Here is a 576,716-nt window from a genome sequence, read left to right as displayed (position 1 = left end):
GACAGTTTTTGTGTATGCATGGAGGTCCATCAGAACACATTACATATTTAATCCAAATAGTGCACAATGTACACATAGTCTCCTTGCACCACATCAGAAAGTTATAGCTGTTTAAATGGTTGCAGGGATTCACCTTTACAGGATAAGAGGGGACAGACTAAGGTTATAAGGTGATATTTGGTATCCAGCTGTAGGGTATTTTAAGGGAAACATTCCGGTGTTGGTCTGCGGAAGATCGCATGTTCCTGCGGATAGTTATGTGCAGAAGCAGAATATAGATATAAACTGTATTTACTGTATATTATGTATGCGGCGGGAATCCAGAGGAGACCACCCACAAGAGCAGTTGAGAAAGACATTGCCTACCTTTTCAAATCAACCTATGACCTCTCCTGTACTGTAAAAGTGCATCCCTGTGTCCAATGGACAAAGGGATTACAGTATCCATTGTATTGCTTTTGGAAGACTTGTATAAATAAAGCCTGCTGCAGGCCGGCCAGTCACAAGACTCACAACGTTATCTATTTGATTACGGAGGACTGGACCAGGAAGCGCACGCGAATATTCTCACGTATGTACATTGACCTGTAGCCATTATTCTGTTATATATATTGTTTGTATTGTAGTGTATAATTTGTATTGTAAACCCCCTTTCAGAAATAATCCACTGTGGTGTCGGAACCCAGCGGTTAATCACAATCGGTGTCGTGTGCTCATTGCCCTGCTAAGGATTAAAGTGTATTATTATTATTATTATTGCATTGCTGTAGAAGGTTTTAAGTGTATCTCTGGGTGTGTACGCGCTGTGAGTAATTTGTACAGTCAGCGCGGCGTGTGTACGCAAAGTCCGTACACTGTACGGGACTCTGTACGCTAATAGCGTAAAACGTGCGTAGAGTGTGAACCAAGTATAGCGGCCGCAGCGGCTAAAGGTTTAAAGTGTATTGACGGTGTTTAAGGTATAGCTTTTATTCCTGTAAAGATAATCGACATTATCAGCCGTGCCCCCTCCGCACCCACCTAGTTACGGCCCTGATAGATATATTCATGCACAGTAAAGACTGGATTTATATCACAGGGTACTTGTACTAAATAGCCCTTTAGTAATGTACTGTTTCTTCACTAACACTATCAAAAGACATGTAGAATACTTAAGTGTCCTGTAAAATGCACAGCGCTGATGAAGTAGGCGGCTTTACAGAGGAGACTTTGCCCATGCAGTCCCAGAATCAGCTCAGCATGTAGTTATGGCGCCACACGCTGACAGGGAGTGAGGGAGACCGAGAGATGCAGCTCCAGAACGGAAAACATTTACTCTAAATGGCGCCTGGGGCTGGGGGAGGGGCTACAAGTCAGAGCCTTCTCCCCTAGCTGGACTTCACCACCGGGTACTGTGGGCCTTAGAAAAACGTATTATAGGAGAACCCGACCTGTGCCCCTGCCCTGGTGGTATAGTGGTTAGTACCAACACAGTGTCCACGCCAGCGCGCGCGGCCCGTCTCCTAAAGGCCATACCGGATCGCGATTTGCAGCGGGTCCCGGCTGGGGGACCTTTTTACCTCCTCCCTAGATGCGGCCACGCGATCCTGGAGAGCTGCGGCGAGTGTGTGTGCCTGATGAGTATACAGCGCCGCCGGGGGGAGGTGATGGAGCTGTAGCATGAGATGTCAAAATGACATCTAGCACTAAGAGTGCCTACGCTGCAGCCCTTGAAGCCTTCTATCTTCTTTAAAAAGCTCTAGTGTCTTGCACTGCAGGCACCAACTTACAAAACTGAGCTCCTGTGCACGGAGGCGGGGGTATAGAGGAGGCGGCGCTGAGCATCTTGGGAACAGTCAAAGCTTTTAGCCTGTTGGTGCCTCGGATCAAGATCCTACTCTACACCCCCACGAAATTATCCCTGTGGAACCCAGTGTACCCCGCTGCAGAAACCATCATATAGGTAAGGTGCATATGGAAAGGAATGTTCCCAGAGTGATGAGAAATATATTTTCTGTGGCCACGCCCATTCTTCATCTTGCCCTGGGCACCAGAGACCCCAGTTAAGCTCTTGGGCCCTTTAGTAATCTATGGGCTACTTAATCACACATGTGCTGGCCAACATTCTGCATGTGCATTGGCTATAAGAGATCCAAATCCATAAGAAGTTTGATAATGTTTTGCTATCACGCTGTTTCCAGCTGTTTACCAGAACGACTCTTATTGGCCTCCATCTCTTGGCAAAAGCATTTTAATACTTTCGCCTTAAAAATATTAAATCTCACTTTGCGAATTTGGGCAAAAAATATTTATCACATCTGCATTAAAAATGTGGAATGTGATAAATATGCCCATGTGGACTTACATAATTTTGTAAAGTGTTAACAATTTCATCTGTTGGCTTCAGTGGTGTATGTAAATGTTGTAATAAGCTGTATGTTTTGTCAAACCGACGCCCTTTTGTCTTCCTGTACGTTATTAGTGCAAAAATATTGGGGGTAATTCCAAGTTGATCGCAGCAGGATTTTTGATAGCAATTGGGCAAAACCATGTGCACTGCAGGGGAGGCAGATATAACGTGCAGAAAGAGGTAGATTTGGGTGGGTTATTTTATTTCTGTGCAGGGTAAATACTAGCTGCTTTATTTTTACACTGCAAATTAGATTGCAGATTTAACACACCCCACCCAAATCTAACTCTCTCTGCACATGTTATATCTGCCTCCCCTGCAGTGCACATGGGGGGTAATTCCAAGTTGATCGCAGCAGGAAATTTTTTAGCAGTTGGGCAAAACCATGTGCACTGCAGGGGGGGCAGATATAACATGTGCAGAGAGAGATAGATTTGGGTGTAGTGAGTTCAATCTGCAATCTAAATTGCAGTGTAAAAATAAAGCAGCAAGTATTTACCCTGCACAGAAACAAAATAACCCACCCAAATCTAACTCTCTCTGCAAATGTTATATCTGCCCCCCCTGCAGTGCACATGGTTTTGCCCAACTGCTAAAAATTTTCCTGCTGCGATCAACTTGGAATTACCCCCATGGTTTTGCCCAATTGCTAACAAAAATCCTACTGCGATCAACTTGGAATTACCCCCATAATTCCACTCTTTTGACGTAGGTGGCCCAGTTCTCATCATCATTATCAAAAACAGCAATTATACCAATATAAATGGCTGTAATTTTTTTTTTTTTTTTAAAGCTGGTCTCACTTTTTTTTAATTCTCTTTATTTGTAAAGGTAGATCACAGATAAAAATATTATATTAGAACATGTAACAGCTTCATACAGTACATAGCCAAGAAGAATCAATAATACCAAGCAACACGGGTAACAATACAACTACAACATATAAAATAGTATCAGAAATTCATTAAATGTTGTCACAGTACCAAAATTTGTTGTTGTTTTTTTAACACAAAATATAGTAAATAAAACATCTGAAACATACAAGAGTAGATAAAACTGGGAACAAAAAATAGGATGGGAGGGGGAAAAACAGGAGAGGGAACACAAGGCAGCATAAAGGCACTAATCATAAGAAAAAAGAGAAAAGCAAATAAGTAGACATGTAAATCCTCTGGGCTGTTAGTAAACAATAAAAAATGCCTAATAACTGAAATAAAATGTATTCAAGGCCCGGTATGTGTCATTATAATGAGAATACCATGAAATTTGGGGATTTTACCATGGAGTAGATCAGTTTATATTCCATATATATTCCATAAAAGCTGTATACCAAACTCTGCTGATCAGAGCAGCAATAGGAGGTGCGGCAGACCGCATCCAGTCAGTAGAAATGTTAAGCAACATTTAATATATGATCACATAATTTATATACATATCTTAGAAGTGTCGGGAAATGGTTTACATAACAAAACATGCAATGAGTCCTTATGAGGTACGCTGTCAAACAATCTGCCTGTCACTGATAAAATGTCATCCCAATATGTAGAAATCACTGGGCATTCTCACTAAATGTGAAAGTATGAACCTTTTTGTCCACATTGATGCCAACAAATGTCTGAGGCTGATGGGTAAATAGAGTGAAGCTTCTCAGGGATCATATACTATCTAGTATAAAGCTTGAAGGAGTTTTCCTGAGGTTAGTGTTAATGGATGCCATAGCAACTAGCTGCCAGATATCTGACTAGTCCTCATCATCTAAACTTCTACCTGTCATGATCCTGACTGTATTTCTTATATTCTGGGGCTTACCTGAGTATATCCTGTAACTTGCATCTGTTCAGCTAAGCATGAAGACTGCAAATCTGTGTTTGCTTGATTAGCCACCTGAGTAGGAATTCCTCTTAAGTAATCAGTAATCAGCTGTGAGCAGCATTTGATTCTTCACTGTGTTCAGTCATCTGTAGTTTAGGCCTAAAAGTCAGCATCCTCTGTTCATTTGTAGAAGTTCAGGCTTCAGTGTTTTTTCGGCCTGCTAGGCCTCACTCCAAATCAGAGCCTAACCTGCAGTACTGACATGAAAGGGTCTGATCACCTGACCTGGAGCTATCCAATCCTGTGCCCGCCTGAGACTCTCTGAATCACCTGACTCTGTTCACCAATCACCAAGGACCAAGAAGTATAAGTAAAAAGACTTGTGTTACAGAAGCTGCCAGTTCCTTGTGTCACAGAGCTCAGTGTGAGCTTAGTAGCTGAGCTCCCTAAGAGGTAATACTATTGCCTTAGTTCCTGTAAAACTCTGCTCTTTTACTACCCAGTCTGGATTACAGTTGTGTTACCAGTTATATCCAGTATTCTTTAGTCTCGTCTTAAAGACACAGCCGCAGTATTCTTCAGTCTCGTCTTAAAGACACAGCCGCAGTATTCTTAAGTATTGTCTTAAAGTCACAGCTACAGTCTTCAGTTCTTCTTTAGCCTTGTCTTAAAGTCACAGCCACAGTCATTGTTCTACATACAGTTGCGTCTCCAGTTATATCTGGTACCAGCCCGGATTACAGTTGCGTTCCCGTTAAACCGGTAACCAGCCCAGTTCACAGTGCAGTTCTCAGTCTCACCGGTAACCAGCCCAGTTCTCAGTCTTGCCAGTAACCAGCCCGATTCCAGTCTCAGCGGTAACCAGTCCGGTTCATCGTCTTCAGCTCTCCTACCAGATCTGCATAACTCCAGAGAACCTACTTCATAGTAACCTTGAGTATACAAACACCTACTCCTGTGACAGTATATCCAGTTCGTTCTCACCAGTACATTCACCATCCTGCTATAAACACCAAGTCCATGGTGATCCAGTGGTCAGGATACGGCTCCCTCTGCCGAGGCCCGGGTTCGACCCCCGGTCAGGGATTGCTCAAACAAATTAAATAACCAATAATAATAATTAAAACTAAAAAAATTAAAAAATAAAAATATAAAAAAGTCTTAGATTATCACTATATATATATATATATGGATATTTAATTGGTATTATATGTATCTGTATGATATGATTGAATTTATCAACTAATACAGGGAATGGGTGTTCCTTCTCTTTCCCCTTCCTCCCCATCTTTTCCTCCCCTAATGTCTCGGTTTGATGTGAATAAATATTCTATTAATTATAATTATAATTATACCGAACTATTGACTGTTAGAATTGATGATAAGTTAAAATATTGGATCATGTATGGATTTGAACCTGGCACTCTGGGTGTTGTGTGCATTGAATAAATCCTCTGAGCTATCGAAGCTGTATTAAGCTGTAGAGAGTTTCTTCTCTCTTTATATTTGATACTATTGTAGATGTTATGTATTTTAGTCTCCTGGTCAGTTCTACTAGCGATTAAATAAAATGATAAAATGATAAAATAGATGTATAAAATTCTCTATAGTGTATTAATAAATTTAAACCACCAAATAATCTATTACAGACCCCTTAGTATGTTATATTGGAGTAGCAGTAATTAATATACGGCTGTGTGAAAAAGCAGTGATTTCATGTGCTGAGTAGAGATATCAACAAGCCACATACAGTATATTGATCTGAACAACTGTATATGTTTAAGTTAATCAGCAGGGTGATTGGTTGGTCCCAGTTTAAAAAGGAACCAACAACACTGTTAGGATAAACCTCTGACGAAACCGCTTGCCCTACTGGCGGAGAAACGCGTAAGGAGGGCACTTTCACTTGAATCCTGCTGGTCGGCGACTCTCCATCTCTCTCTGTGACTGCACGATCGGCCGGCTGTTAGGCGCCGGGGTCCGCTTGTCTGCGCGGCCCGGCGCCTAGCAACTAGAGACGCCGTGCGCGTACAGCCGCCGGCTCCCTAGCAACGCTAGACGCCGGGCGCGCTGAGCCGCACGGACCCTAGCAACGGGGACGCCACTGGCGGACCGCGTTCCCCGTTGCTAGGCTTTAGGAAATTAAGATATTCACCTGCTCTCTGGCCGTGCAGCAAGGCAGCTGCACGGCATTTATTCTAATCAGCCTTTAGCAGCTGATTGGAGGACTCCTTGTTAAATACACTCCCAGGGCTTCTCACAGACGCCGGTAATAGCTTCCTGCATGCTGCCTTTGTTTGCTGAGAGTCTGTTTCCAGTCCTGCTGTATCCGGTCATTCCAGTCCTCAGAAGTCCGGTATTCGGGAATTGTCATCTCATCCCAAGAGGTCGTTTGGTTCCCTGGAGTCCTGACTGATCACCGTTTTATATCCAGTGGTGTTCGTGAGTTGCGGCTCTGCCGTGTGTTGCGGCTCAGCCGCTTTACCTTTTATATTTTGTGTTTGGAGCATTTGCGGAGGGTTCCGCTTCCACAAGTCCTCTCTGGTACTCGGCGGTGCCGGGTAGGAGAATTGGACAAGTGGATATTTTGGTTGTCCTTTTCCCTGGCGGTTTCTCCGCACATATTATTGTTTTGAGTTTGCTTAGCCCCTGGCCTGGTTGTTTAGTTAGAGGGCCTCTTGTTATCACCCTGTCTCGGGTTTCCCTTTGTCTCTCATTAAGACCGGGGGGCATCGAAGTTGGGCAGACATAATCCGCCCTTCAAACGCGGCTGCCAAGGGCTCAAGAAACCATAGTCTCGCAGGGGATTTCTGACAACACGGGTGAGACAACAGAGTTAGGGCGCCAGGGGCTATTTTCCTGTCCTTTTATCTTACACCAGAACAAAAAAAGACTTTCACAGCGCTGTTCTTAAAACCAGTCTCTAAAGGATACCAGGATTTCCAAATCAACATGAATTATTCATATATCTGATCCAAAAAAAAGGGCAATTATACTCTGGTATATTTGAATGGTATTATTTCTCCAGTGTATACCAGGTTGTTCAAATGATAATCTGTTATATGTCCACTTAAAAGTGAATGATTTTCCAATATGATGTCAGGGAAAGTTAAAAAGACACACTTTATTTTTAAAAAATCCACCATTAAAAATCAAACCGTACTTTCATTATCCAGTACATGAATATATATCTTCTTTCTCGTACACAGCAGCAATCAGAAACATTGGGTTTGGCAGTTAGGTTCTGGGATGGATGGATATTCCCAGGTGGGAGCTCACCAGATCCGCTGGACGCCGATGTCTAATGCGGGGGCTTTCTATTCGGGAATTGCGTTACCCGTGAATCGTAACCGTTCCCTCCGCTGGCTGTCCTCCGGCTGTGAACCTCCCGGCGCTGCACGCGCCTTCGACCGCTCTGCTCTCCTCCCGTTACGGAATGCTTTCTGCTGTCTCCCGGATAGTGACCACGTCCGCCTGCTGCCGCCTTTTAAGTGGACATATAACAGATTATCATTTGAACAACCTGGTATACACTGGAGAAATAATACCATTCAAATATACCAGAGTATAATTGTCCTTTTTTTTGGATCAGATATATGAATAATTCATGTTGATTTGGAAATCCTGGTATCCTTTAGAGACTGGTTTTAAGAACAGCGCTGTGAAAGTCTTTTTTTGTTCTGGTGTAAGATACAAGTTTTTGCTTAAGCAGTTCTGAGGCTGATCTGCTACATAAAAAGAAACACAGCTGCAAGTTAAAGGGAGCGCTTTGAAAGGGGACTGACACACATTTGTGTTTTGTATTTTCCTGTCCTGCTCCCTTCCCCAGCATTCCGTTCCAGTGCTCCGGTCCTTGCCATAAGATCTCCTCTGACCAGAGTGCTGGAATCATAACATTATTACCGGCCATACCAAAACTTAAAATTAAACGGGGTTTAATTTTTTCTCATTCAGTTTTGTGAGAGTTTATCGGCCTCATGAATCCAACAGGTTTAGGGCCAAATCCTGGTCAGCTCTTAGTCAGCCAGATTCAAGAACTTACTCAGATGGTTCAGGATCTTTCTCTTCGGGTGAAGTCGCAGGAAGATCTTTTGCGAGCTTCCCCAAGGGTAGTCCCTGAACCAAAGATGCATTTGCCTGACCGTTTTTCTGGTGATAGAAAAGAGTTTTTTAATTTTAAAGAATCCTGTAAACTTTATTTTCGTTTAAGACCGACTTCCTCGGGTACTGAATCTCAGCGGGTCGAGATTATTATTTCTTTGCTCCAGGGGGATCCTCAGACCTGGGCATTTGGTTTAAGAGCAGAGGATCCGGCATTGTTGTCAGTTGACGCTTTTTTTGAGTCTTTAGGGCTCTTGTATGATGACCCTGATAGAGAGGCGTCCGCTGAAAGTCAGTTGCGCGCTCTTAGAGAGGGTAGAAATCCTGCGGAGGTTTATTGTACGGAGTTTCGCCGTTGGTCGAACGACTGTGGCTGGAATGACCCAGCCCTGCGCAGTCAGTTTCGCCTCGGCTTATCAGAGTCTATAAAAGACAGTCTCCTTCAGTACCCCGCTCCTGAGACTCTCGATAAACTCATGGAGCTTTCTATTAAGATTGATCGTCGTCTCAGAGAGCGGAGGGCTGAAAAAGGAGCACCTGTAAGGTCAAGTCCGTGTGTATATTCCATTCCTGAAGACGTAGAGGAGCCCATGCAGATGGGTCTCTCCCAGCTGTCTCCTGAAGAAAGAGCCAGAAGGCAAAATTCTGGTCTTTGTCTGTACTGTGGGGGTAAGGGACATTTTGCTCGTAATTGTCCGAACAAGTCGGGAAACGCTTTGACCAGGTGAATTGTGAGGGGGTTCACCTAGGTCTGCAGCTTATCTCCTCGAATAACTCCCTTTTAGTCCCAGTTAAAGTTTCCTTTGGCAGCCTCAGTTCTTCGGTGTCGGCTTTTGTTGACAGTGGAGCTGCAGGAAACTTTATGGATTTAACTTGGGCTAAGGCCTTAGGCATTCCTCAGTCTCCTCGCTTACCTTAACCTCCCATCTCAGAGCCATTTGGAAAAAGGTGCACCTTGCTCTCAGAAAAGCGGCCTTTCGAGAGAAGAAATTTTCTGACAGGCTCCGACGTCCTTGCACTTTTAAGGTGGGAGATAGGGTGTGGTTGTCGACTCGCAACATCAGGCTTCGACAATCCTCGGCTAGACTGGGACCCAAATTTATTGGGCCATTTCTTATTATTAAAAGAGTCAACCCAGTTGCCTTTCGGTTACGTTTACCAAGATCTCTCAGGATTGGAAATACGTTTCATTGTTCCCTGTTGAAACAATACGTTTCTTCCAGTAGATTTCCTCGGAAGATCTCTCAGGGTAGATCTCCAGTGGATGTACAGGGACAACAGGAGTTCTTGGTAGAGAAGGTTCTCGATTCCAAATTGTCCCGGGATCGGCTGTATTTTCTGGTTCACTGGAAAGGCTATGGTCCGGAGGAAAGGTCTTGGGTCCTGGATAAGGATCTTCATGCCCCGAGGCTCAAGAGGGCATTTTTTCGGGAATTTCCTTAGAAACCTGGCTTTAGGGGTTCCTTGACCCCTCCTCAAGGGGGGAGTACTGTTATGCGCTGGGGTCCACTTGTCTGCGCGGCCCGGCGCCTAGCAACTAGAGACGCCGTGCGCGTACAGCCGCCGGCTCCCTAGCAACGCTAGACGCCGGGCGCGCTGAGCCGCACGGACCCTAGCAACGGGGACGCCACTGGCGGACCGCGTTCCCCGTTGCTAGGCTTTAGGAAATTAAGATATTCACCTGCTCTCTGGCCGTGCAGCAAGGCAGCTGCACGGCATTTATTCTAATCAGCCTTTAGCAGCTGATTGGAGGACTCCTTGTTAAATACACTCCCAGGGCTTCTCACAGACGCCGGTAATAGCTTCCTGCATGCTGCCTTTGTTTGCTGAGAGTCTGTTTCCAGTCCTGCTGTATCCGGTCATTCCAGTCCTCAGAAGTCCGGTATTCGGGAGTTGTCATCTCATCCCAAGAGGTCGTTTGGTTCCCTGGAGTCCTGACTGATCACCGTTTTATATCCAGTGGTGTTCGTGAGTTGCGGCTCTGCCGTGTGTTGCGGCTCTGCCGCTTTACCTTTTATATTTTGTGTTTGGAGCATTTGCGGAGGGTTCCGCTTCCACAAGTCCTCTCTGGTACTCGGCGGTGCCGGGTAGGAGAATTGGACAAGTGGATATTTTGGTTGTCCTTTTCCCTGGCGGTTTCTCCGCACATATTATAGTTTTGAGTTTGCTTAGCCCCTGGCCTGGTTGTTTAGTTAGAGGGCCTCTTGTTATCACCCTGTCTCGGGTTTCCCTTTGTCTCTCATTAAGACCGGGGGGCATCGAAGTTGGGCAGACATAATCCGCCCTTCAAACGCGGCTGCCAAGGGCTCAAGAAACCATAGTCTCGCTGGGGATTTCTGACAACACGGGTGAGACAACAGAGTTAGGGCGCCAGGGGCTATTTTCCTGTCCTGCTCCCTTCCCCAGCATTCCGTTCCAGTGCTCCGGTCCTTGCCATAAGATCTCCTCTGACCAGAGTGCTGGAATCATAACACCGGCGTGCCGTTAACCGGGGATACAGCTGAAGCGTGACCTGGCTAAGGAGGTCCGCTCCCCGTCCAATACAAGCCACGACGGCCGTGAGTATTCACTAGCTCACATTGCGGCTATAACATTCCGGGGTCGTAGCATACCGCTGGGGACATTTAACTAACACAGCGTTCTCCCCCGTGGATACACGTGCATGTGTGTTACATCAGAAACAGAGATTACAGAGACTTTAATAACTTGGATGTACACTGTATCTATGAGATGTTGATACAAACTTACTACAATGCATTTATGGATGGATTCATACGAAAGTCTTAACAAGCATTTACACTGAGTCAAAGGCACAGGATTCAAGCAACTGTATACATTTTAATAACTTTTAAATGTGGATATATATGTGGATTATATTTCAATAAAGCTGTATATTTATTTTTATTATATATCTGGTTTCGGCGCTCCTTGATAAGTTTAGTGTATAATTGTTAGTATTCAATTGGTGGAACAGTACCACCATTAGGAGCTGCAAAAACTGGATATTAAATAATAGTGGTTATCAATTGATAAGTATATGGATTTTTTGGTGGTTTTGTAAGCGCTGTGTTTTTATAAGGATTATTGGCAGTTCTCAGTCTTGCCAGTAACCAGCCCGGTTCCAGTCTCAGCGGTAACCAGTCCGGTTCATCGTCTTCAGCTCTCCTACCAGATCTGCATAACTCCAGAGAACCTACTTCATAGTAACCTTGAGTATACAAACACCTACTCCTGTGACAGTATATCCAGTTCGTTCTCACCAATACATTCACCATCCTGCTATAAACACCAAGTCCATGGTGATCCAGTGGTCAGGATACGGCTCCCTCTGCCGAGGCCCGGGTTCGACCCCCGGTCAGGGATTGCTCCTTACTACTTCATCTCACTGATTCCCACAGACCAGCCAAATATACACATAGTCCTCCAGTTACCCGTACACGACACTACCCAAATCAGTCTCCTTTGCCAACTCGAATGGTTCTTCCTGCTCTGGGGGTGAAACTACCAACATGAAATACAGAATTGAAATTTCCCCCTTACACTCAGGGTCATAAGTGAAGTGATATTCAAAAGGGAGCGGTTCCTTAAATTTACGGGATTTACTGTGGGAATTAATAAAACTAGTCATCCGTAAGTACAAAAAATTATGCCTATACGTCAATCCATATTTCTCACAGACTTCCTCTAAAGTACTAGCAGGGAAATTTGTAAAACTCTAGTGATACCTGCAGTAGCCCAGAGGCACATGTAAGAACCCACACAACCCAAAGAAAAGTGGTCTCCATAAAAGTATGTGGGGACAGATATGGAGCTAAATCTAAACATTTATTCAGTCTATCACATATATCCAATGTACAGTAGCTTTAACACAGAGAAGCAGATGCACCAAGGCTGGTCTCAGATGTGGAAGGAACCATGGAAGATACCCCACCTTCTGATCTGCAAGTTTCACAACCAAATCACTCTCAATATCCACCCATTTCTTCACTCCAGGACTCAGATAGCTGGACATAATTTGTCTTAACTGTGTAGCAAAATAGTATATTTCAACAATAGGAAGACCTAGACCCCCATTAATTGAAGATTTAGCTAGACAATTCCTTCGAATGTGAGGGTTATCCTGTCAAATAAACGTACCACAAATTGATTGGATAGTGCATAAGAATACAGAAGGGACAACATTTAGGATCATTTGGAACAAATACAGCAGCCTGGGTAAAATATTCATTTTGAGAGTTTATGCAACCAGTCCAATAGATACAGTACAGAGAGAAGTCCATCTGGCCAAATCCACTTTTATGGAATGCAGAAGTGGAATATAGTTAGCAGCCTATAATTGGTTGTATGGTTGTAGTTATCGTAATGCCAAGCTATTGCAGGGATTTTGGACGTGAAGGAAAATCAAATTTAAGTACCTATAATTTAGAAACTGAAGGAGGAAATTTAAACGCCAGCGCTTCCGACTTTGAACCGTTAACCTTATACCCAGAATATATACCATAGAAAGCTGCTTCAGCTGCTAAGTTAGGTAGTGAGTTCATAGGAGAGGGTCAGCAATACATGTCGGCAAACAGCGACAATATGTATTCCGTGTTCAGAACTGAAATACCTTTAATGTCATGGTTGTCCCATATCTTAGCTGCCAAAGGTTCAATGCTTAATGCATAAAGCAAAAGGGAGAGGGGCCAGCCCTGTCTGGTCCTATTACTTAGTTTAAAGTACAGAGACGATGAAAGCTCAAGCTGGTCTCCCTTTTACAAGAAGAATAGCAAGTCACGGTTCCTTATGCAAAGTTGGCAGCAATTGACAGCTACTATGACACCTCTGCAGTAGAAATGTAGCCTTGTCTCCATGACAGAGAAGCCCCACTTCTGTTACAATTTTAACAGGCAGGTTTATTCCTTCTTGCCAGTGTAGTATATGAGCGACCAGTCAGAAACACTTACTTATCATCCAGGAGCTGCCAATCTCAGATAGACCTCCTGCCCCTCTGCCTCAGAAACCTCTCTCAGTACCTGCCGAGCAACCAGTCAAATGCAAAACCTCGATGCCGTGATGACCCAATAAGCCAATATATTAGGTACCGATGATTTTTGGTAATCAAGATTTTTAAAAAATGTTAAAAATTAAAAAGTTGTTTTTTTTCAAAATAAAATAGTGTGGGATATGTTTTAAATAGATGTTCTTCACCTAATTCAGTAATAAATAAAAAATGACAATTTCTGAGCGTTTTTTTAAAGAAAATACCAAACCAGTTAAGTGGTTAAGGACCCCAAAGGTTCTAGACATGCCAACATAGTGATTGATGTGTGTTGCTTGGATTAGTTTGGTTGTAATAATGAGATTTGTGCCATTAGCATCCAGGAATGACATACTGTAACCTGAATCTCCTACAGATTCAAAAAGCAACAACACATCATGTCCCTTTATTACAAAGGAAGCAGCGCGTCAGTGCCCTGAATGGGGGCTAGGTGGTTTTTGTTTTGTTTCTTCCAACAGTAATTTATTTTATTCACCAGAAAAACTGTGTGTGGACTCTGCCTAAGTATCTAGAAAGTGCACCAAATGCACCCCTCCACCGAGCTAATTATCGCAAATCCTCACAGTGTGCTATGCTAAAAAAGCTCTATTTTTAAAAGGCTAAAAATACCTATTGTCAGTGAGTTAGTTACAATTTCTTATTAGATTTTACTTTGCCCTATACCTTGCAACTGTTACCACCAGTGATAGCCACTTCAGTGGTAAGTTCTGGTGTTGAAGGCTTGCCTATGCCTTTGCTTGAGCAATGTAGTGGTACTGTGGTTATCCACTAGCCTTATAGTCCCTCCAGGACCTAGAGAGCCCAGGCTTGCTGCCTCTGCTCCACATTAGCCACAACTTTAGCCCACATTTCCCCATGACCCCTTTCATCACCCATTGCTGCTGAGTCGTGCTGACTGCAATGCTTTCCCACCTCGCTGGGTCCCATATGTTAGCACAGCAACACAATGAGCTCTACATTTTGCTTTGGTGTCCTGTCTCAATATCTTGTGTAAGCTTGAAAGTAAACCAGATTTTTTCTTCACTAAATTTGTCACCCAAGGTGAACAATAATAAAGTTGTGTACCCCAAATTACCTATTAGAAACTTAGGTGCTAAGTTATTAAAGGAATTCCCCCCTATGCAAGCTGTGGGATACCCCCACCTGCTATAATAAAGCTTTAAGTATATGTAAAAAAGTACAAAAAATAATAGTACTACAATATATTATCTGGGCCGGTTCTAGACTTTGTGGCGCCAGGGTGAAAGTTTCCTTTAGGTCCGTCCGTGTCCCCCCCCCCCCCTCGACAGGTAAAACAGAGTTAGTGCGGCGAAGGCGCGTGGCCAAAAATAGGGGCGTGGCTTCATAGGGAAAGGGGCATTGCCACAGTTATGCCCCCTGTAGTTGTGCCCCCAGTAGTTGTGAGCCCTGTTGCTGTGCCCCCAGTAGTTGTGAGCCCTGTTGCTGTGCCCCCAGTATTTGTGAGCCCTGTAGTTGTGCCCCCTAGTAGCGCCGCTTGCAAGCACACAAAAAATCCACACACAATACTCTCAAGCCCCGCTCTTGCTTACCGACCGCTGCTGCTCCGTCTCTAGCCGCCCGCACTTCTCTATGGGAGAGACGTCATGACGTCTCTCCCATAGCACCGCACAGACATTAGAGGTCAATTAGAGCGTCTGACAGTGGCACCGGCTGCAGTGGGCACCCACACAGCCCATGGCGCCTGCTGCAGCTGGGGAGTTGGGTGCTGGTGGGCGGCAGGTACCTGCAGGGGGGACTGCGGCCGCGGACCGCAGCGCCACGGGCGACCACCCGTGACTAGAACCGCTCCTATATATTATGTTCTGCATTAAGATAATTTAATACGTTAATCATATTGGTCATGAATTCATGTTTGCAATGTATTTGATTTTATATTTCCTTTCATTGCTAATTTCTTATTGTCTTATTTGTATGTGTTGGTAAATAGACTCAATCTATTTTTATTTGTGCAAAATTGCATTCAAACTTAGTTTTATGCGCTAAACCTCTGACAATACTCGGAGGTCAGCAAATGGCTGCATAAATTATTCATATTATGTTAATGAATAAATAACTGACTCCAAGAGGAAAAATACAGAATATTTTAAAGCAGGCCATTAACTGGATTTTGACAAGCTATAATATAATGCTATAATATTGTTGGGTATAGTTTTAGCACAGTTGCATTATTATGTATTAGGTCAATTGTACATCAATCTCTTTATATTGCCAACGCCACACTGATACTCTGTGTACTACACTAAAGGGCTAGACAAGTTCTTTTAAAGCAGATAGACCATAAGAAGTTGATCATTTGTAAAGTAGACATGCTGTAGAGGCAATAATGGTCCATATAAGCAGGGCCGGTGCTAAGGTGTTCGGAGCCCTCCTGCAAACTATACATTTTGCGCCCTCTTACAAATACAGATGCGGCCACTCTCATCTTACCTGCAAGCAGCCACATCGTAAGCTGCGTCCTGTTTGCGGGAGCATACACACCATGCGATCCTATGGATCGCGGATACATGCACACCCACGGGCATGCTTATTGCGAATAACAAGTTGTGTTTGCCGCAATTAACCTTTAAACTGAAAAGGGACACATCAGTACGTATTGTTGACATGTCTCTTTACAATATTTCATAGTTTAAAATGTGAAAAGAGTCAGTGGGTGACAGAGAGAGGATAACAGGAGAAAGAGGGTGATGGGGAGAGGGTAACGGCAGGGAGAAGTGGTGGGAGAAGGGCAGAGTGATACTAGAGAGATGCATTGGCCAGTGGCTGACAATGAGTGGAGGAAGGTGACAATAAGAGGTACAGGTTGATGAGCAGAGGGTGATTTCACTGGGTGACAGGAGGGAGAGGTGATGGGTAGAGGGTGAAAGTTAGTGGGTGATAGAGAGGGTGACAGGAGAGAGGTGACAGCTGGGGAGAGGCAGTGAGTGACAGGCAGTAGGAAACTGCATTAATATAAAAAAAAAAAAAAAAGGATTTTGTTAAATCTCTTTCTGCGAGGTACACTGGGTTCCACAGTGATAACATCGGGGTGTAGAGTTGGATCTTGATCCGAGGCACCAACAGGCTAAAAGCTCTGACTGTTCCCAGGATGCATAGCACCACCTCCTCTATAACCCCGCTTCCATGCACAGGGGCTCAGTTTTGTTAACCAGTCCAATGCAGTAGCAGGTAAAAGAGACGACAACAGTTAGTAGCCACATACACCACATTCTCACGACAGGAGTAGGTACCAGCGGCTTATACCATACAAACCCAAAGAAGCTAAGTGGGTCAGGGTGGGTGCCCTGTGGAACCCAGTGTACCTCGCAGAAAGAGATTTAACAAAGGTTAGTTCTTACCATAAATCTCCTTTTCTGCAGCGGGGTACACTGGAGTTCCACAGGGATAACATCGGGGATGTCCTAAAGCAGTAGTGGGCACAAGAACCCGGCGTCCAAAGGAGGCGGAAGTATCGAAGGCATAGAACCTTATGAACCTGTTCACTGTGGACCACGTAGCCGCCTTGCACAATTGTTCAAGGGTCGCAACACGGGCCGCCCAAGAAGGTCCAACAGACCGAGTAGAATGTGCTTTGATGGTAGCAGGAGCTGGAAGGCCAGTCTGTACATAAGCATGTGCAATCACCATTCTAATCCATCTGGCCAAGGTCTGCTTATTCGCAGGCTAGCTACGTTTGTGAAAACCAAAAAGAACAAAGAGGGAGTCAGATCTCCTAAGCGAAACTGTTCTCTTCACATAAACACGGAGAGCCCGTACCACATCCAAAGACCACTCTTTGGAGGATAAACCAGGAGAGACAAAGGCCGGAACCACAATCTCTTGGTTAAGGTGGAAAGATGACACCACCTTAGGCAAATAACCAGAACGAGTTCTAAGAACCGCACGGTCATGGTGAAAAATCAAAAAGGGTGACCGACAGGACAAGGCACCCAAGTCTGAAACCCGTCTAGCAGAGGCAATAGCCAGCAAGAACAAGATCTTAAGAGTAAGTCCACAGACTCAAGAGGTTCAAACGGAGACTCTTGCAAGGCGTCCAGAACAACCAACAAATCCTAAGGAGCCACAGGCGGGACATAGAGAGGTTGAATCCGTAAAACACCTTGCGTGAATGTATGACCATCAGGATGAGTCGCAATTTTTCTCTGAAACCATATCGACAAGGCAGAAATATGAACCTTGAGAGAGGCCAGACGAAGGCCTAAGTCCAGGCCCTGTTGCAGGAAAGTCAAAAGCTTGGCAGTAATGAACTTGTATGCGACATAATGGTTAGTCGCACACCAGGCGAAGTAGGAATTCCAGACCCTATAATAAATCCGAGCAGACGCCGGTTTACGGGCCTTCAACATAGTTTGAATGACCGCCTTATAAAATCATTTGGCCCTCAGTACGAAAGCTTCAAGAGCCACACCGTCAAAGCCAGCCAGGCCAAATCCTGGCAGACACAAGGGCCCTGAACAAGGAGGTCTGGGCATTGTGGAAGTAGAAGAGGACACTCTATCGAGAGACCCTGCAGGTCTGAGAACCAATGCCGTCTGGGCGACGCTGGAGCGATTAGAAGTAGTATTACTCCGTCTTGCTTGAACTTCCTTATCACCCTGGGCAGAAGTGACACTGGAGGGAACACGTATGGCAGCCGAAAGGTCCATGGAATTGCCAGTGCGTCCACGAACGCTGCTTGAGGATCCCTTGTCCTTGCTCCGAAGACCGGAACCTTGTGATTGTGTCGAGACGCCATCAGGTCTACATCTGGTAGGCCCCACTTGTCCACGAGGAGTTGAAAGACTTCTGGATGAAGACTCCACTCTCCCGCGTGTATGTCCTGATGACTGAGGAAGTCCGCTTCCCAGTTGAGGACTTCCGGAATGAACACTGCCGATATGGCTAGAAGATGGTGTTCCGCCCAACAGAGGATTTTTGATACTTCCATCATTTGCGTGCTGCTTCGAGTGCCGGCTTGATGATTTATGTACGCCACCGTGGTGGCGTTGTCTGACTGTATTTGAACAGGCCTGTTCTGTACTAGAGGCAGGGCTAGTGTCAATGCATTGAACACTGCCCTCAATTCTAGAATGTTTATCGGGAGGAGAAATTCCTCCCTGGTCCACCGACCCTGAAGAGAGTGTTGCTGACTGGCATCCGTCGTCAGAAGTACCCAGTTGGAAATCCAGAAGGGACAGCCCCTGCCCAGTTGCTGGTCCTGTAGCCACCAGGTCAGCGTCAAGCGGACCTCCGGAGTCAAGGAGATCATGTGAGTCCTGATCCGGTGAGACAGGCCGTCCCACTTGGAGAGTATCAACCTCTGCATGAGGCCTAGTACTTGCATCGCCGAGTGTATCGACACACGTGGGCGGGAGAGAAAGCATCTCATCTTATCCTGAACTTTCAGGACCTTCTCCGGAGACAGAAACAACCGCTGGTTGTGGGTGTCCAATAGTGCTCCCAGGTGCACCATGGTCTGAGCAGGGACCAGGGATGATTTCTTCCAGTTGATGAGCCACCCGTGGGCTTGCAGGAATTGGACCGTCAGTTCCAAGTGGAAGAGGAGAACCTCCGGAGAGTTCTCCAGGATCAACAAGTCGTCCAGATATGGCAGGATCCTGATACCCTGACGGCGGACTAGAGCTGTCATGAGCACCATGACCTTGGTGAAAATTCTTGGATCCGTGGTCAGCCCAAAAGGTAAGGCCTGGAATTGAAAATGTAGGTTGTCAATAGCAAACCGCAGGTATTGCTGATGCGACACTGCAATAGGTATATGCAGGTAAGCATCCTGTATGTCCAGGGATACCATACAGTCTTTGGGCTCCAAAACCAGAACAATAGAGTGAAGAGTTTCCATACGGAATTTGGAAACCTTCACAAATTTGTTCAGAGACTTGAGATTGAGAATAGGCCGGGAAGAACCATTCAGCTTTGGAACTAGGAACAGCGTCTGAGACAGAGGCACCGGCACTATAACTCCCATGTCCAGGAGGTATTGTACCACCAGCTGGAAAGTCTTTGATTTTACCGGATCCGCAGGGACGTTTGTCAAGCAAAACTGGCGAGGGGGAAGTTTCTTGAAAGAGATGGCATATCCGTGAGCAACGACTTCCCTTACCCAGGCGTACGAAGTGGTCTGTAACCATACCTAAGCAAATTGAAGAAGTCGGCCTCCCACCATGGGATCCCCCAGTGAGAGGCCCGCCCAGGAACGTTTAGGTGTGGGCTTAGAGGTTTTGGAAGTGCGAGCCTGTTTCGGGTACGCATGACCCTTTGATTTACCTAGAGGTCGAAAGGAACAAAATAAAGTACTCTTAGCCTGTGGAGCTGAAGGTGTAGTACTAGGTAGACATGCAGTCTTAGCAGATGCTAAATCAGCAACAATCTTATTGAGGTCTTCCCCAAAAAGTATGTTTCCCTTAAAAGGGATCACCTCTGAGGTCTTTTTAGAGTCCAGATCTACAGACCAGGGCCGCAACCAGAGGATCCGGCGTGCCAGAATAGACGTAGTAGACGCTTTGGCCGCCAGGATACCTGCATCAGATGCCGCCTCTTGAATATAATGAGAGGCTGTAATAATGTATGAAAGACACTGTCTAGCATTATCCGGAAAATTAGACAGTAGTTCCGCTTTAACTTCCTGAACCCAGGCCTCTATAGCTTTAGCGGCCCAAGAGGCCGCAATAGTAGGCCTGTGTACAGCTTCAGCAAGAGTGTAAATAGACTTCAAGCAACCCTCCACACGCTTATCCGTCGGTTCCTTCAGAGAGGTGATGGTAGTGACAGGCAGAGCAGATGATACCACCGGATGTGCGACTTGTGAGTCGACCGGTGGTGGAGTTTCACAATTTTTACTTAACTCTGCAAGCTAGCCTCTTCTTAGACAGGGAGAATTTCTTTCCTGGATATTCCCAGGATTCCTGACGTATGTCCACTAAGTGGTCAGAATGTGGCAAAACTAATTTAGTAACCTTCTGAAGCTTGAACTTATCTGGTTTCTTAGAGGTAGCCGAATGCTCTTCATCATCATCAATCTGAAGAATCAGCCTGAGTTATAGATTCCCCATCAGGAGCATCTGCATCAGTGTCTGATGGGTCAGTATATGTGCCATCTTCATCAGATGAAGTATCTGAAACATGTGTGGATTGTGAGGAAGTAATGGCCACCTTAGAAGACCCCTTGGTCTTAGGCAGGCGAGGGTTAGGATTTTGCTTAGCCAAAGACCGATTTAATTGCTGTAACTGAGAGGACAGAGTATCTGCCCATGGCGGATTAACTCCAGGGACAATATGTGGCTGTAATGGCACAGGAGGTCCCATAGGGGTCGCAAGTCTAGTTACCAGCGTAGGCAGTAAATTAGAAAAAGTAGCCCACGGCAGGTCATGAGTTGCCCCCGTTACTGTAGACTGACTGAGGGGTATAAAAACCCCAGCACCTGAACCCTCAGCTGCAAAATTCTCCTCAGAGACATCCAAGGCAGTAGCACTGCATGAAGCAGGATCAGCCATAGAATTATCACCCTGGTGAGCTGACATTATATGAAAGCGTAACTGTAGGGCAAATTAGTACAATATAAGCAAAGTACCTGACAAAAATCCCCCTGTATAGTGTGACTACAAGCAGAGTACACACAGAGGATTTAAGAGGTATATGGTGACTGTAATACACAGAGAAAAATACCAAAGTAGTATATCCTGTGAAAAACTATGGGGGTAATTCCAAGTTGATCGCAGCAGGAATTTTTTTTAGCAATTGGGCAAAACCATGTGCACTGCAGGGGGGGCAGATATAACATTTGCAGAGACAGTTAGATTTGGGTGTGGTGTGTTCAATCTGCAATCTAATTTGCAGTGTAAAAATAGAGCAGCCAGTATTTACCCTGCACAGAAACAAAATAACCCACCCAAATCTAACTGTCTCTGCAAATGTTATATCTGCCCCCCCTGCAGTGCACATGGTTTTGCCCAATTGCTAAAAAAATTCCTGCTGCGATCAACTTGGAATTACCCCCTATATTATATGATAACCTTGACGCACTTAGCCCCCCTCAGGGTACAGAATATAGGGATAGCAGTATATATGAGATACACGGAATGGAAATCACACAGCAGCTATTGGCACACACACATAGTCACATGTACAATGCAGAAATTATCACAAACAACAATAAAACTGCACTGGACTAGCAATACTAAGTAACTGTACTACTAAGTAAAGCTATGTAGATATATATAGATATAACAATGCACAGTAAAGACTGGATGTATATCCCAGGGTACAAAATACCCCTGAATGTATGCACTTGTTCTTAACTAAAACTGTCTAAAGACATGTGGAATACTTAAGTGTCCTGTAAATGCACAGCGCTGATGATGAAGGCGGCTTTACAGAGGAGACATTGCCCAGCAGTCCCAAAGTCAGCTCAGCATGTGTGTAATGGCGCCCAAACGCTGACAGGGAGTGAGTGAGGGAGAGAGAGAGATGCAGCTCCATGGCGGGAACATTAGCAGTGGGGGTAATTCTGAGTTGATCGCAGCAGGAACTTTGTTAGCAGTTGGGCAAAACCATGGTGGTCATTCCGAGTTGTTCGCTCGTTATTTTTTTGTCGCAACAGAGCGATTAGTCGCTAATGCGCATGCGCAATGTCCGCAGTGCGACTGCGCCAAGTAAATTTGCTATGCAGTTAGGTATTTTACTCACGGCATTACGAGGTTTTTTCTTCGTTCTGGTGATCGTAATGTGATTGACAGGAAGTGGGTGTTTCTAGGCAGAAACTGTCCGTTTTATGGGAGTGTTTGAAAAAAACGCTACCGTTTCTGGGAAAAACGCGGGAGTGGCTGGAGAAACGGAGGAGTGTCTGGGTGAACGCTGGGTGTGTTTGTGACGTCAAACCAGGAACGACAAGCACTGAACTGATTGCACTGGCAGAGTAAGTCTCGAGCTACTCAGAAACTGCACAGAGAAGTCTTTTCGCAATATTGCGAATCTTTCGTTCGCAATTTTGCTAAGCTAAGATTCACTCCCAGTAGGCGGCGGCTTAGTGTGTGCAATGCTGCTAAAAGCAGCTTGCGAGCGAACAACTCGGAATGAGGGCCCATGTGCACTGCAGGGGAGGCAGATATAACATGTGCAGAGAGAGTTAGATTTGGGTGTGGTGTGTTCAATCTGCAATCTAATTTGCAGTGTAAAAATAAAGCTGCCAGTATTTACCCTGCACAGAAACAAAATAATCCACCCAAATCTACCTCTCTCTGCACGTTACATCCGCCTCCCCTGCAGTGCACATGATTTTGCCCAACTGCTAACAAAGTTCCTGCTGCGATCAACTCAGAATTACCCCCAGTAAATGGTGCCTGGTGCTGGGGGAGGGGCTACAGCTCAGAGCCTTATCCCCTTGCTGGACTTCACCACCGGGTACTGCGGGCCTTAGCAAAACGGATTTTTAGAAAATCCTACCTGTGCCCTTGCCCTTGTGGTCTAGCTGGGTCCCTGTACGGCCACAGTGTCCATGCCAGCGCGCGCAGTCCGTCTCCTAAAGACCGCACCGGATCGCGATTTTCAGCGGGTCCCGCCTGGGGGACCCTCTTACCTCCTCCCTTGATGCGGCCACGCGATCCCGGAGAGCAGCGGCAAGTGTGTGTGCCCTATAGAGAACCCGAGCCCTCCGCTGTAAGTACCCGGCAACCAGGGTGCGGGAGTATACAGCGCCACCAGGGAAGGTGAAAGAGCTGCAGCCAGGCTCGGACTGGCCCACAGGGGTACAGGGGAAACCACCAGTAGGCCCCACTGCCTGGGGGCCCCTCCTCCTCTAGGGATTGGGTTCTAGACTGTGCACTTGAATTATATATTATATATATGTTACCTTATACTGCCCAGGATTATGATGTATTCTCTACAGTACATTGCTGTCATTAATCTGGCACATTATCATGCATGCACTAGCATTAATTACTATATAAATTATCAAGGAGTCCAGACCAGGTACTCTATAATGGTTAGCCAAACCTCTGTGGTGGCTGGCCACACCCCCTTTGGAAGCTGGCCACACCTCTAATCATGGGCCCCTACCACTGCATAACTCCGGTGGGCCCTTCATGCTCCAGTCCGACACTGGCTGCAGCATGATATGTCAGAATGACATATAGCACTTATAAGTGCCTATGCTGAGGCCCTTGAAGTCTTCTGTCTTCTGAAAAGCTCTTTTCAGGGCTGCTCAGCGCAGCCCTCCCTGTTAGCTGCCTGCACTGCAGGCACCAACTTACAAACTGAGCTCCTGTGCACGGAGGCAGGGTTATAGAGGAGGCGGCGCTATGCATCCTGGGAACATTCAAAGCTTTTAGCCAGTTGGTGCCTCGGATCAAGATCCAACTCTACACCCTGATGTTATGCCTGTGGAACCCCAGTGTACCCCGCTGCAGAAAAAAACATTAATATGCCACTCCACCACACCAGCTGTTATGAACTGTCACTGAACTTTAATCGCCATTGGTGCTCCTAAAAGTGAAAAAGCTCTTTCTGCATGTTTTCATGATTAGCCTGTTTTATAGGAAGGATTAAGTTAACCGACTGTGTTAAGTACCTGAGCCCTTTTTATACTCACTTTGTGACCTTCAAAGGACTGATGTTTTACAGGCAACAACAGTGTCGGACTGGGGTATGAAGGGCCCACCGGAGGAAATGCAGTGATAGGGGCCCATACTTAGGGGTGTGGCCAGCCTCCACAGAGGCTTGAAATGCACAAGTCTTGTGCAGTGTAATGCAACATATCTACAAAGTGCACAGTCTGGAACAGTGAAGGCTAACCTTGACACTCCAGCTGTTGTTGAACTACACATCCCAGCATGCCCTGCTACAGTTTGGCTGTTTGGCCATGCTAAAACTGATGCAGGGCATGCTGGGATGTGTAGTTCAACAACAGCTGGAGTGTCAAGGTTAGCCATCACTGGTCTGGAACCTGGTCCCTAGAGGAAAGAGTGGGCCCTCAGGCAGTGGGCCCATCGGTGGTTTCCCCTATACCCCTGTGGGCCAGTCCGACCCTGGGCAACAAAAAAGGGAAAGTAATGAAATATCAAGTACCTGATAAATAACATAATTAGCTTGAACCATAATAATACATTCATTTTTATATTTTTTATTTTTTTGTCTGTTTTGTGTTGTGTGTGTTTGCCTACCGGTATTAGGTTTTTAATATATATTTTCTTGAAGTATATATTTTCTGCTTCTTGAAACAAAATAAAATAAGAAAAAATAAGATTTTACTTACCGATAAATCTATTTCTCGTAGTCCGTAGTGGATGCTGGGGACTCCGTCAGGACCATGGGGATATAGCGGCTCCGCAGGAGACAGGGCACAATAATAAAAGCTTTAGGATCAGGTGGTGTGCACTGGCTCCTCCCCCTATGACCCTCCTCCAAGCCTCAGTTAGGATACTGTGCCCGGACGAGCGTGCATAATAAGGAAGGATATTGAATCCCGGGTAAGACTCATACCAGCCACACCAATCACACCGTACAACCTGTGATCTGAACCCAGTTAACAGTATGATAACAACGAAGGAGCCTCTGAAAAGATGGCTCACAACAAGAATAACCCGATTTTTGTAACAATAACTATGTACAAGTATTGCAGACAATCCGCACTTGGGATGGGCGCCCAGCATCCACTACGGACTACGAGAAATAGATTTATCGGTAAGTAAAATCTTATTTTCTCTGACGTCCTAGTGGATGCTGGGGACTCCGTCAGGACCATGGGGATTATACCAAAGCTCCCAAACGGGCGGGAGAGTGCGGATGACCCTGCAGCACCGAATGAGAGAACTCCATGTCCTCCTCAGCCAGGGTATCAAATTTGTAGAATTTAGCAAACGTGTTTTCCCCTGACCAAGTAACTGCTCGGCAAAGTTGTAAAGCCGAGACCCCTCGGGCAGTCGCCCAAGATGAGCCCCCTTCCTTTTGGAATGGGCTTTTACCGATTTTGGCTGTGGCAGGCCTGCCACAGAATGTGTAAACTGAATTGTATTACAAATCCAGCAAGCAATCGTCTGCTTAGAAGCAGGAGCACCCATCTTGTTGGGTGCATACAGGCTAAACAGCGAGTCAGATTTTCTGACTCCAGCCTTCCTGGAAACATATTTTTCAGGGCCCTGACAACGTCAAGTAACTTGGAGTCCTCCAAGTCCCTAGTACCCGCAGGTACCACAATAGGTTGGTTCATGTGAAAAACAGAAAACACCTTAAGGAGAAATTGAGGACGAGTCCTCAATTCTGCCCTGTCAGAATGAAAAATTAAGTAAGGGCTTTATATATGATAAAGCCGCCAATTCTGACACACGCCTGGCTGAAGCCAGGGCTAATAGCATCGTCACCTTCCATGTGAGATATTTTAAGTCCACAGTGGTGAGTGGTTCAAACCAATGTGACTTTAGGAAACTCAAAACAACATTGAGATCCCAAGGTGCCACTGGGGCACAAAAGGAGGCTGTATATGCAGTACCCCTTTTACAAACATCTGAACGTCAGGCACTAAAGCCAGTTCTTTCTGGAAGAAATTCGACAGGGCCGAAATTTGAACCTTAATGGACCCTAATTTTAGGCCCATAGACAGTCCTGTTTTCAGGAAATGTAGGAAACGACCCAGTTGGAATTCCTCTGTAGGGGCCTTCTTGGCCTCACACCATGCAACATATCTTCGCCAAATGCGGTGAAAATGTTTTGCGGTTACATCCTTCCTGTCTTCGACCAGGGTAGGGATGACTTCATCTGGAATGCCCTTTCAGGATCCGGCGTTCAACCGCCATGCCGTCAAACGCGGCCGCGGTAAGTCTTGGAACAGACAAGGCCCCTGCTGGAGCAGGTCCTTTCTTAAAGGTAGAGGCCACGGGTCTTCCGTGAACATCTCTTGAAGTTTCGGGTACCAAGTCCTTCTTGGCCAATCCGGAACCACGAGTATCATTCTTACTCATCTCCCTCTTATGATTCTCAGTACTTTTTGTATGAGAGGCATAGGAGGGAACACATACTCTGACTGGTACATCCACAGTGTTACCAGAGCGTCCACCGCTATTGCCTGAGGGTCCCTTGACCTGGCGCAATATCTAGTTTTTTGTTCAGGCGGGACGCCATCATGTCCACCTTTGGTTTTTCACAACGGTTTACAATCATGTGGAAGACTTCCCGATGAAGTCCCCACTCTCCCGGGTGGAGGTCATGCCTGCTGAGGAAGTCTGCTTCCCAGTTTTCCACTCCCGGAATGAACACTGCTGAGAGTGTTATCACATGATTTTTCGCCCAGCGAAGAATCCTTGCAGTTTCTGCCATTTCCCTCCTGCTTCTTGTGCCGCCCTGTCTGTTTACGTGGGCGACTGCCGTGATGTTGTCCCACTGGATCAATACCGGCTGACCTTGAAGCAGAGGTCTTGCTAAGCTTAGAGCATTGTAAATTGCCCTTAGCTCCAGTATATTTATGTGGAGAGAAGTCTCCAGACTCGATCACACTCTCTGGAAATTTTTTCCTTGTGTGACTGCTCCCCAGCCACTCAGGCTGGCATCCGTGGTCACCAGGACCCAGTCCTGAATGCCGAATCTGCGGCCCTTTCATAGATGAGCACTCTGCAGCCACCGCAGAAGAAACACCCTTGTCCTTGGAGACAGGGTTATCCGCTGATGCATCTGAAGATGCGATCCGGACCATTTTTCCAGCAGATCCCACGTAAAGGTTCTTGCGTGAAATCTACCGAATGGGATCGCTTTGTAAGAAACCACCATTTTTCACAGGATCCTTGTGCAATGATGCACTGATACTTTTCCTGGTTTTAGGAGGTTCCTGACTAGCTCGGATAACTCCCTGGCTTTCTTCTCCGGGAGAAAACATCCTTTTCTGGACTGTGTCCAGAATCATCCCTAGGAACAGTAGACGTGTCGTCGGAAAAAACTGCGATTTTGGAATATTTAGAATCCACTCGTGCTGTCGTAGAACTACTTAAGATAGTGCTACTCCGACCTCCAACTGTTCTCTGGACCTTGCCCTTATCAGGAAAGCGTCCATATTTCTTTTAAGAAGAATCATCATTTCGGCCATTACCTTGGTAAAGACCCGGGGTGCCGTGGACAATCCAAACGGCAGCGTCTGAACTGATAGTGACAGTTCTGTACCACGAACCTGAGGTACCCTTGGTGAGAAGGGCAAATTTGGACATGTAGGTAAGCGTCCCTGATATCCAGTGACACCATATCGTCCCCTTCTTCCTGGTTCGCTATCACTGCTCTGAGTGACTCCATCTTGATTTGAACGCTTGTATGTAAGTGTTCAAATATTTCAGATCTCACCTAGCCGTCTGGCTTCAGTACCACAATATAGTGTGGAATAATACCCCTTCCCTTGTTGTAGAAGGGGTACTTTGATTATCACCTGCTGGGAATACAGCCTGTGAATTGTTCCCAATACTGCCTCCCTGTCGGAGGGAGACGTTGGTAAAGCAGACTTCAGGAACTTGTGAGGGGGAGACGTCTCGAATTTCCAATGTACACCTGGGATACTACGTGTAGGATCCAGGAGTCCACTTGTGAGTGAGCCCACTGCGTGCTGAAACTCTTGAGATGACCCCCTACCGCACCTGAGTCCGCTTGTACGGCCCCAGCGTCATGCTGCGGACTTGGCAGAAGCTGTGGAGGGCTTCTGTTCCTGGGAATGGGCTGCCTGCTGTAGTCTTCTTCCCTTTCCTCTACCCCTGGGCAGATATGACTGGCCCTTTTGCCCGCCTGCCCTTATGGGGACGAAAGGACTGAGACTGAAAAGACTGTGTCCTTTTCTGCTGAGATGTGACTTGGGGTAACAAAAGGTGGATTTTTCAGCTGTTGCCATGGCCACCAGGTCCGATGGACCGCCCCTTTATACGGCAATACTTCCATGTGCCGTCTGGAATCTGCATCACCTGACCACTGTCGTCTGGCAGATATGGACATCACATTTACTCTTGATGCCAGAATGCAAATATCCCTCTGCGCATCTCGCATATATAGAAATGCATCCTTAAAATGCTCTATAGTCAATAAAATCTTGTCCCTGTCAAGGGTATCAATATTTTCAGTCAGGAAATCCGACCAAGCCCCCTCAGCGCTGCACATCCAGGCTGAGGCGATTGCTGGTCGTAGTATAACACCAGTATATGTGTATATACTTTTAGGATATTTTTCAGCTTCCTATCAGCTGGCTCCTTGAGGGCTGCCGTATCTGGAGACGGTAACGCCACTTGTTTTTATAAGCGTGTGAGCGCCTTATTCACCCTAAGGTGTGTTTCCCAAATCGCCCTAACTTCTGGCGGGAAAGGTTATACCGCCAATAATTTTCTATCGGAGGAAACCCACGTATCATCACACACTTCATTTAATTTATCTGATTCAGGAAAAACTACAAGTAGTTTATTCACACCCTACATAATACCCTTATTTGTGGTACTTGTAGTATCAGAAATATGTAACACCTCCTTCATTGCCCTTAACATGAAACGTGTGGCCCTAAAGGAAAATACGTTTGTTTCTTCACCGTCGACACTGGAGTCAGTGTCTGTGTCTGTGTCGACCGACTGAGGTAAATGGGCGTTTTTACAAGCCCCTGACGGTGTCTGAGACGCCTGGACAGGTACTAATTTGTTTGCCGGCCGTCTCATGTCGTCAACCGACCTTACAGCGTGTTGACATTATCACGTAATTCCTAAATAAGCCATCCATTCCAGTGTCGACTCCCTAGAGAGTGACATCACCAATACAGGCAATTTGCTCCGCCTCCTCACCAACATCGTCCTCCTACATGTCGACACACACGTACCGACACACAGCACACACACAGGGAATGCTCTGACAGAGGACAGGACCCCACTAGCCCTTTGGGGAGACAGAGGGAGAGTTTGCCAGCACACACCAAAAACGCTATAATTATACAGGGACAACCCCTTATACAAGTGTTTTCCCTTATAGCATTTTTATATATGTAATCATATCGCCAAATAAGTGCCCCCCCTCTCTGTTTTAACCCTGTTTCTGTAGTGCAGTGCAGGGGAGAGCCTGGGAGCCTTCCTCACAGCAGAGCTGAGCAGGAAAATGGCGCCGTGTCCTGAGGAGAATAGGCCCCGCCCCCTTTTCGGCGGGCTCTTCTCCCGGAGTTTGTGAGATCTGGCAGGGGTTAAATACATCCATATAGCCTCAAGGGCTATATGTGATGTATTTTAGCCATAAAAAGGTATTATACATTGCTGCCCAGGGCGCCCCCCCCAGCGCCCTGCACCCTCAGTGACAGTTGGTGACTGTTGGTGAAGTGTGCTGACAACAATGGCGCACAGCTGCAGTGCTGTGCGCTACCTTATGAAGACTGAAAGTCTTCTGCCGCCTGTTTCTGGACCTCTGGACCTCTTCAACTTCGGCATCTGCAAGGGGGGTCGGCGGCACGGCTCCGGGACAAACCCCAGGGTGAGACCTGTGTTCCGACTCCCTCTGGAGCTAATGGTGTCCAGTAGCCTAAGAAGCAAATCCATCCTGCACGCAGGTGAGTTTTCTTCTCTCCCCTAAGTCCCTCGTAGCAGTGAGCCTGTTGCCAGCAGGACTCACTGAAAATAAAAAAACCTAACTTAAACTTTTATTCTAAGCAGCTCAGGAGAGCCACCTAGATTGCACCCTTCTCGTCGGGCACAAAAATCTAACTGAGGCTTGGAGGAGGGTCATAGGGGGAGGAGCCAGTGCACACCACCTGATCCTAAAGCTTTTATTATTGTGCCCTGTCTCCTGCGGAGCCGCTATATCCCCATGGTCCTGACGGAGTCCCCAGCATCCACTAGGACGTCAGAGAAATATAATTGTATGGTCACTTGTGAAGAGCACTGATTATTTCTCCTCTTATTTTACCCCTCTCCCCAACACACACATATTGTTAATGTACTTGTCCCCCAGCACACACTTATATATTCACCCCCCCCTCCCCAGCACACACTAATATACCCAACCCCATACTCGTCCCTCCTCCCCAGCACACACTAATATACCACCCCCAGCACACACTAATATACCCCCTAGCACACACTAATATACCCCTCCTCCCTCCTCCCCAGCACACTAATATACCACCCCCAGCACACACTAATATACCCCCCAGCACACACTAATATACCCCTCCTCCCTCCTCCCCAGCACACACTAATATACCCCTCCTCCCCCCTCCCCAGCACACACTAATATACCCCTCCCCCCCTCCCCAGCACACGCTAATATACCCCCCCTCCGCAGCACACACTAATATACCCCTCCTCGGCACACGCTAATATACCCCTCCTCCCCAGCACACACTAATATACCCCTCCTCCCCAGCACACACTAATATACCCCTCCTCCCCCCTCCCCAGCACACACTAATATACCCCTCCTCCCCCCTCCCCAGCACACTAATATACCACCCCCCAGCACACACTAATATACCCCTCCTCCCCAGCACACACTAATATACCCCTCCTCCCCCCTCCCCAGCACACACTAATATACCCCTCCTCCCCCCTCCCCAGCACACGCTAATATACCCCTCCTCCCCCGTCCGCAGCACACACTAATATACCCCTCCTCCCTCCTCCCCAGCACACTAATATACCACCCCCAGCACACACTAATATACCCCCCAGCACACACTAATATACCCCTCCTCCCTCCTCCCCAGCACACACTAATATACCCCTCCCCCCCTCCCCAGCACACGCTAATATACCCCCCCTCCGCAGCACACACTAATATACCCCTCCTCGGCACACGCTAATATACCCCTCCTCCCCAGCACACACTAATATACCCCTCCTCCCCAGCACACACTAATATACCCCTCCTCCCCCCTCCCCAGCACACACTAATATACCCCTCCTCCCCCCTCCCCAGCACACACTAATATACCCCTCCTCCCCCCTCCCCAGCACACTAATATACCACCCCCCAGCACACACTAATATACCCCTCCTCCCCAGCACACACTAATATACCCCTCCTCCCCCCTCCCCAGCACACACTAATATACCCCTCCTCCCCCCTCCCCAGCACACGCTAATATACCCCTCCTCCCCCGTCCGCAGCACACGCTAATATACCCCTCCTCAGCACACACTAATATACCCCTCCTCCCTCCTCCCCAGCACACACTAATATACCCCTCCTCCCTCCTCCCCAGCACACACTAATATACCCCTCCTCCCCCCTCCCCAGGACACACTCTAATATACCCCTCCTCCCCCCTCCCCAGCACACGCTAATATACCCCTCCTCCCCCCTCCCAAGCACATGCTAATATACCCCTCCTCCCCCCTCCGCAGCACACGCTAATATACCCCTCCTCCCCCCTCCCCAGCACACACTAATATACCCCTCCTCCCCCCTCCTAAGCACACACTAATATACCCCTCCTCCCCCTCCCAAGCACACGCTAATATACCCCTCCTCCCCCCTCCCCAGCACACACTAATATACCCCTCCTCCCCCCTCCGCAGCACACGCTAATATACCCCTCCTCAGCACACGCTAATATACCCGTCCTCCCCCCTCCCCAGCCCACACTAATATACTCATCCCTCCTCCCCAGCACACACTAATATACCCCTCCTCCCCCCTCCCCATCACACACTAATATACTCATTCCCCCTCCCCAGCACACACTAATATACTCATCCCTCCTCCCCAGCACACATTAATATACCCCCCTCTCTACAGCAAACACCAATATACCCTCCCCCTCTGCAGCACACACCAATATACCCACCCCCCCCCCTCTCCAGCACACACTGATATACTCATCCCCCCTCCCCAGCACACACTAATATACAGAGCCGGCTTTAACCAATATGATGCCCTAGGCAAGATTTTGGCTGGTGCCCCCTAGCACCACCGCTGGTTCCGCCTCTGACCTTGCACCTCTTTCCCAGCACCATCACCCCTCACCCAGAGCAGTCCTTATTTTTGTGTTTGTACCCCCTATATTTTAAATAGGAACAGTTTGCACATTTGGCGCACAGCCCAAAAAGGGGTGTGGTTTTGCTGGCAAGAGGCATGGCCACACAATAGTAACCCCAATTCCAATTACGCCACACAGTACTGCACCTTTATTCACATTTGATCATGTGATAGTGTCCATAATTCATATTACATCCCACAGTAGTATCACTTTACCTTAAACGTTACTCCTCACAGTAGAGCCCCTTATTCACATTACATCACACTGAATTGCTCCTTATTCACATTACACCACACCATATTGCTCTTTATTCACATTAGATGACACAGTAGTGCCTTTTCTATACGCAACGCCACATAGTAGAGCACCTTATACACATAATGCCACACATTAGTAATGCATTTATACACATAATTCCACACAGTAATGCACCTTACACATATGACACACATTATTAATGTCCTTATAAACATAATGCGCCTTACACATTATGACAACCTTTATTAATGCCCTTTTACACATAATGTCCCTTACACATATGCCGCACATTATTAATGCCCTTATACACATAATGACACACATAGAGTCCCCTACACATTTGCTGCACATTATTAGTGCCCCTATACACATAATGACACACATACAGTAGTACCCTGTTACACATATGCTGCACATTATTAATGCCCTTATACACATAATGACACACATAGTGCCTCCTACACATATGTTGCACATAATTAATGCATTTTTATATGACACACATACTCCTTACATATATTCCGAACACTACTGCATGCACAACCAACCCTCTCACATGCACACAGCACTCACACTACCACTAACACTGTGACCTCTGCCTCTGTTTGGATACAGATGTGTCCTCATAAGTCTTGCCTCAATGCTAACGTCGGGCACCTTTTTTTTATGAAAATGCATCTTATTTGCATTGCTATGTGGCTAGGATGCACAAGCAGCTTCTGCTGATTAAAATGATATGCAGCATGCCTATATACTGTGTGAGACTGTGGCTGTATCTGCATATGAAATGCTACACACAGAATATAGGCATGCCGCATATCATTTTAATCAGCAGAAGCTTCTGATGCCCCTAGGCATATCAAATGCCCTAGGCAATTGCCTAGTTTGCCTATACCTATGGCCGGCTCTGCTAATATACTCATCCCCCCTCCCCCGTGTGTCAGCTGCAGAATGTACCTGAATCACTTCTCCTCTGTATGGGCTGGCTGGCTGCATGGCTGCTAGACCTTCTGAGCTGCTGCTCCTCATGTCTGAACGATCCTCCAATGCAGTCACATGTTGTGCACTACCTGACTTCCTGTTCCTGCCTAATCAGGAAGCATCGGGAGGTGGATGCCCGGCTTTGCTATGAGCACAAATGAAAAAATAAAAGTGCCCAGGCCCCAAAAATGACACTGATGGGAGGGGAGAGAAGGGGGATAGGGGAGGGAGCGGGCAGCTGCTGAAGACTGCTGTGTCGAAGGGGATTGGGGCAACGCTGCTGCCTGTCTGTTATCTAGCTTGACAGGAGGTGCGGGGAGGAGCCGGGAGTAGAGGGAAGGGGGGAGATCAGATTGAAGAGCTACTGTTTATGCTGCCGGCGCCGCTGCTGCCTATCATACAGTGTGACAGGCACTGGCTGCGGCGGCCGGCAGCAAGGTGCACTAGCAGAGCAGGGAAAGCGCCTCATGAGTCCGGCGCCTCCCTGCTTTGCAGGCATTGCTGGGCGGGTAGCGCCGGAACTGCATATAAGACTTTATCAATAAAATGGTTTTACATTTATTATGTTTGTATGCTATTTCATCCAATCTTTGGGCCTGATTCCGACATGTATGGTAATGAAAAGGAGCAGGGAAGCAGCCAGTCACCGCTCCAGCTCTGCCCCCAAACGCTGCATCATATCAATGCTGCGGATAAGGGGAGATTGCAAGCGATTGCACAGGACCTGTTCTGCACATGCGAAGTTCCCCAACCATTGGATTTGTATATAAACCATCAGAATCCGAATCAGAACCTCTATTCTTAGACAGCCCTATGTAAATGACGGGTGGTCTTCAGGTTGCCGGCTGTCGAGATTCCAGCTCACAGTATACCGGCGCCGGAATCCCGACAGCCGGCATATCAACACTTTTTCTCCCTCTTGGGGGTCCACGACCTCCCTGGGGGGAGAATAGATAGCGTGGCGCGCTTAGCGTGCCACCGTACCCGCAAGGGGCTCATTTGCGCTCGCCACGCTGTCGGTATGCCGGCGGTCGGGCTTCCGGCGCCGGTATGCTGGTCGCTGGGAGCCTGGCCGCCGGCATACCATACTACACCCGTAAATGACAAGAGACAGTCCTAAATGCAGAGCCATAACAGGGCTCAAATGATGCTCCATTTGGCTGCACAGACTGAATGTCAGGGAGACTCCCTGAAATAGCAGCAATCTCCCTGACTCCCTAAAGAGACTAGCAATCTCCGTAATTGCACCTTGCCCACATTATGTAGCTGTTATATTCTTGGGGGGAAAATAAATCAGTGTGTGATATATACATTCAAATTGGATCATTTTCCTGCATTGGTCATAATTGTCCCCTTGGCTATATGCATTTTCAAGTAAGCAGTGGTGCAAGTAGAAATATTTTCTTAGTGGTGCTGAATGCCGAAAAACAGGCGTGGTCGTGTGCTGTGAGGGGCTTGGCCACATGCTGCTAGTGGGAGTGGCTACATGACACATCCCCTTTTCTTTTCTTTTTTTTTTTATCTGGAGGCAAGGCTAAAAATATATAGTAATGCCTCCAGTATAATAGAAATATATAGTAATGCCTCCAGTATAATAGAAATATATAGTAATGCCTCCAGTATAATAGAAATATATAGTAATGCCTCCAGTATAATAGAAAGATATAGTAATGCCCCCAATTTAATAACAATATATAGTAATGCCTCCATTATAACAGGAAAATACAGCCACTGTCGCACTCCCAGTAACCCTGACAAAGAGGAGCCGTCATGCTGCCAAGCACCATGGTATTGTTGCTTTGTGGCACATTATAATTGTGGTAATGGCAAAGTGTGTGGCAGGTGGTACTGCGTACCCGCTGCCAAATTCTTAAGGGTACTCCGTACCCGCATACTTGCACCGCTGCAAGTAAGGTTTCTTGTGGCCACTTACATGGAACCACTTGTGAGTAGAGCAACAACTGCAACATTAGATAGATAGATAGATAGATAGATAGATAGATAGATAGATAGATAGATAGGTGACCTAGGGCCTAATTCAGATCTGATCGCAACAGCAAGCAGTGTAGGTGGTGCAGATATAACGCATACCTCCCAACTGTCCCGCTATTCGGACCCTGTCCCGCTGTCCCACCCGCGGGCAGCTGTGTCCCTCGGGCGGGGGGGGGCAGTTGGGAGAGCCTTTGATCACCCGCTGCTCTGCTCTGCAGAGCAGCCGGTGATCACTGAATACACGGCATGTATTCAGTGCTAGGAGAGGAGCGTTCGGGGAGCGCTGGCCACGCCCACAAAAGGCAGGGAAATGGACCATTTGGTGAGGCCACGCCCACTCAGACAAGGCCACGCCCGTCATGGGTTAGGCCACACCCCCTTTTCGGATCGGCTTAATCAAGCCGAAAGTTGGGAGGTATGTTAACATGCAGAGATTTGGATGGGGTGTGTTTAAACTGAAATCTAAATTGCAGTGTAAAAATAAAGAAGCCAGTATTTACCCTGCACAGAAACAATATAACCCACCCAAATCTAACTCTCTCTGCACATGTAATATCTGCCCCACCTGCAGTGCACATGGTTTTGCCCAGTGGAGAAAGATTTTGCTTGTGCAATCAGGTCTGAATTAGGCCCTAAGAAAGAAACTGAGGTATGCATAAACTCCCCTGCATCCCTGTGGGCCAGTGTGACACTGGTCCAACCAAATCTAACACATACTGTAGAGAAAGAGTATGATAGAGAGGGACAGAGGAAGACATGGGGAGGGGGGGGGGCATAAATCGAGAGACAGAGAGAGGCAGACAAAGAGGATATAGACAGAGTGTGTATGGGAATCAGATGAAATAGAGCAGTAACTAATGGCACGTTAAATCTGTGAGTTCTCAGGTTTGGTTATATGAGACAGCAGTGGCGTAACTAGACATATTAGTGCTGTGTGCAAGAAACAGCGTCGGCGCCCCAAACCCCCCCCCCCCCCCACATACAAAAAGTTGCTGTAGCCGTAGGCGCACGGCAAAAATATAGGGACGTGGCTTCATGGGGAAGTGGCGTGGCCACAGAGCTCCCTTTTTATACATTACGGCAGGCAGCGCTCCCTTTTAAACAGTACGGCAGGCACAGAGTTAGAATTATTAAAAATGCAGGTCCAAACAATTTTTATTAATACAAATTACAATATTTATAATAATGCAAAGAACATAGTAAAAGCCAATACACTAAATGAGGGAGATCCAGTCAAGATCCCGGCGGTCAGGATCCAGGCATACTGACCTTAGGATCCGGACACTACTTGGAATGCCGACTGTGGCATCCCAAATAGGGTCAGTTGCCCGGCGCCGTAATCCAGACTGCCGGGATCCCGAACGAGCAAGTAAAGGGACACTGGAGGCATAAGCCGTGGGGGAGGGACAGTGGCTGGGGGTGTTAGGTTTAGGCTACAGGGGGAGGGTAAGGGTTAGGTTGCGCCCCAGGGGCTGCTGGGATCACAGCAACTGTATGTGTCCCTAAAATACATATAATCTGTGGCATATCATCTCTGTGTCATCACAGAGTTAAGGGGGAGATGGAGTGCTATTAGGGGGGCGGTGACTATAGGGAGGGTGATTGTTATGGGGATACTGATGGTGCTGCTCTGGAGGGGTGGTGATCGCGGGGGGGAGGGGGGTCTGCATGTGGGCAAGAAGAGACATACCTGCAATGCTAATTGCTGAAGCCTCTTCTGTCCTCCTCCTCCTCTGTCTCAACTCCCGCACAATCCTCCAGTCCATGCCTGACATTCGTTGGCCGACCCACCCCATCACTATTGGCCAGGGATCTGTGTGGAAGGCGGAGCTCTGGGCAGCATGCAGGGAGCTGTCCACCACACAAATGAGACGCGGCACCCGGCAGTTAAGTACTGTATTGTGGAGTCCTGTCCAGGCAGCGTCAGCCGGCGGTTTTCTGCATTATTAATAAAATTAAAAAATCCGCCGCTGGCGCTGCCTACAGCAGACAGCTCTGCAACGCGTATAGGGCGGCCAATCGGGGGTTAGATCGCGTGATGCGCCCTTAGGTTTAGTACGCTGTGTGCAATGCCCACTGCGCACACAGGTAGTTACGGCACTGTGAGACAGACAGGAAAATCTAGATAGATTATTATACTGCAGAATTTTACATTTCTCTTTATTTGTGTTTTGAAACATTTAACAAATGGGAAACGACAAAGTGCAGTAGAAATGAGTCAATGCTAAAGGTGCATACACACTTGCCGATAAAGTATATAACGTCGCTCACTTTGTCCTTCCTGAGCGGCGGCGTTTACCATATCGACTAGTGTGTACGCTGCCTAACGACAAGCAATACGCGGCCCCGCGGGTCGTTAATGACACTTGCTGTCAGCCGTGCGTGCAGCTCAATTTGGACTGTCACCCAAAAACTGCATGCACGTGCCAGCCGCGGCGTGACGTCACTGAGCGATATTGTTTGCATATCGCTTAGTGTGTAGCACTGCCGACAACCGCCCGGCAGGGAAGGAAACACACTAGGCAACGTCATTCATGGAGCACATCAACTAGTGTGTACCCACCGTAAGTGTAAAGTAAAGTTGTTATGCTCAAGAAAGCTCTTGTAAAACTGCAGTAACATCAAATATGTAGCAAACGTTTAACAACAAGTATGTGAATAAACAACTTCTTGAAATTGGGTGGGAGGAGGAATATGAAAGAACAAGCAAGTCATGAGGGCTCTTATTTTATGGTAAATCTATTTTTTTTATGTCCTCATGTGACCAGCAGCTGTGATCAGGTGATAGCAGGCAAGGGTGAGTATGTACAGGAGATACTATTGAAAATGACGTTTGTGAATAATTTGGTTCCGGTATGAATAGTCGACAATGTTAAGGTCGACACTCATTAGGTAAACCACTATTGGTCGATACTGACATGGTCGACATGGGTAAATGGTCGACACATTAAAAGGTCTTTTTTTTACCTTTTTTTGGTGTCGTTTTCTGCGTAAAGTGACGGAAAACCCCAATTAGTGCGCTGCATCCCCGCGCACGGCTCAATTCGCTCGCCATGCGCTCGGCACAGGTTACCATTCCCAATCATAGTCCACGTGGATCGTAATGTATGAAAAGGTATAAAAAAAAGAAAAATGTGAAAAAATCATGTCGACCTTTCATGTGTTGACCATTTTCATGAGTCGACCATTTGTCCATGTCGACCATGTCAATGTCAACCATTAGTGGTCGACAATAACATTGTCGACCATCTGAACGGATACCGAATTATTTAGCCTTATACATGACATCCTTTGAGACATCTGGCTCTTTAGCACAAGCCAAAAAACTGGAATACTTTGTGTCCTATTATGGTATTTGAGCTACTGATGGCAATCCTGATGATGTTGGGTGTGTAATACACCATTGGGGCTATCTGTAGACAGAATACTGCAACACCTGTTCCTACTCCCCAAAGATGAGGATGCTACAGTATAATACGTGCTAGATTCATTCTATTGGAGAGTGTATCTACTACACAGTCACTGTCAGAATGATGATTACATGTGCTCGAACAGCTGCGTTGAGAGTATACTGTTCAGTGTGACATATTTAGAATAGATTGCTTCTTAACACTTCAATCTTATAAAAAAAAAAGGTTTATAGTTTTATCTGCAGTTGCTATGACTGCATATTCTGTAGCCAAATGACTGACAATACGTGCATGCTGCTTTCCTCTAGGGGGCCTCAGCTCTTTGCTTTTGTGGCAATTCTAACTACTTTATGGCTCCTGGGGCTTCCTCCTCAAAGAAGAACATCTGATAAATCACCAGGCTCAGGCAGCAGAGAAAGAGAAGCAGGTCAAACAACTACATAAATATAAAGTGAGACTGAAGAAAGCACAGACCTGACATTAAACATGGGTGTTACAACAGCAACATATCACTCTACATAATCATCAATTAGTAATTAATGTAATTAAATAATAAGAATTTACTTACCGATAATTCTATTTCTCATAGTCCGTAGTGTATGCTGGGGACTCCGTAAGGACCATGGGGAATAGCGGCTCCGCAGGAGACTGGGCACATCTAAAGAAAGCTTTAGGACTAACTGGTGTGCACTGGCTCCTCCCCCTATGACCCTCCTCCAAGCCTCAGTTAGGATACTGTGCCCGGACGAGCGTACACAATAAGGAAGGATTTTGAATCCCGGGTAAGACTCATACCAGCCACACCAATCACACCGTATAACTTGTGATCTGAACCCAGTTAACAGTATGATAACAGAGGAGCCTCTGAAAAGATGGCTCCCAACAATAATAACCCGATTTTTGTAACAATAACTATGTACAAGTATTGCAGACTTGGGATGGGCGCCCAGCATCCACTACGGACTATGAGAAATAGAATTATCAGTAAGTAAATTCTTATTTTCTCTAACGTCCTAAGTGGATGCTGGGGACTCCGTAAGGACCATGGGGATTATACCAAAGCTCCCAAACGGGCGGGAGAGTGCGGATGACTCTGCAGCACCGAATGAGAGAACTCCAGGTCCTCCTCAGCCAGAGTATCAAATTTGTAGAATTTAGCAAACGTGTTTGCCCCTGACCAAGTAGCTGCTCGGCAAAGTTGTAAAGCCGAGACCCCTCGGGCAGCCACCCAAGATGAGCCCACTTTCCTTGTGGAACGGGCTTTTACAGATTTTAGCTGTGGCAGGCCTGCCACAGAATGTGCAAGCTAAAACTTTCACTAAGAAGCTCAGGAGAGCCCCTAGTGTGCACCCTTCTCGTCGGGCACAGAAATCTAACTGAGGCTTGGAGGAGGGTCATAGGGGGAGGAGCCAGTGCACACCAGTTAGTCCTAAAGCTTTCTTTAGATGTGCCCAGTCTCCTGCGGAGCCGCTATTCCCCATGGTCCTTACGGAGTCCCCAGCATCCACTTAGGACGTTAGAGAAAACTACTTAAGAGTCAGATACAAGTGTATTTACATAAGAAAACAATTTGATATCAGACTTAACACACTTCACATGCACACAACTTCCACCAGTATCCTAAGCAGCATACTGCATGTAGGAAACTTCTGGCACATCACTCTGTGAAATGCTGATATGAGGTGTGACATGCAAGCATACCTCAGTCCCAACATGACCCTCTCCAGGAGGGACAGAATGCTCTGCCCCTGGACTTCCCTCTTAATGTATGATTGCCAACACCTGTGCTGTAACGCCTTAGTTATCCGCTAACCTGTTCAAAACAGGTGTCTGCAATCATAAATTAGAGAGAAAAATCCAGAAGCAGAGCATTTTGTCCCTCCTGGAGAGGATCATGTTGGGAGGTATGTGCAACTGCAGCAGTTGTGGATCCAGAGGTGGAGAAAGGGGAGGGGTCCTCTGGATTTGGTTTGTCAGATGACCAGTGCCAGGCAGTGGAGGAGTTACCACAAGGCATCTAAAGCAGCTGCTTAGGACCCTGTGGGTCTCAGAGGGCCCTGTGGGTCCCGCCAATAAGGCTGTATAAAGGGAATTTCATGTGGACCGCTACCTCCGCCGAAAATGTCAGAGCGCTAGGCTGGCTAAGTACCCCCGGCAGGCTGTCAGTGATTAGACAGCTGTTGGGTGCCTGATTCAGCGCACTCCTGTGTCTCCAGTCCTGCAGTACTGTGTGCGTGACCCGTCAAGACACACATGTGTATGATATCACACGCACCGAGAGGAGCCGAGATGCGTACCTTATTCCAGTATCAGGGCAGCCATGTCACTGATTGATGATATTGTATATGAATATGCTATTATACTCTATTTTAAGTATTACTGTGTATAGGCGATGGGAGGCCTTCCTGCTACAGTCAGTGGGACACTGATATATAATCAACACAGTCAAACTGACTGAAGAGGGTAACAATGGGTATTATAAAATGCAGTCAGTGGGTAGAAATGGTGCAATCAGTGAAGGGGGAAAGTAATATACTGTAGTAGAATATAAGGGGAAAAACAGCAAATGTTGTAAAGGGCATAAATCAGGAATGAAAATATAGTGCTATGGATTGTTTGAGGGTGGGGGCCCCAAATTGGTATCCTGTTTAGGGCCCCAAGAGGTCTAAATCCACCTCTGGTGCCAGGGCTGCTTCTAGCCAATTTGGCTCCCAGTGCGAGATTTAAAAATGCCCCCTCCCCCATCGACATAAAATAAATGCACCACCCTAGATATAAAAAAACACGAATTTGTGTGTGCGCTCCCGGCAGAGGGTGTGGCCTCTTTAAAATTAGCGTGGTCTCACTTGAAAAGACTACCTTACACCCCAGTTTTTGACCCTGCACCAACAGATCACAGCCACCACAGAGAAAAAAATAAATTACACCATATTAAGCCCCACACAGTAATGCCCCCTGCAGGGCTGGATTGAGCCCTCATGGGGCCCAGGGCACCCAAGGCAGGAAGGCGCCCCCGCCGACCACCAGCACCCTTCCCCTGGCTGCACGCGCTGCTCACCTCCCCCGGTCACAGGCAACGGAGGCCGCGCTGCAGCAGGGGGATAAGAGAAGACACCAGGCTGCCGGGGCAGGAGGGATCCATGCTGGCGGGGTAGGAGTGTGGCTGTGCATGTGGCTTCCTCCCCCCTCCTCTCGGGCATCACGGTCAGGGACTGAGTCAAGCAATCTCCAGCCTCCGCCGCCAGCAGCATCTCTCCTGGCAGCAGTGAAGGCTGGAGATTGCTTGACTCAGTCCCTGACCGTGCTGCCCGAGAGGAGGGGAGAGGAAGCCGCATGCACAGCCGCACTCCTCCCCGGCAGCGTGGATCCCTCCTGTGCCGGCAACCTGAAGAGAGGTCTAGAGCTCCGGCCGGGGGGCCCCTTAAGACAGGGGGGCCCGGGGTACTGACCACCTGGGCACCTCCTTTAATCCGGCTCTAGCCCCCTGCACCATACTATGCCACACACCGCAATGCCTGTGTTACATTATGCCCTAAAGTAAAGCTTCTAATTACTTTAAAATTACCTGCTCATTGCCAAGGGTTTCACGCACTGGGTGTCATGCTGTTAGCTAGTGTTTAATGCTCTGGGATTCATGCTTGTTGCCAGGGGTTTCATGCTCTGGGATCTATGCTGGTTGCCAGGGGTTTCATGCTCTGGGATCCATGCTGGTTGCCAGGGGTTTCATGCTCTGGGATGGGTGTCATTGGGTGTGATTGTTGCCAGGGGTGTGTAATGCTAGTTGCCAGGGGTAATTCTCATTGTCAGGGGTGTGTAATGCTAGTTGCCAGGGCTGACCCAAATCTCCCTCCTCCTCCGCCCACCCACCCACCCGCCAGTTGGTCCTGGTGCTCCCCCTCCTCACCGTCATTAATAATCTGCTCGGGGTGGAGTTTCATGAAATGACGCACTGCATCATGATGTCACAATGCAAATGCGTCATAACACGAAACGCTGCTCCCCGAGTAGAGTACTAATGACGCAGAGGAGGGGGAGCATCAGGATCAAGCTAAAGTGCTGCGGCGGCTGCCCTGTGCAACGGCATGCCTCGCCCACCTCAAGAAACGGCACAGATCAGTGCCATCCACCAATCAGTGTGCTACTGTGGCTAGTGTCAAAAAAGCAGGCTGCTGTGCAGTATAAGATCTTTGATAGCAGGTGGCAATTTAAATGTCCGAGTGGTTAAACGTCATTGGCCCTCATTCATATCCCGAAGGATCTGCAGCTCAATGTTCGGAGTTTTGCACATGCGCCAAACCCGTACTGTGCATATGCAGTATGGGTCCGCTATGGCAGATGGCATCAGTCTGTCAGTGACTGACAGTCTGATGCCATTTGGGGGCAGAGACAGCTTCCATTTCTTAAAACAAATGTGTGTTGTCAGCATTCCGGGGATGAAAGAGGCCAGGATCTCAGGCAGAGAACAGAGATTTCCCGACCGCTGTGTAGCAAATGCTGCGGCCAGCTTGTGCGACCCCATGGGTCACGCAGCCGTCCGATGGTGCCGGAGATGATCCGATACTGCATCCTAGGATACAGTTCGGATCAGTAATGCATGCAAGAGGCGTGACTCCCACTGCTGCAACACTATATTAGAGCTATCTCTGCTACTTCTATGTCAGCAGCAGCGATAGCATCTCCATCCACATCTGAATGAGGGCTAATGCGTGAGAGGCAGTCACAGATTTCTAGTAGTAAGTGGCATAAATTCAGGGTAAAGTGGCTGTTGGACTTGAATCCCCTTTTCTCACCTCTGAATCGCCCCCTGAATTACAAAAGTAACAGTTCCTCCTTTCCCTTTCTCATTGGGCATTCACTTGGCGTGGTGGCAGCTACAACTTCAAGTAGTTTGAATTCTGTTGTCAATCATGGATCAGTCTATAGAGAGAAGGATCCCAGTACTACAGTTAGCGATAGTTGTACTTTTTAACCTCTACTGGTAATAAAAGTCATGTAGGAAGAAATGTAAGAAATTTAAAATCCAAACAAAGGACCCTATTCAGGTTGGATCGCTAATCTTGCTAAAAAGTAGTTGCTGTGATCAAATAGCTGCCACCCAGAAATAGCGAAAAATGGCCATTGCAGAAATTGTGAGCACATCGCATTGTGCGATGTGATTGCATAACCATATGCAAATACCGTAACATTGAAGAGTTTTTCCATCTGCAACCTCAAGGTCTTCCACAATTCTGCATAGCAAGAGGCTGGAAGTGGTCATCACTGACGTCAGAGACCCACCCAAAAAACATTGTGCCACGCCTGCGTTTTAACAAAAACACCTACAAAACGCCATGTTTCCTTCCCTAAATACTGGCTTCCGGTCAATCAAAATGCGGTTGCATTGAAGAACAATGCGTTCGCAGAAATAATTGCTAATTGTGGGTGCACACGCGCAATGTGAACGCTGCGCATGCGCAGTTTGATAATCGGACGGATTGTGATTCTCAAATTTTGGGATCCAACCTGAATAGGGTCCAATGTTTGACAATCTAAATTGAAACATAAGCTTGTGATATACAGTAAATATGAAGGGAAAAGTTACTGATGAATGTGGTGATTTGTTAAAGAAAAGTAAATATCTAACATCTCTAACACAAGTGTTTTCCAAACTCGGTCCTGAAGGAGCACTAATGGTCCAGGTTTTACGTATATCCATGACTTAGCCCAGATAGTGCTCGTAGAGGACTGAGGTTAGGAACCACTGCAGTGACAAGGAAAGGCTCAGACCATCGGTACTATTGGCTAGTAGTGGTTGTCCTACTCAGTGGAGTAACTAGAAATGTTTATATTCTGTGCGCGCCGCAAAAAGGGGCGTAGCCTTGCTGAAATGGGCGTGGCTTTTCATAAAGGAGCGTGGTTTTGCAGGAAAAGACTACCTTATACCCCAGTTCTGCAACCTGCACGCCCAGACGTTGGCCACCACAGGAAAAAAAATAATCCTGATTCATGCCCCTTACATTATTTGTCATTTTCCTCTGTATAGTAATGCCCAGTATACATTATGCCACATACTGCAATGGCCCTTAGACATTATGCCACACACAATAATGCACATGACACAATATGCCACACACCATAATGCCCCCGACACATTATGCCACACACCGTAATTCCTGTGACACATTATGACAGGCATCGCAATGCCCGTTATTCATTATACTACACACTGCAATGCACCTGATACATTATAGCACATACAATGTCTGTGACACATCATGACACACACCGCAATGACCCTGAGACATTATACCACATACCACAATGCCCGTGATATAGTATACCACACACCGTAATGCCTGTGACACATACCGCAATGCCCGTTATACCCTATGCCACACCGCAATGCCCGTTATTCATTATGCTACACACTGCAATGCCCCTGATACATTATAGCACATACAATGCCTGTGACACATTATGCATATGGCCCAACATGACCTTCTCCAGGAGGGGCAGAATGCTCTGCTCCTGGACTTTCCTCTTAATTTAGGATTGCCGGCACCTGTGGTGAAATACCTTCTTATCCATTAAACTGTTCAAACAGGTGCCGGCAAACATAAATTAAGAGAAAAGTCCAGAAGCAGAGCATTCTGTCCCTCCTGGAGTGGGTCATGTTGGGAGGTATGCATTATGCCACACACTGCAATGTCCGTGATACATTATGCCACACACTGCAATGTCCGTGATACATTATGCCACACACTGCAATGTCCGTGACACATTATGCCACACACTGCAATGTCCGTGATACATTATGCCACACACTGCAGTGACCCTGAGACATTATACCACATACCACAATGCCCGTGATAGAGTATACCACACACCGTAATGCCTGTGATACATACCGCAATGCCCGTTATACCCTATGCCACACACCACAATGCCCATTAAACATTATGCCACACACTGCAATGCCCCTGAGACATTATACCACATACCACAATGCCCGTGATAGTATACCACACACACCGTAATGCCTGTGACACATACCGCAATGCCCGTTATCCCCTTTGCCACACACCGCAATGCCCGTTAAACATTATGCCACACACTACAATGCCCCTGAGACATTATCCCACATACCACAATGCCCGTGATATAGTATACCACACACACCGTAATGCCTGTGACACATACCGCAATGCCCATTATACCTTATGCCACACACTGCAATGCCCGTTAAACATTATGCCACACACTGCAATGCCCCTGAGACATTATATCACATATCACAATGCTCGTGATATAGTATACCACACACACTGTAATGCCTGTGACTCATACCGCAATGGCTGTTATACCTTATGCCACACACCGCAATGCCTGTTATACCTTATGCCACACACCGCAATGCCTGTTATACCTTATGCCACACACCGCAATGCCTGTTAAACATTATGCCACACACTGCAATGCCCCTGAGACATTATACCACATACCACAATGCCCGTGATATAGTATACCACACACACCGTAATGCCTGTGACACATACCGCAATGGCTTTTATACCTTATGCCACACACCGCAATGCCCGTTATACATTATGCCACACACTGCAATGCCCCTGAGACATTATACCACATACCACAATGCCCGTGATATAGTATGCCACACCCCGTACTGCCTGTGACACATTATGACACACACCGCAATGTCCGTGATACATTATGCCACACCGCAATGCCCATTACATATTAAGTCCTACAGTAAGGATTCTAATTACTTTTAAATTACCTGCTCGTTGCCAGAGGTTTCATGCTCTTGGTTCCATGCACGGTGCCAGAGGTTTTCATGCTCAGGGTGTCATGCTCGTTGCCAGGGGTTTCATGCGGTAGGTGTTATGCTTGTTGCCAGAGGTATCATGTGCTGGGTTTCAAGCTTGTTGCCAGGTGGTAATATTTGTTGCCAGGGATTTCGTGCACTGGGTGTCATGCTCGTTGCTAGGGGGTAATGCTTGTTGCCAGGGATTTCATGAGTTGGGTGTTGTGGTTGTAACCAGGGGGTAATGCTTGTTGCTAGGGCTGTGCTCCCAGTGCCAGATATTCCCCCACCGTGCCAGGTACACATATGCCCACAGTGCCAAATATGCTCCTCCAGGGCCAAATATGCTCCCCCACAAGGGCGGATCCAGAAGAAAATGATAGGGGGGGCACCATGGAAGGGGCAAGTACATTTGCGTGCGGCTTCGGTGCATGTGAGGTGGCGCTTCTTATACAATGCCCACAGTTGTAGCGCTCATTATGCAATGTCCACTGTACTGGTAGTGCCCCTTATATAGACCCCATAGTAGTGGTGCCCCTTATGCAATGCCCGTATTGCCCCCAGTAGTAATGTTGCCTGTAGTAATGCCCCCAGTCATTTAGCGCCCTAGTAGTTATGCCCCCAGTGGTAATGCCCCTGCAGTTATGACCCCAGTAGTTTACCCCCCCCCCCTTTAGTTTAGCCTCCCAGTGGTAATGCCCCCAGTAGTTTGCCTGCTTGTAGTTTAGCCACCAGTAGTAATGCCCCCCTGTAGATTGCCCCATTGTAGTTTAGCCCATGTAGTTATGCCCCCCTTGTAGTTTACCCCCCAGTAGTAATGCCCCCAGTAGTTTGGCCCCTGTAGTTATCCCCCAGTAGTTTGGCCCCTGTATTATGCCCCCCTGTAGTTTAGCCCCCAAGTAGTAATGCCCCTGTAGTTACGCCGCCAGTAGTAATGCCCCTGTAGTTACGCCGCCAGTAGTAATGCCCTCCTGTAGTTTGCCCCCAGTAGTTAGCCCCTTTGTAGTTGGCCCCCAGTAATAATGTCCCCCAGTAGTGTGCCCCCAGTAGATGCCCCCGAGTAATAATGTCCCCCAGTAGTTTGCCCCCAGTAGTAATGCCCCCTAGGAGTTTGCCCCCAATAGATGACCCCCCCAGTAGTAATGCCCCCAGTAGATGCCCCCCAGTAAATAATGCCTCTAGTTGTAATACACCCAGTAGATGCCACCAGTAATAATGTCCCCCAGTAGTTTGCCCCAGTAGATTACCCCCAGTAAAAATGTCCCCCAGTAGCTGCCACCAGTAAAATGCCCCCAATAGATGACCCCCCAGTAGTGATGCCCCCAATAGATGCCCCCCAGTAATAATGCCCCCAGTAGTTTGCCCCCAGTAGTAATGTCCGCCAGAAGTAATGCCCCCAGTAGATGCCCCCCAGTAATAATGCCCCCCAGTAGTAATGCCCCCAGTAGTAATGCCCCCCAGTAGTAATGCCCCCAGTAGTAATGCCCCCCAGTAGTAATGCCCCTTGTTGATGCCCCCCAGTAGTAATGCCCCCAGTAGTAATGTCCCTTGTTGATGCCCCCTAGTAATGCCCCCAGTAGTAATGCCCCCAATAGATGCTCCCCCAGTAATAATGCCCCCAGTAGTAATGCCCCCCCACCCAGTAGTAATTTCCCTTGTTGATGCCCCTCAGTAATGTCCCCCCTATAGTTTGCCCCTAGTAGATGCCCCCGCTGCACTGAGGAAGAGAAAATAGAACATACTTACCAAGCCCCGTTCCCGCTTCCAGACCGCTGCAGTCCTCCTCCTCCCTGGGCGTCCGCTCCTCAGTCAGCACTATGGGGGTAATTTCAAGTTGATCGCAGCAGGAAATTTTTTAGCAGTTGGGCAAAACCATGTGCATTGCAGGGGGGGGCAGATATAACATTTGCAGAGAGAGTTAGATTTGGGAGGGTTATTTTGTTTCTGTGCAGGGTAAATACTGGCTGCTTTATTTGTACACTGCAATTTAGATTGCAGATTGAACTCACCACACCCAAATCTATCTCTCTCTGCACATGTTATATCTGCCTCCCCTGCAGTGCACATGGTTTTGCCCAACTGCTAAAAAATTTCCTGCTGCGATCAACTTGGAATTACTCCCTATGAGAGAGACGTCATGACTGACGTCTCTCCCATAGCGCACGCTGCACAGTGACAGCGCCGAGAGCCGGAGCGCAGTACTGAGCTCCTGCATCCGGCTGCCGCTGTGCAGGGAGATGGGCGCCCGCTGGTAACACAATCTCAGCGGGTGCCCGTCATCTCCCTGTGCGGTGCCAGCGCTGGGGGGGACAGAGGCCACAAATTACAGGGGGGGCACGGGCCCGAGTGCTCCCCCCCTGGATCCGCCACTGCTCCCCCAGTGCCAAATATGCCCCCCCAAGTGCCAAATATGTTCCCCCAGTGCCAAATAGTCATCCCCCCAGTGCCAAATATGCTCCCCCAGTGCCAAACATGCCCCCCCAAGTGCCAAATATGTTCCCCAAGTGCCAAATATGTTCCCCCAGTGCCAAATATGTTCCCCCAGTGCCAAATATGCCCCCCCAAGTGCCAAATATGTTCCCCCAGTGCCAAACATGCCCCCCCAGTGCCAAATATGCCCCCCCCCCAAGTGCCAAATATGCCCCCCCCAAGTGCCAAATATGCTCCCCCAGTGCCAAATATGTTCCCTCAAGTGCCAAATATGCTCCCCCAAGTGCCAAATATGCTCCCCCAAGTGCCAAATATGCTCCCCCAGTGCCAAATATGCTCCCCCAGTGCCAAATATGCTCCCCCAAGTGCCAAATATGCTCCCCCCCCCTCAAGTGCCAAATATGCCGTGTCTATCAAATGAAGTGCCGGTTAGTGAGCCACTCAGAGCTCACGAACGGGCACTTCATTTAACAGACACGCCGCTGCCGCCGGAGACACAGGAGGGACACACAGGAGAAGCGCGCGCTGTGCCCTCCGTGTCCCTCCTTCCCAAACCAGAATAAGTGGCGGCAGCTAGGGCACCCCGCAGCCCTGCGCGCCTCCAAGCGACCGCGGTGGCTGCAGACCCCTAGTTACGCCACTGAACTCCTACTCCTTTTAAACATACTAGAATGTCCAGTACAAAGCAAGTACCCCACATGCGTCTACTGTAACTTCCCAGGCACCACTTTCTCCCCCTCAGTCTAGAGGGCTTATGTAATAGCCTGCAAGCTGCACTTGGGTGTGTCATCACCAAAACAGCCACACCAGTGCATCAAAAGAATTTGGAGCCTGAAGGACATATTGGATGTGGACAGAGCCCTGAGGAGTGTTATGTGCGATTCTGAGAGTTTAGATTCTGTTACATCAGTGTAGAACAAGAACAGTGGGGTATATTTACTAAGGTCCCGATTTTGACCGAGATGCCGTTTTTTCTTCAAAGTGTCATCTCGGTAATTTACTAAGCAGAAATCACGGCAGTGATGAGGCCATTCGTATTTTTTTGCAAGTCCAACAAAAAAAATACGAATGAATACACCATCGGTCAAAACGCGGCTGTTTAAGTATGAATCTCGGTCATTTACTAAGAAGTGCAAAGCCAAAAAAAAAAAAACACTGCCGTGAAAAAATACAACTCGTAAAAAAGTGCTAAAAAAAACCAGACCTGCTTTTTTGAGCCGTGATTGGATAGGCATGCACGGATCCATGAGATCCGTGCATGTATATCAGTGGGAGGGGGTGGGAAAGTGTTAATTTGTTGAAAAAAAATTGCGTGGGGTCCCCCCTCCTAAGCATAACCAGCCTCGGGCTCTTTGAGCCGATCCTGGTTGCAGAAATATGGGGGGGAAAAATAAGATTTTACTTACCGATAAATCTATTTCTCGTAGTCCGTAGTGGATGCTGGGGACTCCGTCAGGACCATGGGGATTAGCGGCTCCGCAGGAGACAGGGCATAAAAATAAAGCTTTAGGATCAGGTGGTGTGCACTGGCTCCTCCCCCTATGACCCTCCTCCAAGCCTCAGTTAGGATACTGTGCCCGGACGAGCGTACACAATAAGGAAGGATTTTGAATCCCGGGTAAGACTCATACCAGCCACACCAATCACACCGTACAACTTGTGATCTGAACCCAGTTAACAGTATGACAACGTAGGAGCCTCTGAACAGACGGCTCACAACAATAACAACCCGATTTTTTTGTAACAATAACTATGTACAAGTATTGCAGACAATCCGCACTTGGGATGGGCGCCCAGCATCCACTACGGACTACGAGAAATAGATTTATCGGTAAGTAAAATCTTATTTTCTCTAACGTCCTAGTGGATGCTGGGGACTCCGTCAGGACCATGGGGATTATACCAAAGCTCCCAAACGGGCGGGAGAGTGCGGATGACTCTGCAGCACCGAATGAGAGAACTCCAGGTCCTCTTTAGCCAGGGTATCAAATTTGTAGAATTTTACAAACGTGTTCTCCCCCGACCACGTAGCTGCTCGGCAGAGTTGTAATGCCGAGACCCCTCGGGCAGCCGCCCAGGATGAGCCCACCTTCCTTGTGGAATGGGCCTTGACAGATTTAGGCTGTGGCAGGCCTGCCACAGAATGTGCAAGTTGAATTGTGCTACAAATCCAACGAGCAATCGTCTGCTTAGAAGCAGGAGCACCCAGCTTGTTGGGTGCATACAGTATAAACAGCGAGTCAGATTTTCTGACTCCAGCCGTCCTTGAAATATATATTTTCAATGCCCTGACAACGTCCAGCAACTTGGAATCCTCCAAATCGCTAGTAGCCGCAGGCACCACAATAGGCTGGTTCAGGTGAAACGCTGACACCACCTTAGGCAGAAAATGAGGACGCGTCCGCAGTTCTGCCCTGTCCGAATGGAAAATCAGATATGGGCTTTTATACGATAAAGCCGCCAATTCTGACACTCTCCTGGCTGAAGCCAGGGCCAGTAGCATGGTTACTTTCCATGTAAGATATTTCAAATCCGCCGATTTGAGTGGCTCAAACCAATGGGATTTGAGAAAATCCAAAACTACATTAAGGTCCCACGGAGCCACTGGGGGCACAACCGGGGGCTGTATATGTAGTACTCCTTTTACAAAAGTCTGGACTTCAGGAACTGAAGCCAATTCTTTCTGGAAGAAAATCGACAGGGCCGAAATTTGAACCTTAATGGACCCCAACTTGAGGCCCATAGACAATCCTGTTTGCAGGAAATGTAGGAATCGACCCAATTGAAATTCCTCCGTGGGGGCCTTCCTGGCCTCACACCACGCAACATATTTTCTCCAAATGCGGTGATAATGTTGTGCAGTCACCTCCTTCCTGGCTTTTACCAGTGTAGGAATGACCTCTTCCGGAATGCCTTTTTCCCTTAGAATTCGGCGTTCAACCGCCATGCCGTCAAACGCAGCCGCGGTAAGTCTTGGAATAGACACGGTCCCTGCTGAAGCAGGTCCCGTCTTAGAGGTAGAGGCCACGGATCTTCCGTGAGAATCTCCTGAAGTTCCGGGTACCAAGTTCTTCTTGGCCAATCCGGAGCCACGAGTATCGTTCTTACTCCCCTTTGCCGTATAATTCTCAGTACTTTTGGTATGAGAGGCAGAGGAGGAAACACATACACTGACTGGAACACCCACGGCGTTACCAGAGCGTCCACAGCTATTGCCTGAAGGTCTCTTGACCTGGCGCAATACCTGTCTAGTTTTTTGTTGAGGCGAGACGCCATCATGTCCACCTTTGGTTTTTCCCAACGGTTCACAATCATGTGGAAGACTTCTGGATGAAGTCCCCACTCTCCCGGGTGTAGATCGTGTCTGCTGAGGAAGTCTGCTTCCCAGTTGTCCACTCCCGGAATGAACACTGCTGACAGTGCTATCACATGATCTTCCGCCCAGCGAAGAATCCTTGCAGCTTCTGCCATTGCTCTCCTGCTTCTTGTGCCGCCCTGTCTGTTTACGTGGGCGACTGCCGTGATGTTGTCCGACTGGATCAACACCGGCTGACCCTGAAGCAGGGGTTTTGCCAGGCTTAGAGCATTGTAAATCGCTCTTAGCTCCAGTATATTTATGTGAAGAGATATCTCCAGGTTTGACCATACTCCCTGGAAGTTTCTTCCCTGTGTGACCGCTCCCCAGCCTCTCAGACTGGCATCCGTGGTCACCAGGACCCAGTCCTGTATGCCGAATCTGCGGCCCTCTAACAGATGAGCACTCTGCAACCACCACAGAAGAGACACCCTTGTCCGTGGCGATAAGGTTATCCGCTGATGCATCTGCAGATGCGATCCGGACCATTTGTCCAGCAGATCCCACTGAAAAATTCGTGCATGGAATCTGCCGAATGGAATCGCTTCGTAAGAAGCCACCATCTTTCCCAGGACTCTTGTGCATTGATGCACAGACACTTTTCCTGGTTTTAGGAGGTTCCTGACAAGTTCGGATAACTCCTTGGCTTTCTCCTCCGGAAGAAACACCTTTTTCTGAACCGTGTCCAGAATCATTCCCAGAAACAGCAGACGTGTTGTCGGGGTCAACTGAGATTTTGGAAAATTCAGAATCCACCCGTGTTGTTGCAGCACTACTTGGGTTAGTGCTACTCCGTCCTCCAGCTGTTCTCTGGACCTTGCCCTTATCAGGAGATCGTCCAAGTAAGGGATAATTAATACGCCTCTTCTTCGCAGAAGAATCATCATTTCGGCCATTACCTTGGTAAAGACCCGAGGTGCCGTGGACAATCCAAACGGCAGCGTCTGAAACTGATAATGACAGTTTTGCACCACGAACCTGAGGTACCCTTGATGTGAAGGGCAAATTGGGACATGCAGGTAAGCATCTTTTATGTCCAGGGACACCATAAAGTCCCCTTCTTCCAGATTCGCTATCACTGCTCTGAGTGACTCCATCTTGAACTTGAATTTTTGTATGTACAGGTTCAAAGATTTCAGATTTAGAATAGGTCTTACCGAGCCGTCCGGCTTCGGTACCACAAATAGTGTGGAGTAATACCCCTTTCCCTGTTGTAGGAGGGGTACCTTGACTATCACCTGCTGAGAAAACAGCTTGTGAATGGCTTCCAATACCGTCGCCCTGTCTGAGGGAGACGTTGGCAAAGCAGACTTTAGGAACCGGCGAGGGGGAGACTTCTCGAATTCCAACCTGTAACCCTGAGATACTACCTGCAGGATCCAGGGGTCCACCTGTGAGCAAGCCCACTGCGCGCTGAAATTCTTGAGTCGACCCCCCACCGCTCCTGAGTCCGCTTGTAAAGCCCCAGCGTCATGCTGAGGGCTTTGCAGAACCCGGGCGGGCTTCTGTTCCTGGGAAGGAGCTGCTTGCTGCCCTCTCTTACCCTTTCCTCTGCCTCGGGGCAGATATGACTGTCCTTTTGCCCGCTTGTTCTTATAGGACCGAAAGGACTGCGGCTGAAAAGACGGTGTCTTTTTCTGTTGGGAGGGGGTCTGAGGTAAAAAGGTGGATTTTCCGGCAGTTGCCGTGGCCACCAGATCCGATAGACCGACGCCAAATAATTCCTCCCCTTTATACGGCAATACTTCCATATGCCGTTTGGAATCCGCATCACCTGACCACTGTCGCGTCCATAAACTTCTTCTGGCAGATATGGACATCGCACTTACTCTCGATGCCAGAGTGCAAATATCCCTCTGAGCATCTCGCATATAAAGAAAAGCATCCTTTAATTGCTCTAAAGTCAATAAAATACTGTCCCTATCCAGGGTATCAATATTTTCAGTCAGGGAATCCGACCAGACCACCCCAGCACTGCACATCCAGGCTGAGGCGATGGCTGGTCGCAGTATAACACCAGTATGTGTGTATATACTTTTTAAGGTAGTTTCCAGCCTCCTATCAGCTGGATCCTTGAGGGCGGCCGTATCAGGAGACGGTAACGCCACTTGTTTTGATAAGCGTGTGAGCGCCTTATCCACCCTAGGGGGTGTTTCCCAGCGCGCCCTAACCTCTGGCGGGAAAGGGTATAATGCCAATAACTTTTTTGAAATTAGCACTTTTCTATCTGGGTTAACCCACGCTTCATCACATACATCATTCAATTCCTCTGATTCAGGAAAAACTACAGGTAGTTTTTTCACACCCCACATAATACCCCTTTTTGTGGTACTTGCAGTATCAGAGATATGTAAAGTCTCCTTCATTGCCGTGATCATATAACGTGTGGCCCTACTGAAAAATACGTTTGTTTCTTCACCGTCGACACTAGATTCAGTGTCCGTGTCTGGGTCTGTGTCGACCGACTGAGGTAAAGGGCGTTTTACAGCCCCTGACGGTGTCTGAGACGCCTGGGCAGGTACTAACTGGTTTGCCGGCCGTCTCATGTCGTCAACTGATTTTTGTAATGTGCTGACATTATCACGTAATTCCATAAACAAAGCCATCCATTCCGGTGTCGACTCCCTGGGGGGTGACATCACCATTACCGGCAATTGCTCTGCCTCCACACCAACATCGTCCTCATACATGTCGACACACACGTACCGACACACAGCAGACACACAGGGAATGCTCTATTGAAGACAGGACCCCACTAGCCCTTTGGGGAGACAGAGGGAGAGTTTGCCAGCACACACCCAAGCGCTATAATATATATGGGAACAACCCTATATAAGTGTTGTATCCTTATAGCAGCTTAAATATAGTAATATCGCCAAAAAAGTGCCCCCCTCTCTGTTTTACCCTGTTTCTGTAGTGCAGTGCAGGGGAGAGTCCTAGGAGCCTTCCTCACAGCGGAGCTGAGCAGGAAAATGGCGCTGTGTGCTGAGGAGAATAAGCCCCGCCCCCTATTTCGGCGGGCTCTTCTCCCGGAGTTTGTGAGATCTGGCAGGGGTTAAATACATCCATATAGCCTCAAGGGCTATATGTGATGTATTTTTAGCCATAAAAAAGGTATTATACATTGCTGCCCAGGGCGCCCCCCCCAGCGCCCTGCACCCTCAGTGACCGCTGTGTGAAGTGTGCTGACAACAATGGCGCACAGCTGCAGTGCTGTGCGCTACCTCATGAAGACTGAAAAGTCTTCTGCCGCCTGTTTCTGGACCTCTTCAATCTTCGGCATCTGCAAGGGGGGTCGGCGGCGCGGCTCCGGGACCGGACTCCATGGCTGGGCCTGTGTTCGATCCCTCTGGAGCTGATGGTGTCCAGTAGCCTAAGAAGCCAATCCATCCTGCACGCAGGTGAGTTCACTTCTCTCCCCTAAGTCCCTCGATGCAGTGAGCCTGTTGCCAGCAGGACTCACTGAAAATAAAAAACCTAAAAACTTTTTCTAAGCAGCTCTTTAGGAGAGCCACCTAGATTGCACCCTGCTCGGACGGGCACAAAAACCTAACTGAGGCTTGGAGGAGGGTCATAGGGGGAGGAGCCAGTGCACACCACCTGATCCTAAAGCTTTATTTTTGTGCCCTGTCTCCTGCGGAGCCGCTAATCCCCATGGTCCTGACGGAGTCCCCAGCATCCACTAGGACGTTAGAGAAATGACAGGGGTTCCCCCATATTTAAGCAACCAGCATCGAGCTCTGCGCCTGGTCCTGGTTCCAAAAATACGGGGGACAAAAAGCGTAGGGGACCCCGTATTTTTAAAACCAGCACCGGGCTCCACTAGCTGGACAGATAATGCCACAGCCGGGGGTCACTTTTATACAGTGCCCTGCGGCCGTGGCATCAAATATCCAACTAGTCACCACTGGCCGGGGTACCCTGGGGGAGTGGGGACCCCTTCAATCAAGGGGTCCCCCCCCCCAGCCACCCAAGGGCCAGGGGTGAAGCCCGAGGCTGTCCCCCCCCATCCAATGGGGTGCGGATGGGGGGCTGATAGCCTTTTTGTCAAAGTGTAAGATATTGTTTTTAGTAGCAGTACTACAAGGCCCAGCAAGCCTCCCCCACATGCTGGTACTTGGAGAACCACAAGTACCAACATGCGGCGGAAAAACGGGCCCGCTGGTACCTGTAGTACTACTACTAAAAAAATACCCAAAAAAAGACAATACACACACACCTTGAAAGTAAAGTTTTATTACATCCATCCACACAAACATACATACATACTTACCTTATGTTCACACGAGGGTCGGTCCTCTTCTCCAGTAGAATCCATGGGATACCTGTTGAATAAATTATACTCGTAAATGAGTATATATTGTGGTATCTGCGCAAAACATACAGTATTTAAAGCAGCATATACATTTAAAGAAAAAAATCACCAGATTTTCAGGAAATACAGTATATAGTAGGTAAAATGTATTATTGCGCTTACACTGTATAAGATGAACCGGTTCTAAGTAGAAGTTCTCATGTAGTCAAAGCATAGAACACTGATTTATAAGGCGGTGAGCCCTTAGAGGATACAACTACAAAAAAAGGAACACTCCAATAGTGCAAATATGCAAGTAAACATAGAATTTCTTTTAATATTTTTGTAAGTTCAACTCACAAACATCGATTTAAAAGAGGCGTATCACAATAAAGTTGGTTCACAGGTGATCAGGCGAGCCCCAAATTTCTTTCTTGTGAGAGAGACTAAAACGGAGAAAGTGCAAATAGTGCAATACCAGATGTACAAAAGTAACAAGTTTAATAAGCACCAAATGCACTCACAAACAAAGATTTAAAAAAGCTTGTAATGAAAGACTGGATAGAAGGAGTCACATATACTTATCAACAGATAAGTTCCACAAAAGTCCCACAGGGTTCCGGATACTCAGGGGGATCTTCCTCAAAGGTGCTCCAAACAGTTCCAGAAATAGCCACAGCTGCTTAATGCATTTCGAACCGACGGGTTCTTCCTCAGAAGCGTTAGTGGCTAATTGATATAGAGGGCATATATATACCCCTTCTTAATATCCTCAACATTTTCAGGTGTTATACCGATTAATAACAAGTGTGTTCAATCATAACTAATCCGTTACATAGACAGGAAGCGGTACCATGCGTTCCACAGCATGATACGTCGCTTCCTGTCCGCTCTGATCAGGGACGCGGCTTACTGTAGAAGCACGGCAGGGAACCACGTGACGCGGGTATTCACACGGCGCGTCACTTCCTGTCAGAGGTGTTTACACTGCCCGAACACGGAAGGAGGCCGTGCGTTCCATTTAACATACCTGCGTGTCACGCTTCCCAAAACGATAACTCACTTCCTGTGCCTTTATACAGCGCCGGAGGAGATATATTTCATTATTCGTCACATCATAAGTACACAGCATAATACAAATAATACTAAACATTAAATGCAAACCAATAATGTTCATATGTCTTGATTATAGGTATTCCTGAATACGAAGAACGATCCAAACGGGCCAATGAGCAGCATCTTAAGAGATCAATATCTCAAAAGTTTGTTGAAAAGTCCATAATAATAATAAATTATACTCACCAGATCCAGGGTACCAGGCTCCTCGGATAATCCTTTTGTAATCCACGTACTTGATTAAAAAAATAAAACGGATACCCGAGCCACGCACTGAAAGGGGACCCATGTTTTCACATGGGTCCCCTTTCCCCGAATGCCAGAAACCCACTCTGACTATGCGCTCCATTGTAACCAATGGTGGGAACTTTGTGGTCAGCGGTGAGGTCACTTTCGGTCAACTGCTGAGCAGAAAGTTCCCACCATTGGTTACAATGGAGCGCATAGGCGCATACAGGCTGTACCTGTGATCGTCCCTCTGGAGCTAGTGTCCAGTAGCCTAAGAAGCAAATCCATCCTGCACGCAGGTGAGTTCACTTCTCTCCCCTAAGTCCCTCGATGCAGTGAGCCTGTTGCCAGCAGGACTCACTGAAAATAAAAAACCTAAAAACTTTTTCTAAGCAGCTCTTTAGGAGAGCCACCTAGATTGCACCCTGCTCGGACGGGCACAAAAACCTAACTGAGGCTTGGAGGAGGGTCATAGGGGGAGGAGCCAGTGCACACCACCTGATCCTAAAGCTTTATTTTTGTGCCCTGTCTCCTGCGGAGCCGCTAATCCCCATGGTCCTGACGGAGTCCCAGCATCCACTAGGACGTCAGAGAAACTAGGTTTCCCCGCCGCATGGATAATAAAGTGCAAATAATAGTAAAAGTCCATAAACTTCTTATGTCCATAACTATTCGCACGAGCGATTAATCCGCTTCAAACCAACACCGGAATATTGCTAATTAAATACTCTTCCGATGGGTACTAAACACCACTGTATAACCCTTGTCTGACCCTTCGTATCAAACAAAGAGGGATCTCTTTGTTCATGAACATGCTACATTAGCTAAACTTTCAGATTCTATCAAAGGGACCATAATCTACAAAATACATTATATGGTGAAAATATGTTATGAACGAGTCGCCCGCTAGATGCACATAAACTTTACCGTAAATGCGCATACCGTGCGCCTGCGGGTGCACATATCAGCGAGTATGCGCACGCACGGGAGAGCGTACGCATGCGCAGCGGGGACACATATGAGGTGCAAATATGGCAGTGTGCATCATGATATTTTTCTGACTTTGACAGCCTCTACAGGAGGTTGAGGTCAAGTTTCTTACATGGAAGGCTGTCACGTTGTTGGCCTTAGCTTTGGCTAGACGCGTATCCGAATTGGGGGCTTTATCCTGTAAAAGCCCTTATTTGATCTTCCACGAAGATAGAGCTGAGCTCAGGACGCGTCAGCAGTTTCTTCCAAAGGTTGTGTCAGCATTTCATATCAACCAACCTATAGTGGTGCCAGTGGCTACTGACTCCTCAATTACATCAAAGTCCTTGGATGTTGTAAGGGCTCTGAAAATATATGTGAAGAGAACTTCTCGTCACAGAAAGTCGGACTCTCTGTTTGTCCTATATGATCCCAAGAAAATTGGGTGTCCTGCTTCTAAGCAGACTATTTCTCGCTGGATTAGGTTCACTATCCAGCACGCTTATTCAACGGCAGGATTGCCGTGTCCAAAATATGTTAAGTCCCACTCTACTCGTAAGGTGGGGGTCTTCCTGGGCGGCTGGCCGGGGGTCTCGGCAGTGCAACTTTGCCGAGCTGCAACTTGGTCTGGGTCGAAAACGTTTGCAAAGTTTTACAAGTTCGATACTTTAGCCTCTGATGATCTGAAGTTCAGTCAATCAGTTCTGCAGGAGCCTCCGTGCTCTCCCTCCCATTCTGGGAGCTTTGGTACATCCCCATGGTACTAATGTGGACCCCAGCATCCTCTTGGATGTAAGAGAAAATAGGATTTTGGTACCTACCGGTAAATCCTTTTCTCGTAGTCCGAAGAGGATGCTGGGCGCCCGCCCAGCGCTTCGTTTTCCTGCATATGTTATTTGGTTCAGTACCACTTTGTTTAGTTGAGTACTGCATTGTTACTTGGTAAGTAAGGTTTCAGCAGTTGCTGAGTGTTCAAGCTTAGTTGGCTTGACGTGCCTTGTATGTGTGAGCTGGTACGAATCCCACCACTATCTGTGAATAATCCTTCTCTCAAAGATGTCCGTCTCCTCGGGCACAGTTTCTAAACTGAGTCTGGTAGGAGGGGCATAGAGGGAGGAGCCAGCCCACACTCTCAAACTCTTAAAGTGCCAATGGCTCCTGGTGGACCTGTCTATACCCCATGGTACTAATGTGGACCCCAGCATCCTCTACGGACTACGAGAAAAGGATTTACTGGTAGGTACCAAAATCCTATTTTCCTGCCCGACTTATACGCTGTGCGCCATCTTCTAAGCATAGCTGCGGCTGGTCTCTGGGACTGCGGGGCAAGGTCTCCCTTGTAAAGCCGTCTGTATACAGCGCTGTGACTTTACTAAACAGTTGAGCATTCTACATGTCTTTATACAGACAGCGTTAGTTAAGAAAAGGTATACCTATTACAGGATATATTGTAAGAGTATCCTGATATATACTTCCGCTCTAAGACCGTGCTGTGTTTTTTTTTATATATATATATATATATATATAAATATATTCCATAGACAAAAAACCTTACGGTTTCACATGTCCCATTAAGGCTTCTTAGACATGATCGAAATTTCAGAAACCTGTTGTAACTCTACCACTCAAACTCCAAAAAGCAATGAAATTCCGATCATTAAGGCTGACGCCTTAATGGACATGTTCCTTGCGCAATACAGATATGGTATGCCATCACAGCCTGTGGGTAAGTGCAGATTCAGCACTCTCACAGAGTGAGATTGCTGTCACTCACACAATGGTGGAGCTGCTAATTCACAGATTTGTGTGCTCATTGGAATACACACATGCAGTCTATGCAACTGAAGGTCTGAGCAGTTTTGTGGTGCTCCCATCCCACACAGTGCCCACAACCATCCCATTCGGTCACCACAACAATCCCACCGTGTTACAACAGCTTCTCACTCCATACATCCATCTCACTTAGTATACACATTTAGCTCCCTCAAAATATCTTGGTTAATTGCTAAAACTATAATACCACATCTACTGTCTATGCATCTACACTTGCTTCCCCTATACACCTCCATGCTGCTGTCTTCCCCTATCCCTACTGCTGTGTTCTCCCATCTGTGCTAGTCTGTACTAACTTATCTACACCATCTGTCTTTCCGCACCTGTGCCTTGTCTGTATCACCGTTTCCTTGTCTCTGTGCTGCTCAGTGTTTCCCTCTTCAACGTCACTCTGTCTCCTCCAGTACAGGGCACACTGTCTTCTCTCCTATCTGCACCAGTTTTCTACCCATCCAAGCCAGTGTTTTCAACCCATCTGCACCATTTCCCCCATCTGCACCGCTCTGTCTCCCTTCCCATACTTGCTGCTTAATCTACCCCCTATCCACACCACTCTTACCCCATTCATGTAGCCGACATCCTGAAGGTAAATTTCGTGGGTCCTGCGCTCTTGGCAGGGAAATAACCGCCACAGCCCACCCCTCAGTAGTCCGGAAACGCCTCCGTTGTGCAGACCATGCCCTGCCAATGGCATTCTAACGCTGTTTGCACACCCCCTCCTTCCACGCAACCCCCTCTGCCTATCAATCAGGCAGGGTGATCGCAGCCAGTGAGATGCTGATAGCATCTCACTGGGCTCCTGGGGTACGTACGCGCAGTGCAGCCATTGCACGTGCGCACCTCACAAACTAATTCAGACTGCGATCGCTGCTGCTGCGGTCTGAATTACCCCGTGTTTCTTTGTCGTCCCCCCATCAGTGCTGCTTAGTGTTCCCTCTATCCACACACTTCTGTTCCCCCATCCACACCGCTCTCCTCCCTCCAATCAACAACACTCATACCTCATCTGAGCAGCTTTGTCTTCCGCTCAGACCTTCAGTTGCATAGACTGCATGTGTGTATTCCAATGAGCACACAAATCTGTGAATTAGCAGCTCCACCATTGTGTGAGTGACAGCAATCTCACTCTGTGAGAGTGCTGAATCTGCACTTACCCACAGGCTGTGATGGCATACCATATCTGTATTGCGCAAGGAACACGTCCATTAAGGCGTCAGCCTTAATGATCGGAATTTCATTGCTTTTTGGAGTTTGAGTGGTAGAGTTACAACAGGTTTCTGAAATTTCGATCATGTCTAAGAAGCCTTAATGGGACATGTGAAACCGTAAGGTTTTTTGTCTATGGAATTTCATCGCTTTTTAAAAAAAAAAAAATTTTATTCAGAAATGTAAAATTTCACTGTAAGAATAAACATTTGATTTTTTAAATGTTTAATGAAGATGTTCGTATAACATCACTGTTCTGTGCAAAATAATTTTATTTACCAAACCGAATTGTTTAAGGTCCGTACACACTTAACGATTTAATGAGCGACGTCGCTCATTTTCCCCCTCCTTGAGCGACGTCGCTCGTTTTATCGTTAAGTGTATATGCCACCAGCGACGAACGATGCGCTGCCCCGCGGGTCGGCAACAATCGTCGCTGTCGGTAGGGCATGCATGAAGGATGTGGACTGTCGTCCACGACCTTCATGCAGGGCTGGCGGGGGCGTGACGTCACTGAGTGATATGAGTGGTCATATCGCTCAGTGTGTACAGTCGGCCGCCGGCCGGCCGGCCCGGGGAAACATTAGACGATGTCGCTCACAGAGCGACATCGTTTAATGTGTATGGGCCTTTAGACTTTGGTCAAAATATTTTGCTGCCTTTGCAGCTGATGCAGGGAGGGGGGTAGGCGGCAGCAGCCTGTAACTGAGGCTGGAGGTAGGCGTGAAATGCATTGCTTGTACGTGTGAGTGCGTGGTGTCAGGTGCTGCGCGTGTATATGTGTTAGGTCCTGTGTGTGTGTGTGTGTGTGTGTGTGTGTGTGTATGTATGTGTGTGTCAGGTGCTGCGTGTATATATGAGTGTGTCTGATGGTGCGTGTGTATGCGTCAGCTGCCGCACGTGTGTATGTGTCAAGTGTTGCGGGTGTATATGTGTGTGAGTATCAGGTGCTCCGCGTGTGTACAAGTGTATGTCTGGTGCTGCGCATGAATACGTATGTCTGTGTCAGGTGCTGCGCGTGTACATGAGTGTGCGTCAGGTGCTGCGCGTGTACATGAGTGTGCATTAGGTGCTGTGCGTGTACATGAGTGTGCGTCAGGTGCTGCGTGTGTACATGAGTGTGCATTAGGTGCTGCGCGTGTACATGAGTGTGCGTCAGGTGCTGCGCGTGTACATGTGTGTGCGTCAGGTGCTGCACGTGTCTATGTGTGTGTGAGTAAGGTGCTGCGTGTGTATGTGTGTGTCAGGTGCTGCATGTGTATATTAGTGTGTCTGATGGTGTGCGTGTATATGTATGTGTCAGGTGCTGCGTGTATATGTATGTGTCAGGTGCTGCGTGTATATGCATGTGTCAGGTGCTGCATGTTTATTTTATTGTGTCTGATGCTACGTGTGTGTGTCAGGTGCCGCATGTGTATATGTGTGTGTGTCAGGTGTTGCGCGTGTATGTGTGTCAGGTGCTGCATGTTTATTTTATTGTGTCTGATGCTACGTGTGTGTGTGTCAGGTGCCGCACGTGTATGTGTGTGTGTCAGGTGTTGCGCGTGTATGTGTATGTCAGGTGCCGTTCCCCTTCTTCCCATCCCAGCTCTCTCTGTAGAATACAGCTCTGCACCCAGAGAGAGGGAAAGACCAGGGGGCTGATCACTGCACTGCTCACTTTTTGGCCATGAGTTCGGCCTCCTGTTTCTTCCAGTGCTGTGTTCCTGCAGACCAGCCCTCCCTGTTGTGCCAGAGAATCAGCCCTTCCTTCCCCTGCCAGAGAGAGAGAGCCCGAGGCAGAGACACTCTTCCCGTAGCTAGCCTACCCCCAGTACTTCAGCACTGGCCATGCGGCAGTCAACAAAGGAGACCAGCAGGGGGTCCTGGCAGCATCAGCTGTGGCCGCAGCTGGATCGGGGAGGCCTGCAGTGTCTGAGGTGGGCAGCACTTCCTCCGCCGCTGTCACCTTCCCCTGCCGGAGAGAAAGCCAGAGACATACCCTTCCTGCAGCTGGGCTACCCCTAGTACCTCAGCGCTGGCCAGGCAGAAGTCTATGGAGGGGACCGGCAGGGGTTTCGGGCCGCAGCAGCAGCGGCCGCAGCCAGATCAGGGAGGCCTGCAGGGTCAGAGCTGGGCAGCACTTCCACCAACACTGTCACCTCTGTGCTGGGCATGTACACCAGTCCGTACGGACGGAGGTGTCCACAACAGGCAGCAGTATAATGAGTCAGACAAACTCATTACACGCTGCCCACTGCTGCGCCGCATGCCCTCGATGGAGGAAGCCTAGATGCGGTTCCAAGCTGCAGCGAGGGAGAAGGGTGATCACATCACCCTTCAACCCGGCACCTCACAATCAGCTGGGGATCTGCAGTAGCTTCATCTCTCTTCCTCTCCCTCTCTGACAGCACAGCAGCCCCTCTGGGTCCCATGTAGCTCTGCCCCCCTGCTCACAGTTCACTCGGCCTCTCCTGATTAAAAAGAAAATAAGAGCCTGACCTGCTGCTCAGATGCGAGGAGGGGACGGGCGGTAGGTCCTCTGTGAGTGCACTACACAGCAAAATTAACGACTCCTCACAACAGTGTGGACTGCGGGCGACGTCAGACGCCAATTTGGGTGTGCTTGCCACACTACCTGCCCATCAAGCCCAACGTGGTGCCATGGTGCCAGCCCCGCCCACTATACGGATTCCATTTTGTATTAGGAATCCTATAACAGCATTCCGACATCCCTCCCTATGACGCTGCCATCCATTACTGCCGCTCTCATACATCCGCACACTGCCGCTCTCATACATCCGCACACTGCCGCTCTCATACATCCGCACACTGCCGCACTCTTACAGCCGCACACTGCCGCACTCTTACAGCCGCACACTGCCGCTCTCATACATCCACACACCGCCGCACACCACCACACGCATACAGCCGCACACCATTGCACTCATACAGCCGCACACCGACGCAGTTATACATCTGCACACTGCCGCTCTCATACATCCGCACACTGCCGCTCTCATACATCCGCACACTGCCGCTCTCATACATCCGCACACTGCCGCTCTCATACATCCGCACACTGCCGCTCTCATACATCCGCACACTGCCGCTCTCATACATCCAACCACTTCCACTCACATCTATACATACATAGCCTCCATACATCTACACATCCAATCCCCGCGCAAGGGAACACTGAAATCACTATCACTTTTCCCCGGGGTGTGACCACAGCCAGCCACTACTCCGGCCACCTTCTTGTGACACCAAAATGCATCTTACCTATCATCAGGGTGGTGCTGCTGCTGGGGGCGGGTTGCTGCCTCAGTCTCCTGGTTGGTGCTGCGATTGGAGGGGGTACTGCTTCCCTGTGCTGCCACTGTCTCCCAGGTCATCGTGCCGCTGGCTGAATTGCAGCTTGACGCTACTGCTGCCGGGAGTAACAGCTTCCTGACTGTTGTTGCTGGTGGCTGCCTACTGCTCATTGCCGCCGGCACACTGACCGGCTCGGCAGTGATGCTGGCGGAGTAGTGGCGGTGGGGTGGGGGGTGCCTGCTCCCTTCCCTCGAGCATGCCGCAGTGCAAAAAAATAAATAATAAATAGAGAGCATACCAGGGTGAGAGTCTGTATGGATCACAGTGATTACACGGGGCACAGCATAAGGACACCTTGCTGTGAGGGGCTCTGCCCACACAGATTGCTGCACCCTCTCTGATGTCAGCCGCTGCCCTCTCGTTCTCTGGGCGGCCAGTTCCAGTGTGAGGTAGGAGAGGAAGAGAACACACAGGAGAGCAGCCCTGATATATAACAGAGGTGGAAGTTCTATAGGCAGCAGAGACGGAGACCAGCCAGCCAGTCTCCCAGTGCCCTGATCACTACACGCCGCCAGCACAGCATTACAGGAGGGTCCTATAGTGCTGCCCTGAGCTAACAGGTGTGTGTACCAAGTGTACCCCATACAGTGTGCTGCGCCCTGGTGTCTCTGAGAGGGGTGAGGTCACCGTGCCGCTTTAGTATATGGCTTTTCCTTAGTACTGTACGTTACAGCCCTGCACTAGTAGTGGCAACTCTGCCCTATGTGAACCTGTGAGGTTATTTTCCTATTTACAGAATAACCGGGGAGAAGGCGGCCATATTGCGGCTCTCAAGTGAAGGCCCTCTAGTACACCCCCTGCTGGCGGCCACTGCGCAGGCGCAACAAATTGAAATGCCCTATCTCTATAATGGGGCATATTTCTCTTAATTAAAAAAAAAACCTGTAACTTTCTGAAAAACCACAACCCTAAAAGGCACTTCACTGGGACATGCTCTATCTAATAAAACAAACCCCAAGTCTTATTTTTATACATACATATATATATATATATATATATATATATATATATATATATGCACACACACTCATGTATATACATGCATATACATAAATACACGTATGTACATGTTTATGTATGTATAATACACTGATAGAGTACATTATATTTATGAATTAATTGCTTCCCGATGCTGCAGCAGCATCATCAGCACCACCAGTGTTACTCACAGTCACTTCACACTGACTGCTGCACAACACATCACTTAATTTCCGGGCCGCCCGCCACCTGGTGAAGAGACATGGGAGATGAAGGACCAGCAGTGCCACGTTGAGCGGAAGTATTGTGAATTAGTTACCCACACACTCCTTGTGACACCTGCTCCCCGTCTGCCCTCCCACCCGCCGCCTGCCATCCGGAACCCGCACTGACAAGTAAGTCTCAGCAGAATGTGTCTGCCAGCAGCTCCCAGTCCCTCCTAGAGGAACACTGCCAGTGGTGTGGCGGCCGCGGCACACTAGGACTGAGAGACCGCAGCAGGAGGAAAGCACAGGTGGGCGGGAGGAGAGCATGGGCGGACATCACCACGTCACATTGCAAGGTGACGCCAGTCCCCCCAGTGAGGCCGCCGACGAATGCACTCAGCATAGTATTAGCAGCAGGCAGAGGGGGGGCGGGTGCAGCGGTGGTGGGAGGTACGGAAATGAGCTGCAGGCTAGGCTCCACCGATCACACACTCAGCGATCACTGTGCTACAGCAAGCGTGGCGTGCAGCGGTGCTGGACATTAGGGAGTGCCTGTGCGCACCAGGCACCCCCTGTACGCACGCCTATGCGCTACCACCCCCCATATGCCACATTACATCACTATGCTATAGCCCTCCCATATGCTCCACTTCATAGTTACACTATACCCCCCATACAACATACTACATCACCACACTACACTACTCACAATAAAATTAAAACATCCCAGTTCCTCATTCTTAATGAGCTCACGTGAGTTCTCTCCCCAACGGAGCTCCAGACCAAGTAACAATGAAGACACCAGCAGCGTGTAGGGGGCAGGCCTGGTCCACTTGTCAGGAGAGAGCAGTCACAGGAGGGTAAGAAGGGGGCGGGGCCTAGTCCTACAGACGGGAGAGAGCACAGACCGGAGAGAGCAAGGTACAGGGGTAGAAGGGGACGGATGATGTGAAGAAGGGGGCGGAGCCTATTCTTACAGGCTTTCAAAATTCGACTTTAAAATTCGACATTTGACAAATTCGACTTTTCTGCAATGGTACAAATGCGGCAATTCGACAAAAGTATATTCAATTGAAGTTTGTAAATTCGACAACAGTGCTTTTAAACAGTAAATTCGTCATTTTCAATCTGCCACACTTTGCTGGCGGAATCTAATAAAAAAAATGTAAAAACATGTTTTTGCTTTTTTTTTTTTGGGTAATAGCATATCTATTTATATTAGAAGGGATTAGGTACTTGGTTTGTCTTTTTTGGAGGCACAAGTATTATTTATATATTTTTTTAAATATTATTTATTTTTTAAATGGAATGTGAAAGACCCGAAAAAAAAATTGCGTGGGTCCCCCCTACAAAGCATAACCAGCCTCGGGCTCTTCGAGCCGGTCCTGGTTCTAAAAATCCGGGGGGGAAAACGGACAGGGGATCCCCCGTATTTTTAAAACCAGCACCGGGCTCTGCGCCTGGTGCTGGTGCAAAAAAATAATAAGATTTTACTTACCGATAAATCTATTTCTCGTAGTCCGTAGTGGATGCTGGGGACTCCGTCAGGACCATGGGGATTAGCGGCTCCGCAGGAGACAGGGCACAAAAATAAAGCTTTAGGATCAGGTGGTGTGCACTGGCTCCTCCCCCTATGACCCTCCTCCAAGCCTCAGTTAGGATACTGTGCCCGGACGAGCGTACACAATAAGGAAGGATTTTGAATCCCGGGTAAGACTCATACCAGCCACACCAATCACACCGTACAACTTGTGATCTGAACCCAGTTAACAGTATGACAACGTAGGAGCCTCTGAACAGACGGCTCACAACAATAACAACCCGATTTCTTTGTAACAATAACTATGTACAAGTATTGCAGACAATCCGCACTTGGGATGGGCGCCCAGCATCCACTACGGACTACGAGAAATAGATTTATCGGTAAGTAAAATCTTATTTTCTCTAACGTCCTAGTGGATGCTGGGGACTCCGTCAGGACCATGGGGATTATACCAAAGCTCCCAAACAGGCGGGAGAGTGCGGATGACTCTGCAGCACCGAATGAGAGAACTCCAGGTCCTCTTTAGCCAGGGTATCAAATTTGTAGAATTTTACAAACGTGTTCTCCCCCGACCACGTAGCTGCTCGGCAGAGTTGTAATGCCGAGACCCCTCGGGCAGCCGCCCAGGATGAGCCCACCTTCCTTGTGGAATGGGCCTTGACAGATTTAGGCTGTGGCAGGCCTGCCACAGAATGTGCAAGTTGAATTGTGCTACAAATCCAACGAGCAATCGTCTGCTTAGAAGCAGGAGCACCCAGCTTGTTGGGTGCATACAGTATAAACAGCGAGTCAGATTTTCTGACTCCAGCCCTCCTTGTAATATATATTTTCAATGCCCTGACAACGTCCAGCAACTTGGAATCCTCCAAATCGCTAGTAGCCGCAAGCACCACAATAGGCTGGTTCAGGTGAAACGCTGACACCACCTTAGGCAGAAAATGAGGACGCGTCCGCAGTTCTGCCCTGTCCGAATGGAAAATCAGATATGGGCTTTTATACGATAAAGCCGCCAATTCTGACACTCTCCTGGCTGAAGCCAGGGCCAGTAGCATGGTTACTTTCCATGTAAGATATTTCAAATCCGCCGATTTGAGTGGCTCAAACCAATGGGATTTGAGAAAATCCAAAACTACATTAAGGTCCCACGGAGCCACTGGGGGCACAACCGGGGGCTGTATATGTAGTACTCCTTTTACAAAAGTCTGGACTTCAGGAACTGAAGCCAATTCTTTCTGGAAGAAAATCGACAGGGCCGAAATTTGAACCTTAATGGACCCCAACTTGAGGCCCATAGACAATCCTGTTTGCAGGAAATGTAGGAATCGACCCAATTGAAATTCCTCCGTGGGGGCCTTCCTGGCCTCACACCACGCAACATATTTTCTCCAAATGCGGTGATAATGTTGTGCAGTCACCTCCTTCCTGGCTTTTACCAGTGTAGGAATGACCTCTTCCGGAATGCCTTTTTCCCTTAGAATTCGGCGTTCAACCGCCATGCCGTCAAACGCAGCCGCGGTAAGTCTTGGAATAGACACGGTCCCTGCTGAAGCAGGTCCCGTCTTAGAGGTAGAGGCCACGGATCTTCCGTGAGCATCTCCTGAAGTTCCGGGTACCAAGTTCTTCTTGGCCAATCCGGAGCCACGAGTATCGTTCTTACTCCCCTTTGCCGTATAATTCTCAGTACTTTTGGTATGAGAGGCAGAGGAGGAAACACATACACTGACTGGAACACCCACGGCGTTACCAGAGCGTCCACAGCTATTGCCTGAGGGTCTCTTGACCTGGCGCAATACCTGTCCAGTTTTTTGTTGAGGCGAGACGCCATCATGTCCACCTTTGGTTTTTCCCAACGGTTCACAATCATGTGGAAGACTTCTGGATGAAGTCCCCACTCTCCCGGGTGTAGATCGTGTCTGCTGAGGAAGTCTGCTTCCCAGTTGTCCACTCCCGGAATGAACACTGCTGACAGTGCTATCACATGATCTTCCGCCCAGCGAAGAATCCTTGCAGCTTCTGCCATTGCTCTCCTGCTTCTTGTGCCGCCCTGTCTGTTTACGTGGGCGACTGCCGTGATGTTGTCCGACTGGATCAACACCGGCTGACCCTGAAGCAGGGGTTTTGCCAGGCTTAGAGCATTGTAAATCGCTCTTAGCTCCAGTATATTTATGTGAAGAGACATCTCCAGGTTTGACCATACTCCCTGGAAGTTTCTTCCCTGTGTGACCGCTCCCCAGCCTCTCAGACTGGCATCCGTGGTCACCAGGACCCAGTCCTGTATGCCGAATCTGCGGCCCTCTAACAGATGAGCACTCTGCAACCACCACAGAAGAGACACCCTTGTCCGTGGCGACAAGGTTATCCGCTGATGCATCTGCAGATGCGATCCGGACCATTTGTCCAGCAGATCCCACTGAAAAGTTCGTGCGTGGAATCTGCCGAATGGAATCGCTTCGTAAGAAGCCACCATCTTTCCCAGGACTCTTGTGCATTGATGCACAGACACTTTCCCTGGTTTTAGGAGGTTCCTGACCAGTTCGGATAACTCCTTGGCTTTCTCCTCCGGAAGAAACACCTTTTTCTGAACCGTGTCCAGAATCATTCCCAGGAACAGCAGACGTGTCGTCGGGGTCAATTGAGATTTTGGAAAATTCAGAATCCACCCGTGCTGTTGCAGCACTATTTGGGTTAGTGCTACTACGTCCCCCAGCTGTTCCCTGGACCTTGCCCTTATCAGGAGATCGTCCAAGTAAGGGATAATTAATACGCCTTTTCTTCGTAGAAGAAACATCATTTCGGCCATTACCTTGGTAAAGACCCGAGGTGCCGTGGACAATCCAAACGGCAGCGTCTGAAACTGATAATGACAGTTTTGCACCACGAACCTGAGGTACCCTTGATGTGAAGGGCAAATTGGGACATGCAGGTAAGCATCCTTGATGTCCAGGGACACCATAAAGTCCCCTTCTTCCAGATTCGCTATCACTGCTCTGAGTGACTCCATCTTGAACTTGAATTTTTGTATGTACAGGTTCAAAGATTTCAGATTTAGAATAGGTCTTACCGAGCCGTCCGGCTTCGGTACCACAAATAGTGTGGAATAATACCCCTTTCCCTGTTGTAGGAGGGGTACCTTGACTATCACCTGTTGAGAATACAGCTTGTGAATGGCTTCCAATACCGTCGCCCTGTCTGAGGGAGACGTTGGCAGAGCAGACTTTAGGAACCGGCGAGGGGGAGACTTCTCGAATTCCAACCTGTAACCCTGAGATATTATCTGCAGGATCCAGGGGTCCACCTGTGAGTGAGCCCACTGTGCGCTGAAATTCTTGAGTCGACCCCCCACCGCCCCTGAGTCCGCTTGTAAAGCCCCAACGTCATGCTGAGGGCTTTGCAGAAGCCGGGGGGGGCTTCTGCTCCTGGGAAGAAGCTGCTTGGTGCACTCTCTTACCCTTTCCTTTGCCTCGGGGCAAATATGACTGTCCTTTCGCCCGCTTGTTCCTATAGGAACGAAAGGACTGCGGCTGAAAAGACAGTGTCTTTTTCTGTTGGGAGGGGACCTGAGGTAAAAAGGTGGATTTCCCGGCTGTTGCCGTGGCCACCAAATCCGATAGACCGACCCCAAATAATTCCTCCCCCTTATACGGCAATACTTCCATATGCCGTTTGGAATCCGCATCACCTGACCATTGTCGCGTCCATAAACTTCTTCTGGCAGATATGGACATCGCACTTACTCTCGATGCCAGAGTGCAAATATCCCTCTGTGCATCTCGCATATATAGAAATGCATCCTTTAAATGCTCTATAGTCAGTAAAATACTGTCCCTATCCAGGGTATCAATATTTTCAGTCAGGGAATCCGACCAAACCACCCCAGCACTGCACATCCATGCAGAGGCGATGGCTGGTCGCAGTATAACACCAGTATGAGTGTATATACTTTTCAGGGTAGTTTCCAGCCTCCTATCTGCTGGATCCTTGAGGGCGGCCGTTTCAGGAGACTGTATCGCCACTTGTTTTGATAAGCGTGTGAGCGCCTTATCCACCCTAGGGGGTGTTTCCCAGCGCGCCCTAACCTCTGGCGGGAAAGGATATAATGCCAATAACTTCTTTGAAATTAGCAGTTTTCTAACGGGGTTAACCCACGCTTTATCACACACTTCATTCAATTCGTCTGATTCAGGAAAAACTACAGGTAGTTTTTTCAGACCCCACATAATACCCCTTTTTGTGGTACATGCAGTATCAGAGATATGTAAAGCCTCCTTCATTGCCGTGATCATATAACGTGTGGCCCTACTGGAAAATACGTTTGTTTCTTCACCGTCGACACTAGATTCGGTGTCCGTGTCTGGGTCTGTGTCGACCGACTGAGGTAAAGGGCGTTTTACAGCCCCTGACGGTGTCTGAGACGCCTGTACAGGTACTAACTGGTTTTCCGGCCGTCTCATGTCGTCAACTGATTTTTGTAATGTGCTGACATTATCACGTAATTCCATAAATAAAGCCATCCATTCCGGTGTCGACTCCCTAGGGGGTGACATCACCATTACCGGCAATTGCTCCGCCTCCACACCAACATCGTCCTCATACATGTCGACACACACGTACCGACACACAGCAGACACACAGGGAATGCTCTTATCGAAGACAGGACCCCACTAGCCCTTTGGGGAGACAGAGGGAGAGTTTGCCAGCACACACCCAAGCGCTATAAATATATAGGAACAACCCTATAGAAGTGTTGTCTCCCTTATAGCAGCTTAATATATATCAAAAACGCCCAAAAAAGTGCCCCCCCCCCTCTCTTTTTTACCCTGTTTCTGTAGTGCAGTGCAGGGGAGAGTCCTAGGAGCCTTCCTCGCAGCGGAGCAGAGCAGGAAAATGGCGCTGTGTGCTGAGGAGATAGGCCCCGCCCCCTATTTCGGCGGGCTCTTCTCTGGAGTTTGTGAGACCTGGCAGGGGTTAAATACATCCATATAGCCCCAAGGGCTATATGTGATGTATTTTTTAGCCAGAACAAGGTATTCTCATTGCTGCCCAGGGCGCCCCCTGCAGCGCCCTGCACCCTCCGTGACCGCTGGTGTGAAGTGTGTGACAACAATGGCGCACAGCTGCAGTGCTGTGCGCTACCTCATGAAGACTGAAAAGTCTTCTGCCGCCGGTTTCTGGACCTCTTCGCTTTTCGGCATCTGTAAGGGGGTCGGCGGCGCGGCTCCGGGACCGGACTCCATGGCTGGGCCTGTGTTCGATCCCTCTGGAGCTAATGGTGTCCAGTAGCCTAAGAAGCCAATCCATCCTGCACGCAGGTGAGTTCACTTCTTCTCCCCTAAGTCCCTCGTTGCAGTGAGCCTGTTGCCAGCAGGACTCACTGAAAATAAAAAACCTAAAAAACTTTTTCTAAGCAGCTCTTTAGGAGAGCCACCTAGATTGCACCCTGCTCGGACGGGCACAAAAACCTAACTGAGGCTTGGAGGAGGGTCACAGGGGGAGGAGCCAGTGCACACCACCTGATCCTAAAGCTTTATTTGTGCGCCCTGTCTCCTGCGGAGCCGCTAATCCCCATGGTCCTGACGGAGTCCCCAGCATCCACTAGGACGTTAGAGAAAAGAATTTACTTACCGATAATTCTATTTCTCGTAGTCCGTAGTGGATGCTGGGAACTCCGTAAGGACCATGGGGAATAGCGGCTCCGCAGGAGACTGGGCACAAAAGTAAAAGCTTTAGGACTACCTGGTGTGCACTGGCTCCTCCCCCTATGACCCTCCTCCAAGCCTCAGTTAGGATACTGTGCCCGGACGAGCGTACACAATAAGGAAGGATTTTGAATCCCGGGTAAGACTCATACCAGCCACACCAATCACACCGTACAACCTGTGATCTGAACCCAGTTAACAGCATGATAACAGAGGAGCCTCTGAAAAGATGGCTCACAACAATAATAACCCGATTTTTGTAACAATAACTATGTACAAGTATTGCAGACAATCCGCACTTGGGATGGGCGCCCAGCATCCACTACGGACTACGAGAAATAGAATTATCGGTAAGTAAATTCTTATTTTCTCTGACGTCCTAGTGGATGCTGGGAACTCCGTAAGGACCATGGGGATTATACCAAAGCTCCCAAACGGGCGGGAGAGTGCGGATGACTCTGCAGCACCGAATGAGAGAACTCCAGGTCCTCCTCAGCCAGGGTATCAAATTTGTAGAATTTAGCAAACGTGTTTGCCCCTGACCAAGTAGCTGCTCGGCAAAGTTGTAAAGCCGAGACCCCTCGGGCAGCCGCCCAAGATGAGCCCACCTTGTGGAATGGGCTTTTACAGATTTTGGCTGTGGCAGGCCTGCCACAGAATGTGCAAGCTGAATTGTACTACAAATCCAACGAGCAATAGTCTGCTTAGAAGCAGGAGCACCCAGCTTGTTGGGTGCATACAGGATAAACAGCGAGTCAGATTTTCTGACTCCAGCCGTCCTGGAAACATATATTTTCAGGGCCCTGACTACGTCCAGCAACTTGGAGTCCTCCAAGTCCCTAGTAGCCGCAGGTACCACAATAGGCTGGTTCAAGTGAAACGCTGAAACCACCTTAGGGAGAAATTGAGGACGAGTCCTCAATTCTGCCCTGTCCGTATGAAAAATTAGGTAAGGGCTTTTATAGGATAAAGCCGCCAATTCTGAGACACGCCTGGCTGAAGCCAGGGCTAACAGCATTACCACTTTCCATGTGAGATATTTTAAGTCCACAGTGGAGAGTGGTTCAAACCAATGTGATTTTAGGAACCCCAAAACTACATTGAGATCCCAAGGTGCCACTGGAGGCACAAAAGGAGGCTGTATATGCAGTACCCCCTTGACAAACGTCTGAACTTCAGGAACTGAAGCCAGTTCTTTTTGGAAGAAAATCGACAGGGCCGAAATTTGAACCTTAATGGACCCTAATTTTAGGCCCATATACAGTCCTGTTTGCAGGAAATGCAGGAAACGACCCAGTTGAAATTCCTCTGTAGGGGCCTTCCTGGCCTCGCACCACGCAACATATTTACGCCAAATACGGTGATAATGTTGTACGGTTACATCCTTCCTGGCTTTGATCAGGGTAGGGATGACTTCATCCGGAATGCCTTTTTCCTTCAGGATCCGGCGTTCAACCGCCATGCCGTCAAACGCAGCCGCGGTAAGTCTTGGAACAGACAGGGTCCCTGCTGGAGCAGGTCCTTTCTTAGAGGTAGAGGCCACGGGTCCTCTGTGAGCATCTCTTGAAGTTCCGGGTACCAAGTCCTTCTTGGCCAATCCGGAGCCACGAGTATAGTCCTTACTCCTCTCCTTCTTATGATTCTCAGTACCTTGGGTATGAGAGGCAGAGGAGGGAACACATACACTGACTGGTACACCCACGGTGTTACCAGAGCGTCCACAGATATTGCCTGAGGGTCCCTTGACCTGGCGCAATATCTGTCTAGTTTTTTGTTGAGGCGGGACGCCATCATGTCCACCTTTTGGTTTTTCCCAACGGTTCACAATCATGTGGAAGACTTCTGGGTGAAGTCCCCACTCCCCCGGGTGGAGGTCGTGTCTGCTGAGGAAGTCTGCTTCCCAGTTGTCCACTCCCGGAATGAACACTGCTGACAGTGCTATCACATGATTTTCCGCCCAGCGAAGAATCCTTGCAACTTCTGTCATTGCCCTCCTGCTTCTTGTGCCGCCCTGTCTGTTTACGTGGGCGACTGCTGTGATGTTGTCCGACTGGATCAGCACCGGCTGACCTTGAAGCAGAGGTCTTGCTAGGCTTAGAGCATTGTAGATGGCCCTTAGCTCCAGGATATTTATGTGAAGTGATGTCTCCAGGCTTGACCACAAGCCCTGGAAATTTCTTCCCTGTGTGACTGCTCCCCAGCCTCTCAGGCTGGCATCCGTGGTCACCAGGACCCAGTCCTGAATGCCGAATCTGCGGCCCTCTAGAAGATGAGCACTCTGCAACCACCACAGGAGAGACACCCTTGTCCTTGGTGACAAGATTATCCGCTGATGCATCTGAAGATGCGACCCGGACCATTTGTCTAGCAGATCCCACTGGAAGGTTCTTGCGTGGAATCTGCCGAATGGGATTGCTTCGTAAGAAGCCACCATCTTTCCCAGGACCCTTGTGCATTGATGCACTGAGACTTGGCCTGGTTTTAGGAGATTTCTGACTAGTTCGGATAACTCCCTGGCTTTCTCCTCCGGGAGAAACACCTTTTTCTGGACTGTGTCCAGGATCATCCCTAGGAATAGAAGTCGTGTCGTCGGGATCAGCTGCGATTTTGGAATATTGAGAATCCAACCGTGCTGGCGCAGCACTATCTGAGATAGTGCTGCTCCGACTTCCAACTGTTCCCTGGATCTTGCCCTTATCAGGAGATCGTCCAAGTAAGGGATAACTAAAACTCCCTTCCTTCGAAGGAGTATCATCATTTCGGCCATTACCTTGGTAAAGACCCGGGGTGCCGTGGACAATCCAAACGGCAGCGTCTGAAACTGACAGTGACAGTTCTGTACCACAAACCTGAGGTACCCTTGGTGAGAAGGGTAAATTGGGACATGTAGGTAAGCATCTTTGATGTCCAGAGACACCATATAGTCCCCTTCTTCCAGGTTTGCAATCACTGCTCTGAGTGACTCCATCTTGAATTTGAACCTTTGTATGTAAGTGTTCAAGGATTTTAGGTTTAAAATTGGTCTCACCGAGCCGTCCGGCTTCGGTACCACAAATAGTGTGGAATAGTACCCCTTTCCCTGTTGTAGGAGGGGTACCTTGATTATCACCTGCTGGGAATACAGCTTGTGAATGGCTTCCAATACTGCCTCCCTGTCTGAGGGAGACGTCGGTAAAGCAGACTTTAGAAAACGGCGAGGGGGAGACGTCTCGAATTCCAATTTGTACCCCTGAGATACCACCTGAAGGATCCAGGGGTCCACTTGCGAGTGGGCCCACTGCGCACTGAACTTCTTGAGACGGGCCCCCACCGTGCCTGAGTCCGCTTGTAAAGCCCCAGCGTCATGCTGAGGACTTTGCGGAGGCGGGAGAGGGCTTTTGTTCCTGGGAACTGGCTGTTTGTTGCAGCCTTTTTCCTCTCCCTCTGCCACGGGGCAGAAATGAGGCGCCTTTTGCCCGCTTGCCCTTATGGGGCCGAAAGGACTGCGCCTGATAATATGGCGTCTTCTTAGGTTGAGAAGCTACCTGGGGTAAAAATGTGGATTTTCCAGCAGTTGCCGTGGCTACCAGGTCTGATAGACCTACCCCAAATAACTCCTCCCCCTTATAAGGCAATACTTCCATGTGCCTTTTAGAATCCGCATCACCTGACCACTGCCGCGTCCATAAACCTCTTCTTGCAGAAATGGACAGCGCGCTAACCCTTGATGCCAGTCGGCAAATATCCCTCTGTGCATCACGCATATATAGAAATGCATCCTTCAAATGCTCTATAGTCAATAATATACTGTCCCTATCTAGGGTATCAATATTTTCAGTCAGGGAATCCGACCACGCCAGGCCCGCACTGCACATCCAGGCTGAGGCGATTGCTGGTCGCAGTATAACACCCGTGTGAGAGTATATACATTTTAGGATATTCTCCAGCTTTCTATCGGCAGGTTCCTTTAGGGCGGCCGTATCAGGAGAGGGTAGTGCTACCTGTTTAGACAAGCGTGTGAGCGCTTTATCCACCCTAGGGGGTGTTTCCCAACGTGCCCTATCCTCTGGCGGGAAAGGGTATGATGCCAATAACCTTTTAGGAATTATCAGTTTTTTATCGGGGGAAACCCACGCCTCATCACACACTTCATTTAATTCCTCGGATACAGGAAAAACTACAGGCAGTTTTTTCTCACCAAACATAAAACCCTTCTTAGTGGTACTTGTATTATCAGATATATGCAATACATTTTTCATTGCTTCAATCATGTAACGTGTGGCCCTAGTGGAAGTCACGTTTGTCTCCTCATCATCGACACTGGAGTCAGTATCCGTGTCTGTGTCTGCCATTTGAGGTAATGGGCGTTTTAAAGCCCCTGATGGCGTTTGAGACCCCTGGACAGGCACAAGCTGAGTAGCCAGCTGTCTCATGTCGTCAACTGTCTGTCGTAAGGAGCTGACACTGTCACGCAATTCCTTCCACAAGCTCATCCACTCAGGTGTCGACTCCCTAGGGGGTGACAACTGTATAATAGGCAATTGCTCCGCCTCCATCTCATTTTCCTCCTCAAACATGTCGACACAATCGTACCGACACACCGCACACACACAGGGAATGCTCTGATAGAGGACAGGACCCCACTAGCCCTTTGGGGAGACAGAGGGAGAGTATGCCAGCACACACCAGAGCGCTATATATATACAGGAATACCACTATAAAATGTGCTTTTCCCTTTATAGCTGCTGTTAGTATAAAACTGCGCCAAATTAGTGCCCCCCTCTCTTTTTTACCCTTTTCTGTAGTGCAGGACTGCAGGGGAGAGTCAGGGAGACGTCCTTCCAGCGGAGCTGTGATGGAAAATGGCGCCTGTGTGCTGAGGAGATAGGCTCCGCCCCCTTCTTGGCGGCCTTTTCTCCCGCTTTTTTGGTGAGTTCTGGCAGGGGTTAAAATACACCCATATAGCCCTGGGGGTTATATGTGGTGTATTTATGCCAACCAAGGTGTTTTACATTGCTGCTCAGGGCGCCCCCCCTAGCGCCCTGCACCCTCAGTGACCGGAGTGTGAAGTGTGCCTGAGTAACAATGGCGCACAGCTGCAGTGCTGTGCGCTACCTTGTTGAAGACTGTCTTCTGCCGCCGATTTTTCCGGACCTTTTCTTGCTTCTGGCTCTGTAAGGGGGCCGGCGGCGCGGCTCCGGGACCGAGCTCCGAGGCTGGGCCTGTGTTCGGTCCCTCTGGAGCTAATGGTGTCCAGTAGCCTAAGAAGCCCAATCCACTCTGCACGCAGGTGAGTTCGTTTCTTCTCCCCTTAGTCCCTCGATGCAGTGAGCCTGTTGCCAGCAGGTCTCACTGAAAATAAAAAACCTAAAACTAAACTTTCACTAAGAAGCTCAGGAGAGCCCCTAGTGTGCACCCTTCTCGGCCGGGCACAAAAATCTAACTGAGGCTTGGTGGAGGGTCATAGGGGGAGGAGCCAGTGCACACCAGGTAGTCCTAAAGCTTTTACTTTTGTGCCCAGTCTCCTGCGGAGCCGCTATTCCCCATGGTCCTTACGGAGTTCCCAGCATCCACTAGGACGTCAGAGAAATACGGGGGACAAAAAGAGTAGGGGTCCCCCGTATTTTTTACACCAGCATCGGGCTCCACTAGCTGGACAGATAATGCCACAGCCGGGGGTCACTTTTATACAGTGCCCTGCGGCCGTGGCATTAAATATCCAACTAGTCACCCCTGGCCGGGGTACCCTGGGGGAGTGGGGACCCCTTCAATCAAGGGGTCCCCCCCCCCAGCCACCCAAGGGCCAGGGGTGAAGCCCGAGGCTGTCCCCCCCATCCAAGGGCTGCGGATGGGAGGCTGATAGCCTTGAGAAAATTTAAAGAATATTGTTTTTTTCTAGTAGTACTACAAGTCCCAGCAAGCCTCCCCCGCAAGCTGGTACTTGGAGAACCACAAGTACCAGCATGCAGGAGAAAAACGGGCCCGCTGGTACCTGTAGTTCTACAGGGGAAAAAATACCCAAATAAAAACAGGACACAGACACCGTGAAAGTATAACTTTATTTCACACCTGCCGACACACACATACTTACCTATGTTGACATGAAGCAGTCGGTCCTCTTCTCCAAGTAGAATCCACGGGTACCTGAAAATAAAATATAATTATACTCACCTGATCCAGGTTCCAGATTAAATCCACGTACTTGGCAAAACAACAAACCGAACACCCGGACCAGACGGACTGAAAGGGGTCCCATGTTTACACATGGGACCCCTTTCCACGAATGCAGACATCCGAATCTCGCGAGAATCCAACAGCGGGATGATGACGTTCGTGCGCGCTCGGGCTAGCCGAGCAATGCGGGAAGGTTCGAACCTGCCTCGGACCCGTGTAAAATGGGTGAAGTTCGGGGGGTTCGGATTCCGACGAACCGAACCCACTCATCACTAGTATGTACGTGAGTGTCAGGTGCCGTGCGCGTACATACGTGTCAGTGCCGTGCGTGTAAGTACGTGTGTGTCAGGTGTCGTGCGTGTACGTGTGTGTGTGTCAGGTGGCGCGTACCTACATGTGTGTATGTCAGGTGCTGTGCATGTGTGTACGTACAGGCGTGTGTCAGGTGCCGCGCGTGTACGTACGTGTGTGTGTGTGTGTGTGTGTGTGTGTGTGCCAGGAGCCGCGCGTGTACATGCGTGTGGGTGTCAGGAGCCGTGCGTATACGTACATACGTGTAGGTGTCAGGTGCCGTGCGTATACGTACATACGTGTGTGTGTCAGGAGCCGCGCGTGTTCGTACATGTGTGTGTGTCAGGAGCCACGTGTGTGTGTGTGTGTGTGTGTGTGTGTCAGGAGCCATGCGTGTGCATACATGTGTGTGTGTCAGGTGCCACACGTGTATGTACGTACGTGTGTGTCAGGTGCCGCACGTGTATGTGTGTGTGTGTTAAATTCCGCGTGTGTACGTACGTATGTGTGTGCCTGGAGCCGCGCGTGTACATACATGTGTGTGTGTGTGTGTGTCAGGTGCTGCACGTGTATGTGTGTGTCTCAGGTGCTGCACGTGTATATGTGTGTATCTCAGGTGCTGCATTTGTATGCGTCAGCTGCCACGTGGGTGTCAGGTGTTGAGCGTGTATGCGTTTGTGTCGCATCTGTATGTGTGTGACTGTCAGGTGCTGCGCGTGTATGTGTGTGTCAGGTGCTGCATGTATATATGTGTGTGTTAGGTGCTGTTCATGTATGTGGGAGTGGCAGGTGCTGCATGTGTATATATGTGTGAGTGGCAGGTGCTGCGTGTGTATACGAGTGTGTGTGAGGTGCTGCGAGTGTATGTGTGTGTTAGGTGCTCTGAGTGTATATGATTGTGTGTCAGGTGCTGTGCGTGTGTGCGTTAAATGCCACATGCATGTATGTGTGTCAGGTGCTGCGTGTGTGTGTGGGTGTGTCAGGTGCTGCATGTCTGTGTGTGTGGGTGTGTCAGGTGCTGCATGTGTGTGTGTCTGTCAGGTGCTGCATGTGTGTGTCAGGTGCTGCATGTCTGCGTGTGTGTGTCAGGCGCTGCATGTCTGTGTCAGGTGCTGCGTGTGTGCGTGTGTGTCAGGTGCTGTGTGTGTGTCAGGTGCTGCGTATGTGTGTGTGTGTGTCAGGTGCTGCGTGTCTGTGTCAGGTGCTGCGTGTCTGCGTGTGTGTGTCAGGTGCTGCGTGTGTGTGTCAGGTGCTGCGTGTGTGTGTGTGTGTGTGTGTCAGGTGCTGCATGTGTGTGTCAGGTACTGCGTGTGTGTGTCAAGCGCTGCATGTCTGTGTGTCAGGTGCTGCGTGTGTGTGTGTGTGTGTGTCAGGTGCTGTGTGTGTGTGTGTGTGTCTGTGTCAGGTGCTGCGTGTCTGTGTCAGGTGCTGCGTGTCTGTGTCAGGTGCTGCGTGTCTGCGTGTGTGTGTCAGGAGCTGCGTGTGTGTGTCAGGTGCTGCGTGTCTGCGTGTGTGTCAGGTGCTGCGTGTGTGTGTGTGTGTCAGGCGCTGCATATCTGTGTGTCAGGTGCTGCGTGTGTGTGTGTCAGGTGCTGTGTGTGTGTGTCAGGTGCTGCGTGTGTGTGTGTGTCAGGTGCTGCGTGTCTGTGTGTGTCAGGTGCTGCGTGTCTGCGTGTGTGTGTGTGTCAGGTGCTGCATGTCTGCGTGTTTGTGTGTCATGTGCTGCGTGTCTGCGTGTGAGTATGTCAGGTGCTGCGTGTGAGTGCGTGTGTCAGGTGCGTGAGTGTGAGGTGCGTGTGAGTGTGTGTGTCAGGTGCTGCGTGTGCGTGTGTGTCAGGTGCTGCATGTGCGTGTGTGTCAGGTGCTGCGTGTGGCAGGTGCGTGAGTGTGCGTGTGTCAGGTGCGTGAGTGTGCGTGTGTCAGGTGCGTGAGTGTGTGTGTCAGGTGCGTGAGTGTGTGTCAGGCGCTGCGTGTCTGTGTGTGTCAGGCGCTGCGTGTCTGTGTGTGTCAGGCGCTGCGTGTCTGTGTGTGTCAGGCGCTGCGTGTCTGTGTGTGTCAGGCGCTGCGTGTGTGTGTCAGGCGCTCCGTGTGAGTGTGTGTGTCAGGTCCGTGTGAGTGCCAGGTGCTGCGTCTGTGTGTCAGGTGCTGCGTGTGTGTCAGGCGCTGCATATGCGTGTGCGTGTGTCAGGCCCTGCAGGGAGGGCGGGGGGGGGGGGGGGGCGGACACACAGCAGGGAGGGCGGGGGGAGAACGGACACACAGCAGGGAGGAGGAGGGGGGGTGGCCGGACACAGCGGGAGGAGGGGGGGTGGCCGGACACAGCGGGAGGAGGGGGGGTGGCCGGACACAGCGGGAGGAGGGGTGGCCGGACACAGCGGGAGGAGGGGGGGTGGCCGGACACAGCGGGAGGGGGGGGGTGGCCGGACACACAGCAGGGGGGGGGGCACACAGCAGGGAGGGCGAGGGGGTTTACACAGCAGGGAGGGCGGCGGGGGGGGACACACAGCAGGGAGGGCGGGGGGGTATGGAAGGACACACAGCAGGGCGGGGGGACGGACAGACACATAGCAGGGAGGGCAGGGGGGGGGCGGACGGACACACAGCAGGGAGGGGGGGACGAACGGACACACTGCAGGGAGGGCGGGGGTACACACTGCAGGGAGGGCGAGGGGGGGGGGGGACGGACACACAGCAGGGAGGGTGAGGGGGGGGGAGACGGACACACAGCACGGAGGGGAGAGGGTGGCCGGACACAGCGGGAGGGGGGGGGGGTGGCCGAACACACAGCACGGGAGGGGAAGGTGGCTGGACACACAGCAGGGAGGGCGGGGGGACACAGCGGGAGGAGGGGAGGGTGGCCGGACACACAGCAGGGAGGGCGAGGGGGTTTACACAGCAGGGAGGGCGGCGGGTGGGACACACAGCAGGGAGGGCGGGGGGTATGGAAGGACACACAGCAGGGCGGGGGGACGGACAGACACATAGCAGGGAGGGCAGGGGGGGCGGACGGACACACAGCAGGGAGGGGGGGGGACGAACGGACACACTGCAGGGAGGGCGGGGGGGGACACACAGCAGGGAGGGCGAGGGGGGGGGGGTGGACACAACGGACACACAGCAGGGAGGGCGAGGGGGGGGGAAACGGACACACAGCAGGGAGGGCGAGGGGGGAGACGGACACACAGCAGGGAGGGATGGCGGGGGACTGGTGACCATAGAGACCGTGATAAATACCGCATACTGCAGGGAGGGAGGGCCGGACACAGCGGGAGGAGGAGGAGGGAGGAGTGGCCGGACACAGCTGCCCGAGACGCCTCCTACTGCCAGCCGCACCACAGACGCGGGGAGGAGACGCAGGCAGCCACCAGGGAAGGTCCAGCGGGCGGCCGGGCACACAGCGGGAGGGCGGGGGGAGAACGGACACACAGCAGGGAGGGCGGGGGGGGGAGAACGGACACACAGCAGGGAGGGGGGGGGCGGACACACAGCAGGGAGGGCGAGGGGGGGGGGGGGGACACAGCAGGGAGGAGGAGGGGGGGTGGCCGGACACAGCGGGAGGAGCGGGGGGGGGCGGACACAGCGGGAGGAGCGGGGGGGGGGCGGACACAGCGGGAGGGGGGGGGGTGGCCGGACACAGCGGGAGGAGGGGGGGGGTGGCCGGACACAGCGGGAGGAGGGGGGGTGGCCGGACACAGCGGGAGGAGGGGGGGGTGGCCGGACACAGCGGGAGGAGGGGGGGGGGGTGGCCGGACACAGCGGGAGGAGGGGGGGGGGTGGCCGGACACAGTGGGAGGAGGAGGGGGTGGCCGGACACAGCGGGAGGAGGGGGGGGTGGCCGGACACACGGCAAGGGGGGGTGGGGGGGGGACACAGCAGGGAGGGCGAGGGGGTTTACACAGCAGGGAGGGCGGCGGTGGGGACACAGCAGGGAGGGCGGGGTGGGGGGTATGGAAGGACACACAGCAGGGCGGGGGGACGGACAGACACATAGCAGGGAGGGCAGGGGGGGCGGACGGACACACAGCAGGGAGGGGGTGACGAACGGACACACTGCAGGGAGGGGGGGGGGGGACACACTGCAGGGAGGGGGGACGACACAGCAGGGAGGGCAAGGGGGGGGGGGGACACACTGCAGGGAGGGCAAGGGGGGGGGACGACGGACACACAGCAGGGAGGGGGGGGGAGGAGACGGACACACAGCAGGGAGGGCGAGAGGGGGAGGGTGACTGGTGACCATAGAGACCTTGATAAATACCGCATACTGCAGGGAGGGAGGGCCGGACACCACGGGAGGCGGAGGAGGGAGGAATGGCCGGACACAGCTGCCCGAGACGCCTCCTACTGCCAGCCGCACCACAGACGCGGGGAGGAGACGCAGGCAGCCACCAGGGAAGGTCCGGCGGGCGGCCGGGCACACAGCGGGAGGGAGGGGAGGGGAGGGGAGGGTGGCCGGACACGCGGGGGAGAAGTGGAAGCTGGGTACACAGCGGTGGGCTTGCCTGACAGAACTCACCCAGTGCTACGCAGCTCCGGCGATCTCCTCCCGCTTCATGGACCTCAATGAACTCAATGTCCTCCTGCAGCGCCACGTGACTCCTTCCCTCTCTGTCTCCTCGTGCCCAACTGCCAGAGCTACTCTCTGTACACCCCCTGCTGGCGGTCACTGCGCAGGCGCAACAAATTGAAATGCCCTATCTCTATAATGGGGCATATTTCTCTTAATTAAAAAAAACCCTATAACTTTCTGAAAAACCACAACCCCAAAAGGCACTACACTGGGGCATACTCTATCTAGTAAAACAAACCCCAAGTCTTAATTCGTCCTCTATCCTGAGTTATGCCTTCCCAAAAAAATCCTCATTCACTCTATGGGAAAACGTTGTCAAAAAACCACAGAGGGAGTGGCAGAAAAAAACTGACAGTTGGAACTTTAGCTTACTCCCAATTCCTCATTTTTTATTATTTTGCCCTGAAATTTGGCATGCAGCAGCGAGTGACGATTCTACGCGTCCATGCCAAATTTCAGCTCAGTACGTCCAATCAGTTTTGAGGTGTAGCCCCTCAAACGCCATGCCCCCATCTCAGAAGTTCCCTATGGGAGAATTCCGTTTGTTCGATTCAGCCTTAATATAAGGGCACGACCGTGCCCTTATAATATCAGAAAGTTATAACCAAATTGCGCTATAGGTGATCCGCCTTAGACCCAGTAGTCCTTGGGGAGGATCAGCTGCTAATCTCCAAAAACAAGTCCTCCTGCCAGTCGAGAACCGGTGGTTAAACAGTATAGATGGTTGTATGGAGAGCGCTCAAAAGTATGTTAATGTCTCTTTGCAATTTTTCTAGGATAGTCCTTCAATTTGGAATTAGCCACAGGAAGTTGGATGATTCTGCAAAATACCCTTTCACCAGGTTCACCCAGACAGCAACATCACTCATTAGTTCATAATTTCCATAAAATGTATTTAAATCTTTTTGTAATAAAGTAATATATGACTCTTACATCGATCTTAACATTCATGGGATAAGGTCTTACTGGGACTTGCTGTCTACCCCAGCCGGGGAGGAGCTCCTATGACAGCCTGTCCACCCAGTATGTCTAATCATCCAACGCGTTTCGTCTAAGCAGACTTCCTCAGGGGTGTTTTCTATATGTAAGAGCGATGTCCTATTTGTAGAACTGTAAAGAATGGGACGAAACCGGTACAAGATAATTCACTCTGAAGACAGCATTGAGGACACAAGCTCAAGTTTTGCAGCTACCAAAAAATAAAGGCTGTTTACAAAAAGTCTAAACTCTCCTATACGTTAGCTACAAGAATTCTGGAATTATCTTGTACCGGTTTTTTACCAAGTATAGGACTTTAACATTGAGATTTTTAGTTGTGTGTATATATGGGTATCGTCCCATTCTTTACAGTTCTACAATTAGGACATCGCTCTTACATATACTAGTACCATGGGCTAGTCTACCACTGCTATGCAGATGATACACAACTGTACTTGTCCTTTGCTACGGGCACTGATAACCCAATAGCAACCCTAAATGGCTGTCTAGCTTAACTCCAGGAGTGGATGAGTGCTAGTTGGCTGCGACTGAACCCGGATAAAACAGAGGTCCTTATGATAGGACTGCAACATCAAAGGACAAGACTGCAGCATAACCAACCAACTGGACTTACACTCGGGGATTCGAAATTACAAACCACTGATCGTGTGCGGAATCTTGGCGTTGTCCTGGATGGTGGCTTGACACTTAAACATCAGATATCAGCCACAATCAAATCCTCATTCTTTCACCTGAGGAACATAGCCAGAATCAAGCACTTAATTCCCTCAGATGATCTGCCAAAAGTCATCCACGCATTTGTATCATCTCGATTAGACTACTGTAATGCCCTCTACCTTGGTCTCCCAGTAAAAGAATTGCACCGCTTACAGCTGGTGCAAAACACAGCTGCCAGGCTGTTAACCAACCAGCCCCGTTCTAGCCACATAACACCCATACTCTACTCCCTTCACTGGCTGCCTGTAAGATGGCGAATCATCTTCAAGATTGGCTTACTGAGTTTCAAAGCACTACATGACCAGGGCCCAAGGTACCTGAAGCAGCTACTGACCCTATACTGCCCCACTCGATTACTGCGATCTGTAGATTAAGGACTTTTAGCAGTACCTAGAATCTCCTGTAATTCATCTGGGGGTCGAGCTTTTAGTCATGCGGCTCCGACTCTATGGAACTCACTACCCCGCACAGTGCGAGAGGCCCCAACTATAGAATCCTTCAAAAGTAGACTCAAGACTTTCCTTTTTACTCAAGCATTCCCATAATTGTCCCTTTAGTATCTCCATGCTTCTGTATTTTATGAAAATCTGTTCTGTACTTCATTATTTTCTGTACTATATTATGCTATATATCTGTTAAGCGCCTTGAGTCCTGTTGGAGAAAGAGCACTATATAAATAAAATTATTATTATTATTATTATTATAGTGCAGTGCAGTTTCATTGTCATAATAATTATCTGCATTACCTGCGACTGTGTGTGCCTGTATCTGCTGTGTAGTTTCACTTTCAGTGTTTCCCAGATATTTCCTTCACTATATTCTGTACCCTATGGGATTAGGTTCATCTGGATCATATATATAATGTGTCACAGTATTTATCTATTACGTGTATTCTACTGTGTACTCAGTCATATAATACTAGATTTTTTTGCAGGTGTTGTGTACTGTGTATTCTGTCACATACTAACGAAGTTATTCGCAGGTATTTGTACTCTGGCTTTATCGTACTAAACCACTCTGTTTTTGCTTTTGTGTACAATGTCTAACAAGAAGGGCAGTAAGTCTGTGGACGCTCCTGCATCATACAAAGAATGCACCAAGGATTTACTAGAGGGGAAGTTTTGTGTGATGGTCTGTGTACTGTGTGTCACACATCTCCCAATCAGTCCGCAGCTCCTGTAACCAATCAGGAGCCACCCTGGGTTGCATTCACAAACCTACTAGGTACTCTGGTGGAATGCCTTATGCCCCCTATGGGACCACCTGTGCCACTACAGCCACAAATTGTCCCTATGGTTAGTCCGCCTTGGGCGGAAAATTTGTCTAACCAGTTGCAGCAATTGAATCAATCCTTGGTCAGAGAAAAACCTACTCCAGGTCACTCCCGTGTCTCTGGGTCATCTAAGCGGGCTGCTTTCTCCTCACAATCCACGTATCTCTCAGATGTTTCATCTGAAGAGGAGGGTGAGCATACTGTCCTGTCAGACACTGAATCAGGTGTTTCTGATGAGTATTCTCCATTGCAAATTGATGTCCCTGCCCTTGTGGTTGCAATTAAGCAGATCCTACAAATCACTGATGATGAGGATTCCACTACTGTGGCTAAAAAAACTGATATGTTTAAATGGCAGAAGGTGGTTAAAAATCTATTACCCCATTCTGACCATTTGGTGGACATCAGGCAGGAACCCCGGTCTAATCCAGGGAAGAAATGCCCTCTGTCTAAACGGGCCTTGGCTCGCTATCCTCTCCCTACAGAGTTATGTAACAAGTGGAAAAATTCAGCGCCGGTGGATTCTCATGTCACCCACCTAGTGGTGTCATTTACTCTGCCTGTCACCACTGTCACTTCACTGAAGGAACCGACTGACAAGCACGTGGAGGGATGCCTGAAATCTATTTACTCCCTTACAGGTGCTGTACATACAGCAGACCCACTATTGCAGCCTCTTGGGCTGCAAAAGGTATTGAAACATGGGTTCAGGCATTAGAGAAATAGAGCTGCCCGAGGATATATCTGACAATGCCAGACAATACCTGTCTCACATTACCACCGCCGCCTATTACATTCAGGAGGTATCCTCTGAGGCAGGTGTGTTGGCAGCCGAAGTGTCGACTACGTCTGTCCTGGCTCGCTGTATTCTGTGGTTGAGGTCATGGAAAGTGGACCTAGACTCCAAAAGGACTTTGGAGGTACTCCCCTTTAAGGCGGACATTTTGTTTGGGGAAGACCTTAATAAAATTGTGTCTGAGTTAGCAGCTGCTAAGACTGCTTTTCTCCCAAATACTAATCTTTATACACACAAGGCAAAAGGTACCACTTTTCATTCCTTTCGGCCTTAAGGGAAAGCAAAAGGTTAGGCGTACCCGAAACAGCCTCGTTCTCCCAAAACCACAAAGCCAAAGGCCAAACAATATGGGCGGCCCGTCAGCAAGATTCTAAACAAGACAAGCCTACCGCATGACGAGGTGGGCCTCCCCCTGGGGGACCCCAGGGTGGGAGGCTGACTTCTGCAGTTCACCCAGGTCTGGTAAAAGACCACTTCAGACACATGGGTATGAGAAGTTGTCTCTCACGGGTATGCAATCTCCATCAAGAGACGTCCCCCTCACCAGTTTTGCATCACGGTTATCCCTTCGGATCCGTTAAGGGCACAAGCTCTGCAAAAGGTTGTTAGTTCTCTCCTGAATACAGGAGTGGTTGTGCCGGTACCTCTGTCCCACAGAGGCAGAGGTTACTACTCGACCCTGTTTCTAGTACAGAAACCCAATGGATCTTTCTGACCTGTACTCAACCTCAAATTACTGAACAAGTTTGTGAGAGTCTCCAAGTTCCATATGGAAGCAATGCGCTCAATTGTACTGGCTACGGAACCCGGAGACTATATGGTATCCCTGGATATACAGGATGCGTACCTGCATATACCTATTGCCATGTCGCATCAGCAGTATCTGCGGTTTGCTATTGGTGACCTTCACTATCAGTTCCAGGATCTGCCATTTGGACTTGCTACGCCTCCTCAAATCTTCACTAAGGTCATGTCCGTAATAACGGCCCATCTCCATCGCCAGGTAATATGGACGACTTGCTGATCCTGGCAAACTCCCACTATGTCCTCCTCAGTCATCTGCAACTGACAGTAAGCGTCCTTCAAGCCCACGGGTGGCTCATCAATTGAAAAAAATCCTTGCTGGTCCCAGCTCAGAGCATGGTGCGCCTGGGGGCACTCCTGGACACACACAGTCAGTGACTGTTTTTGTCTCCAGAAAAAGTCCTGAAGCTTCAGGACAGGATAAAATGCTTCCTTAATCGCCCCAGAGTGTCGATACACTCGGCGATGCAAGTACTTGGCCTGATGGTGTCGGCATTCGACATGGTAGAGTACGCTCAATTTCATTCCCGTCCTCTGCAGAGGTTAATTATTTCCAAGTGGGAGGACCTACCTCATTGGATCAGATCTCACATGATCAACATGACTAACACAGAATACAGGTTGAACCTGATGGGCATTTTGCCTCTTTTCAACCTCACTAACTATGTAACTATGACTCCGGAGGTTCGTCTGTCGCTGACCTGGTGGCTACAGCACCAGCAATTGAGCAGCAGCCATCCCTTCTAGATCCCCGACTGCGATTGCTGCCGCTGCAGCGATCCAGTCTGAATTAGGCCCAAAGTACCAATCAACCAGCTACTAACTGTCAGTTTTCAAAACCAGGCTGTGACATGGTAATTAGACACTGATTGGCTGATCCAGTTTTTCTCCATCCAAGGCATAAGGGCCCTACAGACTGATAGATCCGTCACCGAGCTGCCCGACGGCGGATACGGCCGACGGTCGACCCAGCGGTGGGGGGGCAGTGACGGGGGAGTTAAGTTTCTTCACTCCCCCGTCACCCGGCTCCATAGCAGTGCAGGCAAATATGGACGATCTCGTCCATATTTGCCTGCATGCACAAGCGACGGGGCATCAGCGATGAATGAGTGCGGGGCCGCGCATCGTTCATCGCTGGTGCCTCCACACTGCATGATATGAACGAGAACGTTCATATTGTGCAGTATCATCTGCCAGTGTGTAGGGCCCATTAGAAAATAGACCCCTAAGTCTGTTAAACAGTCATTTGCAAGAGAAACCATATAGGACAGCCAGCACCCTATTGCACAGCAGATCTCTAAAGCTATGGCGGCTATGTTAGTAGTCCCGGTGTCAGGGGGAATACCTGTACTGGGCCAGAGGGTCAGACACAAAAAAGGTGCAACAGCACCTGTTAATACATTTTTTTTTTTTTTAACATTTCTTTCTTTATTGAAGCATTTCTGTAAAGAAATTAGCAATAGTTACAGGAACATTGTGGGGAATAATGGAAAAACCATACTGTAATAGATACAAAACATAATGCATGATGTAGGGAGGAGTACAAAAAAGGGTAACATGTACAATATCATGGAATAACAAGCGACATCCACAGGTGCATTCTGGACCTTCAGAGAGACGGGAACACGTCATGACCGCTAGCCAGCGCTAACAAGAGTGATGGGAGGGTCTCTGAGAAAAGTTCTAGTTTCATACCAGAGTGTGCTGCGAAAACATAAGCTAATGGCCTCTCTAGTATGGGTAGGTAATGTTTCAATAAAACTTTCTCATGTTGCGAAAAAGGATTCAGTGCGAGATTCTTTTTGGAGGGAGGCCTCCAACCAATCCATATGACAAATAAAAAATAGTTTTTCCTTGAACATTTCTAGAGTCGGGACGGAACTATGAACCCACATGTGCAAAACAGCTTTTCTAGCTGCCGATGAGATTGCTAAGAGTAATTTTTTAACGGCTTTGGGAGCTCTGGTACCAGGGGGTATGATGCCAAATATAGCCCATTTCGGCGCAAAAGGGATGTAGTTCACTAAATGTACGGAGGCAAAACGCCAAACTGCTAACCAGAACCGTCTTAATAGTGGACAGGCCCACAAACAATGATAAAGGTCTGCCGATTGATGGCCACATTTGGGACAAGAAGGATCGCTTAAAAGGCCTATTAAGAAACCTCTATGGGGAGAAATATAAGATCTGTGAAAGATATTAAGATTCATTTTCATGTATTTAGCAGCGGGGAACATAGCTATTGAAAAATGTAGCATGTGCAGTAACCCATCAACATCCAAATTAGGAAAATTTTCCAACCATTGGGCTATCCCAGTTTTATATGTAGAATGGTCTACTATAGTGTGAAGGTGTTTATAATAAAAGGAAATAGCACCTTTGGATAGTTCCGGTCGCAATAATACTCGATCCAGTTGATTATCCCAATCAGTTGCAGGTAATAGTCTGGAAACCGTGCTAACATAATGTTGGGCTTGAAAAAAAGCAAAGTTCTGGGGGCCAATATATGGGTATTTAGATAAGGCCTCCGCGTAAGATAATGGTTTATGGGATTCAAGATTGATTAGCTGGCCTATACTGCAAATTCCTAATGATTTCCATTCAGTGAAAGGATAGGTGGCCTCTCCATTTTGGAAACCCGGATTCTGTAACAAAGGCAAATGAATAGATAGGTGTTTGTGTAACTTATATTTATGTCTCAGGGATAGCCAAACTTTCCTCGTAGTTATTAGAAGGGGGTTGTTAATTAAATCTGTAGAGATCTCAGCATCGGTTAAGTGTAGAAAAGCTATCAGGCCGATGTTATCTGTAAGAGGTCATATCTAGAGAGCAAAAGGGGGAGAACTTGTAATGGGTAAAGGAGTTTTGGAAAATATATCAATTTAATTATATTTGTCCTTCCTAAAAAGGAAAGTTGTAAATGGACCATCGCCCCAAGATCCCCCGTAATTTTAGAGAGCGTTGTCTTGATATTAATATCATAGAGATTTGCAATATTTTTGGGAAGGAGAATACCCAAATATGAGACTTTCTTTCTCGCCCAGTTCAAAGGTAAGTGTGCCGCCCACAAGGGCCTATAAAAGCCTTGTTTCAGATAAAGTGCACTAGATTTTTCAAAATTAATAAAAAATGCCAGAAAGAGACCCCACCCTATCAAGCAATTCTAGCAGCGGTTTAAGGGAGTGTTTAGGATTGGACATGTATATCAAAACATCATCCGCAAATGCAGTGAGTTTCATTTCCATCGTACCAATTAATATACCTTTCAAGGTCGGCCAGGAGTCAATTATGCAAAGTAAGGGGTCAAGGGAACAAATTAAAATGTAGGGGAGATAAAGGGCAACCTTGGCGGGTGCCTCTAGACATAATGATGGGATCACTTCTTGTGCCGTTGACTAAAAGGAAAGTCGTGGGAGAGCTATAGAAGAACTTTATAAGATTAATGAAATCTGGGCCGAAATTTCGAGTTAATAAAACTTTAAATAAAAAGGGCCAGGATACCATGTCAAAAGCTTTCTGAGCGTCAAGGCTCAGAAGCATATTGGGAACGGTGGGATTGTTGTTGGAAGCAATTATAGAAGCAATGGCTGTGCAAATACCCTTAACCAATTGTCTGCCCCGGGTGAAACCTAGTTGGTGAGATGAGCAAACAGAGGAGTAGAATATTTGTAGTCAGGAGGACATGATTTTGGACAGAATTTTAAAGTCCACGTTTAGCAAAGTAATGGGACGATAGGAACTCAACAGTGTAGGGTCGCGGTCGGGCTTTGGAATAAGGGTAGTAAAGGCAGCATTAAAAGAGGGATAGGATGGGCATTTTTTATGTATAATGCGATAAAGTTCTAATAAAGTCGGGACAATGTCAGTAGATAGGATTTTAAAATATTCTCCCGAAAAACCATCCGGTCCCAGGGCTTTACAGGTATGTAGGGAAGAGATTACTGATCTTATTTCCTCTTCAGTAATTTCCGAGTCTAAAAGGTCTATTTGGTCTGGGTCCAAACTAGGTAAATTGGCCTCACTGATGATATCGTCTAAAGACTCTGGGGTCGATGGTCTAGCGGAGTATAAATTACAATAATAGTCATTAAAGGCCCTTGATATGTCAGACGTTCTTGTCAGACAAGAGGAAGTTCCAGTCTTTTTAATAGAGACGATATGGTTTCTCCGTTTATATCCTTTAGTTAAGGAGGCCAATAAACGTCCCGTCCTGGCACCCCACCTATAGTATCTATTTTTCATGAAGTCTAAACGCGATTGTGCTTGGGAAAGTAGGAAATTTCCCAATACCGATTTAGCTTGATTATATATAGTGAATTTTTCTTCCAAGGGGTCTGCCACATATTCAGCAAACGTGGTCTGCAGTGTATGGGAGAGAGAACGATACTGGTCTTTTTGAATTTTATTACGACCGGACACATATGAGATGATACTTCCTCGCATCACAGACTTCGATGCTTCCCAGAAAAGAACCGGGTCGTCCCAGTAGGCAATGTTATTATCTACATAGTCCAGCCAGTTACGTTTTAAGTAGTCCCGGAATTTTTCTGATTGGAATAAATATGCTGGAAACTTCCAAGTGCGGTGTGTGGGACCCGTATGTGGTAGTCTAAACGAGAATTCAATCGGTGCATGATCCGAGACAAATATGTCAGCAATATTTGCGGAGGTCACCTCGGATACCAAAGAGTCCGCTACTAAAAAATAGTCTATGCGGGAGACCGTGTGGTGAACCCCCGAATGGAAGGTAACAGATTTATCTGATGAATGAAAAAGTCTCCAGACATCAGTCACTTGGAGTCCTAACATAAATTTCACAAGTGTAGACCAGATTGTAGAAATGTCGATTGGACGAAATTGGAGTTTTATCCAAGGTTGGGTCATGCACCGTATTGAAATCACCTTCAATTATCAGTGGAAAAGCCTCCCGCTGTTGTATCAAGAAAGTCATCTGTGTAAAAAACTCATACCTGAGTATTGGGAGCGTATATGTTTAAAAGTGTATATGTAGCGTCTCTAATCTTAACATCTATCAGTAAATATCGACCATTAGGGTCCGAGACAGTGTTTAAAATGGTGTATGGGAGGTGTCGTGCAAAGAGGATAGCCACCCTCTAGTCTTATTGGCATACGGGGCCGAAAAGCAATCGCCCAACCAACCAGCTCGAAGGGAAGAACCATCACCCTCCCTCCAGTGGGTCTCCTGCAGAAAAATAATGTCTGGGCTAAATTTCTTAAGGTCGGTTAAAACCCTTTGACGCTTAATGGGAGAATTGAGCCCTCCAACATTCCATGAAAGACATTTGATTGAGTCGTGGGGAGGTGAGTACGGTAAAGTGTAGGTATTATTTGCCATCAACCAATTCCAATCTTCGCTGCGCAAGATCTGCAGTACAATCTCATTGATATATGGTGGGGTCCCCTATCCCAGCGAGCATGGAACAACCCACAAAACACAGTCACGGCTACGTGTTCCCATCTCTCCACCCCCATCGCACCAAAGCGTAACACAAAAAATTGAAAATATAGCAGTTTCAACATATCACAATTACCAAAGAATATAGAATCATGCTTCAATAACCTTTTCTGAATTTTCTCAAACCAAAAATTGTCTTGGAGGGTCACAGTAACGGCACTGCGACCGACCATTAGAATCAACAAAAAATAAACAGTGAATAGAAAAAGGAAAGCCAGTTTCCTAAATGATAACATAATAACCATTGTCCCAGGAGGGGCGTATGTAAAGCAAAACCATGACCCCCACCGCCAAATGGATAATAGAACTAAGGAAGAAGAACATCACATATTTCAGCACAAACATTCAGCGATTGGGAGACCTCAGGGATGATGCTACTGGTGAACTCAGTAGGGAGGGAGAGGGCAAAAAGTGTCTAATAGCCTCGTCTGGGTCATCAAAAAATAAGGTATGGCCATTATCAGTGACCCTCAACTTAGCAGGGTAAAGAAGGGCAAAACGTTTTTGCGAATCCACTAGGAATTTGCAGACTGGTGAGAATGCCATGCGTTTTTGGGTAACCACCACTAAAAAATCCTGAAATATTAAAATGCGGTTACCGTCAATGACCAGTTTGCCCAATTTCTTATATGCTCGTAATATTATTTCCTTCGTCCTATAATCAAAGTAGCGGGCTACCACCGGTCTAGGAGTAGGATTAGGACCATCCCTCTCAATCCCCCTTCTGTGGACTCTCTCAACCTGGGGAAACTCCATCTTGTCAGAGATACAAAGAGCAGGAATCAAATGAGATCCAGGTAGTCTCCCAGGAGGGAGGGTTTGACATGTCAGGGCCGAAACTAGGATTTTCGGCACCCGGGGCAAGGCAGTCATTTATACATAAACACAGTAATATATATATATATATATATATATATATATATATACATATATATATACATACACATATGCTGCATTTACTTAAAAGGCTGCTTCACCTGCCTGGTCTCCCCCTCACATTGCCCACTTGCCTGAAGAACTGCCTGAATTGCCTGAAGAAGGCGACAAGCCTGCTGTCTTCAAAACCTCCGGATGGCCGCCTTCTGTATGGGAGGCTCTGGCAGGCTGGCAGCCGGGTGTGTTTGTAGGAGGCTCGGATAGACGGATGGGCAGAGGGGCGCGCGGACAGTCGGAGCCATGCAGCAGCAGCAGCGGGACCCTAACATAACGCGGTGGCTGCGGCGGGAGGAGATTGAGGCAGCAGGAGGAGATCGCGGCGGGGGGGCAGCGAGTAGTTAGCCGAGGAGATCGCGGCGGGGGGCGGGAGAGTAGCTAGCCGAGGGAGCCATCAGCATTCTCAGCGCCCTATGAAATCCGGCGCCTGGGGCACGTGACCCCTTAGCCCCCCCCTAGTTACGGCCGTGGACATGTTCCGCGATACCAATAAAACGGAGGTTATTCCTCTGGTTCCTATTATCTAGATCATCTAGATTTTCTTGGAGCTCCCGAATCATGCCAATGGACGAGTCAACCGAGGACTCCACATTGTGGACCGTGTCCTCTAAGTCACTAACTCTCTGCTCCACCTCCGATATTCTTGAGGTATTTGAGGCCACTTCTCGTTGGGTGGACTGAAACGAATCTCTAAATTCGTTTAATTTCCTATCAATATGGGGCATGAGTACCAAAAGAATCTCTTTAGCAGTTTGAGACACCGGGGGATCGTGTCAGGTTGGGGTGTGGGGTCAAGATTCCCAGCCATATTCGTTATGGGTTGCGAATGAGAAGGAGAAAAACCACCGTTCTTTTGTGACTTCTTTTTGACCATATTGTCAGAAACAGTCCAATTTAGAAACCTCTCCATCAATTATTAAGTGCCTAGGAGGGAAGATCCAGAAGGATCGGACACGGTTCATCAGTAAATAGAAGTATCAGATGAGATACATCTGAAATCGTAAAGTATAACGCCCCAAAGGGATAAGTAAAATTAGAATATGAGTATCACACCCCCTACCTACAGAGTAATTGACCTACGAGTAACAGACTCAGACAGTATAGGGGATGTGTTGTTGACACCGAAGTGGTGAATATCACAAACAAAGGGATAATAATGAGCAAAATAACTAAGGAAAAAATAATAAATAAAAAGCAATAAAATAAAATAAAAATTATATATAAAGATATAAATAAAAAAATATATAGGCACTACCGGTATATGAAGATGTACGATTACAGCCTATGTAGAGGCAGTATGGAGAAACAGATGAGAACAGGTGAGAATGGAGATGGGAGATAGAGCTACAGGAGGGGAGAGGGTAACGCAATAGAGGGAAACAGAAAAAAGAAAAGGCGAAGAGGAAGAAAGAAGAAAAAAAAAGAAAAAATAATAATATATAATCAACAGAGGGGGGCACATCAATAGTACCAAGCAGGACCCCAGTGGAGAGCAGTTCAGCAATGTCCTGAGATCCCAGCAGTGTCCAAGGTCAACGGCAGCAGCCGCAGGGGGTCCAAGATCACAGCACCCAAATGGGGCCAGCAGCTGGGAGGATTCTGCCCAGGCAAGGGTGCCAGATCACCCAGCCCGCTGATCCAGGCACAGCGGCAGCACGGGTCACCGAGCGGCCAGCGCACCACACCAGGAAGTCCCCCCGTGGCAGTACAGCAGGCAGGCGGAAGTACAGTGGGGCACCACAGCAGAGCCAGAAACGTAGTACGGTCGGCCACCCAAAAGTACAACACGGCTGTAGGTGATGCGGAGGTAACCCAGTAAGGACAGAAGACTAGGTAAGCTGCAGGGTCATTAAGACTTCTCAGGAGGAATGCAGCCTCAGGTCAGACAGCAGGCACATAGTAGGAGCCATATATGGCCCACATGTGTATGGTGGGAGTATTGGGGTCTCCAGTAGCAATAGCCCCGTCAGCCAGGTCCCCCCAAGTAGCGTAGAAGCACAGTAAGAGCATGGGCTGCAGAATTAGCCAGGTTCAGCTCTCTTCACAGGCCAGCCCTCGTTACAGCACAGCAGGCGTGGGGGTAGCACTGTACAGGTGGGAGATCAGGGAGGCTGCAGGATCAATGGGTCCCCTCAGGGGGAATGCAGCCACGGGTCAGAGAGCAGGCTCAACTGGTAGTCAGCAGCAGGGAGAGTAGGTGTCATGCAGCACCCTCAAGCTCGTGGTGTGAGTATAGGGGTCTCCAGCCTGACCCCCTCGCAGTAACCTCGCTAGCCAGGTCCCCCCAAATAGCTCTCAAGCACAGCAGGAGTGAGGGCCCTGCTGTTCTCACAGCACACCTCCGGACAACCAGCACATCACACAAGGCAGCCTTTATAACAGTGCAGCGGACAGTCAGCCGTTGGGGGGAGCGGGGGGGGGGGGGAACACTCACACGGGCCAGCGGCTGGGAGGATTCCGCCCAGGCAAGAGCGCCAGATCACCCAGCCCGCTGATCCAGGCACAGCGGCAGCACGGGTCACCGAGCGGCCAGCGCACCGCACCAGGAAGTCCCCCCGCGGCAGTACAGCAGGCAGGCGGAAGTATAGTGGGTGCAAGCCGGAGGGAGACGGAGAGAGCAGCGCCACCGTCCCAGTGAAGACGACCCCACACTGCAGCATCAGAAGGGGATCCAGCAGGTCGAGACGCCAGGAAGCTTCACTGCACAGTGGCTCCAGAACGAGGCACGACAGTCCCGGCTCCCAACAAGGCGGGCGAGCAGTCACAATGAGCCAGGGCAAGGGAGGCACAGCAAGCGGTCCCAAGGCAGCGGAGGAAGGCAGCGACCCCCGAGGTAAGACAGTGTCGTGGGTAGAACCAGCCAGGCAGAAGAAGAGGCAGCGCCGGCACCCGCCATGCGGCGGCCCAGTCACGGGCTGGACTCCGGGGAATAGGGCTCCCAGCCACGCCAACCGTCCAAGCAGGGTACCGCTGGGTTCAGACAGCCTTCAGGGAGCAAGTACCAAGTAAGATGACAAGTCAGGCAGTACAGAAACGGGCGGATGGCAATGGATAGGGCCTGGTTGAGCGTAGCTCTTCTAAAACGTGGCCATCTTGGATGCGCCACCCACCGGAAGTCCTGTTAATACTTTTTAAACTTCCCGATCCACCTGCCCGCAAATTAACTTAAAAAACGAATTAACCGGCTGGCCTCACCAACCCCCCCTCTGCCACTTTGTATTCACGAGCCTGCTTCTGTCTGTTTTGCAGATCCTGAGATTATTTTTCCCAGATTTATTGTTTTTACAACCTGTCTGACTTTGCCCATACATTACAGATATTTTTCAGTGATTTGCAGATCTTTTTCAGTTAAACAGATCTGCCAATCTTGAAAGACTCATCAGTTTACTAGAAACATTCTGCAGTCCCCAATTGATCTGTGAAATTAAGCATGTGGAAAAACCTGATTTAACAATCCCAATCGATTTGTGGGCGAAATCTGCGATCTGTGAACCCTATACATTACAGCTTTATTTATTGCCTTAGTTGATTGCTGATGTATTTGCCCCTTTAATCAACCTCAACAATAGCTCCGTCCAACTGTCATTTAGGTTGATAGTTACTCCCCCGACACCTGTGACTGGCTGCCTGCCCGAGTTGTGGCCTCTCACATGACTGGCTGCTCTTATAGCCCTGTCATCTCCGCTGTCACTCATACCCTTTTCACACCGCAAAAATAACCCAGTATCGACCCAGGATATTGCCGGGTCGACACGGGACGCTGTGCAGTGTTAAAGGGGCCATGGACAAATTTCCGGTCGCCTGACCCGGTAATTCAACCCGGAAATAAAGAAGGGTTATTCCTTAGTTAAATACCGGGTCAGGTGCAGTGTGAACGGGTTGCTGGGTCGATGCGACCCAGGACCTGTTCACCGCATAGGGAGAGGCGGCGCGAAGATGATGTCATCTCCCAAGGTCGGGATGGCGGTGTGTAGGGTCCAATGCCAGATCCCACAAGGGAAGGACTCGTTTCCAATTCCCGGGTGGGACCCGGCATTGCGATGTGAAAGCTACATCAATGTCATGATGTCACATCTCACATACTGGGGAAGGCTGGGAGCTGCTTTAGGAGCCAATAGGACACCATTGTCAAGGTGGGCCTGTGTGCTTTCAATTCCAGGGACAAGTTTAGTCCCAGTACAGCCCTGTTTGAGCAGATATAAATGTGTTACCCACATCAGCTGTAGTTGGGTGGCACAAAAGCTTAGGTGGGAATATTTAGCGCAGTAAACCCTTCAGTTATTCCATGTATATATCCTGCTTAATAATACATAGCGTTTGCTATGTAGAATGTAAAACCGTGGCTTTACTTGCTCTTTAAGGCGGTTTGCAAGATATTGCCATGTGTGGAACTGCGTGCATAGTACATTATTTTGGGCACAGGCGTTCAAATATGACCCATATTATAAAGCGGAGTTTGGTCTGATACTGTATATTTTTACTTGCTTATTGACCAATTAAACAATTGCCAAACTAATTTAAAAGATTTGCAATACACAATACATTCAGTTCTTTTATATCTGATGAGCCAGATGTGATCTCACAAATTACTGCATCTGTTAACATATCTTAGTGTTTGTGTTTGTTATCTGAAAAATTGAGATAAGCTTTAATGCGTGGGTGCACAACATGTTTGCTAAAAACTGATTCCGTTATGTAAGAAAATAGTTGTATTTTGTTAGATCTTCAAAGGTATTCATGCAGCAGGTGTGTGCAATTACAGCCAGAGCTGAGCACTGCTGTGTTCCTGACGTAGGACAGACTGAGGAGAAAAACTGTGTTGTAATTAAATGCACATTGTGACGTGATTGTGGCTAGCACATTATCTAATCTTAGCTCCTCAAACAGAAATATGAAACTGATTTATGCCTTTACTCTTCTCTATGAGGAAGGATAATGGCAATTACATATGCAGTCCTATTTTATTATAAACCGATTTTATCTGCCTATCACATACACAGATACACACCTACATTCTCTTATTGAACAATGGGGGTAATTCCAAGTTGATCGCAGCAGGAATTTAGTTAGCAATTGGGCAAAACCATGTGCATTGCAGGGGAGGCAGATATAACATGTGCAGAGAGAGTTAGATTTGGGTGGGTTATTTTATTTCTGTGCAGGGTAAATACTGGCTGCTTTATTTTTACACTGCAAATTAGATTGCAGACTGAACACACCCCACCCAAATCTAACTCTCTCTGCACATGTTAAATCTGCCTCCCCTGCAGCGCATATGGTTTTGCCCAATTGCTAACTAAATTCCTGCTGCGATCAACTTGGAATTACCCCCAATTGCCCTCATTCCGAGTTGATCGCTCGCTAGCTGCTTTTAGCAGCAGTGCAAACGCTAAGCCGCCTCCCTCTGGGAGTGTATTTCAGCTTAGCAGAAGTGCGACCGAAAGATTAGCAGAACTGCACAGGAAAAATTTCATGCTGTTTCTGAGTAGCTCCAGACCTACTCCTATCTTGCGATGACTGCAGTCTGTTTAGTTCCTGGTTTGACGTCACATACACGCCCTGCATTCGGCCAGCCACTCCCCTGTTTCACCAGTCACTCCTGCGTTTTTGCCTGGCACGCCTGCGGTTTTTAGCACACTCCCTGAAAACGCTGAGTTGCTGCCCAGAAACACCCTCTTCCTGTCAATCATACTACGAACACTCGAGCGACTGAAAAACGTCGCTCAAGCTTCTGTAAAACTGCAAACTTTTGTGTGAAAGTACTTAGCGCATCCGCGTTGCGTACCATGCGCATGCGCATAAATGCGTTTTTTTCACCTGATCACTGCGCTGCGAAAAATGGCAGCGAACGATCAACTCGGAATGAGGGCCTATGGGCCTAATTCAGATCTGATCGCAGCAGCAAATTTGTTAGATAATGGGCAAAACCATGTGCACTGCAGGGGGGCAGATAGAACATGTGCAGAGAGTGTTAGATTTGGGTGGGTTATATTGTTTCTGTGCAGGGTAAATACTGGCTGCTTTATTTTTACACTGCAATTCAGATTTCAGTGTGAACACACGCAACCCTAATCTAGCTCTCTCTGCACATGTTATATCTGCCCACCCCCCTGCAATGCACATGGGACCTAATTCAGACCTGATTGCAGCAGCAAATTTGTTATCTAATTTGCAACACCATGGGGGGTCATTCCGAGTTGTTCGCTCGGTAAATTTTTTCGCATCGCAGCGATTTTCCGCTTAGTGCGCATGCGCAATGTCCGCAGTGCGACTGCGCCAAGTAAATTTGCTATGCAGTTAGGTTTTTTACTCACGTTTTTTTCTTCGTTCTAGTGATCGTAATGTGATTGACAGGAAGTGGGTGTTTCTGGGCGGAAACTGGCCGTTTTATGGGTGTGTGTGAAAAAACGCTACCGTTTCTGGGAAAACCGCGGGAGTGGCTGGAGAAACGGAGGAGTGTCTGGGCGAACGCTGGGTGTGTTTGTGACGTCAAACCAGGAACGACAAGCACTGAACTGATCGCAGATGCCGAGTAAGTCTCGAGCTACTCAGAAACTGCACAGAGATGTCTTTTCGCTATATTGCGAATCTTTCGTTCGCAATTTTAAGAAGCTAAGATTCACTCCCAGTAGGCGGCGGCTTAGCGTGTGTAAAGCTGCTAAAAGCAGCTTGCGAGCGAACAACTCGGAATGAGGGCCCATGTGCTGTGAAGATGGGGGGGGGCAGATATAACGTGAAGAGAGATTTAGATTTGGGTGGGATATAAAGGACCGTGTTTATTTCAAGTGTCACATTTGCAATGTTTCATAAGTTAATGCAAATATGGACCATGGTCTGTTCATAGCCGCCTTATACATTTTATTCTTTTACTTATTATTCCTAACATTGTGCATAAAAAAATGCTGCTTTTTTTTCAAATAAAACAAGGTGTCTTGTTATAAAGTGACAATACCCTGCCTCTGAGGATCCACCACCATCATCCTTAAGATACCGGCTCTATTCTCTAAAGAGCTGCACATGAGAGCAGTGCAAGGGGCAGGTGTGGATCATAGATTCATAGGGTCGTTTTCTCCGTAGAGTGACCGGGAACCCCAATTACTGCACCGTGTCCCCTCGTATGGCTCGCTTTGCTCACCATGCTTCAGGCAAGGTGCCTCACTGCGCTCAGGACAGGTTACCATTCCCAATAGTAGTCCATGTGAATCGTAAAGCATGAAAAAGTTTTAAAAAAAATTGAAAAAAAGTGAAAAACTCATGTCGACCGTCTGTCATGTCGACCTAGAACACGTCGACCTAGAAACCAGGTCGACCTAGAAACCAGGTCGACCTACTTGCTGTCGACCAATAGTGGTCGACCTAGACATTGTCAACCTAAGTGTGGTCGATCTAGAGACCAGATACCGCCAGAGGCCCAGGTTAGTATCCTTGCTTCACCTGGTCCTGACCCAGGTTTTGGTCCAGGTCATGCACAGTTCTGCCCCTGGTTAGAATAAAACACCTTTTGAGAAACAGCTCTATGCCCCATACCACCCAGCCCCTACTGAATTTATACAGATACAGAATTATGCCTCTTTTCAAATGATAGACAAAATCGGCACATGACATCACTAATCAGGATTTGTTCTGCAGCCCAGAATGTTTTTGCCCAGTTTGCAAATGAGCATTAATAGGTTTGGTTGTGATAATGATTGAATGAACAAGTTTCATTCTGGGCTACTTTATTACAATGCATTAAGTCCCTTTCAGATACTGCTTTTGAATTGTAATTGTGTGGAGTTGACAAAAATTTAATTAGCAGAACATTCTCAATATTGCATAGAAAAGCCATCACCTCGGCATTACCTGCAAATAAACAATTGACAGATTCAACACAAATGCTGGTACAATCCTTTATCCAGAATTATCATTAAGATTCATTTTTAAGAAGGGAGATGTGTGAGCAGCATCCTCCAAGAGCTACCAAGGGCACTTGTACATAGCATGAATCATAAAACTGAATAATCATTTGGCGTCCCAGGTCAAAAATCATTATTTTGGAGCCCACCCAGGATAGCTATACATCTGGAGGTCCCTGTGACTGCCCTGACCATTAGCTTCCAGTGAGGGAAAGCTGCGGAGCCGGGGAGCAGGTTTATCCTGCTCTTGCAGGTTGCGCCCTACCTCAAAACTTGAAGCCGGGACCTAGATTTATCAGATCCCCGGCCGGACGTCGGGACCCCCCAGGAGCCGTGCGGACAGGGACGACCCCCAGCACTGCCGATCACATCAGCTACAAGACACCGCTGCGAGCCGTGCAGCGGCGGCCGAACATCAGAAGCCGGGCTGTGGAAGGCCGCGGAGGCACCCGCGAGTGTCCGGTGCCGGCGGCAATCTTGGTTGGGGCAGAGCTGGGCGCGCGGACGTAGCGCCAGTGAAAACGGCCGCTCTGACCCCCTATCTTCACTCAACAACTGTGGGGGGGCCTGGGGGACCAGTATCATCATTACATAGAGGTGGGGGAACCCTGAGTTGCCATAATAAAAAGCAGGGACCCAGCAACGGCAGCCATATTGGAGGTGGAAGGAGGGAGCTGGCTACAAGGAGCTGCTGCTGCTGCTGCTATTGCTGCTGCTGCAGCTGAATACATGTGTTACACACCAGACGCCCCCCTCCTGAAACACCCTACAGAGTCTCCCTAAATATTTACAAGCTACTACACAGCAGACCCACAGTTACTGGCTGGTCCAGGCTTGGATCTTTACATTGCGGAGTCGGGGAGGAAACATATGACACGTGCCCCTGCGCTGTTCCCTCGTACATATGATCTGATTTCCCAGGACCACGTAGTTTTACACCCATTGCTAACAACTTCAGCAAATATGGTGCGACTCCCCAGTGAGGATATGTCCTTCTAACACCATGTCTACCTCACCGTCACTTCCTGCCTAAATAACCATCTGCTACGGTCATCCTCTCTTTACCTGTATGATATTCTAATACCCTTCGGGACATCTCGACATGCCTCCAAAGAAGTCGAAGGGGTCTAAATCTGCTTCGCAAGTGAATTTCTTTGGATCCTCCTCCTCCAGTAACAAACCCCACGCACCCCTTCCCTCGCCGTCTCTGGCTCAATCAACTTCATCAAAAATATACAACCCGGCTAACGCCGCACAAGTTGATATGGACTCTCTGGATGGCCCGGTCACGCTACGCTCTATCCACTCCTTGTTAGCCTCTTTCAAATCTGACATTTCATCTGAGCTTAGATCTAATATACAAGCTCTCCGTTCTGATATCTCTGAAATCGGAGACAGGACAGACCACATTGAGCATAAGATAGAGGAGCTGGTAGCATCACATAATGACTTGATCACCGCACACGACTCTCTCCTAGAGGAAGTCGCCTACATCCACGACAAAACTACGGATTTAGAGGATCGCTCGCGTAGGAACAATATCAAAATAAGAGGCATCCCCGATGATGTTTCCAATGCTGACCTGTACGGCTACGCCACCGATCTTTTCCATAAATTGATACCTGATGTTTCGCTATCTGATCTCCTGATCGACAGGATCCATAGACTCCCAAAGTCCAGGCAAGCACCTGCTCAGGCTTCCCGAGACACACTCCTCAGGGTTCACTTTTTCCACATTAAGGAGAAGATCTTGCGTGCAGCATTACCCTCTTCACCTACGGCGACTTCTCTGGATTCTCTTCAACTTTTCCAGGACTTGTCCCCAGCGACTATAGCTAAAAGGCGTTCATTCTCCGCCATCACATCAGCGTTACGGAAAGCTGCAGTTCAATATAAGTGGGGATTCCCTACTAAGTTGATAGTGCTACGAAATGGTACTACCACCATAATCAACACACCTGAAGATGGGCCTAAAATCCTAAAAAAATGGGACATCCTCCTCGATTTGCAACAACCTGTTCCCCCCGCTACATCACCAAAACGAATAGCCCAAGACTGGACATTGGCTCCGGGCTGAAGTTCACATCGGACTAACCATAAGATGGCTATTATTTAACTTTTTTTTTTTCTTCCCTACAGGTTTATCTGTGTTTATGTGTACATTATACTATAGGCTATGTTCTTCGCCTGAAGTTCCAGGGCTTTAGTTTAAACTTAGATTGAGGTAGAACTATTCCTGTTTTCATTATACAGCAAACGTACATTTCTCCTAAATTTAGGATGACCGTACTTACTTATTTATCTTATCTATATTTACGATCGATAACCATTTGCTAAGTATGTTTTGGTTTGGAGGCGACGGTGGGTAATTTTGGCTGACACGCCACCCACCCACATTTGTCCGTCACGATACCCATGTGACGGGACCTCTAGCTCCTTTATGGATGCTATTTCCGTTTTTCTCCCCTGTTTTATTTTTTGTTCTGTCTTCTCTTCTCATATTCTTCTCTTTTCTGATGCTGACTTTTCTTCTTCTTCCTTGGTGGACTATGCCGCTATGTATTACATTCTGACACTATTGCTAATGATGCTTGTCGCTGTGCCATATATCATCCTGTTATACCCTCCCACATGGCCACCTTTTTAAGTCTTAATGTTAAAGGGCTCAATTCACCCCATAAGAGGCGCTTGGCTCTGAAATATTTTGCTGATCAAAAGGCAGAAGTAGTGGCTATACAGGAATCCCACTTCCCACTGCACACCCCTCCTCAGTTCTCCAATACCAATTACCCAACTCACTATGTCTCCTGTGGGCTGTTTAAGAGGAATGGCGTTGCTATCCCATTCCATAAATCGTGCCCCTTCCAAATGGAGGGTAAGTGGGTGGACGGCAATGGCAGATATCTGATTCTAGTGGGGAAAATGCGAACTAAGTATGTCACTTTGGTCTCCCTTTATGCCCCTAACTCCAATCAACCCCGGTTTCTGAAATCCTTTTTTCAAAAACTGTACAGTGTCAAGAAAGGTGCGATTTTTCTGATGGGTGACTTCAATCTAGCTCCTGACCCCAATCTAGACAAATCCTCGAAACTTGATAAACAATCTGCTAACGCAGCCAAATCCCTGGCCTCCTCTTTCTCACACCTATTAACTGAATTCGATCTATATGACACTTGGAGAGTCAGGAATTTCGGAGCTAGAGACTATACATTTTATTCGGCAGTGCATAGATCCTATTCTAGGATCGATTTGCTTCTGACGGATAAATGGACATTACAATCCATTCCTACCGTCAAAATATTGCCGATTTCGTGGTCTGATCATGCACCTTTAATTTGGTCTTGGTCATACAAAAAGTCTATCCCCACTACACGCCCCTGGAGGTTGCGAGATTACATTCTGAAAGATGAGGACGGAGTCTCTATATTACGCGAGGCCTTGTCTTCATATCTAGACACCAATAGCCCCGCTGATACCTCTATTTCTAGCCATTGGTGTGCCCTTAAGGCAGTCCTGAGAGGCGCAGCTATCCATGCTTCAGCTCACATAGCGCGCCGTGACCGGGAAGTTCAGCTGGCTTATGAGTTGGAGGTGACGACGTTAGAAACTAAACATAAACAATCCCCTGCTGACGATCTCATTCTCGCGTCTCTGACTGAAGCAAAGAGGAAACTGAACAGTCTCTACCTTTTGCACGTACAAAGAGCAGTCTCCAACCTAAATCAAAAATACTACACATTAGGCAATAGGGCGGGTAAATTGCTGGCGCGGAAACTTAGAGGGAAAAACCTTATAAATAGAATTAAACATCTGACAAACCCAGATGGATCGTTGTCCCTGAATCCAAAAGATATTGCAAACCAATTTGCCACTTACTATAGAAAACTGTACAACCTCAAACATGACTCCCTCACCCCACAACCTTCCGTGCAGCTTATACGGTCTTTCTTAGACTCCATTAATCTGCCTTCTATTTCCACTGATGATGCTTCCACACTTAACACACCCTGGACTGAGAGAGAAATTCAGACTTCCCTGAAAGCCCTCAAAAAGGACAAGGCCCCCGGGCCAGATGGGTTTATTAATCTCTTTTACATTACCTTCCAAGATTCACTCTCCCCACTTCTTCTTAATTTGTACAACGACGCTTCCTCTAACCCTTTCCCTAGAGAGATGTTGGAGGCACAGATAATAACGATTCTCAAACCTGGCAAGAACCCATCTCTCTGCGCAAATTATAGACCCATAGCACTCTTGAACACAGATATTAAGCTGTATGCCAAACTGCTAGCAAATAGACTGAATCCGTTGATCCCCACATTGATCCATCAAGATCAAGTGGGTTTCACTATCGGTCGTCAAGCCTCAGACAATACCAGGAGAGTTTTCTCCCTTCTAGAAGCTCATTCCACATTTCGAGAGCCCCTGTTACTGCTCTCCCTCGACGCGGAGAAAGCTTTCGACAGGATTCATTGGCTATACATGTCAGAGGTTCTTGCCAGGTTTGGGCTCGCGGGGCAATTTTTACAGAATGTCCTACGCCTATATACACACCACTCAGCGCGCGTTTTTAGTAACGGGTTTTTATCAGATCCTTTCCCCATCACTAACGGCACCCGCCAGGGATGCCCACTGTCACCATTAATTTTCATCTTAGCAATAGAACCTCTGGCAGAGAAAATTAGGGCGTCTACCCTGGTTAGCGGAGTATATATAGGTACCACACAACATAAGATCTGCCTGTTTGCAGATGACGTCCTGCTGTTTGTAACTAAACCTGAATCCTCTCTCCCAGCTATCCATGATATTCTGCAAGACTACTCCATGGTCTCCTACTATAAAATGAATACAGCTAAAACAGAGGCATTAGCTTTCGACATTGAACCGATCCCACTCCAATCCCTACAATCTACATATCCCTACGCCTGGCAAGAATCTTCCCTTCAATACCTTGGGATCAAGATCCCTTCCAGGTCTCATTCCGCGGTGGATTGTAACTACCTTCCCCTCTTAGACCACTTCAAAACCCTCACTAAACAGTGGACGAACTATGAAATCTCTTGGTTAGGGCGACTTTCATCGATTAAAATGATGCTCCTCCCTAAGATTCTGTACCTGTTTAGAGCCATACCTTACTTAGTCTCGCTTGCTCTCCTTAACAAATTCTACGCTGTCATGTCTACCTTTATTTGGAAGGGTAGAAAGCCCAGGATGGCTAGAACACGCTTGTTTAGATCCAAAGGTAACGGGGGTCTTGCGTTTCCCAACCTTGAACTTTACCAACATGCGTGTCTCCTTGATCAGCTGAAGGACTGGCTTCAGATAGAGTCCGTAAAACCCTGGGTAGATATTGAAAGACATATGTGCTCTGAATTCCCTCTGCCAGATTTAATCTGGGTCAAACCTTCACATAGACCCCCCTCTACCAAACTTATGAGGAGTATAATTAACTCCCTTAGAGTTTGGGACAGATTGGTCACTAACCTGGGCGACTGCCCACTGCCCTCCTCGCACCTTTCCATTTTAGCGATATCTAAATTGCTCCCAGACCTTTCTTTGCGGAACTGGCGGGAGCTTGGTGTTCAGCAGGTCAAGGATTTATATGATAGCTCAGGGCTTAAAACCTTCCAACAGCTACAATCCCAACATTTGATACCGTCAAAGGACTTTTATAAATATCTACGCATTCGACATTGGATAATGGCGAATATACCTGATCCTCTCACCACCCCTACTCCCCCTCCACATATCTTAAGTAACTTTTTCTCCATACAACACAAAGGTGGTATATCACAGTGGTATGTTACCCTTCTCTCTCCACACAATGACATGAAATTACATACTCAAGTACGGTGGGAGTCAGAACTTAATATCCTTCTGACAGATCAGGAATGGGAAAATATTTTCATGAATATTTTTAAAATGTCTCGGTGCATCAATCACACAGAAATGATGTTCAAACTAATTCATGGCCTGTACCACACACCTAATAAACTCCATAAGATCTGGCCGGATTCCTCTAAATTTTGCTGGAGACAATGTGGGTTGGAAGGTACTTTAATACATACATTTTGGACATGCCCAGTTATTAGGCCGCTGTGGACGGAGGTTTTTGGACTAATCGAAAAGGTCACAAAGGTGATCCTCCCCTACCGTCCTGAGATTGTTCTTTTGCATTATTTTCCTCCCTATGTACCCTCTGAATACTCTTATGTTATAGGCCATATTTTCATAGCCACCAGGGCCGCAATCGCTCAATTTTGGAAAAGAACAGATCCACCGCGCTTGTCCAAAATTATAGCGTCAATACAACGCAATTTCGAAATGGAAACTATGAGCATTAAATATTCCTTAGCTCCCCAATCCCCTCTACTGAAATGGCTGCCTTGGTTTGATTACTATTCCTCCTATATTGCCTCCCGGAATGCCTTGCCCTGTAATGTATGACTGTTTAATTTCTCTGATGTTAAGAACCTGTGAAATGCTGAAACCAAGCCCTCCTGACATAACCCGGGTAGGGCTAATTGTCAAAGGATAGACAATACACCTGAGCCCTTTATGTTAATGTTTATGTTTATGCATGTGGGTTGTTGTTTTTTAATTTTTTCTCTAAATATCTGTCTACTGTTTAGTTTAGAATGTACAGAAGTATGCGCAGGTTCCCTACATCTTCCCTGGAAGACTGATGGTCAGCATCTCCCCTATTGTGTGTTTCACTCTTTTCTCTATCTTCCTTCTTTCTACTCTCCCCTACTTTCCCTTTGCCTCTAACTTTCACTTTTTTTAAGTATTATTACTATACTACCATGTATTATGGTTTACAGACATGCGGCCACTGCGTTACTGGCCTTTTCGTTTACAAAATGTTGTGTATGTTCTGTATTGAAAATCTTCTCTAATAAAATTTCTTCAGTTAAAAAAAAAAAAGATTCATTTTTAATGTGTTGTCTAAACTATATAGAACACATTCTGAATGTGGGCTTTTCTCATTACTGTACTATTATGTTAATAAGAAGAAACCTTGTAGGTGCCATTGCTGTATAAATATCACTGCTTATTGTGTGCACTAACGGATGTCAGCAGTGACAGTTTTGATGTCACCACTATCAGAATGTCAATATTAGGGTTAGGCTGCGGATGGGGTTGTTTAGGCTGCAGGGTAGTTGAAGATTATGCTGTGAGGGGAGATGTTAGGGTTAGGCACTAGAGGGAGGGTCAGGGACAGAGTTTAGGGTTAGGGATAGGGGAATAGCACTTGAGGATCGGAAGTCTGAACTGAAAGTGACATTCACATAACCGCAGGAACCTGGAAGATGCAGTTGAAATCATTGCAGCTGTCTGGAGCAGATAAGTGACTGCTGGGCCACCAACACGATATGTCAACATTCTAACATGTCAACATATCATCACTGTCTACATGATGAATGATTATGACTGCCGACATATCATGCCACACCCTTCACCTACACACAATGTTAACTGTCATAGAAGTCATTTATTCCAATTGTGAAAGCTTCTGCTCATTCACACGCATGCAGTGTCCTGTGAACATCACATTTTAAATTCTTGAACCTATGGTCATGCTCAGATATGAACACGCAGTATTTAAGCATGGTGAACATGCCACTGGCAAAACACAGATAGAAAGCTCCCCACAAACTGTACCAAAAGCAATACTGTGTACCAAAAGAAAAGCAATACTGAAGACTATAAATATTAAAAAAAATGACTTTCTAATTAAACTGGATGGTTTCCTTATATTGAAATGTATCACTAAAGTATTTTAATTATAGGTCTTTCATTTAAAGGAGATATAAAGTCTACCAAATAGGCTCTAAATACATGAGTCTGCAGATATATGAGGGTGACAGGTAGACAATAAGCAAATATTGCACTCCATCATTTTGAAGACAAGACACGTTTTCAATCGCAATAACCCTCAGGAAACAGGCTTTTACTAGATTTACTAGTTTTACAGATTTATGTCTTTTCATGTCTATTACAGATGGGAAAATACTGGTAACTGAATTGTGATCGCAAATAAACTTTAATAAGCCCAACCTGTCCTATCATTTATCTATATGTTTTATATTATTTCTGGATATTTGTTTATGCCTTCTGGCCATGATCATAATGGGCATATGGTCTGGCCTCTTCTAACTACAGAATAAAGGGGAACTGTGGCCATAAGGCAACAATAAATGTACTGCCTCATTCACTATTTACTTGTATCTGCTGTGAGTATACCATTCACTAACATCACCTCCTGGTACCTGCTTAGGGTGTAGTATGTCTGACTGGCGGTCAGGAGACCGCTGGTCAGCATACCGATGCCGGGATCCCGGCAGCATAACGACGCCGGGATCCCGGCACGGAGGGCCGAGTGCAGCAAGGCCCTTGCGTGCTCGGTGTCGCCACAGGTTCTATTCCCACTCTATGGGTGTCGTGGACACCCACGAGTGGAAATAGTCCCTGTTGGTCGGCATGCCGCCCATCGGGATAGTGAGGGGGCGGAATGTCGGTGGAGGTCATGTGACCGCCGGTCTCCCGACCGCTGGTCACATGAATACCACCCCCTGCTTATAATGCTAACTATTTAGCCCTATAATAATCCTGTCATCAATATCAATTTGCCTGATTCATGGGACACTCCCAAACTAGCCCAGTCAAACCACCCCAAGGCACCACACTATTGAGGAGACAAGTGAAGGGTTCAAGCAGGGGTGTAATTAGAACTTTGGGGGGGCGACAGCAAATTCTTGAAAGGGCCACCACCAATTTCATTACAATGCCCCTTATGGAAGCAGGAGAGAGATAGAATGAGGGGAGTGACACACACACACACACACACACACACACACACACACACACACACACACACACTGTATCGGGGGAGAGAGAGAGAAATAGAGGGAGAGAGAAGGAGGTCAGGGAGAGAGAAAGAGAGAGTTTAATGGACAAGAGAATGAGAAAAAGAGACAGGAGCGAGAGAGAGGTTGTCATGGAGAAAGAGTGAGAAAGGGAGAGAGGGAGGGGAGTGAGCGAAAGTGTCAGGAAGGGAACGAGAAAGAGAGGGGAGAAAAAGAGTAAAAGTGTCAGGGAGAGAGAGAATGAGAGAGAGAGAGGGTGTCAGGGAGGGAGAGAGAGTGTCAGGGAGAAAGAGATAGACAGTGTCAGATAGAGGGGGAAAGAGACAGTGTCCGGGAGAGAGAGACAGTGTCAGAGAGGGAGAGAGAGTGTCAGAAAGAGAGAGGGGATAGTGTCGGAGAGAGAGAAAGTGTCAGGGAGAGAGAGAGAGGCAGTGTCAGGTAGAGGGGGGTCAGTATCATGGAGAGAGTGACAGAGAGAGAGAGACAGACAGTGTCAGGGAGGGAGAGAGAGAGGGGGGACAGTACCAGGGAGAGAGAGAGAGAGTCAGAAAGAGACTGTCAGGGAGAGAAAGGGAAAAAGCGACAGTGTCAGGGAGACAAAGATAGGGACAATATCAGGGAGAGAGAGACAGTCTCAGAGAGAGAGTAAGAGTGTGTCAGGGAGAGAAAGAGAGAGAGGAGCAAGGGAGAGAGGAACAGGGAGAGAAAGAGGGAGAGGGGGGGCGGACATGCCGAAGATACATTAAATGTCCATCCTAAACACAAACCCTCTGATGGATGTGGGCACTTCACAGAATTAGGCCCCACTCCCTAAATATCCACAAATCACGGCACCATAAGCAGGGACTTGGAGCTGGCCAGGAAGGACCCCCGCACCCACCTCTACATCCTCCGCATAGCTGCAGCCTGAGGAGAAGGAGAGTGCTATCGGCTGCAGCAGCTGTTCTCAACATGGGCGGGGATGAAGGGGGAAACAGTCGGCCTTGAGGACAGCCAGTGTCTGGGTGCAGGGGAAGCAGCAGGACCTGGAAGCAGCTCGGGCCCCATAGCATCTGTACTCCATGCACCCTTGGTAGTTACGCCACTGGGTACGGAGTGTTAGATAGATAAGAAAAACTACTGCATTTGTTAGGAGTGTCAAATAGGTGAAAAATAAATGTGTGAAAAATGTTACATATATAAAAAAAACAATAATTAGAGTGTTATAGAGTTCTACAATAAGTGTTATATTGTGATGCCCTGAAGCAGCCCAGACAAAGCAATTCAGGGGAGTCACACCTCAAAACTCACCCCACAACTAAGATATTATATACATTTATAGGTCTTACCTTAATTGTGCCTTATTCAAATGTGCAGTCATAAAAATACTAGTGCCCAGATGTATCAAGCCTTGCAGAGTGATAAATAGCACAGTAATAAAGTATCATCCAATCAGCTCCTAAATGTAATTTTTCAAACACAGCCTGTGACATGGCAGTTAGGAGCTGATTAGCTGGTACTTTGGGGTCTATTTATGAAAAAAAACGAAAACTGAATTGCTACTTATCACTATATATCGCATTACATCCTCTAGTCTCTAAACCTTCAAACGTTCCCTGAAAACTCACCTCTTTAGGCAAGCATATCAAATTCCAGAACCGCCCACATAACTTTTATAAACCTTCTTATCAAATTGCATCCACTCTGTACAGTCCACACACATCCTCACATGTCTTCTCATTCTTCACTTTCCCTTCCTCTCAAACCCGGTTCATCATTGCTGTATGACCATATCATACAGCCCACCAAGAACCTTTGCAATCTGGCGAACAACTATGCAATAGATAGCACCTTTCCTTGTGTACACATGCCTATTTCCCTATAGCTTGTAAGCTTGCGAGCAGGGCCTTCCTACCTCTATGACTGTTTGTTATCTCCCAGTTTGTTATTGTTATTTGAAATTGTAAAGTGCAACGGAATTTGCTGCACTATATACGAAACTGTTAATAAATAAATAAATAAATAAATTGCATCGCTTCGATGAGATGAATAGCTGTAATAAGTAGCAATTCATGTATACTCACCTATCCGGTGATGCGCTGCGGAATTCAGGGGTCCAGCGGTGAGGTCTTCTCCAGGCAGTCCCTTCTTCGATGTGCAGAGTCAGCCAGGGGGTCCGTCTGCGCATGCGCCACCGTCTGACCTCGCGAGAAGCCGCAGGGGCTGCAGGAACAGGTGGGGAGGGGTGCTACTCTAGGCTGGAGGGGCCTCATACCTTCAAGTGTACATATAAATACACAATATAGAATATATGGGAAGGGGCCCTAGACTACACACCCTATTACAAGTAATGAGAGGTGCTACTTTGCTGAGACCTATAGTGCCAAACACAAAGATAAAAGATGAAGGCGTACTATTCAAACATTACTAATTAGAATTGTAATACATTTGGCAATAGAGTTTTTTTGCATAATCTTGGCCAGTGTATTGGGCCAATCCAACAGGGGCCCTAAATTGCTTATTGTGTTCATCAAGGGAGTCAACAGGTCGACAATAATAGTTACGACAATGTCAACAGCTATGATGTCGACATTGTTAGAATGTCGGCAAGTGAAATGTCACCACTGTCAGAATGTTAACATTAGGGTTAGTCTGTGGATGCGAGAGTTAGGGTTAGGCTGCAGGATTATTTAAGATTAGGCTGTGAGGGGAGATGTTAAGGTTAAGCACTAGAGGGAGGGTCAGGGATAGAGATTAGGGTTAGGGATAGGGGAATAGTACCAGAGGATCGGAAGTCTGAACTGGAAGTGACGATCACGTAACCGCAGGAACTTGGAAGATGCAGTTGGAATCGCTGCAGCTGTCTGGAGCAGATAAGTGACTGCTGGGCCACCAGGACGATATGTCAACATTCTAATATGTCAGCATTTCCTCACTGTGTACATGATGAATGATTATGACTGCGAACATATCATACCACACCCTTCACCATGGAGAACTGCTTAAAAGTACAATGGGGTAGATGTATTAAGCCTGGAGAAGGGATAAAGCAGTGTTAAGTGGAAGGTGATAACGCACCAGCCAATCATTACAGGTTTGAAAAATAACAGTTAGGAGCTAATTGGCTGGTTCGTTATCACCTTCTACTTATCACTTCTTTATCACAGCTTTATCACTTCTCCAGGCTTAATACATCTGCCTCAATGTTTGCAGTCATAGAAGTAATTTATTCCAATTGTGGAAGCTACTGCTCATTCACATGCGTGCAGTGTCCTGTAAACATAAAATTTCATACTCTTGAACCTATAGTCATGTCCAGATGTGAAAACGCAGTAGCTACTGGCATAGAGAACAATGATTTCTATGCCAGGTATTTTTTCCGTTTTCAAACATGGTGAACATGCCACTGGCAAACACAGATATAAAGTTCCCCACAAACTGTGTACCAAAAGCAATACTGTGTACCAAAAGAAAAGCAATATTGAAGACTATAAATATTTTTTTTAAAATGACTTTCTAATTAAACTGGATGGTTTCCTTATATTGAAATGTATCACTAAAGTATTTTGATTATAGGTCTTCATTTAAAGGAGATATAAAGTCTACCAAATAGGCTCTAAATACATGAGTCTGCAGATATATGAGGGTGACAGGTAGACATTAAGCAAATATTGCACTCCATCATTTTTAAGACAAGACACGTTTTCAATCGCAATAACCCTCAGGAAACAGGCTTTTACTAGATTTACAGATTTATGTCTTTTCATGTCTATTACAAAGGGGAAAAGACTGGTAACTGAACTGTGATAGCAAATAAACTCTAATAAGCCCAACCTGTCCTATGATTTATCTATATGTTTTATATTATTTCTGGATATTTGTTTATGCCTTCTGGCCATGATCATAATGGGCATATGGTCTGGCCTCTTCTAACTACAGAATAAAGGGGAACTGTGGCCATAAGGCAACAATAAATATACTGCCTCATTCACTATTTACTTGTGTCTGCTGTAAGTATACCATTCACTAACATCACCTCCTGGTACCTGCTTATTATGGTAAACATTTAGACCTATAATAATCCTGTCATCAATATCAATTTCCCTGATTCAAGCAGATAAGACCGATGGCCGATGTACTGATCGGTGCCAGACACAGGTACAGCGCTGCTAAGCCTGCACACCCTTGTTGCACCTGGACTTCTCTAGAGAAGAGTAAAATTCACTTCACTTTATTTATTGATGCATGGGGGTAAAAAGAGGTCAAATGTTCTACCCTGCAAACCGTTGCCTGGTTGAAACCAGGCACATCAGCTAGTTAATTATTGTATTGCATGGTTGTGATATGTTAGGTTGACAGTTCTCAAGTCGACCTGCATCAGGTCGACGTGGTTGAAATGTCAACATGCTTTAATGTGTTAACAGTGATCATGTCAACATTCATCATGTCTACACAGATGCCATGTCGATATGCTAGAATGTCGACCTATCGTTTCTGGTGGTCCAGTGGTCACTTACCTGATTCCAAAGACAGATAAAGACCTTATGAGGTCATCAGCAAAAACTTGTTTGCCCCCCTCCTCTTCCAATCCATCTATGTCAAAATGCATTTACCATGGCAATCCCCAGCCCCTTTCCAATATTCTACTCTATTTACAGTACTTAGCCTGCAAGTGCTTACTAGCTTTCCACTTATATACCCCTCTGTCTACCACTTCATTCTTTATTTGCCCTGTGCACGCAAGCATTTTCTCACACACCCCTCTGGACGCCAGTTTTTCCCTTATATGCCTATCTGCCCTATCTGTGGAACATTGTGTTTGGACATGGCAATAAACTCCATAGGTGCATAGTAGTGTGCATAGCAGAGTGGAAGATTTCTCGTAGATGAGAGTTTGCAGTAGTCCAGTCAAAACATAAAGAGAGAATGAATAACAATTTAATTGCATCCTGGGTAACAAAAGGCATAATCTACTATAGTTTCAAAGGTGCCATTAACACGACTGAGAGAGACACGGTGTACAGAGGTGGTTTAAGAGAGAAGAGAGTTTTTGTGTTTAGGCTCTGTGCGAGCATCCTCTTCTCTGGCAGCGCAGTACTCCCGGCTTTGTGCCAGAGGCTACGCATAGACACGTCTCCAGTGATTTCTGTCTGCAGCGCCTGCCATCATGGGACACCGGAGATATAACAATAATTATATGGTGCAGAGTGTGCGGTGTGGGCTCCCCTGGAAACAGGGATGGGTACACATACTTTGCACCCATTATAGATATGCCAATGACGATGTATGTGAACAGTAAAACCAACGGCAAAGTCAGGGGGAAACCAAATCAGAGCTTGTGAGACATTATGGTGTTGTTTACAGAGGAAGATCAGATGGATTGGGGTTACTCTGTCTAAAAATGTTGGGACATTGAAGTGAATATAGCATAAACAGTTGGTCAAAATAATCAAAAAGGCAGATGGTCAGGGTAAGAGAAGTCAATGTGGATGTTGTCAGAGCTAAGGGCCCCGTACACTAACGCGACATGTCTGATCATCATGTCGCAGGCGATCACCTTGGCGGCCTCCCATGCGGCAGGATCGGCCAAGATACATTGTATGCTGTCCTTTTGCATACAATGTATCTTGGGTGGCCCCAGCCATGCCTGCGGGGTCGGACATGATCGTTAGTGCAGCAAGGTCAATCTGGAGGATCCGATCCGATGCTCACGGGAACGCACATCTGATCGGAAACACCTGCAAAATGCCCGATTTCATCCAATATATCAGGCCGAATGCCCGAAATCAGATCAAATCGGGCATTATCGTTCTAGTGTATGGGACCCTTAAAGGTATTACTGGATGTCAAATTATCTAATTGGTTCACCGTCAGATCAGATGTACATCGAGAAAAGCAAAAGTCATCAGAACATAATCTTATGGAATCCCAACAGATGGCAAGTAGTCACCCCGCCAGCGCTATTTCCACTGCCCGCTTCCCCCGTCAGCCTCCTACTGCTCGGATCCCTCCCCCCCACCCACTTCCCGCTGCCCGCAACCCTCTGCAGCTACTCACTTGTCGTTGGAAGTGCCAAGAGCCGAGGGACAGGAGCTGGAGCAGATGGTGGTGAGTGACACACACACATTCACACTCTCTCTCACACTCTTTTTCACCTCATGCAATGTGTATAAGGAGCTACCAGGCACAATGTGTATAACGGGCTCGACCTGGCGCAATGTGTATAAGAGGCTTGACCTGGCACAATATGTGTAAGGCAGTGGTTCTCAAACTGTGTGCCGTGGCACCCTGGGGAAGGGGGGGGGGGGGCACCAAAGGAAACATTTGCCTTGGGCTACAACATCTACAAATGGCCCTGCCCCTTCCTCCGCATCAGAGGAGTGGCACAGCAGTCCCCTCCCTTGTATCAGTGGAGTGTCACGGCATTTCCTCACCCACATTAGAGGAGTGACATGACATTTCCCCCCACCCCTCCACCAGTACAGCTGCATAGCAGTCCCCGCCCCCCCCCCGCATCAGAGCAGCTGCACAGTATTGCATTCCCCCCTCCCGCCGCAGCATCAGCTCCGCAGCATCAGCGCAGCAGTGGTTGAAGGGCGGACAATATCATTGTGCCTAGGGGTGGCCTGACCCCTAAATCCGGCTCTGTTGAGGGGCATGTGAAGAGGTATGGGGGACATGTAAGAAGCATGTGAGGAGGTCTGATGTGCATGTGAGGAGCATGTAGGAAGGTCATATGGACACGTGAGCAACATGTGGGGAGGCCTGAAGGGAGCCTCCCCACGTGCTGTGGAGCAGGTGAGGAGGGGCATGTGAAGAGGTATGAGGAGCAATCCTCTTGAGAGAATCTATTTTTTTGGACTCTTAGTCTTGGGCCATTCATGTTTTAAATTCATATATTTTTGGTCTTGGGCTCCACATTTACATAAATGCACACCCTACAAAGCAGTGACGCCTAGATAACTGTTTAGTGGCACACTTCACCTTTTCTGTATGAAATTTACAAATTTCCATATACTATATGATGCATTAAAATTGTTACCAATGTCAACAGTGGAGGCAACTATTTTGTGGACTAATACTTCAAGAGAGTCAGACTATCAGTTCCATAACAACTACCGTGTTTCCCCGATAATAAGACACCGTCTTATTTTTTTTTTTCGGTCAAAAAAACACCATACGGCTTATTTTCGGGGTAGGTCTTATTTTATCCCCATCATGCCCCTCAGTCCTGCTTTTATCCCCATCATGCCCCTCAGTCCTGCTTTTATCCCCATCATGCCCCTCAGTCCTGCTTTTATCCCCATCATACCCCTCAGTCCTGCTTTTATCCCCATCATGCCCCTCAGTCCTGCTTTTATCCCCATCATGCCCCTCAGTCCAGCTTTCATCCCCATCATGCCCCTCAGTCTTTTAAAAGTGATTTGTATACCGTAGTAAAAACTTTTTACAGGTGCCACTTAATGAAATCAGCGCTCATTTTTCACTGTACATGCCCCTCAGTCCTGCTTTACAATACGGTACTTTACTTACCTTTTTTTTCTCTTCGCTTTCCTATACTCTCCTCTGCGGCACAGCTGTAAATGGCGCTGGCACGCACGCCAGCGTCATTCACAGAAAACAAGGGGAGGGTACGCGCTCACTGTGAGTTAGTGAGATGCTGCGCTGTGATGTGGTTAGATTCATGCAGGGGGGAGCTGGGGGCATTGTAGTGTAGCCAGAGCAGGCCATAACCAATATGATGCCCTAGGCAAGATTTTGGCTGGTGCCCCTTAGCACCACGCTGGTTCCGTCTCTGACCTTGAACCTCTTTCCCAGCACCATCACCCCTCACCCATAGCAGTCCTTATTTTGGTATTTGTACCCCCTATATTTTAAATAGGAACGGTTCGCACATTTGGCGCACAGCCCAAAAAGGGGTATGTTTTTGCTGGCAAGGCGCATGACCACACAATAGTAACCCCAATTCCAATTACGCCACACAGTACTGCAACTTTATTCACATTTGATCATGCGATAGTGTCTATAATTCATATTACATCCCACAGTAGTATCACTTTACCTTATAAATGTTACTCCTCACAGTAGTGCCCCTTTTTCACAATACATCACACTGAATTGCTCCTTATTCACATTACACCACACCACACCCTATTGCTCTTTATTCACATTAGACGACACAGTAGTGCCCTTTCTATAAGCAATGCCACATAGTAGAGCACCATATACACATAATGCCACACATTAGGGGTGTGTTTTTGCTGGCAAGGGGCATGGCCACACAATAGTAACCCCAATTCCAATTACGCCACACAGTACTGCAACTTTATTCACATTTGATCATGCGATAGTGTCTATAATTCATATTACATCCCACAGTAGTATCACTTTACCTTATAAATGTTACTCCTCACAGTAGTGCCCCTTTTTTACAATACATCACACTGAATTGCTCCTTATTCACATTACACCACACCCTATTGCTCTTTATTCACATTAGACGACACAGTAGTGCCCTTTCTATAAGCAATGCCACATAGTAGAGCACCATATACACATAATGCCACACATTATTAATGCCTTTATGCAGATAATACCACACAGTAATGCCCCTTACACATATGACACACATTATTAATGTCCTTATAAACATAATGCGCCTTACACATCATGACAACCTTTATTAATGCCCTTTTACACATAATGTCCCTTACACATTTGCTGCACATTATTAGTGCCCCTATATACATAATGACACACATATAGTAGTACCCTGTTACACATATGCCGCACATTATTAATGCCCTTATACACATAATGACACACATAGTGCCCCTTACACATATTCCAAACACTACTGCACAACCAACCCACTCACATGCACACAGCACTCACACTGCCACTAACACTGTGACCTCTGCCTCTGCTTGGATACAGATGTGTCCTCATAAATCTTGCCTCAATGCTAACATCGGGCACCTTTTTTTATGAAAATGCATCTTATTTGCATTGCTATGTGGCTAGGATGCACAAGCAGCTTCTGCTGATTAAAATGATATGCAGCATGCCCATATACTGTGTGAGACTGTGGCTGTATCTGCATATGAAATGGTACACACAGAATATAGGCATGCCGCATATCATTTTAATCAGCAGAAGCTGCTGATGCCCCTAGGTATATCAAATGCCCTAGGCAATTGCCTAGTTTGCCTATGCCTATGGCCGGCTCTGAGTGTAGCGCAGGGACCATACAAAATGGGGATTTAGCTATGTCCTATTTTCGGGGTAGGGCTTATTTTGAACCATTCTGCAGAAGTAAGGGTAGGTCTTATTATCAGGGGAAACACGGTAGTAACAGCTGTGAGGCATGAACTGGAGACATCTCTAGATACTAGTGAATGCAGACTGCATTCTCATGCATATTTCTTCAAAAAACAAAATACCTTTCAAGTACCAACACTGCTGAAGGGTACAAACAAAATGTACACTACTATTATATTTCTGCATAGTATGCATTGTGCATGGATCAAATAAAGCAATTAGCTTGGCAGCAAAGTAACCCCTGGAAGGTGCATACGATTATTGCAGTATAAGACATCAACATGAAGAATAATGAAAATCTCAGTACAACCATGGATAGAATGAATCTAAAGTTTTTAGCTCTAAAGACATATCTGTAAAGGACAACAGAATAACTTTTATGTATGAACACTGCTTACCAGGGCCGTAACTAGTTATGTGCTGGCGGCGCTCAGCACACAGCGCATATGCCCTGTGGTCGGAGAACTGTCAGCATCCACATGCAATGTACTAGGAAAGAAAAGTAGCAGAGGAGAGGGAGCAGCCCAGACCCTGCTGCTGCCACTGTCTAGGGCAGGGATGGGGAACCTTCGGCCCTCCAGCTGTTGTTGAACTACACATACCAGCATGCCTTGCTACAGTTTTGCTATTTGGCCATGCTGGAGGGCCGAAGGTTCCCCATCCCTGGTCTAGGGAGAGTGATGTGTCGGGGTCTTGACACTACAACTACAGTACACCTAGCGGCCCGTTAAACAGAGCAGAGCCGGGGAGGAGGAGCAACAGCTCGGACGCAGGGTTAGGGGACTTGGACAAGTGTCCCGCTGCCGCTCATCAGTTATCCAAAGGATCTGCTCCCTGGCCGCTATTACTCAGTGCCCTGGGGCTAGGCTGTGCTGCATGAAAGCCAGCACAGGCTCAGTGTCTAATACTGCCTGCAATGGCTGTTGGGAAGGAGCAGGTCCAACCGCTGAGCTACCTGACAAAAATACATGAAGGATGTCTCATAATATTGCTGTCAGTGGCCACGGCCCGCAGGACTTCTCATTAGAGGTGGGCAACTCAGCTCACACAAAAGATCCGGTTCTTTTGAATGACTCACGGCTCACTGGCTCACAGGCAGGAAGTGGAACAGAGCCGGCGCAGTGAGCGGCGGTTCGTCACTGACTCAGTGAAGAACCGCCGCTCACTGCGCCGGCTCAACAGTGAGCTACCCATCTTTAATTCAGCCCTCCAAATTTACCAGTATCTTATTCATATAAGCAAAATGCAGTGTATATGTTCCCAAAATGGATTAAACAAAATTTTAATACGTTTACTATTTTATCCTTAACATAAACCAGTACAAGTGACTTCACACATATACATACCTCTTCCACAACACTATTAACCCCAAACCAGTAATTGCTCCTTAGCAGGTGATTAAAAATAAGAATTTACTTACCGATAATTCTATTTCTCGTAGTCCGTAGTGGATGCTGGGAACTCCGTAAGGACCATGGGGAATAGCGGCTCCGCAGGAGACTGGGCACATCTAAAGAAAACTTTAGGACTATCTGGTGTGCACTGGCTCCTCCCCCTATGACCCTCCTCCAAGCCTCAGTTAGGATACTGTGCCCGGACGAGCGTACACAATAAGGAAGGATTTTGAATCCCGGGTAAGACTCATACCAGCCACACCAATCACACCGTACAACTTGTGATATGAAACCCAGTTAACAGCATGATAACAGAGGAGCCTCTGAATAGATGGCTCACAACAAGAACCCGATTAGTTAACAATAACTATGTACAAGTATTGCAGACAATCCGCACTTGGGATGGACGCCCAGCATCCACTACGGACTACGAGAAATAGATTTATCGGTAAGTAAATTCTTATTTTCTCTGACGTCCTAGTGGATGCTGGGAACTCCGTAAGGACCATGGGGATTATACCAAAGCTCCCAAACGGGCGGGAGAGTGCGGATGACTCTGCAGCACCGAATGAGAGAACTCCAGGTCCTCCTCAGCCAGGGTATCAATTCGTAGAATTTTGCAAACGTGTTTGCCCCTGACCAAGTAGCTGCTCGGCAAAGTTGTAAAGCCGAGACCCCTCGGGCAGCCGCCCAAGATGAGCCCACCGTCCTTGTGGAATGGGCTTTTATTGATTTAGGCTGCGGTAATCCTACCGCAGAATGCGCCAGCTGAATAGTGCTACAAAACCAGCGCGCAATAGACTGCCTAGAAGCAGGAGCACCCAGCTTGTTTGGTGCCATCAGGATAAACAGCGAGTCAGTTTTCCTGACTCCAGCCGTCCTGGAAAAATAAAATTTACAGGGCTCTGACTACGTCCAGCAACTTGGAATCCTCCAAGTCCCCAGTAGCCGCAGGCACCACAATAGGTTGGTTCAAGTGAAAACCTGAGACCACCTTCGGGAGAAACTGAGGACGAGTCCTCAACTCTGCCCTATCCATACAGAAAATCAGATAAGGCCTTTTACATGACAAAGCCGCCAATTCTGACACACGCCTGGCCAAGGCCAAGGCCAACAGCATGACCACTTTCCACGCGAGATACTTTAGCTCCATGGTTTTAAGTGGCTCAACCAATGCGACATTAGGAAATCCAACACCACGTTGAGATCCAAAAAGTGCCACAGGAGGCACAAAAGGAGGCTGAATATGTAGTACTCCTTTAACCAAAGTCTGAACTTCAGGCAGTGAAGCCAGTTTTTTCTGGAAGAAAATCGACAGAGCCGAAATCTGGACCTTGATGGACCCCAATTTGAGGTCCAAACGTCACCCCTGCTTGCAGGAAGTGCAGGAATCGACATAGTTGAAATTCCTCCGTCGGGGCCTTCATGGCCTCCCACCAAGCAACAAATTTTCGCCAAACGCGGCGATAATGTCTTGCGGTGACATCCTTCCTGGCTATGATCAGGGTAGGGATCACTTCCTTCGGAATACCCTTTTCCTTTAGGATCCGGTGTTCTACCGCCATGCCGTCAAACGCAGCCGCGGTAAGTCTTGGAACAGACAGGGTCCCTGCTGCAGCAGGTCTTGTCTGAGCGGCAGAGGCCAAGGGTCCTCTGCCAGCATCTCTTGAAGTTCCGGGTACCAAGCTCTTCATGGCCAATCCGGAGCCCCGAGTATGGTTTTCACTCCTCGCCTTCTTATTATTCTCAGTACCTTGGGTATGAGAGGTAGAGGAGGAGACACATAAACCGACTGGTACACCCACGGTGTCACTAGAGCGTCCCCAGCGATCGCCTGAGGGTCCCTTGACCTGGCGCAATATCTTTTCAACCTCTTGTTGAGGCGGGACGCCATCATGTCCACCCGTGGTCATTCCCAACGGTTTACCCGCATTTGGAAAACTTCTGGATGAAGTCCCCATTCTCCTGGGTGTAGGTCGCCCATCGGAGAATCCTTGTGGCTTCTGCCATCGCCATCCTGCTTCTTGTGCCGCCCTGTCTGTGTACATGGGCGACCGCCGTGATGTCGTCTGATTGGATCAGTACCGGCTGGTTCTGAAGCAGGGGCCTTGCTTGTCTTAGGGCATTGTAAATGGCCCTTAGCTGCAGAATATTTATGTGAAGCGAAATCTCCTTGGAAATTTCTTCCCTGTGTGACTGCACCCCAGCCCCGAAGGCTGGCATCCGTGGTCACCAGGACCCAGTCCTGTATTCCGAATCTGCGGCCCACTAGTAGATGAGCCCTCTGCAGCCACCACAGCAGCGACACCCTGTTTCTTGCTGACAGGGTTATCCGCTGTTGTATCTGTACATGGGACCCGGACCATTAGTCCCACAGGTCCCACTGGAACGTCCTTGCGTGGAGTCTTCCGAATGGAATTATGCTTCGTACGAAGCTACCATTTTTCCCAGGACTCGTGTGCATTGATGTACCGACACCTGTCCTGGTTTTAGGATGTCTCTGACTAGAGATGACAACTCCTCGGCTTTTTCCACTGGAAGAAACACTCTTTTCTGGTCTGCGTTCAGAAACATTCCCAGGAACAGAAGACGTGTCGTCGGGACCAGCTGTGACTTTGGAATATTGAGAATCCAGTCGTGCTGTTGTAGCACTTCCCGAGAGAGTGCTACCCCCACTACCAACTGTTCTTTGGACCTCGCCTTTATCAGGAGATCGTCCAAGTACGGGATAATAAAAACTTCCTTCTTGTGAAGAAGTATCATCACTTCGGCCATTACCTAGGTAAAGACCTTCGGTGCCGTGGACAACTCCAACGGCCGCGTCTGGAACTGATAGTGACAGTCCTGTACCACATATCTGAGGTACTCCTGGTGAGGGGAGGGGAATGGGGACATGCAGGTACGCATCCTTGATGTCCAGGGAGACCCTGTAATCCCCCTCGTCCAGGCTCGTAATAAGCGCCCTGAGCGATTCCATCTTGAACTTGAATCTTCTGATATAAAAGTTCAAGTATTTTAATTTCAAGATGGGTCTCACCGAACCGTTGCGGTACCACAACCACTGTGGAATAGTAACCCCTTCCTTGCTGAAGGAGGGGCACCTTGACAATCACTTGTTGTGATTATAGTGTTGAATATCCACCAACACCGTCTTCCTGGCAGAGGGAGGTGCCGGTAAGGCAGATTTTAGGAAACGGCGGGGGAAAGAACGTCTCGAACTCCAGCCTGTACCCCTGAGATACTACTTGAAGGACCCAGGGATCTATGTGAGAGAGCCCACTGTCCGCTGAAATATCTGAGACGGGCCCCCACCGTACCCGGGTCCGCCTGAGCAGCCCCAGCACCATGCTGTGGCCCTACCGGACGCAGGGAGGACTTCTGCTCTTGGGAACTAGCTGTGTGTTGCAGCTTTTTTCCTCTACCTTTGCCTCTCGGCAGAAAGGATGAGCCTCTAGCCCACTTGTTTTTCTGGGGCCGAAAGGACTGTACTTGATGATACGGTGCTTTCTTTTGTTGTGGGGTAGCCTGTGGCAAAAAAATTAATTTCCCAGCAGTAGCTGTGGAAACGAGGTCTGAAAAACTATCCCCAAACAGTTTTACCCCCTTATAGGGCAACTTACATGTGCCGATTCGAGTCGGCATCGCCTGACCATTGCCAAGTCCATAACCCCCGTCTGGCTGCAATGGACCTAGCGCTTATTTTTGATGCCAGCCGGCAAATATCCCTCTGTGCATCACGCATGTATAAGACCACGTCTTTTATATGCTCTATTTTCAGCAAAATATTGTCCCTATCCATAGTTATTTTCCGACAGGGAATCTGACCACGCAGCGGGAGCACTGCCCATCCATGCCGAAGCAACGGCTGGTCGCAATATAATGCCCTAGTGTGTGACCATATCTTATAGGGTAACCTCCTGCTTTCTATCAGCAGGTTCCTTCAGGGCGGCCGTACCCGAAGACGGTAGTGCCACCTTTTCTGATAAGCGTGTAAGCGCTGTATCTACCCTATGGGGTGTTTCCCCGCGTGACCTATCCTCTGGCGGGAAAGGGTACGCTGCCAATAACCGTTGTAGAAATTATCAATTTCTTACCGGGGGAAGACCACTCTTCCTCACACACCTCATTTAATTTCTCAGATGCAGGAAAAACTACTAATAGTTTTCTCTCACCAAACACAATACCCTTTTATATGGTACCTGGGGTATAATCATAAATGTGTAATACATTTTTCATTGTCTCAATCCTGTAACGGGTGGACCTATTTGGAGGGTACACCAGTCTCATCGATGTCGACACTGGAGTCAGTATCCGTGTCGACATCTGTGTCTGTTATCTGAGGTAGCGGGTGATTTTAGAGCCCCCCATGACATTTGAGACGCTGGAACAGGCACAAGCTGAGTAGCCGGCTGTTCCGTGTCGTCGGCCTTTTATGTAAGGAGTTGACACTTTCACGTAATCCTTCCATAAGTTCAACCACACGGGTGTCGACCCCGCAGGGGGTGACAACATATTTACAGGCATTCGCTCCGCCTCCACCTCATTATCCTCCACATACCTGTCGACACAGCCGTACCGACCCACAGCACACACACAGGGAATGCTCTGATAGAGGACAGGACCCCACAAAGCCCTTTGGGGAGACAGAGGGAGAGTATGCCAGCACACACCAGGGCGCTATATATCACAGGGATAGCACCTATAAAAAAGTGTTTTCCCTTATAGCTGCCTATATGTTGTATACTGCGCCTAAATTGTGCCCCCCCCCCTCTCTTTTTAACCCTTTCTGTAGTGTATTAACTGCAGGGGAGAGCCAGGGAGCTTCCCTCCAACGGAGCTGTGAGGGAAAAATGGCACCAGTGTGTTGAGGAGATAGGCTCCGCCCCTTTTTTGCGGACTTTTCTCCCGCATTTTTATGGAATCTGGCAGGGGTTAATATACATCCATATAGCCCTGGGGGTTATATGTGATGTATTTTTGCCAGCCAAGGTGTTTATATTGCTGCTCAGGGCGCCCCCCCCCAGCGCCCTGCACCCTCAGTGACCGGAGTGTGTGGTGTGCATGAGGAGCAATGGCGCACAGCTGCAGTGCTGTGCGCTACCTTGGTGAAGACTGATGTCTTCTGCCGCCGATTTTCCGGACCTCTTCTTGCTTCTGGCTCTGTAAGGGGGCCGGCGGCGCGGCTCTGGGACCGGACTCCGAGGCTGGGCCTGTGTTCGGTCCCTCTGGAGCTAATGGTGTCCAGTAGCCTAAGAAGCCCAAGCTGGCTGCAAGCAGGCAGGTTCGCTTCTTCTCCCCTTAGTCCCTCGATGCAGTGAGCCTGTTGCCAGCAGGTCTCACTGAAAATAAAAAACCTAAAACTAACTTTTTCTAAGAAGCTCAGGAGAGCTCCTAGATTGCACCCTGCTCGGTCGGGCACAAAAATCTAACTGAGGCTTGGAGGAGGGTCATAGGGGGAGGAGCCAGTGCACACCAGATAGTCCTAAAGTTTTCTTTAGATGTGCCCAGTCTCCTGCGGAGCCGCTATTCCCCATGGTCCTTACGGAGTTCCCAGCATCCACTAGGACGTCAGAGAAATATCTACCTAACTTCATATGTACTAGGTAGGTCAGTTTTTCCCTATCTTAAATTAATTTCCTAAACTGCTATATAACAAGGTCCCCTGTTCATCACTAGGAATCATTATGAACTCTGCTTAATTTACACAGATGGCGAACAGCACATGTTTCTGTGATCACCCAGCACAGTGTGGTGAAAGCAGCAGCACCACAGACTTGTTTTCATGTCTTCTCCCAGTCATCTAGTGACTCTGGCTGTTCTCCTGCCTGCCCTGGAGCCAGTGAGCCGCCCGAGTGAGCCGTTTCAAGTGAGCGGCGGTTCTTCGGCGGTGAATCACTGACAGACTGTGTCTGTCTGTGTGATGAGATCATGAGAAGAAGAACTGACTCACTCCCGGCTCCAGGCAGGAAGTGGAACAGAGCCGGCTCAGTGAGCGGCGGTTCTTTACTGAGTCAGTGTCAGTGAAGAACCGCCGCTCACTGCGCCGGCTCTGTTCCACTTCCTGCCTGGAGCCGGGAGCGAGTCAGTTCTTCTCAGTCTGTCAGTGTACCGCAGCTGAAGAACCGATGCTCACTTGAAACGGCTCACGGCTCACTCAGTAGAGCCGGCTCAATAGTGAGCTACCCATCTCTACTTCTCATTGCCCAGTCCTAGAGTGTGAGCACTCACACTATATTGCCAACCCAGGCAGTGCCATTCCCAGCACTAACCCCCCCCCTTTCCCCCATGCCTGGCCTGTGCAGCATCTACTTGGAGCAGTCTCAGTAAGTCCCAGGACCTGCTTCCTGCTGAAACACTGTAGAAGGTGTCTGCCACCTCTGCTCTCTCCTTTATTGAGTGCTGGAACTGAGCCCACCTGCAGGAGATCTGGCCCCCATTCTTTGCTCTAACACTGCTGCCAAGACCCCCTGAGCAGTCTCTGTATAGCCCATTATGGCACTGTGGGATCCCTGATTCAGCACTAACATCATCTATTTCACCCTGCAGAGGAGAAAGGAACATTGGACCAGAGGAGGGGGTAAAGCATGTAAAGACATTTTTGAGAAGTCTTACAATTATTTTTTATTGCATTTTTTTATGTGTGTGTGTGTGTGTGTGTGTGTATCAAGGCAATAACTAGGGTGATGCAGCCTATGCACTGAACGATATGCACTGGGGGTAGGACCCTCTATGCTCACTGCAGCCTTTGCAATCCCTATTGCCAGACACCTGCTGCAATGCGCGTTAAGCTAGCGGAGCACCCAGCTCCATTTCTGTGTGAGAAAGCAGGGAGTGAGGAAGCAGAGGAGTGGAGGCACCAGTGTGAGGAGCTGTCTGCCACCTCAAAAACCAGCCCCCCCTACCCCTCCCAAGTGCTGTCTGCTGGCCATGTACAGACCTTAGCCATGATGAGTGACACTGCTTTTGGATGGTTAGAGGAAGGACAGATCTGTTGTGCTATATGTTCTATGTGCTGTGTAGGCATAATGGGTACTACTGTTGTCTGGGTGTAGTGTGTAAGGGGCACTACTGTGTGGGCATAATGTGTAAGGGGCACTACTATTGTATGGGGGTAATGTGTAAGGGGTATTGCTGTGTGGCACAATGTATATAAGTGGTACTACTGTGGAATAATGTATACTCCTGTGTAGCGTGACATGAATGAAGGGTACTACTGTGTGGCGTAATGTGAATAAGTGGTTCTACTATGTGGTGTAATGTGAATAAGGGCCATAACTGTGTGGAATAATTTGCAATGTGGGTACTATTGTGTGACCACGACCCTTCTCCATGAGACCATGCCCTTTTTTCAGTGCAAACGCCATCCCTATTTAAAATATTGGGGGGGACCTTTGCACTTTCTTGCACAGGGCACCAAAATCTCTAGTTACTGCGCTGCTGCTTACTATGTTTGTTAAGACTATTATTGTTGATTTGTAAGGAGCCACAGTACTCTGCAGCACTGCGCATTGAGAAAAATAGAACATACATAAAACAGGGACATAGCAGAGCACACGGTAAATGACACTGACTATCCAGCGCTTGTACACAGCGGCCAGCACTGCAGCTACTGCAGCATACATAGCCGGCCAATCTGGGTGGATGTGGATGGTGCGCCCACAGGGCAGATGCGCTGTGTGTGCAAGGCACTGTCTGCACCTCCCTAGTTATGGACCTGAGAAAAGGAAACAAAGAGAGAGGGATGTAGCCTTGCCCTTGACAGCTTAAAATCCAGTCGGAATAGGGCAGAGCTGAGACAAAAGAAGCAAATGTGACTCTGAATGGAGAATGGGATAATAGCGAGGGTTTACTAGTGTGAGTAGTAAATGAAAGAGTAAGGTAGGCTCTAGTACAGTGATGGGCAACAGGCGGCCCTGGGGCTGCATGTGGCCCCCCAAGTCCTCACTTGCAGCCCCCAGCTTTTTCCTACTTTGTCATATTTGTTTGTTACAGCTTTTAAAGACCTGCTGATATATTATTATAGAAAGGTCTCTCTTTCGTTAAATGTATTAATTTAACTTACAATTGAGACTAAAAGTAATGTGCATCCCCTTTGCAGATTAGAGGGCCACCCGATGTGGCCCCTTTAGTAAATCAAGTTGCCTGTAACTGCTATAGTACATGGGTAGGGCTCCAGAGAGCGTTTAAAGATTTAAGGGCTGGGAAAGAGTCTGACATGAAAGGGAATCGCAAATGTGCATATTGTTATAGGTGGGGTCAGAGGTGGTTATCATAGAGGAGTCAAAGCACAAGTCAAATATATAGAGTTGTCCTACATAGGTGTTTCTAAAACCTCAATGTTTCTGCATCAGTTTTACACATAGGCAGATGGGGGGGGGGGGGCATAAGGGCGATCTCCCGTAACACACAGCCCCAGCCATGCCCACTTATCTGCTCCTGCAGGCACCAGAGGTCGGGAGAGCTGCGGGCGCCAGCCAGGACCTGGTCTACGCTTGCCACACTCTGTAAGGCCACGTACAGCAGCTGAGGCAGTCAGCTGTCAGTGCATTCACCCGGTGGGCCAGAGTAGGAAGAGGGGTGGCATGAGATTTGTAGTTTATTTTTTACTGATCAGAATCTGAGCAGGAAAAGATAAACTCCAAATCACGGCTTGGGTATGATTTGCCGGTGTTCAGGATGCCGGTGGTCAGAATACCAACCGCTGTATCCCTATGATTAGAATTCTGACAGGGGAAGGTATAAACCTTCCTTCCTCCCCTGGCCCACTAACTCTCCCTTTCTATAGCCTAACCTAGCCCTCCTCCCCCACAGCCTATCCCTAATCCTCACAGACAGAGGCTTACCTGTCCGGTGCAGCGATGTATGCTCATTCGGGATCCTGGCTGTCAGGATTTGGGCGTTGGGTTGGAGACCCTATTTGGGATGCCAGAGTCAGCATTTGTATTCTGACTGCCGGGATCCAGAACGGAACCCCATAATCAAAGATAAGTCACAGATAAGACCATACATTTCCTGAGGATCTCTGTGCTGCTGTGAACACTGCCATGATTACAATGCTTCCATCCTTCCCCACTAGAAAACTGGTTGTTTTTTAGATGGTGATGCAAGACATGAAACCTGGTGAGGTGCTTTGACTGTAATACCTTAAAATGGATATGGAGATTTAAGTATAACATGGCTTTAAACCAGGGGAACATGTGAATAAGTAAAAATAATTCTGCCTATTTTAATATTCACCAATTTATAAGGATTGTCTTACGAGTAATAAAAGTGACACGACATAGATACAAACGGCATATCAACCACATTATATGTATATCTATTGTGTACTGGGGGTAGGGGGGCGGAGATGGGGTGACACTAAAGACACTTTATTTTTCTATGACTTTAATATCCTTTGCTCTTCAGATTTGCCTGTTTATCAGCAGAGGTCACCGCTCCCCTATGACAGCATCCCTGTGCTGTATCTGGCACATGTGAGGGCAGAGTGGCCGCTATAGGGTTACACAGAGAGCCCTGTGCACCTGGTGTGGGTGCCCGTGTGACAGGGGCCAGCAGATGCCCCGTACTGTGGGGAGGTCCCACTGTCCCGCTGCGCTGCCTGCTAGCACACAGGCTCCTGTCTGTCCCTCCTCGCTTGCAGTGTTCCTGCTTGTGGCGGACCGTACCACTAGCACGCCGCAGTGCGGGGGGAGACCGGGCTCTAGCTCTTCTTCAGCGTGACCGCCGCGTAGATAAATCCTTGCACACCGTGGGCAGGGTGACACCAGTGGGTGCGCACACTACACTGCCCATCCCGGGTGGGTTACACAGTGCGGCCAGCGGGCGGAAGTCCGGATCGTGCACAGCGACCACCCCCAGTGTGCGCGCAGTGAGGTGCCCGGTGTGGGGGAGACACACAGCAGAACAGCCGGTGTCTGCACCTTCTGACAGCGCTGCAAGGTGCTGCTGAGCGGGGACAGGAGCTGTCCGCCTGCTGCCGCCGCTGCCCAGCCTCCGCACCAGAGCCGGGCACCCCAGCCGGGGGGAAGCCGGAACACCAGGCACCATCTCCTGCCCAGGCTGTGCTCCGGCTGCCACTGGCCGTGCCCCTTTGTGTTAGGTGCTGCAGACCTGTGCCCCCCTGCCGTGGAGGAGTGCGGGCAGGGGTCAGCCTGGCATGCAGTGATCCCCCTCCCCTGCCACCCCCGGGACACCCATGATAGAGGATACCATGACTCTGCTGTCTCTGCTGGGCAGGATCATGCGCTACTTCTTACTCCGGCCGGAGACCCTCTTCCTCCTGTGCATCAGCCTGGCGCTCTGGAGCTACTTCTTCCACACGGACGAGGTGAAGACCATCGTGAAGTCCAGCCGGGACGCCGTGCAGATGGTGAAGGGGAAGGTGGCAGAGATCATGCAGAATGACCGGCTCGGGGGGCTGGATGTGCTGGAGGCGGAGTTCTCCAAGACCTGGGAGTTCAAGAGTAACAATGTGGCCGTGTACTCCATCCAGGGCCGGAGGGACCACATGGAGGACCGCTTCGAGATCATCACCGACCTGTTCAACAAGAGCCACCCGTCCATCTTCGGCATCTTCGATGGCCATGGAGGAGAGGTATGTGCGGCAGAGGGGGTCTTTGGGTCACCAGCTGTTGTGGGAGTACTGCAAAGCTCAGCATACCTTGCCAGTGCCACCCTACCAGCTTGTAGTGCCACAGCAGCTCATTGCCTTTACCCTTGCCATGCAGTGTAACACCATGCTGTAATAGGGGTACAGGGGAGTAGTACCTGGCGCTGGCAGGTTACATTACTTAGTGGGCACCAGAACTGCAGTTGTTTGGTTGGGGGCACTAATGATGCAGAATATTAATGCCCCCAAGTGCTGGGCAGTGTTTATTCTAGGTAATGTTATTAAATGAAGTTCCAGCGCAGCTCTGGGAGGCTGCATCAGCGCTGTTACACAGTGTCTGTATACTGGAAGTTCATGTCAGAAACAACTGCTATCCCTGTGTATTGCTGCAATATAGTACACGTGCAGGACACTGACACTGCCCCAGCACACTCAAACCTGACACTGAGGACCAGTGGCATATACATTCTGGCGATTGTTTACCATGCTGCAATGTATATTTTTCTTTATAATCCCCATTAATTAAACAGAAGTATATTATTAATGTGATTGCTTACTTTAATATGAATTCTCTTACTATGTTAGAGACTGTGTGTGTTTTGATGATTGTTACTGGCAACATAGCGCCTAACCTCTATGATACTGATGCCATTATTATTTTTATTACCAGACAGAGCTTTGTTATGATTTGTGTGACGTTAGCACAAACTATATAACTTATTGTTGTGTTAGTTGCTCATGTAAAATAGGTCATTCTGCAATAGTCTTTAAAAAAACAAAGATAATTATTAACTTTGCTGCCTCTTCTGTATTTATAAAAACAAAATGAATTGCGTTAACAAATATGACTCCAGCAGACTAAATCAGTTAATAGGGCTACTAGCTACCAGCTGTTAAAATGACAAAACAACATAACAGTAATGTCAGCGCCGTCGGCTGTGCGTGCCCCAACGCAGCAACACTTGAATTGCTCTGTTGGGCGGCATCTACAGGCCGCTGGCTGGTCTGCAAAACACTTGAATTTCCCTCCTACAGTTGAGGAGCAGCGCTAGCCTTTAATTATACAGTATAGGCTACTTACCTCCAAATAAATGCAGTAGGGTAGATTGCTGCCATTACATCCCAGCGGTACCATGGTACTAAGTATGCAGTTAGGACATGCAGTTAGATTTAGCAAAAGCCTTCGATAACAAAGTTATGCATTTTGGGACAAAAAACACGCTTGTATCCTACACTCTAAATGGGGAAAATATAGGGGTAACTGTGGTAGAAAAAGATTTGGGGGTGCTCATAGATAATAGGCTTAATAACAGTACACAATGTCAAAATGCAGCAAAAAAGGCAAGTAAAGTGCTTGCGTGCATAAAACGGGGTATTGAGACAAGGGACGAGGATGTAATCCTGCCACTGTAAAAATCATTGGTACGTCCGCACCTGGAATATTGTGTTAAATTTTGGGCACCATATTATAAAAAAGATATTGGGGAACTAGAAAGAGTTCAAAGGTGAGCTACTAAATTGATTAAAGGGTTACAGACACTGGGTATGAGGAAAGGCTTACTACGTTCAATATGTATACACTAGAAAAGAGGCATCTAAGAGGAGACATTATTAATATCTTCAAATATGTAAAGGGTCATTACAAGGAGTTAGCAGGGAATTTGTTTATTAAAAGAACTCTGTATAGGACACGTGGGCACTCGTTGAGGCTAGAGGAGAGAAAATTCCGTACACAACGTAGGAAAGGGTTCTTCACGGTAAGGGCAATAAAGATTTGGAACTCCCTGCCAGAGAGGGTAATAATGGCAGACTCTGCAAATGCATTTAAAAACAGATTAGACACATTTTTAACTGGAAAAAGTATCCATGGCTATAGCATTTAACATATTGACATTAAATATCTGGGAGTGTTAAGAATCATTACTTCAGCAGCCACATTATAATACAGTATGAACAGCTTAACACAGAATACAGGTTGAACCCGATGGGCATTTTGCCTCTTTTCAACCTCACTAATTATGTAGCTGTATAACTATGTAACATGCTTAGCTATAAAAGAAAAAAGTCAGCTTAGCTTTTATGGTTTTATTTACACACACACACACACACACACACACACACACACACACACACACACACACATATATTATTATTATTATCCTTTATTTATATGGCACCACATGGGATCCGGAGCGTCCAATTACAGTGTAAACAAATAAGCAAAACATGAAGCCAGCGACTTACAATTCAATACAATATAGGACATGTGCAGGGTATATAAACATAGCTGCGTCAGTAAACAGCACTGAAATAAGTATCAGGGTGGCAGAAAACTGAGGGATTTGGTGCCATCAAAGGGAGTATTGAAAAGAAGATAGGTTACGTAAGAGACGTAAAATCACAGGAGGAAAGAGGGCCCTGCTCGTGAAAGCTTACATTCTAAAGGGGAGGGGCACACAGACAGGGGTGACACAGATGGGGTAGAAAATGATGTGTGTGTATGTGTGTGTATATATATATATATATATATATATAAAATGTTATTTATGTTTATGTGGACACATGGTATAAATGTAGGGGTCTTGCTAAACAGATATTTAAAAATTAAGGTATTAATAGTACTATTAGATCGGTATTCTCAAAATAATAACTCAACAGAATCTTTAGGCTTCATATTATTCTCTACATTGTAAGATTTTTCACACATAAAAGACTGCATTGTGTAGGCATATAATGTATCACTGTCTCTTACATTTGCTAACTGTATAAGAACGCCTCCAGTATGCTAAAATATGAAAATGACCTTCTTAAACAATAAGCTAAAGATTCTTCTCTAAACCTGGCCAATAAAATAGTTATACTGTGGGAACAGACAGGGTAGACTGATGATTAATTATGTCATTTCTTGGGAGATTTTCATGGTCCATTAACAATGCATGATTGTGTACCATTAGCTAGAGACAGACCATGTTATTTGCAACAGTGACCCACAAAAATGACAAGTGGAAAATTTCTGTAGAAGATAGACCCTCTGCTTGTCACCAGATACAAAAAGCCACTATTGTGCTGGGCCAGGTTGTGTTTGAGTATATATTGTAGATACTAGGATCATTGGGATTTACAATGGAATTCCAACAGCAAAGACTATCCAAACTACCTGAGAATTGAACTTTATGAAATATACGTTATATTGTATATCATTTTAACTTGAATGTTTTATTTTGAAATCATATTTGTTGTCCAGACACTTGGTCACTGTGCAGGAACGTATGTGCTTCATACTGTACGTTCGCTTAGGCTGGGTACAAATGTAGCTGATGGATCAGCGGTCCGGCCAATCAGCCGATCAAGCTATCAGTTAGTAAGGTTTATATACAAACAATCTTATTATTATTATTATTATTATTATTATTAGCAATTTCTTATACTCCTTTTCCACTAGCTCAAAAAACCCGGGGTTTTTGCACGGGGGCGCACATTTACCTGGGATTTTTGGTAGTGGAAAAAGCTCTCTCTGAAAAAAACAAGGTCAGGTGATCCAGGAAGCCTACCCAGGTAGCTATCTGGGTTGGGGCCGGGAATGACCCGGGTAAGGGTGTAGTGTAAATGGGTTACCCGGGTCATCCGACCCGGGACCTGTTTACAGCATGTTAAGAGCCCATACCTCCCTTACTGCAGTGTCCCGCGGGCGGTCGGGAGGTTGGGTGTGACAGTCAGCGCTGCTGGCTGTCCTGCTATGCAGACAGCAGCGCTGGCCGGGACAGTGTGTGCCGGCCAAGGATGGGGGCAGCCCAGCAGTTTCCAGAGTGCTGGGCTTGCCCCCAGCATGACGGTGGGCAGCATCACATTGGGGGCGTGGCCTAATGGGATCGAGGCCGTGCCCTGAGGGTCCGGATTTGCTGGTTTTCCCGGCGCTTGGAGATGACGTCATCTCCAAGTGCTGGCCAGAAGACCCTTCACCCAGGTGCAGTGTAAACAGCGCCAATCCGGGATATTCCCGGGATGGCGCCGTTGTGGAAAAGGGGTCTTTCGGGTCTCACATGACTTGAAACCGTGTTCCAAATCCCGGGTCAGACCCGAGACTTCTAGTGGAAAAGGGGTATTATATAGCGCAGCATATTCCATTGCGCTATACAATTAGAACAACAGTAACAGAACAAAACTGGGCAAAAACAGACAGACATAGAGGTAGGAAGGCCCTGCTCACAAGCATATAATCTATAGGGAAATAGGCATTGATACACAAGGATAGATGCTCCCTATTGCATAATGGTCCACCAGATTGCAAAGGATCTACACACTTAAAAATCTTACGTCTACACACTTACAAATCTGCAGCTCGATATGTCTAGCAGTAGAGTCATTTGAATACACACGTCCATTTGTGATCTTCTTTTCATTGGCTGCTGCGGCCAACCTATCTCAAGGCTGGCTTGTCAGCCATACATACAGCCAGATGTACCAATATATATGGATGATATATTGTCATCGGCTGCACTGCAGGGTCGATCTGATATGTCTTTGAACAACTGTACAATGTGTCCCTGAAGTAGTGCTTCTCCTTCATCTGACAACGTTGATGAGGTACCGATGAACCTCATGTGACTTTCATCAGTGAACACCACTTTCTTCCAGTCCTCTGCTGTCCAATTCTTGTGCTGCTTATCCCACATCAGCCTTTTCTTCTTCATGGCATCCATCGGAAGTTGCTTCTTCAGAGGTCTCCTGGCTCTGCAACCCACTTCCATGAGCCTGCGGCTTGTTGAGCTGTCTACATGAAAACCAGCCAATGAAGGTCTCTCTGAAGAGCAACACTGGTCTTCCCCGGGATTATAACACTATTTTTGATTAAAACCTTGTCATCCTGTGCTGTAGTCTTTCATTTCCATCCATGATGACCTTTTTGTTAAGTTTCCATGGAACCGATCTCCTTCATTAAAGAAATGATTCTTGATTTTCCAGTGTCAACTGCATCAGCGATTACATGAGCTCTCTTGGAATCTGCAATATCCATGACTGAACTTTCAAATGAACGTCACCCAAATTCACAAGTATTGACTGTCCCAATGTTTCCGCCACGAAATCTGCCAAAAGACTAAAAATGCAGAGCTAAATGTGGCCCTAATAACTCCATAAAGTAAGCTTACAACCTATTGTACCCAAATTATAGCAAACGTGCAGTATTTCTAGTTTCTGCCTGCTTTTATTTTACATTCTGGGTAAAAGGTGCTTGTCCCAACTAATTTGCACACCACTGTATCTGGTGTACACATCCGTCCATCTGCTAGTGATATGTCTTTTTTCTATCGAATGATATATCGAAAAGTGTGTACCCATCCTTAGAGTACTTCGACCCCCAATGTTACATGATTGCTGACCATGTTCCTAGTACAATTCTGTTACACTCTTTGCAGACAAAGGACACTAGCCTTCCCAAACATGAACTGATAATAAAATAAAATAATATCATTATTATATTCTTTATATGGTGCTGCAAGGGGTCCCCAGTGCTTTACAAAAGACAGAAACAGTACAAAAAAAAACCAAACAAATAAGAAGAAAGTGACTTACAGTACAAAACATTGCCATGGTTGTGGTCTATAGACATTTCTCTGTCAGCAGTCATAATACTCAAATAAGACGTAGGTTTGTAGAACTCAAGGGTTAGGTGCCATTGTACATAGGCAGTGGGGAGGAGATGATGATATAAGTGAGAGAAGAGGTTGCTTGCTCGTGAGAGCTTACAGTCTAAAGGGACTTGATTTCACAGGGATGAACATATAAGCTCTTGCCCTAATATCTTCTGAACTGTATGGTGTGATATGAGTAAAACATAGTGTTCTTGATATATGTCTCATGGTGGACAACCCTGAAAAGAAGCAGTTACTGCTGTGTTACATACTGTACCTCTTCCAGTATACCTGTTGAATTTATGACACAGTGGTTAAGATCTGCCATGAATTTATATTGCATATGTATTTAAAAAAAAAACCACCACAAGAAATTTTGTCAGTCTCATGATTTATGTATTTGTTATATTCAACCCAGGTTTTTTCTTTTAGCAAAGACATTACTGTTCAAATAAGTACCTATGTTTTACTGATAATACTGTATATACAATAATAGCTGCACCTGCTGTATAGTACTTGATTTCACATAGATTAATATATAAGCTCTTGCCCTAAAATCTTTGGAACCATCTATGTGCTTATTACACCATACTAGCCCCTGTTATCATAAGCTATGTATAAGTTTGGTTGGCTCTGATATTTAAGATGACATGTGTAGACAGGCTATCACAGTAATACATTTTGAATTCTATTTAATACTTTAATTATATATAATATTTCCCTAAATGTGTGCTAGATTTTTATATAGAGTCACAATAAACGTTAAGACACGAGGCTGTAAATTTGGGCAACAGGGTTCTATAGCCCACTGTTGGTTACTAATGTAGACACAGATTTATGGACGATGGGCATGACACTGTTAGGCATGGGGCTAGTAATTGGTGCATGTGATTGCATTAGACTACAATATGGGAACAAGAAGTAGGTTGTAATGGAGCTGGTATGTATGTGATATTCAGGTGAGTCTAATACACTGGACACAGGGTTATACTGGTGGGCATAGAACTGTGGGGATCAGTAGGATACCAGGAGCGTACAGTGATTAACTGGTTGTCATATATTTTAATGCTGTAGAAATAAAGCTTGTATTGGTCAAAAAAGAGTAATGGCGTGGAAAGAATTGTGGTGGGCATAACGTTTTGACCACACTTAAAGCTGAAATGTGGCTTCACTGCTATAAGGCACAGTGATTAGATGGGTAAGGTGTGTTAATGGGGGGCATGAGACTGTGCAGTATGTGGTGAGCTTTTAGGCTGTTACACTAGATACTGCACTATATTGATCTACTATGCAGTGTGTTTAATTTTTCTCTTACTGCGAAGTTTATTAAATATTTGGCAATGCTGTGCAGGATGCAGTATGTATGTGTATATTCCTTGCATTTTATGTAATATGCATGTTAAATGGCTATTCTTGTATTATAATGTGCTCTGGGGGTGATTCAGATCTGATTGTAGATGTGCTAAATTTAGCACATCTACGATCAGTTTCTCAGACATGCGGGGGGACGCCCAACACAGAGCTAGTCCGCCCCACAGGTCAGGCCCTGCCCCCTCCCCACGCGGATGTGAAAGCATCGCACGGCGGTGTTGCTTTTGCACCTGCCGAGTAGCTCCCAGCCTGTGCAGCCTAGTTATGCTGGCAGGCAGCTACCTGCCGCGTCCCAGGTCGCAGCAGCTGCGTGTGACGTCACGCAGCTGTCGTGGCACGCCGCCACGGCACGCCCCCGCGGCACGCCACTGCAACGGTATGGACACACCTGCATTGACCGGACCACGCCCCGCCAACAGCGTTCTAACACTGTTGGCACGCCCCCTCTCGCCCCGCGACTTCCTGTGCCTGTCAATCAGACAGAGGCGATCACAGCCCTGAGATGCTCTTAGCATCTCACTGGGCCTCCTGGGGGCGCCCGCTGCGCAGGCACACTCCTCAAAGGGCTTTAGACTGCGATCACTGGTGCTGCAGCGTTCCAGTCTGATTTAGGCCCACTGTTCTATGCGTACCATTTACCAGTGTTCACAGGGCTGCCCATGCTAGTTACTTTTTGGCTTTACTCCATGCCTTCGTGTAGTCTGGCCCTCCACTATGTAGGTGCTCAAAAATGTGGTCCTCTATACCTAAGCAGATGGACATACCTACTCTAAACAGACACAGAGTATGGTGTCCCACCATCTTCCTACTAGGCAAGTGTCAGAGTACAGACGTTAGGCATATTTGTCAACAATAAGTACAGTACATGGCTGCTGAAATCAGTACTTTCTGATTTGCAATCACAATAGGTAGTATACTACCGCCTATGGGAGAAATCTAAAAGAAGTAGGAATCATTGATGTTAAAATAATGTATTTATTGCAAAATGTTGTTCTGACTATTTGAGAGTAAGCATACAGTAGGTGCACGCTCTATACCAGATAGCTGCTTACACAAGCATACTAGGGGGACATAGATGTACAGCAGAGCATAGGAGCTAGTCGGCCAAATGTATAAGCCAGTAGGATATTTTGAAGATGGTAGGCGTACAGTATATCCCTTGGCATCAATAGCAAAGAGAGGTGCCAACAGTTATTATTTACATGCATTGTCTCCAGTGACCTGTAATGTCCATTGAAAGAATGCCATGGGCTAAATGGTACATATTTAGTCAGGGTGTGGTATGTTAGGTAGATAAGACTTAGGTCAACAGTGTCTAGGTCGACCACTGTTGGTCAACAGTAAGTAGGTCGACCTTGTTTCTAGGTCGACAGGGAATCTAGGTCAACACGAGAAAAGGTCGACATGAGGTTTTTTAAACTTGTTTTGGTGTTGCTTTCTCCGTACAGTGACCGGGAATCCCAGTTAGTGCACCGTGTCCCCTCGCTTCGCTCGCCATGCTTCGGGCAAGGTGCCTCGCTCCGCTGCCACTTCGCTCAGCACGGGTTACCTTTCCCAATTGTAGTCCACGTGGATTGTAAAGTATGAAAAAGTTCTAAAAATGAAAAAAAAAAAACATGTCGACTTACTGTCGACCTAAAGACCGGATCCCATTTAGCCATGCATGAACTGTGTGAGAAGTGGAAGAGAAGTGCTGGATATTAGTTGCTTTGTGTTGATTTGTTTCTTCATTGTGTGATTGCTAATTCTTTTGTGGCTCCTGAGAAATCACATTTTATTTGACCAGGTGAGTTCATTTTGGATATTGCTTATCAGAAAGAAAGTGCAAAGCCCTTCATTGATTTATTTTTTGCTGTTGTTTGGCGTGAGTGCTTTAAATTTCCTTCAGCTGCTGCAAGAGATCAGTCTAATATGCCTTCCTGGAAAAATGGGATGACATGGCTGTGTAAGCATTGGAGCAGTTATTGTAGTTACCTGAAACATTTGCACAAACAACATCCAAAATGTCTTTAGCACAACTGCCTTGAACTATTTATGAAAGGTTACTTTTATGCTATAATTTGAATAATGTATGTTAATACCTTAAGGGGGAATTCAGTTAGCCCCAATAATTTACCGGGTGTGATAAAGGATGGTAGTCTCTAGCTTTACCGCCTGGGGCTATTCAATTAGAACCTCTTTTTCTCGCCTGGTAAAACTAACTAATGGGTGTTAGCCTATAGAATCCGTGACAAATTCCCGGACCTATGTGTTGACATAGTTGCGGCACCCGAAAACAGGCTATTTATCGGGAATTTCTTTTCGAGCTTGCTTACGCTTGAAAAAAAATCCCTGTTAACCGCTGCCATCAGTGCTAATTGAATAGCTTGCTGCTTTGATTAGCCCGTTGTAAATTACTGTAACTAATTGAATTTCTAGGAAAACAACATTTAATATTTAGAATGATTGAGTTAAATACCCAGTTAGAGATTACTGAATGAATTGCGTTGGAGAGTCATGACTTGCTGTACTTGCTCCATGTGTACGTGCACCTTGTATGGGGTGGGTCGTGTGCTACAGGTGATAGCAGAGAGCAACAACTGAGGTCCCAAGACAGGATCCTGCACAGGTCATCCTCTGTGTCAAGTGGCAGCTGTGCCGAATGCATCAATTCCAGTATAATTTAGTGCCTTTTAAACTGAATTTTTAAATGTAGTCAATGAAATATATATCTTTATAATAAGCTATTCTAAGAAGAAATTCTGCATTCAAATCTGAGAGATGGAGCTTGAATATTGCTATATGCAATAATTATATTATTGCTTCATCAGCAATAATATAATTCAGCGCTCCTTAATGACTAGATATCAGGGACGTGCGGTGAGCTAATTAGCTCAGGAGGCACTGACTAGCACCAGAGCCAGATTTACATGCAATATATGAGCCAAAGCGTACATCTGGGCATTATACACAGGTGCAGCAGTATAAACTCCTTGAAATTTGGTGAGTTTTGATCAGAAATGTGCGGAAAAGTTAGCCAGGTGAGGCACTGCCTCACCAGCCATAGACTTTTTACTCCAGCATTTTGGCTATAAAAATTCTTAGAATAATGCAAAGAAGATATTTCAAACATATTCTTTGTATTTTTTATATACTTTATGCAGTCAAAACTCTGGCACAAACATTAGTATGACAGGAAAGGCTCTGCCTCACCTTCCTCACCCCACCGCACGTCACTGCTAGATATCCTGCAATTTATGCTTGTTTTGAAGCTTGGATCAATTCATTTTGATCAAATTGTCCCTGAGACACATAATATTGTACATGAATGTTGCTATATTTGATTATTATTAGCATTGTATCCCAAGTGTCATGCTGTTTAAAGAAAATGTCATATGAAGAAGGTAAATTTGATCCCTCAGGATGCATTTTGTCTTGCACCAATATACATGGGGGGTAATTCCAAGTTGATCGCAGCAGGAATTTTTTTAGCAGTTGGGCAAAACCATGTGCACTGCAGGGGAGGCAGATATAACATGTGCACAGAGAGATAGATTTGGGTTTGGTGAGTTCAATCTGCAATCTAAATTGCAGTGTAAAAATAAAGCAGCCAGTATTTACCCTGCACAGAAACAAAATAACCCACCCAAATCTAATTTTCTCTGCAAATGTTATATCTGCCAACCCCTGCAGTGCACATGGTTTTGCCCAACTGCTAAAAATTTCCAGCTGCGATCAACTTGGAATTACCCCCATGGTTCAGTAATATATATTGTTGTCATTTGAATTGGTTTGTGTTACTATAGCATTGTTGCAGTAATAATTATAATTTTAGTCCAGGGTTTCCAAAACCCAGTCTTGACTCCTCATTGGCCACTGACAGGCCAGGCATTATGGATATCCAGACTTCAGCACAGTGGGGTAAATCAAACTGACTGAAGTAATGAAGTCACTTGTGCTGATGTAAGGATACCCTTAATACCTGGACAGTGAGTGGGCCAAGATGACTGGGTTTGGAAAACACTGATTTAGTCTGATAATGAAAAGTATGATACACTAACTTTTACTTAGGTTGGTATTATACATTATAACTGTATCCCTGTTCCTAAAAGAACAAACAACAAAAAATCTTCATTTTTTAAATATTTTTGTAAAGTGCTTTTACTTAGTCACTTAGACTTGCCATAATATCTAATATTTAATTCAGGACACCTGATTTACGCAAGAGGATCCGGTCAGAAGGTTAAGTATACTTACCCGACTCTTGTCGGGATTCTAATAATTGGGATGCCATGGTCTGTATTCTGATCGCCAGCATCCCGACGGCTGGCATTTCAGCCCCAACCCGACACAAGGTCCGTGGTTGACTAAAAGCAGGTGAAATGCAGGCTTGAGTGTAGTCAGCCACAGAACCTGTGTAAGTCATAGGTGTCCTGGATTAAAGGGATTTTATAGGAAGCTTACATATAGCAATGACCACAAAAAATGGGGAGAGACGGGGGTTAGCTGGAGGACCAATCACAAGGGGCAAACAACTAATTCGTTTTCCTACTCCTACACTGACATTTAAAGTTGGTTTTCTTAATTTATTTGCTGGTTCTCTGTTAGAGGTGCATGAGTAAAATATGATACATACCGTAGGTGGTAGTGCAGCTTTAATCTTTTTTAATGGAGTAGCTGTACAGTTACAATTTGTACTTACACGGTAGCAGAACAGGACGGTATGAGGAATAGAGGAACCCTGATAAAGACTATTTAACATTAATTATTCCTTTTTAAGTTTGTTAAATAAGCTGTAGATGGGGGGGGAGGGGAGATATAGTTGTAATATTGCAACATCACACTTTCCTGTCATTCACAATCTCCTTCCTGTCATGTATGTAACTGCGTCATGTATGTAACTGCTGGGAGAAATTAGTTTATTTTTGTAAATGGCCTGTGCTTGAGGCATAGATAGGCTGCAGGCACCGAGGAAGTGCTTTGGTGAGAGAAAAGCTTTTATTTGTGCCCTGAAAAGTCCATTTGCAAAGAACATCTTATAATGTTGCAGCCTTAAATAGGATGTGTAGTTATGAAAGGCTCATTAAATGTTCCTGCAGGGAGTTAAATCTTTTGTCTTGTTTGAGAGTTTCGATGTAAATATAAGAAAAAACATTAACTTACTTCCCATCTATATGATATACGCGAGCAGCTTCCAAGTAGCCTTTAGCAATTGGATTTTATACTTACAGTTACTTAGTCCCAGCTACTTTATCAGCGCAAGTGTAAAGGGGTGAAAAAATCTTCAATGAAAGTAGTTGCTTCACTAAGGCTGGTGTCACCCATTGCACTAACTCATGGGAATGATTCAGTCGTTTTTCCCCCCGCGGCTACCACAAAACAGATCCTTTCTATTGTTGTTCTGTTTGGACGCCCGTTAGCTGTGGGGATGACATTTCTTCTCGCAGCCTACCGAGAAGGGAGAAAATCTGTGCGCTAAGTCAGTGCTTTGGGCATCCTAACAGGAGTTTGGACGACCAAAACATGACTTTAGATGGGTTTAGCCTTTTACGCACCTAAACCCTGTCGGTTTGGGTGCGACATGTGCAATATGCATGGGTGCCCAAAAACAGTAGATCGTGAATAATTATTTGGGCATCTAAACAGGCCATTTAAATGGGAAAAATAGACGCCCAAAACAATTGAACCACCCCCGTGGCAGCATCCCCCCGTAAACCTCCTCCCGTATCAGACCATACAGAATCCTTTATATTAATTTTGTGCTAATGTTATTCATAAATCGTAATTGCCAAAATATCACTGAATGTAATGGCAGTAGTAATGACAAGAACAGCTAGCAAAATAATACATTTAAATTCATTACAATATCCTATGCATTCATTCTATAACCAATGCCCCCTCCACCAGTTACATTTATCCTAGAGCAAGCCAAACCATCTATCTCAAATTAGTTAAATGTTTCCTATAAGCAGAGACTCCTCTCCTTCCATTTATATTTATTCTATAGCCAGTGCCCCCTCTCCTCCAATTACGTTTATCATATAACCAGTGCCCCCCCAATTACATTTTATCCTATAGCCAGTGCCTCCTTTCCCCCACAGTTACATTTATCCCATAGCCAGTGCCCCCTCTCTCCCCAGTTGAATTTTTCCTATAGCCAGTGCCCCCTTTCCCCCACAGTTACATTTATCATATAACCAGTGCCCCTCCCTAGTTAAATATATCCTATAGCCAGTGCCCCCCCATTACATTTATCCTATAGCTAGTGCTCCCTCTCCCCCTCCCATTACATTTATCCTATAGCTAGTGCCCCCTTTCCCCCCAGTTACATTTACTCTATAGCGTGCCCCCTCTCCCCCAATTACATTTATCATATAACCAGTGCCCCCACCCCTCAGTTACATATATCCTATAGCCAAACCCCCCCCCCCCCCAATTACATTTATTCTATACCTAGTGCTCCCTCTCCCCCCGTTACAATTATCCTGTAACTAATGCACCCTCCCCTCCAGTTGCCTTTATCCTAAAACCAGGTGTCCCCCACCCCAGTTATATTTATCCCATAGCTAGTGCTCCCTCTGCCCCCAGTTACAGCAGCCACTTAGAACAGGAGGAGGGGAGCCAAGGAGAGCCAAGCGTACATATCATCTATTGCGGCAGGCGCTCCAGCATTTTTGTGTCACCCCTTCGTATAGTGTCACATGGGCCCACACCTCCCTAGTAATGCTACTGAATTAAAGGAACATTGTATAGAGGTTTTTTTTTTTACCTCTACATCTGCTTCTCTGGATTGATACATTTGTATTCCCTTTCTGTCAATCCAGAAAAGTTGACTCAGGGGTGAATAAAGTCTCTATACAATGTTTTTCTTGCTATGTACGTAAATGACCATCTGTGCCATTGTATTGCAGTCAGTATTTTTTCGTCTGCCTGAGCTTCAAATTTTAGACCTATAGTACTGTATCATTCTTCCCTGATGAGTACATTGAAGACTGAATTTTCATTAACAACCTTTGTCATGTTATGAATAACAAGAAAATGTTATCGTTTTGCTAATAACAGCTTGCAAATAAATAAAATACATTGTAATGCTAGCAAAACTGAACTGGTTGTCCCAAGTATGAAATTGCTAATGAATGGTGCTGCATAAAGTACACACTGCTATATATACAGTATATTGTGGATTTATTACGTGTCACTTTGGTGTGTTTGAATATTAAGTCTGAATAACAATGTACTTTTTTTGTAAAGATGTTGCAAAATAAGTCCCAATTAAAGTTTAAGACAAGGTTGGGTTTCCTCCTGTAAAATGATGATTCCTTCTGTAAATGCGTCTTTTCAGGGCCAGATTAGCAATGAGGCATATGTGACTACAGCTCCAGGCCCCACATAAAAATAGCCCATCATCATGTCAGCATGATGTTGACCAGCCACCCAGCTTGCCACACGTTCGGGCATAAGCCAAGTATTCAAATTATATTTCTATTTTTTCTCCGAAAATGATGCAATATTTCTATTTTTATGTATATAGGGAAACATTGAGGCTCATTGTGTAGGGCAAGGATGGCCAAACTGCTAGACTCTGCCCCCCCCGGGATGCCTCCAGAGCTTCGTACACCTATGTCCGGACTCTGGAGGCAGCTTACCTTTTTGAGTGGCAATGCGGGGCTGGTGACATCACTGCTGGGCCAGCCCTCACTACACGTGATGGAGTTGAACTTGGCAGCGGCAGAAGCAGATGCCGACGGACAAGCTCCTGCCAGGACCTGGAGAGATAAGTTAAATAAGGGGACTGAGTTGACATTAAGGGGGTAAGGTGTCCAAGAATAAAAGTTACAATGCTCATGGTGTACAGGCTCACAGGGAACTGGCCGCACCATTGGTGAATTTCCCATTAGGAACGTAAGGCACAAGCCTAGGGTTGCCACTTGATGTGGCGTGGCACTTGGATGCTTGTTTTAGTACTGGTAGTCCAAAATTGCCAATTGTGAAATGCGGACTTATAACCAAACAATGAAAATAATAAAATTGGGCAGAGGGCAGCATTGCCTACAGGTGTCTTAACCTTAAATCCCACCTGGGCTACACCCACATAGCATTTGTCACAGCTCCACTGTTTCTCACAATAGGACCTAGATCATTTTCAGACCCATGCCGTCCTTATTCCAGCTCTGATTTTCCCCACACTCCTCTAGCTCCTTGAAAAATCCACAAACCACAAAATGAAATATCATTTACCCACTGACATGCAAAAGTGATCACATTGACTTATCTGATCTGTACACAGTGAGCCACACTCAGACCACACGACTCTTCCATCACAAAACCACAAAAATTGCCATCTCTTCCTACAAAATCCTAAAACAGGTGCATTTGCACAGAAGACGCTGCACAGTGTCACAAATCAGCATTTGCACTGTGTCTTTCATAAATGCATTTTTCTGACTTCCGTTACATCCACTGATACTGGTCTCCTCTGTTGAAGAAAGGAGATAACAGAGAGACGGGGGATATATTACAGCAGAGAAAAAAAAGCTCTCGGAATAGAGGACAAAAAAGGCCTTAATTCAGGTTGGGTCACAGTGTGTGATCCAACCGCAAATTTTGAGAAAAAGATGCGGGCGCATGCGCAGCGCCCATCCTGCACATGTGCCGCATTTTCTGCCAAAGGGGGGGGGGGGGCGCAGAAAATTCGATTGCCTCTTTCTGTCAATCAGGCAGAGGCGGAGCAGGTAATGCTCCGTTTCCAGGGAGGAAATGGAGCGTTGCCAGGGCAGTGCGGTGAAAACGGGGGGCGCAGGTGGCCAAGCGGGCCATGTCGGGGACGTGGTCACGGCGGCTGCATGACCTGCGCCAGCAGGAGGCTTCCTCAGTTTCTGCTAACAAGCAGAAATTGTGATGCATTTGCAATTTCTGCTTGTTGAACTGGGGGAGGCGCCTGTCAGCATGCTGGGCGGCCTTGCCCAGCGATGGGTGGCCCCCAGCATGTAATCCAAAGGACTGCAAATTCTGCTAATTAGCAGAATTTGCAGTCCTTTCTGAATTAGGCCCAATGAGTGGTTGCTGTAGACAACTTTTCCAGTCAGCTTATAACTATCATTTTAAAGAATGCACTTTATAAATACTAGCTAGAAGCTGGTTGGTTGGTATGGTGGGCAACTTGATACATCTTCCCCTAAGTGTGCTAGCCTACCCATTTTCTAAGGCATAAGGTGTCTTGGTTAAGAAGGGGTTGATGTAGTAATAAATGCACCTCTGTGTGCATCAGCTATGTGATCTGGATACCGTGAACTGTTTTAGGTGCCTGAGGACCAAAATTGGCCATCCCTGCTCTCTATCATATAAGGTGTTGAGTATACGTATATCTGACCTACTAAATGAATTGGCCTTATGTGGATATGTTTTTTGTTGCGCCTGCTACTGGCTCTGTTGGCCTTTTGAATTCTGAGATTGGTCTACAGACATAAAATTGTATGTTTTGCCTTATATTGGTGGTTCATTACATAAGTTCTCACTTTCAATCCTACAAAATAATATAGTTCCATTGGTGAGATTACTGGCAGCAATTGCTTCTCCAGCTTCCTCTGTTTTCTGGGCTTCCTCTGGGTTTTATTGGTCATTTGATAAGTCATGTAATTCAGCCTAGATCACTGAGATTTATACTATATTGAAGACGACGTTTGTCTCCATCTACTTGATTTGGTTTCATCTGCATGAAGGGATAATGTAATAGAACTTTCACTCCAGCAGATGTATATGTCTTGTGCTCAACCTGCCTGTTAAGTGAGTAGCTGACACTCCATTCCAGCAAACAGGAGACTTTTTATATTGCAAATACAGTTTTATAAAGAAAGCAAATATATCTCTATCATCCATTTTGAGCTTTTACCATAGCATTTAAATGTGATTGTTCCATTTTGTACTATGGCGTGTATGTACCTGCATCTTTTTATCTTTTAGTTAGTTATTTGTTTCTGAACGTAAGGTCTGGATGATTGTTGCATTGATCATTGGAAGGTCTACACTAAAATTGCTCACAAATGTTCTGAGGGAGTATTGACAATTGTAATAGTTATTGGCATGAAAGACGTAGATTGTCATGCATACAGTATATGATAACCTTCCAGCACTGTCATTTGCAAGAGTTTATTGCATAAACCCAATAATTCTATAGAGTGTAAGCTTGTGAGCAGGGCACTCTTACCTTTCTGTCTGGTATTCCCCATTCTCTTTTTGTTCCCAATGTTAAAGTGCAACAGAATATAATGACATTATATAAATAAGTGTCAGTAAATAAATTCTTCTATTACAATGTATTTTTGTTTTCTTGTAATTCTGTTCTCGAAACAAATAGGGTATTGCGTAATATGTTCTAGAAGGAACCTTTAAAGGAACTTAATGGCGCTCTAGCCACTGGCTCTATTACCCAGATTTTCTTTTTTATACCAGTTTACTGACTGAAACATTTCTTTTACATCGGTTACTTATTAAAATAAACATCTTGGCTCATATCATATAATAAAGTTGCAATGGTTGTGACTGTTCAAAGAAGTGTTTTTGGAGAAATGTACTCCTTGGTACTGTGTATGAACTATGGAGACAAAAACATTTTTATTTTTGGGGAATTTTTTGTTCATTGCGGCATCATGCAAAAATTACAGATAAAGTTGGAGTGCCAGTTCTATCTGGCGCAATGTGTATAAGCAGCACTACTGTGTAGTGCAATGTGAATTGGCACTATTCTATCTGGCGTAATGTGTATAAGCGGCACTACTGTGTAGTGTATTGTGAATTGGCACTGTTCTATCTGGCGTAATGTGTATAAGCGGCACTACTGTATAGTGTAATGTGAATTGGCACTATTATGTGGCCACGCCCCTTCCCCACGAAGCCTGCGGCACGCACTTTCCATGCATACCTGTAATCAGGCTTTCTGAGCAGTAATCCCGCCCACTTGACAGACTCCATCCCCTCAACAGACCCCACCTCTATTAGGGCTGCTTCCATAAATTTCCCTGGCTGGTTTTCAATCCCAATCCGCCCCTGTGTATCACCCTACATTATCTTCACACAGAACTATTTTGTCACAACAGGGACCATTTTATAAGATAGATATACCACTCTTTGGTGTGCGGTCACGCTCTAATATACGCACGCTTTGGGTGGTTGAACGCAAGAGGCATTCGGCCTTGTGCATCAGACCGTGATCGCACACTCAGGAGTGGTATATCTATTACATATTGCATGTCCGAACACATAGTTCTACATGTATGCATATATAAATACATAGATAGTTATATCTCAAGACCTATTTCGCTGTAAGTGTAACTGACGTAGCACACAGCTGCAGGCTGCCTGCACAAGGAAGAGAATAGTATATCCATATTCTGCATCCTGGTAAGTTGTCATAGCCTTATCCTGAGAGGGCTTTAACTGCATGTTTGTTAAGTTAACCATTTCAGAGCTTGATAAATTAGCACAGTTTGCGAATCCGCTTAGAGAGCTATGTGGACAGCTGTAAGATGCATTAAAGTTATTAATGACCTCATCCTAGATCATTAATAAATATGTTGAACAATAGTATGCTGAGTACGGACCCTTGAGTTATTGCACTGAATACTGAGGCTCAGTTGGAAAACATCCTATTTACCATCACTCGCTGTTCCCTGTTATCCATCCAATTACTTACCAAAGTACAATTAGTGTTTCCTAAACCAAGCTCTCTTAATTTGAAAATCAGTCTCATGTGTCACTGTGTCGAAAGCTTTAGCAAAATCTAAATAGACCACATCCACTACGTTTCCCTGGTCGAGATTATTGCTCACTTTCTATAAAAGCTAATTAAGTTGGTTTGACATGATCTTTCCTTCACAAAACTATGCTGATTCATATTAATAACCTTGGAGGTCTCCAAGTACTCCTGTATGCTATCCCTTATTATACCTTCCAATATTTTCCCCTCTATAGATGTCAGACTTACCGGTCTATAGTTACCAGGATGAGTTTTAATTCCCTTTTTAAATATTGGCACTACCTCTGCTGTACCCCAGTCCTTTGGTACCATGTCTGATGTAACTGAATCATAGAAAATCAAACATAGAGGCCTTGCTAGTTCAGCGTTTATCTCCATAAGAACCCCTGGGTGAAGTCCATCTGGACCAGAAGATTTACAATGTCTCAGCAGGTGTTGTATAGAAGATCTACACTGTCTAGATAAACAGTCATTAGGTCTACCCAATATAGTTGCCATACATGAGGTCGACCAGGTCTAAAAGTTGACAGTGAAAGGGTATATAGTGGGTAAGGTCGACAGGGTAAAATGGTTGACATGACAGCGGTCGGTGCAAAAAAAGGTTGACACCAGATTTTGTTTAAATTGGATTGTCCATTTGTATGTTTAACCATATCTAAGCACAATCAGTAGAATCGTGTACTCTCGGCGGCTTATTAAGCTCACCATGCTTTGGGATAGGTTACTACTCCCAATCGTAGTTTGTGTCGTTAGCAAATCAAGCAAATGTTGAAAAAACATGTTCCCCCCAAAACTTGTGTTGACCATTGTCATGCCAATATTTTGTACTTGTCAACCTTAGGCACTGTCTATTTTTTACCTGTCAACTTTCTGACCAAGTCAACCTTGTATACCTGTTGACCATAGACCCTGTCAACCTATGTGAAAACCATCTCCGCAAAGAAAGATTTTAGTGAAAGGGAAAATAAATCCCTGTGTTAGTGCTACTATTAATGAGTCTGAGATGTGCACAATGTTAATTTTGTATGCAGTGGAGTGATTTTCTTTTTTCTTTTTTTGACACTGCGCATGTGTATACAGTAAGTGGCACTGCGCATGTGTATGCGGTAAGTGGCACTGCGCATGTGTATACAGTAAGTGGCACTGCGCATGTGTATGCGGTAAGTGGCACTGCGCATGTATATGCGGTAAGTGGCACTGCGCATGTGTATACAGTAAGTGGCACTGCGCATGTGTATGCGGTAAGTGGCACTGCACATGTGTATATGGTAAGTGGCACTGCGCATGTGTATGCGGTAAGTGGCACTGCGCATGTATATGCGGTAAGTGGCACTGCGCATGTGTATGCGGTAAGTGGCACTGTGCATGTGTATGCGGTAAGTGGCACTGTGCATGTGTATGCGGTAAGTGGCACTGCGCATGTGTATGCGGTAAGTGGCACTGCGCATGTGTATACAGTAAGTGGCACTGCGCATGTGCTGTGATAGTTTTGCTACAGTGGTTGCAGTGAGGATTTATTTGCAAAGTGATTGGGAGTTGTAAAGGGGGCTGTCAGACACTCAAATGGAGGTGTGTTGTGCCCGTTTTTGGCCGTGTACCTGCCTGCAACTGCGATCTCGTATGCAGTCAAAATGACTCTTTGCACAGTTGCTATGTGCAAATTCACAACTGTGAAGGCATTTGCATCAATCTCTGAATCAGGACAAGTGTCACAAGAGGATATGTAAAATATGTAAAGAAATAGTGACTGTAAAGTCATTGTTAATTCTGTCATTTCATATAATTGAGGCATTGTCCTCTGCACACATGTGGCTGAGCAACTGAGGTAAGAAAATTGGTGAGAACAAGTATAAATTTCATGGAATGATACCAAAAAAAATAAAATAAATAAAAATTCATGATTTATGAGCATCTCTCAGTTTGTTATTGTCTGTCTGAGCTCTCAGCCACTATATCAGGTTTAGTATAGCTTTTGTTTTCTTCTACAGAGTGGGACTTTTTTTTTCCTTTTCCTCTTTTTTGTTTTGTTTTTTTCTTCTTGCTCTGTTTTTGTAACTTTGCAAGCAGCTATGGAAACTTAGAAAGTGACCTTGGGAATGTCTTAATGTGGTTTTTAAACTCTGTTTGGTCCAAGAAAAAATGAATATATATATATATATATATACATCTATATATATATATATATATATATATACAAGCAGAATTGAATCGGCACTCTCTCCTACCATGAATTAATGCCCTGGTGCCATCCGGAACAATCCAATACTAAACACATCCAGCAGCGGCGGCACTCACGGGTCTTACTCACAGTCAATAAAGTGCAAAAAGTGCTTTTATTCCATCACTTTGTGTCCGACGTTTCGGGGCCACAACGCCCCTTTTTCGAGGTGATACAACACCTCGAAAAAGGGGCGTTGTGGCCCCGAAACGTCGGACACAAAGTGATGGAATAAAAGCACTTTTTGCACTTTATTGACTGTGAGTAAGACCCGTGAGTGCCGCCGCTGCTGGATGTGTTTAGTATATGTATAACCCCTGTGCAGAGTGGCACTCGTAGGACTTCAGTGCCACTCTGCACGGGGGTTTTATATGGTCCATTGATCATTTGAGGAGGCACCGGGGCAGCTATATTGCGGTAATGAGAGTGCCGGTCCCCACATCATTATATATATATATATATGGATCAAAAGTGTGGTTGGTGCGCTACTTCCCTTCTTAACCAGTATAGTATATTCAGGAAATGTCTTGGATTTGTCAAACTTGCACTCTGGTTCCACAGGATACCCTGCAGACGGCAGCTCAGTCCTTCAAGGTGTCACTAGGTTTAGTGACAAATAAATCTGGAGAAACAAGGAGGGGACAAGCGCCTAATAGTGCAGTAACTTCACACCAATTTTGGTTATTAACAATGAAGTGTCTATAGGTAATCTGCGTACCGGAAATTTAATTTTTAGTAGGCACATCAAAATTATAGCAGCTGATTCCTCCACTTGATTATCTGCACCACAACTGGTCACCAGGTTGAACGTCAACGGATATCTCAATGAGGATATCTTCCAGTCGGTCTATTCGCAGGAAAGCGGGTCTGTAATCAACCAGAGCGAGAGGCGCCTCTCATAGTGCAGAAATTACTTTTCAAATATATTGGGGTTCACACAAATCGATAGGTATTTAGCGTACCATAATATAAACACCAAACAGCATTTCATTAAAGGTCTTTTTCAAGAATGATCGTCCTCCGTGGAGATAGAAAATACCACACTTCGTAATTCGCTGTGCATAAATGAGAATCACAGGCTAAAAAACATAGGTTTTAATTCATATACTAAGAGTGGTCATAAAAATACTTTTAAAAAAGAAAAAAGTTCATAAAGCTTATCTGGATAATCCGATATTTTTTCAAGCAGTCCGGGGTATGTCCACCGTGAATGCCCGGGTCAGGGGTGTTCAGAACAGGTCCTCAACGCGTTTCACCTATCAAGGCTTCCTCAGGAGTGTCTATAGGGACTAGCCATGTTTTTCCTGTTTTTATCCCCTTTTGTGATCAATGGGTGGCACCCAATTATGTAAATTACTTCCGGTTGGGACCTCCCGCCGGAAGTGTCAAAAGAAATAGATTGTGGCAATACAGAGTAATTATCAACAGAATACACTTCTTGACATTGAGAAACAGTACGTTTTATAACAATAATAGCTTGTAGAAGCAAATATTTATGTTGCTATTAACCGGAAATCGCGTTAAGCGCGATGACCGTGTTTCCGGAAATGACGCACCGGAAGTAGAGATTCCGGAAGTACATACCCAGCAAATTGTCTGGTTATACTGTTGAGGTCACGCCATGCGTAGCGGCCACGTGACCGGAAGTGACATGCCCGACGCGGCACCCCCGGAAGTGTCCGCAAACAAAACAAAACCAAACTTGCTCACGTGGAACGCAAAATACATCCAACAATGCACATCTAGTGTGAATCACACACAAAGATGTATATATCGATTCACAGACAGCTACAGGGCAAACATAATATATGTGTAGCGCTAGTTAAATATACAAATGTATTTACATACATAAATAGAGGAAATCAATGACCGGAAGTGAGGTCTTTGTTGACAAATTGAACCACAAAATGGAACGCAATTCTAATAAACATAAATTCATATTCCTATATGTTTACCTCAAAAAAAATTTTTTACACATAAAATAAATGATTAAAAATAGGTTACATTAGAATATATATGTTATACTGTATAAGATAAACATTAGTAATATTTTTTGCACTTACATATGATTAAAAATAGATGGCAACATTTTAACCCATAAGTGAACCTTTAAACTACAGTGGTTGAGACATAGTGCTTGGTACATGGGTTTCAATATTTTAAATATCCATAAAGAAATAATATTTAGCTGGGTAAAAGGAGTATAAATCAGTATAAATGAGGTACTGATTTGAGTGTAATATTATGAAGTTAGAGAAAAGGAGCTATTTCATATCCTTCATTGTGACCTAACGGGCTTAGTGTGTTTAAAGTGAATATCCAATACATTTCTCGTTGGGATAGCAGTTTAGGAAGATCTCCACCTCTTGTTCCTAATGTAACTTTTTCCAGGCCTTTGAACGTGAAAGTATCTGTATTGGATGAATGATGAGTACGAAAATGGTTTGATAAAGGATGACTCTCAACTTTGTTTTTGATGTTGCGGAGGTGTTCCTGTACCCTCAATTTAAGAGGTCGCTTGGTCTTGCCGACGTATTTGAGTCCACATCCACATTCCGCCAAGTAAATTACAGATGTTGTGTTGCAGTTGATAAATTGTTTTATTTTGAATTCTTTTTTGTTTGCTGAGTCTTGAAAAGTCTTTCTATTAGGGTGCACAAATTTGCAGACGATACATCTTCCACATTTATATGTTCCTGTACAACTGGGCATGGTCTGAGTACTCTTTTTTGTTTTTAGCTGACTTGGAGCAAGAATTTCTTTCAGGTTTCTTGATTTTTTGAATATAATTTCCGGACGGTCTGGTAATACTTGATTCAATACAGGATCCATCTTTAGAATGTGCCAATGTTTAGTAAAGATGTTCCTGATCTTTTTCTCATTGCTGTTATATTGTGTAATGAAGGGAGCTATATATTTTTTCTTTTTGGTTCCCGTCGTTATTTCCAAAAGGTCTCTTTGTTCCAGATTCTTTCCTTTTTTCCGGGCAGTGTTGAGGATGCTTTCCGGATATCCACGTTCCCTGAATCTGTTTAAATATATTTCTGATTGTTCTTCATAGGTATCTGAATTTGTGCAATTGCGTTTAATTCGGTATAATTGTGAATATGGTATGTTATTCTTCCAGTTGGTGGTGTGGGCACTATTATAGTGCAGGTAACTGTTTGTATCCACTGATTTAATATAATTTTTAGTAATAATCTTGTTTCCTTCAGTGGAAAGTACCAGATCCAAAAATTCCACCTGGGTTTTACTGCTCATGTACGTGAATTTCAGATTGAAGTTATTATTTTGTAACAGCTCCATGAATTCGGTGAATGATTCTTCCGTTCCTTCCCAGATCAAGATGATGTCGTCGATGTATCTTTTATAAAGACGGATGTTGGTGTGGAAGAGGGGATTATTAAAGATATGTTGTTCTTCCCACATACCCATTAGTATGTTAGCGTAACTTGGTGCAAATACTGTGCCCATTGCAGTGCCGCGGGTCTGTATATAGAATTGATCTAAGAATTTGAAATAGTTATGGGTTAAAATGAAGTGGATGAGTTGACAGATGAATTTTTTTATGTGGTTCTGTGATTTCCGAATCCTTCTCCAGTATTTTTGAACACGCTTCAATTCCTTTATCGTGTATGATACTGGTATACAACGATTGAACGTCTATGGTGGTCCAAATGAAGTTTTCTTTCCATTCAAAATTCCTCAGAAGTTTCAAGATGCTGGTAGTATCTTTTAAAAAAGCCGGTAATCCAGTGACATGGGGTTTGAGAAACACGTCTACATATTCAGATAAATGTGAAGTCAGCGATTCAATGCCGGCTATTATTGGTCTCCCGGGAGGTGATTTTAGATCCTTATGTATCTTGGGTAGGTGATACATGATTGGTATGATGGGGTTGTTCATCATTAAGTATTGGAATTCATCCTTAGAGATAATGTTGTTGTGTAATCCCTGAACCAATATAAGCCTCAATTCAGTGGTGAATTCTTCCGTTGGATCTTTGCTCAGTGGTTTGTAGGATGTTTCATCGTCAAGTAATCTTCTAGCTTCCTTAATGTAAACGTCGCGATCTTGGATAACAAGGCCTCCACCTTTATCTGCCGGTCTTAGAATGATTTCCTCATTTTCTTTAAGTTCTTTCAGAGCTTGTTTCTCCACTTTCGTTAGGTTGAATTTTTTGATTCCGGGATCTTTTTGGTCCACTAGGTCCTTTTTTACTAAATCGTAAAAAATATTAATGTGGGCCCCTTTTGATTCAAGTGGGTAGTACTTTGATGGTTGTTTTAATCCAGATTTATTGGTTTCATAATTGGAGATGATTGCATTGTCTTTTCTTGCAAAATGTCTTTTGAGTGTCAGTTTCCTGATATATTTATTTAAATCAATAAATGTCTGGAATTTGTTCGGTTTCTGTATAGGAGCAAATGTTACTCCCTTACTCAGCAGTGAGATTTGTGGTTGAGTTAGAGGATGTTTGGACAGATTGAAGATTCCCTTTTCACTTGAGTTGGTGGTTACTTGTGGTTTTTCTTTTTTGGATTTTCTTCTTCCGCCTCGTTTTCCTCGTCTCGTTGTCTTCGTTTTAAGGGAGATGCCAGCCTTACATTTTCTTTTAATCTCGTTTGTTGATCCCTGTCTCTGTAGAACAACATATCTTTAATAATCCCCTCTTCCACACCAACATCCGTCTTTATAAAAGATACATCGACGACATCATCTTGATCTGGGAAGGAACGGAAGAATCATTCACCGAATTCATGGAGCTGTTACAAAATAATAACTTCAATCTAAAATTCACGTACATGAGCAGTAAAACCCAGGTGGAATTTTTGGATCTGGTACTTTCCACTGAAGGAAACAAGATTATTACTAAAAATTATATTAAATCAGTGGATACAAACAGTTACCTGCACTATAATAGTGCCCACACCACCAACTGGAAGAATAACATACCATATTCACAATTATACCGAATTAAACGCAATTGCACAAATTCAGATACCTATGAAGAACAATCAGAAATATATTTAAACAGATTCAGGGAACGTGGATATCCGGAAAGCATCCTCAACACTGCCCGGAAAAACGGAAAGAATCTGGAACAAAGAGACCTTTTGGAAATAACGACGGGAACCCAAAAGAAAAAATATATAGCTCCCTTCATTACACAATATAACAGCAATGAGAAAAAGATCAGGAACATCTTTACTAAACATTGGCACATTCTAAAGATGGATCCTGTATTGAATCAAGTATTACCAGACCGTCCGGAAATTATATTCAAAAAATCAAGAAACCTGAAAGAAATTCTTGCTCCAAGTCAGCTAAAAACAAAAAAGAGTACTCAGACCATGCCCAGTTGTACAGGAACATATAAATGTGGAAGATGTATCGTCTGCAAATTTGTGCACCCTAATAGAAAGACTTTTCAAGACTCAGCAAACAAAAAAGAATTCAAAATAAAACAATTTATCAACTGCAACACAACATCTGTAATTTACTTGGCGGAATGTGGATGTGGACTCAAATACGTCGGCAAGACCAAGCGACCTCTTAAATTGAGGGTACAGGAACACCTCCGCAACATCAAAAACAAAGTTGAGAGTCATCCTTTATCAAACCATTTTCGTACTCATCATTCATCCAATACAGATACTTTCACGTTCAAAGGCCTGGAAAAAGTTACATTAGGAACAAGAGGTGGAGATCTTCCTAAACTGCTATCCCAACGAGAAATGTATTGGATATTCACTTTAAACACACTAAGCCCGTTAGGTCACAATGAAGGATATGAAATAGCTCCTTTTCTCTAACTTCATAATATTACACTCAAATCAGTACCTCATTTATACTGATTTATACTCCTTTTACCCAGCTAAATATTATTTCTTTATGGATATTTAAAATATTGAGACCCATGTACCAAGCACTATGTCTCAACCACTGTAGTTTAAAGGTTCACTTATGGGTTAAAATGTTGCCATGTATTTTTAATCATATGTAAGTGCAAAAAATATTACTAATGTTTATCTTATACAGTACAACATATATATTCTAATGTAACCTATTTTTAATCATTTATTTTATGTGTAAAAAAATTTTTTTGAGGTAACATATAGGAATATGAATTTATGTTTATTAGAATTGCGTTCCATTTTGCGGTTCAATTTGTCAACAAAGACCTCACTTCCGGTCATTGATTTCCTCTATTTATGTATGTAAATACATTTGTATATTTAACTAGCGCTACACATATATTTATTATTATATATTTTACATATATGTTTGCCCTGTAGCTGTCTGTGAATCGATATATACATCTTTGTGTGTGATTCACACTAGATGTGCATTGTTGGATGTATTTTGCGTTCCACGTGAGCAAGTTTGGTTTTGTTTTGTTTGCGGACACTTCCGGGGGTGCCGCGTCGGGCATGTCACTTCCGGTCACGTGGCCGCTACGCATGGCGTGACCTCAACAGTATAACCAGACAATTTGCTGGGTATGTACTTCCGGAATCTCTACTTCCGGTGCGTCATTTCCGGAAACACGGTCATCGCGCTTAACGCGATTTCCGGTTAATAGCAACATAAATATTTGCTTCTACAAGCTATTATTGTTATAAAACTTACTGTTTCTCAATGTCAAGAAGTGTATTCTGTTGATAATTACTCTGTATTGCCACAATCTATTTCTTTTGACACTTCCGGCGGGAGGTCCCAACCGGAAGTAATTTACATAATTGGGTGCCACCCATTGATCACAAAAGGGGATAAAAACAGGAAAAACATGGCTAGTCCCTATAGACACTCCTGAGGAAGCCTTGATAGGTGAAACGCGTTGAGGACCTGTTCTGAACACCCCTGACCCGGGCATTCACGGTGGACATACCCCGGACTGCTTGAAAAAATATCGGATTATCCAGATAAGCTTTATGAACTTTTTTCTTTTTTAAAAGTATTTTTATGACCACTCTTAGTATATGAATTAAAACCTATGTTTTTTAGCCTGTGATTCTCATTTATGCACGGCGAATTACGAAGTGTGGTATTTTCTATCTCCACGGAGGACGATCATTCTTGAAAAAGACCTTTAATGAAATGCTGTTTGGTGTTTATATTATGGTACGCTAAATACCTATCGATTTGTGTGAACCCCAATATATTTGAAAAGTAATTTCTGCACTATGAGAGGCGCCTCTCGCTCTGGTTGATTACAGACCCGCTTTCCTGCGAATAGACCGACTGGAAGATATCCTCATTGAGATATCCGTTGACGTTCAACCTGGTGACCAGTTGTGGTGCAGATAATCAAGTGGAGGAATCAGCTGCTATAATTTTGATGTGCCTACTAAAAATTAAATTTCCGGTACGCAGATTACCTATAGACACTTCATTGTTAATAACCAAAATTGGTGTGAAGTTACTGCACTATTAGGCGCTTGTCCCCTCCTTGTTTCTCCATCTCCTATATAATAGCCCTATTCTGTGACTTTGTGATTCATTTGCTAACGCTGGGCGGAGTCACAAGACTGGGCGGAGTTAGTCAAATGAGTCACAGATCTGGCCAAATCTACAGGAGACTAGGAGCAGAAGCAGATGGTATGGGCATGGCACAGGCAGGGGTGCATACCTCACAGCTTTCTGCAGGAGCTGTCTTCAGGCAGAAGGAGGGACACACACACACACACACACACACACACACACACTCGGCGAAAAGGGGGCGTGGCTTCACGGGAGGGCCCCGTTTTCGTCAGTGAGGGGGCATGCCCAGCGCTCTGTGAGCTGCTGGCATGCCCCCAGGGGCTGATTATGAGTCCGGGGGGCCCAGGGCACTTGAGACAGTGGAGCCCTATCTCATTGCTGTGCCTGCTGTGGGATTAGGGGCGTGGCCTAATCGCGGGACGCGCGGCCACGCCCCCTTATGCAAATTCCGATTTTTATTTTTTAAATGGGATTTTGGCCCCTCAGCTAGGGCTAAATCCAGAGGGGGTGGTCGCTCCCCCCTACACACCCGCACAGGCAGAAGAAAGCAGGGAGACTGCTGCCTCCCTGTAACACCACAGACCTGCCAATACACAGCAGCGTGTGCTGACTGTAGCACAATGCTGCCGCTGTTGCTGGTAGGACGGGGGAGCTTCTGAGATGGGACAGAGCTACTCGAGCCGGGGGGCCCCCTAAAACTGTGGGGCCAACGGTACGTACCCCCTGCCCCCCCCTCCCTAATCCGGCTCTGCTGCTGGAACCCCCCCTTAATCTGTACCCCCTGATGCCCCCTCTCCCTCTGTCTCCACTATTCACCGCTGCTCTGCTAAGCAGAACGAGTACAGGAGCTTTCCAACTGCCCCCCCACCGCGGGACACTGCGACCCGCGGGTGGGACAGCGGGACAGACCCCAAAAAATGGGACTGTCCCGCGAAAATCGGGACATTTGGGAGGTATGGGGGTGGGTGAGGGGTATGTCATACAGACAGACGGGCACCGGCTCACTGTGTGCTTGACCCCCCACATCGGCATACTCAGCAGGGTCTCTCTGGCGCGGAGGAGCGTCACTTTCTAGCACACTCCACGCTTCTTAGCTGCAGTTTTGTGGGGCACCTGCCGCTGTGCAGGTTCCGTACTGCCTCTGTTATCTCCAGCCCCGGCAAACCCACCGCTAGCTGCAGCGCTGCCACCCGCAGTGAGGTGCGCCCAGCTCATTCACACACTTTAGCTGCCGGGTAGCGCTGCAGAAATCCAAGCTGCATGCTCCCTCCAGCCGCAGCATCTCCTGGGGGCTAACCAGTCATTTCCAGTCTCACCTTACCACAGTGCCCGGCAGCTGCGCGAGGTCTGCGGTGTGTGACTGAGGAGGGGGGGAGGGATGCGGACGGGCAGAGGAAGCAGGACTCCAGCCTGAGAGAGTCAACCATGCCAAGTCTCCAGCAGCAGCAGATCCCAACAGGTTGGAGTGGAACAGCAGCAGCCGGCAGCAGTGACTCCGGTAAGACACATCTGTCTGTCACCACTGTTTTGTCCCTAATACCAATCTCTCCCGTGCCCTGTGTTCTGTCATGTCCCTGTCACCCCTGGCCTTGCCCTGCCACCCTTATCCTTGCCCTTTCACCCTTATCCTGGCCCTGTCACCCTTATCCTGGCCCTGTTACCCCTATCCTGGCCCTGTCACCCCTGTGCTTGCCCTGTCAACCCTATACTGGTCCTGCCACCCCTGTCCTGGTCCTGCCGCCCCTACCCTGGCCCTGTCACCCCTATCCTGTCCCTGTCATTTCTGTTCTGGCCCAGTCGCCCCTGTCCTGGCCCCGTCACCCCTGTCCTGGCACCGTCACCCCTGTTCTGACCCTGTCACCCCTGTCCTGGCCCCGTCAACCCTGTTCTGACCCTGTCACCCCTGTCCTGGCCCTGTTACTGCATACCCTCCAACTACCTTTTATGGCATGTACAGTACCCGCAGCGCCTCCAGACCTCTCCCCAATGCACCACACCTCCGCACCTTCCCCTCCACCACATGCGGCACTCCACCCCTCCCCCACATGCTGTGCCTCCAGACCCCCTACACCACCCGCGGCTCCCACTCCTCCGCCCCTTCACCACCCACAGCACCTCCAGGCCCCCTCCACCATTCACCCCCCTTATATGTCTCCCCCCCACACCTGCCCCCCTCCACCCGCAGCATCTGCAGACACCCTCCTCCATCCGCGGTCCCCCCCTCCCCCACCAATGGCACCCCCGCACCTGCCCCTCCACCACCTGCAGCACCTCCGGACCTCCTTTCCCATCCACCGCACCACCCGTACCTGCCCCTACCCTACCCATGGTGCCTGCGGTCCCCTACCCCACCCCCGGCACTCCCATCCCTTCCCATCCCACAGCACCTCCGGAACCCTTCACCCATCCACAGCATCCCCACACCTGCCCCTCTCCCACCTGTGGCACCCCTGCCCCTCCCCCACCTGCAGTGCCTCCGGACCCCTCCCCCATCTGCATCCCCCACTCCTCTGCCTCTCCCCCACCCGCAGTACCTCCCGAACCTTCCCCATCCGGGCCCCACCCCCACTTCTGCCCCCCCTCCACCCGCAGCATCTACATACACCATCCGCAGTCCCCCCGCACCCGCTACATTCTGTACATCGTGCCCTGCAGGTGCTGTTCACGCCGTCGCAAGGGGCTGTGCCTCCTTCACCATCGCACGCCCTTTCATTGTGCAATATTTAACCACTAACAAAGGAATGCAGGTAATACTCCATATAATACAAATATTCTATCCCAGAAAGGCATGCAAGGGTTAAGGGGGCGTAGCCCCTTGCGACGGTGTGAAGAGCGCCCGTAGGACGCGATGAAGCACCTAGTATATATATATATATATATATATATATATATATATATATATATTAATTGTGGTGAGAGGACTTGTGTCTCACCACACGTGACCACATTCTGGTGGAATCGGCTCCCTTGAAGGGAGAAGAAAACAAGGCCTGCACATTCTGCACCTGTAGTGGAAGTTATTCTGGGCTTTCTAAATTGCACAGCTGTAGCTGGAGAAACAGAGGTCCAGGTTTTCTAGCTCACCCTGAGACAGCAGGAAGTCAGCTGCAGGAGAGGGGTTTAAAAATCCCATTTACCCACAATGCATTGCACTGATGCCTGTTAGTAGGCCAGTGAGCAGGACTGTGTGTATAGGACCAGGTACTGTGGAGGATGGCCGTGCCAGGAGAGCATGGCATGGGTAGCTGCAAGCCACTGCAGCAGAATGACTTTTGAGCACGGAACGTGCTAGGACCTTATATATTTGTTTATTTTCTCTATGTACCTGTGTGACCAAGCCCAAGCCTGAGTATGCTGTGCTACAGTGTCTGATGCATACTTGCCTACCTGACCCTCTCCATGAGGGAGAAAATGCTCTGTTCCTGGACTTTCCTGGTAATGTATGATTGCCATCACCTGTGGTGAGCTAGGTAATTGATAAGAAAGGTGTTTCACCACAGGTGATGGCAATCATACATTACCAGGAAAGTCCAGGAACAGAGCATTTTCTCCCTCATGGAGAGGGTCAGGTAGGCAAGTATGGCTCTCCAGGAGGGACAGAATGCTCTGCTTCTGGACTTTTCCCTTAATTTAGGATTGCCGTCACCTGTATTGAACAGGTTAATGCAGGCATTCCCAACCGCGGTCCTCAAGGTACTAATTAAGTCACCTGTATTCAAGCCTGGATATCGCTAAAACCAGGACTGTTATTGTGCCTTGAGGACTGAGGTTGGGAAACACTGGGTTAATGGATAAGAAAGGTGTTTCAGCACAGATGATGGCAATCATAAATTAAGAGGGATGAGCAGGAGCAGAGCATTCTGTCCCTCCTGGAGAGGGTCATGTTGGGAGGTACACACACACACACACACACACACACACACACACACACACACACACACACACACACTCACTCTCTCTCTCTCTCTCTCTCTCTCTCTCTCTCTCTCTCTATGTGAAAAACTATAGATTAGTAAATTATATTTCACTTATAAAAGCAGAAGGTTTAAAAAGTATTGTCCTCCCTTTACAGACTGCTGGCGCTGACTTCCACATATCTATTGCATTGGGGTATATTTATAAAATTAAGACTTATCATTATATAAAACAAATGATCAGATCTAAAGAGCTATTTATCACTGATACTCAACATATCCAGAGAGATACTGATATACTGTATGCTATAATGTTGGGGCTAGTGGTTATTAATGCTCTTTAAAAGTTGGTTATTGATTTTTAACACCCTGAGGTCAAGCCTGAAAATAATTGTATTATATATATTTACTATCCTAATTGCATACATAATTTCTAGCCAAATTAATGGTGGTAACTATTTTGCTTAATTTACATACTTTCTTCTATAGCAATTGGTTTCTAAAGCTCGTCCATTAGATTTCCATAAAATATTATAATGGATGACAACTGAGCAAAGGAAATCTAAAAATTAGCACCATGAAATGTCTTTGCCTGAGTTGTTTTGTTCATGTGCCTGCATGTTCTAGAAGATGCTCATTCTGTTCAGTGTCATAAGAAAACTATATTATTTTAACTGTGCTTCATATCCTGAGGGCTTAATTATAAAAGTCATATGATGTTAGGTGAACGGGTTCTGACTTGATAAGCATTACAATATTCTTTGTCACGCTGTGGTTTTAGCACAGCCAGCAGCTAAAGAGAGATGCCAACTTCTAAATATATAAGGGCATTTCTTTAAAGCTGCAGTACTACCTAATAAAACATTGTAGTACAAGGGCCCTCCAAGAGCTGGGTAACGCAGATGTAGATCTCTAGGCTCCTCCATTTCTCTTCCAAAAATAGTAGCCAGACTAGAGGTAAATTTACATAATAGCTGAGTATACAGATGTATCCTCATACGTAATTGTCGCGCAAAACAGCCCCTCTCTGTGTGCCAGGTCCCATGAGACTGCATCTATTTTTTATTTAATGAAAATGCATCTTCATTATAGTGTGATGTGACTAGGATGCACCAGAAGACTGCGCTGATTAATTTTAATATGCAATACATGTATATCTGTGTACTGAATCTGTATACGAAGTGCTATGATGAAGGGGGTGTGCCTTTTTTCCAAGTTCTGTTGTGCTTCGTATACAGACTCTGTCGCACACAGACATACAAGTGTTGCATAACAAATTAATCAGCAGTCTCCCAGTGCGTCCTCGTCGCATCACATTTTCTGCAAAAAAGATTCCTGACGCTATCAGAGTTGCATGGGACCTGGCTGCTGACTCACCCTGCATAGCGTATTGAGGATAGATGTATGAGGACACCTTTGTAGTTGAGGAAACTCAAAATTTTGTGTTTCTGGTGATGTAGCTGAAGCCTTTCAGGTCAGAGCAGAACATGCAAATGGCATGTAACCATTGAGGATTGTTAATTTTTTAAAACTGGGTGGCGATTAGCAATGATTAACCATCAATGGATTAGGCCTGAACTTGTGCAAAGGAAAAGGTACTGTAGCCACACGTGCAGTACTAAAAAGCAATTAAATTTTGCCAGCAGACCTATCTTATCAATGGTATAGCTATTTACCATAAGGACAAAACCATTGCTGGTTGCTGGTTGATGGCCATCTCTAGAGTAGATTGGGAGGTCTTAGAGAGTACTGCTGGTACCCTGACAGTGTCGGCCCTCTCCCACCTCCTGGCTCCATAGCATCCACACCCTCTTCACCCGTGGTACAGTAGCTCCACTACTGGTTGAGTGGTCATACCAAGCAATATCTTTCTAGCAGAATGATTCTCTGTCCTGCGATAGCTGTTGTGTTCCACAAATAGACAGTAGCAGCTATTTACTAGCAAACTGCACATTCTTAGAAACCTTTAGCATGCAATCAACTTTGCTCGTAGGACAATGGAAGTATATATCTGAATGCTTGCTATTGGTTTTTGCACTTTGTTAATAAATAATCCAAAATTGGATGTACTAAATATCTCCCAGTGTCCCCCATGAGCTGGCTGATGGGTGCACATGCGCAGAAGGACTTTCACGTCATACACCCGATGGTCCTATAATCGCAAAGGACAGCTCTTTTCTGTTGCAGGATGTATCACATCCAAAAGTGTGATACACACTGTCCCCAGTATTTTTATAAGTATAAATACTAATGTCTTCCCACAGTTTAATTCCAGGACACAATGACCACCATTGTGTTTATATATATATATATATATATATATATATATATATAAATAATAGCATCCCAACTAGATGTCTTCAAAGCACTCTCAAAGCTATGTCGGTAGAGGTAATATGTAAAGTTGAGCCAAGCAGTCAAGTCTATGCATAGATCTTAAATGACTTCACAGTTGTATTGTAACATGAGTAGCCAATCACGTGACAGAAGATGATCGTACTGAAGAATTGCTCCCATCATCTCCGACCTTGTCTGCTTCACAGCTGTGTGAGCAGCTGACATCTCCAACCAGACAATCATAGTACGTGTCTTTACTGCTAAACCACAATGCAATTATCCATACACCGTCTTACTGACAAACCTTGGAGCTTCTCGGGAGAAACTAACATTTATTTGCAGAAGTGAGCTGTTTTGCCTTATACTTGCAACATATAAGCCATCAGAATTTGCATAAATAAAATAATACCCCCAAGACTTTAATTTGAACAAATTAATATTGCTGAAATGCCCTGGATAAATAGTTTTCACCAATAAACTTCTCCAGCTAATGAATTTCTTTACTTTTTACCTCTGCAAATAAAAAAACTGCTTGAGGCTTCTGAGTGTTCCCTCTGATAACTACGAACCCCGTTATAGATTTTTCTGTGGTCTGCCTCAGCCAAGGGCAAATCGGGATTTGCAATTAAATGAAGAAGTATAGACCACAAGGGCAATTTAGAGCAGAGTGAAAATGTAATTAATTGACAGAGATGGCTAAATTAAGTTGATTATATGTTCCGGGCAAAAGGACCTTGCGACATTTCTGCAGTTTGTACCATCTGAGTAAAACTTTCCCAGTAATTGTTCCATTCCTGTCCATTTCTGTCTAGTGTATACAAGACATGATTTAGATATAATTTACTAGATTTCGGTGCACATCTTATTTCACCGACTTTAGATAAACGAATAGCTGAAATAATTATGAACTTTAAGGAACATACTGTACTACAGTTTATTTGACACTATTATTTGTTTTAACTGTTTCTTTGAGATGTAAAGATGGACGGGAAGTTAGTCTGCCACAATAAAAATAATTTTATATTCTGTATTCTTGGGAAGCACATTTGTTTTTGTTACTCCTAAAAGTATGAAATATAATTTTTTTAAAGTAACAATATATATACCAGGCCTGTCTTTAATTTCAGGTGCCATAATTATACAATAAAAAAGTAAAACCCAAAACACTGACCCTTTTTTCACTCATGTGCCTACCATAGGCAGATGTCAGTGAAGAGACGCTGACAATGCATGGGTTGGTTATGAAGGAAAGCTAGACGTTAGGTGCATGGGAAGCATTATTGCAGCAGTTAGTGCAGTTGCTGCAGTAGATGTTGTGGCACATTTTGGCTGAAACGACTTCTTTACCAGTGATGCTGGGACAGTGCAGTGAGCCTTTTGTCTGGACAGCCAGTGTTCACATTGTCCTAAGACGTTTTGTCTGTACATAAGGTGTAAGAAGTTGGAATTATTCACATCAGACACTTTAACACCTGGTTAAATAATTATTGCTAGGGGTTTTAGTTTGTCAAAAGTGATAATAGAGTTTGGAGGGATACGGTCGTTAGGTTGACACAGCTTAGGTCTACAGTCATTAGGTCGACCACCGAAGGTCAACATGCATTAGGTCGACATGGTCATTAGGTCGACATGCACTAGGTCGACAGGTCAAAAGGTCGACATGAGTTTTTCACTTTTTTTTTCTTTCATTTTTTTAAATTTTTTCATACTTAATGATCCACGTGGACTACGATTTAGAACAGTAACCTGCCCGAAGCATGGCGAGCAAAGCAGGCCATGCGAGGGGACACGGTGCACTAATTGGGGTTCCCCGTCACTTTACAAAGAAGACGACGCCAAAAAAAGTAATAAAAAAAATCCATGTCGACCTTTTGACCTGTCGACCTATTACATGTCAACCTAATGTCGATGTCGACCTATTGTTCCTGTCGACCTAATGCATGTCGACCTTCCATGGTCTACCTAATGACTGTCGACCTAAGTTGTGTCTACCCAACGACCCATACCCAGTTTGTATATGACATTAATCAAGCAATACGACCTGATACTAGGGCATACTTCTTAGCATTGGTGTGTGTGACCACGTGTGTGTGTGTGTGTGGGGGGGGGGGAAACTGTCTGGCCGAAATTAGAATGGTTGGGATGTATATCATGGGACAGGGGTTCTTGGCGAGCAGTACATATGATTAATTAGTGTTTCTTTAATCTAGTACAAGTAGGGAATAGGGGCATGGTTGATCTGTCTGCCTTCTAAATGTGAAAAATGTGTTGGTTATCGTAGCAAGCTAGGAAAATGCGGTACATTTATAAATACACTGTATACAAACACTTGCTGTTCAGGAAATGAGCTCACTGGACTGATTTCAATCATGTAATGGGAAAGTTTAGCTCTTGTAGCTATTACTGAGTCACGGATCAATGATAGCCGTGACTGGGACATACTTTTTCCTGATTATAACCTGTTTAGAAAAGGCAGCATACGGAAAAGGGAGGTGAAAGCTGCTTTATATGAAAATAATGATATAAAAGCAAGAGTAAAGGTGCATACACACTGGGCGTTTTTGCCCAGCGTATATGCACAGCGATGATCGCTGACATCGCTGGGCTGAAAATCGTTGTACGTGAGATGTGTTTATCAGCGAAGTACTAAGCATGGAAATGATAGGGCCGCTTAATATTGATATGTCAGTAAAAGCTGATGGATCCATATGTTCTTTCTATTTCCTATATTAATAGTTAATTAGTACATACAATGTTATGAAAGCTCTCAGAAACATCTTACTTAAGCATATAAAGTAACTCTATCAGTGACTGTAGAAATGGCAGTATATCTACAGTAGTGTGGTTTCATTTTAAATAAATGTTGTTTAATCTTCCAATACTCGATATATGGTTTTGTGCATTTTACACCAATTTGTTCATTGTGTTTTGTGATCAGATATTCACCCAGCCGTCTTTACCAAATAATTGTTGGGCAAATAATATTCATAAAGTGTTCCAACCCCAGGGCTTTCTGTACAGTATCCTGTTGCATGGTCGACAGTCACTATGTCAACTTTCTAAACGTCGACACGACAATGTCGACATTAGGACGTTGGCATGGTTAGACTGTCAACAGCATCATATGACCATCCTCAGAATAGCCACATGGTCCACAGTCACCGTGTAAAAGGTCAACATTCTGAGGATGCCGCCAGATAGGGTTAGGGCTAGGGATTAGGGTTATGGATAGAGGGGAAATTCTGTTCCGTCAGAAGTCTGACCCAGAAGTGGCACTGGGAGAAGGTAAGAGACCACTTGGCCACCAGGGATGGTTTGTCATGTGTTGATCATGTCAACATAACATCCGGGTACACATGATGATTGCCAATATGGTCACTGCCAGCATGCTGCATGTCGGTAATTCAACCATGCCAGGATTCTCATGTCACCTGATGACTGTCGACATGATCACTGTTGACAGATCATATCATAGCCTTCTGTAGTACACCCTTCCCATCTGCTCTCACACCTGCTCACTTCTACTTTATTATGCTGCAGTGATTGCCTTCTGTAGACCTTTTCTGTGAACCCGCCTGCATTTTACCAAGTGCAGGACCTTTTTTATAGCTGGCTGTTTTCTTGTACCCAAGGCTTCTGTTTGAGGCACCCAGTGCCAACACACTGATTTCTGCATCCTCCCCGAACCGCGACTTGGTTTGGGCCAGGGAATCACTATAGTAATAAGCCATAGCAAGGATCTAGCCAATCAGTGGAGACACATGATGTTTCTCAAGGGAAAATGGGGGTAATTTACAGTGTGAATGAATAATTAGTAATTTTGGTTTTCTTTTCATTATTTATGTTCAGGTCAGCAGTGTACATTCATGACTGTAACACCATGCTCTGACGTCGTGCTTAAACAGAACAAAATATAAATATAGTCAAGTATTAGAGTTTCATATATACATATATATATATATATATATTTTTTTTTTTTTTTTTTAAACAATGTGAAGTACACAATTTAAGAATGGTAAAGTTATGTAGTTTTAGTATTCAGTTTATATCACAGCAGAATATCAACAATCTGAAATATTCTACAAAGTAAATGGTTCCTTTTTTTAAGTGTTAAATAAACAATGTTCACCAGCACATATAATGTTTAAACAATGTTTACATTTTTGTCAGCAAATATAATGAGCATTGAGGTTTGCTACTTAATTTAAATAATTGCCTATATTGAAAATATGTTGCATTATCATTGTTTATTTATTTTGTAGAATTTAATAGCCTGTAATGTTTTCCCCATCATACCGGGTGTTTATAGTGCAAGGTATTTTTCCATAACATTAGCCAAAGAAGGTAAAAATATGCGCTTAAAATTCTCTGTGGATTATATGTGAAGAATGCCTTGAGGCTGCTTTTGTTGAGTCTCTAACCAACTTTTCTTATGTGGTTGAGCTTGCGTGCAAATCCATGTAACAATATTGTAACTTTTATATATACAGAGCAATACTGGGCACAGGAATGCTGAAGTATAAGTGATAGAATAAAAAGTAAAGAAAAAAGCAACATGACAACCCATTGGAATATTTCAGATTATTCTTTCATTCTGCTTCTCAAGTACAGATGTGTCCTCATACAACAAGCCTCAGTGCGCCATGCACTGCGAGATGCCTGGTGTGAGTAAGACGGAAGTTCCTGTGCAACTGTGCTAACGTCAGAAGTCTTTTTATTCTGAAAATGCATCTTATTAGCATTTTTATGCGAAAAAGATGCACAAGCAGACTGCTGATTTAAAGTGACATGCGGCGTGCCTATATTTTGTGCGTGACTGCGGCTGTATCTGCATATGAAATGCTACGTTACAGTGTTTTCCAGTCTTATTCACAATAGCAATGCGTGTAAGACGCATTTTGAGGGTAAAAATGCACAAAAAGACGCCCGGCATTAGTAAGCTCACTCATGACCAGGCACGACTAGAAGGTCTGTTTAACGTGACTACAGCAACGATGAAGGAGGACACATCTGTAGTTGGACATGTATGAGCTGGAGAGAAAAGCAGCAGTACTCCATAGCTTTTATTTTTGTTGTAATTGTTATTATTGATATAGCACCACCAGTTCTGCAGCAGTGTGGATAGATATATCAAATAACATGCAAGCCATGACACTTCTTCCATCTTGTTCCTCAGACGAAGTGGTATGCTTTTTGTGTTCATCCCTCCACACTGTAAAGGTGTTAAGCTGTAAGTGATTTTAATAATTTTTGGGGGGTTATTTTTTGTCTAGTGGTGGTGGAGGGGGAGGGGGGCGGTGTATTTAGAGTTTTTCTTAATGGTTGTGATTATCTTCTTTTTTTTTTTTTTTAAACCAATATGGGGTATATTCAGTCAATAATAGTCAGTTGTTGAATTATAGTTGTTTAGATTAAAATACCTTGCTTTTGCTTGAGAGATAACTCATGCTAATTGTGAAAGACCACCATCATCAGCTGATAGTTGACATCATTATGTGCCCTATTAGAGATGGTTAAGAGTGTCCTTTTAACCTAAGAACTTAAGTTAAAATGAATATATAATATAAATATAGAATTTCCTTGCTTGCCAAAATTTATTTCAAGTGAGACAAATATAAAAACAGTGGATACTTATGTACATGTGATTTCTTAGTTTTTCATTTTTAATACATTTGCAAAAATCTCAAAAAAACTATTTTCACATTGTCATTATGGGGTATTGTGTGTAGGATTTTGAGGGGAAAAAATGAATTTATTCCAGTTTGGAATAAGGCTGTAACATAACAAAATGTGGAAAAAGTGAAGCGTTGTGAATACTTTCCGGATGCAATGGGGCGGTATTCAATTCTTTCTGCCCCCTTCCATACTCGTTCTGTTTCTGTTGATGGGCGTGGTATAATCATTTCAGCTCGCTACCCCCCGAGGTAGCGAGGCACTCCCTAACCCTTTACGCAGCTAAATCTGATTACTATGGGCGCGATATGCGGGATAATGGGGATCCCTTTAGAAAGGAGATTGGTCATGATATATCGTTTGAATAGTGCCCATGGAATATACAAGATTGATGTCAGTTTAATTTTTAGGTTAGTTGTGAGTTAATAGTATAATTAGCTAGTATCCTCGGAAGAGCAAAAAACTGCTGGAGTAGTTCTATGGGGCTGTGATAATTGTGTAAAAATACAGTAGCTATGGAAGGGGAATGAAAGAAGTTTATTTATGTTATGGAATGCAAATGGTATAAAAAAGTATTTGTTTCAATATTTAACCAAATAAAAGCTCTTTAGAGACTATTAAAAATATATTCCTAGCAAAACCAACAAAGAATGTGGAAAAAAATCAGATAGGATACTTTATGGTAGCGTGGCCAATCCTGGGCCATTTTTTCAGTCCTGGAAATCGGGTTTGAAAAATGATCATTCATGGGATTCCCAGGATACCCAGGATTGGGTTCTTGTCAATGTGTCCCCCACTCTACCCTGCCCACCCCAGCCCAGATAACTAACCCTAATTTGGACGGGTGGAGAGGAGGGTCACTTACTGCGAGGAAAGGAGGTGGGATGCGGGGCAGTGCAGGGTGGGGATGAAGTGCGTCCGGCGGGCAGTGAATGGCTGGCTGCCCAGAGTGACCTCTGACTTCACGTCATGCTGGGCAGTGCGCACAGCCAGGGGCAGCCGGGCAGCGTCTGAGCCTTCTGAGGATGCTCAATGCTGCCTGGCATAGAAAAAAGTAAGGTAGTGGCCAATCCCGAAATCCCTGAGATTGAATCCCAGACAGTTTTAGGCCAGGATCCCGGCATCCCACCGATTCTGATCCCGGGATTGGCCACCATACTTTATGGAACAATTTCTGATGATGTCTACAAACTAATGTTAAGCTGGGCATACACCATACAATTATCTGGCAGATCATCTGTCCAATCTGGCTGGATGGAATGAAAATATGGTAATATATGAGAGCAATGACAATCCACCATTTGCTCCCAAACAAGGAAAAACTGACAAAAACTGTTGTTCAGACTAGTTGGTTAAATAGGTGATTTAACCACTTCGAACAACAGTTTTGTCCATTTTCCAGTATTTGGGAGCAAATGGTCGATTGTTATTGCTCCCCTCTATTACCAGATTTTAATTCCAACCAGCCAGAATGGACAGATGATCTGCAAGATAATTGTATAGTGTATGCCCAGCTTTAGACTGGTGTTTGCCAATTCTTTTCTTTAAACTCAGCACCGGTTTTACCAACCTACACCTGCCAAGGACACAACAGCATACACTGACAAGCTATTTTGGCAGTTATATAATATCACAGCCACTCGCAATGTTTAGTTGTACACAGCACAGAGCAATTATTCTTGTAGCAAGTCAGAGCTGGAGTTCAGGCTTATCATCCACTGGCTGCAATTTTCTGTATATAATGTTTATAATTCCTAGAAAACTAAAAGCATCTTTCTCATTAACGTCATGCTGGCTAGGTCTAACAAAAGACAAGATGTGATGGACTACCTAATTGTGTGTAATCAGTGACTGCGCCAATATACCATTAGCACTAATTGATAATGACAGTGACATATTTTATAGTCTTTTTATATTGCAGTAACCACTAAGTCTCTGTATGGCCCTGTAGAACGAGCAATAATGATGTGAGTGTATCTAGGTCAATTACATGTACGTTGTCTTTTTATCCTTAAGACATGAAACAAGTTCTAGTGAAAGAATATTATTTCAAAACACATACTAAAATAAAGAAACTCAGAAAAAAATAAAATGCAAAAACAAAAAATACAGTCTTCAGAACTTTGGTTTTACTGCTCATTTGCAGAAAATAAACTTTGTTCATCAAATGTGATATCAGGATACTGGCAGAAATGCCTTCGGGCTGATCACAGGTGCCTCTCTGATGTTATATAACCAGATTATAGAGGTTTTGTGCTAGTCAGGGCAACCAACATTAATCTGCCTCTAACTAAACTAGACCAATAACATATTAGTCTTGGTTCAAGAATGAGGAAATATTTTGACAAGTGAAGTCTTGGATAGGTCTTCATTTTGCTGATATCACATATGTTGGTTTGTTTACTAAAGTGGGCCTCCAAGACTAGAGTTATGGCCGATACATTTCAGCTCCCTTCCTTTTGGCCAAGAAAACTTTACTTATGTGTCACCACTCTCCTCTGTTGTTTAAATTTGCCCTGGAACACCTGTCCATCTCATATCTTCCAGTCCATATATGTTGTGAAGTATGTCTGGGTGACGGAGTAGGTGTCTCTACATAAAAATCATATATTGGTTTATCTTGACGATCCAGACCGTGCCTCGACTTGCTTCTTTCTGTAGAGATTTTTTGAGAATACATGTCTACAACGAAAAGACCCTAGCTTTCTCTGCAGGTGCTAGGGAAAGGGGCAAGCCCTTCCTTGTTACTGCAGTGGGGTTTCCCTTTCAGTATTTGAGAATTGACTAGCATAAATCTCCATATCTTTGTTGGTTTTATTTTTTTTTGTATTGTAGCTAAATACAGTACAAGCTAATGTTGCTTGTTTACCTCATTCTGGAGACCCAAAAGAATCAGAGGATCCAGGTGAAGAGTTTCCTAATTCAGATAAATAGGAGATGGCGCAAATTTAAAAAATGTCTACTGTAAAGGTGAGATAATTCATGATTCCCATAACCTCCAACATTCAAATGGAGGAGCCACAACAATTGCCGCCACAAAACGCTGTCAAATATTGCTGGCCGGGACTCACTGGCAGTTGGTGTGGCTCCCCTATTTGAATTTTGGACTGTGCTGCAATCCCACTTCTGCAACTGCCACTGGCAAAGAAGTCCAGGAACAAATAATTTTGTACCTAATTTAATGGGTCATGTTGGAGGGAATGCGTTCATTCAAATGCTTTTGTTGCCCAAATGAATTTATGTTTTCCACACTTGTCTGATATATATTTCTAATAATGCTACCACCTCTTCTTTCCTGAAATGAAGCACCAACCCCAGAATAAGCACACAGGGACAGATGTATGAAACTTGCTAAAGAATGGAGAAGTTGCCCATAGCAACCACTGACTTTCTACCTATTGTTTTATAGCATGAACTTTAGAAATGTTAAGTAGTTTGTTACATTACTTTCAGTAATTCTTAAAAGTTAGCACCCCTACCCAGGATAGAAGATACAATTTACCTCTGCACGGTGCTCTTCTTTTATATAAATGAATGGACAGGGGGTCATAACATTGCACAGACACAATCTGCTACAATCGCATTGTCAAAAAACAAAACAAAAAAAATAATTTTAGTTTCGTTATTAAAAATAACTATTATTTTCCAGGATTCTTATGTTATTATTTTGAAATAATTGTATCAATTATAGAACTTGATTGAGTTTAATAGGATTAATGGGTATATATGGTGAATGACTCAGTAGACCTGGGACACTGTAGTATGGACCCCAGCAAAACACAATTCACTTTTCTTCAGTTATCCGTCTCCTCAATGAGTCCTCAAACATATAAAACAAGAGAATATTAGTGTGCTATCATTGACTCTGCCCATTTGCCTGAAAATGCATTTTTTTTTTAAACAAAAAAACACTTCCAGTTGCTCAGGGGCATAACTAGAAATATCTGATTTCCACAGCAAAATTGTGATGGGGACCTCTACATTTCACCATAAAGTCATACCCACCATAATGTTTGCTTCATGCCCCAGTCAGTATCCAATAGGGCAGTGTACTACTAGCATAAAAAGCAATCTGGCACATTAGTCTGAATCACAACTGGATTAATCCTTTGGGGGGGGGGGACCAGGGAATTTCAAATAGGGGGCCTCTAGGGCAACATTTGGGACACCAGTGCACAGGTCTTGAGCATGCACCCGAAAAAGGGTGCATGGCCACACATCATGCCCCCCATTTAATTTCACACTAGGGATGTGCACATTGCTTCCCCAGCTGCTGGGCCTGCTCCTCAACCCCCTGACCTTTATTCCTGCTCCCCTTTGAATTATACTTAGTCATTTTATCCTCACTATTTCACAAATAATTTAATTACCTGGATACACTCATTATAAAATCATGTTAAGTTTATACTTTAAGAAACATTTGTAAGTCTGATTAGAGCTCTCCAGAGTATACTACATGCTGAGTTATATATTTCAGTAAGGCTTGGTGGAACATGCAACTGCATAAACTTCCTAAAGCCTGCATTCTGGTATGGTATACATTTTTGCTATAAAATAAGTCAGGGCTTAGGCAGTTGCCTGAGTAGTGAAGAGTTTTATAAGATCCATGGTATGACAGCGAAAGTGCAGTAGAGGTCGGGCCAAGGGCATAACTACCAAAGATGCAAGGAGTGCAGCTGCTATGGGGCCCAGAGCTGAGAGGGGCCCACTTTCCCTGTCAGGTATATGTATTATATAAATTTTTCACCATTGGGTGATACATAAGGGCCATTACAAACTTTTGCCTTGGTGCCTACAAATATCTAGTTTCGCCCCTGGACATGCTCCTAGTAATGTAGTATAAAATTAACTGGAGGCCATTATATGCTACATAATATGAACTGGGACATTGTAATGTGGCACAGTATGAAGTGGAGGGGGTTCAGTATGTAGTATGGTATGGTATGGTATGGTATGCCGGCGGTCGGGCTCCCGGCGACCAGCATACCGGCGCCGGCAGCCCGACCGCCGGCTTACCGACAGTGTGGCGAGCGCAAATGAGCCCCTTGCGGGCTCGCTGCACTTGCCACGCTACGGGCACGGTGGCGCGCGCCACGCTATTTTATTCTCCCTCCAGGGGGGTCGTGGACCCCCATGAGGGAGAATGTGTCGGTATGCTGGCTGTCGGGATTCCGGCGCCGGTATACTGTGCGCCGGGATCCCGTCAGTCGGCATACTGAAGACCACCCAAGTGGAGGCACTGTAACATGGCATAATATGAAGGAGGGGACACTGTAACATGGCATAATATGAAGGAGGGGGCACTGTAACATGGCATAATATGAAGTGGGGACACTGTATGACATAATATGAATTGGGTACTGTGGTGCATAGTGTGTGCTGGCAGCCCTACAATGTGACATAACGTTAACTAGGGCAATATTGTGGTTCATAAAAAAACTAGGACACAACAATGGGTCATAACCAGTAGCGGATCTTGCCACGGGCAAGCAGGACTTTTGCCCGGGGCGCCGCCTTCCGGAGGGCTCCGCACCATGGCAAGATCCGCTGCTGCTGTGCCCCCCGCTGCCCGCTGTCCGTTGTGAAGGGAAACTAGACGCTACGCGTCTAGTTTCCCTTCGTCGGCTGCCCGTTGTGAAGGGAAACTAGACGCTACGCGTCTAGTTTCCCTTCGTGGAGAGGACCTTTACTGTAATGATGGGCGGTGCGCGTTGACGTCATCGCGTACCGCACAGCCAAGGTCCTCTCCACGAAGGGAACTAGACGCTTAGCGTCTAGTTTTCCTTCGTGGAGAGGACCTTTGATGTGCGGTGCGCGATGACATCATCGCGCACCGCACATCCTACTGCAGTACAGGGGGCGTAACTGACCACACCCCCTGTATGAAGCCACGTCCCCTAATGCCGCCCGGGGAGCAAGAAGCCCCGGAACCGGCCCTGGTCATAACATTAACAATTGCTGCAGAGAGGTCTCTCTTGAAGCATTGGGACAGGGGCCTCTTCACAATGTTGCTATAGGGCTCACACAGTTCTGGCTACGCCTGTGTCGGGCCACATACTCAGGATTGCACCTGCTCCATCTATGGGGGTCATTCCGAGTTGTTCGATCGCTAGCAGATTTTAGCAGCATTGCACACGCTAGGCTGCCGCCCTCTGGGAGTGTATCTTCGCTTAGCAGAATTGCGAACGAAAGATTAGCAGAATTGCGAATAGAAATTTCTTAGCAGTTTCTGAGTAGCTCAAGACTTACTCCTACATTGCGATCAGCTCAGCCCGTTTCGTTCCTGGTTTGACGTCACAAACACGCCCTGCGTTCGGTCAGCCACTCCCCCGTTTCTCCAGACACTCCCGCGTTTTATCCTGGCACGCCTGCGTTTTTCTGCACACTCCCAGAAAACGGTCAGTTTACGCCCAGAAACACCCACTTCCTGTCAATCACACTCCGATCACTTCAACGATGAAAATTCTTCGTTCGGACGTGAGTAAATCTACTAAGTTTTGTGCTAAAATACTTAGCGCATGCCCACTGCGTAATATGCGCATGCGCATTTTCGCCTTAATCGCTCCGTTGCGAAAATCGGCAACGAGCGAACAACTCGGAATGACCCCCTATATACATGTCTGGCAGGTGGTCTCTCTCTTTACATTTACTATTGGTAATCTCAGCTACCACAGCCGTTTATGGGGGGTAATTCCAAGTTGATCGCAGCAGGAAATTTTTTAGCAGTTGGCCAAAACCATGGGGGTCATTCCGAGTTGTTCGCTCGGTAAAAATCTTCGCATCGCAGCGATTTTCCGCTTAATGCGCATGCGCAATGTCCGCACTGCGACTGCGCCAAGTAAATTTGCTATGCAGTTAGGAATTTTACTCACGGCATTTTCATCGTTCTGGCGATCGTAATGTGATTGACAGGAAATGGGTGTTACTGGGCGGAAACAGGCCGTTTTATGGGCGTGTGGGAAAAAACGCTACCGTTTCCGGAAAAAACGCAGGAGTGGCCGGAGCAACGGGGGAGTGTCTGGGCGAACGCTGGGTGTGTTTGTGACGTCAAACCAGGAACAACAAGCACTGACCTGATCGCAGATGCCGAGTAAGTCTGGAGCTACTCAGAAACTGCTACGAGGTGTGTAATCGCAATATTGCGAATACTTCGTTCGCAATTTTAAGATGCTAAGATTCACTCCCAGTAGGCGGCGGCTTAGCATGAGCAAATCTGCTAAAATCTGCTTGCGAGCGAACAACTCGGAATGACCCCCCATGTGCAGTGCAGGGGGGACAGATTTAACATGTGCAGAGAGAGTTAGATTTGGGTGTGGTGTGTTCAATCTGCAATCTAAATTGCAGTGTAAAAATAAAGCAGCCAGTATTTACCCTGCACAGAAACAAAATAACCCACCCAAATATAACTCTCTCTGCAAATGTTATATCTGCCCCCCCCCCCCCCCTGCACTGCACATGGTTTTGCCCAATTGCTAAAAAATTTCCTGCCGCGATCAACTTGGAATTACCCCCATGGTAACATCACAAGCCGTTTCTGGTAGATAGGGTGGTTTGTGCAAGTCTGTGTATTGGGAGTTTATGCACTCTGCATTTCCCAATGTCAAATGATGATTTACTGATATTTTACATACAAGTTTAATAAGCTGTAAGAATAACCAGCTGAATGAACTTACTTTGTTTTTAAAATAGGTTAGGTTTGTTATCTATATAATTCAAACATTACTACTCCTAGGGGTTATTATTAAAGCATACCATATTTTTAGGAAACTGCAGTGATTGCACAGTACTCCCATTACAGTGTATAAGTAATAGTTAACATTCCTTTTTAAAACAAAGAAAGGAGAATTTGAAATGATCAGCTGTGTTAAACAAAGAAATGAATTAATTGTTGGACCATCACTGTGTACTTTTTATTTCTGCTTTTGTTTGAGGTTGTTAAAGCCTGCATGGTTTAATTATGTGAAATCATGCATTTGAAAACTGATATGTTTTGTGTTATTCTAAGTTGAAAGATGTGTTTTCTCAAGCTGAAAGTGTATTAGCAGTGGAGTCATTAATTAGTAGCTAACGTTACATTGCCTTCCGGATACATCTAGAGGGTACCTCATATAGTGTTACACGATATAAATGTTTCCTTTCAATGGCTGTAGATTTTTCTTCGTCTTGCTATGATAATTTACAGTTACAATTTTTTATGCTCTGATTGACGCATGACATACAGAACTACAAAGAGCACCAGCAGGGAGCTACTGTACATGATGCTTTCTGGGAGCCTTATAAGTGGGCGTAGTATGGTATGCCGGCTGTCGGGGTCCTGGCGCACAGCATACCGGTGCCGGCATACCGACCTTGGCTTGCTGTGAGCACGGTGGCACGCTACACACTCCACGCTATCTATTCTCCATCCAGGAGGGAGAAACGGTGTTGGTATGCTGGCTGTCGGGATTCCGGCCTCGGTATACTGTGCGCCGGGACCCCGACAGCCTGCAAACTGAAGACCACCCTTATAAGTAGCTAAGGGGTCAGCATATTATTTTAGTCAGGAGCCTTGTAAGTAGCTGAGGGGTCAGCATATTATTTTAGTCAGGAGCCTTGTAAGTAGCTGAGGGGTCAGCATATTACTTTAGTTAGGAGCCTTGTAAGTGGCTAAGGGGTCAGCATGTTACTTTAATGAGGAGCCTTGTAAGTGGCTAAGGGGTCAGCATATTACTTTAGTCAGGAGCCTTGTAAGTAGCTAAGGGGTCAGCATATTACTTTAATCTGGAGCTATGTAAGTGGCTAAGTGGTCAGCATACTACTTTAATCTGGAGCCTTGTAAGTAGCTAAGGGGTCAGCATATTACTTTAATCTGGAGCTATGTAAGTGGCTAAGGGGTCAGCATACTACTTTAATCTGGAGCTATGTAAGTAGCTAAGGGGTGAGCATATTACTTTAATCAGGAGCCTTGTAAGTGAATTTTTATCGTTGTGTAATTGAAAGTATTTTAATTTATTGTAATTCTGTTTGGTTCGGTAACTGTACCACAGCGGATCATAAGCTGTTGGAACGGATGGTTAGGACAGCAAGGAATATTGGGAGTTATTCCGAGTTGATCGCTAGCTGCTGTTGTTCGCAGCGCAGCAATCAGTCTAATAATCGCATTTCTGCGCATGCGTATGCACCGCAATGCGCAGGCGCATCGTACGGGTACAATGAGCATTGTGGGTTTGCACAGAGTCTAACGAACATTCCAGGCGCACGGCTGAACGCAGGAAGATTGACATGAAGTGGGCGTTTCTGGGTGGCAACTGACCATTTTCAGGGAGTGCTTGATAAAACGCAGGCGTGGCTGAAAAAACGCAGGCGTGGCTGAAAAAACGCAGGCGTGGCTGGGCGTTCGCTGGACAGGTGTGTGACTTCAAAAGCCGTCCCTCCGTTGTTAGAATCAACGCACACGAAGAGTAACTAAAGGGCTGGTCTTGTTTTGCACAAAAAAATTTTTCAGGCGCTCTGCTGTCACGTCTAGCAGAATTTGAGGATCCGGCAGCTGAGATTTGCCCGAGGAGGTAGCAGGCTGTGAATGAACCAGATGAGGGGGCTGGATATAGTTCCTTCGCATGGGACACGGAGCAATGAAGAACGTAGGCGGGGTTTGAGAGTCAATGGAAAGTATTTATTATGTACAGGGCTGAGGTAGAGAACCGAGGCTGGAGCACGATGGTTAAGACGTGGCTGGAGGCAAAAACTGTGGACTGTGATTTGAAAGATGAGAATGTAGATGATGAACTGTGGAACTGTAGATGATGGTTGAAGACGTGGCTGGAGACCAGGACTGTGGACTGTGGCTTGGAAAACGAGGCTGAAGATAATAATCTGCAGGCGGTGGTCGGTGGTACAAAGGCGTGGCTGGTGAAGGAGATCTGTGGAGTGTGGCTTGAAAGACGAGGCAGAAGACCCGGGGCCGACTGTGCCCAAAGAGTCTTACTGGACCGGGTTTTCCAGGGGCACTTCCACAGGCAGTAGCAGGGTAGGAACAGCAGGGCTGCAGCAGCAACAGAGAACCGACCAAGCAGGATCAGGAGGAACCAGAATACAGCAGGAATCCTGGGAGCACAAGCTAAAGCACCTACAACAGGGTTGTAACTTGAAGCACTGGCATCCCTGTCCTAAACCAGCCCCCTTTTATAGAGAGAGCTTCCCCTGGATTGGCTGGAAGAGACAGGAAACAGGAACTATGCTCAAAACTTGGTCTCCAACATGGCGGCGCCCAGTAATGCAGACCTTTTTGCAAAGCCACATTGCTCACTGCCCCTGGTCTCCTAGCAATGGCTTAGCAAGAGCGACCCACTGTAGCGACGTCCCGCCGCCACGAGCGGACCCCCTCACCGCCGCTACTGCTGTCCACGGATCTGGCGCAGCAGCCCACCTCCGCCGCTGCCCGCACATCGCCAAGGAAGCCAGCCCTGCGGCCCCAGCGTACCGGTAAGACTCCGGACGCTGACAGTACCCTCCCTTTGCGGGTGGACTCCGGACACCTATGTGGTTTAGTTGGAAACTTGGCATGAAGTGTCCGAAGAAGTCTTGGAGCATGGACATCCTCTGCATCTACCCAAGATCTCTCCTCTGGCCCATACCCCTTCCAATCGACAAGGTACTGGATGCGACCATAACGTCTGCGAGAATCAAGGATCTTGTGAATCTCAAATTCGTCTCCATGTGCTGATTGGATCTTAGGTGATTTAGGCAGAGCGGCTCTGAACCGATTAAGTACCAATGGTTTTAAGAGAGAAATATGAAATGCATTAGGAATTCTTAACTGCGGAGGTAATTTCACTTTGTAAGCCACAGGATTCAACACTTTTTCGATTGGGTAAGGCCCAATAAATCTGGGAGCAAACTTTTTGGTAGGGACCTTTAATCTTAGGTTACGTGTGGAAACCCAAACACGATCTCCTACCTTAAGGCTTGGTACAGCTTTTTGTTTCAGATCTGCATAGGTCTTATATCTCTTGGAAGTCTTGAGCAAAGTCTTGTGAACTTGTTTCCAGGCTTCAGTAAGTTGTCGAAGTGTTGACTCTGCGACAGGCACCTCGAGCGTAGGCAGAAGTTGGAAGTCAGGAACTCTTGGATGGTAACCATAATTAATGAAGAATGGAGAAGATTATGTGGCAGAGTGATAAAGATTGTTATGGGCAAATTCTGCGAATGGGAGGAAGTCCAGCCAGTTGTCCTGTGAGGAGGACATGAATAAACGCAGAAAAGTCTCCAGATCCTGGTTCACTCTCTCTGTTTGACCATCCGTTTGGGGATGATAGCCTGAGGAGAAGTTTAATTTCACGCCAAGAGCAGAACATAGGGATCTCCAAAACTTGGCCACAAATTGAGGACCTCTATCAGACACAATTTCTTGTGGTAGACCATGGAGTCGAAAGATCTCTGCTATAAACAATTTTGCCAACTGGGATGCAGATGGAAGGTTAGCCAGAGGAACAAAGTGTGCCATTTTAGAGAATCGGTCAACTATGACCCATACGGTGTTCCGCCCACCAGACATAGGTAAATCTGTAATAAAGTCCATAGAAATATGCGTCCATGGTCTTAGTGGTACCGGTAAAGGATGGAGTAACCCGGCTGGTGGACCTTTGGGACTTTTATGCTGAGCACATTTTGGACAGGCAGCCACGAATTCCTGAACGTCAGTCCTGAGATCAGGCCACCAGTAGGAGCGCTGAATGAATTTAAGTGTCTTATGACCGCCCGCATGGCCCATGAAGGAGGAGGAGTGAGCCCATGTGAGAAGTTTTTTGCGCAGATTTGGTGCAACGAAGATCTTCCCTGGAGGAGGAAGTGGAGAGGTATTAGTTGCAGAAAAAGAGGTGGATTCCAGGATAAATTGCTCTTTTGAACGGTCAGAGGGTTCTTCTGAACTTAGGGAGCGAGATAAGGCATCTGCCTTTTTGTTGAGGGTACCTGGTCGGTAACTGAGTTTAAAATTAAAACGGGTAAAGAAGAGTGCCCATCTTGCTTGGCGTGGGTTCAGACATCGGGCTGACTGTAGATACAGGAGGTTCTTGTGATCTGTGGTTACCGAAATTGGATGCTGAGCTCCCTTCAACAAATACCTCCACTCCTCAAAGGCCAACTTAATTGCCAGTAATTCCTGTTCCCCAATAGCATAATTCTGTTCAGCGGGGGAGAATCTTCGCGAGAAGAACGCACAGGGATGGACCTTCTTGTCCTCGAAAAGCTGGGATAATACTGCTCCCACTCCCACAGTAGAGGCATCAACCTCCACCAAGAACGGACGGCTGAGATCGGGTTGTCGAAGAACTGGAGCAGTCGTGAAGGCCTCCTTTAAAGATGAAAAAGCTTCCAAAGCCTCAGTAGACCACTTGGCAGGATCGGCTCCCTTCCTAGTCAATGCGGTTATAGGAGCTATGACAGAAGAATAATTTTGAATGAATCTTCGGTAGAAGTTGGCAAACCCCAGGAAACGTTGAATTCCTTTAAGGGTAGCTGGAAGTGCCCAAACCTGAATCGCCTGGACTTTAGCGGGGTCCATCTGTAACTTCTGCCCTGAAAGAATGTAACCGAGGAATGGAATTGTGGGTACTTCAAAGGTGCACTTCTCTAACTTACAGAATAACTGATTCCTTGTAAACGAGTTAACACTTCTTTGACTTGTTCCCGATGGGTCTTCAGATCCTTAGAAAAAATGAAGATATCATCCAGATATACTACCAAGCAGTCATAGAGAAGATCTCTGAAGATTTCGTTAACGAACTCTTGAAAGACGGCTGGGGCGTTACATAGGTCAAAAGGCATTACCAGGTATTCGTATTGGCCGTCGCGGGTATTAAATGCCGTCTTCCATTCGTCCCCTGGGCGAATACGTATAAGATTGTAGGCCCCCCGTAAGTCCAACTTAGTAAATACAGTAGCTCCTTTTACACGGTCGAACAGTTGTGGAATCAGAGGTAATGGATATCTGTTCTTAACTGTTATGTCATTGAGACCTCTATAGTCAATACAGGGCCGCAACCCCCCATCTTTCTTTTTGACAAAGAAAAACCCTGCTCCAGCCAGAGATGTAGAAGACCTGATGAACCCTTTCTCCAAGTTCTCCCTTATATACTCCGACATGGCCTGTGTCTCGGGAAGTGAGTCTTACCCGGTACTAGCTCGATGGGACAATCCCAAGTATGATGCGGAGGCAAGGTGTCCGCCCCTTGCTTACTGAAAACATCTTGAAAGCTTGGTACTCCACAGGAAGGCTGGTAGGGCTGGAAGAACAGAGAGGTCTAACTGAAGGTAAACAGTTCTGAAAACAGTCTTGTCCCCAAGAGCGAACATCCATAGTTTGCCAATCTATGTGGGGATTGTGTCTGATTAACCATGGAAACCCTAGGATTAGTTCATGAGAGGCTTTAGGAATTACAAGGAAAGAGATTTCTTCTGAATGGAGAACTCCGACCTTCATCTTGAGAGGAATAGTACGAAAGGATATAATACCCTCAGGGATATAACTTCCATCCACTGCGGTAACAGAAATGGTACGATCCAGAGGAACTGTTTGTATTCCAGATCGTTTGACCAGAGCTGATGTAATGAAGCTTTCGGCGGCTCCGGAGTCGAGTAGGGCAGGGATGAGAAGAGAAGAAGAAGGGAGCTCCAACTGGGTTAACAGGACAGACTCTTTCTTGGTATGTAATTCTGAGAATTCTCCTAGCTTGACCTCTCCAGCACAAACTAGGAGCGGGCGAATTCCCGGACGTAGATTGCAAGTTTTAACAAAGTGATCAGATGCACCACAATACAGGCAGAGGTTCCCTTGTCGCCGTCTCTGACGTTCTTCATTGGAGAGGCGGGAACGATTAATCTGCATGGGTTCTTCCGCAGTTGGTGATGATGGTGTTGGTGGAAGAACAACTCTAGGCTTAGGGCGATCTGACCGCAACCTCTCCATACAGCGTTCTCTGTACCTCAGGTCTAACTTATTGCATAAAGAAATTAGTGTATCCAATTTATCAGGTATGTCCTGAGTTACGAGGTCATCTTTGATCTTTTCGGAGAGACCGCTCCAGAAAGCTGCAATGAGAGCCTCCTTGTTCCAGTTCAGTTCCGAGGAAAGGGTGCGAAACTGGATCACGTACTGACTGACGGTACGCGTGCCCTGACGCAGACGCAGGATCTCCAACAAGGCAGCTGAAGTCCTGCCCGGTTCGTCGAAGATTTTTCGGAAGGTGGCCACGAATTCTGTATAGTTAGATAAGATGGGATCCATCCTCTCCGACAAAGGTGAAGCCCTTTCCAACGCTTGCCCGGTAAGTAAAGAAATTATATAGGCTACTTTGGTTCATGCCGATGGGAAGTTGGCCGACTGTAGTTCGAACTGGATTTCGCACTGGTTAAGAAACCCGCGGCATTGTTTTGGATTCCCATCGAATTTATTGGGAGGTGGCAAATGCAACCGTGGAAGTGGTACTGGTACAGGAGGAAGCGGGCCCGGAGGTGCTAATGTGGGAGCAGCTGTAGATACTTGAGAGGCCGTCATGGCAACACAGAGAGAATCGAGACGTTCGGACATACTCTGCATGAACTGCACGATTTGAGATTGTGTGGCCTCCTGCTTACTTAAGCGAGACCAGATATCTGTAGTTGAATCCCCTCCTGAGGCCTGATCACCCATCGAATTCATTGGGTCAGTGCTTACTGTCACGTCTAGCAGAATTTGAGGATCCGGCAGCTGAGATTTGCCCGAGGAGGTATCAGGCTGTGAATGAACCAGATGAGGGGGCTGGATATAGGGGGTAATTCCAAGTTGATCGCAGCAGGATTTTTGTTAGCAATTGGGCAAAACCATGTGCACTGCAGGGGAGGCAGATATAACATGTGCAGAGAGAGAGAGATTTGGGTGGGGTGTGTTCAATCTGCAATCTAATTTGCAGTGTAAAAATAAAGCAGCCAGTATTTACCCTGCACAGAAATAAAATAACCCACCCAAATCTAACTCTTTCTGCACATGTTATATCTGCCTCCCCTGCAGTGCACATGGTTTTGCTCAATTGCTATCAAAAATCCTGCTGCGATCAACTTGGAATTACCCCCATAGTTCCTTCGCATGGGACACGGAGCAATGAAGAACGTAGGCGGGGTTTGAGAGTCAATGGAAAGTATTTATTATGTACAGGGCTGAGGTAGAGAACCGAGGCTGGAGCACGATGGTTAAGACGTGGCTGGACGCAAAGAACTGTGGACTGTGATTTGAAAGACGAGACTGTAGATGATGAACTGTGGAACTGTGGATGATGGTTGGAGACGTGGCTGGAGACAAGGACTGTGGACTGTGGCTTGGAAAATGAGGCACTTCCACAGGCAGTAGCAGGGTAGGAACGGCAGGGCTGCAGCAGCAACAGAGAACCGACCAAGCAGGATCAGGAGGAACCAGAATACAGCAGGAATCCTGGGAGCACAAGCTAAAGCACCTACAACAGGGTTGTAACTTGAAGCACTGGCATCCCTGTCCTAAACCAGCCCCCTTTTATAGAGAGAGCTTCCCCTGGATTGGCTGGAAGAGACAGGAAACAGGAACTATGCTCAAAACTTGGTCTCCAACATGGCGGCGCCCAGTAATGCAGACCTTTTTGCAAAGCCACATTGCTCACTGCCCCTGGTCTCCTAGCAATGGCTCAGCAAGAGCGACTCACTGTAGCGACGTCCCGCCACCACGAGCGGACCCCCTCACCGCCGCTACTGCTGCCCACGGATCTGGTACAGCAGCCCACCTCCGCCGCTGCCCGCACATCGCCAAGGAAGCCAGCCCCGCGGCCCCAGCGTACCGGTAAGACTCCGGACGCTGACATCTGCTGCACAAGCGTTTGCGCATCTGCAAAGCGAAAATACACTCCCCAGTGGGCGGCGACAATGCGTATGCACGGCTGCTTAAAGTAGTCAGCGAGCGATCAACTCTGAATGAGGGCCATTATTGGCACAGAATTGCGCACAGTTGAGGAGGTATATATCAAGAACAGCATACGGAAAGGAAATAGCATCTTAAAGGATTGTGAACATCCATACCACAGTCTGTTTGCCCTCTTACCTTCGAAAAGGCATTTCCGCTGTGTGAAATCCAGAACCTCACGGTTCAGAAACAGTTTTTTCCATCGGTTATAGTAAGGATGATCGTGATTGGGGATTTCTAATATACAGTACATTCTGTTTCTGACTGATATGCATATGTGGTTGCTTTGGAGGAAATTTCGTTGTTCTGTACATTATTTTTATTGTTTGATCAATGACAAATAAAGTATTTATCTTTATTTAAAAAAAAATGTGGCTACGGGGTCAGCATACTACTTTAATCAGGAGCCTTATAAGTAGCTAAGGGTTCAGCATATTACTTTAATCAGGAGCCTTGTAAGTAGCTAAGGGGTGAACATATTACTTTAATCAGGAGCCTTGTAAGTGACTGGGAAGTGGGCGTTCAGAGGCTAAGATGCAAGCAGAAATAAAGTCAGCTCACCCATCAGCAGAAACCATTGTATAGGTGCTGACGGACGTGGGGGGCGGTGATAACAATTGAATCGCCCTCTTAAAGTATTTCCTACACGCTTCGGAGGCAGCCATCTTGTAGATTGAACTAATATACGTAGATGAGATTGCAGCAATTTGCAATGATCTAGTAACATAGTGCAAAAGCTTTGTGCACTGCTGCTTCATGCTTTTATATGGTCACAGATTTCCAAAATCCTTAGAATTTACAGTAGGGAATACATTTTTCCCATTGGTTATACAAATTGTTTTTACAATCTACTCTAGACATGTAATTATGAAGTCTGGACTTGGAATCCCGAAGACAATGAATACGTTCAGCTTTGTTTATTTTTGATTCTGTTAGACAAGGAGAGAAGAGCTGGAGATTAAGTATGCTTTATAACATGGCAAGAAAGCAAAACTGTAATGTGTTCTTAAAATAGATACAAATATTGGATCTGACTTTAATACAGGGTAAAAAAGCTACTTAGCAATCAGTCAAAGTACGGCCCTGGACGTATTAATAAGCGCTTCTTGGCGAGGTCTTATGAAATAAGATTTGTTACAAAGCATACGTAATGTGAATATTTGTTTTTAATTCTTGGAACGGTCTCGGTTCACAATGAACAACCCACATATGAAGTTCACATCTCTGTGGACTACAATTAGTAAAATAACTGAGGCTCTGGACCCGCATTATGGGAACTGGTGCACAGGAATAATGTATTGTTATCCGTAGCATCCAATCACATACCTTCAAAAAAAAATTAAGCTATACTTAGATTGATTAATAGTATAGTTGACTCTTACCTACTCCCCTGCAATGTCCGGGAGACTCCTGAATTCTGGGAAGCTCTTCAGGATTCCTGGGAGCGTAGGCCAACTTTCCACATTCCATTCACTTCCACACAGCTTGAACGCACCACTTGGACCTCTTTCCCAGGGACCTCTTGGAGGTGAGGCACACAGTGTCGGCAAGTATGATTTGAGTATTGTCAAATTGCTTTGTCCTTTTTCATGCCTTGCTAATTATTTGCTGGGTATGTAGTCATATTGTCAACCTTCGCAATGTCAATATTCAGAATGCAGACACTGTAATGTCAAATGGTTCTCAATGTTTATATGGATCATGTTGACATTGTGCATGTCTACATTATGTAAAGGTTAAGGCTAGGCTACTGGTAGGTTTAGATAGTAGTGTTGACATTCACAGCATTGATTGTTGAACAAAATTAATTTATGTCAGTGTCAACATAAAAACACTGTTGACATTCGATCGACATGATAAATGGTGACTTTATGACTGATGTCATTTAGACATGACTGCTACAGACTCTGGCTCTTGAGCTAGTGGGAGAGGCCACCTTAAGAAGAATGGGGCAGATGTATTAACATGGAGAAGGCATAAGGAAGTGATAAAGCAGTGTTAAGCGCAAGGTGATAATACATCAGCCAGTCAGCTCTTAAATGTCAATTTGCATAATAGAGCTGATTGGCTGGTGTGTTTATCACTGTGCGCTTATCACTGCTTTATCACATCCTTAAGCCTTCTCCAGGTTAATACATCTGCCCCAATGTTTCCTTTTTTGTTTGTAGAGCTTTAAAATACAAGTTCAGTCATTTACAGTGCTTGAAGGGTTAAATAAAAACTCCAGCCAGTATTTTCATCATTCTAAAAGTCACTCTTTCACCAACTAAAAGGACTGTATGCATCCTTCTGCCAGTCCTTTGTTGTTCGCCTTGACCTTGCTACTTCAATTATGATTTCCAATCAGCTCTGTGGCTCAGTTTTATTTACGTTAAGAGAGGAATTCAATTAGCCCTGATCATTTTTCAGGGGGGAATCCAATTAAACCCTAATTTTGGCGCCCAAATTTATATGGGCGAAAACACATAGGGGGGAATTCAATTGTTTCTCCTCTCAGCTGCCACTGAATGGCACCCAATGGAGCGATTCAATTATTGCTCTGTTCGGGGCACGATAAGCTGCGGGGAGACACATTTTAACTCGCAGTCCCCCATGCTGGCGAACTAAATTGTGCTTAAAGTGACACATTTAGGTGCCCAAATGGAACTTTTCGGGTTGCGCCCACCACTTTGGTTGAGTTTAGCCATATAACATGGCTATACCTGGACTGTCTGTGCGTGATCAGCGCAAGTTGACAAATAATCAATTGAATAGCAACCCCCTTCCCTCAACACCCACACCCACACGGTCTCCCGTCACTTTAGTCTGGAAATCGGGCGCAATATACAATTGAATCGCCCCCCTCCCCCCATAGAATCCGTAATAATTCACAGACCTGTGTGTTTTCAATGCCACCATCGTGAAAACAGGGTAAGTATTGGGGATATTTATTCGAACCCCAGTAGGTCCCAGAACAAAAACCCCAATAATTGCCAGCGTCGAGCTGACTTTGGTGGTAATTGTATAGCTTCAGGGGATCAATCAGTCCACTGTAAATAATTCCCCACTGTAATTCCCCCATAAATGCATGGAAGGACTTTTTGATGGGGGGAAAAGAGAGATCTATTTCTACAATGTTCATCTACCATAGGCTTTATGGATATGAATGGTATGCCACCTGGCATCTCTGCGATTCTCGGCTTTATTGGCCATATATGGTAGGGCCTTATATGGTATTAGGTCATGGAAAAACTTGCAGTTCCAGCAGGTGCGATGTGCCATTCCTGAACAGCACATTGCGTCCATCATGGTAAATTGAATCCCCCCCCCACCCTCTAAAAAGTAATCTCAGCTGCCTCGGTGATAGTGGCAGTTAACTTACCGATTTTCTGTGGCATGTGGACATGCGTGGGACTGGGATTTCACTTTCCCTAATACATAAAAATAAACATATATAGTTCTAAACAAATAATTAAAAATCTTTAAAAAAAATGTACAGTGCAGTATTGTAAAATAGAAAAAGCCTTTATCAAACAATATATTCTCTCTGCATTTATTTCCGGTTAACGCCATCCTGAAATAGTGATAGCAGAAGAAGAATTGCTGCAACATTTAGTGCTGCATTGCATGCTTTCAATATGGAAGATATTTTGCCACTAGCCCTTGTATAGATAGGGCTGTATTTTTTTTAAATAATATATATATATAATATATATATATATATACGGTAATAAATATATTTTTGTTTCTCCCTATCTAAATAATTAGCTGGAGGTAGACTTTTTTTTATGAAAAGGCCTGTTCAAAAAACATAAAATAAATAAGTAAAATACATAAATAAAATAATAATAATAATAATAATAATAATGATAGGAATAAACCAGCGATATAGGGAAACATTTTTTTAAGTCTTTGCTTTTCAGTCTTTAAATCTTAACTTAAAATTAATCGTTCATTTTCTGCCCATGAAGCCTCCTTTGTGGATTGCCTCCTATTTGTGACTACAATACAATTCAGGTTTCATCTGTACTTGTCAGAAGAAACCTGACCGCACGCTAATTAGTTCTCATGTGAGCTTGAGAGGGTGAGTAGCCAATTATGCATCATATGTTAGCATGAGAGATGGGCGTTAGTTGGGTACTGACCCAGCTGGTGGGTCAAGCAGTCTGGCAGTCTCTCATTACATTATGCATAGCAGTCAGAAAAGAAAGTTGTTATATTCTCAAGAAAGAAGCTCACTTCAAAGACCGTCTCTTTCCAGAACAGCCCAATCACTTATACCATTTTCATATTTTATAAAGGCAAAGGACAATGTGCTTTATTTTAACTAAGTCTTCTGGCCAAATTACATCTAAGGATTACAAAAATCTACCTTCAGAGTAAAGTTATAAATATTTGAAATGACCTAGCCTGTACCATTTTCAGATTAGTGTTGACTGAATAAGTTATAGCTTTCTATCTTAAATGCTGCTATGAATACTGCATTCCCTTCTACTTATGTCCCTATGCAATCGCTGCTTCTGCAGCGCAAAACTGGCTGAAAGTCACATTCTACACTTCATACATATATTACATACCTGTTTTAAATATTAAGATGCAGGATGCTGGGAGAAAAATTGAAGGTAAACTTTAAAAATGAAGTGAGTTTCTGGGGCATTTCATTACTATTGCATTAGAAAGGAAGAGTTTATTTGCAATAAAAAACTAAGTTGTCTGTTGCACGAGACTGCAAACTGTTGAAAAAGTAACAGGCCAAGTTTTAAACTAAATTGAGGAAACTGGAGGGTCCGCAACTGTTGTGCAACTACAGGATCCACAATACCAGTGTCCTTATCATTTTTTGGAGTCTGTTTAAGATCCTTGGCAATTTTACCCTGAAAATGAACATCTCTTGTTGTGCTCAACCAAATTTCCCACTGCCCATACTTCAGAATGCCAGTAACTTGCAAACTTTTATAGTTCCTTCCTGAAATCTATATTATTCTAGTAAATTTCTTTCCCCCTCATGTTGTGTACCCACCTTTACCACTATTTCTGCTTGTATTTACAGTTGTAAAAATGAAATACAGCCACTGTATCAGTTTGCAGTAGAACAAATATGGACACACATAGAAGGGGAGTAGTCACAGCTGCAACATGCTAATGATTTGACGGGGTGTGGCCATGGCAGAGTGTTGCCTTGGCTACACCACTGAGGGCACGTCTATTGCTTCTAAAGCAATATGCTGCTCCTCAACCCTTCATATACTTCAGGCGTCTTTCTCTAACATACTGTATGTCCACTATGTAGTATGCTGAATTGCACATATTTTATGGTATGTGCAGATGACATACCCCTGTAATTGCGGCTTTATGAATGTGTTTTTATTTGTTTAATGCATCAAACTCTATCAGGCCATATTTTTCGACACGTGATGCAGGTGGAGCAGATTTGAATAACATTGTGCTCACTTACTTTATTATTTGGGTACATCTCTACTGTCGTACATTCTGAATGCAGGGTTGTAGTGAATAGTCAGGAAAATTACCCTCCGTAATGAATTTCTTATTAATAGACAGACTTATCTGTAATCTCTAATCTTTCCTACTAGCACCATCAATCCCAAATTTGGCATCATCATATGAAAGGTTCCAACTTGGGGAGGCATATTTATCAAAGTTTGGAGAGAGATAAAGTACCAACCAACCACCTCCTAACTCATTTTTCAGGCTGTAGTAAAAAAAATTGAGTTATAAGGTGGTTGGTTGCTATGAGCAAATTCACTTTATCTCTGTCCAAGATTTGATAAATCTCCCCCATAAAGGGCCCTACACACTTGCCGATTACACTGAGTGATATGAACAATCTCGTTCATTAATGAAGTAGATATCGTTCATATCGCTCAGTGTGTAGGCACCAACGATGAACGATGCGCGGCTCTGCTCTCGTTCATCATTGGTGCCGGCTCGTTTATACATGCAAGCCAATATGGACAAGCTTGTCCATATTAGCATGCAGGAAACTTCACTCCCCCCCGTCACCCGCTCCCCGCCGCCGGGTCGTCCATCGGCCGTATCAGCCGTCGGGCACCTTGGCCAATGTGTAGGGCCCTAACGTCTGAAAAGACAAAGGGGGTAATTCCAAGTTGATCGCAGCAGGAATTCTGGTAGCAATTGGGCAAAACCATGTGCACTGCAGGGGAGGCAGATATAACATGTGCAGAGAGAGTTAGATTTGGCTGTGGTGTGTTCAATCTGCAATCTAGTTTGCAGTGTAAAAATAAAGCAGCCAGTATTTACCCTGCACAGAAATAAAATAACCCACCCAAATCTAACTCTCTGCAAATGTTATATCTGCCTCCCCTGCAGTGCACATGGTTTTGCCCAACTGCTAAAAAATTTCCTGCTGCGATCAACTTGGAATTACCCCCAAAGTCAATTTAATTTATTTTACTGTAGTTAGGTGTTATGACATTGAGCAACTGTGATACTCCCACGATCCCATGATATTAATAAAAGTGAAGTATCTTTACTTAACCCCCCCCCCCCCCCCCCCAAAAAAAATAGACCAAAAAAAAAAATATTCATAGAAGAATAATTAATTCCTCCTTATTATACCAGTGTCGCTATTCACCTCATATCCTACTCTGAAGCAAGGAAGTAGTCTATAGAATTGCTGGAATTCTGATGAAGAAAAAAAAAATCTGAAGAGAAATACATAGGATTTTGTGGGGTGGGAATTCTATCAGGCAGTTGTAAATTAGGACAGATTTAATGAATTTATATTTATTTAAATCTGTTATTTTTAGCACTTAAATGTCAAATGTAAATGGATTCTGGAATGATGGTCTTCTTTTCAAGAGAGCATAATAACAAAGGCAATTTATCCCATGATATGGTCGATAGCACTGCCTGGTCTTTCTTTATTATACTATAAAACACAGGTTCTTGTAAGAGGGGCTATTATTCCCACATACAATGGAAGCTGTCATTCATTTTTCAGCTAATATGCACTAACTTTTACAAATGATTTATACATTTGATAACTAGCATCTTGTAATAAAGGCAGGATGCTCAAACTTTGTAGGAAATCTGCTGGACGTGGAATTCTTGTGCTTCTAATATAGCATTGCTGTTTGTTTTGTTTTTCAAAATGGTAACACATGTTATGTTCGGAAATAGTCATATTTGTATAGCACCTGAGAATTCTGGAGATGCAAAGCAATGCGTTTTCCAGTGTTATTGCGTTCTCTCTGCCTAAAATTAAAATGCAAATTATAGTTTTTCTGTATATTGTCAAGGCCTGTGTGGTGTCTTGACTATAGTACATTTTTCCACCACTGCAGTGCCAAAGGGTTTTTTTCTTTTAATTAAATTTTCATTACAGCTGGATTTGAGAATAAAATACGTAAGCAGGGATAAGTTTCAGTATGTAAAAACAAGTATATTTACAAAAGGATTTACAATGACAAAATATTAACTTTTATGATTTCTTTATTGTTGCATTGAATTTGATGGATTTTGATACATTTATTTTATTCCTACTCTCTTTTTCTCTCAAATACATTCTAAGAACATCTTTTTCACCAGATTATATTGTTAGGTAAAGGGCCAAGAGATTTGGATATTATTCACTGTGGCACAATCTTAAGCAAATGAAATGCCCCTTTAAAGTGCACCTGTCACATACAGTGAAGCGGGCTGTTTTGTGGACAGGAACAAGATCCATGAATGTGCAGTTTGCAAGTTCTCTAGGAGACAGTTCCTCATTAATATGAGGCTTAAAATGCCATAGTGATGCAACTAGTGCCCAGTGAATGGTTGTCTCTTACCTGATCCCTTGACGGGTTGGGTAGGAAATCCCAACAGCATCATTCCGACAGTCAAAATCCTGATGGATCACGATAAGTATTTTAACCCTAGCCCACCCCTGCCGCAGCGTAATCCTAACTGTACCCTCCGCAGTCTATAACCATCCCCTCCTACAGCCTAACCCTATCAGCCACCCGCAGCCTAACCTGAACCCTCCCCCTAGTGCCAAACTCTACCCCCCATATGTACTTACTATCAGTATTATGACTGTAGGGATCCTGACAGCATCCCCGTCTGACCCATTGCCTATTTATCCAATTTATCATTGGCATGTTATATCCAAGAGACTCACAAATTTTAGCATGTTTACTCTCCGGAAACCCAGGTTTTCTTATTTTATTAAGGAGAAAATCTGAATGTAATATTTTATTACAGTGGCATTAATCCCTATTTTATTACAGGGGCAGGCAGTTATATAAGATTTTATTTATGTCAATCACAACAGTTACTATTTTAGGATGGGGCTGTCACTTGCCGTGCCACCAATGTGCACTAGCAATTGTATCTTCATCATGAAATAATTGTTTCTACATTACAATTCAAATAGTATTGGAATGTAATAAAATAATTTTGCCATATCAATAAATATTTTTGTATTGCGTATTTAATAATGTGTTATTTACCCCATAATTAAATAAGTTTTAGTTCCTTGGTAATAATGACCATATTCTGTCCTGACAGGCCAAATTACTAAACATATCACACGTATCAGATCCATGTCTAAAGTAAAATCCCTCATTTATGGTGCACAGTTGTTTATTGCTCAATTTGTGTGGTTGTTTCAGAACTGGAACTATTAAATAATAAGGGGCCTAATTCAGACCTGATTGCTAGCAAGCGATTTTTGCACTGCTGCGATCAGATAGTCGCCGCCTACTGGGGAAGTGTATTTTCGCTTTGCAAGTGTGCGAACGCATGTGTAGCAGAGCTGTACAAACAGATTTGGTGCAGTCTCTGCGCAGCCCAGGACTTACTCAGCCGCTGCGATCGCTTCAGCCTGTTCAGGACCGGAATTGACGTCAGACACCCGCCCTGCAAACGCTTGGACACGTCTGTGTTTTTCCAAACACTCCCTAAAAACGGTCAGTTGCCACCCACAAATGCCTTCTCCCTGTGAATTTCCTTGCGAACGCCTGTGCGAATGGATCCTTCGCACAAACCCATCGCTGAGCGGCGATCCGCTTTGTACCCGTGCAACGCGTCTGGGCATTGCGGTGCATACGCATGCGCAGTTTAGACCTGTTCGCCCGCTGTACGAAAACGCAGCCTAGCAATCGGGTCTGAATTACCGCCAAGGTGTCATAAATCACAAAGCTTACAAGCCCCACATATAACAGCTGCACTTTAGTAAATCACTCCAAAACTCAAAGTGCTCATTTTCTAGCATTAATACTGCTGATGTGACTAGGTAAGTAAAATTAGTTGGAAAATGATCCAAATGCACATTAATGGATTTAACCTCTGATTATTTTTTCTATATACTTAACACAGGAGAAGGCTTATGTGGGACAATGTTTTATGTTATAGCAAGACTATGGACAAACTCAGAGAATTGTGCTTGCTTCCTTATTGCCTGATCTCTATCTGATCATCATTTGTTCCAGGCCACACCTCCAGTGATGTCATACTACTTCCATAATGATATTGCTTGTCATTAGGCCATGCCTCCAAGCTATAGTATTGTAAAAGGATTAGCGTGCCTCTATTAGCTTGGCAGGAGAGTTCTGGGAAGAGATAAAGCCATTACGAGGAGCATAAATCAAATAATGTAAGTGTACTAAATGGTGATATCTCACGCTGACTTACTAGCATCACAGAAGCTAGATAAAATCCTGGAATCACAGTATTTTTATATGTTACTATTATCCCTTAATATTTATATTAGACCAATACAAAGGGACAAAATAGTGTTATTGTCACTTGATTGTATTTGACAATTAAAGGGTAACATGAGATTGCTTTTATGTTGTAAATAATTTAATTTCAGATGGATGTACTAGTTTATTTGTACAATCATTTGAGTGATTATAGCTAATGCTTAAAGATAATTGGGGATTTTGTTAACCCCCTTCCCCATATTGATAATAAATGGCACGCATGGCTTAGTGGCAGCGGCATCACAAACATTGGGGTATACTTGTCTATTGCTTTTCTGCAGTTGGAAGGTGGCCACAGTGGAGGCTGGGGTAAATTGCAGCATTATGGCCTACACTCCTGTGGCCCAATACCACATGTGATGTTGGAGCCATGGTGACGTGTTTTGCTGAGAACTGTGATATGACTTCCCCATAGGAAGTGAAGTGAGATGTGGAAGGGAGTCTCCCTAATATACATGCTGAAGCCAATAAGCACTTGAACAGCTTACAAAAAAATCACTTCTACATTTTCTCTTACGTCCTAGAGGATGCTGGGGTCCACATTAGTACCATGGGGTATAGATGGGTGCACCAGGAGCCATTTGCACTTTAAGAGTTTGAGAGTGTGGGCTGGCTCCTCCCTCTATGCCCCTCCTACGAGACTTAGTTTAGAAAATGTGCCCGGAGGAGCCAGTCACAGCTAAGGGAGCTCTCCAGAGTTTCTCTAGTAAAGTTTATTTTAGAGTTTATAATTTTACAGGAAGGCTGCTGACAACAGCCTCCCTGCTTCGTGGGACTAAGGGGGGGGAGTAGTGTCCGCCCTGCGGGGTCTGAGCCACTATCTCCGCTGACAGGACACTGAGCTCATGAGGGGGTAGATCGTTGCCCGCCACAGGGGATCGCTCACCCCAGCAGCATGCCGCCTCCCCCTTAAAGAGCCAGAAGATCAGTGGCGAGTGAGTCACCGACCCCCCTAGCAAGCGGGGGGCCCGGTGTGAAGATGGCGGCTTCAGGGTCGCAGCGCAGTATTAACTTTTCGTGGTACCGAAACCGGATGGTTCGGTCAGGCCCATTCTGAACTTAAAATCACTAAACCCCTTTCTGAGGGAGTTCACGTTCAAAATGGAGTCTCTGAGGGCAGTGATATCAGGTCTGGAGGAGAGGGAATTCCTGGTATCCCTGGACAGTAGCGGATTTACCGCTAGGCATCCAAGGCAGTCGCTTAGGGCCCGGGGGTACCAAGGGGCCCGCTGACGGGACTTTCATGGTGACTTTTCTGATTGCTGGCTACTCCTGGCAGGCTATTTTTTTCATGTTTCACTTCCCCGACTCCCGGCCAGCGCTGATCGGAAGCTGGCCTCAGCAGACAACCAGAGTGAACTGGAGGGAGGCCCCACCTCCAGTTGCTCAAAGCTCGGCGCGGGCGTCTCACTCTCACTGATGGTGACTGCCTGGGTAGCATACGTTTGTCTGGCGCCTGACCCGACCCGCATTGCTGTGGAAAAGGTCCCACTCCACCACCTGGCTCCTGAACTCTGGCCATACACGGATCCCCGGCAGCCTCTTCCGGATACACCAGATTGCAGCAGCAGCCGGAGACTGAGGGGCTGCTTAGGAGGCTGCTGTCGGTGTGCTTAGGAGGCTGCCGTTGGTGTGCTCAGGGCCAGGATTTGAAGCAACCCCGGGTCAGTGTTTCCATACCCCAGCCCAGTGTCCCCCTCCCCTCAGCCCATTGCCCCCCAATCTCACAGACCCCCACCCTTTCCAATGTCTCTCTCTCCAGCCCAGTGTCTCCCACCATCTCACTCCCCCCACCACATCCCAGTGTCTCTCTCTAGCACAGTGTCTCCCACCATCTCACCCCCCTACAGCCCAGTGTCTCCCACCATCTCACCCCCCCACATCCCAGTGTCTCCCACCATCTCACCCCCCCCCCCCACATCCCAGTGTCTCCCACCCTGCCAGCTTAGTGTCATCCTCCTCACCTCCCTAACCAGCTCACTACCCCATCTCACTTCCACCTAGGACCTCCAAGCCAGTCCAGTCACAGTGTCCTCCCCTCAGTCATTCCAATGTCCTCCCTTCTCCAGCCTAATGATACCCCTTCCCATCCAGCGTATTGCCTCCCCCCCCCCTTCCTGCCTTTTGTACTTTCCCACCAGTGTATAAAATAAATTGCTTAAGTTGGCGATCTCGGACACCATTACATACCTCCCATAGTATTTTGTCACTGAATTCATAATTGGCATATTTTATACATAGTTATATATACACATTTTTTTTATATATTTTTATAATGTGTTACTATTTAAGTATCTGGATTTTATTGAACGTCATATAAAGCCGGTGCAAATGCAGGATTTCCAGTGAGGGGGGGCGGTCTTCCATGCATGTTTGCTGGGCAAACGCAGGTTTCGTTGGGGGAAGCGGTGGGGGGTGAATTCCACATATGTTACATAGAACACATACATGTACTGACACAAAAACACACACACACACACACATATATATATATATATATATATATATACAGTATATATACACACATAGAACACATACATACAAACACATAGAATACACACACACACATAGAACACAAACACATAGAGCCCGTATACACCAACATATACACACACAACATATACAAACACACATACATATAAAAATGCACACATAGAAACACACACACATACTGTACGACACTTACATATGTAGCGCCGTGATGGCATGCCCCATGCTGGTGATGTAACCGGGTGGTGTCCTCTGCCGTGCTTGCAGGGGCTCACAAGCCTGGACACTCTTCCTAATATTACCATGAGCCGCGAACCCATGTAAGAAAGGCCTGCGTGGACAGGCAGTCAGCGGTCACCAGGAGAATTGTCAGTACGCAGTCAGCGGGTAGGCGCTGCATAAACTGCAGTACAAAAGGGGACACTGAGCAGTGGTTCCGAGGGTGCCTGAAGGGAAAGGGCTGCGGCTAGCTGACGCTTAGGTCCCTGGTGAAGAGAAGCATTGATCTGGGACCGAGTTGGGGAGGGGGTTCTGGGTACTCAGAAACTCACCCTGCGTGTGCTACTGTAAATGGTGCCAGGGACATAAAAAAAATAAATTGATTAGAAAAAAGATGCACAGGTGGATGATCTGTGGTGGTCAGTGATAAGGTGATAAGTGATAAATCCGCAGGACAGAAGAAACGCGTCAGTGGGATCTTTAATATTTATTTCAATTACTGCACTGCTCATCTTATTGGAGCCAGCTTTCACCTACTAATGTGCCATCTGGTTATATTACAAGGATCAGTGTTGAATATGAGTTTGAGGATACGCACTAAAAAAACTAAAATAAAAACAATAAATGGCACTGAGCTTTTTATTAGCTGGTGACATTTATTGTTATTCCTATAATTGATGGCTGAATATAAGGATTTCTGTTATACCCGTGTGTTATTGGCTGTGGTTATGGAGCATCTAAGTGGCAGCAGCTGTTACCATTATCGACTGTAGGGTAACGCATCATTTGTTGTGAACATACGCCTAGACGTGCCATTTTCCTTTATTTACCTTGAGCACCATCAACTCCCTGTGACAAGTACACTAGAAAATTGGGAGGTACATTGTATATTATTCACCGGGGTGAGGTCAGCACTAGGGCTAATGGTCTGCTGACCTCTCCAACATTTGCTTATGGCCATGTTTCTCTGGGGCCACTTTTGGAAATTTTTCCCAAATTCCCAAACCACCCCTGGCTGTCAGTAATTAGTACATTAGTACCACTGCCATCTGCCTGCTACAATCAGGGCATACACTGACTGGGCAGGTGCACACATTAAAGATTATTTGAGTAAGTGGGGCCCCAAATCGTTGTCTTGCTTAGGGCCCCATGTGGTCTAAATCCGCCTCTGTCCCTGGATATCAAGGATGCGTACCTCCACATTCCGATTTGGCTGCCGCATCAAGCTTATCTTCGATTCGCACTGTTGGACTGTCATTTTCAGTTCCAGGCCGTGCCATTCAGCCTCTCCACAGCACCGAGGGTATTCACCAAGGTGATGGAGGAAATTATGATTATCCTCCACAGACAGGGGGTGGACATAATTCCATATCTGGACGATCTGCTGATAAAAACATCGTCCAAGGAGAAGCTGTTACGGTCCATAGCTCTCACGACCCAGCTTCTCAGGGAACATGGCTGTATCCTGGATCTTCCAAAATCACATTTGTAACCAACCAGAAGGTTGTCCTTTCTGGGAATGATCCTCGACACGGAAGTGCAGAGGGTGTTTCTTCCAGAGTAAAATGCGTTGGTGATACAAACAATGGTCCGGGATGTCCTGAAGGCAACCCGGGTATCGGTTCATCAATGCATTCGCCTTCTGGGAAAGATCGTGGCCTCTTACGAAGCCCTGCAGTACGGGAGGTTTCGCGCTCGGTCCTTCCAACTGGATCTCCTGGACAAGTGGTCGGGATCCCATCTACACATGCACCAGAGAATACGTCTGTCACCAAAGGCTGGGATTTCACTCCTCTGGTAGCTGCACCTGCCTCACCTTCTGGAGGGCCGCAGATTCGGGATTCAGTACTGAATCATGGATGCAAGTCTCCGGGGCTGGGGGGCAGTCACTCAAGGGGAAACCTTCCAAGGAAGGTGGTCAAGTCAGGAAGCCGGCCTGCTGATAAACATTCTGGAAGTAAGAGCCGTCTACAACGGTCTTCTTCAAGTGGCCCATCTTCTGAAAAATCGGGCCGTTCAAGTGCAGTCGGACAATGTGACAACAGTGGCTTACATAAACCGACAGGGCGGAACGCAGAGCTGCAATGTCAGAGGTAACAAGAATCATCCTCTGGGCAGAAAAATACGCGTTGGCGCTATCAGCAATCTTCATCCTGGGAGTAGACAACTGGGAAGCGGACTTCCTCAGCAGACATGATCTCCATCCAGGGGAGTGGGGTCTCCATCCGGAGGTGTTCAAGGAGGTAACAGATCTTTGGGGCGTACCCCAGATCGACCTGATGGCCTCTCGTCTCAACAAGAAGCTTCGGCGGTATTGTTCCAGGTCGAAGGACCCGCAAGCAGTGGCGTTGGACGCCCTAGTGACTTAGTGGGTGTTCCAGTCGGTGTATGTGTTTACTCCCCTTTCACTCATCCCAAGAGTTCTAAAGCTCATAAGGAGAACAAGGGTTCTAATGATCTTCATTACTCCAGACTGACCAAGAAGGACTTGGTACGCAGATCTTCTGGATCTACTGCAAGAAGAGCCAAGGCCTCTTTCTCTTCGGGAGAACCTGCTGCAGCAGGGGCCGTTCGCCTATCAAGACTTACCGCGGCTACGTTTGATGACATGGAGGTTGAACGCCTGATATTAGCTTGAAAGGGCATTCCAAAAAAAGTTATTCCTACCCTGATACAGGCTAGGAAAGGAGTAACGTCTAAACATTAACATCGAATTTTGAAAAAATATGTATCTTGGTGTGAGTCCAAGAAATTTCCTGCGGTGGAGTTTCAACTGGGATGGTTTCTCCTCTTCCGACAAGCAGGTGTGGATATGGGCCTGAGGTTGGGATCTGTGAAGGTCCAGATTTCGGCCCTATCCATTTTGTTCCAGAAACAATTGGCTGCCCTCCCTGAGGTTCAGACCTTTTTGAAGGGAGCTCTGCACATCCAGCCTCCCTTTGTACAGCCTACAGTGCCTTGGGACCTTAACATGGTGTTGCAGTTCCTCCAATTGGACTGGTTCGAGCCTCCACAGGAGGTTGAGGTCAAATTTCTTACATGGAAGGCTGTCACGTTGTTGGCCTTAGCTTCTGCTAGACGTGTGTTGGAGTTGGGGGCTTTGTCCTGTAAAAGCCCATACTTGATCTTCCAGGAAGATAGAGCTGAGCTCCGGACACGTCAATAGTTTCTTCCGAAGGTTGTGTCGGCATTTCATATCAACCAACCTATTATGGTGCCAGTGGCTACTGACTCCTCAATTTCATCAAAGTCGTAGGATGTTGTAAGGGCTCTGAAAATCTATGTGAAGAGGACTGCTCGTCACAGAAAATCGAACTCTCTGTTTGTCCTGTATGATCCCAAGAAAATTGGGTGCCCTGCTTCTAAGCAGATGATCTCTCGCTGGATCAGGTTCACTATCCATGCGTATTCTATGGCAGGATTGCCGTGTCCTACGTCTTTCAAGGCCCACTCTACGGGTCTTCCTGGGCGGCTGCCCGGGGTGTCTCGGCTTTACAACTTTGCCGTGCTTCAACTTGGTCTGGGTCGAACACGTTTGCAAAGTTCTACAAGTTCGATACTTTGGCCTCAGATGATCTGAAGTTCAGTCAATCAGTTCTGCAGGAGCCTCCACGCTCTCCCTCCTGTTCTGGGAGCTTTGGAACATCCCCATGGTACTAATGTGGACCCCAGCATCCTCTAGGACATAAGAGAAAATAGGATTTTGTTACCTACCGGTAAATCCTTTTCTTGTAGTCCGTAGAGGATGCTGGGCGCCCGTCCAGTGCTACGTTTTCCTGCTATCGTTATTTGGTTCAGTACAACTTCGTTTTAGTTGAGTACTGCATTGTTTACTTGGTAAGTAATGTTTCAGCAGTTGCTGAGTTTTCAAGCTAAGTTAGCTTGATGTGCCTTATTTGTGTGAGCTGGTATGACTCTCGCCACTATCTGTGTTAAATCCTTCTCTCGAAGATGTCCGTCTCCTCGGGCACAGTTTCTAGACTGAGTCTGGTAGGAGGGGCATAGAGGGAGGAGCCAGCCCACACTCTCAAACTCTTAAGGTGACAATGGCTCCTAGTGGACCCGTCTAAACCCCATTGTACTAATGTGGACCCCAGCATCCCCTACGGACTACGAGAAAAGGATTTACCGGTAGGTAACCAAAATCCTATTTATAGGCATATAAAGGATAAAGGTGTCTATTCATGAAGCAGTGAAGAGTGGAGAAGTGAGCCAGTGGAGAAGTTGCCCATGGCAACCAATCAGCTGCTACGTATAATTTTATAGAATGCATTTTATAAATGTTACTTCAACAGTGATTGGTTGCCATGGGCATCTTCTCCACTGACTCACTTCTCCACTTTTTTCACTGCTTCATGAATAGGACCCAAAATGTGGTAATCTGGGCTACTTTGTACACTGGATTACCTAGTGCATTAGGTTGCCTGGATGCCACGCACCTGCAATTTAAAGTCCGCTGCTTGCAGTGTATTAGAATTGTTTTGAGCAGGCCGCAGTAGCTGTCAGGATCCTGACGCCGGAATCCCGACAGGTGTTTAAATGCCGTCGACTGGAATCCCGACAGAAGCCTGGTATTCCCTCTCGGGTGGTGGTCCACGCCACCACCCGAGGGGGAATAGAATAGTGCCACCGGGCCCGAAATGTTGTGAGTGCAGCTAGCCCACAAGGGGACTCGCTGCGCTCGCTGCCAGGATTCCGGCATTAGTCTTCTGGCCACCGGGATCCCATACTGAATCCATCATAGGGATCAATGGTTTGTTTTGTATGGCTTTTCTGTAGCATTGTTCTGTAGTGTTATAGTAAAAGCTGTGTTCCGAGTGCGGTTATTGCTTCTTCAAGGTGCTTTGCAAGGGGAGCGCAACATTGGACAGAGCTATGCTGTAAATAGACATAGGACTAGGACATTATTAGTATTTGGTGTATGCGATGCTAAATGATTGATATTGCACTATGTATTTCTGTTGGTGAATAATTGACTATTCTTAGTACTTCTTCAGATAAGTGCTTTAAATTAATTTGTGCTTATCCTGTTCCAAAATGCATGCAGACCGCTTTGAAAATGATAATTCCTGTGCATATGTATAGGTCAGAGCAAAGATTTGATGCATCTCCTTGGTGATGGCTGCAGTGTCAGAGCAGGTGACTTGTACTGCATTCCATTTGGAATAAGGTATAAACAAATTATTTTTTAGGCGCTTAGACTGTGCCTGTGTCCCTGAATGAAATCACTTGTACCCTTCTCTACACACTGATAGAATGATCAGAAGCTTACAGTACAACTATAACATATGGCATGGTATCTGTAGCTAGAGATATATTGAAGCAGTCAAATATTTTTCATCTTAATTATTACATAATCAGAAGTTTAATGAGATCTCTTGATTAATGAGCCTGTGTACTATCTCATGAGACATACTAGTTGTTAGCATTAAGAAGCAGTATAATTAGCTAATTGCTGCCGTTTTTAGCATACTATATTTGGATGGTTATAGATGCAGATTTGGTCTGTAGCGTCCATTACATTGTACTGTGAGAAATACAGATATCATTGCAATGTGAAGCATACTGTACAAAGACTCTGAGTATAGGGGGTCATTCCGAGTTGTTCGCTCGTTAGATTTTTCTCGCAACGGAGCGATTAGTCGCTAATGCGCATGCGCAATGTCCGCAGTGCGACTGCGCCAAGTAAATTTGCTATGCAGTTAGGTATTTTACTCATGGCATTACGAGGTTTTTTCTTCGTTCTGATGATCGTAATGTGATTGACAGGAAGTGGGTGTTTCTGGGCGGAAACTGGCCGTTTTATGGGTGTGTGCGAAAAAACGCTACCGTTTCTGGGAAAAACGCGGGAGTGGCTGGAGAAACGGAGGAGTGTCTGGCCGAACGCTGGGAGTGTTTGTGACGTCAAACCAGGAACGAAACTGACTGAACTGATCGCAGTTGCCGAGTAAGTGTGGAGCTACTCAGAAACTGCTAAGAAGTGTCTATTCGCAATTTTGCTAATCTTTCGTTTGCAATTTTGATAAGCTAAGATTCACTCCCAGTAGGCGGCGGCTTAGCGTGTGCAAAGCTGCTAAAAGCAGCTTGCGAGCGAACAACTCGGAATGAGGGCCATAGCTACTTGGGGGCTACTACTGAGTTGGACTTATGACGGTTTGTGTAGTGTAACATACGTAATGGAATTGCGAATTTGCTCCGACCTGAAACATGGGCATACATCATCTAAGATGGTATATTACATGACTCAGACTATGCTCGTCTGTGATTGTAATATTTAAATAAGGAAAGAAGACTGTAAGCTCCACTAATAGGAATGAATGAAAATGTATTTAATAGTGCTGCACAATATTTTTTCACTGTATAAATAAATAAATAAAATAAATAATAAAAAAAAAAAAAAAATATATATATATATATATATATATATATATATATATATATATATATATATATATATATATATATATATATATATATATATATATATAAAATGGCAAATACCACTGACTCATCACAACATCTCCTGAACCAAAAGGATTAGAACTTGAAATTTGGACAGTATCTTGCTTTTGGCACCCACTAAGAGGGGATTTTTCAAAATTCCACCTCACAAAGGGGTTAAAAGGGATGAGATAATTCCCCCCTCACAGTTCTAGGAGAGTTAAGACAACCCACCCAGCTGGGGCTATAAAGAATGCATGGTACCAGCAATACCAATTCGCGGAGGGGAGTGGACACAATGCTCTGTTTCTGGACTTCCTTGCCAGTGGCAGTTGCAGAGCAGTCCATTATTCAAATAGGGGAGCCACATCAACTGCCACCCCTGAACACTGTCAAACATCGCTGAGTGTGGCTCGCCTATTTGAATAATAAACTGCTTTAAAACTGCCATTGGCAAGGAAGTGCAGCCTTATGGTTCAGGAGATTTTGTGATGAGTCAGTGGGATTTGCCTTTTCTATATATAGATTTCAGATATAAGTACTTAACCAACCTATTTCGAGTCAGGAAGTGAGGAGAGGATAGGGTTTCACTTACCAAAGGTAAACCTGTCTCTTGAACTAAACATTGCTGAACCTCTCAGAGAGCCATAGGAGGAAAGGAGACATAGATATTCTGGGGGGCATTCAATCATTTGAAAAGTCAGTTGGGAGTCTGTTTTTTCCTATGTAATAGACAGGAAAAAAACAGACAGCCAACCGACTTTTCAAACAATTGAATTATACCTTTGACTCTTAAATGCATTAAAGGAAAGATTGATAGTCAGCAACTGCTTATCTGCTGTGTAAAGGGTACCGACAGCTCTCCCAATGACCTGAAGTGTTGTGCGAAAATCTTTACCTTTTTACCTCAAAGGAGGAGCCCTAAGGAGAGTGAGAAGCTAAGCAAGGAGACCTATGGCCCTTTGTAATAGAGTAAGCCTATTCTTGCTAACCTTACATATTTAACATACAGCGGACAGAGCTTTTCCTGCCGCCCCAGCATTTACAGCACTGTGCAGGGCAGCATCAGAGGCGGGACGGGGCAGAGAAGGAGGTGGATTATTCTCTTCAGTGCAAGACTTTTGACAGCATCAATCCGGGGAAGGCTTGCCCGGAGGTGCGGCCTGACAAAGATCGGCAGTGGCAGGCAGATCATATCCTGTTGTAAGTCTAATTAGTTTACCAGGAAGTCCTTCAAAATTAAAGTTATATACACGGAAATACTTGAAATTCCGTAGTGAAGCACGGGTATTCAGCTAGTTATAAATAAAAATGGTAATGCTTTTCTTTCTGAGTTTGCAATTGGCTGACTAGAAATGTTTGACTTCACTTTACCAAAAGTCTGAATACAGAATGGGAAAATGGTGATAGACAATGGCTTGGATTACAAAATACAGCATTGCATGACATTACGATACACACGTGTATGTGTTTGACATACTATATATTTTACTGTATGTCATTGTACAGTCACTATTTTATATCTCTTCAGCCCTTTGTATGAGGAGTCGGTTATGCCGATAGTATAGAGCGTGAAGATTCTCTATACTACAGAACTGTAAAAATACAGTTTTAAATTTATCTCTTCTTTAGGTCTTTCCTTTTAGCATTCTAGCAGTGACCCCGGCATTGTGCTCTGCATGAGTCCTTAGTTACTATAGTCATCCTGAATGGGAAAAAAGGTTACACATGGTACTTGAAAACACAGCGCAATTGCTAAGTCAAAGTTAAATGAGGCAGGAAAGTCAGAGCGTTTAGCCTAGTGAAATGTGAATTGTCAAAGCCACAGAGGAACAATTGACAGACTGCAATGGACAATGCCCATGTTATTCACTCACCAAGACTACACTGCACTCTGATAATTGGTTTCTCTAGAGGAAAGTCAGTCCCTGAAGCTGAGAAATTCACTGAAGTATATATTTGATTGATTTATTTGGTTAAATAGGTAGTAGCTGCCAATGTGTTGTATTCTGTGCTTCCATTAACCAGCTGTCATAGGTGTGGTTGCTAAAGTGTTAAATAAGGTTACAGCATAAGTCAAATGAAAATAAGATGATGTTGCTGTAAGTCAGTGATATTCACTTTAAGGACCTTATGACAATTTAATGAGACATTTCCCAAAACGCACCTCAGAATCCCCTCACACTAACTAATAATTACTTGTGGGTTACCCCCAAAATCCATTGGCAGTCTATCTTGTTCTCTCCTAATTGTCCTAGTAATTTCACTGCGCATTGCTGCTTGCCTTCATCCTGGAACATTAGGCCCCTGCTTGGAGAAAGGATACGTACTGTACATGACATATCAAAAGTTTCCATGCCTCTATCCTGCTAACCAGCCCAACATTAACTCAATTTATTTAACATGGCCATCCTTTCTACAACCAACATTGACATTAAATTAATACTGTTCACATTTAATACATAGAGCTAGCCACCCCCCCAAAAAAAAACTAACATCCCCAACGTCATTTAGATTAATTAATTCAATAAATAAATACTGTACATTTTCCATCCCAAGCAGTCACAGCATTAAATATTCTTATTTAATGAATTGCTCCCCTTCTCCCTTAACACCTTGTCATATTCAATTAACATCCTCCAAATCAGCCAACATTCAATATATCTGTCCCATCAGCTATGATGCTGCTTTTATTTTAAATAGATCCCACCAATAAATTAATACTTCTCATCCACTGTTAAATTATTAATTCTTAACACACCAATAACTTAAAAGCTCAGCCCCCACCCCCACCATTACATTACATGATTAGCCCCAACAGTACAATTCATTTAATAGCCCAGCTCCCCCTCAATCCATTACATAAAATGATTAACCCCGTCATACCAATAAGTGAATGTCATTGTTCCCATTACACTAAAAGATTAACCGCCTCCACAAATAACAAAAATAATAGCCCAGCCCCCTTTACATAAAATTATTAGCCCCCCACTACATCATTACATGCCAGTCATTGCTGTTAGTAAAGTTTGGACATATTTTGTGATCTTGAATGTAACACAGTTATGACAAGAATGCTGGGGGCCACTTAAGCTGGTTACGCTCTATGCCAAAGGTTCCCGATTTCTGCCATTACAGTCCAGGGGGGAAATGTAATAGCCTGCGAGTTGCAGGCTGTGCGGGAATTTGTGCGACATATGATGCAGTGTAGTTACATTAAGCATCTAACAATATGTTCTGTCGTCGTACAGCGATGCAACATAGCCTCACATCGCATTGCCTTTCACTGGGTTAGCACATTGCTGAGGTGTGTACCCAGGTTATATGTACATAGTGGAAAAGCAGTATAGCTTACCATGTTAGGACACGTGTTTGTCTCAGCAAGTGCTAAAATGTTTGCATTCACATTTAATCACTAGTTAGTACATGAAAGGATCACTGACCGAAGATACAACGTGATCCAACCTATCCACTCCATTTAAGGTTCTCATGTAATTTGAGGATGTAAAGTGCAATATTTTACTCTGTAGTGACCTGGGCAAGATCAGACCGTGAGGCTGGGGAGCTGTAATGTGTGTCACAGGAGTGGGCCCAGAAGGAGCATAACAGAGATGTATTAAGCCTGGAGAAGTGTTAAAGCAGTGGTAAGTGGAAGGTGATAATGCACCAGCCAATCAGCTCCTAATTGTCAATTTACATATTGGGGCTTTATTGACTGGTGCATTATCACCTTCAACTTATCATTGCTTTATCACTTCTCTAGGCTTAATATATCTGCCCCAGAGTCTGAAGCTCAACCCAGAGGCTAAAATTAATAATTAACATACATACAGCATATTAAGGGGTAATTCAGAGTTGATCGCAGCAGCAAATTTGTGAGCAGTTGGGCAAAACCATGTGCACTGCAGGGGGGTCAGATATAACATGTGCAGAGAGAGTGGATTTGGGTGGGGTGTGTTCAAACTGAAATCTAAATTGCAGTGTAAAAATAAAGCAGCCAGTATTTACCCTGCACAGAAACAATATAACTCACCCAAATCTAACTCTCTCATTACTGCTGCGATCAACTCTGAATTACCCCCTCATTTACAAGGGGGTAGATGTATTAACCTGTAGAAGGCATAAGGAAGTGATATTCCAGTGTTAAGTGCAAGGTGATACTGCACCAGCCAATCAACTCCTAACTGTTAATTTACATATGGGAGCTGATTGGCTGGCGTGTTTATCACCTTGCATTTTTCACTGGTTTATCACTTCCTTATGCCTTCTCCAGGTTAATACATCTGCTCCAAGCTCTGTAAAGGATGATCGAATTAACGAAATGTGTCCTTTTTTGCTAAAGGCCCAATAATAATTGCACTCATCATTTAATCTTGTTATGCTGCTTAACTGCAACATAATATAAGTAAAACGTCAACCCTTGTTTTTACAGGTTCTCTTTTATAAACATCAGAGACTTAGCGATTTGCAGGAGTGACTACAAAAATGTAAAGGGTGAAATTCTCCCAAAAGTACTGTATGTTAAACTCAAACAATATTTTGGTTACCATCTGTAATGCCATTTTGTTTGTAGGCATGTACTCTCAGGGCCCTCTATCTCTAAAGGTCCATACACACTTAACGATATAATGAGCGACGTCGCTCATTTTCCCCCTCCTTGAGCGACGTCGCTCATTATATCGTTAAGTGTGTATGACGCCAGCGACGATCGATGCGCGGCCCCGCGGGTCGGCAACGATCGTCGCTGTCGGTAGGGCATGCATGAAGGATGTGGACTGTCGTCCACGACCTTCATGCAGGGCTGGCGGGGGCGTGACGTCACTGAGCGATATGAGCGGTCATATCGCTCAGTGCGTACAGCCGGCCGCCGACTGGCCGGCCCGGGAGGGGGAGACGTTAGACGATGTCGCTCACAGAGCGACATTGTCTAATGTGTATGGGCCTTAAGATTGCATGAGAGAATAAATTGGGCAACTAGATATCTGATCAAGCATGGATCATAGGTAAATGGTAGATGACGTTCAATAAATTATTTTATAATACTGAATGTTGTATTGCTGACGTCCTGCGTCCACCCCTCCCAATTCAGCAGGCTTTCCTGTAATACCCCTTTTCCACTAGCGTAGCACGGGTCGCAGCCGTGTCGCCTGACACGGCTGCGACCCGTGCTACAGCCCCCTGCAGACAGCGCTTACCAACCCGGCAATTGCCGGGTTGGTGACGCGCTAGTGACGCGGCAGGGGCGGCGCTGGGAGATCACATGATCTCCCAGCGCCGCCCTCCCTATGCACTGTGAACAGGAGCCGTGTCGCCTCGACACGGCTCCCGTTCACACCAGACAGCTAGCCGGGTTGAACACGTGTTCAACCCGGCTAGCTACCAGGGTAGGATTCCCGGATCACTTGATCCGGGAATTTGCCAGGGGACCCGTTTCCACTAGGGAAAAACACGGGTAAATGTGCGCCCCCGCGCATTTACCCGTGTTTAAAAATGCTAGTGGAAAAGGAGTATTAGTCTCTATCACTGCCATCCTCTTAATGGAGTTAATGGAGGCTGCAGTAACATACTGTAGCAGCAGGAGCTCTCCATCCTGCTGCAATATATCAGTCACTTAAAGGGGAGAGTGATAAAGTGGAGAGAGATAACCTGCCAACCACTCAGCTCCTAACTTCCATGTTACAAGCTGTGTTTGAAAAATAACATGTAAGAGCTAATTGGTTGGTAGTTTATCTCTCTCCACTTTATCACTCTCCAAGGCTTAGTACATCTGCCCCAGAGAAATGGGTCTTTTTTGAACTAATGTAGCGAATTCAGACAATCAATCATAACAATGCGTTTGTGCTGATGATTGGGTTTTAAAAAAAAATCGTCAAAAGCCAACATGTTGGAAATCCTTGATTCACTGATTCCCCAAAATTATTGGAATCGGCGAGTCTAGAATTTTTAACATGTTGTATTTTGCCAATCAGAGGTCGCCAATCTGCACGTTTGAAAGCCAATCAGTTTGTATCTATTCATAATCCCGCTGTTACCACTACAAAAACCTCAGGCCAGTATAATCACTTAGTGCAGGAAGCCGCGCGCCATTATAGGGGGCAGGGCTTCCTCTCAGAGCGGATCCAGCAGTCACCAGCGCCATTTTCTCCATGCAGATCGTACAGAAATGCTGACTGGGAGCACTGCCCTCCACTTAACTCCATAAGTACTCTGCGGATACCAGGGTGTTATAGACAGGAGGGGAGTGTTATATTAGGACTGACCACCCTGTTAAGGATAGTTAGTCAGCGCTGGGCTTTTATCATAATAATTGCTTACAGAGGCGCTACGTTGCTGGCTCCTTATACTCTGTGACTCTCTGAAGGTGCTCTGGGGGAAACAGTATCTGACATTTTTGTGTGTGTGTGTGTGTGTGTATGTGTGTGTGTGTGTGTGTGTGTGTGTGTGTGTGTGTGTATATTCCACATTACCATATCTAAGGATTCTGTGTCCTGCGCTGCAGAATGTTTATCTTCTTCTGAGGAGTCTATTCCATGTACTCAAGACTGTAATATCCTTTCTCAGCCTTCCGAATCCGACCCCGCATGGGTGGATTCTTTAAGGGGAATGATATCCCAGATTTCTACAAGAATGTCACATACTGAGAGAGAGAGACGCAGTTTTTGAGGAAATCTGTGGAGGGCTTAGCGTGTTTGGCCCCCACTACTTCGTCAAAAACCCCACCTACATACCCACAAAAGTGTACACTTGCCCAGATAATGCAAGCTGACACTGATACTGACTCTGATACAGGGAACGGTGATGGGGATATGCAGGGGGGGGGGGATGCATCCCTTGCTAAAGGGTTGCAATTAATAAGCCATTAGGGATATTTTGCACATTACTGAGAAGGCACCTGAGCAGGAAGAGGAATCTTATTTTACCGTAAATAAGAAATCCTCGCTTACCTTCCCTGCTTCTATGGAGTTAAACTCCTTGTTTGAAAAATCCTGGGAAAACTCAGAGAAAAAATTCCAGATCCCTAAGAGAATTCTTGCTTTTCCTTTCCCTGAAGAGGACAGGAAAAAGTGGTAAAAAAGGAGCTGGCTGACTGCAAGATTGAGACTACGCTCAAATCACTATACACTGCTACAGGCGTGGTCTTAAGGCCCACTATTGCGTGTGCGTGGATTTCTAAAGCCATAGTAAAGTGATCAGGCACATTACTAGAGGAATTAGATACAATGGATAGGAGTGACATTGACTTGTTTTTACGTCACATACAGGATTCGGCAGGTTTCATGGTGGAAGCCATGAAGGACATTGGCCTGCTTAATGCGAGGGCTACTTCCATGCCAGTCTCGGCACACAGAGGACTCTGGCTACGCCAATGGACTGTGGATGCAGAATCCAAAAAGAACGTGGAGAATCTACCTTTCACAGGTCAGGCCCTGTTTGGGGAAGCACTGGATGCGTGGATATCCACGGCAACTGCGGGTAAGTCGACCTTTATTCCCTCCGCAGCTGCACCGGTTTGGAAATCTTATCCTACGTCTACACTGCAGTCCTTTCGCCCCACAACCTTCTTTAGAGGAGGTCTAGGGGAAAACCCAGAAAACCTGCACCAACAGGTTCCCAGGAACAGAAACCAGGTTCTGCTTCCTCCAAGTCTTCAGTATGATGGTGGACCTCCCAGCCTGGGGATCGGTCAGGTGGGAGCGAGACTAAAAGATTTCAGTCACGTCTGGGCGTCATCATGCCTAGACCCCTGGGTGAAAGATATTGTTGCCCAGGGGTACAGAATGGAGTTTCAGGAACTCGCTGGATCAGACTTACTATCCAGCATGCTTATTCTACGGCAGGATTGCTTATTCGAAAATCTGTTCAGGCCCACTCTACCCGTAAAGTGGGTTCTTCCTGGGTGGCTGACCGGGGTGTATCGGCTCTTCAGCTTTGCAAAGCAGCTACTTGGTCAGTGTCGAACACGTTTGCTAAGTTCTACAAGTTCGATACTTTGGCCTCTGAGGATCTAAAGTTTGGTCAATCTGTTCAGCAGGAACCTCAGCACTCTCCCTCCCGTACTGGGAGCTTTGGCACATCCCCATGGTGCTAAATTGGACCCCAGCATCCTCTAGGACAGTGGTTCTCAAACTCGGTCCTCAGGACCCCACACGGTTCATGTTTTCCATGTCACCCAGCAGGAGCACTGTTTTTCACCAACTGTCACATTTTAAAAATCTACAGGTGACCTGCAAAACATGAACCGTGTGGGGTCCTGAGGACTGAGTTTGAGAACCTGTGCTCTAGGACATAAGAGAAAATAGGATTTTATATACCTACTGGTAAATCCTTTTCTCGTAGTCCGTAGAGGATGCTGGGCACCCGCCCAGCGCTTCGTTTTCCTGCTATCGTTATTTGGTTCAGTACAACTTCGTTTTAGTTGAGTACTGCATTGTTACTTGGTAAGTAATGTTTCAGTGGTTGCTGAGTTTTCAAACTAAGATAGCTTTATGTGCCTTGTATGTGGGAGCTGGTAGTCCGTAGAGGATGCTGGGCGCCCGCACAGTGCTTCGATTTCCTGCATTGTTACTTGGTTCAGTATTGTTGGTTCAGCTGTTGCTGAATCATTTCACGTTGGTTAGCTTGGCTTTCCTTTTGTTATGTGTGAGCTGGTGTGAATCTCACCACTATCTGTGTATTTCCTTCTCTCGAAGTATGTCCGTCTCCTCGGGCACAGTTTCTAGACTGTCTGGTAGGAGGGGCATAGAGGGAGGGGCCAGCGCACTATTAAACTCTTAAAGTGCCAGTGGCTCCTAGTGGACCCCGTCTATACCCCATGGTACTAAATTGGACCACAGCATCCTCTACGGACTACGAGAAAAGAATTTCCCGGTAGGTATATAAAATCCTATTTTTTTTGTCATTCGCCCTCATTTCAAATTTTATTTAAATTTCAAATATTTTCAAATAGGGAAAATTTGCTACATAACAGATTCTTATAAAAAAATTATTTTATTTATTTTATTTTATGCTGTGCTATGTACAGCATAGTGGGGTCTCCAGAGTGGTATCATTCTAGCTGAGTTTCATTCAAATAAATGTTATTATGGTAAATTGTGGCAATAAATAACTTTTTATTGCTGGCGTAAGCAGTGATAAAGTATAATATTTATCACAGAGATTAGACAATACGTCTGGAAGCTTTGGGGTTTCCTATACTTTCTCTCTAGTTGGCCTCCTTATATAGCCCCTGTGTGAGTGGACTTCTGCTGTGAACAGGTTACATTCTGCATCCATCCTGTGGTTTAGTAGGTGTACAATACTTGAACATTGCTTTCTCGGTTCTCTCCTTCTATAACTATATTGTCTGCCCTCTGTTTGGCGCTGCAGATCACGCGTGGCACCATATAAATAGAATACATATGCTATCCCGGTGGTCGGGATGCTGGAGTCACATGACCCACCGTGGCATTCTGACACTGAATATGCAACATCGGAGGAGGTAAGTATCTTTATCCCCCTATGTCCCCTACCCTAGCCCTCGAGGGTTGGGAGGTTGGCGTCATAGGGCTAACTCTCTGGGGATGTCTGCTATGGCTAACCCTGGGGAGGTGGCGCTAGGACTAACCCCCCCCCCCCCCCCCCTTCCCAGTGCCTAACCCAAACCCTCCTAGTGTCTAACTCTAAAGCCCCCCACCCCGAGCACTAACCCTAAGGCTGAATCCCGATGCTCACTTTCGGCCTCCTGTCTGTTGGTGACCCGACGACGGCCTCCTGAGTGGTGTCGGGATTCTGCTGTCAGTGACATGACCATCAACATCCCAACAGCTGGGATGTTGGGATGAACGCATCCCATATAAAAAAAAATGATAATAATAATAATCAAAGCTTAGTGCAACTGTGGCGTGGTGCCATTGTGATGCAATGTACATCATCAAGCCCTCATACCACCTACATTGGGACAACTGGTCGGCCCTACCAAGAGCGCAGGAGAAAACAGGATTTTAATACCTACCGGTAAATCCTTTTCTCCTAGTCCGTATAGGATGCTGGGGTCCACTTCATGACCATGGGGTATAGACGGTTCTGCAAGAGTCATGGGCACTTTAAGACTTTTCAAGGGTGTTAAATGGCTCCTCCCCCTATGCCCCTCCTCCAGACCTCAGTTATAGGAACTGTGCCCAGGGAGACGGACATTTCGAGAAAAGGATTTACTTTAATACCAATGGTGAGACACATACCAGCTTACACCTCAACCATGTCGCACAACATGGCATTCAACATAACACACTCCAACAGGCATGAACCAATTACAGCAACATGCTGAAAACTAATAAAACACAACATGTGAAACTCTAATAAACAAAACTGCAGGTAAAATACGCACTGGGACGGGCGCCCAGCATCCTCTACGGACTAGGAGAAAAGGATTTACCGGTAGGTATTCAAATCCTGTTTTCTATACGTCCTAGAGGATGCTGGGGTCCACTTGATGACCATGGGGTTTATACCAAAGCTCCAGTACGGGCGGGAAAGTACGGATGACCCTGCTTCACCGATTGACCGAACTTGAGGTCCTCATCGGCCAAGGTGTCAAACTTGTAGAACTTTGCAAATGTGTTTGACCCTGACCAAGTAGCTGCTCGGCAAAGTTGTAATGCCGAGACCCCCCGGGCAGCAGCCCAGGATGAGCCCACCTTCCTAGTAGAATGGGCCTTCACCAACATTGGTAACGGCAATCCAGCCGTAGAATGAGCCTGCTGAATCGTACCTCTGATCCAGCGCGCAATAGTCTGCTTGGAAGCAGGACACCCAAACTTGTTGGGAGCATACAGAACAAACAGAGCCTCTGTTTTCCGTATCCGAGCTGTTCTAGCTACATAAATCTTCAAAGCCCTAACCACATCCAGAGACTTTGACTCAGTGAACGTGTCAGTAGCCACTGGCACCACAATAGGTTGGTTTATGTGGAAAGACAAAACCACCTTTGGAAGAAAATGTTGTCGAGTTCTCAACTCTGCCCTATCTTCATGGAAGATCAGGTAAGGGCTCTTGTGAGACAAGGCCCCCAACTCCGACACTCGCCTTGCGGATGCCAAGGCCAAAAGCATCACCACTTTCCAAGTGAGTAACTTCAAGGTTCAAACCAATGTGATTGAACGAACTGCAACACCACATTAAGGTACCATGGTGCCACTGGAGGCACAAATGGAGGCTGGATGTGCAGAACCCCTTTCACGAAGGTCTGAACTTCTGGAAGAGAGGCCAATTGTTTTTGGAAGAAAACCGATAAGGCCGAAATCTGGACCTTGATTGACCCCAATCTAAGGCCCACATCCACACCAGCCTGCAGAAAATGGAGAAAACGTCCCAACTGAAACTCTTCAGTTGGAGCCTTCTTGGATTCATACCAAGACACATATTTTCTCCAAATACGGTGGTAATGTTTAGACGTTACTCCTTTCCTGGCCTGAATAAGCGTGGGGATGACTTCCGTGGGAATACCCTTTCGGGCTAGCATCCGGCGCTCAACAGCCATGCCGTCAAACGTAGCCGCGGTAAGTCTTGATACACGCACGGCCCCTGCTGCAGCAGGTCCTCGCGAGGAGGAAGAGGCCAAGGATCTTCTATGAGCAACTCCTGAAGATCTGGATACCAAGCCCTCCTTGGCCATTCTGGGGCAATGAAGATTGCTCGAACTCTTGTTCTTCTTATTATCCTGAGAACTTTTGGGATCATCGGAAGTGGAGGGAAGACATACACCGACCGGAATACCCACTGGGCCACCAGTGCATCCACTGCTATTGCTTGAGGGTCTCTCGACCTGGAACAATATCTCTGAAGCTTCTTGTTGAGACGAGATGCCATCATGTCTACTTGAGGAACTCCCCAGAGACTTGTCACCTCTGCGAAGACTTCTTGGTGGAGGCCCCACCCTCCTGGATGGAGATCGTGCCTGCTGAGGAAGCCTGCTTCCCAGTTGTCTACTCCCGGAATGAAAATCGCCGACAGAGCCTTTACATGTCTTTCTGCCCAGAGGAGGCTCTTTGTCACCTCTGCCATTGCCGCTCTGCTTTTCGTTCCGCCCTGCCAGTTTATGTACGCGACTGCTGTTACATTGTCCGACTGGATCTGCACGGGATGCTCTTGAAGAAGATGTACCGCTTGTCGAAGGCCGTTGTAAATGGCTCTCAATTCCAGCACGTTTATGTGAAGGCAGGCCTCCTGACTTGACCATTTTCCTTGGAAGCTTTCCCCCTGAGTGACAGCTCCCCAGCCTCGGAGACTTGCATCCGTGGTTACCAGCAGCCAGTCCTGAATCCCGAACCTGCGTCCCTCTAGAAGGTGAGAACTGTGTAGCCACCACAGGAGCAAAATCCTGGCTTTGGAGGACAGGATTATCTTTCGGTGCATGTGTAGGTGGGAACCCGACCACTTGTCCAACAGATCCCATTGAAATACTCTGTCATGGAACCTGCCAAACTGTATGGCCTCGTAGGCCACCACCATTTTCCCCAACAACCGAATGCACTGATGGATCGACACACTTGTTGGCTTTAATATCTGTTTTACCATTTTCTGGATTTCCAGAGCCTTTTCCCCCGGAAGAAATACTCTCTGAACTTCTGTGTCCAGAATCATCCCGAGAAAAGACAATCTTGTCGTCGGTCCCAACTGTGACTTTGGAAAATTTATGATCCAACCGTGTTTTTGAAGTATGGACAGGGAGAGTGTGATGTTCTGTAGCAACTGCTCCCTGTATCTCGCTTTTATCAGGCGATCGTCCAGATAAGGAATTATATTGACTCCTTTTTGACGAAGGAGGACCATCATCTCCGCCATCACCTTGGTTAATACTCTTGGCGCCGTGGAGAGACCGAGAGGCAACGTCTGGAATTGGTAATGGCAATCCTGAACCGCTAATCTCAGATAAGCCTGGTGAGGAGGATAAATGGGAACTGCCCTCAGTGATTCCATTTTGAACTTGAACCGTTTCAAGTAGAGATTCAGATTTTTTAGGTTTAGGATCGGTCTGACCGAGCCGTCCGGCTTCGGAACTACAAAGAGGCTTGAATAGAAACCCTCCCCTTGTTGTGACAAAGGTAACAGGACTATGACCTGATCCTGACATAATTTTTGAATTGCCGCTGTTACCGCCTCTCTTTCTGGAAGAGAAGCTGGCAAGGTCAATTTGAAAAATCGGCATGGGGTAACGTCCTGAAACTCCAGCTTGTACCCCTGAGACACTATTTGTAACACCCAGGGGTCCAGGCCAGATTGAATCCAACCCTGGCTGAACAGTTTGAGACGTGCCCCCACCCGAGCGGACTCCCGCAATGGAGCCCCAGCGTCATGCTGTAGATTTGGCAGAAGTAGGGGTTGACTTCTGCTCCTGGGATCCTGAAGCCGCTGTGGACTTCTTTCCCTTTCCCCTTCCCCTACCAGCAAAGAAGGGGGAACCTTTCGCCTTTTTGTGGCAAATAAGGCCTCACCTTTATATGGGAGAGCCTCCATATTCTTTTTGGAATCTGCATCCGCATTCCACTGGCGAATCCACAACGCCCGCCGAGCCGATACTGCCATGGTAGCGGCTGTTGAACCCAAGAGTCCAATATCTTTCATCGCTTCTAGCATGTATGCGGCAGCGTCTTTGATATTCCCTAATGTCACGATCCTGACTGTAGTTCTCGTATTTGGTGACTTACCCCTGCCATCTGTCCCGGATCCTGTGCCTTTTTGCTCACGGAGATAAACAGCTTGCCAATACCATGAGTTTCCTGAGTTCTCTGCCTGAAAGGTAATAGTTAACGAGCTCCACCTGTGGTGATCTCCTGTGTGAGTCTGAATTCAGCAATCTGAAGTTTAGGCCTAAAAGCCAGCATCCTATGTTTTGCAGAAGTTCAGGCTTCAGTGTTCTCTCGGTCTGCTAGGCCTCACTCCACATCACAGCCTATGCTAGAGTACTCACATGACAGTGACTGTTCACCTGACCCAGAGCTGTCCAATCCTCTGCCAGCCTGAGACTCTCTGCATCACCTGACACTGCTCACCAATCACCAAGGACCAGGAAGTATAAGTCGGGAGACTGAGTTGGAAACTGGGCCAGTTCCTCGTGTCACACACAGCTCTGTGTGAGCTTTGAAGCTGAGCTCCCTAAAGGTAACCCTTGTACTTCATTTCCTGTAAAAACTCTGTTTCTTTGTTACCCAGTTTGGATTACATTTGTGTTGCCATTGATATCCAGTATTTCCACGAGTTTCAACTTAAAGGCACAGTACAGTATTCCACCATCTCCACTTAAAGGCACAGTTGCAGTGTTTCATCTTAAAAGCACAGTACAGTATTCCACCATCTCCACTTAAAGGCACAGTTGCAGTGTTTCATCTTAAAGGCACAGTACAGTGTTCCGCAGTCTCCACTTAAATGCACAGTTGCAGTGTTTCATCTTAAAGGTACGGTGCAGTGTTCCACAGTCTCAACTGGAAACCACAGCTGCAGTGTTCTACCGTCACAGCCGCAGGGTTCTTCAGCCTCGTATTAGAGTTATAGCCACAGTCATCGTCCTACTTTCAGTTGCGTTTCCAGTTATATCCAGTACCAGCACGCATTACAGTTGCATCCCAGTCTCACCAGTAACCAGTCCGTCTTACCATCTTGCCAGTAACCTCGAGTACATAAGCACCTACTCCTGTGACACTATTTCCAGTACAGTCTCACCTATACATTCATCCTGCTATCAAAGTCCCTGGTGATCCAGTGGTCAGGATACGGCTTCCTCTGCCGAGGCCCGGGTTCGATCCCCGGTCAGGGATTGCTCCTTCTTCTCACCGATTCCTACAGACCAGCCTAATATTCACATAGTCCTCCAATTGCCCGCACAGACTTCACTAACACCGGGTTCACAAAACCACAGTCATGACAGTAGGAACTGGCCCCATGGACCCGGCCGAAAGTGTTTGTCTGACGCAGGACCTCCTAAGCAATATTGCGGGATGATTGGAGGGTTTGGAGTAGACTCAGCATCAATTGGCACAGTGTCTGCAGCGGAATTCGTTCTCCAAAGATTCTCGGACCTTCTGCACTAAGATTCCTGACCAACTGCAGATTTTCTACCAGTTGTTATTACAGTTACAAGAACTTTTGTCTAGTATTCTTTCTGTGATGCCTGATCTCTTCAGAAATACTACCAACGTTGTTGATCCTGTTTTGTCCCATCCAGTTAATAGAGTCTCTTCCTCTGTGCAAGGAAAAGTTTTTCATCAGAGCTATCCACGGCCCAAGCTCTCTGAAGCTGAACGTCAGCGGCGTAGGGAGCTACACCTCTGTCTTTACTGTGGAAATTCCGGTCATTTTGTTAAAGATTGCATTCTTCGCAAGCCAGGAAATGGTGACAAATCTCAGTATCATTGCGCTCATGTCTACAAGTCATCTACAGTAGCCGATCCTGCTACTGCTGACGGGTGTATCAAGAAGGCTACTCTGAAAGAGACTAAAATTTATGACTGGGGTCCGGTGATTAAAAGACCTTATCCCAAGTTGGGTGTCCAGAGAAGAATGTTCAAGCCTTTTAGAGTCACAGAGGAGTCCGTGTCTACAGCCCAAGGAGGGGCGTCCGTGTCTACAGCCCAAGGAGGGGCGTCCGTGTCTACAAGGCGTCCGTGTCTACAGCCGAAGGAGGGGCGTCCGTGTCTACAGCCGAAGGAGGGGCGTCCTTGTCTACAGCCCAAGGAGGGGCGTCCTTGTCTACAGCCCAAGGAGGGGCGTCCTTGTCTACAGCCCAAGGAGGGGCGTCCTTGTCTACAGCCCAAGGAGGGGCGTCCGTGTCTACAGCCCAAGGAGGGGCGTCCGTGTCTACAGCCCAAGGAGGGGCGTCCGTGTCTACAGCCCAAGGAGGGGCGTCCGTGTCTACAGCCCAAGGAGGGGCGTCCGTGTCTTCAGCCCCAGGGAAGGGTTCAGAGCGTCCAGACCCAGTGAGGGGTTCAGAGTTTCCAGCCCCAGTGAGGGGTTCAGAGCGTCCAGCCCCAGTGATGGGTTCAGAGCGTCCAGCCCCAGTGATGGGTTCAGAGCGCTGCCCAGCCAGAGAGTCTTCAGAGTGCTGCCCAGCCAGAGAGTCTTCAGAGTGCTGCCCAGCCAGAGAGTCTTCAGAGTGCTGCCCAGCCAGAGAGTCTTCAGAGTGCTGCCCAGCCAGAGAGTCTTCAGAGTGCTGCCCAGCCAGAGAGTCTTCAGAGTGCTGCCCAGCCAGAGAGTCTTCAGAGTGCTGCCCAGCCAGAGAGTCTACAGAGTGCTGCCCAGCCAGAGAGTCTACAGAGTGCTGCCCAGCCAGAGAGTCTACAGAGTGCTGCCCAGCCAGAGAGTCTACAGAGTGCTGCCCAGCCAGAGAGTCTACAGAGTGCTGCCCAGCCAGAGTGTCTACAGAGTGCTGCCCAGCCAGAGAGTCTACATAGTGCTGCCCAGCCAGAGAGTCTACAGAGTTCTGCCCAGCCCCGTGAATGGGGGGCTCTTGCCTCAGCCCAGCCCCGTGAAGTGGGGGCTCTTGCCTCAGCCCAGCCCCGTGAAGTGGGGGCTCTTGCCTCAGCCCAGCCCCGTGAAGTGGGGGCTCTTGCCTCAGCCCAGCCCCGTGAAGTGGGGGCTCTTGCCTCAGCCCAGCCCCGTGAAGTGGGGGCTCTTGCCTCAGCCCAGCCCCGTGAAGTGGGGGCTCCTGCCTCAGCCCAGCTCCGTCAAGAGGGGGCTCCTGCCTCAGCCCAGCTCCGTCAAGAGGGGGCTCCTGCCTCAGCCCAGCCCCGTCAAGAGGGGGTTCCTGCCTCAGTTCAGCCCCGTGAAGAAAGGGCTCCTGCCGGTCAAGCAATATTCCAGGCTCCACCTAGTCAGTCCATCCCAGTTCCAGCCGGTCCGACAATACTCCAGGCTCCGCCTGTTCAGTCCGTCCCGGTTCCAGCCGGTCCAGCAATACTCCAGGCCCAGCCTGGTCAGTCCGTCCCGGTTCCATCCGGTCCAGCGATACTCCAGGACCAGCCTGGTCAGTCTCCTTTGGCTTCAACCAATTCAAGTATCCTCGGATCCAATCCGGTCTTACTTGTCCAGCCCAAGATTTCTCCAGTTTTAGTCAGTTCAAGCTCATCTGGACTCAAACCACTTCCAAGCATTGGTCCGAGTAAAGGACTTTTGTCAGTTAGTCCCAGTAAAGGACTTCCACCATCTAGTTCTAAAGTTAGACTTCAGTCTGTCTCTGATTCTGTTTCCTCGTCTTCCAGCATTGAGTCCACAGCTTCTGCAGGGAAATCTAATACCTCTTCTCATCAATGTCAGAATAATTCTGCTGTAGCCACCAAAGTCAAGAAAACTCCCAAGGCTACTTACTTAAAGTCTGAATGTGCTACAGAGCTGGATACCGATCTGAGTACAGTTTTCGCAGCTTTGTCCCTAAGCATGTCTGAGCAACCTAATGTTCCATCTGCTGATTCGGATAAAGGAATTCAGACTAATATTGCTGAGAAGGATACGGATGTTGCTTCCTCAATCCAGTCATCAGAGTCATTTGCCTCAGTCGCAGACACGAGTGTCGCAGCTTCAGGGAAAATTACTAGCATCACCATCCAGAATGAGATTTCAAGTGACTTTTCAGTTTCATTTGAGGATTCCAGCGAGGCAACTTCAGAAAGGATATTTTCTCATCAATGTCGGGATAATTCTGCTGTAGCATCTGAAGTCAAGAAAAATACCAAGGCTATTGACCTAATGTCTGAATGTGTACCTCAGTCTAATGTTTCAGTGGCATCTGTTCCTTGAGTCCAATTTCATCCTCCACTCAGTCTTCAGAACATTCAGCCAATGCTCCGTTTTGTGACCCATCGCTTTCTGAGCAAGATAATGCCTTGATGAACCAATACCTTAAGAATTTCAGGGATGCCAAGAATTGGAAAACAGTACAAAGACAACAGCCTGTTGATTTAAGAGTTGGTTATGTTTCCATTGATTCCACTACAAGTTCCTTGTGTTGTTCTGAACTTGTTAAATGCAGCTTACAAAACGGATTTGTTTTTCATTTTTGATGGCGATATATCTCTGTCATCCGACTTTATTGCCCAATTAAATAATAATAATTTTAATTTATGTTTCACGGGCACTGCACATAAATCTTCCATTTCTTTTTTAGACATTTCACTTTTTATAGTAGATGGGAAAGTCTCGACCAAGACCTTTCGTAAAGAGGTTGACACTCTTGACTTTTTACATTATAAGAGTCAACATTATAAACCTTGGTTAAATAATATCCCCTTTGGACAATTAAGACGTATCAAACGTAACTGCAGTAACATCATTGACTATCAACAACAGGCAGAGGAGCTTTCTATATCCTTTGAGAACCGAGGTTATCCGAGTACATTAATTAGGTCAGCACGGGAAAAGGTAGATGCTTTAGATCGAAAGGAATTATTAACACACAAAGTTCAGGAACAGAAGTTCGAACAAACTCAACCTCATTTTCTATCACAATTTAATTGTTCTTCGTCTAAAATTAGAAATATAATTCGGAATAACTATCCCATCCTCCTAACAGATCAGGTTCTTAGATCCGAACTAAATGATGTACCATCTGTGATTTTTAAGAAATCCAATAATCTCAAACAATCCCTTGCACCCAGTCTTTTTGTAGACAGAAGAAATATTAATGATAAGTTAGTCTCTGCCGAGTCCACACAATGGTTACCCAAAATCACTGGTTGTTTTAAATGTGGTGCGAAACAATGTATCACCTGTTCGTATATTAAGAATAATGTTAGAAACTTCATTGCCCCTAATTCAATATCATTGGAGATACGTTCCTTTATTAACTGCAATAGTTCCTTTGTGATCTACCTGCTAATTTGTAAATGCAATTTAGTCTATGTAGGTAGGACCACGCGTAAATTGAGGACGAGGTTCCTTGAACATAGGCGGAATATCCAGAAGGGATTTCTGTTTCACAGTGTCTCTAGACACTGTGCAGAGAAACATCACAAAAATCCAGATGACATTTATTTGGTTGGTATTGAATTGATTATGCCGACTATACGAGGGGGGGACAGATATAGGAGGCTATGCCTTCGAGAGAATTATTGGATACATAAGCTGAAATCCCTCATACCAGATGGGCTAAACGAAAGTATTGAGTTTGATCTGTAGTAGAATAATACCTTATCCCCCTTTCCCTATGCCTGGCGACATGCTCCCTGTTTCTGTTCACTGGTTACAAACACAAATATCAATACTAATATATTATTTTTTCCTATGGATTCTCTCAGTACAATTAATGTAATAAGTTGAACCATATGGATAATGTAAAGGTAATTCCTTTTCCCTCTTCTTTTTTTAAAAAGTTATGGTATCACTCACGCATTGATATGTCTCGTCCGATGGAGTTATGAATTTTTTTTGTCTCAGTGTTCCACAGTCAGAACCAGATTTACTTTATTTATATTTTTTCTTATCCCTTCTATTAATTTAGATTTTTTGTAAACTATTTTCTCAGGTATATATATCATGTTTGATTATTTATCCATTTTTATTAAGTTATCTGTCAATATTCATTATTCATTATATATTCGCTTTATTGATAATGAAGTCCTCCATGATTTCGAGGTTCTTCATACTCTGCTAGCCTCTCTACTGAACACTCAACATAAGCTCAGTGGTACAGTTAGTTAGGGCATCTGATCATAGAACAACAAGGTCCGGAGTTCGAATCCAGGAACGACAACACATTTTCCTTTTTATTTTTTATTCTTTGTTTCTTATTTGAATACCCATATTAATGTTCCCTATACACTGCCAACTTACCTGCTGCACACGTAGTAATTGCTGTATGGCGCAGGTAGCTGGCTGTCTGACTCTAGTCCGGCAAGGTTCTAAGTTCGTATTCAAGAACGATAGTTTATTTTATTTAGATCTTGTTTCCTATATGAATGTACATATTCATTACAACAAATCGAGGTTATCCGATATTAATCATTATTTCCCTCTATCCTGATTAAAAGCGGTATATAAATATACCGTATGTATCTAGATATCTCCCCTATGATTAACTAATTAATCAAGAGATTATACTCTGCAAACTGTTAGCCATTAAGGTTAAAATTGTGGCTGTATGCTGTTGCACACATTGGTATCCCCTATTCCCCCTTTATTCTACTACCCAAATTATTGGTCGTATTCATTGGTTAATATTTTTATTTATTTTATTCATTCTTCTTTATATATATATTTTTTTATACCAATCATGTTTGCGGCAGCATCTAGCCTCAATTACAGGTCAGTTTTTGCCATCATGTTTATGTTTATTTTTATTTTTATTTATTTTTTCATCTCCTGTTTTATTCGTAATTTCTTTTTGTACGTGTTTTATATATACTGTGTATATTTTAGTCTATATAGATTCACATATGAGAGCCAACTATGTTAGTTTATATACGAAACCGAGTGCACATGAGTCTTGTTAATTAAATACTGATACAGTACATCTGTCTGAGAGTTAATTGATCAGGCTAGAAATACGGACACCATGGGAGGCAGGACTACATCTTTGAAAAAGTCACATGGTTTGTGACGAAACGCGTCAGACCCCGCCCTCTACACACCTCACTCAGGTAGCCACAGGTGTTGCTTGCACGGACTAGGAACGCATCTGGTTTCGGCTGCAAAACACTCTGAGACCGACCGCTGGATATCGTGTCTCTACAGCCAATTATTCCTTCCAGAGATCTCTATTCCTCCCCGCCGCCGTGTGGATGTGGGCACTGCAGGACGGATAGTCGGGGACGCCCGACTTTCACCCAGCCCACTGGAGAGGTAAAAACCTTATACCGATTACTCCTAACTTCTGCAAGCACACAGTATATCTGGAACTCTCTGTGCCCATTTATTGGCAACTAACTTGTGATATGGCTACTTAGCCCATGGATAATGGACACTTGAAAAAATCGGGTCCTAAGTCTGCATATAAACGCTCTTACAGAGTTACTTTATCCCTGAGTTTTTGAGTTGTGTTTTAATTCTATGTGATTGATGCACACAAGTCTATTTATTGGTTTTATAATCATATGAATTGTATTAAATATTGATAATTGTTTACATGTTGGCTCTCTTCATATACATCATCTCCTGACACACAGCGCAGCCGTTTTTTCTTTGTTTACAAAACGGATGTAGTTACTCCCAAAGAAGACTGGTATCTTCCAATAGACTTGGACTCAGACTCTGAATTTGATTCAGTTTATGATGCTACTCCTTTCCTGGGAGGTCCCGTTCGTTCCTGTTATACTTTAACGCATGAAGAGGTTCCAGAATTACCAAAAAACTCTACAGGTATCGGTATGAAAAGTCCTCGTTATAGAACAAGAATTAATTTAAGCCTCAGTGGAGTACTAGCTTCAAAAGCACAATCCTCTCGTACTACTAATCTAGGAAAGGAACCTTCTACAGTTTATTCCTCAGTCCTTTCCGATGAAGGAAATTCCAGTTTTGTCAATGATGGATGGTCTTACCTGTTCAGAAGATGAAGATCAGGAAGACTTCTGAAGAATTCAGCTTAAGTTTTGTTTCTGGACCCTCAGGTTTCCACTTTTCTGAATCTTTGTGTACAAGTTATTCATCAAGTTCCTCTAAGACCAAAGATGGGTGTACGGAGTCCACCCTTGAAGAGGGGGGTACTGTCACGATCATAACTGTAGTACTCGTATTTGGTGACTTACCCCTGCCATCTGTCCCGGATCCTGTGCCTTTTTGCTCACTGAGATAAACAGCTTGCCAATACCATGAGTTTCCTGAGTTCTCTGCCTGGAAGGTAATAGTTAACGAGCTCCACCTGTGGTGATCTTCTGTGTGAGTCTGAATTCAGCAATCTGAAGTTTAGGCCTAAAAGCCAGCATCCTATGTTTTGCAGAAGTTCAGGCTTCAGTGTTCTCTCGGCCTGCTAGGCCTCACTCCACATCACAGCCTATGCTAGAGTACTCACATGACAGTGACTGTTCACCTGACCCAGAGCTGTCCAATCCTCTGCCAGCCTGAGACTCTCTGCATCACCTGACACTGCTCACCAATCACCAAGGACCAGGAAGTATAAGTCGGGAGACTGAGTTGGAAACTGGGCCAGTTCCTCGTGTCACACACAGCTCTGTGTGAGCTTTGAAGCTGAGCTCCCTAAAGGTAACCCTTGTACTTCATTTCCTGTAAAAACTCTGTTTCTTTGTTACCCAGTTTGGATTACATTTGTGTTGCCATTGATATCCAGTATTTCCACGAGTTTCAACTTAAAGGCACAGTACAGTATTCCACCATCTCCACTTAAAGGCACAGTTGCAGTGTTTCATCTTAAAGGCACAGTACAGTGTTCCGCAGTCTCCACTTAAATGCACAGTTGCAGTGTTTCATCTTAAAGGCACGGCGCAGTGTTCCACAGTCTCAACTGGAAACCACAGCTGCAGTGTTCTACCGTCACAGCCGCAGGGTTCTTCAGCCTCGTATTAGAGTTATAGCCACAGTCATCGTCCTATTTTCAGTTGCGTTTCCAGTTATATCCGGTACCAGCACGCATTACAGTTGCATCCCAGTCTCACCAGTAACCAGTCCGTCTTACCATCTTGCCAGTAACCTCGAGTACATAAGCACCTACTCCTGTGACACTATTTCCAGTACAGTCTCACCTATACATTCATCCTGCTATCAAAGTCCCTGGTGATCCAGTGGTCAGGATACGGCTTCCTCTGCCGAGGCCCGGGTTCGATCCCCGGTCAGGGATTGCTCCTTCTTCTCACTGATTCCTACAGACCAGCCTAATATTCAAATAGTCCTCCAATTGCCCGCACAGACTTCACTAACACCAGGTTCACAAAACCACAGCCATGACACCTAACTTAAGGAGTATCTCATCTTTATCAATCGTGTCAATTTCTGATGACAAGCTGTCTGACCATTTTTCAATAGCGCGACTCACCCACATGCAAGCAATTGTGGGCCTGAGCAGCGTACCATTGGCCACATAAATGGATTTTAACGTAGTCTCCATTTTGCGGTCTGCCGGCTCCTTTAGTGAAGCCGTCCCAGGTGCAGGGAGAATCACCTTCTTTGTCAACCTGGACAGTGCACTGTCTAACACTGGGGGTGACTCCCATTTTTCCCTGTCCTCTGCTGGGAAAGGATAAGCCATCTGAATCCTCTTGGGAACACGAAATTTATTTTTCGGGATTCACCCACACCCCTTCAAAAAGTGTATTTAGCTCGTTGGAAGGAGGGAAGGTCACCTTAGATTTCTTTTCCTTATAGAAATAGGCCTTCTCCTGAGGTACAGGAGTGGCTTCCGTAACTTCCAGAACCTCCCTTATAGCCACAATCATATATTGTATATTTTTTGCCAATTTATGATCTATTTCTCTGGAGTCACTATCGTCCACACAGAAATCAGTGTCCGTGTCGGTATCAGTATTTACAATATTTGCAAATGGTCTCTTATGTGACCCAGACGCGTCGCCTGCGGATGGAAGAACAGAACCCTGAAAAATCACATCTTCCACAGACTTTCTCCAGCATTCTGCATGAGATTCAGACTTATCCAACCTCCTATTGATATGATGCATACTATCACGTATTTCTTTCACCCATGCAGGCTCTTGGTGTGCCGGCAGCGCCACCACATTACAACTCTGTGTCCCTAAAATGGCTTCCCCAGTGGAAGAACTCCCTGCCTCAGACATGTCACACTCGTGCACTACACACACACACAGACACTCTGGGACTTATAGGGGACAGACTCACAGTTAAATCTGTCAGAAGGACACAGTGTAGGAGCAGCCAGTTCACAACCCCAGCGCCAGCATATAATACCTGTGAACACAAAATGCCCACTAAGATGCTGCGCTTATTTTACAATGTAAATACACCTGTAAAGCACCAAATTCGCTGTGCCCCCCCCCCTCCTGTTTTGCATCCTGATACTTGTAGTCAGAAGTGGAGGAGGACCAGCGTTGTCTCTGCAGCTGAGGAGAGAGAGAAAATGGCGCTGAGCAGTGTGCTGGCTGACTGAGGAGGAAGCTCCGCCCCCGCAATGGCGCGCCTTCTCCTCAGAGATTTTCACATAATACTTATACTGGCGGGGGTAGGGCTGTGCCTGGGCATGTTATGCCCCCTTTTAGCCAGTTTTTTAAGGTATTTTGCTGCCCAGGGTGCCCCCCTCGCGCCCTGCACCCTGCAGTGCCTGTGTGCGTGGGCAGCAATGGCGCACTGCGCTCCCGCCAGGCGCGCTGTACCTTAGCCGTCACTCTCTTGATTGAAGATCTATCCTCTTACACTCACCTGTCTTCTGACTTCTGGCTCTGTGAGGGGGGTGACGGCGTGCTGTGGGAGTGAGCATCTAGACACGGCTAGCGTTCAGTACCCTTCAGGAGATAATGGTGTCCTGTCAGCCAGAAGCAGAGCCATGAAACTCTTTAGGAAGTTGGTTCCTACTTCTGCCCCCTCAGTCCCACGAAGCAGGGAGACTGTTGCCAGCAGTTCTCCCTGAAAATAAAAAAACTAGCATAAGTCTTTTCAGAGAAACTCAGTAGAGCTTCCCTGGAGTGCATCCAGTCTGCCTGAACACATTTCTAAAACTGAGGTCTGGAGGAGGGGCATAGGGGGAGGAGCCAGTTCACACCCTTGAAAAGTCTTAAAGTGCCCATGGCTCCTGCGGAACCGTCTGTACCCCATGGTCATGAAGTGGACCCCAGCATCCTCTAGGACGTATGAGAAATTGGGAGTCAAACATTCTGTGAGAATAGGCAATTGGAGTAAATGTGTATGTAATAGCATTTGTACTGTCTGTAAAATAAAAAATAATAATAGATATAATAGAACATAGTTAAAATAAATATTATAATCAAGCATTATTAATGAAAAAATATGTTGGTATAATGTTTCCTATCGTGATTTCTGTGCTTGTTATGTGCTCTGCAAACAGGAACATCAAACAGTTAGAAAGTTGTAGGATAAACTAGGTACACAACCAATGTCTTATATCAGAAACTTCACTAATATTATAAAACCAAAGCCACAGTAAGAACATCAGAAGAAAAATGTACACAAGATTTTAAGGCAATTATGCCGATATTATTTTCACGGCTGCAGCTGTTTCCAGTATTAGTGAGATTTTGAACAGCGTAATCAAAATTATATGAAATATGTTAATAGCTGTAATTTCAGATTTCTCATCTTTTGTGATAAATCAGAGGTCTTAAAAGAAAATGTACTTTAGCTCATTTGTCAAGCCTGACAAATCCATTATACCAAGCACATCTTCAGAGATTCTAATTTGAATCACCTTGATTAAATTTTACTTCATAATCTTCAGTGTTGGGTTTTTTTAATGTTGTTTTTCTGGCCATGAACTGTGCTTTTTTTTTTTTGCTATATGTTTGCAATGCTAATAAACCCAAGAGAGATTTTATATGTGAAAAATGTTTACAGCTCAGTTCTGTCGGTAGCCAGGGGGGGAAGATATTGTTCTCCAAGGCATTTATGTAGCATGTAGCCACTATAAGCATTCAATATACTACAGAATGGTATTGCTGGGTCAATCCCAAAGCACATACTGTAAGGGAGTGCAGGTGGATCCATGCTTATAATCAGTGTTCGCTATTGCATTAATCAGTCTGTGGAAGCATAACAAAGTATTGCTGTTTAGCCAAAAAGACAGAGGGCCTAATTCAGTATGGAACGCAGGTACGAATGTGTTTGCATGCTGAATCCCCCCGCAGTGTGCGCGCGCGCACACACAGTGAGATACAACGGCATCTCACATGTGCGAACACCTCTGCCTGATTGACAGTCAGAGGTGTTCACGGGGCAGGAGGGTGCGTCTAGTCGGGTTTTCGTGGCCAGCGCTGCAGAATTGGGAGGGGCGCGGTCCGGACAACGCAGGCGTGTCCGGACCATCTGCAGAGCAAGCCGCGGTAGCTGCGTGATGTCACATGCAGTCGCTGTTACCCAAAACATGCAAGAGCATTGTCATTATGCGGGGGGATAAGGACCCGGCATTGCTCTGTGTCGGGGCACCCCTTCCCTCCCCCCCCCCACATGTCAGTGTAATGAGTTGCAGATGTGCGATTTTTTGATTAATAAATTGTTATTCCACTGCGATTTCTGTAAGTAATAGTAACATGTACCTTTCTCCTTTATCCACTAGGGGACACTGGAGAGCAGTCACAATGGGCATATAATAGGCAGTAACTGGGAGCTGGCACTTTAAAGCTCTAACACTGTGGCTAGCTCCTCCCCTACTATGTCCCCCCCACCAAGCCAGTCTTTATTTTGTGCCCAAGGGAGCTGGACACTCTTTTGATTGCTCCTGAATTTTTCTTCTTTTTTCCCTTTTCTTTCTTCTTTCTTCACAGACTGTCAGCTCTGCCTCTGCCAGTCTGCAACCCGGGAGCTGCCGGCGGGGTCCCATCGCAGCTGCGTATTGCTCGGGATGGATCCCCGGCTGAATGAGACACTAGCTCTCTGGAGACCGGCCGGCGGGGTTTTTACATCGCCCGGCGCAGGTAGGTTGTTGGGTCAACAAGGCTATGGAAGCTTGGGCGGAACAATTGTCCTCCTGACTCCGTGATGATTTGCCTTTGGATCAGCTGATACCGTTGGCGAAACACATTCGTGAATCAGCCCTTTATCTTTGCGAGGCTTCCAAGGACGTCTGTATCCTCAGAGCTAGGATTTCCGCTTTGGCATTTTCGGCCCGCAGAGCTCTCTGGCTGCGACAGTGGCAGGCGAATGCTGAATCCAAGAGGGCAGCAGAAGCGTTGCCCTTTACGGAAGAGGTCCTATTCGGAAAGGATTTGTATGCCTGGATTTCTCAGGCCACTGGAGGTAAGTCCACTTATCGTCCCTCTGCTGCTCCAGCCTCTCTGAGGCCCTATACGGGTCCTTCCTTTTGGTCCTTTCGTGCCCCTTCCAGGTTTCGAGGCCAGGGGCGGAGCTTCCGTCTCCCGTGGCCAAAGAGGTAGGGGCCGAGGCAGAGGTTCCACAGCCTCCGCCCAGTCAGAGGTTAAGTCCTCCACCGCTCCCATCGCATGACGGGCTTCTCTCCCACTTGGGGGACCACAGGGTGGGAGCTCGTCTGTGGGATTTCAGGGAGGCCTGGGTACAATCCTGTCCAGATGCTTGGGTGAGGGATCTCATCATTTGCGGTTACAAGCTCGATTTTCAAACCCGACCGCCTCAGCGTTTCTTCACCACGGGTTTGCCAGTTTCCAACGACAGAAGAGTTGCCTTGCAGGCAGTGGTTCAGAAGCTTCTGTCTGCAAAGGTACTGATCCCTGTTCCCTCTCATCAACGGAAACAGGGCTATTACTCAAGCCTGTTTCTCGTACCGAAGCCGGGCGGCTCGGTCAGGCCAATTCTTAACTTGAAGGATCTCAATCCGTTTTTGAGGTTATTCAAGTTCAAGATGGAGTACCTTCAGTCTGTTATTGCTGGGTTGGAGCAAAACGAGTTTCTGGCGTCCGTAGACATCAAGATGCATACTTACATGTTCCCATTTGGCCTGCTCATCAGGCTTTTCTCAGGATCACGATACAGGATGCTTATTTCCAGTTCCAGGCCCTTCCGTTCGGTCTCTCTTCTGCTCCCAGACTGTTCACAAAGGTCGTGGCAGTCATGATGGCCCTGCTTCAGAAGCAGGGTGTGACGATTGTCCCCTATCTGGACGATCTGCTACTGAAAGTGCACTCTGCAGGCCTGTTGCTTCAGAATATCCGAATAACCCAGGACCTTCTGATTCGGCACGGGTGGATCCTGAACTTCCCGAAGTCTCTTATGCCCCTCACAACGATTGCTGTTCTTGGGGATGATTCTCGACGCGGTCTGTCAGAAAGTTTTTCTTCCTTAGGACAAGATCCGCTCTCTTGAGACGTTGGTGAGGTTGGTACTTCGACACCGTCGGGTATCAGTGTATCTATGCATTCGCCTTCTGGGGAAGATGGTAGCGGCATTTGAAGCTCTTCCAAACGGACGCTTCCACTCTCGTCCTTTCCAACTGTGTCTTCTACATCAGTGGTCAGGGTCTCATCTATTTCTTCATCAGCGGGTGACGCTGTCTCTAAAAGCACGGTCGTCGCTCCTCTGGTGGCTCTATTTGACACATCTGTTGGAAAGAAGGCGGTTCGGCGTTTGGGATTGGACTCTCCTCACCACCGATGCAAGTCTGCGAGGCTGGGGGGCGGTGACCCTCGAACATCGGTTTCAGGGGCGCTGGTCGATTCATGAATCTGCTCTCCCCATAAACATTCTTATGCTACGGGCAGTGTACAACGCCCTACTTCAGGCACATCACCTGCTGCGCGGTCGAGCAGTCAGAGTTCAGTCCGACAACGCCACGACGGTAGCGTACATCAACCGTCAGGGCGGCACTCAGAGCCGTGCGGCGATGAGAGAGGTCACCAACATCCTCCTCTGGGCAGAGGAATATGCACTGTCCTTGTCGGCAATATTCATTCCAGGAGTGGACAATTGGGAAGCCAATTATCTCAGCCGCCAGGACATGCACCCGGAGTAGTAGTCACTCAATCCCCAGGTGTTTTGTCAGCTGGTCCGCCGGTGGGGAAGACCACAGATCGACCTCATGGCGTCCCGCCGGAACCATCAACTGCCTCTTTATTACTCTCTGATGCGGGACCCGGCGGCGGCGGCCATGGATGCCCTCACGGCTCCTTGGAATTTTTGGTTTGTTTACCTCTTTCCTCCTTTCCCGTTGTTGCCTCGGGTTCTGCAATGCATCAAGAGAGAAGACGCGCTGGTCCTCCTGGTGGCTCCAGATTGGCCGTGCAGGACTTGGTACTCCACCCTACACCTGTTGTCAGTAGCGGAGCCTTGACCCCTGTCACTACGAGATGATCTGCTACAACAGGGTCCTTTTCTTTAGCCAGACTTACGCAGGCTATGTTTGACGGCGTGGCTGTTGAAAAGGCCATCTTGAAAAGGAAGGGGATTCCTCGTACGGTTATTCCTACTATGCTCCAGGCTAGACAGTCCGTCACATCGTCTCACTACTACTGCATTTGGAAGGCTTATGTAGCCTGGTGTGAATGTCGAAAGTTTTCTTCAGTTTTTCACTTAGCCCGCCTTCTCAGTTTTCTGCAGGCGGGTTTCTCGGCAGGGCTACGACTGGGCTCACTAAAGGTTCAGGTCTTTGCTCTTTCGGTTTTCTTCCAGAAGAAATTAACCTTGCTGCCGGAAGTTAAGACCTTCTTTCAGGGGGTTCTACAGATACAACCTCCCTTTCGCCCTCCGACAACTCCATGGGATCTCAAACTGGTCCTCTCTTTTCTGCAGTCTTTGTTATTTGAGCCTCTAGAGTCGGTGGAGATGAAATATCTCACCTGGAAGGTGGTCCTTCTGCTGACTCTGGCTTCGGCCAGACGGGTGTCGGAACTTGGGGCACTCTCTTGTCGTCCTCCTTACCTGGTATTTCATGAAGATAGAGCTGAGCTTCGTACTCGCATGTCTTTTCTCCCGAAGGTGGTGTCCGATTTTCACATCAATCAGCCACTTGTGGTTCCGGCCCTCTCGGAGGACTCCCCGGATTCGAGATCGTTGGATGTTGTCATGGCGCTCAAGATCTATGTGGATAGGACTTTGGCTATTCGGAAGTCGGACTCCTTATTTGTTCTGTACGATGCTGCCCGGCATGGTTGTCCGGCCTCTAAGCAGACGTTGTCCCGATGGATTCGGCTAACCATCAGACAAGCTTATTTGGCGGCTTCTCGAGAGCCTCCGTCTTCAATTTCGGCGCAATCAACGCGCTCTGTGGGGCCCTCGTGGGCGGCCACCCGCGGGGTCTCCATGACTTCTTTATGTTGTGCGGCTACTTGGTCAGGTCGACATACGTTTGTCAAGTTTTACAGGTTTGACACTTTTGCGGCCTCTGCATCACAGTTTGGCCGAGCGGTTTTACAGGACTCTCAGCGCTCTCCCTCCCGTCTTGGGAGCTCTGGGACATCCCCATTGTGACTGCTCTCCAGTGTCCCCTAGTGGATGAAGGAGCAATCAGGATTTTGGTACTTACCGATAAATCCCTTTCTCCGATTCCACAGGGGACACTGGACGCCCACCCAGCGCTGTATCCTCCTTTTGCACTTCACGGTTTGCAGGTCACTGTATGACTGCTTGTTTTCTTCAGGTTGGCCTTTTTTCTAATAGGTTTCCAGGTTTGCTTAGTGTTATCCTGGTTTACATGGCTTCGTTAACCTCCTCTACTTTAACGTTGGTCTCTTCCAGCTCTCCTCGAGCACAATTTTACGTAGACTGGCTTGGAGGGGGGATGTAGTAGGGGAGGAGCTAGCCACAGTGTTAGAGTTTTAAAGTGCCAGCTCCCAGTCACTGCCTACTATATCCCCATTGTGACTGCTCTTCAGTGTCCCCTGTGAAATCGGAGAAAGGGATTTATCGGTAAGTACCAAAATCCTGATTTTACTGTTGAGAAAAACGCAGAATAATATAAGATAACTACTTTATTAAATATAAATAAATTGTTACTTATTATTAATGTACATCTTATATACAATATTTAATTTAAAGTAGGTTTATCACTCACTTATATGTTCTTACACCCTAGCCCAGTTTCCAAAACTTTTTTGAATCATGGCTCCCTAGAGTATCAGAATTTTTTTTATGGCACCCCTAGTCCACACGTTTCTTATTGAGAAATATGTAAAAAAATATTAAATTAAGTAAATTGTGTTTATATGTTATCCTTGGGTTCAATTGTGTTGTGAGGGAGAGGATTTGTAATAGGCACTGCTTTTGCCTATTACATTGACCATAAATAGTTTGAATTTGTCGTGGACCACCAATCCAAGGCTCCCCTGCAAGTGTCCTGAGGGTGCCTTGGCGCACAGTTTGAGAACCATTACCCTAACCTCTTTCCTTAAAGGACCTCAGACTCAAAATAATAATGACAAAGAGGTGTATCTTGACAGACGGAAGGATGCTAAGAAAGTGATCAGACGTGCAAAGGCAGAAGCTGAGGAGAAAATGGCCCAGTCAGTATATAAAGGGGGCAAAACTTTTTTTAAGTATATAAGTGAAAGGAGAAAATCAAATGGAGGAATATTAAGACTTAAGACAGAGAGTGAGCACTTGGTGGAGGGAGACAAGGCAATAGCAGATCACCTAAATAATTATTTTTGCTCAGTATTTACTACAGAAGAAGGGATGGGGCCACAGTTAAGTTGCAAGGATAGTCATAAAAATGAGGTAGATGAAAGTACATTTACAGAGGAGAGGGTCCTAACAGAACTTTCACAACTAAAAGTGGATAAATCAATGGGAGCAGATGGGATACACCCAAGGATACTCAAAGAGCTAAAAGATGTGCTGGTTACACCTTTAACAGAATTATTTAACCAGTCACTAAATACAGGTGTTATTCCAGAGGACTGGAAAAGTAGTGCCACTGCACAAAAGTGGAAGAAAGGAAGAAGCAAGTAACTACAGACCAGTAATCCTTACATCAGTAGTAGGGAAAGTAATGGAAAAACTATTAAAAGAAAGAGTTGTGGAATATCTTAAATCAAACCACTTACAGGATCCAAAACAGCATGGATTTACTGGTGGGAGATCATGCCAAACAAATCTTATTGACTTTTTTTGACTCTGTGACGAAAATAATAGATCAAGGGGGAGCTGTAGATGTAGCATATCTAGACTTTAGTAAGGCATTTGACACTGTCCCACATCGCAGACTGCTAAATAAACTTGAAAGCGTGGGGGTGTATTGTAAAACAGGTAAATGGATAAGAACCTGGTTGCAGGATAGGAAACAGACAGTTGTAGTTAATGGAGTGCAATCTATGGAGGGAAATGTTACCAGTGGAGTACCCCAGGGATCTGTACATGGTCCAGTTCTCTTTAATATCTTTGTTGGTGACATTGCAGATGGTATTGAAGGGAAGGTATGCCTTTTTGCAGATGATACAAAGATATGCAACAGGGTAGACACACCGGGAGGGGTAAAACAAATGATTGATGACCTAGGTAGGCTTGAGAAATGGTCAAGAACGTGGCAACTACAGTTTAATGATAAAAAATGCAAAATCATGCACTTGGGTCTCAAAAACCCAAAGGCTCAATATAGTATCAAGGGTACTATAATGGAAACTACTGAGGAGGAAAGGAATTTAGGAGTCACTATTTCAAGTGACTTGAAGGCAGGAAAGCAATGCAACAAAGCAATGAGAAAGGCAAGTCAGATGCTTGGTTGCATTGGGAGAGGAATCAGTAGTAGGAAAAAAGAAGTGATAATGCCACTGTATAGGTCATTGGTGCGGCCCCATCTGGAATACTGTGTCCAGTTCTGGAGACCATATCTCCAGAAGGATATAAATACATTAGAGAGTGTATAAAGAAGGGCAACTAAAAGGGTGCATGGCCTACATCACAAAACGTACCCGGAAAGGCTAAAAGATCTTAACATGTATAGTTTGGAGGAGAGAAGGGAAAGGGGAGACATGATAGAAACTTTCAAATATACCAAGGGTCTTAAAGTTCAGGAGGGAAACATTCTTCAAAGGAAGAGAAATATTAGAACTCGAGGATATACACTGAGACTGGAGGGGTGAGGTTCAGGGGAAATGTAAGGAAAAATTACTTCACAGAAAGGGTAGTGGGTAAGTGGAATAGTCTCCCATCAGAGGTGGTAGAGGCTAAGACTGTAGAGCAATTTAAACATACTTGGGATAGGCATATGAATATCCTTACAAAGAATTAAGGTTCAAAAAGGGTTGAAATTGCAGTTGTTCCCAAACTGTGTGCCGTGGCTCCCTGGGGTGCCTCGGGACACTTGCAGGGGTGCCTTGGATTGGTGGTCCAGGACCAATTCAGATTATTTATGGTCAATATAATAGGCAAAACTGTTGCTGGTGGCTATCAGTCATAAAATATGGGGACAAACAGAAGCAAATCTTGTCCCTCACCACACAGTTGAGCCTAAGGATGACATATAAATACAATTTACTTAATTTTATATCTCTTTCTAAATTTCTCAACAAGAAATTTTTGGCCTAGGGGTGGCGTGAAAAAAATTCTGATACTCTAGGGCGCCGTGATTCAAAAAAGTTTGGAAATTACTGGCCTAAAGGATAAAAAAAGGGGCAGACTAGATGGGCCAAGTGGTTCTTATCTGCCGTCAAATTCTATGTTTCTATGACCTATTCATTTGTTTGATGTGATTTTGTGTACCGTTTAGTGTGTTACTTTTTGTTATGTGCAGTTTGATATTTGATATACTTTGAATGTTTGATAAAGGATTAAATAGAGCACATTGTTATACTTGATGTTCACATTCCCAGCAAATACGCAGACCACATCGAGGACTTACCATATGCATAATGTGCCAAGTTAAGATGGTAATACATTGAAAGCCCATATGAACTCTTTGATGCCAATTCTCTGATCTCACTTTCCATCCCTAATTTTCTCTAAATCCATTAATCTCTATGACATAAAACCTTACAGAAGAACATTTTGTCAAAGTGGCGCAACTTAAAAGGAAGAACAACTGAAGCTGTTTGCCTGATATTATTACCCTAGTTACTGCTGACTGTGGAGTCCCTATGGATATACAGATAATGTTGATAATTTTCAAATTACTTCAGGACAGCAGTTTTCACACACTGGGAAGAAAGGTGTTAATCCGGATAACTAGGCATGGCAGCATATTCAGGATCGTACATAATTGAAAATAAACACTGCTATGATTTGGCTAAACCTTTATTAGTTTCGTTGAGGAGGTAAGATGGCGTCTCTGCTAAATCAGAACACAGTGGCTATAGCTGCTACACATGATAACATCTTATATTCCTGACTAAAACTCACAAGACTCAGCAATATTGCTTAATATAAAAATGGGAAAACTAAATAAATAAGCCTTTGTTCAATTTCTGTGGAACGAGTGCCCAGACTGAAGAAAACATTTGTTGGACAAAGATGGAACGAAGGAAAATGAGAATCGTGACTGAGAAGACAGTAGAGGAAAAATTGTGAGGAAAGAGCCATTGCTCTCCTAGATACAGTGACAAGGATGACGCTAGTATGACAGAAGAAACACTGCTATTTATTACCGTGGTGCAGTGTGCACAAATAGAGTAACTCAGATTCTGACATGTTTTTTGGGTGTGATTTGGAAAATGAAAGATGATATTTGATTGGTAGCTGGGAGTTACGGCACAGCGCCATGTTATAGCATAAACCATGTTATTAAATAAACCCATGTTATGACATAAGTCCATGGGTCAAAAACACATAATTCATAAACTGTAATATTAATAATAACATGCCAATATCCATTATTACCCCCGGTATAGCCTTTTTTGATAGCAGGTCCACCCGGAAATGTTATATAATATAAATTATTTAGTAGATAATATAAATGGAAACTTTTCAAGTTGCAAATTGATACTTTATAGTCTATGCAGTTCAGTTGTCATGTCTTTATCAGGGAAATCCTATTACAGATTGTAAAGCCTCCTTGAAAATGATGGTTTGTAGGAGGGAATGCTTGTTGTTTCCTGGTGTGCCAAACCAATGTCAGAATTCCCTGCAGCTGAGTCTGAGCACAATATCACATCGGTCTGCCAGGGGTTAAACCACTTACTTGGCTACCACGCACATGGGATTCTGTGTGGTACTCAGTTGCATTTAAATACCAAGCCATGCATATTAAACAATGCTTTGTGTTATAAACTGGCTGGAAATCTCTATTGTCTTTAAATAGATTTTAGTATAATTAATGCATGGATAAGATTCAGTGAAGCACAAGGTGCCTTTTACAAGTTAGTCATTTTGACCAGCTTGTTGTTTATTTTTCATTCACTTGTTTACTCATTTGTATCCATAGTATGAATAATAATTATCAAACATGGCCATCTAATGTAGGAGTCTAATTTGTCCTGCATTTGCCAGGACAAACCTTTCTTTTTGTTGCTTGCTAATGTAACTGCCAATATCTGTTTGTCATAATTCATACTAGCTATCCACCCAGAATGATGCTGTTTGGTTTCCTCTCTTCTCATGTGAAAATGCAGTACATGTTTATCTTCACGCAATTCCATTCTTTAGCATTTCACACTAATTCACTAAAGAGAGGACTTTAGTGCCCGTTACTTTCTCATTGTCAGTATAGCATACCTCCCAACATGATCCTCTCCAGGAGGGACAGAATGCTCTGCTGCTGGACTTCCCTCTTCATGTATGATTACCATCACCTGTGCTGAAACACCATTCTTATCCATTAACCTGTTCAACACAGGTGCCGGCAATCATAAAGAAAGGGAAAAATCCAGAAGCAGAGCATTCTGTCCCTCCTGGAGAGGGTCATGTTGGGAGGTATGGTATAGGGAGGCATTACAATTCTTATTAAAGTCATATTCGGTCACATAAAATAAATTTTCCCTTATCTACTGGTATTATCTGCTCGCTGCACTTTAGTTGGTGTAAACATAAAGGGACAGTGGGATACAAAGCAGTGCCTAGCAACTCAACAATTGTACTGAAGATCGGCAGCAAGGGTCACAAGTGAGTAAGTGCAAATCTTACACCAGAGCTGGCCAAACCAGTCCTCGAGATCTACCAACAGTTCACATTTTCCAAATCACCTAGCTGGTGCACAGGTGTAGTCATTACTAATTAAGATGTGCTGTATTCATTCCTAACTGACAATTCTACAGATCTGCAGGAGGCCTGGAAAACATGGGCCCTCATTCCGAGTTGTTCGCTCGGTAAAAATCTTCGCATCGCAGCGATTTTCCGCTTAATGCGCATGCGCAATGTCCGCACTGCGACTGCGCCAAGTAAATTTGCTATGCAGTTAGGAATTTTACTCACGGCTTTTTCATCGGTCTGGCGATCGTAATGTGATTGACAGGAAATGGGTGTTACTGGGCGGAAACAGGCCGTTTTATGGGCGTGTGGGAAAAAACGCTACCGTTTCCGGAAAAAACGCAGGAGTGGCTGGAGAAACGGGGGAGTGTCTGGGCGAACGCTGGGAGTGTTTGTGACGTCAAACCAGGAACGACAAGCACTGAACTGATCGCAGATGCCGAGTAAGTCTGGAGCTACTCAGAAACTGCTACGAGGTGTGTAATCGCAATATTGCGAATACATCGTTCGCAATTTTAAGATGCTAAGATTCACTCCCAGTAGGCGGCGGCTTAGCATGAGCAAATCTGCTAAAATTCACTTGCGAGCGAACAACTCGGAATGAGGGCCATGAACTGTTGGTAGATCTCGAGGACCGGTTTGGCCAGCCCTGTCTTACACGTTACAGATCTATACGTGTGTGGCTGTATGTGATAACATTTATGCTGTTTGTGAAATAAAAAATATTCATTAAAATAATAAAAAATAAATAAGATTTAGTCAATGGGCTATTAGAATGTAAAGAAAAAGATTGACTAGCAAAGAATGAAGGGGTAGATGTATTATACCCACGCGTATCATGCAGGTATAACGCTTCCTGCTTCTCCTCTTTACTGCAGCAAACAAGAAGCAGCAGCACTACATATCGGATGCCGAAGTGGGGAAGTGAAAATCCTCCTCTCCAGTGATCTCTGCTAGAGCCCCACCTAGCCCCATCATCCTAGTGCTGATGCGCTTTCCCCCCCTCCCTCCCCTCCCCAGCCGGCTCCACTGGGTATGCACGAGATCTCACTATTATCGCATGTCAATAGGCCCCAGTAAATGGTAAAACTCAATACTGCAAGTAGATAAAGTTGTTCATTTCACAACCTTCATATCAATAAAAGACCTGCACTAACAGTTGGATGAAAATGTTCAAGCAGCAGAATATGTGATCTATTTACAGTTTCTGCTACATCAATTACAGCACCTTCCACACTCCTCTACAGGAAATACAATCATGGCCTGGGTCTGGTCGCCAGAAAGGACAGGGCTCTCGCTTGGTTTGTGTGTTTTGTAATGCAACAATACAGCAAACAATATATGTTACACAACCATAAAAACTGTTATAACTTTTTAATCATGTACTGGACCAATGTTACAGGTAGGTCTTTGTATTATGCAGCCATGTTCTATATAATTACCTACAGTATGGCTAAAGGGATGTGAGAAAAATGTCCTGAGAGGGCAATACTTGGCTATGGACCTGATTCAGAGATGTAAGCTAATGCATTCACAGCTGTGAATTAGTGCGCAGCCAATGGGTGATAATATACTCATGCTTTTGCTACAACTCCTCGTTATCTCCCCCAAACCGGTCCCTGACTGTCAATCACTTTGCAAATACATCAGACAAATGAGAAAAATTTCTATCAAATCCATCACCAATTGAACTGCTTCACACATGTATGTACATTTCTAACAACCTACAAACCTCACTGACTAAACACTATGCGACCAATTTCTACAAATTTTTTTTTAATAATAATCTGTAATCAATGTTTTCCATAACAGTGTAAATACCTTGGAAACAAAGGGGGTAATTCAGATCTGATCAATGGCCTGCTAACTTTGCTGTCCTGCATTCAGAGAGTCGCTATCTCCAGGGGGAGTGTAAATGCAAGTGTGCGATGGCATGTGTATGCCGAACTGCGGAAATCCAGTATGTGCAGTCTCTGCGCAACCCTGGACTTGCTCCTCCATTTCGATGAGAACAGGCAGATCGGGGCTGGAGCTGATGTCAGACACCCTCCCTGAAAACGCTTGGACATGCCTGCGTTTTTCGAGACACTCCCTGTAAATGCTCAGTTGCCACCCACAAACGGACTCCTCATGTCAATCACCTTGCGAATGCCCGTGTGAACGTATTTCTCACACCATCTCGTCACTGACTGGTGATGCCCATTGTTGTGATCCGAAGCGAGTGCACATTGCGGTGCATGCGCAGTTAGGACCTGATCACCCGCTTTGCGTAAACAACCTTTTCTCCTCTGACCTCTCCCTGCTCTCCTCACTCGTGTATCCAACTGTCTCTCTGCAATCTCTTCTTGGATGTCCCAGCACTTTCTTAAACTCAACATGTCTAAGGGGTATATGCAATTCACGGCGAATCGCGGCAAATTATCGCCGTTTTTAAATTCGACTCAATTCGACAGGTGAATTCCGGAAGGTGGCTTCCGGAATTCACCATATTCAATGAAAAACGGATTCGCCAGAATCGCGGGCGAAAATCGTCCGATTTGGCGGATTTTGCCGCGATTTTAAAAAACGGGAAAAAATGGAAAAACCCGAAAAAAAAAATGGCGTGGGGTCCCCCCTCCAAAGCATAACCAGCCTCGGGCTCTTCGAGCTGGTCCTGGTTCTAAAAATGCAGGGGAAAAATTGGGCAGGGATCCCCCGTATTTTTAAAACCTGCACCGGGCTCTGCGCCTGGTGCTGGTGCCAAAAATACGGGGGACAAAAAGAGTAGGGGTCCCCCGTATTTTTAACACCAGCATCGGGCTCCACTAGCTGGACAGATAATGCCACAGCCGGGGGTCACTTTTATGCCGTGCCCTGCGGCCGTGGCATTAAATATCCAACTAGTCACCCCTGGCCGGGGTACCCTGGGGGAGTGGGGACCCCTACAATCAAGGGGTCCCCCCCCCCCCAGCCACCCAAGGGCCAGGGGTGAAGCCCGAGGCTGTCCCCCCCCATCCAATGGGCTGCGGATGGGGGGGCTGATAGCCTTTTGTGATAATAAAAATATATTGTTTTTTCTCTGACGTCCTAAGTGGATGCTGGGGACTCCGTCAGGACCATGGGGAATAGCGGCTCCGCAGGAGACAGGGCACAAAAGTAAAAGCTTTAGGATCAGGTGGTGTGCACTGGCTCCTCCACCTATGACCCTCCTCCAAGCCTCAGTTAGATTTTTGTGCCCGGCCGAGAAGGGTGCAATCTAGGTGGCTCTCCTAAAGAGCTGCTTAGAGTAAAAGTTTTGTTAGGTTTTTTTATTTTCAGTGAGTCCTGCTGGCAACAGGCTCACTGCATCGAGGGACTTAGGGGAGAGAAGTGAACTCACCTGCGTGCAGGATGGATTGGCTTCTTAGGCTACTGGACACCATTAGCTCCAGAGGGAGTCGGAACACAGGTCTCACCCTGGGGTTCGTCCCGGAGCCGCGCCGCCGACCCCCTTGCAGATGCCGAAAAGTGAAGAGGTCCAGAAACCGGCGGCAGAAGACTTTTCAGTCTTCATAAGGTAGCGCACAGCACTGCAGCTGTGCGCCATTGTTGTCAGCACACTTCATAGCAGCGGTCACTGAGGGTGCAGGGCGCTGGGGGGTGCGCCCTGGGCAGCAATGATAGTACCTTATTCTGGCTAAAAATACATCACATATAGCCCCTGGGGGCTATATGAATGTATTTAACCCCTGCCAGGTCTCAGAAAAACGGGAGAAGAAGCCCGCCGAAAAGGGGGCGGGGCCTATTCTCCTCAGCACACAGCGCCATTTTCCCTCACAGAAATGCTGGTGGGAAGGCTCCCAGGCTCTCCCCTGCACTGCACTACAGAAACAGGGTTAAAACAGAGAGGGGGGGCACTTATTTGGCGATATGACTATATATATTAAAATGCTATAAGGGAAAAACACTTATATAAAGGTTGTCCCTGTATAATTATAGCGTTTTTGGTGTGTGCTGGCAAACTCTCCCTCTGTCTCCCCAAAGGGCTAGTGGGGTCCTGTCCTCTATCAGAGCATTCCCTGTGTGTGTGCTGTGTGTCGGTACGTGTGTGTCGACATGTATGAGGACGATGTTGGTGAGGAGGCGGAGCAATTGCCTGTAATGGTGATGTCACTCTCTAGGGAGTCGACACCGGAATGGATGGCTTATTTAAGGAATTACGTGATAATGTCAACACGCTGCAAGGTCGGTTGACGACATGAGACGGCCGGCAAACCAATTAGTACCTGTCCAGGCGTCTCAAACACCGTCAGGGGCGTTAAAACGTCCTTTTACCTCAGTCGGTCGACACAGACACAGACACGGACACTGACTCCAGTGTCGACGGTGAAGAAACAAACGTATTTTCCTTTAGGGCCACACGTTACTTGTTAAGGGCAATGAAGGAGATGTTACATAATTCTGATACTACAAGTACCACAAAAAAGGGTATTATGTGGAGTGTAAAAAAACTACATGTGGTTTTTCCTGAATCAGATAAATTAAATGAAGTGTGTGATGATGCGTGGGTTTCCCCCGATAGAAAATTATTGGCGGTATACCCTTTCCCGCCAGAAGTTATGGCGCGTTGGGAAACACCCCTTAGGGTGGATAAGGCGCTCACACGCTTATCAAAACAAGTGGCGTTACCGTCTCCAGATACGGCCGCCCTCAAGGAGCCAACTGATAGGAGGCTGGAAAATATCCTAAAAAGTATATACACACATACTGGTGTTATACTGCGACCAGCGATCGCCTCAGCCTGCATGGGCAGCGCTGGGGTGGCTTGGTCGGATTCCCTGACTGGAAATATTGATACCCTTGACAGGGACAGTATTTTATTGACTATAGAGCATTTAAAGGATGCATTTCTATATATGCGAGATGCACAGAGGGATATTTGCACTCTGGCATCAAGAGTAAGTGCGATGTCCATATCTGCCAGAAGATGTTTATGGACACGACAGTGGTCAGGTGATGCAGATTCCAAACGGCACATGGAAGTATTGCCGTATAAAGGGGAGGAGTTATTTGGGGTCGGTCCATCGGACCTGGTGGCCACGGCAACAGCTGGAAAATCCACCTTTTTTACCCCAAGTCACATCTCAGCAGAAAAAGACATCGTCTTTTCAGCCTCAGTCCTTTCGTCCCCATAAGGGCAAGCGGGCAAAAGGCCAGTCATATCTGCCCAGGGATAGAGGTAAGGGAAGAAGACTGCAGCAGGCAGCCCATTCCCAGGAACAGAAGCCTTCCACCGCTTCTGCCAAGTCCTCAGCATGACGCTGGGGCCGTACAAACAGGTGCGGTGGGGGGTCGTCTCAAGAGTTTCAGCACGCAGTGGGCTCACTCGCAAGTGGACCCCTGGATCCTACAAGTAGTATCCCAGGGGTACAGTTTGAGAAATTCGAGACGTCTCCCCCTCGCAGGTTCCTGAAGTTTGCTTTACCAACGTCTCCCTCCGACAGGGAGGCAGTATTGGAAACAATTCACAAGCTGTATTCCCAGCAGGTGATAATCAAAGTACCCCTCCTACAACAAGGAAAGGGGTATTATTCCACACTATATTGTGGTACTGAAGCCAGACGGCTCGGTGAGACCTATTCTAAATCTGAAATATTTGAACACTTACATACAAAGGTTCAAATCAAGATGGAGTCACTCAGAGCAGTGATAGCGAACCAGGAAGAAGGGGACTATATGGTGTCCCTGGACATCAAGGATGCTTACCTCCATGTCCAAATTTGCCCTTCTCACCAAGGGTACCTCAGGTTCGTGGTACAAAACTATCACTTTCAGTTTCAGACGCTGCCGTTTGGATTGTCCACGGCACCCCGGGTCTTTACCAAGGTAATGGCCGAAATTATGATTCTTCTTCAAAGAAAAGGCGTCTTAATTATCCCTTACTTGGACGATCTCCTGATAAGGGCAAGGTCCAGAGAACAGTTGGAGGTCGGAGTAGCACTATCTCAAGTAGTTCTACGACAGCACGGGTGGATTCTAAATATTCCAAAATCGCAGCTGTCTCCGACGACACGTCTGCTGTTCCTAGGGATGATTCTGGACACAGTCCAGAAAAAGGTGTTTCTCCCGGAGGAGAAAGCCAGGGAGTTATCCGAGCTAGTCAGGAACCTCCTAAAACCAGGAAAAGTGTCAGTGCATCATTGCACAAGGGTCCTGGGAAAAATGGTGGCTTCTTACGAAGCGATTCCATTCGGCAGATTTCACGCAAGAACTTTTCAGTGGGATCTGCTGGAAAAATGGTCCGGATCGCATCTTCAGATGCATCAGCGGATAACCCTGTCTCCAAGGACAAGGGTGTCTCTTCTGTGGTGGCTGCAGAGTGCTCATCTACTAAAGGGCCACAGATTCGGCATTCAGGACTGGGTCCTGGTGACCACGGATGCCAGCCTGAAAGGCTGGGGAGCAGTCACACAAGGAAAAAATTTCCAGGGAGTGTGATCAAGTCTGGAGACTTCTCTCCACATAAATATACTGGAGCTAAGAGCAATTTACAATGCTCTAAGCTTAGCAAGACCTCTGCTTCAAGGTCAGCCGGTATTGATCCAGTGGGACAACATCACGGCAGTCGCCCACGTAAACAGGCAGGGCGGCACAAGAAGCAGGAGGACAATGGCAGAAACTGCAAGGATTCTTCGCTGGGCGGAAAATCATGTGATAGCACTGTCAGCAGTGTTCATTCCGGGAGTGGACAACTGGGAAGCAGACTTCCTCAGCACGACCTCCACCCGGGAGAGTGGGGACTTCATCGGGAAGTCTTCCACATGATTGTGAACCGTTGGGAAAGACCAAAGGTGGACATGATGGCGTCCCGCCTGAACAAAAAACTGGACAGGTATTGTGCCAGGTCAAGAGACCCTCAGGCAATAGCTGTGGACGTTCTGGTAACACCGTGGGTGTACCAGTCGGTGTATGTGTTCCCTCCTCTGCTTCTCATACCTAAGGTACTGAGAATTATAAGACGCAGAGGAGTAAGAACTATACTCGTGGCTCCGGATTGGCCAAGAAGGACTTGGTACCCGGAACTTCAAGAGATGCTCACAGAGGACTCATGGCCTCTGCCGCTAAGAAGGGACTTGCTTCAGCAAGTACCATGTCTGTTCCAAGACTTACCACGGCTGCGTTTGACGGCATGGCGGTTGAACGCCGGATCCTAAGGGAAAAAGGCATTCCGGAAGAGGTCATTCCTACCCTGGTCAAAGCCAGGAAGGAGGTGACCGCACAACATTATCACCACATGTGGCGAAAATATGTTGCGCGGTGTGAGGCCAGGAAGGCCCCACGAAGAAATTTCAACTCGGTCGATTCCTGCATTTCCTGCAAACAGGAGTGTCTATGGGCCTCAAATTGGGGTCCATTAAGGTTCAAATTTCGGCCCTGTCGATTTTCTTCCAGAAAGACTTGGCTTCAGTTCCTGAAGTCCAGAAGTTTGTCAAGGGAGTACTGCATATACAACCCCCTTTTTGTGCCTCCAGTGGCACTGTGGGATCTCAACGTAGTTCTGGGATTCCTCAAATCACATTGGTTTAAACCGCTCAAATCTGTGGATTTGAAATATCTCACATGGAAAGTGACCATGATGTTGGCCCTGGCCTCGGCCAGGCGAGTGTCAGAATTGGCGGCTTTGTCTCACAAAAGCCCATATCTGATTGTCCATTCGGACAGGGCAGAGCTGCGGACTCGTCCCCAGTTTCTCCCTAAGGTGGTGTCAGCGTTTCACCTGAACCAGCTTATTGTGGTACCTGCGGCTACTAGGGACTTGGAGGACTCCAGGTTGCTAGATGTTGTCAGGGCCCTGAAAATATAGGTTTCCAGGACGGCTGGAGTCAGGAAAACTGACTTGCTGTTATCCTGTATGCACCCAACAAACTGGGTGCTCTTGCTTCTAAGCAGACGATTGCTAGTTGGATGTGTAGTACAATTCAGCTTGCACATTCTGTGGCAGGCCTGCCACAGCCAAAATATGTAAATGCCCATTCCACAAGGAAGGTGGGCTCATCTTGGGCGGCTGCCCGAGGGGTCTCGTCTTTACAACTTTGCCGAGCTGCTACTTGGTCAGGGGCACACCCTGGCTGAGGAGGACCTGGAGTTCTCTCACTCGGTGCTGCAGAGTCATCCGCACTCTCCCGCCCGTTTGGGAGCTTTGGTATAATCCCCATGGTCCTGACGGAGTCCCCAGCATCCACTTAGGACGTCAGAGAAAATAAGAATTTACTTACCGATAATTCTATTTCTCGTAGTCCGTAGTGGATGCTGGGCGCCCATCCCAAGTGCGGATTGTCTGCAATACTTGTACATAGTTATTGTTACAAAAATCGGGTTATTATTGTTGTGAGCCATCTTTTCAGAGGCTCCGCTGTTATCATGCTGTTAACTGGGTTCAGATCACAGTTTGTACAGTGTGATTGGTGTGGCTGGTATGAGTCTTACCCGGGATTCAAAATCCTTCCTTATTGTGTACGCTCGTCCGGGCACAGTATCCTAACTGAGGCTTGGAGGAGGGTCATAGGGGGAGGAGCCAGTGCACACCACCTGATCCTAAAGCTTTTACTTTTGTGCCCTGTCTCCTGCGGAGCCGCTATTCCCCATGGTCCTGACGGAGTCCCCAGCATCCACTACGGACTACGAGAAATAGAATTATCAGTAAGTAAATTCTTATTTTCCAGTAGTACTACAAGTCCCAGCAAGCCTCCCCCGCAAGCTGGTACTTGGAGAACCACAAGTACCAGCATGCGGGAGAAAAACGGGCCCGCTGGTACCTGTAGTACTACTGGAAAAAAAATACCCAAATAAAAACAGTACACACACACCGTGATAGTAAAACTTTATTACACACTACCGACACACACATACTTACCTATGTTGACACGCCGACTGCCACGGTCTCCGACGATCCGAGGTACCTGTGAAAAAATTATACTCACCTTCCAGCGTCCAGAGGTAAATCCAGGTCCAGAGATAATCCACGTACTTGGCAAAACAAAAAAACGAACACCGATCCATACCGGACTAAGAAAGGGGTCCCATGCTTTCACATCAGACCCCTTTCTCCCGAATGCCGGGACATCACGTGACTCCTGTCACTGAAGTCCCTTTAGCCAATCAGGAAGCGCTACTTCCGTGGCGCTCACCTGATTGGCTGTACGCTGTCTGTGCTGTGACAGCGCATCGCAAAGCCGCTCCATTACTTTCAATGGTGGGAACTTTGCGGGTAGCGGTGGGGTTAACCCGCGGTCAGCCGCTGACCGGCCGGTGACCTCACCGCTAGCCGCTAAGTTCCCACCATTGAATATAATGGACTGGGCTGTGCGATGCGCTGTCTGCTCAGACGCGCAGAGCCAATCAGATGAGCGCAACGAAGTTGCGCTTCCTGATTGGCTTTAGAGACCTTTCTGTGACAGCTGTCACTGACAGGTCTCTCTGCATTCGGGGTAAGGGGTCCCATGTGTCAGCATGGGACCCCTTTCAGTCCGTTTGGTCGGGTATTTGCGTTTTGTTTTTTTCTCCAAGTACGTGGATTTATCTCTGGACCATGGCTGAGGTGAGTATATTGATCTTTTATTTTCAGGTACCCCTGGATTCTACATGGAGAAGAGGACCGATGTCGGCGTGTGAACATAGGTAAGTATGTGTGTGTCGACGTATGAAATAAAGTTTTACTTTCACGGTGTGTGTGTCCTGTTTTTATTTGGGTATTTTTTCCCCAGTAGTACTACAGGTACCAGCGGGCCCGTTTTTCTCCCGCATGCTGGTACTTGTGGTTCTCCAAGTACCAGCTTGCGGGGGAGGCTTGCTGGGACTTGTAGTACTGCTGGAAAAAACAATATTCTTTTCATGATCACAAAAGGCTATCAGCCCCCCCATCCGCAGCCCATTGGATGGGGGGGGGCAGCCTCGGGCTTCACCCCTGGCCCTTGGGTGGCTGGGGGGGGGACCCCTTGATTGAAGGGGTCCCCACTTCCCCAGGGTACCCCGGCCAGGGGTGACTAGTTGGATATTTAATGCCACGGCCGCAGGGCACGGCATAAAAGTGACCCCCGGCTGTGGCATTATCTGTCCTGCTAGTGGAGCCCGATGCTGGTGTTAAAAATACGGGGGACCCCTACGCTTTTTGTCCCCCGTATTTTAGGCACCAGCACCAGGCGCAGAGCCCGGTGCTGGTTTTAAAAATACGGGGGATCCCCTGTCAATTTTCCCCCCGCATTTTTAGAACCAGGACCAGCTCGAAGAGCCCGAGGCTGGTTATGCTTTGGAGGGGGGACCCCACGCCATTTTTTTTTAGGATTTTACCGTTCCAGCAATAAATAAAAAAAAAAATTATATTTTAAAAAATATATAAATAATATTTGTGCATCCAAAAAAAAAAAAAAAAGTACCTAATCCCTTCTAATATAAATAGATCTGCTATTCCCAAAAAAAAAAACACAAAAAAAAACATGTTTAAAATTTTTTTATTTGTTTTCACCCTCCAAAGTGTGGCGGATTGAAAATGACGAATTTGCTGTCTAAAAGCACTGCTGTCGAATTTCCAAACTTGAATTGAATATGCTTTGGTCGAATTGCAGCACTTGTATCATTGCAGAAAAGTCGAATTTGCAAAAATTCGAATTTCAAAAAGTCGAATTTTGAAAGTCCGTTTTTTGGTCGGAAAGCACTGAATTGCATAGGCGAATTTTTTTTTTGGTCGAAAATGACTCGAAATTCGACAATTTCGGGAATTCGACCGCAATTGCATATACCCCCAAGACTGAGCTGATCATCTTCACACCCTCCTGCATAACCTCACCTCCCAAAATGTCATTATCTATTGATGGCACTACTATCTCCTCTAGCCCCCAAGTGCACTGTCTAGGAGGAATCCTTGACTCCTCCCTCTCCTTCAAACCACACATTCAGCACCTCTCACAAACCTGCCACTTCCATCTCAAAACATTTCCAGGATCAGACCCTTTCTCACCCAGGACGCCACAAAGACCATTATCCACTCACTGGTCATTTCCAAACTAGACTACTATAATCTCCTCCTATCTGGCATCCCTGACAAATACTTTTCTCTACTCCAATCTATCCTCAATGCTGCAGCCCGGTTCATCTTCCTCACCAAACGCACTATGTCCACCTTTCCTCTCCTACAAGACCTTCACTTGCTTCCCTTCCCTTTCAGAATCCAATTCAAACTTCTCACACTCACTTACAAAGCCCTCACCTACTCCTCTCCCATTTACATCTCTGACCTTATCTCCCTTTACACTCCCACCCGTCCTCTTCGCTCTGCTAATGCATGCTGCCTCTCTTGCCTACTGAATACTTCCTCCCACTCCTGCCTTCAAGATTCACACGTGCTGCTCCATTGCTCTGAAATTCTCTACCTCTCCCCCTCAGACTCTCCACCTCGGTACAAAACTTCAAACGGGCTCTCAAGACACACTTCTTCACCAAACCCAGCCTAATCTCATCCTAACCATCTTTTCCACGCTCTCTAGGTACCCCATCTGTGTCACCCTTGTCTGTCTGCCCCTCCCCTTGAGAATGTCAGCTCTCACGAGCAGGGCCCTCAACCATCACGTGCTTATCCTTCTCTTACTTAAACATCCTGGATGGCACCTAATCCCACGGTTTCTGCCACCCTGATACTTATGTCAGTGTCATTTGCTGATGTAGCTATGTTTATTTACCCTGTACTTGTCCTATATTGTCTTCAGTTGTGATTGACTATTGTCCCGTTTTAATTTTTCATTTATGTACTCTGTAATTGGGCGCTGCGGAACCCTTGTGGCGCAATATAAATAAAGGATAATAATAATAATACATCCTCACTACGAGAGACATCACTAAGGTAACTTGGGGGGTAATTCCAAGTTGATCGCAGCAGGACATTTTTTAGCAGTTGGGCAAAACCATGTGCACTGCAGGGGGGCAGATATAACATTTGCAGAGAGCGTTAGATTTGGGTGGGTTATTTTGTTTCTGTGCAGGGTAAATACTGGCTGCTTTATTTTTACACTGCAATTTAGATTGCAGATTTAACTCACCACACCCAAATCTCTCTCTGCACGTTATATCTGCCTCCCCTGCAGTGCACATGGTTTTGCCCAACTGCTAAAAAAATTCCTGCTGCGATCAACTCAGAATTACCCCCTTGGTGCGCACGCAGTCAGCCGATAATCGCTCAACTCCGTATATATCGGCAATGCATTCAACTCTGAATCAGGCCCCATTTCATTTCTCATTCAGGACAACATCTTTTCCACACTCAAAAGCCAAAGCAGCCTCTCTTTTCGTCTGTATTACTTTGGTCTTTCTTCTAAGCACCAATACATTGTATCTTGATACATGGTTTCACCAATTATTGTCCTCAGTTACTGATCTCTTTTGAAGGATAGTCCGTATAATTCAGTTTCATTGAATCTCTTTAGGCTTAAAGCTTAACACTTCCAGGAAGAATGTGGGGAAGACATCGCATTCAGTAGACAGAAAACAATGTTTGTTTTTAGAAATGTAAGCGCACCGCTTAATTAGGAAGACTTTGCAGAACTCTATTACATACTTGTCAACCGTCAAGTATAGATTACGAGGTCACTTTGCTTCTTCTATAACTGTGCAAGTTGTGCTCACACAGCGTGACATGATTACCGGTCATGATCATAACACAGTTTGTTGTATTTTAATTACACATTTTCCATGCAGGCTTTTCCAGCATACAGAATAAGGGCTGATACTGAGTGTTATTACCCCTAGCATGCAGAATAAGGGCAGATACTGAGTATTATTACTGCCAGCATACAGAATAAGGGCTGATACTGAGTATTATTACCCCCCAGCATACAGAATAAGGGCAGATACTGAGTATTATTACTGCCAGCATACAGAATAACGGCAGATACTGAGTATTATTACTCCCAGCATACAAAATAAGACCAGAGATGGAGTATTATTACTCCCAGCATACAGAATATGGGCAGATGCTGAGTATTATTACTCCCAGCATACAGAATATGGGCAGATACTGAGGGGTATATTTACTAAGCTCCCGATTTTGACCGAGTTGGTGTTTTTTCATCAAAGTGTCATCTCGGGAATTTACTAAACTCAAATCTCAGCAGTGATGAGGGCATTCGTATTTTTTTTTTATGGCAAAGAAAAAAAATATGAATGAATACACCATCGGTCAAACACGCCTGTTATTTTATAGAACTCTGTAATTTACTAAAAATTCGAATTCACAATCACTGCCAGCAATAGCCAAACACTGCCGTGAAAAAATACATATCGTAAAAAAAAAACCTGCTTTTTTTTACTGTGTTCTGATAGGCATGCATGGATCCGTGAGATCCGTGTATGTTTATCAGTGGGAAGGGGTGTGAAAGAGTTAAAAATCTGGAAAAAAAATTTGTGGGGTCCCCCCTCCTAAGCATAACCAGCCTCGGGCTCTTTGAGCCGGTCCTGGTTGTAAAAATACGGGGGGGAAATTGACAGGGGTTCCCCCATATTTTAACAACCAGCACCGGGCTCTGCGCCTGGTCCTGGTGCAAAAAATATGGGGGACCAAAGACGTAGGGGTCCCCCGTATTTTTAACACCAGCATCGGGCTCCACTAGTCAGAGAGATAATGCCACAGCCGGGGGACACTTTTATATTTGTCCCTGCGGCCCTGGCATTAAATCACCAACTAGTCACCCCTGGCCGGGGTACCCTGGAGGAGTGGGGACCCCTTAAATCAAAGGGTCCCCCCCTCCAGCCACCAAAGGGCCAGGGGTGAAGCCCGAGGCTGTCCCCCCCATCCGTGGGCTGCGGATGGGAGGCTGATAGCCTTTTGTGTAAAAAAAAGAATATTGTTTTTTGTAGCAGAACTACAAGTCCCAGCAAGCCTCCCCCGAAAGCTGGTACTTGAAGAACCACAAGTACCAGCATGCGGGGGGGGAAACGGGCCCGCTGGTACCTGTAGTTCTACTACAAAAAAATACCCAAATAAAAACAAAACACACACACCGTAAAAGTAAAATTTTATTAAACATACATGCACACTTACATACATACATACTTACCTATGTTGACACGAAGCTGTCGGTCCTCTTCTCCAGTAGAATCCAGGGGTACCTGTGAATAAAATTATACTTACAAAGAATCCGGGATAGATCGGTCCTCTTCTTTATAATTATAATCCAGGGACTTGGTAAAATAAAAAAATGGAATACCCAATCCACGCACTGAAAGGGGATCCATGTTTACACATGGATCCACTTTCCCCGACTGGCGGGACCTCCCGTGACTGCTGTCAAAGAGGGTCCCTTCAGCCAATCAGGGAGCGCCACATCATGGCACTCTCCTGATTGGCTGTGCGAGCCTGAACTGTCAGTCAGGCGGCGCACTGTAGATACAGTGTAGCGCAGAGGCGCTACATTATATCCAATGGTGGGAACTTTGCGGTCTGCGGTAGACCACAAGGTTAAGTGGGGCCAACTACAAGAGTGACCCCACTTAACCTCGCGGTCTACCACAGACAGCAGAGTTCCCACCATTGGATATAATGGAGCGCCTCTGCGCTACATTGTATCTACAGTGCGCAGCCTGACTGACAGCTCAGGAGCGCACAGCCAATCAGGAGAGTGCCATGACGTGGCGCTCCCTGATTGGCTGAAGGGACCCTCTTTGACAGCAGTCACGGGGGGTCCCGCCAGTCGGGGAAAGGGGATCCATGTGTTAACATGGATCCCCTTTCAGTGCGTGGTCCGGGTATTTCGCTTTATTTTTTTTACCAAGTACGTGGATTATAACTGTTAAGAAGAGGACCGATCTACCCCGGATTTTTTGTAAGTATAAGTTTATTTACAGGTATCCTGGGATTCTACTGGACAAGGGGACCAACTGCTTTGTGTCAAAATAGGTAAGTATGTATGTATGTAAGTGTGCATGTATGTTTAATAAAATTTTACTATCACGGTGTGTGTGTTTTGTTTTTATTTGGGTATTTTTTTGTAGTTGAACTACAGGTACCAGAGGGCCCGTTTCCCCCCCGCATGCTGGTACTTGTGGTTCTCCAAGTACCAGCTTGCGGGGGAGGCTTGCTGGGACTTGTAGTTCTGCTACAAAAAAAATTCTTTTTTTTACACAAAAGGCTATCAGTCTCCCATCCGCCGCCCTTGGATTGGGGGGACAGCCTTGATTTAAGGAGTCCCCACTCCTCCAGGGTACCCCAGCCAGGGGTGACTAGTTGGTGATTTAATGCCAGGGCCGCAGGGACCAATATAAAAGTGTCCCCCGGCAGTGGCATTATCTCTCTGACTAGTGGAGCCCGGTGCTGGTGTTAAAAATACGGGGGACCCCTACGTCTTTTGTCCCCCGTTTTTTTTTTGCACCAGGACCAGGCGCAGAGCCCGGTGCTGGTTGTTAAAATATGGGGGAACCCCTGTCAATCCCCCCCCCCCCCCCCGTATTTTTACAACCAGGACCGGCTCAAAGAGCCCGAGGCTGGTTATGCTTAGGAGGGTGGACTCCATGCAATTTTATTCTGGATTTTTAACACTTTCTACACTTCTTTTAAGGTACACAATGAAGCCCTGCACGGATCTCACAGATCCGGCCGAGATTCATTGTGTTAAGTTCGGCGGTGTTTTACTAATCACTCCCGTAAAACACTGGCTGAAATTACGAATGACATCGACATCAGAAAACACAAAAATGCAGATTACGACAGCATAGTAAATGAAGCGTAAAAAAATCAAAATGTTGCAAATTCACACATTCGATGTCATTCGTATTTAATCTCCCACCAAATCGACACAAATACGAATCTTAGTAAATATACCCCTGAGTATTATTACTGCCAGCATACAGAATAAGGGCAGATACTGAGTATTATTACTCCTAGTTTACAGAATAAGGGCAGATACTGAGTATTATTACTCCCAGTTTACAGAATAAGGGCAGATACTGAGTATTATTACTCCCAGCATACAGAATATGGGCAGATACTGAGTATTATCACTCCAAGCACGCAGAATATGGGCAGATAGTTTTTTTTATTTTTTTTGTGCAAAGTAGAACTGAAGGTTCATTGAGTAAAATATTATTTGCTTAACTTTAAAGATTATATCAGGCCGCATACTTGCCTACCTGACCCTCTCCATGAGGGAGAAAATGCTCTGTTCCTGGACTTTCCTGGTAATGTATGATTGCCATCACCTGTGGTGAAACACCTTTCTTATCAATTAACTAGCTCACCACAGGTGATGGCAATCGTACATTACCAGGAAAGTCCAGGAACAGAGCATTTTCTCCCTCATGGAGAGGGTCAGGTAGGCAAGTACGCATCAGGGGTTCCCAACCTCGGTCCTTAAGGCACACTAACAGTGCAGGTTTTTAGGATACCCATACTGTACTTAAGCACAGGTGACTTAATTAGTACTTCAGTTATTTTGATTTAACCATCTGTGCTGAAGCCTGGATATCACTAAAACCTGGACTATTAGTGTGACTTGAGGACCGAGGTTGGGAAACACTGGAATACATTCTCAATAGGTAAAGCCTGAATCTGCCAATAAACTTTGTCATGCAACCTGACTTCTGAATTATTATACTGCATCTACTATATTGTATTTGTGATCATTGGTCTAATTGCTTTTACTTTGTATTTTCTACTTTCAAAAATGTCATTATATTAGTATAATTCCAGTATAAATCATTAGCTGATCAGAGCATTAGAATGTTTACAGCCATACACAGTTTCAATTCAGCCAGCTCCTGCGTGTTAAAGAATAAGTGTTAAATGCCCTAGCGGCCGACAGGGGTGTAGAGAGCCACACCGGGCCCGGTAATTAACAAGGGGCGTGGCCTAACTCACGCTCCATAGGGGATTACATTCTAATGCAGGAGAAGGACACCCGCTACCTACCTTGCTTGCTGGAAGCGTGTCCCTCCTCTCAGCCGGCGTCATCTTTCCGGTGATATTTGGGAAGATGGGGCATGTGCACTAGAGAGTAAAGACTCTGGCACAGTGCAGTCGTCATTTTCCCGAAGATATCATTGGGAAGATGGTGTCGGCCTTAAGTATAGGTACAGGTTGAGTATCCCATTTCCAAATATTCCGAAATACGGAATATTCCGAAATACGGACTTTTTGAGTGAGAGTGAGATAGTGAAACCTTTGTTTTTTGATGGCTCAATGTACACAAACTTTGTTTAATACACAAAGTTATTAAAAATATTGTATTAAATGACCTTCAGGCTGTGTATATAAGGTGTATGTGAAACATAAATGAATTGTGTGAATGTACACACACTTTGATTAATGCACAAAGTTATAAAAAATATTGGCTAAAACTACCTTCAGGCTGTGTGTACAAGGTGTATATGTAACATAAATGCCTTCTGTGCTTAGATTTAGGTAACATCACCATGATATCTCATTATTGTATGCATTTATTCCAAAATACGGAAAAATCCGGTATCCAAAATTCCTCTGGTCCCAAGCATTTTGGATAAGGGATACTCAACCTGTATTACTTTGGGGGCCCCTCCAGCAACCCAAACCCAGATAATTTCTACCTGTTATCCCCCCCCCCCCTGCTTGGCGCCACTAGCGAACGACATCTATTTGTGAAACCCTTGTGTCCCAGTATCTGTACCATAGACTTTAAACATCATAATAAACATTTAACATAAGAATGAGACAGGGACAGACATTGACATCAAAGTGGGTCAAACTTTATTAACATGAAAAAATGGCACAAGGGTAAGTAAGGATGACAAACTACCCATAACATCCATATAGAATATTCATTTGTGAACCAACCTCTATAGAAGTAACTTATGGTGTACCCACCCAGAAGGACAGTATCACCTCACCAAACCAGGGTCATCAGCATTGCCAAACTTAGGAATGGCACACCTGAAATTACTATATTTAACTAAAATGTAATAATTGCTGTTCATCATCTGTGACCTACTAACTTGGGCTGGGTGGGAGGGAACGCTGACAGAAACAAATATACTTAACAAGAGCCAAACCCAACATGTATAATATAGCAAACCATGATCCACCTCTCCAAGCCAATAGGTTGGGGCTAAGTCGTTTTATCAGCAATGATGTGTCACATGACGCTTATGAGGGGAATGTGGAGCCATTCTGCACTGTATATACTGTGCATGGAGAAAGCAGAACCACAGCAACCCCTATCCGGGAACAGGTGCTACTGGGCAGACCACTCCTGTTTGTCCCTGAGTGGGGGTCACGGTATCCGGATGATAGGTCAACAGTTAAAAGGTCAGCATGTCAATACCATATGGTCGACATGGGTGTAGTATGGTATGCCGGCGGCCAGCATACCGGCTCCGGAATCTCGACCGCCGGCATACCGACAGCTGGGCGCGCAAATGAGCCCCTTGCGGGCTCGCTGCTGGCACGGTGTCGCGCTACGCATGCCACGCTATCTATTTTCCCTCCAGGGGGGTCGTGGACCCCCAAGAGGGAGAAAAGGTGTCGGGATTCCGGCGCTGGTATACTGTGCACCGGGATCCCAACAGTTGGCAAACTGAAGACCACCAGGTCGACGAGTTGTTTTTTTGTTATTTTATTTCAACTTTTTCTTACTTTACCATCCACGTGGACTACAATTAATTGGGGTTCCACGTGCTGCAAGGTAAAATTTGACACCAGAAAAACATGAAAAACTCATGTCCACCTTTTGAACCTGTTGACCTATTATACCATAGCCCCCAGACATACCCCCCTTCATCCTTGTACCTGGTAGCACCCCCCCCCCCCCCCCAGTATGTCACTGCTCATCATGCAATTGGTCTGCTTGTTTTCATCCTGAACTCCAGACTCAGAGCTCCACAGTTTGCATGCTATTGAATTAGTACAATTAGCAATGCAACAGCAATTACGGCTGAATTTAATGCAACCCTGCACCCGCATTGTGTTCTGCATGTTTTCTGTCCCTTAAGATTCTTGCCCACTGGTATCAATATACATGCATTTACTACTGTTTTTTAACACTAGTACAATCCTTTAAATGGATGTGAGCAGGAACACACAGGTACCAAAGATCCCATAACCACTGGAGTCTGTGCTTGTGAAAGGGAGCATTTACATTGCAACACCTGTTTTTTGGATGCTACCTTTTTTTGTGTGCTTATTATTGTCTCTACAAAGGGGGTCATTCCGAGTTGATCGCTCGCTAGCAGTTTTTAGCAGCCGTACAAACGCATTGTCGCCGCCCACTGGGGAGTGTATTTTTGCTTTGTAGAAGTGCGAACGCTTGTGCAGCACAGCGCCTGGAAAATCGTTTTGTGCAAAACAAGACCAGCCCTGTAGTTACTCTTCGTGTGCGTTGATTCTAACAACGGAGGGACGGCTTTTGACGTCACACACCCGCCCAGCGAATGCCCAGCCACACCTGCATTTTTTCAGGCGTTTTTCCAAACACTCCCTGAAAACGGTCAGTTGCCACCCAGAAACGCCCACTCCTTGCGATCGACTGTGTGTTTGGAATCGTCGCTAGAACCAGTGCAAAACCACAAAGGACTTTGTACCCGTACGTCGCGCGCAGAAATGCCATTTTTTAGCCTGATCGCTGCACTGCAAACAACAGCAGCTAGCGATCAACTCGGAATGACCCCCATAATACAAATTGCAAAAAAGACACATAAGGGGTAATTCCAAATTGATCGCAGCAGGAAATTTTTTAGCAGTTGGGCAAAACCATGTGCACTGCAGGGGGGGCAGATATAACATTTGCAGAGAGAGTTAGATTTGGGTGGGTTATTTTGTTTCTGTGCAGGGTAAATACTGGCTGCTTTATTTTTACACTGCAATTTAGATTGCAGATTGAACACACCCCACCCAAATCTAACTCTCTCTGCACACGTTATATCTGCCTCCCCTGCAGTGCACATGGTTTTGCCAAATTGCTAACAAAGTTCCTGCTGCAATCAACTCCGAATTACCTCCATAATGTGCAATTTACAGCTAGAAAAGGGTCAATAGATCTCACAGGTAAAAGGAAAAAAAAGTTTCTCAAAGTTTCTGCTTCATTAAAATCCACAGATGCCACCGTGAGAGTTTGTCTTTGATTGACAGGCATGACTTTGCAATGCATTAAAAATGTCCAACCTCTACAACATGAGTTTCCAACATCTGACATGAAAGACCCCAAAACAGTCATTACTTTGCATAACTTGTCTGAGCTGCATCTCATTGTACACATTCAATAGCTTTAAATATCATAATTATAATTTTCCATTCTGGAGCAAAGGGCAGAAGCTGAGTGTGAAATAAATAATATTCATTGGATTATCCTGCTAATTGGTAAAATATAGTGATATCTATAGCAAAACATAATAATAGATAATGAATGTTTTAATATGTTTAATTCTAAATACTTGTGGTCATGCGTATAATGCAATCATGGTGGGGACTCATTTTAAAATGGGGGAGGGGGGGGGCAATATCTGTTCATCATCCGAAATCCCCTGCTCCGAGGAGCACGCAAATTGAAGCACCTTTGGAAATATGGGTCCATATGTACTAAGCTTTAGAGAGAGATAAAGTGGAGAGAGATAAAGTCCCAGCCAACCAGCTCCTCTTCCATTTTTCAAACACAGCCTATAACATGGCAGTTAGGAGCTGATTGGCTCCTACTTTATCTCTCCACTTTATCTCTCTCCATGATTTAGTACATATGTCCCTTAGTTCTGGTGGCATCAGCCCATTTTTTGTATCATTAGGCATCATAGGTCACATAGTGGCTTCACCCCCTTCGAGCTAGTGTTCCACTTCTGGGAACAAAGTTTGTACACACCATAAATGCATTACTGAAAGAGAATACTATAGTAAAGTAATGGGGTGGCCTGCAGATGTGTCCACATACATCTAGCCTCCTGGTATGGTAAACAGCCCTTCTAGTTACGCCATGCTGTGGCGTAACTTGGTAGTGCTGAGCGTCTTTTCGTGCAACTTTTTCCTTTAAAATAGGTTGTAACATCTGGCGCTTCTGATCATGTTTATGCCTGAATTGATTCTACTAGAAAAACATGCCTAATAAAATCATTGCCCTTTTAAATATCAGACATAAATACGATCAGAAAAAAGGGGTATACCTAGGTATATTCGGGCGTTGAGTAGGTGAGGTGCCTTGCTAAGCTGCAGACAAAATTAGAGGGAAGTCACTACCACTATAGCAGAGAAATACAACGAAATGGAGGCTGCGCTCAAGATAGAGTAAAACAGTGATAGCAGATTTCCAAATATATCAATTTAAAAAAGACAATTTAATAAAAAGGCAAAATGGTATACATTAAACAACATACAACATGAATTCATGTGATTTAAAAAGAATATATTACCCTGTGTATTGGGTCAGGACTTGTATTAATAAAGCAGGAAAAGAGTCCATTCCAAGAGTGCCCTTTGTTGTAAAAAGGAGTCCAGTACCGCAAGAGTCTCTTATGTATATAGAGAGTCCAGTAGGTAAGATGACAATGCGTGCACCGTTAGAGGAGTTGGCAATGCAAGCAGTTCCGTTTTGTTGGTGGGTTCCTCATGTAATACGGTGTTTGATGTATATCGGGAGCCTCTCTGAAACTTCAGGTTGGTTGGCAAATGGCAAGGGCTGGTTCGGATCCAAATAAAAAAGGTCATCCTGGTGCAGTAGGTAACCTCTGACGCGTTTCGCTGCATATAGCTTGCAGCTTTTTCAAAGGTGAATACCATCAGTGGCACTGGGTTTTGCATCTTTACGCTTTGCAAATAAACACTTAGAAGTAGATTTAATGTCCCTTTCTGTAAAATTACAACAGAGGTGCATTCATAAAGCAAAATCATCGGCCTTAGGGACCTATTTATAAAAGTAAATAAACCAAGCTTCGGAGTGTCACCTCGCCCCCTTAAATATATTGTATTATGCAGGCAACCACCAAATTAGGGCATATAACGCAGTAATAAAAATAGTAACATTTAGGAGCGGCCATTAGTGTTGTACTCACATTCTGTTCTAGTAGCTTTCGTGTCGTAGGTAGTAATGGACATCCCCACTGTCTCCACTCAGCAGTGACAGCTATGAGGTTGGGATTTACCAGGAACCCCACCAATGTGGAATATGGGAATTCTACAGTGGGGTCTGTCTTACAACCTAAGGTGAACCCCTATTTAAACAACAACATTTTTGGGGAACAGTCTTACTTTTGATGCATTTTCTTGTATTCAAATAAGAACACAATTTCATACCTCCCAACATGTGACCCCCTCCAGGAGGGACTGAATGCTCTGCTCCTGGACTTCCCTCTTAATGTATGATTGCCGGAACCTGTGTTGAAACGCCTTACTTATCCATTAACCTATTCAACACAAGTGCTGGCGATCATACATTAGGAGAAAAGTCCAGAAGCAGAACATTTTGTCGCTCCTGGAGAGGGTCATGTTGGGAGGTATGCAATTTATGGGCCCACTTAAATACATCCACTTTTTTCCTATTCACAAACACGCTCTCAAGGTCCTTCTCCTGTGGCGTTTATTTGTAGCAACAGAGTCCCAGCTGTGAGTTCTGTTAATCCTGGAGCATATAAATATACGTGCTTTATAAAATAGCAAAGTACTGGGCCTATTTGTGGAGATTTAAGTACTTATTTCACCTTGGAAGTGACATAAAATGGAGCTTTAACAATGGCTGTGTTCATTCTCACTACTCCATGATTTACAAATAAATGGAACTGCTGCTGTTTTAAATATGAGGCATGCCATAAAAACAGCATTTCTGTGCTGCATTCGTGTTACTGTGTCATAAGTCTTCGCATGGGTATATTTAGCATATTCTCATGCCCTTTCCTTACCTCAACTACAATATTTTCTAGCATTTTAATGGATTTTTTAATTTTTTTACTTTGAAATTTTCAGATGACTTTTCTCTTCTTTTTTTATTTTAAGTTAATTTTCTTTTTATTTCAGGAAGATATACTAAAGTTTTTAGATCACTATTTAAAAAAAACCAGGTGTGATTAAGGGTTGGGTTTGGGTGACCGGTTTTTGGGATCCCACCAGTCACCATGTCGACGCGGGGACCCCAAGCTTTAGATTGCCCGGAGGGGGGGGGCAAACGAAACTAAGCCCCTTGCAGGCTTGCTGACTGCACTCGCCACGCAACGGTCTCGGTGGTTCGCTGCGCTTGCCACAGGTTCTGTTCCTACTCTATGGGTGCCGTGGACACCCACGAGTGGGAATAGTCCCTGTTAGTCAGCATGCCGACTGTCGGGCAGGCAATTGTTCGGGATCCTGGCGTCAGTATAGTGACCAGCGGTCTCCCAACCGCCGGTCACGTAACTACATCCTGTGATTAACATAGTACCGGTCAGTCTTAATATGATTTTTTTTCCTACAGTACCATGTAAGTTAGCTTTAGAGGAAAATGCAGACATAGGGGTAAATTTACTAAGGTCCCGATTTTGACCGAGATGCTGTTTTTTCTTCAAAGTGTCATCTCGGTAATTTACTAAGCAATAATCACGGCAGTGATGAGGGCATTCGTAATTTTTTGGAAGTCCAACAAAAAAATTACGAATGAATACACCATCGGTCAAAACGCGGCTGTTTAACTATGAATCTCGGTAATTTACTAAGAAGTGCAAAGCAAAAAAAAACCAAACACTGCCGTGAAAAATTACAACTCGTAAAAAAGTGCTTTAAAAAAACAGACCTGCTTTTTTTTACCGTGATTGGATAGGCATGCACGGATCCATGAGATCCGTGCATGTATATCAGTGGGAAGGGGTGGGAAAGTGATTATTTTCTCAAAAAAAATTGCGTGGGGTCCCCCCTCCTAAGCATAACCAGCCTCGGGCTCTTTGAGCCGATCCTGGTTGCAGAAATATGGGGGAAAAAATGACAGGGGTTCCCCCATATTTAAGCAACCAGCATCGGGCTCTGCGCCTGGTCCTGGTTCCAAAAATACGGGGGACAAAAAGAGTAGGGGTCCCCCGTATTTTTAAAACCAGCACCGGGCTCCACTAGCTGGACAGATAATGCCACAGCCGGGGGTCACTTTTATATAGTGCCCTGCGGCCGTGGCATCAAAAATCCAACTAGTCACCCCTGGCCGGGGTACCCTGGGGGAGTGGGGACCCCTTCAATCAAGGGGTCCCCCCCCCCAGCCACCCAAGGGCCAGGGGTGAAGCCAGGGGTACCCCGGCCAGGGGTGACTAGTTGGATTTTTGATGCCACGGCCGCAGGGCACTATATAAAAGTGACCCCCGGCTGTGGCATTATCTGTCCAGCTAGTGGAGCCCGGTGCTGGTTTTAAAAATACGGGGGACCCCTACTCTTTTTGTCCCCCGTATTTTTGGAACCAGGACCAGGCGCAGAGCCCGATGCTGGTTGCTTAAATATGGGGGAACCCCTGTCATTTTTCCCCCCATATTTCTGCAACCAGGATCGGCTCAAAGAGCCCGAGGCTGGTTATGCTTAGGAGGGGGGACCCCACGCAATTTTTATTTTTATTTTACACTGTTTAATTTAAAAAAAAAAAAAAAATGAACCCCAGCACGGATCACACAGATCCGGCCGAGATTCATTTTTAAAAAGTCGGCAGTGTTTTGCTAATCACTGCCGTAAAAATAGAAAAAAAAAACCGAATGACATCGACATCGGAACAAAAGAAAAACCCGAATACGACAGCTTAGTAAATTAGGCGTAATAAATTCAAAAAGTTGCAGGTTTACACTTTCGATGTCATTCGTGATTGAACTTTGACCTCAAACGGGAAAACACGAATCTTAGTAAATTTACCCCATAGTCTAGATTCCAGAACCTTGGTTCGCCTTTTAAATGATTGCTGCTTTAAAACATCAGGCAGACTCGCCCAAATCTCGCCAATGCCTGTATCTTGCATGCTATTACATTTCATCCCTAGTCTATACAAATACCAATACAAATATCAAGGTGCCTCTGATGTAAACCTGAGGCATTTTACTGAGTGTTATTAAGATAAACCCCAGTGGTCTCTGAAACATAACCCGGGAATCCAACCTGGATTGCAAGCAGAGTTGGTCCGAGGAAGGACCTGGGTTATGGAGCAGTCCTGATAACACCCTATGGAGATCCGGCTCACTTGAAGATTATGTCATCTCCTAGCGCCGGCAGAGGAGAAGCCCCGTTAATAACCCGGGTCCAGCCTGCAATGTAAACGGGTTTCAAACCTGTGTTCAGTGAGCCGGGATTTCAGTGTGAAAGGGGTATAAGTGGGTTTGCTTGTGTAGAACACAAGTAATTGTAACAAATTAAATGCATGTACTTTGACATTATTAGGGGCGGGATGTACTAAACGGAAAATGCGAATTATACTAACACCCAGCTGCCGGGTCAGTGCTGCAGAGGGGTTTGCCAGCTTTTGCTGGCGATACCCCATAGAATCCTATGGGCTTCTCTCAGCAACGTTGTGTGAGGGATCCGATCGGATCCCTCCCAACCTGCCCCGCGGCCGGCCTCGTCATTTTGCACATGCGCAGAATGACACGGGCCGAATCACGGAAGTCAAAGAGACGCCGGGGATCGCGGAGGACCGCTCTTATCGGAAGAGCTGTCCATCACAATGCCGTGACGATGGGCAGCGATGTCATTTAGTACATCCCGTCCTAGGCAAGGATCCTTACTGTGACTATCTCGCTCTAAGTGTGTTGTTACACTACTGCTGTTCCCCAGAATTTACATCTGTTTATTTCTTAAGGCTATTCCCCATGCGTATACAGTATGATATATATATATATATATATATATATATATATATATATATATATTTATAAAATACACGCTGCTGACAAGAAGGAGGACCAGTGGCAGCTTCTTACATGTGTCTGCTGGCTCCTGCTCCACCATGTCAGTGATATGCTAGGAGTTTGATACTTAGCTATTATCTCAGTCAGACACCACCCTCCCAGTCTGAAAAGCAAAGCATCTGACCCCAATTACTCACCTCCCCAGATATGAAGCAGTTGGAGCACTACCTCTAATGGGAGGGTGTGACGCCTCCCACTGTGCCCCCAGGGTTTGCATCTCTCTGGGGACTTTGCTTCTTTTAACGGAAAGAAATGTTGCAGTGTTGTTATTGGTTCAGATTTATGAAGAGGAAGCACCTTCACAGGGCTGTAAAGTTGACTTGTCACCTACACACAGAGAAAGCCACTGCAAAATTAGCTTTGGTTCCAGCATGTGCCTTCATTTTAATGAAATTGTAGCTCCTAAAAGTGGTAGGTGTTGATTACAATTTTGCATGCGTGTTTTTGCACATTATTAGCCAGACCTGATCGTGTAGCAGACATAAGCACCTTATTAACATTTATTTATATTTTTTGTCATAAGCTACTGTCCTGCCAAGCCAGCTATTTACTCCTGTGACTGTACTTAGGACCGAGGTCCCAGGATGGATTAAATGGAGCAGTGAATTGCAGAGCAGTTAAGATGGATCACTCCGAACTCAAATTTTACTATATACAGTGCAATGTAACCTATTTCTTATTCTTTCCGTGTGAGCTAAAGGAATATTACAGCAAACACGTAATGTATCATTCAGTGCATCCAATATGTGTCACAGATCCATTGAAGCATTGAAAAATGATGATAGCTTCTGTACTCTAGTTTTTACTAGGACAGCAAACAATCTCGATTCAGCGACCCTTGAAAAAGTTCTGTGGTTGAAACCTGAGAGGATGCTGGAATATAAGCCTTGCAAGGGATCAATAGTTTGAAAAGAAATTCTTGGACTGAAAACATAAAAATAAACATTTGTATTAGTATTATTATTCCTTGTCCAATCAGGTTTTAAATAGAGTTTTGTTACTAAAACACAAAAAGATAAAATTACTTGTCCCAGGCTCAGAGGAACCCAAAGCACGCTTATCTCTGGGGTTAATTGTAGCATCTGAATTCACTTACAATAGAGATTATGAGGCCGATTTATCAATGATCACATTTGCAATGGGCGCGATTATTTGCATCCAGGATTGCATTGCAGAATGCAATCATATCGGATGAATGAATGTATCACCAGGCTAAAGCACAGGCAGGGTCAAGGGCTCCGAAAGGACCCCATACCTGCGATGTGCTGAGTGTGGTGCCTGGGATTCTTCGCATGCGCGGGCAGCCTGCCCACTGTGCACAGCAGCCATTTCCAACAGAGGGTTCCCAGGGGAACCTTGCCGGAACTACATCCCGTGAAACGTAGCAATGGGCTACCGCAATCTGAAGAATGCAGTAGCTGTGGGGACCAATATTGATAAGTCTGGCAGCATCGCATCCCCCTTAGAAACATATGGGGGATGTGGCTGTGGGTGGCAATGGAGGGATCACAGCAGATATTGGAGATACCTGCTGCGGTTCCTCCTTCTTACAGGGATACATAAAGTTTGTGGCTAACTCTCGAAAATTGGGGTTTTCGGGAACATAGCCACAAATATTGTTTGATAAATTGGCCCCTAAAACACTGAGGGGGTCATTCAGATCTGATCACTGGGCTGCTCACTTTGCTGTCCTGCGTTCAGATAGTCGCCGCCTCCAGGGGGAGTGTAAATTTGCTGTGCAAGTGTGCGATCCCATGTGTACGCCGAGCTGCTAAAATTCACTTTGTGCAGTCTCTGTGCAGCCCAGGACTTAGGGGAACATTTACTAAGCAGTGATAAGAGTGGAGAAGTGAGCCAGTGGAGAAATTTCCCCATCAACCAATCAGCAGCTCTGTATCATTTTATAGTATGCAAATTATAGATGTTACTGCAGTGCTGATTGGTTGCCATGGGTACTTCTCCACTGGCTCACTTCTCCGCTCTTATCACTGCTTAGTAAATGTACCCCTTACTCCAAAAGTGCGATGAGAACTGGCTGCTCGTGGCCGGAGCTGACCTCAGACACTCTCCCTGAAACCGCTTGCGAACGCCTGTGTTTTTCCAGACACTCCCAGTAAACGGTCTATCACATTGTGAATGGATTTTTCGCACCATCCCGCTGCTGACCAGTGATGCCCTTTGTTGCTGTTTGACGCGCGTGCACATTGCGGTGCATGCGCAGTTAGTACCTGATCGCCCGCTGTGCGAAAACGCACAGCAGCGATCAGATCTGACTGACCCCCTAAGTGTCTACCTTTTATTAGTAGCTTCATGCGGCTGCATTATACCACTGTTGTTAAAAACATCCTGTTAGATGTTTAGCAAAACCAAAGTTATAATAACCATTTATTGCAACTATTTATGTTCGTCAAACCTCTTTGCTGCTAAATGGTTTCTCACCCTCACACAGAGCGTTGCATTGTGCACAGTTGTACTCTCTTGTTCTTCTTGCACCTGTTGAGGTGTGTGTCCCATGGGTGCTGTTGAATTGCCCCAATGAAATCACTTTGCTCTTATTTTTGTAGGATTCAGAACAGTGCCGTCTCTAGATATTGGGCTGCAGCACAAATATGAGAGCCCCTCCAACTGCCAGTGAGTCCAGGCCAGTGAGCTTTGGCTGTGTTTGGGGTGGCAGTTGGTGTGGCTTCCCTGTCTGAATTTTGGACTGTGCTGCAGCCCCACCTCTGGACCCACCACTGATTGGAAGTTATGTAATGGAAATAGTAAAACTATCACTTTGCCTCCTTTCTGGGGAGAGTAATAGCTACTGCCAACCTAATTTTGCGGGAAGATTTACCCGATACTTCCTGCTTATGGCTCTTAAATCTTCCCCATAGACCCAGAGTGCAATTTAAGAAATCTCTCTTGCTATACCTTCTGTCTGGGGCAGAGGCTGTGACACCAGTACACTGGAGAACGTCTCATTAACACCGCCCCCACGCACATACCCTCTATTCCGCAGTGGATTGCTATCTTTATATGAGTCCTTGGCTGGCCGCACGCGCAGAGTGTGCTGGGGAGTTTGATTGTCCAACCTTGGGCATATGCAGGGGAAGCGGTTAAAATACCGATAGTCGGGGACCCGCCGGTAACAATACCGTCGGAATCCCGCAGTGAAATGCCGCCACCAGAATACCAGCGACACAGGCTATTCTCCCTCTAGAGGGAGAATAAAATCTGTGGTGAGCGCAGCGAGCCACTGCGCCGACAGCATGACGAGCGCAGTGAGCCTGCGAGGGGCTTTCTTCTTGTTCTCGCCCGCTGCCGGCATTCTGGCGGACAGGATCCCGCTGTCGAGATCAGACGGGGAATCGTATGTATTCCCATATGGAGATGCTGTGACTTTCTTTAGGCTTTATGTTCTCACGCTATGATCTCTTAGTTTTTTTAATATGAGGCACCTGTTCGTGGCTGGCAAGGGCGCCTCTCTCCCACTTTCCCTTCCCTCCTTCCATCTCTTCCTGCCTTTTCTTTGTGTCCTTATATAGTCATCAGGAGCATGCCACCTATTTACAGGTTATGCTCTTTGTGCTACATGTCACTGTATTGCTCTATGACTATGCTGCCATAGTGTTAATCATTGTGTAATATGCTCTTGTGCCTAAATACAGATTGCAAAAATAAAAAATCACTCTGCAACTTATTTGTGAAATTTAAATGAAGGTGACAAATATATTACTGATACCTCCTAAGAGATATGGATGTATTCCTTTTCATTTTCAGTGGACACCCCACTTGCATGCTGACAGAATTGTGATGTTCTCAGCATGTAGTGGGTGTATATCTGCTCATCCACGCGTGACTTTCCAGGAGAAATTTATCTGAAAAAAATAAATATGCAAATTGATTTTTTTCTCCAATGCACAGTTTCATTTTACCCAATGCTGTCTGTGGACTGCTGTGTTCTATATATTACAACCAATACCTAGGTTTTGTTTTGCCTATGCATGAAATAAACAGAGTTGCTGATTTACAAAGTGTACTCACAGCGCACAACAAAATGATTTGGTTTTGCACTACTGTGCATGGACGGGACTCAAGGTGACAGCCCTCTTCCGCTCTCAGAAAATGCTTCCGCCACCTAGTAGTGGTCAAACTCATTATGCAAAAAGGGTAAATGTTATCTAAACCAAACTCCCAACCCTTTTACTATGTTAATATTTTTACATAAAATACTACTTGGTTTAGCCTCATGCCTGGCTTACTGGTATCGTGAACTGGTGGAAGACTGTTCTTTTGTGGAGTGGGAGTTTACTCTCTTCATCCCTTTAACTCATTACAGCTAAATGAAATCTAAATGTCTGCACCACGGGCACCACAATGTTTGTAGGTTGGTGAAGGCAAAGATGTAATTTAATTTAGGTTCTGAATGGCGCAAGGAAGGGGAGCCATGGTTCCACGAGGGAGTATTATTTAGGTCCGAGTGGTGGGGGGGGAGTGCGTTTGAGTTCAAGGGGAGGGCGAGGGAGAGCTGAGAGGGAGATGGGAGGAACATATGAAGTGAGAGGTGAGAAATGCGCAGGACTGCTCCCAGAGGAGAGGCCAGTCCACAGTAACAAGCCACGTGCTGTAGGAGCTGGGGCTGGGTGCAGGGCAGAGGAGAGCCCTGGTGGCGGGCAGAGAAGGGCTGTGGGAAGGGCCTAGGAAAGAAGATTATTCTCCTTTCTAAATGCTGCTGTGTTAACCCTAGATCAGGGGTGGGGAACCTTTTTTCTACCGAGGGCCATTTGGATATTTATAAAATCCTTCGGGGGCCATACAAAAATTCTCAACTTAAAAAATTACCCTGCCCCCCAGCAGGTCTGCCCCATGCGCGCGCGCCAAAAAAATGGGTGTGGCCAGTTAAAATGGGACGTGATACACATATGCCCCCAATAGTGCAGTGCCAGATCCACAATTGCCCCCACAGTGACAGGTATACAAATGCCCCTCACATTGCCAGGTATACAGATGCCCCTCACAGTGCCAGGTATACAGATGCCCCCACAGTGCCAGGTATACAGATGCCCCTCACAGTGCCAGGTATACAGATGTCCCCACAGTGCCAGGTATACAGATGCCCCCACAGTGCCAGGTATACAAATGCCCCCACAGTGCCAGGTATACAGATGCCCCCCACAGTGCCAGGTATACAGATGCCCCCCACAGTGCCAGGTATACAGATGCCCCCACAGTGCCCCCCCCCTTCCGTGCTACTTACCGCTCCTTTCGGCGGGACACGGAGGAGAGCGCGGCTATGTTGGGCGGCGGCGTGTAGGACTTGAAACCAGCCGCCGGTTCGAGAGCCAATCAGAGCTCGCGGACCGGCAGCCGCGGCTCCTGATTGGCTGCCGGTCCGCGAGCTCTGATTGGCTCATGAACCGGCGGCTGGTTTCAAGTTCTACACGCCGCCGCCGCCGCGCTCTCCTCCCTGTCCAGACACTGACAGCTGAGACACGCTGCTGCCGGACTGAGCGGCAGCGTGTCTCACTGGGAGAAGCGGGTGGGCCGGAGCAAACGGCTTCGCGGGCCTTATACGGCCCGCGGGACGGAGGTTCCCCACCCCTGCCCTAGATGGTGGTCACACTGGGCCCCATGACACAGTAGGGTGTCTGGTGCCTCTCAGATATTTGAGGGATGGGGGAGGGGGGGGGGTTTGCACTTCCCCCTCTGCTTTATAGAGTAATGGTGATAATTTCAATGTCTTCAGACTGTAAAAAAAAAAGAAGGATAAATGCACTGAACTTTAGAAAAATCTTGGTTAATTATTAGTAACTAGTTACATACTAGTTTTGCTGTGAGGCTAGGTGTATGTTGCAGCATTGACTGTTACTTATTTATCAGTGATGACTGAGGTAATAGATAACGAGCAGAGGGGCGAAGGGGTGGGGGTACAGGCAGGCCCGGCGCTACCCGCTCAGCGAAGGTACGCAGTGCAGGGAGGCGCTGGGACGGAGAGGCGCTCTCCCTGCTCTGCATCCCTCCCTGCTGCGCCGTCCTGTTCCCCCTGCTGATGTGCCTGTCACTGCATGACAGGTAGCAGCGCTGGCAGCATGAAAAGCCTCCCCCCCCCCCCCCCCCCACATCACCTGTGACGGCAGCTGTGTAGGATCAGAGGAGAGGGTGGAGCTACATGGGACAGAGGGGGCGGAGCTACACGGGGCGGAAGGGGGCGGTGCTACACGGACCAGATTGCTGTAGAGAGAGGGACAGCCAGACTTAGGTAAGTGGAGGGTGAGAGAGAAGTATATGTATGTGTGTGTGTGTGTGTGTATTTGTGTATGGTGGGGGTGTATGTGTGTATATATGTGTGAATTGTGTGTGTGAGGTATGTCTGTGTGTGCATGCATTATGGACGCTACTACAGGGGGACCATTACATGTAAGGACGCTACTACAACTGGGAAGGGGCTATTACATGTAAGGACGCTACTACTACTACAGGGGGGCCATTACATGTAAGAACGCTACTACTACTGGGGGGGGGGGCATTACATGTAAGGACGCTACTACTACTGGGGGGACGGGGGACATTATATGTAAGGACACTACTACTACTACTACAGGGGGGCCATTACATGTAAGGACGCTACTACTACTGGGGGAGGCCATTACATGTAAGGACGCTACTACTACTGGGGGGGACATTATATGTAAGGACGTTACTACTACTACTACTACTAAAGGGGGGCCATTACATGTAAGGACGCTACTACTACTGGGGGTGGGGGGGGCATTACATGTAAGGACGCTACTACTGGGTGGGCCATTACATGTATGTACGCTACTACTGCTGGGGGGCATCACGTATAACGAAGCTACTACTACTGGTGGGCATTACGTATAAGGACGCTACTACTATTGGGGGTGCCATTACATTTAAGTACGCTACTACTGCTGGGGGGGCATTACATATAACGATGCTACTACTACTGGGAGGGGGCATTACGTATAAAGAAGCTACTACTACTGGGGTGCATTACGTATAAGGACGCTACTACTACTGGGGGGCATTACGCATAAGGACGCTACTATTACTTGGGGGGGCATTACGTTTAAGGACGCTACTACTACTACTGAGGGGCATTACGTATAAGGACGCTACTATTACTGAGGGGGGCATTACGTATAACAAAGCTACTAATACTTGGGGGCATTACGTATAAGGCCAGTACTACTACTGGGGAGGCATTACGTATAAGGACGCTACTACTACTAGGGGGAATTACTTATAAGGGCGCTTCTGCTACTGGGGGTGCACTACGTATTAGGACGCTGCTGCTACTACTACTGGGGGGGGCATTACGTATAAGGACGCTTCTACTACTGGGGGGGGGCATTACGTATAAGGACGCTTCTACTACTGGGGGGTGCACTACGTATAAGGATGCTACTACTACTGGGGGGGCATTACGTATAAGGACGCTTCTACTACTGGGGATGCACTACGTATAAGGATGCTACTACTACTGTGGGTGCATTATGTATAAGGATGCTACTACTACTGGGTGCATTACATATAAGGATGCTGCTACTACTACGGGTGGGACATTACGTATAAGATGAATAAGATTGTGCTACTGTGTGGCGTCATTTTAAATGGGGGTACTATTGTGTGGCCATGCCCCTTACTTGTGAGACCACATCCCATTTCCCGGCACGCACCAAAGGCGCGCGCTGACCCTTTGTTGAATATGGGAGGGCGCAAATTTATAGTTTGCAGGGGGGCGCCGAACACCCTAGCACCGGCCCTGGGTACAGGAGATGACTGTTTGCTTCACTGGGCCCATAGAAACATTTTGTATTGTTATACAGTACTTTTCATACAACGACTTACAGTCTAATACTTGTTCACCTGATGTGATAACCACCTTGCTGACATTTTTGATAGATCCAGGAGATCCCAGAGTCATGGCATCGCACAAGAGGAGATGTGGCCATGATAATACGAATCACCGTTGTGTTATGAAAATCTGGTCTACTCTCCTGGTAGAGCTCGAGAACTCCAAAATTCACAAACATTCCAGCAGAGCAGTACTGACTGACCTTGTGATATTTGTGATTAATCCTGCTTACGTCGGGCTTGCAATTTTTCTGCTTACCCAGTATAAAAATTTCTAGGAAAATATTCTCTGCACCATTTTCCTGGAGACCTGCGCATGCGTAGTAGTCTCTGGCACAGCGCCAGAATCTGCTCACTTGCGCTGCCAGCTAAAGAGGAGGGGGTCCAGACTGAGACTACACACAGGCCCCCTCCTCTAGCCTTTATTCTCCTACGCACATCATAACTTTGGGACCCACGGTCAGGAATTCGATCCTAGGCTCCAATAATTATTGGACCCTATCAGGCCTGAGGGAGTGACCTCATTCCATAAAATTTTCTATTATAGAGGATATGAATGTGTTTTCTCCTGAATGAGGGATTACAGATTTTCGCTTACTTACATTATTATCTTGAATATTAATGCTCATGAGTATCAACGCTTCTAAATTATGAATGCTTGCTCTCCTCTTTTTTAAGTATATTATAATAAAAGTTACATTTTAATAATTTCAAATTTTCAATTTTTCAAGTGTGCCCTGGAAAAGGCATATAGTTGCTTTTGTCTTTTGTCTCCTCAAAAGACCACACCCGTTGTTTCATAGTTTTCATAACTATTTTTCGGGAGCACCACCAACCATTTGCCAAATTAATTATTAAAGTAGGCTTTACGTTGGTTTAACAATATTATCAACTTATTCAACTAGAATTGTTATATCCTGTGCAGATTTATACCTTTCGAATAAGACCCCTCCTCTAGCAGGCAGCATAAGTGAGTAGAAGTTGCATACAACGTTTCATTTTTATATATTAATAGAGATAAGTGGAATTTATTTCCACTTTATTGGGGCACCACTGAAAGCTATAGTGCAATAATATAACACAGAATAGAAATGGGTGCCAAATACAGAACAGAAATGGACGCCTTTTAGTGAAAATAAAAAAATGCATAGCTGCAAAACATTTTGTATCAGTCTTAGCTCCATGTCAGCATTAACAGTAGCATGAATGCCTCCTGGCAAATGCCTAAAAAGAAGGACAATATGTAAATTATTTTCTGTACTATATAGAGCATGGGTCTTCAACCTACGGCCCACACATCCCAGCATGCCCTGCCCCAGTTTTAGCATGCCTTAATAGCAAAACTGTGGCAGGGCTTGCTGGGATGTGTAGTTCCACAGCAGCTGGAGGGCCGCAGGTTGAAGACCCATGATATAGAGATAAGATTCATCCGTGCTTCCCTGGCTCCTGCATTAAATGCCTCATATTAGCAAAATAATGATTAATGTCACCAGGCTCTGTGTTCTGTTATTCCTTTCATGAAATTTATTGCGTCAACGATTTTCCCAGATTTCAGTATTCTTCTCTCTGCCAATGCTGAAATATATTGCTTTCTGTGCGTAACCTGGCAAAGAACTAGAATGACATTTTCCTTACAGTTGTGAAGTGAAGTAGAAGAAGCAGCAGTAAAGTGCAGGCATGTCTCAGTTTGGGTTCACTACGGCTGGCCGGTGGTCGGGCTTCCGGCGACCAGCATCCCGGCGCCGGGAGCCCGACCGCCGGCTTACCGACAGCGTGGCGAGCGCAAATGAGCCCCTTGCGGGCTCGCTGCACTCGCCACGCTACGGGCACGGTGGCGCGCTACGCGCGCCACACTATTTTATTCTCCCTCTATGGGGGTCGTGGACCCCCATGAGGGAAAATAAGTGTCGGTATGCCGGCTGTCGGGCTCCCGGCGCCGGTATACTGAGCGTCGGGAGCCCGACCGCCGGCATACAGAAGACCACCCCTCAGTTTACCTATCCTATTAATGTGCTTAGAAATGAAGATGTGCTCATTTACAGTTCAAGTAGAGAGCCACGCAGGTGTTACTGTCGTCAGTCTTGTATAAGGGCCCTGGAGACAGCATCTCTGAGCTGTCTAATAATCAGCCTTACACCTCCAGTCAAGACATTCATCGCTGTGACTTGTGTGAGCCCTGATGTCTGAGCTGACCTTCGCTCACTTTCTCTAATGCCTTCTAATCCTTGTTATTGGATTGTGCTTAGAGGGTTTTTCTAGCTACATGCGAGCAGGTGGTTGAAGAAGGGGTACAGATGAAAAAACCAAGTGCAAAATGTCTATATATTATGCTGCTGAGATGAGATGATAAGATCTTCAGCATTTCCAGGTATAAATAGTAGACATTGAAAGCTGACATTTATGCTGTCCCTTTTTAAAATACACCCCCTTACCTTTAGTTAATATTTTGATGCGATATTACATCAAACTTGTATTATGTCATAATAGACATTTGGGGCGGGATGTACTAATGTACATCGCCGCCCATCGCCGCCCTGCGCCACGATGCTGATCGCATATGTACTAACATATGCGATCAGCATTGCGGAGGACAGCTCTTCCGATAAGAGCTGTCCTCCGCGATGCGCAGCGGCAGCCTGACTTCCGGGATTCGGCCCCAGGAGTCAGTCTGCGCATGCGCGGGGTGACGGGGGCGGCCGCAGGGCATGCTGGGAGGGATCCCTCACATAGCGCCGCGGAGAGAAGCCCATAGGCTTCTATGGACTATCGCCAGCTAAAGCTGGCATACCCCGCCGCGGCGCTGTCCTGCCGGCCGGGGGTTAGTACATCAGGAAAATGCAGTAAACAGGGAGTTTACCGCATTTTCCGCTTAGTACATCCCGCCCTTGATATTTAATTAAAAAAGCCCAATGTTTCTTTTTTTAAGGCGTTTAAGGGCTGCATGTGTGAGTAAAGAAACTATGTTACATTTTTCTAGATGCTCTGTTGAAAGTGTTGTGACCTTTGGCATCATTGTTTGGTATGGCAGTCAGCGGGGTGCATTAGACTGCCTGGAGCGTGATCCTCCTTTAGATCTCTATTTCCCTTTGCACAGATTTCCCGTAAATGATCGTTTCGTATTTTTGGGACATTTTTTGCAGTAAGATCCAATCCAACTTATTAACAATTAATTGTTAATATTTGTATCTTTTGCGCATAAACCCCATAAGCGCCAATTGAAGAACAATGGCAATAGGAACTACATTATAGACACCTTCTAAAGGAGGATGGGGTAGAGGAATATTCTGGTGCCACATATACTTTTACACTGGTATAAGGAGAACTAGTATACTACTATAATCTTTGCAGAAGCTTATTAATATTTAATATTCCGTAACATTTATTTATATAGCGCCAGTCTATTCAGTTGTACTACTACTGTGAATATTAATAACTATTAATATTTAGTACTTTTTTTTATAGAACAGCTTTAAAAAGTAGACTCCAGTATTGTGTGACATAGAATATATCACTGTTTAGATTGATTGAAGATAATGAGCCTGGTGTTGAAAGCGTTATCTTGTAATGGCACATTTCTCTGCTTAATGTCTGCACTGCCTGCAGTACGATGGGGAAACACATCACTCCATCATCCAGGGACCAGTGGCTCCATTATTTTTTTATCACCTGGTTGGTTTGGTATGAGGTCACCCAAACATGAGAGCATGGTGATGTGATGGAGAGGCTGTAAGAGTCTATTTAATTGAGTAAATATATCACTGTTTTAATAAAGAAAAAAGAAATACTGGTGGAAGCGAGGTTTCTGAATGTGAAAGACATTTACCCAAAATAGATTGTAACGGTCGTTTGGAGCTCAATTACATAAACAGCTGCTGAGCTGGCTTTATAACAGGAATAGTTCAACTTTTCCAGTCCTGTTTTTGTTATCATCCAGAGGTCTGGAAGTTCAGTATTAAGTGAGTCTGAGTTCTGGAATATATTTACATTTATGAACTGTGGCTGATCTGAAAAAGGTGCAGAAAGTTTGTTCTTTCTTTTTTGATGAACTACAGTGCTCAGCATTTTTAGCTAGTCAACTGAAATGGCTGGATACATTTATAACCCAATATCTACTGATGCGATGCAAAGGGAGGCATATGTTATGATGGGTTGGGTTCGGGTGACCGGGATCCGGTGGTCGCGATACCGATGCCGGGATCCCGAGCTTTAGATTGCTGGTGACGGAGCCAGCGGAAATAAAGCCCCTTGCGGGCTCACTGCGCTCGCCACGCAGCAGGCACGATGGCTTGCTGCGCTTGCCACAGGTTCTATTCCCACTCTATGGGTGTCGCGGACACTCACGAGTTGGAATAGTCCCTATCAGTCAGCTTGCTGACTGTCAGGCTGTTAAGCGGGCGGGATCCTGGCGGCGGTATAGTGACCGACATTCCATTATGATATCCTGCTATGGTGGAGAAGTGTGATTGTGCTTACACTACTAGCTTAATGCACTGTGGATGATGGACATGTGGCAGTCGTATCTCATTAACAGTAGCTTAAATTAGTTCTATGAAGTGTAGTACGTTGTTGTAATCTTTTGATATGTAAATATGTGACTTTTTTTAATTGAAACGGTGGTCTGCTGTGAGAAGGGTTGTACAGTGTACAAATGAGAAAATACCTACATTGGAAAATCTGTACTTATAAAGTGGAAATAATCAAACTCAAAATACTCATTTAAATGTATCAACAATATTAGTTTACTTATATATCAGTAATCTGTTTAAATGACACTATAATTAGATTATGATCATGTTTATTGGCACTGGTTTTGTTTCTCTAGTGGTGTAGGGTCCTGTGCCAGATTATAGAGATTTGTAGTACTTACTAGATACCAGCCCACCAAAATGACAGCACAACATAACAGTAACATCAGCATCGGCAGCTGTGCGCATCCGAATGGAGCAACACTTGATTTGTTCCGTTGGGCGCCATCTTGTGACCGCCAGTGCATAAAACTCTTAAAATCCCCCCATAGAGGTAAGGAGCAGCATTAGCCTTTTATTATGTAGGAATATTTCAGACTGGTTTCTCTGGCATCTGTTTCCAGACTCTGTTATTAATGTATAGGAGAGCTCTTCACAGATAGGCTCCAGGTAGAGCTCACAACTGGGATTCTGCTTTGGAGGTGAAGCTTCCATAAACAAAGTGATGTGACTGCAGCAGTCACAACATGTACACTGGGAAAAGAGGCAGGAATCCATAGAATGCTCAGATTGCCACTTTACCCCATAACTGCATCTCTCCTAATCACAGCTGGCTCAGTATGCATACTGCTTCCACAGTACAGAGGAAGCTGTGCAGTATCCAGGTACTTCTGTCACCATTAGCACTGCATTTGTATAAATGTACTGACTAATGCTGGGACAGGCAATGATGGCAGCATACTGCACAGGTACTACTGCTTTCTCTCTGTTCTCCGTTTCGCTTTGCTGGAAATGTTTCATATACTTGCATTAAACAGTACTAGGAGTGTGCTTTGTATTGAGTCTTTATACTTCGTACTACACGTCTCCTTCTGTAAAGCACTTCACAATGGGTCATGCTCTTAAAAGCTGAAGTACTTATCTTTTGCAGAGTTGCTTGACAATGGCAACTGGGTCGGGAGGTACTTGATACCTGTCTCAGGTTAATAACAGAAAAAGCCCTAGAATGGCTGCTCTCGTTGACTTTGCTCTGAAGATGCTACAGATTATTTTTATTTACCAGTATAATAAGCTATATACATCACAGCATCCATTGTGTGACATCCATTACATTTAAATGACACAGCCAGGCAATCTATATTCTTCCAGCGTCAATTTCTCAGCTATGACAAGCATTCCCTTTAGTGCTCCAGGGTCAGTCCTGATAGATGGCCCAGAGCATGGTGCTCCGTCTGGGACAGGTCAGTGTCTAGGAGGCGGGCAGGACTCTGGAAAGCTACAGTATTTGATAGTAAAAGCTATAACAGTAGAAGAAACGTAGCACTGTAAGTCCTTCAGCCCATGACCTGTTGTGGTTCAGTTAGCCTTATTTTGCTGATGGCTTCATAGTTAAGCATTAAATTAATGTTCCATTATTATAACCACCTATTTTCAGAGTCTTTTTTAACACTGTGATTTCTCTGTAAGGAAATTAATAGACCTAGACATATTAACAAGAAGATTTTATCATTTGGAAAATCTCCATTTAGCCAATATAGAAAAGAGGAGGATTTGGGGGAATGTTGGGCAAATAAGTTTTAGGCTAAACCCATGCTTGCTGACATATTATTGGTCAGGTGGGAGATGAGCAGCCTTGGTGCTGCAAATCTCAGTGCTCAATGAATGCATCCAATTGTGTTATTAAGCAGCTGTGATGTTAGTAAGCAGCAGTGGTGACTCTATACAATGCAAATTGCTTCAGCAAGCTCCTAGACCTCGTCCGCGAGTCTCCTAGACATCCAGGGAGAGTAGACAAATATGCCTAAAAGTTTTCCATGAAACCTTCAGTGGGTGACTGTGCACTAGCGACATATCGGGGCAATCCCCCGATTCTCTGATGGTTGCGTTGGGGGAATCTGGGATATTAAACATTTTTAAAAATCCCGATCCCAGCAGGGATTGCGGAATCGGGCATTTTTAACATTCTTAATTTTCTCAATCCCCTGACGGATTGCTGGCCTTTTATTAGTGGCTGCCAATCGGTGGTGTCGGGGGATCGCGCCCGCAGATTTATGGGGTACATTACTCTTGTGAAGATCCACCCTTCTTGCTGTCTCCTTTCACTGGGTTACACACCTGGGTGGGATATGCACACAGATAGTAGCAGCTAACCCATGTCATCCCTCTGTTTGGCTCCCACCCCGATGTCCATAGTCATGCTGTATAATAACTTTTGTCCAGCAGGGCCTGTGTTATCTATACAGATCTGCAGGGACATATTCACACAGAGGTCCCTGGGATACAATGGGGGTCATTCAGGCACGGTCGGATTTACTATCACTGATAGCGCTGTATGTTAATGCAGCAGGAGACGTCTATTATATGCAGACGCCTCTGCTGCAGTCGTGATCTGAGCTGCGTCCTAGGATGCAGCATCGTATCAAAGCACTCACCAGTGCACAACACACTGTCCGATCCAGCTATAGATATATCTGCAGATACAGCTACCAGTGTGTACCCAGCAGAAGGTAAGTGTGACTTCAGTTTTAAACTTTAGATAGAAACAATGGCCCTCATTTCGAGTTGTTCGCTCGCTCGCTCCTTTTAGCAGCATTGCACACGCTAGGCCTCCGCTCTCTGGGAGTGTATCTTAGCTTAGCAGAATAGCGAACGAAAGATTAGCAGAATTGCTACTAAATAATTCCCTGCAGTTTCTGAGTAGCTCCAGACCTACTCCTAGACTGCGATCACCTCAGTCCGTTTAGTTCCTGGTTTGACGTCACAAACACGCCCTGCGTTCGGCCAGCCACTCCCCCGTTTCTCCAGCCACTCCTGCGTTTTTACCTGGCACACCTTTTTAGCACATTCCCTGAAAACGGCCAGTTTCCGCCCAGAAACACCCACTTCCTGTCAATCATACTACGATCATTCGAGCGTTGAGATAACGTCGCTCGAGCTTGTGTAAGTCTACAAAGTTTTGTGTGAAAGTACTTAGCGCATGCGCACTGCGTACAATGGGGGTAATTCCAAGTTGATTGCAGCAGGAATTTTGATAGCAGTTGGGCAAAACCATGGGGGTCATTCCGAGTTGTTCGCTCGCAAGCTGCTTTTAGCAGCTTTGCACACGCTAAGCCGCCGCCTACTGGGAGTGAATCGTAGCTTATCAAAATTGCGAACGAAAGATTCGCAATATTGCAAAAAGACTTCTCTGTGCAGTTTCTGAGTAGCTCGAGACTTACTCTGCCAGTGCGATCAGTTCAGTGCTTGTCGTTCCTGGTTTGACGTCACAAACACACCCAGCATTCGCCCAGACACTCCTCCGTTTCTCCAGCCACTCCCGCGTTTTTCCCAGAAACGGTAGCGTTTTTTCACACACTCCCATAAAACGGCCAGTTTCCGCCCAGAAACACCCACTTCCTGTCAATCACATTACGATCACCATAACGAAGAAAAAAACTCGTAATGCCGTGAGTAAAATTCCTAACTGCATAGCAAATTTACTTGGCGCAGTCGCACTGCGGACATTGCGCATGCGCATAAGCGACTAATCGCTCCGTTGCGAGAAAAAAATAACGAGCGAACAACTCGGAATGACCCCCCATGTACACTGCAGGGGAGGCAGATATAACGTGTAGAGAGAGTAAGATTTGGGTGGGTTATTTTGTTTCTGTGCAGGGTAAATACTGGCTGCTTTATTTTTACACTGCAATTTAGATTGCAGATTGAACACACCACACCCAAGTCTAACTCTCTCTGCACATGTTATATCTGCCCCCCCCCCCCCCCCCCCTGCAGTGCACATGGTTTTGCCCAACTGCTAACAAAATTCCTGCTGCGATCAACTTGGAATTACCCCCAATGCGCATGCGCATTTTTGCCGTTTTTTTACTTAATCGCTGCACTGCGAAAATCGGCAGCGAGCGAACAACTCGGAATGACCACCAATGTCATTTTTCTACACTTATTTGTGGACAGAAAAACATGTCACAGAGAATCCTGTTATATCAGTGATTAATGAGGTAATCATGTTTGAAATGTTCTATGTGACATCATCAGTCACACAATCAATTATTTAATTTATTGTATATTTAAACTTAAAATAATTTGCTTTATTTTTCAAAGCTATTTGACAATTACTTCTATAAGAAATATTACTTCTCTCCAATCTAGTTTGCTACAATCTCAATCTTGTCTTAATCCGCTTTTGAGTAAGGGTGAATGGATAATAGATGGATGGTTTTATTAACAAAACAAAGATTATCATTTGACTGACAGGTGACAAAATTGACTGGTCTCCAAAGATAAAGCTAGAGGGCAGCAGAGATTTCCTCCAGGCAGCATCACTAAATACATTTTAGCATGTTATTGGTGAAAACCTTGCTGTACCATGAAAGTATGAGAGAGAGAGAGAGAGTGTGTGTGTGTGTGTGTGTGTGTGTGTGTGTGTGTGTGTGTGTGTGTGTGTGTGTGTGTGTGTGTGTGTGTGTGTGTGTGTGTGTGTGTGTGTGTTATTTGCTACCTGGTGACGGTGATTCATTTAGCTTCTTGTGCCATATTGCATTGCTGTTGCCAAATAAAAATACTACAGTCTTGTCTCCTAGGTTACTTGTTGCTCATTAAAAGAAGATCACACATTTGTTTATTATACTAAATCGGCTGTTTGGAAAGAAGAGTTTTGTCTTTTGCATTAGAATTTGTCCACTAGGGGCACTGTTTTTTCTATATTTCACAGAAAGCGTAATAAGAAAAGTATTTAGCATATATTTTGGGGCTGATTAATAAATGGGTAATTGCTGGAGATGACGGGTACAAAAAAGCACATTATATATAGGACAAAGAAGACCCCATGTCATTACCACCATTGTATTAGAAAACACATTAAAACATTTACTAAAACACAATGCGTGTTTATCCCTTTTTCTAATACATGTGTGTGATCGAGCCTTGAATGCTACATAAGATGATATTATATACCCAGTCTAATAATTAGCTGGACCTTTCATTAATATTTTTCTTTGAAGTAATAAGTAATAGCAATTAAAACTTGTATAACAAACTTATCCGTTATGCACTTTGCTGCCAAGACTTTACAAAATACCCAGCAAACTTCCAAATGTAATCTATTACACTGTGTAAGACAGCTTTATCTGTGTCGTATTCATGCGACTGGCGGTCAGCAGGCCGACGGTAACATGACCTCCCCCAAAATCCCGCCCATGACACCCATAGAGTGGGAATAGAACCCATGGCGACGGCACACCGAGCCCGCAGTGTGGCGAGCGCACTGAGGCCGCAAGGGGCTTGCTGCACTCGCCCCTCCCCGCCGGGATACCGGTGTCGGTATGCTGCCGGGATCCCGGTGTCGGTATGCTGACCGTCGGTCAGGAGACCATCGGTCAGCCATACCACACCCCTTTATCCCATAACATTTTTATCCTTAAAATACACTGTACCCTGAGCACATTGCACAGACCATCTATTACAGGTCTGTGTCTCCTCTGCTCGTACAGTTGTATTAATGTTGTTAATCATTGTTGCATTTATAAAACCTCATGGGACCTGAATGAGAAGCAATAAACACATGTACTTTATAAAGCGAACAGGTTTTGCCACAGTATGCCTAGATGGTCCATCCAGGGTAAATGAAGGTGCGCAGATTAGATGTGTGCCTGAGATCCCATGGTGCAGTGTACGAATGTCTAACCATTGTTCCTTCTTCGCTATGAGGAATGTGTTCCTCCTTTGCTGTGAGTCCCTCCCAACGGTAGAAAAAATCTGTAGTAGCTTTTTCTTTGAAGTCTGAATCGGAATTTTCTTTAATGTGTTCCACCTGGCTAGAGTACTATGAGTCCACACCATCTCTCTTATATGGGGCCAGTTTATCAAGATATACATATTGGACGCACAACCTTTCACTCAAACTTACCACTGTTTACATCAAGAAAACCTAAACTGTCAGAGCAATTTATCATTGCCCCTGTGCTGGGGCCGATAGTAACAGCATAAGTGTAGACTGTTGCTTTCTGTCCCAGAAGTATTACCTCCGGATCACTCCAGAGCCATCTTTTCTATTGTGCTTAATGGGCAGTTACCCATGGGCCCAAGGATTGTAAGGGCCTGATAACATCACCGCCCCCCACCACCCCATCCCGCTGGACAGCCTTTGCTAATACCTCCCATTCTCCCTTCATCACAACCATCTCCGCCAGCACCCCGCCACGCCCCGCCCCAGAACATCAAAGTACAGAGCAGCCGTAGCCAATAGCACATCTCCCCGTCCTCAGTCATCACAACCTTCGACAGCGGCACCTCAGTCAATGGTACAGCCCCCCATCCCCCCAAACACAGTCAGCGTTAGCTCTCCCCCCTCAGGGGCTCTGTGCATTGCTTTGCCCTTTGACTTACACTGATGTAAAGACAGCCCTGAATCCCTCCTGAGAGCTGTGATTGCCAGAGGAGGTGAAGGGATCCAAATGGATCCCTCTTCACACTCGGGCACCTCTTCCAATAGGTACAGTAGGAGCGAGCTGACACCATTTGTCTGTTTGCAAGCACCGCAGTGATGATACATGAGAAGTGGACAGGCAGCTTGTGAAATAGAGGTAAGAACAAAAAAAGTATCCCAAGGTGCTCCACCAATGTGCTGAAAAGGAAAATAAGCGAGATAAAACCTGTGTGCGTGGTTATTTTAAAATGGGTGTGGATTTTTTTTAGCAAAGAGAAATACAATTGTTAAAAGAGCCATAATCAAATACTATACACTCCTCTGACCTATTCAATAGTGAGATTATAAAAGTGACCTATATACAATACAGACAGCATTCAGTGAGCTTTCTAGTGACCTCTGTGCAATACGTGACAATTCTCCTGATCTTTGGCCCTCATTCCGAGTTGTTCGCTCGTTGCCGAATTTCGCTATATTGCGATTAGTCGCTTACTGCGCATGCGCAATGTTCGCAGAGCGCATGCGCTTAGTTATTTTACTCAAAAGTTAGGTATTTTACTCACGGCATTACGAGCAATTTTCTTCGTTCTGGTGATCGGAGTTTGATTGACAGGAAGTGGGTGTTTCTGGGCGGAAACTGGCCGTTTTATGGGTGTGTGTGAAAAAACGTTGCCGTTTCTGGGAAAAACGCGGGAGTGGCTGGAGAAACGGAGGAGTGTCTGGGCGAACGCTGGGTGTGTTTGTGACGTCAAACCAGGAACGAAACTGACTGAACTGATCGCAGTGGCAGAGTAAGTGTCGAGCTACTCGGAAACTGCTAAGAAATTTCTATTCGCAATTTTGCGAGTCTTTCGTTCGCAATTCTGCTATGCTAAGATACACTCCCAGAGGGCGGCGGCTTAGCGTGTGCAATGCTGCTAAAAGCAGCTAGCGAGCGAACAACTCGGAATGAGGGCCTTTGTACCACACAGAGAGATCATTCTATGACCAATATACAATGTAGAGAGCAGTGCAGTGATCTTTATATAATAAAGAGAATATTCTAGAAACTGATATGCAAGTCAGGGAGCGTTCTAGGGACCATTAATGTTTAAACAAAAAAAACTAATAATAGGTTCCTGTTATTCTAGCAATAAAAGAAATAGGGTTTTTTTTTCTAAAATGTTCAGATATTTTATTGTAAGCACTTTACCAGGGGGCATCAAAATCATATGATGCTAATGTCCACTGAAGGAAGGGAGATCACACAATCTTCAAAGTTTCATTATACCAACAGCACTTGCACATTTTTCAGATAGATATTTTGGTATAATTACACATAAAAATCCTTTTATAGCGATACTTGTTATACCTGCCTCAGGCTGCGGACCAAAGATGTTTTTGAGAAGATTGTTCCAGACAGCTGTCACTTGGAAAGTAAAGTCATTCCCTGCAATGGAAATCTCCTATTAAAACACGATGTAGCAGTATTTTCATGTGTAAAGATATATAAGGTGATACAGTGATAACACTTCTTACAATTGCAATTACATTTGTATTTTTTAAATGATCAGATTAAGAATTATTTGCAGGGTATAACATGAGAATTGTTTGCAGGGTATAACATGAGAATTGTTTGCAGGGTATAACCAGGGCCGGCTCTACCATTAGGCAGCTTTAGGCGGCTGCCTAGGGGCGCCGGCCACTGGTGGGCACCACAGAATTCATCTAGCAAAATGATGGATGTCCCTGTACGCGGGTGAGTAATGAACTTTCAGATGAAGGCATGGAACACAATGAGGAACATACAAATATTTGATGCCAGAATCCCAACAGCCAAGATCCTGAATGTTTGTATGCCAGGGAGGGTTAGGGTTAGGCTGCGGGGAGGGTTAGGATAAGGGGTTAGGTTAATTAATTTCATTGAGAATGTCTCTGTTAGGGTGGTCGGGATGCTGCTGTCGGTATTCTGACCAGTGGCATCCCATACCCAACCCCAATTAAATATCCCTACCACACCCCACGTACAGTACTATACAGTATATAAAGAATAGACGGCACTCAAGGGCTTTTACAGTGAAAGACCATTAACAACATATTTATCTATTTAAAAGTCCTTGGGTGTTGTCCCTTTTCTCTGTATATGTATAATGATGCAATTCACCCCAGCCCACCTAGGGGCCTCCTGCATCTCTCCTGCGAGAGGTGGTGGTGGGGTTTACAGGTTAGGGGGTGCTAGGCAGAAGCTTTGCCTAGGGTGCAGTGAGACCTTGCACCGGCCCTGGGTATAACATGAGAATTGTTTGCAGGGTATAACATGAGAATTGTTTGCAGGGTATAACATGAGAATTGTTTGCTGTGTATAACATGAGAATTGTTTGCAGTGTATAACATGAGAATTGTTTGCAGGGTATATATATGATCAATTTTAGTTACTCATGATTATTGTTTAGTCAGACGCTACTCCAATAGTCATGCATATGGGCGATGTTGGTTACATACAAATCGCAGAACAGATTTGGACGCACGGTAGCCCTCTTATGGGAGTGTCACAGTGGCTTTGTAGTAGCATTAGCATGGGGAAGATGTACTGAGCAGTGAAAAGAGTGGAGAAGTGAGTCAGAGGAGACGTTGTCCATGGCAACCAATCGGCATTGAAGTAACATTTAAAATGTGCATATTATAAAACTATATAGAGCAGCTGATTGGTTGCCATGGGCAACTTCTCCACTGACTCACTTCTCCACTCTTTTCACTGGTTAGTACATCTCCCTCATAGTCACAGACACGACTGCAGCAAAATGCGCAAGGACAACCGCTACTACATCCGTCTCTGAATCGAGCCACAAGTGAGCAACACTAAAATTGAGACGGTTACTGATTACAGTCCCATAACAAATAAGTATGTCATTGGCAGCTATGAAAAAGTCTCCCTGTAGCTACAGCGAAGTAGGAGGTTAGAATTCCCACACCATTGTATCATGAATCGATGTGTAAAGCTGATATACCCCCCGTGACTGACATTACATCAGGGAGATAATATCTCAACACCACAATACACTTGTAATTTCAGTAATTCAAAGTGAAATATAATTTGAAGTTTATTGAAAAATGTGACAATAACCCACAGCACACACTGGGTTTTAATCTTTAAAAAGATGAAGACTTATATTGTACTGCAGCTGCAGCAGCTGTTTTTGGGAGATAAAAACAGTTTAGCATTATTATCTTATATAATGCATCATTGTAGCGTCTTCTAGCTGAAGACAAAAATAAGATTGTTAAGAATGATAGAACTGGAAGGCTTTAAATAAATTTTAAATAAGACTCCACGCTCTGTGTTCTGATGTGCTTTACACTGGTACTGAGTAAAGTATCGGACACGAAACAATTACCCTGACATTCTCAGAATAGAGAGCTCACACACTGTAAAGTGAATCCGTCATTTACTCACAGTGGAGGAAGTCATGTTGTGTATTGGTGCAGGATTCACAAGAGCCCAGTCTATCATTTCAACAAGATCTAGTGATACTGCATCACTGAGATAAAAAAAAAAAAAAGAAGCCCATTCCTAGGACACACAATCTTATTATCTATACCTCCAAACAATGGCCTTCTCTGAAATTTGGACAAAAAGGGGTTAATGCGCTGCCTTGGGGGCGTGGCCATGCCATAATGATGACACAGTGGTGAGCAAGTTCCCTCAAATTGGAACTGTTTTGCCTAAATTGGGCATATGGGCAGAGCTGGTTTATAAACCCTATTATACTCACTACACATCCAGTTTTAAATGAAATGAAATTAAGACTTTATATTGGTACAGTGCACCAGATGGCTGCGTCCATGTTGTGTAAGTGACAGGTGCACTTTAATAATTCAGCTAATTAAAAAAAGGTGCATATCTCCAAGGTAATATTCCAGGTGAGGAATATATAATTTTTATTATGTTACTAATTTAAAGCCTATATATTCTATAGTATAATAAAATAAAATATCATCCATAGATTAATAAATAATATTGCCAGTGACTATAATATCTTAAATAATAAATGTTAGAGTATTTGCTTGGCTCTATAAAAAAAAGTCTGAAAAAGGATGTCTCTTATATACATATGGATAAGTTATTTTGCACAGATGACATTTTTGGTCGACATGCAGAGCCATCCCGCGAACCAATGGCTGATATTGCATGAACTTACATTATGAAGTAACTTTTGATTAAGGCAGCTGCATTCACATGGAGGTGTCTGTCTTATGGTGGGAAAGTGTTGTATGTCGGTGGCTGCATTCACATGGAGGTGTCTGTCTTATGGTGGGAAAGTGTTGTATGTCAGTGGCTGCATTCACATGGAGGTGTCCTTCTTATGGTGGGAAAGTGTTGTCTGTCGGTGGCTGCATTCACATGGAGGTGTCTGTCTTATGGTGGGAAAGTGTTGTCTGTCGGTGGCTGCATTCACATGGAGGTGTCCTTCTTATGGTGGGAAAGTGTTGTATGTCGGTGGCTGCATTCACATGGAGGTGTCCTTCTTATGGTGGGAAAGTGTTGTCTGTCGGTGGCTGCATTCACATGGAGGTGTCTGTCTTATGGTGGGAAAGTGTTGTATGTCGGTGGCTGCATTCACATGGAGGTGTCCTTCTTATGGTGGGAAAGTGTTGTCTGTCGGTGGCTGCATTCACATGGAGGTGTCTGTCTTATGGTGGGAAAGTGTTGTATGTCGGTGGCTGCATTCACATGGAGGTGTCTGTCTTATGGTGGGAAAGTGTTGTATGTCGGTGGCTGCATTCACATGGAGGTGTCTGTACTATGGTGGGAAAGTGTTGTATGTCAGTGGCTGCATTCACATGGAGGTGTCTGTCTTATGGTGGGAAAGTGTTGTATGTCGGTGGCTGCATTCACATGGAGGTGTCTGTCCTATGGTGGGAAAGTGTTGTATGTCAGTGGCTGCATTCACATGGAGGTGTCTGTCTTATGGTGGGAAAGTGTTGTATGTCGGTGGCTGCATTCACATGGAGGTGTCTGTCCTATGGTGGGAAAGTGTTGTATGTCAGTGGCTGCATTCACATGGAGGTGTCTGTCTTATGGTGGGAAAGTGTTGTATGTCGGTGGCTGCATTCACATGGAGGTGTCCTTCTTATGGTGGGAAAGTGTTGTCTGTCGGTGGCTGCATTCACATGGAGGTGTCTTTCTTATGGTGGGAAAGTGTTGTATGTCAGTGGCTGCATTCACATGGAGGTGTCTGTCTTATGGTGGGAAAGTGTTGTATGTCGGTGGCTGCATTCACATGGAGGTGTCCTTCTTATGGTGGGAAAGTGTTGTCTGTCGGTGGCTGCATTCACATGGAGGTGTCTTTCTTATGGTGGGAAAGTGTTGTATGTCAGTGGCTGCATTCACATGGAGGTGTCTGTCTTATGGTGGGAAAGTGTTGTATGTCAGTGGCTGCATTCACATGGAGGTGTCTGTCCTATGGTGGGAAAGCGTTGTATGTCGGTGGCTGCATTCACATGGAGGTGTCCGTCTTATGGTGGGAAAGTGTTGTATGTCGGTGGCTGCATTCACATGGAGGTGTCCGTCTTATGGTGGGAAAGTGTTGTATGCCGGTGGCTGCATTCACATGTAGGTGTCTGTCTTATGGTGGGAAAGTGTTGTATGTCAGTGGCTGCATTCACATGGAGGTGTCTGTCTTATGGTGGGAAAGTGTTGTATGTCGGTGGCTGCATTCACATAGAGGTGTCTGTCCTATGGTGGGAAAGTGTTGTATGTCGGTGGCTGCATTCACATGGAGGTGTCTGTCCTATGGTGGGAACGTGTATGTCAGTGGCTTCATTCACATGTAGGTGTCTGACCTATGATGGGAAAGTGTAGTATGTAGGTGGCTGCATTCACATGGAGGTGTCTGTCCTATGGTGGGAAATGGTTGTATGTCGGTGGCTGCATTCACATGGAGGTGTCCTTCTTATGGTGGGAAAGTGTTGTCTGTCGGTGGCTGCATTCACATGGAGGTGTCTGTCTTATGGTGGGAAAGTGTTGTATGTCAGTGGCTGCATTCACATGGAGGTGTCTGTCTTATGGTGGGAAAGTGTTGTATGTCAGTGGCTGCATTCACATGGAGGTGTCTGTCCTATGGTGGGAAAGCGTTGTATGTCGGTGGCTGCATTCACATGGAGGTGTCTGTCCTATGGTGGGATAGTGTATGTCAGTGGCTGCATTCACATGGAGGTGTCCTTCTTATGGTGGGAAAGTGCTGTATGTCGGTGGCTGCATTCACATGGAGGTGTCTGTCCTATGGTGGGAAAGTGTTGTATGTCGGTGGCTGCATTCACATGGAGGTGTCTGTCCTATGGTGGGAAAGCGTTGTATGTCGGTGGCTGCATTCACATGGAGGTGTCCGTCTTATGGTGGGAAAGTGTTGTATGTCGGTGGCTGCATTCACATGGAGGTGTCCGTCTTATGGTGGGAAAGTGTTGTATGCCGGTGGCTGCATTCACATGTAGGTGTCTGTCTTATGGTGGGAAAGTGTTGTATGTCAGTGGCTGCATTCACATGGAGGTGTCTGTCTTATGGTGGGAAAGTGTTGTATGTCGGTGGCTGCATTCACATGGAGGTGTCCTTCTTATGGTGGGAAAGTGTTGTCTGTCGGTGGCTGCATTCACATGGAGGTGTCTGTCTTATGGTGGGAAAGTGTTGTATGTCAGTGGCTGCATTCACATGGAGGTGTCTGTCTTATGGTGGGAAAGTGTTGTATGTCAGTGGCTGCATTCACATGGAGGTGTCTGTCCTATGGTGGGAAAGCGTTGTATGTCGGTGGCTGCATTCACATGGAGGTGTCTGTCCTATGGTGGGATAGTGTATGTCAGTGGCTGCATTCACATGGAGGTGTCCTTCTTATGGTGGGAAAGTGCTGTATGTCGGTGGCTGCATTCACATGGAGGTGTCTGTCCTATGGTGGGAAAGTGTTGTATGTCGGTGGCTGCATTCACATGGAGGTGTCTGTCCTATGGTGGGAAAGCGTTGTATGTCGGTGGCTGCATTCACATGGAGGTGTCCGTCTTATGGTGGGAAAGTGTTGTATGTCGGTGGCTGCATTCACATGGAGGTGTCCGTCTTATGGTGGGAAAGTGTTGTATGCCGGTGGCTGCATTCACATGTAGGTGTCTGTCTTATGGTGGGAAAGTGTATGTCAGTGGCTTCATTCACATGTAGGTGTCTGACCTATGATGGGAAAGTGTAGTATGTAGGTGGCTGCATTCACATGGAGGTGTCTGTCCTATGGTGGGAAAGTGTTGTATGTCGGTGGCTGCATTCACATGGAGGTGTCTGTCTTATGGTGGGAAAGTGTTGTATGTCGGTGGCTGCATTCACAATGAGGTGTCTGTCTTATGGTGGGAAAGTGTTGTATGTCGGTGGCTGCATTCACATGGAGGTGTCCGTCTTATGGTGGGAAAGTGTTGTATGTCGGTAGCTGCATTCACATGGAGGTGTCTGTGCTATGGTGGGAAAGCGTTGTATGTCGGTGGCTGCATTCACATGGAGGTGTCTGTCTTATGGTGGGAAAGTATTGTATGTAGGTGGCTGCATTCACATGGAGTTGTCCGTCTTATGGTGGGAAGGTGTCTGTGCTATGGTGGGAAAGCGTTGTATGTCGGTGGCTGCATTCACATGGAGGTGTCTGTCCTATGGTGGGAAAGCGTTGTATGTCGGTGGCTGCATTCACATGGAGGTGTCCGTCTTATGGTGGGAAAATGTTGTATGTCAGTGGCTGCATTCACATGGAGGTGTCTGTCTTATGGTGGGAACGTGTATGTCAGTGGCTTCATTCACATGTAGGTGTCTGACCTATGATGGGAAAGTGTAGTATGTAGGTGGCTGCATTCACATGGAGGTGTCTGTCCTATGGTGGGAAAGTGTTGTATGTCGGTGGCTGCATTCACATGGAGGTGTCTGTCTTATGGTGGGAAAGTGTTGTATGTCGGTGGCTGCATTCACAATGAGGTGTCTGTCTTATGGTGGGAAAGTGTTGTATGTCGGTGGCTGCATTCACATGGAGGTGTCCGTCTTATGGTGGGAAAGTGTTGTATGTCGGTGGCTGCATTCACATGGAGGTGTCTGTCCTATGGTGAGAAAGCGTTGTATGTCGGTGGCTGCATTCACATGGAGGTGTCCGTCTTATGGTGGGAAAGTGTTGTATGTCGGTGGCTGCATTCACATGGAGGTGTCTGTCCTATGGTGAGAAAGCGTTGTATGTCGGTGGCTGCATTCACATGGAGGTGTCCGTCTTATGGTGGGAAAGTGTTGTATGTCGGTGGCTGCATTCACATGGAGGTGTCTGTCTTATGGTGGGAAAGTGTATGTCAGTGGCTTCATTCACATGGAGGTGTCTGACCTATGATGGGAAAGTGTAGTATGTAGGTGGCTGCATTCACATGGAGGTGTCTGTCCTATGGTGGGAAAGTGTTGTATGTAGGTGGCTGCATTCACATGGAGGTGTCTGTCTTATGGTGGGAAAGTGTTGTATGTAGGTGGCTGCATTCACATGGAGGTGTCCGTCTTATGATGGGAAAGTGTTGTATGTCGGTGGCTGCATTCACATGGAGGTGTCTGTCTTATGGTGGGAAAGTATTGTATGTAGGTGGCTGCATTCACATGGAGGTGTCTGTCTTATGGTGGGAAGGTGTCTGTGCTATGGTGCGAAAGCGTTGTATGTCGGTGGCTGCATTCACATGGAGGTGTCTGTCCTATGGTGGGAAAGCGTTGTATGTCGGTGGCTGCATTCACATGGAGGTGTCCGTCTTATGGTGGGAAAATGTTGTATGTCAGTGGCTGCATTCACCTGGAGGTGTCTGTCTTATGGTGGGAAAGTGAATGTCAGTGGCTGCATTCACATGGAGGTGTCCTTCTTATGGTGGGAAAGTGTTGTCTGTCGGTGGCTGCATTCACATGGAGGTGTCTGTCTTATGGTGGGAAAGTGTTGTCTGTCGGTGGCTGCATTCACATGGAGGTGTCCTTCTTATGGTGGGAAAGTGTTGTATGTCGGTGGCTGCATTCACATGGAGGTGTCCTTCTTATGGTGGGAAAGTGTTGTCTGTCGGTGGCTGCATTCACATGGAGGTGTCTGTCTTATGGTGGGAAAGTGTTGTATGTCGGTGGCTGCATTCACATGGAGGTGTCCTTCTTATGGTGGGAAAGTGTTGTCTGTCGGTGGCTGCATTCACATGGAGGTGTCTGTCTTATGGTGGGAAAGTGTTGTATGTCGGTGGCTGCATTCACATGGAGGTGTCTGTCTTATGGTGGGAAAGTGTTGTATGTCGGTGGCTGCATTCACATGGAGGTGTCTGTACTATGGTGGGAAAGTGTTGTATGTCAGTGGCTGCATTCACATGGAGGTGTCTGTCTTATGGTGGGAAAGTGTTGTATGTCGGTGGCTGCATTCACATGGAGGTGTCTGTCCTATGGTGGGAAAGTGTTGTATGTCAGTGGCTGCATTCACATGGAGGTGTCTGTCTTATGGTGGGAAAGTGTTGTATGTCGGTGGCTGCATTCACATGGAGGTGTCTGTCCTATGGTGGGAAAGTGTTGTATGTCAGTGGCTGCATTCACATGGAGGTGTCTGTCTTATGGTGGGAAAGTGTTGTATGTCGGTGGCTGCATTCACATGGAGGTGTCCTTCTTATGGTGGGAAAGTGTTGTCTGTCGGTGGCTGCATTCACATGGAGGTGTCTTTCTTATGGTGGGAAAGTGTTGTATGTCAGTGGCTGCATTCACATGGAGGTGTCTGTCTTATGGTGGGAAAGTGTTGTATGTCGGTGGCTGCATTCACATGGAGGTGTCCTTCTTATGGTGGGAAAGTGTTGTCTGTCGGTGGCTGCATTCACATGGAGGTGTCTTTCTTATGGTGGGAAAGTGTTGTATGTCAGTGGCTGCATTCACATGGAGGTGTCTGTCTTATGGTGGGAAAGTGTTGTATGTCAGTGGCTGCATTCACATGGAGGTGTCTGTCCTATGGTGGGAAAGCGTTGTATGTCGGTGGCTGCATTCACATGGAGGTGTCCGTCTTATGGTGGGAAAGTGTTGTATGTCGGTGGCTGCATTCACATGGAGGTGTCCGTCTTATGGTGGGAAAGTGTTGTATGCCGGTGGCTGCATTCACATGTAGGTGTCTGTCTTATGGTGGGAAAGTGTTGTATGTCAGTGGCTGCATTCACATGGAGGTGTCTGTCTTATGGTGGGAAAGTGTTGTATGTCGGTGGCTGCATTCACATAGAGGTGTCTGTCCTATGGTGGGAAAGTGTTGTATGTCGGTGGCTGCATTCACATGGAGGTGTCTGTCCTATGGTGGGAACGTGTATGTCAGTGGCTTCATTCACATGTAGGTGTCTGACCTATGATGGGAAAGTGTAGTATGTAGGTGGCTGCATTCACATGGAGGTGTCTGTCCTATGGTGGGAAAGTGTTGTATGTCGGTGGCTGCATTCACATGGAGGTGTCCTTCTTATGGTGGGAAAGTGTTGTCTGTCGGTGGCTGCATTCACATGGAGGTGTCTGTCTTATGGTGGGAAAGTGTTGTATGTCAGTGGCTGCATTCACATGGAGGTGTCTGTCTTATGGTGGGAAAGTGTTGTATGTCAGTGGCTGCATTCACATGGAGGTGTCTGTCCTATGGTGGGAAAGCGTTGTATGTCGGTGGCTGCATTCACATGGAGGTGTCTGTCCTATGGTGGGATAGTGTATGTCAGTGGCTGCATTCACATGGAGGTGTCCTTCTTATGGTGGGAAACTGCTGTATGTCGGTGGCTGCATTCACATGGAGGTGTCTGTCCTATGGTGGGAAAGTGTTGTATGTCGGTGGCTGCATTCACATGGAGGTGTCTGTCCTATGGTGGGAAAGCGTTGTATGTCGGTGGCTGCATTCACATGGAGGTGTCCGTCTTATGGTGGGAAAGTGTTGTATGTCGGTGGCTGCATTCACATGGAGGTGTCCGTCTTATGGTGGGAAAGTGTTGTATGCCGGTGGCTGCATTCACATGTAGGTGTCTGTCTTATGGTGGGAAAGTGTTGTATGTCAGTGGCTGCATTCACATGGAGGTGTCTGTCTTATGGTGGGAAAGTGTTGTATGTCGGTGGCTGCATTCACATGGAGGTGTCCTTCTTATGGTGGGAAAGTGTTGTCTGTCGGTGGCTGCATTCACATGGAGGTGTCTGTCTTATGGTGGGAAAGTGTTGTATGTCAGTGGCCTCATTCACATGGAGGTGTCTGTCTTATGGTGGGAAAGTGTTGTATGTCAGTGGCTGCATTCACATGGAGGTGTCTGTCCTATGGTGGGAAAGCGTTGTATGTCGGTGGCTGCATTCACATGGAGGTGTCTGTCCTATGGTGGGATAGTGTATGTCAGTGGCTGCATTCACATGGAGGTGTCCTTCTTATGGTGGGAAAGTGCTGTATGTCGGTGGCTGCATTCACATGGAGGTGTCTGTCCTATGGTGGGAAAGTGTTGTATGTCGGTGGCTGCATTCACATGGAGGTGTCTGTCCTATGGTGGGAAAGCGTTGTATGTCGGTGGCTGCATTCACATGGAGGTGTCCGTCTTATGGTGGGAAAGTGTTGTATGTCGGTGGCTGCATTCACATGGAGGTGTCCGTCTTATGGTGGGAAAGTGTTGTATGCCGGTGGCTGCATTCACATGTAGGTGTCTGTCTTATGGTGGGAAAGTGTATGTCAGTGGCTTCATTCACATGTAGGTGTCTGACCTATGATGGGAAAGTGTAGTATGTAGGTGGCTGCATTCACATGGAGGTGTCTGTCCTATGGTGGGAAAGTGTTGTATGTCGGTGGCTGCATTCACATGGAGGTGTCTGTCTTATGGTGGGAAAGTGTTGTATGTCGGTGGCTGCATTCACAATGAGGTGTCTGTCTTATGGTGGGAAAGTGTTGTATGTCGGTGGCTGCATTCACATGGAGGTGTCCGTCTTATGGTGGGAAAGTGTTGTATGTCGGTAGCTGCATTCACATGGAGGTGTCTGTGCTATGGTGGGAAAGCGTTGTATGTCGGTGGCTGCATTCACATGGAGGTGTCTGTCTTATGGTGGGAAAGTATTGTATGTAGGTGGCTGCATTCACATGGAGTTGTCCGTCTTATGGTGGGAAGGTGTCTGTGCTATGGTGGGAAAGCGTTGTATGTCGGTGGCTGCATTCACATGGAGGTGTCTGTCCTATGGTGGGAAAGCGTTGTATGTCGGTGGCTGCATTCACATGGAGGTGTCCGTCTTATGGTGGGAAAATGTTGTATGTCAGTGGCTGCATTCACATGGAGGTGTCTGTCTTATGGTGGGAACGTGTATGTCAGTGGCTTCATTCACATGTAGGTGTCTGACCTATGATGGGAAAGTGTAGTATGTAGGTGGCTGCATTCACATGGAGGTGTCTGTCCTATGGTGGGAAAGTGTTGTATGTCGGTGGCTGCATTCACATGGAGGTGTCTGTCTTATGGTGGGAAAGTGTTGTATGTCGGTGGCTGCATTCACAATGAGGTGTCTGTCTTATGGTGGGAAAGTGTTGTATGTCGGTGGCTGCATTCACATGGAGGTGTCCGTCTTATGGTGGGAAAGTGTTGTATGTCGGTGGCTGCATTCACATGGAGGTGTCTGTCCTATGGTGAGAAAGCGTTGTATGTCGGTGGCTGCATTCACATGGAGGTGTCCGTCTTATGGTGGGAAAGTGTTGTATGTCGGTGGCTGCATTCACATGGAGGTGTCTGTCTTATGGTGGGAAAGTGTATGTCAGTGGCTTCATTCACATGGAGGTGTCTGACCTATGATGGGAAAGTGTAGTATGTAGGTGGCTGCATTCACATGGAGGTGTCTGTCCTATGGTGGGAAAGTGTTGTATGTAGGTGGCTGCATTCACATGGAGGTGTCTGTCTTATGGTGGGAAAGTGTTGTATGTAGGTGGCTGCATTCACATGGAGGTGTCCGTCTTATGATGGGAAAGTGTTGTATGTCGGTGGCTGCATTCACATGGAGGTGTCTGTCTTATGGTGGGAAAGTATTGTATGTAGGTGGCTGCATTCACATGGAGGTGTCTGTCTTATGGTGGGAAGGTGTCTGTGCTATGGTGCGAAAGCGTTGTATGTCGGTGGCTGCATTCACATGGAGGTGTCTGTCCTATGGTGGGAAAGCGTTGTATGTCGGTGGCTGCATTCACATGGAGGTGTCCGTCTTATGGTGGGAAAATGTTGTATGTCAGTGGCTGCATTCACCTGGAGGTGTCTGTCTTATGGTGGGAAAGTGTATGTCAGTGGCTGCATTCACATGGAGGTGTCTGTCCTATGGTGGGAAAGTGCTGTATGTCGGTGGCTGCATTCACATGGAGGTGTCTGTCCTATGGTGGGAAAGCGTTGTATGTCGGTGGCTGCATTCACATGGAGGTGTCCGTCTTATGGTGGGAAAGTGTTGTATGTCGGTGGCTGCATTCACATGGAGGTGTCCGTCTTATGGTGGGAAAGTGTTGTATGTCGGTGGCTGCATTCACATGGAGGTGTCTGTCTTATGGTGGGATAGTGTATGTCAGTGGCTGCATTCACATGGAGGTGTCTGTCCTATGGTGGGAAAGTGTTGTATGTTGGTGGCTGCATTCACAATGAGGTGTCTGTCCTATGGTGGGAAAGTGTTGTATGTCGGTGGCTGCATTCACATGGAGGTGTCTGTCTTATGGTGGGAAAGTGTTGTATGTCGGTGGCTGCATTCACAATGAGGTGTCTGTCTTATGGTGGGAAAGTGTTGTATGTCGGTGGCTGCATTCACATGGAGGTGTCCGTCTTATGGTGGGAAAGTGTTGTATGTCGGTGGCTGCATTCACATGGAGGTGTCTGTCCTATGGTGAGAAAGCGTTGTATGTCGGTGGCTGCATTCACATGGAGGTGTCCGTCTTATGGTGGGAAAGTGTTGTATGTCGGTGGCTGCATTCACATGGAGGTGTCTGTCCTATGGTGAGAAAGCGTTGTATGTCGGTGGCTGCATTCACATGGAGGTGTCCGTCTTATGGTGGGAAAGTGTTGTATGTCGGTGGCTGCATTCACATGGAGGTGTCTGTCTTATGGTGGGAAAGTGTATGTCAGTGGCTTCATTCACATGGAGGTGTCTGACCTATGATGGGAAAGTGTAGTATGTAGGTGGCTGCATTCACATGGAGGTGTCTGTCCTATGGTGGGAAAGTGTTGTATGTAGGTGGCTGCATTCACATGGAGGTGTCTGTCTTATGGTGGGAAAGTGTTGTATGTAGGTGGCTGCATTCACATGGAGGTGTCCGTCTTATGATGGGAAAGTGTTGTATGTCGGTGGCTGCATTCACATGGAGGTGTCTGTCTTATGGTGGGAAAGTATTGTATGTAGGTGGCTGCATTCACATGGAGGTGTCTGTCTTATGGTGGGAAGGTGTCTGTGCTATGGTGCGAAAGCGTTGTATGTCGGTGGCTGCATTCACATGGAGGTGTCTGTCCTATGGTGGGAAAGCGTTGTATGTCGGTGGCTGCATTCACATGGAGGTGTCCGTCTTATGGTGGGAAAATGTTGTATGTCAGTGGCTGCATTCACCTGGAGGTGTCTGTCTTATGGTGGGAAAGTGTATGTCAGTGGCTGCATTCACATGGAGGTGTCTGTCCTATGGTGGGAAAGTGCTGTATGTCGGTGGCTGCATTCACATGGAGGTGTCTGTCCTATGGTGGGAAAGCGTTGTATGTCGGTGGCTGCATTCACATGGAGGTGTCCGTCTTATGGTGGGAAAGTGTTGTATGTCGGTGGCTGCATTCACATGGAGGTGTCCGTCTTATGGTGGGAAAGTGTTGTATGTCGGTGGCTGCATTCACATGGAGGTGTCTGTCTTATGGTGGGATAGTGTATGTCAGTGGCTGCATTCACATGGAGGTGTCTGTCCTATGGTGGGAAAGTGTTGTATGTTGGTGGCTGCATTCACAATGAGGTGTCTGTCCTATGGTGGGAAAGTGTTGTATGTCGGTGGCTGCATTCACATGGAGGTGTCCGTCTTATGGTGGGAAAGTGTTGTATGTCGGTTGGCTGCATTCACATGGAGGTGTCTGTCTTATGGTGGGAAAGTGTATGTCAGTGGCTGCATTCACATGGAGGTGTCTGTCCTATGGTGGGAAAGTGTTGTATGTCGGTGGCTGCATTCACATGGAGGTGTCTGACCTATGATGGGAAAGTGTAGTAAGTTGGTGGCTGCATTCACATGGAGGTGTCTGACCTATGATGGGAAAGCGTTGTATGTCGGTGGCTGCATTCACATGGAGGTGTCTGACCTATGGTGGGAAAGTGTTGTATGTAGGTGGCTGCATTCACATGGAGGTGTCTGTCCTATGGTGGGAAAGCGTTGTATGTCGATGGCTGCATTCACATGGAGGTGTCTGTCTTATGGTGGGAAAGTGTTGTATGTAGGTGGCTGCATTCACATGGAGGTGTCTGTACTATGGTGGGAAAGTGTTGTATGTAGGTGGCTGCATTCACATGGAGGTGTCTGTACTATGGTGGGAAAGTGTGTTGTATGGTGGTGCATAGCATAACAGAAATAAGTATTTGGAGGGAAAGGAGATGGCTAAGGGGCAGTCTGTTGCTTCACATGCTCCTAGCATTCCTCCATAGGTTTGGTTATCCTTTACTGTGAGGTGTCCACAATCCTTGTCCAATATCTTTTTTTTAAATCAAGTAGTTTTTATTGAGTTTTATGTCACTAACAAACAAAACAAAACATCAACATTGAAATTTAACTATAACTTTAACAGTTGCCATCAATAAACCGGTTTTTCCAATCACATTTTGGTGTGCGTGTTATTTCTTATCATATATAGTTACATATATATATCCATGACGAGGAGTATCCATAGTTTTACAATGTCGCTCATGTGTTTAATACTTGTTCGCCCAGCCCTGCGCCACCCCAGCGGCCCCACATCTCCGTAAACCGAGAGGTGGAACCCCGTATTTTATACATATGTCTCTCATGGCGAATTACCTCGTTCACCAACGCCCTCCAGTGCTCCACCCTAGGTGTATCAGCAGAGAACCAGACCCTAGCAATAACCACCTTAGCTAGCGTTGTGAGACACAGGACATATTTGTACAGCAAAACAGAGTGCGTCTCCTCCAAATCTAGCCCAAATAAACATATGCCAGGATCTAATGTAGGAAGGGACGGTGCTGTCATGACTACATCACCCCAAACTCTATGCCAGAAAAGGGAAATCTCAGGGCAGTCCCACAATAAGTGCCAAAATCCGGCATCAGCTGCCTGACACCTGGGGCAATTAGAGTCTTCCCTAAGACCAGCCCTCTGCATACCAATCGGAGTGCGATAGGACCTGTGTAGAATGTAAAAAAAAACCTGCTTATACCTTATACATGGAGTAGTGTATTTAAGTGAACTCATAATCTGAAGCCACTGCTCTTGGGACAATTGCCCCAAGTCAGTCTCCCATTTAATACGGAGATTGTTTAATAGATCGGGGTAGCTATTGTTATTTAGGGCAGCATATATGGTAGACACCTTCCCCCTCCGGCTCATTGAAGCAAGCAGCGTTTTAACAGGTGAGTCAGCAATCGATGGTGGGCCGTGAGGGAATTGGGTCTGTATAGCATGTCTAAGCCGAAAGTATCGGAACATAACTGTGTTAGGCACATCAAATTCGATCTTAAGTTGCTGAAATGACTTCAGCACTCCACCGTGGTATAGTTGACCCAGTGCCACGACTCCCCTAGCAATCCATATGTTATCTAGCGACATCTCATATAGCTCGGGGTATGCACTATTGAACCACAATGGAGTACAGGTATCATGTCCCTCCCAGTCATACAAAGTGTGCGCATAACGCCAAATAAGCAAGGCTTGACGCAGCAAGGGAGGCATGCCAGACGTTGAGAGACCAGAAAGGAGAAGTTGAAGAGGAGAGAGAGAGAAAGCAGGAGAGCACTCCGTCCACTCAGCCAGAAACCCCCTCATCGTATCCCCCAGATAGCCCCCAGTCCATTCACTCAGATGGGCCAACTGAGTGGCCACATAGTATAGTCTGAGATCTGGGAGGCTTGCTCCGCCAGACATCTGAGATCTGCACATCGTTCTTATAGATACCCGCGCCTGCCTGCCACTCCATATAAATGAGGATAAAACTCCCTCAATAACAGTAAAGATTTTCTTGGGAAGGTAGACCGGGGAATTCTGTAGAGCATAGAGAAACTTTGGCTGCATCACCATTTTAAATAAATTGACCCTACCCAGGACAGACAACGGTAATTTTTTCCAGCTATGTGCCTTTTCTTTAAATGTCGCTAGTATGGGGTCAATATTTTGGGCCATATAGCTACTCGCCATAGGAGTAATCCAGATGCCCAGATATTTAAATCGCAGTGTCCTTTGCAAAGGATACGCCCCCTGTGTGTTTTCGGGAAGAAGGCCAGAGATAGGAAAAATGTGGGATTTGTCCCAGTTAATTAGCAGACCGGAAAAGATACCAAAATTCTCCACTACGTGTAATGCTGTACGTAGGGATTCATCAGAGTCCTGCAGGAAAAGCAGCATGTCATCCGCGTACAGCGCCACCACATCCACATGACCCCCGATCTCAACTCCCCTGACCCCGCCATTACCTCGCAGCAGGGCGGCCAACGGCTCCACGGCCATCGCAAACAGTGCAGGAGACAGGGGGCAGCCCTGTCGAGTGCCCCTCTCCAGTGCAAAAAGCTCAGACGTGAAACCATTGGCCGTCACACGAGCCACGGGCAAGGAATACAATAATTGGATAAAGCCAATAAAACGAGGACCAAAGGCAAATTTCTCCAGCACCCCCCATAGGTACCTCCACTCTACGGAGTCGAACGCTTTGGCCGCATCAAGGGACACCACCACCGCGTCCGATCCCCCCACATCATTTCTCTGGAGATGGCAGAACAATCTACGTAAGTTTTGGGCCGTGGACTTACCCGGCATAAAGCCCGTCTGGTCTGGATGAATTATCGTTGTAATTACCGAGTTCAATCGAGATGCCAAGATTTTTGCTAATATTTTTACATCAGTGTTGAGGAGGGAAATGGGTCGATAGGACTCGGGGAGCAGGGGGTCTTTCCCTGGTTTCAGCAGGACAATTATATTGGCCTCGGCCATAGAACGCGGGAGGGCCCCACCCTTTAAGAGTAGTTCAAACAGTTGTAGGAGATAGGGGGCAAAGAAAGTAATGTATTTTTTATAGACCTCGCCCGGGAGTCCATCCGATCCCGGTGCCTTAGACGCCGGGAGAGACAGGATCGCGGCCTCCACCTCCTCCACCGTGATAGGCGCATCCAGAGCCCCAGAGTCCTCCCGGGACAAGCATGGCAAGGTCAGCTGAGCCAAAAAATCCCCCAGCTGATCATCAGAGTAATCGGCTCGGGATGCATAGAGCGAGGTATAGTAACTACGGAAAGTCTCCGCCACCTTTGATCCAGAGTAACACATTTGGCCAGCAGAATCTTTCACACACTGAATTACTGTTCTAGGGGAGTCAGATCGGGCCAAAAAGGCCAAATAGCTACCATTCATCTCAGCCCGAAAATACTGCTCATGTCCCGCAAAAAGGAGTCTACGTCTGGATTTCTCAAATAAACAATCCGACCACTCATTCTGCGCGTTCTTCCACAACAATTCATCAGACCGCAAATGGGTATTAAGATATTGAGATTCCAACTGCTGACACAAATATTCCAACCGCATCTCCTCCCTTTTACTGAACGCTTTAACTTCAGAGATCCGCTTTATAAAGGAGCCCCGCAGAAACGCCTTAAAAGCATCATGCTTCATTGTCAGAACATTGTATAGTGAATTATCTTCCTGGAACCCTTCCCAGGCGGCCACCAGATCCTCACCCTTCCCCAGCAGAGTCAACCAAAAGGGATTAAGCTTCCACATTTTTGCTCCCTGCTCCCAACCTATATTAACTGTGACCAAAACAGGAGAATGGTCCGATATGCCCCTAGGGAGATAATCCACCGCCAGTACGTCCGGGGACAAATCATGGGAGACCAACACCAAATCAATACGAGAAAAAGCGTGATGGGTAGCGGATTGACAGGAGAACTGAGTGGCCGCGGGATTTCGACATCTCCATATATCCACCAGCCCCATCTCCCCCACCAGTCTTGCGAATGAGGTAGGGGACGCCATGGGAGGGGAAGATGCAACCGACTCCCTCCACCTGTCCATACCACCATCCATGACATTGTTAAAATCTCCCAGACATATCACAGGGGTGGCAGGGGACCGGGCCAGAAAACGGGCAGCGTGCCGGAGGACCTCATTGTTATATGGCGGGGGGACATATACTGCTAATATATTAAACAGTCGGCTGTTAATATGGGCTCGTAGGAAGACGTACCTGCCATATTGGTCAGTTTCACATTCATCCATATGAAATTGTACGGACTTTTTAATCATTACAGAAACGCCTCTTGCATTGCTAGAGAAGGTGGAATGATACACGTGACTGACCCATGGTTTTCTAAGCGCCAACACTCTACCTCCATGCAAATGTGTTTCAGAAAGACAAATTATGTCTGCCTGATATTTTTTAACCTGAGTCAGGACTAACGATCTTTTGATTTTTTCATTCAATCCCCGAACGTTCCAGCTGAGCAGACGGAGCCCTTCAGAAACAGTAGACATAGAAATCATACCGGAGAGGGATAACAGGATAGGTTAAAGAGACATATAGCAGAGCCCGGCATCGCAGCATATCAACGTTGAGCCAACAGTACATAGGGACAGGAATAACCAGTCCCCCTACGTTCCTGGAGGCACATGAGCACAAAGCAACATAATGCAGAGAATACACGTCTTTGCAAAATACGCACAGAGCTAAAAAGTGATGGCTTGGAAAAAAATAAACTAACCCCCCCCGTACCCACCCTGTATCACCTAATAACGCAGTGTAGCAGAACTCACACATAGTTAAAAATTGATGGCATGAAAAAAAAAAAACTAACCCCCCCCACACCCACCCTGTATCACCTTGCGAACATAAGGTATACCTGGATCCCATAACTCCCACCAAAGTAACTAATCTAAGGGATAGGGGCCTAACTAAGATCCCAAAGAAATGCCCCTACACTATCTTCGGCATAAACTCTCCTCAGAGTAACAGTAGAAGTATTACCCTAACCCTGGAAAAATAAAAAAAAATAAAAAGGAAGGAAGAAAAAGAAGAGAAAAACATATCTAGCAGCGTATCCCAACATATAAAAACGAGAATGAGATTAATATCAACATTAGGCTGCTCAACATTGCCCCCCTAGTACTTTGCATATATATCCACAGCATGACTAGCGTGTCGTGATTTGGAACAGTTAAACTTAGCCAGCAATAAGAAAGTAACAGATCAACAAATGTATGATATTACATCAACGAGGAGGACGAGGCTGTCGTTCCAACCATGCAGCAGCATCTTGAGGAGTGGAGAAGAAATGAGTGGTGTTATCAGACACCACCCTCAGTTTGGCCGGGAACAGCATAGAGTATTGTATATTGCGGTCACGGAGTTGACGCTTAACCTGCAGAAACTGTGATCTACTCTTTTGCACCTCCAGGGCAAAGTCAGGGAAAACGGATATATTATGTCCATCTAGTTGGATAGGGCCCTGTGTCCTGGCCATGCGGAGTATAGCGTCACGGTCCTTAAAATGTAGGAAACGAGCAATAAATGTTCTAGCCGGAGCCCCGGGTGGTGGCGGTCTGGGCGGGAGCCTGTGCGCTCGTTCCACCGCGAATTGAGAGGTAAATGCTTCTTTGCCAAATAATTTAATAAGCCAATTTTCCAAAAAGGATTCCGGGGAGGTGCCCTCTGCCCTCTCAGGGAGCCCAACAAACCGAACGTTGTTGCGCCGTAGTCTCCCCTCGATATCGGACATTTTACTCTGCATAGATATCACCTGGGTAGATAGGTCGGCCACTTTCAATTGTAAGGGTGATGTAGTGTCTTCCAGATCTGATATCCGATGCTCAGTTTCACTCACTCTTTCCCGGATTTTTTGTAGATCCTGTCTTAAGAGAGAGACGTCCGCCTGGACTTGCCCAATCCTGTCTGTGACCCTTTGCTCAGACGCAAAAATGGCCTGTAGTATTTGCTGGGTAGACTGAACCCGCTCAGTGGGGTCAGGGGCAGCGACCTCAGCCGCAGGTGGAGATGGGTCAGTGTCACCCTGCTTTGCCGAATGAGTTGCCTGTTGCGACCTAGCGAATTTCTCCAGTTTTGCAGCGGCGGCGGCGGCGCTCGCCGCGCTCTGACCTCCTTTCACCATTGCAGCACTGAACGCGAAGTCAGGACTCCAAGGATATTACAGCAAAAAAGTCTCTGAGCAGTATCAGGTCAGCACAGGTGCTGGAGCCGCTCGGATCGGGTAGATATGATAAATAATAATGTAGCAAAGTAGAGCAGGCCTATGGGCACACCACAAAATGGGTTGTATGCAGAGAATAGGAGATTAGCTGATTCAGCCCAGGAGCAAAACTATGTGGTTATTGCAGGGAGCATATAAGGACTGTGCTGTTTCCTTTCCTATTAATGCTCTCTATTCCCCTTCTTCTTCTGTATAATCAGGAACTACTCAGTGGATGTAGGGGGAGCAATAATTTTGTATTTTATATATATTTTCTCCTTCCCTTCTTCCCCCCTCCACCTCATTGGGGCACCACACTTTTGGTTATTTATTAAGCCCAGGAGGGAGATATATAGGAAGCTCCAGCCACAGCTCACTTTACTGCACTGCACCACCAGATGGCGCCGAGAGACCAGCTTCACATGTGCAGACTGCAGAGAAGAAAAAAGGATGGCGGCTTCGCGGGCTTTCCTCCCCGCACTCACCCGCCCGCCGGGTCCTCTGGTATTCACCGCTACTCCCGGCCGTCGGTCAGGAACTCCTCAGTCTCCGATCCCCAGCTGGGGGATCACTGCAGGGCCGCCGTCAGGAGCGCTGTCGCGTGTCCCACGCGTCTTCTCTCCAGCTCCGGCGCGCAGAGAGGCAGGGAGCCGGGCCAGCACACAGGAGGGGTCTGACACAAGGAGCCGCTTCACGCTCCCGGCCAGCGCAGATGACAGCAGGGGCAGCACACCTTCCTATGCCCGCAGGTAGGTCCCAGGAGTCACGGGTTAGGGGAAAAAGGATGTTTTAGCAGGATTATTATGGAGAGCTAGAGTTGCACACTGCTACTCCATTCCGATCCAAGCCACGCCCCAACTCTCCCTTGTCCAATATCTGACATTTTGTGAGGTACCCATGCTGAGATATGTAAGCTATATGTTACTGACCTCACCTGGTCATGTACCCTACAAATAAAGAGTAAGTGGCTGCCTACTGGATGGTGAGTATATAGGGAAAGTGACATATTATATCCACCATATTGATGGTCCTGCTATACATTAATGAACAGTTTGGAAATCTTTCTAAAACTTAGCCACCAGATTAAAAGTCCTGTTGTACACTAGCCACCATATTATTTGTCCTGTAATTCCAGGTACTTACTTACACCAGCCAGCAGATTGTGCCACACTCCTCACTGTGGACTACTCATCAGACTGGGCTGATCATTGTATACTCTCCATCAGTTTTCTAATCACTGAAATACGAATGAGCGACAAATATTCTATTTAACAGGTTGTAGCCCCAAGCTTTTTGATGGTAGCCCTAAAAGATCACATTTGAACAATTGTTCAACAAATATTCCTTCATAACAAAATTATTTAATTGAAATTCCCTTTAAAAGAAAGAGCCGACATGGTGCTGTTATGTTTGTGTACTTTAAATTGTGGGTCTAGAAGTTCAGTTCATGTAAAGTGAGTGCACAAGGATCTGTGTTGCCTTGCTCTTGGGAATATGACATTTTGGGCCATGAGAAAGGGCAAGCTTGTTTTTCCACTGACTGTTTCCAGCTTTCAAACTAAAACAACCTAACGACGTCAGCTGTGAGCATTTCATCTATGACAGCATTTCTATTATTATATTGCTATTCCATTGCTGTCATTGAACAGGGAGTATTCTTAGAAGGCCTGTGGCTTGGTTACTAGATGGAAGTAACACATACCATGCTTGTTATATCTTCCCAGCTGATGGTGTTAGTGGCCCAATGTTCTGGATCAATGCAATTTGTCGGTTAAAATGTTAGTAAAAGAATATGTATCACTCATAAAATGTGACTATTATTTCTATGATACAAAGTATAAAATACAAAAGAACCTGAATAAATTATGGTAATACACAGATTGCAAAGTGCCACCTTAAGCCACAGCACTGCTAAATAAGGTAATGCGTAAGGAAATACAAAGGACAGTGTCAGGGTCTAAGCAATAAATATGTATGTCTATGTGCTCAGTACTGCAGAGATTTGAGCTTTTACACTGACCTCTGTGCCCACGTAGAACACACATTAATTTGCCTAGAGAATGTATCCTGATTTACGGATATACTTATTAAAGGGAGATAGCCCTAGATGTGGTGAAAACAGGTGTTGACTTAGATAGGTCATCTCCATATATTCTCCATTATATCCTTTTTACTGACAGAAAGTGGCTGTGCAATTCTGTGTCATTAAAATTCAGCTGCAACAGGAGACGTCTGTAGGAAATAGACACCTCCTGTTTGCATTTGCGAGATTCGTGTGCTGCATCTAAGAGCACAGCCTTGTATCTCCATTGCGACTATCAGTCACATTACGCAATGGTTTCAGGCACTGGACAGCCAGCGTAAGCTGAAGCTTACTCAGACTGGCAGTAGGATTCGGATAGCCGGGTTTAAGGAAGCTTACATTTGACGACACAGACTCTGGATCCGTCAAGAGCCGAGTGCCGCCCCCCAAATTCAATGATGCTGCGGCTGACGGGGCTGCCAGCGATATCACAAGAACTGTTCTCAACATTGTGCCTGCGCAGAGCCCCAAACATCGTATTTGTGCGTAAACCATAGGGTTTGCGTACAGATATGAATTAGGCCAATTTTGGATTACTTTGAAATGGGCAGGCTGCTATGATGTGTTTTGTAGTACCCCTGGCCGCTATCCTGGATATAACCCTCCTCCCAAAAGCAAGAGGATAAAAGTTTGTCCAAAAAGTCTTAGGGGGGGGGGGGGATTAATTAGGTGAGAGTTTGATGCAGCAAGGGGAATTCGCAGCAAATTCGCATTGCGAATTACATTTGCAATTCAATTCCAAACTCGCATATAAATTTGCTTGTTTTTGTTTGCACAACCCTGAGTACGAATGAAAGGTAGGGAAAAACTATATTTCAAGGTAAGAATGTCAGGACGTGCTTCAGAACCCCTTGGACACCCCTCCCCCCTAAAAAAAAACACTAATTCGACATTTGGAAATTTTGAATTAGCTTAATTGGGTCAATAAATAAAAAATGGATGGTAAAAAATAAATGGACCCAACTTACCCCCAAATCTACTTGTGTTAGTTTAAGCACCAAAAATAAATGAAAGTATTTATTTCAATGAAAAATAATTGCTTTTTAGATTTTTTTTTTTATTGAAAGTGGCCTCAAATTACCCCCAAATCACATTTTTTTTTTGCATTTTTTGTTGAATTCCTTCATACTAAAATTAAATTCAAAAGCTTTTTACATCAGCTATTTGACACCTTTTAAAAGAATCCGATTAATTTCTATGACCACTAACAGACTTCTATATGTTCCTAATAACAAAGTTGTCACTTTTTGGGGGTCCAGGAAGACCTCTCTACTTTTTTATGCTCTTTAACAAGTTCAATTTTTTTTTTTTGCACACCCTCACTGCTTGTAGTGCGCATTGGCATTTCTAATCTCAGGTGTGCGCATTAAGGCGAAGCGTGCGAGGTTAACTAAGCGAGTTTGCCTTTTGTGAACTCATACCTTATTGCATTCCCCCTATGAGAGTACAGGTTGAGTATCCCTTATCCAAAATGCTTGGGACCAGAGGTATTTTGGATATGGGATTTTTCCGTATTGTGGAATAATTGCATACCATAATGAGATATCATGGTGATGGGACCCAAGTCTAAGCACAGAATACATTTATGTTACATTTACACCTTATACACACAGCCTGAAGGTAATTTTAGCCAATATTTTTTATAACTTTGTGCATTAAACAAAGTGTGTCTACATTCACACAATTCATTTATGTTTCACATACACCTTATACACACAGCCTAAAGGTCATTTAATACAATATTTTTAATAACTTTGTGTAATATACAAAGTTTGTGTACATTAAGCCATCAAAAAACAAAGGTTTCACTATCTCACTCTCACTCAAAAAAGTCAGTATTTCGGAATATTCCATATATCGGAATATTTGGATATGGGATACTCAACCTGTATTATATAAAATAATACATACATTATTACTTAAATACAAGATACATTAAATTTGTAGCCAGACTTATTATTTTATGTATCTTTTTATAGGGTGTTCTAGATTTTTCTGGAATTTTAGTGATTTTCAGAATCATATTGAAAAACTGGAAATTTCTAAACTGTTTGCTAAATAAATAAACAAACACTGTCAGTGACCAACACAAAAGACTTCAAATCAAAGCCAGACTGTTATCTCTGCTCAGCAGAAGCTCTTTTAGGCTAGTTCTAAAGGAAAAGCAGAATAATTTACAGTTGGTGCTTTGAAGTTTACAGTGCAATGTTATGGGCATTTAATACACAGAGACAAAATTTAAAATAGTCCAAATGCAAGAAATGCTCGAAGACAACACAAAGCCTCTCATTTGAACTTTAAATTAAACCACTTGTCGGTTTTCCTTTGCTTGACAGTAAAACCAGAATTAATGTAGCATTCCTGTCTGTTAATCCAATTCTGATTAGAAAAAAATTATTTAATAGTAGTTGTTCTGTACTACAATAATAGGTGTAAAGTTCATACTATTTGCAGTAATAAAATGCATAAATTATGACATACTTCGGTTTTGCTGAAGAGCAGATCTTTCATGTAGTAATGTGATCTGTAATTGTTTACTGTTAAATGCACATTATTAAGACAATTTATCAGTTGCCATGATATGCAATAATTTTTATTGCATAGAAAGAGAATTTTACAGCAGAAAACATAGCTCAAAACCAGCGGCTTCTCCTACCTTTTTTAGGTAGGGGGGGCTGCCGCTACCCATGCTGGAAAGAAGAGACGGCCCGGCCAGCCAGCGCCTGTGCAATGGATCTGTCAGATGCCAGGACCGGGCATATGCACAAACTGCACCAGCTGCAGCCCATAGAAGCCGGATTGGGCTGATGATTAGACAGGTAGTGGCTTCCTACAGGAAGCCCGCTCTCTGCTTATCGCAGTCCGGTCTGGAAGTCACAGAGGGAGGAAACACCTTCAGTGGATTTGCCTGTCCTGCAGGTGACTGGCGGGTAGGACTGAGCGGCAGATTTAAAGTGTGTGTGTGGGGGGAGGGGGGGGTTGGGAGGCTGCAGTTCATAGGTAAAATCCGCCACTGCTCCAAACTGTCCTGTCCTGATTTTGGCGGTAGGCAGTGTGCATCTTGAAAGGGACAGATCAAGGGAGACGCTTTTGTGGTGCTTGGGTGGAATTATTTCTTTTTTTTTATAAATCCTTTCTTGTATTGCCATTAATATTTTTTTCAATTGTAGTAAGTTCTTGCTGGAAGACTTTCCCATGGATCTATCACCCTTTCTATAAACAAGTTTTTCCTTATCCTATCTCTAAGGGCTTGAGTTACTAAGTGGCAGCTTTTAAACTATAAAAATTGTGGCGAGTATGGCTCAGTGATGATGTTAGGGGGCTCAACTAAAAACTGCTGTTCCATAAAAACATTTCTAGTGGAATAAATCCATTAAAGAAAATAAAACGTAGTAATCTATAAAAGGATTTTGTCATCAATTATTGGCATTATTATATCACTCTATGGGGCATATTTCTAAAGGGATCACTATGTTGCCTAAACCTACACCACCACTCCCCGCAGCTTGACCCCCCAGAAACTGGGGGAAGAAGAGAGGTGTTTATGAGCCCAGAAGAATAGGAGGAGACGTAGTGGTCAGAGCATGTGCATGAGCACTTCTATGTTAACAGATGGGGCACGTGCTGCCTCTATAGGGCAATAGGCGGCATCCAGCCAATTGTGATGGACCCACTGGCAGAGTCAGACATAAACTTGGTAGAGTAAGGGTAAGCACAAGCAGAACTAACAGAATATGAAGATACAGAAAGAAAAATGCAGAAGAGAGAGAGAGGGGGCAAATTGAAAGAGAGACAGATGTTTTGCAGAGAGGGTGAGTGAGCTGTGCAGAGGAGAAAACAGACAAAGCAGACCATGTACCCGGGTGGTGTGGGGGGTGGGGGCTGAAGATGTGGAAATAAGAGAAGGCAGGCAGAATACTTATGTATTAAAACCAAGGTTTCAATAGGAAGCGCTGTCCAGTCATAAATCAATTAAACAAATCACTTTAATTCCACAAACAACATATATGGCCATATATTGACATAAAATATGAAATTCATAAGAATTTAACACAGTAATAACAAATGGATCGTTAAAATTGCAAATCAATTGTTAATCAATTAGTGTTGCTCAAAAATCACAGGCATGCAGTCCTATTTACTTATGTGGTTAGTCATCCACTCCTGATTAATGTTCAAATAGCCAAATGGCAGTCTTAATTACTGGGTCCAGACAGTGCACGTGTCCTTTAGGAACAATATTCAATTATTTTTTGTTTAATAAGGATTATTATTTGCAGACACGAGGTACCGCCATGGGGACCAGGTTTGCCCCAAGCTTCGCCAACCTCTTCATGGGGCGCTTTGAGGAGGAATACATCTGGGCGGGGCATGGGGCGGGCCTGGTCCTCTATGGACGTTATATAGATGATTTATTTATTATTTGGGATGGGGATTTAAAATCTGTTAATGATTTTTTGGGTTCACTTAATTGTAACACTTTTGGACTTAAATTCACAAGCACAGTACACCAGTCAGAAATCACTTTTTTAGACATAGCTCTCTCCGTAGTGGATAATGTTCTCAATACGAGAACCCATATTAAAGAGGTAGATCAAAATAAATATTTGAACTTTAAAAGTGGCCACTATAGTAAGTGGAAAACAAATATTCCTAAAAGCCAGTTTATGAGGATAAAAAGGAACTGCTCTAGCCTTGAAATCTTCCAAAAGCAGGCAAAGTCTCTGTATGAGGCATTTCTCGAACAAGGGTACCCCAGAAAATTGTTGGACAAAACATTGATAGAGGTAACAACAATGGATAGGAGATCCCTTTTAGGGGATAAAAGTATATCAGAAAAAAATGAGAAAAAAGACATTAATATAGATAGGAGTGTGAATTTTGTGACACAATATAACTCAAAAGCTTGGGCTATCAAGAGGATCCTGAAAAAGAATTTCCACCTTTTAGAATTGGATGAATTCCTGAATAATAGTGGTACACTAAACGATAATATTATTTTTAGAAAATCTGGAAATCTTAAACAAAAACTGGCTCCCAGCCATTTTAGAACTAAGATAAAAAATAATATGGATGAAAAGGGGCCTTTAGAAGTATGGCTCTCGATCAAACCACCAGGTTTCCATCGATGTGGAAAAACAGGCTGTTTCACATGTAATTGTACAGAAAGGAAGACCATATCTTTCGTTTCTAGTGTATCTGATGAAATATTCTCTATTAAGGATTTTATTAATTGTAGATCTGATTTTGTTATTTATTTATTAACATGCGGCTGTGGCCTTCAATATATAGGCCGCACTATCAGGCAGTTGCATGTCAGATTTATGGAGCATAAGAGAAATATTTTAATGAACTCCAGAACCAATTCTCTATATAGACATTTTTCAGATTGTCAGAAGGGTTCTATTAAGAATGTAAAAGTTATAGCCGTTGAACAAATTAAGACCACAGCAAGAGGGGGAGATAGGTATAACCGTCTATGTAGACGGGAGGCTTTTTGGATTTTTAGTATGAGGACCCTTACACCAGGAGGCCTGAATGATACAATCGAACTTAATAATGTATAAAACCCCCCTCTTTCTCCCCCCTTTCCCCCCCCCCCCTCCCCCCCCTCTACCCCCTTCTTTCCTGACAATATATTGGAGGTTATTATATGTATATATTTATGAATGGTAGGACTAACTGGCAGACATACATCTGATTTTTATATATATATATATATATATATATATATATTTTTTTTATTTTTTTTATATAAACATATATTGTATATTATATATTATATTTATTTGTTTAAAATATTTTTTGTGGTAATTATTGTACTAGATCGGGTTTTTAAGACCTTTTTTTTTTATCATTATAAATGCTTTATGCGGTGATGACAGGTTGGAACGCAAAATGTCCGCAGGTGGAACGCAAGTAACGGAAGCCGGAAGTAGGTGCTAGTTTTAATGATTAATTGAATTAAACCAATGTATGCACCCAGGTGTAATGAGACCGCCGGCAGAGAGATATAACGAAAGGAGGATAAATAGCACCTAGCTGGACACTCAATACATACGTCTGAGGAAGCCGCCGAGTATCCGGAAACGGAGAGGCGGAGAAACGCGTCACGTGATTGGGCGTAGCAGTCCGGCAGTCTGGGAGTGCGAGTGCTCGTCTGCCGCTGTGATAGAGCTGGGACCAGCGGATGCACGGACACTGCAGAGGAGAGAAGCGAAAAGGCGGGTTGAGTGCTCTCTGGATGAGAGATACCCTGGGTCCAAAATACCCTTACGAAAAATCTCCACTCAGCAAGACACCCCCGGTAAGAGAGATACGGGAGGGAGGAGAACTTTCTAACACTCAGCAAAGAGTGAACAGTGCTGGGATACAGTTATAAGGAATAACAGTCCCCGCTTTGAAAAGCCCCCGTTAATTGCTAAATACGGGTGTAGGAGGACATTGAATATTGTTCCTAAAGGACACGTGCACTGTCTGGACCCAGTAATTAAGACTGCCATTTGGCTATTTGAACATAAATCAGGAGTGGATGACTAACCACATAAGTAAATAGGACTGCATGCCTGTGATTTTTGAGCAACACTAATTGATTAACAATTGATTTGCAATTTTAACGATCCATTTGTTATTACTGTGTTAAATTCTTATGAATTTCATATTTTATGTCAATATATGGCCATATATGTTGTTTGTGGAATTAAAGTGATTTGTTTAATTGATTTATGACTGGACAGCGCTTCCTATTGAAACCTTGGTTTTAATATTTTAGTTTGCTTGCTACAAAGGGTGTTTGCAATAACCCTGATTAGGAAGCTGCAGCCCAGTCTCAGGTGTAAGTTTGCCAGTGGTCTAAAGGAACAGGCGCCGAGTATATATATTTTTTTGGTTTTCTTTGTTAACAGAATACTTATGTGAATGGAGAGTGACAGAGAGAATGGTTGATCCAGGGGTGGGTATGGCTGTCAACCATCGATGGCTAGCAACCATTGATGGTATTGCCATTGATAAGCAGAGATCCAGTGGTTCTCTGCTATCGATGGCAGGGAGCGCATCAATTTGTTTTGTTTTTTTCTCCTGGGGGGCACAGAGTATACATATATGCTTCTTGGATTGACCCATATGCTTCTGCGGAAGCTGTGAGATTCTGCAACGCTGAAAATGCGTTAAAGCCCTTTCGAAACTGGCACTTGGATTTTTCTGGACTTCCATCCTGCCCAGTTTAACACCACGATTCACCTCCAACTATATTCACCATCAGCAACCAACGTACTGCTAGGTTCACTTCCTAATACGACTAAGACGTTTCCATTCTCATCGAGCTGGTAATATCCACATATTACACTAGTTAATAATCCAGTTGTATATTCCAGACTGTCCTCCATTAACTATTTGTGACAGGTGTATACAACTATAAGGGTTACATTTTTTGGTATTCTAATGTAGATAATTTGTCATTAATTTATATCAGTATTAAATATATTTTTTATCTAAACCAAGTATATACTGTATATACTCTATACTGTATATACTCTAATTACTTTTTGCCAGCTCTGTTCTAATGTATTTTTTTTTATTATTTACCACAGACTGTACCTATACCTCCCTCCGATGATCTGCTTAGCCACCGTCCCCTTTTCCCTAATTGGCCTCTGGCCTGATTCCCAAACAGTTATATCCACCAATGGTATAATCAGGGCCCTCTTTTTGTATAGGCTCAATGGGCAGTTGCTCAAGGGCCCCAGGAGTATAAGGGCGATATGATGATAGCTGAGGGTCCCCTTTTTCCAGGGGTACCAGATTTTTGTAAATTGGCCCTGGGGCTCCGGAGATATCCAACTTCAAAGCAGTGGTCTCCATCTGAGCCTGTTAATTGCTTTTCCCAGCCAGAAATTACTGCTCCAGGTCCTACATACTGAGTGGAAGATAGAACACCCTCTACCGCCCTCCGGGCATCGAAGCTGCAGCTCATAGCAACCTCTACCGCTGGAGAATGGGTAGGCCCCAGTGTATTGTTCTGCCCAGTAGCCTATAGAGCTGTTAAGACAGCCCTGGTATAAACCACTGATGTTTCCTGTCAACGGTTTCTTCATTGTGAGTCATTCGGTGGCCATCCCGATCCACCTGCTCCTTTGACTCCTCTATCACTACAGAAATTGACCTGCTCCACTATTAAAGCTGAGAGGTTGTCAGCCTGCTACAGTAACCCTATAGTTGCTGGCCTAGCGTTATGAGAACCCCTGTCTCCCCAACCCTCAGAATCTTGGTACCAAATGCCACCATAGCAGTATTTGTGTAGAAGGCAGAAGGCACATCTATAACAATCCTGTTCGAATATGCAACCACAATAGTACTACATTACACAGTACTGTATTATCATATACTAGTGTAATGTCTGTTGTTTTACATAAGTTAAAAGGATCCTGTAAAACAAGATTTTGATCGTCCTGAGCTTTTTTTTTCTTCCACTGTATTAATAAACTGCCCTCATTTATGATGACCTAGTGCTTGTTTACCTGCCAACAGCACATATAACTCATACAAAGGGCAGGTGTCCCCTTGTTGTGACCACTTGTTGTGTGTCTTAAGCCTTGAATCAAATCTTCCACCATATACCGCTTCACCTGCCTTATTTCATGCTGAAATCTCATTCTCATTGCATTCACTTGCGGGGCTTGCTGTCAGGAATGTAGAGCCCACTAGTGGGATAAAGATTTCTGTTCCTTCTGTTCTCAGCACCAGACAAAAGGAAGGGGCATCTTACTGCATGCTGATTCGTACCTATTAATGATAGGTGAGTGGTGACTCTGTAGAGGAGACACTCATCACTGCAGCACAGCCGTTTGCCACAGATAAATGTCACTCTCTTTATAAATAGATCACCTTCAGCATGTCCTGCACACAGAGGGCACTCTGCACTTAATAGCTGGATTTCAGCGAGGTTGCCTTTTCTCCTTTTTTTGTCACTGGCCAGCACAGTTCTGTCTTTAAAAGCTGGAATGAAGAATGAGTATCATTGAAAAAGCTGTAATGGAACTTAAAAAAGAAGCTCGGTGAATAAGTACAGCCATTAACTCAGCAGTTTTTAATTATAATCCACCAAGGTAAAATGCCAGGAGTCCAATATTTGTTGGAGAAAAAAGAAAGGTTGCACTTTTTTAATTATAAGAGCTGAGAGTATTTATTCCAAATACAAGGGAAATGTTCAGTTGCCATAGTGAGGATTTCTTGGACAACCTTTGCTAGTTCGGACTCCTGTATATAGATTCAGATTGAATTAACCTTAAAGCCGCTTCATAGTCTATGAATCTCAATATATCAATTACATGGTGTAGGCACAGATAGTATCTGCTTTTTGTATTCTACTTCTCAATCCACAAATCTTTTTATTTCTTTACTTACAGAAAAGGTCAACACCTCACCGATAGGACTGGAGCATTTGCTGTGTGAGACCGATACATTTTTTAGAAATAAACAGTATTGGTAGTATGCCAGTGCTACAGCTCAGTGATGTATTAAGGAGATGTTGGCCCCATTAATCAATATGAGGCAATAGGGGGATTAGAACATCATGTATTGCTGCAGTTTATCAAGAAAATCTTTCTAGGGCAGCTGATGTTATAGTGATATGGCGATAACTGAATTGTGTTACTGCTTTCAAAATTAGCCAAAAGCCAGCACATCTTACAGCTGGATGGCGTTTACTCTTTCATAGGGCGATACAGTCCTTATAGAATTTTCTGCTGGTGATAGGTCTTTTTGCCATTTGGTAAATATTCCCCAGTATCCTAGAAAACTACTCATATGTAATGACAATTGTGACATTAGGGAGGTCTTCATCAGGGTGTGAATCGTCGGGTCAACAGTAACTAGGTCGACAGTCATTAGGTGGACCACTATTGGTCGACAGTGACTAGGTCGACACATGAAATAGGTCGACACAGTCATTAGGTCGACATGGAAAAAGATCGACATGAGTATTTTACATTATTTTTTTGGTGCAGTTTCTTCGTAAAGTGACCGGGAACCCCAATTAGTGCACCGTGTTCCCTCGCATAGCTTGCCTCGCTCCGCTACAGCAGTGCTCGGCACAGGTTACTATTCCCAATCATAGTCCACAAGTGTTCGCAAAAACACGCTATACCCCAAAATAGGTGACGAGGAACCACGTTTGGAAGATGAGTGGGTCCCACAGTACACGCTTATCTGAGCACGTGTGCCGTCTACCATCATTATTAATGAATGGAACCTGTAAGGCAGCAGTCAGTGGGCACGGCGGGACATTACACGGACTGACTAATGTGACTACGGGGGCAGTGACACACTTCGCCATGCTGCTGTTACACACCGCTATTCAGCTGCTATCCACGCTTAGCCTCTCCCTACCTTCAGCACTGCCTGCCCCTGACCCCCACCAGTACTGCCCCAGCTGCTATCTATGCTTAGCCCCTCCCTACCTTCAGCGCTGCCTGCCCCTGACCCCCACCAGTACTGCCCCAGCTGCTATCTACGCTTAGCCCCTACCTACCTTCAGCACTGCCTGCCCCTGACCCCCACCAGTACTGCCCCAGCTGCTATCTACGCTTAGCCCCTCCCTACCTTCAGCACTACCTGCCTCTAACCCACTCCCTGTCCACACCAGTACTGCCCCAGCTGCTATCTACCCTTACCCTCTCCCTACCCCCAGCACTGCCTGCCGCTAACCCCCTCCTTGCTCCAGTACTGCCTCACCTATCTAACTTTCCCCCAGCACTGCCTGCCCTTACCCACCTCTAACCCCAGCTCTAGCCCAACTTCTCCCTGCTTCTTCCCCCAGCTCTACCCAACTGCTGCCCTTACGCCCCTTGATTGTTCCTGCAACCAGAAATGCCTAAGCTACCCCCTATAAGATGTGATTGGACCCAGAAACAGTGAAGTAGGACCCTAAAAAAATTTTGTGAGGGGTCCATGGGACCCACAATTTTTTTTCACTCTGCACTGGTCCACGTGGATCCTAAAATATGAAAAAGTTATTTAAAAAGAAAAAAACTCATGTCGACCTAGTGACCATGTCGACCTAATGCATGTCGACCCATAGTGGTCCCCCTAATGAGTGTTGACTTAAGTGTTGTCGACCTAAAGACCGGATGCCCTTCATCATACTCCCAAATATTTGACAGTTCATAATCAGTAATTTTGGCAACCCTCCCAAAAAAAAAAAAAAATACTAATAAATAAATGCCTGCATATTGCCTCTCCATGGCTTTTGGCCGAGGAAACATCTGCTTTTTTTTCAATGTGTTTTTTTTTTGCAATCTGTTTTTGTTTTGTTTTTTTAAATAGAAAGGTGTAATATACAGTGATACATGGTGTTGATCATTTCAACGTATACAGTCAATGATGACAGAAAAAATAAACATAAAAATATGTCACCAAAAGTATAAACATTTGAAGCATGTTGCGTAATAAGACATCAGAAAACATTTCAATCAATGTGACAGTAATGTGTGAAATATCAATCAAGTCATCAAATATCTGATTACCTAGTGGAGTAAAAAAAAAAAAGGAAAGATAGTAACTTATAATAGAAAGGGAGGTGTGAAAAAATGAGCAGAAATGTGGGGGCAGAAGTAGAATAAGGAAAGAGAGGGAGGGAACTCATCATCGTGGCTTTAGGACATAGGAGGTACAACTGCAGTCATATGGTTTGTATAAGTTGGAGAGTCATTAAATCTAAGCCACTCAAACCAGGTAGGAGAGAAGTTTATGATTTCGGGTCTATGGAAAGTTCTTCCATTGCCATATAAAAGTCAACTCTTTTAAACCAGCGAGATATTTATGGGGGGTTCTTGAGTAGATCTCCAAAAACACAGTATAGTGGCCCTTGCTGCGTTCACCAGATGTTGTAATAATAATCTCTTATATTGAGAGAGAGGGATGTCCATCAAGTTGAGATGCCAGAATTATGGGGTGTCAGGGACTAGTATCCCAGTAATTTGGCAAGGTATATTTCGAACATGTTTCCAGAATCCAGTCAGACCTCTACATTGCCACCATATGTGGATAGGCGTACCCAGCGTCTGTCCACATCTCCAACATGAGGCAACAACAGCTAGAAACATCTGGTGAACTCGTTCAGGACAATGGTACCATCTGGCCATGATCTTATATTGTGTCTCTGAACAGAAGGGGAACTGGCAAGGGTATAGCGAAATATACAGGACCATTGATCTTCTGTGAGTTCTTTTTGAAGATCTCTATGCCAACCAGTCACAAACGAAGGGGATGGAAGTGAGAGACTGACTATACACTGTTTGTATAATAGGGATATTAAATGCCTGTGGGTTGTATCTGATTAATATACACGTTCAAAGGGAGTATGCTGCCAACTTCTAGTACTTCCAGGTAGAGAGAAAGCATAATGTTGAATCTGTAGATATACCCAGAAACTGTTGGTTGCCAAATTATGACTTTGTGACAATTCCGTAAATGAACGAAAACCAGTTGTGTTGACCATGTGAGACAGTCGAAATATGCCCGCCTTGTGCCATATAAGCAGTGAGGACTGAGTAAGGGCATTTGGAGGAAGATCAGGATGGTGTAAGAGGGGCATAGACAAGGAAGGACATGGGCTAAATGCCGGCAAATGCTTAAACTTCTTCCAACAGCGTATTGTTGGCTCTAGAGTGGGATGTTTAATATACGGGATCTTGCTCTGCCAGAGTACAACATGAGGGAGTATGCCAGCGGTGGACTCCGCAATAAGAGGCCTTTTTTTCGCCTGAGGGGATTTTGACATTTCAACGATCCTAGCTAAGTGGACTGCATGATAATAACTGATAAAATGAGGGAGTTTGAGACCTCCCTCTGTATGATTACGAATCAAAACAGACTGTGCTAGTCTATGACCGCCCTTACCCCAGACAAAGCAACCCACCGTAGCTTGGAGATCTCTAAAAAAAACTTTAGGTATTAAAATGGGTAGTGCCTGTAGAAGATAAAGGATTTTAGGTAGAATGTTTTTTATAGTATTGATTCTACCCCACCATGAAAGGTTAAGAGACGACCATTTATTAAGGTCTGTTTTAATTTTATGTAGTAAGGGTAGGAGGTTAAGTCTATATAAATCTGAGATATTATGAGAAATTCTAACTCCTAAATATTTCAAATGGGAAGGATACCATAGAAATCGGAATGAGTCACGGAGACCCTCAATCATTTGCTGTGATGCATTAATATTCAGAGCAATCGATTTGGTGTAGTTTACTTTGAAATTAGACAAAACGTTGAATCTAGAAAATTCAGCCATTAAAGCCGGAAGAGAAACAACAGGGTTAGAGAGCGTAGCCAGTAAATCATCAACGTATAGCGTCAATTTATATTCTTGGTTACCCACTGTTATGCCATGGATGTTTGGATTTGCTCTGATTGCTATGGCTAGTGCTTCCATACATTGCACAAAAATGATTGGGGAGAGGGGGCATCCCTGTCTTGTCCCATTCCCAATCATAAAGGGGACCGAAAGAAACCCATTTAAATGCACCCTGGCCGTGGGAAGGCTGTATAGAGCTAGTATATTGTGAAGACAAATTTATAATTTTGGACGTGTTGTCCTTTGCCTCCCTGCCCGGAACTAAACCCACCTGGTCCCCATGTATCACTTCCGGAAGAAAGGGGCACAGTCGGTTTAAAATAATTTTGGCATAAAGTTTTAAATTGCAATTTAACAAGGAAATAGGTCTGTAGCTCGAGCATTGTGAAGGGTCTTTACCTTCTTTCGGTATTACAGAAATATGGGCTTCCAGAGTTTGTTTGGAAAATCCATTGTCTCGCGATATTGAGTTACAAGCTTTAAGAAATAGGGATAACAGAGATGTTTTAAAAGCCGTATAGTAACAAACTTGGAAGCCGCCTAAGCTCTTACAAACTGTGGTATTAGATAATGCCTCTTCCAGCTCTTCTATTGTAAATGGCTGTTGCAAGGAAGCTAGCCCTCCCTCCGAGAGTTGTGGGAAGTCTATCCCTCTTAGATAGTTTGTAAGTGAATTTCCCAACTCCAGGGATCTAGAGGGGGGAATTTCCTGGTCTTAAGTTATATAAAGCCGCATAATAGTTTTGAAAGGATTCCGCTATTTGAGAAATTGTATGGACCATCCGTCCCGCAGGCTTGTGGTTCGAGTGTACATAGGACTGAAGTCTCTGAGTGCGTAAAGCTCTATCCAACATGAATCCCAGTTTATTGCCCCAAAGATCAAATTTGTGTCGGCATTTACACAGGTCTCTTTTCAGTAGTGTCACTAATAAGTTTGTTTAACGCCTGTCTAGCCTCTGTCAAGTCATGCAGAACCTGGGGATCTAAAAAATTCTGGTGTTGAGTTTCTAATGTAACTTTTTTAATGAATGTGTTACAGTAATTCTGCATTTGCATCTCAAAATAGGCTTCCACCCAGGACACCAACTGGAAGGTGGAAAATGTAGCTCGTTGAAAGCATAGGTATCCGGATGATGGAACAACAATGTATTGGTCGATATCACATGGTCGTCATGCATTAAGGTCGACAGATACACAAGTTCTTCTGGTGAAAGGTTGACAGTGCTTAAGGTCAACAGGTTCAAAAGGGTGACATGACAAAGGTCGACACACAATTGGTCAATGCATGTTGTTTGGGGTTTTCACATGTTTTCTCCTTCGTTCTAGAGGATGCTGGGGACTTCAAAAGGACCATGGGGTATAGATGGGATCCGCAGGAGACATGGGCACTTTAAGACTTTAAATGGGTGTGAACTGGCTCCTCCCTCTATGCCCCTCCTCTAGACCTCAGTTAGATTCTGTGCCCAGAGAGACTGGTCACACACTAGGGGAGCTCTACAGAGTTTCTCTAGAAAATACTTTCTGTTAGGTTTATTGTTTTCAGGGAGCACTGCTGGCAACAGGCTTCGTGGGACTGAGGGGAGAGAAGCAGACCTACTTCTGTGAGTTAAAGGCTCTGCGTCTTAGGCTACTGGACACCATTAGCTCCAGAGGGTCTGATCACTTGGTATAGCCTAGCTGCTCGTTCCAGGAGCCGCGCCGCCGTCCCCCTCACAGAGCCAGAAGAGAGAAGCCGGGTGAGTAACCGAAGCAAAGAAGACTTCAGTGAAGGCGCTCCATTGCTCCCGCTCACAGACGGCACTACACGGGTGCAGGGCGCAGGGGGGGGGGGGGGGGGGGCGCCCTGGGCAGTAATAAAACCTCTTTTTGGGATCTGGCAAAGAGGTATACAGTGCCCAGGCACTGTATACAGACCCCCGCCAGTTTAAAATTAAGCGGGACTCAAGCGCGCCATTTAGGGGGCGGGGCTTCATCCTTCCATCTCTTGTCAGCGCCATCTTCTCTCTCTCTTCACAGCAAGCTGCAGAGACACTGGTCCTGGCCCTTCACTTCTGTCACAAGTAACAGGGTGCAAAAACAGGGGGGGGGGGGCACAGCATATTTGGTGTTGAATATATATATATATAAAAGCGTAGCAAGGTCTGGAGCATTGTATATTCCTTCAGACCGGGCGAGGCGCTGGGTGTGAGCTGGCAAACTCCCTTTCTGTCTTTCTGATGGGCCTTACTGTGGGTCTGTTCTCTATAGCCTAGTGTGATAGTGGGTGTCGGTACACGTGTGTCGACATGTCTGAGGCTGAATGCTCTTCCCAGGAGGAGGCTGGTGTGGGGGCACAACGGAATGTGGGAGTGACTCTGTCGGCGCCGCCGACTGCTGATTGGGTAGATATGTGGAGTGTCTTAAATGCAAGTGTGGCTTCGTTGCATAAGAGATTAGACAAATCTGAGTCTCAGAACCACACATGGAGACAATCCATGGAAGATGTTTTGTCACAAACTCAGACCCCCTCAGGGTCACAAAAACGTTCATTTACCCAGATAGCAGACACAGATACCGACACGGATTCGGACTCCAGTGTCGACTATGGTGATGCCAGGTTGAATCCTAAACTGGCTAAGAGCATTCAGTACATGATTGTAGCAATAAAAGAAGTGTTACATATCACGGAAGACCCTGCTGTTCCTGAGACTAGGGTCTGTATGTTTAAAGGAAAGAAACCTCCGGTAACGTTTCCTCCCTCTCATGAACTGAACACTCTTTTTGAAAAATCTTGGGAAATTCCTGACAAAAGGTTGCTGATTCCCAAGAGAATTATTATAGCATATCCGTTTCCCTCTGAGGATAGGAAAAAGTGGGAGTCGACCCCCAATGTGGACAAGGCTCTAGCACGGCTGTCCAAGAAGGTGGCGCTCCCGTCCCCTGACACAGCGGCCCTAAAGGATCCTGCGGATCGTAAGCAGGAAACTATCTTGAAATCTATTTATGTCACTACGGGTACACTGCTCAGACCTGCAGTGACATCAGCATGGGTGAGTAGTGCAATTGAAAAGTGGGCAGATAACTTATTATCTGACTTGGACACCCTGGATAGGGATAGCGTTCTTTTGACGCTGGGTCATATCAGGGATGCTGCAGTCTATCTAAGGGAGGCTGCAGAGATATTGGCCTCTTGGGATCAAGGGCCAATGCCATGGCAATCTCGGCTAGGAGAGCATTATGGACTCATCAATGGAATGGTGATGCTGACTCTAAGCAAGCTATGTAGGCACTGCCGTATAAGGGTAGTGTTTTGTTTGGTGAGGGGCTCGTGGACCTGGTATCTACAGCTACCGCGGGTAAGTCATCTTTTCTACCTTTTGTCCCTCCACAGCCAAAGAAAACGCCTCCGTATCAGATACAGTCCTTTCAGTCTAGTAAATTCAAAAAAGGACGAGGGTCCTCCTTCCTTGCTGAAAAAGGAAAGACAATGGTGCGCTTGAATTTAAACCAATTGTAATTATTTATATAAATATATATATATATATCTCAGTAGGTGTCCGCTTTCACTCACCACCGAAATAAACAACAAAGAGTCTGCCTTGATTCATATATAATTATTTTACTAAAATAAATAAATAGACACACATACATAAATAACTAAAATTCTGTATGTTCCACACACTACAATGAAAGGCAGATAGAATCCACTAATACTGAAAGAGCTTGGCAGCAGTAGTATAATTGTATTGATGGCAACAATATATATAAGTGAGTGACACTAAACAGACTTATCCAAATCTGTTACATCCAATTATGTCACACTGAATATAAATACTGTAACAACTGCCAATATGTATCACATGCAAGTTTCACACAACCTCCTGCGACTGGCGTCCCAGTGCAGAGGATTGATTACTGAGTTCTTACCCGACCTGCGGGAAATGTCCGGTATTAGGATGCACGCACCCGGAGGGATAGAAATTCTGTATGACTTCAAAACTGTAATGCTCACCGCCGGTGAGCAGTATGTTAATTTCAGTCCTGGCGGGCAGGTAGATCGGTGTGATACCAGTGCACTGTTTGCAGTATGAGCGCTGAGATATTGCACTCTCAGGTCCTGGCAAGCGGACAACGGGAGCTCCAGTCAGCGTCTCAGGTGTAACCACCGCTTGTAAGATGACCGCTGGAGATAGCACACTCTCGGGTCCTAGCAGGTGGACAGCGGATTTTCTGATCAGCGTCTGAGATAGGGCTGCCGCTTGTGCTCAGACCGCTGAAGGTAAAACACTCTCAGGTGCTGGCAGGCTGACAATCGGGAACTCCGGTCAGCGGCTCTGTGCGTGTGGATCCTTCCGTCAGTGTGTGGTCGGACAGACAGGGAGATGACGTCAACGCGTTTCGTCCCGGGACTCGGGACTTCCTCAAGACTTGCTGCTAGAGGTAAGGGAAGGGGAAAAAGATCACCGGCTGTGGCAAGCTCCCAGGAGCAGAAGTCCTCCCCGGCTTCTGCCAAGTGCACCGCATGATGCTGGGGCTCCGCTGCGGGAGTCCGCACCGGTGGGGGCACGTCTTCAGCTCTTCAGTCGGGTCTGGGCTCACTCAGGCCTGGATCCTTGGGTGCTGTAAATTGTGGCCCAAGGATACAAACTGGAGTTTCAAGACGTGCCCCCCCCCCCACCGATTTTTCAAATCGGCCTTGCCAGCTTCTCTTCCGGAAAGAGAAGTGGTGTGCACTGCAATACAAAAGCTGTGTCAACAGCAAGTCATTGTCACGGTACCCCTGTCACATTGGGGAGAAGGGTTTTATTCAAGCCTGTTCGTGGTCCCGAAGCCGGAAGGCTCGGTCAGACCGATTCTGAACTTAAAATCCCTCAATCTATATTTGAAAAGATTCAAATTCAAAATGGAATCTCTCTGAGCAGTGATTTCCAGTCTGGAAGGGGGGGGATTTTATGGTGTCAGTCGACATAAAGGATGCTTACCTACATGTCCCCATATATCCTCCTCATCAGGCTTACCTGAGGTTTGCTATTCAGGATTGTCATTACCAATTTCAGACGTTGCCGTTTGGTCTTTCCACGGCCCCGAGGATTTTCACCAAAGTAATGGCGGAAATGATGGTGCTCCTGCGCAAGCAGAGCGTCACAATTATCCCGTACTTGGACGATCTCCTGATAAAGGCGAGGTCAAAGGAGCAGTTACTAAAAAATGTTGCGCTCTCCCTGACAGTTCTGCAGCAACATGGTTGGCTCCTAAATTTGCCAAAGTCACAGTTGATTCCGACAACGCGGCTGTCGTTCTTGGGCATGATTCTGGACACGGAACTACAGAGAAATTTTCTCCCGATGGAAAAAGCTCTGGAATTACAGAACATGGTCAAGGGGATTCTGAAACCGGCAAGGGTGTCGATTCATCAATGCACTCGGGTGCTGGGGAAGATGGTGCGGCCTACGAGGCCATCCCGTTTGGCAGGTTCCATGCCAGGGTTTTACAGTGGGACCTGTTGGACAAGTGGTCCGGGTCTCACCTACACATGCACCGGAAGATAAGCCTCTCTCCCAGGGCCAGGATTTCTGTCCTGTGGTGGCTCCAAAGTTCTCACCTTCTAGAGGGACGCAGGTTCGGGATCCAGGATTGGATCCTGGTGACCACGGATGCAAGTCTACGAGGTTGGGGAGCAGTCACACAGGGACAAAATTTCCAGGGAAAATGGTCAAGCCAGGAGGCTTGTCTGCACATAAACATTCTGGAATTAAGGGCCATCTACAACGGCCTTCTACAAGCAGAACATCTTCGCGGCCTGCCCGTCCTGATTCAGTCGGACAACATAACCACAGTGGCGCACATAAACCGCCAACAAGGAGCAGAGCGGCGATGGCGGAGGCCACAAAAGTTCTTCGCTGGGCGGAAAAACAGGCAAGCGCTCTGTCGGCGGTCTTCATTCCAGGCATGGACAACTGGGAAGCAGACTTCCTCAGCAGACACGATCTCCCTCCAGGAGAGTGGGGTCTTCATCAAGAGGTCTTAGCAGAAGTGACAAGTCGTTGGGGAATTCCTCAAATAGACATGATGGCGTTTCGCCTCAACAAGAAACTTCAGACATACTGTTCGAGGTCGAGGGACTCTCAAGCAGTAGCAGTGGACGCCCTAGTGACACCGTGGGTGTATCAGTCGGTCTATGTATCCCCTCCACTTCCACTTATCCCAAAGGTGATACGGATCATAAGAAGAACAAGGGTTCAGATTGGCCACGGAGGGCCTGGTATCCGGATCTTCAGGAATTACTCATAGAAGATCCCTGGCCTCTTCCTCTACAAGAGGATCTGTTACAGCAAGGGCCGTGCGTGTTCCAAGACTTACCGCAGTTGCGTTTGATGGCGTGGTGGTTGAACGCAAAATCCTATCGCGAAAGGGTATTCCCGGTGAGGTCATCCCCACTCTACTGAAAGCTAGGAAGGAGGTGACGGCGAAGCATTACCACCGTATTTGGAGAAAATATGTGTCTTGGTGTGAATCCAAGAAGGCTCCTACGGAAGAATTTCAGCTGGGTCGGTTTCTCCATTTTTTACAAGCAGGTGTGGATGCTGGCCTGAAGTTAGGCTCCATTAAAGTGCAGATTTCGGCCTTATCAATTTTCTTTCAAAGGGAATTGGCCTCGCTTCCAGAAGTACAGACTTTTGTGAAAGGCGTGCTGCACATCCAACCTCCATTTGTGCCCCCAGTGGCACCGTGGGACCTTAACGTGGTGTTACAGTTCCTTATGTCACATTGGTTTGAACCCTTACAAACGGTTGAGTTGAAATTTCTCACTTGGAAAGTGGTCATGCTCTTGGCCTTGGCGTCCGCAAGGCGGGTGTCGGAATTGGCGGCTTTGTCTCACAAAAGCCCCTATTTGATTTCCCACGAGGATAGAGCGGAGTTGAGTACTCGTCAACAATTTTTACCCAAGGTGGTTTCTTCGTTTCACATGAACCAACCTATTGTGGTACCTGTGGCTTCTGAAGCCTTGGCTGATTCAAAGTCTCTCGATGTGGTCAGAGTTTTGAAAATTTATGTTGCCAGAACGGCTCGTATTAGGAAAACGGAGGCTCTGTTTGTCCTGTACACTTCCAACAAGATTGGGGCTCCTGCTTCTAAGCAGACTATTGCACTCTATAATGCGATTCAGCATGCTCATTCTACGGCTGGATTGCCGTTACCGAAATCAGTGAAGGCCCATTCTACCAGGAAGGTGGGCTCATCTTGGGCGGCTGCCCGGGGTGTCTCGGCGCTACAACTTTGCCGAGCAGCTACTTGGTCGGGTTCAAACACTTTTGCAAAATTCTACAAGTTTGATACCCTGGCTGATGAGGACCTCATGTTTGCTCAATAGGTGCAGAGTTAACCGCACTCTCCCGCCTGGTCTGGAGCTTTGGTATAAACCCCATGGTCCTTTTGGAGTCCCCAGCATCTTCTAGGACGAAGGAGAAAATAGGATTTTAATACCTACCGGTAAATCCCTTTCTCTTAGTCCGTAGAGGATGCTGGGCGCCCGTCCCAGTGCGGACTCTATCTGCAGTACTTGTTCATGGTTATTGTTTTTGCTACACAAAGGTTGTGTTTTAATTTCAATCAGCCTGTTGCTGATTTTTTGGTTCATGCTGTTAACTGGTTTTAGTTAAATGACATGTTGTACGGTTGTGGTGTGAGCTGGTATGTATCTCACCTTTGGTTAACAAAAATCCTTTTCCTCAAAATGTCCGTCTCCCTGGGCACAGTTCCTATAACTGAGGTCTGGAGGAGGGGCATAGAGGGAGGAGCCAGTTCACACCCATTTAAAGTCTTAAAGTGCCCGTGTCACCTGCGGATCCCGTCTATACCCCATGGTCCTTATGGAGTCCCCAGCATCCTCTACGGACTAAGAGAAAAGGATTTACCGGTTGGTATTAAAATCCTATTTTCCCAACATTTGCTTGATTTACTATCCATTTATTGGGAATAATAACCTTGCCCAAAGTGTTGTGATGTTGAACATGGAATATACAAGATTTGTCCAAAATAATCCCCCAAAAGCTGGGGTCGATAATTTTTTTTGTATGTCAACAATTAACATGTTGACAGTTTTACCATGTCAACCTTCTGTAGTGCTTTACATTTGACCTGAGACCAATGTGGGATAAAGGGACATAATATAAGAAGTACAGCGATTTGCATCATTATGAGCATGATGACGCTACTAAGCCTCGGTCAGTATTCAAGCACTGCTGTTAATAAAATCGTTGAGGGCCACAGACACATTGGGATCTGCAACATGTGTAACAAGGTGAGGCAGTGTGCTTAATATGCCAGGGCTGTGAGGTACAGTATAATACATAGCAGGGCACTACTAGGCAGAGGCAGAACTCTGGGAGGCAACGGAGACAGCTGCCGCCGGGCTCCTGCTTTGAAGGGGGGCACCTCTCCTCCTGTTCCATGTGTTCAGCGACATTAATCCATTAAGTTAATTGACAGCAGCCGGTATCTCTTCCGTAGCCGACTTCCCCACTAGTCACTACACCTTACAAATCACACCCTCTTTATTATAGATACACTGGAATCAGACACCTTACTGATGAAGCTATTTGCTCCCATAAAGGAAGCATGAGAATTCTAACTATATGAAGTTATTTCTCTGACAATTACAAGTAACTTCATATAGTTAGAAATAATTCTCATACTTCCTGTGCAAGAGCAGATATCTCCATCAGTAAGGTGCATGCTACCAGTGTAAAAGGTTGTAGGTTCTAATCCTGGATATGACACTTGCAAATTAATTGTCAGAGAAATAATCAGCATTGTGAGTGACTGAGCAGATCTATGTAGTGTGTGGCTGGACCCCTACATAGATCTGCCTAGGTGCAATGGTTTTGTAGTAGCTTCATATAGCTAGAATTAGAGATGAGCGGGTTCGGTTTTACTCGGTGTTACTCGGATCTCAAAACGGCGTCTTATTGGCTCACGGATGATATATAGGGAGGGGGGGCACCAATATTTTTCTTGCCTCCGGGCAACTGGGATAAACTTACGCCACTGCTACTAGGTAAGGTTCTATTAAATTGTAATGTGCTAGCTTGCATCGCTGTGTATTATATGCTGTGCATTTTATGTGCTCAGAAGTAAAAACACCCACATAAAGCCATTCATTTCCATGTCAGCACCATCACATTTTGTGCAGCATTTTGCCGTACTTAATGCTTTCTGTATCTTTCTATACAACAGTGTCAGATTTTTGAGGTCTGAATTTATGGCACATTCTCAGAAGGAATATTTGACAATTCCTCCCTGAGTTTTAGGTTTTGCTGTAATGTTAAGCAGGGTTGCAGTGTAGAACTCTCTGCCTGGTAACACAGAGGCTACTTAATTCATCACAAAATCAAGATACTTCTGACTGTCTAGATTAAAAAAAAAGAAATGAAATAAAAATATAGGTCTATAGAATATCTGATTAAAGTACACCCACTCTGATTGCCCTTAGATGTCCTTCTCAAAAATAACATCACACTTTATTTGTATTTTTGCCAGCTTTCTAGTGTGAACAGCCTGCATGGATAGATGTCATGTTCAAAATGTGTTTCTTTGTTTCTTTCACTTTGCTCAGAACTATCTCTAGCGAAGGCCGTAATTCAGGTAGCATCGCAATTTCTGAGTATGGTGTGCATTAACTGCGAATACCTCTGCCTAATTGACAGGCAGGGGCGGGTGGGGGATGGCGATGGAGCTTTTTCAGGGCGGCGCCGGGGAAATGGGGACGTGTCGGCAGCGTTTTCTGGGTGGCTGCGTGTCGTCATGCGCAGCCGCGCCGGTTGAAAAAAATGACGTCGGGACTCCTGCCATTGCGCAATTAGAGCATGAAACTGCAAAACTCACCAAACATGGGGCCTAGGGCCTAATTTAGACCTGATCGCATTAGCAAAATCTTTCTCTAATGGGCAAAACTAAGGGCCTAATTCAGACCTGATCGCAGCAGCAAAATTGTTCTCAAACTCTCTCTGCATATGTTATATCTGCCCCACCTGCAGTGCACACAGTTTTGCCTATTAGAGAACAAATTTGCTGCTGTGATCAGGTCTGAATTAGGCCCCATGTGCACTGCAGGTGATGCAGATATAACGTGCAGAGAGAGTTAGATTTGGGTGGCGTGTGTTCAAACTGAAATCTAAATTGCAGTGTAACAATAAAGCAGCCAGTATTTACCCTGAACAGAAACAAAATAACCCACCCAAATCTAACTCTCTCTGCACATGTTATATCTTCCCCCTCCTCTCTGTAGTGCACATGGGTGGTCATTCCGAGTTGTTCGCTCGGTAATTTTCTTCGCATCGCAGCGATTTTCCGCTAATTGCGCATGCGCAATGTTCGCACTGCGCCAAGTAAATTTGCTATGAAGTTTGGTATTTTACTCACGGCATTACAAGGTTTTTTTCTTCGTTCTGGTGATCGTAATGTGATTGACAGGAAGTGGGTGTTTCTTGGCGGAAACTGGCCGTTTTATGGGAGTGTGTGAAAAAACGCTACAGTTTCTGGGAAAAACGCGGGAGTGGCTGGAGAAATGGAGGAGTGTCTGGGCGAACGCTGGGTGTGTTTGTGACGTCAAACCAGGAACGACAAGCACTAAATTGATCGCACTGGCAGAGTAAGTCTCAAGCTACTCAGAAACTGCACAGAGAAGACTTTTCGCAATATTGCGAATCTTTTGTTCGCAATTTTGCTAAGCTAAGATTCACTCCCAGTAGGCGGCGGCTTAGCATGTGCAATGCTGCTAAAAGCAGCTTGCGAGCGAACAACTCGGAATAAGGGCCATGGTTTTGCCCATTAGAGAAAAATTTTGCTTTTGCGATCAGGTCTGAATTAGGCCCCTGGTTCCTTGCAGAGTGCAGGCTAGGCCAATAAATGCACATAGTTACTCTCCCACCTACCTACTGTAAGTAGCGGTTTCATTTGCAGGGCATGATTATTTTAACTAGATTGAAACAGTAGCACAGTCTTCCTTCTTTAAGGAGAGGCCATAGAGAACTTTCTCCCATAGGCTTCCTTTTTACCCCTCCTTACAGGGGCTGGAGACCAGGCCTTGGCCTTTGGTTTGTGGTCCACTATATGTAGGAAAGAGAAATCCAAACCAATGTTATAAAAACACACAAAAGAGGTATGTAATACAGGTATACAATCTGTTACTTTCATAATAAGTTTAAGGCATGAATGAGCGACTGATAAGTATTTTATGAAACAAACTGTGATGTTTAAATGAATGAAGGAGTATATGTGGAGTTTGTATAGTCTCCCCCTGCTTGCATGGGTTTTTCTCTGGGTTCTCCGCTTTCTCCACACAATCCAAACATATACTGGCAGGTTAAATGGCTACCAGTTTCTGGATTGGTGGAGAAAGTTTGAGAGCGCTCTTTCTTCACTGTCAAATTTCAACTCTCCCTCTGTGGAGTTCAACTTATCTCCACCAAATTCATGGTTGCTTGAGACATGCTGTCACTGAAGAGGTTGCAAGAGTGGAGAACCTGTTGTTTGGTCTGGCCGATCAAGCTGCAAGGCTGTCAGAGTCCGCAGCTGGCACCAGGAGATGCATACTCGTATGGCATCCATAGGTAAATAGCCTGTGTAGGGGAGGGCAGAGTCATGAGTCCTGGCCTAATTATGTGGCTTAATCAGGAGTGCCATTAGTTTGCACTCTGCATCTGGTGTCACCGGAGAGGTGCTGGGATGCCATTCAATAGTGGGAAGCAGTCAGAGGATTGTACAAGCAGTTCTTATACAACTTAAAGACACAACTGAAAGCCCACAGGATAAGGAACCTGGTGGTGTTAGTTCTATGTCCAGATTTTGTGTGTAGTGAGTAATGTATATAGATTCCACACAGTGTGGAATGGAGCGCTCTAATATTCCATCCAGCCCATTTAGCAATCAAACCATGCTTCCCTATTAGCTTCACTTTAACCAGCAGTGGCTGCTGCTCCTGGGCTGCAGCGCCGTCCAAAGGCATACATGTGAAGTTGTGTGTAGTTGAACATACATGTGAAGTTGTATGTAACATATGTCCTGGCTTCCTTCCCCGGGAATCAACAGCTATCGCAGCATGCCACACAGTGCTCCACCTGTCAGTCGTCATTTAGCCCGTCCCTGGACTCCTGTGAAACCAGCCAATGGGAGTCCAGGGGCGGACTAAAAGACGATTGACAGGCTGAGCAGTGTGTGGCATGCTGCGATAACTGTTGATTCCCGGGGAAGGATGCCAGAACATATGTCACATACAATGGCACATGTATGTTGATATGTCCTGCCCAGCTCCCCTCTGCAGCTTTTGGACATCTTCCCCTATAATATTATTATTGATTGGAGGCACTACTGTGTGGCAGAACTGAATTGAAGGCACTACTGTGGCATACTATGAATTAGGGGACAATGCTGACATTGAAATATCATGTGGGGTGTCATATGTGGCATTGAAGAGATGGGTGGTGGTCAATACAAGTTGTCATATATATTGGTTAGTTACAATGGTCTGGCTTCTAAACTTTTAAGTTGGCATCCAGATTTTACAAAAACGTGTTGACCCCTGTTATAGATATACTTAATGAAATCATATAGAACAGGCTTGGCCAACCTGTTGCTTGCCAGTTGTTGTGAAACTACAAGTCTAAGGGGGTCATTCCGAGTTGATCGTAGCTGTGCTAAATTGTCTCAGAGGCGATCGCTGGGCACCGACGACTGCCATGCGCCGGCGCATGCTCAGTTCCGACGCAATCGCTGCGCTGCAACAAATTGCAGCGAGCGATCGGTTCGGAATGACCCCCTAAAACTGTTGCAGGGCATGCTGGGATATGTAATTTCACAACAGCTGGAGGGCCACAGGTTCTCCAGGCCTGATGTAGAATAGCTCTGACTGTTTGTGTATTGCAAATAACAATGCATGTATATTTTCACTTTTTCCAATTTTATTGTTTTTATACATGTTTACAGGTGGCTTGTTTCATGTGTATCGTTTTACTGTATTTTATAAGATCTTTATTGAAACCAACATAAAACATAGAACACGGTGAACCAGGTGGCACTCGATATCCCGGCTGTCTGGATCCCGATGCTCAGCATACCGGCGCCGGGATCCCGACAACTATTTTCCCTTCTTGGGGTGTCCACGACACCCCTGGATGGAGAATAAATAGCGTGGCGAGCGCAGCGAGCCCGCAAAGGGCTCTTTTGCACTCGCCCCGCTGCCGGCGCACCAGCGGTCGGGCGACAGCCGGGCAAGCGTAGTAGACCCTGGTGAACCTATTCAGCAATAGGAACCAAATGAACAATTCTTATTGGTGTTTTCCTTATTTATAACGGATTTGTTATTGCCACAAACATGTTTCCCAGTTCAGTTTTTCTGTTGGCATCAGGAGAAAGAAATCACACATACTGTACAAGTGATATAATCAGATTCACTAACGAGCCATTAGGCAAAAATGGGATGTTTCAAACAAATGTTTTAACTTTTTAATATTGTTAATTTCACAACTGGATAATCAGCATTTCAATAGTATGAACGTTACATTGTGAAAGTGTACTCCAGAACAGGTGTGGTTATAATTTCATCAAAAGAACAAATGTTTCAATGAATAAAAGCGATTACCTACTAGACAACAGATGCCTTGTATATAAAACACTCCGGGCAATTTCTTACTCTTCACTGCCTGATCAGCTGTGGATTACTGTAATTGTGGATGTAATATATCGCCGTGCACTGTCTGTGCATACTAATTCAGTCTTTACTCCTCTCTTTGGAGCAACTTCCTTCTTTTTATGATTATTTTTAAACAACTAATTTAAGTCTAGTAACAAATGTTTGCTTGTTGGTGAGATGATGCAGAATTTTTTTTTTCTCTCCATTGTTATTGTCATCAGTTTGTTTTATTTGCAGGTAATGGGGTCCAGGGGTGCGAGATGCCGGACGATCTCAGAGGTTTTTTTTTTAAAACGGCAATCATTTACACAGCAAAACCATTACTTATAAATGATTACCGCTTTATAAAAAAAAGTCTGGGATCGTCCAGCATCTTACACCTCCAGCAAACTCGGACTCTATTACACATGCCCCAATATCTTTTCTAGAGAAATGGCAAATGGTTACTGGCATGTGCAAATATATGTGCCGCAACTCTCGCTGGAAAGGTAGGATGTGGCATGTACAATTAGGATGGACGTAGACCCGGAGCAGAGGCGAGGAGTCAATCTTATTGGTGGCCATCACCAGGGACGTCCGTAAGAGTTCCTATGTAATGGCTGGTGGGTACAAAGGGCAGACAGTGAGACGCCCGTGAGGGGTACTGGAGCGTAGTAGATGGAAATGGGTCAGAACCAGGCAGGCAAATGTGGTCAGAAGAATAGCCGAAGTCAGAACTAGGAAGTCACTCGCAGTCTGATTCAGCCCCCGATGCAGTCCTGATTCTGTCACAGTTGGACAGTGGTTTCGGGACTGCACATGCACCAGAGCCGCAATTCACATGTGCTGCAACTCCAGCCACTGTGTCCTGTCCGCCACAGCCTGAGTGACAGACTGCAGGTGTTACGGATTGGTGACCAGAAGCATTGCAGAAAATCCATTTTGTAGGTGTTCCAGTGGCTGCATCCTTGGGTGGTCTTCAGGTTGCCGACTGTCGGGATCCCGGCGCACAGTATACCAGCGCCGGAATCCCGACAGCCGGCATAGCAACAGTTTTTTTCCCTCGTGGGGACCCCCCTGGAGGGAGAATAAATACACGCAGCAAGCCCGCAAAGGGGCTCATTTGCGCTCACCACGCTGTCGGTATGCTGGCGGTCGGGCTTCCGGCACCGGTATGCTGGTCACCGGGAGCCCGGCCACCGGCATACCATACCACACCCACGTCCTTGGATGCAACTTCATTGACCTTGGCAGCGTAGTTGTGTCAGCCATTCTTAACAACCCTACTAGCTCAGCGGTCCGATTCTGTGACCTTTTGCATATTTTTGCACAGCCAATACGTGCGGCAACATTTGCATCCACCTCTTAACTGGGCGGTAGGAGCAGTACCAAGGGAGCGGGCAAGGAGAATTGTCAGACAGACTAGATCAGAACACATTGTTGAGAGCACTAACAGAAAAGACGCTGGAGTAGAGGATGTGAGCCTAATACTCTGGCACTTCAAGTCCCCACTGACTCCCTTTTATAGGAAGGAAATTCAAATTTGCCTATCACTTTAAATTTTACCAGAGGGGCACATGCGTCTCCTTGAGAGCCACAGCATTCCGTGGCAGCCAGGGAGAGGAGAGGTGCCCACACTAGCAGCCAGGGGAGAGGAGAGAGATATGAGGAGGACACCTCACAACAGTGCCTGCATTCTAGACTCGTGGGACTAGTGCCACTGTGCCCGGAAAGTAGAAACTGGGCTCTGGCGCATTGTGACAATGTAGCTGTATGCATTACATTCTGATCCTTTTTTTTTTCTTGAAGATGGTCTGCTGATTTGAGGTACTACTAAAAGAAAAGTTCTCTGTTGCAGCTAAAATGAAACCCTACCACTGATGTGCATCAAAAGAGACCCGTCATACATTGCTGAAAAGCACTGACAGGTCTGCCTAGCAGCTATTTAAGATTTGTGAGTGCACAAAATCACTGTTTCTTTGTGACCTCAGGATTTAATGGTAGCAAATTGTACAGTCCCTGTAATGTCCGTGCAGATTATCCAAATTGGGTAACTCTTTGTGGTATGAACCTACCTGTATTTATGTGTAGTGTGCGAATATAAGCATAACAGTGCTATATCAGTAAAGGCTAATAAATACATTGAACCTGAAAATGAAAATGTCATACCAATTAAATTTACAAGCTAAAGGAAATACGCCTCTTCATTGGATTAAAACAGCAAGAGCTATTAGCAGTTTTAAGAATAAAGTTTATCTCTCTGATTCCCTGTCACAAAAGCATACAAAAGATAATTTGGTGATCATCCCAGATCTCAGTCTGTGTTTCTGAGCTTGATGACCTTTATCAGAGACAGCAAGTTGGAAAACTATTGCCTATAAATGTCACGTTCACTTGGTACTCTCAGAAAGTGCTCAGTTGCTTGACTATATAAATGTATGAAAATAGCACAAAAGAGTTAACTCCATAAAACCTTTCTTATTACTCACAGAATGTGCTTTAAGAGCCTATTTATGAATACATGCCGTTCAGTCCTGATGTGAACATTTCTTATGGCCTCAAATATAAGCAATTTGGGAATATTGGTGAAGGGGAAGATGCCGGGAGACTGGCTCCAATATCCTTTTAGTTCCTGGTTTGAACCAGGCTTGCTTAATGAACACGTGCGACCACAATAATGATCCTTCTAAAAACTAATATAGGTACTAATTCATATTTGTATGCAAATCTGATGGTTTGGGGCTCTGCGCAAACGCAAGACCTGTTCTGCGCATGTGCAGGATGAGTCTTGTGATATTGCTTGCAGCCCACTGTCAGCCAGAGCATTATTGACGTGCTCCATTTAGGGACAGAGTGGGAAAGCACCCAACACCATTCTTCAAAACAGGGAGGTGCTGCTCCCGTCCTTAAGGTGTGACTGGTCCAGGTTCTGTGTCATGAATCAAGCCAAATGGGCAAATTGGCTTCAACGGCCAATGATGCAAATGCCATACCTTCACTGTCCCGACTTTCATTGGACAGTCTCATTCTTTTGGGACTGTCCCGCTGTCACCTCACGTAGGCTGCAGTGTCCTGCGGGGGGAGGGGGGGCAGTCTGGAGGCTCCTGTCACTCGCTGCCCTGCTTAGCAGAGCAGCGGTGAATAGACTGGGGATTTTTTTTGCCCAATGTGTTTTCAGGCAATTAAATTAAAACCATTTTTTTTCATGGTAAAATGTACCTGTTATCGTGCAAAAACACACAGGATCTGTGGTAAGTTCCCAGATCAATGTGTTTTTGCGATTACGGACACGAAAACACTGCACTCATCTGCTATTTTGTTTCTCCTTCATCCGGGTAGGGTCATACAGTGCCTCCCAACTCCTGGGCAGATCGGGACAATGCAGTCCTGATTTTGACAGTGGGACTGAGCCCTCAAGTACAACAACCCACATCTAAGACAATGGCCAGTTTCAGGTCTTCTTAAAAAAAAAAACTTTAATGACCACAAAGGGGGACATTTACTAAGCAGTGATAAGAGCGGAGAAGTGAGCCAGTGGAGAAGTTGCCCATGGCAACCAATCAGCACGGAAGTAACATCTATAATTTGCATACTATAAAATTATACAGAGCTGCTGATTGGTTGAATGGGCAACTTCTCCACTGGCTCACTTCTCCGCTCTTATCACTGCTTAGTAAATGTCCCCCTTGATGCCTAAAGTACAGTAGTTTTTGCAGTAAGCACACGAATAGACATTATTTCATCACCACTAAAGAGTCTGTGGTTTTTCCAAAACAGCAATGTCCTTAGATACCTGAGCTGCATGGAAGGCTTACCAGACAGTGAAGATGAGTAGATTGATGATAACATTGTATGAGAGCACAAAATGTTTCCTGTTAGCAGGATTAATTTTCACAGAAGATTAAAATATTCACACCTCCAATGTGTTACATTAGTCATTTCTGAATTACCAGGCAGATAGTCAGGGTAAATGCAAGTCAAGAGCATTCTATAACTAATATGTTATTTTAGCTGATTGCACAGGATATGATTAAACTGTGTAGGCTGTGCTAGAGACACGAGATCTGGATGAGATAATCTGATGCTTTAATAAAGAAGTTTATGTACAGTATTAAGCATTTAAGGGGAGGGAGTTTATTTTGTACTTGCTACACTGGAATATTTATCATTAGTAGCAATGATACCCCGCCAAAAAACATAATTTCCTACCACCACATATTACGTCAATGCAAAATGATCTTTCTTGGCTATTTAACAAAGAAAAAACACTTGATAGGACAGGGGCTCTGATAGGGGCTTTACCTGGTGGTGAATATATCTCCTGTATGTATGGGAGCAGGTAAAACAAGTCTGCCAGCCATACCCTATATAGAACATCGGAAATAAAATGTATAATGGTGAGGAAACAGAGGAAACATTGGATTATCACCATTGCAGGGTTAGCCATTGTAGAGATAAAGACACTGCAGGAAATAGATTGCGAGATGCAGACAGCATGATTGAGGTGCCTGATGGTTTAAAGTGGCAATAATTGAAAAGGCAAAGCCAAGTTGTCACTTTAAAACATTGGGCAGACTTACCGGAATTGCACCTATGCCTGCAATATTACATTTCTTCCAGTGTCTCCATCTATCTCAGGAAAAAGCAGTCTGTTGGGGAGGGGGGGTGTTCTAGATGGCTAATGTGGCCAAGCTCTGATCAGAGTACAGTAGTATCGCACAGTCACTGTGAAGGCTTATACTGTACTTCAGCTCATGGTGCTCATATCAAAATATGCTGCCTCATTGAAGTGAATGGAGAATGCTCAGCCTCTGGTACACAGGACCGCCTGTGCAAAAAAAAAAAAAGTTGCATGCAGAGTCTTCAGAGCGTAAGGGCTCCGCTGTGACAAAAGAGCACTTGACATTTACTTCTCATCCTCTGTGCAAAAATCCTAGACAGTGTCAGAATTACAGATGGGAATAACAATAGTCAGTGCTTCCACTACTGCTCAGACTGAGCTGTATGTCTGCCTTTATTGTGGTTGAGCTACTGATTGAGAACCAGTAACACATTGCCAGTTACAGCGTTCAGCCTATCTGTTGTTGCTCTTGTTCTTACCGTGACCCTGATTAACCCGGTTTGTTTGACTATTCTACCTGCTATTCTCCCAACCTTTTATTGTTACTGTCCACTCTGCCTTCTGCTTACTCAGACACAGATTATTATAGGACTAATTTTCCACCAGGCCTGGACCTTGCTAGTCTATTATTACATGTGAATAATTTGATAGTGGCTAGAAACATCTAAGAATAGTGTTAATGCTTAGGGGTGCTGGGAAGGAAGAGGGGGAGGGAGTTGTGTTCGGGTACTATAATTATCTGGGCCCAGGCATGTTGGTCACCCTCAGTACCCTGGCCCAGTGATGTTTCGGGGGCCCTGTTACCGCTTCACTGAGCCAGGGTGTGTGGTTCTTCTTGTTGAAAAAGATTAATAAGCAAATTAAATGTAACTGAAAAAAAGTTCTAATTTAATTTGATGGCCTTCCAATTATAAAAATAGTAAAGTTTTTTTTCTATGAATATCCTCTATAACATTGAAAGGAGGATCGCAGTTGTATCCTAGTTAGTATTAGTCTTCATTATGAATGCACCATAAAGCTTCTTCTGCGCCATACAGGGTAAATACAAAGTAACCGTAAAACATGACACATCAATGTTACATAACTGTACAATGACATATCATTGGACATTACGTGGAAACATATAATTTGACGGCAGATAAGAACCACTTGGCCCATCTAGTCTGCTTCTTTTTTTACCTTTTGGTAACCTCAACCCTATTTGATCATTCGTTCTTTGTAAGGATATCCTTATGTCTGTCCCAAGCATGTTTAAATTGCTCTGCTTTCTTAGCTTCTGCCACCTCTCTGATGGGAGGCTATTCCATTACCCTTTCTGTAAAGTGATGTTTCCTCATGTTTCCCCTGACCCTACCATCTTCCAGTTTCAGCAAGTGTCTTTGTGTTCTAATACTTTTTTTTCTTGGAAGAATGTCACCCTCCAGTACCTTGTTAAAACCCTTGATATACTTGAAAGTTTCTTTCATGCCCCACCTTTCTCTGTTCTACACAAAACTATACTTATTCGGGGCAATTAAACTCTTAAACTAGGTAGGATTAGGAGTAGAAAACAAAATATGGGACTCACTGTTCCATGACAGGAAAGTGGAGATGAGTAGGGGAAGTCAGATCAGCACTCAGTAAACCTAATACTTGTCAAAGGGAAGCACACAGAGACGCTGAAAGGGGCAAGGTGAGCAGAAGCATTGGGAGCAAGTATAGTGCAGGGGAAGAACATGAGGGAGGAGCGCCCTACTTGTGAGAGCTTACATGCACAAGGGTAGGGGAGAACAGTTTTAGTGTGAAATGGAGAGTAAACGAAAGGGAGGAGAGAATTTGAAGATTTCAGAGGAGGGGTGGTAGGCTTTGATGAAAAGGTATATTTTGAATGAATGTTTGAAGCTGGAAAGATTAGGCGAAGTCTGGTTTGGCAAGGGAATAATTTCCAAAGGAGGAGGCCAAAAAAACCTAAAAAAACTTGGAGCCGAGTTTGAGAGGAGGTTGTATCACAAAGCATGAGGAAGCCTTCACCATAGAATCTGGATGAGTCTCTCTCTTGATGTATAGGGGTAAGCTCTATTTACGGCAAAAATGTAAATTTTCACACCTCAATATATAGACCTGGGACAGAAGTGCGTAGCAGAGGCAGGAACGTGCATGGCTCAGGGCAGTCCTAGAGCTTTGCATGTAAGGTGCACATGTTCCTCCAGCACTGAAACTGCAATGATGGGTGATGCCACAGACAAAGCTTGTATGCTGTGACTGGGTGTGGGTTATGAGATCTACACTAAAAAGGTCTACAGTTAATAGGTCTACCACTTAAGGTAAAGATTCCTTAGGTTGACAGGGTCAAAAGGTCGACATAGATTAGGTACAGTAGAAAAGGTAAAAAGGGTGACAACTAAATGGTGGACACAAAAAAGTCAGACACAATATTTTTTTTTTTGGGGGGGGGGGGTGTTTTTTCACATTTCTGCCATAAACAAGCCCCATTAGTGTACCACGTCCGTTCGCATGGCGAGCGTTCGGGCAAGATACCTTGCTCCACTGCGCTCGGCACAGGTTACTATTCACAATTGTAGTCCACGTGGATGGTAAAGTATGAAAAACTTGTAAAAAATGGAAAAATAAATAAAAAAACTTGTGTCAAACATGTGTCGACCAGTGTCATGTCGATGTTTTGACCCTGTTGACCTTTTGACCTGTCTACCTTTTACATGTCGACCTTTTGACCCTGTTGACCTAATGCATGTCTACCATTAGTGGTCGACCTATTGACTAGAGACCTTTTTAGTGTAGAGCTATAGGCCGGATACCGCTGTGACTACATTTTCCCCCGTAAAGTGAGCAGATGCCTATGACGCTAGCAGTGGACAATGTTGTCATTTCAAAGACTGCAGACTGACAAATGATAGAAGCAAGGTAGACGCGACTGTTATCAAAATGGTATAGTATATAATAAAGCATTTTACATTTTTTATTTACAAAAAGTAGAGATCTCAAAATGGCATCTTAGTGGCTATCTGGCTGTCACGTGTTTTGGATAGCTCTAAAAAAAAAGTAGTTAAAAATAACAATATTTATAGGAATTCAGTTTACTTGGTCCTGATGAGTTACTTTATTATTTATTTATTAACAGTTTCTTATATAGCGCAGCAAATTCCGTTGCGCTTTACAATTGGAAATAACAATTATATAACAAAACTGGGTAATAACAAACAGTTATAGAGGTAGGAAGGCCCTGCTCGCAAGCTTACAAGCTATAGGGAAATAGGCATGGATACACAAGGATAGGTGCTATCTATTGCATTGTTGTCCACCAGATTGCAAAGGTTCTTGGTGGGCTGTATGATGTGGTCATACAGCAATGATGAACCTGGGTCGAGAGGAAGGATGAGAAGACATGTAAGGATGTGTGTGGACTGTGCAGAGTGGATGCAATTTGATAGGAAGGTTTATGAAAGTTACGTGGGCGGTTCTGGAATTTGATACGCTTACCTGAAGAGGTGAGTTTTCAGGGAATGCTTGAAGGTTTGGAGACTAGAGGAGAGTCTTATTGTGCGTGGTAGGGTATTCCACAGAGTGGGTGCAGCCCGATGAAAGTCCTGCAGTCGTGAGTGGGAGCGAGTAATGAGTGTGGATGAGAGACGCAGATCTTGTGAAGAGGTCGGGTTGGGAGATATTTTGAGATAAGCAAAGTGATGTACGTTGGTGTAGTTTGGTTAATGGCCTTGTGTGTGAGTAAAAGTATTTTATAATACGGTAGAATACAGGCAACCAATGGAGGGACTGACAGAGTGGATCTGCAGACGATGAACAACTAGCGAGGAAGATAAGCCTCGCCGCTGCATTCAGAATGGATTGTAGTGGTAAGAGTCTCGTTTTGGAATAATCAATGCGGGAGATAATGAGAGCATGGATTAGAGGTTTAGAAGTGTCTTGTGTAAGATATGGTCGTATTTTGGATATGTTTTTTAGATGCATGTAACATTATTTTGAGACAGATTGAATGTGGGGAACAAAGGACAGATCAGAGTCAAGGATGACACCTAGGCAGCGAGCTTGTGGGGTAGGGTACTGTAGATTGCAGAGTTTTCAACAGTGATAGAAATATCAGGTTGGTACCTACTATTGGCCGGTGAAAATATAATAAACTCTGTCTTTGAAATATTAAGTTTGAGGTGGCGAGATGTCATCCAACATGAAATGGCAGAAAGGCATTCAGTGACACGACCAGTACAGATACTTCATACATAAATATCCTGCATATGACACGGCTATGTGGAAACTTGTATTTAAAATGTGTTTGTTTAGGACGGTGGATGTGGTCGTTAAATCCAACAATTGCAAGTTTAAGATAGATCTATCATTAGTAAATACATATCCATGTTTGGTGAAGCAGAGCTTGGACTGCTCTGCCTGATTAGCCCTGCACAGTGCTGAAGTCAGCTCTGTGTATCACTGATATGGAAGTTGAGGAGGTTTTGTAGTTCATGCTCAGCCAGGTTTAACTACTATAGTTGATATTTCAGCTCCAAATATAACATTTTTCAGTACAAAATAATACATTGTAGGCCAGAGATGGAAAACAATTGGCCACCGAGCAGTCACCTGCGGCCCCAGCTCTATGTCCCATGAGTCCTTTTCACTGCTTTATGCTCAGTCAGACGCAGCTCTGTATTCTCTGCCAGATTCACTGGTGGACCCAGGTTGTGGTGAAACTAAAGAAGTCTTAAAGCAGAGAATGATACTGAACTTGATCTTTCTTTTCTTTCTTCGGAAATTAGAGGAGACTGTATGTGCATTTTGGTCAACATGGTTGTCCTCCTTTCTCTGTGGCCAATAGCTGCATGGTTCCTACTTCAATAAGATTTTTCTGGGTATAGTGTTAATGTGCTTTTGTGGTGATAATTTTACAAGGTATGGATTTATTAAAAAAATAAATATCTTCCTGTTGTGTTGTGGTATCCTGGACCCCTGACCAATGTTAAAAACGCTATTTGTATACGTTTGTGTATACTGTAGTACAGTGTTTTTCAACCACTGTGCCGTGGCACACTAGTGTGCCCTGAGCAGTCTCCAGGTGTGCCGCCATAGAAGCACAGCCAGGCCCATCAGTGTTTTGCCGCTACTGAGGCCCTGGAATGATCAATACTGGTGGGTTTAGTGGTTGCAGAGCCAGTTCTAATTTTGGGCCCGGGCAGTGTTGGGCTCTTCTGGCTTTCTTAAATGTGGTTCAGGAGTTACCTATGGAGAAGCTGTGACATGACATCCTAGGACACACAACTGCACCATGCATCACCATTGTATTTGAGTGTGCCTTGGCAATATTTAAATCTTATTCAGTGTGTCACGAATTGTAAAAGGTTGAAAAGCTTTGCTGTAGTAGGTAATGTAGATTTCAAGCTCCCCACTGACATGAATGGGCAAATATTCTCTACACTACACTACAGACTATACGGGGTATATTTACTAAGGTGTGAGTTTTTTTAAAAAGGAAGTAGAGATGTTGCCCATAGCAACCAATCAGATTCCAATTAAAATGTATCTAGCTGCTTCTAGAAAAAATAGCTAGACTCTGATTGGTTGCTATGGGCAACATCTCCACTTCTAAAAAACTCACACCTTAGTAAATATACCCCCACGTATGTAGTCTCCGTATGTAGTGTTAGCCAGGTATAGGGGTATATGCAATTGCGGTCGAATTCCCGAAAATGTCGAAAAACTGGACATTTTCGCCCCCCAAAAAAAATCGACAATGCAATTCAGTACTTTTCGTCAAAAAAATGGACTTTCCAAATTCGACTTTTTGAAATTCGACATTTGACAAATTCGACATTTCTGCAATGGTACAAATGCGGCATTTCGACAAAAGTATATTCAATTGAAGATTGTAAATTCGACAACAGTGCTTTTAGACAGTAAATTCGTCATTTTCAATCCGCCTCACTTTGCTGGCGGAATATAATAAAAAAATTTAAAAACATGTTTTTTTTTGTGTTTTTTTTATTGGTAATAGCATATTTATTTATATTAGAAGGGATTAGGTACTTGGTTTGTCTATTTAGGAGGCACAAGTATTTTTTATTTATTTTTTAAAATATTTTTATTTTTTATTTTTATGGAATGGGGTAAAAATCAGAAAAAAAAATGCGTGGGGTCCTTCTCCTAATCATAACCAGCCTCAGGCTCTTTGAGCCGGTCCTGGTTGTAAAAATACGGGGGGGGAAATGACAGGGGATCCCCCGTATTTTTAGAACCAGCACCGGGCTCTGCGTCCGGTCCTGGTGCCAAAAATACGGGGGACAAAAAGCATAGGGGTCCCCTGTATTTTTGGAACCAGCACTGGGCTCCACTAGCTGAGGAGATAATGCCACAGCCGCGGGACACTTTGATATTGGTTCCTGCAGCCGTGCCATTAAAACCCCAACTAGTCACCCCTGGCCGGGGTACCCTGGAGGAGTGGGGACCCCTTCAATCAAGGGGTCCCCCCCCCTCCAGCCACCCAAGGGCCAGGGGTGAAGCCATGGGCTGCGGATGGGAGGCTGATAGCCTTTTGTGAAATGAAAGAATATTGTTTTTTGCAGCAGAACTACAAGTCCCAGTAAGCCTCCCCCACAAGCTGGTACTTGGAGAACCACAAGTACCAGCATGCGGGGGTAAAACGGGCCCGCTGGTACCTGTAGTTCTACTGCAAAAAAAATATCCAAATAAAAACAGGACACGCACACCTTGAAAGTACAACTTTATTTCATACATGTCGACACACACACATACTTACCTATGTTGACACGACGTTCGGTCCACTTGTCCAAGTAGAATCCACGGGGTGTACCTGAAAATAAAATTATACTCACCTAAATCCAGTGTCCAGTGATATTTGTAATCCACGTACTTGGCAAAATAAAAAAACGCATTTACCCGATCCACACGGACTGAAAGGGGTCCCATGTTCCCTGGGACCCCTTTCAGTCCGTGTGGATCGGGTAAATGCGTTTTTTTGTTTTGCCAAGTACGTGGATTACAAATATCACTGGACACTGGATTTAGGTGAGTATTAAGTTTATTTTCAGGTACCCCGGACTCGTCGACATTGGAGACGTGGCAGTCGGCGTGTCAACATAGGTAAATATGTATGTGTCGGCAGGGAGCGGTATAAAAGTGTCCCCCGGCTGTGGCATTATCTGTCCAGCTAGTGGAGACCAGTGCTGGTACAAAAAATACGGGGGACCCCTACTCTTTTTGTCCCCCGTATTTTTTGCACCAAGACCAGGCGCAGAGCCCGGTGCTGGTTGTTAAAATACGGGGGAACCCCTGTCATTTTTTTCCCTGTATTTTGGCAACCAGGACCGGCTCAAAGAGCCCGAGGCTGGTTATGCTTAGGAGGGGGGACCCCACGCAATTTTTTTCCGGGTTTTTTCTGGGGTTTTTTTTTTTACATTTTTAAAAATCGAATCAAAATCCGTCAATTGGCCCATTTTTCGACAGCGGGACTGTCGAATCCGTTTTTTATTGAATATGTCGAATTCCGGCACCCGCCGGCCGGAATTCGACGGTCGAATTGTGTCGAATTAAAAAACGGGCGAAAAATTCTCTGCAATCTATCTCTATAAAGTAGTGTATTATATATATACATAATGAATTTTGAGTGAAATCCCTGAGGTAAAGAGAGAAATGTATGTAGTTGAGATTGAGCCTTTTGGAGATTATGTGTATGTAGTCAAGTTATACAGTAAGTATATGTGTAGAAATTTAAACCTGTAAGTATATCCCATCTTTCCTGGAGGTAATTGAAGAGATTCATCTGTTTCAACCTCATTCCAGTTTAATAAACTTTTACTAGTGATCATATTAAGTTTGATATCTAGTCTGGCTATCAAATTGTCTAAGGTAAAAAGCATACTAATTTATAATCCACTCTAAGGGGCATGTACTAAGCCTTTGCGAGTGGTAAAGTGGAGAGAGATAAAGTACCAGCCAGCAGTGGTGCCGAGAGGGGGGGGGGTACAAATTACCTGGGCCCAGGTCTATTGGAGGGGCCCAGTGGGGGCCCAGGTCCGTGCCTCCTGTGATTAGACCATGCCCCCTTAAAAGTACCTAGGCCCAGCCAGGCTCTCTACTTCCCTGGCTGGGAGGCATGCCATGCTCCTGTGAGTGGGTGTTTCTCATATGCTAGACACGCCCCAAAGAGGTGTGGCCATGCCACCAGCATGCTGTGGTCACACCCCCTCTAAGAGGGGCAGAGGGCCCAGGATTTCTCTTGCCAGCCTTGCCAGCCAGTCAGCTCCTAACTGGTACCTAGCCTGTAACTTAGCAGGTAGGAGCTGATTGGCTAGTACTTTATCTTTCTCACTTTACAACTCTCGAAGGCTTAGTACATCTCCCCCTAAAAGTCTGATATAGTGCAGCAGGATGGACAGCTTCTGCTGCTACAGTATGTTACTGCAGCCTGTAAATTCATATTTAGGAGCTGATTGGCTGGTACTTTATCTCTGTCCACTTTATCACTCACCAAGGCTTAGTACATCTGCCCCAGTGAGTAACAAATCTTAGAAACTGTTAAGTGTACCCAAAGCCAACTCCATCTATAAGCAGTTCGGGTAGTGGCACTAGCAGGAATTCATAAGAAGTAACATTTTCAGACCTCTGCTTCTTTATTAGGACCCAGGTGACCAGGGGCCACACAACTAATGCTGCACATGCCCAGTAAACGTTCATCAGTACTGCACATGTATGAGACATATATTGCATATGAGCAGTAAAACATTTCCCCAGGATTGTGTACCGTGAACATAGTGACATACTGAATTGCTAGTCACTTTCCCAATATTTGTGTATGGGGAAGCAGCGATCGGGTCTGAACTGCGCACAGCAGCAATCGGGTCTGAACTGCACACAGCAGCGATCGGGTCTGAACTGCGCATGCGCCGGCACCGCAGTGCGCCGGCACATGCCAGACAGCCGAAGGCTGTCTTAGCCCTGCGATCGCCTCTGCCTGATTGACAGGCAGTGGCGGTTGCTGGGCGGCAGGAGGTGGGTTGGTGGCATTTGTCCGCCATTTAGGGGGCGCGGTTCGGGCAACGCAGGCGTGCCCGGACCGTTGGTGGGGTGGGCCGCAGCGACTGCATGACGTCACGCGCAGCCGCTGCGACCCTCACATCGAGTAGTAGCTCCCTGCTATATATATATGTTTAAAATATATATACAGGTTGAGTATCCTATATCCAAATATTCCGAAATACGGAATATTCCGAAATACGGACTTTTTTGAGCGAGAGTGAGATTGTGAAACCTTTGTTTTTTGATGGCTCAATGTACACAAACTTTGTTTAATACACAAAGTTATTAAAAATATTGTATTAAATGACCTTTAGGTTGTGTGTATAAGGTGTATATGAAACATAAATGAATTGTGTGAATGTACACACACTTTGTTTAATGCACAAAATTATAAAAAATATTGGCTAAAATTACCTTCAGGCTGTGTGTATAAGGGCCCTCATTCCGAGTTGATCGCTCGCAAGGCGATTTTAGCAGAGTTACACACGCTAAGCCGCCGCCTACTGGGAGTGAATCTTAGCTTCTTAAAATTGCGACCGATGTATTCGCAATATTGCGATTACAAACTACTTAGCAGTTTCAGAGTAGCTTCAGACTTACTCGGCATCTGCGATCAGTTCAGTGCTTGTCGTTCCTGGTTTGACGTCATAAACACACCCAGCGTTCGCCCAGACACTCCTCCGTTTCTCCGGCCACTCCTGCGTTTTTTCCGGAAACGGTAGCGTTTTTAACCACACGCCCCTGAAACGCCGTGTTTCCGCCCAGTAACACCCATTTCCTGTCAATCACATTACGATCGCCGGAGCGAAGAAAAAGCCGTGAGTAAAAATACTATCTTCATTGTTAAATTACTTGGCGCAGTCGCAGTGCGAATATTGCGCATGCGTACTAAGCGGAATTTCACTGCGATGCGATGAAATATACAGAGCGAACGACTCGGAATGAGGGCCAAGGTGTATATGTAACATAAATGCATTCTGTGCTTAGATTTAGGCCCCATCACCATGATATCTCGTTATGGTATGCAATTATGCCAAAATACGGAAAAATCCCATATCCAAAATACCTCTGGTCCCAAGCATTTTGGATAAGGGAGACTCAACCTGTATATATATATATATACACTGGTTGTGACTTGAAGCTATTGTAGCTGCTGGCAAGGTTACACACGCATATGAAATTGTGGTAGACCTGTGTATTTGAACTTGTTATCCAAATCCCTGAATCATAAGGTCACATACCTATTTGAACTTGCGTTCAGGCCTATGCGTTTGAACTTGTTATTCAAGCACTTAACCATAAGGCTTAATCTAACTTTCACCTGTGTACCCCACCGGTGTGTGGTTTTTTCAAGTATCCAGAATACGTAATTGCCATTTTATTGATGCACTAACAGTATTTATCAAGCACTAGAGACATACCCCTGATGAAGTCTTAGAGTAAGACGAAACGCATCGGGTTATTTGTTCATAAACATCAAATCTCCGAATTGTCAAAGGAGAAGGAGGAATCTATCAAAGTTATTTCAACTGGTCCTCTGTACTATATGGTGTTATCTGCAAGAAGAGATACTATACCGTTTTGTATCATTGCTTTTATGTTGTAATAAATTTTACATGGAACATGTTAAATGTGGTTTTATGCTCACAAATTAGGAGTAAATATCTTAGGGAGACTGCTGTTTTTCCCCATTGAATATTGGGTGGAAAAACAACCCAAGTGCGCCCATTCCTCTACTGGCACACACATATATATATATATATATATATATATATAAATATTGTGAGACCCTTCACGCCAGCTGCTGATTACTTGCTGCGGTGCCCTCTTTGTAGGGACTGTCCCACCATAGTACATCCAATAAACAGAGGTGGCACTCGCAGGCTTTCAGTGTGCATAAAAGATGTGTGCATGTACTGTTTAATTCAGTGCAGGTTATGTTGCGGGGACGAATCCCCTTACATCCCCGAAACATAATCTCCACTGTATTATATATATATATATTGATAAAGCTGAATATTTATCTTATATAAAACCCTTTATGAGGTCTAAGAACACTGTACGCTATTTACGTATGGAGTACCGTAAGGGTACGCACGTTGCGTAGCAATCGCTTAGCCGTAGTCGAGACACTCAAGCGTCACGTTCGCTCACGGCCAAGAGATCACAGGCAGGCACGCTATTGGCTGCTGACTAACGTAATGATTCGCTATAGCGTAGCGGACGCTCGGGACCACGAGGAGATCACCAGCGGCGCTGACGCTAACAATATTAAACCTTTGTATCTAAACCATAAACAGTGTATTGTGCAGTAAAACCTTAGTGTAATGATAGAGTGTAAATGCAACACAGTATAACCTTATTAACTCAAAAGCTGTTTGAGCGTCACCGACGCTCTGAGAATACTTAACACTATAAGAAATACACAGATACCGTGCTCAGGGTCCAACGCCTAATATATATATTATGAATGATATACTTGCAAAAGAATTAATACAAATACAAATCGCACACTACAATATAACATAGACTACCTAACCAGATAACTACACAGGAAATACAATACAATTACTATTTAAGGGAAAATAAGAGAGAAAGAGGAGAAGAGAGAGAGAGAGAGAGAAATGGCCCACAATAACAGTAAGAACAATATGGTTGCGGAGAAACACTTACGCACAAGGGGAAACGATCGCATGCGCCTCGATATCCAGCTCCCGATTATCAGCAATGAGAACCGTTGAAGAGAGAGTGAACTGGATATGGTCGGCTTGTCTATTTATGCCCCACACACAATACAATTCAATGGTCCCTACAATCTCATTGTCCATTGGACACAGGAACTCGGCTTCGCCTTATAACAAAAGGTCATAGGTTGATTCATACAGGTGGGCTGTGACTACTTCCAACTGTTCAGGTGGGTGGGATACTGGGTTTCCCGCCGCATGACTAAGTAAGAACAAATAATAGTAAATGGACATAAACTTCTTATGTCCATAACTATTCGCACGAGCGATTAATCCGCTCCAAACCAACACCGGAATATTGCTAATTAAATACTCTTCCGATGGGTACTAAACACCACTGTATGACTCCTTTTAGACCCTTCGTACAATACAAAGAGGGATCCCTCTGTCCAGGAACATGCTATATTAACTAAACTTTCAGAATCTATCAAAGGGACCATGATCTACAAAATACATTATATAGTTAAAATATGTAACGATTGAGTCGCACGCTACGATCACATAAACTCTACCGTAAATACGCATACCGTGCGCCTGCGGGTGCCCGCGACTGTGAGTATGCGCACGTACGGGAGAGCGTACGCATGCGCAGCACGGACCTGTGTGAGGTGCAAATATGGTAGTGTGCATAGAGATATTTTTCTGACTTTGACAATATATATATATATATATATATATATATATATTAGGAATGGCTTTCTATCAATAATCAGGAGACTTACATTGTTTCTCACCAGCAAGTTTAATAATTAATTACTTTCAACATAAATCACATTCACTATAGTGTATATAATAATAGTGATATCACATAAACAAACAGGACATACTGTAGTTATAATTACTTGAAAATATGACACATTTAAAAGTTAAATGTTACTTATACAAGCCACATTTGTTCCTGTGCTCCAGTGTAACAAGGGCCCTCATTCCGAGTTGATCGCTAGCTAGCTACTTTTTGCAGCCGTGCAAACGCATAGTCGCCACCCACGGGGGGAGTGTATTTTCGCTTTGCAAGTGTGTGATCGCATGTGCAGCCGAGTGGTATGAAATAGTTTTTTGCAGTTTCTGAGTAGGTCTGACCTTACTCAGCCCTTGCGATCACTTCAGCCTGTCCGGTCCCGGAATTGACGTCAGACACCTGCCCTGCAAGCGCCTGGACACGCCTGCGTTTTCCCTTCCACTCCCAGAAAACGGTCAGTTGACACCCATAAATGCCCTCTTCCTGTCAATCTCCTTGCAATCGGTTGTGCGAATGGATTCTTCGATGCTGTTTGTACCCGTACGACGCGCGTGCGCTTTTGCGCAGTTTTGCCTTTTTTTTTTTAACTAATCATCTCGGAATGACCCCCAATATTAGATTTGCAACATGGTTGTTAGTTTGTTAAATGTGTGCAAACCAGTAACTGCAAACAATTGCCAGTTCTCCGGACTTTGCAATATGTTAATGCCAGGCAGGAAGCAGTTTTAATAAGAGGGTGTTAAATACGTGGTTAGTAATATAACTGGTGTCCCGGTATATATTTTCATATGCAAGGCTTTGTTTTAAGGAGATGTACTAAGCATTGATAAAAGTGGAGAAGTTGCCCATGGCAACCAATCAGCTGCTCTATACTTTTATAGTATGCAAATTATAAATATTACTTCAGTGCTGATTGGTTGCCATGGGCAACTTCTCCACTGGCTCACTTCTCCACTTTTATCACTGCTTAGTACATCTCCCCCTGACTATCTAAGTAAACAGTCAGTGACCAATGACCTATATTGAGCTAGTGCAGTGCGATATAGTTACCCCCACTGTAGTCCAAGCGTGGCCACGCTAAGTAGTGTATTTGGAAGTACGGTCCAATCCTTATGGCGGGGCAGGGGCCAGGTCACAGAGGAAGAGAGAGAGATAGTGGAGCGATCTCCCATGCTGCTTGTGTTCGTCCACTGTAACTCCCGTACACTGCCGGGCGGTGTAATGTATGACCCGCTTCCCTTTTTTGGTATGGCCCGATATCGGCTAACACCGGAGCATCAGGATTGCAGTTACAGAGTTTAATTACATCAACACGTTTCGTCCCAAGGAATGCCGGGATTTTCTCAAAGAAAAAACACATTTTTTCAGAGTCCCATGTAAGGAAATTCTGCGCATCACTTTTTGTTCACCAAAACAGCAGGAGAGTTTTGACCGACTGCAAGCTGCTTTTAGGACGGAAGCACCCTCCCGAACCACTGTGTTTGAGATGGTGACCGTGGCCCAGTTAGAGAAGGAGATAGGCATCTCATCGGGATCCATCTGCTTAATTTGCCATAAAAAGCTTGGCCTGAGCAAGGTTTCTGCACTCTGGGTGCCCCATCAGCTGACTCAAAAGCAGAAGTAGCCTTGGGTGACTTGGTGCTACAACATGCTGGTCAGGTTTTATGGCAGTTGCAGAAACACTCGGCCTAGTTGAACCCAGTTGGAGAAGTACCGCCACAGAAGTTCCGTTGTGAGCGCAGCGCTGCAAAGCAGATGGTGACCTTTTTTGTGACCAATACTGGTCATGTAGCTACCGTACCACTCTAGCAGCAGTGCACCATCACCAGGGACTGGCACGTCAACCAATGCCTGCCGCAAGTGCTGGATACCATTTCCATGCTCATGGTGCGCTTCTCCATCACGAAAATGCAGCTTCCCACAAGTCCAGGAATGTGGTGTATTTTCTGGTCCATGAACGCATCCAGGTACAAGATGCGTGGTATTCATTTTGAGTCACCCGGAAGTGGAGACCTTCATCCAGCATGCAGAAGACATACCTGCTTCAGACTGGTCCAGCTGCTTCACCGAGTAGTTTGAGCACATGCAACTTTGCATAGACTCCTCTGGTGAATACTTTGAAAAAATATAATGTTCATGTTGTTTGTAAATACTGTACACTTTTTGTGCATCACCCCTATTGCACACCCCTTGTATAACACCTATTTATCTTACATTACAATGATTGCGGGTGTGCTATGACCAGGGCCGGATTAATAATGGGGCGGGTGGAGCTGCAGCTCCAGGCCCACCCATGAAAATAGGCCCAAACCAGCAAAGAAGATCCGCTAGAGAAACAGCAGCTGTCCGAGGCTCTATCCCCCAAAAACCTCTCCATCCTCAGAGTCGCAGTGGTCGGAAATACAGTCAAATAGCAGCGCAGTGAAAGGCTTCACAACAAGCCCTTCCTGCGCCGCTTAGTGTGCCTCTCCCGTCGCTGCGCCATGTGACGTCACGCCGCGTGATGTCACATATGCGCCACCATGCAGGGCTCCGCGTGCGTTTCGCTGATGACCATGGGGTGAGGACGGGAGGCGCCACTTGTTCCTGCCCTGGACTGCCGGAGTGCAGCTGTAATGCTGGCAGCTCCTGACCTTCCAGTCAGTGCCTTTGCTGATCTGTGGACGGTGTAAGCCTGGAGGAGGAGCCAAGTCAGAGGAAGCAAGAAGAGAGTAAGTGAACTTTAGGGTGGTGAGACATAAACCCTATAGATACAAAGGGGGGAGCACCATAATGGACACACAGGGGCACTAATAATGGACACACAGGGGCACTAATAATGGACACGGGGACACACACACACACACATGATAATGGACACATGGAGGACTAATAATGGGCACAGGGAGGACTAATAATGGTCACGGGGGAGACTAATAATGGGCACAGGGAGGACTAATAATGGGCATGGGGAGGACTAATAATGGGCACAGGGAGGACTAATAATGGGCACAGGGAGGACTAATAATGGGCACAGGGAGGACTAATAATGGTCACGGGGGAGACTAATAATGGGCACAGGGAGGACTAATAATGGTCACGGGGGAGACTAATAATGGGCACAGGGAGGACTAATAATGGGCACAGGGAGGACTAATAATGGTCACGAGGGGACTAATAATGGTCACGGGGGAGACTAATAATGGGCACAGGGAGGACTAATAATGGACACAGAGAGGACTAATAATGGGCACAGGGAGGACTAATAATGGTCACGAGGGGACTAATAATGGTCACGGGGGAGACTAATAATGGGCACAGGGAGGACTAATAATGGGCACAGGGAGGACTAATAATGGTCACGGGGGAGACTAATAATGGGCACAGGGAGGACTAATAATGGGCACAGGGAGGACTAATAATGGTCACGAGGGGACTAATAATGGTCACGGTGGACTACAAATGGTCACGGTGGGGACTACAAATGGTCACGGTGGGGACTACTAATGGTCACGGGGGGGACTACTAATGGTCACGGGGGGGACTACTAATGGTCACGGGGGGGACTACTAATGGACACGGGGAGGACTACTAATGGACACGGGGGGGACTACTAATGGACACGGGGGGGATTACTAATGGACACGGGGGGGGACTACTAATGGACACGGGGGGACTACTAATGGACACAGGGGGGGACTACTAATGGACACGGCGGGGACTACTAATGGACACGGGGGGGGGACTACTAATGGACACGGTGGGGACTACTAATGGACACGGGGGGGACTACTAATGGTCACGGGGGGGACTACTAATGGTCTCGGGGGGGACTAATAATGGACACGGAGGGGAGACATAAAAATGGACACGGAGGGGAGACATAAAAATGGACACGGAGGGGACTAATATTAGTCACAGGGGAGGACTGATAATGGACAGGGAGGAGGCTAATAATGGACACGGGAGGGCATAATAATGGAAACAGGGTGGCATAATAAAAAAATCTATTTGCTGATGCAGTTTGCATTATTATATTTGAAAGCCCGTTTTACTGCCGCCTTCATCATCACCTCTGCTATTATATAATTTGTGGATGACACCGGAGCAATTCTCATTTAAACAAGAGTATCGGATTTATTGAACCAATATATATCCATAGGCGTGCGCAGCACATTTTATTAGGGGGTGCACCATCGGAGGGGTGTGTCTAGCACCGTCTTTTGGGCGTGTCTAGCACCATCTATTGACTGTCAACGCAATATAAAATATCCACCCTTGTACCAATCCTAATAAAGCAGATACATTGTCAGATGTTGTGGTGTGAACCAAACAATCACCCCTGATGGCACTCACTGCAATTACACTGCTCCTCCTCAGCCTGGTCTGGCTCCCCCTCTCTTGTAAGCAAGATGCAGCAGCTTACTTACAAGTCAGTCACTCACTGACACTGACAGTCGCAGACTAGTACTGCTGCTGCTGGAAAAACGAGTGACGTGTCAATGTTGCTGCCGACCGCTTGCCAGTATTGAATTTGTCTTCCTAAGAGGAACGCTGGCTGCATGCTGCTCCTCATCAGTGACAGATGTCATAGCATAGAAGGAGAGAGGTGGGCATGTGGCGGGTGGGCGTGCGAGCAGCATGACGTAATCAGATCACATCACGCTGTTTTTGGACATGGAGGTGGAGCTAGGAGTTTGAAAGCCGGTGGCAGTGGCACCCTTGATTAATCCAGGCGTCCAGTCAGTAATGCAGTCCTGACAGGGTGCAGCGCAGAGGGGACAGTAATCAGCCTGCTCGGCGATCGCTGCATCAGGTATGTGAGATCGGGGTGCCAGACATTAGGGGGTGCCTGTGCGCACCAGGCACCCCCCTGCGCACACCAATGTATATATCTATATAATAATATGTAAAGAGAGGGGATGGACATTAAGGTGGCTAAAGGTAGGCGGTAGCTATGCCCATCATGGTGCTAGCCACATCCCCTGTACAGATCATTCAATAAAGCACTGGTCATGCCCTCCACATCATTAGTTACACCCCCGTGACACTGGTCCAACCCCTTATGGTGGCACACAGTAGGCCCTTCATAAATTTCAGCTCCAGGCCCATGTGGACCTTAATCTGGCACTGGCTATGACATATTCTTATCCCATTCTTTGATTTGAATAAAGCTTTAACTTTTTAATAATGAGGGATAAAAGTGGCCCTTTTGAAGGTTGGAGGGCAAAATGAATCATGTTGCCTATCAGTGGCTGTATACATGTTGTTACACTGTAATGCAGGGATATTGTGCCTCATATAATACAGTATGTGAAGGGGATATATAGCGAAAATATGCTCTGGAGTTAGTTTAATAACCTTGTGGTATGATGTAACCCATAGTATTTGCTTTCATTCCCTAAACAGTGGCAGAAAAATGCTAATAGAAGCTAGAACCTGATTGGTTGTAATGGGTTATAGAACATTACAGCATCTTATTAAATTAGCCTTGTTGGGACATTAGCAAGGTTTAAATTGTATTTATCTGAGTATGAGAAAAACGTCAGAGAGCTAGGAGATCCCAGGCAATAACCTATGAAGGAAGCGTCCTTGTAAAGTGGGATTACCATCTTGTTCTCCTTCAGGTTACAACAATGTATCTGTTCATATGCTAATAAGGAGCCAGCCTTTGTATTTCCTAAATGAGGAGCATTTAATGCTTTCATCACACCTCAAATCACAGCTGGAATAAAGAAATGTGTATCTTGTTTGCATTTATTTATAGCAGCGTCTTTCTTTACAAATGAATGTGCTGATTTACATTGTTTAAATGCACTTTATTGAGCACGGTTCCTAAGCACAATGACTCCTTTTTCATTACAGTTAATTTTAATGGGTTCATTATTACAGCAGGCAACGTCCTCATCTCAGCATAAAATGTCAAAGCTACTTGATATCCGTTTCACTTATCAAACCTGTTGTGTTGTTACCGTTTCTTATTGTGCTTACATAAAACCTACAAAGCCACCTACTGTAGCCATGAGTCAATGCCGTAGTTGTTCCGGGTGTGATACAGGAGGCCGGCTGTTGGGAAGCTGGCTGACCGACACCGGCATCCCGACAATTAGAATACCAACAGGGGACGGGGTAATCTTTCTACCCCTCCCCTGTCCCCTACCATAACCCGCCTGGGGAAGCGGCTAGGACTAAGTTAGTGGGGGTGGCTGCTAGGGCTAAGTCACATGGGGTCGCAGCTAGGGCTAAGACTCATGGGGGTGGGCACTTCGGCTAACCCCCCCTCTAGTGCCTAACCCTAAACCCCCCTCACATACACACACACACACGGACCCTAACTGCCCTCCTCGATAACTACCTTCAGGATGTCAGTGGTCGGTTATCCGGCGCCAGGTTTCCAAGTAATGTCAGGATTCCAGCGTCAGTCACATGACCGCTGGCAGCCCCGTCTGCCGGATGCTGACCGCATCCTGTTGGGCTCTATCTTGATATTAGGGATACTTTCTGTCCTGAGTAAAATGAGACCGATATTCCAACTGTTTATCAATATATTCCAAAAAATAGGAAGAAATGTCTCAAACCTTCAGGTGAATAAGTTGCTCATAGCAACCAATCAGCTCGTATATAGCATTTATCAAGTTCATTCTATTTAATGATGGGTAGAGCTGAGTAGTTACTATGGGCTATTTCTCCATTTGTCCACTTTTCCACTCTTTCAAACGTTTGATACATCCCCGAGCCCCCTACCCCCCATTGTCACCGCCTTGAATTCTTATAACCCGTCTTACAATGAAATTATCTTAGATATGCCTTAAACTTGAGGAAAAAAAACGGAAATGACATTCCCATGGAAAGGCAACCCTTGAATACGGTGTGTAGTAGCTAGAAGGAAAGGAGAACCCCATTCCTCCTGCAACAGAAAAGTCAATGCCATCAGGTTGGAAAGTGTCAGAGCATTCCCTCTGTAGCATGCCTAGCTGGGCAGAATGACACCCCTAGTCTTCCACTTACTGCCTAACTAATGGTGACAATTTCCATTGGCAACTGAAGTTATAGAACTATTGTAAAAGGTAGATGTAGGTGACATACATTAGCCAACCATTATACGAGGTAGATATAGCTTAGTAACTAAGGCAGGCAAGTAGGTGACTAAATTTGACATGAATTATGATCTGAGATATTCAAAGTAAACAAATTCCTCAAAGAGGGGGGCACTCTATGCCATAATTTAAATTGGGGGCACTGTACGGCATAATGTGAACTGGCAGCCCTACTATGGTTCATAAAATAAATTAGGGCACTACTATTGGGCATAACATTAACAACTGCTGCTGAGAGGGGTCTCTCTAGAAGCATTGGGACAGGGGGCTCTTTAAAATGTTGCAATGGGGCCCACAAATTTCTGGCTACGTCCCTGCTGGAGAAGGTATCTGTGATCCTATGGTCTCCATGTGCTATACATGTTATGTGGACAGAGCAGCATGACAGTACAATGCATTAAAGCACAGATTCTCAAACTCGGTCCTCAGGACCCCACACAGTGCATGTTTTGCAGGTAACCCAGCAGGTGCACAGGTGTATTAATTACTCACTGACACGTTTTAAAAGGTCCACAGGTGGAGCTAATTATTTTACTTGCACTTCTGTGAGGAGACCTGCAAAACATGCACTGTGTGGGGTCCTGAGGACCGAGTTTGAGAACCTATGCATTAAAGGATGCACACTTCAGGAGGACTGTGATCAATACTCAGGGGAAATCCAATTGCCGACAGGTTATTTTAAAAATCTAGCGGTGCATGGTACCCCACCCCCTTCCCCAAGATAAATTAAGCAATTGGAACATTCCTATTAGCTTAATTAGGCTGTAATTATTCACCTTCCGAAGTGGTGTCTTCATTTTCCAACGTCGGCAGCAGTGGTGAGTATGCAGTGTTTGTGAGGTTGTACGTGTGTGTTTGTGTATGAGTGTGTGCGTGTGTGTGTGACCCCCGGTGTGAGAGTAAAGCCACCCCACCCCCCCGGAGCCAGCTGTTGGGAGAACTCCAACTCCAACCAACACTTGCACCTCCCAGCAGCCCCCTCTCCAGTAAAAGATGGAGGTGAGACCACCAGGAGCCACAGAGAGCACCGGACAGGTGAGTATTATTTACTTATATATATATTTTTATATGAAAGTCCAGCGACCATTTTTTATTATTGGATATCGCGGGTATCAGGAGCGCGCATATCCACAGTAAGCTAAAATTGGGCGTGAGGTAAGCGAGGTGTTTTTGAATTACCCCCTCAGACTGTGACTTTCAAGATATAAATAGATATAAACATATACCGTATATACTCGAGTATAAGCCAACTTTTTCAGCACTTTTTTTGTGCTGTAAAAGCCCCCTCGGCTTATACTCGAGTCATGTCAGTGGCAGTGCAGTGCAGTGGGAAGGAGGGACACGGAGGGCACAGCGCGCGCCTCTCCTGTGTCCCGCCTGCGTCTCCGGCGGCAGCGGCGGGTCTTTTAAAGGAAGTACCCGTTTATGAGCTCTGATTGGCACACGAACCGGCACTTCATTTAACAGACCCGCTGTGGCCGCCGGAGATGCAGGAGGGACACAGGATAGGTACGCGCTGTGCCCTCCGTGTCCCTCCTTCACAAGACAGCGCGGGAGCGGCGGAAGGCAAGTAACTGGCACTGGGGGAGCATATTTGGCACTGGGGGGGCGCATATCTGGCACTGAGGGGGCATATCTGGCACTATGAGGGGGCATATCTGGCACTATGAGGGGGCATATCTGGCACTATGAGGGGGCATATCTGGCACTATGAGGGCATATCTGGTACTATGAGGGGGCATATCTGGCACTATGAGGGCATATCTGGCAATATGAGGGGGCATATCTCGCACTATGACGGCATATCTGGCACTGACGGGGCATATCTGGCACTATGAGGGCATATTTGGCACTGAGGGGGCATATCTGGCACTGTGGGGGCATATCTGGCACTGAGGGCATATCTGGCACTGTGGGGGGCATATCTGGCAGTGTGAGGGCTGTGTACGGCTAGAGCTGCATTTCCCACCCTAGGCTTATACTCGTGTCAATAAGTTTTCCCAGGTTTTTGTGGTAAAATTAGGTGCCTCGGCTTATATTCGGGTTGACTTATACTCGAGTATATACGGTATATATATCTGTATATATATTTTTTAAATCATGTCCGCCTTCTTAAAGGCTTTTGTGATTTACAAACAACAAAAAGACAAACAGTCACAATAGGTTAGCATTCAAACAACAGATTTGGTAACAAAGGATCACAAAATTGAATAAGCCGGCTTTCAAGATGTTTAAAGATGATTTGTAATGTACATATTTGTATGAATTGTTCTTGTAGCTGTACACTGACAGCTTCTTTATTACTGCACATTCACACCTGAAAAATACACCAGATTTTATCCTGGGGAGCAGTAAAATGTTTGATTTACCATGTCTGCATGTTGCAGGCCATTTCTAACCTGCTGTATTTTTAATGCCTGTCATTTATTCATTACATTTTGTAATGGATGCGTGTGAGAAAAATGCTGTAAACATTCTTAAAAACAAGCCTTTCTCAGACACTGCGAGCGTGAACAAGCCTTTATATACGAGAAGCTAATACTAGGATTAAAGGAATTGTAAGAGAAAAGGCAAGAAAATGTGACCATATATTTTAGGGCTTAAAATGTATTCATTTGATGCCTTGTGCAAACTGCCATTCAGTACTTTTGAACAAGGTTGCAGTGATATTTAAATATTGTAATTGAATCATTCACTGACCTGATAAATCTAAATATAAACTCCTTGCATGGTTTAAAAGTATGTAGGGAACATGCTGTCATTCTGTTTGTCTAGAGGAAATTTTTCATTGCGATTAGAAAGTAATCTAAGCGCATTAAAATCTTTCTTCGTTCAGCAAACACACAGAGGGATTATACTGCGTCTTATCCTACATATTTTTTTTATTATTTCCAAATGAGCTAAAGCCATCAACTCAAACATTTCAGGAGCTTAATACCTGAAAATTGTATTTGAAAGTAACACATTTTTCTTACCGTGTTGAAACGGAATCTAATTATTTAGATCGCTATTTCCAGCTGCTCATACTGTATATGTACAAACATTTGTGTCATTATCTATTACGTTGTTAGATCTACACACTTATGTGTACACTCTCTCTCTCTTTGTCACGTGTAAATGTGTAAACATACACTTTATAAAGTGGGCTTTTATACACTTTATTTTTCACTAATAAAAACCAACATAAATAATATTTTCTTTGCATATTTACAGGTTTCCTTTGATTTCTTGTAAAACTTATAATTGCACACATGAGCACTGTGGTGTGCATCCCTGCATGTTGCTTAGATACATATGCCCCTTTCACATTGCACAAAAAAAATGGTATCGACCTTTGTCACGACCACCGGCCGATTCTCCAGATACACCAATCTGAGAATTGCCGCGCGTGACTACTGGATTACTTTAAACCCAAAACTGCCACCAGCAAGAAGATTTTAGCTTCGGCCTACACACACAATTATTAATACATCACAAAATTATAGCATGGACCATGAGGCCTTTGGGCATAAGAACACAGACCAGAACTAAAAATTAGATGTTTAATTTCAAGAATATCTTCAGCGCTTCAGTTACAAAAAAAGAATTACAAAGATTATGAGAAATATTTAGAAGTACACACCGATTAGGATACAATTTCAAATAAACAAAAGAGGATAATAATTTCAGAAGCATAACTAATACCCCTTTTCCACTTGTAGCACGAGTCGCAGCTGGGAGCCTGACACGGCTGCGACCCGTGCTACAGCCCCCTTCTACATTAGCTCCACCAACCCGGCATATTGCCAGGTTGGTGATGCTGCTGCTGACGCAGCAGGGGCGGCGCTGGGAGGTCACATGATCTCCCAGTGCCACCCTTCATACACTGTGAATGAGAGCCATGTCGCATCGACACGGTTTCCGTTCACACTACACAGCTTACCGGGTTGAACACGTGTTCAACCCGGAAAGCTACCCGGGTAGGATTCCCGGATCAATTGATCCGGGAATTTGCAGGGGGGGGGGGGGGGGGCATTTCCACTAGGAAAAAACACGGATAAATGCGCGCCCCCGCGCATTTACCCTTGTTTTTAGAGCTAGTGGAAAAGGGGTACAGCAGCAGGTAAGCCTTCTGTGTGGAGGCATTTCACACTGTAAGATATATGGTGCATCCCCAGCTCTTGGCTGTTCCCTCAGGAATGAACAACCCAGTGTGGGTGAGAGAGGCAGATACTGCATAACCCCCTCACAGCTGCGGCCCCCACCCTTTCCTTAACTCTCTCAATGCTGTGTACCCGGGCAGTGAGAAACCAGATTTACTTTTGTTTCACTTTCAACAGCTGTCTTTCTTCTGAGTTTCAAGAGGCCAGGTTTCTTAACCTGTGATGTTCCTCCTAACTATAGTTTATAGCTTCTTAAATAAGTCTAAAACTAAACTAACCTCTGACTCTCCACTATACATCAGTGTCCTCTCTTCCCATATCTATGTAGCTATGGGTTCACTTAGAGGACAGGCTGACAACCATGTTGTGTCACAGACTCCATTACAATATACACGTAGACATCACATGCAAGTCTTATATCGCTGGATGCAAACGAATGTCCCATTTGCCACAACCCGCTATATTGCCAGGCTGACACGGGTCACTGTGCGATGTGAAAGGGGCCATGGAGAATTTCCGGGTCGCCTGACCCGGTAATTCAACCCGGGTTGTAAGAAGGGTTATTCCTGGGTTGAATACTGGGTCAGTGGCAGTGTGAATGGGTTACCCGGGTCGATGCGCCCTGGGACCCATTCACTAAATAGGTCAGGAAGCCTGTTGATAGGGTCCAATGCCGGATCCCACTCGGGAAGGACCCGTTTCCAATTTCCGGGTGGGATCTGGCATTGGAGATGTGAAAAGGGTAATACTGTCCAAGTAGTTACAATAAAGTGGACTCAGGGGCGGATCTAGGCACCAATAGTGAGGCTGGGCAGGTTCCTCTGGCTTAATGTAGTGGCCACAGGGAAGCGAGCTGGTCCAGAAACGTTGAAACGGAACTGGCGTACCTTGCTCCCTGCTTAGGATGCCTCATTCTAAATCTACCCCTCGATCTACTGGTCCCTTTGAGGAATTATCTCAGGCGTGGGAAATGTGATAGCCAGCTTTGTGATTGGAAGATGAGTATAGTCATCCAGTCAGGAGCTGGTTAATTTACTAAAGATTCATGTACCAGGACTGCTGGACGGATTGAGCAAATAGATGGTTCCCTGCAGATGGTAGTGCTAGTATAAGTGAAGGCAGGGTTTAACAAATACAGTGAAAGATAATCCCCTTTGATATTAGTGTAAGCTACAATGCTACTGCTTTGTAAATGTAATAAATCTAACTCATTTTGGTGATCTGTATAATCAATGGCTAGGCAAGGTATCCATAAGGAAACCCTGGTCTCTATAATGTGCTTACTGTCATTTTCGTATTTGTATTGTATTTGAGTCCAGTTGTCGTTGAAGTCTGGAAAGATACCATAGTATGCACTCATTAGAAGGGGTCTTCTGTACAGTATATTGGTGTACCACATAGCTCTGTAACATCTGTTTATGAGGATATTGCATCACATTTTGTTGATGCCTTTGTATAAAAATGTAATAAAAAATAGATTCCAGTAGGACAGGTGGGATAGGAAAGTCCCCTGGTACACAGGACATTGTCTAACAGGAATTGCCTAGATTTTATTTTATTCTGCGTTCATAAAAGTTTACATTACAATTTCATGTACTCATTTGGTTAAAATTTCTAGCTAACATTGGCAGAGCAGTAGGAAAAGCCAGAGATGCAGATGCTACCGGGCCCAATATCCTGGGGGTGCAGCTGGAAGCCCAATGTGCTGCACAGGTGTTAGCTGCTTGTAACATCACCATGTCGAAGTCGGAAAATAGTATGGTACACACATCACGTACAAACACCACACAGATGGCCTCCGTGCGCGTACTTGTTCTGCCGTGCGTGCGCATATTCGCAAGTTGCATATGACTGCTCACGCGGTAGTGCGTATTAGCGCGTTGTATGAGTAATTACGGTAGCATTGGTACTCGCATGGAAAAGACATAAAGACATATCTCATATTTAATCCACATAGTGCACAATGAACACATAGCCCACATGCACCACACCAGCAAGTTATACTTGTTTAAAAGGTACAATAACAAAGGGATTCACCTTTACAGGATATGAGGGGACAGCATTAGGTTAGGAGGTGGTGTTTGGTATCTAGCTGTAGGGTATTTTAAGGGCAACATTCCGGTAGCAGTTTGCAGAAGATAGCACGCTCCTTTGCATAATTATGCGCAGGAACCGAATATTACTATTATACTGTATTTACTGTACTCTGATAGTCGGAGGGAACCCAGTGGAGACCAACTGCAAGTGCACCTGGACCAGGCATCGCCCACCAATTCAAACTAACCTATGACCCCTCCTGTACTGTAAATGACCAGCCCTTTGACCTATAGGTGAAGAGATTACAGTTTCTATTGTATTATGTTTTAGCCAAATGTATAAAAAGCCAAGCTGCCTGGCCGGTCTCTCTGAAGGTCATCTTGCTTGATTGACTGAGTACCGGGTCCGTGTGGCGCTGGCGAAACAAACGTATGTACCATTGATTGTAGCCTCTTTTCTCTTATTGTGATTGTATTGTTATTGTAACCCCATTTTTGCAATTATATGTTGGTGGGTCGGATCCAAGCATTTTAAATACAATTGGTGTTGTGTCTCTTTCCTGCTAAGGTTTAAAGTGTATTTCAGCCACACGTGTAGCTGCATTGTGCTTTCAGCATGTTGGTGTGTGTGTACGCTATGTTAGTAAAAAGTACGTATGTTAAAGATTACAACCAGCAGCCACAGCTGCTCGAATTTCAGTGTAAAAGGTATTGCTTTTTCTGTCCTGTATGTTAATCAACATTAACAACCATCCATTTGGCTGTGGAAGCATGAGCTGAGCCTGATTTACAGTTGCCGGGGTATATGTTTTTTAGAGGTGCCCCAGAAAGCATGTTGTGTATGTGTATGTGTGGGGCACTATCCGATTTTGCGCCAAGGGGTCTTTTACTATCCCATCATTTGGTATCTTTCTGGAATAAATGTTTGCATTCCGTTTGTGTTTGCACCAGATATAACAGCTGCATACAAGATCAACTTTTTCATTTTTGTTTTCACATTTTACTGTTCAAAACAGTTTTATATGATTTGAAACATTTTAATTATCAATTGGGCATTTAAGACACGATTTACAATTTTCTCTCCCACCTCAGACTGCTGCCGATATCCCCCAAGCACTACAAGTGCAATCCATTGTGCATGCATCATACTGCAAATCTGAACATCCTGTTCTATGTAGCCAGATTGCTTAAGAAAGGATTAATTTAGATAGTTAAAACTGGACAATGCTTATACAATAGTTTTAATGTGTCTGTAAACTCACTTTTGCATGTGTGCAGTTGTGCACTAAATACTTGGAGATTTGCAATGCTTTAATCATGTAGCCAGCCCTTTGTGGACATACATATTTATGAGAATATTTCTGTAACATTTACAAATTAGCCTGTCAGTAAATATGCAGGTATGTCTTTAGGAAATGAGGGTTAGTGTATGCATATGCAGTCATAATGCTTATAGACAGACATCTCTAGTAGGCTTTAATGCTGTATAAATTACAGCTGTGGCGTTTTGGTGCTGCTTTGGCTATGTTTGTAATAAATATTTGTGAAACAATTGTTTTTTGATCTTTGTATAATACACACACGTCTTCAAGTAATTATCAAACATGGATTATTTTAGTATAGTACAGAAAATGAATGGCAACACGGTTATCGTAGTTTTAAATGCAGTACAACTCTTTTATGTAACAGGCTTAAGTGTCACTCTAGCAGTTGTGCTATATCCATACTGACAGTGACATCTCCCTTCAACTGAAGGAGAAACACTGATGAAACACTGGAAGAAAAGATCCGTACTGCCTCCCTACTGACACCTGCAGGAGAAGATGGTTCCGCTGGGATAGAACCAACTCCTGCAGGAGGATGAGGTCCCGTACCTTGGGCCTGATTCAGGTTAATATGTAAACCCAATGGTTTACGTACTAACCCAATGGTGAGACACTGTGCAGGAACCGTTCTGCGCATGTGCAGTCTTGAGTGATCGCTCGCAGTCCCCACTTAGCCATAGCATGATTGACTGCGGAGTTTCTTGGGCAGCCATTGAGACAGATCTACAAAACAAGGGGGTGTAGTTCCCAGTTTGTAGGCGAGGCGAGCCCAGGGTCTGCGTTGTTGGACACAGACTTCCTGGACTATGTAGAGAGTCCCAATGGCTAGTCTGAATATGATTCGGTTTACACAGATGGCAGTGTTCTGCAACCATCGCTTCCCTGCGGCTTTGCAATACCCTACATATCAGAAAAAGGCCCCTTAGCCACCGTTTGTTTTCTCAATGCAAAGACCAGTGATCATCCAATTTTATTTGCAGGCACACACAGAGCTGTAATTTTATATTTTTAGACCCTCTGAAGGACAAGTGACACCCTCTATCCCCACCATGTATCTCTTTGCCAACAACACAACCCCATTGTAGCCATAGTAAAGTGACAGCGTTGCTTAGGCAGTAATATAGCTTTAAGAGGAAAACTGCATGAGAAGTATGGCCTGTCCCTAAGGAGAACACAGCTGGCATCTGATTCAGGCTGGGCTACAGTTCATTTGTGACCTGCGCTATTTAAAAATTAGTGGAAGGATTGCTAATGATTCCTAGGCCAGTACACAAGTCAGATTTCCCCAGAGATGTGTGCTGGGCAATCTAGCACAGAACGCTCAGCACACATCTCTCCCCCCGCTCAGCACTCAGCACGATGTGTGCTGAGCGGAAGGGGGGGAGGGGGGCTTGACAAGTGGGGTGCTCATTTCACCCAGCAGTGAAATGAATGGCCTAACTAGATTGTGCCTGCATGGCCAATCTAGTACCGGCGATAGCGACGCGCAGGGACGCACATCACTATTGTTGTGGGGCATTCACACAGAGAGATCCGTGCATAACGTCTAAGCAATCTAGTCAGATTACTTAGGACTTAAGCACGGATCTCTCCGTGTGTACTCCCCTTATGACTGTCTGTTATTACCCAGTTTTATTTTATCACTGTTGTTTCTCATTGTAAAGCGAGACAGAATTTGCTGCACTATATAAGAAACTGTTAATAAATAATGATTTCTGGTTCATTTCATACAAAAAAAGGTATAAATGGCAGGATGGTCCTAGTTAGTAGTAATCTTAAAAACAGCTTTGAAAATGGCAAAGCATTTAAATTCTTTTCTCTTCTTAAATGTCTGGCATAATATGGATCAAGATCTTTAGAAGAGCTCCCTGGCTAAAATATTATTCCCCAGACAAACACAGAATTCGGAGTTTCCATATGATGCTTTTTATTGATCTAGGGAAGATCACACATTTGTACAACTCATAAAAGCATATGAAGCCTAGACAAGGTTATTGATGTCGTGTCTGAACTGTAGCTCTTTGTGTAGAATTGCTTATAAAATATTCTGTTAATAATATGATACATGATTAGATTAATCATTAAAATTAGAATTTATTTGCCAAGAGTGGGTTGTAATTGTAGTTGACTGGTCATGTCCCAGCTTTCGGATATTAAATATTGCTTGAAACCAAAGTCATTCTTTCCTTCTTCATGTGAAAAAAAAAGAGTGTAACAGCATCGCTGGTTTCCTGGGAGGCTTCTGACCGAAGAATTACTGCAATGAAAACTCAGATTTTCCCTTTCTCTTCACAACAAGAAAAAAAAAAAACCATGCAAATAATAATTCAACTCAATAGTTGTTTTTTTTCCAGAAGTTGGGAAGAATTGTCTGCTGTATTATTTAGGGTGGAAAATTAGAAATAATGGGAGTTAAAGTTAGAACAGTTCATGTATTCAATACTCACTGACACGTTTTAAAATATCCACAGGTAAAGCTAATTATTTCACATGGGATTTTGTGAGGAGACCTGGGAAACATGCACTGTTAGGGTCCTGAGGACTGGGTTTGAGAACCTGTAAGTTAGAAGCAGGGCATAGGTAGATGAAGAAAGAACACTTTACATGATTTTGGGGAAGGGATCTCTGCATCAAGAAAGCTTAATTCTGTTGCTCATTAAAAATAATCTGCTGTAGACTGTTTAAATGTACATCTGTAGTTACAAGAAGATGGGCCTGCAGCGTGGATAAACAAGACAATGGGTCTGCAGTGTGGATAAAGAAGGCGATGGGACAAGACAAGGGGCCTGCAACCTGGATCAACAAGAAGATGGGGCCTACAGCTTGGATAAATTAGAAGATGGGCCTGCAGCGTGGATAAACAAGAAGATGGGCCTGCAGCGTGGATAAACAAGAAGATGGGCCTGCAGCCCGAATAAACAAGAAGATGGTCCTGCAGCCCGGATAAACAAGACGATGGGACAAGACAATGGGCCCGCTCCGCTGCCTGGATAAACAAGATGATGGATAAGCAGCCTGGATAAACAAGATGAAGGGCCTGCAGCCTGGATAAACAAGAAGATGGGCCTGCAGCCTGGATAAAGAAGAAGATGGGCCTGCAGCCTGGATAAAGAAGGAGATAGGCCTGCAGCCTGGATAAAGAAGATGATGGGCCTGCAGCCTGGATAAAGAAAATGATGGGCCTGCAGCCTGGATAAAGAAGAAGATGGGCCTGCAGCCTGGATAAAGAAGAAAATGGGCCTGCAGCCTGGATAAAGAAGATGGGCCTGCAGACTTGATAAACAAGATGATGGGCCTGCAGCCTGGATAAAGAAGAAGATGGGCCTGCAGACTGGATAAACAAGATGATGGGCCTGCAGCCTGGATAAAGAAGAAGATGGGCCTGCAGTCAGCATAAACAAGATGATGGGCCTGCTGCCTGGATAAAGAAGAAGATGGGCCTGCAGCCTGGATAAAGAAGAAGATGGGCCTGCAGCCTGGATAAAGAAGAAGAAGATGGGCCTGCAGCCTGGATAAAGAAGAAGATGGGCCTGCAGCCTAGATAAAGAAGAAGATGGGCATGCAGCCTGGATAAAGAAGAAGATGGACCTCCAGCCTGGATAAAGAAGAAGGGCCTGCAGCCTGCCTGGATAAAACAAGATGATGGGCCTGCAGCCTGGATAAAGAAGAAGGGCCTGCAGCCTGCCTGGATAAAACAAGATGATGGGCCTGCAGCCTGGATAAAGAAGAAGATGGGCATGCAGCCTGGATAAAGAAGAAGATGGACCTGCAGCCTGGATAAAGAAGAAAATGGGCCTGCAGCCTGGATAAAGAAGAAGATGGGCCTGCAGACTGGATAAACAAGATGATGGGCCTGCAGCCTGGATAAAGAAGAAGATGGGCCTGCAGCCAGCATAAACAAGATGATGGGCCTACTGCCTGGATAAAGAAGAAGATGGGCCTGCAGCCTGGATTAAGAAGAAGATGGGCCTGCAGCCTGGATAAAGAAGAAGATGGGCCTGCAGCCTGTATAAACCATAAGTTGGACATCCTAAGTGTGAATGCCTTGTTCCTGTTCTCTTACACTAATTTAGCCACAAGTGGAGATTTGGGTGACTTCCATGCTACTCTGAATAGCCCACAGATCAGCAGAGATGCAGATTTTTGCCTTGGCCGCCCTCGGACACATGCGCAGAAGTTAAAATAGCAGATGTGTCCATTTGGAGGCATGCAGGCTCAATCTAGCGGGTCGCTCACTTCAGCGCTGGGTGAAGTGAGCGACTCCCCCCCCCCCCCCCCCCCCGCCCGTCGTCGCCCCCCCCTCGCTCTGCACATCACGCTGAGCGGGGGGGGGGAGATGTGTGCTGAGCAGTCTGTGTTAAGATCGCTCAGCGCCCATCTCTCCCGTTAGACCATTGTATTCTGAAGTTAGCTCTGTTGTCTGAGCTGTCCCTATAAGCAGTGTAATGCATGGGTGCAGGTAGAAACTGTGCTCTGGGCAGTACCAAAATGGTTACATTTCCATCCAGTTAGGATAACATTCCTTTGTGTGGGCTATTTTGATGGGATTTGTAACATTTTGAAGAGCAAAAACTTTCATAGTCAGAACTACAGCACGAACCTCAAGTTAGCATTAGATAAATGTATAACATCATTGGTCAAACAATTATAAGTAATTAGTCAAGGTCAAAGCTTATAGCTAATGCTTAAAGTTTACTAATGTGAAGATGCGAATAGAGAATTGTTGAAGACCAAGGGCCTGGTTGAGAGGCGTACGCTGTGTTGATATGAGTGCTGTTGGCCAATGGTTTAAGTACCATGTATGCATTCCGATGGATACCGCACAGAGATGCAGCAAGTTGAATGCAGGCAGTGTGGACTTTAGTGGGAGTTTCTGGGCAGTAACAGGGGCGTGTCTCCGCTCACACAGGAGGCTGTATCCAGACAAAGGGGCAGATGTATTTGTGCCTGGAGTAGTGATAAAGTCGAAGGTGATAATGCACCAACCAATCAGCTCAATTGTCAAGTTACAGGTCAGGTTTGAAAAATGGCCGTTAGGAGCTGACTGGTGTGTTTTACCTTCCACTTTATCATTACTCTGGGGTTAATTCATCTGCCCCACAGAATCTGCACATGCCATAGGGTTACTGCGTCATGTGGTATGACTAAAGGCGCACCAAGAAGGATTTCCACAGGAGCAAGGTGCTGTAAGTGGGCGTCTCAGTTTAGAATAAATTGGTCGCAGCATTACCATAAGATGTGACTGCAGTATAAGACCCAGACACTTATGCGTGCAACTTAGGCACCATGGCTCCATATCAGAACGGGAGGCAAAACAACATTTCTTCTCTATCCGATTAGAACTTTGATAACAAAACATTGTTCTCTATTCTTTTTCGGGGTTGTGATAAATGCTTCTAAGATTTAGTAAAAAGAAAAAATAGATTGTAGATGGTTAGATAGTAAATTACACTCTTGTAGAGGTCAGAAATGTCTAATTGAGCTCTAAATAAACATACAGAAGCGCAGGAGGATTACCTTACCTCAACAACATGTGCTCTGATCACTGATATATATATATTGTAGAGAATTATTATCTTTAGAGTATCTTGTATAGGACTTCTGTTGCAGTTAGTGTCAGGGTGGTTGGGCACTGTCCCAAGTTTTAAAGTTTTGGGGGTCTATTTACCATTGGTGGGAGCATTAGTAAACCTTACTTCTATGCAGAAGCTGTCTCCCCCTTCACCCAATGCCAAGTATACCCAGCTGCGGAGATGGTAATATGTACTGGCAGAAAACAAAGATTGGTATGACAGTGTGGTAAACTGTGAAAATACACAGATCGCTAGAGAAATCCGTAATTTATCTGCTGTATCACTGTTAAATAGGAGGCAGCAGTGATAACCCCTTCACTGGCAATAAAGCTGTAGAAAGGGATTATCATTGCTTTATAAACGGACCAACCCTATTTGTCAATCTATGGCAATAGGGCTGATCACTGCTATGATTTATCAATAAAATCCTACTGAGTTTGCTGAGCGCTACTCCTGTGTCTCACCTATACTGGAAGTTACCACCTCACAGGCTCATGTTCAGGCCCATGTTTAAGCGAATAACGGCACGTGGGCAAAACCATGTTCCAGTGCAGTTGGGACAGATTTAAAATGTTCTGGGAGATTTTGATTTGGGAGGGGTGTGTCCAAACTTACATCTAAACTGCAGTTTAAAAATAAAGCTGACCTGTGAGCTACATGCAGAAGCAGAAAGTATTTACCCTGCATGCAAAAATAATATATGTATTTGATCCATTTGCATTGCAACATTGGGCCTAATTCAGACCTGATCGCAGCAGCAAATTTGTTAGCAGATGGGCAAAACCATGGGGGTAATTCTGAGTTTATCGCAGCAGCAAGTTTGTTAGCAATTGGGCAAAACCATGGCCCTCATTCCGAGTTGTTCGCTCGCTAGCTGCTTTTAGCAGCATTGCACACGCTAAGCCGCTGCCTACTGGGAGTGTATCTTAGCTTAGCAGAATTGCGAACGAAAGATTCGCATAATTGCAAATAGAAATTTCTTTGCAGTTTCTGAGTAGCTCGGGACTTACTCTGCCACTGCGATCAGTTCAGTCAGTTTCGCTCCTGGTTTGACGTCACAAACACACCCAGCGTTCGCCCAGACACTCCCCCGTTTCTCCAGCCACTCCCGCGTTTTTCCCAGAAACGGCAGCGTTTTTCCGCACACACCCATAAAACGGCCAGTTTCCGCCCAGAAACACCCACTTCCTGTCAATCACACTCCGATCACCAGAACGATGAAAAATCCTCGTTATGCCGTGAGTAAAATACCTAACTTTTGTGTAAAATAACTAAGCGCATGCGCTCTGCGAACCTTGCGCATGCGCAGTAAGCGACTAATCGCAATATAGCGAAACTCGGCAATGAGCGAACAACTCGGAATGAGGGCCCATGTGCACTGCAGGTGTGACAGATATAACATTTGCAGAGAGAGTTAGATTTGGGTGGGTTATTTTGTTTCTGTGCAGGGTAAATACTGGCTGCTTTATTTTTACACTGCAATTTAGATTTCAGTTTGAATGCACCCCACCCAAATTTAACTCTCTCTGCACATGTTATATCTGCCCCTCCTGCAGTGCACATGGTTTTGCCCAACTGCTAAAAAAATTCCTGCTGCGATCAACTTGGAATTACACCCCATGTGCACTGCAGGGGGGGCAGATACAACATGTGCAGAGAGAGTTATGCGCCCTACACACTGGGCGATAACACTGCAAGATACCGTTCATATCTGTCAGTGTGGAGGCACTAGCGATGCACGATGCGCGGCCCCGCGCTCGTTCATCGTTGGTGCCCTGTCGCCTGTGCATGCAGGCCATTAGATTTGGGTGGGTTATATTGTTTCTGTGCATGGTAAATACTGTCTGCTTTATTTTTACACTGCAATTTAGATTGCAGTTTTAACACACCCCACCCAATCTGCACGTTATATCTGCCCCCCCTGCAGTGCACATGGTTTTGCCAATCTGCTAACAAATTTGCTGCTGCATCAGGTCTGAATTAGGCCCATGGGCCCTCATTCCGAGTCGTTCGCTCGGTAATTTTCATCGCATCGCAGTGAAATTCCGCTTAGTACGCATGCGCAATATTCGCACTGCGACTGCGCCAAGTAATTTAACAATGAAGATAGTATTTTTACTCACGGCTTTTTCTTCGCTCCGGCGATCGTAGTGTGATTGACAGGAAATGGGTGTTACTGGGCGGAAACACGGCGTTTTATGGGCGTGTGGATAAAAACGCTACCGTTTCCGGAAAAAACGCAGGAGTGTCCGGAGAAACGGAGGAGTGTCTGGGCGAACGCTGGGTGTGTTTGTGACGTCAAACCAGGAACGACAAGCACTGAACTGATCGCAGATGCCGAGTAAGTCTGAAGCTACTCTGAAACTGCTAAGTAGTTTGTAATCGCAATATTGCGAATACATCGTTCGCAATTTTAAGAAGCTAAGATTCACTCCCAGTAGGCGGCGGCTTAGCGTGTGTAACTCTGCTAAAATCGCCTTGCGAGCGATCAACTCGGAATGAGGGCCATGGTTTGTTCAGTTGCACAGGCACTTGCTGTTTTTTGCTTTACTCCAACCTCCGAATCAGGCAGTATCATTCAGTTAGACACAGGATTTGAACTACTTTATATGATTTGCAGTTGGATGTCAGCCATTGTTACAAGGGGATCAGTACGAGATCCCAGCGGTCAGGATCCCGGCAGTCAGGAGACCGACGCCGGGAGCCCGGCGGCGAGCTCAGCGTGTCCTCTCGCGGGCTCGCTGCGCTCACCACGCTTAGGGCCTGGTGGTGACCTTCGGGTGTGGTGGTCAGAACTCCAAACGCTGGTATTTCAGCTGGTGTCGGGATTCCGGCGCCGGTATCCTGAACGCCGGGATCCCGACAGGCGGTCAATTGACTGCCTCCCGTTACAAGACATACTGCAGGAATGGAATGAAAAATACTGTAGACGTAGCTAAATATCAGCAAATACTAGAAGTCTGTAGTGAAAAAGCTGAGAAGAGGTTTGGTATTTTGGACACCTTTTTTTTATCTTCAGAACTACTTAAAATCGGAAAAGAAAGATAAAGGGTTTAGAGCGACCTTTAAACAGTCCACAGATTTAATGCTACAGATAATTGGTTGGGGATATGCAGTGCTTGTAAATAGACCTGTGCTTGAGATATTTCACTTCAGCCTATATGACTAGGAAATAAAACTAGTATATAACACTGCCTGCAAAGAATTGTGAGAAGCTGCCACATAAGATGTACAAAATTACACATAAGCTGCCAAAAATGACTAAATAAGAGGTTGCTTGATCTTTTGTAATTAATATCCATAGTTGCCAATGGTCCTTAGTGTTCCGGGTTATCGCCACGTGTTATAGATTTGCATTCCTCCCAATCAAAGGCATAAGTTCATACCCGCCCTGGATCACATGTACTACCACCACCCTATCCCAACAGCACCTAGACACACACACTCTCTTCAGGGCTACCGAGATTTGGAAGGGAGGGGGGGGGGGGGCTGGTACTAATTACCTGGGCCTGGCCTTGTTAGAGGGTTCCTCCTGTGCGGCTGCCTGTGCCCCCTGTACAGCTGTGAGGAGGAGGGGACGTTAGGGTGGGGGAGTGGGCATGTAAGAGGAAGTCTCTCCCTATAGGTGCCGGCTGATGTGGGAGGGGCCCCGCCTCCTGCAGATGACATTCACCCTACACTTTCAGAGAAGGGGAGGGTGAATGTGAAAGGGCACCATGGCACATGCTCCCTGCTTATTCCTGCTCTGAGGTGCATAAAGCAGAGCTTGGAGCAATGGAGGAGGTCATGGTGTCCCCTTCAGGGCTGGCCCCCGGGGGTGTCTGCCTTCCATTGTCTCCTGTAATTGCGCTCCAGTCCTGATTTTTTTTGTGCTGCCGCCCCAATAGCTTGGTCCTGTGATTCAGCCCCTGTCGATTTCACTAGAGAAGCCTGTAGGATGGAAGAGGTTGCTCTGCTGTTTCAGCCGTCTTCAAAACGTTCCTGGAAAGTAGCCAAGTATGATTTAAACAGACAGAAGTCTTTTTGATAAAATTGACATTCTCTGGCACACACTTTTTGAAAAAGCGTAATTTTAAACTTCACATTTTGGGTGACATTGCAAAATTGCTGTGCTCTTTAATTACAGTACATGGATAGATTACTAGCCTGCCTGGCACATGAAATGTATAGTACATTTCAATAATCTTTTGTTAAAATAAATTAAATGGTGATACATAAGTGGGTTGCAGTATAAAGAAGGGAAACTGATCATTCATCTCTAACAAGTCTTTTTTTAAGATTGTGTTTAATCTTTTTATATAAAGAAATATTTTGCTAACTGGTTATATTAAAGAATATCTCCTGGGTGTAAGTTACAGTTACTTTATAAAGTGTATAAAATAGTGGTATTCATTATATTTATTTATTTATTATTACCAGTTATTTATATAGCGCACACATATTCCGCAGCGCTTTACAGAGAATATTTGGCCATTCACATCAGTCCCTGCCCCAGCAGAGCTTACAATCTATATTCCCTACCACATGTACACATACACGCTAGGGTTGATTTTGCTGTGAGCCAATTAACCTACCAGTATATTTTTGGTTTATGGGAAGAAACCCACGAAAGCACGGGGGAATATATGGTGGGATTCAAACCCATGACCTCAGTGCTGTGAGACAGCAGTGCTAACCATTACACCGTCCGTGCTGCCCAGACGGTGCAAAAGTACAAGAACTCTTACCTCAAATCTAATTGGCCACAGTGTCAATCAGCTTATAATATCTGTGCAGTCCTAATAAATAGATTTGTAGTTTTCTACTAGATTTTTTTATTATTATATTCCCGAAGTGATTGTTCATCATGCTAGAGGCTTTACTAAAAATGTTTTGAAAAACACATTCTCAAAAGCTTGAAGTACAGCATTAGACAAATGATTACTTTGTTTGTTTGTTGTGCAGTCAGCAGCGGAATATGTGAAGATCCATCTGCCCGAGGTGCTAAAGCAACATCTTCAAGATTTTGAAAAGGATAAAGAGAACAGCGTGCTTTCCTACCAGACCATTCTAGAGCAGCAGATTCTAGCAATAGACCGTGAGATGCTGGAGAAGCTGTCAGGATCCTATGACGAAGCAGGTATGTCTGCATTGTGTAATATCTGAGCCAGTCCCTGTAAGGTGTAATAAACCTCTTCAATACATTTTACATTATGCTACATTGTAGTAGATATTACTAATGGAAGGTAGTTTATTTTATTTATTCATCTATCTTGCAATTAAACATGTAATAAAAATGGCTAATTAGCCTTATAGTGAATACATTAAAACCAATATTGAAACCTTTTTGTAAATGAAGTGAGGAAATACAGGTTCTGAAGATCCTGCTTCTATGGGCTACTGATACAACACCCTTTATAAAATACATTTCCAATAAAATTATTATTTGTTTATATTATTATTATTACTACCAGTTATTTATATAGCGCACACATATGTCGCAGCGCTTTACAGAGAATATTTGGCCATTCACATCAGTCCCTGCTCCAGTGGAACTTACAATCTATATTCCCTAGCACATTTATACGCACACACATTCATATTAGGGTTAATTTAGTCAGAAGCCAATCAACCTATCAGCATATTTTGGGATTGTGGGAGGAAACCGGAGTACCACGCAAGTACGGGGCGAATATACAAACTCCACACAGTTAGGGCCATGTTGGGAATCGAACCCATGACCTCAGTGCTGTGAGGCTGTATTGCTAGCCATTACATCATCCGTATAGCATTACTATATTACATAGCACTGTACAGGTAATATTACAACATGTGCATATTACGTACTGATCAATGTTGTACTTAACAGTAATTTGTATAGCATTGTATGTAGAATGCAATGTTATTCTAATGTCAACACCCTCACCACATATTCACAACTGGTTAGTATAATTGTGTACGGGTGGTCTTCAGTTTGCATACCGACAGCTTTTCTCCCTCTTGGGGGTTCACGACCCCCCTGGAGGGAGAATAGATAGCGTTGCGCGCCACTGTGCCCGCAGCGAGCCCGCAAGGGGCTCATTTGCGCTCAGCCAGCTGTCGGTATGCTGGCGGTCGGGATTCCGGCGCCGGTATGCTGGACGCCGGGAGCCCGACCGCCAGCATAACATACTACACCCTTGTGTACATATCATTAAGATCTAATACATTTTGTTCATTTGGGGCCTTAGCATATTACCTACAATCCCTGACCCTATTGCCAAAGTCAGTAGATCCAAGTAAGGACGCTGTCTCCTAGGTTAGATGGATGTTCTTTCTTACAGCAGCCCAAAAACGCCAGTCAGGGTAATGTAAACATGAATCCTAGCCCGTCTAGGCACTAACTATGTACTAGGTTTTCCTCTCTGTGTGTGAGAAGGAAATACTCTCCAGCTCCCCCAAACAGCAGTTCAACACAGCACTCACTTCGGGCAGTAATGGTGTATCTCTCTGCAAGACATCAGTTTGCTCCCCAGGCAATGAGCAAATTCCTGTCCAGCCTAACAGGCTGTTATTACACCCATGCAGGTGTTAGCACTAATTTAGCCTTCTATTATACCCCTTTCACACCGCAAACCCGAGTCCGACCCAGTATTTTGAATCCAGGTCCGACCCGGGTCGGACACGGGTCAGACCCTTTCACACTACACTTTCAACCCGGGTTATTGCAGTGTTGGCTGTTTTTAACTCAACCCTGGTGAGCAATTCAAACACTATGGATGTCGTTTTAAATTGACTTTTTTTGGCTCAGAAAGATGAGATGTCAGAAGTGGACAAAAGGAGAGGGTGGAGACAGCTCACAGCATTGCAGGAATCGTGGCTGACAGAGCTATGGTTTTATATGCAATTGCATCTTTAACATACCTCCCAACTTTCCCGATTTTCGCAGGACAGTCCCGCTGTCCCACCTGCGGACCGCAGTGTCTCGCGGTGGAGGGGAGGGGGGGGGCAGTTGGGAGGCTCCTCTTACTGCTGCTCTGCTTAGTAGAGCAGCGGTGAATAGACGCTGTGCGCATACGTCTATTCACAGGTGACAGAGGGAGAGGGGGCAAGCCAGCAGCTCAGTGACGGTACAAGGGGGCGTGACTCGCGATCATGGCTCTGCCACGAGTCCATGCCCCTTTCATATAGACCACACACCCTTTTTTGGCGCGTGCAAAGGTCCCTCTTTGTACTTTTAATAAGTTGGGAGGTATGCAGAAAGCTGCCTAGCAATCTCTGCCTGCCCTAATTCTTATTAGCTCTAATTGTTAATGCTTTCTGTTGCTCTCTGTCTTAATGCTCTCCTGTGTAGCAGGGCTCAGGCTGCTGACATCATCAAGGCACACAAAGAACAGCCAATCAGCACTTTTACATGAATGCAGGGTTGAATAACCTGGGTTGGACACTTTAGAGTGCACATTTACTCGGATCCAACCCGTGTGTAACACTGCTTTTATACCGGGTTGAAATGCAAGGTTACTCGACCCAGGATACTCAAAAGCGGTGCTTTTAGACTGCACCTCGGCCCGGGTCGAGCAATATCCCGGGATATATTTGCGGCGTGAAAGGGGTATAAGTCTGTTTTGCAGAAACAGACCTTTTCCTGGGGTTTAAAACTCATAGGACAGAAATCTTTGACATATGTACCTGCCCTCAAACACAGTTCCACTGCTTTTATCACACCAGTCTAAAACCTAATCCCTAACCCAGAGGTTCCCAAACTGTGTGCCGTGGCTCCCTGGGGTGCCTCGGGACACTTGCAGGGGTGCCCTGGGTTGGTGGTCCAGGACCAATTCAAATTATTCATGTTTAGTATAACAGGCAAAACCAGTGCTGGTGGCTGCCAGTCATAAAATATGGGGCCAAACAGAAGCAAATCTCGACCCTCACCACACAACTGACCCTAAGGATGACATATAAACGCGATCTACTTAATGTAATATTTCTTTCTAAATTTCTCAATAAGAAATTTTTGGACTAGGGGTGCCGTGAAATAAATTCTGATATTCTAGGGCGCCGTAATTCAAAAAAGTTTGGAAACCACTGTCCTAACCACTGTACCATATCTACAACCTTAAGTACTATTTGCAGTCCTTAATCTTTAATTCCAGTCCTTAACACTTCATACCGACACCTAACCATGGTCCCTAGTCCCTATTATTATTATTATTAACAGTTTCTTATATAGTGCAGCATAGTCTGTTGCGCTTTACAATTAGAGCAACAGCAGTAAAACAAAACTGGGTAATAACAGAAAGACATAGAGGTAGAATAGCTCTGCTTACAATCTATAGGGAAATAGGCATTGATATGTAAAGACAGGTATTTCCTAGTGCATAATGGTCCACCTGACTACAAAGGTTGTTCATGGGCTACATGATATGGTTACACAGCAATATTGGCAAGGGGTCAGGAGGGGGTGTTGTTAATTAGGTCGACACGAGTTAGGTCGACATACATTGGGTCGACCACGTTTGGTCAACATGATCACTAGGTCGACATGGTCATTAAGTCAACATGGAAAAAGGTCGACATGAATTTTGTGACTTTTTTTGTTTCGTTTTCTTTGAAAAGTGACTGGGAACCCCAATTAGTGCACCGTGTCCCCTCGCATGGCTCTCTTTGCTTGCCATGCTTCGGGCACGGTGCCTCGCTCTGCTACCGCTGCGCTCGGCACAGGTTACCATTCCCAATTGTAGTCAATGTGGATCGTTAAGTATCAAAAAGGTCAAAAAAGGGAAAAAAGTGTGAATTTCTCATGTCGACCTTTTTCCATGTCAAACTAGTACATGTCGACCTAGTGATCATGTCGACCTAACGACCGCCATCCATCAAGAGGATGTAAAAGTGAAGAAAGACAAAATGTGAGGAAATGTGTGGACTGTACAGAGGGCATGTTATTAGATAGAGAAGCATTGTAGGTTATGTGGATGGTTCTGGAATGCGATAAACTTGTCTGAAGAGGTGAGTTTTCAGGAAACGCTTGGAGGTTTGGAGATTAGAGGAAAGTCTTAAAGGTGCATGCACACGGTGCGATGTAACCATATGACTATATAGTCAGAATCCTAAGGAAAGTTAGTGCAAATTGCACCGTGTGTACACAGCTTACGATACCGATGCGCACTCCCGTGGGGTCGGTATCGCAAGAAAAGATAGGCAAGTCAGTCTTGCCTATGGCAAGATTTTTAACACTGCAATTTAGATTTCAGATTGAACACACCACACCCAAATCAGTGTTAAAATAAAGCAGACAGTATTTACCCTGCACAGAAACAAAATAACCCACCCAAATCTAACTCTCTCTGCACGTTATATCTGCCACACCTGCAGTGCACATGGGGGGTAATTCCAAATTGATCGCAGCAGGGATTTTGTTAGCAGTTGGGCAAAACCATGTGCACTGCAGGGGAGGCAGATTTAACATGTGCAGAGAGAGTTAGATTTGGGTGTGGTGTGTTCAATCTGCAATCTAATTTGCAGTGTAAAATAAAGCAGCCAATGTTTACCCTGTACAGAAACAAAATAACCCACCCAAATCTAACTCTCTCTGCACATGTTATATCTGCCTCACCTGCAGTGCACATGGTTTTGCCCAACTGCTAACAAAATTCCTGCTGCGATCAACTTGGAATTACCCCCCATGGTTTTGCCCATTAGCTAACAAATTTGCTGCTGCAATCAGATCTGAATTAGGGCCCTCATTCCGAGTTGTTCGCTCGTTAGTGGTTTTTGCAAAGGAGCGATTTGTCGCAAACTGCGCATGCGCAATGTTCGCAGTGCGTCTGCGCCAAGTAAATTTGCCAAAAAGTTAGGTATTTTACTCACGGCTTAACGAAGAAATTTCTTCGTTCTGGTGATCGTTGTGTGATTGACAGGAAGTGGGTGTTTCTGGGCGGAAACTGGCCGTTTTATGGGTGTGTGCGGAAAAAACGCTGCAGTTTCTGGGAAAAACGCGGGAGTGGCTGGAGAAACGGTGGAGTGTCTGGGCGAATGCTGGGTGTGTTTGTGACGTCAAACCAGGAACGAAACTGACTGAACTGATCGCAGTGGCAGAGTAAGTCCCGAGCTACTCAGAAACTGCAAAGAAATTTCTATTCGCAATTATGCGAATCTTTCGTTCGCAATTCTGCTATGCTAAGATTCACTCCCAGTAGGCGGCGGCTTAGCGTGTGCAAAGCTGCTAAAAGCAGCTAGCGAGCGAACAACTCGGAATGAGGGCCTAGGCCCTAGATAGTGTAGAATCTAGTACATAGTACAAAATTGGCACTTAGTCAAAATCCCACAGTCAAAATCTTAAGTAAAGATAGTCAGTATCGATGGTTCGGGACTTCGGGGAGTTCAGGGAAAATTGCAAAGTCAAAATTGAAGATAGTCAATATCTCACCATGTGTATGCACCTTTATTATGCGCGGAAAGCCATTCCACCGAGTGGATGATCCTAAACCACCTGCAGTGTGTGACTGCAGTCTCTAATGCCTATTACAAACAACATAGAGCTCAAATGAACAGAGCAAAAGCTGTCACCCAAATGCATCTTCCCAACACTAAAACATGCAATATTATGGCAATATAAGCCCCCCTGGCCCACTCCAAAATGTTCACTTTGTGATGTAATCCTGACATTGTAATGTTAGCCTCTCCCTTTTGAAGGTCTGTTATTTGGGCCAACCCCACAGAAATTATTTCATTTGGAAAATATGCCCAAGTGACCTAAAGTCAGAATAAATTTGTGCTCCAAGTAATCTGAGTTCAGTGGTCGCAAAGAGGACATATTGGCTGATTCTGCGGCGGACATGGCTTCGTCTTTTGCCGCTGTCGCATGTGCGTCTTTGTGCCAGTGCCAATACAAAGTCCTTCCCTGGAGTTGATCCGCGAGTATGAATGTGCAAGAAGTGAGACAGCAACTTTACAGCGGGGTACAGATGCCAGCGGCCCATTACTAACCGGGCATACTGGTACTAGCTGTTCTCCAAGTGCTGGGATAGGCTGGCTGGGATCAGTAGTGTAAAGAATAATATTATTTCTGTTTTTCATAATGAGTTCAGTACCAGAACGGGCTCATAGTTCCGGGACTGGTTATTCTTTTGGGTGTATTCTAGGGTTATTCAAGTGTTACATTTTAAAAAATGTAACACTTTAATAATCCTAGAATACACCAAAGTGCTTCGGGACAATATGCCACTCACAGGCAGTTCTATTGATTTTGTGTATTGTGCTGCGATTTTTTTACCGATTTTTATTTATTAAGTCTTTCATATAGGAACATAGAAACATAGAATTTGATGGCAGATAAGAACCACTTGGCCCATCTAGTCTGCCCCTTTTTCTCTTACGTCCTAGAGGATACTGGGGTTCCATTTAGTACCATGGGGTATAGACAGAGCCATGGGCACTTTAAGAATTTGATAGTGTGGGCTGGCTCCTCCCTCTATGCCCCTACTGCCAGACTCAGTTTAGAAAATGTGCCCGGAGGAGCTGGTCACGTTAATGGAAGCTCCTGAAGGGTTTTCTGCATTTATTTTATATATATGTTTGTTATTTTCAGGCAGGGCTGGATGGCACCAGCCTGCCTGCTTCGTGGGACTTGGGGGGGGGGTACGGCCCAACCTCTTGAAGGGTTAATGGTCCCATTCTCCGTTGACAAGACACTGAGCTCCTGAGGGAACTATTCACAAGCCCCACCACGACAAGTGTACATTCCCGCAGCATGACGCCACCCCTAACAGAGCCAGAAGAATGAAGAGTGGTGAGTACTAAGCCGGCGTGCCGGTTAGTGGGGCGCTGGCCATTATGGTGGCATGAGGGTATGGAGATGCATGGCTTCTAACCGGGGCGGAATGCGTCTCCAGACACAGTACACAGCTGTGTCTCAGTACACTGTACACAGTACCCACACTGGCAAAAAACAGCCTTAAAACTGTTTCTCTCCACTTTAAGCACCAGATTACCTCAGCCAGTATAAAAAAAGATACGGCTGATCATAAAATTGATACTACACTCAAATCATTGTACACAGCTGCTGGGGTGGCCCAGAGACCCACTATTGCATGTGCGTGGATTACAAAAGCCATTGCTAAATGGTCAGGTAACCTAATTGAGGGGTTGGATTCCTTGTCTAGGGGGGATATTGTTTTACTCCTGCAGCATATACAGGACTCTGCGAACTTCATGGTGGAAGCCAGTGGACTGCTGATGCTGACTCCAGGAAAGGCATGGAAGGCCTACCATTCACAGGAGAGGCCTTGTTTGAGACGAACTAGACAAATGGATCTCCAAAGCTACTGCAGGTAAGTCTACGTATCTTCCTTCCGCAGCTCCCCCAGCCAGGAAAGCTTATTCAGCTTCAAATTTACAGTCTTTTCGGACAGCCAAGTGTAAGGGAAAATCCACAGGTGCCTCTACGGCCTCCAGAGGCACAAGAGGTAAACCACGCAAACCAGCAACTGCAGGTGCTCAGGAACAGCGCTCAGGCTCTGCTTCCTCAAAGCATTCAGCATGAGGGTGGACCGCGATGCCTGGAGGAATGTCAGGTGGGAGCCCGACTAAAATTCTTCAGGCACCGAGGGTGTTCACCAAAGTGATGGCAGAGATGATGTTTATACTCCACAAGCAGGGAGTGAACATAATTCAGTACCTGGACGATCTTCTGATAAAGGCGCTGTCCAGAGAAAGGTTGCTGGACAGCATTGGTCTCTCAACCAAACTTCTCCAGGATCACGGGTGGATTCTGAACCTTCCGAAATCTCACCTAGAGCCAACACGGAGGCTCCCATTCCTGGGAATGATACTGGACACGGAGTTGCAGAAAGTGTTTCTTCCATTGGAAAAGGCATTAGTAATCCAGTCGATGGTGTGGGATGTCCTGAAGCCTACCCGGAAAATCGGTGCATCTATGCATTCGCCTTCTGGGGAAAATGGTAGCATCTTACGAGGTACTTCAATATGGAAGGTTTCTCACAAGACCCTTCCAGCTCTATCTGTTGGACAAATGGTCCGGATCGCATCTTCACATGCACCAGAGGATCCGTCTGTCTCCAAAAGCCAGGATCTCCCTTCTGTGGTGGCTACAGATTTCTCATCTCGTCAGAGGTTCGGAATTCAGGACTGGATCCTGTTAACCACAGACGCAAGCCTCAGAGGTTGGGGAGCAGTCACCCAGGGGGTGCAGTTTCAAGGAAGATGGTCAAGTCAGGAAGTCATCCTTCCAATCAACATTCTGGAACTCAGGGCCATATACAACACCCTTCTGCAGACCTCTTATCTTCTTCACGATCGGGCCATTCAGGTCCAGTCGGACAATGTGACAGCAGTGACGTACATAAACCGACAGGGCGGATCGAAAAGCAGAGCAGCAATGTCAGAGGTGTCAGGAATTCTCCTCTGGGCAGAAAAAAATGCTGTGGCGTTGTTAGCGGTCTTCATTCCGGAAGTAGACAACTGGGAACCAGACTTCCTCAGCATATACGACCTGCACCCAGGGGAGTGGGGCCTTCACCCGGAAGTGTTCAGGTGCTTGACACGTCGGTGGGGATATCCACAAATCAACATGATGGCCTCTCATCTCAACAAGAAGCTCAAGCGGTATTGTTCCAGGTCGAGAGACCCACAGGCAGTGGCGGTAGATGCTCTAACAACTCCATGGGTCTATCAGATGGTGTACGTGTTTCCTCCTCTTCCTCTGATCCCAAGAATTCTAAAAAGAATAAAAAAGGGAAAAGGTTCAAGCAAACCTGGTATGCGGACCTTCTGTAGATGCTCCTCGAAGATCCGTGGCCTTTACGTCTTTGCGAGGATCTTCTGCAACAGGGCCCGCTCGTCTATCAGGACTTACCGCCGCTACGTTTGACGGCATGGAAGTTGAACGGCTGATTCTAGACGGAAGAGGGATCCCTAACAAAGTTATTCCGACTATGATCCAAGCAAGGAAGGGGGTAACGTCTAAACATTACCACTGTATTTGGAAGAAATACGTCTGTTGGTGTGAGAGCAGAACATATTCTGCATCGGAATTTCATCTGAGACGTTTCCTACGTCTGGGCTCCATAAAAGTCCAAATTTTGGCCTTGTCCATTTTCTTTCAAACACATTTGGCTTCTCTCCTTGAGGTCCAGACGTTTTTGAAAGGTGTTCTACGCATCCAAACTCCCTTTGTGCCTCCCACGGCACCTTTGGATCTCAATTTGGTGCTGCAGTTACTCCAATCGGACTGGTTTGAACCATTACAGGAGGTGGACGTAAAATATCTTACATGGAAGACTGTCACACTGTTAGCCTTGGCTTCAAAAAGACGTGTGTCGGAGCTGGGGGCTTTCTCTCACAAAAGCCCCTATTTAATTTTCCATGAGGACAGAGCTGAACTCAGAACTCGTCAGCAATTTCTTTCTAAAGTGGTGTCTGCGTTTCACATCAACCAACCTATTGTGGTTCTGGTTATCACCGACACCTCTGCTACTTCAAAGTCTTTGGATGTTGTGAGGGCTTTGAAGGTATACATAAAGAGGACAGCTCGTCACAGAAAATCTGACTCGCTGCTCGTTCTCTATGATCCCAATAAAATTGGGTGTCCTGCTTCAAAGCAGACAATTGCACGCTGGATCTTGCTCACTATCCAGCATGCTTATTCCACAGCAGGTTTGCCTGTTCCAAAATCTGTAGAGGCCCACTCTACTAGGTCGGTGGGTTCTTCCTGGGTGGCTGCCCGGGGTGTCTCGGCTTTACAGCTCTGCTGAGCGGCTACTTGGTCTGGTTCGAACACGTTTGCTAAATTCTACAAGTTCGATACTTTGGCCTCTGAGAACCTACAGTTTGGTCAATCAGTTCTGCAGGAATCTCAGTGTTCTCCCACCCGGTTTGGGAGCTTTGGTATATCCCCATGGCACTAAATGGACCCCAGTATCCGCTATGACGTAAGAGAAAATAGGATTTTAATTACCTACCGGTAAATCCTTTTCTCGTAGTCCGTAGAGGATACTGGGCGCCCGCCCGGTGCTTCGTTCTTCCTGTACTGTTACTTAGTTAATTATTGTTGGTTCAGCTGTTGCTGTTCCTGTTTAAAATTGGGTTAGCATAGCTTTCCTCTGTTTGTTTGTGCAGATTCAGAATCTCACCATTATCTTTATCTATCCTTCTCTCAAAGTATGTCCGTCTCCTCGGGCACAGTTTCCTAGACTGAGTCTGGTAGGAGGGGCATAGAGGGAGAAGCCAGCCCACACGATCAAATTCTTAAAGTGCCCATGACTCCTAGTGGACCCGTCTATACCCCATAGTACTAAATGGAACCCCAATATCCTCTACGGACTACGAGAAAAGGATTTACAGGTAGGTAATTAAAATCCTATTTTTTATCCTTTAGGTAATCTCAACCCTTTTTGAACCTTAATTCTTTGTAAGGATATTCATATGCCTATCCCAAGCATGTTTAAATTGCTTTACAGTCTTAGCCTCTACAACCTCTGATGGGAGGCTATTCCACTTATCTACTACCCTTTCTGTGAAGTAATTTTTCCTTAAATTTCCCCTGAACCTGCCTCCCTCCAGTTTCAGTGTATGTCCTCGAGTTCTAATACTTCTCTTCCTTTGAAGAATGTTTCCCCCCTGAACTTTGTGGTATATTTGAAAGTTTCTATCATGCCCCCTCTTTCCCTTCTCTCCTCCAAACTATACATGTTAAGATCTTTTAGCCTTTCCGGGTAAGTTATGATATGTAGGCCATACACCATTTTAGTTGCCCTACTTTGTACACTCTCTAATGTGTTTATATCCTTCTGGAGATATGGTCTCCAGAACTGGACACAGTATTCCAGATGGGGCCGTAACAATGACCTATACAGTGGCATTATTACTTCTTTTTTCCTGCTACTGATTCCTCTCCCTATGCAACCAAGCATCTGACTTGACTATCTCATTGCTTTGTTGCATTGCTTTCCTGCCTTTAAGTCACTTTAAATAGTGACTCCTAAATCCCTTTCCTCCTCAGTAGTTTCCATTATAGTACCCTTGATACTATATTTAGTCTTGGGGTTTTTGAGACCCAAATGCATGATTTTGCATTTTATAGCATTAAACTGTACAGTAGTTGCCACATTCTTGACCATTTCTCAAGCCTACCTAGGTCATCAATCATTTATTTTACCCCTCCCGGTGTATCTACCATGTTGCATATCTTTGTATCATCTGCAAAAAGAAATACTTTCCCTTCAATACCATTTGCAATGTCACCAACAAAGATATTAAAGAGAACTGGTCCAAGTACAGATCCCTGGGGTACTCCACTGGTAACATTTCCCTCCATAGATTGCACTCCATTTACTACAACTGTCCGTTTCCTATCCTGCAACCAGGTTCTAATCCAAGCGCTGCCAACCCCTTTGCGCTATACAATTTGATCAATTTGACAAACACGATTCTTGGTAAATCCGTGATTTGTATTTGTGTCAATGTTTGGTTCGTTTGTGCTTAATGGGGAATTTGGTGCCTTTTGTCGTGTTAGACTTGCGATTTGAGTGCTATTTTGCCTATTGTAAAGCTCAGACTTGCAAAATTACACCGAAATTACAAAGAAAAACACTAAATCACAAAATCACCCGAAATTGATGTTTAAATTGATAACCTGGGGCTATCCAGTTAGCCCTGAATGTAGCCTGCCAGCAGATTTTATCTGGGATTCTTTTTTGGGACCTCAGCAGGCTGTGACAAAAAAATCCCCATTAAGTAGTCTGTAAGATTCTATAGCAGTATCTAATTAGTCCTGATACAATTTTGGCCATTAAAAACAGCTGAAATTGGACCCGCGATCGCATGAAAAAACACATGGGATCGGGGACAGTGTTATCGTGGCTCCAGTGGCTACTTTTCGGATATTGGGGGTAATTCTGAGTTGATCGAAGCAGGAACTTTGTTAGCAGTTGGACAAAACCATGTGCGCTGCAGGGGAGGCAGATATAACATGTGCAGAGTGAGTTAACAGGAGCAAAAAACGAGCTGTAATTGAATAGCCCAAAGCTAAAAGTGCGAAAAGCCCCGTTTTTCACACCTGTTACATTTTCAGGGCTAATTGAATACCCCTGTGTTTTAGATAAATAAGGTTTATGGAAAACTTAGGGACCCTAATACTTTCTAACCTGTGCCCTGTTGCCTATACACACTGTCAGTAACTACTGTATGTTTGAGCTGTACTGTATGTGATTCAAGAGAATGAAAATTTGTTCTTCATCCATTGATGTTGCTAGTTCTTACTTACAGTGTTTTCATCCAACAGTCACACATGCGACTGTCAGCCGTGGACACAAAATCAGTTATCTATAGAATGTTGCTTTAAGAAGAATCCAAGTACCTGCAAATGTCTACAGTATCTTGAATAATGTTAGTGATTCATCCAAAAATACACTTGTCGTGGTTCTAGGTTTTAGGGAATTGATAGACAGCATTCTCAGGGACATTAATTAGCATGTGATGAGGCATATTGTGAAGAACTTCCTTCTTACATTTCAGAATATTTAACAGATAGAACTAGAACAAGTATTCTCTGAAAAAGCTCAATTATAGTATACAGTGCATCCGGAAAGTATTCACAGCGCTTCACTTTTTCCACATTTTGTTATGTTGCAACCTTATTCCAAAATGGAATAAATTCATTTCTTCCCTCAAAATTCTACAAACAATACCCCATAATGACAACGTGAAAAAAGTTTTTTTTTTGAGATTTTTGCAAATTTATTAAAAATCAAAAACTAAGAAATCACATGTACATAAGTATTCACAGCCTTTGCTCAATACTTTGTTGATGCACCTTTGACCTCAGACTGGGGCAACAGTTCATCTTTCAGCAGGACAACGACCCTAAGCACACAGCCATGATATCAAAGGAGTGGCTTCAGGACAACTCTGTGAATATCCTTGAGGGGCCCAGCCAGAGTCCAGACTCGAATCCGATTGAACATCTCTGGAGAGATCTGATAATGGCTGTGCACTGACGCTTCCCATCCAACCTGACAGAGCTTGAGAGGTGCTGCAAAGAGGAATGGGTGAAACTGCCCAAAGACAGGTGTGCCAAGCTTGTGACATCATATTCAAAAAGACTTGAGGCTGTAATTGCTGCCCAAGGTGCATCAACAAAGTATTGAGCAAAGGCTGTGATTTCTTAGTTTTTGATTTTTAATAAATTTGCAAAAATCTAAAAAAAAACTTTTTTCACATTGTCATTATTGGGTATTGTGTGTAGAATTTTAAGGGAAAAATTTATTTATTCCATTTTGGAATAAGGCTATAACATAACAAAATGTGGAAAAAGTGAAGCGCTGTGAATACTTTCTAGATGCATTGTACGAGGAGCTAAAGAGAAGTCTTTGCTCTATGAGTAGCAATATAGAGTGGCACAATGGTTGGCATTGCTTCTGCACAGCACTATATATATATATATATGTATATACACTGCTCAAAAAAATAAAGGGAACACTTAAACAACACAATGTAACTCCAAGTCAATCACACTTCTGTGAAATCAAACTGTCCACTTAGGAAGCAACACTGATTGACAATCAATTTCACATGCTGTTGTGCAAATGGAATAGACGACAGGTGGAAATTATAGGCAATTAGCAAGACACCCCCAATAAAGGAGGAGTTCTGCAGGTAGTGACCACAGACCACTTCTCAGCTCCTATGCTTTCTGGCTGATGTTTTTTGGTCACTTTTGAAAGCTGGCGGTGCTTTCACTCTAGTGGTAGCATGAGACGGAGTCTACAACCCACACAAGTGGCTCAGGTAGTGCAGCTCGTCCAGGATGGCACATCAGTGCGAGCTGTGGCAAGAAGGTTTGCTATGTCTGTCAGCGTAGTGTCCAGAGCATGGAGGCGCTACCAGGAGACAGGCCAGTACATCAGTAGACGTGGAGGAGGCCGTAGGAGGGCAACAACCCAGCAGCAGGACCGCTACCTCCGCCTTTGTGCAAGGAGGAACAGGAAGAGCACTGCCAGAGCCCTGCAAAATGACCTCCAGCAAGCCACAAATGTGCATGTGTCTACTCAAACGATCAGAAACAGACTCCATGAGGGTGGTATGAGGGCCCGACGTCCACAGGTGGGGGTTGTGCTTACAGCCCAACACCGTGCAGGACGTTTGGCATTTGCCAGAGAACACCAAGATTAGCAAATTCGCCACTGGCGCCCTGTGCTCTTCACAGATGAAAGCAGGTTCTCACTGAGCACATGTGACAGACGTGACAGAGTCTGGAGACGCCAAGGAGAACGTTCTGCTGCCTGCAACATCCTCCAGCATGACCGGTTTGGCAGTGGGTCAGTAATGGTGTGGGGTGGCATTTCTTTGGGGGGCCGCACAGATCTCCATGTGCTCGCCAGAGGTAGCCTGACTGCCATTAGGTACCGAGATGAGATCTTCAGACCCCTGTGAGACCATATGCTGGTGCGGTTGGCCCTGGGTTCCACCTAATGCAAGACAATGCTAGACCTCATGTGGATGGAGTGTGTCAGCAGTTCCTGCAAGACGAAGGCATTGATACTATGGACTGGCCCGCCCGTTCCCCTGACCTGAATCCAATTGAGCACATCTGGGACATCATGTCTCGCTCCATCCACCAACGCCACGTTGCACCATAGACTGTCCAGGAGTTGGCGGATGCTTTAGTTAAGGTCTGGGAGGAGATCCCTCAGGAGACAATCCGCCACCTCATCAGGAGCATGCCCAGGCGTTGTAGGGAGGTCATACAGGCACGTGGAGGCCACACACACTACTGAGCCTCATTTTGACTTGTTTTAAGGACATTACATCAAAGTTGGATCAGCCTGTAGTGTGTTTTTCCACTTTAATTTTGAGTGTGACTCCAAATCCAGACCTCCATGGGTTAATAAATTTGATTTCCATTGATAATTTTTGTGTGATTTTGTTGTCAGCACATTCAACTATGTAAAGAACAAAGTATTTAATAAGAATATTTCATTCATTCAGATCTAGGATGTGTTATTTTAGTGTTCCCTTTATTTTTTTGAGCAGTGTATATATATATATATATATATATATATATATGTATATGTGTGTATATATATATATATACACATATAGAATAACTAACTATACGGTAGTTAAGAAAAGACAGCCATCAGTTCCAATTGGAATAATTCTGTAAAATAGGACAAAAAATATTCCACTTTTCCTCTCATGGAAAGTTGCTTCTCATTAGCAGAGAATTGTATGTAACTATATGGCAGTCAGGGAAGCTGGAGACAGCATTTGTCTGTTGTAAGTTATATTCCACAGAGGCATTAAGACATCACAACAATCTGCGTTTTACTCAGAAGTTCCTTACTTATAAGAATATTGCATATTTAATGTCTGGTTGCAGAGTCCAGCTGACTGCACAGAGACTGGATTCAAACCCCAAAGGCATTTTATCTGACATCCAAAAAATGTACAGAATCAAAACAGACTGATGAGATTACTAGAAATCAAAGGTAACATACAGTAAGGGGGATAGAAATTAGTTAATAATGAGTATTCTTGCTAGATGAGTGCTTCAGAGATCCCATGCTAGCTGCACTCTGTAAAGGAAGATATGAATTCCTGACGGCAGCGATGCATAGAATTTAGGTACCGCTAGCATTGAATAGTATTACGCTGATCAGACAGGCAAGGAAACATAGCACACATACTAACTATGGGGGTCATTCCGAGTTGATCGCTCTCTAGCAGTTTTTAGGAGCTGTGCAAACGCATTATCGCCGCCCACTGGGGAGTGTATTTTCGCTTTGCAGAAGTGCGAACGCTTGTGCAGCACAGTGCCTGCAAAATTGTTTTGTGCAAAACAAGACCAGCCCTGTAGTTACTCTTCGTGTGCGTTAATTCTAATGACGGAGGGACAGCTTTTGACGTCACACACCCGCCCAGCGAACGCCCAGCCACGCCTGCGTTTTTTTCAGCCACGCCTGCGTTTTGCCAAACACTCCCTGAAACGGCGCACCACAGGTTCTATTCCGACTCTATGGGTGTTGTGGACACCCACGAGTGGGGATAGTCCCTGTTGGTCGGCGTGCCGACTGTCGGGATTGTGAGGGGGCGGGATCCTGACCACCGATGACATAACTACATCCCCTGTAAAAACGATCAGTTTTCCCAGAAAATATCTGTCTCAGATAATCTTTTTGATAACAGATTTAAATATTTTAAAGGGACAATTAGATCCAATACAGAACATACCTGGTTATGTACTGAATTTAATAGCCCCTTTACATCCAGCGGCTGAAGATGTGGCAGGTTTGAAAAGTGCCACATTATAAATTTAGTCTCCATAAAACCCTAAGTTGGGTACAGTTTATTTTTTATACCAGGTTCTAGACGTGGACCCTAGATCAGTTTATTGGCAGAATCTTTTGTCATGTGTCACATAAGGAGAGAATGTGTATAAGCTAACATCTCCAATATAATAGCCCAGATCTGTCACTCTGTGACTGTGTGGATAATGCTGGACGTGGCTAGGAGCTCTCATTGGGTTAGCGCAAGGTCTATCACACCCAGCCCACAGCTGATTGGCTGAGAAACGCCCTCCCACACAGGTTACATCCAATGGGAGGCTCTGCCCTTTGCCTGCTGTGTGTTCCCTGGCCTGGACTTCACTGGGCTGCAGAGGGACTCGCCGTCTGGGGAAAGCTGCGGTGCCTGTACAGCAGGAGTATATTATCTTCCACTGTAATGCATCTGATATACATAGCACACTGTCTCCGTGTGTAGTAACTTTTATATGTGGTGCAGTATATGTAATTGTGAACCATGAGTGTCAGTGCAGATATGTAATGATAGCCAGCTGCACATGCTTTCCCCGCTGTATAACACACAGGAACTGCTATAGGTATATCATCGGTAGTCAGCAGTGTAAACCGCTCCGTTGTATGCGTCTCACTTGTGTCACGTTTACTCGGCGGCCGTGAGGGCTGATGGCGCGTCTGCTGGCCTATCCCCTCCTCTCCGTAATAGCGGTTGCTGTAACAGCAGCAGGCCAGGGTTCACAGTTGTTATACATTGCCCGTAACACAGCCACAGGCCGGGGGCGGCTGCTGTTACAGCAACCGCTAATATGGAGAGGAGAAAGGGGGGACGTGCCATCAGCCATCACGGCCGCCGAGTAAAAGTGACACGCTGCCGGTGGGACGCATACAACGGAGCGGCTTACACTACTGACTACTGATTATATACTTATAGCAGTCTCCTGTGTGTTATACAGCGGGATATCATGTGCCGCTGGCTATCATTACACATCTGCACTGACACTCATGGTTCACAACAATTACATGTACTGCACCACATATAAAAGTTACTACACACTGAGACAGTGTGCTATGTACAGTATATCATTTGCATTATACTTGAAGATAAGTGTGTTTCAGAGTACAATACTAAAGGTGGATGACCCCAACCCTCATAGGTATCAAAGCATAACCCCTCCCCCACCCACAGCACCTCCTGCCCCCATCCAAGGGCCACCCACAAGCACCCCACCCGCAGCATCTACAGACCCCATCCACGGCACCCCGCAACCACCCCTCCCCCATCTGCAGCACCACTGAAACTCCTCCCCCAAACACATCCCATCCTGCCCCCGGCCCTCCCCAAACGCACCCCCCCTGCTCCCGCACCTCCCCCACGGACAGCACCTCCAGACCCCCTCCTTCAGCCCCGGCCCCCCGCACCCGCCCCTCCCCTACCCCTACAGCAGCATCTACATACCCCCTCCCCCATCTGCGCCCCACCCACAGCACCTCTGGACCCCTCCCCCATCCGTACCCCTTGTGCACCCGCCCCTCCCCCATCCCCACACCCTCTGCAACCGCCTCCCAACCACCCGCGGTGGCTCAGGACTCCCTGCCCCACCTGCGGCGCCACCACACCCGCCCCTCCGTCACCCGTGGCACCCCCACAACCACCCCTCCCCCACCCCCTGACCCCATCCACTTCTCCCCCGCACCCACCAATCCCCCAACCACAGCACCTACTAGGTGATTCATCAGGCCCTGCATGCGCTGTTCACGCTGTCGCAAGGGGCTACGGCCCCTTAACCATCAACACGTCCTTTGCCCGTGCAATATTTAACCAAATTATGATTGGAGGTAATATCCGTATAATACAAATATTGCATGCCCCAAGGACGTGCAAGGGTTAAAGGGGAGTAGCCCCTTGCGATGGTGTGAAGAGCGCCCGTAGGGCGCGATGAATCACCTAGTATTTTGATAAGCACCAAAGGAATCCAGAAAGAAAAATCTACATATTTAGTAGAAATTGTAAGAAGAAATTTACAAGTCAATCTATTAAAGTAATCTGAAGGAAAAGACCCCATTTAGTAAAACGAGTGGTTTTCAGTTTGCCGGCTGCCGGGGTCCCGGTGTACAGTATACCAGCGCCGGAATCCCGACAGCCGGATAACCGTCACCGTTTCTCCCTCTTGGGGGTCCACGACCCCCCTGGAGGGAGAATAGATAGCATGGCGCGTGTAGCGTGTAGCGCAAGCGGCTCATTTGCGCTCGCCAAGCTGTCGGTATGCCAGCGGTTGGGATTCCGGCATCGGTATGCTGTGCGCCGGAACCCCGACAGCCGGCATACCAGACTACACCCAGTAAAACTAATGGTACCTACTATTATTTATTCCAAATAATAGGTTAAAAGCTCTGCAACAACATAATATTGTTATTGATAAAGTCAGGTTGCCATCATTAACACATGCTACAAAGACATAGAGGGTGAATGTAATAGTCTGCGGGATGCAGGCATCTGCAAGTTCCCTGGGCCAGTCTGCCCAATGTTTGAAAGGGGCAATCATTTAAATCAGTGGTTCCCAAACTCAGTCCTCTAGGGCCCCTAACAGTCCAGATTTTAAGTACTGTATCTACAAAGATGCTCGGCCCCATGTGACTTAGGGGTACATGTACTAAGCAGTGATAAAAGCGGAGAAGTGAGCCAGTGGAGAAGTTGCCCATGGCAACCAATCAGCATTGACGTAACATTTATAGTTTGCATACTATAAAAATATACAGAGCAGCTGATTGGTTGCCATGGGCAGCTTCTCCACTGACTCACTTCTCCACTTTTATCACTGCTTAGTACATGTCCCCCTTAGGGCCTAATTCAGACCTGATCGCAGCAGCAAATTTTCTCTCTAATGGGCAAAACCATGTGCACTGCAGGGGGGAGGCAGATATAATGTGCAGAGAGAGTTAGATTTGGGTGGGGTGTGTTCAAACTGAAATCTAAAATGCAGTGTAAAAATAAAGCAGCCAGTATTTACCCTGCACAGAAACAATATACCCACCCAAATCTAACTCTCTCTGCAAATGTTATATCTGCCACACGTGCAGTGCACATGGGCCCTCATTCCGAGTTGGTCGCTCGCAAGCGGATTTTAGCAGATTTGCTCATGCTAAGCCGCCGCCTACTGGGAGTGAATTTTAGCATCTTAAAATTGCGAACGATGTATTCGCAATATTGCGATTACACACCTCGAAGCAGTTTCTGAGTAGCTCCAGACTTACTCGGCATCTGCGATCAGTTCACTGCTTGTCGTCCCTGGTTTGACGTCATAAACACACCCAGCGTTCGCCCAGACACTCCTCCGTTTCTCCGGCCACTCCTGCGTTTTTTCCGGAAACGGTAGCGTTTTTTCCCACACGCCCATAAAACGGCCTGTTTCCGCCCAGTAACACCCATTTCCTTTCAATCACATTACGGTCGCCAGAACGATGAAAAAGCCGTGAGTAAAATTCCTAACTACATAGCAAATTTACTTGGCGCAGTCGCAGTGCGGACATTGCGCATGCGCATTAAGCGGAAAATCGCTGCGATGCGAAGATTTTTACCGAGCGACCAACTCGGAATGAGGGCCATGGTTTGCCCATTAGAGAAAAATTTTGCTGCTGTGATCAGGTCTGAATTAGGCCAATAATTAGTACCTCAGTCACTTTGATTTAACTATCTGTGCTGAGCCATGGACATCTTTAAAACCTGGACTGTTGAGGACCGAGTTTGAAATCCGCTGATTTAAACCATCAGGCAGACTTTCCTGGAACTCGCCAATGCATCTTGGAGGATTTCATATTTATCCCATAGTGGAAGATGACAATAGTAATAAATCCATTTAAATGTTGGCAAAAATCACGGTTATTATTGCAGAAAATGAAATAATTTTGTTATTTTGAGTTACACAAGAAGTCTGCAAGAAAATGGCCTCTGAGAATTAATTATTTTCTCCAGTGGCTTACGCAAAACAATGACCGATTATCTAGATAAGTAATCAGTGTCCTGTCCTCACAGGTGATTAGAAGCTGTCAGTCTAATGTCTGCATATCACTTCAATCAAGTCCTTTATTGTATAGTACAAGAGCTGCAAATGCTACATTCTTGTTCCATAAATCTATATCTGATTACCAGAACACAGTGTCTCACTTTGCAGATCATTTCAGATCTTGCGTGTTTGACTGGCATCACACCTCCCAGTTATTGATAATGGCGCTCTCACTCTCTCTCATCCATAGACCAAACGTATAAAAGGATTGCAGAAACAAAAAACAAAATGCACATTGCTTTATACTTAAGAGCCACAAACAATAGGAAGATAAGTCATTTTTTGACATTACATTTAACTGTTTTCAGTGCAACCCTGTCCTGATTCAAGCATCACATCCCTTATACAGATGTAGCCACCTTTATCTTGAGTGGCCGCGGCGGTTGGCCCGTTCGACCATATGCAGCGCACTGTGGCGTAGCGAGGCGCGCATAGCCACAGAGAGGCTATCTAATCGCACGGAGACAGACATTTGACGTTTGGCGTTACCTTTACGTGTAATACCTGCGATCAGCCACCAGATGTCGCTTTTTACAATCACCACTGCGCATGCGTGTGGTCTCCCGTAAAATACAATACTGACATACATAATAAGGACTACTTTACTAAGGCGTCTCATTACGCTGCATACAGCAAATACTGTACTCATTACGCTGCATTATTTAATACAGTACTGTACAGTATATACAGTACGACACCGACGCAAATACAGTAGTACAGCATACAGTATATGATCCATCTACAATACTTTATGAATACTGTATGTGAGCGTCCGAGTCCCGCAGACAAAACACAGTACTGTAAAACCAGTAGTGTACACTGTCGCAAATGGATGTGTGTTACAAGTTCACTATTGCCTCTCAAGATTAGGAATTTTCTACAGTATGTTATCGTCTTAATCCCGTAGCCATTACAGCATAATCAAAACCAACGGATTTATACATTTGTCTGCGGCGAAGTGGTGAAGTGTTTCGCTTCCTATACTCAGAGTCCAGGGTTCGATTCCTTAAGTACTAATGCATGTTACTGTAGTTTTTTTCACACTTTATTATTTTTTTTATTCACCCCCACCTCGTGGCAGGCAGCAGTTGGGTATGGAATGAGAAATGGCATAAGCTGTGCAGGCTACGGGGCGATGCTGAAGGAGCGTCACAATCCCCTAGCCAAAATACACAGATACTGTAAGCGTATACTGTAAGATACTGTAAGCGTGAGATACTGTATTGAGCTAGGGGATTGTGACGCTCCTTCAGCATTGCCCCCTGAACTGTGAAATGTACAGTATGCCATATTGTATCTCACTACATATCCGAGCGCTGCCACGTGCTGGGAGTTCACGGTCGGCGGCCATTTTGTCAGGTTGCTAAGCGATCCAGCTCGGTATACCGTAATGTGCATAGACCTCGCTTATCCCAATGTAATTGAGCTAGGGGATTGTGACGCTCCTTCAGCATCGCCCCGTAGCCTGCACAGCTTATGCCATTTCTCATTCCATACCCAACTGCTGCCTGCCACGAGGTGGGGGTTCAGGAGGTGGGGGTTCATGGGTAGTGGTCGTTTTGACAGTGTGCTATGCGATTGAGTCCGGTGTACCGTAATACTGTATGCAATCCTACAGTAGCTTATCCCTCCCCTGTGTATTTTGGCTAGGGGATTGTGACGCTCCTTCAGCATTGCCCCCTGAACTGTGAAATGTATGCCATATTGTATCTCACTACATATCCGAGCGCTGCCACGTGCTGGGAGTTCACGGTCGGCGGCCATTTTGTCAGGTTGCTAAGCGATCCAGCTCGGTATACCGTAATGTGCATAGACCTCGCTTATCCCAATGTAATTGAGCTAGGGGATTGTGACGCTCCTTCAGCATTGCCCCCTGAACTGTGAAATGTATGCCATATTGTATCTCACTACATATCCGAGCGCTGCCACGTGCTGGGGGTTCACGGTCGGTGGCCATTTTTAGTGTGCATAGAACTCGCTTATCCACATAGGCCCCTGTGTTTTTAACTACTATATTGAGATGCACATTTCTAGGCCTACAGTATTTAATATACAGTAAGCAGCATTGTTGTTAGGCAATAATTGAAGAATTTACATACAGTACTGACATGTACTGTATGTAATGCTTGTACATCATGTCAGTCGACCCTTATGCTGTACACTACTGTAAGTCTCACAGGGCCCATGCACTTCCAAGGAGGGTTGCATTTAGCGTAAAGAATCGCTCCTGCAGATGTACTTTGATTTATGTGAAACCTGTGTGCATCCTTCCATTGGATGTACTGTATTGGAGATAATTTTTTTTTTTTTAAAGTGAATGTCACGGGAACACATTAAAAATAAGGTTGGCACTTCCTTCCCATTGGTGTTGGTTTACAGTATGCCGTAGTGTACTCGGACGCTCATGTAATTGCATTTCAAAGGCACAGTATTTTCCATCGTCTCCCCCCTACCCCCATCGCCCTTCCCCCCTGGGGGCCTGCACAGGGAGGAAATTCAGGTCCTGTGCAATACACAAACGCTGAAGATCTACTGTACAGTACTGTTTTGCTCAGTTGGTAGCGTCAGAATACACTCATTTCATTCCCGCTGTTTAGGTGCATTTAGCGTAAAGAATCGCTCCTGCAGATGTACTTTGATTTATGTGAAACCTGTGTGCATCCTTCCATTGACTGTCTTACAATGTAAATAAAATAATACAGTGCATTATTACAGAAAAAAAAAAAAAAAAGAAAGAAAGCACATCAGGTCTCGAACCCTGGACTCCCAGCGAGGGAGGTGGGAGCCTTCACCCCTAGCCCACGACGCCTCATGAGAGATTTCCAATTTCATGTGTGAAAGTACTGCAAACAGCGCCCGGCCCCCGCCCCATTGCTGTTGGTTTATGCCTTAGAGGACTCGGACGCTCGCATTTGTAAAGCACGGTGTTTTCCTCCGCCTCCTGCTAGCCTGTTGCCCTTCCCCCATGGGAGCCTGCACAGATCATGCAGTAGACAGGGAGGGAATGCAGGTCATGTGCAATACACAAACGCCCACTGTAGTACTATTTTGCTCACTTACAGTACCGTACTGTACTGTAGGTTGCATTTAGCGTAAAGAATCGCTCCTGCAGATGTACTTTGATTTATGTGAAACCTGTGTGCATCCTTCCATTGGATGTACTGTATTGGAGATAATTTTTTTTTTTTTAAAGTGAATGTCACGGGAACACATTAAAAATAAGGTTGGCACTTCCTTCCCATTGGTGTTGGTTTACAGTATGCCGTAGTGTACTCGGACGCTCATGTAATTGCATTTCAAAGGCACAGTATTTTCCATCGTCTCCCCCCTACCCCCATCGCCCTTCCCCCCTGGGGGCCTGCACAGGGAGGAAATTCAGGTCCTGTGCAATACACAAACGCTGAAGATCTACTGTACAGTACTGTTTTGCTCAGTTGGTAGCGTCAGAATACACTCATTTCATTCCCGCTGTTTAGGTGCATTTAGCGTAAAGAATCGCTCCTGCAGATGTACTTTGATTTATGTGAAACCTGTGTGCATCCTTCCATTGACTGTCTTACAATGTAAATAAAATAATACAGTGCATTATTACAGAAAAAAAAAAAAAAAAGAAAGAAAGCACATCAGGTCTCGAACCCTGGACTCCCAGCGAGGGAGGTGGGAGCCTTCACCCCTAGCCCACGACGCCTCATGAGAGATTTCCAATTTCATGTGTGAAAGTACTGCAAACAGCGCCCGGCCCCCGCCCCATTGCTGTTGGTTTATGCCTTAGAGGACTCGGACGCTCGCATTTGTAAAGCACGGTGTTTTCCTCCGCCTCCTGCTAGCCTGTTGCCCTTCCCCCATGGGAGCCTGCACAGATCATGCAGTAGACAGGGAGGGAATGCAGGTCATGTGCAATACACAAACGCCCACTGTAGTACTATTTTGCTCACTTACAGTACCGTACTGTACTGTAGGTTGCATTTAGCGTAAAGAATCGCTCCTGCAGATGTACTTTGATTTATGTGAAACCTGTGTGCATCCTTCCATTGGATGTACTGTATTGGAGATAATTTTTTTTTTTTTAAAGTGAATGTCACGGGAACACATTAAAAATAAGGTTGGCACTTCCTTCCCATTGGTGTTGGTTTACAGTATGCCGTAGTGTACTCGGACGCTCATGTAATTGCATTTCAAAGGCACAGTATTTTCCATCGTCTCCCCCCTACCCCCATCGCCCTTCCCCCCTGGGGGCCTGCACAGGGAGGAAATTCAGGTCCTGTGCAATACACAAACGCTGAAGATCTACTGTACAGTACTGTTTTGCTCAGTTGGTAGCGTCAGAATACACTCATTTCATTCCCGCTGTTTAGGTGCATTTAGCGTAAAGAATCGCTCCTGCAGATGTACTTTGATTTATGTGAAACCTGTGTGCATCCTTCCATTGACTGTCTTACAATGTAAATAAAATAATACAGTGCATTATTACAGAAAAAAAAAAAAAAAAGAAAGAAAGCACATCAGGTCTCGAACCCTGGACTCCCAGCGAGGGAGGTGGGAGCCTTCACCCCTAGCCCACGACGCCTCATGAGAGATTTCCAATTTCATGTGTGAAAGTACTGCAAACAGCGCCCGGCCCCCGCCCCATTGCTGTTGGTTTATGCCTTAGAGGACTCGGACGCTCGCATTTGCTAGTCCTCCATTCCCATTATGCATTAGCGAACTCAGACGCTCATATATTTTAAAAGCACGGTGTTTATACATTGTACTGTACATTCTTCCTTTTACACAATTACTGTAGTTGCGTCTCCATACACATACTGTACAGTACTCCATACTTTTTTCCACCGCCTCCCGTTACGCCTACAGTATTGCCAGAGCTGTAGATCAATCCGCCGCTATACTGTACGATCGAAAGTACTGGATTAGTGGAGCATTAGCGACACAGTGGTGGAGATGTGTAATGCATGATGAGTATCTAGATCGTCTCAACGCGCCTGCCTGTGATGAAACTCAGCTATCGCATTAGCGTGGCTAGACGCCCGTCTCGGCGGAGAAACAGTCAAGATAAAGGTGGCTACATCTGTATGTGTCATTGTATTTCTAACTGGTTTTCTTACTGTATATCTGTTATACAAAAAGTATGGAAGCAAAGGTGGAATTGTAGCTATAAGCCTAATTAAATGCTATTGATGTTCTTACATTTTTTATAATACAGATTGAGTCTCCTTTATCCAAAATGCTTGGGACCAGAAATATTTTGGATATCGGATTATTCCATATTTTGGAATAATTGTATACCATAATGAGATATCATGGCGATGGGACCCAAGTCTAAGCACAGAATGCATTTATGTTTCATATACACCTTATACACACAGCCTGTAGGTCATTTTAGGCAATATTTTAAATAACTTTGTGTATTAAACAAGGTGTGTGTACATTCACACAATTCATTTATGTTTCATATACACCTTATACACACAGCCTGAAGGTCATTTAATACAATATTTCTCTGACGTCCTAGTGGATGCTGGGAACTCCGTAAGGACCATGGGGAATAGCGGCTCCGCAGGAGACTGGGCACAACTAAAAGAAAGATTTTAGACTACCTGGTGTGCACTGGCTCCTCCCACTATGACCCTCCTCCAAGCCTCAGTTAGATTTCTGTGCCCGGCCGAGCTGGATGCACACTAGGGGCTCTCCTGAGCTCCTAGAAAGAAAGTTTATTTTAGGTTTTTTATTTTACAGTGAGACCTGCTGGCAACAGGCTCACTGCATCGAGGGACTAAGGGGAGAAGAAGCGAACCTACCTGCTTGCAGCTAGCTTGGGCTTCTTAGGCTACTGGACACCATTCGCTCCAGAGGGATCGACCGCATGGAACTGGCCTTGGTGTTCGTTCCCGGAGCCGCGCCGCCGTCCCCCTTACAGAGCCAGAAGCAAGAAGAGGTCCGGAAAATCGGCGGCAGAAGACATCAGTCTTCACCAAGGTAGCGCACAGCACTGCAGCTGTGCGCCATTGCTCCTCATACACACCTCACACTCCGGTCACTGAGGGTGCAGGGCGCTGGGGGGGGGGGGGGGCGCTCTGAGCAGCAATAAAAACACCTTGGCTGGCAAATATATCACAATATATAGCCCCAGAGGCTATATATGTGATAAATACCCCTGCCACAATCCATAAAAAAGCGGGAGAAAAGTCAGTGAAAAAGGCGTGGAGCTATCTCCCTCAGCACACTGGCGCCATTTTCTCTTCACAGTGCAGCTGGAAGACAGCTCCCCAGGCTCTCCCCTGTAGTTTGCAGGCTCAAAGGGTTAAAAAGAGAGGGGGGGCACTAAATTTAGGCGCAATATTGTTTATACAAGCAGCTATTGGGAAAAATTCACTCAATATAGTGTTAATCCCTAAATTATATAGCGCTCTGGTGTTTGCTGGCATACTCTGTCTCCCCAAAGGGCTGTGTGGGGTCCTGTCCTCAGTCAGAGCATTCCCTGTGTGTGTGCGGTGTGTCGGTACGGCTGTGTCGACACGTTTGATGAGGAGGCATATGTGGTGGCAGAGCAGATGCCGATAAATGTGATGTCGCCCCCTGTGGGGCCGACACCAGAGTGGATGGATAGGTGGAAGGTATAAACCGACGGTGTCAACTCCTTACATAAAAGGCTGGATGACGTAACAGCTGTGGGACATCCGGCTTCTCAGCCGCGCCTGCCCAGGCGTCTCAAAGGCCATCAGGGGCTCAAAAACGCCCGCTCCCTCAGATGGCAGACACAGATGTCGACACGGAGTCTGACTCCAGTGTCGACGAGGTTGAGACATATACACAATCCACTAGGAACATCCGTTACATGATCCCGGCAATAAAAAATGTGTTACACATTTCTGACATTAACCCAAGTACCACTAAAAAAGGGTTTTATGTGTGGGGAGAAAAAGCAGGCAGTGTTTTGTTCCCCCATCAAATGAGAGAATGAAGTGTGAAAAAGCGTGGGTTCCCCCGATAAGAAACTGGTAATTTCTAAAAAGTTACTGATGGCATACCCTTTCCCGCCAGAGGATAAGTTACGCTGGGAGATATCCCCTAGGGTGGATAAGGCGCTCACACGTTCGTCAAAAAAGGTGGCACTGCCGTCTTAGGATACGGCCACTTTGAAGGTACCTGCTGATAAAAAGCAGGAGGCTATCCTGAAGTCTGTATTTACACACTCAGGTACTAGACTGAGACTTGCAGATAGTACTGCTGCAGCGTGGTCTGTGTCCCTGTCAAACAGGGATACTATTTTGCGAACATAAGAGCATATTAAAGACGTCGTCTTATATATGAGGGATGCACAGAGGGATATTTTGCCGGCTGGCATCCAGAATTAATGTAATGTCCATTCTGTCAGGAGGGTATTAGAGACCCGACATTGGACAGGTGATGCTGACTTTAAAAGGCACATAGAGCCTTATAAGGGTGAGGAATTGCTTGGGGATGGTCTCTGGGACCTCGTATCCACAGCAACAGCTGGGAAGAAAATTTTTTACCTCAGGTTTCCTCACAGCCTAAGAAAGCACTGTATTTTCAGGTACAGTCCTTTCGGCTTCAGAAAAGCAAGCGGGTCAAAGGCGCTTCCTTTCTGCACAGAGACGAGGGAAGAGGGAAAAAGCTGCACCAGTCAGCCAGTTCCCAGAATCAAAATTCTTCCCCCGCTTCCTCTGAGTCCACCGCATGACGCGTTGGCTCCACAGGAGTAGCCAGTTACGGTGGGGGGCCGCCTCAAAAATTTCAGCGATCAGTGGGCTCGCTCACAGGTGGATCCCTGGATCCTTCAAGTAGTATCTCAGGGGTACAAGCTGGAATTCGAGGCATCTCCCCCCCCCCCCCCCCCCCCCCCGCCGTTTCCTCAAATCTGCCTTGCCGACAACTCCCTCAGGCAGGGAGGCTGTGCTAGAGGCAGGTGATAGTCAAGGTGCCCCTACTTCAACAAGGTCGGGGTTACTATTCCACACTGTTTGTGGTACCGAAACCGGACGGTTCGGTGAGACCCATGTTAAATTTGAAATCCTTGAACACATACATAAAAAAATTCAAGTTCAAGATGGAATCGCTCAGGGCGGTTATTGCAAGCCGGGAGGAGGGGGATTACATGGTATCCCTGGACATCAAGGATGCTTACCTACACGTCCCCATTTACCATCCTCACCAGGAGTACCTCAGATTTGTGGTACAGGATTGCCATTACCAATTCCAAACACTGCCGTTTGGACTGTCCACGGCACCGAGGATCTTTACCAAGGTAATGGCAGAAATGATGATACTCCTTCGAAAGAAGGGAGTTTTAATTATCCCGTACTTGGACGATCTCCTTATAAAGGCGAGGTCCAAGGAGCAGTTGTTGGTCGGAGTAGCACTATCTCGGGAAGTGCTACAACAGCACGGATGGATTCTATACATTCCAAAGTCACAGCTGGTTCCTACCACACGCCTACTGTTCCTGGGGATGGTTCTGGACACAGAACAGAAAAAAGTATTTCTCCCGCAGGAGAAAGCCAAGGAGCTGTCATCTCTAGTCAGAGACCTCCTGAAACCAAAACAGGTATCGGTGCATCACTGCACACGAATCCTGGGAAAAATGATAGCTTCTTACGAAGCAGAATTCCATTCGGCAGGTTCCATGCAAGAACCTTTCAGTGGGACCTCTTGGACAAGTGGTCGGGATCGCATCTTCAGATGCATCGGCTGATAACCCTGTCTCCAAGGACCAGGGTATCTCTACTGTGGTGGCTGCAGAGTGCTCATCTTCAAGAGGGCCGCAGATTCGGCATACAGGACTGGGTCCTGGTAACCACGGATGCCAGCCTTCGAGGCTGGGGGGCAGTCACACAGGGAAGAAATTTCCAAGGACTTTGGTCAAGTCAGGAGTCGTCCCTACACATAAATATTCTGGAACTGAGGGCCATTTACAATGCCCTAAGTCTGGCAAGGCCTCTGCTTCAAAACCAGCCGGTACTGATCCAATCAGACAACATCACGGCAGTCGCCCATGTAAAACGACAGGGCGGCACAAGAAGCAGGATGGCGATGGCAGAAGCCACAAGGATTCTCCGATGGGCGGAAAATCACGTCTTAGCACTGTCAGCAGTGTTCATTCCGGGAGTGGTCAACTGGGAAGCAGACTTCCTCAGCAGACACGACCTACACCCGGGAGAGTGGGGACTTCATCCAGAAGTCTTCCAACTGTTGGTAAACTGTTGGGAACTGCCACAGGTGGACATGATGGCGTCCCGCCTAAACAAAAAACTAGATATTGCGCCAGGTCAAGGGACCCTCAGGCGATAGCTGTGGACGCTCTAGTGACACCGTGGGTGTACCAGTCGGTTTATGTATTCCCTCCTCTGCCTCTCATACCAAAGGTACTGAGAATAATAAGAAGACGAGGAGTAAGAACGATACTCGTGGTTCCGGATGGGCCAAGAAGAGCTTGGTACCCAGAACTTCAAGAAATTATATCAGAGGACCCATGGCCTCTACCGCTCAGACAGGATCTGCTACAGCAGGGGCCCTGTCTGTTCCAAGACTTACCGCGGCTGCGTTTGACGGCATGGCGGTTGAATTCCGGATCCTAAAGGAAAAGGGCATTCCGGAGGAAGTCATTCCTACGCTGATAAAAGCCAGGAAAGAAGTAACCGCAAACCATTATCACCGTATTTGGCAAAAATATGTTGCGTGGTGTGAGGCCAGGAAGGCCCCAACAGAGGAATTTCAGCTGGGTCGTTTTCTGCACTTCCTACAGTCAGGAGTGACTATGGGCCTAAACTTGGGTTCCATTAAGGTCCAGATTTCGGCTTTGTCGATTTTCTTCCAGAAAGAACTGGCTTCACTGCCTGGAGTTCAGACATTTGTAAAGGGAGTGCTACATATTCAGCCCCCTTTTGTGCCTCCTGTGGCACCTTGGGATCTCAACGTGGTGTTGAGTTTCCTAAAATCACATTGGTTTGAGCCACTTAAAACTGTGGATTTGAAATATCTCACGTGGAAAGTGGTCATGTTATTGGCCTTGGCTTCGGCCAGGCGTGTGTCAGAATTGGCGGCTTTGTCATGTAAATGCCCTTATCTGATTTTCCATATGGATAGGGCAGAATTGAGGACTCGTCCCCAGTTTCTCCCTAAGGTGGTATCAGCTTTTCACTTGAACTAACCTATTGTAGTGCCTGCGGCTACTAGGGACTTGGAAGATTCCAAGTTACTGGACGTAGTCAGGGCCTTAAAAATTTATATTTCCAGGACGGCTGGAGTCAGAAAAATTGACTCGCTTTTTATACTGTAGGCACCCAACAAAATAGGTGCTCCTGCTTCTAAGCAGACTATTGCTCGCTGAATTTGTAGCACAATTCAGCTGGAGCATTCTGCGGCTGGATTGCCGCATCCTAAATCAGTAAAAGCCCATTCCACGAGGAAAGTGGGCTCATCTAGGGCGGCTGCCCGAGGGGTCTCGGCTTTACAACTTTGCCGAGCTGCAACTTGGTCAGGGGCAAACACGTTTGCAAAATTCTACAAATTTGATACCCTGGCTGAGGAGGACCTTGAGTTCTCTCATTCGGTGCTGCAGAGTCATCCGCACTCTCCCGCCCGTTTGGGAGCTTTGGTATAATCCCCATGGTCCTTACGGAGTTCCCAGCATCCACTAGGACGTCAGAGAAAATAAGATTTTACTCACCGGTAAATCTATTTCTCGTAGTCCGTAGTGGATGCTGGGCGCCCATCCCAAGTGCGGATTGTCTGCAATACTTGTATGTAGTTATTGCCTAACTAAGGGTTATTGTTGAGCCATCTGTTGAGAGGCTCAGTTATATTTCATACTGTTAACTGGGTATAGTATCACAAGTTATACGGTGTGATTGGTGTGGCTGGTATGAGTCTTACCCGGGATTCAAAATCCTTCCTTATTGTGTCAGCTCTTCCGGGCACAGTATCCTAACTGAGGCTTGTAGGAGGGTCATAGTGGGAGGAGCCAGTGCACACCAGGTAGTCTAAAAGCTTTCTTTTAGTTGTGCCCAGTCTCCTGCAGAGCCGCTATTCCCCATGGTCCTTACGGAGTTCCCAGCATCCACTACGGACTACGAGAAATAGATTTACCGGTGAGTAAAATCTTATTTTTTAATAACTTTGTGTATTAAACAAAGTTTGTGTACATTGACCCATCAGAAAACAACGTTTTCATTATCTCAGTCTCACTAAAAAAAAATCTGTATTTCAGAATATTCCGTATTTCGGAATGTTTGGATATGGGATACTCAACCTGTAGTATGTCTTTAAGATAATCACATTTTGAATAAAGTTACTACTCAGTAACTTATAGAAAACTGCTTTCCTCCTAAATCATATATTGTATCTATTTCTCATGTTCGGGCAAGTCTCTTCTAATACAATATAAAATACATAAATATATAACAAAATAGTATGTTTAAGTGGTTATTATGACAGTGCGTCACAAGTCACTATAAATAAGGCATTCAGTCTTCCTGTCCCCAATGCCCCATTTTCTGACTTCCTAATTACAAGTTTTTAAGATTTACACATTTTGTGAATTGTCTACATTATTCTACAAAAACTGAAGGACATGTCCACTGTCTTGTATGTAATTGTACTTATATCTCATGTCCCCACTAATAGAAAATGATAGTATGTCACTTTACGACATAGTAATTCTCATATACAATATGCATGTGCATTAAATTACATTAGAACATATATATATATATATATATAGAGAGAGAGAGAGAGAGAGAGAGAGAGAGAAATACTGCATATATATATATATATATATATATATGAGAAGACTGGCGTGGTACGGCACTCAGACGCTGATGGACGAACTGAACGGGAGCCCCAGTCTTGTCTACATCTTCCTGCACACGGAGGATCAGTAAGGGCACCGGACAAAATTGCCACCCCCATCAGTGAGTGCCAGATCACCATACCATATATATATATATATATATATATATCCTCCACAAGCAGCCGGCACTCAGATACTCAAAAACGAACAGGCTCAGGTGCTGCATCCAAAACGATAGTACAGTGTCCCAAATAGATAGATGGCACTCAGAGACTTGAAGTTATAAATGCAATAAGCTGTATTGAGATCGACGTTTCGGGGTGCAACCCCCTTTCTCAAGATTACATCACAGCACAAAAAGACATAACAAGAATGTAAAACAACTTACCCCCTAAATACCATATCTATTTTGATATGGAGACAGCAGTGTCTCCATCTTAGTAAAATCCGCAATCGCGTCCGCAGAGTGCTGCTGAGCCGCGGGCACTAATCCCTCCCTCCCTCCCCACCGGAGCTTGCAGCTTGAGACCCGTCCTCCCGCTTGAGCTTGCAGCTGCGGGTACTTAGACCCCCCCTCCCCTGCACCGAAACTTGCAGCCGCGGATACTAAGACTCGACCCCCCCTCCCCCGTCCGCAAAGCTTGCAGCTGCAGCCAGCAGGGATCACCCTTCCCTGGAGCTTCCTCCATGCTTCCCCAGAGTTTACAGCCTCAGACAGTGGGAGTCTGTGAATGTCAGAGGAGTTGGGGTAAGTGAACGCATAAACCCCCCTTCCCCTCTACACCCCCATGTGTGCCTCTCCAGCCACTAGCCTCACGTCACTGGTATATGTGTGTGTGTGTGTGTGTGTGTGTGTGTGTGTGTGTGTGTGTGTGTGTGTGTATATATATACATACAAAGTAGCAAATCAGCACTCACATCTTCTCTAAGCCAACTTCAGGGGTGCAGCCCAGCCGGGTAACCATCCGGGTCCGGATAATACAGAGCAGAATAATGAGGCACTCACGATACAACAACGGTACTGTCTTCTTTACTAGTCACATAATACAAGGAGTACATAATTAGTACATAATTAGTCACATAATACAAGAAGACAGTACCGATGTTGTATTGGTGAGTACCCCATTATTCTGCTCTGCTATACATATATACATGTATGTGTGTGTGAGTGTGTGTGTGTGTGTGTGTGTGTGTGTGTGTGTGTGTGTGTGTGTGTGTGTGTGTGTGTGTGTGTGTGTGTATATATATATATATATATATACACACACACAGTACACATACATGGACATATACATACATGAACACACCCACCCATGGAAACGGCTCTCGCTAAATACTGCGTTTGGGCAGTTGGCAAAGACAGTAGAGCAATTTAAACATGCATGGAATAGACATAAGGATATTCTTACAAAGAAATAAGGATCAACTAATCTGCTGTCACATTCTATGTTTTAGTTACATAGTAGTTACATAGTTGCAGAGTCAGTGAGGTTGAAAAGAGGCAAAATGCCCATCGTGTTCAACCTGTATTCTGTGTTAATCTGTGTTAATCTGTTCATATTATAATGCGCCTGCTGAAGTAATGGTTTCGTACCAATTGACAGCTATGGTTCTTACCACTCCCAGATAATGTAATGTCAATATGTTAAATGCTATAGCTCTGGATACATTTTCCAGTTAGGAATTTGTCCAATCCGTTTTTAAATACATTATTACCTTCTCCGGCAGGGAGTTCCAAATCTTCATTGCCCTTACCGTGAAGAGCCCTTTCCTACGTTGTGTATGGAATTTTCTCTCCTCTAGCCTAAGTGAGTGCCCACGCGTCCTATACAGAGTTCTTTTAATAAACAAATCTGCTGCTAACTTCTTGTAATGACCCTTTACATATTTGAAAATATTAATAATGTCTCCTCTCAGTCGCCTCTTTTCTAGTGTATACATATTTAACCTAGTAAGCCTTTCCTCATACTCCAGAGACTCTAACCCTTTAATCAATTTAGTAGCTCATCTTTGAACTCTTTCTAGTTCCCCGATGTCTTTTTTTTTATAATACGGTGCCCAGAACTGAACACAATATTCCAGGTGCGGACGTACCAATGATTTGTACAGTGGCAGGATTACATCCTCGTCCCTTGTCTCAATGCCCCGTTTAATGTACGCAAGCACTTTACTTGCCTTCTTTGCTGCAATTTGACATTGTGTACTTTTAATAAGCCTATTATCTATGAGCACCCCCAAATCTTTTTCCACCATAGTTACCCCTATATTTTCCCCATCTAGAGTGTAGGATGCAAGTGTGTTTTTTGTCCCAAAATGCATAACTTTGCATTTTTCTATATTGAACCTCATTCTCCATCTAGACGCCCAGGTTTCCAGTTTAACTAAGAGTTTCTATAGAGATTCCACATTGCCTTCTGAATTACACAGTTTAGTATCATCTGCAAAGATTGACACTGTGCTTTCCAGCCCTATTCCTAGATCATTGATAAATATAGTGAACAGCAGTGGGCCAAGAACGGACCCTTGTGGTATTCCGCTGACTACTGGTGCCCAGCTGGAGAACATCCCATTGACCACTACTCGTTGCACTCTGTTATCCAGCCAATTACTTATCCATGTGCAAATAGTATTTCTCTTACGTCCTAGAGGATGCTGGGGACTCCGTAAGGACCATGGAGATAGACGGGCTCCGCAGGAGACATGGGCACTTTAAGAAAGACTTTAGGTATGGGTGTGCACTGGCTCCTCCCTCTATGCCCCTCCTCCAGACCTCAGTTTACTACTGTGCCCAGAGGAGACTGGGTGCATTACAGGGAGCTCTCCTGAGTTTCCTGAAAGAAAGTATTTTGTTAGGTTTTTTTATTTTCAGGGAGCCTGCTGGCAACAGACTCCCTGCATCGTGGGACTGAGGAGAGAGAAGCAGACCTACTTCTGTGAGTTTCAAGGCTCTGCTTCTTAGGCTACTGGACACCATTAGCTCCAGAGGGAGTCGGTACACAGGTCTCACCCTGGAGTTCGTCCCGGAGCCGCGCCGTCGTCCTCCTCACAGAGCCAGAAGATAGAAGCCGGGTGAGTATGAGAAGAAAGAAGACTTCAGAGGCGGCAGAAGACTTCAGATCTTCACTGAGGTAACGCACAGCAGTTAAGCTGTGCACCATTGCTCCCACACAGCACACACAAACGGCAGTCACTGTAAGGGTGCAGGGCGCATGGGGGGCGCCCTGGGCAGCAATAGAACCTCAATTTCTGGCAAAAGAAGATATATACAGCTAGGCACTGTATATATAAAGAGCCCCCGCCAGTTTTTTATATATTTTAGCGGGACAGGAGCCCGCCGCTGAGGGGGCGGGGCTTCTTCCTCAGCACTCACCAGCGCCATTTTCTCCACAGCACAGCGCTGAGAGGAAGCTCCCCGGACTCTCCCCTGCTTATCCACAGTGAAAGAGGGTTTTAAAGAAGGGGGAAGGGGCACATAATTTGGCGCAAAAATAAAGATTACAGAGCTATCTGGGTAAACATATTGTGTGTTTTTTTCCTGGGTCATATAGCGCTGGGTGTGTGCTGGCATACTCTCTCTCTGTCTCTCCAAAGGGCCTTGTGGGGGAACTGTCTTCAGATAAGAGGATTCCCTGAGTGTGTGGTGTGTCGGTACGCATGTGTCGGCATGTCTGAGGTAAAAGGCTCTCATAGGGAGGAGGTGGAGTTAATGACTGTGGTGTCTCCGTCGGCAACACCGACACCTGACTGGTTGGATATGTGGAATGTTTTAGTGCTAATGTGAATTTATTGCACTGAGTCTAGGGAGTGTACAGGCGTCAAACCCTGCCTTTCCCCTATGTCACAGGGACCTCCGGGGTCTCAAAAGCGCCCACTATCCAGAATAGTAGACACTGACGCCGACACGGATTCTGACTCCAGTGTCGACTACGATGATGCAAAGTTACAGCCAGAAATGGCAAATAGTATTCAATATATGATTATTGTAATAAAAGATGTTTTGCATATCACAGAGAAACCCCCTGTCCCTGACACGAGGGTACACATGTATAGGGTAAAGAAACCTGAGGTAACCTTTCCGCCATCTCATGAACAAGTTATTGAAAAGGCTTGGGAATCTCCAGACAAGAAACTGCAGATTCCCAAAAGGATTCTTAGGGTGTATCCTTTCCCGACTAAGGACAGGATACGGTGAGAATCTTCCCCAAGGGGGGAAAAAAGCGTGGACACGCTTATCCAAAAGAGTAAAGCTGCCATCCCAAGATATGGCTACCCTCAGGGATCCTGCTGATCGCAAACAGCAGGCTACCTTAAAGTCCATTTACACACATTCTAGTACCTTACTCAGACCGGCAATAGTGTCGGCTGGAGTTTGTAGCGCTGTAGCAGCGTGGATAGGTACCTTATCGACGGAAATTGATACCCTGGATAAGGGTACCATTTTATTGACCCGGGGTCATATTAACGATGCTGTCTTATATATGAGAGATGCTCAAAGAGACATTGGCCTACTGGGTTCTAGAATCAACGCTATGTCGATTTCTGCTAGACGAGTCCTGTCCCGGCAATGGACAGGTGATGTCGACTCAAGGAGGCATATGGAGGTTTTACTTTACAAGGGTGAGGAATTGTTTGGGGAAGGTCTCTCGGACCTGGTCTCCACAGCTACAGCTGGTAAATCAAAATTTTTGCCTTATATTCCCTCACAGCCTAAGAAAGCACCACATTATCAGATGCAGTCCTTTCGGTCACAGAGAAACAAGAAAGTACGAGGTGCGTCCTTTCTTGCCAGAGGTAAGGGCAGAGGAAAGAAGCTGCACAACACAGCTAGTTCCCAGGAACAGAAGTCCTCCACGGCCTCTACAAAATCCACTGCATGACGCTGGGGCTCCGCTAAGGGAGTCCGCCCCCGTGGGGGCACGTCTTCGAATTTTCAGCCACATCTGGGTTCACTCACAGGTGGATCCCTGGGCAATAGAAATTGTTTCTCATGGTTACAAGCTGGAATTCGAAGAGGTGTCTCCTCGCCGGTTTTTCAAATCGGCCCTGAGATAATGGTAAATGCAATTCACAAATTGTATCTTCAACAGGTGGCGGTCAAGGTTCCCCTACTTCAACAAGGGAGGGGATATTACTCAACCCTGTTTGTAGTCCCGAAACCGGACGGTTCGGTCAGACCCATTTTAAATTTAAAATCCCTGAACCTATACTTGAAAAGTTTCAAGTTCAAGATGGAATCGCTCAGGGCGGTCATCGCCAGCCTGGAAGGGGGGATTTTATGGTATCTCTGGACATAAAGGATGCGTACCTTCATGTTCCCATGTATCCACCTCATCAGGCGTACCTGAGATTTGCGGTACAGGATTGTCATTACCAATTTCAGACGTTGCCGTTTGGGCTTTCCACGGCCCCGAGAATTTTCACCAAGGTAATAGTGGAAATGATGGTGCTCCTGCGCAAGCAGGGTGTCACAATTATCCCGTACTTGGACGATCTCCTCATAAAAGCGAGATAAAGAGAGCAGTTGCTGAACAGCGTCTCACTTTCACTGAAGGTGTTACAGCAACACGGCTGGATTCTCAATATCCCGAAGTCGCAGTTGGTTCCTACGACTCGTCTGACCTTCTTGGGCATGTTTCTGGATACAGACCAGAAAAGGGTTTATCTTCCGATAGAAAAAGCTCAGGAACTCATGACTCTGGTCAGGAACCTATTGAAGACAAAACAGGTGTCAGTGCATCACTGCACTCGAGTCCTGGGAAAGATGGTGGCATTATACGAAGCCATTCCCTTCGGCAGGTTCCATGCGAGGACTTTCCAATGGGACCTACTGGACAAGTGGTCCGGGTCACATCTACAAATTCATCAGTTGATCACCCTGTCCCCCAGAGCCAGGGTATCTCTCCTGTGGTGGCTGCAGAGTGCACACCTTCTAGAAAGCCGCAGGTTCGGCATTCAGGACTGGATCCTGGTGACCACGGAAGAAACTTCCAAGGTCTTTGGTCAAGTCAAGAGACTTGTCTTCACATCAACATCCTGGAACTGAGGGCCATATACAACGCCCTACGTCAAGCGGAGACCTTACTTCGCGACCAACCAGTTCTGATCCAGTCAGACAACATCACCGCAGTGGCTCATGTAAACCGCCAAGGCGGCACAAGGAGCAGAGTGGCAATGGCGGAAGCCGCCAGAATTCTTTGCTGGGCGGAAAATCATGTAAGCGCACTGACAGCAGTGTTCATTCCGGGAGTGGACAACTGGGAAGCAGACTTCCTCAGCAGACACGACCTGCATCCAGGAGAGTGGGGACTTCATCAAGAAGTCTTCGCACAGATTGCAAGTCAATGGGGACTGCCCCAAAAAGCTACAGAGGTATTACGCTAGATCAAAAGACCCTCAGGCGGTAGCTGTAGACGCCCTAGTGACACCGGGGGTGTTCCAGTCGATCTATGTGTTTCCTCCTCTTCTTCTCATACCCAAGGTGTTGAGAATAATAAGAAAAAGAGGAGTGAGAACAATTCTCATTGTTCCAGATTGGCCACGAAGGACCTGGTATCCGGATCTGCTGGAAATGCTCACAGAAGAAATGCTCTTCCTCTATGACAGGACCTGTTGCAACAGGGGCCTTGTCTGTTCCAAGACCTACCGCGGCTGCGTTTGACGGCATGGTGGTTGAACGCAGGATCCTAGCGGAAAAGGCATTCCGGATGAGGTCATTCCTACGCTGATAAAGGCTAGGAAGGACGTGACAGCTAAACATTATTACCGTATATGGCGAAAATATGTTTCTTGGTGTGAGGCCAGGAATGCTCCTACGGAAGAATTCCATCTGGGCCGTTTCCTTCACTTCCTACAGACTGGAGTGAAATTGGGCCTAAAATTAGGCTCCATTAAGGTTCAGATTTCGGCCTTATCCATTTTCTTTCAAAAAGAATTGGCTTCTCTCCCAGAAGTACAGACTTTTGTGAAGGGAGTGCTGCATATTCAGCCTCCTTTTATACCTCCGGTGGCGCCTTGGGACCTTAACGTGGTGTTCAGTTTCCTTAAGTCGCACTGGTTTGAACCACTGCAAACGGTGGAGTTAAAATATCTCACTTGGAAGGTGGTCATGTTATTAGCCTTGGCTTCGGCTAGTCGAGTGTCGGAATTGGTGGCTTTGTCTCATAAAAGCCCCTATCTGGTTTTCCATATGGATAGAGCGGAATTGCGGACCCGTCCTCAATTCTTGCCTAAGGTGGTGTCATCTTTTCATATGAACCAACCTATTGTGGTGCCTGTGGATACGCGAGACTTGGAGGATTCCGAGTCCCTTGATGTAGTCAGGGCTTTGAAAATTTACGTGGCCAGAACGGCTAGAGTCAGATAAACAGAAGCACTGTTTGTCCTATATGCCGCCAGCAAGGTTGCCTCCCCTGCTTCAAAGCAGACTATTGCTCGCTGGATCTGTAACACGATTCAGCAGGCGCATTCTACGGCTGGATTGCCGTTACCAAAATCGGTTAAGGCCAATTCCACTAGGAAGGTGGGCTCGTCTTGGGCGGCTGCCCAAGGGGTCTCGGCACTACAACTACTGTATGCCGAGCTGCTACTTGGTCGGGTTCAAACACCTTTGCAAAGTTCTATAAGTTTGATACCCTGGCTGAGGAGGACCTCCTGTTTGCTCAATCGGTGCTGCAGAGTCATCCGCACTCTCCCGCCCATTTGGGAGCTTTGGTATAATCCCCATGGTCCTTACGGGGTCCCCAGCATCCTCTAGGACGTAAGAGAAAATAAGATTTTAAACCTACCATTAAATTTTTTTTCTCGTAGTCCGTAGAGGATGCTGGGCGCCCTTCCCAAGTGCGTACTACTTCTGCAAGACTTGTATATAGTTTTGCTTACATAAGGGTTATGTTATAGTTTCATCGGTCTTGGACTGATGCTGTGTTGTTTTCATACTGTTAACTGGTTAGTATATCACAAGTTATACGGTGTGATTGGTGTGGCTGGTATGAATCTTGCCCTTGGATTAACAAAAATCCTTTCCTCGTACTGTCTGTCTCCTCTGGGCACAGTTTCTCTAACTGAGGTCTGGAGGAGGGGCATAGAGGGAGTAGCCAGTGCACACCCATACCTAAAGTCTTTCTTAAAGTGCCCATGTCTCCTGTGGAGCCCGTCTATCCCCATGGTCCTTACGGAGTCCCCAGCATCCTCTACGGACTACGAGAAAAAGATTTACCGGTAGGTTTAAAATCTTATTATCCTAGGCCTAGTTCCCTTAATTTGTTGATCAGTCTCCTATGAGGCACTGTATCGAAGGCTTTTGCAAAATCTAAACACACCACATCCACTGCTTTTCCATGGTCAAGATTCTCGCTCACTTCCTCATAGAAGCTAATTAAGTTGGTTTGGCATGATCTGTCCCTTACAAACCCATGCTGACTTTTGCTAATAAACTTAGTAGCCTGTAGGTGATCCCCTATGCTATCCCTCAAAATGCCTTCCAATATTTTACCCACTATAGAGGTTAAACTAACTGGTCTATAGTTTCCAGGATTATTTTTATTTCCCTTCTTAAATAAAGGCACCACCTCAGCTATGCGCCAATCCCTTGGTACAGGTTGAGTATCCCATATCCAAATATCCGAAATACGGAATATTCCGAAATACGGACTTTTTGAGTGAGAGTGAGATAGAAACTTTTGTTTTTTTTGATGGCTCAATGTACACAAACTTTGTTTAATACAGTTATTAAAAAATATTGTATTAAATGACCTTCAGGCTGTGTGTATAAGGTGTATATGAAACATAAATTAATTGTGTGAATGTAGATACACTTTGTTTAATGCACAAAGTTATAAAAAATATTGGCTAAAATGACCTTCAGGCTGTGTGTATAAGGTGTATATAAAACATAAATGCATTCTGTGCTTAGATTTAGGTCCCATCGCCATGATATCTCATTATGGTATGGGAAAAATCCGATATCCAAAATACCTCTGGTCCCAAGCATTTTGGATAAGGGATACTCAACCTGTACCATGCCTGATCTACTGTAATAGAACTATGAAAAATCAAGTATATGTTAGGGTCTCCTGCCTTGTGCTGCCACGTCGTCATGGCAACCGGGAGACAAGTGCTAGCGGAGTAACCTGAGCGCAGCTGATACTCCGGTTCGGGTCTTTTGCTGTGCAGTGGTTACAGGCTCTGTGCACAGCAGGGGATCCGGTGCTGGTTTTTGTGCTCACAGTCTGTGAGGTCTGAGTGGGGCGTGGACAGCACCTGCTTTATAAGGCCTCTTCTCAGGTTAAGCAGATGCTGCTGAATCTTTGTTGGTTAGTCAGTTCCTGAAAGTTAGCCAGTACTGTGTAGCTTTGTATTTGTTGTTGCTTACTGCAAATAGGCCTGGGGATTTGGTACTACACTCTGCCAATCCAGACCTAGCAGTAAGACTGGAGTCAGTCGTTTAGCTTGCTGGGGTTCTTTTACTACTCTGTGAACTTAGCAAGTTTGCGGCTGTATTCTAAGACTAGCCTGCCTAAATCCTGTCTCACTGTGCTAGGTGTCAGGTGTCAGTTTAGTGGCAGTAAGCTGAACCTGTGCACTGCAAGTGAGAATTAGGATTGTGGAGACTCTCTTTGTGTCTATCATTCCATCTCTGACCAAGGAGTTTACTGCCACACCCGTTGGTAACCCTTTAGGGTTTTGCTGTTGCCCTTAGCAACAGCATTTCGGGTTCTCTACGTATTAAAACACAACATCTTGCTTTTCCCATCTGAGCATTACTAATACTAGGGAGACACCCAGTTCCTTAGCCTCTGGGCTTCTCTGTTCACTTTGTGTGTATTTTGTTACCCTATCACCTTCTGTGTACGTAATGTCATATTCCCCAGTCTGTCTGTGAGTTCATTTGTTTTGCATACCTATCCGTTCAGACACCAGTACATTCCTGCAGGCACTGGTGTGCATAACAGTTCAAACACCAGTACATTCCTGCAGGCACTGGAGTGCATAACAGTTCTGACACCAGTACATTCCTGCAGGCACTGGTGTGCATAACATATTCAGCAGCCTAATACTCCTGTTGAAATTTTGTGGGAATATGGAGCATACCCCTCAAAATACGTTGCAACAGGTGGTCGATCAGGTGCAGGTCCTGACTCGACAATTTAATGATTTGTCCATTAAAATGCACACCTCCCAGGCCGCTGGCGGAGCTCCCGCAGCAGCAGCACCTTCAGGGGTTAAGGAGCCGAAAGTAAATCTCCCGGATCGTTTTTCTGGAGATCGCTCGCAGTTCTTTTGTTTCAAGGAGAGCTGCAAGCTATACTTCCGGCTTAGGCCTCAGTCTTCTGGGTCGGAGATTCAGCGGGTGGGCATAGTGATTTCCTTGCTACAAGGAGACCCACAGGTCTGGGCATATGGGTTGCAGCCTGACTGTCCGTCGCTTAAAAGTGTTGATGCTTTTTTTACGGCACTGGGCATGTTGTATGATGACCCTGACAAGACGGCCTCAGCCGAGGCTCAGATTTCGATCCTTAAGCAAGGGCGAAGGCCAGTTGAGGTTTACTGTACGGAGTTTCGGAGGTTGGCCCATGATACCCAGTGGAATGACCCAGCCCTGAGACACCAGTACCGAAGAGGTCTTTCTAACCAGATAAAGGACCAACTGGTACAATATCCCTTGCCTGATAGCTTGGATCAGCTCATGCAGTTATCCATCCGGGTGGATAGACGGCTGAGAGAGCGTAGGCTTGAAAGGGAGACTGAGGTTTCCTTCTTTCCCAAGGGAACCTCAGACTCTGAGGAATTTTCCGAGGAGCCTATGCAGATTGGGGCTACCCGCCTCTCCTCGCGTGAGAAGACGCGGAGGAGACAGCAGGGGTTGTGTTTGTACTGTGGGAATAAAGGTCATGTGGTAGTATCATGCCCAGAAAAGCCGGAAAACTTCAGGGCCTGAGGGTGATGGGAAATATCCTGTCAGGCCAGAAGTCAGAATTTCCCAAGAAGACTTTTATCATTCCGGTGACCTTGAAGATCCTCTGTCAAACTGTCAAGACTGAGGCCTTTGTGGACAGTGGGGCCGACGGGGTTTTTATGGACCGCCAATTCGCCCTGAAACACTCTGTTCCCTTAGTACCCTTGGCATCGGAAATTGAGATTTGTGGGTTAAACGGGGAACCATTATCCCAAGGTAAAATTACCTCTTGCACTAGCCAGATTTCTTTGTTTATTGGAGCCACACACTCTGAAAAATTGTCCTTTTATGTGACTGTCTGTACTTTTGCCCCATTGGTGTTGGGGTTACCCTGGTTAAGGGCCCACAATCCTCAATTTGACTGGGTCTCTGGGGAGATTCTTAGTTGGGGTACTGATTGTTTCAGGAGTTGCTTGAGCCTTCCAGTCAGGCTCTCGCAGCTAAGTTTGCCAGGATTGCCAGGGTGTTATGCAGATTTTGCGGACGTGTTCTCCAAAAAAGTTGCAGAGGTACTACCTCCCCATCGCCCCTATGACTGTGCCATTGATTTGTTGCCAAATGCTAAGCTTCCCAAGAGCAGGTTGTACTCCCTGTCACGTCCTGAGACTCAGGCTATGGCAGAGTACATTCAGGAGAACTTGGCTAAGGGATTCACAGACCTTCACAGTCTCCAGTTGGGTCGGGGTTCTTCTTCGTGGGTAAAAAGGACGGTTCGTTGCGACCCTGCATCGACTTCAGGGAATTGAACCGTATCACGATTAAAAACTCATACCCACTGCCTCTCATTTCGGTCTTGTTTGACCAGCTTCGTACTGCCACCATTTTTTCTAAGATTGACGTACGCGGTGCGTACAATCTAATCCGAATAAGAGAGGGGGATGAATGGAAGACTGCCTTTAATACCCACTCAGGGCATTATGAATATTTGGTGATGCCTTTTGGGCTCTGTAATGCCCCGGCAGTCTTCCAGGATTTCATGAATGATGTGCTCAGGGAATATTTGGATAGATTCTTAGTTGTATACTTAGATGACATCCTAATCTTCTCCCATTCCCTGGAGGAACATCGGAAGCATGTACGCTTAGTCCTCCAGAAACTCAGAGACCACCGGCTTGGGGCGAAGCTGGAGAAGTGCGAATTTGAAGTTCAGCAAATCGCATTTCTAGGATATATTATCTCCCCAGAAGGTTTCCAAATGGAGGGTTCCAAGGTACAGGCAGTCCTGGATTGGGTGCAGCCCACTAGTTTGAAGGCGCTTTAGCGTTTCCTGGGCTTTGCAAATTTTTATAGACGATTTATCGCTGGATTTTCGTCTATAGTGGCGCCCTTGGTGGCACTCACTAAGAAAGGGGCGGATGTTGCTCACTGGTCCTGTGAGGCTAAAGCGGCTTTTGCCCGTCTCAAAAGGGCATTTGTATCGGCCAAGGTGCTGCGACACCCAGATCCAGAGCGTCCTTTTGTGGTGGAGGTGGATGCCTCTGAGATGGGTATTGGGGCAGTGCTTTCTCAGATGGGAGTGTCTGATAATCGCCTTCATCCCTGTGCTTACTTTTCCCGTAAATTTTCGCCTGCCGAGATGAATTATGACGTGGGTAACCGGGAATTGTTGGCTATTAAGGATGCATTCGAGGAGTGGAGACACTGGCTTGAGGGGGCTAAGTTTGTGGTCTCAATTCTCACCGACCATAAGAATCTGGCATATTTAGAGTCAGCGAAGCGTCTCAATGCCAGGCAGGCACGATGGGCTTTGTTTTTTGCTCGCTTTAATTTTTTGATAACATATCGCCCTGGGTCAAAAAACATCAAGGCTGATGCGCTCTCGCAGAGTTTTGCTCCAATCCAGGAGACCACCGAGGAGCCGTTGCCCATTGTGTCCCCATCATGTATTAAAGTGGGCATTACCCAGGACCTCTTATCATTAGTCCTTAGAGCACAGGAGCAGGCTCCTCCAGACCTTCCGGTAGGTCTTTTGTTTGTGCCTCCTAGGTTAAGACAGCGAGTGTTCCTGGAATTCCATGCCAAGAAGTCGGCAGGTCACCCGGGTATTGCCAGAACTCGGGAGTTGCTATCTAGGGCGGTGTGGTGGCCCTCGGTGGCTAAGGATGTGGATCAGTGGGTTCGGGCATGTGACATCCGTGCCCGAAATAAGACTCCTAGAGGGGTTCCTGTTGGCCCATTACATCCACTCTCTATCCCATCTAAGCCATGGACCCACATTTCAATGGATTTTGTGGTGGACTTGCCCAAATCCTCGGGGATGACAGCCATCTGGGTTGTCGTTGACAGGTTTTCGAAGATGGCGCACTTCGTTCCACTGGTTGGGCTGCCATCGGCCAGACGCCTGTCTGAATTATTTATGCTGCATGTTGTGCGTCTCCACGGGTTGCCACTTGATGTGGTCTCTGACCGCGGATCCCAGTTTGTGGCCAAATTCTGGAGGGCATTTTGTTCCGATCTCCAGATTTCTGTCAGCTTGTCGTCAGGCTACCATCCGCAGTCTAATGGGCAGACTGAAAGGGTGAACCAGTCCTTGGAGCAGTTCCTCAGGTGTTATGTCTCCAAGTGTCAGACTGACTGGGTTGCTCATCTGTCCATGGCGGAGTTTGCCTATAACAACGCGGCTCACTCTGCTACAGGGATCTCTCCCTTCCTTTGTGTGTATGGGCATCATCCTAAGGCCAATTCTTTTGACCCCCTGGACTCCACGCCTGGTGGTTCCTCTGTGGTTTCGGTCCTTAGAGGTATTTGGCGGAAAGTGAAGAAAGCCCTTGTGTCTGTGTCATTAGTGACCAAAAGGGTTTTTGATAAGCGGAAAAGACCCTGCAGCTTCAAATTAGGAGACTTCGTCTGGTTGTCTACCAAGAATTTGAAGTTGAGACAGCCATCTCATAAGTTAGGCCCCCAGTTCATCGGCCCTTATAAGATCACCAGGGTTATCAATCCGGTGGCATTTCAGTTAGATCTGCCCCGTTCTTTGGGTATCAATAAAACATTTCATTGTTCCCTTTTAAAACGGGCGATTAGTAATCCTTCTTCCAGTGGAAGACCTTCCCCTCTTCTGATACGTGGCCAGAGGGAGTTTGTTGTTGAAAGGATTCTTGACTCCAAGATGGTTCGGGGTCGGCTGTCATTTTTGGTGCACTGGAAGGGGTATGGCCCGGAGGAGCGGTCGTGGGTGCGCAGTTGTGATCTTCATGCCCCCAGACTGATACGCTCTTTCTTCTCGCAGTTCCCCGATAAACCCGGTGGTAGGGGTTCTTTGACCCCTCGTCAGAGGGGGGGTACTGTTAGGGTCTCCTGCCCTGTGCTGCCACGTCGTCATGGCAACCGGGAGACAAGTGCTAGCGGAGTAACCTGAGCGCAGCTGATACTCCGGTTCGGGTCTTTTGCTGTGCAGTGGTTACAGGCTCTGTGCACGGCAGGGGATCCGGTGCTGGTTTTTGTGCTCACAGTCTGTGAGGTCTGAGTGGGGCGTGGACAGCACCTGCTTTATAAGGCCTCTTCTCAGGTTAAGCAGATGCTGCTGAATCTTTATTGGTTAGTCAGTTCCTGAAAGTTAGCCAGTACTGTGTAGCTTTGTATTTGTTGTTGCTTACTGCAAATAGGCCTGGGGATTTGGTACTACACTCTGCCAATCCAGACCTAGCAGTAAGACTGGAGTCAGTCGTTTAGCTTGCTGGGGTTCTTTTACTACTCTGTGAACTTAGCAAGTTTGCGGCTGTATTCTAAGACTAGCCTGCCTAAATCCTGTCTCACTGTGCTAGGTGTCAGGTGTCAGTTTAGTGGCAGTAAGCTGAACCTGTGCACTGCAAGTGAGAATTAGGATTGTGGAGACTCTCCTTGTGTCTATCATTCCATCTCTGACCAAGGAGTTTACTGCCACACCCGTTGGTAACCCTTTAGGGTTTTGCTGTTGCCCTTAGCAACAGCATTTCGGGTTCTCTACGTATTAAAACACAACATCTTGCTTTTCCCATCTGAGCATTACTAATACTAGGGAGACACCCAGTTCCTTAGCCTCTGGGCTTCTCTGTTCACTTTGTGTGTATTTTGTTACCCTATCACCTTCTGTGTACGTAATGTCATATTCCCCAGTCTGTCTGTGAGTTCATTTGTTTTGCATACCTATCCGTTCAGACACCAGTACATTCCTGCAGGCACTGGTGTGCATAACAGTTCAAACACCAGTACATTCCTGCAGGCACTGGAGTGCATAACAGTTCTGACACCAGTACATTCCTGCAGGCACTGGTGTGCATAACAGTATAGTGGTTTTGCTAGCTGTAACTTAAGCTCCATAATAACCCCCAGATGAAAACCATCTGGGCCTGGTGATTTATTGATCTTCACGTCTCTCCGGGACTACTTCCTCACTTAAACAAGCATCAAGCCAAGAGTCATTACCTTCACTGTCGTCATGCACTAATGTCACCGGCTCATTCTCCCTGGTGAATACTGAGGAAAAAAACTTGTTCAATATTTCCGCTTTTTATTTGTCATTGTTTTATCAAAGTTCCCAATTCATCTTTTAATGGGCATACGTTCTCCTTCTTTAACCTTTTACTGTTTATATATTTATAAAACTTTTTAGGATTGGTTTTACTCTCTATAGCGATTTGCTTTTCGTTTACAATTTTAGCTGCCCTTATTACTTTTTTGCATCTTTTATTGCATTCCTTGTAATACCGGAATGACTCCTCCCCTCCATTAGAGTTAAATGTTTTGAAAGCACGCTTCTTATTAGCCATTGCTTCCTTGACCTCCTTATTAAGGCACATTGGTTTGTGTTTAGTACTCCTGCGTTTACTGCTCATGGGAATTAATTTGTGAATATTGCTTTCAAGCAACCCTTGTAAAGCATCCCACATTTCCAATGTGTCCTTGCCTTGAAACAAAACTTCCCAGTCAATGTCGTTTAGTGCCCGTCTCAGCATATTGAAGTTAGCTCTTCTAAAGTTAAATGTTTTGGTTGCTTCCTTATAGCTATGTTTCTTGAAACTGATGTCGAATGTGATCATATAGTGATCACTGTTTCCCAAGGTCTCCCCAACTTTAGTGTTTGATATAATGTCCACATTATTGGTAATAACTAGGTCCAGAATAGTTTTACCTGTCAAGAATTGATCCTTCAGTGTATTTAAAAACCTGCTGCTCCTAGTTACTCCAATTTATATCAGGATAGTTAAAGTCCCCTAACACTAGGATGTCCTCCATTCCCGCTGCTTTTTCAATTTGGTGTAAGAGTTGTTCCTTGTCGTGTACGCTAATATCCGGTTGCTTGTAGCACGTGCCAATTACTAGTTTCTTTGCCTCTGTGCCTCCACTTGTGATCTCAACCCATAGCGACTCCACGTTATCTCCTGCCCCCTCGAAAATACCCTCTATTAAGATTGGTTTTAGAGTAGGTTTAAGAAAGAGACATACCCCTCCTCCCCTTTTGGTAGACATGACCCTCCTGAAAAGAGAATATCCCTCCAAATTCGCAACCGAGTCGTCCCACCATGTTTCCGTAATGCCTATAATATCATACTGAGACTTTGATACAAGCCATTCCAATTCTCCATCTTACCCGATAGGCTTCTTGCGTTCGCAAGCATACATGTTAGCTTAGCATCTCCCATGCCCCTTTGTTTTAATGGTATCTTACCTATATTTACAAGTGCCTTTCTAGAATTACTCTTACCGACTGTTAATCTCCTCCCTCCCTTTCCACCCCCATCATACTTAATACAGCTATCCTCACTGCTATCTATACCCCTCCCCCTGATGTTAGTATCTTCCCTTATCCTATGGACATCATTTTCTATATACCGTACTGTTGTGCAATAATCATCAGTAGGTAATAAATTTGGAATATCTTGGGCAATACCCATGTCAGTAATCTGGTGTCAATACCCATGCAGATACCCTTGCCGGCTGATCTTTCACTCCCCCCTTCTCCCCCAAATTGTTCACTACCCCCATCCTTACTGTTCTCTCTGTTTGTCCCATAGCTTCTAGCTAAACCCTCCCCTCAGGCTCCTAGTTTAAAAGTTCCTCCAACCTTCTAACCATCCAACCCCCCAGCACCGCAGCCCCCTCCTCATTCAGGTGCAATCCATTACGACAAAAAAGATGGCGCCTGACCGAAAAGTCCACCCAGTGTTCCAAGAACACAAACCCCTCCTTCCTACACCAGTCTCTAAGCCACACATTTACCTCACTAATCTCCCTTTGCCTCCCTGGGCTAGCGCGTGGCACTGGTAATATTTCAGAGAATACCCTAGATGTCCTTGCCTTCATTTTCTTGCCTAATTCCCTATAGTCTTTCTTAAGGACATCCCACCTACCACTAACTTTGTCATTGGTGCCAACATGCACCAAGACCACCGGGTCTTCACCAGCCCCTCCCAACAATCTACCCTGTCCGCGATGTGCCGTACCCTGATCATAATTTTTTAAGTATTGCATTTTGTTTTTCCTCTCTCTCTCTCTCTCTCTCTCTCTCTCTCTCTCTATATATATATATATATATATATACTAGGTGATTCATTGCGCCCTATGGACGCTCTTCACACCGTCGTAGGGGGTTACGCCCCCTTAACCCTTGCACGCCCTTGTGGTGAGCAATTATTTTATTATATGGCGTATTACCTCCAATCATAATTGTGTGAGTGGTTAAATATTGCATGGACAAAGGGTGTGCGATGGTTAAGGGGTTGTAGCCCCTTGCAACAGCGTGATGTTAAGTCTGATTAACTTTCAGGAAGAAAAGCAATACTTTAAATGTACAACTGTTCGGGCCGCTGCGACCGCTAAGCGTGTGTGTGTGAAACCCTTATCAAATGCGTACACGTTGCACAAAGTAGCTACACGTGCGGCGGAATACACTCTTATAACCCCTAACAGGAAAGGAATGCGACACCAATTGTATATGCAATGTTGAGGTCCAACCCAGCAACAACTATTTACTCAAAAGGGGGGTACAACAGAAATACAATCACATAAGAGAATAGGCTACAATCAATGGATACATACGTTTGTTCGCCAGCGCCACCCGGTTCCGGTCCTCAGTCAATCTGGATAGATGACCTTCAGAGAATGTGTCTGACCGGCCAGGAGGCTTGGCTTTTATACATTTGTCCAAATCATGAAACAATAGAAACTGTATTCTCTTCACCCATAGGTCATAGGACTGGTCATTTACAGTACATGAGGGGTCATAGGTCGGTTTGAATAGGTGGGCGATGCCTGGTCCAAGTGCACTTGCAGATGTTCTCCACTGGGTTCCCGCCGAATATCAAGAGTACAGTAAATACAGTGTAATATTAATATTCTGTTCCTGCGCATAGATATGCGCAGGAGCGTGCTACCTTGTTTAAACTGCTACCGGAATATTGCTCTTGAAACACTGTACAGCTGGATACCAAACACCACCTCCTAACCTAATTCTGTCCCCTCATATGCTGTAAAGTCGAATCCCTCTGTTGTTGTACCTTTAAAGCAAATGTAACTCGCTGGTGTGGTGCATGTAGGCTATGTGTAACTTATGTGCTATGTGGATTAAATATGAGATATGTCTTTGTGGCTTTTCCATGCAAATGCATATGCTACCGTATTTACTCATACCACGCGCTAATACGCAGGACCTCGTGAGCCAATATACGCAACGTGCGAGTATGCGCACGCATGGCAGAACAAGCACCCACATGGAGGCCATCTGTGTGGTGTTTGTACGTGATGCATGTGCCTATAATATTTTCTACTTCGACAGTGAACAGTGCACGCAGGGCATGATGAATCACCTAGTAGGTGCTGTGGTTGGGGGAGTGGCAGGTGCGGTGGAGACATGGATGGGGGAGGGGGTGCCGCGGGTGGGGAAGGGGTGGATGCGGGGGTGACATGGGTGGGGGAGGGGTGGGTGCCGCGGGTGGGGTAGGGGGTCCGGAGCCACCGCAGGTGGAGGAGGAGCGGTTCCGGGGGTGCCGCGGGTGGGGGAGTGGTGGGTGCAGTGGTGCCACTGGTGGGGGAGGGGGTCCTCGCGGGTGGTGGAGGGGAGGGTTGTGGGGGTGCCCCAGATGGGGCCCGGAGGTACTGCGAGTGGGGGAGGGGCGGGTAATGCTTCTCCTGCTTCTCCTCCTGGAAGCAGCTAAGCTGCTGTCCTCCCTTTGGCAGTGGCTCTCCCGGAGACTTGCACAGCAGCCAAGCAGCGAGTCACTATTGTTAGCGCCGGTGTCCCAACGCGCCGCATTACAGAGAAGAAGATGCACTCAATAAACTACAGCTCCCAGCAGCTGTAGTCTATTTAGTATGTCTATGTCCCTGTAATGCGGCGTGTTGGGACACCGGCACTAACAATAGTGACTGGCTGGCAGAAATGACTGACTCACTGAATCAATGTACAAGGTGAGAGTGCTGTGCAGTGTCATTGACACTGCACCCCCATTGCACTGCACAGCATTGTCACCTTTTACATTGATTCAGCATCCAGATATTACCCTCCATGATATCACCCACTCTATCCGTTACATTAGCCATCTCGGGGCTTCCAGGACGGCAGCCCAGATGCAGTCAGGGTCTCTGGGGATCTTGGCGCGGCCATGGCGGGGAGGCACTTCTGTGACATCACGCGCAGAGGAGGCTCCGGGGCTCAGAGAGTGTGCGGCGCAGGGAGGTCTATGGAAGGTTTCCGCTGCACCGCCTTCATACACATCTATGCCGGTGGCCCGCTGCAGCTTTTGTTCCACCTGCGCTGCGGCTTAGGGAGTGGGGATTGTTGATGCCGTAGAGGGCAGGTGGACTAGCAGCAGGACATAGGACGCTGCAGTAAAATAATTTTCCCCCCTATCTACAGCGCAGAGACTTTTTGTCACGATCCGGGTATCTGGACGCCATTACTTACCCTTCAGATGCCTCCTAAGGCTGGCTCAGCGTTCCAGGACCGGATCCCGCTGTTCCTGAGTTTCCACATGCAGAATGTCAGAGTGGTGATTTCATCAGCCGCGGCCTCCGCTGTGCCCGCGTGGTTAAATGTGCGCTTGTCAGTCTGGCGTCTCCTGTCTCCTGTGGCCGGCGTCGCCATTACTGTTTCAATTCTCACATGGATTACAAACCAAACTTCCCTCCAAGTGTCTGCATGGGCGCAGCCATCTTGGATTTTGTCATCTGATTATTTCCACCAATCTGCTGTCTGTATTGTTGATTTGCATAATTGCCTAGCCAACCCCTTCCTTGCTGCAGGTATAAGTATGCTGTGCCTGAGCAAGGAAGGCGTCAGTGCTTTGGTTGTCTAACCTAGTTCCAGTTTGTCTCTCTCCTGTGGTTGTCTTCCAGGTTCCAGCTCCTGTCTCCAGACTTCTGCTATAGAGACCCGCACCAGCATTCCATCTGCGGTGTAGCCTGACTCTCCGATCCATTCTGGACTCACCTGTTTCCAGTTACAACAATCACCTGCTTCCAGCCCAGCTTCCAGCAGTGTACAGCTTCTCTTAAAGGGCCGGTGTCCTTTCTGCAGTTTACCACTCTCCACCGGTATTATTATTTCACCGCTCTCAAACAATCACCTGCTTCCAGCCCAGCTTCCAGCAGTGTATAGCTTCTCTTAAAGGGCCGGTGTCCTTTTCTGCAGTTTACCACTCTCCACCGGTATTATTATTTCACCGCTCTCAAACTCCAAACTTCATTATTATTTCATCGCTCTCAAGTTCGTTTATTATTTAACTGGTTCCAGCCAGTATCCACTCCGTACCAACAACAGTCTGGTTCCAGCCAGTATCCACAGCAGCCGTTTTACCTTAAGCAGCCCAGCCTTTCCTGGAACATCAGCTGGTACGATCCTGGGTTCTCTCCATTGCTACAGTCAGGCCTGGTAAGGACTTTCCAACTAGAAGATTATAAGAACTGTCTCACACTACCAGTGCCTGTGGCCCTTGCCACCCTGTAGTACCCAGGAATTGTATTTATCCTCTGTTGACTTTTATGTTTCCTTTTACTGCTGCTGTGTTACGGAGTTTGTCATAATAAATATCATTGACTTTTATCCTGGTTGTCGTGGTCACGCCTTCGGGCAGTTATTCTACATGTTACTTACATGTCTAGGGGTCTGATACAACCTCCCAGGTTCCGTTACATCTTAGCCCCTACAACTGAGGCTGCCTCCCGTCAGCTCAGGCCCTCAGTTGTGACAGTAAGCACTGACCTAATGAATCCAGCCGGAGACCAGGATCAAGCGGCCAGGCCGATGCAAGAACTGGCAGCCCGACTTGAACATCAGGAGGCTGCACAGGGCCACATCATCCGCTGTCTCCAGGATCTCTCTACACGGCTGGATGGGATTCAAACGACCCTCCGTGGACCTGGCACATCCGGTGCGTCCACTACAGTAACACCAGCTGTAACCCCACCCACCTTACCCATTTCCAGTCCACATCTTCATCTTCCAACGCCAGCAAAATTTGATGGATCTCCAAGGTTCTGCAGGGGATTTCTCAATCAATGTGAAATCCACTTTGAGCTTCTACCTGGCAATTTCTTCAGTGACCGTACCAAAATTGCCTATATCATCTCCCTTCTCAGTGGCTCAGCCCTTGACTGGGCATCACCTTTATGGGAGAAGTCTGATCCCCTGCTATCCTCCTATACTGACTTTGTAGCTACATTCAGGCGCATCTTCGACGAGCCAGGCCGGATAACATCTGCTTCATCTGAGATTCTCCGTTTACGCCAGGGAACACGTACTGTGGGACAGTATCTTATACAGTTTAAAATCCTGGCATCCGAACTGGCATGGAACGACGAGGCCCTGTATGCTGCATTCTGGCATGGCTTATCTGAACGCATCAAGGATGAGTTAGCTACCAGAGACTTGCCCTCTAACTTGGATGAGCTAATTTCTCTTTGCACGAAGGTTGATCTACGTTTCAGAGAGAGAGCAACTGAGCGAGGAAGATCATCTACTCCTAAATCTTCTGCTCCTCCTCCTCGTCAACCATCTCCATCCAAGGATGAGCCTATGCAAATTAGTCGTTCCCGTCTATCTCCCGCTGAGCGCCGAAGACGTCTCTCTGAGTCTCTCTGTCTCTACTGTGCAGCTCCGTCGCACACTATCAATGCCTGTCCCAAACGTCCGGGAAACTCCAGATCCTAGCTCGCCAAGGAGAGGGCCGGCTAGGAGTAATGATCTCCTCTCCATCTCCTCATGACTGTAACCTCCCAGTGTCGCTCCAAATTGCTCAACGTTACAGGAACGTCATTGCCCTCCTTGATTCCGGAGCAGCTGGGAATTTCATAACCGAAGCTTATGTTAAACGGTGGTCCCTACCCACCGAGAGACCGTCCTCGTCCATCTCTTTGACTGCCGTGGATGGCAGCAAGATTTTTGACGCAGTCATTTCCTTAAGGACTCTTCCAGTTCGTCTGAGAGTGGGAGTTCTTCATTCTGAGTATATTTCTTTTTTAGTGATTCCAAGAGCCACACATCCAGTGGTTTTAGGCCTTCCATGGCTCCGTCTCCACAACCCATCAATTGACTGGACGACTACGCAAATACTGGCATGGGGTCCCTCCTGTGCTGAGACTTGTTTAGCCAAAGTTCTTCCTGTTTGTTCTTCCTTCCCCAGGTCATCTGATGTTCCGCCTCCTCCATATCAAGACTTCACGGACGTGTTCAGTAAAGCCTCTGCTGATATCCTTCCTCCTCATAGAGAATGGGACTGCCCAATCGACCTCATTCCAGGGAAGGTTCCACCGCGAGGCCGAACTTATCCGTTGTCTCTGCCTGAGACACACTCCATGGAAGAGTACATCAAAGAGAACCTGGCGAAGGGTTTCATCCGACCATCTTCTTCTCCAGCCGGCGCAGGCTTCTTCTTCGTTAAGAAGAAAGACGGTGGTCTGCGTCCGTGCATCGACTACAGAGGTCTGAACGATATTACCGTCAAGAACCGATACCCTTTACCCCTGATTACCGAGCTCTTTGATAGAGTTAGTGGTGCAACTATTTTCACAAAGCTGGACTTGAGGGGTGCCTACAATCTCATCCGAATCCGTGAGGGTGACGAGTGGAAGACCGCCTTTAACACCCGTGACGGACATTATGAGTACCTCGTCATGCCCTTCGGATTGAGCAACGCTCCAGCAGTCTTCCAGCACTTCGTGAATGAGATTTTCAAGGACATCTTGTACCGCCATGTCGTGGTTTATCTAGACGACATCCTCATCTTTGCTAATAATCTCGAAGATCATCGTTTCTGGGTAAAAGAGGTTCTTTCCCGTCTCCGTGTCAATCACCTCTATTGTAAATTGGAGAAGTGTGTGTTTGAAGTTAAAACCATTCCGTTTCTAGGTTATATTGTGTCCGGTTCCGGACTAGAGATGGATCCTGAGAAACTCCAAGCAATCCAGAATTGGCCTATACCCTTAAGCCTCAAAGGGGTCCAGAGGTTCTTAGGGTTCGCCAATTATTATAGAAAATTTATACGAGACTTTTCCACCATTGTGGCGCCTATCACTGCATTAACCAAGAAAGGTGCTAATCCGTCCAAGTGGTCCGAGGAAGCTACACAGGCCTTTCACCTTCTGAAGCAACGGTTCATCTCTGCACCAGTTCTGAAACAGCCCGACACCGACTCTCCTTTTATCTTAGAGGTAGATGCCTCCTCCGTTGGAGTAGGAGCAGTGTTATCCCAGAGGGCCAAAGATGGACATCTACATCCTTGCAGTTTCTTCTCCCGGAAGTTCTCCCCAGCTGAGCGCAACTATGCCATTGGCGATCAGGAGTTGCTAGCCATCAAGCTCGCTCTGGAGGAGTGGAGATACCTGTTGGAGGGAGCTTCCCACTCAATCACCATACTTACCGACCACAAAAATCTTTTATATCTCAAAGGCGCACAATGTCTGAATCCTCGTCAGGCCAGATGGGCACTTTTCTTCTCTAGGTTTGACTTTAAACTCCAGTTCTGTCCGGGTTCTCAGAATCGTAAGGCCGATGCCCTTTCCCGCTCATGGGAGCAAGAAAATGAGTCCGAGTCTGCAGACAAGCATCCTATTATTAATCCGTTGGCATTCTCCACGGTAGGGATGGACTCTACGCCTCCACCAGGGAAAAGTTTTGTTAAGCCAGTTCTAAGGAAGAAGCTCATGCATTGGGCCCATGCTTCCCGTTTTGCTGGACATACAGGCATTCAGAAAACCCTTGAATTTATTTCTAGGTCCTACTGGTGGCCAACTCTGAAGAAGGACGTTATGGAATTTATTGCCTCCTGCCCAAAGTGTGCCCAACACAAAGTCTCCCGCCAGTCGCCTGCGGGGCAACTGGTTCCATTATCTGTTCCCCGTCGACCTTGGACCCATTTGTCGATGGACTTTGTTTCCGATCTACCTATCTGCAACAAGTTTAATACCATCTGGGTGGTAGTTGACCGGTTCACCAAGATGGCACATTTCATCCCTCTCACCGGTCTTCCGTCAGCTTCCAAGTTGGCTCAAGTGTTTATACAAGAGATCTTCCGACTTCACGGTCTTCCTGAAGAGATCATCTCGGATCGTGGAGTACAATTTGTAGCCAAATTTTGGCGAAGTTTGTGTCAAGCCCTCCAAGTCAAGTTAAAGTTTTCCACGGCTTACCATCCTCAGACCAATGGTCAAACCGAGAGGGTGAATCAGGACTTGGAGGCCTTCCTCCGTATATATGTGTCTTCCTCTCAAGATGACTGGGTTCAACTCCTTCCTTGGGCCGAGTTCAGCCACAACAATCAATACCATTCCTCATCTTCTTCTACACCATTCTTCATTAATTATGGATTCCACCCTAAAGTCCCAGAATTCCAACCGCTTCCCGCAACTTCTGTTCCAGCAGTGGATGTCACCTTGCGTCAGTTTTCAAATAACTGGAGGAACGTCCGCGCAGCCCTGCTTAAAGCCTCATTCAGGTATAAGAAGTTTGCCGATAGGAAGCGTAGAGCGGTTCCTGCTCTCAAGGTGGGTGATCGTGTGTGGCTGTCCACGAAGAATTTGAGGTTGAGAGTTCCCAGCATGAAATTTGCACCTCGCTACATCGGACCCTTCAAGATTGAACAAGTCATCAATCCTGTTGCCTACAGGTTACAGTTACCATCCTTCTTGAAAATACCCAGGACATTTCATGTTTCTTTGTTGAAACCGCTGATCCTGAATCAGTTTCATTCCGCACTTCCTCCAGCTCCCAAAGTTCAGACTCAACGGGGAGTCGAGTACGAGGTGGCCAAGATTTTGGACTCACGTTTCCGTTACGGTCAGTTACAATACCTCATTGACTGGAAGGGCTATGGTCCTGAAGAACGCTCTTGGACCAATGCCTCAGACGTCCATGCTCCTGCCTTGGTCCGAAATTTCCACGCAAAGTTTCCTTTAAAGCCTAAGAAGTGTCCCGGGGCCACTCCTAAAGGGGGGGGGTGCTGTCACGATCCGGGTATCTGGACGCCATTACTTACCCTTCAGATGCCTCCTAAGGCTGGCTCAGCGTTCCAGGACCGGATCCCGCTGTTCCTGAGTTTCCACATGCAGAATGTCAGAGTGGTGATTTCATCAGCCGCGGCCTCCGCTGTGCCCGCGTGGTTAAATGTGCGCTTGTCAGTCTGGCGTCTCCTGTCTCCTGTGGCCGGCGTCGCCATTACTGTTTCAATTCTCACATGGATTACAAACCAAACTTCCCTCCAAGTGTCTGCATGGGCGCAGCCATCTTGGATTTTGTCATCTGATTATTTCCACCAATCTGCTGTCTGTATTGTTGATTTGCATAATTGCCTAGCCAACCCCTTCCTTGCTGCAGGTATAAGTATGCTGTGCCTGAGCAAGGAAGGCGTCAGTGCTTTGGTTGTCTAACCTAGTTCCAGTTTGTCTCTCTCCTGTGGTTGTCTTCCAGGTTCCAGCTCCTGTCTCCAGACTTCTGCTATAGAAACCCGCACCAGCATTCCATCTGCGGTGTAGCCTGACTCTCCGATCCATTCTGGACTCACCTGTTTCCAGTTACAAAAATCACCTGCTTCCAGCCCAGCTTCTAGCGGTGTACAGCTTCTCTTAAAGGGCCGGTGTCCTTTCTGCAGTTTACCACTCTCCACCGGTATTATTATTTCACCGCTCTCAAACAATCACCTGCTTCCAGCCCAGCTTCCAGCAGTGTATAGCTTCTCTTAAAGGGCCGGTGTCCTTTTCTGCAGTTTACCACTCTCCACCGGTATTATTATTTCACCGCTCTCAAACTCCAAACTTCATTATTATTTCATCGCTCTCAAGTTCGTTTATTATTTAACTGGTTCCAGCCAGTATCCACTCCGTACCAACAACAGTCTGGTTCCAGCCAGTATCCACAGCAGCCGTTTTACCTTAAGCAGCCCAGCCTTTCCTGGAACATCAGCTGGTACGATCCTGGGTTCTCTCCATTGCTACAGTCAGGCCTGGTAAGGACTTTCCAACTAGAAGATTATAAGAACTGTCTCACACTACCAGTGCCTGTGGCCCTTGCCACCCTGTAGTACCCAGGAATTGTATTTATCCTCTGTTGACTTTTATGTTTCCTTTTACTGCTGCTGTGTTACGGAGTTTGTCATAATAAACATCATTGACTTTTATCCTGGTTGTCGTGGTCACGCCTTCGGGCAGTTATTCTACATGTTACTTACATGTCTAGGGGTCTGATACAACCTCCCAGGTTCCGTTACATCTCAGCCCCTACAACTGAGGCTGCCTCCCGTCAGCTCAGGCCCTCAGTTGTGACACTTTTTGGTAGGCACAGTACCTTTTTTTTTTGGGGGGGGGGGGGGGGGGGGTCTGTACCGATTTTTGCCTCTACAAACTTCCATTGAAAGTATAGGAAAAGGGGCATGGCCACACCTCTTTACCCATGACCACACCCCCTTTTCGAATTTGTCCCGATTTTTATGTGTAAATTGTTGGAGGGTATGTTGCTGCAGATGCAGTGGGCCTATTTTGGGGTGTGGGCCTGGAGATGCAGCTCCATCAGCCCCATTGTTAATCCTGCTCTTGGAACACACAGCATCCAAAGGGACGAGCCTCCCATTGGATGCAACCTGTGTGGGAGGGCGTTTCTCGCCCAGTCAGCTGTGTGCTGGGTGTGATAGACCTGCCACTAACCCAATGAGTGCTCCTAGCTACATCCAGCATTATACACACAGTCACAGAGTCACATATCTGGGCTATTATATAGGAGATATATTTTTTAAATGCGCCTGTAAAACAATATATTTATTTCATTAAAAGTACTAATTAGACAACAAGGATAAAGAGTTCATATACTCAATGTGTAATACACATGCCTGCAATACTGTACATTTGTAATGCTTGCAATTGTCTGACTTGCCCATAAACAGTCAGCATAATACCATCACGCCTTTTTTATGTATTTGTGATATACCCCTGTGAAGTTGCACTGCACAAGATTTTATGGGTTCTTAGTTCCTGTCAGAAAATGTCCCTTTATAGTCCTTCTTGTTATAAATACGCCCTCTCATTCATCATCTTCAGTTTTTCTCCTAAATTACAGTACAGCTTAGCCTCATTTCATACTCACCTACTTTAAACATATGACCTTTGGGCGATCCAGGAGAGGTGGTAGAGGAAAAGGTACAGGGGTGGGTTGTGATACCAGAGCTATTTTGATGAAGTTGACCGTGATTCAAGTAATTGAGACCCCAAATTGGCCACTTCACATAGAAAATGGGCTGGATCCAGGAGCCTTTCTACTCTCCAAGGTGAGCGGGAGCACTCCCCAAAGTCTAAAGTTATGTTACAGTAAATTCATTACATACAGTAGGGAACGTATAATCTATCTTGCTATTAGGGGTTATTGATTGTTCATACTTTTGGCAGATATCCTTCTGTGCTTTGCAGTTACAATTCCACCACTAAAAATACATTCACATAATACACTAGGACATGGACAGGAATGTGTATAAGTGTCAAAAAAAAGCATAATTTCAGCCACTGGTAAAGCTCCAGATGCCAATATTCCAGTGGGATCATAAGTACTACTAGCACAGTTCAGGTACAGTTTCAACGGCTTCGTTTTGTTACGTAATTTGTTTCTTCTATTGTGAACACACTGATATATTTACCTGTGACATTTTCTTTTTTTTATATATATATATATATATATATAAGAGTGGGGGATCATTTATCAATGAGTGAGTAAACTCAGGAGCTCATTGTGAATGACTGTCTGGACCCCTTGATGAAGTCCAGACAGGACGAAACGCGTTGGGTGCTGCTTTGATCATACCTCACTTACCAAAAGTTAAGATATTTTTTACTCCTACTCTGTATGTTTTTTAACTTTTTAAGGGAAGGTTTTTTATACACTAAGAAAGTTATTTTATGTGTAGAATTCCCCCCCTCTCTTTTTTATAGTATATATCCCATGTCTTTTTTATGCAAAATAACTTGTTGTGTACATGTTTTACCCTGCTGACTACATGTTACCCCCTTGTTTTTTGCTTAGAATCTTTTACTCCGTTTTGTTTTAGTGCTATCTAATAAATTTATGTACCTATTTTTTATACTTATAAGTATCTGGCCTTATGTTAATCATCTAGCACCAGTGGTCGCTTTTAATACCTCATTTACCATTCACAATGTATATATATATATATATATATATATATAGAGAGAGAGAGAGAGAGAGAGATTCATGTTAATAATAAATAATTTATTCTTTTGTATAAATAAAAATATATATACCATGCATTATGATGCTCTAATTGTGTTTATATTACATACTATCATTCTGATGTAGTTTTCTCAGAGTTGGTATCCCCGGAGTACAGTTTAATGTTTTAGTACAAACAGTGTTGGACTGGGGCTTGAAGGGCCCACCGGGAAAATGCAGTGGTAGGGGCCCATGTTTAGGGGTGTGGCGAGTATCCAGAAGAGGTTTGACCAGCCACCACATTGGTTTTCCTGACCATTACAGAGTGCATGGTCTGGGCCCCTTGATAAATACATATAGTAAATACTGCTAGTGCATACATGACAATGTACTAGATTAGTAACAGCAATGTATTGTAGAAAATATATAGTCCTGTGCACTATAAGGTAACATGTATATACTGTAAATGCACAGTCTGGAACCTGATCCCTAGAGGAAGAGGTGAGCCCCAGGCAGTGGGCCAGTCCAACCCTGAGTACAAACACATATGCACTACTTTTTTGCCTGGAAAGGAACATAATGCTACTTGCTGGAAAGCAAAAATACAGACCCTTGCTACATTGGTTTTAACATACTTGCTGACTTTCTGGACTCTGGAGGCAAGGGGGCACTAGTGGCAGTGGATGCATTACTGTATATTTGTAGCCTTGACTTCAAAGTGCAAAGAAGACTGTGCTGTGTGCTAAACCCCTAGTGTAATGTAGACACTCCCTTATCATGTGGTCACCCCCCCTCATGACACGTGACCACGCCCATTTTTGCCACACTCAGTACCACTAAGAAATATTTCTGCTTGCACCACTAACTAGTGGGTGGTGCGGTGGTATAAACAAGTCTGAGGAACCAAACTAGTTTAGAACTGAGAACAAGTGCAAACGGGTGCATATGTGTGTGTAGGGTGGGGGGTGGGGGGGTTCTTTAGTCTAAATCTACTACAAAAATGTGTTAAAGATATGACTAGTACCCAGTGCAGGCAAATCACTGAAGATTTAGACCACTGCACCTACCCAACATGACCGGAAAACAGGACATGATCTGCTCTCAATTGTGTACATATGACAAATAAGTCTATGTTCCGATCTGTCCAAACCAGTAATTATACTATATAGAAATATGAGCCACTATATTTACTCAACATGACCTAAACACTGGACAAAATACAGTACATCATACAATTCTATAATGCTTGCCACGGGTCCGTGTACCCCAACATCACAGCACTACAGAATATGAACGTGGGACTATATTGTACTTTAAGCAGATTTATAACCAGGTCCTATAAAGTTATGTTTTTCCTTTTACTATATTGTACCTTGTGCAAAAATCTTGAAGAAATAATTGTCAAAACCTGGAGAAGTTGCTTACCATTCATCATTAGCTATTGTCCCTGTTTTAGCAATACATTTATAACATGGGCCTCATTACTAGTACAGGTTGTTATGGGGAACCACTGCACTAGCCTGCTAGTCATCCCTTTTCTTGTCTGACAAGGCTCCCCACGGCAATTTGCATTGATGTAAAGTGGTCTAGATCTAGGAGGGTAAATTGCTCTTCTGGGAGTGGAGAACAAAATTCTGTAGTCTCACATAAATTTTGGTAAAGCAGGCAAGTATGTTTTAATGCAATGACAAAATTAGCAATGATGTGGAGCTCTACTGATTTGAATTGCTCATTCATTCAGTGAGGTATCTACAGCTAGTATACATACAACCCCACTGAAATGAATGGGAAAAGTTCATAAATGTATAGAATAAATTATACTTTTCAATACACCCAAAATTCATAACTATAAACATAATTGTTCAGTTCCTATATTTAAAACAAAAGACAAAATACAAAAAAAAATCTTTCCACTAGACAGAAAATAGAATATTGCTAATTATTTGTTTGTTAAACAGTGTATTAAGACTTTCTGAAATTAATTTAAAAAAATCATTTGATTCTAAAATGAAACCAATATATATGGTGACACTTGGCTGCTATGTACAGTAAACTTGGGGGAGCGTTGTTAAATGCTGGCCAAAAGTATTATTGCATGTGTTATTTTGTGTACTGAGCCAATGGAAAGTTTTGTGCATAGCCAGTTAAACTGGTGAAATCCCAAACTCTGGGATGAACACATACTCATGTATTTTTTTAAACTGAAATGAATAAGGATACAAGTCTGCTGCCAATTCCTTCTTTCTGCTTACTTGTTTAATTGAAGGTTAGGTTCCGGTGAAAACACAGCCGACTGTCTAAAATTACTCTTCCAGAGCTTGGCTAAATAGATGCAGCAACTTGTCAGGAAAAAATAAGATTTTACTCACCGGTAAATCTATTTCTCGTAGTCCGTAGTGGATGCTGGGACTCCGTAAGGACCATGGGGAATAGCGGCTCCGCAGGAGACTGGCACAACTAAAGAAAGCTTTAGGACTACCTGGTGTGCACTGGCTCCTCCCACTATGACCCTCCTCCAGACCTCAGTTAGGATACTGTGCCCGGAAGAGCTGACACAATAAGGAAGGATTTTGAATCCCGAGGTAAGACTCATACCAGCCACACCAATCACACCGTATAACTCGTGATACTATACCCAGTTAACAGTATGAAATATAACTGAGCCTCTCAACAGATGGCTCAACAATAACCCTTTAGTTAAGCAATAACTATAAACAAGTATTGCAGACAATCCGCACTTGGGATGGGCGCCCAGCATCCACTACGGACTACGAGAAATAGATTTACCGGTGAGTAAAATCTTATTTTCTCTGACGTCCTAAGTGGATGCTGGGACTCCGTAAGGACCATGGGGATTATACCAAAGCTCCCAAACGGGCGGGAGAGTGCGGATGACTCTGCAGCACCGAATGAGCAAACTCTAGGTCCTCCTCAGCCAGGGTATCAAACTTGTAGACTGTTGCAAAAATGTTTGAACCCGACCAAGTAACAGCTCGGCAAAGTTGTAAAGCCGAGACCCCTCGGGCAGCCACCCAAGAAGAGCCCACTTTCCTTGTGGAATGGGCTTTTACAGATTTAGGGTGCGGCAGTCCAGCCGCAGCATGTGCAAGTTGAATCGTGCTACAGATCCAGCGAGCAATAGTCTGCTTAGAAGCAGGAGCACCCAGCTTGTTGGGTGCATACAGGATAAATAGCGAGTCAGTTTTCCTGACTCCAGCCGTCCTGGAACATATACTTTTCAGGGCCCTGACTACGTCCAGTAACTTGGAATCCTCCAAGTCCCAAGTAGCCGCAGGCACCACAATAGGTTGGTTCACATGAAAAACTGATACCACCTTAGGAAGGAATTGGGAACGAGTCCTCAATTCCGCCTTATCCATATAAAATACAGATAAGGGCTTTTGTATGACACCAAGGCCCACAGAATGACCACTTTCCACGTGAGGTATTATAGCTCCACGGATTTAAGTGGCTCAACCCAATGCGACTTCAGGAAATCCAACACCACGTTGAGATCCCACGGTGCCACTTGAGGCACAAACGGGGGATGACTATGCAGCACTCCCTTAACAAAAGTCTGAACTTCAGGCAGTGAAGCCAGTTCTATTTTGGAAGAAAATTGATAGAGCCGAAATCTGGACCTTCATGGAACCCAATTTTAGGCCCATAGTCACCTCTGACTGTAGGAAGTGCAGAAATCGACCTATCTGAAATTTCTCCTTTGGGGCCTTCCTGGCCTCACAGCACGCAACATATTTCCGCCATATGCGGTGATAATGGTTTGCGTTCACTTCTGTCCTAGCTTTAAATAGCGTAGGGATAACTTCCTCCGGAATGCCCATTTCCTTCAGGATCCGGCGTTCAACCGCCATGCCGTCAAACGCAGCCGCGGTACGTCTTGGAACAGACAGGCCCCCTGCTGCAGCAGGTCCTGTCTGAGCGGCAGAGGCCATGGGTCCTCTGAGATCATTTCTTGGAGTTCTGGGTACCAAGCTCTTTTTGGCCAACCCGGAACAATGAGTATAGTTCTTACTCCTCTCCTTATTATTCTCATTACCCTGGGTAAGAGAGGCAGAGAAGGGAACACATACACCGACTGGTACACCCACGGTGTTACCAGAGCGTCCACAGCTATCGCCTGAGGGTCCCTTGACCTGGCGCAATATCTTTGTAACTGTTTGTTGAGGCGGGACGCCATCATGTCCACCTGTGGCCTTTCCCAACAGTGTACAATCATTTGGAAGACTTCTGGATGAAGTCCCCACTCTCCCGGGTGGAGGTCGTGTCTTCTGAGAAAGTCTGCTTCTCAGTTGTCCACGCCGGGAACGAACACTGCTGACAGTGCTAACACATGATTTTCCGCCCATCGGAGAATCCTTGTGGCTTCTGCCATCGCCATCCTGCTTCTTGTGCCGCCCTGTCGGTTTACATGAGCGACCGCCGTGATGTTGTCTGACTGGATCAGCACCGGCCGGTGTTGAAGCAGGGTCTAGCCTGACTTAGGGCATTGTAAATGGCCCTTAGTTCCAGAATATTTATGTGTAGGGAAGTCTCCTGACTTTTCCATAGCCTTGGAAGTTTCTTCCCTGTGTGACTGCCCCCACAGCCTCGAAGGCTGGCATCCGTGGTCACCAGGACCCAGTCCTGTATGCCGAATCTGCGGCCCCCTAGAAGATGAGCACTCTGCAGCCACCACAACAGAGACACCCTGGCCCTTGGAGACAGGGTTATCCGCCGATGCATCTTAAGATGCGACCCGGACCACTTGTCCCACAGATCCCACTGGAAGATTCTTGCATGGGACCTGGCGAATGGAATTTCTTCGTAAGAAGCTACCATCTTTCCCAGGGCTCGCGTGCATTGATGCACCGACACCTGTATTTGTATTAGGAGGTCTCTGTCTAGAGACGACAACTCCTTGGACTTCTCCCCAGGGAGAAACACATTTTTATCCTGTTCTGTGTCCAGAACCATACCCAGGAACAGTAGACGCGTCGTAGGAACCAGCTGCGACTTAGGAATAATCAGAAACCAGCCGTGCTGGTGTAGCACTTCCCGAGATAGTGCTACTCCAACGAACAACTGCTCCCTGGACCTCGCCTTTATAAGGAGATCGTCTAAGTACGGGATAATTATTTCGGCCATTACCTTGGTAAATACCTCGGTGCCGGGGACAGACCAACGGCAACGTCTGGAATTGGTAATGACAATCCTGTACCACAATTTTGAGGTACTCCTGGTGAAGAGGGTAAATAAGGACATGCAGGTAAGCATCCTTGATGTCCAGTGATACCATGAAATTCTCCAGGCTTGCAATAATCGCCCTGAGCGATTCCATTTTGAACTTGAACCTTCGTATATAAGTGTTCAAGGATTTCAATTTTAGAATGGGTCTTACCGAACCGTCTGGTTTCGGTACCACAACATTTTGGAATAGTAACCCCGGCCTTGTTGAAGGAGGGGTACCTTGATTTCACCTGCTGGAAGTACAGCTTGTGAATTGCCGCCAGTACTACCTTTCTCCGAGGGCAGCAGGCAAGGCTGATGTGAGATAACGGCGAGGGGGAGTCGCCTCGAACTCCAGCCTGTATCCCTGTGATACTACTTGCAGAACCTAGGGATCCACCTGTGGGCAAGCCCACTGGTCCCTGAAGTTCCCGAGACGCGCCCCCACCGCACCTGTCTCCACCTGTGGAGCCCCAGCGTCATGCGGTGGACTCAGAGGAAGCGGGGGAAGATTTTTGATCCTGGGAACTGGCTGTCTGGTGCAGCATTTTCCTTCTTCCCTTGCCTCTGTGCAGAAAGGAAGCGCCTTTGACCCGCTTGCTTTTCTGAAGCCGAAAGGACTGTATCTGAAAATACGGTACTTTCTTAGGCTGTGAGGAAACCTGAGGTAAAAAAAATTCTTCCCAGCTGTTGCTGTGGATACGAGGTCCCAGAGACCATCCCCAAACAATTCCTCACCCTTATAAGGCAGAATCTCCATGTGCCTTTTAAAGGCAGCATCACCTGTCCACTGCCGGGTTTCTAATACCCTCCTGGCAGAATGGACATTGCATTAATTCTGGATGCCAGCCGGCAAATATCCCTCTGTGCATCCTTCATATATAAGACGACGTCTTTAATATGCTCTATGTTAGCAAAATATTATCCCTGTCTAGGGTATTAATATTATCTGACAGGGTATCAGACCACGCTGCAGCAGCACTATTTATGCTGAGGCAATTGCAGGTCTCAGTATAGAACCTGAGTGTGTATATACAGACTTCAGGATAGCCTCCTGCTTTTTATCAGCAGGCTCCTTCAAGGTGGCCGTATCCTAAGACGGCAGTGCCACCTTTTTTGACAAACGTGTGAGCGTCTTATCCACCCTAGGGGATATCTCCCAACGTGACCTATCCTCTGGCGGGAAAGGGTACGCCATCAGTAACTTTTTAGAAATGACCAGTTTCTTATTGGGGGAACCCACGCTTCTTCACACACTTCACTCATCTGATGGGGGAACAAAACACTGGCTGCTTTTTCTCCCAAAAAATAAAACCCCTTTTATGTGGTACTTGGGTTCATATCAGAAATGTGTAACACATTTTTTATTGCCGAGATCATGTAACGGATGTTCCTAGTGGATTGTGTATATATCTCAACCTCGTCGACACTGGAGCCAGACTCCGTGTCGACATCTGTGTCTGACATCTGAGGTAACGGGCGTTTTTTGAGCCCCTGATGGCCTTTGAGACGCCTGGGCAGGCGCGGGCTGAGAATTCGGCTGTCCCACAGCTGTTTTACGTCATCCAGCCTTCTATGTAAGGAGTTGACATTGTCGGTTTATACCTTCCACCTATCCATCCACTCTGGTGTCGGCCCCACAGGGGGCGACATCCCATTTATCGGCCTCTGCTCCACCTCCACGTAACCTTCCTCATCCCACATGTCGACACAGCCGTACCGACACACAGCACACACACAGGGAATGCTCTGACTGAGGACAGGACCCCACAAAGTCCTTTGGGGAGACAGAGAGAGAGTATGCCAGCACACACCAGAGCGCTATATAATGCAGGGAGTAACACTATAACTGAGTGATTTTTCCCCCAATAGCTGCTTGTATAAACAATATTGCGCCTAAATTTAGTGCCCCCCCTCTCTTTTTAACCCTTTGAGCCTGAAAACTACAGGGGAGAGCCTGGGGAGCTGTCTTCCAGCTGCACTGTGAAGAGAAAATGGCGCCAGTGTGCTGAGGGAGATAGCTCCGCCCCTTTTTCGCAGACTTTTCTCCCGCTTTTTAATGAATTCTGGCAGGGGTATGTTTCACATATATAGCCTCTGGGGCTATATATTGTGATATTTTTGCCAGCCAAGGTGTTTTTATTGCTGCTCAGGGCGCCCCCCCCCCCCCCCCCCCCCCCCCCCAGCGCCCTGCACCCTCAGTGACCGGAGTGTGAAGTGTGTATGAGGAGCAATGGCGCACAGCTGCAGTGCTGTGCGCTACCTTGGTGAAGACTGATGTCTTCTGCCGCCGATTTTCCGGACTCTTCTTGCTTCTGGCTCTGTAAGGGGGCCGGCGGCGCGGCTCCGGGACCGAACATCAATGGCCGGTTCCATGCGGTCGATCCCTCTGGAGCTAATGGTGTCCAGTAGCCTAAGAAGCCCAAGCTACCACCAGTTAGGTAGGTTCGCTTCTTCTCCCCTTAGTCCCTCGCTGCAGTGAGTCTGTTGCCAGCAGGTCTCACTGTAAAATAAAAAAACTAAAATATACTTTCTTTCTAGGAGCTCAGGAGAGCCCCTAGTGTGCATCCAGCTCAGCCGGGCACAAGAATCTAACTGAGGTCTGGAGGAGGGTCATAGTGGGAGGAGCCAGTGCACACCAGGTAGTCCTAAAGCTTTCTTTAGTTGTGCCCAGTCTCCTGCGGAGCCGCTATTCCCCATGGTCCTTACGGAGTCCCAGCATCCACTTAGGACGTTAGAGAAATAGAATATTCTGTTTTCATAACATTTATAATGTATAATGTCATTTAAATTCTGTGAATAAAATACTGTTTACATCTTATAATATAATAGTTTCACAGTAAGCAGACTAGCCAGCTTAAACATTCACTTATAGGTATGTATTATGAGACAAAATTTGTGTTAGCGGGTAGCACACTGTTTACCAAGCTTAACAAGCACATTGTGGACAATCAACGTCTTAGATATAGTTGGACATAATGCAACTAATCCCATAATAGTGCACTTTTGCACATCATCCGTGCACAGTAAAATGTAGCGTACAGTTAAGTAACTTGGACTTGTAGCATCTTACACCTGTAGAGGGGGCCTGCAAATAGAGTAGCAGTGTACACAAGTACTGCAGTTTGCGTACGGGAAAGGCAGCCCCATTAGACTTGGTTGATTTTCAGACAGCAGGCGTGACTATTGCTGGTCTCAAAGCTACCTGCACCACACTTTTATAAAAGATAGAAGAAAAAAAAAACTTGCACACCCAGTGGTTAAAGCACCAATTGCCTATGTCACTATGCTTCCCATTACTTTTTGTGGTGGGACCAATTGCCTAAGCAGATGTGATTTCCTGGTGAGGGAGCTGCCATATGGTAATATCCCTTCAGTCTGTGACCATGTGACATGTCCCAAAGCTACAGTATATCATTGTAATGGAGACAGTTATTACTACTGATTTTCCTAATAAAAAGTGTCTTGACAGAATTTAGAAAATAATTTCATAATGATATCACTATGCAAATCAAGTCTATATTAATGGCAATACTGGAAACGGAATAGTGTATTCATTGTGCAGATAGTCTTAAATATTATATAAATAAGGGCTATGGGGATGCATTTTTTGAAGAAATTAATAATTACACCCCTGTCCCGCCCATTGCACTAGAAGTGGGCTGGATGAGGGAGGATGACTAGCTCTCTAAGGAGTCCATGGGTACTACCCAATTTTCTGGGGTCGTCCTTCTGTTTCATGAGAGTAGGCAAGTTTGGTTGAAGGGTTATACTACATACTTCCCAACTGTCGTTGTCCTCCCCCCATCGTGGGACATTGTGGCCTGCAGGTGGGACAGTGACCCAAAAAATGGGAATGTACCGCGAAAATCGGGATAGTTGGGAGGTATGTAGTCTAACCTATGAAAAACGTGTATTTCAGGAACATCTTAAGAGCTGAAATTTACCAGCCCTCCACCTCTACAAACCATGTTTTATTACTGACAATAAAGATCATTGGTATTGTGTCTTTTCATGCTTCTTAAATGTAATTCATTCTGAATTTTACAAGAACTCATCTGTCAGAAGGAAATTCTTATTGCAGTCATAATTTGTTTTTGTCCTCGTGATACCGTGAAACTTGTCTCCAGTATTAGGGTGATTGGGAGCTCATTGATAAATGTCCGTGCACATTACAGTTGAGAGTATAACATTATGCCACCAGCAGGTCCTTGGATTTATATTAAACTGAGAGAAGAAAATGAGAAAACTGTCAGTTTACAGGAAGCAAAAATAATGGGGTTCATGATCTTCTGTAATTAACTGTGTTGTCTGTAAAGAAACAACGAGCCAAGTGCTCCTTGGCCATTGCAGCTCACTGGAACAAGGCAGCTCCACACCAGTTAGCTCAGAAGGTTTGGGTGGAAGTAAGAAAGTTATAAACACATGGAGAAGTGCTGATATTCAGTAGAGATGAGCGGATTCGGTTTTACTCGGTTTTACTCTAATATTCAGATGCCATAAATAAGAGATGACGGAACAGCTGTTGCCTTATAAAGCAGTGTGGATTATTACTTTTTAGAAGAGAAAGTAGAGGAGAGCAATGATAAGAGTGCCATTTACTTGCAAACCGATTGCCTGGCATTGATGAATAGGACAGTTGGAGAGATGTTATGTCACCCTTTTCATCACCCTAGCATCTGCCTGCCTTTCCCTGTTCCATGTCTAAGTGATTTATTTCCATACAGGCACATGTATGCATCCATGGCATCTTTTTTTTATTTTGAGAAATCTGCTGCCCGTGCTAACAATTTATAATTTCTGACCCAGATAATAAAATGCATATTGAGACATCCAATCTTATTTCCTTTGAAGATAAAAGTTTTGAGAGAAAAAAAAATCTTTCTTTTTATTAGATTTATTGTTTTCAGCCTCGCAGCACAGTGTTGTCATGCCAGGCAGAAAATCAAAGAAAGTGGAAAATAATGGAGAATAAAATTAAGGTTATTTTACATGCAGGTTCAGAAGAAAAAAATCACTGCAACACGCATTATTAAAGTAAGCCAAACCTCCTCTTTATATTATATATTACAGTATTTTTTTAATGTTCCGAAGATTTTTTTTCCCCTCAAAGGGCTAAATATGTTGCTAATAAGCGCAGCATGATCACCTTATTCAATAGAGAAATGGTTGTGGGTGTTAAGTGTAGTTAGAACAATGTTAACCTTTTAAAAACCCTAGATGAAAAGAGATGATGATAAACCACAAATGGTCTCAACCCTGTTATTTGGTTCTCTTTGCAGAACCATTATTTTTAAATGACTTTTACGTGTAAGATTAGCTATGGGAGACACAGCGTGTCTGCTTTGAACTATTTTCCATATGATTTAATTTATTAGTAATGGACTGCATATAGTTGTTTTTAGTGGGATATAAATTATAAGGTAATCAAATGGTAAGATCTGAAATGGTGTCGCTACAGGCTCTATCGCATGTATTTTTGGGATTCCACCTACGGTGTTTATGAAATAAGAAGTTCTTAAGCACCTTTTCTTTTTTAGAATTAAGACTGCTGTCTCCAGCTGGCTATAAACTAGAGTAAAGTGACAGAGATGTAGCATGACATTATTTTATGGTGACTAAGTTTGACTTTTGAAGTTTTAAAGGAAATGCGCTGCTCTAAATGACCTTTGGGTGCTATTAAAATGGAAATGATGGCTAAGTAGGTCTGCCTTGACTTCTCCCCACTGGATAATATTCCAGCCATTTAAGCTGCACTCATTGCTGAGGCACTGATGCTGACAGGTCTATTGTAGGAAAAAATCCATTCACAGTGTACTGTAACTTCTTATAGATTCCAATAAGAAAGCATGAAAACCTGCTGAGTTCAGATAAAATAATCAAAACTATGCCACTTTGTTCCTGGGTTCCTTACTGAAATGTCTAATTAGTTGTTTGCTGGCATTAGTCATTGAACATAGTTAATTGCTTTGCTTGGATACGAAGCTTTAGACCCAATTATAGAATGTGCCAACTTTTCCACAAGAACATTTTCAGGGGACATAGTAATTTCTCATTAGGAAAGCCTTCAGGCAACTTTGTTTATATGCTCGGTCTTATCTGCACAGTTCATACCTCCTAATTATTTATGTAAAAAGCAGGCAATGCTTCTTTCTTGGTTTAAATTATTGCTTTTCATTTAAGGTCCATTGATTACAACTGCCAAAGCACTCGACATAGATTGGAAAATAAGACTGATTTACATTTATAGCTGACGGATCTGTGCCTGAGGACTGGTGCAAAAGCCCTAAGTCCTCACATCACGAGGGACAGCACTTATTGGAAGAGCTGCCCCAAGTGTAATTATTCAGAATTATTCATGCATGCAGCATTAATAAGCTCCACTATGCTTTCAATAACGGACGGGATGTATCATATAGAATGTAATACATTATACATTCCACCCTTAATAGCGTGATATCATGCTTTAGGCACACACATGTATTTATGGCGATTTTGATGGATCCAGAATATTGGGATAAATACATTAGTTTTTGGAGCCTACATTAAGACCAATAATCAGCCACCTCAACATTAAGCCCTATGTACAGTATGTATCTGTGCATTAACGTTGTCGTGTCTGCATACAGTATATTTGCTGAGACGTGGCAGACTGACAACTTACCCTGCAGTGTATAGTTACTCTATTGTGATTACATTATACTTGGGTAGGCATCATGTGACTCTCCGGCTAATGTCCCAGCCAGTAGAATATATGCCATAGTGGAATTGTTTCACGGGGACTGGTGGCTGTGGGGATTATAAGTGAGGGCAGGCACATAGTTGGGGGTCCACATGCCTCTGCTCTGGTCTTATGAGTATGTACTGTATGGGGCAGAAGCATGCACATTGGAGATTTAAGGCATTGAGTTCAGCACTCCGCGGAGTAGAGCGGAGGGCCTTACACCATTCATGTTACACAAGGCAAAAAATTAAATGTTAGCAGACTATCCTGATCACTTCTTTCTGTCTGTGCACTAGGCTTTATCAGTACATCAGAGGGCTCTGTGGAAGAAAGTCTGCCTCAGAGTGGTTTTTAGGACTCACTGCAATAGTGTATCAATCCTTACATGACTAGGAATATATTCTTCCATGTCACGTTACGAAGGGAGTTTACGAGGAGTAATTAGCACCACCGCCAGTATAGTTAATGAAAGGTTTATTATTACATACAGGGTATAGGACAGAAATCAGAGTAAGCAGGCAGCTTTCAAGGTAAACAGAAATGTATTAAATTATAAAAATCCCAGATTATACTGGTTTAAAAGCAGGGGGGAAAATGAGGGCTCATTATTCCGCCGCCCCCCCCCCCCCCCCCCTTCCTCTTGTTACTGCGCTTTCATTTCAGGGCCGATCTGTATTCCTCGAAACCACTAAAGCATCCCCAAACTCATCCCCCACCACCACCTCCCAGACCACAATTTGCTGCCCACTCTGGTCAGTTGCAAAATAAAATATTTATTAAGAAGTTGTAATTGCTTTTTTTCTGTGACTTAATGACCAAATGTTACTCTGTTAATATAACACCCTTGCTTAGTTGGTCTGCACAATGTTGGGCCCTCCTCATTGTGAATTTATATGCATTATAATGCATTATGTTTAATGTACCACAACTTATATACATTGCTTCAATAAAAACAAGTATAAAAAAATAAAAATAATTACCTGGCCTCATCAGCCTGGTGTGCTGCCCCTAGGCACGTTCCCCATGTGCCTAGTGATAAATCCACCACTGATGAAAAGCACAGCAAGTAATAGCAATGTCCCGGATAGTAATAATTAATGCAGGTAAACTATGGTGTTAACAGTAATGTGCAGATTGTACTGATAAGTGCAGGTACATTAGGAACTTGGGCCCTCATTCCGAGTTGTTCGCTCGCAAGCTGCTTTTAGCAGCTTTACACACGCTAAGCCGCCGCCTACTGGGAGTGAATCTTAGCTTCTCAAAATTGCGATTACACACCTCTTAGCAGTTTCTGAGTAGCTTCAAACTTACTCGGCATCTGCGATCAGTTCAGTGCTTGTCGTTCCTGGTTTGACGTCACAAACACACCCAGCGTTCGCCCAGACACTCCTCCGTTTCTCCAGCCACTCCCGCGTTTTTCCCAGAAACGGTAGCGTTTTTTCACACACTCCCATAAAACGGCCTGTTTCCGCCCAGAAACACCCACTTCCTGTCAATCACATTACGATCACCAGAACGAAGAAAAAACCGTGAGTAAAATACCTAACTGCATAGCAAATTTACTTGGCGCAGTCGCACTGCAGACATTGCGCATGCGCACTAAGCGGAAAATCGCTGCGATGCGAAAAAATTTACCGAGCGAACAACTCGGAATGACCCCCTTGGTACAGCAGAATGCAGAAGTGAAAGCAGGTAACTGGATGCACTGGACATGCATGCTGCAGAGCAGTGCAGGACATCTGGATGGCACAAGGAATACACAAGGGATATTACTCTGCTAATACACTGGATAGCACTAATGACAATGTCCTGGATTGTACTGATAAGTGTAGGTACACTATTAGCTTAGTACAGCAGATTGCACGGGTGAGAGGAGGTAACTGGAAGCAAACCTGAATGTACAGAGCAGTGCAGGTGATCAAAGCAGGCACATTAGGAGCTTAGGGGGTAATTCCAAGTTGATCGCAGCAGGAAATTTTTTAGCAGTTGGGCAAAACCATGTGCACTGCAGGGGGGGCAGATATAACATTTGCATAGAGAGTTAGATTTGGGTGGGGTGAGTTCAATCTGCAATCTAAATTGCAGTGTAAAAATAAAGCAGCCAGTATTTACCCTGCACAGAAACAAAATAACCCACCCATATCTAACTCTCTCTGCAAATGTTATATCTGCCCCCCCCCCCCCCCCCTGCAGTGCACATGGTTTTGCCCAACTGCTAAAAAATATCCTGCTGCGATCAACTTGGAATTACCCCCTTAGTACAACAGAATGCACAGGTGAGAGCAGGTAACTGAAAGAATTGGGAGATGTATAGGGGGTCATTCCGAGTTGATCGCTAGCTGCATTTGTTCGCAGCGCAGCGATCAGGCTTAATAACGGCAGTTCTGCTTATGCGGCGCACGCACGACGTATGAACACAATGAACAATGTAGTTTTGCAAAGGGTTTAGCGATGCATTTCAGTCGCACTGCTGGTCGCAGAGTGATTGACATGAAGTGGGCGTTTCTGGGTGGCAACTGACCGTTTTCAGGGAGTGTGCGGAAAAACGCAGGCGTGCAAGGAAAAATGCAGGCGTGGCTGGGCGGGTTTGTGACGTCAAATGCGGAACTGAATAGTCTGAAGTGATCGCAAGCGCTGAGTAGGTTTTGAGCTACTCTGAAACTACACTGAAATTTTTTGTAGCTGCTCTGCGATACAACCGTTTGCACTTCTGCTAAGCTAACATACACTCCCAGTGGGCGGCGGCATAGCGTTTGCATGGCTGCTAAAAACTGCTAGCGAGCGATCAACTCGGAATGACCCCCATTGTACTAAGCAGTGAAGAAGTGAGCTAGTGGAGAAGTTGCTCATGGCAACCAATCAGCTGCTCTGTATAATTTTACAGTATGCTAATTATAAGTGGTACATTAATGCTGATTGGTTTCCATGGGCAACTTCTCCACTGGCTCACTTATCCACTTTTTTCACTGCTTAATACATCTAATTTGAAACTGAAAGAGCAGTGAAGATAGTGTGGGTGGCACTGAGTAGACACGAGGAATGCAATCACAAACATTCAAGTATGGTCGGAACTGGGAACTGATACCAGAAAATAGACACCATGGCCCTCATTCCGAGTTGTTCGCTCGCAAGCTGCTTTTAGCAGCTTTGCACATGCTAAGCCGCCGCCTACTGGGAGTGAATCTTAGCTTATCAAAATTGCGAACGAAAGATTAGCAGAATTGCGAATAGACACTTCTTAGCAGTTTCTGAGTAGCTCCACACTTACTCGGCAACTGCGATCAGTTCAGTCAGTTTCGTTCCTGGTTTGACGTCACAAACACACCCAGCGTTCGCCCAGACACTCCTCCGTTTCTTCAGCCACTCCCGCGTTTTTCCCAGAAACGGTAGCGTTTTTCCACACACACCCATAAAACGGCCAGTTTCCGCCCAGAAACACCCACTTCCTGTCAATAACATTACGATCACCAGAACGAAGAAAAAAACCTTGTAATGCCGTGAGTAAAATACCTAACTGCATAGAAAATTTACTTGGCGCAGTCGCACTGAGGACATTGCGCATGCACATTAGCGACTAATCGCTCCGTTGCGAGAAAAATATAACGAACGAACAACTCGGAATGACCCCCCATGATCTGGCAAGGGAATCACTGAAACAGGTATGTATCAGTGATTACCTAGTGCAGCCCACAGATTCTAAATTAGGAAATTATTTCAAGTTTGCAGAACCACATACAAACCATGGAGGTAGAGTGACTGGAAAGACATTCCTGGAGAGAGCAGCACCACTGGTAGGGAGTGGTACTGCAAAGGATTGTTACATTCTACAACCATGTTTTCTAAATTTACTGCTATGACTGGATGCAGACTACATATTGTTTAATGAGTAGAATGAGGCACAGGTCTGTTTTAGCAGCTGCTTGTCCATCACAGTCTACGATTCTTAATTATTTGTTATTTTTAAACAAATTTTTTTATGTTAATTGGGCCATTTCTTTTTATACTGTAGGTGAAATTGCATGTTATAATTACCATAAGCACAACTCTTTTCTTTAGGTGCATTGCAAAAATTAGGCATTTTTAACTCCACACTTCACCATTCTCATTGTAAATTTTAAATTATTATGCAGTGTGCCCTCGCACATTAGACTGTATTAGCCTTGCTGAAACATCTTAGTCTATCTGCAGGGGATGCGGTCAAGATACCGGCTGTCGGGATCCCAACACCAGTCAGAATGCCGACTCCGGAATCCCAACAGGGTCGGGAGACCAATGCCGGAATCCCGAGCATAAATATAACAGGCAGGTTACGGCCGAGGAAGGTGGTGGTGGTGGTGGTGGGGGGGGGGGGTTAGGTTTAGGCGCCATTGGGTGTGTGGGGGGGGGAGGGGGGGGTTAGGCTTAGGCACTAAAGTGGAGGGTTAGGTTAGGCTGCAGGGGGGGGGGGATAGGTTTAGGCACCACCAGGGGCAGGTAGGGGTTAAGCACTAAGGGGGAAGGGTAGGGTTAGGCTGTGGGACAGGTTGGTTAGGGGGTAAGGGAGAGGGGATAGCATATTTATCTTGCCCGTTAGGATTTTAAACATCGGGATACCAGCATCGCCATTGTGACTGCCGGCATCCTGTCCACCAGTCACACATATCGAACTCGAAAATAGATATAGGTGCACTGACAACACTATCCAACAGTCTGTTAAACATATAAAATGTTTATTAATAATAAAAATAAAATGGTTTAATAGTACCAACACTGAGGTGCTGCACTTGTTGAAAGCAATGTCAAGGATGACGTAAATCAGTAATGGAATAATCAGTCCTTGAAATCAGATGTTTGACTTTGTGACCAGTATTCCGGCTCTAAGGTATCCTGACCCTATTGTCACCTGTTACTCTCAGCACTTACCTGTAGGGCTGCAACATACAGGGTGTCAGCTGCAAAGTCCAAAATTACTTGTGGGGTTACTTGGTAAATACCTGACCCTCGTGAGACTCTGTACCGCTGGGCTAAATAGTACCAAACTGAGCTGATCCACCAACATCTTATAACCATTCCTGATGTTCATAACCATAATATATAATCCAGAACCAAGATCCCAATTTGATTAATTAATAACATCAGCCATCATATCTAGAAGGAACTTGTATGCCGCCTTTCAGCTAACATCTGTCCAATATCAAGGACGGTCAGTCAGTATAAAGCGGAGATGTAACCGGCTCCCATATATGTAACGCAGCATCAGTGACTCTAATCATTCACATGTAGCAGAACCCTGATGTACACTTCCACAGATGGACTTGTGGATCAACATAAACTGTACAGCACCTCAACAGATCTTTGCAGTTTATCGGCTGCTGAGTGCAGTGCCTTTTTATCTTATTCCAAACTAAGTTGATGGATTCTTTCTGCATTAAGAACCCTATGCATGCTGGGGGCCGTCCAGCACTGCGTTTGCAATCTAATTGTGAAGGCAGGCATAGGTCGACCATGTTTCCCGACGCAGCGGCCACGTGTGACGCCCCTATTTTTACCGACACGCCCCCGTGTTGCCGCCCCGCTAGCGCCTTTCCCTGTCAGTCAAGCAGAGGCATTCGCATCAATGCAATTCAGTTGCATTTCCTGGCCCGTGCATGCACAGAACAGGCCCTGCGTGTGCACACTGGCACAAGGATCGGGAGAATGCAATCGCATTGCATCTCCGATCAGTGCTGAATAAGGCCCTAAGTTCAAGCATACGTAATAATGCAGCACTATACTCAAGAAGATAACTGCACTAATGGATAAGTCTTTACCTGCCACATAATCAGCCAAAATATTCTGCACTGCTGTTCCAGTTCCCTGTGATATTATTGGTTTTATCCCTGCGCATTTCAATCCGGGTGGGCAAACTGAATTGAAGAATATAATAGATGCCCAAACCCTAGTAAAACACATTTCAAAAATTACATAAAGAAGCATGTATTTCTAGGTGGTGTATTTACTAAGGCACTGTTTGTCAAAGCCACCAATCATTGTCAGTTTTGCTGTTTGTTATTCCTATAAACAGTTATAGGAACAAATGCTTAATAAACCTGGATTAGCATTATTCCTACTGCCATTTTACAACTATCCGTCAAATCTACCGCTAAAAGTTTCACAAAATGATGTGCTCTTCTAGTAAGATGTAATAGTCATTTGTGCTTGTCCCATCATGTCTTATAGTGCATTTTATGACTATTAACCCTAGATTCATGCCTGTTCTTCCTTTCCTTGCCTTACCCTCTCCAGGGTATAATAGGTTGCAGTAATGTGCGCACAAGTCTATTACAGATCCTGTGTAGCATTTAATAGAAATTGTAGAAGAAAGAAGCTTTGAACATTAAAAAAGTAGAAAGAAGATTGATCATTGTATAAGCATGTAGACCTACTGCGGCTGGACTGGAATGCATCTCCACACGTTATATACAGGCTAACAAAGACAGAATATGCAGTGTAATCAAGGGCTTAGCTACCATAGGTGCAGGCAGTGCAGCTGCTATGGGGCCCAGAGCTGAGAGGGGCCACTTTCCCTGTCACAGTTACTTGTATTATATACATTTTCCCCATTGGCAGATACATAGGGGCCCTTACACACTTTTGCCTAGGGGCCTACAGTGTATCTAATTTAGCCCCTGGACCTGCTTATTGTTATGTGGTATAAAATGAACTGGAGGGCATTATAATGTTACATAATATGAACAGGGGCACTGTAATGTGTCACAATATGCAGTTATGAAGTGGAGGCAATATAGTGTGGCATAGCACGAATGGGGGGTGCTGTAATGTGGCACAGTATGAAGTGGAAGCACTGTAGTGTGGCATAGTTCGAACAGGGGGTACTGTAATGTTGCATAATATAAACTGGGGACAGTGTATGCCATAACGTGAATTGGGGATACTGTGTGGCATAATGTGAACTAGGGCACCACTATGGTTCATAAAATAAACTAGGACACTACAATGGGACATATCATTAACAACTGCTGCTGCAGAGAGGTCTCTGCATTGGGACAGCCCCCCCCCCCACCCAATATGTTGCTATGGGGCCCACAAAGTTCTGGCTACTATCCTAAGTGTAATGATGGCCATAAATACAATATTAATTCAGAAGAGGGCTCTTTGCCTGGGGCATGCGCCAGTGTTTGATTTGGCATACGTAGTATATCCATTTTCCATTTTCCAATACATGTTTACACATTTCATTAATCAAATGTTGAACAAATATTTGTAATGCCTAATTAATAGTTACATTCTGTATAAAAATAATTTATTGACTCTTAGCAAACATGGGATACTGGGGGTCATTCCGAGTTGTTCGCTCGGTAAATTTTTTCGCATCGCAGCGATTTTCCGCTTAGTGCGCATGCGCAATGTCCGCACTGCGACTGCGCCAAGTAAATTTGCTATGCAGTTAGGAATTTTACTCACGGTTTTTTCTTCGTTCTGGTGATCGTAATGTGATTGACAGGAAGTGGGTGTTTCTGGGCGGAAACAGGCCGTTTTATGGGTGTGTGCGAAAAAACGCTACCGTTTCTGGGAAAAACGCGGGAGTGGCTGAAGAAACGGAGGAGTGTCTGGGCGAACGCTGGGTGTGTTTGTGACGTCAAACCAGGAACGACAAGCACTGAACTGATCGCAGATGCCGAGTAAGTCTGGAGCTACTCAGAAACTGCTAAGAGGTGTGTGGTCGCAATTTTGAGAATCTTTCGTTCGCAATTTTAAGAAGCTAAGATTCACTCCCAGTAGGCGGCGGCTTAGCGTGTGCAATGCTGCTAAAAGCAGCTTGCGAGCGAATAACTCGGAATGAGGGCCACTGTACTACAGCTTCAGTATCACTTGATTATAATGATTTCTTATAGCATTTTATATTGTCTCCTTTATTACACCAAAAATATATGTATTCCATTGTATAAAATGATATATACTATAGCCTTGCACTGTATGTTATAATAAATACATACTGTATGGATGTTTGGTCCTCCTTAGGATTGCAGGCAGTAACTTTTTGTAGTCTGCAGATATCGGGGCTGAGATCTCAGAGGTGGACATGCTGCCGGTTGTGTCCGTACAGAGTCGCAGCTGTAAGATCCGCCCCATGCACGGAGGAGTGTATTATGTAGTGGGAGTTCCTGAGCGGTGATAGGGGTTGTGGCTTAGCGCACGCATGGAGGTGGTCCGTCTTCTGGGCATGTTACAGAAGTTTCATGACGTGTCAGTGAAGGCGGCTGCATACATAGACTCTAGACCGCTCACATAGAGGCAGCACTCAGACAGAGATACTGCACCTGCCATAGGGCTGGTGCAAGTTTCGATGGTGTGACCAACGGTGGCGCCTAAAGATGCACGGCACCAATCAGTATTACATCATGTTTAGACGTGGAGAGTGGGCGGCTCAGTCCTTGCACATTCGGATGCACAGATGTACACAGGGTTAGCAAAAAGTCACAGGTGGACAACTGCTAATAAACGCTGCTGCGGGCTCTTCTGCACCCACCACTGAATCAGATCCCATCATGTTCCTATTGTCATTGACCGTGACTAAACATAGCAGAGCTATAAAGGCAGATAATGTACATTTTGTGCACAATCATTACATATTGTCAACATGACTGAAAATAATTGTCATCATTAGGGGCATTTTCAGACAGATTTTCAACTCAGGTGAGCCGCCAAGATACGTATACCAGGCTCAGGACTGAGGTTAATCTATTCTTGATAGTACTACTGTGAATTTTTGTACTACATCAATAAAAAATGATTAGGTTAGACAAGATCTACAGTATCTGCAAAATGTTTGCTTTGTTCCACATTTGGCCACATCATTTTGAACGTTTTGCTGATGGAATTTGGGTGTACCTGTTCCCTGCCCTACCCATTCATTGACTGTAATTCAGTGAAATGCAAATCTACAGATACAACAAAATGATGCCAAATTGTGCCATAACATGGCTTATGTCTAGTTACTGTGCCAGACGTTAAGCAATTAACACTATTCCCAAATATTAAGGGGGCATACACATGGAGAGATCCGTGTTTAAAATCTAAGCAATCTGACTGGATTGCTTAGATTTTAAGCACAGATCTGCCGTTATATGCCCCCCAGTGATAGAGATGCGCGGCCCCGTGCATCACTATCGCCGGTGCTAGATTGAGCTGCATGCAGGCTCAATCTAGCAGGTCGCTCACTTCAGCGCTGTGTGAAGTGAGCGGCCTCCCGTCCGTCTCCCCCCCTCGCTCAGCACATCGCACTGTGCTGAGCGGGGGGAGCGATGTGTGCTGAGCGGTCTGTGTTAAGATCGCTCAGCACACATCTCTCCCGTCAGTACCCCCCTTTAGTCACTTCCTTAGCAGGTTCTAATACTATCCACAACCAGGGCTGCCGGATCCCCACCCACTCACCATACTCTCTTGGCATAGATGTCCATAACATACCTTGGGTGCTGCACTGTTGAAAATAGAATTGATAGGTTAGAGACAAACTTGACAGTTCATAGACAAAATAGCAGTAGTGGCACCTTTACGCACAGAACATAGGGCCTAATTCAGACCTGATCGTAGATGTGCTAAATTTAGCACATCTACGATCAGGCACACTGACATGCGGGGGGACGCCCAGCACAGGGCTAGTCCACCCCACATGTCAGGCCCAACCACCCCCGCACAGGTACAAAAGCATCGCACAGCGGCGATGCTTTTGTACTGGAAGAGTCGCTCCCAACCAGCGCAGCACCTGCACGCGGGCAGGGAGCTACTCATCACTGCACTAGTCACAGCAGCTGTGTCCCGCTCCCCACATGGTCCGGGCACGCCTGCGTTGCCCGAACCACGCCCCCTAAATGGCGAACAAACGCCGCCGGCCTGCCCCCTGCCACCCAGCGATGGCCTCTGCATGTCAGTCAGGCAGAGGCGATTGCAGGGCTAAGACCTGATCGCTGCTGTGTGAACACGCACAGCAGTGATCAGGTCTGCATTAGCCCCATAGTTTCTCCCTTCTTGTACTGTTAGTTACATTCCTTATTTATTTATTTATTTATTTAACAAAGCATGATTTCCTATGTTTATGAAGATCATTTTACTCAAGTACACAAAAAAGTTAAGCATATAAATTCGGTTCTCTTTAAATAATCCAAAGTATTTCCCTCTTTTCAGTTACATTCATTTTTTGTCAATGTTAAGTAGCAATTGTGATAGTATGTTATCAGTAGGAAGAAACATTGGCTTCATAGATTAGCATGCTGATACTGGATCACTGTGGCAGTGCTAAAGATTGCTTACACTTGATTAATCTGGACAAGGGTTGCTGCCGGCGAGAGAGTCGGATCATTTTACTGTTTAACTTTACATGTCTGCTATTACTATGCCCTCCAAAAGAAACATTGCCCATTTCCTTTGTCCTGCAATACCTATAACTACTGGTTATTTATGGCAGTGGTTTGTTTTCTTACAACCTGATTATCAGAAGTGCTGAGATTCTTCTGTTTCCTGATGAACTCCTCTCCATATTTCTTGCCACTGTCTCTGAGGCTGCTGAGTCTTGGGACCAATAAAGCATTTATCTCCTCTTATATGTTTTCCACTGTGCAATTACCAGCAACTGCCAGGAGGCAAATGTTTTCTAAAATCTGTACAAGGTTAAGTCAACAAAATACAAAACACAGGGGTGAAGAAAGTCATCAAAGTTTACTTTCCTATGATTTGTCTTGTTGAGGTCACATTTTAAGAATACTTAAAACGTAGAGAAAATGGTCTGGGATGGCGTTATCTAGCTACATGAAAGATGGGATGACCACAAGATCACCATAAAGATAATGGTAGCATGCTCATGTTTTTCCGCCATTCATTCATATTGTCAAGGGTTGCACATATGTGGTTGCATTTCAGATGTTGGACTCATTACTGTCAGAGGTGCTTACTTACCCATTATTGTCAGACATGAGCAGGCCCATGTGTAAATGTTCTCCCATGTAAAAATGCGACACGTGTAGAAGAGCTATGGCGCATGCACAGAGGGTGACGAAGACTTGGCACAGTGTCAGGTTCTTAGCTTCCTTCTGCACGTGCCATATTCCTGTGATTTCCTCTGTATTATGGCATCAACAGCATATTACCAAAGAAATCTTCGGAATTACAGCACAAGTAACAGCTGGGCAAAGCACTGCACGAGAGGCAGGTGGGCAGCAAGGGGCCCGTGTGCACCCTGCGCTATTATTGATGTGCCGCTCTGATGGGCACATGCTGCATATATACTGTATAGGTTTCACTCACATCTATACGTTGCTTTTACCTGGGTGCATGTTATTTTATTGGTGTCATTATTCGTATTATTATGTTCTAATGAGAAAGCACACCCTGAACATTGAGGGGATTAGGCTACAGACAAAAGACATCAATGACATGAAACAGAAGAGGGTTCTGCTCAGTTTTATCTATAGGGGACACTTGCCTCATTGTGTGCACCTGAACATTTGATTGAACTCATGCAGACCTTTCCCTTATTTGATCTTGCTTATGCCTGCTGATTCTGTATTGTGACAGCTGATAAAGCTAAATATTTATCGTATATAATACCCTTTATGAGGTCTAAGAACACTGTACGCTATTTATGTATGAAGTACCGTAAGGGTACGCTAGTTGCGTAACAATCGCTTTGCCGTGATCGAGACGCTCAAGCGTCACGTTCACTCACGGCCAAGAGATCACAGGCAGGCACGTTATTGGCTGTTAACTAAAGTAATGATTCGTTATAGCGTAGCTAACGCTCGGGACCAAGAGGAGATCACCAGCGGAGCTGACGCTCACTATATTAAACCTTTGTATCTAAACCATAAACAGTGTATTGTGCAGTAAAACCTTAGTGTAATGTTAGAGAGTAAATGCAACACAGTATAACCTTATTACCTTAAAAGCTGTTTGAGCGTCACCGACGCTCTGAGAATACTTAATACTATAAGAAACACACAGATACCGTGCTCAGGGTCCAACGCCTAAAATATATATTATGAATGCTATACTTGCAAAAGAGTTAAACACAATACAAGTCATACACTACAATATAACATAGACCACCTAACCAGATAACTACACAGGAAATACAATACAATACAATTTAAGGGAAAATGAGAGAGAAAGAGAAGGAGAGAGAGAGAGAGAGAGATTGAGAGAGATTGGCCCACAATAACAAGAAGATCAATATAGTTGCGGAGAAACACTTACGCACAAGGGGAAACGATCGCATGCGCCTCGATATCCAGCTCCCGATTATCAGCAATGAGAACCGTTGAAGAGAGTGAACTGGATATGGTCGGCCTGCCTATTTATGCCCCACACACAATACAATTCAATGGTCCCTACAATCTCATTGTTCATTGGACATAGGAATTCGGCTTCGCATTATAACAAAAGGTCATAGGTTGATTCATACAGGTGGGCTGTGACTATTTCCAACTGCTCAGGTGGGAGGGAAACTGGGTTTCCCGCCGCATGGGTAATAAAGTGCAAATAAAGTAAATGTTCATAAACTTCTTATGTCCATAACTATTCGCACGAGCGATTGATCTGCTTCAAACCAACACCGGAATATTTCTAATTAAATATTCTTCCGATGGATACTAAACACCACTGTATTACTCCTGTCTGACCCTTCGTATCAAACAAAGAGGGATTTCTCTGTTCATGAACATTCTATATTAACCAAACTTTCAGAATCTATCAAAGGGACCATGATCTACAAAATACATTATATAGTGAAAATATGTAATGATTGAGTCGCACGCTACGATCGCATAAACTCTACCGTAAATACGCATACCATGCGCCTGCGGGTGCCTGCGACTGTGAGTATGCGCACGTACGGGAGAGCGTACGCATGCGCAGCACGGACCAGTATGAGGTGCAAATATGGCAGTGTGTGTAGAGATATTTTTCTGACTTTGACAGTCCACCCTTTGGCAGTCAATAATAACTGCCACCTTCTAAAACATTTCAAAAGGAGAAAAATATATGTTAGGGGTTAATTCATTTCCATGGTTGGGTAAGGGAGGAGTGAGGAGTAGGTGGGAAGAGTGTATGACCTAGTGAGATAGCAGAAGCATGTATGTATGAGTCCATGTTTGGGGGGTCATGTATCATCGTGCCGTACGTGTTGTAAATCAAGCTTCGAGGTATTGCGAAGTATACATTTGAATTCCTTCTTATCCCGTGGTACGGGTCTGTGGATGGGCTGTCAAACTTTACCGAGCTCTTTTCGGTTTTGGTTGTAACAAAATGGGGAAGCACATTTTAGTTGATGATACATGAATGGGGGAGATATGTGATTGCTGATATCTGTGCCTGTATTCCCTATCGACTATGTGTGTCATTACCTGTGGGTTGTAGAAATGAAGAAAAGACATAATTACGGTAAATGCGGTGGTATTCTATGTCAGGTAAATGTACAGTCGTCGATTGAGGTTTTGTTCGGTATCAGTTGAAAGTCGTCTTCTTTGCGCTGTTTTGCCCATTAGGTGCGAGCAAAAAGCTTTGTCAATGCCAATAGATTTACAAAAATGTTGGGCTAGCGTGAGTTTAAGAATTCTAGGGAAACTGGGGATCCATGGCAAAGTTCATCAAATGTCCGTATCTAAAGTGGTCAAAACTTCTTCTTTGGTCAATCCGTTGTCTGTATAGTGTCTTGTCAACTTCCTCGTCCAAGGGGGTCTTTTTATCTTGGAGAAAAACAGAAAAACAGGTGAAAGAAACGGACCGTAGAAATCGCATTTTCATCACATCATTGTTTCTACATTTGGGTCATAAATCAAGTCCAGGTTAATTACAGTTTCCTCACTCCTTAAACTCATTACCCTAGTACGATGATTGCACTTCATTAAAGCCTGACCGCATCTAAATATCAATCCAATCGATATGACAACACCTAAGATACATAGGAGAAACTTCCCAACATCCATTATGACTCCTTGAGCCCAGTCTCCTAAACCAGAAAACCAATTTCGCGGGTTCAACCATGACACCCAACCAGTCAGCTCATTACCTACAGCAGCAAGAGTGAGATTGTGTCTCCTGCGAAATTCCCACTTCAATTGGAGAATATCGTCCATCTTTTGGTCTATGACCTCGACCGGATCCTCGGTGCTGTTTGTAATATATGTGCAACATTTCACGCCGTATTGTGTTGCCAGTGTGACACAATATCCGCCTGTCACTGCTGTGAGGTAATTGAGAACCATTCTATGCTGTACCAGTTCTGTTTTGTAAGCTTGAAGTTCCCTTCCAGTATACCTAAACATGTCATCATACATTTCAGTGATATTATCTAACAAATTTGCGAGCGCCGATATGTATTTATAATTCAGCACTCCTCTAGCGGTGCGGGTGAAATCTAACGCGATTAAGAATTGAATCCCGGTGGATTCACTTATCAGATCAGAGGCCGGATGCTCTGTCTTCTCTATCAGGTGCCTTTTAACAACGTGCTCGTAATGGGTGTGAGTATAAGGAGCTTGGGCACCACGGTGTATGTCTTTCATTTTGTCATGTGATACAGTCATTACTTCAGGCAGTACTTTTCCAATATAACACAATCCTTCAGAGTTTGGGGCAAGCCACTTGTACGCCTTTCTCCCGCATATGAAATATGCATCATCGGGGAGAACATATGGGACGGAGTAGGACATAACCATATTACACACCTTCCATGTGAAATCTCCTAACCCTAATTCTTCCATCTGCTTAGTACACGTATCAGGTTGTACGATATGTGCACAGTATCCTGGTGATACCTCTCCAACTTTAGTAATCCTATTTCCTAAGATATACCTATACCGGAAAGATTTTCCTCTACTGGCTATGTGGCGTACAAGCTCTGTATCTGTAGGCATTCTATCTGCTCTATGCGAAAAGGTCATGGTGTGATTACTCCATGACACTTCCCAATTTCCCGGTTTTCGGGGATTGGAGATGTTGAAACATAATAGGGACCTATCCACATGGTATTGGTGGAGCTTCAAACTAGGAGGGCTGGAGATATTAAACCTCCGGTCCACCGGTCTCCCACCATTTAACTCAAGTACCTCCTCTATCGTTAAAGGAAATGGTACTAGCCCTGATTTGCTATGACCCTGAGGTACTTGAGAGCATACCCAACAATCTGTTTTGTTTAACACATTACCCACTAAGGAGTGATAGTCACTCAATGGATGCCGGTCCATATGGATATTAAAACTGGATTGGCATTTCTTAATGCACCCATCCTCAATGACATTGTTACAGAGCCTACAGATACAGTTTTCTTCAGCTAACAATCCTTCACAATTCCTTCTATGGTCAATGCTATCGGATCGTTTTCTGATACTCGCCTTTGCTTGTTGATTATGTTGTTCTCGGAAAACTACGCCTCCATCTTTATCATCAGAACCCATTCCAGAACCTCTCTCGACCTCCATGGTACTCTCGCCGGAACAGACTGCTCTGGTCAACATCATGGTCAACAGGAAAATCCGGATCACAGTCTCTTGGGGCAAGTCCATCTTAGGAGGAGACGAAGAAGAATGAAAAGGGGGGAAAAATAATTTGAGGGAGAGGGGATGGGAAGTGGAGAAAAACAATAAAAGGGAATGGGGAGTCGACAACAGCTCTTGGTCTTGAGATTTTTACGGCTCAGGTGCCGCCTCAGTCCTCCTGGAACAGACACTCCAGTGATACAACCTCTACCGTCTGTTCCTTATCACGGGACTTCTCTGGATCAGCAACCTTCTTGCAGTGGGATGAATGAACCCAAGTCTCTCTCTCAGCAACCTTCAATGCTGTAGTGCTAGTCAATAAGACCTGGTATGGTCCTTCCCATCTGTCAATAAGGCAACCTGAGCGTAGAAAATTCCGTATCATTACATAATCCCCAGGTTCAATGTCATGACAATTACTATCTGGTAAATCAGGAATCACTAACTTCATATTATCATTTTGATTCCTCAACTGTTTACTCATGTTAATCAAGTACTTTACAGTCACTTCATTGTTACATTTCAAATCATCCTGAGGGTTAATCATGACATGCGGTTGTCGACCAAACAAGATTTCAAAAGGGGACAGATTAAGAGGGGACCTGGGAGTGGTTCTGATGCTGTACAGTACAATGGGTAAAGCTTCTGGCCATGTCAATCCTGTCTCTGCCATCACTTTACTCAATTTATTTTTAATAGTGCTGTTCACTCTTTCGACCTTCGCACTCGCCTGTGGACGGTACGGAGTGTGCAGCTTGCTATCAATTCCCATCAATTTACACATTCCTTGAAAGACATCACCTGTAAAATGGGTACCCCTATCACTTTCGATAATTCTAGGGATACCATATCTACATACAAATTCCTGCACAATTTTCTTAGCAGTAAACATAGCGGTATTTGTGGCCGCTGGAAATGCTTCGACCCAATTTGAGAAAACATCTATACAAACAAGTACATATTTCAAATTTCGACAAGGGGGTAATTGTATAAAGTCAATTTGTATTACCTGGAAAGGGCCGCCGGCAGGTGGGATATGGGATGGTTCTGTAGGTATTGCCTTTCCAATATTCTTTCTCAAACAGGTAAGGCACGACATGGCTCTTTTACTCGCATGAGAGGAGAATCCTGGGGCGCACCAATATGCTCTTACCAACTTGCACATCCCTTCCTTGCCTAGATGAGTCAGCCCGTGAGCTGCCTCAGCCAAACATGGAAGGTATGTTCTGGGGGCCACTGGTTTACCTTGTCCATCCGTCCAGAGTCCTGAGGACTCCTGGCCATATCCCTTTGCCTTCCAGACTGCCTTTTCCTGTGTGGAACACAAATTTTGCATCTCACACAACTTCTGTGTGTTGATGGTATTAAATACCATCAGTTGTGTGGTGTCTGTCTGTCTGGGGGTAGCAGCTGCTAACTTAGCTGCTTCGTCTGCTCGGCTGTTACCAAGCGATACTGGGTCTTGGCTATATGTATGTGCTTTACATTTGATAACAGCCACTCTGTCGGGTTCCTGTATCGCTGTTAGAAGCCTTTTTATGTGAGCTGCATGCGCTACCGGTGTACCAGCTGCCGTCATGAAATTTCGGAGGCGCCATAGGGCTCCGAAATCATGGACTACCCCGAATGCGTATCTAGAATCGGTGTAGATATTGGCTGATTTGCCCTTAGCCAATTCACATGCTCTGGTTAGGGCGACCAGTTCAGCAACCTGGGCTGAGTGAGGTGGGCCTAGCGGTTCCGCTTCTATGGTGCCTTGGTCATCTACGACTGCGTATCCAGTACACAAGTCTCCCGAGTCTGACTGTCTATGACAACTACCGTCCGTGTAGAACGTAAGTTCTGCATCTTCCAGTGGGTTGTCACTGATGTCAGGCCTTGCGGTAAAATTTTGGGTCAAATATTCTATACAATCATGAGTGTCTTCCTTTGTATTAAATCCTCCTTCCCCAGTACTCTCATCCTCCACCCTTTGGGTCTGTCCAGACACACTTGGGAGATATGTTGCAGGATTTAATGCACTGCATCTCCTTATGGTGATGTTTACGGGGGCCATTAGTGCCAATTCCCATCTTGTAAACCGCGCTGATGAGACGTGCCTGGTTTGGGCAGAATTCAACAAGGCTGACACTGCATGCGGTGTATGAATTGTGAGGTTGTGACCTAGCACGACGTCTTCGCTTTTCGTTACTAGCAATGCTATCGCAGCAACGCTTCGCAAGCATGTGGGGAGGGATCGCGCTACCGTATCTAGCTGAGCGCTGTAATATGCTACTGGCCTGCTGGCATCACCGTGCTTTTGGGTTAGTACGCCTGCCGCGCAACCAGCACTTTCTGTTCCGTATAGTTCAAAGGGTTTCCCATAGTCCGGCATACCTAATGCTGGTGCCTGCGTTAGGCACTGTTTAAGTCTCTCAAATGCTGCCTCAGACTCGTCTGTATGCGAAATCCGATCAGGTTTGTTTGAGGAGACCATTTCCTGCAAAGGTAACGCTAACATGGAAAACCCTGGGATCCAATTACGGCAATACCCACACATTCCTAAAAATGTTCTGATCTGTTGCTGGGTTTGTGGCAGAGTCATGTCTCTAATTGCTTGAATTCTATCAGCGGTCAGGTGTCTCAGTCCTTGTGTTAAACAGTGTCCCAAATATTTTACCTTAGTCTGGCATAATTGCAACTTGTCTTTGGAAACCTTGTGTCCTGTGTCTGAAAGATGAAACAGGAGCTGTTTCGTATCCTTCAGGGATGCCTCCAATGAATCAGAACACAGTAGTAGATCATCCACGTACTGTATTAATACTGATCCACTCACTGGTTGGAAAGACTGTAAGCAATCATGCAAAGCCTGAGAAAATATACTTGGGCTATCTATGAATCCTTGTGGTAATCGAGTCCATGTGTATTGGACTCCTCTGTATGTAAATGCGAACAAATATTGACTGTCAGGGTGCAGAGGTACCGAAAAGAAAGCGGAGCAGAGGTCAATAACAGTGAAAAATTTCGCAGTGGGAGGGATTTGCATTAGGATGACAGCTGGATTTGGCACTACGGGGAACTGACTCTCAACTATTTTGTTAATCCCCCTTAGATCCTGCACTAGCCGGTAACCCCTCCCCCCACTCTTTTTCACAGGGAAGATGGGACTATTAGCAGTGCTGGACGTTCTTACCAGAATGCCCTGTTGTAGCAAGCGCTCTATTACTGGGTAAACTCCTAACTCCACCTCTGGCTTCAGAGGGTACTGTGGGATTTTTGGAGCTATCCTACCATCTTTTACTTGTACAACTACCGGAGCTACATTTGCCATTAATCCAGTGTCCTGTCCATCTTTAGTCCAAAGTGACTCTGGTATCTGAGATGTCATTTCTTCTACTTGGGAGGGAGTCCTATTTGTCATAGTGGTATGTGACATTAATTTTGACGGGGAGTCTAACATGTCTCGTACTTCCTGAGCGTGATTCTCAGGTATGTCCAAGAATACACCTTCAGGAGTACAATAAATGACGCACCCCATTTTACACAGTAAGTCTCTTCCCAGGAGATTGGTCGGTGCCGATGCAGCCAGCAAAAAGGAATGCTTGGTATGTAAAGGCCCTATTGTAATCTCTGCTGGTTTGCTAACAGGGTAATGCTGGACTACTCCTGTTACTCCCACGGCTGGAATTGTCCTACCAGTGGTCCTCATGCCCACTGTCGAATTTATCACTGATTTGGCCGCCCCTGTGTCTACAAGAAAGTTTAATGATTTACCAGCTACATTGATTGCAATTTCTGGTTCACTTCCAAGACTTGCAATCAATTTTACTGGCTGCAGATTACAGGTATGGCCACACCCCTATTGGGTATGGTGACCTCCCTGAATCCCGCTGGCAGCAACTACTTGTGAGGGAGTTAGCTGGGAACTACCAGAGGTTTGCCAATCTCTGTTTGGGGGGTATCTTTTTGTTTCCCCTGCATGTGGCTCATAACTCCGTTTCTGCGGACCTTGCTCCCAATGTCGTGTGTCGTGTCGTTGTCTAGGGGGTTGGTATGAGTTTCGTACATTCTTTACTCTACAATCTCGTGCCATGTGTCCCTGTTTATGACAAGAATAACAAGTAACCACACTTGACTTACCCACAGGGTTTGGTGATACAAACAAAGGCTGCCTTGTGGTCAGGGCCTGTATACTTACGGCCATTAACTTATCACTTTGTTGTTCCCTGTGTCTGGTGATGTTCCTATCGTGATCAATAGCAGCCTCTCTCAAAGTAGCCACAGACAGACCTCGCCAACATGGTTGTGTGGTCTGTACCCTAGTCTTCAATGACTCTTTTAAACCATCCATCAGTACCGATACTGCTACTTCTCGATGGTTTATGTTTGTTTTGATGTCCTCTATGCCTGTGTATTTTGCCATTTCTGATAATGCTCTGTGAAAATACTCTGCAGCTGTCTCTGACTCCTTCTGTTTAATGGAGAATATCTTGTTCCATCTGACTACCGCTGGGAAATATTCTTTTAACTGTAAGTTTATTCTTTTTACATTGTCTTTGTTGTACACATCTGTAAGAGGTACATCCTGATCTAATCCGCAATCAGCTAAAAATTGAGTTGCGTCAACATTGGAGGGTAAACATGTTCTCAGCAATATCTGCCAGTCTTTATTGTTGGGCTCTACAGTGTTACCTAAGTCTCTGATGTATTTTTGACTGGCAACTAAATCTTTTCTAGGGTCAGGGAATTCAGACACGATGGTCCTTAATTCCATTCTGGAAAATGGGCTATACATGGCAATGTTCCTCACAGGGGTGACCCCTGTTGTGTCAGTTTTCCCATTTGGAACAGCTATTACCCTAACAGGATTAACTCTAACAACATCACTCTGTGTGGGTTCTACAGCCTGTGGTGATATGGCTTCAGCATAGTGTATGGTGCCGTACTTACCTGTAGACACGACCTCACCTATCCCTCCGCTAGGGGCCTTTGTTACTAATCTCGTGGGTGGAGCTGTGCCTACTGTGGTCTCTGCTATGGTGGCTGCTAGAGAGAGCGCTGAAATTGTTGCCGATTCGTCTTCTTGATCACACTCCTGAGGAAAGTTCAAAACAGGGTACAACTTGCACTGGTTAATACTTGTATTGGTTAATTGGTTAACATTATCTTTAACATTTACACAGTTGCTAAGTGTTTGTGTGTTACACCTTAGTGCGTCATTCTCCGCAACCAATTTCTCTCCTGATATGTATGGTGGCGGTGGGGCCGTGGCTATCAGTTTTCTGATTGAGCCAGATCCCGCCGCCTGAGCCAATCCTCTCTGTATGTCGCCTTCCTGCTGCCACAACTGCAAATAATCGTAATGTTTGATTCGTCTCTTTGTTGATTTAATGAGACATATCCTTCTCCTTAAATTCGTTAACACCTCTGTGCTGAAGCTACCTACTCTTGGGAATTTCTCCCCGTCATGTACTGTCATTCTCTCCCATTCATCACATAAAGCTTCTGTGTGACTTCCGTATTTCTCACACATTACATACCTTGCCGACCCAATTGGTCAGTTCACTGAATCAACCCGAACCGAGGTTGATCGCCCCCTACCTGAACAAGTGGCCCCCATAGTTCGAAGGTGTTGCTTTATTTAACCAACCCTTACGCAAACCAAATGTCCAAAATAGGCTGGCGGTGGCGGTTTACCGAGTACCCCACTCACTCGCCCACGCCGACCAATACGACCTGATCACACCGATATGGTGCTGGCGTACTCGACCTAGGGCCCCTGCGACCTGAACCTCTATTTACTGGAACCTGTGAGGGTGCTCCGAAGAACACTTACTCTTTCCAGTAACTATTGGTTGCTGGATAGTTCCTGAGTGAGCAGCGAACTTCCCTTAAAATAAAAAAAATTACACAAATCACGTTAGAATGTACAAATAGCGTTTATGACCTTCGTACACAAATAGTACCGGTCAGGTTTACTAATGCACACAATTACGTGCGGTACAATCGTTTAGTACACAAGCAACTAATCTTATGTACTGAGCGACCAGTGGAATCGAAAATTACGGCTGCGAATTCCTTCAGCCAGAGCTTATATGGCCTATATGGGTGTTGCACCAACCCTTTCTTGGTGTTGTGCCTGTGGACTGTATAGCGGACTTCCTTGTCTGCTGTACCTGAACCTGTTGGTCTGCTATGACCTCCTGGTCTGTTACAGTATGACCTCCTGGTCTGCTACACTCTAATGCTCAAATTGTATATTTAACCAGGGATGCCTCCCTAGCCACCATGTACGTCACTTACACGCATGTACCTCACGAGTACTCGACTTTTCTTGTGGTTCAACCTGTAAAATTGTATACAACACACTCACTCACCACATGTACACTTTTGTTTCTATTTCTATTTCTGCGCAGAAATTTCTCTTTAGACCAGATGTGTTACAAATTAGGAGAAGGATCTATTAATTTAAATTTGGAATTAAAAAAAAATTGCGCGATTTATCGCCTGGCGTTATTTACCGCGTGGCGCTACTTATCGCGTTGAGAGGAGAGAGAAAAAAAAAACTTGTGATTTGAGTTACGTGGGCGTACCCGTACGCTCCGTTGCGTAATATACGCTGCGTGCGTCGGCCCTTGGATTGCGTACACAAGTCTCAGTCTTTATTGTTAGAGACACGTGTACGCAAAGCAAAGATCCACCGTAACACAATTTATACGTTTATCAACTATAGAACTGGCAAACAGGAGAGTGACATACGAAAATACACCAATGAAAAGGAAATGCAGATATATGTGTGTGCGTGCGTGTGTACGCAAGACAAAAAATAAACAGTTTTAAAAAGACACTATTGTTTTGTTCTTACCTCCGGTTCCCGGATTCCTTCAGCACCCTTTACTAAGAGAAGCAGACGCTTATCCAAACAGCACTACGAGGAATATGATCTCCCGCCCTTTGCTGCTGGATAATGTCTGCTGAAATTACCTAGTGCAGATATGTGAAGGACAGGACGAGCCGCCAATTGATAAAGCTAAATATTTATCGTATATAATACCCTTTATGAGGTCTAAGAACACTGTACGCTATTTATGTATGAAGTACCGTAAGGGTACGCTAGTTGCGTAACAATCGCTTTGCCGTGATCGAGACGCTCAAGCGTCACGTTCACTCACGGCCAAGAGATCACAGGCAGGCACGTTATTGGCTGTTAACTAAAGTAATGATTCGTTATAGCGTAGCTAACGCTCGGGACCAAGAGGAGATCACCAGCGGAGCTGACGCTCACTATATTAAACCTTTGTATCTAAACCATAAATAGTGTATTGTGCAGTAAAACCTTAGTGTAATGTTAGAGAGTAAATGCAACACAGTATAACCTTATTACCTTAAAAGCTGTTTGAGCGTCACCGACGCTCTGAGAATACTTAATACTATAAGAAACACACAGATACCGTGCTCAGGGTCCAACGCCTAAAATATATTTCTCTATCGTCCTAGTGGATGCTGGGGTTCCTGAAAGGACCATGGGGAATAGCGGCTCCGCAGGAGACAGGGCACAAAAAGTAAAGCTTTTCCGATCAGGTGGTGTGCACTGGCTCCTCCCCCTATGACCCTCCTCCAGACTCCAGTTAGATTTTTGTGCCCGGCCGAGAAGGGTGCAATCTAGGTGGCTCTCCTAAAGAGCTGCTTAGAGAAAGTTTAGCTAGGTTTTTTATGTTACAGTGATTCCTGCTGGCAACAGGATCACTGCAGCGAGGGACTGAGGGGAGAAGGAGTCAACTCACCTGCGTGCAGGATGGATTGGCTTCTTGGCTACTGGACATCAAGCTCCAGAGGGACGATCACAGGTACAGCCTGGATGGTCACCGGAGCCGCGCCGCCGGCCCCCTTGCAGATGCTGAAGACAGAAGAGGTCCAGAATCGGCGGCTGAAGACTCCTGCAGTCTTCTAAAGGTAGCGCACAGCACTGCAGCTGTGCGCCATTTTCCTCTCAGCACACTTCACACGGCAGTCACTGAGGGTGCAGGGCGCTGGGAGGGGGGCGCCCTGGGAGGCAAAATGAGTACCTATAAAGGCTAAAAATACCTCACATATAGCCCTAGAGGCTATATGGAGATATTTAACCCCTGCCTGATTTCTCAAAATAGCGGGAGACGAGCCCGCCGGAAAAGGGGCGGGGCCTATCTCCTCAGCACACGGCGCCATTTCCTCTCACAGCTCCGCTGGTCAGGACGGCTCCCAGGTCTCTCCCCTGCACTGCACTACAGAAACAGGGTAAAACAGAGAGGGGGGGCAAATTTATGGCGATATTTTTATATAACAAAGCAGCTATAGGGGAGCACTTATTATAAGGCTATCCCTGATATATATATAGCGCTTTTGGTGTGTGCTGGCAAACTCTCCCTCTGTCTCCCCAAAGGGCTAGTGGGTCCTGTCTTCATTAGGAGCATTCCCTGTGTGTCTGCTGTGTGTCGGTACGTGTGTGTCGACATGTATGAGGACGATATTGGTGTGGAGGCGGAGCAATTGCCAAATATGGGGATGTCACCTCCTAGGGGGTCGACACCAGAATGGATGCCTTTATTTATGGAACTACGGGATAGTGTCAACACGCTAAAGCAGTCGTTTGACGACATGAGACGGCCGGACAATCAATTAGTGCCTGTCCAGGCGACTCAAACACCGTCAGGGGCTGTGAAACGCCCTTTGCCTCAGTCGGTCGACACAGACCCAGACACAGGCGATGACTCCAGTGGTGACGGTGACGAATCAACCGTATTTTCCAGTAGGGCCACACGTTATATGATTTTGGCAATGAAGGAGGCGTTACATTTAGCTGATACTACAGGTACCACTAAACAGGGTATTATGTGGGGTATGAAAAAACTACCTATAGTTTTTCCTGAATCAGAAGAACTAAATGACGTGTGTAATGAAGCGTGGGTTGCCCCTGATAAAAAGCTGATAATTTCAAAGAAATTATTGGCATTATACCCTTTCCCGCCAGAGGTTAGGGAGCGCTGGGAAACACCTCCTAGGGTGGACAAGGCGCTAACACGCTTATCTAAACAAGTGGCGTTACCCTCTCCTGAGACGGCCGCACTTAAAGATCCATCAGATAGGAGGATGGAAAATATCCAAAAAAGTATATACACACATGCAGGTGTTATACTACGACCAGCTGTAGCAACTGCCTGGATGGGCAGTGCGGGGGTAGTTTGGTCAGAATCCCTGATTGAAAATATTGATACCCTGGACAGGGACAATATTCTACTGTCGTTAGAACAAATAAAGGATGCATTTCTTTATATGCGTGATGCACAGAGGGATATATGCACACTGGCATCACGGGTAAGTGCTATGTCCATTTCGGCCAGAAGAGCTTTATGGACGCGACAGTGGACAGGCGATGCGGATTCAAAACGGCATATGGAAGTTTTGCCGTATAAGGGGGAGGAGTTATTTGGAGTCGGTCTATCAGATTTGGTGGCCACGGCTACAGCCGGGAAATCCACCTTTCTACCTCAAGTCACTCCCCAACAGAAAAAGGCACCGACTTTTCAACCGCAGCCCTTTCGTTCCTTTAAAAATAAGAGAGCAAAGGGCTATTCATATTTGCCACGAGGCAAAGGTCGAGGGAAGAGACAGCAACACGCAGCTCCTTCCCAGGATCAGAAGCCCTCCCCGGCTTCTACAAAAGCCTCAGCATGACGCTGGGGCTTCTCAAGCGGACTCGGGGACGGTGGGCGGTCGTCTCAAAAATTACAGCGCGCAGTGGGCTCACTCGCAAGTAGATCCCTGGATCCTGCAGATAATATCTCAGGGATACAGGTTGGAATTAGAGACAGATCCACCTCGCCGTTTCCTGAGGTCTGCTTTACCAACGTCCCCCTCCGAAAGGGAGACGGTGTTGGAAGCCATTCACAAGCTGTACTCTCAGCAGGTGATAGTCAAGGTACCTCTTCTGCAACAAGGGAAGGGGTATTATTCCACTCTTTTTGTGGTACCGAAGCCGGATGGCTCGGTAAGGCCTATTCTAAATCTGAAGTCCTTGAACCTGTACATAAAGAAGTTCAAGTTCAAAATGGAGTCACTCAGAGCAGTGATAGCGAACCTGGAAGAGGGGAACTTTATGGTATCCTTGGACATCAAGGATGCGTATCTCCACGTTCCAATTTACCCCTCACACCAGGGGTACCTCAGGTTCGTTGTACAAAACTGTCACTATCAGTTTCAGACGCTGCCGTTCGGATTGTCCACGGCACCTCGGATCTTTACAAAGGTAATGGCCGAGATGATGATTCTTCTTCGAAGAAAAGGCGTATTAATTATCCCATACTTGGACGATCTCCTAATAAGGGCGAGGTCCAGAGAACAGCTAGAGATGGGATTAGCACTGTCTCAAGAAGTGCTAAAACAGCACGGGTGGATTCTGAATATTCCAAAATCCCAGTTAATGCCGACAACTCGTCTGCTGTTCCTAGGGATGATTCTGGACACGGTTCAGAAAAAGGTTTTTCTCCCGGAGGAAAAAGCCAAGGAGTTATCCGAGCTTGTCAGGAACCTCCTAAAACCAGGAAAGGTGTCTGTACATCAATGCACAAGAGTCCTGGGAAAAATGGTGGCTTCTTACGAAGCGATTCCATTCGGCAGATTCCACGCAAGAATTTTCCAAAGGGATCTGTTGGACAAATGGTCAGGGTCGCATCTTCAGATGCACCTACGGATAACCCTGTCTCCAAGGACAAGGGTGTCTCTTCTGTGGTGGTTGCAGAGTGCTCATCTATTGGAGGGCCGCAGATTCGGCATACAGGATTGGATCCTGGTGACCACGGACGCCAGCCTGAGAGGCTGGGGAGCAGTCACACAAGGAAGAAACTTCCAGGGAGTATGGACGAGCCTGGAAACGTCTCTTCACATAAACATTCTGGAACTAAGAGCAATATACAATGCTCTAAACCAGGCAGAACCTCTGCTTCAGGGAAAACCGGTATTGATCCAGTCGGACAACATCACGGCAGTCGCCCATGTGAACAGACAGGGCGGCACAAGAAGCAGGAGGGCAATGGCAGAAGCTGCAAGGATTCTTCGCTGGGCAGAGAATCATGTGATAGCACTGTCAGCAGTGTTCATCCCGGGAGTGGACAACTGGGAAGCAGACTTCCTCAGCAGACACGATCTTCACCCGGGAGAGTGGGGACTTCATCCAGAAGTCTTCCACATGCTGGTAACCCGTTGGGAAAGACCAATGGTGGACATGATGGCGTCTCGCCTCAACAAAAAACTGGACAGGTATTGCGCCAGGTCAAGAGATCCGCAGGCAATAGCTGTGGACGCGCTGGTAACGCCTTGGGTGTACCAGTCGGTGTATGTGTTTCCTCCTCTGCCTCTCATACCAAAAGTATTGAGAATTATACGGCAAAGAGGCGTAAGAACGATACTAGTGGTTCCGGATTGGCCAAGGAGGACTTGGTACCCGGAACTTCAAGAGATGATCACGGAAGATCCGTGGCCTCTACCTCTAAGGAGGGACTTGCTTCAGCAGGGTCCCTGTCTGTTTCAAGACTTACCGCGGCTGCGTTTGACGGCATGGCGGTTGAACGCCGGATCCTAAAGGAAAGAGGCATGCCGGAAGAAGTCATTCCTACTTTGATTAAAGCAAGGAAGGAAGTAACCGTGCAACATTATCACCGAATTTGGCGAAAATATGTTGCGTGGTGCGAAGATCGGAGTGCTCCGACGGAGGAATTTCAACTGGGTCGATTCCTACATTTCCTGCAATCAGGATTGTCAATGGGTCTCAAATTGGGATCTATTAAGGTTCAAATTTCGGCCCTGTCGATTTTCTTTCAAAAAGAATTGGCTTCAGTCCCTGAAGTCCAGACCTTTGTTAAGGGGGTGCTGCATATACAGCCTCCTGTGGTGCCTCCAGTGGCACCGTGGGATCTAAATGTGGTTTTGGACTTCCTAAAATCTCATTGGTTTGAACCACTAAAAAAGGTGGATTTGAAATATCTCACATGGAAAGTGACCATGCTTCTAGCCCTGGCTTCTGCCAGGAGAGTGTCAGAATTGGCAGCTTTATCTTACAAAAGCCCATATCTGATTTTCCATTCGGACAGGGCAGAACTGCGAACTCGTCCGCATTTTCTCCCTAAGGTGGTGTCAGCATTTCATCTGAACCAGCCTATTGTAGTGCCTGCGGCTACAAGTGACTTGGAGGACTCCAAGTTACTGGACGTTGTCAGAGCATTAAAAATATATATTGCAAGGACAGCTGGAGTCAGAAAATCTGACTCGTTGTTTATATTGTATGCACCCAACAAGATGGGTGCTCCTGCGTCTAAGCAGACGATTGCTCGTTGGATCTGTAGCACAATCCAACTTGCACATTCTGTGGCAGGCTTGCCACAGCCTAAATCTGTAAAGGCCCACTCCACAAGGAAGGTGGGCTCATCTTGGGCGGCTGCCCGAGGGGTCTCGGCATTACAACTTTGCCGAGCAGCTACGTGGTCAGGGGAGAACACGTTTGTAAAATTTTACAAATTTGATACTCTGGCTAAGGAGGACCTGGAGTTCTCTCATTCGGTGCTGCAGAGTCATCCGCACTCTCCCGCCCGTTTGGGAGCTTTGGTATAATCCCCATGGTCCTTTCAGGAACCCCAGCATCCACTAGGACGATAGAGAAAATAAGATTTTACTTACCGATAAATCTATTTCTCGGAGTCCGTAGTGGATGCTGGGCGCCCATCCCAAGTGCGGATTATCTGCATAAGTTGTACATAGTTATTGTTAACTAATTCGGGTTATTGTTAAAGGAAGCCATCTTTCAGAGGCTCCGCTGTTATCATACTGTTAACTGGGTTTAGATCACAAGTTGTACGGTGTGATTGGTGTGGCTGGTATGAGTCTTACCCGGGATTCAAAATCCTCCCTTATTGTGTACGCTCGTCCGGGCACAGTACCTAACTGGAGTCTGGAGGAGGGTCATAGGGGGAGGAGCCAGTGCACACCACCTGATCGGAAAAGCTTTACTTTTTGTGCCCTGTCTCCTGCGGAGCCGCTATTCCCCATGGTCCTTTCAGGAACCCCAGCATCCACTACGGACTCCGAGAAATAGATTTATCGGTAAGTAAAATCTTATTATTATGAATGCTATACTTGCAAAAGAGTTAAACACAATACAAGTCATACACTACAATATAACATAGACCACCTAACCAGATAACTACACAGGAAATACAATACAATACAATTTAAGGGAAAATGAGAGAGAAAGAGAAGGAGAGAGAGAGAGAGAGATTGAGAGAGATTGGCCCACAATAACAAGAAGATCAATATAGTTGCGGAGAAACACTTACGCACAAGGGGAAACGATCGCATGCGCCTCGATATCCAGCTCCCGATTATCAGCAATGAGAACCGTTGAAGAGAGTGAACTGGATATGGTCGGCCTGCCTATTTATGCCCCACACACAATACAATTCAATGGTCCCTACAATCTCATTGTTCATTGGACATAGGAATTCGGCTTCGCATTATAACAAAAGGTCATAGGTTGATTCATACAGGTGGGCTGTGACTATTTCCAACTGCTCAGGTGGGAGGGAAACTGGGTTTCCCGCCGCATGGGTAATAAAGTGCAAATAAAGTAAATGTTCATAAACTTCTTATGTCCATAACTATTCGCACGAGCGATTGATCTGCTTCAAACCAACACCGGAATATTTCTAATTAAATATTCTTCCGATGGATACTAAACACCACTGTATTACTCCTGTCTGACCCTTCGTATCAAACAAAGAGGGATTTCTCTGTTCATGAACATTCTATATTAACCAAACTTTCAGAATCTATCAAAGGGACCATGATCTACAAAATACATTATATAGTGAAAATATGTAATGATTGAGTCGCACGCTACGATCGCATAAACTCTACCGTAAATACGCATACCATGCGCCTGCGGGTGCCCGCGACTGTGAATATGCGCACGTACGGGAGAGCGTACGCATGCGCAGCACGGACCAGTATGAGGTGCAAATATGGCAGTGTGTGTAGAGATATTTTTCTGACTTTGACACAGCTGATCTGGTTCCTGAGCTTACATTGTACATTATAGCCTTGCTTTACCTGTATATTGGATATTCTCTAAACCAGAGCATTAGAAACCTATAACTATGCATATGTGGTGGACAGTGGCTTATCTATAATGTGTGTAGTGCATATGGACCCCGTGTCCAGGGAGCCCACATCCCACGCCCTGCATCCAGCGCCGTGGCAGAGCTGCACAAATTACAGGGAAAATGGAGCGGCGGCTATTTTTCTGGAGATTTGGGTAGGGTAGGGGCCCCGCATGGAGACTACACATAGACCCCCTCATCTCTTAAGCCGCTCCTGATGGTGGGACATATAGTACTAGGGTTGGACAGCATTATTGGTGTGAGGGTCTGACATCACAGCTCCAGACTTGTTGCTACATCCAATTGTAAGCTAATTGCACCTCAAAAAGAGAAGCAAAGATAGCTGAATTAGAAATGGATGATGTAAGCATGGTTAAAATGCCGACATTGGCAGTATGTTGACATCGGAAATGTTGATATTGTCATAAAGCATGACATATATATGTAACCCAACAGACAAAGAGGAAGGGGGGTGCAAATCCCCACCCCCAAATTCACTTCCGCACACTGAAAATTACCTGTAACAATCCCTGAACCTATCTGGTAATAAAATTCAGAGAATTCGTCACAAATGTTTGCAAACACATGTTTAGCTGCTGGTCACGTCACGGCTTCTCTGATATAGCAGTCCTAACCTACATAATAGCAGTGCCCACATAGGGCCATGTAATTTGTCACAGTACGCCTCATGATAAAGGCTATTACTAAAACATTTCCAGACAGAGAGCTAACTTACCCAGGAGCCACCCCCAGGATCTCCCATTGGCACTACAAGGAACAGCATGCCTTCCAAATGCTGCTCCCATTCAATGCCTTATGCACACAAGCAGACAAACAATTTGGAAGCTGCTCAATCATACCTGGAGGTAATTATATATCAGGTGCTGGAAGGGGGAGGGGTCACAGACAAACAACAGACAAAGAGGAAGGGGGGTGCAAATCCCCACCCCTAAATTTCCATCCGCACACTGAAAATTACCTGTAACAATCCCTGAACCTATCTGGTAATAAAATTCAGAGAATTCGTCACATATATATGTAACCCACCATAAGGTAGACTTGCATGGTTTTTTTTTTTTTTTTATTATAGATCAATGCTTTAGATCTTCATTTGTTTCTGTCCTGAAAATCAAGACTGAATACATTTGAAACAATACTTTTGTTGCTGATCACTGAAATGTGTGCAAGTGTAAATAGTTCCTGTGTTTTTATCTGGGAGGATTAAAAACAGTTAAGGGTCTATTCATCTGTTGCTCTCCATACTGTAAATTTCCTTTTTTGCGGCACAATACATACAGTGTGCCGCATATTTACTTTTTCACTACTGTCTGGTGTATTTCATTAGTATTATTGAATTTGACTCTTTCTTGCTATGACGTTCTATGTTTGTCCAAAGGATCACAGTGTAATAAAACTGTTAGCTGCAAGAAAACCAGGGGGAGGAGACAGGCAGGTTGGTTACACAATAACACTACAAGCCCTAGCAACAAGTTTTATGGAAGTAAGCAAATTTTTTTATTGATAACCTATAAAATAAACAACGTGGCCGCTATAAGTCATGTTTATTTATGTTAGAAAGTTTTATTTATAAACAGGTGCCTGTCAAATCGTTCATTATTGTTATTTTGCTGTAAATGCTCTGGCAGCAACAGCCAAAACTAAGTGAAATTACTGCTGCACCGCTGTATGAACAATGGGGGCCCAATTGCATGTGATTATGGGGTGAATAAATAGAGCAAAACAAGAGGAATTCCCTGTCGCTGTACTGTTGCTTTCATACGGCTTGGTAAATAAGATCTGGTTTCTTTATCAAAAATCACTTTATCAATCTTTAAATAATACATTTTGGATTTCTAATGAATTCTTAAATAAAATCTATAAAAGAACTATGAAACTTGTAATGTAAGTCTTGTGCTGACTCACATGTGGATCCTGTTCCCTGATCTGTTGGCATTCTGGATAGTGTTTGCCCTATCCTGAATCATCACATTGGGCACACACGCCCATTGGCAAGTCAGGAAGCGGCATAGTGCAGACCTGGGAGGTTAGTCTAGCTTCCCAGGTGGCCTCCCAATATTCTGGCAGACTTTTGGACATTGAGGAAGATTAGGCAACTATAACACACACTTAAGCCAGACACATACACACGCACGCGCCAAGAACAAGTAATAACACAATCTCTGTGCTATTGAACAGCTGCCATTTTCTTGCACCTCCTCTTGGCATAATAAAAAGGGGATATTCTATAATGTTGAACCTCACCACAGGACAATCTCACAGGTCAGTTATCTAGGTCTAGAGACTGCACTGATGTGTGTGTGTGCAGTCACACACACTGGGCCTGCAGTCGCAATACCGGATGCTTATAACAATCGTATGTATCTATCTGTCCATCTCCTAAGTTGTATGTATCTCTGTGACCACACCACTCCAAGACCTCCAGCCACAAGAGCAGTCATTACCACTAGTAATAGCACTTACACTTACCCCTTACTTCGTACAGACGATACGACTGAAAATGCTTGTTTGGCAAAATTTTAGTTGTTGCCCCCTTCCCCCTGTGTGTGCCCGGAAAGAGGGCATGCCATTGCTTAAAAGGGTAACATAGTAGCTTGTGGGTGGGGCAGAGTGACCGTCCCCCAGGCTTATACCCTAAGCTCCCACGTACTATGCATCTGTAGTTACTTACATTACAATACCAGAAAGGGGCACCCAGTCAATTTTCTCCCTGCTACTCTGAGCCTGACACTCTGCGGCCGGGTGATATGATCTTCTCAGACTCTTCGAGTTCTGCCTTTCACGCTGGGGGTGGTCACATGACGTATGATTGTTGTAACATCAGATGACACACACTTCTAGATGTTCTCGGTGGTGACTGGCAACAGAGCAGAGGCAGAACTGGACCACGCTCCCTTTCCATGTCACTGACTTGAATGCCTGCACAACCGTAAATATTATTCTAGGCTCTGGGCTAGGTAGCCCTAGGCACATGCCTAGGCAATCTATGACCAGGGCCAGCTCTACATGTACACTCCACAACAGGTCACAACTCTGGCTACACCCCCATGGAGTGTAATGCCCCAGTGCACCCCATGTCATCCAGTAATGACTATTCATTCGTCAGTGAGCAGTGATTTACATGCATACGACTCCGTATTGCTCATAGCTGCTTGTGCTATGGTGGCACACAGTGTACTAAGATGTAGCCCCATTCGGGCTTGTGTGCAACTCATGCCCACTGTTCGTACCCTGACTGATCAACCAGTTTTGTGATATGGAGGCAGCTTTGCCTTTTGCTTAATTTGGTAATCGGTATGAAAGATGATAGTGTAACATATGCTTTCTTAGTTTGTAAAGATGGAGTTAATAACAGTTTCTGGACAGCTTTTTTTCCCAACTTAAATTAGGTATAAGCAGTGGATGCAATAACATCAAATCATTGCATTAAAATTGTAGATGTTAGCTTGGGCCCAAATCCCATTTCCTTTGATCCTCCCATAGTACAGTGTCACATGCTTTTTGAAAACGGGTTCTTTAAATGAAGTGCCTTTCTCATCTTCATGCCGCTGATTAGCTGGATAGTGTTAGCCACTTGTCTTCTGAGGTTTCTTAAAATAGGCTCAGAATTTAACTGTTCATCATTGCCTATTAGCTGAAACAAACTCCTGCCCTCTTTGCAATTAGCAGACACTTACAGCAACGTCTCTTCATGATCTGTGGCACATATTATGCAGGCTTACTTTTCATAAATAATTATCCAGAAATTCTGCTGACAATTAATGTTTTTTAACTGGCGCTTATATGATAAGGAAAGTAAGTACTGAATTTATAGTTAAGATTATGTGGCTAATTCAGACCTGATCCTGCTGTGTGCTTTCGCACAGCAGCGTTCAGATCTGAACTGCGCTTGCACCAGCGCCGCAGTGCGCCGGCGCATGCCAGACAGCCGACGGCTGTCTCAGCTCTGCGATCGCCTCTGCCTGATTGACAGGCAGAGACGGCCTCTGGGCGTGAGGGGGCAGGCCGGCGGCGTTTGGCCGCCAGCCATTTAGGGGGTGCAGTTTGGGCAGAGCTGGCGTGCCCGGACCGTTGGGGGGGCGGGCCGCGATGGCTGCGTGATGTCACACGCAGCTGCTGCAACCCTCACAGCGACAGGTAGCTCCTTCCAGCGCGCAGGAGCTGTGCTGGCAGGGAGCTACTGTTCCAGTACAAAAGCATTGCCGCTGTGCAATGCTTTTGTACTTGTGCGCGGGGGGGAGGGGGTTGGGCCTGACATGCAGGGCTGACTAGCCCTGTGCTGGGCATCCCCCCGCATGTCTGTGTGACTGATCGTAGATGAGCTAAATTTAGCACATCTACGATCAGGTATGAATTAGGTCCTATATACTGTATATATATATATATGTACGGCACTCCAAGTTTAATAAGGAGTGAAGCTACAGTATACCTGAAACATTTCTGATTTCTTTGGCTATGCTTCAAGAGCACATTGATGCTGCAGGATGATTAGAGGAACCACATTGAGGGCCTAATATAAATCTGATGTTTGCGTGCATCTCCGATTGTTGTAGATCTGTACAGTTCCTGTACTGCGTATGTGCAGATTTGTATCTTATCTGCAATGACGGTTGCAGTGCCCCCTATGCTACAGCACGATTATCATGCTGCGGCTGTTTGGGGGTGGGCACGGCCAGCGTTTAAGAAATCAGGGACGTGTCAGCCCTCTTTTCTGGGCATGTATCTTTGAGCGCGGCTGCACTAGCCCCGGCAGCGTGAAAACACAAAAATAGTTCAAGGCAAAATAGAGAAGTAGAAGCAGATGAGAGCAAAACAAAGCAATGTGCTTAATAATAAAGAGATATATCTGAAATGTGAGGAAAGCCACTTTTTAACATATTATCCCAGGCAGTGTACTACCGCGCTGAATGATATAATAAATAACTGCTGTTCTAATGCTTAACTAAATACAGGTATGTCCAGCTTGCTCTTTCATGTCTCTGTATCATGGCTTGTGAGGGAGGGCTGCTTCTGTCAGTAAACAAGCAGTGAGCTACAAAATGGGAATTTGAGGATGGGCAAGGCAAAATTATATTGTGAGTCATTCTAGTATGACACATTTGAGGGGTGGGGTGGGGGGGGCAGCGTGGATGGTTCGGGAACCAGGTGTGTGCATGGATGAACCCCCTAAATTTTGGTAGTCTGCGGAACATCTATAACGGAGTGGGAGCTGTAGTGTAACATCTTAATGCTGAACAATGTATTTTATCTGTTTCGCTGATTTCTGAAAATTGCAATTTTTGAAATTTGGTGGTCCTTTCATTGGTACACAGCAGTGGTGAGTGCAGACATTGCACCCCGCTTCTGGGGTGGCGAGTGCTGTGGTTTTATATTTGTTTGTATATTGCATGGTTAATATTTGGTTAACTCTTATTAACTGTGGCCACAGGCCTTTTCATGCACCCCTGTGTAAACTCAATTGTCCTAAACCTGTGTCAGCTGCTCCTTAGTAATTTATCAGCCAGTGTCAGGTGACTAGTGTATCTTTAAAAGCCATAAGATGTGTGGCAGGTACACATTAAACCAAGTAGGCATATTTGCAGTTATATTATGTGATACAGTTGCCAGGTTTTAATTTTTAAGACTCTGTGATAGTGTAGGACCTGCATGAAGGTGGGGTACCTTGGCGATCGGTTTGCAGGCTTCCGTGCACTGGCCAATTCACTATCTAAACCCCCATCATTTATTTATTGATGCTGTGAGGATAAGTGAGCTTGCTATGGTGAGTGCTGAATTTTCTGTTTATATATATTTAAGTAGGTGGCCATGGGCTACATTCACCCCACCTTAAAAGTCTATTTATTTGTATAACTACAAGTAAAGCCATGAGGTATAAAGAGTGTCACGGGATTTATATGCAGAACCATAGAACAAGGTAGTATAAATACTTATGGTCACATGAGATAAGAAAGAGCACCAAAATTTTAAACCAAAACCTCACACCTCACAATATTTTTTTAGGCCTAAAAGTTGCACCGAGGTAGCTGTATGACTAAGCTAAGCGACACAAGTGTGCAGCACAAACACCTGGCCCATCCAGGAGTGGCACTGCAGTGGCAGACAGGATGGCACTTAAAAAAACTAGTCCCCAAACAGCACATCATGCAAAGAAGTAAAAGAGGTGCAATGAGGTAGCTGTATGACTAAGCTAAGCGACACAAGTGTGCGGCACAAACACCTGGACCATCCAGGAGTGGCACTGCAATCCCACTGCACTAATGGCAGATACCAGACGTACGTCTAACACCAACATTGCTGTCCAGGCCTCAGTTATCCGCTTTGCAACAGGATGACTGCTGTCATATTTCATCTTCCTCGCAAGGACTGTTGGACAGACATTTGCTTATCTGTAGTTGTACAGTTGATCTTCCGACTTACCCTCTGGGATGACGATCGACTCCCAGCAGCAGCAGCAGCAGTAGGAGGAAGTGGTTTTTGATCTTTCCCTATTTTATCCTCCAAATTTTTGTTCTCCATTATTTTTCTGGAGTTATATAACAAAATGCAGCAAAGGAGAGCATACCTCTACACCACACAGGGCAAATCCTGTAAAAATTATTTTGATTAAATATTAATGACCCTTTTATTTGGAGTAAATAATAAACAGCATAGGACAGCACCACTGAACTTATATGGCAGCACCACTGGACTGGACAAATACTGCAGTACCACTGGATTTATACGGCAGTACCACTGGACTGGATTTATACGGCAGTATCACTGGACATATACGGCAGTATCACTGGACTAATACGGCAGTATCACTGGACTTATACGGCAGTACCACTGGACTGGATTTATACGGCAGTACCACTGGACATATTATTTATTATACAGCAGCACTAGACATATGACAGCAGAGGACACCACCACTGTGACTGGACTGATGCAGCACGTGACACCACCACTGGACTGATGCAGCACAAGACAGCACTGGAATTACACACATAAGACAGAGCAGGTCGCCACACCACTTTCCCGAACAGACAGACACTGAGGAGATAGACACGTCCTCTCGCTACACTCTCCAGGACTGGAGTGAAAGTGGCGGCGATGCGCGGCTCTTTATATGGAGTCCAAAACCCGTGAGAATCCGACAGCAAGATGATGACGTTTTGCCTCTTTCTGGTTTCCGAGTTTGGCGGGAAGTCCCGAGCCGGACTCGGATCCGGGCTCGGGACGTGATGTTCGGTAGGGTTCGGTTCTCAGAGAACCGAACCTGCTCATCTCTAATAAGAAGAGTAAAAAAATAAAAATAGAATATATAAGGGAACAAAAGAAAGCAGAAAGAAAAAGATGGAGCAGTGAGGATATGCAAAAGAGAAGGAAGAGTAAAGTAAGAATAAAGTAAAAAATGGAGAGAGAGGAAGGGAAGAGGTAAAAAGAAAAGAAAAAAAGATAAAAAGGAAGGATAAGAAAACAAGGAAAGAGAAGTTGTGGTAGACCAAGCACCAATTATGTTCGAGCAGTATTTTCCAAGCTCGGTCCTCATGGCACACTAACAGTCTAGGTTTTATTGATATCCATGCTTGAGCACAGATGGTTAAAGCAAAATAACTGAGTTACTAATTAATTCACCTGTGCTCAAGTATGGATATCCGTAAAACCTAAACTGTTAGTGTGCCTTGAGGTCAGATGTTGGGATCCCCAGCATTAGAGGTTTAAAGGCCAGTTTAATATGCATCTGGAATTTGAGAGATCATAGATTGAAACCAAGGGCCCCAAACCTTATGAAAGTATGGACATTGCCGCTCTGAATACTAGCGACATATTCCATGGAAGTAACAAACCCCAACTGATGAATCAGAGCAAGTCTGGTTGGAGGGACAGGTTGCTTCCAGTTTGTTGCTATTAGTGTTAAGTCTGCATTGCAGATATACACCAACAGTCTGTCACAGGCTATAGATATGTGCCGTATCGGGCAGCTGAGGAGAGTCACTGGCAGGTTCAGAGGAGGCGACAATCCCATTACAGATGTGAGCAGACACCAGGTAACAGTCCAGAATGGCTGAATGACAGGGCACGACCATCAGATGTGGTGGATTTATTGAGAATTTAAATTAAAAAAGTAAACAAATTCTACTTGTATCCTCAAAAAGAATGAAAGTTTTAATCGCATCCCTTGCAAAAATGTTGTAAGCCTAAAATGACAGCTTCATAATACATTAGATTGCAAAGAAAGTTAATCACTGGTTTCTTTTGTTTTGAAATTCTCTATTACCTCTCCAAGAAAGGAAGGTGGTAAGCAAGAGTGACACAATACCCGGGTTTAGTAAGTGTGTGTCCAGCTGTGTTGAATTATCCCCGACCAGCCAGCATATAGGGGGGATAGTTCACTTGGCGGTCATCACACACGACACACGTACGTACGCACACACACATACGTCAAACTTCTGCACAAAAGGGCCACAGCTGTTCCTATGAAGACAATTGCACAGCTACTTTGATCTGTAGTCATTATCGTATAAAGAGTAATCCGTTATAATCTGTATAAAACAGTACATTTTGTTGTTGCGCACTGTGTATTATGATTAGTTACGTTCAAACATCATCTTTAGATTTCAGTTAAAATATATTTGTTAATCTTTGTTCAAGTGCTAAATTGTAGGCTTTGTATTTTAAAGATATGCTTTATTACCATTTAGCATTGTGGTGAACCAGTGTTTAACTTTAATTAAGATAAGTGAGAGAGGTAATTAAAAGTATAGAGTGGTATTAAGCAGAGTACCAATTAATGTGGTTTTGGTGGAGACTTGATATACTTGTATCTCTATAATATTACAGTATAAGTACTGCTTCATAAACCAGTTCTCAACTATTGCCGGAAAGCATGCCAGTTGCAGAAGTTGACCATGTTTTGTGAATAATCCAAACCTTTAACACAAACCATCCACAGAGGACATACTTTCCTTCCTAAATTAACCCCCATCGCCTCAATTCAGCTTTAACCCTTACACTTCCATAAACTTAACAGTTGCATTGTGGCTTTTCTGTGTCTGAATGATAACTGATACAGCTTAAGCTTAGGCAGCTGCTAGATCCATGTGTAATTTGACTAGGTCACATAAGACATTCAGGCCACCCAAGGCCTTTTCAACGTCAGTACTGAACTTTTTGGCCAATTAAATGTTCCACGTGCAACATGAAGAGATGCGATCCGCAGTGTATATTTGTAGGTCGTTTTAAATACAGAATTCAGGCTTATGTTGCTCTACAAGATAACTTTATTCACTGTGGAATACATATGTTTTACCGGCGGCTGGGATCCCAGCTGTCATGATCCCGACAGCAGGATCCCGGCCACCAGTATGCCGGCAGCGGGCAAGCGCTAGAAAGCCCCTTGTGATCTCGCATCGCTCGCCACGCTGTGGGCACAGTGGCTCGCTGGGCTCGCCACTGGTTATATTCTCCCTCTGTGGGTGTCGTGGACACCCATAGATGGGGAGATGCCTGTGGCGGCATTTGACCGCCTGTCTGGATTCGGGCATCTGCATTGTCTCGTGATTACCTCCCTCCACCGTATACATTCCAGTAAGCACCTACAATACATAACATAACAGACTTAAACGGGTGAATTAATTACTTACATAAATGTTATCCAAAGTATTGTTTGCTGCCAATAAAACCATATAATTAAACATAGCAACATACAGTCCCAGGAATTGAGAAATGCCCTTTCTCTGGTGAAAACATATGGCTGTAGCCCTGATGGAGAAAAGATTTAATGAGACTTGCTGGCGAAGATCTCCTAGCAAAGTCTGTGGAAGCATTGTGAACAAGGATCATGGTGGTACATGTACCAACATTGGGGGTAATTCTGAGTTGATCGCAGCAGGAACTTTGTTAGCAGTTGGGCAAAACCATGTGCACTGCAGGGGAGGCGGATGTAACGTGCAGAGAGAGTTAGATTTGGGTGGGTTATTTTATTTCTGTGGAGGGTAAATACTGGCTGCTTTATTTTTACACTGCAAATTAGATTGCAGATTGAACACACCACACCCAAATCTAACTCTCTCTGCACATGTTATATCTGCCTCCCCTGCAGTGCACATGGTTTTGCCCAACTGGTAAAAAAATTTCCTGCTGCGATCAACTTGGAGTTACCCCCTATGTGCATTGCAGGGGAGGCAGATATAACATGTGCAGAGAGAGTTAGATTTGGGTGGGGTGTGTTCAATCTGCAATCTAAATTGCAGTGTAAAAATAAAGCAGCCAGTATTTACCCTGCACAGAAACAAAATAACCCACCCAAATCTAACTCTCTCTGCTCATGTTATTTCTGCCTCCCCTGCAGTGCACATGGTTTTGCCCAACTGCTAACAAAGTTCTTGCTGCGATCAACTCAGAATTACCCCCATAGTCCTTCATTTCTGTAGTAATTATAGGTTGGCATTAGCAGGATAAATTTAATGAAAAATGCTTAGGGTTAGACTGCAGGGGATAAGGTTAGGGTTAGGCATGCATGGGGGAGGAGGGGGGTGGGTATTTAGTAGATAGGGATAGGGGGAAAATACTCATTGGCATCTAAACAATGAAAAATATTCACACCTATGGCGTTGCACTTTAAAACAGCATAGATACTATGAAAAATAAATCACCAAACTCTCGTATATAAAATATACAAATGCAAAAAAAGTAATCTCACTTGTGCTTCGGATTATCCAGCAATAGATGGTGATGTAATTCTCTCTTACTTCTAATTAAATCCTCCATATATGTAAACAAAAAACATGAAACAATACAATAGGGTAATATTGCAAAAAAACACGAGTTCCACACGTGACCGTTTAAAGGAAAGTCGTAGAAACAGTCCTGTTCAGGTGCTCAAGATTCCAGGATTCTGTTCTAAACACCTGAAACCTGATGGATGATAAGCACTGTGTAGACTTACATGTATGCTTACTTCAACAAAGTTGGCGCTAAGCACATACAGGTTTCTTTAAAACTCCATTGACTACCCATGGAGAGTGGAGTTGATGAGTCTTGGCCATCTCATGTGTATATAGTATAATAAGTGAGAGATCCAATTGTAGTATAAAGATGTCAAAGACAAAATGTATTTATAAAAACATAGGGTATAGGTGGCCTTACCATTTCTGTGGAAACATAGCCATTACTTAAGAAATTGGAACACAAGTATAGACTTCAGTAGAAAGGAGTGTATTATTTATTATTGGGGTACGGCAGTCTGTATGCATGTTTACTGAAGTCTATACCCAGTTTCCATCTTCTTCACTAACTGCTATGTTTCCATCTATATGGTTCGGACACCTATACCCTATGTTTTTATACATTTAATACATTTTGTCTTTGAAATCACCATCTATTGTTGGACATTCTGCAAGTGAGATTGTTACTTTTTTTTTTTGCACTCTTCCTCATATCTTTGGGGCTTTGTCAATCAATCCCGGAATTGATGTCAGACACTCACCCTGCAAACGCTTGGACACGCCTGCGTTTTTCCAACCACTCCCTGAAAATGGTCAGTTGATACCCATAAATGCCGTCTTCCTGTCAGTCTTCTTGCGATCGGCTGTGCAAATGGATTCTTGGTTAAATCCATCACACAGCAACGATCAGCTTTGTACCCATACGATGCACCTGTGCATTGCGGTGCATACGCATGCGCAGTAGTGACCTGATCGCTGCGCTGCAAAACACGGCAGCGTGCGATCAGGTCAGAATGACCCCCAAAGCCCATTATTATATCATTAGTAACAGCAGACTTTCACACATGAAGACAGTGTGATATTGCTATGATATATGGGAACGTTGGAAAGGCAATATACTGTATGACCGTTAATGCAAATAGTATTGCTTTTTTTGCACCACATGTATACTATTGGGCAAGGTCATTGAGAATGAATGATCATTAATGTTCCTGCTTTGTTCAGGTGTTTTGTTACCAGCAAGTGATTCCAGTCAATACTGATGTAATCACTTTGCCAATAGAAGGTTGTCCTTCATAAAGAAGTGTGCGTGTGACTAGCGCCAGAGCACCTGCTTGTTATCAGTCTGGTGGGACAATCAGATCATCCAAGTGTTAATATTAACAGCAAATCTCAGGAGATGAGTCTTGACGAGGCAGGCAGTTTGTGTACTCATTAACATGAGGGCAATGTTCAACATGAAATACCTGCAGTGCATCGTGGTATTGGGGATATTAGAGAACTATAAAGGCAGGAGTAAAGCCATTTAAACATTGGGAAGAGCATGGATAATGGTTGAGTCAAACTGATGTTTGAAAATTGTGAGGCCAACCCCACCTGTATGTGACATGAAGCTCATACAGTACATCCAGGACCGTACATCCCATTTACACTAAACTTCTATGATTGTTATTTCTTCTCTTAATAGTAAACTTTTTACCACTTCGGACAGGATTTTCTCTGGACAGATTTTAATGATAAATTGCTGCAATAATAGCAATAAAAAAACAAATCACCATTATTAGCACACGTATTTATATGCTTAATAGGTTTAGGCAGTTTATTTCTCTAGAGCCATTGTATAACTAGCAAACAGAACTAGTGGCTCTAGTCACTGGCTTCTGCTCCTGAAGTATAGAAGTAATAACTGGCCAATTATGGAATTGCTTTTTAAATGCCATTCTATAATATGCAGTAAGTGCTATATTTAAAAAAAATGTACCTATTGATTATTAATATCCTATTAGTAGCAATAATAAAGCATTTGTAGTTAAAACATAACACAATTAACTTAGAAGAGAAGGACCAGTGATGAAACTGTTGTTGCTATGAGAAGCACAGATGGAGGTCATAAGGTATAAGGCCTTAAAGCTAATTATACATCCTAATATTTTCAATTCCCAAACTGGGAGACTTAGTTTTGTTACAAAAACATTTTAGTATTGCAGTGAGGCAAAAATAGGTACCGATTTAGAAGTGTAACCCAATATCTCTGTTTTAGTTATTACTGGTGCACTCCTCAGATTGACGCAGAGTGGTAATCGCATCTTTAACTAGCCAAACTCTCCTGCAAATAATGACAAACCATGTACTCCCTGCCTCCCCAGCCTGAGAGATGATGCTCACAGCACCGTCCAGCAGAAGTGCACCTGAGCATGCACCTCAGCAGACCTCCAGATAACAGAATTTCTACAGAGCACTAAATAATGGAAATGTATACAAATGAAATTATATATAAAGTAGAGATGAGCAGGTTTGGTTCTCAGAGAACCGAACTTTCCCCAGAACTTCACGTTCCGAGTCGGGAACCGAGTCTGGCTCGGGATTTCCCGCCAGACTCGGAAACCAGAACAAGGCAAAACGTCATAATCCCGCTGTCAGATTATCGTGGGTTTTGGATTACATATAAAGAGCTGCATGTCACCGCCATTTTCACTCCGGACTTGGAGAGTGAGGGAGACAGACCTCTGTCTCTCTCTGTGGGTGGTGGCGTCGGGTGGGGTCAGTGTGTGCTCTCTAGGGGTGCTGTCTTGTCACTGTGGTGTCCCAGTGATGTTAGGGGTGCTGTCCTGGCTGTCACTGGTGTTTCATCTGCTGTTAGGGGTGCTGCAGCTGTACATGGGTGTTGCTGTGCTGGCTGTCAATGTGCTATACAGGGGGCAGGGGCACTGTCCTCCTGTATGCTGTGAAAATTCAGGGGTGCATTGAAAATAAATGTACAGTACACTGGCCCTGTCTTGTATGCTGTAAAAATTCAAGGGTACAGTGAAAATAAATGTACACTGGCCCTGTCTTGTATGCTGTAAAAATTCAACGGTGCAGTGAAAATAAATGTACACTGGCCCTGTCTTGTATGCTGTAAAAATTCAGGAGTACAGTGAAACTAAATGTACACTGGCCCTGACTTGTATGCTGTAAAAATTCAGGGGTGCAGTGAAACTAAATGTACACTGGCCCTGTCTTGTATGCTGTAAAAATACAGGAGTGCTGTTGTTAAAATAAAAGTACACTAGCCCTGTCTTGTAAAAATACAGGGGTGCTGTTGTTAAAATAAAAGTACACTGGTCCTGCATGCTGTAAAAATACAGGGTGCTGTTGTTAAAATAAAAGTACACAGGCCCAAATGCAGGGGTGCTGTTGTTAAAATACAATTACACTGGTCCTGTATGCTGTAAAAATATAGGGGTGCTGTTGTTAAAATAAAAGTACACTGGTCCTGTATGCTGTAAAAATACAGGGCTGCTTTTAAAATAAAAGTACACTGGTCCAAATACAGGGATGTTGTTGTTAAAATAAAATTACACTGGCCCTGTCTTGTATACTGTACAATTACAGGGGTGCTGTGAAAAGAAAGGAGCACTGTTCTGTGTGCTGTAATAATAAAGGGGTGATGTCCTGTGAAAAGGAGGACAAACATTTGGAGGAAAAAATAGTGGAAGATCAGGAATCACTTCCAATTCCTAGTACTAGTGCTGAAGCTGCTGCTGCTGCCACTAGTCATGAAATTTATGATGCAATTCCATCAACGGCGTCTGCTAAGGCCAATGCCCAATGTCACAGAGGTCGTGTAAAATCCAAGGAGCAAAAATTAATAAACAGAAAAAAAAGAAATTATCTGATGAGAAACGTAAAATTGGCAATATGCCATTCACGACACCAAGTGACAAGGAAAGGCTAAGACCTTGGCCTATGTTCATGACTGATGGTTCAGCTTCTTATGAGGATGGAAGCCCTCCTTCCTCTCGAAAAATAAGAAAAATGAATCTTGTTAAAGCACCAGAAAAACCAACTGTGCAATATCACAAATCCCCAAGGAGAATCTATGTGTGTCCGTGGTTGCAATGTCTAGGCTTGACCTTCCCAAGACTGTACGGAAAGGAGTCTCTTACCATCATTTGCATGCCCCCTGCAAGTGCTGGGAGGAGCTCCACCAGTCCAGTTGCTGATTTTGAGATTGAGGATGTCACTGTAGAAGTACACAAGGATGAGAAGGATATTGGTGTAGCTGGCGCTGAGGAGGAAGTGGACGATGAGGATTATGATGGTGATGTGGTTTGTTTGAATAAGGCACCATGGAGACAGTTGTTGTCCATGGGATGAAAAAGCCCATTGTCATGCCTGGGCAAAATACCAAAAAAGCCACCTCTTCGGTGTGTGGAATTATTTCTCCACAAATCCTGACAGCAGGTGTCAAGCCGTGTGTTGCCTTTGTCAATCCATAATAAGTAGGGGCAAGGACATTAACCACCTAGGAACATCCTCCCTTATATGTCACCTGCGACGCATTCATCATAAGTCATTGTCAAGTTCAGAAACTTTGGGTAAGAGCGTAAGCAGTCCACTGACACTTAAATCCCTTTTTCCTGCTCATGCAATCCACACCACCAACTCCCTCAACGTCACTTTCCTCCTCAGTCAGGAACATAAGTAGTCCAAGGAGCAAAAATTAATAAACAGAAAAAAAAAGAAATTATCTGATGAGAAACGTAAAATTGGCAATATGCCATTCACGACACCAAGTGACAAGGAAAGGCTAAGACCTTGGCCTATGTTCATGACTGATGGTTCAGCTTCTCATGAGGATGGAAGCCCTCCTTCCTCTCGAAAAATAAGAAAAATTAATCTTGTTAAAGCACCAGAAAAACCAACTGTGCAATATCACAAATCCCCAAGGAGAATCTAAGTGTGTCCGTGGTTGCAATGTCTAGGCTTGACCTTCCCAAGACTGTACGGAAAGGAGTCTCCTACCATCATTTGCATGCCCCCTGCAAGTGCTGGGAGGAGCTCCACCAGTCCAGTTGCTGATTTTGAGATTGAGGATGTCACTGTAGAAGTACACAAGGATGAGAAGGATATTGGTGTAGCTGGCGCTGAGGAGGAAGTGGACGATGAGGATTATGATGGTGATGTGGTTTGTTTGAATAAGGCACCATGGAGACAGTTGTTGTCCATGGGATGAAAAAGCCCATTGTCATGCCTGGGCAAAATACCAAAAAAGCCACCTCTTCGGTGTGTGGAATTATTTCTCCACAAATCCTGACAGCAGGTGTCAAGCCGTGTGTTGCCTTTGTCAATCCATAATAAGTAGGGGCAAGGACATTAACCACCTAGGAACATCCTCCCTTATATGTCACCTGCGACGCATTCATCATAAGTCATTGTCAAGTTCAGAAACTTTGGGTAAGAGCGTAAGCAGTCCACTGACACTTAAATCCCTTTTCTCTGACGTCCTAGTGGATGCTGGGAACTCCGTAAGGACCATGGGGAATAGCGGCTCCGCAGGAGACTGGGCACAAAAAGTAAAAGCTTTAGACTAGCTGGTGTGCACTGGCTCCTCCCCCTATGACCCTCCTCCAAGCCTCAGTTAGATTTTTGTGCCCGAACGAGAAGGGTGCAAGCTAGGTGGCTCTCCTGAGCTGCTTAGAAGTAAAAGTTTAAATAGGTTTTTTATTTTCAGTGAGTCCTGCTGGCAACAGGCTCACTGCATCGTGGGACTAAGGGGAGAAGAAGCGAACTCACCTGACTGCAGAGTGGATTGGGCTTCTTGGCTACTGGACATTAGCTCCAGAGGGACGATCACAGGTTCAGCCTGGATGGGTCCCGGAGCCGCGCCGCCGGCCCCCTTACAGAGCCAGAAGAGCGAAGAGGTCCGGAGAAAGCGGCGGCAGAAGACGTTTCTGTCTTCAAATAAGGTAGCGCACAGCACTGCAGCTGTGCGCCATTGCTCTCAGCACACTTCACACTCCGGTCACTGAGGGTGCAGGGCGCTGGGGGGGAGCGCCCTGAGACGCAATAAAAACGATATAAAAACCTTATATGGCTAAAAAAAAATGCATCACATATAGCTCCTGGGCTATATGGATGCATTTATCCCCTGCCAGTTTCCTGAAAAAAGCGGGAGAAAAGGCCGCCGTGAAGGGGGCGGAGCCTTTCTTCTCAGCACACAAGCGCCATTTTCTTTCACAGCTCCGCTGGAAGGACGGCTCCCTGACTCTCCCCTGCAGTCCTGCACTACAGAAACAGGGTAAAACAGAGAGGGGGGCACTATTGGCAGCTAATATATAAATACAGCAGCTATAACAGGGAGTAACACTTATATAAGGTTATCCCTGTATATATATAGCGCTCTGGTGTGTGCTGGCAAACTCTCCCTCTGTCTCCCCAAAGGGCTAGTGGGGTCCTGTCCTCTATCAGAGCATTCCCTGTGTATGTGCTGGGTGTCGGTACGATTGTGTCGACATGTATGAGGAGGAAAATGATGTGGAAGCAGAGCAATTGCCTGTGTTAGTGATGTCACCCCCTAGGGAGTCGACACCTGACTGGATGGTAGTAATTAAAGAATTACGTGACAATGTCAGCACTTTGCAAAAAACTGTTGACGACATGAGACAGCCGACAAATCAATTAGTGCCTGTTCAGGCGTCTCAGACACCGTCAGGGGCGCTAAAACGCCCGTTACCTCAGATGGTCGACACAGACCCTGACACGGATACTGAATCCAGTGTCGACGGTGACGAGACAAACGTAATGTCCAGTAGGGCCACACGTTACATGATCACGGCAATGAAGGAGGCATTGAACATTTCTGACACTACAAGTACCACAAAAAAGGGTATTATGTGGGGTGTGAAAAAACTACCAGTGGTTTTTCCTGAGTCAGATGAATTAAATGAGGTGTGTGATAAAGCGTGGGTTTCCCCCGATAAAAAACTGCTGATTTCTAATAAATTATTGGCACTATACCCTTTCCCGCCAGAGGTTAGGGCACGTTGGGAAACACCCCCTAGGGTAGATAAGGCGCTCACACGCTTATCAAAACAAGTGGCGTTACCGTCTCCTGATACGGCCGCTCTCAAGGAACCAGCTGATAGAAGGCTGGAAAATATCTTAAAAGGTATATACACACATACCGGTGTTATACTGCGACCAGCGATCGCCTCAGCCTGGATGTGCAGCGCTGGAGTGGCTTGGTCGGATTCCCTGACTGAAAATATTGATACCCTGGATAGGGACAGTATATTATTAACTATAGAGCATTTAAAGGATGCATTACTATATATGCGAGATGCACAGAGGGATATTTGCACCCTGGCATCTAGAGTAAGTGCGATGTCCATTTCTGCCAGAAGAACGTTATGGACGCGACAGTGGTCAGGTGATGCGGATTCCAAACGACATATGGAAGTATTGCCGTATAAAGGGGAGGAGTTATTTGGGGTCGGTCTATCGGACCTGGTGGCCACGGCAACGGCTGGAAAATCCACCTTTTTACCCCAGGTCACCTCTCAGCAGAAAAAGACACCGTCTTTTCAAACCCAGTCCTTTTGTCCCTATAAGGGCAAGAGGGAAAAAGGCCGCTCGTTCCTGCCCCGGGGCAGAGGAAGGGGAAAAAGACTGCACCATGCAGCCTCTTCCCAGGAGCAGAAGCCCTCCCCCGCTTCTGCCAAGTCCTCAGCATGACGCTGGGGCTCTGCAAGCAGACTCGGGCACGGTGGGGGGCCGTCTCAAGAATTTCAGCGCGCAGTGGGCTCACTCGCAAGTGGACCCCTGGATCCTGCAGGTAGTATCACAGGGGTACAAATTGGAATTCGAGACGTCTCCCCCTCGCCGGTTCCTGAAGTCTGCTCTACCAACGTCTCCCTCCGACAGGGAGGCAGTATTGGAAGCTATTCACAAGCTGTATTCCCAGCAGGTGATAATCAAGGTACCCCTCCTACAACAGGGAAAGGGGTATTATTCCACGCTGTTTGTGGTACCGAAGCCGGACGGCTCGGTGAGACCAATTTTAAATCTAAAATCTTTGAACACTTACATAAAAAGGTTCAAATTCAAGATGGAGTCACTCAGAGCAGTGATAGCGAACCTGGAAGAAGGGGACTATATGGTATCTCTAGACATCAAGGATGCTTATCTCCATGTCCCAATCTACCCTTCTCACCAAGGGTACCTCAGGTTTGTGATACAAAACTGTCATTATCAGTTTCAGACGCTGCCGTTTGGATTGTCCACGGCACCACGGGTCTTTACCAAGGTAATGGCCGAAATGATGATTCTTCTTCGAAGAAAAGGCGTATTAATTATCCCTTACTTGGACGATCTCCTGATAAGGGCAAGGTCCAGGGAACAGTTAGAGGTCGGAGTAGCACTATCTCAGGTAGTGCTACGTCAGCACGGGTGGATTCTAAATATCCCAAAATCACAGCTGATTCCAACAACACGTCTACTGTTCCTAGGGATGATTCTGGACACAGTCCAGAAAAAGGTGTTTCTCCCGGAGGAGAAGGCCAGGGAGTTATCCGAGCTAGTCAGGAACCTCCTAAAACCAGGACAAGTGTCAGTGCATCAGTGCACGAGAGTCCTGGGAAAAATGGTGGCTTCTTACGAAGCGATTCCATTCGGAAGATTCCATGCAAGAACTTTTCAGTGGGATCTGCTGGACAAATGGTCCGGATCGCATCTTCAGATGCATCAGCGGATAACCCTATCTCCAAGGACAAGGGTATCTCTCCTGTGGTGGTTACAGAAGGCTCATCTTCTAGAGGGCCGCAGATTCGGCATTCAGGATTGGATGCTGGTAACCACGGATGCCAGCCTGAGAGGCTGGGGAGCAGTCACACAGGGAAGAAATTTCCAGGGCTTGTGGTCAAGCATGGAAACGTCTCTTCACATAAATATCCTAGAGCTAAGGGCCATTTACAATGCCCTAAGTCAAGCAAGGCCTCTGCTTCAGGGTCAACCGGTATTGATCCAGTCGGACAACATCACGGCTGTCGCCCACGTAAACAGACAGGGCGGCACAAGAAGCAGGAGGGCAATGGCAGAAGCTGCAAGGATTCTCCGCTGGGCGGAAAATCATGTGATAGCACTGTCAGCAGTGTTCATTCCGGGAGTGGACAACTGGGAAGCAGACTTCCTCAGCAGACACGACCTCCACCCGGGGGAGTGGGGACTTCATCCAGAAGTCTTCCAAGTGATTGTAAACCGTTGGGAAAAACCAAAGGTGGACATGATGGCGTCCCGTCTCAACAAGAAACTGGACAGATATTGCGCCAGGTCAAGGGACCCTCAGGCAATAGCGGTGGACGCTCTGGTAACTCCGTGGGTGTTCCAGTCGGTATATGTGTTCCCTCCTCTTCCTCTCATACCAAAAGTACTGAGAATCATAAGAAGGAGAGGAGTAAGAACGATACTCGTGGCTCCGGATTGGCCAAGAAGAACTTGGTACCCGGAGCTGCAAGAGATGCTCACGGAGGACCCGTGGCCTCTACCTCTAAGGAAGGACCTGCTCCAGCAGGGACCTTGTCTGTTCCAAGACTTACCGCGGCTGCGTTTGACGGCATGGCGGTTGAACGCCGGATCCTGAAGGAAAAAGGCATTCCAGATGAAGTCATCCCTACCCTGATCAAGGCCAGGAAGGATGTAACTGCAAAACATTATCATCGCATTTGGCGAAAATATGTTGCGTGGTGTGAGGCCAAGAAGGCCCCTACGGAGGAATTTCAACTGGGTCGTTTCCTACATTTCCTGCAAACAGGATTGTCTATGGGCCTAAAATTAGGATCCATTAAGGTTCAAATCTCGGCCCTGTCGATCTTCTTCCAGAAAGAACTGGCTTCAGTGCCTGAAGTTCAGACGTTTGTCAAAGGGGTACTGCATATACAGCCTCCTTTTGTGCCTCCAGTGGCACCTTGGGATCTCAATGTAGTTTTAGGGTTCCTAAAATCACATTGGTTTGAACCACTTGCCACAGTGGATTTGAAATATCTCACATGGAAAGTGGTAATGCTGTTGGCCCTGGCTTCAGCCAGGAGAGTATCAGAATTGGCGGCTTTATCCTATAAAAGCCCTTACCTGATATTTCATTCGGATAGGGCGGAATTGAGGACTCGTCCTCAATTTCTCCCTAAGGTGGTTTCAGCGTTTCACATGAATCAACCTATTGTGGTACCTGTGGCTACTAGGGACTTGGAGGACTCCAAGTTGCTGGACGTAGTCAGGGCCCTGAAAATATATGTTTCCAGGACGGCTGGAGTCAGAAAATCTGACTCGCTGTTTATACTGTATGCACCCAACAAGCTGGGTGCTCCTACTTCTAAGCAGACGATTGCTCGTTGGATTTGTAGTACAATTCAACTTGCACATTCTGTGGCAGGCCTGCCACAGCCAAAATCTGTAAAAGCCCATTCCACAAGGAAGGTGGGCTCATCTTGGGCGGCTGCCCGAGGGGTCTCGGCTTTACAACTTTGCCGAGCAGCTACTTGGTCAGGGGCAAACACGTTTGCTAAATTCTACAAATTTGATACCCTGGCTGAGGAGGACCTGGAGTTCTCTCATTCGGTGCTGCAGAGTCATCCGCACTCTCCCGCCCGTTTGGGAGCTTTGGTATAATCCCCATGGTCCTTACGGAGTTCCCAGCATCCACTAGGACGTCAGAGAAAATAAGAATTTACTTACCGATAATTCTATTTCTCATAGTCCGTAGTGGATGCTGGGCGCCCATCCCAAGTGCGGATTGTCTGCAATACTTGTATATAGTTATTGTTACAAACAAATCGGGTTGTTTATTGTTGGAAGCCATCTTTTCAGAGGCTCCTACGGTTATCATACTGTTAACTGGGTTCAGATCACGAGTTGTACGGTGTGATTGGTGTGGCTGGTATGAGTCTTACCCGGGATTCAAGATCCTTCCTTATTATGTACGCTCGTCCGGGCACAGTATCTTAACTGAAGCTTGGAGGAGGGTCATAGGGGGAGGAGCCAGTGCACACCAGCTAGTCTAAAGCTTTTACTTTTTGTGCCCAGTCTCCTGCGGAGCCGCTATTCCCCATGGTCCTTACGGAGTTCCCAGCATCCACTACGGACTATGAGAAATAGAATTATCGGTAAGTAAATTCTTATTTTTCCTGATCATGCAATCCACACCACCAACTCCCTCAACGTCACTTTCCGCCTCAGTCAGGAACATAAGTAGTCCTGCAGGCCATGTCACTGGCAGGACTGACGAGTCCTCTCCTATCCAGGATTCCTCCCGAGTATCCTTGAGTGGTATGGCTGCTGTTGCTGCTGGGAGTCGATCGTCATCCCAGAGAGGAAGTCGGAAGACCACTTGTACTACTTCAACTAAGCAGTTGATTGTCCAACAGTCCTTGGCAATTAAGATGAAATATGACAGCAGTCACCCTGTTGCAAAGCGGATTACTGAGGCCATAACAACTATGCTGGTGTTAGACGTGCATCCGGTATCCGCAATTAGTGCAATGGGATTTAGACAGTTGATGGACGTATTGTGTCCCCGGTACCAAATCCCGTCTAGATACCACTTCACTAGACAAGCGATTCCCGGACTGTACAGGGACATTAAGAAAAGTGTCCTCAGTGTCCTGAAAAATGCGGTTGTACCCACTGTCCACTTAACCACGGACATGTGGACAAGTGGAGCAGGGCAAACTAAGGACTACATGACTGTGACAGCCCACTGGGTAGATGTATTGCTTTCTGCAGCAACAATAGCAGCGGAACCAGCAGCAACATCTCACAAACGTCAACTTGTACCTAGGCAGGCTATGCTGTGTATCACTGGTTTCCATAAGAGGCACACCGCTTATGGAAACTGAGGGACATCATCACACAATGGCTTATGCCACTTAGACTCTCCTGGGGATTTGCGATATTTGACAACACCACCAATATTATCTGGGCAAATTCCAGCACGTCCCATGTTTTGCACATACAATTAATTTGGTGGTGCAGAATTTTTATAAAAACAATGGGTGTGCAGGAGATGCTGTCGGTGGCCAGAAAAATTGCGGCCCACTTTTGACATTCAACGACTGCGTGCTGAAGACTGGAGCACCAGCAAACACTCCTGAACCTACCCTGCCATCACCTGAAGCAAGAGGTGGTAACGAGTTGGAATTCAACACTCTATATGCTTCAGAGGATGGAGGAGCAGCAAAAGGCCATTCAAGCTTATACATCCACCTATGAGATAGGCAAAGGAGGAGGATTGCACCTGACTCAAGCGCAGTGGGGAATGATTTCCGTGTTGTGCAAGGTTCTCCAACCCTTTGAACTTGCCACACATAAAGTCAGTTCAGACACTGCCAGATTGAGTCAGGTTATTCCCCTCATTAGGCTTTTGCAGTAGCAGCTGGAGAAATTGAAGGAGGAGCTAAGATGGAGCGATTCCGCTAAGTATGTGGGACTTGTGGATAACCCTTCATTCGCTTTGCCAGGAGCACTACATTTTTGCCACCGTGCTCGATCCTAGGTTTAAAGCCTACGTAGTATCTTTCTTTCCGGTTGCTGTTGAGAAAATTGTCAACTCAAGCGGAACGTGGCCCGTCAACAGCTCCTTCATTTTCTCCCGCAACTGGGGCTGCGAGGAAAAGAATAACATTTCCTAGCCCACCCGCTGACGGTGATGCAGGGCATTCTGGAGCACGAGTTGACATCTGGTCCAGACTGAAGGACCTGCCAACAATTACTGACATGTCTACTGTCACTGCGTATGATGCTGTTACCGTTGAAAGAATGGTGGAGGATTATATCGGTGATAGCATCCAAGTAGGCATGTCAGACAGTCCGTATGCATACTGGCAGGAAAAAAAGGCAATTTGGAGGCCCTTGCACAAACTGGCTTTATTTTACCTAAGTTGCCCCCCCCCCTCCAGTGTGTACTCTGAAATAGTGTTTAGTGCAGCCAGTAACCTTTGTCAGGTTACTTCCACAAAATGTGGAGAAGGTGATGAAGGTGATGTTCATCAAAATAAATAATAAATCCCTCCGGGAAGACCTTCACCAGCAATTGCCTCGAGAAAGTACACAGGAACCTGTGATAGTGGATTCCAGTGGGGACGAATTAATACTCTGAGAGGATGAGGATGTAAACCCTGAAAGGGGTGAGGAATTGGAGGATGAGGACGACATCTTGCCTCTGTAGAGCCAGTTTGTGCAAGGAGAGATTAATTGCTTCTTTTTTGGTGGGGGGATTAATTGCTTCTTTTTTGGTGGGGGCCCAAACAAAACAATAATTTCAGCCACAGTCGTGTGGCAGACCCTGTCACTGAAATGATTGGTTTGTTAAAGTGTGCATGTCCTGTTTATACAACATAAGGGTGGGTGGGAGGGCCCAAACGCAATTCCATCTTGCACCTCTTTTTTTTCTATTCATTATGTGCTCTCTGGGGCCTAGTTTCTAAAGCTGCCATCTTGTCTGCCACTGCAGTGCCACTCCTAGATGGGCCAAATGTTTGTGCCGCCCACTTGTGTCGCTTAGCTTAGTCATCCAGCGACCTCGGTGCAACCTTTTGGCCTAAAAGTTGTGAGGTGTTCAGAATAGACTGGAAATGAGTGGAAATGAATGTTATTAAGTTTAATAATACCATAAGATAAAAAAAAAAACCAAATTCTCTGATTTTAGCTGTTTTTATGTTTTGGGTTACACGAACGGAGATCCAGATCCAAAACCCGAAAAGTGTCCGCCGCACAACTCTAATATAAAGGAACCTATAGGTAGGGGACCCTGGACTGCCCTGGACTAAACATAATGAGAGGTGATACCATGCTGAGACTTGTGCCACACACAGAAAAAAAATGCAGGTGCACTCTCTAAGCATTATTAATCAGAATAATTATAAAACATTTTGCAGTATCAAGTAAAAGTGAGGTTCTTTGCACAATTTTGGCCAAAAGTATGAACCTAACCACTGGGTACAGGTGACCTCATAATCAGGTAGGTCCCTAACCCTCTAAAGGTTCAAGTCCATGATGTGGGACACCCCCAGTCCGGCCCAACCAAACTGCCCCAAGGTACCACGCTGGCTAGAGATAGAAAGTAAAGTGTTAGAGAGTGATAGATAAGTAAAAAGCATCTGCTGTGTTAAGAGTGTTACATGGGTGTAAGATTATTATTATTATTATTATTATTATTATTATTATTATTATTGTGTCAAAAGTGTTACATTGCTAAAAAAAAGGGTGCTGTAAAGTGCTAAATTGAGTGTTACATTGTGATGCCCTGAAGCGGCCCGGCCACATAAACCAAAGGGGTCCTATGCCCCAAACTCATCTCCATTACTGACATACTATATATATTTATTCAGGTTTTACCATTAATAGGACCTTGTTCAATATGCGGTCTGCAAATGCAAGGGTTCCTAATTAAAAACACCCAGGAGCAGGTGAAAGGGGTCCCAAGGCAGTCTGAAGGAGTTTCCATCTTCAAATGTACATACATATACACAATATAGAATACATAGGTAGGGGGCCCTGGACTGCACACCCTAACTAAACATAGTAAGAAATGCTATCATGCTGAGACTTGTAGTATTACATGCAGAAAAAAAAATTGCAGGTGCACTCTCCAAATATTACTAAACAGAATAATTGTAATACATTTTGCAATTTAACAGCAAGTAAAAGTGAGATTATTTGCATAATTTTGGCCAAACATATGGGCCTATCCACTGCGTCCATTTGACCTCATCATCCGGTAGCTCCGTAACATTCTAAAGGTTCAAATCCAGGTCATGGTACACCCCAAGGTGTCCCAGAATACAATTATTCTGATTAGTAATGTTTGGAGAATGAATCGGCATTCTGTTTTTGTGTCAGATTCAGTATAGGAACCTATGAGAGGTTAGCTGTGGAATTAATTTACCCCATTTTAGACTATACATCAGAGATCAGACCAAAAGGGACACATTTACAGTCTCTCCAAATCAGGGATTGTTCAGTCCTGCATTTATTGGATACATTTATGCATGTTTGCAATTTAAATTCAGTTGACATAAACAGCACTTTTCTCTCTGCCTGGAGGACACTACTTTACCAAAACAAATTCAGATGTCCTGGTATTGCCTCATCCAAAACCCGCAATCTGAGATGAGCTTAGTCCAAACATATGTGCTCCTATTTAATCTCTGTGAAAAATATTTTAGAGCGTATAAAAAGCGATTTAACACATTTTAAGTAACTTGAGGCCAACAGAAGCAGATACACGTTTACTGTCATAGTAAAAACCGAAGGCACACAAATATGTTAACCTGAAAAAGATATGCATTGCACCTGGGAAAATGATCATCTGTTAAAGAAAAGAGTCCGTGAGAGATTGGCGTTGCAGGGCTGCCAGTAGGACATGTGCTGGGGGCTTGATTTACTGATGCAGGCACAATGCATGGCTTCCAAATAATAAGATCAGCAGCTGCAAGAGGCAGGGCCACTACAACAAAGAGATAGAGTGTAAATTATTAACAGGAGATTCTCTGTTCTCCTGGTGTCCAAAATAAACTATGTTGATGGTCTTAGAATCATATTTCGTGCTATTTCAGGCTTTCTGCAGTGTTATATATCTCTGTGTAGCACCCACAAGCAGAACATAATCGTCTGTGTACTAGTATATTTTACCAACCCACATTTCTACCAACATTCAATGTTTTGTCTGCGTCTCGTTGCCGCCTCGGGCTTCTTTTGAGTCACTTGTGTTTCTCTTTACCTCTTATCTAGGCCAGCAGCTATTGATATTCACTAAAGCAAAAAGCATTAGATAACTAAGCAGTAATATCCCATAGGATAGAGTAAATGAATAGATGTCTCTGAGCATTATGAGTTACCATTTATTATTGTAGGAGTCTAAACAAGCTAAAATCTGTTACACTTCTCTTCCTGAGACAACATAAATAACTTGGGCGCCTACATTGAAGTCCTGCAGGAAATCTTAGTTTTTTGTTTGTTTTTGTTTTATACACAAAGTAAAGCTAAAAAGATAAGAGAATATATAGATATGTCCTCATACACCTATTTTTTTATGTAAAAGTGCGGCCCGTTGGTGGGACAGTGTCTGAATAATGGGACTGTCCCACTGGAATCAGGACAATTGGGAGGTAGTATGAATAAAACTGGTTTTTGGATGTTCTTTTGATGTTTTTATGTCTTTCAGTTTTGCTGACCACTGTTGTATAGTGTATTGTATTTAGACAGCATATTTGAAGCAATAGAGCAGGACTGACAGACAATACAGTATTTGAAAAGGAACACAAGTCAGTTTAACCCATAATTATTGATTTTGCCCCAACTTTGGGACATTCAGGAGGTTATGTGTCCCGATTGTAGTTGCTGCAGCACATGCCTACCACTGGTGCATGGCAATGGAGGGATGTTCTTTGGGCAGGAGAGGACAGAAGGTGCACTAGCGAGAGAAGGACAAGAGCTGGCTTAGTGCATCAAAAGCAATAGGCATGATGATGACCCCATGACATCCCCCCTCCCCCATCCCCCCACAGTCAGAAGACATATAACAAGGTCTAAAAACAAAAGCAAAACTCCTATATTGTATCATGCCGACAACGGCATCCATCTTCTGTGCCCTATTAAATTGTCACTTGTATAAAAAACTGCAATGTGCTTCTGAGGGTTGGAATGTACGGGGTCATGTTAAAACTGTTGCTGCTACTAATAACAATAATTAGAATAATAATAATGAGGTGTCATTTTATAAAATCAGCCATTTTTGGTCAGTTTTCTTTAAGGCAATGCCTTCAGCTTTAAAAAAAATTTACACACAAATTGTCGGAATTGGCGATTTTGTGAATTGCACCTCATTCAATAAACCCCTTTGTCTCTGAATGTAATGGGCTGAGCATTCTGTTCTGCTTTTCTTTGCAGGTACTACATGTTTAATCGCATTGTTATCGGACAAAGAGCTCACAGTGGCAAATGTTGGGGATTCACGGGGAGTCTTGTGTGACAAAGATGGAAACGCAATTCCTCTATCACACGATCACAAACCATATCAGCTAAAGGAAAGAAAGAGGATTAAGAGAGCAGGTAAGATTCTGTCTGCATGAATACATATTACAAGCTTAAGCTTTCACTATCTATTGCAAGAGGGGTCCTCTAAACTGTACTCTTTATTCATATCCAGGAGCCATTGTACTGTGTCATTTGGAATACTCATCCTACATAATTTGAGGATTTCAATTATAGTTTGCAGGTTTACATAATATTTGATTTGTTTGTGTGACTCTAAAACGTACAGCTGAGTCTAGAACCTAAAATGCATATACAGGTTGAGTATCCCTTATCCAAAATTCAAAATCCCACATTTTTGGGTCCCCTACCGAGATAATGACATATATATTATATATTATGTGTATATATAGATATATAATATATATGCACATGTGTCATTATCTCAGTAGGGGAACCAAAAATATGTGATTTGGAATTTTGGATAAGGGATACTCAACCTGTATTAAAGAACTCTTGTTCAAACAGCAAGAAAACTATATTACGAAAATTATCTTACACTTTATTGAATATGTCCATCATCATCTCTTTCACTTCTCTGTATCCGGTTGACATGTTTGGAGGGGGGGTTCTAAGCAGTAAGAATGTGAATGACTGTTTTGTAGACTTGTTTTACACGGAGATGTTAGGACCTTCATCTCTCTGTAATGGAAACACTGTCGGACTGGGGCATGAAGGGCCCACCGGCAAAATGCAGTGGAAGGGGCCCATGCTTAGAGGCTTAGCTAACCATTAGTGCATTGTCTGGGCCCCTTGATAAATATATATAGTAAATACATCTAGTGCATATATGATAATGCACCAGAATAATAACAGCAAGGCATTGTAGAAAATATACCATAGTCGTGCATAATGCATCATTCAAGTGCGCAATCTGGAACCTGATACCTAGAGGAGGGGGTTTCCCCAGTACCCCTGTGGCCCAGTCCGACTCTGAATGGAACAGGAGAGTACTGGTTTGCTTTTTAAGAAAGTGAAACCATATAATAAAGCATAAATTTTACTTTCATAGTACATATCTAAACATTTATATTTTGGGGTTTTTGTGATCCTTTAAGGCAGCGTTTTTCAACCGCTGTGCCGCGGCACACTAGTGTGCCGCCAGCGGTTGTCAAGTGTGCCGTGGAGTCAGCGGAGTCAGAGCTGCCTTCAGTTTAATAGAATGGCCGGGCAGCGCTGGACTCTCCTAGGCGGCTCAGGCATGCCGCGGCCGTGACCTATGGAGACGTAGCAGCGTGCTCTGCAGCAGTCCTGGCCTGACAAGTGCACACACACAGGGATGACACAGGAGTCAGGTGCTGCCTGAGGAGCCGGCATTGTGTAACACACACAAGCGTCCGGCGCACCACGTGACCGGCTTCCTGCATTCCAGCCCGGCCAGGGATCCACACGTCTTCCAGTCAGCCCGGTCACCTTTGCAACGGCCGGGCTCTGTCACCGCCTGATGTTACATTAGTCGCACACAGTGTACAGGGGGGTGCCGGGGTTACTGTGTCATTTGCACCCTGGGAGTACCCTGCAATCCTGCACTACTGTGCCATGTCCCCTATATATATATCAGTAATAAAGGGGCATCAGTCATTCATGGTCCATAGGCTGCAATGAGTGACAGGTGCATTTGCAGACACTGCTGGCCTATATTAGTCCAGGTTTTTTAATATTAACAAATATTGCTTACATGTCTGGTTGCTGTAAGGTTGCAATGGATTTGCATGTAATGTTAGTATAATGCTGCAGAAGGAAAAAAGTACAGTACGTGAGAGGAATTTTGCCTTCCCTACCACAGAATATAAATAGTATGTTGGAAAAGACAGACTTCATAGCTGATACAAGTCAATTTTGTGGACGGATCTTGCGTATTCCAAATCTGTGAGTATGAAACGTCAAACGACAGGCAATTATGCAGGACTCGGCCACTTGCAGCGGAAGGGGTGCAAATCGATAGTAACAAGGGCAATGCAGAGTTATACGTAGGCAGAAATGCTACTTGCAGCAAGGATCAGGCTGGTGCACCTGAGCACTGATAATGGTGGCAGATTAGAAAACAAGCTTACGGCTAGGGGCGGTGTGTTCAAATAGATGGGCTCTCCTAGGCGGTTCAGGCATGCAGCAGCCGTGACCTATGGAGACGCAGCAGCGTGACATCATGAGTCACACATGCTCTGTTGCCTTCCTGCGAGCCCGCCAGATCACCTGCATGCCCGTCCCCCCGCCAGCCAGCTTGCCCCCTCACACTGCTCAATGCACAGCAGCGCGAGTCTTACTGTACAACCCCAGCTGATGAGGGACAGGGACAACAATGTGTGTTATTTTTTTTCTATAGAGAGCAATGTGATTGTTTTTTTCTGTGGGGGCCAGTCAATATAATGGTTTTTATATGGGGGGCAATGTGCATGTTTTTTTTCCCATGGGGGACAATGGTGTGCCTTGGCAATTTTAAAAACTTTTCAGTGTGCCGCAAGTTGAAAAAGGTTGAAAATCACTGCTTTAAGGTGTTATGTCTTTGAAAGAGATAAGATGCCAGGCTCAGACTGATGTTGCCAAGAGATCCTCCAATGGGTCCCAAGCCTAAGCAGCCAGTATAGAAGTTATTATACAAGGAAGGCACAACGATTTTATTTTATATATCCAACTGATATCACATAATGATTAACTAAACATGCATTGTACACAATAATCCAAAGAATCCAGACTTTCACAGGACTGTCACGATTGTTGGGGTCCATCGACTGTCATAGGGCCTGGTTCTGATTTGGAAGTAAAGGGGGAAAAAGCAAGTAGCTGTGCACCTGGGCAAATCATGTTTTAATTTATGTGGAACAAATGTAACATGTGCAGAGAGAATTAGATTTGGGTGGTGTGTGTCCAAACTGAAATCTAAATTGCAGCGTAAAACAATACAGCTGTCTAACATATGCAAAGCAGCCAGTATTTACCATGCACAGAAACAATATAAATGTATTTGCTCCCCTTGCATGGCAACATGGTTTGTTCCAGATACCAAGGGGCAGATTTATTAAGCCTGGTGAAGTGATAAAGTGGAAGGTGATAAAGCACCAGCCAATCAGCTCCTAACTTCCATGTTACAGGCTGGGTTTGAAAAATGACAGGAGCTGACTGGCTGGTGCTTTATCACTTTACCAGGCTTAATAAATCTGCCCCCAAGTTACTTGCTTTTTTTTTTTGCTTTACTTCCAAATCAGAATCAGGTCCATAGTGCAGCAACGTATAAATCTAGTAACTGGACACTGCTCCATTACAATCATGACAGTGACCCCATATGCCATAATGATGCTTTAGAGGAGGGATGCAAGTGACAAGTCATGGTGCCCCATTCTTGTTCATGTGACAAACCAATATTTTTACTTATAATAGTAATATTTTTATGGCAGGGACACCTTATATATATGACAATCTTCCATAGAGTTTACGTATAGTAATCCTGCAGATTATGGGCCTGGTCGCACGCAAAAGCGCAGCAGCGTCTATTGACGGTTGTCTGTCTGCAACTTTACAAACTCCTTACTATGTGTACATCGAATGAACAAGGACTGAGATGGCAACTTTTAGAGCCTGTGCGTGCTGTAATACTGATTGTTGCGTCTGTATACATCAAGGCTTGCGCAAGCTCTATGGCAGGTGCTGTCTCTCCATCTGACCATAGCCTTCTATGCCCGCGGCTGTACGTCTGGGAATGCAGCCACTTGTGTTGACAGTCACACCAATGACACGACCACTGATTGGGCTATTTTTGCATGCACTAGTAGTAACCGCCCGGGAACGTCTGTCACTTTTTGCCCACCATTCCAAACCTATCTGAATCAATCGCAGCAAGACCTTTGTGTGTGCACTCGGTGTAACGCTGCGTTTTAGGGATTTTTATGCAGGCGCAGTTGCAAATAATTCCTCAGCTACACGACCATCGTCATTACGTGTACCTCTGAGCTGGCCCTACATGTCATTTCTTACGACCACCCTTTCATATTTTATTGTCTATAACACTTACATGTTGGACATTTATTGTGAAATAAAAATATTGTTGTCAAAAAAACTAAAGAGAGAGGTTACAGTCATTGTTTGACACAAGGAGAATACCAGCTCTATAAACAGACACATTGGCCCTCATTCCGAGTTGTTCGCTCGCAAGCTGCTTTTAGCAGCATTGCACACGCTAAGCCGCCGCCTACTGGGAGTGAATCTTAGCTTATCAAAATTGCGAACAAAAGATTTGCAATATTGCGAAAAGACTTCTCTGTGCAGTTTCTGAGTAGCTCGAGACTTACTCTTCCAGTGCGATCAGTTCAGTGCTTGTCGTTCCTGGTTTGACGTCACAAACACACCCAGCGTTCGCCCAGACACTCCTCCGTTTCTCCGGCCACTCCCGCGTTTTTCCCAGAAACGGTAGCGTTTTTTCACACACTCCCATAAAACGGCCAGTTTCCGCCCAGAAACACCCACTTCATGTCAATAACATTACGATCACCAGAACGAAGAAAAAACCTCGTAATGCCGTGAGTAAAATACCTAACTGCATAGCAAATTTACTTGGCGCAGTCGCAGTGCGGACATTGCGCATGCGCATTAGCGACTAATTGCTCCGTTGCGAGAAAAAAATAACGAGCGAACAACTCGGAATGACCACCATTGTTCCGCAGCCAGTGCAGGACTAAGCACAGGGCGACGAGCACAGTGCAGAGCTCCCATGTGTATGCAGTGTTATAAAAAGCTCTGTAATTACCTTGTCCTTCAGTCTCATTGAAGACTTGCATGAAATGTTAGTAAACACATAAAACGTGTCTATTGCACAAAGCCTAATAACGGAACCAACAAACCTGAAAGCTTTATCCAGAAAATTATATATCTGTTAGGAATGACCTAAAAACGTAAACTGAAAACCAGCCTGCACATGATGCCTAGTGTACGCGATTTTCTCATTTATTCCCTGGGATTAGTCCCTGTAGGATTAAGAAGTATCCTAAACATGTGCACACTACTTGCATGTGCTGTGATCACCATAACATTTGGCGTTAGTTCTGTCGGATAACAGATTGATTCGCTTGGTTCTTATACAGAGTATTGGAGTATGTGCTGCATGAAAGGAACCCTGCAGCAGTACTCCTATATTACACTACATTTTTGCACTAGCTTTTCCAGCAGTGCTAATTCTGGAAACGTCCATGTGTGTGTGTGGGAGGGGGGGTGGTTACACTACATCAGTGTGCCGCTTCACACAGTTTGAAGGAGTCACAGTGATACAGCCTGTCCACCTGTGGACTTTGCTCACCTCCACTACCCCTCACGTGAATCATCATTGTTAGAAAAGGTCTTCCGATTTTTATGGACCAATTTGCAGTTTATTAAAATGCAGCACATCAACCTCAACAAAGAAATGCCAGGGCAGTTACAAATGTGGAAACTGCATTTTCTGCAAATTGGTCCATAAAAATCGGAAGACCTTTTCTAACAATGATGATTCACGTGAATATACCATCAAGCATTTCATCAACTGCAACTCCACTATGGTCATCTATCTTCTAGAATGCACTTGCGGCCTCAAGTACGTCGGGAAAACTAAGAGATGTCTAAAAATACGCATCCAAGAACATGTAAGAAACATTAAAAAGAAAGTATCTACACATGCTATTTACAGACTCTTCCAAGAAAAACATGGCTCCAACCCCAAGGACCTCACCTTCAAAGGTATCGAAATCGTGCACCTTGGAGAGCGGGGCGGAGACATTTGAATAAACTTTCAAAGAAAGAAATGTTCTGGATTTTTGAATTGAGAACAATGGCACCGCTTGGATTCAACGAAGGATTCAAAATTGCACCCTTTCTATAAGTCTTCTTCATTTTACCTTGTATAAATTTAACCTTATAAATTAATGGGACACCTAAATAATTTTAATTAATATTTTCATCTATCCACTTCCATCCACTTCTTTTAAACCTATATTAAATCTATATTATTGCATTGACTATATCAATATAAGTATCTACATATAACCACCATGTAAAAGCACCCTTGGTCACTACACCATAAATATGCACTTTATATTTAAATTTTTTTATATCCTTATTCACACCCTTAGTTCACATAGAGCTGATTATAATATGTATCCAAATATTTATTAATTTGAAAATTGATGTGCGTTCCAGGATACTGGCAACAAGGGCCCTCATTCCGAGTTGTTCGCTCGCTAGCTGCTTTTAGCAGCATTGCACACGCTAAGCCCTCTGGGAGTGTATCTTAGCTTAGCAGAATTGCGAACGAAAGATTAGCAGAATTGCGAATAGAAATTTCTTAGCAGTTTCTGAGTAGCTCCAGACTTACTCCTACATTGCGATCAGTTCAGTCAGTTTCGGTCCTGGTTTGACGTCACAAACACACCCAGCATTCGCCCAGACACTCCCCCGTTTCTTCAGACACTCCTGCGTTTTTTCCAGAAACGCCAGCGTTTTTTCGCACACTCCCAGAAAACGGCCAGTTTCCGCCCAGAAACACCCACTTCCTGTCAATCACACTACGATCACCAGAACGATGAAAAAGCTTAGTTATGCCGTGAGTAAAATACCTAACTTTTGTGTAAAATAATTAAGCACATGCACTCTCAAACCTTGCGCATGCGCAGTAAGCAACTAATCGCAGTATAGCGAAAATCGGCAACGAGCGAACTCGGAATGACCCCCAATATGTGCTACAAAGAGAAATGGATAATCAAGATGGCCGTGCGTGCCAAATACCGGAAACACAACGGACTGTAATCGTACCCGGAAGTGACGCCCTACTGTTTACAAGAAGAGGCGGAAGTGACTATGCGCCTTACCCAGCGTCCTACCACTGGCTACAGATGGCCGGAAATGACGGGCCGCCGCATCCCTGTACACTTCAGCCAAGACTATTCTCCCAGCGGAAGTGACGCAATGCGTTCCACCGCAGGCGGAAGTGACGCAATGCGTTCCACCGTCGTTTTTCAATACTCGTTTTTTCTCTCCTCTGTTTAGTTCTTTCTTCAATTCAAGCTTTAATTTTGCTCCCTTTAAACCACATAACACACAATATCTTAGTAATAATTGTTGTTAAAGTCTATTTATATATAAACTAGTTGCTTTAAAAAATTCTAGACAGGAAGTGATGTCATGTCCTTCTGTTCACATGTGAACATGGGTACTTGAAATAAGGACTCGCAGGCAGGTATTCCGGTTACAACACTGTGTCTTTACTGGCAGCGGACACTGTGCAGAGAATATTCAGGATTGGGCCTGGTCACACAGGTACAAAGAGAAAAATAAAAAGTCCTAGCACTTCTTGTTCTCCATCGTCAGTTCTCTGTAGTTGCTTGCAGCCACACATATGCCATGCTCTCCGGCACGGCCAATGTCCATAGTCCTTAGCGCTGCAAACTGATCCCTTCTCACTGGCCCCTAATAGGCATTAGTGCAATGCACTGTGGGTGTTTGAGAGTTTTAATCCCCTCTCCTGCACTTGACTTTCTGCTGTCTCTGTGTGAGCTGGAAAATCCAGACCTTGTTTCTCCCGCTGCAGCTGTGTAACTCAAAAAGCCTGGAATTATAAATCTCCACTGCAGGCGCAGAATGAGCAGGTTTTGTAAAGAGAGCTGATCCCACAGATGTGGGTAATTGTGGTGAGACACAAGCCCACTCACCACAATGTATATGTATGTATGTATGTATGTATGTATGTATGTATGTATGTATGTGTGTGTGTATGTATGTATGTATGTATGTATATATTACACTCACACAGGCAGATCTAAAGGCTATTAAGAATGGTAATTGTGATCCCGCAGATGCAGTCACTAATTCATCTATGCACCTGAGGATGTTCATATTGAGTACAGTCCTTTTCTAAAGCACCAGGAATGTATGTATGTATGGCTGGCACACTCGATGTGCAGTAGGTTCATTGATGGGGGTTCTCAGATAGCTGATGGAGTGCTGATGGACATGCATAAACCTATTGTATACTTTTCTAGAGTGCTGTGAGGCCTGATCAAGGATTCCAGACACCCTGGGCTAATAATGTATACTTGTAGCACCCTCTGTAATGTTGCTAACACAGAGCACAATATTTGAACATGCTCCAGAAATCGACAGTCATACTGCACATGTGCAGGTAGCGAAGGTTATACCTGTTGGGGCTGAAATGCTGGTGGTTGGAATCCCAACAGGGGTTGGGTAAGTATGCTAACCCTCCCTCCCTAACCCCCTACCCTAACCCTGCCTTACCCTAATCCTAACCCTCTACGGTGGTGCATAAACCTAACCCCCCCTTCCCGCAGCCTAAAACTAACCCTACCCCCCCAGCAGCCCAGCCCTCCCCGTGGTACCTAAACCTAACTCTGCTCCCCACAGCCTAAACCTAGGCCCCCACCCCTTCACGCAGCCTAACCCAAACCCTCCCCCTGCAGGCTAAACATAACCTCCACCCAGTGGCAAACGCAGGATTTTCATGGGGGGGTTTCCATACGTGTGTTCATGTGTGTGTGTGTGTGTGTGTATATATATATATATTTATATAAAATATACCATCACATACAGAACACTGCACAAGCAGTGTGTGTATATATATATATATATATAGACACATGCACACAGTACATAGACATACAACACACACGCTGTACAGTAGCATACATGCATGCAGACAAAGCATACATACATGCAAACAGCATACGTACGTACGTACGTACGTACGTACATAGCATACATGCACACAGCATACTGTGAATGCCAAATTGATTTCTCACAAATATTGAAAATTCCCGCTCTAATATATATTGTAAATGCCTGCACCTCTTATTACCATATCCCATGAATGTGCGCTATACATCGCAAAACACTGCATCCCATAAGAGAAAACAATACACCCACACATTATCTGAGTTCCAAAGCTCATTGATGTATATATTTGTTATTAAAAGGATATGGATTCAATATATATTACACAGTACAGTATACCTATAGTTACATGATTACAACTCACACAGTAAGCAGTTAATACATAGAGTTACATACAGTTACATGCCATTACATACAGTTTCAGTTACAGGCCAGCGATACAATTACCATTCCCTCCAATGCATCTTATGTCTCTCTCTCTCTGTAAATAAATACAGTAACTGATCTGCCAGCAAGTCCATCATCGTCTCAGACCTTACAGCCACGGAGCTCCTGTGTGATCAATAAGTGTTATCTAGTTTTTGGGGGAGGGATTCACGATGAGTCACCAGTTCCTTTGTATATGCTATTCAGGTTCAGCCTTGAAGACATCCAAAGGGCTAACCTGAGTTTCCTGTCCACTGTCCTAATAAGAGTGATTTTAGCTTTTATACATTTAATCATAATTATCCGCTGCAATGTCCCACAACTTCACAACAAGCATCAAATGAATCTACACATCAATCTGGTTGCTTCAATAGTAAACATGACCGGTCTATCTTGTTTCGTTCAAATAATACACATATTATGACACCACTCAATCATATACAATTCTAAATCATCATGATGTCTGGCACTTGATACCACCACAATTATGTACTGCATGAAATAAGTGTTGAATCCATCTCTGTGGCATGTCCGTGTAAATGCGTGTGTTACCATATATTGCTGTGCTCGCTGCACATATTTGCAAGTATAGCGACTCATAATGTGTGTAGTTTGTATGTTCTCTTTATGTAATATTTTTGACTTCGACAGTCCACCCTTTGGCAGTAAACAATAACTGCCATCAATTATTAACATAAGAAAAAATATTTCATACCATAATCGGTGACCTAGACACAAGTATGTATGCATTTTGCAAATCAGACACTTGACTATATTTGGGGAAGACAGGGAGGAGGACGAGACATCCTCTATATACACTCGGCGGTCACGGGACCACTGGTTGGGTGTGGGACAACATTCAACCTATAGAGTATGCTGGGACAGTGCTTTGGCCTATAATGTCTGATTTGCAACGAACATTTCACACATACATGTACCTACTTAATAATAAATAACAAGTGGCGCTTGACAATCAGACAATTAAAAAACATTTATTTATATAAAATGTATGTAAGTTACAGCAACCTCCCGGGAGTAAAAAACAATGATAAGAATGTCACGACAATTTGAATGTACACTAGATTAATACTTCATAATCAATTGAATAAAAACATAATTAATGAATAATCTTACTTGCACGTGACTTATTTATTAGCAACACCTGGAAGGTTTTAAACCGTGCTGGGTTCACTCAGTATACACAAGTATAAATGTATAGGCTGTTATATGTTAGACCTAAACAAGAGTCACTCACGGCTGTATGTTTTGGAAGAAATTCGTATAGCACAAATCCATAGCAGTAATCAGCTGGTATATGAAAAAATGATGTGAAAAATACAACCTCCGCTGGGCAGGAGCCTGTTCTGTCCTTGCTCCCTGGTGTCGTCCCGCCGTCCCGTCAGAGACACACACCAGAGCCTCAGCGGGTATGACTGATGCTGCGCCGTGCAGGGGGCCCCGACAAGCCGTCCCCGATGCTCCACGCCACCTCCGGTACCTCCGCACTTTCAAAACGGAGGCTGTAAGCTGATACTCCGGAGTACACCGGTCTGCGCCGGGCTGGGAGGGAGCGACACCTGTTACTTCTACCTCCCCAAGTAGAGTGGACGGCTGTAGTTACAGGGGTTGGAGCTGCAATGAAGGTGTTCCTGATTGCGGTAGTTGGAACCGGGCTCCTGTGCACGGATGGGAGATAGATATGCAGCCACTAGCAGTGTTGATCCTTGGAAGAAAGAAGCCTGTGTCCTTAACGCGTTTCAACGCCAGCAGGGCGTCTTTTTCGAAAGGCAGGTATACCTGGGAATAGGAATGATCTGTTCTTATACCTGTTCCACAGGTGAAAATGATTTTCAGCAATTGGATTCAGCCATTTCTATATCTTCAATTTATATGTGGTGTATTGAGCTCCTAATGTTATGGAGCAAACATGCACATTTATAAAAGGCATCACTATAATAATATCATTTTAATACCTTAATCTGGTGGACAATAACACAACATTTATCACATTCAATACATAAAAAAGAGAACCCAAATAAAATATGAGACTGGGAATACTAATCCTTGTTTTGAAAGATACTAAGGCAATCTATAATTGTCATGCTAATTTGCATATCTTTCCGTGTGTACATTTAGGTAAATAGACTTTCTCAAGTTATCGTAATATTAATGTGCATGACTATAATAGGAAAAATTATTTTTCTTTTATATAATCCTTACTTTCACTTATACTTAAAATCCGTTCTAACAACAGAACAGATACCTAAAATGAAGAAACACCCCAATAGCCCTCCAGTGGTATTGTATTGGGCAACAAAGGAACAAAAAAGAGAGAGAGAGCGGTAAAAACAGAGGCAATTGGAATGAAGTGCAAAATAGAAAAAAAAAAATATATATATATATATATATATATATATATATATATATATGTGCACACACGCACTGTGCACATACACATATGCAGACAGACATAAATGTTTGTGTCTTTCTCTAGAAATAGCCCAATTAACTACAAAATAGTTCCATAAGAACCAAATAGTCATATGCAGTATACAATGCATATTTTACAATACACATTGTATATAGTGTCATGGAGAAGGAGGAGAGAATAAGGGATACTGTATGTAACTGGTGATTTTGAAAAAACCCAGTATATTAAACGTAGAACAAGGGAAAAAAGCTTTTCATGGTGGAGCTGTATGACCAGATCTATATATACTCCTATAAAGGTGTTTAAATCAAAAAATATATGCACATGTATGAATAATATACATATGCATATATGTATTGATTAGAAACAGCTATACGGATTTCAAACATTCAGTTTTAGTCCTTTAGATAAACTCCAGATCGATGGTTTCATTAAGACCCTGAGGATTCAATGTCTGTAGCTTTAGAATCCATGCTGCCTCCTGTCTACATAAAGTTCTAAAGCGATCACCACCTCTGCTGGTTGCTGGAATATGTTCCAGCCCAATCAGCTGAAGCCCTGTTGGATCGCCTCCATGAAGCTCAGAGAAATGGCGAGGTACGCTATGGTTCATGATGTTATTAAGGATATTCCTTCTATGTTCCATAAATCTGAGCTTCAGGGAACGTATAGTTCGACCAACATAGTATAATTGACAGGGACACTTGTTATTTATTAGTTAGTTTTCGTTTTAAGGGATTGGCAATTCCCTTTATCAGGAGGCTGCTGACAATCAAAGTGCAGTGCTACTCACCTGAGCGCTTAGTTTCTTTTTCTTCCTTCCCATTCACACACAGTGTGTATCTTGCCATACTATAGCAGCTAAGGTGAATAGCACTACAAAATGAATTTCTATACAGATAGAATTCAACGGAGACAAGAAGTTCTTAAGCAATATGAGACTGGGAATTATAGTACCGAGGAAACACCCCATGATGAGTTCTTGAAAAATTCAAACAGACTAGAGGAGTTGCTTAAATCTGAATCTAGACATTGGTGGGACAAAACGTCTCTATCAAAGTATTTAGAACATAATAAAATACCTCGTGGTCTGCGTATTTTCAAGAGCTCATCTTTTAATAATGATCCCGATTTATTGGAGCAATGGGAAAAAAATTTGGACAAATGTTCATTTGCGTTGATGCAATTAATAATTGATTATAGGGGAAATAAATTGATTGAAATTGAGGATGAGATTAAACAAACGCAAGATGCGCTTCAGAAATATAAAGATGAGGATTATTATAAAGAGAGGGAGATGGTAATGAACAAAAGGTTAGAACATTATGAGAAAGAAATAATTGAAAGAAAGGAGAAAAAATTCTCACGCGATCTAAGAGACTATAATACTAACACTACGAAAAATTACCACATTAGGAATAGGGTGAGAGAGGAATCTAGATCAGAGGTGCGACAAAAATCTAGCTATAGGGATAATGCCAGTCACCAACCTAGATTCCAAAGAAGTAGATATCAATATAGATCTACTCAATATAATACCCGTGATATATCAGAGAACAGTAAGTACTCTACTAATACACGGATGTCACCCGGGTGGTCAACTATACCACATAAAAAAACCTCACAACAGCAAGAATCCTCTATAGGAGCTGTGAATGGAGAGTCTCCCCGAGAGCGTCGTCATTTTTTAGACAGGGGAAGGAGAGACAGGATGGAATTAAATACCAGAGGGAGCAGATATTTCACACAAAATCGGTACGACCCCCTGACACGCACACCAAAAAGAGGAAGAGATTTCGACCAAGAGGTCGAAGAGGAGGTAAGGGGCAACAAAAATCAAAGGTTCCGTTAAAACCAGTCGGTATTTTTAATCTTTCCTCTGTTACTTTAACAAATACTGAGGAAAAAATTCTCTCGAAAGGGATGAATTTTGCACCCACCACACGCCCCAATTTTTTTGAGCTCTTCATTGAACTCAATCGTTTTGTTAGAGGATTATGTAGGAAAAGATTTTTTGTGATGGCAGATAAACAAAACAAAAATATACGCCCAAATAATTCTGAAATGTTATTAGATCAAGATCATATTTCTGGACTTAATATGCTTAATGAACTTTTACTTGAAAATATATCCCATAATGATCTAGAACAGCAGACTAAAATATCATTGTTTGATGTTAATAGAGGCACTTTTAAGAAAAAATCACAATTTTTCCCTACTCAACATAAAACTAGTGCCATAGACACCTTCTATCATACCACCTTGGAAGAATTTCGTAACTTATGCGATCATAAAATACATCCCTGTCTATATAATTTGAAGCCTGATGAAAGAAAAACTCTTAAAGGACTTTCCGACAATCAGGCACTCACTATTAAACCTGCAGATAAGGGAGGAGGAGTGGTGGTACAGAATACTGAAGACTATGTTAGAGAGGCTAAAAGACAACTTACTGACACTACTTTTTATAGAATTCTAGGACAAGATCCAACCCTCGACTATCAAAAACAATTAAAAAACATGCTTACATCGGCTTGTGCTAACGATATCATTACCTGTGATGAATTTGAGTTCCTCTACCCCCTCCACCCAATCACTCCCATTTATTATCACCTTCCCAAAGTACACAAGACACTGCACGAACCGCCAGGTCGCCCTATTATTTCAGGGATTGATGGCCTTACATCAAATTTGTCTTATTATGTTGATCACTTTTTACAACCACGCGCTACCTCTCTGAGATCCCATATCAGAGATACCACTGAGTTTATCAAACTGGTAGAAGGTCTGGAATGGAGCTCTGATTTTATGTTCGTCACATGTGACGTTCAAGCTCTTTATACCAACATCCCACATACAAAAGGGATAGACTGTGTGGCAAAAAGCCTATGTGAGGATATGGGTATCTCAGAGGGGAAACGTCAATTTATTCTTTCTGCAATTGCCTTTATTTTGTCTCACAATTATTTTTTATTTGATCACTGTTATTACCTTCAGGTCCTCGGCACGGCGATGGGGACCAGGTTCGCACCCAGCTTTGCCAACATTTATATGGGCGACTTCGAAAACACCTACATATGGGGAGGCGCCCACAGTGCGAACCTGGTCCTCTATGGTCGCTATATCGACGACCTGTTTTTTGTTTGGAATGGGGATTCTGCTTCTGTCACTGAGTTTGTTAGGTATATTAACAATAACACTTATGGTTTAACCTTCACGTGCACTCACCATCCCTCACAGATTAATTTTTTAGATGTAACGGTGGAGGTGGTAGAGGACACCGTCACAGTATCACCTTTCAAAAAATCAGTGGATGTATGTAATTATATTCCTTATTCTAGTAATCATAATAAAAACTGGCTCAAGAATGTACCAAAAAGCCAGATACACAGGATTAGGAGAAATTGCACTTTTGATAAAAAATACCATGAACAAGTTAAGGAACTGGTGGATACATTTAAGGGTTGTGATTATCCACAGGTGGTATTGGATGAGGCCTTGGTTTATGCTTCTAAACTTGTGAGAAAAGATACGCTTGCTACGAATAATAAGAATCGTGCTAATATACAGGAATCCGGCCATTTAAGTGACGAAAACTTGGAGGTTAAAAATAAAAATAAAAGTAAAAACGAAATAATGAAGAAGAACAAAGATAAATACAGTTTGGTATTTAAATCAAAATTTAATGTAGCAGCCAGTAAGATCAAGGGCATAATTAACAAAAATTATAGATTATTATTTACTGATTCTGTTCTTAGGGAACATCTAGATGAAACACCTATGATTGTTTTCAAGAAAGCTAAAAATCTGCGCAATATCCTAGCTCCAAGTTTCTTCAAAGGACAGTTAGATCGATCTCTAAAAAACACACAAAGAACTCTCATTGGACCGGAGGTCACAGGTTTCTTTCGATGTAACCATAGGAGGTGCACTACGTGCTCGTTTGCTTTGAATAAAACCAAAAGTGTGGTGTCAAGTGTCTCTAAAAAAGAGTACACAATTGATACATTCATTAATTGTAGCACTCAATATGTTATTTATTTACTGATATGTCCCTGTCAATTATACTATGTTGGTCGAACTATACGTTCCCTGAAGCTCAGATTTATGGAACATAGAAGGAATATCCTTAATAACATCATGAACCATAGCGTACCTCGCCATTTCTCTGAGCTTCATGGAGGCGATCCAACAGGGCTTCAGCTGATTGGGCTGGAACATATTCCAGCAACCAGCAGAGGTGGTGATCGCTTTAGAACTTTATGTAGACAGGAGGCAGCATGGATTCTAAAGCTACAGACATTGAATCCTCAGGGTCTTAATGAAACCATCGATCTGGAGTTTATCTAAAGGACTAAAACTGAATGTTTGAAATCCGTATAGCTGTTTCTAATCAATACATATATGCATATGTATATTATTCATACATGTGCATATATTTTTTGATTTAAACACCTTTATAGGAGTATATATAGATCTGGTCATACAGCTCCACCATGAAAAGCTTTTTTCCCTTGTTCTACGTTTAATATACTGGGTTTTTTCAAAATCACCAGTTACATACAGTATCCCTTATTCTCTCCTCCTTCTCCATGACACTATATACAATGTGTATTGTAAAATATGCATTGTATACTGCATATGACTATTTGGTTCTTATGGAACTATTTTGTAGTTAATTGGGCTATTTCTAGAGAAAGACACAAACATTTATGTCTGTCTGCATATGTGTATGTGCACAGTGCGTGTGTGCACATATATATATATATATATATATATTTTTTTCTATTTTGCACTTCATTCCAATTGCCTCTGTTTTTACCGCTCTCTCTCTCTTTTTTGTTCCTTTGTTGCCCAATACAATACCACTGGAGGGCTATTGGGGTGTTTCTTCATTTTAGGTATCTGTTCTGTTGTTAGAACGGATTTTAAGTATAAGTGAAAGTAAGGATTATATAAAAGAAAAATAATTTTTCCTATTATAGTCATGCACATTAATATTACGATAACTTGAGAAAGTCTATTTACCTAAATGTACACACGGAAAGATATGCAAATTAGCATGACAATTATAGATTGCCTTAGTATCTTTCAAAACAAGGATTAGTATTCCCAGTCTCATATTTTATTTGGGTTCTCTTTTTTATGTATTGAATGTGATAAATGTTGTGTTATTGTCCACCAGATTAAGGTATTAAAATGATATTATTATAGTGATGCCTTTTATAAATGTGCATGTTTGCTCCATAACATTAGGAGCTCAATACACCACATATAAATTGAAGATATAGAAATGGCTGAATCCAATTGCTGAAAATCATTTTCACCTGTGGAACAGGTATAAGAACAGACCATTCCTATTCCCAGGTATACCTGCCTTTCGAAAAAGACGCCCTGCTGGCGTTGAAACGCGTTAAGGACACAGGCTTCTTTCTTCCAAGGATCAACACTGCTAGTGGCTGCATATCTATCTCCCATCCGTGCACAGGAGCCCGGTTCCAACTACCGCAATCAGGAACACCTTCATTGCAGCTCCAACCCCTGTAACTACAGCCGTCCACTCTACTTGGGGAGGTAGAAGTAACAGGTGTCGCTCCCTCCCAGCCCGGCGCAGACCGGTGTACTCCGGAGTATCAGCTTACAGCCTCCGTTTTGAAAGTGCGGAGGTACCGGAGGTGGCGTGGACCATCGGGGACGGCTTGTCGGGGCCCCCTGCACGGCGCAGCATCAGTCATACCCGCTGAGGCTCTGGTGTGTGTCTCTGACGGGACGGCGGGACGACACCAGGGAGCAAGGACAGAACAGGCTCCTGCCCAGCGGAGGTTGTATTTTTCACATAATTTTTTCATATACCAGCTGATTACTGCTATGGATTTGTGCTATACGAATTTCTTCCAAAACATACAACCGTGAGTGACTCTTGTTTAGATCTAACATATAACAGCCTATACATTTATACTTGTGTATACTGAGTGAACCCAGCACGGTTTAAAACCTTCCAGGTGTTGCTAATAAATAAGTCACGTGCAAGTAAGATTATTCATTAATTATGTTTTTATTCAATTGATTATGAAGTATTAATCTAGTGTACATTCAAATTGTCGTGACATTCTTATCATTGTTTTTTACTCCCGGGAGGTTGCTGTAACTTACATACATTTTATATAAATAAATGTTTTTTAATTGTCTGATTGTCAAGCGCCACTTGTTATTTATTAGTTAGTTTTCGTTTTAAGGGATTGGCAATTCCCTTTATCAGGAGGCTGCTGACAATCAAAGTGCAGTGCTACTCACCTGAGCGCTTAGTTTCTTTTTCTTCCTATACATGTACCTACGTCTTTGTACACTGATGTTTGGATTCGATTGAGGTTATGCTGGGTAGATGAAGAAGACACAAACAAATCGTCACAGTGACATATAAAATTTTCATGATCTATATATTCCTATCATTTTCTGAACATTGTTTCCATTTCTGGAACGTATGCTAGGTCTGTTTAATAATTGAACAAGGGTTATAAGTAGAGATGAGCGGATTCGGTTTTACTCGGATTTACTCGGTTCTCAAAACGGCATCTGATTGGCTATCCAAAACACGTGACATCCGTGAGCCAATAAGATGCCGTTTTGAGAACCGAGTAAATCCGAGTAAAACCGAATCCGCTCATCTCTAGTTATAAGTAGTGTCCTTCCTAAATAACATAAACCTTCGGAGTTCGGGGAGAGCCACTCATAAACCTTTCTTCCACATATATTAATGAGCTCTTTATCTGCAATGTGTGAATAGCCATTGTCTGATTGTTCCTGATTACCTCTGAACTCCATAACTACTAGAACTTAGATTTTTCTCTGACTTTAACAAACTAATCGGCTAATCCTGGGATCCTATAAGGAAATCACTCCTTCCTCCAGAACCAGTTCCAGTCCCACACTCGACTCCTCATAAAAAAAACCTCGCAAAAATAGAATATCCTGAAAGAAAATGTTTGTCAGCGGGAAAGAGAGAAAAGAGAAATAGAACAAAACAACTCTTGTTCATAACAAATCAATTACAATGACTGGTGTTTCTGCAGTCCTTTAGTACGCTCAGGTAGTGTTCAACAGTGCCGCCTCTCAGTCTTCATGGAACAGAGTCTCTAGTGATACGAGGTTCTCTTTGCCTTGCTCTTTGCACACACAGTTCACTTGGAACACACAGTTCACTTTGCTCTCCACCTTGCTCTTTGAACACACAGTTTACTTGGAACACACAATTCACTTCGAACACATAGTTCACAAACTCGATGAATGTGAGCAATAAACTACTTTGTCACGAGTTCTCTCCGGGTCAGCGACCTTCTTGCAGTGGGACGAGTGGACCCAAATCTCTCTTTCGGCGACCTTTAGTGCTGTCAACAAAACTTGGTATGGTCCTTCCCACCTGTCTATTAGGCAACCTGAGCGTAAGAACAATCACACAGTCTCTTGGTTCACAATCAAGACAGTTCGCATTTGGCATACCAGCAATCAACAGTTTCAAGTTCTTTTGTCAAGTTCTCAAATGCTGACTCATCTCAACAAGGTACTGTACTGTCACCTCATTGGTGTATTTCTGATCATGACATGAGGTTGTCTTCCAAAAACAACCCAAAAAAAAAAGACACAAATACCAAAGCAAAAACAAATTTCGAAGAGGGTGATTCGTCGAGTGAAGATCTGGGAGTGGTTTCGAAGCTACATAATACTAGTGGCAGTATCTATGATCACAATAGTACAATTTCAAGCTTTGCTCCTACTTCTAGGGGTCCTATTAGCTACACACAAATTTCTGCGCAATTTTTCTTTGCGGTAAACACAGCAGCAACCGTGGCGGCAGAAAATGCCTCTACCCAGTTTGAGAAAACATCAGTGCACACCAATACATAACAATAATTCCTAAAGGGTGTTAACTGTACGAAGTCGATTTGTATTTCCTGAAAAGATCCGTCTGCAGGAGGGATATGGGATGGCTCTGTTGGTATTGTTTTACCAATATTCTTCCTCAAGCAAGCAAGACAGGTCATTGCTCTCTTTACCTGCAAGAGAATAGAATCCTGGCGCACACCAGTAGGCTCTCATCAGCCTGCACCTACCCTCTTTGCCTAGATGAGTCAGACCGTGTGCCACCTCAGCTAGACTTGGAAGGTATGCTCTGGGGGCTACTGGTTTACCGTGTCCACCTGCCCACAATCCTGAGGACTCCTGGCCATACCTCTTTGTCCTCCAGACTGCCTCTTCCTGCAGGGAACACAATTTTTTTGTATTTTAATTTTCTATCGTGTGTTTGCAATGTAGAGTACCATGAGCATAACTCAAAAAAATAAAAGAAAAAATAAACATCTCTACAGGAGAGAAAGAAGAAGAAAAAGAAAATGTCAGGTTTGCCATTCACCAACAGGCATATCAGTGTCTATACAAAATTTCCCTTCACCAGTATTCCCATTCTCCACCCTTTGTGCATGACACGGCACACTGCAGTAATACTGGTGTCATCGTGCTGTTGAGATATACTGGGTTTGGGCAGAACTCTGAAGGACCTAGGCATGTGGAGTTTGAACTGTACTTGGCTCCATGTATTGTACCACCCTGTGTGAACGCAAAAGATGAATAGAGGTTGGTGACGGATGAGTTTGTTGAGGTGAAGAAGATTTTATAAAAATTTGACAACTGGATTGGGCACTACGGGGAAGTGATTCTCTACTTGGTCTATACCCCTAAAAAAAAATTCTGTGTGTCTTATCTCTACTGGGACTATCCCAGCCATCAATCCAGTGTCCTGTCCATCCTAAGTTCATAGGGAACCCGGTATCTGTGAGATAATTTCCTCTACCTGTGATGGACATGCATCTAGAACAGCAGAATGCAACATTAGTCTTCAGGTTTTGTCAGAGGGTAATGTTGCATTTATTTTGTTCTTCCCATTAGCCGAATCTGTGTTTTCTATATGGCTTATGATTCCTTACTATATGTCCCTTGGTCCCGTCTATGTGTTTAATAATGTGGCTTGTGTTTTCTGTCTAGGGGATCTATATTGACTATGTGTCCTACTACTCCTACAATCTCTGGCAAAATGCCCTTCCTTCCTACAAGTGTAACATATTATTGACCATTAGGGATCTGGGGTTTGGACTGATGAGTCTTTCCTGTATGTGCCAGTATACTTACCATCCTCAACCTCTCCACCTGTTGTTCTCTGCGCCTAGCACTATTTTTGTGATGTTCAATAGCACACTATCTAAGATTAGCTACTGTGACCCCTTTCTAATTTTGCAAGGAAGTCTGCACCCTGACTCTCAATGCCTTATTGAGCCCGTCCATTTGCACAGAGACAGCTACCTCCCATTTGCCGAAGTAGTGTTTACCAGTGGTCTTATCCAGATGGAGAGTTTTCTATTACTGCAAGAGACAAAAACAAAAAAAAAGTTTAACAAGCTTCTAGGTCATGCAAAGTATTTAATTCAATCCTTCTCATCCCGTATTAAGGGTCTGTACATGGTCCAACAAACATTTCCGAGCTCATCTTTACTAGGGGCATTACTAGGAACGAATTCTGCTTATATGGTAACTGAAAGAAATACCCTGGGGTTACCTTGTCTCTGTCCGCTTTCCTACTGGCAAATACTATTGTGCGGACAGGTTATTTCTCCATTTCAGACGTTACTTTCTTGATTTTTTTTGTTTTATGTTTGGGTTTTACTATATATGTACATAAATGATACCATACTTACCTGTTCCACTGGTCTCAGCCACTTCCCCCACAGGCTACTGCTCTTCTTTTACCGGTTGGATACTCCTCTGGGTACATGAGAAACGGCTGAAAACAATCAGGTCACCTTCTCCTCCTAAATAAAACTTCAACATTCATTAGTACATATATAGGTTACAGTCATATTTTTCATATTTTTATTATTTTCTATAGTTTGTATGCTGGCCGTAACTGCTTCCACATCTACATAAGGTGGTGTACTTGCATTCTTTTTTTTTCTTCCTACTTGTTTATTGTTGCTACAAGTTCAAACAGTTCTTATATTTCCATTCTTGTCTTATATGACTTTGGTTAAACATACCACCTGCAATACCTTAGGATCAAACTCACCAACCCCTCTTGCTGTCACAGGTTTAAACAATTTGTATGTCTGACCCTTTGTTTTCAGGATTTTATCAGAAATATTCTTATCCTTACGTTCTGCAATACCTCTGGTTCAAAGCTGCCCACTTTAGGGAATGGTACCCTATCTTTGTCAGTCATACATACCCATTCAGACAAAAAGTCTTCCGTGTGTGATCTATATTTACCACACATAACAAACCTCGCTGACCCCTTGGGCCGCGGCTCTTCAACCTGAACCCTGGCTACAAAACGTCCACCGCTTGTGCAATTGGATCCCATCGCGGACTTTTTCCTTTTTACGCAATCCCCAATGCACAATACGAATAAACGGTGAAAGTTCTTAGAGCGCTTTCACCCACTCCTTCTCCGCTGAGTACCACGACTCACTCCAATAGTGACCACCGCGAACCCAGTGAGGCCCCTATCTGGTTTCTATTCACTGGAAGTGTTTAGGAGTGACTTACCTTTTCCAGTGAATATACACCGCTGGAGATTTTCCTGAGAGAGACCAGCGAAAACTCCCTATACACTTATACACAAATCACGCTTGCGTATGCTCTATACAGCGCTAATGATACCGCAATTTTACGCAAACGTTCGTAAAGGGGTATCAAGTTGTGCTGTATATATCGCATCCACAAATGCGTAGTCCAATTGCACAGCGTATAGGTACTTGTTACCTATCTGCCGTACAACCACGGGTCAATGAACAAACTGTGACCCTCAGCCCGGAGCGTAATACAAAACCTTTTAACTTCAATCACAATACTATGCACTATCACGCTCCTCTGCAAATCACCTCACGACTTGCGTATTTCAATTTATATTAACGTGAGTCAGCCACTTCACGCCACCAAGCCTCCTCTTACTTGATGTACCACGGGACCCGACTTCCGGGGTTCAAATATCCACTCACTCCTACGTTTGCTCACTCAAATACACTTTGTTTTTCTGTACAGAAAATTTGGATTCATTCAGGTTGGCAGCTTTACCGCAGAGGCAATTAAAAAAAAAGTTTTTATACTAATCTGCTTTAGAAACCGGGCAGTTTTGTGCTATTGTAGCGTGGCTACTGTCCCACCTTTAAACTAAACGAAGTATTGTGTAATCTGTACTTAGCACCGGTACTCTTACGCACTTTGCGTAAACACGCGACCGTGTGTTTCTCTTAAGCTGCGTGCGCAGTCCTGTACTTTGTCCGAGACACGTGTACAAAACCGTACGTCTGCAATAAAACAAATCCCACAACTTCTATAAATGTGAGCAATATTAACTATAATCGCTCACTTAACACAACACACAGTTTCTTTCTGTATAAACCTTTACAACCAGGCCAGACTGCGTTTGTGCTTTACACTTACTTCCTTAAACATTTATTTTAGTTTTAACTATATAGCAACAAATGTATGCGGTTTCACACAGATCTATAATGACTCTAGCAATAATCAATAATTTAAATGATATGATTCAGATTGGATAGCTGTCTTGCAGAACATACACGGATATAAATATACACATAATTATAATAATATTATATATAATATATATTTATATAATATATATATATACCACTTGACTCTCATAGAACCCCCACACAGTACACACCTACTGAATGAATGCATTTCCTTCAAAGTCTCTAATTTGCATATCAACAGAGGTTCATATGCCTGTTCAAGAGGGTAGTGGGACAGGTTAATTAACATTTCAATGGCTATCCTAAACTAGCAAGCAGATTTAACTAAATCCTGGAGGAAAAAGAAAAAAAACTTTCTTTATATCTGTGTGTAATTCTTACATCAAGTATTCATCTATTAACTCTCACTAGGCCCAGCTGAAACTATTTGTAATTGACTATGGCATGGGTTAAATAAATGCATTGGTAACTCATAAATGGTGTTTGATGTGACCAAGGAAAGCTGATTATTCTGAGCAGTGAAAATCAGCCATTTAGAAAATGACCTTCCCAAAATGGCCGCTGCTCCTCCCCCTTCCACATCCATGAGGGTTACACAAAATGGTGGACAGGCCATGTGGTTAGTCCAAAATGGAGGACAGACCATGCGGCTTCCTTTGTCACAAAGAAATCACACACCATACAAGCACCAGAAGTTATTTTAGGCCTGAGTTAAAAAAAAACTATATCAAGGCTATGCAGCAACTTTTAAATGTACTTTTAACCCCACTTAACAGATAAACAATCCAATCTGAATCAAACACAATATGACTTATTTGAACCTTGTTTTGCAACAATAAAAATACATTTTAGCATCTTAAATATTATGAGAAACGCATTGTCCCTTGAAATTTCATATCATTGGCTTACTGATAACACAACAATACATTAACGTGGATGTTATTTTCATCAGCTTCGCGATGCGTCCATCGGAGCCGGTCAATTACAGCCGTGTTTGTAATGTACAGTGCATCATTAAGACCCTGATATCCCGTAAGAGCCCTCATCTGTGAATGCCAAATTGATTTCTCACAAATATTTAAAATGCCCGCTCTAATATATATTGTAAATGCCTGCACCTCTTATTACCATATCCCATGAATGTGCGCTATACATCGCAAAACATTGCATCCCATAAGAGAAAACAATACACCCACACATTATCTGAGTTCCAAAGCTCATTAATGTATATATTTGTTATTAAAAGGATATGGATTCAATATATATTACAAAGTACAGTATACCTATAGTTACATGATTACAACTCACACAGTAAGCAGTTAATACATACAGTTACATACAGTTACATGCCATTACATACAGTTTCAGTTACAGGCCAGCGATACAATTACCATTCCCTCCAATGCATCTTATGTCTCTCTCTCTGTAAATAAATACAGGAACTGATCTGCCAGCAAGTCCATCATCGTCTCAGACCTTACAGCCACTGAGCTCCTGTGTGATCAATAAGTGTTATCTAGTTTTTGGGGGAGGGATTCACGATGAGTCACCAGTTCCTTTGTATATGCTAATCAGTTTCAGCCTTGAAGACATCCAAAGGGCTGGCCTGAGTTTCCTGATTTTAGCTTTTATACATTTAATCATAATTATCCGCTGCAACAAGCATCAAATGAATCTACACATCAATCTGGTTGCTTCAATAGTAAACATGACCGGTCTATCTTGTTTCGTTCAAATAATACACATATTATGACACCACTCAATCATATACAATTCTAAATCATCATGATGTCTGGCGCTTGATACCACCACAATTATGTACTGCATGAAATAAGTGTTGAATCCATCTCTGTGGCATGTCCGTGTAAATGCGTGTGTTACCATATATTGCTGTGCTCGCTGCGCATATTTGCAAGTATAGCGACTCATAATGTGTGTAGTTTGTATGTTCTCTTTATGTAATATTTTTGACTTCGACAATACATACATACATACATGGCATACATACATGCAAACAGCATACATACATACATAGCATACATGCACACAGCATACATACATACATACATACATACATACATGGCATACATACATGCAAAGAGCATACATACATACATACATACACAGCATACATACATACACAGCATACATACATACATACATACAAACAGCATACATTCACACAAACAGCATACACGCAAACAGCATACATGCATACATACATACACACACACACAGCACACATGCATACACATACAGTATACATACATGCAAACTGCATACATACACACAGTACACACACAGTATACATGCACACAGCATATATACACAGTATACCCACACACATACATACATACATACATACATACATGCATAAACACATAGTATACAAACACCTATTAACAGGAAACACAGTCCCTCATCCCTGCACCTATATACATGTTAGTCATACAAACAGTGCTGGCCGGGTGAGGTTCATGCTGTACTAATTAAGCAGCAATTCATTTTAGAGTGCCTCTCCTTTACCTCCTGACTTACTGTACAGTATTGGAGGAAGAGAGATGCAGATGCACACTCTTAGCACTAAGAACACTGGTAATAAAAATAATTTAAATAAACCCTCACAATTAACATGGGGTATAATTGAAGTTCTTAGCACACATTTGCGCAAATATGCGGGCCCATGTACCGCGGCCAGGTGACTTCATCACATGGGTCCCTAACATCCCTAATATTATCACATTCTATCAATTTATACAGGACTTACCCCTAAATAGGGCCTTATCAATGTGTGATCTGAAATGCAGGAACCTAGCTAATTAAAACACCTGAGGGTGAATGGGAGGAGTGCCAATCCAGAGGAAGGAAGCCTTGCCTTCCAGTGTACAATATATACACAAATATAGTGGAAAAAAGGGGGAACCTGGATTGCACATCCTATTACTAAAGATATCAAGAGGTGCTATCATGATGAAGTTACCAGACCGCGGTACATAAGCCCGCATATTTGCGCAAATGTGTGCTAAGAACTTCAATTATACTCCATGTTAATTGTGAGGGTTTATTTAAATTATTTTTATTATCAGTATTCTTAGTGCTAAGAGTGTGCATCTGCATCTCTCTTCCTCCAACATAGTATTAGAAGCCTCAGCATGATAGCACCTCTTCATATCTTTAGTAATAGGATGTGCAATCCAGGTCCCCCCTTTTTTTTATACTGTACAGTATGTAAGAGACATACCTGGCTGCTGCATATTCACTGTGAGTGCTGAACACCGCCCTGGCCTCACCCGACTGTTTCAAACAAGCCCCGTGTATTGCCAGTGCCTGAGAGGAGCTGCTCGCTTCGCTGCATCTCCACCTACAGGCAGCCAGCAGCTAGCTTCTCACTGTCACACGGACAGTGTAAGGAGCCGAAGAGGAGCCTCTCCTTCTAAAAAAAAAAATCATCCGCCAGCGGCGATGGATCGGCGGCCAGGGGGGGTTCTAGGTACTCGGAACCCCCCCCCCCTGCGTGCGCATGTGCCACCCCCTGGGCTTAACTCTCCAGCGGCCTGACAGTTACTCGCTCAGGATCCCGGCTGTCTGTATGTTGTGATATCAGTAGGATGCCGGCGCCGGCATTCCAAGCAGTGTCAGGATTCCAGTGTCGGTATTTCGACTGCCGGGACCCTGACCAGATCCTGGTTATACAATTGACGTATTTGATCTTGGCTTCTAAAGATCTAATGATGTTTGTTGAGCCTATAGTAAACTTTGCCTTTTGGGGAATGCGTGGAAGACTCTAAAAGTAATTGCATGCAGCTCATCAAGCTAGCTAGATGGCACTGTAGAACATTCTTCATATAGTAAACGTGTTATCAGTAAGTTGCATAGTCACATCACCACAGCAATCTGTTAGGCACTTTAAGAACTTTTCCCTCAACATCATATCAGGATAGCAGGATAATTAACACGCTTCTTTTTGCATGTGTGGCCAATACTAATGTGAAATGAATTAGGTCTTTATTTATTTTCCTGGCCGTTAACTGTGTTGTGCTTCCCCCAAGACCTAGAGCCATAGGTTGCAGCTTAATGTGCCTAAAGGTTGATCAGGTTTTGGAATGCCAACCCCTCCATGGAATCCAGTATGAAGTTTTATTTCTTATGAGATTGTCAACTTATGACCCCAAAAGTTTAATTGACCATTGACTATTGACTGACCCATTGAGGTTTTACAGTATCTCTCTCGTGGATTGTCTTGTCAACCTTTGGGTGTCGAATACTTAGGGGTCCCCTGCTCTAGACAGTTGTTTAATTCATAACCTAGAGAAAAACTTAACCTAAAATGTCTGGATTTACAGAAGAGCAAGTTTTGATGTGCTGAATCATTATGTCACCCATCATCTAACTGTATTTAATTTGCCGTCTTCCTTCACTAAATGAACAATGTCATTGTTTTAATTAGCTTTGTCGTGTCTAAGAACTGCTTTTCTGTGCACACTGCAACCAGACTGAACTTCAGTGGAAGTCTGCAATACAAACACCTCAAGATGTCCGACTTTATTATAATTAAAGTATATCAGAAATCTGCACATCCGCTTTATTTTAAAACATTAAACTCGTTACATCTAATAACTACCCCAAAAACACATATCTATCAGAAAAGCAGTCACGGAACTTCCCCATCAACCCACTTGTGCTGCTCTTGGGATATAACCCTGTTGTTGTTTTTTTGTTTTTTTTCTGTTCTCCAGGTGGTTTCATCAGTTTCAACGGATCTTGGCGCGTTCAAGGTATTTTGGCAATGTCCCGTTCTTTGGGCGATTACCCCTTGAAAAATCTAAATGTCATCATCTCAGACCCTGATATCCTGAGCTTTGACCTTGACAAGCTGCAGCCGGAATTTATGATCTTGGCATCTGATGGGCTTTGGGACGCTTTCAGCAATGAAGAAGCAGTCCGGTTCATTAAAGAGCGTCTGGATGAACCTCACTTTGGAGCCAAAAGTATTGTGTTACAGTCCTTCTACAGAGGATGTCCTGATAACATAACAGTTATGGTGGTAAAGTTCAGGAATAGTAGCAAAACAGATGAACAATAAAGTATCTATATATGTACAGATGGACTTCTGGCAAACTGTTTTATTTTAATTTTAAGTAGGAAAATGTGGAAATGTTATTACGATTATCACATGACACCATATCCATGTCCGAAACGTTAACATGGACTTATGCAGCTAATGTATTCATCAACTGTAAAATTACAAACACAGGAAGTATATATTATCTGAAAAAACATTGTTACAACCTTAACAAGCAACTATCTGTATTAAAAGGAAGTGTTACCCCTCTATAAAGATGTTAATGTTTTATTGGGGGGATGGGGGTTTGAATATATTACTATGGGTGATCATTTATCGTACACGATTTCAAAGCCACATTTACTGTATTGTGTTGCTGAGTGAGCCATGTCTTCATTTTCAACACCCAGAGTTATTACAACTAATATATTGTTGGTACGTATAAAAGAAGAAGATCTAATGGAGACCATGGATATATGCAAATATTTCTTATTGCATTTAAAGTAATCATAACCTAATCTAGTTCAACATAGTAGCAAGAAATGAAAGCCTGTCTTATATATATTATATACAGTACCAGTCGTCAAAAGTTTGGACACACTTTCTCATTCAATGGTTTTTATTTATTTTAATTATTTTCTACATTGAAGAATAATACTGAAGACATCAAAACTATGAAATAACACATATGGAATTATGTTGTAAACAAAAACGTGTTAAACAAATCAAAATATGTTTTATATTTTAGATTCCTCAAAGTAGCCCCCTTTTGCTTTGATGACAGCTTTGCACACTCTTGGCATTCTCTCAATCAGCTTCATGAGGTAGTCTCCTGAAAATGTTTTTCCAACAGTCTTGAAGGAGTTCCAAGAGGTGCTGAGCACTTGTTGGCTGCTTTTCCTTCACTCTGCGGTCCAACTCATCCCAAACCATCTCAATTGGGTTTAGGTCGGGTGATTGTGGAGGCCAGGTCATCTGACGCAGCACTCCATCACTTTCGTTCTTGGTCAAGTAGCCCTTACATAGCCTGGAGGTGTGTTTGGGGTCAATGTCTTGTTGAAGAACAAATGATGGTCCCAGTAAGCGCAAACCAGATGGGATGAGCTGGCGCTGCAGATTGCTGTGGTAGCCATGCTGGTTAAGTGTGCCTTGAATTTTGAATAAATCACCAACAGTGTCACCAGCAAAGCACCCCCACACCATCACACCTCCTCCTCCATGCTTCACAGTGGGAACCACACATGTAGAAACTATCCGCTCACCTTCTCTGCGTCTCACAAAGAACACGGCGGTTGGAACCAAAAATCTCAAATTTGGACTCAGACCAAAAGTACAGATTTCCACTGGTCTAATGTCCATTCCTTGTGTTTCTTGGCACAAACATTTCTCTTCTTCTTGTTCTTCCTCTTCAGTAGTGTCTTCTTCGCAGCAATTTGACCATGAAGGCCTGATTCATGCAGTTTCCTCTGAACAGTTGATGTTGAGTTTTGTCTGTTTCTTGAACTCTGTGAAGAATTTATGTGGGCTCTAATCTGAGGTGCTGTTAAGTAGCGGTTTCTGAGGCTGGTAACTCTAATGAATTTAACCTCTGCAGCAGAGGTTACTCTTGGTCTTCCTTTCCTGGGGCGGTCCTCATGAGAGCCAGTTTCATCATAGCGTTTCATGGTTTTTGCAAGTGCACTTGAGGATACATTCAAAGTTCTTGAAATTTTCCGTATCGACTGACCTTCATGTTTTAAAGTAATGATGGACTGTCATTTCTCTTTGCTGAGTTGAGTGATTCGTGCCATAATATGGATTACAACAGTAGTCAAATAGGGGTGTCCACTATGTACTAATCCTACCTCTGCACAACATAACTGATGGTCTCAAACACATTAAGAAGGCAAGTAATTCCACAGATTGACTCTTGACAAGGCACACCTGTTAATTCAGAACCATTCCAGGAGACTAGCTCATGAAGCTGATCGAGAGAATGCCAAGAGTGTGCAAAGCTGTCATCAAAGCAAAAGGGGGCTACTTTGAGGAATCTAAAATAAAAAACATATTTTGATTTAACACTTTTTTGTTTACAACGTAATTCCATATGTGTTCTTTCTTAGTTTTGATGTCTTCAGTATTAATCTACAATTTAGAAAATAATTAAAAGAAATAAAAACCATTGAATGAGAAGGTGTGTCCATACTTTTGACTGGTACTGTATGTATGTATGTATATAGATGGATGGATAGATTGATAGATATAGATAGATAGATATATATAGCGAATATCATTGACTCATCACAAAATCTTCTGAACCATAACATTTTGGAACCTGAAATTTGGACAGTAGCTTGCTTTTGTGACATAGGCACCCTCTAAGAAGGGACACTAAGCACATATAAACATACATGTGTAGATGTATGTAAAATGTGTGTCTGGCAGTGGCGCTGTATACCACAGCCGCCGTGCAGAACCTGGGCTTCGGCATTAGGCTTCCCTCTCCTAAGCCAGCCAGCAGACTCCTGTGAACTAGCCAATGGGGACGGGCTTAGCATAGGGAAGCCTAATGCCAAGTCCTGGGTTCTGCACGCCGGCTGTAGTATACAGTGCTGTTTCTGGTCCCGGACACATGCCAGCCCAGCACATATTTTACCTACACATGTATGTTTATATGTGCTTAGTGTCGTCATTCCCCCCCCCCCCCCCCCCCCCTTTCCCTCTCAGCACAAGGTAATAGGCGCTGGTCCTAAGATACTAATTTAATCTATTTGCAAGCTTTACAAAAGCAATGGATTTTTTTAAATATTCATTGTTAAATATTACTATTGCCACTATAAGATAAAGACATACATAATCATACTAATACTGACATTGAAGGATGTAAACACAGTTATCAGTTCCAATAGTACAAAATGTATCTAAAGAGAAGGTGCACATGCCCTAGGGTGAATTTGCACAGTGCATTTTGGGCTGTCAGTATAGTACTGTGTCCAAGTAAGAAATACAACAGTATGAATTCAAAAGTAATAATTTCATTTTACAAACACTGTTACTATACGTCACATAACTTTCCTTATATATGAGCTCAGTACAGAATAGTAGCAAATATGTGTACCACGAATCCGCTAGAGCCCACACAAGGCTCCATTTTAGAACAGTGGGGCAGATGTATTAACCTGGAGCAGGGATAAAGCAGTGATGAAGCAGTGATAAACGCAAGGTGATAACGCACCAGCCAGTCGGCTCCTGTCATTGTTCAAATCCCTAATGACTAGCTGGTGCGTTATCACCTTGCGCTTATCACTTCTTTATTACTTCTTTATCCCTTCTCCAGGTTAATACATCTGCCCTATACTGAAGCCTGTGTGACGTGTGCGCACCCGCAGGAGCCGCACTGCACGTGCGCACACAGAGAGATGCGATGGCATCTCACTTATGCCAATGCCTAACTGACAGGGGTTAGGGCGTCGACGCTGCTGCGACTCAAAATATTGTGACCCGGCAACTGTCTTCACAGCTAGGCTGGCAGGCAGGGGGCTACCCTAAACATGCGAGCGCTTCACTGTTTAGCAAAGCGCTTGCATTTTAGTGGGGGACGAATCCGGCATTCGGGGAGGGTTTGCCCAGTGCCGGGCAGCCCCCCGCATGTTAGTAATATTCCCAAAACTACAACTCATGCTGAAGTAGGCCCAATATCAGATACCGGTGGCATATGTTTAGTATTACATTGTTAAATAGAAATATGCTGTATTTTACATAACTGTTTGGCAAGGTCGTCGGGCTCCTGATTAATGAGCATGCATGAGGACCATCTGCGAGTGCACGTTGTGTTTCTACCGTATGGGGACTCAGCAAAACCTGGAAAGCTTCACTTAAGCTGGAGAGTCTTTGTTAGGTTCCCTTGTCTGCAATGGGGACCATAAGTCCAGCTAAAAATAGGATTTTAATTATCTACCGGTAAATCCTTTTCTCTTACGTCCTAGAGGATGCTGGGGACTCCAAAAGGACCATGGGGTATAGACGGGATCCGCAGGAGACATGGGCACACTATAAGACTTTGACTGGGTGTGAACTGGCTCCTCCCTCTATGCCCCTCCTCCAGACCTCAGTTAGATTCTGTGCCCAGAGAGACTGGACACACACTAGGGGAGCTCTCCTGAGATTATCTGAAAAGACTTTCTGTTAGGTTTTTTATTTTCAGGGAGACCTGCTGGCTACAGGCTCCCTGCTTCATGGGAGTGAGGGGAGAGAAGTCAGAGCTACTTCTGAGTTAAAGGCTCTGCTTCTTAGGCTACTGGACACCATTAGCTCCAGAGGGTTCGATCACTTGGTGCACCTAGCTGCTTGTTCCCGGAGCCGCGCCGTCACCCCCTCACAGAAGCCAGAAGAAAGAAGCCGGGTGAGTATAAAGAAGAAAGAAGACTTCAGTGATGGCAGAAGACTTCAGTAACGGAGGTACAGCGCAGTGGTAGCGCTGCGCCCATGCTCCCACTCATACACCAACGGCACTCACAGGGCGCAGGGGGGGCGCCCTGGGCAGCAGGTTACTGAGGTTTTTAAAACTGGCAAAAGAGCATATTTTCAGTGCCTAGGCACTAAATATAAGACCCCCGCCAGTATAAATATTTAAATTTGAGCGGGACTACAGCATGCCGGGCGGGGGCGTGGCTTAGCCCTCACAGCTTACCAGCGCCATTTTCTCTCTTCACAGACATTGCAGAGATGCTGGCCCGGACCTCCACTCTCCGTAGCAAGTACAGGGAGCAAAACGGGGGGGGGGGGGGGGGGGGGGGGGCACAGTCATTTGGTGCTATTTAAACAGCGCAGTGATCATATATTATTTTTTCAGTAGTATATGGGCGCTGGGGTGTGATCTGGTATACTCCCTCTGTGTTCTCTCTAACAGGCTTCCCTGTGGGTCTGTCCCCTATTGCCAGTGTGAGTGTGTGTGTGTCGGTACGGTGTGTCGACATGTCTGAGGCTGAGTGCTCCTCCCCGGAGGAAGTTACTGGGGGCGCAGAGAAGGATTTGGGAGTGACTCTTTCGGCACCGCCGACTGCTGATTGGGTGAATATGTTGAGTACATCGAATGCAAATGTGGCGTTATTGTCTAAGAGGCTGGATAAATCTGATTCTCAGACACAAATGTGGAGAAAATCCATGGAGGACGCCTTATCCCAGGTACAGGCCCCCTCAGGGTCACAAAAGCGTTCATTTACCCAAATAGCTGATACGGATACCGACACGGACTCTGACTCCAGTGTCGACTATAGTGAGGCCAGTTTACATCCAAAAGAGTATTCAGTACATGATTGTGGCTAATTAAAGATGTTTTACATATTTCTGAAGTACCTGCTGTTCCTGATACAAGGTTATGTTTGTATAAGGGAAAGAAACCTGAGGTGACGTTTCCCCCCTCTCATGAACTGAACGCTCTTTGTGAAAAGGCCTGGGAATCGCCTGATAAAAGGTGGCAGATTCCCAAGAGAATTCTTATGGCATATCCTTTCCCCTCTGACAACAGGGAAAAGTGGGAGTCATCTCCCAATGTGGACAAGGCTCTGTCCCGGCTGTCCAAGAAGGTGGCGCTTCCGTCTCCCGACACTGCTGCCCTCAAGGATCCTGCGGATCGTAAGCAGGAAACAACATTAAAGGCCATTTATGTCACTACGGGTGCACTCCTCAGACCTGCCGTGGCGTCGGCTTGGGTGAGTAGTGCTATTGCTAAGTGGGCTGATAATTTAGCATCTGACATGGATACCCTGGATAGGTATAACATTCTTTTGACTCTCGGTTATATCAGGGACTCTGCAGCTTACCTAAAGGATGCGGCGAGGAATATTGGCCTCTTGGGATCAAGGGCCAATGCCATGGCAGTCTCGGCCAGGAGAGCGCTGTGGATTCATCAATGGAATGCTGATGCCGACTCCAAGAAAGCTATGGAAGCTCTCCCTTATAAAGGTAGTGTCTTGTTTGGTGACGGCCTCGCTGACCTGGTGTCTACCGCTACAGCGGGTAAGTCATCTTTTCTTCCTTATGTTCCGGCACAACAGAAAAAGGCACCCCATTATCAGATGCAGTCCTTTCAGCCTAATAAATACAAAAAAGGAAGGGGCTCGTCCTTCCTTGCTTCAAAAGGCAGAGGAAGGGGAAAAAGGTTGCCTGCTGTGTCAGGCTCCCAGGACCAAAAGTCCTCCCCGGCCTCTGCCAAGTCCACCGTATGACGCTGGGGCTCCCCTACGGGAGTCCGTGCTGGTGGGGTCGCGTCTCCGACTCTTCAGTCAGGTCTGGTTTCGCTCGGGCCTAGATCCTTGGGTGTTAGACATAGTGTCCCAAGGGTACAAACTGGAGTTTCAGGAGGTGCCCCCCCCCCACCGATTTTTCAAATCAGCCTTGCCAGTTTCTATCCCAGAAAGGGAAGTAGTGAGTGCTGCGATACAAAAGCTGTGTCAACAGAGTGTTATTGTCCCGGTACCCCCATCTCAACGGGGAGAAGGGTTTTATTCGAGCCTCTTTGTCGTACCAAAGCCGGACGGCTCAGTCAGACCGATCCTGAACCTAAAATCCCTCAATCTGTATTTGAAAACTTTCAAGTTCAAGATGGAATCTCTTCGAGCGGTGATCTCCAGTCTAGAAGGGGGGGATTTTATGGCATCAGTCGACAAAAGATGCCTACTTACACGTCCCGATATATCCTCCACATCAGGCTTTCCTGAGATTTGCGGTGCAGGATTCTCATTACCAATTTCAGACGTTGCCGTTTGGTCTTTCCACGGCCCCGAGGGTCTTCACCAAAGTAATGGCGGAAATGATGGTACTCCTACGCAAGCAGGGTGTCACAATTATCCCGTACTTGGACGATCTCCTGATAAAGGCGAGATCGAAGGTTCAGTTGCTAAGAAATGTGGAACTCTCCCTGACTGTTCTGCACCATCATGGTTGGATTCTAAATTTGCCAAAGTCTCAGTTGATTCCGACAACTCGGCTGCCCTTCTTGGGCATGATCCTGGACACGGAACTGCAGAGAGTGTTTCTTCCGGCGGAAAAAGCTCTGGAAATCCAATGCATGGTCAAGGAGATTCTGAAACCGGCAAGAGTGTCGATTCATCAATGCACTCGAGTGCTAGGGAAGATGGTTGCGGCTTATGAAGCCATTCCGTTTGGCAGGTTTCATGCCCGGGTGTTTCAGTGGGACCTGCTGGACAAATAGTCCGGGTCTCACCTGCACATGCACCGGAAAATAAGTCTATCTTCCAGGACCAGAATTTCTCTCCTGTGGTGGCTGCAAAGTTCTCACCTTCTAGAGGGACGCAGGTTTCGGGATCCAGGATTGGGTCCTGCTGACCACGGATGCAAGTCTCCGAGGCTGGGGAGCAGTCACGCAAGGAAGAAGTTTCCAGGGAAAATGGTCAAGCCAGGAAACTTGTCTCCACATAAACGTTCTGGAGTTAAGAGCCATTTACAACAGCCTTCTGCAAGCGGAACACCTTCTTCGAGGTCTACCTGTCCTGATTCAGTCGGACAACGTAACCGCAGTGGCGTACGTAAACCACCAGGGCGGTACAAAGAGCAGAGCGGCAATGGCGGAGGCCACAAGAGTTCTCCGCTGGGCGGAAAAACACGTGAGCGCTCTGTCAGCAGTCTTCCTTCCGGACGTGGACAACTGGGAAGCAGACTTCCTCAGCAGACACGATCTCCATCCAGGAGAGTGGGCTCTTCATCAAGAGGTATTTGCAGAAGTGACAAGGCGTCGGGGAATTCCTCAGATAGACATGATGGTGTCTCGCCTCAACAAGAAGCTTCCGAGGTATTGTTCCAGGTCAAGGGATCCCCAAGCCAGTGCAGTGGACGCCCTGGTAACTCCGTGGGTGTTTCAGTCGGTATATGTGTTCCCTCCACTTCCACTCATTCCAAAAGTGTTGAGGATCATAAGAAGAACGCGGATTCCGGCAGTACTCGTCGTTCCAGATTGGCCACGGAGGACCTGGTATCCGGATCTTCAGGAATTGCTCATAGAAGATCCGTGGCCGCTTCCTCTCAGAGAGGACCTGTTACTGCAGGGGCCGTGCGTATTTCAAGATTTACCACGGCTGCGTTTGACGGCGTGGAGGTTGAACTCCAAATCCTAGCTCGAAAGGGTATTCCCGGTGTAGTCATCCCCACTCTCCTTAAGGCTAGAAAGGAGGTCACGGCGATGCATTATCACCGTATTTGGAGAAAATATGTGTCGTGGTGTGAAGCCAAGAAAGCTCCTACGGAGGAGTTTCAGCTGGGTCGTTCCTCCATTTTTTGCAGGCAGGCGTGGATGCAGGCCTGAAATTGGGTTCCATCAAAGTGCAGATTTCGGCTTTAACTATTTTCTTTCAAAAATAATTGGCCGCCCTTCCTGAAGTTCAGACTTTCGTGAAGGGAGTGCTGCATATCCATCCTCCGTTTATGCCACCCGTGGCACCGTGGGATCTTGACGTGGTGTTACAATTTCTTATGTCTCACTGGTTTGAACCTTTGCGAAAGGTTGAGTTGAAATTTCTCACTTGGAAGGTGGTCATGCTTTTGGCCTTGGCGTTCGCCAGACGGGTGTCGGAATTGGCGGCTTTGTCTCACAAGAGCCCATATTTGATTTTCCATGAGGATAGAGCGGAATTGAGGACTCGTCAACAATTTCTGCCGAAGGTGGTGTCTTTGTTTCACATAAATCAACCTATTGTGGTGCCGGTGGCTACGGATGCCGTGACGGTGCCAAAGTCTCTCGATGTCGTAAGAGCTTTGAGAATTTATGTCGCCAGAATGGCTCTTATTAGGAAAACGGAGGCTCTGTTTGTCCTGTATGCTTCCAACAAGATTGGAAATCCTGCTTTCAAGCAGACTATTGCACGCTGGATTTGTAATACGATTCGGCACGCTCATTCTACGGCTGGATTACCGTTGCCGAAGTCAGTGAAGGCCCATTCTACCAGGAAGGTGGGCTCATCTTGGGCGGCTGCCCGAGGGGTCTCGGCACTTCAACTTTGCCGAGCAGCTACGTGGTCGGGTTCAAACACTTTTGTTAAGTTCTATAAGTTTGATACCCTGGCTGATGAGGACCTCATGTTTGCTCAATCGGTGCTGCAGAGTCGTCCGCACTCTCCCGCCCGGTCTGGAGCTTTGGTATAGACCAAATGGTCCTTTTGGAGTCCCCAGCATCCTCTAGGATGTAAGAGAAAATAGGATTTTAATACCTACCGGTAAATCCTTTTCTCCTAGTCCGTAGAGGATGCTGGACGCCCATCCCAGTGCGGACTGTTACTTGCAGTTGTTGTTTCGGTCACACGAAGTTTGTGTATCGGTTATGTTCAGCTTGTTGCTGTTTTTTCATTTTTTACTGTTGTCTGGTATTCTTGCTGATCCAGTTGTATGGTGTGTTTTGTGGTGTGAGCTGGTATGTGTCTCACCCTTAGTGTAACAAAAATCCTTTTCCTCGAAATGTCCGTCTCCCTAGGCACAGTTCCTATAACTGAGGTCTGGAGGTATGTCTGTCTCCTAGGGCACAGAGTATGTATGTCTCCTAGGGCACAGAGGGAGGAGCCAGTTCACACCCATTCAAAGTCTTATAGTGTGCCCATGTCTCCTGCGGATCCCGTCTATACCCCATGGTCCTTTTGGAGTCCCCAGCATCCTCTACGAACTAGGAGAAAAGGATTTACCGGAAGGTATTAAAATCCTATTTTCTCGTAGTTCGTAGAGGATGCTGGGGTCCACATTAGTACCATGGGGTATAGACGGGTCCACTAGGAGCCATGGGCACTTTAAGAGTTTAATAGTGTGGGCTGGCTCTTCCCTCTATGCCCCTCCTTCCATACTCAGTCTAGAAACTGTGCCCTAGGAGACAGACATACTTCGAGAGAAGAAATTACACAGATAGTGGTGAGATTCACACCAGCTCACACATAACAAGGCAAACCAGGCCAACCAGCCTGAACAACCTCAGCAACAGCTGAATCAGTGGCGTAACTACTGACCCCGCAGTCCTCGCGGTGGCTTGGGGGCGAGGGGCTGCGGGGGCGCCACTGATTTACAGCAGACTGACATGCGGACGAGCGTCCGCATGTCAGTCTGCAGTCTCCTTCCCTCCGCCGCTTGTTGGAGGGACACGGAGGGACAGCGCGCCTCCCTGTGTCCCTCCTGCTGCATCATCTCCGGCGGCCGCGGGTCTAATAGGGGGAAGTGCCGTCCGTGAGCTGTAATTGGCTCACGAACCGGCACTTCCCCCTATTAGACCCGCGGCCGCCGGAGATGATGCAGCAGGAGGGACACAGGAGAGACGAGCTGTGCCCTCCGTGTCCCTCCAAAAAGCGACGGCGGGCGAAAAAAATATCTGGCACTGGGGGCATATATGGCACGGGGGGGGGGAGGAATATCTGGCACTGGGGCATTTCTGGCACTGGGGGGAATATCTGGCACTGGGGGCATATCTGGCACTGGGGGGGGGTATCTGGCACTGGGGCATATATGGCACTGGGGGGGAATATCTGGCACTGAGGGCATATATGGCACTGGGGGGGGATATCTGGCACTGGGGGCATATATGGCACGGGGGGCATATATGGCACTGGGGGGAATATCTGGCACTGGGGGCATATATGGCACTGGGGGGGGGGATATCTGGCACTGGGGCATATATGGCACTGGGGGGAATATCTGGCACTGGGGGGGGGGATAACTGGCACTGGGGCATATATGGCACTGGGGGGAATATCTGGCACTGGGGGGAATATCTGGCACTGGGGGGGGGGATATCTGGCACTGGGGGGGAATATCTGGCACTGGGGGCATATATGGCACTGGGGGGGATATCTGGCACTGGGGGCATATATGGCACGGGGGGAATATCTGGCACTGGGGGGGAATATCTGGCACTGGGCTCATATATGGCACGGGGGGAATATCTGGCACTGGGGGGGAATATCTGGCACTGGGGGCATATTTGGCACTGGGGGGGAATATATGGCACTGGGGGCATATGTGGCACTGGGGGGAATATCTGGCACTGGGGGCATATGTGGCACTGGGGGGGTATATGTGTACCTGGCACATGGGGGGGACGACTATATTTGGCACTGGGGCATGTAAGTACACTGGGGACATATGTGGCACTGAAAGCACAGCTCTAGCAACAAGGACTACCTCCTAGCAACGAGCATGACACCCAGTGCATGAAACACCTGGCAACGAGCATGACACCCAGTGCATGAAACACCTGGCAACGAGCATGACACCCAGTGCATGAAACCCCTGGCAACGAGCATGACACCCTGAGCATGAAAACCCCTGGCACCGTGCATGGAACCAAGAGCATGAAACCCCTGGCAACGAGCATGACACCCAGTGCATGAAACCCCTGACAACGAGCAGGTAATTGAAAAGTAATTAGAAGCCTTACTGTAGGACTTAATGTGTAATGGGCATTACGGTGTGTGGCATAATGTATCACGGACATTGCGGTGTGTGTCATAATGTGTCACAGGCATTACGGTGTATGGTATACTATATCGCGGGCATTGTGATATGTGGTATAATGTCTCAGGGTCGTTGCAGTGTGTGGCATAATGTATCACGGACATTGCGGTGTGTGTCATAATGTGTCAGGCATTACGGTGTGTGGTATACTATATCACGGGCATTGTGGTATGTGGTATAATGTCTCAGGGTCATTGCAGTGTGGCATAATACATAACGGGCATTGCGATGTGTGGCATAGGGTATAACGGGCAGGGCATTGCGGTATGTGTCACAGGCATTACGGTGTATGGTATACTATATCACGGGCATTGTGGTATAATGTCTCAAGGTCATTGCAGTGTGTGGCATAATGTGTCACAGGCATTGTATGTGCTATAATGTATCGGGCATTGCAGTGTGTGGCATAATGTATCACGGACATTGCGGTGTGTGTCATAATGTGTCACAGACATTGTATGTGCTATAATGTATCAGGGGCATTGCAGTGTGTAGCATAATGTATAACGGGCATTGCGATTCCTGTCATAATGTGTCACAGGCATTACGGTGTGTGGCATAATGTGTCACAGACATTACGTGTGTGGCATAATGTGTCGGGGGCATTACAGTGTGTGCATATTGTGTCGTGCATTATTGTGTGCGGCATAATGTCTAAGGGCCATTGCAGTATGTGGCATAATGTATACTGGGCATTACTATAAGGAGGAAAAATGACAAATAATGTAAGGGGCATGAATCAGGATTATTTTTCTTTCCTGTGGTGGCCAACGTATGGGCGTGCAGGTTGCAAAACTGGGGTATAAGGTAGTCTTTTCCTGCAATGCCCTTTATGCGAAACCACGCCCACTCCAACAAAACCACGCCCCTTTTTTGACGCGCGCGCCGAAGGCGCGCGCATATTTATCCCTTTCTTGCTCCCAATTATGGAGCATGAAGGGGGGGGGGGGGGGCGCCGAAGAATTTTTTGGGCTTGGGGGAGAAAAATTTCTAGTTACGCCACTGAGCTGAATAACAGTACTTAATCAAGTAACAACACAGTACTAAACCAAGTAACAATGCAGTACTGAACCAAGTAACAACTGCAGGAAAACGAAGCACTGGGCGGGCGCCCAGCATCCTCTACGGACTACGAGAAAAGGATTTACCGGTAGGTAATTAAAATCCTATTTTCTCTTACGTCCTAGAGGATGCTGGGGTCCACATTAGTACCATGGGGATGTACCAAAGCTCCCAGTACGGGTGGGAGAGCGTGGAGGTTCCTGCAGAACTTATTGACCAAACTTTAGATCCTCCGAGGCCAAAGTATCGAACTTGTAGAACTTAGCAAACGTGTTTAACCCCGACCAAGTAGCCGCTCGGCAAAGCTGTAAAGCCAAGACACCCCGGGCAGCCGCCCAGGAAGAACCCACCCTGCTAGTAGAGTGGGCCTAACAGATTTTGGACACGGCAAGCCTGCCGTAGAATAAGCATGCTGGATAGTGAACCTGATCCAGTGAGAAATCGTCTACTTAGAAGCAGGACACCCAATCTTGTTGGGATCATAAAGGACAAACCAGTAGTCCGACATTGTGCGACGTGAAGTCCACTTCCCAGAAATCCTCAAGGCCCTCACAACATCCAAGGACTTTGAGGTAATAGAGGAGTCAGTAGCCACTGGCACCACAATAGGTTGGTTGATATGAAAAGCCGACACAACCTTTGGAAGAAACTGCTGACGCATCTTGAGCTCAGCTCTATCTTCATGGAAAATCAAGTAGGGGCTGTTGTGTGACAATGCCCCCAATTCAGACACACGCCTAGCCGAAGCTAATGCCAACAGTGTGACCGCCTTCCAAGTGAGAAACTTGACCTCAACCTCCTGTAGAGGCTCGAACAAATCCGATTGTAGGAACTGCAACACCACGTTAAGATCCCAAGGTGCCGTAGGAGGCACAAAGGGAGGTTGGATGTGCAGAAGAACCCCTTTCAAGAAAGTCTGAACCTCAGGGAGGGCAGCCAATTGTTTCTGGAAGAAAATGGACAAGGCTGAAATCTGGACTTTTATGGAGCCCAAACGTAGGCCCACATCCACACCTGCTTGCAGAAAGAGGAGAACCCGCCCAAGTTGAAACTCCACCTTAGGAAACGTCTTGGATTCACACCAAGACACATACTTTTTCCAAATGTGATGGTAATGTTTAGACGTTACTCCTTTCCTAGCCTGGATCAGGGTAGGAATAACCTTTTTCGGAATGCCTTTCCGAGCTAAGATCTGGCGTTAAACCTCCATGCCATCAAACGTAGCCGTGGTAAGTCTTGATAAGTGAACAGCCCCTGTTGCAGAAGGTCCTCTCGAAGAGGAAGAGGCCTCGGATCTTCCAGCAGTATCTCCAGAAGATCCGCGTACCAAGCCCTTCTTGGCTAGTCCGGAGCAATGAGGATCGCCTGAACTCTTGTTCTTTTTATTATTTTGAGAATCCTTGGGACGAGCGGAAGTGGAGGGAACAGATACACTGACTTGAACACTCACGGAGTTACCAGGGCGTCCACCGCTACTGCCTGTGGGTCCCTCGACCTGGAACAATACCTCCAAAGCTTCTTGTTGAGGCGTGAGGCCATCATGTTTGAGGTACGCCTCAAAGACTTGTCAGCTCTGCAAACACCTCTGGGTGGAGGCCCCACTCTCCCAGATAGAGATCGTGTCTGCTGAGGACACTGTCCTCTCCCGGAATGAAGATTGCTGACAGCGCCACGCGTGTTTTTCCGCCCAGAGGATGATTCTTGTTACCTCTGACATTGTAGCTCTGCTCTTCGTTCCGCCTTGTCGGTTTATGTAGGCCACTGTCGTTACATTGTCCGACTGAACTTGAATGCCTGATCTTTTAGAAGAAGAGCCACCTGTAGAAGACCGTTGTACACGACTCTTAGTTCCAGAATGTTTTCCGGAAGGCTGGATTCCAGACTTGACCACCTTCTTGGAAGTTTTCCCCGTGGGTGACTGCTCCCCAACATCTGAGACTTGCATCCGTGGTTAGAAGGATCCAATTCTGAATCCCGAACCTGCGGCGCTCCAGTAGGTGAGAAGTTTGCAGCCACCAGAGGAGCGAGATTCTGGCTTTCGGCGACAGACGTATCCTTCGGTGCATGTGAAGATGAGACCCTGACCATTTGTCCAGGAGATCCAGCTGGAAAGACCGTGCATGAAATCTTCCGTACTGTAGAGCCTCGTAGGGAGGCAACCATCTTCCCCAGAAGGCGAATGCACTGAAGAACCGACAGTCGGGTTGGCTTCAGGACATCCCGGACCATTGATTGGATCACCAATGCTTTCTCCACCGGTAGAAACACCCTCTGAACTCCCGTGTCGAGAATCAACCACAGGAAGGACAGTCTTCTCGTCGGCTCCAAATGTGACTTTGGAAGATTCAGGATCCAACCATGATCCCGCAATAGTCGAGTTGTTAGAGCAATGGACTGCAACAACTTCTCCCTGGACGATGCTTTTATCAGCAGATCGTCCAGATATGGAATTATGTTCATACCCTGCGGAGTAGAAGCATAATCTCTGCCATTACCTTGGTGAACACCCTCAGGGCTGTGTATAGTCCGAATTGCAGCGCCTGGAACTGATAGTGACAGTCCAACAGCGCAAACCTGAGATAAGCCTGGTGTGGCGGCCAAATAGGAATGTGAAGGTATGCATCTTTGATATCTAAGGATACCAGGAATTCCCCCTCCTCCAGACCTGAGATCACCGCTCTCAGAGATTCCATCTTGAACTTGAATTCCCTCAAATATGGATTTAACGATTTGAGGTTCAATATTGGTCTGACCGAACCGTCCGGCTTTGGCACCACAAAAAGGTTTGAGTAGTAACCTTTGTTTCCCAGGTGAGACGGAACTGGAACAATGACATTTGCCCTTTCCAATTTTTGAATGGCTTCTTGTAAGATAGCCCTTTCTGTCAGCAAAGTTGGTAAGCCTGATTTGAAAAATCTGTGAGGTGGGAGCTCTTGAAACTCCAGTCTGTACCCCTGAGATACAATATCTTGAACCCAGGGGTCCAGGCCTGAGGATGCCCAAACCTGACTGAAATTTTGTAGACGTGCTCCCACCTGTCCGACCTCCAGGCTGGGAGGTCCACATTCATGTTGAGGATTTAGAGGACACAGAACCTGGCTTCTGTTCCTGGGAACCTGCCGGTGCAGGTTTTCTGGATTTTTCCAGACCACCTCTGAAGAAGGTGGAAGGGGACTTGGACTTCTTAACCTTTGCGGTCCGAAAGGACTGCATTGTAGACGCAGAGCAGGATTTCTTTGGCGCCGGAGTGGCTGAGGGAAGACAGGTTGACTTACCCGCGGTTGCCGTCTAGATCCATGCATCCATAGCTTCCCCAAATAGAGCCTGACCTGTGAAGGGTAGGTTCTCCACACTCTTCTTGGATTCCGCATCCACAGACCATTGGCGCAGCCAGTCCCCTGCATGCCGAGACAGCCATGGAAGACGTCCGTGCAGTCAGATTACCAAACTTTTTCATGGCCACCATGAAACCCGCAGAATCCTGTATGTGACGTAAAAACATTTCCATGTCACTTCTATCCATAGTATCTAAATCCTCTAGTAATGTGCCCGACCACTTTACAATGGATTTAGAAATCCATGCACAGCACAAGCAATAGTGGGCCTAAGCGCCACGCCTGAAGCAGTGTATATGGATTTGCAGGGCTGGTGCAAGGTCTCTCTGCACCCTAGGCAAAGCTTCAACCTGGTGCCCCCTAACCTGCAACCCGCCTGCAGGAGGTGCATCAGGGCTATGAGAAGCCGCCACGGGGGTGCCTCTCTGAAGCCATAGTTACATCCACCTCCAATGTGCCTTCACGTGACTTGATGTTACATGTGTCGGCAAGGAGGAAGCGCTGACACACTATGTGGCTGCCCCTGATTAGACCCGCAGCAGCAGGCAGCACAGTGTAAAAAGAGAAGGCCGCATAGAGACATCCTTCAGGTTTTTGCTAGCTGAATTCAGTGGCGCCCCTAGGCAGCTGCCTAAAGCTGCCTAATGGTAGAGCCGGCCCTGTGGATTTGAGCGTAGTCTCAGTCTTGCGGTCTGCTGGCTCTTTCAAAGCGGTAGACCCAGGGAAAGGTAAAACCACCTTTTTAGACAATCTAGAAACAGAAGCGTCTACTATAGGAGGTTTTTCTCACTTTTTTCTATCCTCTTCAGGGAAAGGAAAAGCAACCAGAACTCTCTTTGGGATTTGGAATTTTTTCTCTGGGTTTTCCCAGGATTTTTCAAATATTGCGTTTAATTCCCTAGAGGTATGAAAGGCAAGGGAGACTTTCTTATTGTCTGTAAAGAAAGCCTCCTCGACCTGTTCAGGTACCTTGTCAGTAATGAATAAAATGTCCCGAATGGCCTCAATCATTAGCTGCACCCCTTTAGCAAAGGATGCCTCCCCCCGCAGTATGTCCCCATCACCGTCACCCGTATCAGAGTCGGTATCCGTGTCGACTTGCATTACCTAGGCAAGAGCACGCTTCTTTGGGCATATACTAGGGGAGATTGTTGAGATATTGGGAGTAGAATATGACAAAACCTCTACAGAGTTTTTTAAAACCTGTGTTTCAGTCTCATAATGAGCTATCCTAGATGAAATCTGGGATATCATACCCTTAACTGAAGCCACCCACTTGGGTTTGTGTTCAGAGGGCTGAGACAGTGGGGTAAATTTACTAAGGTCCCGATTTTGACCGAGATGCCGTTTTTTCTTCAAAGTGTCATCTCGGTAATTTACTAAGCAAAAATCACGGCAGTGATGAGGGCATTCGTAATATTTTGGAAGTCCTAGGAAAAAATCACGAATCAATACACCATCGGTCAAATACGCCTGCAATTTGCTAGAAATCGGGAATTTACTAAAAAGTGCAAAACACAAACACTGCCGACAATAGCCAAACACTGCCGTGATAAAATACAAATCGTGAAAAAGTGCTAAAAAAAAAACAGACCTGCTTTTTTATCCCGTGTTTGTATAGGCATGCACGGATCCATGAGATCCGTGCATGTTTTTCATTGGGAAGGGGGGGGAAATGTTCTAAATTATCAGAAAAAAAATTGCGTGGGGTCCCCCCTCCTAAGGCAAACCAGCCTCGGGCTCTTTGAGCCGATCCTGGTTGCAGAAATATGGGAAAAAAATGGACAGGGGTTCCCCCATATTTAAGCAACCAGCATCGGGCTCTGCGCCTGGTCCTGGTTCCAAAAATACGGGGGACAAAAAGAGTAGGGGTCCCCCGTATTTTTGAAACCAGCACCGGGCTCCACTAGCTGGACAGATAATGCCACAGCCGGGGGTCACTTTTATACAGTGCCTTGCGGCCGTGGCATCAAATATCCAACTAGTCACCCCTGGCCGGGGTACCCTGGGGGAGTGGGGACCCCTTCAATCAAGGGGTCCCTCCCCCCCAGCCACCCAAGGGCCAGGGGTGAAGCCCGAGGCTGTCCCCCCCATCCAATGGGCTGCGGATGGGGGGCTGATAGCCTTTGAGAAAAGTGATTGATATTGTTTTTAGTAGCAGTACTACAAGGCCCAGCAAGCCTCCCCCGCAAGCTGGTACTTGGAGAACCACAAGTACCAGCATGCGGCGGAAAAATGGGCCCGCTGGTACCTGTAGTACTACTACTAAAAAAATACCCCAATAAAGACATTACACACACACCTTGAAAGTATAACTTTAATACATCCATCCACACCTCCATATACACATACTTACCTTATGTTCCCACGCAGGTCGGTCCTCTTCTCCAGTAGAATCCATGGTGTACCTGTAGAAAAAATTATACTCACATAATCCATGGTTGAAGGCTCCTCGGTAAATCCTTTTGTAATCCACGTACTTGAAAAAATAAAAAAACGGATACCCGACCACGAACTGAAAGGGGACCCATGTTTTCACATGGGCCCCCTTTCCCCGAATGCCAGAAACCCACTCTGACTGATGTCTAAGTGGGTTTCTTCAGCCAATCAGGGAGTGCCACGTTGTGGCACCCTCCTGATCGGCTGTGTGCTCCTGTACTGTATGACAGGCGGCACACGGCAGTGTTACAATGTAGCGCCTATGCGCTCCATTGTAACCAATGGTGGGAACTTTCAGGTCAGCGGTGAGGTCACTTTCGGTCAACCGCTGACCTGAAAGTTCCCACCATTGGTTACAGTACAGGAGCACACAGCCGATCAGGAGGGTGCCACAACGTGGCACTCCCTGATTGGCTGAAGAAACCCACTTAGACATCAGTCAGAGTGGGTTTCTGGCATTCGGGGAAAGGGGGCCCATGTGAAAACATGGGTCCCCTTTCAGTTCGTGGTCGGGTATCCGTTTTTTTATTTTTTCAAGTACGTGGATTACAAAAGGATTTACAGAGGAGCCTTCAACCATGGATTATGTGAGTATAATTTTTTCTACAGGTACACCATGGATTCTACTGGAGAAGAGGACCGACCTGCGTGGGAACATAAGGTAAGTATGTGTATATGGAGGTGTGGATGGATGTATTAAAGTTATACTTTCAAGGTGTGTGTGTAATGTCTTTATTGGGGTATTTTTTAGTAGTAGTACTACAGGTACCAGCGGGCCCATTTTTCCGCCGCATGCTGGTACTTGTGGTTCTCCAAGTACCAGCTTGCGGGGGAGGCTTGCTGGGCCTTGTAGTACTGCTACTAAAAACAATATCAATCACTTTTCTCAAAGGCTATCAGCCCCCCATCCGCAGCCCATTAGATGGGGGGGACAGCCTCGGGCTTCACCCCTGGCCCTTGGGTGGCTGGGGTGGGAGGGGGGACCCCTTGATTGAAGGGGTCCCCACTCCCCCAGGGTACCCCGGCCAGGGGTGACTAGTTGGATACTTGATGCCACGGCCGCAAGGCACTGTATAAAAGTGACCCCCGGCTGTGGCATTATCTGTCCAGCTAGTGGAGCCCGGTGCTGGTTTCAAAAATACGGGGGACCCCTACTCTTTTTGTCCCCCGTATTTTTGGAACCAGGACCAGGCGCAGAGCCCGATGCTGGTTGCTTAAATATGGGGGAACCCCTGTCCATTTTTTTCCCATATTTTTGCAACCAGGATCGGCTCAAAGAGCCCGAGGCTGGTTTGCCTTAGGAGGGGGAACCCCATGCAAAACTTTTTTTACATTTAAACTTTATTTATTTTTTAAACAAAGTGCACAATGAAGCCCAGCACGGATCGCTCAGATCCGGCCGAGATTCATTGTATTAAAGTCGGCAGTGTTTTACAAGTCACTCACGTAAAACACTGCCAAAAAAAAACGAATGACATCGACATCGGAAAACCCGAAAATGCAGAATACGGCAGCTTAGTAAATTAGTCGTACTAAATTCAAAAAGTTGCATATTTACACTTTCGATGTCATTCGTGATTGAACTTTGACCTCAAACGGGAAAATACGAATCTTAGTAAATTTACCCCATAGTATTGCATTCCTGAGTACACGGAATAGACTCTACTGGAGAAGATACATACTCTGCAGCACAAGATACAGAGTCCCTAGACATGGTAATGTGAGATATATAGCTTACACACACACACACACACACACACACACACAAATGTCAGACACAGTTTTCCCCAAGTACCTTCAGAGAGACACAGAGTTATGGAACCAGCCCACACAGTTCCCCAATATACAGTTATATAATAAATGCCTGGCGCTGACTGTGCAACCTTAATAGACTACACAGTAATGTGAATAAACACTCTCTCCCCCCCCCCCTTCTATAACCCCCTGGTACCGCACAGGATAGCTGAAGTTATATGGAGGGTCAGCGCTCCCTCTCAGCGTCTCTGTATTGTGATCTGCAGGGAGAAAATGGCGCTTGTGAGTGCTGGATCCACTCTGAGGAGACGCTCCGCCCCCTAAAATGGCGCATCTTCCCGCACTTCTAGAGATTATACTGGCCTGAGGTAATGGTTGCTAGCAGCAGTACAGTGTCCCTAATACCTTCTATGACCAGTGTAAGGGTACTGCGCTGGCCCAGGGCGCCCCTTACAGCGCCGCACTCTGTACCTCTGAGCCCTCCGGAGCGCAGCCTCAGTGCTGCGCTCCCACCCTGATGCCGCCATTCTCACTGGATCCCCACTTGTCGGGGCGCCGGTGTCCAACTCACCATCGAAGTCTTCTGGCTCTGTTAGGGGGTGGCGGCAGTGCTGCAGGAGTGAGCGGTCACCTCAGGGGCTTGCGATAGACACCCTCAGGAGCTCATTGTCCTGTCAGCGGAGCTAGTGGCCATTAACCTCAGAGGGTTGGACACTACTCCCACCCCTAAGTCCCATGAAGCAGGGAGGCTGTTGCCAGCAGCATCCCTGTGCCTAACTCTAATAAAAACAATATAACTAGAAAAACTCCTTTGGAGCCCCCTAGCTATGACTGGCTCCACCGGGCACATTTTCTAAACACAGTCTGGTAGGAGGGGCATAGAGGGAGGAGCCAGCCCACACTATTAAACGCTTAAAGTGCCCATGGCTCCTGGTGGACCCATCTATACCCCATGGTAGTAATGTGGACCCCAGCATCCTCTAGGACGTAAGAGAAAATGGTGTAAGCGGTACCGCTGTTTGCTAAATACAGTACAGGTGTCATAACCGCTTTAGTTAGGGCTAAAGGAGTTATTACTTGTTCTTTAATTGAGCCCACAGACTATAAAGTACTTTCACAAAATGTAGCTATAAGATGAGTGTTTAGAGTCTGGTGTATGTACATGCATAGAAAACTGGTTGAAAGGTAAGTGATAATGGATGGAACATATTCATAGTGCACAGAAATGAATATACTTCCGCAGAGATCAGCACCTGTCTTTATGGTATAGAATGTAAGGTTTGCATACAAAAGCTGTGGTGGGTTATTATTACAGCAAGATAGTCACTTTGTCTATATTGTTTGTCAGCAAATTACAAAGTGGGCTGTAAAATGGCAGATAAGATTATTTGTATAAATGTAAAGGGGGTACACACGATCTGATTAGATAGCTTATAAATGAAGCACACATTGCTCCGTGTGTATACCCCATAGCGATAGCGTGCTGAGTACATCGGGCTCAGTACACATGGCGCTGAGCCCGAATCGCTACGTGTGTACCCTCCTTAAGAGTAGGCACCTAGACTCTGGTAATAATGTTGCTTCTTTTACTTTAAATGTAATACAGATGTACATGGAAAAGGAATACTGGTTGACAGAAAGTAAATGCAGTAGCGGATCTTGCTACGGGCAAGCAGGATTTTTGCCCGGGGCGCTGCCACCGTGGCAAGATCCGCTACTGGTGCCATCTGGTGCTATGTAGATGCCCAGTGCTGTGCGGCGCGCTATGGAAGTCATCGCACACCGCACTGCATTGTGGGAGCGGCACATAGACGCTAGAGGTCATAATTGACCTCTAGTGTTTATGTGGTGCTATGGGAGAGACGTCCCATAGACCCGAGGAGCGGCGCCGGCAGCCGGAGACAGGGGGCAGCAGCGGTCGGGAAGCAGGAGCGGGGATTGTAAGTATTAATTTATTTTTATTCTTTTATATTTTTTGTAAGTGGCGCAACTAGGGGGCACATTACTGGGGGCACAACTCTACAGGGGGCACAGTACTGGGGGCACAACTACTGAGGGCACAGCTACAGGGGGCATAACTGACCACGCCCCTTCTCCGTGAAGCCACACCCCTATTTTTTCACCCTGGGCACCACAAGGTCTAGATCCGGCCCTGAGTAAGTATCAGCAAACACAGTAACAGGCAGGGTCTGCAAAGGGAATAAGAAAAAGGCACAGGATGCAGCAGTACTACCATCAGGCCACATCTTTATTATGAAGTATACAATATTATGGAAGCCTCACTATGACAAGGACAGAGGAATACTCAAGATGTTTCAGTGGATGGAAATCTACTTAATGAAAAGAGTGGAACATTTAACTTATGAAGATACTGTAGGATAAAAAAAATTGGGATGTTAACTTTCCAGAAAAATGTGCCTAAGGTGACTTAATTTATATGTATAACTATATTTAAGGTAAGTATAGATTTGCCTAGCAAACTTTTCATGTAAAGGACTGTAAAAAGTACAAAGGATCACCAGCTTTGAATGGAAGAAAGAAAGGTTTCACCACCAGCATTGGAAGGGGTTCTTACTGTAAGGGTGATTACTGTGCAAAATTCTCTGATGAACCAGTGTCTTCCTAAAACCTATCTATTATAACTCTGGGGTTTATTTACTTAATCCATTAGCTCTTCCAGTCACCAGATTTCATTCAAGACTCAAGTTGCGTACACACTAGATGACAGGAAAACGATGAGATGTCATCAACGATTTCCCTTGAGCTCCTTGGCAGTCGATATAGTGCATACACACTGCAATCTTGCTAACAACCGAACAATAAATTATGCATCATTAGGTTGCTTGGTCCTTAACGATGTATCAGGTATATATATATGTAACTAGTGCGTACACACTGTGTGTTGTGCTAAACATCGATAACAACATCCTCAGATTGAGCAGCATGTAGGGCCAACCAAAAAATGTTATGAACGACTCATGGGAGAACACAATAGTGTGGACCGATTTATCGTTGTGATTTGTTGCTGAACAACAATTCATCCAAAAATCATCTAATGTGTACCCAGCTTATCACTAAGCAATTTTTGGGGTTTCATTTTGGTTTTAGTATTACTTTTGTTACTACTACTACCAAAGTGACCCAACACATGTCAATAAACGCTACAATAGAAAACAGGATCAAACAGACATTACACAGGCAAAAATGAAACAGTGGAATAATAATACAACAGAAGATACAGTAATAACAGGAGCAATTTGTGACACTATGTCTGGAAAGGGCAGACAGAGGGGATTAGAGACCCTGCCTGTTATTCGATAGGTGGGGGTGCACTAGTTACTGGGTGAGAACCAAGAAGGTAGACCTGCTATTATGAGCTTATAGTCTAGGGGATTGGGGTAAAACTTGACCATAAACTCAGAGGCACCAAGAGGGGAGGAGCAGGTACTAAGTACCCGGGCTTGGAGGGGCCCGATGGGGACTTAGGTTCCTGGCCCCCACATCTCTTTCTTACCTGTCAGCAGCGGCAGCAGTCTCACCCAGGCCCAGCATACGCTGCTGTGTCGGTCTGCGGTGGGTCTAGGTAGGCTTCTGCTGCTGAGAAGCAATAGTCTCCTCTACGAGGAGACTGCTGCCCTCCCCCTCCCTGTAACTGCTCTTGGCTAGGGGCGCACAGCCCAGACACCACCCACCCCCACGTCATTGTCACACACACACACACCCCCGCCCCCCGGCTCCTCATGCCAAAAATACTTTTCTTTCATAGGTTTGCAGGTGTGACCACCCCATGATTAGAAATTCCCCCTACATTACCTGAAAATACTATTTTTCATAGATTTTTTTTTTTTAAGCGGCATGGCCACCCACAGTTAGGCCACACTCCCTACATTACCCAGGAATATATCCAGTCTCCAGTAAACTGACAAGGCATCTACATCATAAATAGTACACAAATAACAAAAACGGCAACTTCATACATATTACAGTTGCCTAAGAAGATTTTACAGCCTAATTTGGTGGCTGCAGAGTTCTAAAAAAAATTTAGATAATTGCTAACAATTAAAACTGTAAATTTTCTCTAACGTCCTAAGTGGATGCTGGGGACTCCGTAAGGACCATGGGGAATAGCGGCTCCGCAGGAGACTGGGCACATCTAAAGAAAGCTTTAGGACTAACTGGTGTGCACTGGCTCCTCCCCCTATGACCCTCCTCCAAGCCTCAGTTAGATTTCTGTGCCCGACGAGAAGGGTGCACACTAGGGGCTCTCCTGAGCTTCTTAGTGAAAGTTTTAGTTTAGGTTTGTTATTTTCAGTGAGACCTGCTGGCAACAGGCTCACTGCATCGAGGGACTAAGGGGAGAAGAAGCGAACTCACCTGAGTGCAGAGTGGATTGGGCTTCTTGGCTACTGGACATTAGCTCCAGAGGGACGATCACAGGCCCAGTCTGGATGGGTCCCGGAGCCGCGCCGCCGGCCCCCTTACAGAGCCAGAAGAGCGAAGAGGTCCGGAAAAATCGGCGGCAGAAGACGTTCCTGTCTTCAATAAGGTAGCGCACAGCACTGCAGCTGTGCGCCATTGCTCTCAGCACACTTCATACTCCGGTCACTGAGGGTGCAGGGCGCTGGGGGGGGCGCCCTGAGACGCAATAAAACATGATAAAAATACCTTACATGGCAAAAAATACATCACATATAGCTCCTGGGCTATATGGATGCATTTAACCCCTGCCAGAATATACAGAAAAACGGGAGATAAGGCCGCCGAAGAGGGGGCGGAGCCTATCTCCTCAGCACACTGGCGCCATTTTCCCTCACAGCTCAGTTGGAGGGAAGCTCCCTGGCTCTTCCCTGCAGTCACTACACTACAGAAAGGGTTAAAAAAAGAGAGGGGGGCACTAATTAGGCGCAGTATTAAAACATACAGCAGCTATAAGGGGAAAAACACTTATATAAGGTTATCCCTGTATATATATATATATATATATATAGCGCTCTGGTGTGTGCTGGCATACTCTCCCTCTGTCTCCCCAAAGGGCTAGTGGGGTCCTGTCCTCTATCAGAGCATTCCCTGTGTGTGTGCTGTGTGTCGGTACGTTTGTGTCGACATGTATGAGGAGAAAAATGATGTGGAGACGGAGCAGAGTGTCTGTAACAGTGATGTCACCACCTAGGGGGTCGACACCTGAGTGGATGTACTGTTGAAAATTACGTGACAGTGTCAGCTCTGTATAAAAAAACAGTGGTTGACATGAGACAGCCGGCTACTCAGCTTGTGCCTGTCCAGACGTCTCATAGGCCGTCAGGGGCTCTAAAGCGCCCGTTACCTCAGATGGCAGATACAGACGCCGACACGGATACTGACTCCTGTGTCGACGGTGAAGAGACAACCGTGATTTCCAGTAGGGCCACACGTTACATGATTGAGACAATGGAAAATGTTTTATACATTTCTGATAATACGAGTACCACCAAAAAGGGGTATTATGTTCGGTGAGGGAAAAACTACCTGTAGTTTTCCTGAATCTGAGAAATAAAATGAGGTGTGTGATGATGCGTGGGTTTCCCCCCGATAACAATTGATAATTTCTTAAAAAGTATTGGTGTATACCCTTTCCCGCCAGAGGTTAGGGTGCGTTGGGAAACACCCCCTAGGGGGGATAAGGCGCTCACACGCTTGTAAGAACAAGGGCTCTACCCTCTCATGAGATGGCCGCCCTTAAGGATCCTGCTGATAGAAAGCAGGAGGGTATCCAAAAATGTATTCACACACATACTGGTGTTATACTGCGACCAGCAATCGCCTCAGCCTGGAGGTGCAGTGCTGGGTTGGCATGGTCGGATTCCCTGACTGGAAATATTGATATCCTAGATAAGGATAGTATATTATTGCCTATAGAGCATTTAAAAGATGCATTTCTATATATGCATGATGCACAGCGGAATATTTGCCGACTGGCATCAAGTATAAGTGCGTTGTCCAATTCTACCAGTAAAATGGTCAGGTGATGCGGATTCCAAACGGCATTTGGAAGTATTGCCTTTGAAAAGGGACATTTGGGGTCGGTCTTTTAGACCTGGTGGCCACGGCAACAACTGGGAAATCCACGTTTGTACCCCAGGTCGCCTCTCAAAATAAGACGCCGTATTATCAGGCGCAGTCCTTTGTTGGCAAGCGGACAAAAGGTTCCTCTTTTCTGCTCGTGACAGAGGGAGAGGAAAAAGGCTGAAGAGATTAGCCAGTTCCCAGGAACAGAAACCCTTTCCCGCCTCTGCCAAGCCCTCAGTATGACGCTAGGGCCTTACAAGCTCAGGCACGGTGGGGGCCCGTTCTCAATGAATTTCAGTGCGCAGTGGGCTCACTCGCAAGTAAACCCCTGGATCCTTCAGGTAATATCTCAAGGGTACATATTGGAATTCGAGACGTCTCCCCCTCGCCGTTTCCAAAAGTCGGCTTTACCGACGTCTCCCTCTGACAGGGAGGCAGTTTTGGAAGCCATTCACAAGCTGTATTCCCAGCAGGTGATAATCAAGGTACCCCTCCTGCAACAGGGAACGGGGTATTATTCCACACTATTGTGGTACCGAAGCCAGACGGCTCGGTGAGACCGATTCAAAATCTAAATCTAAAATCTAAAATCTTTGAACACTTACATACAGAGGTTCAAATTCAAGATTGAGTCACTCAGAGCAGTGATTGCGAACCTGGAAGAAGGGGACTACATGATGTCTCGGGACATCAAGGATGCTTACCTTCATGTCAAAATTTACCCTTCTCACCAAGAGTACCTCAGGTTATGGTACAGAACTGTCACTATCAGTTCAGACGCTGCCGTAGGGATGGTCCACGGCACCCCGGGTCTTTACCAAGGTAATGGCCGAAATGATATCCCTTCGAAGGAAGGGAATTTTAGTTATCCCTTACTTGGACGATTCCCTGATAAGGGTAAGATCCAGGGAACAGTTGGAAGTCGGTGTAGCACTATCTCAGGTAGTGTTGCGGCAGCACGATTGGATTCTCAATATTCCAAAATCGCAGCTGGTTCCGACGACTTGTCTTCTGTTTCCTAGGGATGTTCCTGGACACAGTCCAGAAAAAAGGTGTTTCTCCCGGAAGAGAAAGCCAGGGAGTTATCCGAGCTAGTCAGGAACCTCCTAAAACCGAACCAAGTCTCAGTGCATCAATGCACAAGGGTTCTGGGTAAAAATGGTGGCTTCCTACGAAGCAATCCCATTCGTTAGATTCCACGCAAGAACTTTCCAGTGGAACCTACTGGACAAATGGTCCGGGTCGCATTTTCAGATGCATCAGCGGATAACCCTGTCACCAAGGACAAGGGTATCCATCCTGTGGTGGTTGCAGAGTGCTCATCTTCTAGAGGGCCGCAGATTCGGCATTCAGGACTGGGTCCTGGTGACCACGGATGCCAGCCTGCGAGGCTGGGGAGCAGTCACACAGGGAAGGAATATCCAGGGCTTAGGGTCAAGCCTGGATACATCACTTCACATAAATATCCTGAAGCTAAGGGCCATTTACAATGCTCTAAGCTTAGCAAGACCTCTGCTTCAAGGTCAGCCGGTGTTGATCCAGTCGGACAACATCATGGCAGTCACCCACGTAAACAGACAGGGTGGCACAAGAAGCAGGAGGGCAATGGCAGAAGCTGCAGGGATTCTTCGCTGGGCGGAAAATCATGTGATAGCACTGTCAACAGTATTCATTCCGGGAGTGGACAACTGGGAAGCAGACTTCCTCAGCACGACCTCCACCCGGGAGAGTGGGGACTTCACCCAGAAGTCGTCCACATGATTAAAAAACTCGACAGGTATTGCGCCAGGTCAAGAGACCCTCAGGCAATAGTTGTAGACGCTCTGGTAACACCGTGGGTGTACCAGTCAGTGTATGTGTTCCCTCCTCTGCCTCTCATACCCAAGGTACTGAGATTGATAAGATGGAGAGGAGAAAGCACTATATTCATGGCTCCGGATTGGCCAAGAAGGACTTGGTAACCGGAACTTCAAGAGATGCTCACGGAGGATCCGTGGCCTCTACCTCTAAGAAGGGACCTGCTCCAGCAGGGACCCTGTCTGTTCCAAGACTTACCGCGGCTGCGTTTGACGGCATGCCGGTTGAACACCGGATCCTGAAGGAAAAAAGGCATTCCGGATGAAGTCATCCATATCCTGATCTAAAGCCAGGAAGGATGTAACCGCAAAAACATTATCACCGCAATTGGCGAAAATATGTTGCGTAGTGCGAGGCCAGTAAGGCCCGACGGAGGAAATTCAACTGGGTCGATTCCTACATTTCCTGCAAACAGGAGTGTCTATGGGCCTGAAATTGGGGTCCATTAAGGTTCAGATTTCGGCCCTGTCAATTTTCTTCCAAAAAAGTACTAGCTTCAGTCCCTGAAGTTTAGACGTTTGTAAAAGGGGTACTGCATATACAGCCTCCTTTTGTGCCTCCAGTGGCAATTTGGGATCTCAATGTAGTTTGGGTTCCAAAAGTCACATTGGTTTGAACCACTTAAATCTGTGGAGTTAAAATATCTCACATGGAAAGTGGTCATGCTGTTGGCCCTGGCCTGGGCCAGGCGCGTGTCAGAATTGGCGGCTTTATCCTGTAAAAGCCCTTATCTGATTTTCCATTCGGACAGGGCGGAATTGAGGACTCGTCCTCAGTTTCTCCCTAAGGTGGTTCCAGCGTTTTCACCTGAACCAACCTATTGTGGTGCCTGCGGCTACTAGGGACTTGGAGGAATCCAAGTTGCTGGCTGTTGTCAGGGCCCTGAAAATATTTCCAGGACGGCTGGAGTCAGGAAATCTGACTCGCTGTTTATCCTGTATGCACCCAACAAGCTGGGTGCTCCTGCTTCTAAGCAGACTATTGCTCGTTGGATTTGTAGTACAATTCAGCTTGCACATTCTGTGGCAGGCCTGCCACAGCTAAAATCTGTAAAAGCCCGTTCCACAAGGAAAGTGGGCTCATCTTGGGCGGCTGCCCGAGGGGTCTCGGCTTTACAACTTTGCCGAGCAGCTACTTGGTCAGGGGCAAACACGTTTGCTAAATTCTACAAATTTGATACCCTGGCTGAGGAGGACCTGGAGTTCTCTCATTCGGTGCTGCAGAGTCATCCGCACTCTCCCGCCCGTTTGGGAGCTTTGGTATAATCCCCATGGTCCTTACGGAGTCCCCAGCATCCACTTAGGACGTTAGAGAAAATAAGAATTTACTTACCGATAATTCTATTTCTCATAGTCCGTAGTGGATGCTGGGCGCCCATCCCAAGTGCGGATTGTCTGCAATACTTGTACATAGTTATTGTTACAAAAATCGGGTTATTATTGTTGGGAGCCATCTTTTCAGAGGCTCCTCTGTTATCATACTGTTAACTGGGTTTAGATCACAAGTTATACGGTGTGATTGGTGTGGCTGGAATGAGTCTTACCCGGGATTCAAAATCCTTCCTTATTGTGTACGCTCGTCCGGGCACAGTATCCTAACTGAGGCTTGGAGGAGGGTCATAGGGGGAGGAGCCAGTGCACACCAGTTAGTCCTAAAGCTTTCTTTAGATGTGCCCAGTCTTCTGCGGAGCCGCTATTCCCCATGGTCCTTACGGAGTCCCCAGCATCCACTACGGACTATGAGAAATAGAATTATCGTAAGTAAATTCTTATTTTCGCTATTTCCCGACGGCCGGGTCGGGAAACCAGGAATAATTAAACATGTTGAAATTTCCCCGATCCTGACTGAAAAAGTTTAGGATCAGCAAATCAGATTTTCCCCCCAAAAAAAGAATTTTCCTGATTCCCCAACAGATTGACGATCATTGATGGCCACAGATTGGCAGTGCCATTGGATGCAGGAATCAGGATCCTGATGTATGGGGCCCTTTCGTCACAACATCATGAACTAGAAGTTAGGGCATCAGTTAGTTTAGATTTGAAGACAGAGAGAGACAGCAAAAGGGTATCACAGGTATGTAGATAAAGTAACAGTGTGTGAGAGTGCAATAATAATAATAATAATAGGAAGGTTCAGTGGGCAAGATATTTTGAGTGGAGCAAAGTTGATATCTCACGGGATAAGGATATACAGGAATGATAAGTAGGATGATATACTGTAGTTGAGTGATTTGTTTTAAATGTATGGAAGACCTTGTAGGTAATGTGGTGCATAATGGTAAGCCATGATAGCAGTTTCATGTGCCAGCTGGTGCACCATTTGAAGATCATCCTAGCAGCTGAATTTAGGATGGACAATAAAGGAGATAGATGGGAAGCAGACAAAGCTGTTAATGCATGGATGGCAGAGAATAAAGGAATCGGAAGCACCAAAATCATACACTTATGTTCGTGTGCAGATCTGACACATGTGCCTCCATTTGCTTATGGAGGTCAGAAAGGACAGTCACACGCAGTCTGAGTTCAGTTAGGATGCTTATGCATAGCTGCTACTGAAGAAAACCTGCAAGGAGAAGCAGAATTATCCAAATTAGTTGCAAGTGTCTGAGGGTTGGTGAAAATACATGTTAATCATGATGAGGGTCAGCACTATCCAGCCACATCTGATTGACTGATTGCAGATTGACCTCTGAACAGATAGACCATTATTCATTGATTGTGCCTATAGTATATGATTTGTGGCTATTTTTTTACTTTTAGCTTGAAGCATAGTGAATGGCTGTAAACATAATATTTTTATATGCGGCTTTTTAGAGTTTTTCCTTTTTGGATCCATATGTTTCCAGCTCACCGTCAGCCACAGAATGTACAAAGGAGAAGAGGAAAGGGCCCAGTGACCAGTAGGCTTACAGTTTATCCAGAAGCAAAATAATAAATGGGAAGTACTGGGTCCAGCAAAGAGAGTGATTTACGAGTCTAGGTACAGGATTCACAAAACGTAGCATTGGGCGTATAGTGGCTTGCAGCCTTGGGCTGCTTGTGGGTATAGTGACTCAGCCTTGGGTGTATAGTGACTTGCGGCCTTGGGCATATAGTGACTTAAATCCTTGGGTGTAAAGTGCCTTGCAGCCTTGGGTGTATAGTGACTTAAATCCTTGGCCATAAAGTGACTTATAGACTTGGGCATATAGTGACTTGCAGCTTTGGGCGTATATTGACTTGCAACCTTGGGTCTATAGAGACTTGCAGCCTTGGGCGAATAGTGACTTAAATCCTTGGCCATAACGTGACTTATAGACTTGGGCATACAGTGTCTTGCAGCTTTGGGCATATACTGACTTGCAGCCTTGGGTCTATAGAGACTTGCAGCCTTGGGCGCATAGTGACTTACAACCTTGGGCGTAAAGTGACTTATAGACTTGGGAATATAGTGACTTGCTGCCTTGGGCATATAGCGACTTATAGCCTTGGGTGTATAGTCACTTAAAACCTTGGGGGTATAGTGACTTATAGCCTTGGGCGAATAGTGATTTATAGACTTGGGCATATAATGACTTGCAGCTTTGGGCATATAGTGACTTGCAGCTTTAGCTATAGAGACTTGAAGCTTTGGGCCTATAGTGACTTGCAGCCTAGTAAAAATCAGAAAAATGTAAATTAATGAAGAAAGTGGCACATTAATGTTTTTACTTAAAAAATATTTTTATTAAAGCATACAACCATTAACTTAAATTTGTAAGGTATAACAATATATATGATGACAATGTTAAAAACATTGAAACTTTGAAGCAGTTCCTCTTTGCTATGAATTTATTTCAAGCTATGAGTGCTGCACTTCTGTGAGATATATATATATATATATATATATATATATATATACACTGCTCAAATAAATAAAGGGAACACTTAAACAACACATCCTAGATCTGAATGAATGAAATATTCTTATTAAATACTTTGTTCTTTACATAGTTGAATGTGCTGGCAACAAAATCACACAAAAATTATCAATGGAAATCAAATTTATTAACCCATGGAGGTCTGGATTTGGAGTCACACTCAAAATTAAAGTGGAAAAACACACTACAGGCTGATCCAACTTTGATGTAATGTCCTTAAAACAAGTCAAAATGAGGCTCAGTAGTGTGTGTGGCCTCCGCGTGCCTGTATGACCTCCCTATAATGCCTGGGCATGCTCCTGATAAGGTGGCAGATGGTCTCCTGAGGGATCTCCTCCCAGACCTGGACTAAAGCATCCGCCAACTCCTGGACAGTCTGTGGTGCAACGTGGCATTGGTGGATGGAGCGAGACATGATGTCCCAGATGTGCTCAATTGGATCAGGTCTGGGGAACGGGCGGGCCAGTCCATAGCATTAATGCCTTCGTCTTGCAGGAACTGCTGACACACTCCAGCCACATGAGGTCTAGCATTGTCTTGCATTAGGAGGAACCCAGGGCCAACCGCACCAGCATATGGTCTCACAAGGGGTCTGAGGAGCTCATCTCGGTACCTAATGGCAGTCAGGCTACCTCTGGCGAGCACATGGAAGGCTGTGCGGCCCCCCAAAGTAATGCCACCCCACACCATTACTGACCCACTGCCAAACCGGTCAAGCCGGACGATGTTGCAGGCAGCAGAACGTTCTCCTTGGCGTCTCCAGACTCTGTCATGTCTGTCACATGTGCTCAGTGAGAACCTGCTTTCATCTGTGAAGAGCACGGGGCGCCAGTGGCGAATTTGCCAATCTTGGTGTTCTCTGGCAAATGCCAAACGTCCTGCACGGTGTTGGGCTGTAAGCACAACCCCCACCTGTGGACGTCGGGCCCTCATACCACCCTCATGGAGTCTGTTTCTGATCGTTTGAGTAGACACATGCACATTTTTGGCTTGCTGGAGGTCATTTTGCAGGGCTCTGGCAGTGCTCCTCCTGTTCCTCCTTGCACAAAGGCAGAGGTAGCGGTCCTGCTGCTGGGTTGTTGCCCTCCTACGGCCTCCTCCACGTCTCCTGATGTACTGGCCTGTCTCCTGGTAGCTCCTCCATGCTCTGGACACTACGCTGACAGACACAGCAAACCTTCTTGCCACAGCTCGCATTGATGTGCCATCCTGGATGAGCTGCACTACCTGAGCCATTTGTGTGGGTTGTAGACTCCGTCTCATGCTACCACTAGAGTGAAAACACCGCCAGCTTTCAAAAGTGACCAAAACATCACCCAGAAAGCATAGGAGCTGAGAAGTGGTCTGTGGTCACACCTGCAGAACAACTCCTTTATTGGGGGTGTCTTGCTAATTGCCTATAATTTCCATCTGTTGTCTATTCCATTTGCACAACAGCATGTGAAATTGATTGTCAATCAGTGTTGCTTCCTAAGTGGACAGTTTGATTTCACAGAAGTGTGATTGACTTGGAGTTACATTGTGTTGTTTAAGTGCTCCCTTTATTTGTTTGAGCAGTGTATATATATATATATGTGTGTGTGTGTGTGTGTGTGTGTGTGTATATATATATATATAATATATATGTGTGTACTGGAAAGATATCAGCGCCACGGATACAGTAGCTAATATGTATAACACTAGGATGGGAACCTTGCAAAAATGTGTAAAAAACTGCTAGTTGTGTTGGCACTCCCTTTTAATAAATCAGGGTGTCAGCTCGTTACCTCAAATAAATATAGGTATTGGTATCTTTACCTATGAAAGTGGTTATGTGGACAAAAAGATGAGGTGGTAGAGAGCGACCAAAGGTGCAAAATAATACTTAAAAGCAGAATGGTAATATAAAAAGAGTATACAAATTTATTGCAATGAAACGTACTACACAAAAATGGTTGTAAAAACACACAAGCTCATATAAAAAGATATATATATATGACCCATATGGAAACGACAAAATAAAAAAAAGTACAAAGTTAAAAAAATTAAAAAATTAAAACAGAGCATAGTAACATAGAACTTAAAAACCTTTGAAGTATCACTTTAGCATACAGAATAAAAAAAGTATACTAAAAAAGTTTCTAAAAGCCATAAAAGAATATAAGGCGTTCATAAGGATATAAAAGAGGAATCGAATAGCTTAACTTATTGATGAGGTTAGACCAAAGAGTAGCACACTATATATAGTGTGTGTGTGTGTGTGTGTGTGTGTGTGTGTGTGTGTGTGTGTGCGCGCGCGCGCGCAATCTAGCACAATCAGTGTTTTTCTCCTTTTTTTCCTGATGTTACAAAGTACTGGACCTTTTGTTTCCAGGAAGTTCTGCAGTCATTGTTTGTATGTGTTAACACTCCTGTCTGGAAGTTGTATCACTAGACTCCTCTCTTTTCCAAGTTCGGTGAGTCCAGGTGCGTAATGCTACGTTTTTTTTGTAGTGCTGCTACCTGTTAACATAAGAAGGAAGCTCTGAGCTGTATACCACAGTCTATAACAATCAATCCAGCTTACTACAGCAAAAACCTCTGTTAACATGTACAGGAAGACACATGGGATACATGAACAGGGGTAAGAAACTAACCCAGTCTATGGAGCTATAGGAAAACCCTGGACACAGACATGGGACTCATACCATGTAGGGTGCGGAAAGCACTGTGATGTGATATTAACTTTCTGGAGTATTTGCACCCCACAAATATAAGAACAGATACTATGTATGTGGGCAATCCCAAGGCCCAGTTGGGCGTGTACCGTGGCACAATGTATGCTCCATAGGCAAACATTTACATATAGAGAGAACCTCATTCTTATGCTTCATAACTTATATTTAGTGACTTTTTATATTATTCAAGCAAGGCAAACCTGAGCTGTAACTCATAATTTCATATATCCTCTACATTATTTACACGCAGACATTTCATTTACAACAGGGCATATTATTTAAATAAACTTTTAATAAGAAGCAGTTTTTTACATTTAATACGTTCCCCTGCAGTAAAATGAAAGTACGATATTAATGGAGGCAATAGATGGAGCACATTCTGGGACCAGATTGGAATTGCATGCAGGCTGATTAGTATCCTGACAACCTGGCTGAGAAGGTAAATGTTAAGTTTATATTCTAATATTCATAAATGACAGGCTAATAACTTATTGGAAGATTTCCCTACCTGCCCTAAATTAAATTCCTCACCAAGACGATGACTGAGAATAGAAGCTGGAGGCTTGGATCTAAAATTATTCACATGAAAGACTATTTATGACCATACTTGGAGCTCAATAGGAAATTCAATTACTTAAATGTTTTACTCCCCAAGGTCACATTTGTTGTGCCACTATCCCACCACCCCAGTCTTCATTGCTGCACAGCTTCATGGCTCAACTCTTCCACATCATATAGTCCATGTGTAAGGAAACACATGTCTACTGCCAGTAACTTAAATGATTATTAGTTTTCTATGCTAGCAGGCATACATAATGAAACAGGTGATGAGAAAATTATCTGCATTCTATCTTTAATTTAGTTACCTTCGGCATAAGCGTAGGCGGTCTCTAGATACATAAAGCCTCAAAGGCAATACCATGCATCAGAACCTCCATAAATACATCAGAATCCTAATGCTCTATGGCTCCAATTAATGCTAAGTTCAATTATTTTTCCATATAATATACTTAGGGCTCTATATAGGAAGAAGTGAAGAACCTATCAAGAATAGGCTCTTTCCTGTTTCATGTTATTTATCAAAGGATTAACACCAACCTTAACTCATGTACTATCACTTACCGCTGTTCACATAGACCTCTATGGAGATGGAGGTTTAGGAAATTTATCAAGCAGCGAGAATAAGTCTAACTTTTTGAAGCTAGGAAATGCCATCTTTAAATGGTGTTACCTATACCCGATAATGGGAATCAGTCAAGTTGGAGAGGTTCCGCTTGATCCCTGCTGGCTTAAAAACGATGCACATGTTGCATTAACCTATCACCCACAGCTTTAGGCTGCAGGCAACCCAGAGAAGAACACCATCAAGGAGAAAGATACTATAGAGGATCCTCAGAAAAATAGGTATTGATAAATACCAGCAGTATCCACGTTTGTATCACTGTGAGAAGCAGCATACAAAATGAAAGGTTGCAGATGATCTTGATAAATGAAACCCTTAGCTTTATAGAAGCCTGCA

At 45.5% G+C, this 576,716-nt stretch overlaps 1 protein-coding gene and 1 long non-coding RNA gene across 2 annotated transcripts; one reads left to right on the top strand and one right to left on the bottom strand.

Annotated features, from left to right (window-relative positions):
- The first annotated feature begins 133,091 nt into the window (after positions 1-133,091).
- Positions 133,092-540,908, top strand: PPM1L (protein phosphatase, Mg2+/Mn2+ dependent 1L). The gene is made up of 4 exons (XM_063916170.1): positions 133,092-134,035; positions 382,347-382,521; positions 512,387-512,548; positions 540,307-540,908. Exons 1-4 carry the CDS (start codon positions 133,637-133,639, stop codon positions 540,651-540,653), a joined length of 1,083 nt encoding a protein of 360 aa, XP_063772240.1. The 5' UTR covers positions 133,092-133,636; the 3' UTR covers positions 540,654-540,908.
- On the bottom strand, positions 190,405-244,430 carry LOC134911342 (uncharacterized). The gene is made up of 4 exons (XR_010176495.1): positions 244,371-244,430; positions 193,712-193,760; positions 191,733-192,014; positions 190,405-191,279 (listed from the first exon to the last, which is right to left on the bottom strand). It is a non-coding gene; the product is annotated as an uncharacterized LOC134911342 (long non-coding RNA).
- Positions 540,909-576,716: the final 35,808 nt, after the last annotated feature.

Source organism: Pseudophryne corroboree, chromosome 4, assembly GCF_028390025.1.
Source record: "Pseudophryne corroboree isolate aPseCor3 chromosome 4, aPseCor3.hap2, whole genome shotgun sequence".
Lineage (NCBI taxonomy): Eukaryota > Metazoa > Chordata > Amphibia > Anura > Myobatrachidae > Pseudophryne > Pseudophryne corroboree.
This window is presented reverse-complemented; position numbering and strand designations above follow the sequence as displayed.

What these genes read in the sequence shown, in the direction of transcription:
- PPM1L (XM_063916170.1), top strand. Translation starts at nt 133,637, where the DNA reads ATGATAGAGGATACCATGACTCTGCTGTCTCTGCTGGGCAGGATCATG. An exon ending in AGGATCCTATGACGAAGCAG is followed by an intron (nt 382,522 to 512,386) that starts GTATGTCTGCAT and finishes TTTTCTTTGCAG; the next exon opens with GTACTACATGTTTAATCGCA. An exon ending in AAAGAGGATTAAGAGAGCAG is followed by an intron (nt 512,549 to 540,306) that starts GTAAGATTCTGT and finishes TCTGTTCTCCAG; the next exon opens with GTGGTTTCATCAGTTTCAAC.